The 576,716-nt window shown below is 42.2% G+C and overlaps 2 protein-coding genes across 6 annotated transcripts; one reads left to right on the forward strand and one right to left on the reverse strand.

The window, feature by feature from the left end:
* Positions 1 to 30,812: 30,812 nt before the first annotated feature.
* Positions 30,813 to 120,252, reverse strand: RPGRIP1L (RPGRIP1 like). Of its 3 annotated transcripts, XR_013992087.1 has the most exons (27): positions 120,192 to 120,252; positions 117,520 to 117,611; positions 115,729 to 115,870; positions 112,316 to 112,614; positions 109,028 to 109,130; positions 107,609 to 107,752; positions 98,944 to 99,049; positions 96,325 to 96,471; positions 94,932 to 95,005; positions 89,037 to 89,176; positions 84,047 to 84,153; positions 83,764 to 83,814; positions 82,903 to 83,082; positions 82,226 to 82,343; positions 78,312 to 78,764; positions 75,337 to 75,488; positions 72,267 to 72,645; positions 68,116 to 68,306; positions 67,904 to 67,987; positions 65,960 to 66,067; positions 65,369 to 65,531; positions 64,304 to 64,377; positions 49,878 to 50,061; positions 43,712 to 43,796; positions 38,228 to 38,361; positions 35,187 to 35,364; positions 30,813 to 30,921 (listed from the first exon to the last, which is right to left on the reverse strand). XR_013992087.1 is itself a non-coding variant. In XM_081030353.1 (26 exons), the coding sequence occupies exons 2-26, from the start codon at positions 117,602 to 117,604 to the stop codon at positions 35,252 to 35,254; spliced, it is 3,816 nt and encodes a 1,271-aa protein (XP_080886479.1). In that variant the 5' UTR covers positions 117,605 to 117,611; positions 120,192 to 120,252; the 3' UTR covers positions 32,378 to 35,251. The 3 variants fall into 3 exon arrangements, 2 of the variants coding, with proteins under 2 accessions (XP_080886479.1, XP_080886480.1); XM_081030353.1 differs by lacking the exon at positions 30,813 to 30,921 and having other exon boundaries at positions 32,378 to 35,364; XM_081030354.1 differs by lacking the exons at positions 30,813 to 30,921; positions 35,187 to 35,364; positions 38,228 to 38,361; positions 43,712 to 43,796 and adding an exon at positions 45,456 to 47,525.
* Positions 120,253 to 120,497: 245 nt separating this feature from the next.
* On the forward strand, positions 120,498 to 461,667 carry FTO (FTO alpha-ketoglutarate dependent dioxygenase). Of its 3 annotated transcripts, XM_081030800.1 has the most exons (11): positions 120,547 to 120,618; positions 131,497 to 131,561; positions 133,564 to 133,653; positions 210,865 to 210,942; positions 224,263 to 224,887; positions 239,960 to 240,103; positions 257,340 to 257,419; positions 264,243 to 264,386; positions 269,688 to 269,807; positions 306,475 to 306,599; positions 459,401 to 461,667. In XM_081030800.1, the coding sequence occupies exons 3-11, from the start codon at positions 133,651 to 133,653 to the stop codon at positions 459,552 to 459,554; spliced, it is 1,473 nt and encodes a 490-aa protein (XP_080886926.1). In that variant the 5' UTR covers positions 120,547 to 120,618; positions 131,497 to 131,561; positions 133,564 to 133,650; the 3' UTR covers positions 459,555 to 461,667. The 3 variants fall into 3 exon arrangements, with proteins under 3 accessions (XP_080886925.1, XP_080886927.1, XP_080886926.1); XM_081030799.1 differs by lacking the exons at positions 131,497 to 131,561; positions 133,564 to 133,653 and having other exon boundaries at positions 120,498 to 120,618; positions 459,401 to 459,528; positions 460,424 to 461,663; XM_081030801.1 differs by lacking the exon at positions 133,564 to 133,653 and having other exon boundaries at positions 120,531 to 120,618.
* Positions 461,668 to 576,716: the final 115,049 nt, after the last annotated feature.

Raw genomic sequence — 576,716 nt, forward strand, 5'->3', positions numbered from 1 at the left:
TGTTTTCCTTTTGGGGCAAGAGAGAAAATTCCCCATCATGATGACGGTGTGTTAAGGTGGAAACCTAGCAACACCCACCCTGAATCCAACAACCGTTGATGGAAAATGTGCAAATGATGGCAGCACAGTGAGTGTGTGAGGTCTCCCGAAAGAGGAAGAGAACAGCCGGTGTTGTCCTCTGGAGGCTCACAGAAAGGGATCCAGGGGAAAGTTGTCCAAAACAGTGAAAAGGTCATTGTCATTATGAGTATTTAGGAAAGACATAGAATGTACTGGACATGTCTCAATAAAACGTTTGAATTTAAACAGGTGACATGCTGTAAGTCACCTGACCCTTGTAATTTATCAGGCCTCATTGCCTTCCCGAAACAGGGAGGCAGGGCAGGTGTAAGCTCCACAGGGGCTGAGGCTCATGGCGCTCAGGCCATTTGCTGGAGGAAAGATAGGGCCGGGTCTCTGATTCCAGGCCCTGTGAAGTTTCCACAAACATTCATGGGCCTTTTGTTGGCCAGATGGTGGGGGAAACATGGGGAAAAGCTATGGGGAGTGTGAGGAGAAGGTTTCCATTTGGGATTGGCCCCCTACTCAATGTGTAACTGACCAGCTGGCTTCTCTCTGGACCTCAGTTTCCTCGTCTGTAAAATGGGGTCAGGAAAGAGGATCTGCAGGACCCCTTTTTGCCCTGGGAACCCAACAGTGATGTGTGAATAGTTTTTCTAATTTTAAAAGCAAGACCAGCCTCTCCTTTCCACCTAAGTATTGGGGAGAATGACGCATTAGTCTCCCAAGCAAAGCAGCACTGTTTCCTTCCAAATCTAACTTTGATTCTGCTCTGAGATCAGCTTCCTACATTTCTTAGGATCTCAAAGTTGTGCGTTTTCTAATTCCAATGTGTTATTCAGTATTCGTGTATTTAAGTGTTAGCGAATTCTATTTATAAGGATCAAAGCATGTTTTTCGCTTTACGCCTAAAAGGTTTGAATATTGGGTGGCGTTTTTTTTTTTTTTTTAAAGAAAGATGACAGATATCAGCCCTTAGACAACTCAGCTCACGTCGAGACCTCCGTGGCATTATCGCCTCCTTTAATATTGCTGATAGTCTCTTGCAAATGTATCACAAGCTGGCATTTATTAGTGCGAGGCACAAGTAAGGGGCATGTTATTTGATTTGAATAACAGCTCGGAGCTACAGTTTGAGTCCAGAAATATATTAGTCAGAAACAATCTCATTTAATAACACAGAAACTAATAAAAGAAAAGGATTCCAACTGATTCAGAATTGAATTTATGAATATTGCTTTAGCAGGATTAATGATCAAAACCCCAACCTGTTTGTCACGTTATAACTGACTTTTCCATTTAAATGCAAAACCAGAAGTCAATGACTCCCAAGGATTGTATATCGCTTTGAAGAAAACCAGTTCATTTTACATGTAAGCTTCCAAATTGGCAATAAACTTTAATTACAGGGTCAGATAATCAAATTATAATCAAATAGCCTCACATAAAAATCTATGTTTGAAATTAATGAGACACAAGCCTGCCACTTGCTATCATCGCACCTCTGTAACTTACTAACAGACGTTTCATTTTCATTTAAAGTCACCGTAAGGACTTTCTCCTCACTTTCCACCGTGTAGCTTAATTTGATTTAGAAAACATTTCATTCTTAGACCGTACAGCCCTTTGGATGTCCATTTCATCTCTACAGTTTCCCTCCCCTTCTCACGCCAGGGAGGTCTGTCTTATCGTTGACCATGGGGTTTCCAAATGGGTGCTGCTGTAAACCTTTCCAACTGTGAGGTGCATACATATCTACCTGTCTGTGTTGGGGAGAACCTTCCACCTGGTGTCAGGTGTCATCTGACAGAGGCAGCAGCCACACGGCGCTGCCGAGTGGTCCAGGAAATTGTGCCCAAGGGAAAAAAATGTGTATGGCTTAGAAATACTTAAATCATTTTGAAATCAACACATCCGTTGGCAAGTGAATGGCATTAAACGCTTAGACCTGCTCCATTGTCTCGTTAGCCAGGAACAAGCAGAATTCTAAGTTGTGCTCCAAAACCTCCGCATTTTATCTTTAAAAGCGGTGTCTTTGTCTTCTTCAGTAACAGTGGCTTTTTTTTGTGTGCGAATGATGAAGAGCCAACTGTTGTGGCTTTCTCTTCGTGGCAAACGGGCAAGCTGGGACGAAGTAAGACTGATGAGCGGAGAGGCTCAGAGAGAGGAATGCAAAACGGACACTCTTCTATCCTTGACATACTTTTTTCCCTAAAATCCGGACTTTCCTTGGGCTTTCCCATGTTATACAATAAATGGGGTGCCTAGCATCTGACAGAGTCGCCAGATACAAATAGATTTTTAGCATAAGTATATCCCAAATATTGCATGGGACATACCTATACTAAAAAAAATAATTCCTTGTTTATCTGAAATTCACATTTAATTGGACATCCTGTATTTTTATTTGCTAATGCTGGTGATCCCTGTCTGCAGTCATAATGATAGTAAATGTTCCTTGGAGTGTTCAGAGCTTGGTGTCTTCTGCAACATGAAAGGATTTCCTGGTGATTACGTCAACATTTCCCAAACTTGCCCAATCACCAAATCACAAGAATCAGCGGGGAGCTTCTTAAGGCTGCAGGCGCCCAGGGCCCTCCTGGCATTGCTGCTGATTCAGCCAGTCCAGAGTTTGGCCTGGGAGCCTGTATTTTGACAAGTTTCCCAGATGATTTCCGGTATTGGACAAGTCTGGAACATGTGGCAAGTGTCTCCTATCACTACGTTCCTGAGAAGCCAGTGGCAATGAAGCACAAGAGGTAAGGCCATGTTAGCTTGCATTTCCAGCCGGAAAAATCATGGCCCAGAAAATGTGGGGAGTTGCTCAGCTGTGTTCAGAACCACGCACCTATTGAAATGTCGGCCTCAAAATATTTTATTTCGTTGTTGCATAAAAAAGTCATTTGGCTTAGAGATGGGCAGGTAGAAGGTATATGACCGGTTAGTCTGTCAGTGTCATGATGATCTCTGCTGTTTTGTCTGGCATGCGCAAGGGTCCTACTGTGCGTGGTCTTGAGGTGTGGGGGGTGGGTCATGTCCGCCTCAAGTTTGTCACCTGGAATAAGGAGACCCCTCCCCTGCCTCAAGCCTTCTCCATGTATTCACCACTGGGGTCCAAAACAGAGCCGAGCTGAAAACCTGTGAGGGAGGGCACCCTGCAGGCGATCAGCTCTGTCTCCCCAGTGCCACTCCAGCTCCCACGGGCCTCCAGGGACGTGTACACGGAGCTGACTGACACTGCCTGGGGGCAGCTAGGGCACTACGTCTGTGTGAACCATACCTGAGCCTACCCCCACTCGCAGCAGGTTACATGTGCTTTCCACGGAACCTGCAAAGATGGCAAAGTGCTGAGAACATTCCATAAAAGTGGAGAGGCCCTTGGGTCACGCCCACACTGCCCGGCTCTGTGCAGTTACCTCCTGGGCTTGAAGTCAGCCACTCCCATCCTGCTTCCAAGAGGTGTTCACCTGCAGACGTGTGAGTCAGACAACAGGAGTGAGGTCTGGCGTCACCATCCACGTGTCATGTCACCCTAGCCAAGCACGCAGGACAAAACAGGGCCAGGAACTGTTTCTTCACGAGAGACTTGGCTTCTAGAAGGAGGCCTAGGCCAGGGTCATCCTTTTGGGTGTCCGCTTGATCCCCAGCTGTGAAAGCAGTCACCTTTTATCTCCACAGTCAAAGCACCGTCTTTTGGTAACCGTGGAATGATGACTGGGCCAGCAGTCAGAAAGGCAGGTCCCCAGCCTGTCTCCCACCGTGCCTGGGACCTTGGGCAGCTCTCGTCTCTGGCTCACCTTCCTCCCAGGTTACGTGAGCTCTAATGTTCTGTGGTTGCCTCTGATGGGGGATAGTCAGTTAGGCACCTGTGAAGATCAAAGAGATGCAATTTAATTATTTCTCCTTTTCACCTAAAGTCCATTATTTCTGTCCCGTCTCATTCTAAAATCAACCCCAAAGTGACTTCTGTGCAATCGTCAAGTAAGGTCTGCTTTTCACTATCCCTTGAGTTGTTTCCACCCTATAAGAAAAGCAACTGAGGAGTAATACAGACAATGTATCAGTTCGAAAGGAAATAATCTGCACATCTTCCCTCAGCCAGTGTACTACCTCCTTTGATCACACCTCACATTCGAGAGGTGCCAGGATGTGTTTCAAAGACCTAATACATGTGGTTGCCTCTTACATTGTTCTGAGGCCTCCAGAGGAGCCCCACTCAACCTTACAAGACATGCCGGACAAAGCATCTGTGAGAACAAAGTGTGGCCACAGTGTAGGAGAGGCAACAGCCAGCCATGGCCACGGGTGGGCCTGGGCGACAGAGGTGAATCCAAGTGTTGTAGCTTCCTCAGTGTACGGAGCCTGTGGTGATGGCCTGCTGACTAAATGTGTACCAGCACCAAAACCTGTCCTGCAGCCTGTTTTCTAGGGGCACCCCCAGTCTGAGTCACCTACGAGGTAAAGAATTTGTCACAACATGTCTGAACTGCTGTTGCTACGGCCCGATGTGCAGCACAGCTCCCCTTCACCCCCGGGAACACCCCTCGCCATCACACCGAGCTCTCTCTGGAATGGCGAACACTTGGGGCTCCGAAAGTTAGATTTGGGTTCACATGTGATGTGAAATTCTAGGAGGGGCTCAGCAGCCTTAGCGGCTCACACCCTCTTTCATCCAGAAGTTCCATGGCTAGGGGTTCATCTTAAGGAATAGCTGAACATAGCTTGTAATTGTGAAAAATTGGGAATCTTGTATGGAGTAAATAAATCTTGGCTCGTTGACATGACAGCTGTTGAAGATCACGGAGAAGAATGTGTAGTAACATGGGAGAAACGTCCGTCTCCTATGGGTTGGTGAAAATACAGAGAAGACCATTTTTATAAGGACAAATCTAGTACAGGGCCACTTTAAATAGTTACCAGTGGTCCTCTCTGGTTGACAGAATTATGAATGCTCCAGATTTCTTAGTCCTTTTTGTCTTGTTTTCCAAGTTTTGTGCACAAAGCAAATAGTTATTTTTTTTGTGTTATTTTTTTAATTAGCAAAAATGTTAACTACACTTCTGAGGAGAAAAAACCATAATAGGACAAAAATCTTACTGACCTTTAGGGAACTGACTTCCAGTTTCCATTTTGTCATGAGACAAATTATTGTATGTTCATGGTGTTTCGAAGTTGTTCTAAGCTCTATAACCACTGGTGACCTTGGTCTTTCTCTTTTCTTCTTTCTTGACCCATGTGGAAACATTCCAGCCGACAGGAGGTAACAGCAAAAGTTCTCTCTGATGTGTCAATTATGGGAAATGTTCAGACCGGACTTACTGTGCTTATCACAGAACTTGAGACATGGAAGGTGCTAATTAAATGTTTGTCGAATGAATAAAAGAAAACTCGATCTTGCTTTTTATTGGTTCTGCTATTAAAAGGGAAAAAAAGTGAAAAGTAGCATTTAACTCAATTGTTAACAAACAATGGTTTAAAATAGAAACCTCAAACCAAATTTGCCTAAAAGGGTTCTGGTATATTCTGAACAGCTGTTGTAGACACACTCTGAAATAACTTCCAGCGAAATTCCAAGTCTGTGTTGAATAAATGGTACGGATAGGAGAAAGGGCTTTATCAGAGGCTGCTATACTCAAAGGCCAGGCTCAGAAACATCTAGCAACGGCGATCCTTCCGTAGGCTGTAGATGGAGCCATAACATTACTGAATGGCACCCCGGCAGGGGAGGTGGGGGTTTTGTGCTGTAAAAGCCAGATGTTTGGAAGTTTTTCGACTTACGTTTCTGAGTGTGAACAACCAGAAAACTCAGACCTTCCTATTTCCTCTGAAGCTGACTAGGCTTGTAGAAGCCAAGATACTGGTTGGGGTGGATGGAGCTTTCATTCTCTCGGCAATTATCACCTCCTCTCACCTCCGTCTCTGACAATTTCTCTGCTTGAGGGCATCCTGGGGCTGTCAGTCCCACCTCGGCTGGTGAAATCGTTTAGAAAATCACACCTTCTTTTTTCACAAGAGCCACTGGCAGTGAGGAGTGTGGGACTCACCTGCTGAAGCTCAAGGCGGTTTCACACCCCCACACGGGGCCCAGTCTGCCCGGCAGCACCTCCTCTCCTTCCCAGGAAAGGCCTCCATACAACTTGACCAACTGCAGGGTCCCTGCAGGCCAGGCTTCGACTTGACTGAGCTCTCATTTTCCTTTCTTCTTTAACTGCTGTCTTCCCTCTCTTCACTCTCCTCTCCCCATCTCTTCTCTCTCCCCCTTTCTTCTCTTTCCTCTGCCTTCCCCCCTTCTCTATCCCTTCTCTCTTTCTCTTTGCACACACAGGTCCTTGAAGCTAGAGTCTTGAGACAAAGCCCATCTCACATTCACCTTCCACATCTTATCATCTTACTTCTTTCCTCTCCCATACGCCATGGCTCCCTCCCTGCTGTCATTCTGGGAAGTCCCACCTTAGCCTGGCATCCCAGGGGTATGGGTCTCCCTCCTCCTTCTCCCTACCTAGTTCCCTAAGTGCAGGCCAGGGGAGGTGAGGCATATCCGGGTGACCCTGAAGCTCTGTGCCTCCATTCATGCCCTCCCTCCACTGGCTGAGATTTCACTCATCCCTCAGGCCCAGGTCACACGCCCCACCTCCTTCATGCAGCCCTCCTCGCTTTCCTCCAGTGGGAACCCCCTCCCCCCTCTCTTTCGCTCTCTCTCTCTCTCAGGACTTCGCGATGGCACACACTGGATTCGCCTTAGACACAGGCTACTTGGGTGCATGTCTGTACAACCACAGTCATTGGAAGGCTATCCCTGTATTTCCTTTCCCACTCACTCTGTGCACTCTTCCAGGCCCGCTGGTGCAAGAGAAGGGAGAGATACATGCCAGGGACAGTGAGCTGCCAGAGTGGCTTCCTCTGCCCTGTGAGGGATGGGGAAGTCTCTGGCAAACACGGTAGCTTCAGGTCACCAAGTACTGGCGAAAGGATGTGTTCACATCACAGGTCCGCAGACCAAGGAGAGCTGAAGATGGGAGCATAGATGTTGGGGGGTCTTGAGAAGGGGCAGCGGGTTGGAAAACTGCTAACCCTAAGATAGCTTTGTGGGGTCTTAGAACAGAGGGCCCCCGAGCCTCCATTTCTGGGGGTGGAGCAATGGGGTTGGAGAGGTGACCAGAGTCTACTGACAACTCAGATACAGGAAGGGTCTGGGCAGAAAAGGCCTTACTGCCCTGCAGAGTTTCCTGTCTCCAGGAGCGGCACAGGGGGATTTGGGGATAGGATAATGACCTCCCATGTATCCATCACTCAGCACCAGCAATAATCACCTCATAGCCAGTCTTGTTTCTTCTGTAGCCCCACCTACTCCCCCACTTTCTGCATTATTTTAAAGCAAGTCTAAGACATTGCATTATGTCATTCAGTCAAGCATTTCACTTGTGTAATTAGAAATAAAAAGAATTACCTGACACATTCTGAAACTAATCGCCTATACTCTGCTGTAGAAACTGGGGGGAGAGGGTGGAAACAAAATGTAACTGTTACTGTCTAGGGGATTTAGAAGAAATGCTTTCTCTACCCATGATTGTTGGCTCCAAAGGACGGAATCTCTAACAGTGGGGTTTCATTTATCTGTGGGAGGGGCTGTATTTGGGGGCAGAGACTCGGGGAATGTGTTCAGCTACTCCATGGTGTAGTGCTGGTCCTGGTAGGGAAATTGCTGTCCGTTATCTTCTCTAAGCTTTCTCACACCTTCTGTGCCAGATCCCTCAGTAAGCACTCAGAAAATTATTTTAAATGATCTCTCAGGGGTTCACCAGCCTCTCTCCCCTCGTCAAACAAAGGAAAGTTTTGGAATTCCTGTGGCGGTAGCCTGCCATCGCCCCCTCACATTGTGTTTGTTAAATGTCCACTTGGACTCCCAGCCCACCTGACACACCCGCTGGGATCTCCCCCTGACTTCATTTCGGGGTGAGTTGTTGTCCTGCTTTGTTCATTTGGATTAGGAACTCCATGACATTCCACCTGGCTTACAATTTTCTTTTTCTCTTTCAAAACAATAAAAATGTTTTGGAGGGATTCTGGACGACATTAGGTGATCATTTTCAATTTCCATGCGAGACATGTGGAAAGACTCACCTCCACTTACAGCTTATTTCCTGAGATGGCCTGACCCACAAAATGGAAAAGACCTTCCTGGCAGTCAGCTTCAGCATGTTTCCCGCTCTGTCCTACACGCGGCTCAAGTCAAAACTCACAGGAACACAGGACTCTTGACAATCTGATCCCAGCCGAGGAAACTCAGTCCTGGGGTGTCTCCCTTCTCCCTGAGGCCAGGGCTCCCAAACCTCTGCAAAGCCAGACTGGGCCTGAGTTTGAGGGAGGAGGTGGGTGACATAGGGCTTTCTCTGTTTTCTCTGGGAGCGGGAGAAAAAGCCCAGGGGGGGTTGTTTTATTTGCAAGGCTGCTTCCTCTCTGCCTAGTTGATTTGATGGAGAAAAGTCATCAAAGACTGGCTACGTTGTGTTTTCCTTGCAAATACAAATGTGAATTGCTCCAGTGCAGGGAGTTTGTTAATAGCTGAGTAAATGTTTGACCTTCCGTGGACTGCAGAATTGAGGTGTTTTGGTCTTTTTGCGTCATTGGAACATACAGGCTTGCGTATGACAAGTTAAGAGGAGAGAGAAATAAAGAGACAATATCCTTCACAGAAGATGGCAGCCACCGGGCAGGGAGCTGGAAAATTCTCATGTGCCTTTTGAGGTGGGGGTTAGCTGCAGAAGAAGGCTGCAGTAGGGAGATTTGAAAAGAAAGGTTCTTTGGATGGAAGGAAAGACTGGGTCTGCAGAAGCAGACCCTGCTCTCTGGCAAGGTAGGGTGAGGGGTTCTGAGGGTGTAGAGAGAGGAGAAAGAAGAGACCTTAGGCTGTTTGGTGTGTGGGTCTGGGGGACAGAGAGATGGAGGAACGACTTTAGAGAAATGGCTGTGGATGGGCCTGGAATCTCTTTGGACGTTTCCCCAGAGACCCAATGAGGATTTAACTTTCTTCTCAGTTGTTCTCGGTTGTTGCAAGTGGCACAGACCAGCTGGTCCAGATATGTTTGGGTTAGGCGTTTGGGATGGTGCACCCCTCAGGGACTACAGAACACAGTTTGTACCGAGCAATGACCTGTGCCCTTTGGTTAGACGACTAGAACCCTCTTTCCTTTCTGACAAGGAGAGGGTCACGGATGGCTGGCTTTTGCCCATCGCTAGCAGTTGGGTCTGGGCCCAGCAGCGTGTGGACAATGGGCCCTGTGGGAACCCGCCAGTCTGGGAGCAGGTTTCCCATCCTCTCCTTAAGAGCTGCATGGACGCAGCCTGCTCTGCTGAGATGGGGTACACTGTGCAGGCGGGGGGCGGGAAGTGAAACGAGGAAGGAGAAAGGCACATGTCAGCAAGTTCTCCATCCCTCAGTCCTGGGGACCTGGCGGGCCCCCCAGACTTTCCTGGCATTGGGTTCTCAAGTAGGTAAGCCCAGCTGGCTCTGGAGAGTTTTGTCAAGCTTATGTCAGCCTGCGTCTTGGGGTCTTCTTTGCTGCCTGGGAGGTGACGGTGCTGGCTGGCTGAGTCCCAGCTGTTCCTTTGGGGGCCCATGTGGGGGCTCTGGCCTCTGATAGGATCTTTCAAGCCAGTGAAGGATGGGGGACAGGAAGGTAGGGCTGGGGTGGAACAAGGGGTGGGTCTTACAGCCAGAGCTGGTCTCCAGGGCAAGCCATCAGGCCTTGAAGGAAAGAATTCGAGTTCACCTGGAGGATAGCAGGGAGAGTTCCAAAGTTCTTTCCCTCCTACTGTGAAGTATTTTGCAGAACCCAGCCCTCCCTGGGGGACGCTCTTCCATCTGGGATGTGAGGCCTGGTTTGAAAAGGCATTCTTGACCCAGTATACCCACAGGGGCTTCTTCTTCTCTGGATGCAAACAAATGCTCTAAAGCTCAAGTTTTATGCAAACACTCAGGAAGGCAGTCTTTCTGCCTCTTTGCATTACCTTCACTCCACATACTCCATCCCAGGCCCAGCCCGGGGGAGGGAGTGTGGGGTTTGCCTCTGAAGCCAGGGATCCTTTGCAAGTGATGTGTGTGCACATTTGACTCCCACAGCTCTGGCCTCAAAGGTCATTTCCATGGGAAAAGCTCAAGTTTCTCCTTCTTTGGAGCTAAAGGATCTTTTCCTAGGGGCCTCCCTTTCCAACCTTTCTAGTGCGGCCAGGAGCCAATCCTGGGCACCCCCATCCAGTGTCTTGGGCACGCTCAGATGACCAGCTCCCAGTCCGCTTTCTCAGTCCTGAAAAAATAATTTCCCTGCAGGCTGGGGGCTAATGAGAGCTGATGCCTACTGAGTGTGCCAGGCCCTCTTCTAGTGTGTTTCCCTGAGAATAAGACCTAGACGGACAATCAGCTCTAACGCATCTTTTGGAGCAAAAATTAATATAAGACCCGGTTTTATTTTACTATAATATAATACCCAGTCTTATATAATATAATATAATACCGGGTTTCATATTAATTTTTGCTCCAAAAGATGGATTAGAGCTGATTGTCTGGCTAGGTCTTGTTTTCAGGGAAACAGGGTAAGTGCTGAGTGTGGAAGAGGTCAGGGAACCCCCATAGTAGTAACTACTGAGGTGCTGCTCCTTACGAGCCGCACTCTGCAGAGGAGGAAACTGAGGTCTGAAGAGACAATGGAACATGCACAAGGTTGCCCAGCCGGGAGCAGGGGGAACTGGGATTCAAACCCAGACTCTTCTTGTCCCCCTGCTCCCTTTCCCCGCCAACCTGCGCAAACTCAGGGGCTTTGGTTTTGTGTGGTGGGACTGAAAGCTTAGCATCTTCTGGGAGGCAGCTTGGTGTGGGGGGAGGGGGTTGGGACACAAGCGATACTCGGGGAGGGGAGAGTGGAAGGAGATTCTTCCTGGAAGCCCCATGGGGCTCTGGAACCAGAGAGCTCTTAGATGGGCAGCATCACAGCTGTGTGCTTGTCCATAATTTCCCACTCCATTAGCATTCCCTGGGCCCCCCACTGTCCCACCCCAGCAATGATGGATACGGCAGCTTGAGCATCTGCACCCAGCGTGTGTGCCACGCCAGGTCCAGCTCTCGGAGCTGAAGATAGAGTGAAAAGACAGAGCTCCTTCTGCGGGTGATGCTAAAACGGTGACTGCATCCGACCCAGAGTGTGTGTGTGTTGGGGGGACGGTTGGCTAACACTTGCTGTGGTTGCAGTCACTTGGCCTCTGGGCAGAATTCCACAGAGGGAAAACCTTCTTGTATCTGCAGAGACCTCTCTAATGGGCCTGCTTGACTGAAAAACAGCGTATGCCCCATGGACATGACCTAGATGGAGAGGTTTAGACAAAGAAGAGTTCGACTGTGCACCACGGCAAAGAGGACGTTTGGCATTATCTGCTGAAACCTTGAGATGGAGTTTGGGGTCCTGGAAAAAGAGATGGGAGTGAAGGGCCCCCCAGATTGTCTTTTATGGCTAGGACCTGTGGAGGGCTGAGGCAGGTGATGTCTGATGAGATCTGGGAAGAATGAGGATCTGTTTAAAGTTGTGTTCTGCCAGCCTGGTAGCTATGGACTGTAATTGCCTACTGATTCCCTGACCCTCTGTCCCCAGGCCCTTCAGTAAAAGTCGGTCACATACAATAGTGTGCGTGGGAAGCGATGGTACAGTGGAGAGGGCTAAGGCTAGCTGGACAGGAATTAGAAGGTGAACGGCAATAGAGGGACAGGCCGCAGTACCCACTGACCAAGGAGCAGATGCCTAAGAAGCCCTGTTTTCCTCCGCCGCCCCGGAGAGTGTGGGAGGGAGGCTGGGTGGCCCGGTCCTGTCACTGCTGTCGTAGGCTCAGGGCTGGGACAGGGCGGGGCAGTGAGGCGGGTCAGCCACCTGCCTCCAGCACAATTCAAAGTAGGGCCCAAAGCTCAGTCATCAAGATAAATCATTTTTTTTTTTTTAAGATTTTATTGGGGAAGGGGAAGAGGACTTTATTGGGGAACAGTGTGTACTTCCAGGACTTTTTTCCAAAGTCAAGTTGTTGTCCTTTCAGTCTTAGTTGTGGAGGGCGCAGCTCAGCTCCAGGTCCAGTTGCCAGTTGCTAGTTGCAGGGGGCGCAGCCCACCATCCCTTGCGGGACTCGAGGAATCGAACTGGCAACCTTGTGGTTGAGAGCCCACTGGCCCATGTGGGAATCGAACCGGCGGCCTTCAGAGTTAGGAGCACGGAGCTCTAACCGCCTGAGCCACCGGGCCGGCCCGTGTTCTTTTTCTTTTAAATAGTTCCCTGTAAAATCAGATGTTAACTCTCTCTGAATAAACCTAAGTGGAAAGGCTTCTTTTTTCTTTCTTTTCTTTAATGCATAATACCAGTGACAATCGGAATAGGTGGAAAGAATGTGTGTCCCCTCACCAACAGAGCACAGTGGTTTAGCAGGAAAACACTAAGTTGTTACATATGTAACGGACAATTCTTATTTATTGATGGTGAGACAAATGAACAACAAAGCTTCCAGGGAAAGTACGGCAGGAAATATATTAGCAGGAGGAATGATTTATGTCTTTGAATGGGGCCTATTTCTTTTATAAATGGGTTTGGTTTTACATCTTGGTCAACAGCAGCTTTGCCCACTTTTTAATTATTAAAACTTGTGTTGGCCCCATCATTTATTGCAGCTTTTTGAAACCTCTCCTTAGCTAGCAAACCACAAAACAGACAGTACTTCCAGGATTTGCCACTCTGGGGATGTGTGTGTCCTCCTTGGAATCCTGAAATTGTACAATGCTGGAGCCAGATGGGATCTTGGAGGTTGATGAGTCCAGCCTTCCAATCCCCGCCCTCTCAGGATCACGAGTTAGTTAGCTGGTGGTGGAAATGGGTCATTTGTAAAGAGATGCTTTGTAGGGAGGATGGAGACCTAGAAATCTACACTTGGTTTCTTTCTTTTAATTTCCCCCCAAAATGTTTCGTAAAAGAGTTTCATTCATTGATGTTGCGTATAGTATAGGTGGCTTTGACAAAAACACCTAAAATATCCAGAAGCACTGAAATCTTTGCTTCCATCAAAAGATTGCCTCTCTCGGGTTAGTGTTGCATCGTATTTTCAAACACTTGAAATTCACACAGAGGGCGAGAAGAACCCTTAGGAAGAACCCGAAGTTTTGTTAATGGTGATCAAGTTGGGTTTAAAATGCTGCACGGTGCAGAGGGAGAGGCAAGTTCCCTTAGGAAGATCTGCCCACCCATCTGTAGACCTGGGCTCCACATAAACCTTTGTCTTGTACATGGTCAGATCTTGAAAATTTCATGCTCCATAACGGCTTCTTGTCGTAATTACACAAACTATTCTCTCGGTTAAAAAAAGACCAGACGAGGAAACATCCCTACCTGCATATTTACAGAATTTTCTGAGGGGTGGGCTTTGGGGCCACCAGGTCACTCAGCATAGCACTGGCCTTGTGCCGTTTTCCTAAATTTCGTTCATTTGATTCCTGATTTTCCAGACTTGTTGTTCCCTTCCAACTTTTCTTTTTGTAATTGTTACATTTGTTTGTTTACTTATTTTATTTTTAAGGCTTTATGGCACAAATACTATGCATTCATTTTAGAAGAATGAGAAAAGTACAGATAAAAGCTTTAAAAGACAGAGATCACCCATAATCCTAGAGTTAGCCAACCGTTGCCATTTTGGAATATGTATTTCTAGACTTTTTGTATAAAGATGTATGCATTCAAGTATATCTTCTTAACAAAAATGGGATCATACTGCATATACTGTTGCATTGCCTCTTCCTTTCACACAATGTGTTGTGGTTTTAGAACCTGATGACCCTGGCAATGACTCTTCTCTCTGGGCTAGGCTCTTATTCTAATTTTTTTCAATGCAGAGAGAAAGAAGTTTCAATATAACAAAGGGGGCACCCACCAGGCGGATTTTCTTGTGCCCTTCATTCTCTGTGCATGACAGTTCTAAGTGTTGCTTTCAGCCTTTTCTTGGAAGTGGGATTATTTCCAATTTGTAAGCACCTATAGCTGTTCCCATGGTCCTGGACCTGCCACTGGCCTCTCCAATCCGTTGGTGACCCGCCACCCACGGCCATACTCCATGCACATGGCTGGGTAAATGACCAGGGGACAATCTCTTCCAGTACTGACATCCACACCAGAGGGTTACATTGTTACAACCGAACCTACAGTGACACGTGGCTGTCACGCACAGTCCACAGTCTGCATTAAGGCTCTCTCTCGGTGGTGTACGTTCTGTGGGTTTGGACAAATGGACAGCAATACGTATCCACCATTACCTCATCATATAGGGTAGTTTCACTGCCATCAAAATCCCCTGCTCCACCTCTTCAGCCCTCCCTGCCCCCTCCCCCCGGCGGCCACTGATCTTTTTAATGTCATCAGAGTTTTGCCTTTTATAGAATGTCACGTCGTTGGAATCATGCAGCCTGCGTGGCCTTTTCAGATTGGGTTCTATCCCTTAGTCATGTGCATTTGTTTTCTTTGTGTCTTTTTATGGCTTTCCTGGCTCATTTCTTTTCTGTGCTGAGTATTAATCCATTGTCTGGATACACCACGGTTTATTTATCGATCACCTACTGAAAGGCGTCTTGTTTGTTCCAAGTTTTGGCAACTGTGAATAAAGCCTGGTGTCCACATCTGTATGCAGGCTTTGTGGAGACAGGTTTTCAACTTCATTTGGGTAAATACCAAGGAGCTTGATTGCTGGATCGTACCTATGGTGAGAGTGTGTTTGGCTTTGTAAGAAACCGCCAAACTGTCTTCCGAAGTGGCTGTGCCATTTGCACTCCCACCAGTGATGCCTGAGATTCCCGTTGCTCCATGTCCTCACCAGCATGTGGAGTGGTCAGCGGTCTGGATTTGGGCCGTCTGGATAGGTGCGTAGTGGTATCTCGTTGTTTTGATTTGCAATTCCCTAATGACATATGATGTTAATCATCTTTTCGTAGGCTTATTTGCCATCTGTATATCTTCTTTGGTGAGATCTGTGTAGGTCTTTTGCCTATTTTTAAATTGAGGTGTTCATTTTCTTGTAGTTGAGTTTTAAGACTTCTTTGTGTATTTTGGATAACAGTCGTTTATCAGATATCTCTTTTGCAAGTATTTTCTCCCCGCCTGTAGTTTATCTTCTCATTCTCTTCACAGTGTCTTTTGCAGAGCAGTAGTTTTAAATTTTAATGAAGTCCAGCTTATCAATTATTTCTTTCATGGATCATGCCTTTGATGTTGTGTCATTTGTTTTAATAACAAAAAACAATGACAATAACAAGACTAAGCCAAAGTGCAATGTTAATTGCTGCAAAAGCCAACCATTTGGTATCAACTAGAGCTCAGTGGTGATGTTTTATTTGGCATTTAAGGCTCCTTCCATGCAAGTCACATGTAATGTGAAAACATAAATATTTACAATCACTTTGTCACTGTAACTATTTCAAGTGAAATGTCTGCAGGAGAAATAGACCGGGCTGCATATGTCACTCCTGAGTGGGATTAGCAGGCAGCAATCACTCCCCAAGCTGCTGCTCCTGACATCTTGCTTGAACTCAGAAGTCAGGTATTATCCACAGAGGTGTTTTTGCACTCCCTGCACAGCGAGTGATGGTGTTCCATTGAAGAATGCCTTCCTTCCCCGTTCCCAGTGGCACGGACCATGGCTGCTAATGACTGGACCCTGCAGACATATTAAGCGTCAGCATTTGCTGTAGGAGTTGCTGTGCCGTGGCAAGAAATGACAGTGATGCTAACAAGGCAGTCCCATTCCTAGGAGCTGGACGCCAAGGAAATATATGTCAGGCGGACTTTTGGGAAAAGTGCTCGGCAGTCCTGGTCTAAGGACCGTAGCCTGTGTTTATCAGCCAGTGAGCTCAGAGGGATTGATCAGTGGAGAGGAAATCAAAGGAAAGGGGGGACTTCTGAACGGCGAGATCAGGAGCTCACCCAGCATCCCCCCCATCCCCATGCTCCAAGCCGGCATGGTCGCAGCCCAGATTCAAGGGGGAGGAAAAACACTCCCCACCTCTGGATGGGACTCACAAATGCCATTCATCCTCCACCTACACTGTTTTTTCTCTGCTAGCAGTTCATTGGCACGAGGAGCCCAAAGTGTGACAGTGTTCTGATTGTGGCTTCCGTGGAACCCTGTGTTCTCTCAGGTGCAAGTGTTCCCCTCTTGGGAAGCAGGACCTCACAGAACCTGAAACTGGGAGGCTGGGAAGCACATTACCGACAGTGGTGGGGAAGGGAGCACTCCTACTTCCACGTTTCGGTTTCTGGACCCACGTATTTTAGCTCTTGGGCACACGGTGCCATTCCAGGTAGAGATTCAGTACCTAAGTTGCTTCCTGGGGGACAGCACCTCAGCTTTCTTAGTTGCCTCTGAGCAGGCATTTCAGCTGAGTCTGTACTAGGCCGTTCCATCCTTCTGTGAGCTTGGCCACTTCCGGGCTCTGCTACAGGTGATGGAAGCTGTCACATCTCCTCTTCCTTCAAAGGGGTCCCTCGATCTGAGACAATGTGATGCGGGAGCTCATTTGGCGAATCAGACATTGTCATCCCTCCAGCGGGGGTACTGGTGGAAGCACCGTGGTCAGGGAAGACAAACACATATCGAGAGGAGGTTCAGTTCCCGCAAGAACACACTGCTGCCTCCTGCAGCGTGGAAGGGGTCCAATGTAATCCACTCGCTACCAATGGCTGGCCGGTCCCCTTGAGAGGTGGCGCTGTACTGAGGGCTCAGTGGTTGTCAGTGCTGTGGGCAGGCTGAGCGTTCGGGAGAGCAGTAGCCAGGACCAGCCTTGGTGAGAGAGAGTCCACCGCTGTTGGGCCCACGCACGCCATCCTTAAGTGAGCGTGGCAGCCATCCGTTTTCAGCTCCCACCAATGCATGGGGCCTTCTGAGCCACAAACCAAGCGTGAGATTTGTTTCTTCTTCTGTTCTCTAGTAGTTGCGCAGGTCCTTCCTGTCCCATGGGACCAGAGGTGTGAGCTGAGGAAGAGGCAGTGGCATAACCAGCCAGGTGGCACGGGAGTTCGGGCCGTCTGTTTGTGGGTCTTACCTGTGTTCCCCGATTCCTCCCGGCCTAGGGCTCTTGGGACTGATCCCAGATGTTCCCTTTCTGTCCGTAGATTTTGCAGCGTGTGGACAGGCTAAGTGAAGTACTGGTACGCACAGTTTCAGAGACATCCCAGAGCAGGAAGGCCACAGCATGCACCTGGCAAAATGCTGTGAGAGTGAAGTGAGTTGAAGCCATCAGAGAACTGGCCACCAAACCACAGCTGGAATCGGGGATGTGACAGAGGAAACATGAGGAGGCCCAGAGGCATCCAGTATGCACCCCATCTGCTTCGGCTGTATTATCCCAAATTGATTTGCATTCTCTGGCCCTGACTCTGTCCATGTTTGGAGAAAACAATGGTCAGACTGGGAAAGCAAAGCAAGGGACCTTGGAGACCTCTAGCCATTGAGAAACTGCGTGACACCATTAGACATTTACTCCGTGAAAGCACTTCAGGTTTCACTTCGTTGTTCGTGGCTCCCTACTCAGGCTTTTCTTTATATATAAGCCCCAGTTTATCTCCTTCTGTGTTTCTGTAAGATGATTTCAGAGCATCCAAGTGTACACTTCGCAGTTCCTGCTGAGTTTTTTTTTTCTTTCTTAATTGAGCAATCTGTTCTATTTCCCGTAGTACATTATACTTCTCAATATAAACCCAAGGACATCAATCTCCAAGTCTCTAATTTCTCATTCTTAAGAAATTGATAATAACTCTAGACCAGTGCTGCTAAGAAGAGACAAGTTACTCGTCCTCCCTTCGTGCCTCTCTTGTTGGCCTATCCAATGTACGCTAGGATGTGTCCTGGCTTCTGGGCTGAGTTTCTGAGTTCTTAGTTTTCGTTTTAATTACTATGTCATTGGTTTACTCCCCCCCCACCCCCACTGTTGTCTTCCCCCTCCAAATCATTGCCAGCTCACTGATGGGCTAACATCCATACAAAAAATTGTGCACAAATGTTCATCGCAGCATTGTTCATAATTACCCCAAAAGGAACACACGTGTCTTTCATCTGATGAATGCATAAATAAAACGTGGTGTATTTGTACAATGGAATATTATTCAGCCACAAGAAAGAATGAAATACTGTTGTATGCTCCAGCGTGGATGAACCTTGAAAACATGATGCTGAGGGAAAGAAGCCAGTCACAAAAACCACATATTGTATGATTCCATTTGTGTGAAATGTGCAGAATAGGCAAACCCAGAGAGACAGAAAGTGGATTAGTGGTTACCTGGGGCTGGGGGCAGGGAGGCTACAAATGAAGAATGATTGCTGATGTGTATGTACGTGGTCTATTTTTGGAGTGCTGAAAAGGTTCTAAAATTGTATTTTAGTAATGGCTGCAGAATTCTCTTTTTGTTTTGAACAAATATTTTTATTAAAAAATATAGCTAACGTACAATTATTATTTCTGTTTCAGGTGTACACCATAGTTATTCAGCATTTATATACCTGAAGAAGTGATCATCTCATGTCCAGCAACCTCTGACACCATACCACGCTATCACAATATTACTGATTATATTCCCCATGCTGCACATTACATCCCCAAGACGTGTTTGTTTTATACCTGGAGATTTGAACCTCTTATTTCCCTTCACCATTTCCACCTTTTTAAAATGTATCAATTACAGTTGACATTCGATATTATTTTGTATTAATTTCAGATGTACAACATAGTGGTTATACATTTGTATAATTTAAGAAATGATTGCCCTGACTAGTTTAGTACCCACCTGGCACTGTACACAGTTATATTGTAATATTATTGACCATATTCCCTATGCTGTACTTTACATCCCCATGACTATTTTGTAACTACCAATTTGTTATTTCTTAGTCCTTTCACCTTTTTCACCCTGTTTCCCCAACCCCCCTCCCATCTATCACCCCAATAAATCTAGTACCTATCTGACACCATAGTGATTACAATATTATTATTTTCCTTCTGCTATACCCACGACTGCTTTGTAACAGCCAATTTGTACTTCTTAATCCGTTTCCATTTTTCTCCCACCCTCTCAGTCTCCCTTCCATCTGGCAACCATCAAAATGTTCTTTGTATCTATGAGTGTGTTTCTGGTTTGTTTGTTTGTTTGTTTGTTTTGTTCTTTAGATTCCACATATAAGTGAAATCACATTGCATCTGTCTTTCTCTGTCTGACACTCCACTCAGCACAGTACACGCCAGGTCCATCCATGCTGCCACAGAAGGGAGAACCGATTCCCTTCCCTGGCCGAGCAATATCCCATTGTACATATGCACCACCTCTTTATTCATTCTTCTATCGATGGACACCCAGGCTGCCTCCACATCGTGGCCAGTGTAAACAATGAGGCAATGAACATATGGATGTATGTTCCCTTGACATAGCATTTTGGGTTTCTTCAGATAAATACCTAGAAGTGGGATTACTGGGCCCATCTTTGTCTCTTGTTGTAGCCTTTGCTTTAAAGTCTATTTTGTCTGGTATAAGTGTTGCTACCCAGCGTTTTTGTTTTTTCCATTTTCATTTTCATGAAATATGTTTTTCCATCCCTTTGCTTTCAGTATGTGTGTGTTTTTCAATCTGAAGTGAGTCTCTTGTAGGCAGCATATGTAAGGGTCTTGTTTTCTTATCCATTCAGCCACCCAATGTTTTTGATCAAAGCAGTTAATCCATTTACATTGAAAGTAATTGTTGACAGATATGTAACTATTGCCATTTTATTATTCATATTTTTTTTACTTTTTTTTCCATCTAAGGAAGTCCCTCTAATATTCCTTGTAATACTAGTTTGGTGGTGATGAACTCCTTTAGCTCTTTCTTGTCTGGGAAGCTCTTTATCTGTCATTTGATTTTAAATGATAGCCTTGCTGGGTAGAGTACCTTTGGTTGCATGTCCCTGCTTTTCATCACATGGAATATTTTGTGCCAATCCCGTCTGGCATGCAGTTTCTGTTGAGAAATCAGCTGACAGTCTTATTGGAGCTCACTTGTAAGTTACTAGTTGCCTTTTTCTTGCTGCTTCTGTCTGTCTTTAACCTTTGCCATTCAAATTATAATGTGTCTTGGTGAGGGCCTGTGTGGGTTCATCTTGTTTGGGACTCTCTGCACTTCCTTGGCTTGTATGTCTATTTCCTTTGCCAGGTTAGGAAAGTTTTCAGTCATTATTTCTTCAAATACGTTTTCGATCCCTTGCTTTCTCTCCTCTCTTTCTGGTACCCCTATGATGTGAATGTTGTTACGCCTAATGCTGTCCCAGAGGTCTTTTGAACTATCCTCATTTTTTTTTTAAAGATTTTTTTATTGGGGAAGGAGAACAGGACTTTATTGGGGAACAGTGTGTACTTCCAGGACTTTTTTCCAGTAAAGTTGTTGTCCTTTCAGTCTTAGTTGTGGAGGGCGCAGCTCAGCTCCAGGTCCAGTTGCCATTGCTAGTTGCAGGGGGCGCAGCCCACATTCCCTTGCAGGAGTCGAACCGGCAACCTTGTGGTTGAGAGCCCACTGGCCCATGTGGGAATCAGACCGGCAGCCTTGGGAGTTAGGAGCATGGAGCTCCAAGCACCTGAGCCACCGGGCCGGCCCTATCCTCATTTTTTAAAATTCTTTTTTTCTTTTGCTGTTCCAGTTGGGTGTTTTATGCTACCTTGTCTTCCAAATCATTGATTTGATACTCTGCTTCATCTAGTCTGTTTGTGATTCCTTCTAGTGCATTCTTTTAGCTATAGTATTTTTTACTTCTGACTGGTTCTTTTTTATGGTTTCTATGCCTTTTTACTATGCTTGCTCTTTGTTAAAGTTCTCACTACGTTCCTTGAGCATCCTTACAAACGGTGTTTTGAACTCTATCTCTGGTAAGTTGCTTGCCTCCATTTTATTTAGTTCATTTTCAGGAGTTTTCTCCTGTTGTTTCATTTGGGACGCATATCTTTGTTTCTTCATTTTGGCTGCCTCTCTGTTTGTTTCTATGTGTTAGGTAGCTTTGCTATGTCTCTTGCCGGGTGGCCTTATGTAGTAGGTGCCCTGTGGGGTCCTGGCTCAGTCTCCCTGGTCAACTGAGCCAGGTGCACAGGAGTGTCCCTTGTGTGGGTTGTGAGTGCTCTCCTGTTATAGTTGAGCCTTGATTGCTATTGATATGTCAGTGGGTGAGACTGACCCTCAGGCTGACTGGCTATGGGGTTTGACCACCTCCACAGCTTATGGGCTGCTGTGCGGGAGGCTTACCCCATTGAGTGAGATTCACCCCAGTGGGCTCTGGTTCCTTTGTGTGCCACTTGTGGGGCTAATTGGGCAGTGCTCTGCTGTGGTCTGAAGCCAATCTCTAAGTATGTTGATTCTTGGGCCTCTTGGGAGGGGCTCCGGTGCAGGCCCAGGTTGGTTCCTGCCTGGGACCAGTCAGGGGCTACCTGGTAGGAGCTACAAAGCCACAGTGGGTCGCTGCCTGTGCTGGACCTGCAGGTGTGTAGGACAGGCCACTCTGTGAACTGAGGATGGCGGCCACCAGTACCGGGTCTGGGATAGCTCTGCAAAAAGCCGGGACACACTGAGGCCTGCTGCCGCTGACTGCCAGTTGCCAGCTTTGGTAAGATTCAGCTGCAGATAAAGCCTCCTGCCCTGCAGAGTTGGGTCTGACAGGGTCTCAGTGAGTCAGCAGGGAGGAGCAACTGAGCTCACCAGGCCAATCAGATTCAGGTTTTGCCGTCAACGTAGGGGGCGGGATCAACACAGGAAAGATGGCGCCTGCCTGCCGGCTGTACGGGAGGGGAAGCCAAACAGGGAAATTGCCAACTGTTCTCCAGGCCACCTCCCCGAGGCCAGAAGCCTCAGTCTGCCTCCCGTGTGTCTCTGACACTCCTTGAGTCACTGTCTCTTTGCTGGAGTCCAAGGTGAGTGCCTGCGAGTGAGTCTGTGCACGGGCCATTTAAGAGGACGTCTGGGTTTCGTGCAGCCTTGCGTCCCACCCTAGTGGTCGGAGTCCCCCATTTTTCACAGCCAGATGTGGGGGCTCTTCTTCCCGACACCAGTAATCCAGGCTGGGGAGGCCGGTGTGGGGCTGGGATCTGTCGCTCCTCTGGGAGGAATCCCCTCCGCTGAGATACCCCTCCAGGTTCTCAACCACCACACGCAGGTGTGGGGCCCATTCCATGTCTCCACCCCTTCAACCAGTCTCGCTGTGGCTTCTTCTTTATATCCTTAGTTATAAAACTTCTGTTCAGCTGGACTTCAGCTGGTTCTCCAGGTTGACTGTTCTATAATTTAGTTGTAATTTTGATGTGTTTATGGGATGAGCAAGCACTGTGTGTATCTACCCCATCATCTTGGATTGTTCCTTTCTAGAATTCTGTGAATATATTAAAAATTACTGAACTGTACACTTTAAAGGAAGGAATTTTATGGTATGTGACACATATCTCAATGCAGCTGTAAAACATACATAAATGGAAACATAGTGAAAAAAAAAATGTCAGTTTTACTTCTACCTCTTCCCCTAGCTACCCAATTTCCTTTCCTTGAATCTACTGCTTACCAGCTTCTGGGGTTTACTTCCAAAAATATTTTAGTTATCTTCAAGCACACACACATATGTCTTTTTACATAATTTGTTGCATACACCACACACTATTCTGTACCTTACTTTTTCACTGAAAAATGTGTCTTGGAGAAACAGACATAGAGAGGAGACTGCTCTGTGAAGATGCAGGCAGCTGGCAGTGGTGGGTCTAGAAGCCAAGGAATGCCAAGGACTTACCCGCAAGCATGAAGCCAGTAGACACACAGGGAACAGATCCTTCCTGAGAGTCTTCAAAGGGGCTATGGCCCTGCCAACACCTCAGTTTCAGACTTCTAGCATCCAGAACTCTGAGAATAAATTTCTGTTGTTTTTAAGCCAAAAAAAAAAAAAAAAAAGACAAAACTATATCTTGGATATTAATCCATATAAGCACATCTACGTTTCAACTTTTAACTAGTGGCATAGTTTTCAATCTCATGACTGGAACATAATTTATTTGATGAACTCCCTATTGGATATTTAGGATGTTTCTAATTCTTTGCCTTTTAAAACAATGATGAAATAAAGAACCTTGTCCGTACATTATTTCTTATAATTGCAAGTACATCTTTGGAGTAAATTCTTAGAAGTAGAATTGTTGGATTAAAAGATACGTATACTTTTTATTTTGATAGAATTGCTAAATTGATCTCCACAGCATTTGTGGGTAAATTATCTTCCCACTAGCAATGTGTGCATGCATGTTTCCCTCAGCCATGTTAGCACGTTATAGAACTTTTGATCTTGTCAGTCTGTGAGTTGAAAAATTTTATCTCACTGTGATTTTAATTGCATTTTTGTTATTATGAGCATGTTAAGTATCTTTTCCACACTTATTATCAATATCATCACATTACATAAGATTTATGTTATATTCACTTCGTTCAGTCATCGGAATTTTCTGTCAATTGTTTGTTCGTATACTTTACTCATTTTTCTCCGGATTGTTGTTCTTTTTCTTATTGTTGTTTTCTTTAGTAGCTCTTTGTTTATTAAGGAAGTTAGCCATTTGTCCCATTTTTAGCAAACATTTTTCCATGTTTTTCATCTGTCTTTTGATTTGATTTTATTTTTTTGCCATGAAGAAACTCTTATTTTTGTGTAGTCAAATTTATTACTATTTTCTTTTATGGCTTCTGGAGTTTGTGTCATACTTATAGAGGCTATACTTCTCACTTGAGATTGTAAAAATAATTATTTGTTTACTTCTAGTGCATTTATCATTTCATTTTTTACATGTAAATATTTATGGAATTTATTTTAAGGTATGAGTAGGAATCCAATTAATGCTTTTCTAGATGCCTTTTTAATGGTTCCAACATCATTACCAAGTACTCTACTTCTCTCCACTTATTTGATAAGCCACCTTTGCGGTGCTAACTTCTTGTATGTATTTGGGTGTTTTCAGACATTCTGAGCCCCACTGTGCGCTGGAATGAACAAACAGCTCTTGATCATGGTGTATTGTATTTTTATGTGGTGTTCATTTATATTTGCTAATGTTTTACTTAGAATTTTTTCTTCAGTGTTCTTAAGTGAGATTAGTCTATAGTTTTCTTTTGTGTTTGTGTGTGCAGTATTTATCAGGTTTGCAAATCAATAACATATTCACTTATTTAAAGGATTATGGAAAATTTTCCTTCTTTTTATCTCTCTGGGATAATTTGAATAGCACTGAAATTATCTAGTCTTTGAAGGCTTATGAGAATTCCCCTGAGGCTTTAATGGGGGATTAGCTCTTTAATAACTGTATTTCTTCTATGGAAAATTGATCTTTTAAACTTTCTCTCTCTACTAGGGTAAGTTCTGGTAAAGTCTTTTCTAGGAAATTATCCATTTAATCTAGACTTTCAAATGTATTTGCACAAAATTGTACAACTTAGATTCATGATATTTTAGAATAGCCTCTGATTCAATAGTTAATCTCCAATTGTCATGTTTTAATTTGTACTTGTGCTTTCTCTTTTATAATGATTAAATCTATTCTGTTGATTTTTTTCAAAGGAGTATCTTTTTATTTATTAGTTCTACTATTTGGTTTTTAACTCAATCATTTCTGCTTTATCTTAAATATTATTTACTTCTCTCTACTTTCACTAGATTTACTTTTTGCTCCTTTTCTAACTTTTGAGATGGATGTTTAATTTATTGTTACTTTCATTTTCATTCCTATAAATATTTAGTCTATGCATTTTTTAACCTTTGCTTTAACTGTATCTCAAACCTTCTGATATATAGTTTTCATAATCATTGTTTTTAAAAGAAATTGTTCAATTTCAATTTATAGTTCCCCTTTGACTAAGGAATTGATAGTTGTTAAATTTCCAGATGGAAAAGACTTCGTGCCTTTTGATTACATTTATTTTTCAGTCTTGTTGCATTGTAATAAGACAACGTTGTTGGTTTGCATTCTTTTTACTTAAAAGAACTTATTGCAATGTTTTCTTGGTGACCTCACATACAGTCAGTTTTCATGAATGTTCCATGTGTATTTGAAAAGAAGAAATATTCTCTTCAATAAGGGTGAAGAGTTCATTATGTTTTCATAAGACCTACCTTGGGATTATGTTACATATTATATATAATATATATATATGTGTGTGTGTGTGTTGGAGATATATATATATATATATATATATATATATATACATACATACATATATATATATATATATATATATATATATATATATACACACACACATAAAACACACACAAAAATTGGATATCAAGTTCACAATCCCTGCTTTCTTTAGGTGAGTTCACCTGGCATGATTCTGCCTACCCTTTTAATTTTATTGTACTTTGTTTTAGGAGTATCTCTTACAATAGAGTTGAATTTTGCCTCGTAAGACAATCTGAAAATATCTTTTTCAAAATTAGTAAGACCATTTACATTTATTGTTACACCTTAAATACTTGGCCTTAGCTCTGTCCTATTATTTTATGTTATATTTACTGTGCATATTTACCATGTGTTGTTCATTCCTTGGCCTGTTTTCTTTGCTTTTTAGTTTAAAAAAATGTTGGTGATTACAATGATTTGTGTTTTTCTTTTAGTAATTATCTTCCCATTGTCTTTATATAATGTCTGCTTTCTTTATTTAGGATTCTAGTGTCTGGTTTGTCTGCTTTAAGTGATATTATTGACTCTCACACATGATGTATGTGAAACCCCTGAATTTATTTTATTTTATTTTTTTCCCTTTTCCTCATAAAAAAAATTGTGTTATATATACTTTGTCAGCACATCCATCTACATACTATTCTTCCACCTTATCCCTACCTTTGGTTTGTCTAAGATATGTAGTTAAATATGGCTGTCAGTCCTTCTAACAGTTTCTTCATTCATCTCTTAGTTGGATGAAGGTGGTCTTCTAGTAGATTCCTCAGGAAGGACTCATTAGTACAATATTCTCTGAATTCTTGCATGTATAAAATTTTTTCTATAAACAATCTCATGGAAAGACGCTCAACATTGTTAGTCATTAGAGAAATACAAATCTAAATCATAACAGGGTACCACTTCACTCTCAAGAATGGAAATTAAAAGTTAAAAAAGAAAAATAAGTGTTGCAAGTATGTGGAGAAATTAGAACCCTTGTACATTGCTAGTAGGACTGTAAAATGGTTCAGTTGTTGTGGAAAACAGTTTGGCGATTCCTCAAAAAGTTAAACATAGCTTGTCACATGACCCAGCAATTCCACTTCTAGATATATACCCCAAAGAATTGAAAACTACTACTCAAATAAACCTTGTACCAACATCTTCATAGAAGCACTATTCACAATAGTCAAAAGGTAGAAACAACCCAATGCCTATCAACAGATGAACTGAATGGATGAACAAATTTATACAATGAAATATTATTTACCCATAAAAAGGAATGAAACACTGACATATGCTACAACATGGATGAACCTCAAAAACACTATAAGTGAAAGAAATCAGACACAAAAGTCACATATTGTATGATTCCATTTATATAAAATATTCAGGATAGGTAAATCCATAGAAACAAAAAGCAGATTGGTTGTTGTCAAGGGCAGAAGAGGGGGCAATGGGGTATAAATACTTCATGTATACAGGGTTACATTTTGGAGTGATGAAAGTGTTTTGGAACTAGATAGAGGTGGGGGTTGTATAACATTGTGAATGTATTAAGGCCAATGAACTGTTCACTTTACAGTAGTTAATTTTATGTGAATTTCATTATAATTTTTTTTCTATAGCCTTGATATTGAAGGATAGCTGAGTTGGATTAAAAAACCTGTTCATAGTTTTTTATTTTTATTTTTATAAAATATTTCACTATTGTCTTGCTTTGTAAGTTGCTCTTTAGAAATCTAATGCCAATCAGATTTTATTTTCTTTATAAATGACTTGTTCTTTTTGCCTGGAGGATCAGAGGATTATTTTCTTAACTTTAAAGTCTAGTTGTTTTATGAGAATATGTTTCAGAGTTGACCGTTTTGAAGAAATTTTCCTACAGAGTGGGCCCTTTCAGTATGTAGATTCAGGTCTTTTATGAAGCTTTTTTTTTCAGAAAAGCTTTCTTGAATTATAATTTGGTATGTTAATTCTATTTCATTGTTTTGTTTTCCTCTTCAGCATCTCTAACTATACTTGTATTTGACTATTATAGCTATCATTTTCTCTCTGATTCTACCTCTTTCTTTAATTTTATTTTCTTGGCTCCTTTCATTTCTACCATGTTCGTTAACCTACTTTCAGTCATATTTATTTTCTCTTAAGTGCTTATAATTTAGTCATTTCAAGACTAAGATTTTTCTTTTTCATCAATTTCTTTCCTAACATCACTTCCCATTTTAAAAGTTCCAGTATGTCAATTTCTTTTTTGAGTTTTAAATATCTGATCTGCTTTTTTTCCCTCCTATCTACAATTCACTATTTAATTCATGTTGAAATATTGTATCACCTTTTCTTTTTCATCAAGGCCAGGTTGATTTCTTCTGGAGTTTCTCATCTACTGAAAAGTTTTTCTTACATTTGTATACAAATTAAGTATAACATAAATTCAGAAAATAACCGATAACCCAATGCTTCACTTTCCCCACCATCTTAAAACACCATCAATAAGACTCAGACATCAGTTATCTCAGTCCACCATCATTAGGAATCTGTCACAACACCACTTATCATAAGTGCCATCCTTTTTGCCATCTGCTTAGTGAGTGACCCAGTGTCAGAGTCCCAACCTGATGCTCTGCTTTCTAGATCCATTCCTGGTATCTCATCTGAGCGTGGGTTCCCCAGGGCTAAGCTAGGCCTGAAACACAGGCATGCAGGTAGATGCTTTCTTTGGGAAATGATCCTAGAGAAAGGAGGGTAGGGCTGGGAAGAGGAAAAGCCAATGCAAAGTTGTGTTATCAAATTGATCACCTCTATGAGTGATGGGGCTTGATTCTGCTGGAGCCCTACAGAACGTACCTCAAGACTGTCCATCAGAGGGATGGAAAAGGGGGAGTCTTTACCCATTGGCTCCTGGCTCCCACTGCTCAAGAGTTCCCCTGGGGTGTTAACTTTCATGTTTGTGAATAAAAGAGGGCGGATGTGAGGTAGGGTCCAAGAAGTGTTTCATACTATTTTGTAATGGCTTCCACTGTTTCAGTCAGCTTTTCGTGTTGTCTTTTGTTTCTGACTGCTTTTAAGATTGTTTCTATCATTGGTTTTCAGCAGTTTTTCTATGATGTGCCTTAAGTGATTTTGTGTTTATCCAGCTTGGACATAAAGGACTAAGTCATTATCATATCTAGGTCTTCTGTGGATTCTGGAAAATTCTTAGCCATTAGCTCTTGGAATATTGATTCTAATTCTTTTCCCTCTTCTGGGACTTCAACTATGTCTATAACTCACACAATCCCATGTTTTTTAATTCTCCCCACCCTGCATTTTTAATATTTTTCATTTTCTTTCAATGCATCAGTATGGATGTGTTCTTGATTTTTTTTTAACAGTTCACTGAGTCACTATTCAACTATGTCTGATTTACTGCTACATGCACCTAGTGAATTCTTAATTCCAGTTATTTAATTTTCATTTATAAAATTTCATTTATAAATTTATTTATAAAATTCCCCCTGGTTCTTTTTAAAAATGTCCACTTCTGTCAAATTTCTCAAAATTGCCTTTTAACACTATGAACACATTAAAAATAGTTTTTTTGAAGTTCATGGATAATGAATCCATTATCTGAATTAGTTATGGGCTTATCACTTGTCTTTTGTCTTAGTCTTCAGTCACGCGGTCTTGTCTCCTTATGTGCCTAGTTAATTTTGTGTGTACCACTCTACACAAAAATTGTAGAAGTAATTTGAGGGAGGATTAATTTGAGCCTGGAGGATTCACGGGGGCCCCTTGTCTTTGGTGGACCCTAAATTACAATTTTTGTTCTTCAAAGCCCTGTGAGTCCATTGAAAGCTCTGTTCAGCTTCTGAGCCTTTTCCCCATGCTTTCAGATTGGCAGATGCCTCTAGGAGAAAAGCAGCCTTCATGCCTGGTGCACCCTCTGGGTTTCCCAGATCTTGTTCTATAATCTTACAGGCTAGGTAACTGGTGGCACTTTGATGTTTTCAAATACTGTGTGTGTGTGTGTGTGTGTGTGTGTGTGTGTGTGTGTGTGTGTGTGTGTAGTATGTATAAAATTAGCTTTTCTAGTTGTTCTTAACAGAAAGGGTGGTCCAAACAATCAAATTCACCATTACTGGGGTAAAACTCCATCCTGCTGAGATGTTTTGATTCTCATTTTAATTTTTTTTTTTTTTGAATATGGATCCAAGATTCTTTTTTTAATTAAAACCTGTTTTGAATTTTCCTGGACCAGCCATGGAAGAAAATCACATGGGTTGAGGAAGGGTTTGGGTGGTTTACAAGGTTTCTTAGCTCAAGAACGTCCTCTTCTGTTGCTACAGAGAAGTGCATTTCTTTAACAAATATCCCCTTTTTATTGATATTGATATAATGTAACGAATCCATCCTATTTCTCTGGGGGTCATAGTTTCAGTTGGTTCCTTCTTTCATTTCACTACTGGCTCCAAGGGATACCGCTCCCTTCCAAAAGGCCCCCTTCTCTTCCAGAAGAGGTGTATTTCCAAATCTGCTACCTTTGGTCTGATATACTTTCCAGGAGCCACTACTCTGATCCGCCAGCCTTCAAACCTGTTTGTAGTGTTTCCCCACTCAGGGTGAGCCTTCTTCTTCTGGGGGAACCGTAGTTGGAATGATGTGTTCCACCACCACCTGACTCTTGTCTGTCACACACTCCTCTCTTATGCTCAACCGTTGCCTTGCTCCCCTCTAGTGTGGGCTTCTGAATTGATGTTTCCTTCTCCCTCTTAAACATAAAGTGCAGTTCGTAGAATGTCTCCCAGTTAGAATGTCTCTCAGTTGTAGGAGTGGGTTTTCTTGTCCTCTTAGAAACCCAGAACAACAACACATATTTTTAACTTTTACTTAGGATTATTTTTTTAGCTATCCTTTTACTATTGATTTTGAATTTCACCGAATTTTGCTTAGAGACACAAAATGCAGTTAGTCTATACAGTTTTGATTTTTTTTGGAAATTAAGACGTCCTTTGTGGCTGAGTACATAGCTGAGTTTTCTTTGAAAGTTCCATGTGCATTCTATATTCGTTTGGGCTTAGTAATCATAGTAAGCCAACATAGACTTATTTGACCTGTCCCTCTTTGAGAGTTAAAATTTGAAATAGATATAGCCGCAATATTTTTGTCCATAGTTCTGTTAGTTCTTGCTTCATGTATCTTGAGACTATGCTGTCAGGTAAACATGTTCAAGTTCATCGTATCTTTGACCTGTTGTTCCCTTTATCAGTATAAAATGTCCTTCTTTGTTCCTTGTTTTCCACTTTGGATTTTATTTCATCTGATATTAAAATTGTTACCCTGCCTTAATGTTTACATATTCAATACATCTCTATCTTGTTTTATAACTTGTTCTTCCTCTTGTTTAGAACAGTCTCCCAACCTCTATGTTCTATGTAGTCTCTTAAGTGTTATTCTAAAATTTCTCTTATTTTCCCTGTTGTCAAAGACATGTGTGACTATATGACAAAAACATTTATACCAAATAAAGCTCGATTTTAATGACATATTTCCTTAAAATTAAAAAAAAAATTCATTATGCTTCAGCTCCTCACCAGTGATTCCTGAGAATTTTCTGAGTTACAGCCTCTGTTACTTCACTGTAAAAAAGTACAAGAAGCATAGAGTTAAAAATTAGCTTGTATTAGGTTGGTTTAAAAGTAATTGCGGTTTTTGCAAATTTTTTTTTAAACCTTTTCAACTGCAATTACTTTTGCACCAACCTCATAGTTTTCTTCAGTTTCATAATGGCTGAGTCCCCCTGCCATGTTAAACTAAGAAAAGTCTTACACAAAGGAGCATTTTGGGAAGGCCATTGGAGCTGTCACAGATGCTGGCATCTAAAGAAGTAGCTGTCCCAGCAAGAAAAGGGGTGGGGGGGGGAGTGATTTCACTAAAAATAAATTTAGGTAGAGAGATAGATAGGTGGGAGGAGGTGTTCAGTTGAATAGAGGTGTGAACAGAATAGATGACAGAAGTATACAGATCAAGATGGCAAATTTGATTCCAGAAGAAAACTAATGACTTTCAGTGAGAGAGGTGGTGCTGTTACGGAGATGATAAAAGTGAATCTCAATAGAGTGAAAAGGGACAAAAAGCAGAAGAAAAGCCTGAAGGCATCTACTGCAGAAAAGTGGACATGTTCTGAGAACCAGGTTTTCCTTCAAACAACTGAAGGAAAAACATTGTTTAGCATGTTGGTCAATGTTGTATGGAAAATGAAAGGGCAGGAACAAAAGGTGTAACAATACTGGGAACGTGGGCATAGTTTTCCAGGAGATCGCACTGTAAGCCACAGTCCATTGGTGGCACTTCGAAATGGAAGTGAAAATTCTATCTAGCAAGATAAAAGAGGTTAGGATGAGGAGATGTTTTCTAATTCTCTATTTTCAGTTTTTGAAACACTTGTTCCTATAGCTTTGATAGTTTTTGGGTTCTGGTTGACCGGGAGGTTGGTTTTGCTCTGAACAAAGGGTGTATAAAGCTGTGTTTGCTCCCACTCATGGATCTAATTAGGCATGTTGCCCAATATATAATAAATCATGGGTTTAGCTTTTCTTTGTTAAGGTAGTCAGAGGCCTTCAGGCATGAGTGACTTATTAAAATGTACTCTCGGAGTTGGGGATGAATTATCCTGATATCATCAATCACTCAATAATTTTATATCCCCAAAAACTCTCCCTTGGTTGTTTTATACGACACAAAGATGACATTTTATTGTCAAATTTGTTCACAGACATGAGTCCATTTTGCTATCTAATGCGTAAAGAAATCATTCTAAATTCAGCAAGAGTGCCAGATTGACTAAGAAAAGTTATTTTCCATATCCACAAAAATGTGAATCAGATTCTTGTTAGAACATGTGTAAGAAGTGGTTTTCATTGTCACAGCTCTTGATGTCAGATTGCTAAAATAATTGATGTTTTATTGTGGGAACACGGTTGCACACAGACCCTCCCAAATCACATGACCACTTCCCAGCCCGTACTTCTTCATAACACACAGGAATTATTTGTGTTTTGTGGTAACGAATGAATGGCAGGAACAGCAGAATTTCAGTGTGGCTGTTCTTTATTTGGTTAAATATATTCTCTATTTATTCTTTAAAAAAACTAATTTAAGTTAAACGGCAATAAACCATGATAATTTAGAAAACATGTTGAAACTGAGAGTGAAGAGAAATGTTCTCTATGTAAACCGCATTGTAAACCATAAAACTTATTTTTGTCAACTGCTTCTCATGACAGTGGCTAGGAATTTGACATTTCTACTTACAGTAGGCAAAAATACATGTAAAATACACTCTCCCACACACCACATCACATCTCTATTTATATTTCCAAACTAATAGCATTACAGCCCAGAAAAGTGCTGAGTGTACTGTGGACGCTTCCACCGAGAGCTGCAAGTTCACACAGCGCTACCCTGACCTGGTGTATCTGTGCAGCACGGCCGCTGTGGGTACCTTCCTGCCCCCGAGCCATACTCAGTGACAGGTGTGGCCCACCAAAAGGACACCACTGCTCTGTAACCCAAAAGGTGGTGAACCTTTCCAAGAAGTCGGATCAGCACAAGACAAAGCAAAAAAACCGTTCTTGGAAAGAGGATGAAACCCGACCAAAGCATCCATGTGATAGGATTCGGCACCACTCATCCACCTCAAATGTGTCAGCACCTACTCAGTTACTTAGGAAGATGGGTTTTGTGAACACTTACATAGTTTGAAGGTATTTTAAAGCTAGAAAAGGAATATTTAATAATCCATTAAGGTAAACACGAATGTGACAGAAACACGGCTAATTCTCTAATCTTATCTGGGGTACACATTCCACACCGTTGACTAAATCTCAGTTTTCTCATAAAAAAGTCCTCTCTCCACTTAAGAGATTAAAAGTCGGTGCTACCCGGTCCTTCTCTCTGCAGAAGAGTATTTCGCTGGGGATGTAATGTTTTAAAACAATAACACAAACCTCCTGGGAGAATACCACAATAAATGTCTCAAAAACCACTCAGTTAATCCCAGGGTATAATCCGGCTGTTTTAAATTACTGCAGGGAATATCATGGGCCTTAATGACACTGTAACTGCAGAAAGCCAAAGAAAGCTAGCAAGAGAAGCCAAAAGGATGAGCTCAGAGCCAGCTGAAGTGACAACAAACATGTGGCTGTTTACTAGGATTGGAGCGGTTTAGTCTGCAGATGTTTGTGGTCTCTAGAAGGTTCCAGAGGAATGAGTTATTATGAAGATTTGCAGAGTTTGATGAGAGCAAGATTCTTCTTGGAGATGGCAGGCCCCAAACAGGGAGGCCCAATGGTAGAAACAGAATTTATAGATTTCTGTGGTCAGATCATACTCTACTGGTCCCACAATGTACATCAACAAATTAATATTGTACGGATGTCATTTCAAAGCCTCCTAAAGACGAGAGTCATTATTGAAGCCATTAGAGCACAGATGGTTCAAACTATATGCAGATATTCATACTTGCATTTTTGCATTATAGCTGCTTTTTTTTTTTCTCTGTTGAACTGTAATGAATTGTCTCATAATCTATTCCATCTTCTTGCCATTAGCGGGCTTTGAATGTTCACAAATAGGAGCAAAGAACTCATTTTCCAGAGCTTTAATCACACAAAGAGGGAATGCCTAATTCTCTAAATGAAATGGTCTGTGATCACTGAAGCAGAGATTTAATATATCACGGCAAATTAGGTAGATTTTAATAAATTACTTATCTCCCTGAATACTTTACATATGCTTAAGAAGGAACATAGCCTGTTTGCAAACAGTGAAAACCCGCAGCCTATAAAAATCCTTTGAAGAAAATGACAAATAAAAAAGTAAATTAAAAAATGAAATGCGTTATATCCTAGACCTCTAGAGACAATTCCTTTGCAGCATTGATTCACAGCTCCATTAAAAATATCAATTAAATCCTTCAGTGAGATTGGGTAAAAGCTAGAAAATTAACTTTCTAAGCTGCTTTGTGAGGGTCTGGTTATCCAGATACACCCCAGCGTTGTACAAGCTTGATGTAAATTTTGAAAATGATAAAAAGATACTCCTTTCAGGTCTAACTAAGCATGCCATACTTTAAATAATTCCATGTCATAAGCTAAGTTTTCAAAGTGTAAGTTTCCTATATCTACCTGTATCTATCTTCTCTTTATGTACACACATCCCTGCCTGGATCCCTTTATCCATATCACCATTACAAATCCATGAAAATAATACAAATAGGAAGAATTACAATTTTTAAGGAGAAAACCCCCCAAAACAAAAAAACTTGCAGTAATTTAATAAGTTGGTGCCAAGTCTCATTCTTTATATTTAATTGATAGAAACTGCATGCATCAAAGAAAATGCACACTGAGCTTTAATGTGCATAAAATGGATATTAGCATTTTAAAGAGGAAGATTAACACATTAATCCAAGTAATTTTCATATATTGCTTCTAATAAAATCTTCACAGTAGAAAACTCTTAATGAGGCTAATCATAGGCATTCCACTTAGTGGGACGATTAGGGATAACATAAAAGTATTTCTTTTTCGTAGGTTTTCTAAGATTTATGCTTTTCACTTATTAAAAATAAAAATGGAAACTGCCTTTCAGTTCTTCGTCAGAAAATGTTGCAAATGCAAATAGACTTTCTCAGCTATCATGTAGGTATAAATTATGGAGAAGATGTTGCCCACCGTGGAGACATGAAATCCTGAGGGGTGGCAGGCATGGGAAGGAGGGAATAGAAAAATAAACAAACGAAAGAGTATACAAAACTCGAACACTTCAAACCCAGGCCCCCCATCCCCCGCCCAGCTTCCCATGAATTATAGATTATATACACCAGAGTAATTACGAAAACCTCAACTACGAGCTTTCCTGTGGGCCTCGACTCGGGAGTAGGAGACGCCTCCGGAGCAGCTCCTTTCAAGCCCCCAGGTCCTGTCTGTACTGCTCGTGGACGGACCGCAGGGCCTGCACTGCTTCGACTGTTACTTTGAGCTGGCCGATACCTCCACCATCTGCTCGTGCGTCCAGCACTAGGGAGGAAACAGCACAAAAAGGTTAACGTCATTCAACAGATTTTTCTTCGGCTAGTGTAGCTGAAACAGTAGTTGAAACGATGAAAATACCTCTATGAAAGTCCGTTCACTGGCAGCTTATAAATCTCGAAATGAAAGCTGGCACTGCCATGTGTGCAGGAAGAGACACGTTTTAGCTGCGTTGCATGTCCGTGTCCATGTTGTTTGTGGAGTTTAAACTAATGACCTGTCATGAAGTGTATCTAGTGGAAAGGCTACCGGATAACGATTGCAACACGGAATCGGAATTTCTAAGCTAATAAGAAATAAGTCAAAAAGGGGTCAAGATACAACAAAGAAGAGTTTGTTCTAACATACAATGAGTGTTAATAAGAAATTTCAAAATGCTGAACCACTGTAAAGTTACATGATCATCATTCGGATGGGCTATTCATCTTTCTAAGGAGAACACTGCATTTAAAATAGATTTAATGTGAAATCAGAAAACGCTAACATGGCAGACTCAGGAATATTAAGGTCCATGGATTGGCTGCAAGGGCCCGTGACCTGCTGACGCAGGCAAACAGATGTAAAATTTCCAGTGGACGTGGGCTTTTCTGGGGAGAGTGTGTACGGAAGGTAGCCGACGGGAGCCTGGGGCCTCTGTGAGCTCGGCGGTGGGGCCAGAGGGAGGCTGATTCAGAGCCTGGGGCCCCATCCGTCTGTGCACGCTGGTGCTTGCGTGTGACTCAGGGCCTGAATCCTGCACTTCGGAAGTTTGAGAGCACTTAGGAGTCTATGTAGTTTCCTTTTGATATTCCTTGCGGTTTTCCTCGAACTGTATGTGAGACGAGTGTGTGTGTGTGTGTGTGTGTGTGTGTGTGTTTGTGTGTGTGTGTTTAATTCCAAGAAAGACTGTAAGAAAACCTTCAAACAAAACTCAGAAGTAGACCAAGACTTGGGTGGAGGTGAACAGGCCGGAGTCTGCAGAGGCACAGGTAGCCGCGCTCACTGCCCAAATACTCCCTCTTCTGTGCGGCTTCTTCCTTCTGTGTCTGCCACAGCACAAAACACTGAAACCCTAAACTGACCTGTGCTTCACCTTTGGCTCTTTCCCCAAATATGGCCACAACAGCTGTCTGTGTCAGACCAGTGGGGCCATACGTGGTCCTGCAAAATGAGAGCATGGGTTGCTAAACAGAACTGACTTGAAAAAAGATTAAGAATATAAAGCATAGATAATTTTGGTCCTTTCATCAGGCTCTCTTGCTCCTGGGTGTCTTATTTTTTATTTTTTAAACAGTAAGGAGGTCTTTTATTTTTTTCACACTTATCACGCCATGAATTCATAGGGGATGAGTTCCAGGAGCTCAGGCTCCTTCTGTTGGTTCTCACACAGTGTCCTTCTCTGGGTGGGGCAGGCTGGTACTATTCCCTGGGGCTTCCTTCTTTTTTGGATCATTATCCTTCACACGTTTCGGGAAGCTGTCTCAGCCCTTAAGAGTGCTTATTAATATGCTCAATACACACATTAATACTCTTGGCAAGAATCTTGCCCTTATTTGTTTACAACATGCCAGCCTTATGCTGGGTAACACTGTAAACCCTTTTAGCTTTGCCCTGGTGACATTGGAGGGGCATTGCTTTTGAATAGTCCCCATTCGCTTGATGTCTACTGTCACATTTCTGGTAGATTCGCATGCATGCTGCCACAGGAACAATTCCACGTTTTCTGAAAGGCCTGGAGGACATACAGCGGGGCCTCTCCCGTTTCCCTTTGTGTTGGTCATTTTGGTGAATTACTGGAAGATGGCGGTTCCGGCCGCAAAGGCCCTGGGTGTCTTTAACAGGGAGGTTAAGGCTAATATTTCAGTTCTCTCATCTTTTTCTTCTGTTGCCTGTTCAAGTGGTGACCAACTGTCACAGAGTTAGGATATGTAGAGTTTATACAAATTTCTCAGAATGGGTTTTTTGTTCTAATTTGGTTAATTATTTGGCCTGATCCTGACTTTTGAGCACTTGACACATCTCCAGGACAAGCAGTTTGACACATAAACCCATTTGGTCTGTGGTGTGAGCGACGTGCCTGGAACTGAGATGCCTAATTAAGCGTTCACTTAATACATGAATAAATGAGTAAATAAGCCCTGGACGTTTTCCCAGAGATGGCTTTGCTGACTTGACAAACGAGACCAGGCCGCGGCCTCCTTTCTCCATATGCTGTATACAGCCCCGGCCATTCCTGATTATTATTTTAAGAAGTCTGATTCATAGAGTATAATTCCTATACTATGTAAGAACAGAGGGCAGAATTAAGCACTGTTGGGATTCACACCTGGTGGGTGAAGTAATTCTCCATACCCAGCAGAGCACATTTTGTCAGGATTCCCGTACCCTGCTCTGCTTCCTGGTGGGAAACAAGTGACCGAAAGTACCCGGAGTTCTTTTCAGTGACTGTGTCACTGGATGGTAACACTGAATTGAAGACAAGCCTTCAAAAGACACTAGAATGGTCACTCAGAATAACATGCCTTAGCTGAAATAAGGCTTGACAGCATGAGGCTTCTATAAACATGGAAAAAATCCAATGGCCAAACTTTCGTCACACCCCCCCCCCCCGATATTAACAAAATGCATAATTCCTTGTGAACCACAGAAAATTATTTTTACATTTCTCTTGATTCAAAGGAAGGCAGAGCGGGAGGGCAGGGGAAGGGTGTAGGGAGGGGCTTCCAGCTTCAACAAAAAACCAGCTTGAGTTGCAAAGGATTCAACTAATGTGTGACTTGCTGTCCTTGTAGCCAGCAAAAAAGAAGGTTTTAATAAAGCGCTTGGATCTCAGCAACTGTTGGTTGTACAAATGCGACACTTCCCCCCATACCATCGATATTTTGCGCGATGATGTCTGCCCCTTCCTGGAACACGGCGGCGAGGTCGACGTTGGCAACGCCGATGTCCTCACACTCCAGGTCCTGCTCCTCCTCCGGGGGGTCACTGACCACCGTGAAGCGAATACTGAGAAGGGAAAGAACAGAGAGATCCACCACAGAGGGAGGAAGTCACCACCGGGAAACAAAATTCCCGGGCAGGTTTTAATCACTAAGGGAGTCATCTGGACATTTCCACTTATTCCAATGAAAAGAAAATTACCTTAGGCTGGGTAAGTTATCATATGAACTATCAGAATGATGATAGCACACCCAGCCTTCGAGTGAACAATCATCCACTTTTCGAAGCCCTGACCAACACTTAGCCCTAGACTCTCAGGAAAATTACCAGGCGGAGAAGCACTGGACGTGCATTCTGTTACACGCTGCCCAATCGTACTCGATCCATCTACGGCAGGGCTGACAGGATCAAGAGCAAAAAGACCGTGGAGGTTAGGGCAGCGTTTCCAATGGAAATGCAACATTTTCCATAGAAGTGTACCACTCTGGAGTTGCCACTAAGCAATTTGACCAACTGTATGTGCTCTATAAAATGCAGACCTGTGTTGGATAAATGTTGTAGCTTTGCCCAAGGGCGATATGAGATGTTCGCATTACTTCAGCAATCTCTTAACTTACAGTCATAGCGTCCAAGTTCTAGCTTACTTTTAGACACATAATTGTAGGGCTCTCATGGAACTGATTTGAATTAGCGGCTTGCGTTAAGGCCAAACACGCTTGGACTGACCGAATGACAGGAATTTACAGTTAAGTTCTCTTTTGATATGTCTTGGCAGCATAGCTTAAACCACGGATGCTTGTAAACTACCATTTTAACCATTTTCAAAAACATCTCCATCCCAAATCAGAAACAAAACGAGAAACTTGTTTCTTAGATAACGTTCTGAGATAAAAATCTAAGTCTCTGAGAAATCGTGCCTTGAAAAACATGCATATATAAAATCCTTTCCAAATGCTTATAGGTAAACATGAGAATATTTTAAACCAGTTTGTTGAAAATAAGTATTCAACGTTTCATTCCTTTACTAAGTCCGTGTTTTGCTGGCAATAATTATGATTAGAAAACAGAAATCAAAGATAATACCTATTTACACAATAACTGTGAAGAGAGCAGATCCTGGTCTGCAAGTGGAGAAGAGGAATAGTCTGTACAATGCATAAAATAGATGGATTAAGATGGACTGGTTAAGGGCTTCCATTCTGGGTTCAAATTTCTGCTTACCAGCTGTGTGACCTCAGACAAATTCTTAACCTCTCTGATCTCAGTTTCCTAATCTGTGGAATGGGGATAATTATACCTATCTCCTGGGGCTCTTGTGAGGATCCAATGAGATATACATGCAAACAGAGCCTGGAGCACTGTAAGCACTGAGTAAACTCTTGCTCTTTTCTTACCACTATTTTTGAATTTAGGTAGATCTGTGTAAGCTTCTGTATGCCTGAGGAGAGAGGTAAAGAAGGCATGAAAAAGGCTTGTTTCAATTGAAAACTAAGATTCCCAAATTATACAGTGACCATGTAGTTCAGTTTAAAGAAGAAGAATGATGATGAAAGAGATTGTCCTAAAATGAACAGGCTTGGAAGAGGAGAAGTTAAAAGTACTATCTGATGTGCACGTGTATCCACAAGATTTACAGGAGAGAGGGAGGCCACAGAGGTCGTTATAATAATGTTAAGTGTTATCTTTATATAGTACCTCATATCTAAACATGATATCTGTGTCATCTTTACAAGTGCAGACTATTACTGCCACTGAATATATAAGAATTCTGAGACAAAAAAGAAAAAAACAACAACTTCTAAACGCCGGGAAAGGGCTAGAAACCAAAAAACGCAGTATTTCTGGCTTTCAATTCTAGAGAGAGCAAAATGAGACGTCAAATACCAAATTAATAAACTATAAGATTAAGCTAAAAAGGGAGGCAGGTACACTAAAATAATGTCAAAACGACAGTGTGGCTTAGGCCACACTGATACATCTGATGTCTTGCCTTTATCCCGCCAAGACAAAGAGGGGAAACCTTGTTTCATCTCCTCAAGGGGCTTCCGGTCTGGTCTGAGGGTTTAGACACACACATTTGGGTTCCGTGCCACGTACCCGGGAAGGTACCAATTGGATGTGCCAGGAGCTGCGCCTCTCCCCGCTCTCCTTCCTGTGGCTTCTCTACTTCTCAGTGACCCTGACCTTGCTCCCCTCCCCTGCCAGGTCCCAGAAACACACCTCCACCCGCTCCAGGCCTGCAGTTCCCTCTGCTGGACTGAGCGGGTCGTGAATGGGGCCTGTTGTCCTTCACTAGCAGTGGAAGTGTCACCTCCTAGGTCTGCCTTCACTGTTCTTTCTATTCTATTTTAGCACCTCCTGTAATATATAAAAGGTGCTGTTTGCTTGAGGTCTGTCCTCTTCAGTGGCATGTGAACTCCACGAGTGCAGAGGCTTCACTCTGCTCACCATTTCAGCGCCTGGCACTTCCGTAGGGGATCCTGACTGCTTGTCGAATTACGACGTGAGCTGTAAAATGGACCAAAAGCTGGCTCATCTGGGAAGGTTTCCTGGAGAAGACGGGCCTTGGGCTGGGCCTCAAGAGGCAGACCTGAAACGTCACTGCTGTTATTTAGGAAATCAAAAGGCACTAAAATGACTCTTTACGTCATTTAACAATTTTTGCCCTTTCCTCATTCTGAAATAATTCGTTTTCATGTGAAACAGGGCAGAAGAGCCTATGAGTTTTACATATCACTGAGTGTTACACGTTGGATGCTGATGGTTACGTAGGATGTGCTCGTTAGAACACTGCTGAAAAGAAAGGAAACCAAAAAGGAACCTTAAGTCAGTGTCAAAACTACGACTTCAAATAAATAATTGTAAAGCCCCATTTCAATATGTTGCCTCCCTTTTAAAGTGACATTTGTCTATCTGCAAATATTGCAAGAGGTAGGCTGCCGAGGCACTATATAAAATTCCTTTTACAATGTATAGAATTGTCCACATGTCAGGGAAGATGGGCCCAACGTCTCTAGCTGTGGCTTCGTAAGGTACCACCAGTATTCAAGAGGGTTGCTGTCTCAGAAACTAAATTCTTACAAACTACGAGGTACTTCAAGTAATGTGACCTCTGAGCATTTCCCAAAGGTGAGAAGGTCCACTGGAATAACAACTGTCTCTTGGCTGTGGGAAAATGTAAAAGTACCCTCCCTTTTTCTCCTTAGAACATGACACTGTCAGGGGAGGAGGGGAGACAGGGCTGTTCCCTCCCACGATCGCCCCACTTCCTCTCTGGTGGTCGGAAGCGGGAGCCAGCAGTCACGGAGCTGTCACCAGCCCGAGTCAGTTGCTTCGCACCTGCAATCCCTCTCTCAGCATTTCTCAGGAACGACATGAACATTTGCGTCTCTGTGGGGCATTTAGAGATTTTTTTTTTTTCAGAGAAACTGATGACAGAGTGGGAGGCATTACAGTTACCGTGGACTTTTTCATTTTTAAAACTATTTTGGTACAAATAAGCAGGTCTTCTGAGGAAAGGCAGGTCTAACATTAAAGCAGAAGCTGCCTTTTTAATTTTTTTATTTTTCATTATTTGTTTGTTTTTTTAAGGAGGGCGCAGCTCGCAGTGGCCCATGCGGGGATCGAACCGGCAACCTTGGTGTTATTAGCATCATGCTCTAACCAACTGAGCTAATCAGTCACTCCCAGTATCTGCCTTTTTAAAAAGAAACACTTGCGAGGAACAAAATTGTTCCCCGCCAACAAGGAGTGCTACTTATGATATGTTCCAACGTTCTAGAAACAAAGTGAACACAGAGGGAGACGATAGGACTGAATGGGTTGGTATAACCCCCAGGGATGTTTACGGGGACAGAACTCAGTCCGGACGGTGGTGACACAGCTGGCTGACTGCAGAGAGGCAGGCGACATGTCCGGTGCTGTTTACTCCCTGGAGAACGTGGGGGGCTGGCGGTATTGGGGGGACTTGGAAGAAGCTGCTGTAAATCAATAAAACTTGAGTGATTATTTCTGGGGAAAAACAGAGCCTCGGGCTAACAGGATTTTACCACCCCTTCTTCAGAACTGGCATCCAAAGAAATGATATACCGACTTGAAGGGGTTAATGAAAAGCCACAGTCAGATCCTAAGAGCTAAGAATTTCAGTCTCTTCTTGAAACAGAAGATACAGTGTTAGTTTGGAAGCTCTTCTGTGAAGTGTGTCTTTAATATTCACTTCATGACATCTAGGAAAGGAAAGAACTCGCGTCGCTCTCTAAGGTGGCAGGGGTTAGCACCAATTCTGAGGCAGGGCGAGGCTGTGTCACCTTTGGGCCATAAAGTGCAGGAGAAGAGGACTCCAAGAGAGCAAGGATACGCCCAGGCCGGGCCGGGGAGCCAGCTCAGAGGCCGACGGGCCGTCAGAGGCTCAAACTGCATTGGACGGGAGCTCAGGCCAAAGTACAAACTTACTAAGATCAGCTCCTTTTCCTCCTCCAAAGGGTGTAATTTCTTTACTTGAACCAGAATTGCAAAGTGTCCTGTTCAAATTTGCCCCCAAAAATACATTTAAAAATATGAAATGATGAATTATTAAATGGTTGATAGTAAGATAAGAAATAGTCTGAAAGGCTGATGAGCTATTTAAATAACATTAGTAATACTGAAATTAGCACCTATTGTGCTCTTAAGTACCGTGTTTCCTCGAAAATAAGAGCTAGCTGGGCAACCAGCTCTAATGTGTCTTTTGAAGCAAAAATTAAGGTAAGACCCAGTCTTATTTTACTATAATATAAAACCAGGTCTATAATATAATAATATAATATAATATAATATAATACAATACAATACAATATAATATATATAATATAGTATAATGTAATATAATATAAAAGACCGGGTCGTATATTAATTTTTGCTCCAAAAGTTGCATTAGAGCTAATTGTCCAGCTAGGTCTTATTTTCGGGGAAACATGGCATGTGTCAGGTGCTGACCTATCCACCTTACATGTATTATCTCATTTAATCTCTACAACAATCCTATGTGGAATTATTATTTCCATTTTACAGATGAAGAGAATGAGGCACAGGGTGGTTAGGTAACTGGTCCGAGGTCAGACAGCCAGTAAGTGATGAAACAGGAATTTATGCTCAAGCCATTTGACTGCAGAGCACACCGTCCTCGGGACCGCTGCTAGGCTCTTTACAGTTGCACTCATGGGACACTTTATATGTGCGGTGCAGTGTTTTGGTTTTCACAGCCCCATGGGCTCCATGCAGTTCCTCTGTCTGGTCGGAAGGGCTACTGTTTCTAAGAGGAAAGAGACCCACTGGGGTCATGGTGTGTGATGCCTCATCCTGTGCTTTATTCGCCATGCCCCGCTACAGAGATCTACCTTACATAACCCATCAGATGATTTAGAAGGCTTAAATGTACCTTCTGTTAGGCATCTCTTGTTTTTGTAGTATAGCTTTTAAGATGTCTCTCTTTGCTTGGTTCTTTTCTTCATCCACGTAGATCACTATACCAAAAAAAAGAAAAAACAAAGCCACAGAAGGAAGTCACTCAGGAATATGCTATATTAGTACCATTCTGTATTTGTGTAAATTCCTGTTTTTAGAGACGCAAATCATGCCACCTCCCTTGTACGCCTGGGAAAAGAAAGCAGCTCTGGAAGCTAGAAGCAAATCTGAATGGTCATGTGATCTAATGTCATGTCGCTGGCAGGTCTCTGTGCACACTGTCAGAAAAGACACGAGCCACATCTAAGGTGCCACGTCACTGTCACCGCCTGTTACCGGCACTGGCAGTCATGACAGTAAAAGACAGCGGTCTTTATTGTTTTGTATTTGAGGGATTTACTGCATTTTCTTTCACCCGAGAAGAGAGTGATAATGATAATGCATGGCAGAGAGCTTGTCCTTCCTGACAGCGACGGTAATTTAATCCTTCTCTCCTGCCACAACACGCAATAAAAGAGGCATCTAGTGTGCTGCCTGGAGGAAATCCACAGGCTGACGTGGGCCGGGGTGGGGGGTGAGGGACAGAGAGGCTTTCTAGGGTGTGAAGTTTGTCTTTGGTTTTTAAAGGTCCATGTAGGCATGCAGGAATGTGGCCAGACTTTACTTAGCTGAAATAGGAGATCAGATAACTGATCTCAAGTCCCACCAGGAAGAAGCCGGTGAACACTTGAAACTGTAAATAAGCGTCGGCACTTGGGGAAATTGGTATCTCAGGGTGAGAACATTCCAATTTTCATCCTGATTATTTTTTTCTCAGCATGGAGGCCTCTCAGCCATGCCTTAGCTTCTGAAGACATTTCTTTTTTTTCAGATGCCATTTTGGAGGTAAAAGGCTCCCCTGTGACCAGATCTCAACTTTGAGATTAACCCCGATCAAAAGTACACAAAGAGTGAAAGATACCATGACAATTCTAAAGCCAGGCTCCACGGGGAACAAACTTATTTCACACTGAGAATGTTTCCCTGGACAATTTCAGTTCGATCTCAAATTATGATGCTATCAACTGATTTAATCGTTTGGCTCAGTTGAGCAAACATTAAAGCCGTGCCAACACCGAGTCAGGCACACAGGTGTCTGGAGGGGTGGGTTAGTGATCTGAGAACAGTAAGAACCAAGGTTAAACAGTGACCTTAGCTTACTGCTCTTTGCAGTCCATATTGGTAAATGGGACTAATGATATAGGTCACTGAAGATTTACAGGAATCGAAAAAGACAAAGGGTTCAGAGTATTTTGTAAATATAGTGTTTTCTTATCGATTCAAAAAAGTCATGCTAATGGATGAGTTCCACTAATGCTGGGGAGATGTACTTCATTTTGACCACCAGTTCACTGAGCTAAATGGAAACCTTTTTTTTCAAATGGGAATTTTTTGTTTTTGTGGTTCATCTCCAATACAAGGTGTGGTTAAGACCATGTCCTTTTTGACTTCAGAGTTCTAAAGCTTTTAAAAGCCATAATGGTCTACATTGTTTTTCTTGTGATAATTTTTTGGATAATTTTGTCTCAGTTTTATTGAGATATAATTGACACATAACATTGTATTAGTTTTAGATTTATGACATAATGATTTGATTGTCTATATTGTGACATGATCACAATTAAGTTTAGATAACATCCATCACGTCATATAGTTACAAATTTTTTTTTCTTGTGATGAGAACTTTTAAGATTTACTCTCTTATCAACTTTCAAATATACAATACAGTATCATTAACTATCATGATATATACATTGTTTGAAGACAAGGGTAATATCAGTGATTAAAAAAAAAAACCTCAAAGTTTTTTGGAATTCAAAGTCCAGCATTCAAATTAGGAGTCAATTAAACTAGACCAGTTCTGGTGAATCTCCATAGCTTGGAAAACAATTTTTTTTACTGTGGTAAAATATACATAACAAAATGTACCATCTTAACCAGTTTAAGCATACAGTTCAGTGGCCTTAAGTGCATTCACACTGTCATGCAACCATCACCATCACCCATCTTCAGAACTTTGTCATTATCCCAAACTGAAACTCTGTGCCCATTAACTTCCTGCTCCCTCCTCCATGCAGCCCCTGGTAACCACCATTCTATTTTGTCTCGATAACTTTGACTATCCTAGGTACCTCATATTAGTGGAAACATACAATATGTGACCTTTTGTGTCTGGCTTATTTCACTTAGCATAATGTTTTCAAGGTTCATCTATGGCATGTGTCAGAATTTCGTTCCTTTTTAAGACTAAATGATATCCCATTGTGTCTGTATGTGTGTGTGTGAGTGAGATCGCCACCATTTATTGAGTGATGTTTACATACAACTTACTTACTGTAATCCCACGTGTTAAGAACCATGCTGATTTACAGATGATTAAACAGACACAGAGAAGGCAGGTAACTGGCCCGGGGCTACCTCATTAGAAAGCAGCAGAGCCAGAATTTGACTCCAGCAATGTCTGACTCCGGAGCCTGCCTTCTTAATCTCCATGGTATAACTTCTCCTCCTTCCATATGAAGCCAAAACTTTTCCTGCTGTTGTTTCAGCCGCAACCGTGTGGGTAGCACAGGTTGGAGTGTGAGAGAGCGTTCCAGAACTGTACGTGGGAGACATCTTATTCTCCTTTCATCTTTCATGAAGAGATATTGCTTAAAAACACCTGGTCTTGGTGTCTTAAATAACTCTCTCGGCTGAACACTTTTTACAATTCCTTTCTGATGAAACTCAAGCTACTTAACAATAAGCTTAATTCTCCAAAGATGCACCACATTAAAACTGCTGGTACAAACGTGGCCTAGACTGGGTGTGTGAATCTAGCCTAATGATTCTTAGTCCTTCATGCGCATCAGAATTCTGTGGAAGGCTTGCTAACATGCAGATACCGAGCTCACACCATGCTCTGTTGCAGTGTGTCTGGCCAGGGCCTAAGAACCTGCATTTCTAACACCTTCCCAGATGCTGCTGCTGGTCAGGACGTCACACACTGAGAGCCTCTGTGGAGTCTGACATCCCTTTGCCCAATTCTTGAATGGGATCAGGACCTAGTGAACACTTTTGTGTTGAACATGTGGGAAGTAGGGACACATGACCACCTCTAATTAGGTCATGGTACCAAGGACATCCATTTTGTGTTCTGAAACTAGATGGATCTTGAGATTATCATGCTAAGTGAAATAGTCACACAGGAAAAATTGAGAATCATGATTTCACTCATACGTGGCATATAAAACTGAAAGCAACAAACGAATAAGACAAACAAAAACTCATGGACACAAAGGGTAAGGTAGAAGGGAGGTGGGAGAAGAAGGTAAAGGGGGTCAAATATATGGTGATGGAAGGAGAACTGACTCTGGGAAGTGAACACACAATGTGAAATACAGATGATGTATTATAGAAATTACTTGAAACCTGTATAATTTTACTAAGTATAATGTCACCCCAATACATTTAATAAGCAAGGTCTATAATTTCAAAAATTCAAATACATCCTTTAAAAAGCAATTCTGGTAATTATGACCAGTATCAGAACTCTCCAAAAGTTAAGCTACTTACCTTTCATTCTCATCAGAAATCACATTTGTTTAGGACTTGCTAGATTTGGACATAAACTTACTGAAAGCATATGTCTCAAAAAGATACAAACCAGTAGTCCAAATACTTGAGCTGATTTTGAACTGTCTTACCATTAAAAACATATCCCTCACTCCTGCAGTTGGATATATCCTTATATTCTCTATCAATGTCATCTGGCAGAAGTAAGAAACGCAGATGGTTTAATTATAAAGGGTTGATGACCTTGAATCTCAAATATCGTTTTTACCAAAGCGTTCTCATCCCCTGAATCCTTATCTTTGCCAAGTTTCTCCTCCTATTAGCAACAAAATCGGAAGTCCTGCATCTCTTTCATATTCTGAATTAAACTTTAATTGTTCCAGAAGATAGATGTTCAATGCTCAAAGACTAAGAGCCCAGATCTGCATAAGTCTCATAAAAACTTTGGACAATTTCGTTAATCTTTTTTCTTCTCACTGTCAATTCCCTCCAAGGCTTTATTCAGCCCAGACAACATTCTTCAGATCTACCATTAATCTTATCTTTTTCCAAACTATTCTCTTGCTTTCTCAGCATTCTCTCAGCAAAATTTTCAAGCCTAATAAAATACAATTGTTTTGTTCTTGCTATCACTATTTAGCAAGTGAATTCAACTTTGGGCTTTTTTTTTTTTTTTTTCCAGTGTTAGTAGCCCACAAAAAGATATCTTTTTTGTGCAGGTGAAACTGGTATTAGCATCTCATCACAAAGAGTGAATTAGGTTATGAGTCCTGGGGGTCACTAGTTCCAACCTCCCATTTTATATGCCTATTTTAGGCCTCGGCATACAAGCCCCTTTAGAACAGATTCAAGTCCTAATGCAGGGTGAAATCATTGTGAGGTTCAGTTAACTTCTCAACAGGTATGGCGTTCAAACAGGAGATGGCATGTACTTAATGATTCTCTAAATTTTCCATATGAGTTAAAAAGTCACTTCAGAAATACAATTACTTTCATTAATATTTTATAAAATTTGAAGGCATAAGATTACATTATGTTGACCTTTTACATCAAGTAACAAGTGAATGGTAAAATCATTAGAATAATTAGATGAGACAGTTACTTGTTTACCAAAGATTCAAGGAGATTCCCCTGCAATGAAGGATATGCAAATATAATAATTTGCGTAAAATGCAAATATAATAATTTTATTTTTCTGGTACTTTGTGGTGAAAAGATCTATACGAAGCTTGAGAAAATAGTTTTTGGAAATGTTTCTGTTATATCAAGTCAGGGAAAGGAAGGGGGGATTGGATTCTTGTCCTGACCGCACAACTTACTTCTCATGTGATTCCTCAATCCACCTGTTATTACAGAATTACGGAATTTGGGCTGGAAGGGATTTTAGCACCTTATTCCATAGATAAGAAAACAGGGAATCATGACATTGAAACATCTTGCCCATGTTCACATAACTGGTAAGAATTATGGGTATGGGGAAGATGAGACCAGATCTCTGGATCCTCGTGATTACTGTCATCACTTTTTCAGGCAATGAACGCATTTTTAAAAGTGCCAGCGTAAAAAAAAGTAATCACAAAAACTTGTAATACTGCTGTTGGTACAACAGCATGATAATACATATTCGTTAAATGCAATTTATAAAACTGGTGAGAAAAATCATTTATGTTCAACTAGCATGGGATGGCCTGTTTTGCTAAAGATAATGCAATACTTATTTTTTTTTCTTTGATGAGTTACACATTTATTTATTTAGTTTTTATTTTTTCAAATGGTTTGTTTTAACATAGGCTTTAGAAGAACTTAATAAGCAGTTTAAACTGAGAGTCATGGCAACTTAACGTGACTTTTTACACCTCTCTAATTATACACTGGCACATACTATTTTAAAAACATCAAAGTTGGTTACTGTAAGAATCTACAGGTTGTCTATTGGGTCTGTACTGGTCCAGTAGACTTACATGTCAACTAGCTGACACATAAAGCTCTAAATTAAGAGAAAACCTGCCTGCTGTGAGAAATGGATGTGTGGGGTAAATGATGAAAAGACACTGTAAGGACTTTACGACATTCTATTAAAATCCTGAACATCTAGACACTGGAGAGCTATCTACATGTATTGTGAAAACATCTGTGGGGATCACATTGATCAGAAAGGCTGAAAAAATTAGGCCACTGAATCACTGAAATCATATGATGAAAAAAACTACATTTCCTCCTCTTGGAATATCATATTTTTTTATTAAATTTAGTTGTAGACCTAGGTGGCATTTTAAAAATGATACCATGACATAGCAGGAACATCTAGAAACATTATTTTCCCACTGTTTTTGTTTTCTCTAACTTCAGTATTACTTCAGAATTTTCTTCAATTCTACTTCAATTTTTTAATCCTTATACTATGGGTTTGACTTTTATTAATCTATCCTGACAGGACTTCTGTGATATTGTATGAAGAGTAGAGAACTATATTTTCTCCTTGTTCCTTCAGCTCTCTTCACAGCTAAGACAAAAAGAACCATCTATATTATAAATGAACCACATACCATTGCTATAGTTGTAGTAGACCCACTGCCCACTCTTGGGTTTGGGGAGTGACACAGGTGTCTCCTCGGCAGGTAGACTGTAGAATCGATATTCCACGAAGAGCCTTTGGATAGTGTCATCCGTGGTGACTCGGGAATCATTAAGTCTTAGAGCTATGATTTCAATTCGAATTTCGTCTGACGTCTGTTTAAAGAACAAAACAACAAGGAAACAAAACAAACGAACAAAAAATCCTTTACTCTTTTTCACTATCAGTTTTAAATAAAACATGAAGGCCCATGGGTTTCTTTTTTTGGAACGCATGGTACACTACTATTTAGTCACACATGATAGATTATTCACGACAGACAGACAGAGAGAGATAGAGAGAGAGAGAGAGAGAGAGAGAGAGCGCGCGAGAGCGAGCGAGAGAGAATGAGATTCCAATGCCCCAGGGTTTGAAGTTAACAGTGTCAGGGCAATAGTCTCCTGATTTACATTCGAGGTTATAAATACCCACTAGCAGTCTATCAGGAGTAAAGATTATGAGATCTTCATCTCCGATTGCTTTCAGAATGACAAGTATCAGTGGGCCTCGTATCAAACTGTAATGAAGTACATGCTTATCACTGCTTTTATTTAATCTACAGTACCTGAGAAAGTTTCAGTTATTCAGACATCAAAGCCTGTAGAGTACTTTATAGCAGTTATGCTAATATACGTAGCTATGCGAATCCATATTAACTAGAGTAGAAACTACCAGTTGTTCTCTTATATATTCTGCCATAACATACTTCATTCAATAAGTAATGTTTTCAAACAAAAGAAAATAAAATTTTAATTTAATACATCTTCTAGCCATTTATTTTAATATAATTTTTACAGAATTAACTAAAATATGTGTTTGATCGTGTAATTTTCACTTCAGTTATTATTTAATATATTTTGGTGTCACAGATATTATTATGGGAGTCACAAATATTTATGTTTCCTGGAGTAATGATTTAAAACAAATAATAGACTATGACTTAAAAATTACATCACACCAAGATAACTCAGTTAAATGTTTGGTTTTACAATATTAAATTTGTTCTATATTCCCCTTTACTTCCCCTCGCTTATTGTACTAAATTCAAAGGCATGGTACTGTAAATTACATAACTTCAAATAACAATTAGAAAATCCTGAAAATAAGACCTGTTTATATGGCCAACTTTTAGAAATTCATTGTTAAATATAGATCAGTGTGTAATTTTACCACAGTGATTACTTAGATATTTCAAAGTATACAATAGAATTAATCAAATTGAAAAGCGTAAGTATCCTGTTGTAAAAATATCCCCATAAAGAACAATTTCCATCGCTGTCAAACCCCCTCAATATTTGATGAAGTAATTTTACCCCCTTCTTTCAAAAGACATTTTCTTTTATTATGTATTCTGAGACACTTTAACTAAAAACCCAAATCTGAATATTTCAATAAGGTTATTTTATTATTCAGTAGATTCATGGAAATTTTACTAGGATGACAGAGAAAATTCCACACCATTCTGTCTCCACTAATACAGGTACAAGGCTGCAGCTGGCAATATTACTAGGATTAGCATAGTATGATGAAATATTTAAAGGAAAATTTTTTCTAAAACCTAATAAATCAAATGACTGCCAAATGTCATTAAAGTGATGGTCTTTGACTTGAATATGCTTTTCATATTCAAATTTGAAAAGAAAGAGATGAAAGCCTGGAAAGGTTACTCGGTTTCCACTAATAACCTCAAGCCCTCTCCGTTCACGTGCATAAAAAATGAAGTTGGCTGTATTGTCTAATCTCACTTCAGAAAAGACCTTCTCTGCTTGCTGAAGACTAACATGGTCAAGAAAATATTTTAAATCATATTATTTTTTTCCCCTTAAAATGTATTGTGGTTGTCAAAATACTGCATACACATCCATTGTCTCATTCTGGTTCAAATGCAAAACTGCATAGTTGACTCATTTACGTAAGTGGTAAACTTGGAATTATTGTTAACAATACATCTTATAATAACTTCCTGCTTCTGCACAAAAGAAATAAAAAAGAAACACAGCTATAAAAAAGAAAAAGAGGTATACATGGTTATTTTTACATTGTGAAGATAAGAATTTAAAATTGTTTATCACAGAACCCAACGAAGAGACAAATGAACTTTTAAATAGCAGAGGACTCAAATTTATTTAAGTGGTTATTTTATTAATAATATATTAACTGTAGAATCCCTACATGAAAACTTGCATTATCAGAATGGATTTAGGCTGTCAAATAAGACGATACACAAAAATCTAATTCCAAGTGAAAGTGGATACTTGGATCACTGCCAAACCAACCAACCCACCCACCCACCCACCAAAACCAAAACCAAGAAAACCCATCGTATTATCCAAAGAGATAAAAGAGCTTTAAAACTCTTTTTATGATGACTATCTTCTTTCTGGTCCTGTTTTATTTTTTTAAAAATTCCCTCCGCCCCCGCCCCAGCCTCATAGCCTCATTACCTCTATCATGTGTCCTTTTTAATTCTCTGAGTGGTATTATTGACAGAGCTTATTAGTTACCATTTCTGGATTCCTTTGATGCTACATGAATCAACTTAAAGTAAATCCAAAAGGGGTACGCTCCAAATAGTATGTATCTAGGGAAGCGTGCTCTGAATAAAGAATTTTCTAAACATAAATTGTAGCCAACGGGGCTGGCCAACTTATTTTTCAACATTGGAATGATTCTGGTTGTATTTATGCCCCTGAATCAAAAGTTCAACTAGATTATATGTGAAAATTTTGAAGATTAAGAAGCACATCAGCTGCATAACGGGCAACTCCAACTTAGTGAAGACACGAACTCCCTGGCTCTCCTGCCACCTCCCCTCCGCCCCCGTCTTCATTCATCCTCTGACATCTCCCATCTCAGGTGGTAAGATCACCGTCTACCTGGCCACCTATAACCACAAGACCCTGGAGTCACTCTTGCCACTTCCATTTCTCACATCCACCATATCCGATAGCTCACCCATTCCTGTTGATTTTACTACCTAAATATCTCCGTGATTCATTGAATTATTGAAAACTTAGGATATGTAAACATTGTGTCAGCTATTGGGGCTATAAAGACAAAACAAGATGTGGTTTCTTTTGTTTTATCTCTAGAGAAACTTCTTTTGGTTCTCATCTGATCTGAGGGAGGAACTAATATAGCAGCTTCCTAATATTAGGAAGCTGAAGTTTGATAGAATGAGGAGGGAGAAAAAAAGGAGGCACCATAAAAGATCAGTGGTTGGTAAAACTGTAAGCAGACAGACAGTACAAGACTACCAGCTGAGTGACACGGGGACAATTATCTCGCTTATTGTATCGTGGCTGTGGTATGCAGTAGACACTCAAAAAAAGTGGATCTACTCTGATGGCAGGACCAGAGGGGAGGCACTCCTGCCCCTAATCCCTTGCCTGCAGCCTCAACTACTCTTGTGGAAGAATTCTCTCCCTGTGTAAACAAACCGGGCATCACCTGCTTGAAAACCTTTCTATTATCCTACACTCTCACACTTTCCCCAGACCTGTGGTGTGCTGTTTATATTGCCCAGCTTTTGCGTCAGAAATCTTCTTCTCCATCAGACAAAATTCCATTTATCTGAGGCTCTCCTTTACGAGAGCATTATTGTTCTCCAAGGGGGAGGTGGTTTCTCCTCTGGGCCCTCGTGCACTTTTTGGTCACAAATGTGGATGTGTTTCCATATCTGCCTCTCTCTGTAGACTGAGCTCTTGGAGGCTATCTTGTTCTTCCTTTTCAGGATCTGGCACATAGTAGGCTCTCAATAAATACTTAATCATATGGAGTCAGTGGCGGCTGAATGTCTCCTACATACTCAGAATATCTTTTATCTATTGCCAGACACATGTGAAGCTGCAGTTATTAGTGTTTTCTCCTTTAATATTTATCCTGCCTATTATGTTTTGCAAACTTGGTGACTGTTAACTGTTGAAAAATACACAGAAATCTTGCTGTTCTGGATTATAATTGAATAGGACTATCTCAGAGATAGGTCAATATTGTAGAATCTAGGGGATAGGGTACCACTATTTCAACTTCTCTGTATGTTTGAAATTTTTCATAATGAAAAATGAAAAACAACGTTCAATTAGGAGAACTGGAAGGGGAAACAATACACCATTCACATGACAGTGAACGAAGCAGAGCCGTGTCAGACAGTTGCATACTGTCTGTTCAGAATCACTACGGCAGCATGGCAGGCCGTGACTACGGGGCACGCTTCCTTCCGATACGGGGAGCTGCCCGGACAGTACCGGCTTTAGGCTTTCCCGGTGGTTTCTTTTCTCTGTGTGTGAACCTTTGTGATTAGGGATGGTGCTGCTTCTCAGTAGCTTTTTGTGTGTGTGTGTCTTGTTCACCAATTGCGCTGTTAGCTTCCTTAGTTAGCAAGATGTCAACATCAGCATATAGAGCAGCATTTTAAAATTCTCACTGTGACGAACATAATAGAAGTCACTCAAATAAGAACTGTGTGCAACTTATCTTTAGTTGTCGGTGTAGATGGAACTGTACATTATGGGACTGAATGATCTCGACATGTGATGACAGCTTGTATTGCTCTCAGAGAAACAAGTTATAGTTCCCATGGTTTTGGCTCAGGTCCACTATTGCTTCCTAACCGATGCTAATGCACATCGCAGGCCATATTTTTCTATAGTGTTTACTTGGGCTCTGACTGGCATGCTTAGGTTTTTTACGTTTTACTTCAGAGGATCATGCGGAATTCTTCCTCTGGTTTCAACCATCATAGCGGCCACACTGGAGTTGGATTGTTAGGCTTCTAAAACCTAATTCGACTTGACAGCCCTTAAACACAGTGCTGCTTAACTGAGAACGGCCTATGATAAAGGTTTCGCAACTTGTTTCAGTCAGTTAGATTCAAATCTAGCTGTGGTGAGATTACATGTGAGTTTTATTTCATTTTAAACTTCTACAATGAATAAACGTTTAACTTTTTAAATTATGAAGTATAGAGAATAATTTGGCAGAGTCAAGTACTCAACATCTTAAACAGATGCGACCATTTTGCTCTATCTGATTAAAACCGTTTTTATTATTATTGTTGAAGAACTAAAATATTTCAGATGTAAAGTCCTCACCTCCCAGTTCCTTTCCCCTCCTTCCTTACTTCCCCCGAGGTAACCACTATCCTGAAGTGGCTGTGTTTTCATTCCCAAACAGACTTTTGTATTTTCCACTTCATATGTATTTACCCACAAACAGCACTGTATTGTTTTCCATTTTGAGATTTTATAGGAGAGCTATCATCCTCTACTGATCAGTCTGCAATTTTTGTTTTTTCACTCAATACTATGTTTTGAGATTTATTCATGTTTATAATTAAGATATAATTCATTCATATTAACTGTTATATAGGTTTATATTACATATATAATCGACAGTCCATTTATTTCTCTACTGATGAACAATTTTGCTGTTGCAAACAATGTTGCTTTGAATATCTTTTTATGTTTTCTTGTGTACGTGAGTGATTCTCTCAGGAGAAGAATTGCTGGGTCTTAAGATTCAACTTCACAGGATTATCAAATTACTCCCCAGATGGTTATATGAATTTACACGAGCATTATTTTTATCACCATAGAAATGATTTATGTGTGTGTGTGTGTGTGTGTGTAAATACAAGTAAAGTCTGCCTGTAGGAGCCTCAGTATATAGAACTTAGGTACTTTATGACAACACAATAGAGACAAAATGGAAATAGAAGGTGATGGTCTATGTCTGGGCCTCCTAAGAGCTAAATTTTAATTGGGGTGAGTTCTAAGACAAGTTCAAAATTGTTGGTTCCAAAAAAATCAAACTTGCCATTGGTACTGACAGCAAAATGTGAGTATGGTAGGAACTCATACTGATTAGTGGCAATTCTCACAACTTCCCTTCTTCATTTCAGGCGCGGGGGGGGGGGGGGGGGGGGCAGTCATCTCACAGACTCGGAACAAGTCCCCTCCACCTCACATGAGGCCCCAAAGCTTCCTCTTGTGAGGAATCATCTCTATTCTTCATACAAGTTTTGATGGAAAAGTCTTTGTTTTTTTTAAAAAAATAATACTAGGTGGGTGCAAAAGTAATTGCGGTTTTTGCAATTATTAACCTTTTAAACCGCAATTGCTTTTGCACCAACCTAACAGCTCTTTGGGAGAAGAGTAAATAGAAACTCACACTGTCACAGGAATAATGTTTTTACAAACAAAACACAACAAACCCAACCCCTCAGGGGCAGGAACCTACCATTTCTCATGTTTCTTCGTTACAAGGTCCTACCTATATGGAGCAGACGACACAAATCCTGACAGCTTCCGGGATGGAGACCAACGTGGTGCTGGGCAGGGGGCGCTTATTTTGAGAACAGTGTCACTGTCTCCCCACAGACCCTGCAAACCTCACCCATAATGGTCAGCAAATGACAGGAGCTTGTTACCACATGTTGTAAAGCAGTGGCTGGAATATGTTTTCCTGTTTGAACACACCTGAGGGATACGACACATTTCCATCATTAACGATGGCTTACTGTGGCAGTATAATGTGAAGGAAGGAGAGAATTTTTAAAATTACCCTCAATTTCAGGTGATTTTGCCAGGCTATTCCACTTTCACCATCATTGAGAACAGATGTCATAGCGTCACGGTTCTCAATTTTGGCTGCATATTCGTATTGCTGGGGGAACTTTAAACAAAATTCTGGTTTAACTGATTCGGGTGGAGTCTGGGCCTTGGCATTTCAAAATGCTCTTGTGGTGATTCTAATGTGCAGCCATGGTGAGAAGCTCTGCTTTTCCCTGAGCTTGTCATCCTCAAACTTTACTGTACCCCAGAAGGACCTGAAGGGCCTGCAGCACACGGGCTGCTGGGCCCCAGTCTCAGAGTTTCTGGTTCGTTGGGTCTGGGGTGGGGCCCACGCTTCCAGAACCACTGTCCTCAACCAAAAAAGATTTAAGCTACATTTGTTGACCCTTTTTAAGATATTTATAGAAAAGCTTCTACTATATGCATATTCAACTGTTCTTTAGTTATTTAACATTTTAATACAGAATAGACTAACACATTATTTCCGTTTTAGGAACGATCTACACTCATCATTAAAAAGAACCTAACAATATCAATCCTAAAAAAGAAAGTATAAAAGTTGCTTGTTTCCTCCCATCCCTTAACTGAGGGGTTGGCAAATTTTTTTCTGTAAAGAGGCAGATCGCTAGTATTTTTCGCATTGCAGGCCACATGGTCTCTGTTGCAAGTACTTAGCTCTGCTCTTGTAGAGTAACAGCAGCTACAGCACTACGTGTAAATGATGAGTGTGGCCATGTCCCAATAAAACTTTACTTACAAAAATAGGCAGAGAGCTGGATTAGGTACATGGGTCATAGTTTGGGGACCTCGACCCATGTCCCAGGCATACTCACTGCTCACAGCGTCTGGATTGTGTACCTCCAGACATTTTCTTTGCTTACATAAACCTAAATGTTATGTCTGTATGCGCATATAAAAATAGATGTGTATGTATATGAATATACCTTTTTGTTTGCTTCTTTTTAAGTGGAATCATCAGGCAGATATAATTTCTTATCCATCAGTCAGACAAAGAGTGATGTGAGCAAATAGGCATTTCCATATATTGTTATGTATAAAAATGTTACGTTGAATAAGCAACATTTTAACTAGAAATATTTGTAGTCTCAAAAACTGATAGAAACCTAAGGGTCCATCGAAGGGAGATTATTTAAATAAATAGGGTAAGCTATACAATAGACTACTAAGCATATGTTAAAAGAAACAGTATACTGCTATGGAAAGAAGTCCATGGTAAATTAGTAAAAGATAACAAAATCGCAATACATAAAAAACAGTTTTAAAAGCAATTATTATCAGGAGAGTAATTCAACATTTACTTAAAATATAGTTTGAAACCTACTCTTCTATCTAGGTTAAGATACCTAAAACATGGGGAGGGGCTTATTTTACTCACTGATAGGATATCCCTTTTGATTCTCAAGTGATTTAATAATTTTTAAATGAACTCTCAAAGTAGTGTGTTGCTTTATGCACTTGGCCTTTCAAAGCTTTCCAGAATGTTTTGCTGAACACTGCGGTTGCGGTCACCTGGAAATGTCAGTCTAGAGTTTGTGAGAACCTGGTTTCCAGGTGGAATTGCAATTTAGTCCAACTGGATATGGCAGTTTTTACAAAACTGCTCTTAGTAGGAACGGACAAAGAGAAAGATGTAAATATGCATCGCACAAAAGAGTCCATTGCTCTTCCAGCCTGTGATTTCCCATTCTCACCTGTGGGCACACTAAGAAATCTGTGAGTCATGGCAAGTTGTGAAAATTGAAAGCCGTGTTGCTTAAATGATAAAATTAGAAATAATGTGAAAGAAGGATTAATTTTTTTAAAATGCCGTGACAAATGCAAATTTTCAGTTTTGATGTCTATTTTGAGGACCTAAAACAAGGCTTTTAATCAATGTATTATACATCACATTGATACTGTTAACTTCTGATTATTCAAATGAATAAAATATTCATGGAGAAATGTCCAAAGTTTTACATTTCTCAGACCCTCCCCCCTCTTAATTATCATGCCTAGGAGCCTTTTAGTAAACGTAGCAGTCATCAGGCTGACGGAATCTGACAGGCCAGCAAAGCCCAATTACACTGGTACTCTGTGGCACTTTGATGTCCTGGAAACGAAGAGAGATAGGGGCAAATTGGGTAGCACATTATGTTAATGACTTGATTTAATCCAGCCACTAAACTTTATGTAGCCCGTTAAAAAAGATGCTAACACCAATTATGCCACTTTGGAAAGGAAAGGAGGGGACAAGCATTTCATTCTGACAAAGTGAAGCTCATAAATGTTGTAAATGAAATGAAACAAAATGAAGTAATCTATGATTAATTATACATCACAGACATGAAGAAAAGAGGAAGAACCAAGTATTATGTCTAAGTCCTGGGAAATCTGTTAGATTCCTTTACGGATCTACATTTCTAAGAAATAACTATGAGCTGTCAGATTCAGTAACATGGGGAAAAAGCTGAATGATCTTAAATTGTTTACATAGTGTAGTAGATAATTCAAATTCATAATTTAATTGGCATAAATGATATTTATCCAGGACACTACTTCTAAGTCTCAATTTTGTGACAGTATGGTAGAAGCAATTAAAAAAAAATCCATAAAGTCGGATAACTACAGAGTAGGGTTATCTACTTTTCAACTAGACTCTGTGCCTCTAATCGATTCTTTACATTACTGATGGTATGATATTTTAAAATGTGATTCAAGAGTGTAAACTCCTTAAGAGCAAAAGACTTATTTCTCTTTATTCACTGCTATACTCCCAGTCTCTAAAATCAGGCAGGGTAAACAATAAATGCCCATGAAATATCTGTTCAATGAATAAGTGATTTTCTTCCCCATTCCTTGAAAATCCTCATTGGCTCCTTACAGAATCTCAGGATAGACTTCAGCCTCCTCAATGCAGAGGCCTCAATGCTCTGGACATGGCCAGCTTTCCAGAATATTTTTCTGGGGTTCCCCATGTGGGCCGTAGGCTTAAGCCCAGCCATGTTCCACATTCTCTCGAATTCTCATGCTTTTCTTCCTTTGGCCTCAAACGATCCCTCTTCGGCTTTCACTAACTGCTAATCATCTCCAGCACTAGGTTCCAGCTTCAGGGACTCTAGGAAGTCATCCCTGAGGAGCGTCCCTCCTGCTGAGTCAGGCACCCCTACCCCCCAATGCTCCCACAGCACCCTATACTTTCCACTCTCTGTTGATGACCATGCGTCGTCATTGTTTCCCCTACAGACTGTAAATTCTTTCAGGCCAGGGAGTGCTTCTTTTACAACACACAGTAGAGGCTAATGAATGAAGAACTGCTGTGAGAATTAAAGGAGAAATTACATAAGATGTGCTTAGCACATAGCAGCCATTCAAAAATACCTTCCTTCTGGTGAAAGCTGTGTATCACTGTCCTGAGATTTCTACCTGAAGCAGTGCTTAAGGAGGAGACAAAAGAAGAAATTACTGAGCCACCAATACTTTTAAGCTTATGAAAAGTTTATGCCTCAACCAAGTGCCTCAACCAAAGTTGACATCGTCAACAATGGAGCCCATCGACACCCGTGCCTCCTGGCCCGACGCAGTGGGAAGGGCACAGCATGGCTTCTGCACAGCTCCTGCCAGCCTGACAGTGACCTGAGTCTAATATGTGGACACATGACACCCCCCCAAATCCAAGGATCTTCTACAATAGACGTGATCTGTAGCTTTACTACATGTCCATGTTATGAAAGACCAACACAGAGGAAGGCTGACAAACCAGTGTGGATTAAGAGACGTGAAAACTAAATCCCAAGTGTGATCTGGACTGGAGCCTGGACCAGATCAAGAAAATGCTGTAAAGGACACCACGGGGACCAGTGAAAAACTAACGAGAACTGTAGGTTAGATACTAGTGTTACATTATTATTCTGAAGTATTTAGGGGTAAAAGGGCATGATTCACGCAACTCTCGAATGATTCATTACAACTAGGTGAGAGTGTGTGTATATAAATACATACATATGTGCGCATATACACATCTATGGGAGAGAGAATAGAAATGATAACAAAAAAGTGTAGCAAAATGTTAACAACTGGTGATCCTGGCTGAAGCGTATGCAGTTCTTTGTCCCACTTTCGCAATCTTAAGGAAAAAGTTCCAGGAGTCATTAAATGATTTGCTACAGCAGCACACAGAAACAGTTACAATCACTAGAAAATGCTGTATTTCATATTTCACCATGACGATGATCTCTTGAGTTCTGTTCCTATGTTTGCTGATATTATTTTACTATATTTGGTATATAACTTAACAAAATGAATTTCACCTATTAACATAAGATACTGGGCAGTACCTTCTATTAAAAGAAGAATTTTTAAAAGCACCTGGGAGCTGGTTAGTGGCGACTGAGGCTTCAGGTATTGCTTAGAGCGGTTGCTTGCTTTAAATGACGTTCACACATTTGAGATGTCGTCTAAAACCATTATATGAAATCACATTTTGGAATGGGAGCAAAGGCTATATTAAGCCTTAGCAAAGTAACACAAATGACTGTCCCAGAAGTAATAAGAAAAAAAACCTAGTTTATGCTAAAGGAAAAAAGTATGTGTACATTGGAATTAGTTGACTATTTTAGAGGAACAGTTCTTTCTCTCACTGGAGTTCTTTGTTAAACCGAAGTTCTTTATCGTACCTTCGCCACGGGCAACACACCATCCCCTGGAGACACAGTTGCTGGCACTCACCCCTTCTTGCTGCAGGTGTCACGTGGGCTTCCCGACCTCAGCACACTGGTGTTTGGGGCCAGAGAGCTCTTGGCTGTGGGCTCTGTGCCTTGTAGCATGTTTAGCAGTAACCCTATGATGCCAGTAGCAGTCCCTCCCAGGATGACAACCAAAGATGTCTCCAGACGTTGCCAAATGTCCCTTGGGGGACAAAATCGCCTCTAGTTGAGAAGCATCGTCTAAGGTGGTATAATTAGATAACATTTTCCCGTACTTTGCAAGTTACTTTTAGATGGTGAACACACTGTTTACAAAGTTAAATGCACTATTGCGTTCTCTCTCCAGTATCCACGGGATAAAAATCCGAAACTTTTAGCCCTTTGCACTGCATCCCTCTACACAGAAAGGCTGCTCTACTTAGTGTATTCTTGACTTTTGAAACACGAAACGTACATCCCTGCCTAGAAGTGCCCACAACTGTCTCTCTGCTGCCATATATCCCCATCTTTGAGATGTCACAGTTAGAGCAGGACACTCCTTTTTACTGTGTGACTGGCCACACTGAATGAATCAAGGGTGCACAACTGATAAAAATGGACGCAATCTGAGGCTAGACATGGCTAAACAGATCTCTCTCCTTGGGACTGGGAATTTCTGTGTGGCTACCTTTGGGCAACAAGCAAGTGAAACAGAGAGTCAGCTTAAACTGAGAGAAAGCAGAGATGCAGCGCCCAAGAAAGGGAAGGGGGGCAGGCGGGCCCGCTCATGGGCAAATCCTCTGCAAAGTCTACTGAAAAATCACTCCAAATTCCTCCCTCCTCTGAACTTCCTTAATTAGCGGCATGATTGTGAGCAAGTCACTTCATTTCTCAAGATCTCAGTTTGCTTCTTTGGAAAATGAGGAAGGGCTAGAAAACAGCTAATTCTTCTTCAGCTCCAATATCTGAGTCCGATATTACTATTGGTAGTGTGTCCCAACAACTGTTTTATGCTGTGATTTAACTACTGAATTCCTATTGAACGTCTGACGACCATGCCTTCCCAGGTACTGGGGGTGCTCCCTGAGGGCAGAGCAGGGCCAGAGCACTGCACGGATCTTCTCAGGGAGGAGGGATCACCAACTGCAGATGGGGAGTCGCTGGGAAGCACTGTTTTACGACAGGAGGAAGGAGTACTGTTTGGAGACTGAGTGAATGAGTACATCCCTTTGTACCCGGATGGATTCAACATCTCATTCTCATGTTTTCGTGTTCAAAAGGTTAAACCACACAAGCATACAAAAATCCCGAGATGAGACAGGCCAAGTGCTGCAGAAAACTCCTTACTGAAACATGAGAAATGTATGAAGCAAACATGCCGTCTTACTGTTCTGGATGTAATGAAGGGCGGGTTCTTAATAAAGTGATGTGTGCACTTGACTGGGCCACAAGACGCCCTGACAGTTGGTCACATATTATTCTGGGGGTGACTGGGAGCATGTGTCTGGATGAGATGAACATCTGATTCAGCAGGCTGAGTAAAGCAGACTGCCCTCCCCAATGCGGGTGGCCATCTAATCAATGGAAAGCCTGAGCAGAACAACGGCTGGGTAAGAGGAAACTCCTCCTGACTGACTGCCTTCAGCTGGCACTACGGTCTTTTCCTGCCTTTGGACTTGAACTGAAACGCTGACTCTTCTTAAGTCTCTAGCCTGCCTGCTTTCGGAACGGAACCACACCACTGACTCTCCTGGGTCTCCAGTTGGCCAACTGCAGATGTTGGGACCTCTCAGTCTCCATAATCACGTGAGTCAATCCCTTCTAATACATCTCTTTCTATATACATCCTATGCTTTGTTTTTTCTGGAAATCCCTGATTAATACAAATGACTATAAAGCTAAATCCCACACAAGGAGCCCATTTTCCAATTGATTCCCATTATCAAAATTTTCTAATAGAAGGTAGAGAATTTCTATTCATTGGTTTGATAAATAATTGAACAATTTCAGACTTGATAAAGCAAAATAAAATGAAATTGAACTAAATGCTATAATTAAAAGTCTTCAGGGGACCATATACAAAATTCTTTCCCTTTCCCTGATGTATCAATTTTGAACAATAAAGATTCCATATATCAGGATGTTAAAGGTTAAATGATGTTATTATAATTAATAATTACGTAGTAATAAAACTATAACTTTAGACAGATGAACTGTTCTGTCTGCATTTATCAATCATTTGTATTTATCAGTCACAGAAATAAAGACTTTCTCTATGGAGACATCTGTGATAACTGAAATATTCTGTTCTATGCATTTGATCTGCACAGATTATGCTAAAAGTTTTAAGAGTTAAAAGAAGTATTGCAATTCTTACCAATACAGTAGAGATTCTAAAAACAGGAGTACAATGAATCATTTTAGGAAAATTAACTTAGATGAATAGAAAAGGTAGAACTTTTTACTTTACTTTATAAAACCTTTTTTATACCTGCTCTAGTAAGTGGTAAACTTCCCATATAAATTAAAGTATAATTTTCTTTTCAAAGTTTCAATTGATATACTACTTCTCAGCAATGTGCTACAAAACAAGCAAAATATACTTACGTGTGATTAATTAATGTCTAAGAAGGTTTAATTTTTTTTAGCAGAAATGAAGTAACTTTTGCAGTTTATTGGCAGACATATTTAGATATGAAGGGTCTATTAATTCACATTTGCACATTATTATAATTTTAAATGTCATCTGACATTTTGAATTCTTTCAAGTTCAGATTAGATTTAACATATCCTTGTACAATGGTTCTGAAAAGAAGTCAGGGAAGTCAACTGGTTTAAGCAAGTACCTATTGAAGCTACTGAATGTTAGGTACTATTAACACGCAAGCAAAACTAATGTTTACATATTATAGCCCATTATATAATGAAACTGTAAATAAAAGTTTCTGATTCTAGATAATTACTTGAATAAGATTATGATAAAATATTAATTCTTTTCCGGAAATATTTTTGCCTTAAGATATTCATATATGAAACTGATATACTATGAATGAAAAGCAACTTTATCTCAGAACATTTCTAATTGGTGCCAAGTTACTGACCTGCTTGATATTCTTGGAGGTAGGGCCTGGGATAATACACTCATCACTGTCAGAAGCTGATCTGTCTTCTTCATCTGTCAAAACACCAAAATTTTAGTGGTTTAAATCTGTTAAACTGATTATATTTGTAGCTTGTGACGTGGAGAGAAATAAGCTTACATTATAAGGACAACCTCAAAAGAACAATATGATAATCAAGTCTCAATCTTTTTTAGCAGCAAAGATATTTACATTTACATCACATTTTAGAAAGGAGAAAAAAATGACAGAAAATTCCAAGTTTAGTTTTAGTAGAAACAAAGGAAATAAAAATACAGCTTGTTTTAGTATGAACTTAAAAAAATAATTTTAAAAGACAGGGTAATAGATACTTTCTTAAAGCTTAACCAGTAATATTGTGTAAGAGTCAAGGTATTATTTTAAAACATTTTAAAAAGTTTTACAGCTTTATTGTGTTAAAATGGACATACAATAAACTGCACACATTTAAAATTTGATAATTTGACATGTACGTGACACATACATGGAATCATCACACAATGAAGACTGTGAACATAGCCAGCAGCCCCAAAAGTTTCCTTAGGTCCTTTTGTAATCTCTTCACTTCTTCATCTCTCTTCCCATTTGTCCTTCCCAGGCAACAACTTAAATGCTGGCTGTCACTACAGATTAGTTTGCCTTCTCTAGATATTTGTATAAATTAAATAATGTCATAAGTTGTCTTTTTTGTCTGAATTCTTCGTTTTACTTTTTAAAAAGTCCTCTAGAATACTCCAGATGATAGTACAGAACCAAAGAGAGTATAAAGCCATTTAAAATATAATGTGGGGATACGGTCAGCAAAGCCACTGGCATTCTATTGTGGCTCCAAGTGGAAATAAGCAGATTTGCCACAATTCCATCTGATCACAGCTGACGGGACTGAACCACGTCCATCATTTCTGTCGAGAAATAGGTATCATGAAGTAGATCCACTTAAATGAACATGATCCAAAGGGCATACCCTAACAGATTAACCAAAGCTAAGAGTTAAATACATAATGTCAATTTAAAAAAGAAAGTCACCTTCTGGCTCCAAGTCCTCAGTTATTTCTGTTTCATCTTCAGAAGAACTCAAACTTTGTTCTGCAAGCTGACCCATGGATAGTAAAGACACATCATCTTCTTTTCCTTGTTGCATTTTCTCAGTATCGTCTTTTACCTTATCTATACAGCTTTCTTGAGAATCCTGAAGAAACAAAAGCACACTGATATATTTATCGCCAATTAGATCACATTTACAGCATTTTTGCTGAAGCGTGTAAGCCTGAGACTTAAATATACAGATATGCAATATATATGATTCATTAGAAAATAATCACTTCAATTGTACAAATGAAAATATGCAGCTAAATGAAAATTAATTATAAATTAAAAAGGAATAATATATTAATCTCAAAATAAATTTTACATTAATTCACATATCTATTTGATATTATGCTAATACCAGCATAATTGTACCTGTTACACTTGCCATATTTTTGACCTTTCTATTCCAAGGAAGTCACATACAAAAATAAGATCAATGCTATGATTTCCTGATCCATGTCAATACAAAGACAAAGTCTTTAAGAACCAAATTAAACTTTTCAAAATAATTTTGATATAAATACATACCTCAGGAATATGTGAAACACTTGGCACATTAATATCTATTTCTGGTGTATGTTCCACTTCTGGTGTAATTTCCTTTCTACTTTCAGGAGGAGCAGAAGTCTCCTTATACTAATGTAAAAACATGTATGTAGGTTATTTTGTATTATTACTAAATCCCAAATCATATCATTCTGACATACACCCACACATACACATACACACTAATATAAATTAGGAGCAAATATATTAGCTACCCACATGACAATGAAATTGCATTCCGTAAAATTATTGATATTATTCAAGGCATATATATATATATATATATATATATATATATATATATATATATACACACACACACACACACACACACACATAACATTGTAACAAAATTTTCTGATATGAAACTTTGGGTAAATATCATTTTTAATGACAATATAAAATATTACATTGAGAGGATATATCATGATTTAATGAACCACTTTACTAGTGTTGGACATTTAACTGGTTCATGATTTTTTGCTACTGTGGTTAATGTTGTAACAAACATTTCCATGGATGTCTTTTTTATATTCATGATCATTTTACTTAGGAATCGGGCTACCTGTGGTCAAATCCCAGATCTAATACTTTGATCCTGAGCAAGTTATTTAACCTGTGTAGACATTACTTTCCTGATCTTTAAATGGGAATAATTCTAGTATAAACAACATTAGAGTTGCTGTAAGGATTAACTGAGGTCAATGGATATGAAGCATTTAGTTCAGTGCCTGACACATAATGAGCGCTTGATAATGCTAGCTGTAAAACATTGCCTGAATATCAATTGTTGAATTCATTTATTTAGAACATATATATTAAATGCTCTGTATATATCAGGTATTATTTTAAGCCCTGGGGAGAAAGAATATTTTGATCTGGGTGGTGGTTACAAGGGCCTGTAAATATGTAAAATTTCTTTGAGCTGTTGTGTCTTTAAGACTTGTACCCTTTACTACAGAGAACTTTTTTTTACAAAGAAAGATGTTTTTTAAAAAAATCGATGAGTGGATGGTGACTTGAGTGGTACAGTGGATACAGGATATATTTTGAAAGTACAGCTCACAGGTTTTGTGGACAAACCGGACGTGAGAAAAGAAGGCATCAAAGGGATGCTTCCAAAATTTCATGACTACGCAACTAGGTGAACGAGTGAGAATGGGGCAAAAATGAAAGAGAAAAATTTTGAAAGAGGCTTGGTGAAATCAGGTTTGGTTTTTGACATGTTAACTTTAGATTCCTATCCAGTATATATGAAATAAGCAGTAAGAAGATAAATATGGAATTTGGCAGTGAGATCAAGACTGACAATTTTAAATATGGGAGTATCACCATGTAGATGCTTTTTAAAACTAGGGACTGGATAAGATCTCTTAACGTAGATGTAGATTGAGAAGAGATGTCTCAATCTGAAGTTTCACTGTTGAGGCACTTCAACATTTAGAGATATGGTCCAGGAGAGTGAGTAACTGGTGAAGTTGGAGACAAACCAAGAAGGCATGGAATCCCAGAGGCCAAGAGAAGGGGGAGCAAGTATTCCCCTATGTTCAGTGTTACTGGGGGATTAAGATGGGCACTGAGGTTTGACTACTGGATATGGCGAAGACAAAATCTGACCAGAGTGAGTTTCAAGAAACACTATGAGGAAATGGAGACAAAATTAAAACCATTTTTGAATGGTTTTTGTTTGTTTGGGTTTTGTTTGATGTGGGTTTTGTTTGTTTGTTTGTTTGTTTTCTTTGGTAAATGGGGAGCAGAAGATTGGGGCAATAACTGGAGAGAAATATGGGGCCAAAGGAAGGTTTAGATTAAAGAGTAAGGACAACTAATACTGACACACAATGTCAAATTACTACACCTGTATCATTTATTTACAATATTTGTTATGGGAAAAAACAGTCAGTATTTTGAGTGCTTACTACTTACAGAACTCTGATGCGGTGCGATATCCACAAAAGACACCTTCTTATCTACAGGTGTTAGACGTTGCCTTGGTTTAGGTGTTGGTGCCTAAGATAAACCAATATGTCAAACTGAGTATTATGAACATAGATTTTAGATAAAGCTTCAGCTATTTATTTTTCTTTTTGTGGCTATTTCCTAGGTTTTACAGGAAATTCAAAGTCACTGTTACTCACAACAACTAATGTGCTAACAGAGGATGCTGGAGGTTCTCTTTGCACAACTTCTGACTCTTCTTTGTGCAGGAAATTTCCTAAGTCTTCAGTTGTTATGGATCCACTTGGCGGAAGGTAAGCAAATTTCCACTTCAGTATAACATGAATGGTTCCCGCAGGATGCTTTTTATGGTTTGTTAACTCAAATATTCCTGTCAAATCACAAAAATGACTTTAATTAATGCTAGCGTGAAGTTTTATTACTATAATAATTAAAGAAGAACAAAGAGAACTACCAACAACTTAAAAAGTAATTTTGGCTTTTACCTACAACCTAAATGACTTAAGAGAATAAAATAAAGACAAAAGGGTCTGTGATAGGTTCATCTCTAAAGCAGACTGCTTTCAGAAGTTAAGGCCTCAAAGATAATACTGATTCAAAGATGAGAAAATTAACTTATAAATATTTTAATTCACTGAAATTAAATTCTGAGATTATTCAAAATTCTTAGCCATCCTCTAAGATATCATCTGGGTTATAGCTCAAATATCAACTTTCATTTTGATTTGAGTATTCTTGCAAGACTTGTCTTTATAGAAAAATATATTAAAATTTAAAGTTTCAAATAATTTCTATATCTAAAGGAGTCTTTGTATTACTATATAATTCTATTATAATTTTAAATATTTTATAGAGATTTGTTAAATTACTCCAAATTAATAGTAGCATAGCAAAAAATGTCCGTAAGATAAACTATCCCAACATATAGCAGTAACAAAAAGTACCATCTACCTATAGCTGTAATATTGAGTCACAAATTTTAATTATTGTACTGAATTTTTCAGTATGAAAAATCCCTGACTTGAAAAAAGAAATCTATATTTCAAGGATAATTTTGTTTAGAGGTATCCTTTACTCGGTCCTCAAGTGTATATGACACGTCTTTTAGTGGCTGGCTGGGAAAGAAAAACACAAAACAACTCTAAAACAAAAGGGTACAGGTGGAATATAGGTAGGTGATAAATTCTTATAGGCACAGGCGAGCATTCCAGAATGGCTGAGTGAAGGGCTCAGTAAATCCTTTCCATAAGGAGCAATGATAAAACTAGACCGAAATGATCAGAAACAATACCCTAGTGAGTTACTTGTCCCTGGCTGAATGTGAGACTCATAGACTGCCTGAACTTTGAAGGCATTACCCAAACCATTCACTGAGCCCCAGGCAAAGGGCAGAAGTCTGCCAGCCCAAGGTGTTTAAGCACAACCTCTGACCAATCATTGGCTGACCCAGGCTTAAAATTAAAGCAAGAATAAAACAAGCAGAAACTTAGCAGAGACATCACTGGCTATAGTGAAGGAAAAAGACTGTAGAATTAGTCTAGGCAAGCTGCAAAACAAAAACAGCAACAATAATCACCCCATAGATTGGGGAAGTTGGAATCAGAGTTGCTAAAATATAGTATCCTAAATGTCCAATTTTAAGAGGAGAGGGAGAGAGAGAGAGAGAGAGAGAGAGAGAGAGAGAGAGAGAGAGAGAGAGAGAGAGAGAGAAACAGAGAGGAAGAAACAGGAGAGTGTGATGTATACACAGGAAAAAAGCCATCAAAATACATTTTCTGACGGTGTCCAGATGTTAGACTTAGCAGACAAAGACCTCAGATCAGCTATTATATGTTCAAAGAACTAAAAGAAACCATATTTAAAGAATTAAAGGAAAGTGTGATGACAATGACTTCTAAAACAGAGAATAATAAACAGAAATTACAAAAAGAGAACTCAATAGAAATTCTAGAGTTGAAAAAGTGTAATTACTGAAATGAAAAAAATCAATAGAAGGGCTCAATAGGAGATTTGAATTGGCAGAAGGAAGAATCAATGAATTTCAAGATTGATTGGGCCTGCCCGGTGGCTCAGGTGGTTGGAGCGCAGTGCTCCTAACACCGAGGTCGCAGGTTTGATTCCCACATGGGACAGTGAGCTGCGCCCTCTACAGCTAAGATTGTGAACAACAGCTCTCCCTGGAGCTGGGCTGCTGTGAACTGCTGAAGGGGAGGTCGGTGTGTGCTGCATGGGCTACTGTGTGCTGCCAGGAGCGGCCGGTGGCCAGCGTGAGTGGCCGGCAGCTGGTGCAAGCTGCTGTGAGCTGCTGCAGGCTGCGTGAGAGGTTGGTAGCCAGCGTGAGTGGCCGGCAGCTGGTGCGAGCTGCTGTGAGCGGCTGACCAGTGACTGGCTACTGACTGCCTCAGCTGGGAGGGGCGGGATGCAAGGCTGATAACACCAGCAGGGGCCAGGGAGCCGTGTCCTACACATCTAGACTGGGAAACGATGGCCTGAACAGGAGTTGGGGGACCGGTGAGGCTGAAGAAGGGAAAAAAAGTAAAATAAAGGAAATTATTAAAAAAAAAAAAAAAAGAAGATTGATCAGTTGAGATTTTCCAATTGGAAAAGGAAAAATGAAGAGAAATGAACAGAGCCACAGAGACCTGTGGGACACCATTAGACCTACAAACATATGTGTAATGAGTCCAAGAAGAAGAAAAAAATGGCAGAAAATAATTCCAGAAATAATGGCAAATAAACTTCCCAAATTTGGTTCATAATAGCATCCTACATATAAAGAAGCTCAACAAATTCCAAGGAGGGTAGCACAAAGGGAACCATACCTAGACACATCAGAGTTGACTTGTCAAAAGCTGGGGGAAAAAAAAGAAGCTAAAAATAGAAAAGAAAATCTTGATAACACTATCAAGTATGAAGGAGCCATAATAAGATTAACAGCTGATTTCTCATCAAAAATAATGGATGCCAGAAGTTAGTTGTCTGATGTACTCAAACTGCTTGAAGGAAAAAATAACTGATGACCAAAAATATTGTTATCTAACAAGACTGTCCTTCAAAAAATTAAAAGCAAAATAAAGACATTCCCACAATAATATGGTAATAACTATGTGTAGTCCCAGTGGGTTCTAAACTAGTCATTTAGACTAGTTTATTTAGACTAGTTTAGGGGATCACTTCTTAAATATATAAATAACTACTATGCTGTACACCTGAAATTAATATGACATAATACCGAATTTCAACTGTAATTGAAAAATTAAAAAAGGGGGAAAAGGTGAAGGGGAATAAGAGATCCATTTTTAGGTATAAAACAAGTAAGTCATGGGGATGTAATACACAGCATAGGGAATACAGTCAATAATATTGTGAGAGCATAGAATGGTGTCAGATGATTGCTGGGCTTATGGTGACACTTCTTTAGGTATATAAATGTTGAATAATTACTGTGTACCCCTGGAACTAATATACTATTGTATGTTAGCTGTATCTTTAATAAAAAATCTTTAAAAAAAGACATTCCCAGATAACAATGATAAAGAGAATTCATTTCCAGCAGACCTGACTTATAAGACTTATTAAAGGAATTTCTTGAAGCTGAAAAGAAGTGACATCAGACAGTAACTCAAATCAACACAAAGGACTAGAGACCAATAAAGGTAATTACATAGTAATTATAACAGATAGCATAAATATATTTTTCCCAATTTCTTCTCTTAACTGATTTAAAAGACAATTGCATAAAACAGTAAATGCAAAATTACAGTGTTGGACTTATACAAAGACAAAAAATATATGACAGTAGCAGCACAAAGGAATGGGAGGAAATGAAGCTATATTGGAGCAAGGAAATGACACCAGGCAGTAGAAGATAAAGAACATCAGAAATGGTAAATACATAAGTAAATACAAAAGTCTGTAATTATGTATGTTCTCCCTTCTCTTAATTTCTTTAGAGGACATAAAGTTACATAAATCAATAATTATAACATTATATTGTCAGGTTCATAACAGATACTATATACATAGGTATGACAACAAGCACAAAGGAAGAGGGGAGGCAATGAAATTATACCAGAGCAGATCTTCTGTATTTTAACAGTTATTAGTATTAATTTTAAGTATATTATGATAAATTAAGATATGCATATGTAGTTGCATATGTAATTCTTGCAACAACCACTAAAAAAATAACTCAAAAAATATAACATGGCCCAAAGTTTAAGATTATCTGAGATGGTTAGGAAGAGTAGTTATAAACAGAACATGTCCGTAGCACTAAGGTTAATTTAGGTTTGTTTTGACAATTTCATAGAGTAAGAAATAGGCTTACCTGAGATACACCTGTCATGTGCCAATGAGATCAGAGGCACATTGGCTTTTCCTATGTAAATATTCTCTTGGGTATCACTATCATCAAACACATAAAAACTCAGAGACTCTGACTTAAGGTATCGATCCAAGTCCGTAGTCATTGGCACTGGGAAACACATGTGATCATCAAACTGTGGGTCATTGCTGCTGGGGATGATGGCTGTGTCATGGTCTGCAAAATCAAAAAACTGGTACACGACATATGGGTGTGGCTGCAGGTTGCTCGCTCGGGACGGCAGGTGGTTGCAACATCTCACTGTAATATGAAGTTCGTTTAAGTTGCCATCGGCGCAGTCAGTAGAACTAAGGTGAGCAGTTTTGGGTGCTTGCTGACTTAACTGGAAAAACATACATATTTATATTATAGTAATAATACAATGAAAATATAAACATCAGTTGATAACCCCCAAACAAAATAATTTTGTAAATGGACAAAAACCTGCATATTTTCATTTCATAGTGAATTTCTCAGTAAAAGCCTCTTGATTCTTATTCAACACCAATATTCACTGGAACATGTGTGAACAAATGATCCTATGCTATTAGCAATAAACATAGAAGACTGAACATACGTTTAGAGATTGCTGTTAAAACCAAATAAAACCAAGGAAAAGGGAATCTGATGCTCTTTAATTCTATTTAATAACTAACAAGTAAAGTTAGCAGATGGGTCCAAAAATGAATGTTCTCTAGTTCACAATTTTATTAAGAGCTAATCCTTCGATCATTCCAGCTATGTGATCATAGCCCATTCTTTGGTGAGAATCCAATAAATTTGATGGCCCCTCCTCCCTCCCTGAGACAGAATCTGTTTATATTTGGGTTGGCCCTCATCCTGAACCAAGCAGATACCTGAGGCCAAGATTAGCCATTATTTCAAAGGCCAACTGTTATAAGAACAAGAGAACAGAATCAGAGATAAACTTGGAGGGGATAAAAAGCTAGGACTGGGAGGACATTTCAGAAGAGAGATGAGCATAAGGACGTTATTAGGCAGGGCTGGAAACTGCCCTATGGCCCCTCTGCTCAGGTAGCCAGTGCACAGGTATTTTAGCAAACAACTGCACTGACTGTCAACCCTACCATAGCTGATGTGATCTGGGATAAAGAAATGTTAGTGTTTCAGTGCTTTGTTTATTTAGTATTGGAGAATTCTCTACCTTCCACAAAGGGACCCCTCTTTCGCTGCATTTCTGAATCTGAATTGTGCATCTGGGACCTCTGACTCTAGAGAAGTTTACTGGAGAAGAAACAATAGAACCTGTCTTAATCTCCTTAGTGGAGACATCTGGTGATGTGGAGGCAGGAAATCTAGAAAGGGACTCACAATACTGCTTTCCCAGAGCTAGTGTGCATTTCAGCTATAGAAGGTTGTTGAGTGGAATAATTTACAAAGTACCCCCTCCACTTCTTCCATGAAGTCTACCCACAAAAGCAGAAATTCTAACAGTAAAAGATCATTCAAGCCACAAGTCAAGAGTCTAAAAACCTTTAAATACAAAACTAAATAAATAATCTGGTATTTCTATTTCTAATGCCCCTTTCTATGACAGCGATTCCCAAAGTGTGTTCTGCAGAATTGTAGTCCAGAAAGATGGTCTCTGAGAAAGAGGTGCCATTCTTACTTAAGTTTGGGAATCAATGTTATATTAGTCATGATTCTTTAATTGCAAGTTATAGAAACTAATTACATCTAGCAAATATAATAGAAAGGGTCTTTAACATAAGGCTATAGGGCTATTTCATGAAATTGTTATAGCAGAAAATGTGGTTGGGCCTTAGGAAGTAGTAGGACTGGAAAACCACCAGAATTCACTCTTCACTCAGTTTCCATTTTCTCTGAATGTGTGCCCATTATTCTCTCTCCAGACCCATTTTCTTTCCTTTGCTGGTTAACATGGTACAAAATGGCTGCTCCATAGCTCCTAATTTTACATGTTCCAGGAATGGAGAGTCTTGCCTTCTCTTTATCTTGGGCAGCAGAATCTGATTGGCTCCACTGGCTTCAGGTGGATATTCCTAATCATTAGTTACAGTTGGGTGGAGACTGGGTGAGGACAGGGTCATCAGACAGAAGCTTGCAGCAGCGGGCCCAGCCCCTTAGATTAGCCGTGAGGGCAGTTCCAAATGAAAAAGAGATATTTATGACTCGAGGAGACACATTCCAAAACGTTTCTACTATATTCTGTCCCGTTCTTACTCAGCAGAACCACATACTTTACGCTTCCTCTTGAGATTCGTATTACACACGAGAATTCCTAAAATCAGGGGCCCTGTTGAATTTTGCTCAATTCAGTGCTTTCTGCATTCATTGGATCATGGAATTCTTTTGGAAATACGGCCATTAAGACTCCACAAAACGTACTTTGGACAATGCTACCTTGAGTAATTGCAGTGAAATGTCCAGCTCTCAGTAAGAGAATATTTGTTTTGTATTCTTGGCATTTCAGAAAAGTAACAGGGGGAAACACTTTGAAAGAAGAATAACAGACAGTCCAATAAAAGCTACTTATTTCCTTAACAGTAGAAAGTATAACGAAAGTCAGTTGACGTGTGATAATTATATTCCAATTCTATTTTTCAAAAGCATCCTGGGTAGTAGCACAAGGATGTCCCTTTGTAGTGATGAAACAATTCTGTATCTTGACTGTGGTGGTAGTTACATGAATACATAGACATGATAAAACTGCACAGAACTCTTCCTTCTTCTCCTCCTTACCCACACATGTAAAACCTGATAAAATCTGAATCAGGTCTGGGGCTTAGTCAATAGCATTGTACCAATGTCCATTTCCTGGTTTCGACGTTGTACTGCAGTTATGTAAGATCTTACAACTAGGAGAAGCTGGATGAAGGACCTCTCTACTATTTTTGTTACTTCCTGCAAGTCTATGAGTTTCAAATAAAAAAGTTAGAAAAAGCCACTTGATGGTTGTGAAAGAAAATAATTCCAGTTTAAAGCATGACATATAAAGAAATATTATAACATTTCTATGTCATAAAAAGGTCTTAAAAGCAAGCAAGCTTACCCATTGTGTTTGCTCTGGCCCCTTAAAATTTGATGTTATATATCCCAAAGCCTTTGCCCGTTCTCGATAAAGTCGAATTGCTTGGTCCATGGGAACTCTTAATTGGAACCAGTATTCTACTGTGCCAAAATTTGGGATGGCTCCTTTAGTTCCTACAAATCAACACATAATTTGCTGTTAAAACAGTCTCATAAATCAAACTATATACCAGTAAAAAAAAATACATCACTGGTATTACATTAAAACTATAAATTTTATGCTGAGTAAAATAATATATGACTTGCACAAATGATGTGTGATTGGCAAATTACGGAGATGAAGAAAATAAAGTTACTTCTGCAAGTATGAGTTTCACTCCATGTTAAATGGTATTAAAGAGCTATGTCAAACTATGTTTGAGATATACCAATTTATACTAGTTCAATCATTCTGAAATATAAAAAAAATCAAATATTTCATAGATTCTATTAAATGCTGCAGTACATTTTTTAAACAAGTTGCACTCAATGTAGTCTGACAGATACAATATGAAACCTCAAAATTACAAATATGACATTCCACATTGTAATTCAACTTTCAAGAAATCTGTCACCTTTCCACTCTATTGTGTCACAGGTACAGGGAACAATGCCATAGCTAGGCCACATATAGATTGTATGTAGCATACCCATGTATGACTTGGCCCTACCCCCCCTCAGGACTCCTTTCAACTCAGACATCTCTTCATCTCTCTTCTTCTATAAAGATTTCCTCTATGGCTCCTGGGAGACTTAAAAGCTCTCTGATTCCTTCACAGAAAGGAAGTATACATCCTCATTAGGGCAACTGACTGCTTTGATACAACCGTTTACCAGTCTATTTCTCCACCACACTTTAAGTTTCTGGAGGGCAAGGGCCATGATTTCCACTGATATATTCCTACCAGAGGGACTAGTACATAATGGATATATAGTAGTATAATTAGTACTTAAACAAAATTAGTGATTCAAAGTTATTGTTGATAGATAATATTCTATACATAAGCTTTCCCAAACATGTTATAAAAAATATTACCCCATTCTCTCCTTCTTCATCACTTTCTTCCTCGCGAATGGATCACCTTCATCAACATGTAAACATGATTCAAATCCACCATTATTTGAAAACATTGTCCTAAAAGACGACTATTGACACATACACATATTGGCTTCTATATGTATAACATTTTGGGAAAAGAATTTGACACATCCACATATTGGCTTCTATATGTATAACATTTTGGGGAAAGAATTTGTAGCTTTTGGGGCGGGAACCCAGGGTCGCTGGGGGACAGGGGTGGAAGGTAGACATTTTAGAGTCTAAATGTTTGTGCCTTTTTGACTTTTGAATCATTAATATAGTGCCTATGCAGTAAATCACTCAATTGATCAAACAAAACTCCCTCCCCAGAACTGAAGTCGCCCGCCTTCCTCCTTGAAATGGTCTCTTTACTCAGCCTCTAGGATAGTGGATACTCTGGGTTTGCCTCCTACCTCAGTGGCCATTCCTTAGTTTCCTTTGCTCGCTCTTCCTCTTCTTACTGAACCCTAAATTTTGGAGTTTCCCAAGGCTTAGTCCTTTGCCATCTTCTCTTTTTTATGCACATTCACTCTCTATGTGACTATCTAGGCACAAGGCTTAACGTATATTCTATATGCTAGTGACTGCCACTTTTATCTCTATGCATGACCTTCAGCCTAGTGTGTCCAACTGCTGATGGGACATCTCCACTTTGCAGGTCAACCTTAACTTGTTCAAACGCAATTCTTGATTTTCTTCTTCAGACTTTTTCCTTTCCCAGGCCTATCTCAATAAGTGGCCTCCCTGTTCTGCTAGTTGCTCATGCCAGAAATTCTTGCCTCCTCTATTTCCCTCATTATTCTACATTCAATTGATTATCTAGTCTTGAAGAAAGAGTTAATCAGACATACACTTATAACCATTTCTTATCATCACTTTCATTACCATCTTAATCCAAGCCACCATCATATTTTCACAGATTAATGCAATAGCCTGAAAACGGTCCTATTTTCCCTCTTGGTCCATACAGACGATTCTTCCTACAGCACTCAGGGTGATTTTTCTAAAACTGTGTGTGATCAAGTCACTTCCCTCCTCAGAATCCTTCACTGACTTTGAACACTCAGAGGGGAAAACAGTCAAATCTGAACTCACCATGACTGACAATGGCTCTACGGTGCCATGTAGGATGGTGTGGTCTTTGCCTTTGTTCAAATCTCATCTGTGCTCCAGGACCGGCCTTACTGTTCTTCCCTTAGGCCTTCATACTTGCTGTTTCCTCTCCTGAAACATTCTTCCCCTGGATCCTGGAGTGAATCTTTATCCAGGTCTTTACCAACATCACCCCTCGGGAAGGCCCTTATCTGAATTAGCAACCTTCCATCTCTGTCTATAGCCTTTGGCCCTGATTGTTTTTCTTCACATCTCATGATATATACACCGGGGGTGCCAAAAAAATGTATACAAGTGGACACTTTGATCAATGTTGCTCAAGCAGTAGTTCGCCATAATCGGAAGTGTCTGGATGCTGATGGGAACCACTTTGAGCACCTCTCGTAATTGCAGAAGTCAAACGTGACTTGTATTCATCTTTTGTGATTGGGATATATTGAGTATTACAATTTGAATCCAGTTTTTTCCTTTCTTAAAATGTGTGTCCAGTTTTTGGCACCCTCTGTATGTGTGTTATGGCCGGTCTTGTCCTCTAGAAGGTAAGCTATATGAAGGCTGGGGCTCTGCCTTATTTACCACTGACCACTGTATTCCCAGTGGCTCGTAACGGCGATAACAAGATAAGCTCTTAAAAAAATTAGGTCCTGTCCTTGCCCTAAAGGTTACCTAGAACCTGTAAGAGAAGATACTAATGTGGAACACCACGTTAGAATATGAGCCAAATTAGTGATCCAAGCATCAAAAGTTTATAAAATCGCACTTACCAACCAAACTTGCTGTGCAAAAGATTCGACCACTTTTTTCGAGAATTTCATGGAATCTCAACTGACATGCTGCAATTGTTTCATAATCTGTGCTGTACGCTTGGTGGACCTCAAGAGTGACCGTATTCTTCTGAATATATTGTAAAAATAAGTCATTCACATGAACAAGATACTGAGAAGTAAAGTTATATTCTGGGTGAAGACCTCGCACTAGGGGAGTTGTCTGTAGTTCAAAGTCATAGAAAGCATAGGTACAGAAAGTGACAGGCTCCTTATCTCCAGATGCCTGTAAAACTTCAGAAGAAAAGGTTACTTTGCTGATACTGATTTCAAATAGGTTTTCGCCCCGTTCTAAGCGAATGGTTTCATCAAATTCATCAACAGAGTCGTCTGGCATGATTTCTGGTTTAAATTTGTACTGTTTGGTGCCATAGGCAATATCCTTTAATTGAGCTGCAAGAGAAGACACACAGTTGAGAGATTTAAAAATACTGACATATGAAGATACAAACTGGCTTCTGAAGTGGTAGGAAGTTTGAGTACTTTTGGTGAATAGTCTCCATCTTAAATTCTATGAGTATACTGTTTTTCTGTAAAAAATACTGTATTACCCAGAAATTCATCATCTGTTTTGTTATCACTTATTATACAACAAAATTACAACTTACATTGTAATGCAGGCTATATCAGGGAAGAGGGGAAAGACAAACCAGGCCTCTGAATAAGCAGCTGTGCATTCCACCTATTCCTCTATTATATTCCTTCGTCGATTTCTCTTTCCTCTGGCTCCTTCCCTTTAGCTTCCTAACATATATACTTTTCTATTTTGGGGGGTGATGGATATGTTTATTATCTTTATTATGGTGATGGTTTCGCTGGTGTGTCCATAGGCCAAAACTCACCAAATTGTATACTTTAAAGTGTGTTCATTATATGTCTATAAAGCTGCTTTAAAAAAAGATAGAGCTTTCTAGATACACATTTCCATCATGTAATATCCAAATTTCTAGAAAGAGTAATGTGTACCTATGTCTCCAAATCATCTAACAGACACTCTTCAACATCCCACGAGCAGAGTCTACCTCACTTTTCCCGTGAAACTACCCTAGAAAAGGTCACCAATAACCAAGGAATTGCCAGATCGAATGCATTTCGGTCCTTGTGAGACTTGACTTGTCGGCTTCATGGGCACTGATGACCGTGTTCTCTCCTCTGAACTTCTGTTCTGCTTTGGCTTCCATGTCAGCATCTGCCCGGCAGCCTCTTCTCCTGCCTCTCTTCTCAGTCTTTAATGGTTTCTTTATCTGCTACTTTGCAGTTCTGTTTTTATCCTCTTCTTAGTCTATGTATTCTCATGGGTAGTCTCATCCCCTTTTGTGATTTCTGCTACTATCAATATGCTTACATTTCTGTTTTTAATTCAGATTTCTTTTCTGAATTCCAGACCCACCTATAGAATGGCTTGCTGAGCCTTCTATCTAGATATCCCCGGGGCATATCAAACTCAATATATCCAAACCAGAATGTATCATTTTCTTTTCTAGTAATTTCTGTGCTTTGCATCTCAAGTGATGGTGTTAGCATTCACCCAGTTGCCTAAGTTGGGTACCAGAGTCATTCTAGTTTCCTCTTTTTCATTTCCTCTCCCCACATCTGTAGGGTCACAGCCAACTCTATTTCCTAAGGCTAGCAGATCTGTCCCTGTTATCTTTGTCTCCACTGACACGACCTTACTCACACATTCAGTGCTTATTACCTAGATGAACCCAAACTGCTTCCTTCCTTCTTATCTCACTCATTCTTCCCAAGACCTAAAGCATTAACTTCTAAAATGCAGTTCTGGGTGTATTACTCCCTGCTTTAAAAAATCCCTTAGTGGTTCTGTAGGTTAGTAAGGATCAGACTCTTGAGGGTGGCAAACAGGGCCACCATGATTTGGTTCTTCCTGGCCTGATCGCCAGGCTCTACGCCCTTTATTCAGCCCGAGTTCCCAGGAGATGGATCCACACGCAACTGCACACATGAATACGGCTGCTTCACACGTGGGTCCTCTTTACCTCTTTTTCATTTCCTCTCCCCACAATGCCTTTTACTGCTTCCTTCTGCTTCATGGGAATTCTGCCATCTTTAAGGACTCCAAACCTACTGTGTGCAGTCTTCCCTGAATCTTCAGGAGTAAACAGGCATTCCTTCCTCAGTGTTTCCTCAGTACCTTTTGTATTTCCCTAGCTCTACAGTTTTCATGGAAAACTCTATTTACTTGTTCACATCTTATGAGTTTCTGGAGGGTGGTGCTTTCCCCTTATTTGTATTCTCACCAATGAACACTTTGCTTAGGATGTTTACGGACTGAGTCACTGAGTCACTGGATTTAAGGAACAGATAAAATATATTGGTAAAGACTTAGTAAAACTTGAAAGGAATGAAAATCCCAAACTCTGTGACCTCTGTGTTATTCAGGAAAATTCCATCAAGCAAATTTTTATTGAGTACTACTTGAAATACAAGGTACACACTGCTCTGTGACTTCTGGAAAACCCTGTTCAGTCAAGCAGTGGTTCTCAAAGTGTGGTCTGAGAACCTCTGAGGGTTCCCTAAAATCGTTCTGGAGGTTTGTGAGATTAGAACTATTTAAAAAATAATACTAAGATGTTATTGCCTTTTTCATTGTTATTCTCTCACAAGTGTATGATGGAGTTTTCCAGAACCTACATGACATATGATATCATAACGGATTGAATGCAGAAGCAGATATAAAACTCAGCTGTTTTCTATTAAGCCAGACACTAAAAAGATTTGCAAAAATGTTACACAATTTAAAAAATTTAAAAAGATTTAAAACAATGTCACTCTTCTCACTTTTTTCCCCAGTGTAGAAAATATAGCTTTTAAAAAATAAATACCGTAATTTATGTTACCATGTAACGGGTTTATTATTATTTTTTTAACATGACAAAATAAATATTTAAAAAATTTCTCACTTCGAATTTCTAAATATCATAAATATAACCCACATAAACAAAAGGTCTTTGGAATTCTCAGTAATTTTTAAGAGTATAAAATTACTGCTGACAGAGGTCACTGAATTAAGCATTGTATGGCAAGGGACATGAAAGAGAGATAAAGTACTTATCGTTGTAGAAGTAATACTATAGTTACAGAGAATATGCGAAACTCCAACAGTGAAGAACATGTACATAATATAATCCCCAAACATGTTCTCAGCACATGAGATAAATCGGTAAGTGCTCAGATAATGTTTTTCAAAACATAGTCTTTCACCCCCATCTGAATTGCTTGGAGTTATTTCTCAAGATACAGAATCATGGCTCCCAGGTCTAGGGCCAGGGCCCAGGAAGCGGCAACTGAAATGAGTTCCCCACGTGGTTTTCCTATTTGCTCAAGTCTAAAAACCACTGCAAGGGCATTTCAAGTAGAGGACTAGCTGTGCGTACTGGGAGCCTGCTCCCTGGCGCAGGTGTGCACTGAGTTAGACTCCGAAGCAGGGGAGGGTGTATTGGGGAAGCAGGGGAGACAGGGGCTTCATGTGGGGCAGACAGAGGCACAAGGAGGGGACTGACAAAGAGCCCGCAGACTTGCTAAGACACATGGTTTCCTTAGGAGAGAAGTTAGAAATGAGGTGGTACATTTAGTCTGAGATATTTTAGGAAGGACTTTCGAAATCTTGCCTGCAAGCAACACTGAATTCAAAAAGCAGTAGGGAGTGACTACAATTCAGGAGTAGAAAAGAGTCAGATAAAAAAACCACTTTTCTGGTAAATTCTTCTTAGAGTTATAAATTAGAAAATAAATAGAGCAAAAAGAAATTGTGAGTGCAGATTTGGATGACATTTTCAACTGTTAGAAAATCCATTCACCTAGTTTGTACGGACAAAGAATTGTGTGCAGTGTACCTTCCAGCTTCTGGATACGTGCAGCCCTGAGATCAAGAAGATGAACATATTGTTCCACTTTGAGTTCATAATCTTGCTGCAAATTTTCCATCTTCTGGGTCACTGCCTCAACTTCCATCTAAAAAATAAGAGATAACAAACTTCAATACTTACGATTAGTTCCATTTTCATTTTTTACAGCAAGCCTGATTCGAGCATTTTCTAGATCCTGGGGATGTCAGGAGCTGTAACCATAGTTTCTCGACCTCAAATAGCTTACAGTTTGGAAAATTATGTTTGGCAATGCTCATAAATCAGAAGTAAAATCAACAAGACTCCGGATTCCTTTTTGTGGAGGTGATTTCCCCGTTTGTTAAAGGCTGTCGTTGTGGTTGTGTATAACAGGATTGTGGCAGGGCTTCAGGATAACGATAGCCATTTGCTTAATGTGCTAACACTTAGTAAGGGGGAGTTCATTGCCACTGTTTGTTCTCTAAAATCAGGGACTTAAAAAATGTATTTGCTTTTAAACTATTTATTTCAAGGATGTGGTTATAAGGCACAATTCCAGGCATGTGATAACACACATGATAATAGATTAGACTCGTACATGGTAATACATAATACTGCTTAGAAAAGTAAATCGCCAGTAGAATATTAGAGGAAACTTATTCTCCCAATTTAGCGTATTACATTACCTGATAATCTTTATTAATTTTATGTTGCATAATTAGCATGTTTCTTGTCTTTTCAAGTTCTTGCACTGTTTCTGCATGAGTTGCTTGCAGCTCTCTCATGGAACGTTCTAGATCTTTACTGATTTTATTGTCTACTTTCTCTAAAAAGGAAAGGTCTCCATTTTTTTGTGATTTTTGAGCCTAAGACAAAAACATGTTTTATTACTGAAACAAGAGTTTCTAAAATGTAATCACGTGACATGGATATAGCAAGGAAAAATCATTAATTGAAAACAGATATATTTCCATTTTCCATCAGGAATAAAGTAGTCTTAGTATAGAAAATATATTTGGATAGACATTTGGAACAATTATAGAGAAATCAAAAAACAGTTTATTACTTCATGACATAAAAAAAGAAATCATGTACATTTATTTCTATTTCTTCATTTGATTAAAATCTACACTGTGATGATCTAAAAGGAAAGAAATGCATTTCTCATATCTTCTTGTAAATAACAGAATATCCTAGAACTGGAAAATATCTTCTGGTAACACATATAATTCAATATTTTACTTAAAATAATAGCGTGTACCAAGGTTTCTTAGAACAGAAAATAGATTAGTTTTATAATAAGTAAGGCATGTAAAAGTAAAATGTTTGTTACCGTTGGAGAAAGTGCTTCAAACAAGAGTTTTTAAGGTCTATTTTAATGTAATTTTGATATCATCATGAAATATGTATATGCTGTAACTAAATGTCACCTGACCACTTTCCTGAATAATTTATTCTCCAGGGATAAGGGTTACAGATAAGGGTCTTCATTATGCTGAAACAGTTATATGTAGACATGAAATTCATGGTGAAGTTCAGAAAGTTACCTTTATAAGCAGGAGAGCTTCACTCAGTTCATCAGCATTAATATCACTCTCCTGCAAAAGTCAGAGTTAGGTAAAAGCTTATAATGAGATATTAATGGAAAGTACAAGAGACATTCCAAGTATGCAGCTTATCCTCATGGAACATAAGCTGTCTGACAACCTGAATTAATAAACTAAGTAATATATTTGTATTCTTTTGCTTGACCATATAGTGTTTTCTCTATGCATAAAATATGTAGATAAAAAATTTGGAGCTTACTTCCTAAATAAGAAAAGAGTTCACCTGGTTGTAAAACTTCATGCGGTTTTTAAGTTCATCAAGTTGCTGCTTTTGTTCCAGACACTGTAACTGTTGTTCTCTATTTTCTTGCATCAGTTTCTCATTTTGGTCTTAAAAATAAAGTCACCACAATTAGAACGGTAAGAGAATGAGGTATAAGAACACATTTTAAGTGACTGTAATTCCTGCTACACACCAAGCTCGATCAAGTTACTGTTCTGGTCTGAGAGGAAGCTGAGCTAGCACCCAGACACGGGCAGCAGGGGAACGAGGAACAAATGAACACTCTCATGTGTCTGCCATATGACTCACTTGCTTATCAAAAACTGAAGACTTAAGTTCATAGTATTAATGTAAGGAAATTGTGGCCTCTGGGACTTCAAAGGCACATTCTATCTAAAATACCTAAGAAAATATGTTTCTAAATCTATGATTTTTACCTTACTTATTAAGGGTCCTGAAATGAAAGGCATGCAAAATTTTTTTTTTTTGGTCTTTCAGTTTTTTTGAGTTCCTTAAATTTTCTTTCCCAAACAAGATACTTTCTCTGGTAATAAATCCTCAATTTTAATCATTTACACTTTCAACAAATCTGTTAAGATAGGAGAAATGGATTCTCAACCAGTGCGTGGCGGTATCAATAATAATTCATACGTGTTCTTTATGAGCTCATGACATTAGTAGGACATGAATTCGGAGCTATCATTAGGGAATGAAGGTAGGTCACGTTTCCCGAGGTACTCGTTTGCCGTGACTCACAAACAGGGGTATATGACAGAGCCACAGAAGACAGTAACTCCATAAAGAGATTCATTTTTCACTTCCTGCACGAAGCATGCTTTAAACTAAAAAAACAAACAAAACCAAAAGCATAGTAGCTAACAAATGTATTCTTTAGTCTCATGTTCTTAAGTGTTCTCTTCAATGGAGGTCACTGTCCTGGTCAAGCCTCCTCCTTTTTGGCTCCCTGGGGATTACCTAAACCATGTCATCCAAAGCGTCGCCATTAATTTCATCCTGCTCTCAAAGATTTATGTTTATCCTAAGCCCTCAGTTCAAGTTGTACATTTTTGTTTTCCTTTTCTTAAAAAAAAAGTAAATCAACATATTTGCCAAGAATTCTTTACATGAATACATTTGTACACTGACTTCATTTTATACAGAAATATGTTTCTGACTTTCCTAATGCTTTGTGTTCTGAAGCTAGAAATAGTACATTTAAGTAAAAAGTTTAAATACACAGTTAAGAAGCAATGGAATACATGTGGATATAAATTTCAATGTCACATATTTTCTGGCAAACTAAAAAGTAAACAACAAACAAACAAACAAAAAAACAGTGACTCTAGAGTATGCAGAGATATTATAATATCAAATATATAAACATCTTTATCTTACTGATGAAAGGTTAAAGGTTATCCTAGACTAAATTGCTATTATTTCGTGAATAAAAAATATTCGTAATATTTCGTAAATGAAAAAATTTTCAAATGTGGACAATCCTTGGAAATTTTGAAGGCAAAAATCAAATACTTGTCATTAAACTAAAAATTAGGATTAATAATGAATGTGAATTCTTATGAGATAACCTTGCTGTTTGTTTAGAGAGTAGAATAAGAACGTAAAATGCTTTATTTTATGTTGATCAGGTGAAAACAACATCTAGATGGAGTAATTAGGTAACAAAAAGAAGGTAAATATAGTCAGAAGGATGGAAAACCAAAGGTCCTGAGGATACTATATCTTCCAAAACTTGTAGGGATTCTGAGGGTGAACCAAAATGTAAAGGACATGACTGCTCTATCTTCACCCAGACACAGTGTAATTTGATTATTATTTTTATGCTAGTTTTTCTATTGTTGCAGTTTTTCAGAGCAGGGTCCTAAGAATGATATGCTAGTATGTATAAATAAACTTATTCCAATGTTTCTTCCTTTACTGATGTTTGTTTCAACCACTATGTCCACAGATGTTGACTGACATTTTTAAAACTATGGCATTACTAATAAGAAAATAACTTAGTAGGAGAAGACATTATTGAATACCAGTAACTTTCTATCACATTTTATGTAGGATTAAACACTATATTTTTCCTTCCTTAACCTATTTATTGGGGATATAACTCCTAGGTCTTTAAAAAGTATGGAGATGGTATAGTTCAAAGAGGAAATAGACTTGCTGAATTATCATACGAAAAATCAAAGCACCCTGTACAAGATGAAAAACAACCTCCTTACCTTATGATTTGACAAAAAGCAGGTTAAACTAAACAGCATTTTATTCAAATGAGATAACATTTCACTCTTTTAAAATTATGTTCTTCAAGCACACCATTAATAAGCAGAGTACAGAGAACAATTCAACTAAACAATTTTCAGAACTCCTTTGTGCTAATATCTTCAGCTGTGATCAATATAACCATATGCATTATGCTGAATTATGCATTTCAGCTAAAGATAGAAAGGAACTTTCAAAGGCAGGCCCTTAAACACATGCAGTTAATTTAAGCATTAACCAAATGCAAACTGCATTTACATATCCTTCCCCACATATTCACACAATCTGAAACTAATTTGTACCTTGAATAAAGAGGTGAGTATTCTATAAAAATAATTTGCCAGTTAGATGAATGACTACAAGAAGCCAGGGAAACATCTTCTGGCAAAGAACACTCGATACATGAAAAGGCAAATGTGTAAAGAGACTTCAAAGTAAAATTAAACAATTTCAAAATTTGTAAGACAAAAAGGAACTTTCTCAATATTAAAAAGTGTCCTTAAACAGACAATTTCAATTTTTTTGCTTAGTGTTTCCCTGGAAAAAAAGGGTTAAAGGCGGTAATATTTTTCTTATAATCTATTGTAACATTGTCACAAAAAAAAAAAACACCCCAAAACTTAAATCATTTGGCCTGTAAATTTTAGGTATTCATGACAAAATACCTTAAAATAACAGTTGCATTAAAAATAAAGATATAGATCTAGCAATTTTTCTTAAGAAAATAAATGAATAAATGTACAATAATTTGTTTAGAAATATTTATGATACTGAAAAAACTAAAGCTATTTAAAAATTCATCAATAGAAGATTGTTAAACAATCTATGATACAACCTCACACTGGAAAACTATGACAGCCATTATAAACGATGCTGATGTGAACTTATATTAATACTCAAGGAATGATTTCACAATATAGTCAATAAAAAAGCATGTTATAAAACTGTATATACACAGAAAACTCTGGAAGGGCATATATAAAAATATTAATAGTGATTATCTTGAAAGTTGTGAAATTGAGTGATATTTAGAATTTGTTTACTGGACTTTCTAAAAACAGTGTACATGAGTTATTTTTATTATTCAGAAAATCCAAGAGACATAAGAACCAGTAAAAAAGACGATAAATGAAATGAACTAGTTGAAATAAAACAACTTAGCAATTGTAGCTTTAATAATTTATAAGAACACTCAGAATTCAACAACAATAAAGAGGTTTAAAAAAAAATCAAGATTCTATCCCTTTAAGAAGAGTTTTATAGAGATCAATTCAGATGTCTACAGGTAAGAATTTTGGAATTCTTGATATGTAGGGCCATACAGAAAGCATGGAAATCAGAAAAATGTATTTCATTTCTCTTTCCTTTAAGAATGAGAAATTTATGTTTTTTGGAAAAGAGAGAGAGAATATAGAGCACTTCCACTTCCTTCAGTGAACAAGAATTTATTGAGCAACTACTAAACAAAGCACTGTTAGGCAGTCAGTGTTGCATATTAAAATCAGAAACTATGTATCGACATAAAAACTTTTAAGTATCCACCCGGTCAGAAATCATGTCACCATTTTGCTCACAGTCTTCTAGAGAAAGATTCACATGTAATCTTTCATTAAATGTGATCACTCGGTGAGTAAATATTACATGTGTGTTTCATTGAAATTAAGACTACCTTATAAGATGTGTTGTTTCAGACGCCTCAAAAGGTTAAAAAAAAAGCATAACTTTTAACCATTGCCATTTATAAGATGGATTGTAATTTCAGAAATGTTAAAATGGGAAAAAAATCTTATAATGATATATGACATTGTGATTTAAATCAATATACAGAGCACTGACTAGATAAGTAATTTTTTTTTTTCACTGCGGGCATTAAACTTTTAAAAGTTCTCATGCAACAAAATTGCAAATGTTCCAAAGAAGCAACCTTATTATCACATTACTTGGTTTATCTAGTGGATGAGCAAACAGATACTGCAAGCAAGTAATTCAGTTCCCGTGTTGTGCATTTATGTGTAATGTATGTGTGTATAACACGGTAAATCAAACATCTACTTTAAGTATAATTTGACTTCTATGAGACAAGAAGGGTGACATCTGTGACTCGTATCGTATGATTATTATTTAATAGGGACATCTGGACAAGGCTTCCTGGTATTTAAGTTCACTGTCACAGAGAAGAATTAGACATCTCTTTATCAGAGAGATCTTCCCTGTCGGACCTACTTTCGCCGCTGTAGTCTTACTGCTTTGTTTTTATTCCCAGTGCACTTGCCACCACCTGACACAGTCCGTATTTATTTAATTCTTGTCAGTTTCTCCCTATTGAATTTATGCTGCATGAGGGCAAGGCCTTTGTTTCTCTCATTGCTGTATCCCCAGAACTTAGAACATACTGGTGCTCAATAAACACATGCTGACTGTTGAAGAAGGGCTCAAAATTTAGGAAAATATTAAACAAATGAAAGACAACCTGAATAAGAATAACTCTGAGAAAAAAAATAGTTCCTTTGGCGTACATGCTAGGATGGGTCAAGGAAAATTCTGAGCAACCAACCCACACGTGCAACTGCATAGCTGTGTGATACAGGCTGTGCCCCGGACAGCAGGGTGCCTGGCCAAACAGTAGGCGCCACAGTGAGGACCCACTGAGTCAGTGGGTAACAATGAATAAAACAGAAGTCTGAAACCAAGAAGCCAGTCGTCATTTCAGATGTACCTCTTTCAGTTTTTAATCTGTCAAGGATTTCGGTTTTGTCTGTTAAGTCAGATTTTAAGGCAGTCTCGAGCTGAGCAATCTGAACTTTCAGCTGCTGTTCCTTTAACTTCCATTGCTCTTCATGGGTCGCGCTGAAGGCACTGCAAAACACACGTGACATGCAAGGAAAGCTCGGAAATCGGCTTCAACCGAAAATAATAAAGAGAAAAGCTTTTAGTGGCACAGAGACCACTGTCATCATGTCTTAGGAATTAAGTAAACATATGCTGGTCTGCTGCTGTTGAAACCAAGGCGCCTTTCTCAGGCTGCGGTTAGGGAACATGAAAGAGTTTGTGGGATGAGCAAAGGAACTGGCCTTAATTTAGAGCTCTACAGTCAGGAAAGTTGGCAGTGTGCGGCTTTTGTGGGACTAGTGAAGGAATTCAGATACTGTACATACTCCAGAGGGATCCACAATTCCAAACCTCAGCCATCGACATCGGACAAAACCATTTTCTCCCACAGGAGGGTCTCCCACATATAGACCCTCTTCCTACAGAGAAAAGGGACTCTCCACCTGATCTTTAATTCTAGAATCTGAAACTGTCAGAGTCTGTGTTATTAACATTCACAAAATACTGGCCTCAAAGTGATAGCATACGGAACTACAAGAAGGCAATTCTGATATTAAGGAGTAGTGATAATGCAGTTTTTGTCCTAAAAAAACACCAGGCCATCGGCCTGAGAACAGTTTTACTTGTAACCTGATTAGGATGAAAACACAGTAAGAATATCTTGATAAGAATGACAAAGATAGAAATATTATTCCTCAATAAAAGAGTGACAGTTTAAACTATGGTTAAGATGTACCAGTGAGCAATACCCAGTGTGTCAGAAGAACTACACCATTGAAAAATAACAAATGGGACACAGAAGGTATGCAGTAAACTTTCGTTCAGGCCAGTGGTTTCCAAATGCTGGCCTCACCTAAACACTGGTGCTAGACCAGCTAAACTAAGACCACTTAGGGAGATTTGCAAATGAAGATCACGGGGCCCAGGAATTCCTACTTTTCTAAAGCTCTCCAGGTGACAGCCAGGTTTTGGAAAAACTGATCTTGATGTGTATTTCAGCAGAAAACTATTATCTGTGAAGCTTGATATGACTGAATAATTATCAGCAGCTTTGACCTTTCTACTTATTTTAAACCCAGTAAATGAAACAGAATTTTCTAAAATCTGGTTTCATACTGATGATGAAGTAAATGGAAAAAAACTTGTTATTGAAAACTGCCCTTAAACGTTGCTCCCAGCTAGTCTTGAGGTTTTATCCCAAAAGAGATACTTTTCTGGGAGGCATAGCTTTCAAAAGAACAAAACAAACATTGCACTAAAAAAATAACATAACCTTAAAAATAAATGGAATTCTAGAAGTTACCCTAAATATGACATCTGTTTCCTCTATCAGTGTTCTCGTTTCACATATGGAACCTTAAAAAAATGCATGGATCTGATATACCAGTATTTTAAATTACCTTTAAAAAAGGTACAATTACCGAGATTTAAATGAAATCCAAATACAATATGTACTTTAAATACTAAAGTTAAGAATATTCCTTTGCATTTTAATTTCTATATAAAGAACAAATACATTTTCTGTGTCTGGCCAAACTATATATAACAAACACTAACATATATATGCATGTAGGTGTGTGTGTGTGTGTGTGTGTGTGTGTGTGTGTGTGTGTGTGATATTATTAAAAACATGTACTACCCGGAAAAAAAATTAGCATGATGAAATAGGCACAACTATACATTATATCAGACGCCAAAAATGAGAAACAGTAGTGTTCCAATAGTATTAGTACCAGCAAAAAGATCACCAACAGTTAATCTGGCAGAAACATCAGAAGCTGTATGTGTTTAAATTAAGAACAATTTAGCAGCCTGGTTTTTCCAAACCCACAAAATACTAGTGTAAATCAGCGTAAGTCAATCTGAATTTAGTCCACTGCTATCTTCCCTCTAAATTTAGGATTACATTCCACTGGAGTTTCATGAGGAATTCCTTTTGAATTTACTGTATTCCTCTGTGCTCGGAGCCATCTGTGTAACTATAAATGGTGACCCACATCTGGCTCTGTTTTCTTTGTGAGGGCTGTGTACATGATTAAATCTGCATATGAGAACAGTCTTTGAGAACTTTTTACTCATGGAAACGTTTTTGTACAGCACCTTCAGTGACAATGGAGGGGGCATCGTAGCTGGTCTTTGTGCACATTTCGTTGTTACATTATGTTGCAGGAGTGATAAAATGTCAGTCTGCAGTGGGATGCCCACTGGGGCCTGTGGTCACTGGCATGAACACTGGCAGTGATGGGTCAGCATACTGTAGACACACACCCTTGATCAACGACATGGGAAGATCAAAATAAGAGCTGAAGAAGTCATCTCTACCCTAGGGTCTTTTTTCTTACAGGAGAAATTCCATCTATTCCAATGTTCAAGGAAGGACATCCTAATATGAGAGACAGGGAAGTGTAAACTCTAAATCATCCAGGAGGAAATCCATAGGTACTTTAGTTAGGGCCTAATGGAAATTAAACACATATTTACATCAAGGTATCTCACTGAAGAAAAAATGATGGCCCAAATGTCCTCAGTCTGACTTCTGGGAAGCACAAAGTGCTCAAAGAGCTTTTGTGATTCCTGGAAAATTGTCGGGGGCAGGTGTTCACTTTACAGAAATGCAGCACAGAGTCTCTGTGTGGTCGGCACTGCTCGCTTACATTTTGGATATTAGACGACTAACGCATTGTAAAAACTTGATTCACCCAGTTCTTTTAAAATGATTAATATCATCCTCAAAAACTAGACCAACTCTTTCTTTTTAATAGGCATTAGATTAGTACCTCTCAGGGAGTTAATATCTTAAAGTCACCTTTAACCGATTCTCTGGATCCAACCTCAACCTGACGAAATCTGAATTGGATGGTGGTGGAGATTGTGGGAGGGCAGGTGGGGACATTGCAAAGGGGTGGTGAAACCTACGTTTTCTGTTTTCTAGGTTATTCACATACATGACAGTTGAGAGGCCATTGCATTCATCAATTACATGACCCTAAAACCATACTAACTTCAAAAACAGGATGCAGCTTTACTATATGATAGTATAGAGTTCCTCTCTAACCAAATAGAAAGATTTAATTGCAAAAAATTTAATCTGTATTTTTAAATTGACATTCTGAAAGTTGTACTTATTTCTTGGCATTGCATCAAAAATGTTTGAGCATATTAAAAAAGCCTCATACCAAATACTAACACGAGGGCTTTTTTCTTACCAGATGATTCTCTAATATGTCATATGTCAAGTAATAAACACATTCAGAATTTCATTGGAAAGAGGAAGATGAGAATGCAATCTGCAAATCACATTTTTCTCCTGAAAACGAGCCAATTTTGGGATAACAAACAAATGCTCTCCTTTTAAATACATGCTCTCACTCTGACTAACCAAACAGGGAGGGCGTGTAGTTTGCGATGAGTGTTAGTTGTTGGCCACGATGAATAACAGTGTCTTAAAGCACAGAACGAGAAAGAATCTTAGGAACGATGCTGAGTTTTGCAGAGTTTGTTGCGTTTGTCTTGAGTTTTGTTGTTTCTACACTTCTGGACAACGTATATTAAAAATTGTATTAGAGGATTTTATTCTATTGACTATAGTGCGCTTGCTGGGTTTTGTGCTTAAGTGACGTGAATTTCTTTTTTGACACAAAATGTTTTGACATTCATTACACACATTTATTTCCACACAACTCACACAAAATTCAAGTGCAAGCAGTGTAATGAAGTCTGTTTTTAACGTGACAGGAAAAAAATGCAGCCCAAGCATAAAACATAAAACAAAACATTCAAAGCCAGATTGATACTCTTAGATCATCTTCTAATATGAAAAGATAAAGTTTCATGGTGATAAAGTAAATATGAGAAAAACATGTCTTTCTCAAAATTCCATTTATGCATTATTCCCAGATAAGTTTTTTATTCCTAGAAAGTATGTTCAGTAAATCCTCTAATTGGGCAGTAGTAGAAAATATGTAAGTAGTGGCCAATGGCACTTATTTTCTTGTATTAAGACCATGTTAAATTATATAAAATGATAAGATGTTGAAGATAAAAATTTCTCAATGTATGTTAGTTCTGTCATTCCACGAATGTTTCCCTTTTGAATATATTAGGTTGGTGTAAAAGTAATTGCAGTTTAAAATAAAGACAAAAACTGCAGTTACTTTTGCACCAACCTAATACAATTTTCTAATGCAATTAAAATCAGACAGATAGTGAGGCGCTGGGGGAAAAATTCAAGTTTTAGAGTCAAAAGAATTGGATTTTAGTCCTATACTGGAGTGTCAGCAATGCCACGCGACTCTGTACAAGTCTCACTTTTTCTTGAGTCTCAATTCCCTCATTTATAAAGCATGAGGATAACCCTTTCTCCACCATATAATATGATGGCTGTGTGACCTGTATACTGGAATTTGAATTTTTCATACACATCACTATGCTTAGATACATATCAATATAAACCTAGGTATGGTTCTGTGGAGATGGAAGTATAAAACAGGAGGTATAATAAATGCTTTGGGGAAAATTAATCCGGGCTGATGAGAGGAACCAGAGCAAAGCACTAGGGCCAAATGCTCCGGAAGAGGGTTGAAGGTACATCCTACACAAGGACTTTTAGGCAGCCTCGCCTTGTTGGAGAGCCCCAGATATCCTTTTAACTGATGTTTCAACCTGCTGCTGATAACCCTTAATACAACGAGCCACTGTGCAAAGATAATCAATACTAGTAGGCAAACAAAAATGACACATAGCCCTGGAATGATGCCTAACATGAATTTAGGTGTCTTTTCTAGGTAAAAAATAAAACGTATCTCTATACTCTTTAGGTGTGATTTGTTTAGTTTACAAAATGTAAATTTAGTTTACTAAACATAAAGTAGTTAAAAAGTTAAAGATATACTTATAGATGGCTTTTTTGGATGTGTCAGAATGTGATCAGTAGAAGCAAGCAACTGCTGACTATCAGCTCTAACATATGTATTTCAATATATATAAAAACGTGTATTTATCATTTACCAGTATCACATACAAAAAAGACTTTAAAACACACACATACAGATACCTGTATCACTTTCAACTTAGCTGGGGAGGAGAATTCTGTTTCTCACATTACCTGAAGAGATTAATTTTTAAAATACCCTCATTATGAAGCAGATTAAAAAACAAAACTGAAACAGCTCTTCAAAATTCGTCTTGAGATAAAGATGCTTATGTTACTCTTTATAAGGAATAGAGACAATGGTAAGCGAATACCTTTGCTTCCACCAAAAGAATCTCTTAGCTAAAGGCGGGGTAGTCCAATGGAAGGAACGAGGGCTTGGAGAGACAGAAAGAGGTTCATATACAAGCTTGATGACTTCATAGCTTTAAGAACATAGGCAACTTACTTAATTCTGTTGTAGTTTCATTGCCTGCAAAATGGGAATGTACCATATGCACAACTCCAGGTTGTTGTGAGGTATTTACAATAACGTATACAGGGCATTGAGCACAGCCCATGCTGGTTTACAGTGTGTGTTCAATAAATGGTAGCAGTTGTTACTGGTAACAAAGCGATACGGTTTTCTTAGTAAATAGACTACCACTCCGATTAAAGAACTCATTATCAATGCCTCAAAAAGCTTATTTTTCTTTTATAACACACACACACACACACACACACACACACACACACATATTCCTTGCAATCTTCTGTCGCTAACTCTTTAATAAACATCAGATTCTGACATCCACTGCTTTGATATAAGATTTCAAACACAGAAATGACAGAACACATGGAATCATGATTTACCTGTTATAAAGTTTATCATAGTTTTCTTTTAGGAGTTCCCTTTCCTTTTCTAAATCATTAATTCTATCTTGCAGCTAAAATGAAAAGGAAATTACACATTAGGTGATTATCATATGAAACAACATGGGGTAAAAAAAAAACAACACGAAAGGAGGTTAATATGTTTCAGTCGATTTCTAAATTGCAGCTGCTAACTAGTCTACTTAGATTGTCTGTATTTAATTTAGCACTGATTTTTTTCCAAGTTGTTAAGTAAACATGAAATTAATATTTCTGCTTTAATTTAGTAGAAACGTATGCACTGCTTTACAGCAACCTTTGCCAAAACTCAATAAAGAATGTGTTAAAAGCTTGCTGTGAAGTTTGGGGAAACATAATGTTTTTTACTTTCCTCCCTGATGAAGTCCATCATATTCATTTTGTATTAATTTCCAATTGGCTCATAAAAAAATAAAGGATTAATTTTTCTTTTGGTTCACAGTTGAAACAAAATGTCAATCACTATTTACTCTGAAGACACAATTTCTCATGTTACCTGGAATTTACAAAGAGCCAGTAGCACATCTTTTAAATAAATGAATGGAAAAAATAAAATTGTATACCTTGCTTTACCCGCATGAACTTTTTGAGAAATTAACTTGGAGTAATGATTATATCTTTCTGACTAAAATTCAGCTTTCTGTATTTGTTTCTAGTATTTATGTTTAAGTTTTATTCAGCAGTATATTTCATAGTTACAACATTTTCCCATGGATCATAGTATTCTAAAAATTCATTTTCACCCGCAGAATTCTCTTTTTACTGAGTCACAGTAAAAGATTCTCCCAAGATTGGAACAGAATATAGGCATCTTATTTCATTTCCATTTTCTTCAACAAGTTTAACAGGTTACAGAAAAAGGCTGTGCGAGCTGGGAGACACGGGCAGCAACAATAATAGGAAGATGAGTTTTCAAACAACTTCTCAGAAAAAAAATAATTTCACCAAATTGCTGGTGGTGCAAAATAGAACATCCTTCTCTTCAGAAACAGGTATATTCCTATAGCTTTGTTCTGGTGTTGCAGATGAGTACTAAGCTGTTAAATGGAGAAAGTTAAGTTCCACAGGTAATCTGGCATCAATTTCCAAACACCATGTTTTCTTTTTCCTTACAGCCCCTTAATAACATGTTAGGTAAACAGTGGATCTCGGCACATTTGCGAGCACTTTTCAGCACTGGTTTGCCATGCCCATAATACGTTCACTGCAGTTTGCTGAGCTCAAAGCACCATGTATGTAGCTTAGGATTTTTTAACAAATAGTAACATTTGAAATGTCTCTGTTCTATTTTTTCAAAACTGTCAGTGACGGAGAAGTTTTAGTGCAACCAATGCTCAACACTTTGGAGGCTTACCTCTTCGAGTCTCCTTTCAGAAAACGTCATGGAGTGTAACTGTTTCTCAAGACCGCAGCATTTTAAACGCTGCTCCTTAAGTTGCTTACTTAGCTCCTCTCCATTTGCCACCAAGGCATCATGGCTGATCCTCAGAGTTCTCTGCTTCTAAAAACCAAGAGGGAAATCTTTTCAGAATTAGCTTGAGATTTGGATTTGAATGAATGAGTATGATTCTATAAATGAATTTACTCCTGAAGTTCATGTGGTACAATTTATTCTTCAACTCACACAGTGTTTTTGTGCTGCTTGGCCACAAGAGACACTCTCAACCCAAGTGTATCGTGAGAAAGAAAATACCGGGTTAACTTAGCAGTCACATCATGCAGACTGTTTTTGTCCTTTCTTAAATGTCTGCCTCGTTTTGGACTTGTTGGTAGTGACTAGTGAGTAAACTCGTTTTAGCAAGTCATTTTTTTTCTTTCTGCTGGGACTACAGTGGTTGGAACTGCTATCTAAAAATACTGCTACATGGGTCAAAAATCAATGCTGACCCCAGATATTCAAACTGAAAGAATCTGTCACCATAACATACTAACAGCCTGGGAAAGTTAGCTTCTAATTTTAATATAATTAAGATAAAATTTTCAATTCAGTAAAATAGTTACTGAAGTCTTCTTAATTTTAAAATAGTCTGTTTATGAACATGCTTTAAATTCAATTTTATATACTTCAATGCCACATACTTCTTTCATAAATAAACAAAGGTGATTACACTAAAGGCTTTTCACAGATACCCTAAGACCGTAACACACGCACTTCATGTTCTAATATCACTTAACGTCCTACTGAAGTTCCCCTTCAATCATTTAAGAGAAACATGGCGACCGAGCTGCCCGAGTCCAGTCTCTGTCAACCTTGGCCTTACTACCGAGTACTGTTACCAGCTTTTTCTGCGCTTCCGGCTTCTGCATAGACCGGCTGTTGGTCTGTACCTCTCAAATCTCTACCCAATGTCAAGCCCCTAGACCTGTGCTCTTGCAGACACTTGCTGGTGTTGGCATTTAAACAAATACCTGGCATCACTGTTAAATGGAAATCGAAATGGTCAGTGATAAAAGAAGAAATCACTTCTAAATTCCTTTCTTAATTTTTCATTTTAGAAATGGTTCTCTACTACATGGATTTTGGAATCTCCCTCTTCTATGTGCAGATAGCGCTATCTATCATTCCTACCCTCTAATTAGCCTCCTCTCTTTTATAAATTCTCTTATAAAAGGTAGTTATTACTTGACATTTAAGGAGGTTCCTGCAGGATGAAAAATACTACCCAGAAAATGGTTTAACAATGTTTATCTAATTCAGTAGTGAATTTAGGATTCAGATGACCCCATGCTTTGCACCGATTTACTGCTTCCCTGGTCTGAGTACTTCAAAGAAAGCACAGTAGCCCCCCCTTATCCATGGGGGATATGTCCCAAGACCTCCGGTGGAGGCCTGAAATCAGACAGTACTGAACCCTAGACATACAATGCTTTTTTCCTATACTAGACCTATAATAAAGTTTAATTTATAAGTTAGGCACAGTAAACCATTAACACTAACTAATAATAAAACTGAACAATTATAACAACATACTGTAACAAAAGTAACGTGAAAATGGTCTCTCTCTCTCTGATAACCAAGATGGGTCCTGCGTGACTAACAGGAGGGTGGGACCTACAGTGTGGATCCACTGGACAAAGGGATGATTTGTGTCCCAGGCAGGATGGTCCAAGATCGTAGCACACTACTCAGATCGGTGTGCAATTTAAATCTTAGGAATTGTTTATTTCTGGAATTTTCCATTTAATATTTTCAGACTGAGGTTCACCGTAGATAACTGAAACCACAGAAAGTGAAACTGCAGAAGGGGGAGGCAGAGGGCTACTGTACTGCTTAATATAAATTCTGCTCATCTGGAATGTTTGGAGTTAATGCATTTCAGAACCTATGTTATTATAATAATTATGCAGCACCAATAAAACAGGAGACCTCTGATGGCACATTCCCGTGGGGCCACCGTCCTTGTTAAAACAATCATGGGGATGAAGAGTCCCAAGTATTCTCAACCTCAATGGTTAAGATTTAAATGCACTGAGAGTTGACATGATGGGTACTCAGCTATTTTCTGATAATGGCAGTGACAAAACAAAGCAAAATACCACATCAAAGACTTAACAAAAACTGATTATTGGCTCACTCCTAACTTTGGTCTATCTTGGATAGTTCATAAATGCTTAGAACTGAAGATATATATAAATACATCTAAACCTTCAGTGCTATGTGCCCACATAAATTCAGATAAAAGGAGTTAAAACTGAATTATCTTGGCATGAGATGATTTACAATAAATGCGCTTATTATTTTAAGATGACACAGGTATTTATAAAAAGTCCAAGCAGTTAGTTATTTCTTTAGTTATTAAGTTATAAAAACAATATTTGAAGTTAAATTACACACACTTGGAAATAAAGAGAGTAATCTTTAAAAATTACTTTTTAGTGTTATGACCATTCTACTTAAAAAAATACAATTTGAACATTATTTTTGAACCATTGTTTCTATGTATCACCATAATAAAATAAATAACTACAGTACCTCTTGAAGCTGAATAAATTTTCCTTCCATTACTGAAAGAGCATTGCTTTTCTCCACTAGTTGCTTATGAAGCTTAATCATTTCTACATTGTCCCGAATGTTTGACCTTCAATGATGTATTTAAGAAAAAGAGAGAGACAGAGTAAAAAATGCAAGGCAAAAGGAAAAAAATAATCTGTGACGGAATCACACATTTTCATTGAATGTTACCTAGAAATAATTTACACACTTGCAGATCAGTCATCAAGGTATGCAGTTTATTGTACACTTAGGATAGATTTATTATTAAAATCAACCAACAATCACTCTTGAACTTCCACAAACACATAGACTCTGGGAATTTGAAGGAAGCCCCAAGTTTGATGACTTGGGCCACCTCTACAACGACGTCTGGATTTTAAGTCATTTTACAGTATCCTTAAAGATGGTGCAAAAGGACATCAGTCTTTAGCACAGAAATCGTTTCACCACCAAACTTCAGACTTATTTTAAGGGGGACGATCAGACGACTTTTCCTTAAATGAAAAATATGCCACACAGCCAGCCACTCATCTTCCCACCACTCCCTTGAAACAAATGGTATCATAAGATTACCATTTATTGGAGTTTCCTCCTGGAGTTTGAACTTTTCAAAATATTTGCAAAAAAAGTGACTTAGCGTTTTATACTAATAATGCCCAAAGCTGGCATTTAAATATGTTGCAGATGTGTCTTTGGCTGTAAGAGATCATTTAACGTCCACAGAAACTCTATATGCTGCAATACTAGTTTGTATTTTTTCTACCGAGATTAAAGCAAATGCAGAATTTAACAGGAAGATCTTATTAAAGGTTAATCATAGATCTAAATGAATACCTGTTTTCAAAAGGCATGTATTTTCCTGACAGAGAAAGGTTCCTTAATTTAATACATTCAAAAGTATCTTAAGAATTGTGAAGCTCGGTTTTAGACTTCATTTTTAAGAAAAATAAACATGAAAATTTTAAATTCAGAAAATTATTTCAGTATTTAAAGTAATTTTGCTTCCAAAACTTATCGAGTGTACACATATTGGAAAAATTGTCACGATGCCCTACTGGAGCCAGAAAATGGACTACAAAGCTCACACATCTGTAAACCAGCTGAGGACTTGAAATACTTAATTTTCCTCTTTGATATTTGAAAGTTCATTGTATTTTGGCATTGGACAGTTAGTTGTCCTCACACTGAAGATAAACAAGTCCAAGAACCTGGATCTTGCCCAGGGTACAGTCTTAACACAATGTTAAAATAATTATGTGTCTAAAACATGTTATCTAGTAGTTCTGAGCACACATTCACCAGTACACTTACTATTATTGCCCTTAGTATTCCTTTTACTCACTAAAAAGAAAAAAAAACCTATACCATGAAAAAAATATTTTAAATAGGTCTAAAGAAAAGATTCTTTTAAAAAAATATATTTAGAAGTCAAAATATAATTTATGAGTTTTTTCCAAAATTACTTGGTTTGACCTCTCAACAGGGAGTGACATTTATTGATATGGAAGGACAGAATACTATTCAAATAATTTCAAATATTTTCTTATATTTTCAGTTGTCCCTGACATTTTATTTTTCTTATTCTTAAGTATGTTAATATTTTTAAGAAGATATACATGCCCGATATATTTAAATAATAACTATTACTTAATGATATTAACAAAGAATTAAGTCCCAAGAACCCATGCAGCCACACAGGGTCACGGAAAGAACAGGTTTTAATTTTGAATTTTCTTTTGTATGGCAAAAGCCAGTGAGTATCTAAGTATCTTTCAAAAACGTTCAGTGGTTTAATTGGTGGATATTTTCTTAAATTCCTTGGAGTTTAGACTTTTCACAATATTGCCAGGAAAAGTAATGACAGTGTTTTATACTCATAATCCCAACAAGTGGGCACAAACATAAGTAATATTTAGAAATCAGCAATACTAATGTGGTTCTTTAAATAAAATGTTAGTTACTAGAGAGGACACCTGTTCTGAGACAGTATGCCACCCCTCCAAGTCTTTAGTCATTACTTTTAAGTGTCATGTTTGGGGGCTTTCTACCTCATACTCATTATTATGATTGGACATTTTTGAGGGGTGACGATGAGAGGATGACTTGCTGCCGAGCTGAAAGTGCTGAGTCTATGATATAAAAGTACCTAAATGTTAAAATCGACAATGTGATGAATGTGGTCTGGACTTCAGAAAGGTGTACAGTTAGGTATCATCTCAAACCTGATAATCAACTCAGCATTTTTCCACAGATGAAACATGGTAAAATGATAAGGGCGGGAGAGAGAAAGAAAAGACGGAAGACCGTGTCACAAAAAGCAGGTAAGAAATGTGGACAGGACGTAGGAGGATAAGGAGCGGGAGTCATTGGTCAGCGGCCTGACCTGGCCCGCTCTGCTGGGGAAAGAAGGCCTCAGGCTGGTTTCCTGTGAAGAAGGGAGACAGGGCTAATTTCACAAGCCATAGTTTAAGCGACCTCCACATTATGTTTTCCTGCCCTGTTCCGTGCCCTAGGACGGGAATATCACATCTTCAGGATGATGACATTCTAACAGAAAGAACAATGCATAGTAAAAACATTCAGATGAACTCTGACAGTCATGTACCAATTCATACATGCTGCATTACACATGATGAAATGATTTGCAAACAGATATCAAGCATATCAATTAAATGCTTCGTAAAAATAAATTTCTCAAGATTTTCAGCAAGGATTTTGAACAAACTATGAACCATTAAGTTGAAAAATACAGTTTCTTTTCTTTAAATAGATATATTACTTAGAATTATGCTAAAATCTTCTAAAACTATGAAAAGAGTTGTTGGCCCATTGGTAGATTAAAAACAAACTGAAATAAATTAGATTTTGTGTTGAAAAAAGTAATGCAGCTCAACAACCTACGTGCCAAGTTTCTCTCATAATTTGAAACAGTCAAGCAATAAACTCTGAAAAAGGAATTTCTAATGGAAGCCTTGAAAACACTTGACTCCAGCTCTGCTACTGGGTGCCATAATAAATCCAGAAACTTAAAACCTCAGACACACTGGAGAAGGAAAAACTTTCAGTGGAGCTATGTAATGTATAGTCTAATATGAAAACTTAAGAAGCGAAGATCTTTGCTCCAGTGAGTTTCTTATACTTCATTTCCCAGGCACAATACTCCCTCCCCCCCACCTAACCCCCACTGACATTTCATTCTTTGCTGCAGTAAGGATTATGAATGCCCTCCCACCTCCCAAAAAAAGCCTCTTGATTTTTTTGAGGCAAAAAATGTTATAATATAGTACTCAACACCATTCAGAAGAGAAGACATTAGGGTACAGAAGCTAGACTGAGATTCTGGAAAGCAATTAGGTCAAATATTTATGAAATAGAATAGAGAGGCTCTTTTTGAGTAACAGTTTTAGGCTGTCTAAATTTGGGGGATAAAGTTGAAAAACACCATACAAAAAACAAAAAACTAAAGTTTTGTTTTTTTTTAAACAGTGGCAAACATTCTGTAAGTGTATCATTGAAAGAAATGTTGGTCATTCATAGCCATTAGGGATACACAAGAAACAATCTCCAGCAAGGTACCCCTTCTGAAGAGGGTTACAGAAGGTTGATAGAAAATGAAATGGAGCATGCTTCACTAAAATGGCTGAGGGAAGTCTATCTGAAAGGGAATAGTTGTGCTCAAAACTGCTACTTGAGTTGGCAGGTAAAAATAATGATCCCTGATTGAAGACTGCATAGAGGAAATATTTTGTGAGTGTTTGCCTCTGGATCATAGTTTTCTTGTGGCGCTGGATTAAAGTATAAATTAGAACTTGGTATTTTTGTACTCTCAACATCCGCAAGGAATGGAGGGGGACAGTTCTGTCACATTCTCTACATGCAAACGATTGATCTCTTCTGAAAATGGAGGGAACACTCCCAAGGACTGGGTGGAGACAGGAAGAGTACAAATCCTGACTCATCTTCTCAAGAGGACCATTTTGAGGATCAAGTTTCATGGATTCCAACTAGTAGCGGGAATCTGAGAATTATATTCAACGTATCAAAAACCCAATAGGAAATCTAAGATGTATTGGCGATTCAGCTGCAAAAGTGAACTAAAGGTCTTGTATTGTTTTTAACCTTTTGATACTTATACCAAGTCAATAGTAGCACAGGTTATTTCACAATTACCAGAAGCAATGACTGGTATGATACAGTCTTCGATGAATAAAATAATCGATTAAATTAATAAATAGCATTCAGTAGACAGAATCTTTCAGAAACACAGGTCCCTAGGGATAAAAGTGGCTGTTGTTTAAAAGGCAGGTAACCATTTACCTGTTTGTATCTCTATTTCATAGTTGAGGTAGCTGAGTCTAACACAAGGAGAGAACGTGGCCAGCGTCCTTACCCGTGAGGGAGCCAGCACTCAAACCCAGTTTTAAGAGAGAAATTCTTCCTACTCTTCTAAGTTGCTGAGTCCACTGAGATGTTCCTAAATTTTGGCTTTCCTTCCATTCTCATGTACATACGCACTAAGACTTTTTTTACTATTAATTGTGACGATTTCGATTTCTGTGGTTTGTATAAAGTGCTGAGAAAATACGTCAAGTTGCTATCACAGAAAAATCTTAAAATAATATTAACAGAAAAAAGGACAGGGGTACAAAAATGGAATTTGAGTGCTATTGGGCAAATTCTAAGGCATTCAAAACACCAGTAAGAGCTTGGTGAATATATTTTTAAGAAAGGACAGGTCACCTCCCTGTGTACTAATAAAGTTTGCATGCTTATCTCTAGCCCCAGTTACCCTTCCATCCGAGAACCAGATGTGCCCTCTAAATCAGACAAATGCACACTGAAGGACATTCTGTAAACAGCTCTCAATGGGCTGGAAAAGACTGGGAACCATGTTAGAATAAACGAGAACAGCTATTTAAATAAAATAGCCATAAAGGCCATTATTGGGAAGACTGGGAAATTTGAATGTGGACTGTATTACACAATGCTACTGTGTCATTCACTGTTAAGTGTCCTGAATGTGACAGTTACACTGTGGTTATGTAGGAGGATGTCTTTGTCCCTAGGAGATACTTAGAAGTGTACAGAGGGGGAAGTGATATATGCACTTAACTCTAAGATATAAGAAGGGGATGGGGAGAGAAGGAGGAAGGGAGGGAGCGGGGTTCAAGCATCACCGGGCAGAATGCAGAATAGGCTTGTGCCATCCACAGAGAGGCAAAGGGGTGAAAGGTATGTGAGTGTTCACACTGCTATTCTTATAGCTTTTCTGGAGGCTTGCAATTTTTCAAAATGAATAGTTGGGAAGAACTTAAGAGTGCCAGGAAGTAATCCTGTGTTGGCACTCAGACAGGAGAGACGGAGCCCCCAAAACCAAGCTGTTTCTTATGCTGCAGAAGGCGGGTTAGGGTTTGGCAGTCCTCTGTCAACCAAAGGGAAGACGGCAAGTCAGAATGTCTGAAACATTTATGGGTTAAATTTCCTCCACTGGGATATTATGGCACTTACATGATTTTTAATGAAGAAGGTAAACACGCTGACATGTACTTAAAAAAAACCACATAGTACAAACTACTTACACATTTGGTAAGAGTATAAATATTTTTGGAGTTGAAAAAGTCAATAAAAGGTAAAATCATTCTGATTTTAATGTTCATGTACATGTGCTCACTGGTTACTGCTTTGCATTTAATTTAAGACGGCCTTTTTAATAAGCAGAAAATGTGCATTTTTATATTGCTTAAATTTTAATATGGATTTTTGTTCAAAACAACACAGACATTCAGGCTACTTGTAAATGATACAAGATTTTTTGCTAATGAGGCATTATGTAGAACATATGCAAAAATCACAACTCAGTCTTCCAAAATAGACCACAATAACAGGAAAAAACATGATTTTAATAAAAAAGAGCAGCACTGGCTTTTTACTTCAAAGCAATTAAGGGCTTTGGATAACCAAAAGTTTATGTCAAGCTGATGCCAAACCAAACTGGTCTATTAAACACATACTATGAAGAGTTTCTATAAGATTCTATGAAAAGGCTCTTTGCCATAAATATCAAGCACCACACTCTGAAGATTACAACTCTGTTTGGTTCATGTTTGAGAACAAGGAGTCCAACATCCAGATCAGACTTCTAGAATTTCAGATCTGAAATAATGTATCCGTGAAAGACAAGTTTAAATATGTTTTCCATTTTTGTGATTTTTCTCTACAGTAAATTATACCAAGTTTTATATTCCCCCCAACATTTTTTTCAACAGTTTTCCATTAGTCTCAAAAAAAAAAAAATTTGCTGTTACACATAAAACTTTGAACTATGTGTAAACATATAAGAAAAAAAAGACTTGAAGCCTCTTACTTGAAGTCATTTTTTCAGTTTTCAACAACTGTATTTCAGGAAACAATATGCCATTCAGAACAGGTACCCCTTCTACCAAGCAAATAACATGTAGTCTTCAATTTTATAAAATCAATGAGGTAGGGTACAAACTAGTTTATTTCTTTGGCTTCTACCACAAATGCGCCTTCACGTATAATTCTTATTTTGTCTCTACCTCTAATTTTTCATATGACAAAAAATAGGCTGTACAGAGTTAATAATCTAGTCCCCTGAAGAGGGCAGTAGTTTAGTTTTTGAGGTAAACTCTTCTACGTGTATATGTTGGTGTCTCTTGCTGAAAATATTTTCAGTAGAAAATATGTGTTCCCGTCTATGACTCTGTTTCTTCTACTCTTCTAGTCCTAGGACTGAAGGACGTCTGGATCTCCCTTTCAATCAACATCAAACATGCGAGTTCCTAGATGATCATATCCCTTTGGAAGAGGGAACAGCAAACAGGGTCCATGCTACTCTTTGGGAACTTACGAAATATAACAGAGAAAGCGAAGCTGATAGGGCTGGGCTCCAAGGTTGGGCAAAGGCCTAAGTGCAGACTTTCTATATTCAGATAATATCGTAAATGTGGCCGTGGGCAACTTATGAAGATAACCATACTCAGGGTTGGGGTCTGGTCCTTCAGCACGCTTCCTCACGAGGAACCATTTCTTGGTTTTCCAAGAAGGTTAAGTCTAAGTCAGTCCTTCTTCCTAGGGGAGCGTGAATAACTCCTAGGTATTCAAGCTGGTTCAAAGCCAGGGTTCAAATTACATCCCCTAATATAATTCTCAAAAATATTCCTGTTTCTTTTGCCCTGCACTTAGAAGCATATATAAACATCACTAACTATGCAGAATTTCATTATACAATTTAATTTTACACATAACTTTTTAGGAACAGAAATTATTAGAGCTAACGCTAACCTTTTACATCTCTGATAGTTTTTCATGTATTTTTAGCCCACTTTATTTTTTAAAACAAGTCTCACATGATGCATCATTTCTTAGCTTTTTCAATTACCATGTAAGGTTAGTTTGTTAAAGGAGAATTAAACTCTGAGCCTGACATGAAAAACTAGAAAATCATACTTGGTGTTTCTAAATAAGAACTTCGCCATATAAGCATGATACGACATAAATGGGAAAGGGGAAAAACAAAGACAGGATTGAGGTCTGGTTTAGGAACACATGAAGAGAGAAACAAAAGAGATATAACAATCGAAATGCAATGTGAAGACCTCATTCAGATTTCAATTCAAACCAACAGCAGAAAGACATCTTCAGGGAGTGTGAGTAGATAATATTACGAGATAATGTCAAGGGATTGCTAGTAATTTTGGTAGGTGTCCTAATGGCATGTGGTTAAGTTAAAAAGACAATTCCTTATCAGACAGGGGTACACACTGAAATATTTACAGGCGAGATGACATGCTATCTGGCTGGGGCTCAATAATTGAAGACAGTAAAGGTGATGCGATGGATGAAACAGACCTGGTACCACGCTGTCAACTGTTAAAGCTGAGTGACGCATACACGGGAGTTCAGTATACTGCTCTCTCTACTTCAGGGTATGCTGGGTCCAAAAAAACAAACAGAGAGAGACAAGCAAAGAAATAAAAAGAGAAAAGCCATAAAGGGAAGAAAATAATTCAAGAAAGAATACAGTAAAAACGTAAAGTTTTGTTGGAAGCACAAGGTGAAAGCACAAAACAAAAGGTATTAGAAACCAGAAAATAACAAAGGAGGATGGAAAAGAAAACACCGCACATGTCAAAAGGCAGCGAGGAGACCACGGAAGAGCCCCTCTGTCATCCATAACACGCAACAGATTTTGACGCAAACTGAATATTAAGAGAGGGAACAACTTTTGGGGATAGAAAAACTGGTACCATGTTATGGAATGTACTCCCTTTTAAAGTTGAAAAAACTTAAGGCCGGACTTATTCACAAGGTACGCCAACAGGTGAGTCCTCGTCACACATTTCTCTCGGTGGATCTAATCAAACGGTGTCAGAATCTTCTACAGTCTTGGGAAACGGGGCAGATGAGTGGAGGCCACCAGATGAGGCAGAGTAGCTTAGGGAAAACTGCCCTTCGACTAGAGTTGTTGATAGCAATTAGTAGGTCTAGGGCAGGCTTATATGAAGAGTGTTACGTCAAAATGTGACTTTTACAGAGACTAGGCTTATCCTTCTATGGCACGTGATAAAGTATTTTAAACTAATTTTGACCTGATCACAGTGACATTTCTGTTTTAACATACCTTTGATCTGTGGCCTGCTGTTCTCGAAGCTGAAGAAGAGATAACTCAATCTCATTTTCTTTCCTTCGCAACTGAGTTTTCAGGATCTCAGCCAAGTGCTCTAACTCTTCTATCTGGCCTCTCTGTGACTGAATAACATTTTCTCTGAAATAAAGACCCTTTACATGAATTTGCAGTTTGAAGAAATATCCGCAGTATTTAAGCTTTCAGTACAAAGAAAGCTCTTGATAATACAGAGCAAGCAAATGTTAAAAGTTTTAGCTTCAGTGCCTCTATGCGTAGGAAAATAGCAGATTAAATGTGATCTGCAGGTCCATATAAAAAAAAAAAAATCGAAGCCATCCTTTTTATAAGATAATGTCATGGGCAATGGATTAAACTTCAGTTCAATCTGTCAGTATTTATTGGTCACCTACTGTGTACTCCCCGATCTGGTCATCTTCAGATTATTTATGTGCCTTTGTTCCTTGCTATGCAGATCTCTCTATGCCACCCAAATTAACACTTCAGAGCGAGATGGCAAAAAATTTGCAAATCATTATACGGTGGTCTCCAACATATATATATATTGACCTCCATCAGGCCCGGCAGCATCCCAGGGAGACGAGCCTCAGGAAACTGGTATGGAGCTGGCTTTTCAGCTGACTAACAGGTCAGTTTTATTCTCTCACTGTATAACCATTCCTGTAACTGGTATTTGAAATATTCAAAGGGAAACATTTTAACCCCTATTGGTCTTAAGCCACTATCTAAAGTATGATACTCTGCCTCGTGTCTTCTTTCCTCATTCAGAATTGTTATTTTTTGATGATCCAGGTGAAGGCGGGTGGATAACGTGGAACCTTTCTTCATTTGTGTGACTCACAGACACTGAAACCATGAGGCTTTGATTAACTGGAAAAGTAAGCTAAACGTGGCAGAAGTAACTTTTCTGAAACCATAGTATGATGAAGAATGCAGTACCGTAGAATCACAGTGAAACAAAATCTGAAATCCATATGTCTTTGATAACTCCAAACTTTTAAGCCACTCCCTCCAATTTTTTTTTAACCACAAAAAGGCTAATTAGTTCAGGATTTTAAAAAGATTACCTGTAATTTTTCTGAAAATGAAAATGTTGCCTCTAAAGCTTCGACTCCTTTAAATGAATAGACTTCATGCTATTCCTTTGGGGGTGAAATTGTAAGAAAGAGGACTATTCTATGAACTCTTCCATTGATGCAGTTGGTTAAGCTGCTCATTTTCCTGATTTTAATGGAAACGTGTTTACTAATATGTTCTTACTCCACAGACTTAGCTGAATTTTAGTGAATTATTTGTACATCAGCCAATTTTGTTTAGAATAAAAGAAAGAGAGGAATCATAAACAAACATGATCAATCAACAAAGTTCTAAAATGACCACAAAAAGAATACATACAAATTTCTTATTTCTCCTCTGGCTTCTTCAAGTAAACTGTTGCCATGTTTTGTAAGCGTGGGTTGTAGAGTTTCTGCTACATCAGCATCTTGGAATCTAATACCTAAGAATAAATTAATAAGATTATAGAAGTTAGAAAACAGGACACTTGATGTGCTATCAGAAGGAAATCTGTAGTTTAATAAAATTTCCTAAGTATTGAGAGATGTGTGCTCTATAGTACAGAGAATTAGAAATACATTGCCAAAGGGACTATGAGATCTCAGCCACCAGTTGGCATTAAATAAAACACAGCAGTAAGTATAGTCTATTGAACACATTCTACTATAGAAACCAAATTACCTAGAAATAATTTGATTCAACTTAGATTTAAAACCCCAGAAGTAATTTCTGTGGTTTAAAAACCAAAGTCTTCAATTTAGGTTTTTACAATACAAACTGAAGTATGAAGGAAAAGGTTTCAAAACTTTACTTTAAAAAAAAATTATTTTTGATAAAGGTTTTTTGATTTTTAAATTAGTTATTCACATTCTTTGACCTTACATTTTGTACCTTATCTTCATAGATACTAGGAGTGTAAGTCAAAATGTTTCCTGTACTTTGGTCTATTCCACACCTCGATACGAAAACCCATATTTAAACAAAGGTAATTCGAGCAGGGATCATCAACAGGATTCCTGTATATAAAATATTTTGCTGCTGTACTTAAAATATAATTTTTCTTATAAAACTAGTTATATGCAATTTTATAAGCTTAGTCCCATTGTTAAAAAATGAGACATACTTTTAATTATATGAGTTACTCTAGACTTATAAATTATTAGAGTTCAAGGTGGATAAAATATGATATAGCATAAATTATTAGAATTTAAGGTAGATAAATTATGATGAATAATTTAGTTTTTAATAGAGCATAGTCTCAGATGTCTCCTCTTCAGAAAAGTTTACTTTTTAAAAATGAGAATTTTAATTAGAATGATGGAACTATTATTTGCAGTTTCCAAAATTTTCATCATCTATTGCTGTAATGCAGACTAAAGAACAGAAAACATTCTACCTAAAACATTAAAATAGTTTACTGTGTTTAAATTTGCCAGTTATATTTATTTTGGCAGTAATGCTAATTCTTAAGCATTTTGTATATAAATCATGGGAAAATTAAACATCACTAGTGGAATTTTAAAAACCTATTTATATTCAAAATATATCTTACAACTTGCCAATGGTTATATTTTGAAACATACACACTTCATAAAAATCTTTGCTCTTCACAACAAGAATTGTTTCTACATTACACTGATCACACCTTAAGCTGGTACTTTCATCCCTTATCCTGACAAGGCATAAATAGACAATGGTAATATTTGTACAGCAGCTTGGGTGTAGGCTGCTTGTGGCCAGAGAGGGTCTGGGGTTCTCACCTAGCCACCGCAGGCCGCGCTATCTCTGACAAGTCTGGACCAAGTCCCAGTCTCAAAGGTGGTCTTGAAGAGTCTGTTAGGGTTACTAAGGTACCAACCTTGATAATGACGCCTCAAGTTTACTCAGAAAGATAGCGGGTATCTATCATTAAATAGGTCAGCACTATTTAATGCTTTGTGCAGCGTCTATGTCTTGGACTCTGTATCAAACAGTGAAAAAGGTCTGAATTACTGAGTGGAAACATAAGGAGAAATCTAAGCTATGTAGTCATATTTAAAAAAGGCTCTGCTGCTCTGTGGCGCTTATTGTTCTACAGGGAGAAACTTCCTCCAGCTCTTCTATTTAAACAGTGATTCACAGCACGAGATTAGCTTGCCATGTTACTCTGAAATTTGGGCATTGTGTTTACTTAGTACGGAAGACCTCGCAGAGTTTATTGAGATCTTGCCCAAGTATAGTCACGGATGAGAAAACTAAGGTTCAGAGAGGCTAAGTGACTTTTTAAAGATGAGAGAGATTCTGTGGCTCTACCACGTCCTGAGCTTTTTTTCTAATCTGGTGTTATCACACCATTTTACAGATGGGGCAAATGAGGCTCTGAGAGGTCAAGTGCTCTCTTCCATGTGAAAAGTTAATTAGTGGCAGAATGCATTTTCTGATTTATCATTCATTCTGATGACTTTGGTTATGTTCGAAGTCTCCTGCCAATCTCACATAGCTAGGAGTGGTCAAGCTCTTTCATCCTGCAGCTGCATGCTGCCTGTGTGGAGGCCTTACTGACTTCAAAGGTGCCATCTAGGGAATAGATAGTGTTAACATTTTGGCTGGGAGAAAAAATAGAACAAATTTTTCTCTCTTTTGTTCATATGGCATTTTTTTTCTTCCTCAATGAATTGAAAGTTTTACATCATTTTTTATGTCCCTAAAAATTATAGGTCTTTATGTGAAGCGTATTCCAAACGAAGATCAGTTAGAGGCAAAATTTTATGGCCTTCCTTGTTGGTGAAAATTTCAAAATGTTACCTAAAATATTTATTGACTAATTGCTTCATTGTCAAGTTTATCTGCGGGTGGAGAGAATTCAGATTTTATTAGAAATATTTAGGTTTTTTTCCTATATTGAGTCTTCTCTATGTAATTGAATTGCTTTGTAACCTGGGTAGGTTTTAGGGGATTCATTTTCCTCAAAATGAGGAAAGTGGCCTATGATCACTTTTAGAGACGGAAGAGTGGAAGAGACCTTTATGGTCCCTTGCTTAAGCACTTTTATTTTATATGTAAAGACAACTCAAGTTCAGAATGATTAGAGACTTATCCAAGGTCACCAAAAACTAATTAGAGGAGCAAGAACCCATCTTTTAAAGCTCCTACTTATGTACATATTCCACTGCTATGTTGTCTTCATACAATGAGAAAGATTTAAACAATTTCGCAGATTTTGTAAAAGATCTTTCTATGAAGAACTTAAGTGTGATCACTCAAAACAAAGTGTGTTCATGTATAAGCAAACTAGCTGGTTTCTCCACTAGGCTGAGTGAATGTGATCTGCTTCTGTAATATAAAAAATCAACTCCAACTAAACGGAACTCGTATTTTACGTAGTTTCATACATGTCTCTTATCAGTAAGAATGGTTATGTTCAATGTTTTTCTAAACAAATTTGATTGTGATCTCGTGATTCTTAAATCAAATGATCTTCATGTTAATATTAATGACTATCAAAAACAACTCAAAAAACTTTTTTTTACTTTTTTCTTTCTAAAAACATAAATACAGAAATAAAATTGTGTGTGTGTGTGTGTGTGTGTGTGTAAAACGACCTATTAAAAGATTTAAGTTTAGGATTTAATGTAAGCTTTATTTTACCTTTCCGAGGGCATTCCTGTAAGCCTGCATTTTCATTCACTTTTCTACGCCCAGTATTCACACGAGATTGCACATGATTGTATGGAGTTTGCCTGTAACCCTGGATTTGAAGTTGCTGTTTGGCTGAAATTAGTCTGTTTTTGAGAACTTCATTTTGTCTTTCAAGCTCATGAACTTTCTCTTGCAGCTGTTCAATCATTTCTTCCATTTCCACATCACGTCCCAGCCGCTTGGGGCCGCCACCAACCCGCTCATATCTTTTCTTGTCATTAACTAGCCGTATTAACTTGGTGGCCATTCTAGGGAAATAATAAAAAGATGAAAAGGAATGTGAGAAGTCAGCATAAAATGCATTCTGTTGAAAGGAACATAATCACTGTGAAGACTTCAGTGCAGAACCTGAATAATAAATTTCAGGTTTTGATGTAACTATTACTGCCTGTGAAGAATCCTTTGATGATAATTGAAACCACTGGGCAACAATCTGCTTTATAGCACTGACAAATAACAGTTTCCTAAGGCTTATCATTTAAGGTTAGTAAAGAGAGGACACATATTTACTCCATATGTTCCTCAAATGCAATTTTTAACGCATGACCTTATGTAGGAATGCTGTATGCACTTAAATGCAGTGGGTTATATCTGCAAGCCACAGTGAGTTAAAACTTTTGGAAAGTGTGTTAAGACGGTGCGGCATTTAGGTGATACATTGTTTTCAGTTTCTCTGGGATTAAGACATACTACAAATATAAAAGTGTTAGAGTGCATAGATACACACATATAAAAAGCCCAATGAAAAATTCAAAAGAACCCAAAATGCACCATTAAGTGTTGCTTAGGGCTCAAGAAACATGCATGTTTAATGGTAGAAAATAATGAGATGAGAAAAGTACTATTTTAATGTTACCTTTAAGGTTAGACATAAATTGTGCTTTTGACATCTCAGGAGTTTATACCTTTGATTTTTTTAAGTTTTGATAAAAACTGGTTAGACAGAACAAAAGACAGAAAGGGCACATGGGGGTGATGTAATATACACGTACGGAAAACATGCCTGACAGTGAATGGAAAAATCTTGGCAGGACAAGAAAGAAAAGGTGGCTTTGATGAGAGACACAAGTTCAAGACTTTACAAAATTGGTCGCACATCTTCAATAGCTGATTCTAGTTTATAGTGAATCTATTTTTATAAAGACCCAGACAGGAGATTGAAAATAAAAACTCACTTCATTTTTCTTTAAACGGCGTTTGCTTTATTTTAGCATGGTTATGGACAGAAGCTTTTACTTAAGAGAACAAAAGTGAAATAAAAAAATCCTTAATAGCTTTGGGATGTCATAGAACAACCTTTTTTTGCCCTAAGCAGAGTCCTCTGTAAAAGCGGTAGTAATACATGTCTATCTACACTCTGGCTTCTCGGCCTACAGCATGTGGCATCAGGGAGAGCTATGCATAACATAATCAGTTAAGATTGTTTTCTCTTTCCCTTGAGGCACATCCATTAAACATGCTTTATAAGGGATACAGGATAATAAAAACCAAGATCCAAGAGTACCACAAACACCCTAGTAAAATAATCAATGGATTAGTTCCTTTTCCACCTAATCCACAGAATGATGTATCATTGGGAAATTCGGGCAGGTATCAGAGACCGAGAGTCACACTCTTCCTAGCCCTTTAATGAGTTTAGGATCCTGAGCCCCTCCCAATGTTTTATCCACAGAAATATGGTAGCCATCTAAGTGAGATGTCAACCTGAATATCTGAATCTCCTGTAACAGAGTGACTTTGACAGAGATACAGATTACAATCAAAAGAAAGACACAGATTTAATATGAAAAAGCAGTCAACATCTAGAGAAAAATCAATTTCCCCAATTTTTAAGGCAAGAAAAGCACATCAATAGAGTGGCTTTAAATTCCTTCAAAGAATTTCAAGTAAACTTTGTCAAGAAACATAGATTGCATCTCTTGTTCCAGTAATAGTAATAATTTTTGTTTGTTTGATTTCATTATTTTATGTTAAAAATTCATTTGAGTACTTACTTAAAAATGTGGTTTACCAAAGCTACATCTATAATGAAGTAAGTGATGCTAATTACATCTTAAGGAGAAATTTAAAGGCAGTTCTATGCAGGTATTTGGGTAGTGTCAATGGTGTGAAATCGAGAAGGAATCTAGAACTTGGGTTACAGTGGTCATTAGATCACTACTCTGAGGTCTGAGGAAAGCCAAATCCCAGGAGGTTCAATGGCGTGAACACATCATAGGCTGGTGGCAGACAGGTAACAGAACACATGCACACAACTTGACTGCTAGCCCAGTCCTTTTCCCAGTAAACCGCACGGCTCATTATGAAGTTGTTCTGTATTTTCTGGCCAGGACAAATTACTAACGAGCCCAAAGTGGTGAATTCAGTTTTTTTACTGACCAATTAGGCTAACAAAGAGAAAAAATTGTTTAGTGGTCATAGACCACATTTCTCATTGTGAGAGGCTGGTCAGAAAAGGAATCAGCAAGTGAGTCACATGCCTTGAAAAAAAGGACTTCACCGTCACTCAAAAGCCAACTCAAAGTAAAAGCCCCATGCACAGCATGCCAGTAGGTCATTAATACAAGGTCCACAGAGTAGAAACTGAACTAGAATCACCCCTTCAGGGTAAATTCTAAGCAGGAAAAAAACGCTATCTTCTGTCTTGGCTGTCTCACCTTTTCACTGAATTTAAACAGGAATATGAATATACAGACCTGTTCATGCTTCTAGAGGTGAACGCACTTTTTTGGTTTTAATGCGACCCCTCAGAAGACAGTATAGTGTTTCTGAACAAGAAAGAATGTCTACTCTTAAGAAATAATCTCTGCAGAAATTTTTGCATGCAAGTCAAAAGTGACAATGTTTCTTCAGAAACAGTTGAGACTCTTTAAAATATAGATTCTAGACTAACCTAAGCAAAATTAAGTATGTTCCAGATATTGAAATAATGTTTTCATTAGTAAACCCTAAATGTTAAGGAAACATGCATTCTGACAAGTTAAAATAGCTAATTACTTTCTTAAACTTTCATTTTAAAATCAAGACATTTAAAAACAGATGCTTTGGCCATTTGCTTGTTAAACTATAAATATTAAACCAAAAGTTATTTATAGATATGATATACTCATGGCACTCTTAGCTATTAGCTCTTTCTTTCAAATAGCAACTTCAGACATATAACAATCATTTTGGTTTATTATTCTAGTTTGTAAGAGTTTCCATCTTTAAAAATTGTATTTATTTACAACCTGCCTTGTTCCCAAAAAGAAAAAAAAAAAAAAAAAGGATTCAAGGTGGGGTTTTCAATTAAGTTTATAAAAAAGCATATCCTCCAAACTTTACAGAGCCAGGAAATAAAGCTAAAAGCTTTTTATCATAACCTTTTAATTTTATCCTCTTGCTTGCGGGCATGCTGTTTAAGTAAAATGTTCTCATCATGCAAACGCAAAAATCTGTCTTCCAGTTCCTCCCGGCTGACACGAGACACCGCCTGGCGAGATTTCATTGTCCTTGTTGAAGTTTCTGCAAAAATGCCAAGGTAATTAATAGTGGGATGACTGAAAATAGAAACATTTATTTATCAATGGTAAAAATGATAACTGTTGATATTAATATAAAATCTGACGCGCTCATCTCAGATTTTTTCTTTGAGACCTACAATTAAGATTGTTTTAGAAAATACTAGAGCATTGTTCACATTACTGATTGGAGGTGAGAATAAAAACCTTTGCTGTTAATACTTTATATGTAATATGAAGAATCTGAACAGTAATAGTATTCACTCAAAAATATATTCAAATATCCATTCTTTAAGAATGTAAGCTGGAACTTTGATTCAATATACTTTTCAATTTATATGCTGAATGTTGAAAAAACTAAATTAAAAGTCTGAGTATCTGAAAGTATTTTTTATTTTTTACAAAGGTAAGAGTTACAAAAATAATTTGGTGAAACAATATGATTAAGATATTTTTGTGATCTATGGGTATTGGATTATAGAAAAGAAACTGTAAAATTTGTAAGACCAAACCAAAAAAAAAAAAAAAACCACCTTCACAAATTATTCATAAGCTATGTTAAATATTTTTAAAGAACTTTTATACCTTTTAGCATGTGTATATTTTTTTTTTGCATAAGTTTAAATTTGGTATTTTCCATATCATTGTGAAGTCGGTTGATTTTCAAAAATCCTCCGAAAGAAACAAAGAACAAATGGACAAAGATTAAAGCCCTGTGGTGGGTTACTGAGGGCAAGAATTGAACTTTGGGTATCAAATCCCAATAAATAGTTTTGCACACTTAAAATTTATTTGTATTTGAATTCCTGATACTCTGCCAAAAATCTAAAGCAAAGCTTATACATACATTCTACTTTGAACAATAAAAGCTGCATAGTCAAATTAATCTTTTTCAGTCAACAATAATACACTGACCACCTTTCTATGGTAGTTCAAGGAGGCCGCTTGCACTCACTATTCTGATTAACAGGTGTCTGAAGATGCCTTAGTGGAATGCATTTTACATCACAGCCCTCTCAATGACAAATGCAGTGGCATGACGGCCTAGCTGACATACTGCACAGGCGAACAAAAACATAGCTCTCCACTCTAAATTGTTCCTTAAATAAGGCAGTGCTTTCCTTTCTCATTTTGAAAGTAACTCTATAGTAACTACTAAGAAATAAAAGAGAAAGAAAAGCTTTAATGTATGTTAATTTGATAAAACAAACTCAGTATCACTTGGATAAACAAACCATTTGGAGATACTCTACTTGAAAGACAAAAAATTTTAAATATGGTATTTCCTCCCATATAAAATTTAAACATAGGGAAACATTTTAATGGGAAATGTGATTTAAGCCAGGCAATTTGGTTTGGAGGCTTGATACCCTCTGTAGTTTCTACTGATATGTGGAATTTTAAAAAGATGATTTATAACAATTCTTTATCAGAATAGAGAGGGTTTTACATTTTCTATGAGCTGTTGATAATTGACGCATGCAGTAAAATACCACATGTTGTTCTAAACACTCCATCCTTGTTTAGTCCAATCAAAAGCTATATAGTTACTTAAATGGCTTCGTTTGTATGAATATCAAAAATACTTTAAATTAAAAGTAGAGAAGTTACTGATCAAAGTTCATAACTGTAATAAATAACAGCTGGCCATACCTTGTAACCCTCCCATTCCAAAGAGGTTTAGACCTGTGTCTTTCACAGGCAGGTCTCCTGCAGTCTCATCAGTTGGACCAGACATGGCCTATCTGTGGAGAAAAGAAAATTCAAATAAAATCTTTCCAAGTTATAACATTAACTATGCAATGGAATGAACCAAATAAAATGAATAAGGCACTAGAACTTTAATGGACATCTTATTGCCCACATGTGTAGCCTGAAGAAGATGAAAGCTTCTATTTTAAAAGTAATACTACATTCAATCATGGAGACAGTGTTCCTTTCAACAGTATATTTCCTATAGTTTGCTTAGGAAATGAGGTAAGATTATCATTCTTCCTCTCTCTTCTTCTCGTTCCTCTATGTGAAACAAAAATAAACTCCCTCAAATTTAAGAAATACCTCCTCTCCATTCCCCATCCCTTTCTCTGCCCCCCAAAGAAAGCAGATATCTTGGAAAAAACTCAAGTGAGGAACTTGATTCCAATGGTTGTTCCGTTACTTACTAGCTGGTCAAGTCATCTAATCTTAGGGAGTTTCAGTTCCTTAATTTAAAAATGGAAACAATACCAACAATACCTATTTCACAGTTATTCTAAAGGTAAGTGAGATGGTAAATGAAAAGTGTTTAGTACATTTGCCTGGGATGTCAATATTACTTGAATATTAATTTTCAGCTTGATGCACAAATGAGTAAGTAGTTCCAAGTTTTGCAAAAGAGGTTTCATAAATTCACCAACGGGTTTTTTTTTGTAGTTGAGATCTGTCTTTGTTGCCAAGGGGCCTACGTCCCAGGGCTTACTGCTTCAACATACAGGCTGCCCAGCTAATTCTGGCATTTTTAGAGTTTCTATTCTTTAGAGATACATGACAGTAGCTTAGCTTTGTATGTGGATATGAGTGGTCTTTGCAATGTCTACTATGCCAAAATAAAAAAAGATTTTATATTTTCATTGCAATCTATCCAGAAAACCAAATGCAAACTGCCAATGAAGATGCCCTAAGGCAGAGGTTTGCAATCTCTAGAACCGGGTCCTAGAATGTCAAGTCCAAGAGAAGAGCAAGCTTATTTGTTTTATTCTCCTCTCAGAGGCTGACACGGAGCTGGGCACATAGCAGGCATTCACTAAACAGTTTCTGAATGAATGAAAGGAGTCCATGGGGCTTCAGGGTCTGTGGACCCAGAGATCAGAGATGGTTTATACAAAATCTTGTATGCTTATGTGCATATGCAGTACCTTTTAGAGAGAGGGTTCACAACTTTTATGATAATCATCAGAGGTTGAGAACCACTGCATTTTGCGGTGACATACATAGCTAACAGACAGATACCTGGGTGTGCGTTCATCTACTTCTTTTGGAGACAATGCTATAAAAAAGGTCAATGTTAGGAGCCAAATTATCGAGTTTAAAGACAGGACACGTGTGAAAAAGAGCGAGCTTTTCATGACAAAGTTATAGTAGCGTTTATAATAACAAAGATGACGACCGTATTAACATTTATTGAATGCGTACTATAACGTGCCAGGCGCTCTTCTGAGTGCACTGCTTATATGAATTAATCAAATATCTCACAACATCCTTGTGCTATTGAGTCCTACTATGCAAATGAAGAAACTGAGCCAGCACAGGTAACTTGCCCAAGGTCACACATCTCAGAAGTGGCTGTCTAGTCTTATTTTTGTCCCTCTTAGAAAGGCGGGTTGTTCTGGCATCTAGAGGTAAGCGCTGCTGCTAAACATCCTCAGTGCCCAGGATGGTCTGACCCAGAATGTTAATGAGCTTGAGAAACACGGTGCCTGCTGCAGTAGCTTTCCAACGCCCTCTCACACCAGCCCGGCCTGCTCACTGCCCTCCACTCACACTGCTGTCCTTTAGGTACCCTTGCTGGCTCCTCATTTTCTGGAGCTCCGCTCCAATGTCACCTCCTCAGAGAGGCCTTCCCTGATCATCCTCTGTGAAAGTACTCATCCTCCTGATTTCACCGCTGTTCATTTCTGTTACAGCAATCATCTCTATCTGAAATTTTAAAAAATGTTTACTAGTTCGTGACTCGTTTGCCTTCACTAATAAAGTACAAACGAGCATCTTCAGGCCAACAAGCATCTTGGGACGGGTTTGTGTGCCCTTTACAGCTGGTTGGGAACAGTGCCTGGCACGGGTGGGCACCCACCTTCCTATTTATTGAATGGATAAATGACTATCTGGCACTGAGACGAACATGGTAAACAAAGTCCCTGCCTTTATGTGCTTATGAGGCTACGAGGTAATAAGATGATAAACAGACAAATATAAATAAGCACACAGTAGGCCACTCAGGAGGCCTGTAAGGGTGTACCAACCAATTCCTAACCCAGATACAACAAGCGCACAGTGTTTATGTCACCTTCTGCTTCAAGAAGGACTTGAACAGGCACTGCAATTAGCATCAACTCTCACCAGCTAGCGTTTAGATCTGGGACATAAATTTTCAAAACGGTGCTGGGCGTGGGGGTAATGGGCGCGCTGCGATTCAGGCCTGACGGTGTGGAGGTGTCTCGTGCTGGGCTGCTTTCCACGCGAGCAGAACTCTAGGGCCTTCTCCAGGCCGTCGAGCAGACCCCAGGATCCCGGCCTGGTAGGGGATCGGCCACCTCCAAGCCCCCCGCCTACTCCCCGAGAGTACTCACCGCCACTCTCTCCCCGCGGGTAGCTAACCGTTGCTATAGCGCCGACGGCGTGTCGGGCGAGTGGCCGAGAGAAGCACGGGAAAAACATGGCAGGCCCTGTTGCCTCCTGGGAAATGTAGTTTTCCTCGGGCCCTGGCCCGCCCGCTCGCAGAGCAGCGGACTACGCTCGCCCAGCTGTCGGAGCTGGGAAAGTCTAGTGCTCCAGACACCGAGGCACAATCGGGCGTCGCCGCGGTGCATCCTGGGAGTGGTAGTTCTCGATGCGCTTGTGGAGAATGGCGCCGGACGGAAGCCGGATGCCGAGAGAACTACACGCAGGAGGCGGGGTCCAAGGCGAGGGATCTACAAGACTCGCAGTGGCGAAGGAGGCAGGAGCGGCAGCATGAAGCGGACCCAGACCGCCGAGGAACGAGAACGGGAAGCTAAGGTATGTGGGGCTCTCCAGAGTCTGGGACCTGTCGTGCGCTTGCAGTTAGGGGCAGGGAACCGGAAGGGTTCGGCTGGATGACGAGTGGACGCACAGGCTGAAGCCAAGGCGTGAAAGGGCCTTGCCAGCAAGGGAGCCAGAGATGGGGTTATACATTCGTGCTGCTCGGGACGCAGGCCTAGTCCTGTTGGGTCACCTCACAGACGAGAAGGCACCCATTTACTTGCTCTGCTTCTGCACTTGATTCCGTGAGTAAATTTATGGCTACTCCGGTGCCTCAGTTTACCGGACTGTCAGCTGACTGAGCGTACCAGCTGCGCGTCCTCTTTAGCGATGATTTCTGAGGACTGAGATCAGTGTAGATGAGGTGTCTGTGCGCTCAGGTGTGTTTATTTGGGACAGTTCTCTCGGGGGCCAGCTGGTAGGTTCCGTCTCTTCAGCACAGTGGGTAGGAAAACTTAACTACCGTCCTCTTACGTACTGTTGGGGGTTAGCCTCTCGTAGTTGCCATTCCATCGGATGAAAATAATAACAGCAACACCAACTTTTAAAATAGTATTCATTACACGTCAGGCTCTGCGCTGAGTTCATAATATTTCTATTTCATGTTCTGACCACAGCAGATTGCACGGTAGATATGATACAGATGGAGTTCTCAACAGTCCTGTTTTACAGATGAAGACTTGAGGCTCAGAGGAATTAAGTGTTTTCCTTTCATTCCCCAGATTAAGTCCTATTTGTCTAAATACATCGGTAATGTATCCATTTATTTCCCTCTCCACCACTTTGGACCAAGCTACCGTCCATCATCTCTGTAATGGATGGTTACAGCAGTCTCCCTGTTGGTTTACATTCACTCTACACCCTCACACGCCTTTGTCCTCGTCTTCTCGTCCTCCCACATAATCAGTCTTTACTCCATAGTGTGGAGTGTGATCTTTTCAAAATACAGATCTAATCATGTCAATTTCCTTCCTTCCTCCTCTTCCAACCCCCTGTTTAAAATATTCTATGACTTTTATTGCTGTTAGGATAAAGACAAAACTTCACATGGCCTACAATGTCCATGCACGATCTGGACTCTACTTGCTTCCTCAGCCTCGTTGGACATGACACCCTGCTCTCTGCCCATCAGCCACTTTGGCCTTCTTAAAAGTCCCGCTTTCTGTTACCAAACTCAAGGGGTTCCGTGCTTGGGTGGTTCTATTCAAGAACGAGATATGGTCATCGTTTGGTAGTTTTATTTCCTTGCCGCAAGTAAAGGAGAGGGGATTCACATCCAAAGCTGTCTCCCTGAAGGGACGCTTAGCCATTGCTTATATACACTATTTGGTCAATTACATATTGATTTCCTCTTTGCAGTTGTCTTTACTTACCCAGATTTGGTTAATTACATGTTGATTTCTTAGCGTCAGGTTGGGTTCTTGATCCAGCTCATGGGATTACAGCTGCATCTGTAAAATACTGTGCTACCTTTTAACATCTAGTAAGAATAGCATTTAGTAACTCCCCCCCTCCCCCATCTTAAGACTTTTGCCTTATCTAACAATGCCTCCCTTTTTCATTCCTCATTCTTGAGGGAATGGAGACGAAGGTCATACTTCTGTAACGGCCTCCTGCTGAACATGGACAGACTGTGTCTTTGAGTTCGAGGAGTGAAATTCTCTGGCTGCCTGACATAAAAATCTTGGGGTCCTCTAGGTTCAGGGTTCCTGAGAACAGGAGTGCATGAAGAGACAAAATATAGAAAAAACCGTTAGGAGTAAGAGCAGACGTATTGGACATCACTTGTAGCAGCTTGAGGATCTGGTTCCTTGTTCTCACTGGGTGGTATAGCTAGCTTCACCAGAGAGAAAAGTTCTCCAGGAAGCTGTATCTTGTAGTTTGAGAAGACTGAGTTGTTAATAACAACAAATAACGACCTATGTTGGGTTCAGTGGATCTTGTAGGGATCATGATTTTTAGGTGTTTAAATATAACCCAGCTCCCTACATTATATGGGTGTAGTTTAGTATCTGCTGATGTGAGTAAAATCAGATTAGCATACTTATTTAAGTTTTCAGTTACCTTTCCTAATTGGATACCCAAAATTAGAAGACTTTTGCTGCCAGGGGTCCCAGGAATGGGAGAAACCAAGTTATGTTGGGGAGGGCCGATGTTACTGAGTTCCTCCTGCCAACCCCTAAATCGTCCCCATGAGTGAAACCACTCCAGCAATCACTAAGTCCTATCTATTCCTCTTTTTAACATGACGTGTAAGGTGGATCCTCTGGTATGGGAGCTCCAGCTCTACTTTAAAGTGTCTTCATTTGTATGATTGTTTATATTTTCCCTCTTTTGATCCATATCTTTCCTTGAAAGCATTCCTGATCAATGATCAGAAACCAGCACTGACGAGTTATTAAAAGTATCATTGGTGGCTCATTTTGAGTATGTCATGCCATTCTTGGTCCCTCATCGCCAGGAAGGCTCATTTGCTGTATATATGTCATGTCCCACTTAGAAGGGAAAGTCGTTTCTTCTGTCCTGGAGGCTTTGGCCACATTCGAGCAACGAGAGCACCAGGACACACGAAGGCTTTCTTGTCATGTTTCTTTAAGGGCAGGGCCTGGATTATATTTAGTTCTAACTTTATTGTATCAGAGGTGTTTTATCCAAGTACAGCAACAGTTATTAACAACAGAGCAAACCTCACCTTGCTTAGCTAGAATGTTTAAGACAAATTCTATTGTCTAGTAATGCTTTGGTGGTCACTGTAACAACTGTCCAAGGAAAACTGTTCTTAAACATCTGTCATTTCTTGAGGTTTCTTCTGTGAAAAACAGACCCGAGTGATCATTTCAAAACACTGAGCAGCCATCATCAGTGGTGGCTTTAGGCAAAGCAAAGATGTATAACAGCAAAAATTCTTATAGTAACAAACAAAATTGTCAAGTTCAATTTGAAGACTAGATCTGAACCAACAGTCAACAACTATAGGCAGTTAGCCAAAGATATTAAATAACCATGAGGTGTTAGTGCGTATTGTGTTTAATCATTTGGCTTGTGCTAAATCTGGTTCTTTTATTGGGGCTGACATCACCAGGTGTTACACATCCAAGACTTAATACCTTTCAATTTAGTCACACATGGATTAGTTAAGAGTACCTGAAGTTTTGTATTTTAGTGTGTCAGAATCTTTTCTGTGAATCTCTTTGAAGATGAAAGGTTTCTGTAAAAACATTTTTCTAAGAGCATCAGAGTAAAACAATAATTGTCTAAGTGACGAAAGACTTAAAAATGGCCGTGATTAGAGTTCATATACATACGTCTTAAGGTCCTTTCTCTGTGATCCTTCTGCAGTGTACACACACCTTTTGCCCTTATGTACAGGTGTTCTGTAAGCTACATATGTATCTTTCCGTTTTTGTCCTATTTTTCCTCTCCTTATTTTGAAACCATCGTTTTATTCTAGAACAGAATTATTTTCCTTGTTCTTTCTTTACCAATAAAACCCATGTCCTTTATATCCTTCTTTATCTAAAAACACTTTTGATTCTTTTTTCTGTCAGTGAATGTGTATCTCTATTTTCCAAACCTTCTACCAAACACATAAGCTTTTCTAAATACAATCAAAGGTTTATTATCATCATTTATTTGACAATGTTTCCCTTGTTATTTAACATACCAAATTGGCCTCCTTTCATAGTTAGTTTAATTTCCTCCTTTCCTAAAGTAAGAAAACAAGTCTTTGAGGCGTTTCAGGGATCCTTCTGAAAAACACCAAAGTTCTGAAAAATCTCAAAGATTAAAAAAAAAAAACCCTTAAATTTTGAATCTTGGGATGTTTGTCAAACATATCCAAAGTTTTAAAACATTTGTCCAAATAAAATCATAGGTAACAATACTTAAAAGTTATTCGTTTAAACAAAGTGACAATCAAAGATTTTGGAGGCAAACACAGGAAGTTGCTAAAACAAAATTGCACCTTTTCCAAAATTAGGTAGATTTGGTGTACTAACATAAGTAAAGACCTGATGGTAAAGAATATACCTTTACTTTCTCTGTATAATCTCTTTGTCATGCGTGATCTCCTGTGGGGTCTCAACTACCGCTCCCCACACAAGAATGCAGGACATGGTGACACCAAAAAGGAACACCCACGGAGCCGTAAGTAGGGGAGTCACACCACTATAATCTCACTGGAGGCAGGAGCCACACTGTCTGCAACCCTCACTGCTCCGCTTGCAGGCTCAGCCACCACCTTCTTGCTAGCCCCCATTTTCTGCTAACGTAGCCACGGCAGTTATATTAGTGGCCAATGGCTCACTGGTTACAGCTGACAGCCAACTAGCCACAGCTGATGGCCATCCACTCACAGTTGATGGCCATTTACTACCTGAGCCAGCACCTTTTTATGTGAGGCCGAACCTGGAAACTGCTTTCTGGGGCTCTGTCGCCACACTGTTATTAAAAGCTACCATAATACAGGAGACATAGCATTGAGTTTTGGCTTTACATAAGTACACCATTGATATTACAGCTTAATTTCTTTAAAAAAAAAGCTCTTATAATGACTTAATTTCAGCCAGCTTAATACACAAGAGGGAAAATTCTCTTTTTTCTATTTTTTAATTTAAAATTTTTAATCCTAGAAACCTTAATTTTAGTGACAACCAAAAGTCAAATTTGTGAGTCATTTTATAACCTCTACAAATATAGGCTCTTTGGCAAGTATATTTTATAATTTTTAGAAACATGTATTTCCTGAATATAGTATAAGACATTTTTAACAGATCTAAGCATCTTTAGATTCTCTATTAAAAAGCCAGAAGTTGGTAGCATAACTTACTTTTATACACCCAGATAAAATCCAAAAAACTTAGATCAGTCTTTGTATTAAATCATTTCCTAGACCATGTGATCCTGAAAAGCATTTGTTATATTCCTTAACTTGTATAAGTGCTTAATTTCTTTAACTAAATAGAGCTCTTTTTATAAAAACCAAGTTTAAGACTTTCTCAGGAAGGCAGACAAACATGTAAACATAATAGACAAGACCAGAGACCTGAAAGTTTCATTTTAAAATTCCTTTAGCCACTAGACAGGTATGGAAAAAAATCATTAATTTCTATTCATTAATCAAATGTAGTAGCCGGCTTTAAATCAAGGCAAAACAAGCTTCAAGTGTAACTGAAGTTACAAGGGCACCTCTCAAAGCATTTTTCCCTACGACAACCAAAAGGGGAAATCGCCAAGCCAAATGGGCCCAACAGGAACTCAGACAACAGGAAAGTCTCTGGGGTCCTCCCAGTTCTGGAGAATGCACGCCAAGGGGCTGCATTCCGGGATCGAATTTGAGTTTCCCAAAGAGGGCGTATGTATGTATAGGACCAGCAAGGCAAACGCAAATGTGCACACAAGCAAAATCTTACTCTTGCAGGACAGAAACTAAAGGGTGGTGAACTGTGATGCCATAACTTCTAGCGCACTGAAAACGCCATCCGTGACCCTGGGTTACATGACACCCAGACCGGAAATCATCTGCCAAGGATGGCTTAGATTGCCCCACAGGTGTTTCTTAACTCTTGGATTAGACCTAGGTTGGGCCCCGAATCTGGCCTCTGGGAAACAGTTCCTGCCGGATCAACCTAAAACCAAGTGCGCATCAGAAATGAACCTAACCTAACAGCCCTATACCCCAAATGGGAACAGAACACTAAACTGACCACAGGGGCTGACCTACCCACCTACCTTCCTAAGTGCTGAACGAAACAGGTTGCAGTGGCTCCGGCGCTTGGCTGTGGAGGCAGGACAGGCGGTCCCAGCGGTCAGCACCAGACCGGGGTCTGTAGAACAGACCTCGATGCAGTGGAGATGCCGACGAGTAAGCCCAGGACGAGCTGCCCACCGCTTCGCCAAGCGTCTACACCGGCCGAGAAGGGAGTCCTTTTAGGAGAGTCTCACCTGAGTCGCAGGATTTGTTACCGATCTCAAAGGGTTGGCTGCTCGGGGTTTGCTATCCAAGAATGAGCCGCGGTTGTCATGAGGTAGTTTTATTTCCTTGCAGCCAGTAAAGGAGAGCAATTTCACATGCGAAACTCTGTCTCCAGGAAGACACGTTTAGCCATTGCTTATATACACTATTTAGTCAATTACATGTTGATGTCTTCTTTGCAGTTGGGTAAACTTATCCGGATTTGGTTAATTACATGTGGATTTCTTCTTAACATTTAGCACTAATAACATTTAGTAAGAATTGCCCATACCTAGAGACCTTTACCCTAGCTAACATTTCCTGTGCCTTATCTGGTTCCCTGTAGGTGACCTTTACAGACCCTAATTGTTGCCTCTTCTATGTTAGGCGAGTATTGGAAGTGAGGACTGATGGTGAATAAAACAGACACAGTTCTTGCTTTCAGAATTTAGAGTCTTACATGTGAATTTGTCTTAGGACAGTACTTCTGCGGATTTAAAATACGAAATCGGCTTTATAATGACCAGAGTTATAGCACGGTTTCGCCAGGGACCTGAAGTTTCCATGTTTGAATCTGCATGGGATGTGAACAGTATACTAAAGATGGGTTCAAGGTGGGGAAAGCCTTCTGCATGAGTCCACATCAGTGCAAAGAAACAAATGTCACCCAGTGGCATTGTGCATGATGTCTTTCTCACCTTTTGGGTTTACATTTGAAGTTATTCATTCTGTAAAGATTTATTGAGCACCTGTTACTTGCCAGACACTGGGTTTATAATGTTGGCTAAGATGGAATCCCCACACAAAGAAGCTTTTACTCTGTTGAAACCATCACCAGTGCCTGCGAGGCCATATGAACGTCATCCACATTTTATGGATGTGGAAACTTGGCAAAGACAAGACTGGCCCGAGGGCACTTAATTGGTGTGGAACTAGGGCTCAGAACCAGGTCTTTTGACTCCAAAGCTTTTTGTCATTTTCTGCTTGGGAAACATGTTGCCTTTCTAGAGCAGGTTGTTTTCCTGTTTACGTAAAAAAATTTTCTTTGATCTATATTTAAAATTTATTTATGAAACATTGGTTAGACCCAAGTATAGGCAATTAAATTTTAAATCTTCAACAGAAAATGTTCAATTACTCGTGACTTATCTTCTCATTTTCTCCTTAACTTTATTGAAGTATAATTTATGTGCAATAATTTGCCCCTATTTATAGTGTACAATCTGAAGAGTTGTGACAGATGAGAAACCACCGCCACAATTGACACAGAGAACATTTCGATCCCATCCAGCAATTTCCTTGTGCTGATTTGTAGTCAATGTCTTTCCCCCACCTTGGCTCCCAAGTAACATTTTCTGTCACTGTGGATGAGTCTGTATTTCTTAGAATTTCACATAAAGAGAAGCATACTATCTGCTTTCACTCAGCAGAATGATTTTTGAGATTTATTCACGTCATCGCGTGTATCGATAGTTTGTTCTTTTTATGGCTGAGTAATTGTCGACTGTGTGGCTCTACCATTTATTGTTTATTCATCACCTGTTGCTGAACATTTGGATTGTTTCTGGTTTGGGGCTGTTACATTGCGACCATTCACGTAGAAGTCTTTGTTTTCGTTTCTGTTGGAGTCCAAGTGCTGAAAAAGTCGCATGACAGTTCTTTCTTTAGCCTTATAAGAAAGTGCTAAATAATTTTCCAAAGTGATCCTACCATTTGTATCAGTTTCCAGGTAACTCTGTGTCTTAAAACAACTGAAATTTACTCTCCCACAGTTCTGGCGTCTGAAAGCAAGGTGTCGATAGGGCACACGCCCTGGGAAGGCCCTCACTGAGAATGCGTCCTTGCCCCTTCCAGCTTCTGGGATGACTTCTGGCATGGCTCGGCTTGGGCAGCGTAACAGCAGTCTCTGCTTCGGTTTTCCCATGGCCAACTTCTTTGTGTTGTAAATCTCTCACCTTTCTCTTGGAAGAACACGAGTCATTGCATGTAGGGCCTACCCTAAATCCAGGATGATAATCTCAAGATCCGTTATTTAATTATATGTGCAAAGACCCTTTTTCCAAATAAGATCACATTTACAGGTACCAGGGGTTAAGACTTGGACCTTGGACGTATCATTTTGGGCGATGCTATTCAAACTCAGGACGTTTTAACATTTCCATCAGCTGGGTTTGAGAGTTCTAGTTGCTCCGTATCCTCAGCAGGACTTGGTTGTCAGTATTTTAAATTTTAGCTATTGTTGTGTGTGTAGTGGTATCTCATTGTGGTTTTAATTTGCATTTCAGTGATGACTAATGAGGTTGAGTATCTCTTCTTAAAAGCTGTTTTTGTGGTACAATTTTGAGGTATAGTACTATAAAACACACTTGTTTTAAGTGTATAGTTCAATGATTTTTAGTACATTTACAGAGTTGGGCAGTAATCACCAGTTTTATTTTGGAATATTTCTATCATCCCCAAAAGAAATCTTGTGTTCATTTGCAGTTATTCTCCACTCCTACCCTCCCATTCCTAGGCAACCACTAATCTATTCTTTGTTGTCAAGATTTGCCTCCTCTGGAGATTTCATATAAATGGAATCAGACAGTACGTGGTCTTTTGTGCTTGGCTCCTTTCACCCGGCATAATGTTTTTGAAGTTTATCCATGTTGCAGTGTGTATTGATACTTTGTTCCTTTGTAATACTGAATAGTAAAGTATTCTAATGTCTGAATATACCTCATGTTATTTAATCCATTCAACAGCTGATAGATGTTCGGGTTGTTTCCACTTTTTGGCTGTTAAGAAAAATGCTACTGTGAACATTTCATTCTACTTTTTATATGCACATGTTTTCATTTCTTTTGGGTAGCATACCTAGGGTGTAGTTGCTGGGTCATATACCGTGTTTCCCTGAAAGTAAGACCTAGCTGGACAATCAGCTCTAATGTGTCTTTTGGAGCAAAAATTAATATAAGACCTGGTCATATTTTACTATAATATAAGACCGGGTATAATATAATATAATATAATATAATATAATATAATATATATAATATTATATGCTATATATAATATTGTACACTATAATATAGTATAATATAGTATATAGTATAATATATATAGTATAGTATATAGTATAATATAATTCTTGGTATAATATAAGACCGGATCTTATATTAATTTTTGCTCCAAAAGACACATTAGAGCTGACTGTCCAGTTAGGTCTTATTTTTAAGGGAAACACGATAGTAAATCTATGTTTAACATTTTCAGAAACTGCTATACCGTTTGTTATGGTCTGAATGTTTTTGTTCCCCATGCCCCCCAAATTCTTATGTTGGATCCTAACCCCTGTGTGATGGTATTAAGAGATAGGCCCTTTTGGAGGTGATTAGGTGATTAGGAATGGGATTAGTGCTCTCACAAATGAGGCGTGAGAGAGCTGCCTCATCCCTTCTGCCACGTGAGGATGCAGCAGGAAGTCGGGAGTCTGGGACCGGAGGAGGGCCCTTACCAGAACATGACCACAGTGGCACCCAGACCTCGGACATCCAGCCTCCAGAACTGTAAGCAATACATTCCTGCTGTGTATAAGACACCCAATGTGTGGTGTCTTGTTATAGCAGCCTGACTGGGACTAACACATTGTTTTCCCATGTGGACGCACCATTTTACATTCCCACCAGCAATGTTTGAGGGTTCCGGCTTCTTTACTTCCTTGCCATCACTTGTTATTTTCTGACTTTTTGATTAGAGCCATCCTAATGGATGTGAAGTGCTTTCTCATTGTGGTTTTGATCGGCATTTCTCTAATGATTAATGATGCTAAGCTTCTTTTCGTGTTTATTGACCATATATGTATATACATATATATGTGTATATATATATACTTCTTTTCGTGTTTATTGACCATATATGTATATACATATATATGTACGTATATATATATATATATACATATACGTATGTATATATATATATCTATATATATCTCCTCTTTTGTGAAGTTTCTGTTCAAATCTTTTGCCCATTTATTCTGTTGGGTTATTTGTGTTCTTAATATTAAGTGTAAGAGTTCTTTATATTTTCTAGGTTTAAGTTGTTTGTCATCGATGTGTACTGTATACATTGTCTCCCATTCTTTTAGTTTACTTGATGGTCTTTTGAAGAGCAAAAATATTTAATTTGGGTAAGGTTCCTCTTTATAGGTATTTCCTTTTATAATTCCTGCTTTTAATGTCATATCTATGAAATCTTCACATATCCCAAGGTCATAAAGATTTCTTGTTTGCTTTTTAAGTTAAACTTTATCATTTCCATAATGGGCAATTACTTTTGATTTTTTCTTTTCTCTTTGAAATTTACATTATATATTTTTGTGATTCTTAATGCTATAGACTTTTGTACAGTGTCCAAGTCTGGTGGGTGAATAAAAAGGTTGTAGTAAATATTTAGAACAGCATTTCTTTAACTTGTGTTAAGGTGTAAGAGAGCACCAAATGAATTTTTCTTGTAAGGCATATTTTGGAATAGTCCAGATGAGTATTTGATGGGCTGAGTTAGAACCATGGCCTCTAAAATTTCCTTGCTGTTGGGACAGAGGGTTGGTACCTTGTGCCTCAGTTTCTCCAACCAGAAAATGGAGTCAAGCATAGTTGCCTCTGTAGTTTGCTGTGAGGACCCCGTGTGATTTAGTTCTGCCACTGTGCCAGGGACAGAGCAGGGTAGTTTTGACTGAGTATTGTGCCCTGCTGACACAGGGCTGCCCTCATGCTTTTTTTTTTTTCCAGTTGTTATAATTTATTATTTTAAATTGATTTAAAATTTATAGAAGAGCCGCAAGAGTAGAACAGAGCTCTCACAGACCTATCATTCGGATTCACAAGTTAGCGTCTTGACACACTTGCTCTATCTCTATTTCTCTTTCTCTCTTTCTGCAGACCTCATTTTATTATGCTGTGGCTTTGTTGTGCTTCACAGATGTTGTGTTGTTTACAAATCGAAGGTAAGACCCTCCACCAGCAAGAAGATTATGACCCCCTCTTTATTGCGACACTCGCTTTATTGCGGTGTTCTGGAGGCGAACCTGCAGTATTTACCAGGTTCGCATGTACACATGAACTGTTAGTATTTTTATGAACCATTATAGTGTGTGTTGGAGACATCAGTCCTCTTTATCCCTAAATACTTTCACATGTATTTCCTACGAACAAGGACACCGTTAAGTATAGTCAGTTGTCAATTTCAGGAAAAGTTGACATTGACATAGTACTCTTACTTAATCTGACATCTATATTTCAGTTTTGGTAACTGTTCTGATATCTTTTATAGCATTTTTTTCCTGGTCCAGGTTCCAATCCAGGATCACACATCATCTTTAATGGTTATGTCTCTGGTTTCTTTTAATCTCCTTGAATCTGGTCTCCTTTAATTCGGTTCCTCTTCCTTTCTTTTTCTTTCAAGACGTTGACATTTGTGCTTTGTAGAATGTCCCGTATTCTAATTTGTGTACTATTTCCTTATGAGTAGATTTAGCATTTTTGTCATGTATGTTTTTTAGGAAATACAGGGGTCACTAGAGATCACAAATTTACAACTCGTATTTATCCTGCCTGTAGATGTATTTTATTTGGCCCAAACAAACCATTTAAAACTGTCTGAGTTATTTTCTAATATTTAAAAGTTGAGAGATTTCACCTGAAAATCTGGACGTCTGGCTTCCTTCAAAAACTAGAATGCTTGGCAACACTGGGCATGCATTTCTCTAACTAGAGCTGATCAGGGGCTGCCCCTTTAAATGGGAAAAGTACTCTCCATTTTACCACACTCCACTTTTGCCCATCCAAAGGATAGTGCTTTAGGGGCAGACCGCTCACATTGAATCCTGCCCCATCACTTACTTGGTCAAACGACGTAACTTCTCCAAACCTCAGTTTCCTCATCTGTAACACTGAGGTGATATTTATGGTTGTGGTGAGGATTAAGTGAGAGCTGTACTTAAAGCACCTAGCACATTCCTGGCACACAGTAAAAATAAATGTTATCATCATCGTCATCATCATCATCTCCTGATCATCATCACCACCTGTCTGACCCCAGAAGATCTTCAGCCTGCATTCAGATCATTCATCCCATAATCTTACATCGAGTGTCTAGTCGGGCAGGCTTTCTCAGTCGGGATTCCATAAACTTCTCTCCCAGGTGTGCTAAGCCATACTGTATGTACCACCTTTGGGAGATTTGAGAAAATAGTCAAAAGCCATTTTCTGTGTTCAGTGGTCTAGATGAGGAACCTGGTTAAGTGCCAAGTGGTGTGCTCAGTGCTGGGACCCGCGTGTCAACATGGCTGATTTGATCCTATGCAAGTGGCTGCCTTTTTAGGAAAGGCGGATAATCACCCAAGTCAGGAGTAGGGTTCTGAGTTTTATCATGGCAGCAGGACTTGGTAACAGCGAGGATCTAATGGTCTGGAGGTGATGGAATCCCTTCTTAGGAAGATCTGTTTAACCGGAGTAGGGGGTCATGGATTTCCTTCCTGAGATCCGTTTAACGGTGAGTCCTTATGAGAGGCATGGGACTCCTTTAAAGGTTGTTCAAAAATACTACACCTGTTCTTTGGTCCTAGGATGAAAGGTGTGGATGTTGAATTCCAAGCTAGCTTTTCTTACGCTGGCATGGGTAAGATCATCTTTTAAAAAAATATTGAAACCAGACATAGTTGAAATTTATTAAAGATGTGATACACTTAATAGGAACATAATAATTTTAAGTAATGTATATTTTTGTCAGTGGAGGAATACATCCGGAATAAACTTGCTGTTTCAGATAAAAATAAGAAATAAAGTCTTCTGTTTTAGTGACAATTGTCTTAATATCATTTAACAAGATAAACCTTAAGTTAGGTTTAATGGATTATAAAAATAATAATGAAAGGAAGTTGTTATTTATGTATGTACCTACTGGGTATTTCTACCTCAATTCATTTTCTTTTATTTTTTTTTTTTCAGTCTGGCACATTAGTGAGATCCTGAGAAGGTTCCTTTGGTCCCTACCCTTACCCTGGATTGTTCTGGATTCTTTCACCAGTTTATGTGATGGTAATTTAGGAAACTTTTTTTGGTGGTGGACCAGTGACCAGTGTACTTAAAAAAATTAACGCTTTGCCTGACAGATTCTATTCTGTGTTTTTTTCCCCCCCAAAGATTATCTTGATCTTTTGCTTGGTCTGTCTGCCAGTGTCCTTTCATCACCTTCTGTGGATATAAGGGTTAGTTGACTTATTCACAGTTTCCAAACCACTTTAAATACCTTCCTTGACAATGATCTAGGCCAACCAAAGAGTAATAGTTCTTGTTACTTTCTGTTATTCCACGTCTGTTTCTTAACCCACTTAGTCTTGGTTTTAAAAACGAAATTTGCCATTTGAAAAAACGTCTTAGACACTTTTTAAAAACACATTTAACACTTAGACACCTGAAACAACCACTGGCTTCTTTGAAGTCAGCATTGGTGTCCCACTCATCCTTCCATCTCTCCAGTGTGCCTAGCTGAGTGTCTTCTGTAAGAGGCATTTAGAAATAACCTGTTGAAGAAAGATCGACTGGTTGAGAGCCTCCAGCGTCTGATACCTGTTACGTGTGACCCTGAATTATGATCACACTGGCTCCCTGTCTGCTGACTGGATTTACTGTGGCCGAGTTTCCCAGTACAGGTTTGGGCAGACTGTATGTTCCAAGAAAGAAGAGACCATGTCTTTTTAGTTTTCTTATTCACTACTCTATACCTAGCACTTACCATCCTGCCAGGCGCATAGTAAATATTCCATAAATATTTGTTAAATGAATGAATGAATTTCCAAGAGCATCACTCGTTATTTATTGGTTGTTAGGTTTTGTGCCAGCAAGAGATGGAACTGGAACCTGAAAGGAACAACGGAAAATGGCTAAATACTTTATGGATTATAAATTATATAGCATACCATAGAAATAGGTATTATTTTTGAGAAAACAAAGCTCTTCGATTGATGCTGTAGTAACTACCCATCAACACTTGTTTTGTAGCATTCTCTTTGAAATTTAAATTGCCAGTCTACCCTCTAGGTTTGGTGTATTTTATTGTTGGTTTATTATGGTAGATTTCTTGATAAAGTTGTATTTCATGTAAGTGTGGCTTTGGAACTTCTAGAAGAAAAGAACTCTGTAGTTGAGATGGTAACTTTTGGAACCTTGAAAGGCACAGTTTAGAGAAGGTGAATTTAGAGTTCTGCTAACTTCATTCGCTTAAACCTTCTGTTATATAAAATGAGTTTGTATTATTTTACACAATTGTCTCACCAGTTGATTTTCCAGTGTAAACTGGTGGGAATCGTGGGGATTGCTGGGTTGGGTCTGGACGTGCTCAAGAGATTAAGAGTTGCGTTGGCAGGCACTTGCTTCCAAACATTTGTCCTTGGCACGATGCTTCTGTGCGAGGCCAGAGCGTGTTGGAAGCTGAATCTTGCATAGGTGCTGCAGGCTTCCATCTTTGTTTATAAACAAGCATCTGTCCTTGTTGCCATGCTGATCATTTATTTGCTCTGCAGTTTTAGGAATGACCTGCTTGCCAAGAGACCGTGCCTTCCTTTTTGTAAATAAAAGTACTGCCATATGGATAAGTGGCAGTTGAGACCTTTACAGCTGGTAGAAACCAAGTAGAAAACTCAGTCTGAAGGACCAAATTATGTTGCATCTGGTCTGAGGAAGAGATTAGTTGCCAGTGCATGAGTGTTTCCATAACCATGTGTGATCGGAACGGAGCTCTGATTTCTGCATTAGCCCTTTGGCACCTTCACTTTGTGACTGGATCATTCAAGGCTGAGCCTCAAGGGCCAGCATTTCTCCAGTAATAATATGAAATGGGCTGATGTGGCAAGCTTAACTCACTCCGCTGAATTGGGCATGATTAAAGTCTCAAGGTTGTACTAATATGGATTTTTCTCTTTCTATGTACAGCATGCGTTATCTCACTGTTTTCCAGTTTGCCATAGTTTGAAAACAGAGATGGAAAATTTTGCTGATCTTTTTTTTTTTTCTGTCAGCATGAACGTTCTGCACTTTTTTTTTTTTTTGCCTGAGAATAGCACCCGCCAAAGGAATGAATGCAAACATTACAGCTTATGTGGACGCTCGCCTGTTGTCACGTCAATCTTGGTCTTTAGGTAAATAGTGTGCAATTTCTCGCGGAATCAGCAGCCAGTATGCCGCGAGCGATTTTTGTTTTAGTCACGGTATTGGCTGGTCACACTATTAATGAGACAATAATTGGGAAATCATACTCATTGTTCTCATAAAACATGATCCTTGTATTGGAACCAGCCAGGCAGAGGACTTGCATAGACACACGGAGAGGGGAAAGGATGAGTAGCCAGTGTGCCCAGCTTTCAGATTCATCAGACCCCTGCTGCTTAAATTGCCCCAGCTGTTAATGCTGGAACCATTACAGTAATGGACTCGGCAAATGAAGGAGAACGAAGACACGCACACTTTATTACCAGAGGGGCAATTTTCTCTTCATCTGTAATAGCAGCCGTGCCTCATATTGATCAGACCATCAAGATACTAATCCTCTGTAAAATTACTTGTTATAACTGAAAATGTGTTAATCCAAATCAGTCTGGGTCCTGACTGCGTACTTACTATTGAATACAGACTATTAGATGGTTTAGTTTTCGTGATTGAAAGCCTTTGCCCCGAAAACGGGTGGCGTTTCCCTCGCAGCACTGAGTGCTCCATCTTAGCTATCGCCCAGGGTTGTCTTTTTGTTTTAAACAGAACATCACCCACTTAATTAAGGAGTGAGTGTGTCTGTCTTGCTGTCTGAGTTATGCTGGTGTTTTATGTTCCTCTGGATTTATTAAGCATCTTGTTTTACATTCAGTCTGTGGTTTGTGCTGTAAATAAAAATAGGCCCATCTTGCACATATTAGAAATTTGCAGGTAGCAAATGTCAATAAGTACCGGGGATGTAAGGCTCTTTGATTTATATTTCAGGCGCCAGGTTGTGCTTTGTCGATTGAACCCATAGGCAGCACACATCCTGCTGTCTTCTGTGTAGCAGATGGATTTTTGCATCCTTGTCTGAGAAAGTTTATGGTTATTTCTGCATCCTTGGTTCAGTAGATTGCTTTTTAGACAATGAGGCATATCTACTCCGCCTTGTGTTTTGTGAATAATGACTGCAGCTAGCTAATATTATCGGAAGACCTGTTAAAAACTGAGTTCTATCTTCCTTAATATTTAGAAGTTTAGGAATTATCCCTTAGATTTTCCATTTTTCTTCATTATTGTCTCCACATACATTATACACAGACTCAGATGCCCTCTTGACAATGTTTTTATTTAATATATTGCCATTGCTTAAAACATTTGTGTGGCATTCTCCGTCGAGTTCATTCAGAAATAATTAGTTGTCTTTGTGTGCCAGGAGTTGTGGTAGGGGCTGTAGACTCAAGGGTGAATGAGATACAATCTTTGCCATCAAGGACCTTAGCTCAGTAAGAAGATAGGCATGGGAACAAATAATTACAATAATGCAGTATAGTCAATGTTAAAATCGACTTGTGAATGTAGTTCCTGGGCCCAGGTATCAGTTATGGGCACAGTAGTGAAATCAGCATCATCGATTTTTCTTGCCTTGTTACCCAAAGCAAAATTGTGCAGGTTCATCCCACTTTCAGACCTGGGTTTGAATGATTCCTACCTGTTGGAAAGAAATCTCATTTTTGCCTCACAGAAGACTGTATACTGCTCCCTGGAGACAGTCAAAGGAAGGATTTTTTAAAATGTTTTGATCGGTGACTCCTCTTTGGGCATGTATGGAGTTTTCCGTGGAGACTACTTTAAAGGGGGTAGTGCTTATCTGATTGTTTATGTTGTGGCATTTATATTATAAATCAGTCTTGCTGCTTTAGAGTATAGTTTATCAGGAGAGACAATAGCCTGTTGTGGTTAAGAGCATGGGGTTTGGATTCAGACTGCCTTTTTTACCCCTAGCTCCTCTCTACAGATGGTACGATCTCGGGCAAGTCACCTAACCTCCTTGAGCCTCAATCTTCATCTGAAAATGGGCATAAGAGTAGTTGTGAGCATTGTTACCCTAGTACATTTATATATAAAAAAACAGTTGTGAGGATTAAATGATCTAATAAACATAAAGCATTTAGAATAGTGATGTGTGCACGTAAATGCTCTGTAACCGTTAGCTGTTATTACCATGGAGGTGACTGTAGGTAATGAAATTATTTTTCACATGTGGCTTTTGAAAGGCAATTTTGTAAATGTGTGACCACAATATGTATGACATATAAGATGATGAAACGTTTCTTACTTAAATTATTACATTTTCCCTGATTATATAATAATTTGCTATTTTGGAAAAATTTTAAAATACAGAAAAATACCAAGCAGGGGAAAAAAAAGGTCTCTTATAATCCTCCAGAGATAACCCCTGTGTTACTTCATATATATGTTGATGTATTTCTTAGAATACTATTATTATTATGCCTATTATATGTATCATATATCCAGTATGATCCTAGTTTTATCTAAAATATATTTGACACATATTAATCTGATATATTTTAAACAAAAAATGGAATCATAATGTGCATATTTTGTCCTTTGCTCTTTATTGTGAACATTTTTTTCATGTCATTACAATTACATAGTATTTCCTCATATGGATTTCTTTTTCCTGATATTATAAATTATCCTTCAGTGACCATTCTTGCACATAAATCTCTGTGCAAATCTCTGGTATTTTCCATAGGCTAAACTAAAAGAAGGTGAATTGGGTTAACATTTGTAAAGATTTTTGGTTTGCACTGTCAAATACCACAGAGTGGTAATGCTACTTTCCACTCTAACAAGCAGTGCATGAGAATGCATGTTTGGTATACTTCTTCCGCTCTGGGAATTATATTATAAAATAAAAATATTTGCCAATATGAAAGAGACGAAGTAGGCGCTCACTGTAGAATGACTTTGTATTTTCTTACTAAGTATATGGTTGAATTCCCTCCTCCCATGTTTATTGGCCAAATATAGTTCTTTTGTGATTTATTCTTAGAGCCTTTGTTCATTTTGCTCATATATGTTTATCTTTTTTTTATTGACTTTTAAGAACACTTCATAGATTAGGGATATTATTATTGGTTAATCATGTGATGGAAATATTTTTCCTAGGTTGTTTATTTAGTCAGCCTTTTACTTTGTATTTTTGTTATTCAAAAGTTTTCCTTTATGTATGAGGAAACTCTTCCCACCTACATAACAGATTAATGGTCAGACATATATCTTAGTTATTGTATGTTTTCACGTTTTTCCATACAATTCTGGAATTTAGCTGGCATGTGATATGAAGTAGTTTTCTTTTTCCTCCCAAGTGGTTAACCAGTTATCCCCACTGCATTGATTAATTTGAATGCCAGATTACTCAGGTAGGTTTTTTATTCTGCTTCTTTTGTCTGTTATTCTTGATACACCATTTTAGTTATCAGAGTTGTATGATGTCTTTCAGCAGTACAAGGCCCGTGGTTATTCTTTTTTTTCTTTTTCCAGAAGTTCCTTGGTTCTTCTCTTGTACTGAGAAGATGACTTAAATTTTTTTCCAGATAAACTTAAAAGTCACTTGTTTAAGGTCTCCTGTGTATTCCACTAACCCTTTGGTATTTTAATTGTTATTGTACTAAATTTTTAACTTAATTTGGAAAGAACCTAGAGATGTTGTCAAAAGAAAAAATGTAAAATAACTGTGAACACTAAACATGTTATATAGATGTAAACATATTGTAGCATAGAAGGCTTTTAGTGTTCTCTTAATTACCACTCCACCAGCCTCAGTCCCCAGAAAGTAATTTTTCTCATTCAACAGTGTTATCTTCACATTTATTTAAGCTTTCTTTTATGACCCTCAGAAAGTTTTATAATTTTATTCAGTTGCATACTATTTATTACCTTTTACTTTTATTCCTGGATATTTTACATATTTGATTCCTATTTTTGGTTACTGTTGCAAGTGGGATATTTTTAGATTATATTTTTAAAGTGAAACATGGGAAAGCTTTCTGTGTGATCAGCAGACTAAGGCTAGTAACCACCTGTCACCTTGCAAAGTGGTCACAGTGTTACTGACAGGATCCCTTTTCCCCTTTTCACCCATCCCTCCATCCGGCTCCCATCTGGCAACCATCAGTTTATTCTTTGTTTGTATGAGTCTGTTTTGTTTGTTTGTTTCTACTGGCTCTTCACTAGAGCTAGTCGCCGCTGTAGTGGAACAAGCACTTCGCTGCCAGTTAGGAGGCTGAACTTGTAGTATTATTATCTGTCACTTTAATCTGTCACTTACGAGGCTTTACCTGGTATGAGTCCCCTGACCTGTCTTGTTTCCTCTTGTGTAAAATGAGGACAGTCATCTGAGATGTTGTCCTCATCTTCCTTTCTTCATCTGAGATGTTGTCAAAAGATAATGAACGTAAAATAACTGAACACTAAACATGTTACATAGATACAAATATGATATAACATAGAAGGGTTTTAGTATTCTCTTAACTACCACTCTAGCAGCTCCATTCCCCGGTATACAAATGATCAAGTTCTATGGAGCAGAAACTATTTAAAAACGTCTTATATACATATATCGTCTGTACTCTGAAATATCTAGCAAAGAACTTTGTTGACAGATATACATATTTGTTCATTGAGTGTTTTCTGAGACTCGCTTTTCGAACGCTCATTACCACGTGATCCTTAACTATATTAATACCTCGGAGCCCTGCATCCAGCCATGGAATTTCTTGTTTACTATTAAAAAGAAAGCTTCTAGTTTACTTGGGGTGACCTACACAGCTGCATTAACACCCAGTTGGTGAAATGGACGAGCACTGCTTGAAGGCCGTAAGGTAAACCTGTTGTTCAATCCCGTTTCCTCTGCAGAAGAAAGCTGGACACGTACTCCTCTCTTCCCAAGATGCAGACTGAAAAGTTAGTATAATTTATATAAATTGATAAATTATAAAATTGATAAAAATTCTTTTCCATTTTCATAAAGTCTCAGGGCAGATTTTTTTTTTTAAAATTCTTACTTGGGGGAAAAATAAATAATAGGATTGTTTCTCCCCTGTCAGTTCACATTTATTGCCATTTCATTGTTTCCTTTGCACTGAGATTTATTTTTATTTTTAACTTCTTTTGTTTATTGCCAAGGAGGGGTGGTGATACGGTATCACTGTCTCTTTTACTCAAGATTTCCCATGTTCTTTGGGGAAATGCCTGCCATCTGATAAGTCAGCCGTAGATTAACAGGCTGTTTTTAAATTGCTAAATGCCATCCAAAGGCAGAGTGATAGTATTTTTCTATGTAGTTATGAAATATTCTCTTTTAGAATAGTGTTCACTGAAGGACTTCCCATAACCACTTGACATTTCAGTGTCGTGGCTTCTAGTAGGGAGGTGAGTGTGCAGTACCCCTCCCGGGAGACCCTCCTCCCCACCCCTCTTTTCCACAATTTATTGCAGCTGAAAAAAGGAGGCATAACTTTTTGAAAACAAAGATACCCTTTAGGCTACTTTTAAAGATTCCGATGAGATTTTATACCTCAGATAATTGATGGTAAATTCTGTTTGGTTGTTTTTAAGCTCATACTATTGCGATTTACCAAAGAAGTTTCATCTCAGAAATAAAAACTAATTTGATGATGTCATGTTAGGTTCACCGATCCCTGAGGGATTGTCTCAAGTTCCCCCTCGATCCCTGAGGGATTGTCTCAAGTTCCCCCTCTTTCATGCAGCTTGTGAGGATTTTCCCTTTCATCTCTTTCCTTACTGACCTCACTTCTTACATCAAAATGTATGGTAACAACAGTAAGTATGCATATATGCACTTGCTGGTGTACGGTACTGCACATCTTGACATTTGCTTTCTTAAACTTGGCATTGTATTATTGCTTATACCTATTTTATATAATTCTGTTTTCCTAGGGAGAGTATACGCTGCTCTTGGCTAAGAATCACGTTATACATTTCTTTTATATATCTGACAGGTGCTAAAGATACGGTTGGCTCTTAACATTTCTTGTCAGCTGGAAGCATGTATAGACTGAAACTTGAGGTTCTTTTCTTTGACACTTCACAGAACGTTTATTTATCTTCAACTCTCCACTTGTTCTCCATCGACAATAGGAAATATTTTGTTTAGCAATATTGTGTGTAAAACCATGTGATAGACTAGACCTCAGGAAACGATCTGTGGACCCTAGGAAAATCGTAGATTTTGGTGGCCCTTTACCTTTCATTGTGTTTTAAAAGAGTTGTGGCTGAACCAGCTACGTGTCCCGATTCCTTTTGCCGTTTCATCTACTGCTCTTCATCCTGTTTTTAGTTAAGACTATAAAGTTACTTTAGTGTAACTGCTGCAGTCACCTTTGCCCTTAGCTAATCAAATAGTTTACCTTGAGGGGAGCATTTATCTCCCACTTTCATTATTATTATTTTTGTAGCTGTAAAGATATATATTTTATGTCTGCAGAAGGCTGTAACAGTGAAACGAGGTATTGATCTGCTGTATTTAGCAATTTCTTTCCACCTTACCATCAATAGCATGTCAGCATCTGTCTGTACCGTGGTTGACCTCACAAATAGCTCTTTATGCTCCCATTGGATTCAAATGATATAGTATGCTGAAAACTAAATCAATGAATGATTATAAAGTTTTCAGTATTATTTCATGACCCGGAGGCAACTGGCACGCCTGGCACCGAAGAGTTCAGTATGCAATAAGTATGGTAACATGAGTGCGCCTGGCTTTTGTCTGTCTGAAAGGAGCACAGCAGGGCACCTGCTTGCCTTAGCTCCCACTTCCAGACCGTGATCTCAAAGCACTTAGGCACTTCCAGCAGCATCAATCCGAGAAGAGCAGCCCCTCCATTTAGCTATATTCCCAGCCCCCACCACCATGAGCATGTAGCAATGTTTCTAAAATTATTTGAGCTATAAGCATGCAGGCTTTTGCTTTCATTTCCAAAAGAAAGATAAACAAAATTAGACGCTGTGTGATTATACCCCTGGGGACCTCACAAGAAAACACCTTGTCAGAGGACAGAGAGCCACCTGGCTCAAGTCCAGTGGGACTCTTGCCTGCTCTCAGCGCCTGGAACAAATACCAGGGTACAGTTGTCAAGGCCACGTCCTACAGCCCTCCTCCTACGTGTGGGGGTTCTGCTCACCTCTGCTGATCTGTGCAACCCTGAACTAGCAGGAGTCACTAATTTGACTGCTCGTGAATGTTGCTGAACCCAGCAACACACTTTATAATCTTGCTGAATCTTTCAACCTGTATCTACATAGGAAAGAACCTTTTAGATACTGAAATTTGGGATATGTGCCAAGGTGGGAGGGGGTGCTAGTGGGTGAATGGGGAAAGTAGAGCACAGCAGTTGTCATCCTGATCTTTTGAGGGTATGAATCAAATGTATTTCTAAGAAAATGCCATTTTGGTGTATTCCTTTGTCCATCAATCCAGTTGAGAATTTGGCAAGGAGCACTGAGAAATTCACGTATTGATGCATTCCTTAGACATTTATTGACAGTCTACCGTGTCCTGAGTTCGAGAGAGAGGATGTGAGGACGAGTCCTTCCTCTTGAGTGTTCATGGGAAAACTTTATCAAACTTGAAATGTGTCTGTCTGCCTTATTCCTGCCAACTACCATACCCCTCCATCCCACATTAAGATATTCGAAGAGGGGAAATAAAAGATGGGTTTTATGACCACAGGTTGCCGTCCAGCTAACTTCTCCTGTATGTCATCTGCATGAAAGGAGGAAGTGGGGACCCTTCACCCAGAGTCACAGAGCAGGAAGACCTGAGGAGGGAATTCAGCTTGGATCTCTTAATCTGGGGTTGACAACAACAGATTCAGGCACCACACCCTCTTTTTCCTAAAGTGTAAACCTTGCTGATAAAATTTTCATAATTTGAGCATTGGACTTACCTGTGTAAGTTGGTCTTGGGATCTGCTTCTCCTAAATTCTCGGCTTGCTTGTATGAATCTGTAACTGATTAAAGAACTGATGTGTTTTTGAAGCCATTTAAATTTTTGTTCTGTATTCTCCCTTAACAGGATGAGTGCCTTTAGTTGAGTTCTTTCGTGGTATCTAAAGGACTACTTTAGACTTTGAGGTTCGCAACTGAGGTCTAAAATAAAAGGATTTAGGGAAGAAGTTCCTTGCTTTGAATTCAGTCTTTGTGATGTTGTGTCCCATATATGCCTGAATATGAAGTAAGGAGTTTTCCCCCTCAAATTATTCCCAGGAAAGAGAAATCATTTCATATTTAAATTCTTATCAAGTCTCTTGTATCCCAGAAGGCTCACTTAGTTACTTAAATTTGAACAATCAATATTGTGTGAATAGATACTTGTGACTTAGATATTTTTCTTCATCAGAACTACCTATACTCGTCTGGGTTTATGGTTAACACCATCGTTACTGCTTTTGCCCGATAGTGGAAGTTTGATCCATGCTCATACATTCCTTAAAATAACTTGTGTTTGGTTGTCTGCAGCTCTATATTAGAAATTGACTGTGTTCTTGTTGTAAGAGCACAGGGCAATTAGTTGACCTGTGTCTGTAGCAGCTTTAATAATGGGGTGTCTTAGCTTTGTTCCTGATACTTGATAGGTTATCTCCTGTCCCCAGGCTTACTTAAGGAAGGGTGGGTGATAGGGATCAGGGCTTAAAGAGTGACGTTAGTGATATAGTTGATGGAGACCAACACCTTTGTATAGGGTTCATGGTCAAGCTTGAACCACTAACGACTGTCTCTGATGAGGGCCACTTAACGGCTTTATTTGTGGCGAGAAAGCCTATTGTTGGTGGAAAGGGTGTAAGAAGATCTGTCCAACTTAATTCTTGATTTCAGCCTGTTCCTTTTAGTGACAATCCTATCGCGTCTAAATAAGAGGAGCCATTTCTTTTTACTCCACCAAGATAAAGAAGAAATCTCTGTGTTAATATATGTTAATACACACATCTGAGTGGGATCCTGTAGTTCCACTACATAAAAAGAGAACAAGATCTCAACCTTAGAATTGTGTTTGTGTCCTATGCTGAACGCTGAACCTTTTCTCAACTGTATTTTTGTAACAGACCAAAAAATATATAAACTGTATTGATAAGTTACTGTGTACTTAAAATTATACTGCTTTTATTAAATAAAATTCTGTATATAAGTACACAGTTATATTCTTTTGCTGTCATAGTAATATGATAACATTAAGATGAAATGATTCCTTTTTAAGATTACTTTCTATGGTAGACACTTACGAACTTTTCTAGAAAACTGACAGCTGGGTTCTTCTGTGCCACTTTTAACCGTATACTTGATTAGGAACTCCCTAAAGAAGAATACATTTATTTTGCGTTTTCTTTCTTTTCTTTAGGATCTGAGAATGTGTGTATGTGTGTCTGAGGCGACATATCTGTCTGAAGGCAAAGCATGCTTAAAACCATGGCTGAAGAGTCATGCTTAACTATACTTTGCATGCATTTGTGATTTGAAATAAGAAAAAAAGTCAAATCGGAGACAGCTTGAATGGCATGCTGTCAGTTTGGAGCTTCATGAATTGGCAATGGTCTCATTTAGGACCTTCAGCCGTGTCCGTGCCTGGACGGGATGAGTACGTTTTGCATGTTGTGGAGGAGACAGCCACTCCTCGCTGCTGCACGGGAGGCAGTGGTGCATGACAGCTGCCCTTCATTGTTGGCTTCGTGGAGCTTAACCTCTGACCCTCGGCTTAGTCGCCGCTCAGCAGTCGGAGCTGGTTGGAGATGTTGGTGAATGACGGGCATTGGCCTGCAACGTGCTTGTCATTATTTGACTGTCAAAAGGAGCCTGCCATTGGTTTCGATCAAGGTTTGAAACCTCTGTGCAGCAGTCCATATTACTTAACTTCCAAGGCTGTCAACAGCATGATCAAGTGTGCATAAAAAATGAAGAATACTGAATATCTCTTCAATCAGAAGAGAGAACGTTTTTCTCCTCTTTTCGTTCTCTCTCTGTCTCCCTTTTTTCACTTTTCTCCAGGTTAAATATATTCAGATGACTTTCACAGGGCCAAGAGGTTGAATGTGTTGCCACGGTGAGAAACGTGAACTGTTGTCTCCTGTGGTCTGAGTTTCAAATAGCGCAGAGTAGATTCGAGCGGCGCTGCCAGCTCAGCTCTCGACTTGTCTTGCATATTCTTTCAGCTTTCGGCCATTGGTTTAAGGGACTGGAGGCTAGCCCAGTGGTACCCAGGGTTAGCTGACAGGATGAAACATGTACTTTGGTCTTTATGTAATGTTGCAGACGGATGGAGAAGTCAGTGGATGTGATTTGTGAAACAGGAATTAAAATGTAAAATAAAGAACAAAGTGGGGACATATTGGTGGTGTATGGTTATCTCATTCAAGGCTTCTTCACCACCCCCCCCCCCCATAGTAAAGAAACGTAAACACAGGAAGTTTAATTGGTTGTGATCAAGCCTTAGAAACTCCAGGGGTCAGTCTTAGTCAATACTTTTTTTAGATAGAGAAAATCATGGCCGTGAACGCCACCTTTTCTTATAAATTCAAAACTCTGCATGAAAAAGCATCCTGAAGTGGAGAAGGATGAAGGAAAGACTAACAATATTCTTAAAGTATTTGACAGGTTCTGGTAACTGAAGTTGGTTTGCTCCTAGCATTGTGGAGTGGGTGGGGTGGGAATTTGGAGACCTGAATTTTAGTTTTCCTTCTGTTGTCACCTTGGATAACTAAGTTAACCCCTCGGTTGGGCTGAGTTTCTTCCTACGCAGAAACGGGTGCTAGGTTTGTGGTGAGGATGAAAGGAGATCCTTTTTGTCAAGTTCTTGCCTTGGTCGGTACTCCACCCCCCCCGCCACCCCCCCCCCCCCCCCCCCCCGTCCCCGTGGCCTCTTTCTGGTCTCCTGTCCTTTTAGCAGAAAAGATGGATGAAATAGTCACAAGGCAATGCATGGACAAGTAAAATACGCTGGAACTCAAAACAGTCTTTGTGTTTCAACTGTTTCCCCTCCCCTCGCCCCCCCCCCCATTACTGATTTTATTTAATAGTATCACATTTTAGTCAAGCATGCAAACCACAAATCTGAGTGGCCTATGTGGGGGAGGAACAAATTTTCCTCTACCCTCAAGGTTCTTCTGGCTGAGCTAATATCAAATAGACATGAGACAGATGGCAAGAGAAAATAACCAAATGTAACATATACATATGTCTGGGAACCCCTTACCCGAGAATCAGAGATCCTACAAGCAGGAGAGGTTCAGAGATAGGAAGGGAACCGGGGCACTTAAGACGTCCTGAGCTGCATGAGTTAAGTACCTTGGGGGCTTCAAAGGCTCATTGCAGGATGATTAGAAGAGCAGATGTTTAGTAAACAGTAGTTGGCTTACCTGACCTATAGCTAGGTCAGAAGAAATAGTCTCCCATAATCTGTTATGATGGGCAAGGCCCCTAATGCAAGCTCTTCTAGGTAATTAAGGAAAGGGCAGGAGTTTCTCTTGAGGCTGACCACCCCCTCCCCCCAAGCCCATCTTAATTAAGGTGACTTGTTTGGAACTCCCATACCTGCAGGCCTTCTCCCTTTTTCCCTCCCTCCTATTCATTCATTTCTTCTCTCACTCAGCAAGTCTTTTTTGAGCTTTTACTAGGTGCCGGCCCTGTTCTGAGTTCTGGAATACAGCCATGAGCAGGCAGCACCCGCCTTCGTGGAGCTCACATTCTCCAGGGAGAGACAGAAAATAAACAAATAGCTGTCTCTTGGTAGTTCTGGAAGCTATGAAGAAAAATAAGGCAGGGTAAGAGGATGAGGAGTTATTTGGGTTGTCAGGTAAGAGCTCCCAGTGGAGGATTCTTTCTAGCAGAGAACTGACCGAGGGCGGGAGAGAATCCTGGAAAGAGGGGGGATGGGGCTTCCTGCTGAAAGGGACAGCACCCCTCTGTCCTGCTCCCCATCCATTGGCCACCAAGTCCTGACCTCTGTCCTAATGTTTTTCCGTTTCTCATCTCTTCATCTTCATGCCAGGCGTGTGTTCAGGCTCTTTGTATTTCCTCCAACTCTCAGCCTGCAGCTTCGTTTCCATCAAGTTTTTTGCCATCTTTAAAAACGCAAAGTGGTCATGTCACGCCACTGTTGAAAATTTCTCAGAGGTTTGCCACTGGCTCCAGGTTAAAATTCATATGCTCGGGCTTGCCGTCTGAGGTCCTGTTGTTTCAGTCTTGTTTATGATCTGTGGTGGACCCTCTGTCCCCCGCCCCATCCCCACAACTTCACACCTGGTGCTCCTGCTGTAAGCAAGTGGGGCCCCTGTGCTTTCACACATGACTTACTCTCCCAGCCTGTTCTCTTCCCATCTCACTGGCACCGAGAAAATGAGAAAATGACATGTCTTTTAACAGTCTCCTCACATGCCCCCTCTTTGGAAACTTCTTGGATTCTGCCATCCTTGGTGTTTTACACACTTCCTTAGCTTTTACCTCACTGCCCCTTTCCATCCATTTGTTTGGCTAGTCTGTGAGCTCCTTGAAGACAAAGAATGTGTTTTTGTTCGTCTCCTCTATTTTCAGTATCTGACATAGTTTCTGGAACAAAACAGACAATAAACTGTCACCTGTTGTGGCATCATCTACAGGAATATTTAGGGACAGATTATCATGGAGTTTAAATGTAATCAGTGTGGATATATGCTTTTTGAAAAGCCCTTCAGTCACAATACTCCATTCTTTTTGGTGGGACTTCTTCCCTTAGGCCTACATCAGATCCAAAGGAAAGGGGAGTGGAACAGGAACACACGAGAAAATAGGAATATTCCATCAACTCTCCAATAATGACAGTAAAACCAGAGTAGAATGTCAGGGAGCAAGTTAGCCCCAGGTAAACGTGCACGTTGCCTTTTTGTAATCCAACACGTGACGTGTCTTTTGCCAAGGAAGATTGTACTAAATTGAAGTATTCCAATTCAGTTAGTAAGTACATTTTGTAATTTATCTGTCCACCCATTTATCTTTACATTTTCCAGATGATACTGTATGGAGTCATGATTCTTTGCATTTTTTTGTTGGAAGACATTATTTTGTTTTAGTGCCAAAGCACAGTAGGCCCATCCTGTGGATAGAGTGGTTTATTTAAAAGTTCCCTATTGTTGACCATTTAGCTTATTTCACTTTTATTAGCTTAAATAATGCTGCATTGAACCAGTTTGTTCAGACATCTTTATGTGCATTATTGATTTCTTTATGACTAAATCCCCAGAAATAGAATAATTAGGTCAAAATAGAAGACTATTTTTAAAGGCCCTTTGATGCATGTTGCCAGATTACCTCCTGAAAAAGGTGTATAAATCTTTCTCAAGGTAGGCTGTAAAAAGTACCCTGTTTTATAGTGTATTTCTTGGGTTACTTGTGAGCCATGGGGATTTTAAATGTAAGAGGTGATCTATCTACAGGAGAGTTCAGTAATGGCTATTAGGAGAAGAAGAAAGAAGATCGGATGAAAGAAAGGACAGCAAAATCTCAAGGTTTGCTCTTCTTAATAGGGGGGTAGGCCCCGGGAATGGATTTACCGACTGTCCCGGCATCGCTGGGACTCTGCAGCACAGGTGGGGGGCCTGAGAATAGCTTGGCTTCTTTTTACTGTGTATTTACAATAGTTTTCTTTTGGGTAAGATTTCTTCCCAATGAATGGTTTCCAACGTGAGAAGTTTGAAAGCTGCTGATTAGATTGCTTAAGTTTTCTAGTAGTGTTTCCAGACATGCGATTCCCAAGGGATCCTGCTCGTGCTCTGCTGTTTATTGGAGGTCAGTGTCCTCATTCAGTGTTTTCCTCAAGGCACCACCTGGCTGGCCCAAATGAGAGAGGAGTAACCTCCTGAGTTAGGTAGGCATTCCTCCTGGGTTTTACAATGTCCTACTAGCTGGCTGGGGCAATGTGGTGTCAGATCACCATCCAGGGCCAGGCTCAGTGTAGGAACTCTGAAGGACCTGTTTTAGGCCAGGTACAGGTTAAGGCACCTTGAGGGCAGAGACTTCTTATCTTCTTTTATTAGCAGCGGTGGCAACATGCACTAAAAAATGATGACCTGCTCTTCTTTCTGATAAAAGGAAAATGACCCGCCTGGTGTGGATGGAGAGAGAGGTGCCTGAGGCAGGTTACATTGTCACCTATCATAATAACAGCACATATTAAAAAAACAACCCCCCACCCCCCCAGAAGGCTAGCAAGTTTCTGTTTACCCGAGGAAAGGCTTGACATTTTTGCCTCCTGTTGAAATGTGCTGGGTTGAAGGGAAGAAGGAGCGTTGTAACTGTGGAAGAAGGAATGGATGAGTAAAGAAAAATAGGAGTCTGGCTTCATAAGAGAGATTTGAGGACAGAAAGGGACTTAAATCACAACCCCGTCTAACAGTCTGTCGGCAGGGTACTAAGACTTCAAATCCTAGAGCGAGCTCCTCTTTCAGTCTGTTTTTTATTTAACCTACATTCATTTAGAGCCGAGATCTCTAACATGGCTTGGCTGACTTCTCTCTAAAGGTGAACTAAATACAGGGCTACCTGTAGAGTTCATAGTCTCTGAGGAGATGCCAGCGTGGAAAATTAGAGAATTACCCACTCCTCAACACAGGGAGATTTTTTTCCCTTCAGTTAAATGTATTTACGTATGTGGGTTTGAGGACAGAGTCTGAGAACTCTTGGAAAAAAGTTGTTATTTTGAGATGTTTGGTGTAATTTAAGTCTTTTTTTTTTTTTAAGACAGTAATTGTTTGGCTTAACCAGTCATCTTGAAATATGAATCATGCGGAGGTAACATTAAAAAAAGTTATAGGTGACCCTTCTAGGGGTTTTAGGAAAAGTTTTGAGTTTGTCTACTGTCTACCATGGCCATACTCTTGAGTTGTGAAGAATATTAGATAAGGCTTTGCTCTAGGATTTTAACTCTTAAAAGGTAACTATTAAGAATTAGTAGTTTAGCCAGAACTAAAGAGTTATATGTTAATAGAAACTGACTGGAAAGAAGGAAGAAAAAAAACCACAGCAATACTAATCACAACAACAAAACAAAAATAGTACTTATACCACATTATAGAAGCACACAGATTTGACAAATTGAAGGTATTATTGGAAATTTGTTTAACTTCTTCATCTGAATCAACTCATGACAAACCATTTTTTTGAAAAAGGATACAGTATACCTGAAACTAATATAATATTGTATATCAACTGTAATCAAAAAATAAAACATTAAAATAAAAAAGCGTACAGAATGGAAAAAATACTGAAAAAGCATTTCATGGTTTAGTGGTATTACCAGGTCAAGTCCAACGATGCAGTTCCCTGCCAGACCTTTTCTTTCTCCTTAAGACATGACGTTTGCACTTGTTAGCATAATATACAAGTGGTAAAAATGCTGGATAGTACCACAACTTCAGATTCTGGGTTTCTGGTCTACTTAGGTTCCCTCCGAATGAGAGATTTAGTTTCTTATTTTTTAAAAGAAGTAATTTGTATTCCTATTACTGTCTATTCTATTCTGCATGTTATGAACCCTCCGTACAAAATTTGAGAGGAATAGATATGCTGTGATGATGAAGGGACTCTAATGTTTCCAAAAATGACAGTTTTCTTCCCCTAGAATAGAATAGCGTTCATCTGATTGCAAATCCTAAATGTCTGTGTTACTGAACCTAAGTGGGTGTACCTAATGCTTCAAAAGGCCGAAACTCAAAATGTCAGAATTTGGAGTAAGGAAAAGTTTATTTAAGGTGCCAACTGAAAAGATGGGAGACCTAATAGTGCCTCCAATCCATCTTGCTTGCTGGCCTAAGTTAATTAAGGGTTTTTAAGCGCTTAGGGGGTACAGATATGCAGAAGCGCTGGTGAGCAGGTTTTTTTTTTTTTAATTTCCAATTTTTTTTCTTTTTAAAAATTTATTGGGGTGACAATTGTTAGTAAAATTACATAGATTTCAGGTGTACTATTCTGTATTACATCATCTATAAATCGCATTGCGTGTTTACCACCCAGAGTCAGTTCTCCTTCCATCACCATATATTTGATCCCCCTTACCCTCATATCCCACTCCCCCATCCCCCTTACTCTCTGGTAACCACTAAGCTATTGTCTGTGTCTATGAGTTCTTGTTTCTCATTTGTTTGTCTTGTTCTTTTGTTGTTTTTGGTTTATATACCACATATCAGTGAAATCATATGGTTCTCCGCTTTTTCTGTCTGACTTACTTCGCTTAGCATTATACTCTCAAGATCCATCCATGTTGTCACAAATGTTCCTATATCATCTTTTCTTACCGCCGAATAGTATTCCATTGTGTATATATACCACAACTTCTTTATCCATTCATCTATCGAAGGACATTTTGGTTGTTTCCATGTCTTGGCCACCGTAAACAAAGCTGCAATGAATATTGGAGCACACGTGTCTTTATGTATAAATGTTTTCAGATTTTTTGGTAGATACCCAGGAGAGGGATTGCTGGGTCATATGGTAATTCTATTCGTAATTTTTTGAGGAACGTCCACACTGCCTTCCATAACGGCTGTACCAGTGAGCAGGTTTTAATTGGAGGACCTTGGGGCTTGGCCATTTATGGAAAGGGACGGCAGCACCGGGTCTTGCTGGACAGTGGACACTGGACCCTTTGCTTCTGTGTTCAAGTTCCGGTTATGTCCCGGTCACTTGGTTTCATGCGTGTGTGTGTGTGTGTGTGTGTGTGTGTGTGTAGATTTTGGTTCTGATGAAGCAGGAAGTCAAAATTCTCTCATCTGTACAGGCTTTGGCTGTGTGACATGCAGTTTTAGTCTGTTGTCTCTGAAAAGCAACTCAGTGTCCTGTTAAATGGGATAGGACCATTCTGAGCTGGTTCTGTGGTTACATCTGCAGCTCAGCTTGGATGGCCGATCACATGAGAGTAGATATGCATTATTAAAGTGTTTTGTGTATTTGCTCAATATGAATTTCAAAAACATTAGGAGCCATGCAGATAAAAGTTTCTGCTTTTCACTAGCTGTGTAAGAAATGGTTTCCATGAGCCTCAGTTTCTTATCCTAGAAACTGGACATAACGTATAATATCACTGTGAAGATGCCATAGTAGAAACAGCAAGCACTCGTGTGGTACTTCATATATGCAGAGCACTTTTCTAAGAACTTACTCTCATTTAATATACACGTTATGCCTACAAAATTGGTCTTATTATTATCTCCATTTTACAGATGGAGAAACTGGGACTGCAGAATTTAAATAATGTACTCAGAGCTGGGTTTGAACATAGGCTCTCTGGTTCCTGAATCTGTGGTCTATGTTGTTGTTGTTTTTTAAATATTCTTTTTTTTTAACTTTTATTTATTATTTAAGTGTGCTTTTCCAGGACTCATCAGCTCCAAGTCACCTAGTTGTGTCAATCTAGTTGTGGAGGGCACAGCTCACAGTGGCCCATGTGGAGATCGAACCCGCAACCTTGTTGTTAAAGAGCACCGCGCTTTAACCATCTGGGCTAACTGGCCGCCCTGTGGTCTGTGTTATACTGAGAAAAGTCCATTGTACTGTTCTATGCTCTCCTGTCCTGGGACAAACCAAGTCCAATTCCCAGCTTAGTGCCTTTGAAATCCACCATCAGTTCATAATTTCTACCCTTATCAAGTCAATATTGATTCCTTTCTGCAAATCTTGGAGTCACTCTTCCTTTCTCTCGCCATCTACCTTTCAGTCTGTCAGCAGCTCTAAAATCTGACTCTCCTTCTTCCTACTGCCTCTGCTTTAGTTTAGATGACCTCAAAATACCTCCTTTTAGCAAAATTGGAATAGCCTCCTCACTGGTTTTCTTGCCGCTATTCTTCCCTTCTCCTCAGCATTCTCCCCACACCCCCCTTTTTGCCAATCCATCTTTTACTTAGCTAATAAAATGGTTTCTTATATTTGACTTTGGTCTTAATTCATTGTAGGTCTCAGTTAATCGTATTCCTGTTGCCTGTAGGATAAAATCCAAGTGCCACACATGCATATGTGTGCTTTTATTTCCAAGTGACTATCTAACTTAACCTTCTCTTCCCAAATCTGTCCCTTCCCTCTTCCTGCTTCCCTACTTTTTTCTGTTAGTATGACTGTATTTCTTTTGCCTTGATTAAAAAAATAAAATTGAAGTATAGTTCACATAACACAAAATTAACCGTTTTAAAGTGTGTGAGATGACAGCACTTGTCCATGTGTATTTCTTAATGCTTCTTAACAGGTATATTGTCTTTAAAAATATTTATGCATGGTTAAAATACCTTTTTTTTGTTTTAAAAAAAGAGGGACAAATACAAAGTTTGATTTTCAGGGAGCCATCATAGGTGTACACAGGGATAAGAATATAAGGACCAGAAAAGGCAAATCAGAAGTCACTTGTTTTGAAGTAATGAAGGTAATTATGTCGACTTTCTTCCATTCTTCAGATGTCTCCTTTTCACAATTAGAAAGATGTGCCTGCCTTGTGTTCTGACATGAATATTTAGCAGTGTCCTCTGTAACCCTAGGATCCACGGTAAATGTTAACAAGAAGCACCAGAACTTGTATTTTCCCATCTTACTGTTTTTCTACAGGAATGGTGACAGCTGGAATGGCTTTATGACACTGTGCTTACAAAGCCGAATATTACATGTGTAGTTACTTACCTGGGTAGATGTAGAGGATATATCTTTTTTAAGAGCTGGATGTAGTGACTGGATGTCATCAGTTACATCTGTTTTAGAATCCTGTAGAATTTTGCATATATTTTGAAAAAAATTGCAAATCATTTTATAATACACTATATTTCCATGTTATGTGTCTACTGAGTGAATAGAATACTTTCTGAGGATATGAAACTTCTAATGTACATGTGGAATTGAAGTGCTCTTTGTACTATTTTCAGGTTTTTCTTGTGTTTCTACTCAGCGTGCCATCGTTTCATTTTTGTGTGAGAAAACATGCACATTTCACAGCAGATTCTCCCAGTCTGTTTCAGTTCTCCATCTCCTATTGCTTGTTGTCAATTATATACATGGTCTCTGTCCACTTTGGAGAATTGGTTTAGGGCCACTGAGAACGTTCTCTCTGGCTTAGCTGACGGTTCTCATTGTCGATCTGGTGGGGACCAGGTCTGTTACTTTTTCAGTGCTTTTCGAAGTCCCACTGTCTCTCAAGAAACTTTTCCCTTCTTCCCCTGCCCAGCTCCAATCAACAGAGTTTCACTGTGTATTCTAATTATAAAATACATGATCATATATTCAGACAGTGCTGAAAGGTCTAAAGAAGAAAGAAAAGGTCATCCTTAATGTTACCTCCCAGACAAACAAAATCACTGACTATTTTGGCCTATAACGGGTTAGTCAGTTACAGCATGTAGACCAAATCTGGCCTGCCACCTGTTTCTGTATGGCCCTTGAGCTAAGAATGCTATTTATACTTTAAAATGGTAGGAAAAAAAATCCAAAGGAGCATAAAAAAATCCTGAGATACGAAAATAATATAAAATTTAAAATTTAGTTTCCGTAAATGAAATCTTACTGGAACGCAACCATGGTCACTCATTTACGTCCTGTATATGCCTGCTTTCATGATAAAATGGCAGAGTTGAGTAGTTGTGACAAAGTGATGGCTTCCAAAGCCTGAAGTACTTACTGTCTGGCTGTTTACAGAAAAAATCTTGCTGACCCTTCATGTGTTAAAATTGAAGACTTTTCCCCTTTGTATAAGTAGATGTGTGTGTGTATTTTTTAAACAATCGGGTAATTCTGTGTGCTTTTGTAGTCTATCTTTGTTATTGAATGTTGTGTTTACCAGTAACTTCTGTTGAATTCTTTTTCTGTTTTTTTTTATTCCATTGAAGTGAAACCCGAGGACCATCCTTTTATTTTTATGTTTGTATTACATAAATCCATCAGATGTCACCTGGGAATAATAATAATAATATAATAATAATAGTATTTACTGTATCACTTAGAATTGATTTTAATTGTTGATTGACATGAAAGTTTATTTTTCTCACCCAAATCACGAGCTAGGTAGTGGTAAAGCGGTCCAACAGGGTCACAGGGAGCCCAGATCTTTTCAGCATCCTGTTCTGCTATTCTCAGCGTACAGTGTCATTGAAAGATGGCTAATGGACTGTCATTGCTGTGTGACAAATTAACACAAAACTTAACAACCTGCAACGACAAATATTTATTCTCTTACAGTCTCTGTGGGTCAGAAATCCGGATACAGCTTAGCGGGGTACCTGTGGCTCAGGCTCTCTCATAAGGATGCACTCACGATGTTGGCTGAGGCCACAGTTTTAGATTTGACTTTGGGTGGAGGGATCTTTCTCACGCTCACACTTGTGGCTGCAGATGCTCTCTGGCTGCTGGCTGCTGGCCGGAGGAGACATCCCTGCCTTGCCACGTGAGTTTCTCCATATAGGGCAGTTAACTTCCCCAAGTATGTGTGTGTGTGTGTGTGTGTGTGTGTGTGTGTGAGAGAGAGAGAGAGAGAGAGAGAGAGAGAGAGAGAGAGAGAGAAGAAGTTACAGTCTTTTTGTCACCTAATCTTGGAAGTAATATCCCATGACTTCTGTAGTACTCTATTCGTTAGAAGAGTAAATAGGCCCAGCCTGCACTCAAGAGGAAGAATTACACGAGGGTGTGAATACCATGAAGCAGAGCCTGCTTCCATCATTCAGTGTGAGGTGTCATTTAAAGGTGCTGGATAGACCCTCAGGCACTGGTTGGAGGTCCAGGCAGGAAGTGGAGCTTGTTTTTTATTAGGAAAACAATAGTAGACTTGCATATCTGTTGTATCACCTAGAACTGTCACATGGCCATCCCAGCTGCAAGGAAGTCTGGGAAAGCAAGCTTTTTGGGTGGGTACATTGTTGCCCATGTCAAAATCAAGATTTTGATGACAAGAAAAATTGTTAGAATAGACACTGACAATAGTGGGAAACAGGTGGTCTCACTGTACCTGTCTTCTAAGGTGGTTGTAAGGGTTCAGTAAGGTAACAACCTAGCACTGGTTTATAATATGTACTCACTTAAACACTAGCTATGACCATGTTTCCCCGAAAATAAGACCTAGCTGGACAATCAGCTCTAATGCGTCTTTTGGAACAAAAATTAATATAAGACTCGGTATTATATTATATTATATTATATTATATTATATTATATTCGGTCTTTTAGTAAAATAAGACCGGGTCTTATATTAATTTTTCTTCCAAAAGACGCATTAACGCTGATTGTCCGGCTCGGTCTTATTTTTGGGGAAACATGGGATTATTGCAATTACTTATAAATTACGTGCCTTTGGAGGTTAGCTTGTTGATATAACAGGATCCCTGTACATTGGTACTAAAGGAAGTAGCAAAGAAAAAAAACATACATTTATTGAATACCTAATGTATGCCAGACTTTTTATTAATACAAGTTACCTGATTTAATCCTTATAACAAACTGTGAAGTAGGTATTGCCCCATTTTACAAACTGAAGCCCAGTAATATGAAGTAGATGGTTGAAGGAGCACAAGCCACTGGTGTTTCTTGAATGGGTTATATAGATTGTGGAGACACCTGTCCCCTTGGCTCTTGGAGCCAGCAGGTGGGGACGGGGGCAGCTCGGGGCCCTTCCGTCCCAGCTCCAGCAGCCTCTTCTGCTTATTCCAATGTGCCGCGCAGATTTCCTTCTTTTCTCCGTGCTGAACCCAGGTGTGTGTAAGTCCAGAAGCCTCTCTTCTTCCCAGGACTGGGCTCTTTACAGTTTATAGAAGTGGTGACTTTTAGTCTGAAATAGGGGTTAAAAAGCAGCTTTGTTTAATACGGAAAGTACTATATTTCTTTTATATTTATGTTTCTCTCTTTCTTGCTTTTAATGTCCAGTCACATCCTAAAAAAGGTGTTCTTGGATTAAAAAGTTACTAAAGTTAACATTATTTGCTGTTTAACTGTAGTTCGAATGGAAACTTACTTGACCGCTCTGTGTCTTCTTTTGGTTCTGTCCTTTCTCCTCTGCCATACTCTTAGAAGGAACCCAAGATGGATATAAGGAAGCGTAGATAACAAGGAGATTAAAAAATAAATGGGACTTGCACTTTGACGATTCCAGTTGCCTTTTTTGTCTTGTACTCTCTACTTCTGTTCCTCCTTGCTCCCAGGCTGATAGTTAAGTAATAGATCAATTCTTTGGAACCTTACATAAGTGTTTGAGGCCTCTTTCTCATTAATAAAAGTAGTAAAGTGGGGGGAAAGAACTGGCTCATCTACATAGGTTAGGTAATAAAATAATTGTAACATGTTTGTGGGGAATTTTAGGGACAATGTTAATATAATTTATAATTGTGGGAATACTTGTGTTATTAGGGAAATAATGATTGTGTTATTAATATTAATTTCCCTGTTCTTTAATATAATAATCCTGGCTGTAACTAACATGTATTCTCTTCTGTAAACTTAACAGGAACCCTACATGGTTGCCATTTTTCTCCTGATTTTAGAGATGAGGAAATGGAAGCTTAGAGAGATTGATTAATTTGCTCCAAGTTTAATAGAGCTTGGTTGCTTTCTGATTCTACCCCCCTCCATTCGGCAGTTGTTGTATCATTATAGTGGTGGGGAGAGTTTGACTTCAGTCAATAGAATTTAAAATTCCCAAAAAATAACTCAGCAGAGAGCGCTTCTGGAGGTATGGTTTGGCTGTGAGTACAAAAATCCATTTTCTGCAGTTGTCTTGAAGTGATCCGTGTGCTCTGGATGTGGGCCCCTTCAGGAAGACTACAGGCTCTTTGCAGAATTACAAATTGTGTACACTCAGGGATCACTTCTTTGCAGTTGCTTACAAATGCAGCGCCCATTATCATAGAAACAGCGGGACACTTGACAGCTTCGGTTCAGACCTGGAGGTCATGGAATGGAACATTCTTCTTATTCACTGAGGGGCACACTAAAAAGACAGGAGTGCAGTGAGGCCGAGGGTTTTCTTTGAGAGTGCTGGCTGATACGTTCTCTTTCACCTAATTTAGATTCTGCATTAATTTCCAGATTTCTCCAAATTGTCTTAAAAAAAAATCAGCTCATGCTAGGTTTGCTTTAGTCTCGAATAATTTAACGGTGCTTAGTATCTCTCCAGTTGACTCCCCAGTTGTGGTGGTGATTTTTCCATAGACCACAGGAAAATGTATAACAAATGTGAGATGAGAGAGCTTTGTCAGGTTGGGAGCACTTTCTCTGGGAAGTTGGAGCTGGGGCCCAGTCCCCAGCGCTAACAGGCACACCCCAAGATCTGCCTCCAACATTGTCACTTCTCTCTCTTTGTTCCCCTTCCCAACTCACTTCCTGCCAGGGATTTGTGACATATTTCCTCGCAGATCAAATGAGCCCCTGACACCTGATTGCTGAGTGCTGCTTGTTTACAGTTGCTTTCCAAGGACACCTAGACAAGATGGAAAGCTTAACGTGCAGTAATTAAATTTGCATCTGCTCTGTGACAGGACTCAAAGGAGTTTTCTTCCACTCCACATACGAATCTCATTGTAGAGCTCCTTCTCTCTTTGACCAAACAACATCTAACAAGGCAAGACGTGGACAGGTAAACAAACATTAGTTCAGTCTACTGCCTTTCATTATCATGATGAATATTAAATAAGGTCCCTGATAGCCTTTTCTTACTTGGCTTTCTACTCTTCACCTACTTGTTTAGCCAGATTTATAATCGGGCTTAATATAAGAACTGTAGCTTGGAGGTAGTTTGTTTTTTTTTGAAAAATCTTTTTAAAGCAAAACAAGCATTGCTGAACAATGTGGATTGGTTTAACACCCTTTGGATTGTACATTTCTCACAAATGCTACTGAATAATTCAGCAAAGCCAAACACAATCTGCTGGTGGTATCTAGTGTTATTCACACTCGCTGATGAATAATTCCCTTTGGCTTTTGTAGAGCAGCCCTAAGGAGTGACTTCTGAGACTCAGATGGGTTATTATTGGGCTATTTGTCAGTGTCCTTGGGGCATTGTGAGCCAAAGTCCAACTGGGCTCCTCACTCCACATACATTCTGTGATTCTTCTGGGGAATGTGCAGCTCTTTCTGTCCAAGCATTTTAGCCCTCGAATGTTGCTATGAAAGGGGCAATGCGACAAGAGGATTCAGCTCCACTCTAATTTTATTGAGTCCCTTCCTTCATTGTATTATTCCAATAAAGAAGTATTTGTTGAGCACCTTACTTGGTATAAAGTCCTGAGCACGGCATTGTGGGTATACAGAGGTAAGGTAGATTTTCTGTGGTAGGTCCTCAAAGGGAGTAACAGTATGTGGGAGAGGCACGGGGTCCTGGAGGAAGGTGCTCAGGGTCTTTTTGTCAGAATGATCTGGTTTGTCATCATGATCTCAGGTACGTGTTTCAGTGCATATTTGCTGTTGATGAAGCTGTGTGATACTGCTTTCGATAAACCTGAACTTTGACTACTCTTGGAACTGCTTATGGGGCAAGCCTGATCACACAGTCCCAGAGATGACAGGCAAGTGGTCCACATTCATTTCTGCGGCACTGAAGTTCGGAATGTGGTGTGATGACCTGGCTTTACTGGCCTGGAAAGTCTGAGGATGGTGTGTGTGAATTTGTTTATGCCTGAGGGGTCTATATACCAGACCTTAGCATTCAGGCCTAAAGTACAACTGTGAGATTGGTGAGGCACACCCTGCCTGCGTGAGGTGTTTCTGGCATCTGGTGTCTACTTCAGCGTTTTCTGTTCAACTCTTAGTGTTTGCTCTTCTTTCTGAGCACACTAGGAAGATTACAATTCGCAGCTTCCTTGCAGATAGGTGGGATCATGTGATCAGTTCTGACCAATCCAATGGAAGTGGAAGTGCTGGTTATCATTTCCCGGTCAAGACATGTAAGCGCTCATGTACCATGTGCATGCTTTCCCAATCCCTGACACAGTGAACTTGGGGGCTCTGTGCTCCAGATATTGGGTCTCCATTAGGCTTGGTCCATGAATGTCTTTGTGGAGTACAGCCCACTCCCTCCCCCCATTCGCCCACATTGGACAGGGAACTTGAGCAAGAAAGACCTTCGTTGTATTAAGCCCCTGAGATTTGGGAGTTTATTCACACTGTAGCCGAGACCATTCTCACTAATACAGAGGGATTAGTACAGGAAAAGATTGTGTGCATGTGCACGTGTGTGTGTGTGTGTGTGTGTGTGTGTGTTATCTAGGGTTTGGTATTCAACAAGATTTCAGCTAGCTTTGCAGAATGCAAATCAACTGGGAATTGAAGGGTAGACCTAATTTAGAACAGAACAAGAGTTTGTTTAATCAATTACCAAGGCAAATGTGAGAGAAATAGCATTGGTATAAACAGTCATGGAAATAAGTGAAAACTTGGTAAGAAGAGCCAGAATTGAGTTGAGGCTACTGTAACTCATATTAAGGAATTTTAGATTGTATCCAGCATGTTAATTGTTAAGATTGAACGTGTAATTTTTCTCTTGGTGTATTGTTTATACCAGGGGTTGGTCCTTGAGCTAAGAATGGATTTTAAATTTCTAAAAGATTGTAAAAACAAACAGAAAAAGGAGAATATTATTTAGTAGGGGCCATAGGTGGCACACAAAGCCTAAGATATTTACTATCCTGCCCTTTATAGAATAAAAAGTTTGCGGTTCCTTCTTTTGTATCCTTAAAATCTCCATAGGCTATTATCAGAAAGTATCACACTCGCTAAAATGTGAGTTCCTTGAGAACCCGAACTTAAGGGTTTTATTAATTACTGTCTCTTTCCACCTAGTGTGGTACATGCAATGTAGTACAAGTTCAGAGCAAGTTTACTTTATTGAACTGCATACAGACTTGGGAGGAGATAAGACATTTCAGAGGAAGAGAACTGAGAAGAAATCATGTCAGGCAGGTCAGAATGAATAGAAAGTTTCCTACTCTGTTCACTTGGCTGGTGACTATTCTGGATTTGTTTAAACCTACTATGTATGGAGATTTATTTAATTTTCATATTCATTTTTATTATCAAATAAATGTCATATTTTGGAAGGCTTCAAAGATATTAACTTGTACTCTGGCATCAAAATATTGTTAAGAGTCTTCTTGTAATATTTGATGTTGATGTTTTGTTTCCCCCTTTTCCCCAGGTGACACTCACATTATTATTTTTTTAATTCTTGTGCAGGTTTCTGTCGGTTCACTCGTTCATTCACTTATTTTGTCACTCATAGATACATAGCCACAAGAAAATGAAAACATTTCCACATAAAACCTTGTAAACAAATGCTCATAATAGCATTATTCGTAGTAGCCAAAAAATAGAAACAACCCAAAATGGCCGTCAACTGATGAATGGATAAACAAAATGTCATGTAGTCATATGCTGGAATAATATATTGCAGTAAAAAGCAATGAAGTACTGATACATGCTACAGCATCGATGAACCTTGACAGCGTTGTGCTAAGTGAACGCCAAATGCAAAAGACTACATATTGTATGAATCGACTTGTATAAAATGTTTAGAATAGGCAAATCTATAGAGACAGAAAGTTGATTAGTGGTTGCCTACAGCTGGGAATGGGGTGAGGTGGAGATTGAGAGTGACTGCTAATGCATACGGAGATTTCTTTTGTTGTGATGACAGAGTTTTAAACTTAGATTGTGGTGATTGTTGCAAAACTCGCTGAGTATATTGAAAACCACTGAATTGTGTATTCTAAATGGGTGAATTTTATGTTATGTGAATTATGTCACAATAAAGACATTATATGCAGTGGACTGTTTGTTTTCTAGTGATGTTGCTGATTATAAATCTCATTCAAGCAACGCTCAGGTTTTAGTCTCTGATACTTTACCTTCTTGAATTAAAATTTCCTGGAAACAAGATTTGATTTATATTCCAGTTCTCTTTGACTTAGCTATTCTACTTACATGAATTTATTCTACTTTATATACCAGCACATGTGTACAAAGACATATACTAGAATTTCATTGTGGCATTATTTGTGGGGGCAACACATAAGAAACAACCTAAATGTCCATCAGTAGGGACACATTAAAAAAATAAAGGAAGATGTAGTCAGTGATCTCTTCTAGTGCTATTAAGAAGAGAATTGGTTCTCTGTGTACCAATATGGAACAATGTTCAAGATACTTAAAAAAGGAATGTGCAGAATACTAGTGTTATTACTATATGCAGAAAATGCGTAAAGATGGAATATCTCTGGAAAGATTCAGTCGTATTTAACTGTTTAGGAGGGAAAGTTTATGTGGGTCAAGGAATGGGAGAGAGATAGCCTTTGGCAGAGTTAAAGACTTTTTTTTTAAATACCCTTTTTATTTCATAGCAGCATTATTCATAATAGCTTGGAAGTGGGAACAGCACCAGCATTCACCAGCTGATGAACAAAATGTGGTATATCCATATCTTCATGTTAAGTAAAATAGCTGATTCAAAGGGGATTGAATATAAATCAATTTTGTCAGGAATTTTAACTCAGGAGGGTCGTTTGTGTTCAAATATTATCACAACAAATTTTCTTGCGTCTGTTTGTGCATACCCCTTTTCAATCTGTGTAGAATAATTTGTTTTAAGACTGTTCCCCCAGCCCCATTAATGATGGAGCAAATACGTGTTTCCACAGTGCTTTTCACACTGCCCTCTAACCCAGCTGTGTGGCAGCGGTGTATTTGCAGGACAGGAATGAGGCTCGCAAGGGACAATATCAAGGGACAATATCAGATTGCCTTCCATTATTTTAATGTCTCCTGTGATATGATAAATGAGGTTTATAGTTACAACAAAAGTAAACCCATTTCCCCCAAGGTATAAAGAGTTTGCAAATAAAATTCACATAATCAGATGTTACTTTTTTTTTTCCCCCTGAAAGGATCCTTCATTGAGGACTTTAAAAATCATCCAGGGTTAAGTTTTCACTGTGGGCATTTATTTCATCATGCCCGATAAGGATGAATCAAGTATGAAAATGTTACAAGATTTTTAGCTGCACCCCCAGGAAGTTACAATTTTTGTTGTTGATGTCACTGAAAATTTTCTTCCAAGCTTTGCCTGTGTGTGCATGCTTTGTAACACTGACTTCCTGTAACTTACAAAATATTTGCTGGGATTTTTCCTGGTCTTAGGAGGTTCTGCAGTTTGGCTGTGATTCTGCTTTTTATCATTTGGTAACACTTGGATTTGTGTCTTTCCTAATTATTGTAAATCCTCCAGCGTGGCCCCATTTCCTTGGTAAGACTGCCACCTTGAGAGGTGAGCAGTTTCTGCTCGCAGCATTCAACACAGTGCCTACTGCCATAATCTAGATGTCTGTTTGAAATTGGGCTACCTCTCACCATTTGCACAGCTGGGAAATGCGGGACAAGCAACTCCCCTTCTCCCTATATCTGACACTTTCTGCTGTCACATGACGCTAGGATTTCCGTGTTGTCTTTCCAAGTGCAGGAGGTCTGGCGGCTATGTTTTCATTTCAAAGATATTCCACTTTCTTCACGTTCCTGCTGCTGCTACCTACGGACCCCCAGCCAGAGGCTGCTCCTGTTGTCGTTTATTCATTTGCGTGGCACGGCACCTTGCTTTGTGCAATTGATGTCTTCATTTAATTTTTATATCTTATGTGTATTGTTAGTGAACTGGGTGTGGAAGTGTCCATGCCTTAAACCCTGCCGTGAATCCTCTTAGAATCCCTCTTTCAGGTAGGTTCTTTTTACAAGTTAGGTAGATGATTTTTATTACTATTATTAAGTGGTACCACTTGCACTGTTAAATCGGTGACTAACCATATGGCTTCTTTGAGCCAGACGTTCCCGTAGTACAGCTGGGGCCCGGTGAAGCCTAGAGAGCTTGTTGGTTTCTTCAGGATGACACAGCTGCTTAATGACAGAACTGGATCTGGAATTTAGAATTCTAGGTCCAGAGCTTTTTCCATACACTAAACTGACGTACAGATTCAGAGGTACCTTGAATTGAAGGGCGAGTCTAGAAATTAATGATGAATTAAGACTAATCGCACTCCGTTAAAATACCTCGACAGCAAAATACTTCGGGGGGAAAAATAATGCTTAAGTATTTAAAAATGTCATTTACCCTCATTATCAACAAAAGGAAGTAACACATTTTGTAAAATACTGCTAATGGCTTTACATGTTCTTCCAGGAACTTCCACAACTTACCCATGGTATGACAGTCTTGCAGACTGTGATTCTTCTTTTCGCTATCAGTGTTAGCTAAGACCGAAGAGGAGCGTGTACTAGGGCAACTGTACAAGCAGCATTCCAGCTGGCGGTAGGCACGCCGGAAGCTCCGTCTTTCCCAGGTAAAAGGGCTGACCTGTTACAATTGCTAGCTGGTGTGTACAACATGTGTTAGGAGAAGTAATTATTTTTAGCCGACTGACTATGACCAAGATGAATAGCTCTTGAAAGGGCAATAATGAAAGGCTGCCCCAACTGGCTTCCACATTATTCTTTATTTATCCTGCTCTCATCCTTGTCACCTTTGGGCATCAGCCAAATGTCCTGTACGTGAGGTTTGCCCCTCGGATGTGAAAGGCCTCTCTTTCTTAATGATTGGAGGTGATTGGGCTGCGGGGCTAGGAACGCGACAGTTGACCTGACCCGAGGGAGTCCCTCCAGGTCTGTGGGAGTCACACAAACAGGACACTCACTCCCCAGGGGGAGAGACCATGAAAATATTCGGCTGACACTGGCTCTTCTGTTTGAGGCATGTGCAAGTTTCTTATTTTGAAGACGATTTTTTTTTGGACGGAAACCATCAACTATTTCTACTTTTCTAAAACTCAGCCATCTCCTTGTGGTAGAGACTGCACGTTAATTCCCCAACCCCTTCTCGCCTCCCTCTTTCCTGGAGTTTTCCGGGCAGTCGCTACCCAGAATACAGATTTCCCAGCCTCCCCCGCAGCCAGCTGCGGCATGTGACTCAGGAAGAGAATGTTGCCCTCAGACAAAGCTGGTGTGCCTCCTTTGCCCTTTTCTTCTTAGGCCCTTCCTTTTATCCTGCTGCCTGGGATGTAAACGCTGCGTTTGGGTCCCCAGGGCGAGGGCCAGTCCCTGGGGGTAGCAGAGTGGTGAGCTGGAAGGAGCTTGAGTCTGCGGACAACGTGGTTAAGCCACTGTCATTCTGGATTTTCTGTCACTTGCAGCCTAACCTAATCCTGGATAATACATGGGTTCTACACACTGCAGAAGAGGAAGATAAATCCCAAGCCCTTAGATTTCCTTCTCTCATCCTAAATATTCATGTCAAAATTTAAACAGATTTGTCATTCTTTCTTCTTTCAACTGCTACAAATTAAAACAAGCTACCAAAAAGATAATGCATTAATTTATTTAAGAACTAAAGGCATGAGAGACGTATTAGTAGAACTATACCTAAGAGCTAGATGAGCAAAAAGGCTGGAGCAGAAAATCACTCATTTAAGAAAACGATGGGCAGGCGTAATCTCAACGGTCGTCTGTGAGAGTTGGGTCAGGACGCCCTCGTCACCTTCCAGTGGCAGCAAACAGCTTCTTAGATTATTAGAGGGCCTTAGAGATTCAACTTCACCTGCTTTCGTAAGGAGTTGGGGCGCTTTTTCAAGTTTCAGGTTTCCAATGTCAAATGGAGTCAGACCTTTCGGTTCCCTTGCGTGATACTGCTGTTTATATTTTGCCTGACTCCTTGGTTCTCGGCCATCGTGTTTGCCTGTGACCTCCTTGCCTCTACTATATCTACACTAGATAACATGTACGATATTCGCTACAGTGGGTTGCAAATTATTATTATGAACACAAGCCTTTTAAAAGAAAGACTTATTCGTCACGATTTTTGAAACTTTGAAAGAGAGGAGCAGTTATTTGGTTCACTTGTTCTCATTAGCATTTGTAAAGTGAACCCAGAGAGGTTTTCTGTGCAATGTTTTTCCTTGCTGTTTCTTGCCTTTTCATTTGAAGAATGGCGGGATCTTGTCTTTTGTTCACACAAGTGAAAGTCCATTCGGCCGGAAACCTGAACACTATGCCCTTTGTGGACTCAGAGCATTTGGTTTGGTCACACACTAGTTGCTGTTTAACTACAATAAAATTGTGACCAAAGGAGACAAACATTTAAAGGATAAATGACAGGGCTGTTAATCCAAAAGCAGGTTTTGTAGCATTGTTGTTTTTAGCTAATAGGTATATAGCCGGGAGTCATGGGGAGGACTTTTAACTCTGAGTAAAATCTCTGTTTCCGACCAGTAAAAAAAAACACAAACCTGATGTCACAGGATATTTTTAATGGTTGATCGTTTTGTGTTTTAAAAAGTCACTTGAACACATTTATTAGAAATTGTCTTTGGAAACTTCTAGGAGTTTACCTGATGTGTTTGCTTGTCTTGGCCATGTCATTCATATATATAGATAGAGATATATTGATAGATATCAATAGATGTCACTCTCTGTCTGTCTGTCTATTTCTGTATTTTATGCACACACACACACACACACACACACACACACACACACACACGGTGCCAAAAACTGTATACACATTTTAAGAAAGGAAAACTGTATTAAAATTGTAATAATATATACCGATAACAAAAGATGAATACAAGTCACATTTGACGTCTGCGATGACAAGAGGGGCTCAGAGTGGTTCCCATCAGCGTCCAGACACTTCTGATGACGGCGAACTACTGCTTGAGCAACATTAACCAGTGTCCACTTGTATACATTTTTTTGGCACCCCCGGTATATACGTATATGTGTAAGTACATATATACGTATACATGTAGATACCAAGTATATTATCTAATAAAAGAGTCTTTAGGGCTTTTATAAGTCTGTGAATTCAGAACTTGATCCATCTTTACCCCTATAAAGTGTTATGATTTGCCTGCCCTTTGGTGTTGGTGGAGGAAAAGCATTTTTGAGAATTTCCTTTCTCTATAGGGGTGCAAAGGGCACATCTTTGTTTTTTTCCTCTCCTTTCTCTGTTCCTTTCTCTCTTCTCCCCCACCTCCCACTCTCTTATGCAGCTGAAATCTGGGTCTTTGGCGTATGACCCTTGAGAAGAGCTCTTGCTGACTGTGCTGAGGATACTGAGATTTTGGAGTGCTGTTTGCGTTCTGAGATATGAACTACACAGGGTTCCGCTTGTCTGTTGTTGTTCGGGGCTCGGTTGTATTTTGCCTTATCTTACTGCTTCATTGGATTAGTCAGCCTTTTTCCCAAATAAATCAAAGTATATTTTGCAGATGTCTTTTCCTTTTATTCAGTCACATCTTGTTATAACAGGAATCTTAAACTTTGCCTACCTGCAGGGGCCAAATAAGGGTAAGCTGATTAATGAACGCTGTGACTCTGTCTCAGTTTAGCGACAGCAGAATTTGGAGGTGCCAGTGGTGAAACAAGACGTACACACACTGCCTCCAGGGGCCAGCTGTAACTTAGCTTCATTGTGTGAATGTGTTTGCAGATACGTGGGTTTTTCGGAAGAAGCTGAAAATGTGGATTTTTACTTGAAAATTCTTCATTAAAAAAACTGTCTACTAATTGAAATTTAAAACCCGTATGGTCCAAAAATACCATATTTACTTCCTCAGGCTGGAAGCAACTGAGGGCCGACCCTTTGTGATCTCTGTTGTTCAAGAGGTTTTGTTGCTAATGTAACCAGAGAAGGAGGTGTGACCAAGCCAAAGAAAAATATATAGGTCGACGTTTGGGGATATCTAAAGGAAAGGCCAGGTGGCCATCATATCACCATACAACGAGGCCCACCAATTGACAAACTCCGTTTCTGCACATATAGCTTCCAATTCCTTTAGAAATTTGAATCCTCACTTGAAATTGTGAACCGATAGGCAAGGATCATCCAACACGAGGAATGCCTCCAACAAGAATGGCAGAATACAAAATAATAAACAGAAGGAAAGGAACCCAGAGAAATAGGGCAATGTGGAAAACAGAAGAAACAACTTCAAAACAAACCAAGTATCATTAATATTCTTAGAGTGATGAGGGAAGATTATGAACGTGAAACAGGAACAAGATGTTAATAAAAGGGAACATTCATATTGTTACTCTTGTTATTTGTGATAATATATTGTGATTATATTTTTTATAAAATGTCCTTATATGTGAGAGATACATACCAAAGCATTTCAAGGAAAATATTATGATGTCTGAAGTTTACTTTGCAATAATGCAGAAAAAAAGGTAGGATGGGGGATAGATGAGTTAAGATTAGCAAAAAGATGAAAGGGATTAAGAAGTACAAATTGCCAGTTATCAAAATAGTCACAGGGATGAACAGTACAACATAAGGAATATAGTCAATAATATTGTGATAACTAGATATGGTGTCAGATAGTTACCAGACTTATTGGGGTGATCATTTCATAAATTTTATAATTGTCTGATCACTATGTTGTACACTTGAAACTAATATTATATGTCAACTGTAACTAAAAAAAAGATTAGCAAAATGTTGATAATTATTGAAGCTGTGTAATGAGTACATGAAGGCTTATTGTACACATCTTTCTACTTTTGTAAAGTGAAATTTTCTATTGTACAATGCTTTTTAGAAAGGGAACATTTAGAGAACAAGAACAGTTCTTGGAAATTAAAAATATGATAGCAAAAATAAACATTTCAACAGGATTAGAAAATAAAGTAGAACTGAGAAGCTAGGACAAAAAGACAAAGCAATGGAAAATAAGAGAGGAAAGATTCAAAATTAGAGGACAAGTCCAAGTTGTCCAGTATCTAACTCGAGGATTTGTAGAATGTGAACCAAAGTTATCAGAAGAGAAAGAAATTATCAAAGAAGTAATAAGAGGTAATTTCCTTGATCCAGAAGACACAAGTTTGTTTGTTTTTTTTTGTTTTTTTTTTGAGCCCACTGGCCCATGTGGGAATCGAACCGGCAGCCTTCGGAGTTAAGAGCACAAAGCTCTAACCGCCTGCGCCACAGGGCCGGCCCCAGAAGATACAAGTTTGAAATCTAAAGGGACCACTGAATGCCCAGCATAAGGGATGAAAACCGACCCCCCCTGAGGCACTTCATCATGAAATTATAGAACCCTAGAGAAAGAGAGGGTCCTAATAGCTGGCGTGCACCTCTCCTCTCCTCCCTCAGCTGGGCTGGCTACTCGAGGGTCCAGACCTCCCTGAGCCAAGTGCTTTGCAGACAGTTAACCATTTTTTGCTTGGTCAGGGCTGTACTGGTTGCCTCCTTACTGGGACTGAGAGAAAGAATGGGGTTTTTAAGCTCTGTTTATAGTCTTCTAACCAGGCTCCCAGTTTTTAGCTCCACTTCGGAAATACACCTGCCTTCAGAGGTACCTGATTCCTGTAACTCCTGAACCTTTCTGTAGAGGGTGGTGTGAATCAGCTCACTGCTTATTGGTCTTCCCCCTTTCTCCCTGCACCCCTACCCTGCCAGGAGGCTTCAACTTTTCCTGTTCTCTGACATTACTTAACACTCCCTTTTCATCTTCCAAAATGTGGGGCTGACAGCGTTCATCTGCTGTGATACTCTCTCCTCTTTGTCCTTGAAGATGGGTGGGTTTTTTTGTTTGTTTGGGTTTTTGCTTGTTTTGTTTTAATTTCTTTAGAGGCATTTCATTTAGGTTTTGGGAGAGAGCTAAGTGCTTGTTTTGTATCCACCATGTTTAACTGGAGGTTAATTTGTTGTGTTAATCATTAATTTGGGTATCTTTTCCTGAAGGTTTATTTGGAAATCAAATGAAGACAACAAAATTTAATATGCAGAAAACAGTTTGTTCCTTAATATCTTCCTTGACCACTGTCACTCAGATTGGCTTGTTTGTACCTTCTCTGAACTATTGAGGCCCTTGAAGACTCCTGCTCAATTTAGCAGTGAATTCTGTGCTGTTTTGGGTCTTACTCTAAGCACCTAGCCAGATTCTGTAGCCTGTGAACGTCAGATGATGTCTTAGTCTGCTTATGTATCTCCTGTGGGTCCTGATGGATCTGAGTTCAACAGATACTTGCTGGTCAAAGTGTACTACTCCAATTTTTATTGCTTTGCTTTCATATGTGGTATAATTTGATTCGTTTCTAATGTCCTCTCAGCCTATTGCTCGGAGATCAGTAGGAAGGAATAAGTATAATATAGCCATTGGGAGGAATATCATTCAGTTAAAAATGTCATTGGTGGGCCGGCCTGGTGGCTCAGGCGGTTAGAGCTCCATGCTCCTAACTCCGAAGGCCGCCGGTTCGATTCCCACATGGGTCAGTGGGCTCTCAACCACAAGGCTGCCAGTTCAATTCCTCGAGTACTGCAAGGGATGGTGGGCTCCGCCCCCTGCAACTATAGATTGAACAGGCACCTTGAGCTGAGTTGCTGTTAAGCTCCTGGATGGCTCAGTTGGTTGGAGCGCAGGCTCTCAACCACAAGGTTGCCAGTTCGATTCCTCGAGTCCCCCAAGGGATGCTGGGCTGTGTCCCCTGCAACTGGCAACGGCAACTGGACCTGGAGCTGAGTTGCGCCCTCCACAACTAAGACTGAAAAGGACAACAACTTGACTTGGGGGAAAAACACAAAAAGCAAAACGATAAAGACTAAATTACCAACATTTTGAATGAAGACAGGACCCATAACAATGCATTGCTCAGCCATAGAGGAGCCTGAGGCCAAAGGAAAGATCAGTAATACCCTATCTTTATTTAAAATTTTGATATTTTATTCACCACAGATTTTTGTATTAATTGTTTTTGAAATGTCGCATTAAAAATGATTTATCTTAGCTCCGGCGGTTAGAACTCCATGCTCCTAACTCCGAAGGCTGCGGGCTCGATTCCCACATGGGCCAGTGGGCTCTCAACCACAAGGTTGCTGGTTCAACTCCTCGAGTCCCGCAAGGGATGGTGGGCTCTGCCCCCTGCAACTAAGATTGAACACGGCACCTTGAGCTGAGCTGCCGCTGAGCTCCCAGATGGCTCAGTTGGTTGGAGCACGGGCTCTCAACCACAAGGTTGCCGGTTCAATTCCTTGAGTCCCACAAGGGATGATGTGCAGCGCCCCCTGTAGCAGCGGCAACTGGACCTGGAGCTGAGCTGCGTCCTCCACAACTAAGACTGAAAGGATAACAACTTGAAGCTGAATGGCACCCTCCATGGCTGGGATTGAAGGGACAGCAACATTAACTTGGAAGAGAGGCCTGGAAGTACACACTGTTCCCCAATGAAGTCCTGTTCCCCTTCCCCAATAAAAATCTTTTTTGAAAAAAAATGTCATTGGTCTCCAGCTTCGAAAGGATTGAACTGAAATGGTGAAATTTTCAAGTGTATTTAGAGAGTGGAGCAATGGAGACCTGCCTAGCCATCTAGCCATCATATCAGGGAAGGGACTTGAGTTCTGATTTTAGACTTCTGTGCATAGCCTGCTACCTGTCACCAGGTACTTCTGTTTAAGTTCCTGCCTTTTAGCATAGGATAGCTTCATTGTTCTGAGTCTGCCTCTCGTATCAGTAACTGCTGTCATTTTATCTGAAGTCACCTTTTTTTATTAAAGGAACTTTTTAATAGTGCCACATATTCTTTGGTTATGCATTTCTGTGAGTGCGTACTGACCTCAGCTCAGTGTTTAATAAATTATTGAACTACAGAGACCCTTTGAGAAGCAAGGGCTTTATGTGATGGAGCAGCAGACATGAAAAAACGCTGTCCTCCAGAGTATGTAATAGACAGAAATAGAGGCTTGATCAGTACTGAGTGAATGATGGTAATACCATGAAATATTTATGCCCAGAGAGCGTGCTGGGGTGGGAGGAGGGTGGGCTTTTGTCACTTTGGGGTGAACCTTATGCCATACAACTCACCACTCGATGATCTGAAAGGCAAAACAGAAAATAAGAAAGAGAGAGGGGGAAAGAAAGGAAGGGAGGGAAAGAAGAGTATTGATTTGGTGATATTTTGTTGTTTGCAGTAGCTTTTCACAAAAGCAAGACTCCTTTTGTGGACTGTGACCTTACGAAGAGCCAAGTCCTTGAAAGAGACTAAAAAGGCATGGTTTCTGGCACTATAGGTTTTAAGTTTTCATTTAACCAAACCTCACGATGTAACATGCCTTGAAAGCCGTCATTTTATTATCCAGAAAAATAGAGACTTGAATAGCAAAAAACCAAAAAGCCTGATGTGTTCTTACTTTTAAACAAAATTTGCAATTTATTTACTTTTTCATACAATGCTATTTTAAATTGACTTGGGAATTTATTTAATAGTGATCTACAGAGAAAATTAATATAAGGAAGAGGTGTCTGGATTACGTAGGAAAGGCTTGGAAGAAGATATTTATCTGAGCTGACATATTTAGAGAATTTCTAGTATCTTCCAGTAGAGAAAAGGGCTAACATGAACGTGCCAGACCAATTTGTTTTGCCCCTCTACCCTGTATTTTGTATGTAATTTTTTCTTACAGTGATAAACCTTTATAGATGTCATATTATGTAGTGTCATTGAAAATATTGTTGATGATGAATAAAGGTTGACAAGAAATAATTAGATATTTTAAATTTAGTTTTACTCATGATTTATGTAAAAAAAAAAAAGCACCCCACAGATTGTGTTTGTTTGGGTGGTGTTTTCATGTAATGTTTTTCATTTTGCTATTTAGTGGTAGTAGAAAGAATAGAATTATATATTAATAAGGGGGCTGGCTGGATGGCTCAGTTGGTTAGAGCGAGCTCTGAACGACAGGGTTGCTAGTTCAATTCCCACATGGGCCAGTGAGCTGCTCCCTCTACAACTAGATTGAAGACAATGAGCTGCCGCTGAGCTTCTGGAGAGGTGACTGGATGGCTCAGTTGGTTAAAGCACGGACTCTCAACAAGGTTGCCGGTTCAATTCCCACATGGGATGGTGGGCTGTGCCCCCGCAACTAAAGATTGAAAATGGTCACTGGACTTGGAGCTGAACTGCGCCCTCCACACCTAGATCGACTTGGAGCTGATGGGCCCTGGAGAAACACACTGTCCCCCAATTAAAAAAAAATAGAAAAAATATATATATACTCACACATTTGTGTGTGTGTATATGTGTGTGTATATATATATATATATATACGCACACACATGTATGTATGTAAGTGTATATATGTACGTATACACACACGTAGATACGGAAGCACAGACTGACCAGAGACATTGGCCTGTCAGGGGGACCATCTGGCTTTGAGGACTCTGGGATCTGTCATGCGCTTTCTGGATGTTTGATTAGGTGTTATGCTAAACTACATTATTTGTCCCCATGATCACACTGACCTAAACTGACAAGTTTTTGTCACTTGTAAAATTAAGGTAATGTTGAAAGGGAAACTTTGGTGAGACGCTCCTTGGCAACTGTAATATTTTGCCTGTAGAATACAAATCAGGGAACTTGGAAGATTACTGTGTGTAACACAGGAAAACACTGCCTATAAAGAAGTTCATAGGCTCAGGACCCAGTATCAGTGACATGTGATACAGATTGATTTGTGACAATATGCATTAGTCCCCAAATTGAAACAGTCGAAGTAAGATAATATTGGTTTGTCTATTATTTTTTGTTGCTAAAATAATGACTTGGAAAGAATTGGGATTTTAGAGTTTGCATGATGTGGATTTCAATCCTGCCTCTGCCACTTTCCTGTTTGACTTCTGGCAAGTTCACGGGCCCTGACTCAGTTTTCTCATTTCTAAAAATGGGGCTAAAGATACTTTACTTTTTAGTACAAAAGCTTCTAAGCAGTTTGCATAGTCTGCAATGTGTGATACTCGATAAATATTAACTGTTTTCTCCTTCCTCTTCAGTAAGACCAAAAAGGTTTTATCTAGAAGGGAGATTTTCAGAAGCTCTTGACTGATGGAGGGGAGGAGGCACTGAACCAGAAGAGCAGGCTGCCTGTGGCCATCTGTGTGAGATTGCTGAGCACGTGCATGTGTGCGCATGTGTGTACACGTGTGTGTGTATGTGTGCATGTGTGTGTGTGTGTGTGCGCGCGTGCTACCTGAACTTCCACCGCCATTATTGGCTGCTCAGAATTGGAGTACAGAGCACATGCAAAGTTGAGAATGAATTCACTTTTTCCTGTTGTCTTTTTGAACACGTCACTGTTTTCAAATGCAAAATGTTAGACGTGTTTGATCCCATCTAGGGCACTTCAGAGATTTATCTGTTCTTAAATTCTGTCTCTGAACGTTAATACTTTGAGATAAAATACACTGCTGATACTTTTAGCATGATAGGTATCAATAACAAATTTCTAAGTGCTCCCATGTGTTCATTCAGCAGATAGTAACTGAGGCTGCTTCGATGCTCAGAGCTGTACCCTGGGGATTCAGTGGTGACTGACAGACCGAAGACCCTCCTCGCATGGAGGTTAACGTTTTGTAAACAACGAAAAAAACATTTCATTAGAGGAAGAAAGGCAGTAAACAAGTAACCAGTATTTAAGATGATGAATAAATAAGACCATGTTAATAGTAATAAACAAACAGTATGATATGAAAATGACTGGGGGGGCCCATTGTAGATAGAGCTGTCTGAGGTGGGTTTTGATGTGAAATCCGACTTGAGGTGCTGATAAGCTTTGCATGCAGGAGGGCAGTGGCCATAACTTAAGGAAAAAGAGACAAAAGGCAGGACCGAAGCCAGGATCACATTAGGGCCCTTAGGCTGTGGGAGAGGTTTAGGTTTTATTCTAAGCTTGATGGGAACCCATTGGAGGGTTTTAAGATGGAGAGGGTTTTAAGAGGATGGGGTGACCGCATCTGATTTGCCACGTACAGAGATTAATCTGGCTGCCGTGTGGGGAATATTGTTGGGCCAGAATAGAATGAGGGAGAAACATCAGGAGAGCGATGTTGATGGCTTGGCCCAGGTAGGGAAGGATTTGGGATCCATTTTAGAGGCAAAGCTCACAGGGTTTGAAGGAGTTTCGAAGAAAAGAGGAATCAAGGATAACTTCCACATTTTTAGCTTGATTGACCGACCGGGTTGTGACAGTTCACTGAGACCAGAAGACCGAGGAAGGAGGCGATTGTGGGTGTGACATCAGGTGTTTTCCGCTGGACGTTCTTACATCTGGTGCCAGTTTGGCAGCCAGGGGGCTGTCAGTTAGGCTGTTGGGAAGGGAGAGTCTGGAGGTCAGGCTGGAAATACCAATTTTGAGAGCATAGAGCAAATGGGTTTACGCCTTGGAACGCCTCTCTTCATGAATTGTAGGTAATGAACTTTTAGGCCCCAGCTTTCCTGAGCGAAAGTGTTACTTCTTTAGCTTTCCTCCCTCTGGGTTGCACTGCCAGATTGTCTCCAAGCCCCACACGTGTTTCTTCCAGGCAAAAAAGAGAAGATGACACACAGCATGTCCCAGACTTTCCATGACAGACTTGTAAGGGACAAGATAATCTCATTGTTCCTCCTGCTACTTAAAATAAAAGTAATATTGATTTTATAGTGGCAGTTCGGCTCCTAAGGCGTGCTATTGATTAAGCGTCTGATGAGAATTTGCAGGGTAGCCTGTCAGACCTGTAGCTACAGGGCACGTCCCTGCTGGGTCGGGCCTCGTGCTGACCTCCCTGCTCTAAGTGCTGTTTTTCTTAGGAATTCTTGGCCCTGTTTAGTCTAGGCACTGTCCCGAAGCATTTATTTTACCTGATGGATGGCTCAATCCAGCCTGTTACCTTAATCTGACCTTAAAGATAGGAACTCTTTTGTACTTGGTCAATATGAAGACTAATTTTGACACTGTTTAGAATTATTTTCTTAATCATTACAATGGGTTTGATGTTGAATCTTGAAACGTCCTATGAAAATGCTATAATTTGACGTGCCTTTTTTTTTTCCCCCCAATGCTACTTTGGAGCAAGTCTCACTTCGTGGATTTTTTTTTTTTTTTAACAGGAAAGGTACCTCTTTCAAAGGTGCCATTATTAAGCCTATGGGACTCCTCAATTTTAATGTCGCACCAAGGACAGCAATTTCCTTGTGGTTATTGTGAGGTGATGCATTCAACATATTCCATTTACGGGTTAGGTTTCATAGCACTTACAAGTCAGGTTCTCAGGCTGTTTTGAACAATGTAATAACAATCAAGGGATAAATTGTTTCCTGGCCTAAAGTCTATGAAGAATCCCCAGAAATCATTCAACAAAGAACAGTTTCATATAAAAGTTTTGACTTTCTGCTGTAATAAGACCTATATTTTCCCCGTGTCTGGAAATTCCGTCTGGATTATTCATGGGGTGGTTTTAAGGCTTGTATGAGTTAGAACAGGCTGAAGCACTTAGTATGGTGACCAATGCATCGCATTTGCTTGACCGGTGTTAGCTGCTGGTACCGTGTTGCCCCCAAAATAAGACCAGGTCTTATATTAATTTTTGCTCCAAAAGACGCATCAGGGAATGTCATCCTGAAAAATCATGCTAAGGCTTATTTTCCGGTTAGGTCTTATTTTCGGGGAAACACAGTAGCCGCTCTGACATTAGCCACAAGCTCTGTTTCTGTCAGCCAACATACCCAGCGCAGGCCTGGGCACACAGCATCATGTGTAGGTAGGTGATCCGCGACTGATGCATGTCTCCAGCGTTTAGGACTCCCTCCCACACTGGCAACATCATAGCCAATTTCACGTCTTATCTGCATTAAGTACCTGACCTCCTGTGGTCCTCTGTCCTTCCCATGGTGACGCTCCTAAGGGGCTAGATGAATTTTGACCATTTCCATAGCTGTCGACTGTGTTAGTTGCCAGATAGGGCTCAGGTTTTAAATTCTTTGCAGTTAGAATTGATGATCAATGTTAACATTCCTAGTACAGTACCGGGCCCAGAATAGAACAGGTAAATGCCTTTTGACTCAGCATTGTGGCTGCTGGTCAGTTCCACCTTCAGGGGTAATGCTGGGAAGCAAGGTTGTGGTTTCTTTTCAGGTCGAAGGTGAAATAGTTCTTTCTTATCCTAGCAGATGGTACCAAGGGGATCTTACGCTCCTTGTAATTTCTCTGGTCGTTGCACAAAGGGGCAGCTCTGTGTGGCAGGACCTTGGTGGCATGGATAGGCAGCTTCATAAGTAGAGAAGTGGCCTCTGTTTGGCTCATGAGCACAAAGCCATTTTGGGGGTTGTTTTATGAGTCTTCTGAAATATGCATTTAATCTAGACTTGTGGCCTGCTGGTGAGGCTGCTGCTTTTTTTGTATGATTTCACATGTCTTGTCCATGTCAAAACTTGCCTTGTTTCTTTGTTGACTTTGAATCAGGAAAACATTCACGACCGCATTTGGAATTCTTCCCCCAGTGTGCCTTCGGTCACATCACCCCTGGCTACGACCAGTACGTGACTGTTTATTTTGGATATCCTCTTCTGATGTTCAGCTCATTTCACCCACAATGCAGTTAATCCGGGCTCCTCTGGAAAAGTACAGATTTACTCATTAGCTGCTTTCTGAGACATTTGCATTTTCATGAAAGTGAGGCCGCAGTTCCATTGACTTTTGGACCCGTCCACCCACGCGTGCAGTGGGTGCCTTTGTAAAGGCGGGATTTAGCTGGAACAGACCGTAACTGTCCTGAGTTAGCGGGCGCTCTCTTTAAGGTCCATAATGAACATGTGTGTGACAGACGTGCCGAAGTAGTGTTGACTATTCTGATAGGTCCATTTATCTGGCCTTCTTATGGACGAGAAAGAAGGAAATCACGCTACTCCAGAATACAAATGTTTACCTCTTTTTCCCCCATTTATAGCACCCTGGCTAAGGCATGGCTGCCACATCCATACAGCTTGGGTTTGTGTCCCGGCTCTGCCACTTATGAGTTGTGTGACTTTGGGCAGGTTAATTTCTCTGTACCTCAGTTTCATTATCTGTCAAGTGAGGATAATTATAGTAACTCTACCACCAAGGAGTATCATGTGGATCAAATGAGCTAATTTGTGTCAAGCCATTAAAACCGAATCTAGTACATAGTTACTGCTATGCAGATCCAGCTATTATTTGTATTAGGAATTAGTAACTGCGCAAGTAAAAAAAAAAAAAAAGAGGTGTAAATCATTAATCAGGGCCCTTTATCTATAAGAGGAGACACTATAGGCATTGTGGGTTTATGTTAGGGTAGGTTACCACTGTAACCAAAACCTATCAAAATGTTGCATAATGTCTTAAAAATAATAAAAATGTATGTCTTATGTAACAGTCATAAGTAGGTACATAGGTTGGTGAGTTGGCTTTTTCCATGCCTTCATTTAGGGTTGCAGTCCGAAGGAGGCCCTGCCGCTTCAATAGTCTAAGGTCACTGTAGGTTATCTTCATTCCAGCCAGTTAGAAGGGGAAGAGTGGAGGCAGAAATGTGTTTGTATGGGCCAGACCTGGAAGTGGCCCTCATCACTTCTGTTCACATTGCACTGGCCTGAACTCAGCAGCTACCAGCCGGAGCCATAGAGTTTCTTAGGGGTCTGTAAAAATGAACAAGGCCTGAAAAAAATGTGTTGACTCCAAGTTTCAAACATAAACATGAATCAATGTTTAAATGTTTATCACCTGTAGCCTTGTATCAGCTTTGTAAGTTGTTACAGTTAGTATTCATAAAATGTTATTAGATTTGAAATTCATTTGTAAGTTGGATTTCCTGACTTCTCAAGATTTCCCACATACAACCAGTGATGGCTGACAAATTATAGTCAATCAACAATGAGTTTCTCAAAGCCAAATAAATTCAAATGCAAAATTATAAAAATCCACTCAATTTTTTTCTAGTGCAAAGAGACTTTATAATGTGAAATGTGGGTACAATGTAATATGTTTATTCTGATGTCGAGTGGAGCCTTCAAAAGTAGAAGTAGTCCTGAAACAGTCCTGTTGTTGGCTCTTAGTGTATGCAGCCACATTTTGGTTGCTTTGAAAAGGTGTGTGATGGAGGCGACTAAACACATTTTGCATTTTAAGCCCAGATGTTTCCTTCCTTAGGTTCCTTTTTTTCCCCTTCCCCCTTCTTAGTTTCTAATAAAGTATTTGCTGCTGTGATAACCAGGGTCATAAATTGCACTGCATATAGTAACCTGGGTTCTTGGTCTTGCAGATGCGGTTGAGGAAAAGTGCCCTCTCTTTCCACCTGTCATGCTTGAAGGGTAGGGTTTGGTGGGCCTTCGTTTTGAGTCATTCCGGCCTCTTGTGCCGTGGTTTCCCCCTTTTGAATTCTCCTGTTCTCTTAAAGCAAGGCACTTCTGAATGGGCACTTGGCAGAGGTAGGTTTAAAAACCACTTCTGTGATGGATCTTGTTGGGTGATTTAATTGCCGTAGCTTTTGGTTCTTGTGTTTTTCACTCAGTCTTGCCAGTTGGAATTTGATTGTTGATTACAAAAGCAAAATGCCCAGAATAGCTCTGTGGGGTGATGGCACAGACTTTTTTGAAAGGGGTAGGCAAAGTAAGAAACATGGCAGTTGCTTCAGAGCAGGCAGTGCCGGGATCCCCGAAAGTGGAGTGTGGGGAACCTTCCAGAGCCGGAAGGGAGTGGAGAGGGAGCTAATATTTATTGTTCCTTCTACGGTCACCTGCATGTCGGTGATGTCATCCTTCCAGTTGCTCAGGTCAAGGCTCTTAGAGACATCCCTAACTCTTCTTTCATAGCCCATGTCTCATCTATTAGCAAATTCTGTTGCCACTGTCTTCAAAACACATTTAGAATCCAACCGTTTTTCACCACCCTTACTTCTGCCACTCTTCTCCAAGCTACCAGCGTCTTTCTTCTGGATGATTGCGATTCCTTCCTAACTCGTCTTCCTGCTTCTTCCCTAGCCTCTCGTCATGTGCAAGCAACCAGAGGGAGTCTTTCAAAAGGAAATTCAGATCATGTCACTCTTCTGCTCAAACCTTATGGTTCCTCAAAAATGTTAAGCATAGAGTTACTACATAACAGAGAGATTTTTACTTCTATTACTAGTTACCCAAAAGATATGCCCTCACAAAAATGTCCATGAATGTTTATAGCGGCATTATTCAGAATAGTCCCAAAGGGGAAACAACCCAAATGTCCGTCAGATGCTGCGTGGATAATCAAAATGTGGCCTCGCCTTGCAATGGAATATTATTTAGCAATCAAAAGGGTGAAGTAGAGATATATTCCACAACACGAAAGACGTTTGAAAACAGTATGCTAAATGAGAGAAGCCAGTGACAAAAGGCCACGTATGATATCATTCCGTATCCAGAAGAAGCAAATCCACAGAGACAGACAGCAGATGAGTGGTTGCTAGAAGCGAGGAATGAGGTGTGACTACTCATGGGTACAGTTTCTTTTTGGAGTAGCGAAAATGTTCTGGAATTAAGTTGTTATGATTGCATCTCTCTGAACATACCCTCGAATTATGTATCTTTAAAAGGGCAAATTGTGTGGCATATGAATTATATCTCAAAGCTTCTATAAAAAAAACCAAACCAAACCAAACCCCCTCTTCTGTCTCTCTATTCACCTACCCCCCAGCACGTCTCTGAATTCTTTCCTGCTCTGCTCCTTCTCCTTTCTGTCCCACCCTTACCTCTCCCTTCAAGACCAAGTGCTTCTGCCTGGGGCTTGTGCCATCGGCTTCTCTCTTAGAACTTTCTCCCTCACATATTTGCATGGCTGCTTTCCTCACTTCTCTTAGGTCTCTGTTTAAACAGGACATTCTCAAGAGGCTTTCTCTGACTACCCTAAAATAACACTCTCCATACGTTGCCTACTAGTGATCTCTGTTCCCTTTGCCCTATTTATTTTTCTCCATGTCACTTACCATCATCTGATATACTATATATTTTTGGTCTGCCTTCCTCCCTTAGAATGTAAACTCCGTGGGGCGATGACCATGTCTGCGGTGGGATAGGCCAGAGCTCTTTTCACCAGACCATTAGCATGAGAAAGACGTGGATTTCCGTGGCACTGGTGCTGTTTTGGGAATACACTGTATTTGTGTGGAATGTTCAGTGTACTTATCTGATGCAATGTTAGAAATCAGCAGCCTGGAAATAGCCTCTTTGGGAAAAGTAATTTTGGTTTAAAGGGTGGAATGGAACTCCTCAAAGTTACTGTCAGAAAGCTCTTGCTGTAGATTGGTAAGTTTTCCACTATTTTTTTAACCATTTGCATTATGCTAATATGTTATGGACTCTTTGCCAGTTTTCAGTATATGCTTCTGGATTCAAAGCCTTTACTTCTGCTTAGTCGTAATTTACCACCCTTCTGCTTGCTATCTTTTGCTACCTGGGATGTTCTTGAGGTTTAGTTTTGAAGACGTTTTCTGCCAGAAGATGATTGGCAAAATAAATTATATTTCTGGAAAACAACTGATTAGTCCGAGCCTCTGATTTTATTTTAATGGAGTTTATGTTGAGATATTCCTATGTTGTGGCTGTTTAGGAATACAGAGGTGGAGAAAACAGAAAATGTATGTATGCTTTCAAAAGCAAGTACTGAGTTTGAGGAGCCCTCCAAACTCCCTTTCTTCTACTTCTGTTTCCTTTTCCGACTTCCCAGCTTAGGTGGAAGGATGGGCAGTTCCACTAACTCTGTAAGTTACAAGGTGCATGTCGCTAGGTGGCACTGAAGAATCATTTTCCACACACAGGAGCCATAGACCACTTCTGTTATCTTGCTCCAGCTGACTGGATTTCTAGGTGTCAGAGAAATTGTTTTATTGGTAGAGGGCATAGTGTAATATATTCATCTCCACCCTAGGCAGCCATTGAACGCCCTGAGACATGCCCCTCTTGTGGCCATGGCCTGTTAACTGTGCTTATTTGGTGTAATAATTAGCAGAATTTCTCACTAACAGGGGTACTTACCAACACCTCACATCTTCACTGCGCTTTTGTACGTGATGGATTGTACATTCTGGAGGAAAAGTTGGGAAGGTCAAAGCTTAACCTCTCACAGGGCTACTTGCTGCACTTTTGCTCAGAATGGGTTTATATTAACTAGCTCGTGAGCTTCTTCAAACCGGAGTTGCATGTAATATAAACATATTTGAGCTTTTATGTAATGGCCTGGTGAAGGTTGGTAAACACAACACTGTTAATTTTCCAACTCTTAGAATGATAGAAAAGTAAATGAATAGCTGCCTAAATAATTGGATGACACTTGCTGCTTGGCCTGTGGGTGTTGGAAGCGTGTCACAGGAACAGGAGGCCTGCCACGGGCACCACATTTTAGGTTAAAATTGGAGAAGAAAACTGCACATAGAATTTTTATTTTTTCCGTGGTTGTCAGTTAGGCCCCATTTAATTCCTTTATGCTTTACAAGCCCTCTCAGGCTCCTAATATTTCTACAACACCAATTTTAACATCTGCTTTAGAACATGGTTGGAGGTAACTGACAGAAGACCAAACGGGGAAAATAGGTTTAAAGTAGGAAATACTTGAGTTGGACCACTAACTTACCCTCTATGACCTTAGGCAAATTGTTTACCTTCTCTGTGCTTTCATTCTCTCATTTCTTAAAACTGAGATTATGACACACCACCCTTTTGGTTTCCCATGCCAGGTCAGATGAAATGAAAACTCTTCAAAATGCCTTTGCTCCTATTCAAACCTCCAGATGACTGTAAGATGGTAAAATTACTTAAGAAAAGGAAGAGGATTTTTCCTTGTTGATTCAAGATGAGTTGTGGAAATTTTGTTTCCAAGTTTTACTATTCTTGAAACTATGTATCAAGTATTTTCACTGGGTTTTTCTGCCTTTGTTTAAACCCACATGTGTTTCCCCCGGTTTCGTTGCAGAAAACAGAAACTGGACATGTAAGACAGGGAAATAGATTCTCACCAAGTCACTGAGAGGTCCCGAGAAGTGGGCTCAAGGCGGAACTTCTTGGAGGTGGGCTTGTGACACAGTACCACAGACTGGCTTGCCAGGCGGGCTGCTCACCTAGGGCAGGCAAGAAGATCTGGAATCAGGAGGCCGTTAGGAGACTGTTGATTTTTAAGAAAGTATCACTGTAGCTGGAATGGAAAGCCACCACCATTATAACTGGCATTTGATAACCTCAAAGCTAATAATGGCCAGATCCTGGAATGTTGTTGCGTCAATCTCCAGTGTTTCCATGACTACGTTGCCTACAGAAAAGGTCGAAACAGCAAGAAGATGGCCTCCATTTTATTTTTGCCTTCCACATCTCACATATGGCCATTTAACTGGTAGAGCCTAATTCTCGTCCAGAACCCTAGCTACAGAGGGGTGTGGGAAATGTAGTTTTCAGCGTTCCATCCTTTGGAGCATAGGAAGGCACAGTAATCAATTAGAAGGATGCCGAGTGCCAGTTCATTCCAGTTCATTATATCCGCCCCTCTCTCTCAGGATGTTTAAAATCGAATATCATAACCTGCAGATCACTCTTTCATTTACTGCCTAGCGCAGCCAAAGCTTAGCAGACACTCAGTAGGACGTGTTGATAATGACCTTGATTGCTTTATTTCTGTGTATGGTCCTACCCTTTTTTTTTTTTTTTTTTGTGGTCTTCGCCCCATATTAGATGCCAGATTGGTCTTCTCCATTGCAGTTCTTGATTCTTTCCCATTTGCACTGCCATCTCCCTGTTCTGGCCCAGCTAATGTCTGCTTGGGCTCTTCAGTGGTCTCCTTATCTGGTCCCCTGGCCTCTAGTCTTGGTTTCTTTGAACTCAGCCGTATTATTAATAGATGAATGTTTAGAGAACAAAACAGCAAATCAAACAGCATACTTCCATTGTGTTCCTGCTGTTCTCAGAAGGCTTTGGTGGCTCCTCCTTACATTCAGGATAGAATCTACACTACTTAGCTTGACTCTTAAGACCTCTGTAATCCGCGTACAGGTAGTCATTCTAGCGTTTTCTTCCACTTGTCCCTGGTAGAAACTGAATTTTATTAGGTTGATGCCAAAGTAATTGCGGTTTTTGCAATTTTTTTTTAACCTTTTAAACCGCGGTCACTTTTGCACCAACCTAATAGCCGAAAGGTCTAATCTCTGATGCCTGAGAATATCTTGTTCTTTACTAATTTTTGAGCTTTGTTACCCCTTCCTACCTGTTTGATTTTCTGCTTTCTTCTTCCCATTTATTCACGCCGTTGGTCACGCTGGTGCATAGTTTTTTTTCCTCCTTTCTTCACAATTCTATAGCACTGTTTACTCGAGCATTTTTTTTATTACCTGTATTGTTAGTTTTCTTTTCATGACTGCATACCCTCTTTTTTCATGTAGACAGTATAAATATTTGTTATGGATTTGATTGACTTGTTGATTCTTCATGGTTCAGACATTTACTTGCTTGGGAGAAAGGGGATGGTGGGGGGCCAGTCTGGGGGCCGAAGCAATACTCTAGCTGTGTGATTTTGTCCTTTTGATTTCTGGTGAAAGGACAAATTAACTATTTGCTTTGAGCAAGCTAATGCTGTGTTTTGTGGATTTAGTGTTTGAAAAGGGCCCTTGGCTGGAAAACGGTGGAGTTGAGCTCCTTATCCCTATTTGCCAGCCTGGATGAGCACCACGTCTATACCAGGGCAGCGCAGTTTGCCTACTAGTGGGTTGTGAAATAGCAATGGAATTTGTCTGTGGTTTCTTGCCAGAGAGGAGGAGGAAGAAAGGATTCTGATTAAATCAGACATGCAAATTAGCCAGGCCCATGGGCCTTAAGTAAATTACACAATAGAGTCCAAAGAAATTCAGTTTGTCTTTCTGCTTTCCGTTTGTGCAGGGTGTGTGTGTGAAAAATGCAGCTATTATGTATTTGCTTTTGGCCGAAATTCTCAACCCATTGGCTTCAGGATCCTTTTACACTTGTGCTGCTAAAAATTATGGAGGACCCCAAAAAGCTTTTGTTTATATCAGCTATATCTATTTTGATATTATATGGGCTCTGTCTAAATTGATATTCACCCTGTTAGGGACTAAACTTGAGGAATTTAAAAATATTCACTGAGCCATTTAAAAATACCCAAACAATCCACCACTTGTCAACATAAGTAATATTTTTATGAAAGTAACTATTTCCAATACAAAAAGCTTATCAAGAGTGGCGTTGTTTTACGTTTCTGCAGATCTCTCTAAAGTCTAGCTTAATAGATTCTGATACCTACTGTGGCATTCAGTTGTTGCAGTGTTGCTTTTTGTCTGAACAAAATCCAGCCTTACATAGACACTAATGAAAAGGCAGAGTATTTTAATTGATTCTTCAACTATTAAATGTGGGTCTCCTTTGATATCACACCACAATTCGACAAAGCAGAGTTTCTTAAAGGTTCAGTTGTGTTGTAACGTCTGGAACCACGTCAGTGATCTTGTCCTACTCTGTCATATTATCGTCTGTTGGTCTTTTTGCACTTTGAGTGGATCTTTTGCTCACGCATGGTTTTGTAACATCATGCTTTTAGTCATTTAGAAAAATATTAGTTCACTGAGTCAGGCAGATCTTCCAAATGTTGACACATTTCATTGTACAGTGTCAGAAATCAAACTCATTAACATCACGACTGAGCTTCTCAAAAAAGAGTCTTGAACTATTAGGAAGCTGTCCAGTGCAAGGTGGCAGATAGAAATCTTCCGAATTTCTAAATCTTTGCTTGCAAGCTCAAGTTTTATCACTGGCAGCAAATATGGTCAGTTGAAGTGACGACAGGCTCACTTCATTAATTTCTGAGAACGTGCCTGCCAGATACCACAGCACGATTTACCATATTTGCCTGTCAGTCATTACAAATGGTGTTCCCTGAAAAAAGTGGGTCCACAACTCACATCACCCGAGCGCTCGTCTTCAAGACAACCATTTTGCGGTGATTTTTATCAGAAGTACTTTATGTGTACTTCCCATTTTGTCACACAGAATAATGAAAAGACAGCTACTTAACAGTCAAGATGTAATAAAATTAATAATTTTTACGGCTTCATCAAGGACACTTTTTTTCTTTTTGCTGGAATGCAGGGTGTGAAGAATACAGTGACTCTTAGTGCAGAGTGGTGGCAAGGCACCTGCGCTTTTACCCACCATTCTTTTCAACCGTCAGTCCAAATGTCAAACAAAGCAAGTAATTATTATCAGCGTGAAAGTAGCCTAGATCTAGTGGAGTCTTTGCGGAGCCACTGCGCTAGAGCAATTAGGGAGATTTGACTAGTTAAAAATGAAAAGAATGGAGTAAGAGTTTTATTGGTTATGTCTTCAAGGCTGATTTCCTCTTCACTTTGGAGCTGAGTGAGGCCGTCCAGAAGAGAATTTCTCTCCTGTTCTGGACTTGCTCTCAGCCGAGGGTCTAATTCCTGGGACTTGATATAATATTTTTTGCTTTTGGTGATTATTAATGTTTAAATTGTATCAATTGATTGTGCTGTCGTTTTTTTTTTGTTGTTGTTTGTTTGTTTTTTGTTAGAAAACATGAATGATGAGTGCTATATGTGAGATGCTTGAAATCACCACGGGGCCGCCTGTTTGGGACATTTGTGAGGAAAGTCTAATCACAAAAGAACCTGTTTCGGGCAACATGTGAAAACTCTTTCAGTCAGTTGGCCTCCTTTACAAGCTTTTGATTGTTTTACTAGTTAGTGTGCTTATGTATTTACTGTTTCTGTATTTGAAAGGTGATCTTTCTGTTTCTTGGAATCCCTGTCTGATCTCCCCAATAGCATTACCCTGCTCTGGTGTGAATATAGCCTGGACTCACGGCAGCAATTAACTGATCGTGTAATAAAAGAATCCCAATTTTCCAGTTTCTTTTTTTTTTCTTCTTCTTCTTTCTTTTTTTTTTTTTTTAACTTCTTGGGTGGTTGGGGCACATTATTGAAACAATTATTACATTTACTCAAGAGTTTGTCTTTTCTATTAAAAAAAAATTCCATCCAAGTGCCTCGCGGTGAAGAGGAGGAGATTCTGTAACCCGAGTCTCCTCTGAACTGGTCTTGATTGTTGAAGAAGACTGATCCCTTTGTGTTTCAGCTTGGCACACAGAACCGGTTTTAATTTAACAGTCCAGCTCCTTTAACAGAGCAATTCTCTATTGTGTTCTGAATTTGGTGCATTCCCAGTTTACTCTCTAAGCCCAGTTTAGTCTCTGGGCTCCTTTGGAGAAATTGGGGTGGGAGTGTCAGAGAGGCTTCGTCGTTTTGGGGATGAGTTATAGTTTTATCCCAAACTTTGTATTAATTAATTTTAGCCGGGGGTGGGGGGAGGAGTCATTAGCATTTGTAAGTGCCTGTTCTGTGTCATATGCTCCGCTTGGTGTTTTGTCCATCCTTATCTAATCCTCATGGTGACGCTGATACATCCCTCCATGGGGACATTGTGCCACCTCTGTGCCACGACTGCACAGGCCAAGTCACCATTATCTCTTGGGGGAATCTCTGCACCCCCAAATTCGTCTCCCTGCTTCAAATTTTCACAAACCCTTTCCCCTCATAATTCATTCTCCACACATCAGGTAGAATCATATTTTAAAAACGTTAGTCGACAGATTTTTTGTGTTACCTCCCTACCTAAGGCCCTTCCATGCGTGTGTCGCACACAGAATGCAATCCCCGTGCTCTGGCCATCCAGGCCCGCACTACCTGGCTTCTGCTCCATCTGAGAACACATCTGCCCCCTTCCCCAGCTCGTCCATGGTGCTCCAGACCTGCTGGCCTCCTTTCTGTCCCTGAAAGCCACCAGGCTGGTTCTTCCGAAGGGCCTTTGTACCAGCTGTTCTTCCTGCTTGGAACTGTCCCTAGATCTTGACTCCAGGCCCAGTTTCTCCTTGTGGTTTGTGTCTTTCTTCCTTGGTGCAGCCTCCCCGACCAGCCAGGTTGTAGCGACCTCCCTCGATTGTATCAGAACTTACATTTTCATTAAGTCACTCAGGGGCGTGGGGACTGAGGTTCCGTTGTCGTGTTGTCTGCATTTCGATCTTGGTCTTATGGCTTATTGGCTGTGTGACTCTGGCCAAGTTACTTACCCTCTTCGGGCTTTAGTTTTCTACTCCATAAAATGGATATAATAGTATTATATTCCTCCGTTGTGAAAATTAAATAAGTTACTACTTACCTCTTACAGCACTTTCTGAGACATTATATGTGCTCAAGAACTGTTAGCCATTATATTTTAAGGTGCTTAGTATTTTAAAAATTATTTTATTTTTTCTTATTTATATGGTTCCTTGTCTCTTCCACCTAGAATATAATAAGCTTTATGAAGGAAGGAACCTTATCTGTCACATTCACAAATGTACCCCTACAGCCTAGGGAGGCACTTGCTAAAAAATTGCTGATTATTAAAATAGGAACTATCGGTATCCCTACTGTAGAAATTGTGTAATCAGGGTTCAGAGAGGTAAAGACACTTACCAAAGGTTACACAGCTACCAAACCGTAGTCCTGGGATTTGGATTGAATCCCAATTCCAAAGACCCGTGTTCTTCCCATTACACCACAATACGCAAGTCATGTTTCTTTACTTCAGAGTCTGCCATGATTGACCCATGATTTTCAGGTTGCCTTTTTATATAAATCCTGATATGACACATGAAATAGAAACAGCCATGTGTGTGAGTATAAGGGGTCAAGGCCAAGAGTTAGACCCAGAGGAAAGTACAGAAATTGAGATGTACACAAACCCACCAAATTCGAGGCGTGACATATGCGTTACTCTGACTTCTGCCTTGGGGTCGGGCTGCCTGAATCAGGAGAGTCATGTGGTTGGACTTCTGAATGGAAAGGATCCCGGAAGCCATGAACCCCTAGATTGGGCCCGTGTACTTCTTCCATCATCTCATTCTCGTGGGGTGAAGGCGAAAGTTGAGAAATCGGAATCTTGGCTCTTGCAGCTTCTAGGAAATAGGAGGCTTGAATCTGCCTTTGACAACACGGACCGTGGTCCTTGCCCGGCGGGGGCCTCACTGACTCACTCTGTTATTTAAACAGCTTGTCCCTTTTTCTTGGTAAGTTCTGAAAGCAGGGTGAGAGTACATGACACAGAGGACAAAATATAAACTTTGGAGGTTGGCAGATCAGGGTTCAGATTCTGCTGTACCCCTTCCTTGCTGCGTCTTAGCACTTAGCTTCTTTAAACCTGTTTTCTCATTTATATGCTGGGGATTTGTATAAAAAGTAGAAGAGAGACCTTTCTTAAAGTGTCTTGTGGAGTATCTCCAGTTTGGACCATTGACCCTTCTGAGAATTGAATAAAAGCTGTAGACCCTCTCCCCCAGAAACATGCCCATACACTCAAATCTGCTGTTTAATTTTGTGGGATTCACGGAGCCCCTGAAATCCGGGTTAAGAATCTCTGCATTGAACCAGGATCCTTATGGGAAGAGCCTGTGTTTTTTTGTTTTTGTTTTTTTTTTTCCTTAGGAAGTAGGCTAGTGCTTGGCTTCCTGCAGTCCCTTATTAATGTTTGTTGAATGAGGGAATTTAACTAATTTCTGCATTCCTTAATCACCTTGAACTTGATATTTGGTTTCCTTTGCCCCAGGGCCTGTGTGACAGTGCCAGCTTCATTACTTAGTCTGGGCATGCAGTAACCACCGCACCGTGGCAATAAATAGCTGAGCCTGTGATTTTGTCATAGGTAAACTGTAGAGGTGGACTCATGCAATGCTCGGAAAATATTTTCAGTTTATAATAATGTGTAAATGTCAAGAGCCAGCCATTGAGAGGTGGTAGCTTGAGTATATGACACCAGATCGGGCATAGCCCCCACGGTGTACGGAAGTTTGCCAGTGCGTCTTTACTAAGAGAATATAAAAATCTTAGGGCTAGAAAGTCTTAGAGAGCATTTAGTCTAATTCCTCCAGATCGGTTGATTTGTTCAAGGCCACTCAGCCGGTCCGGTGGCAGAGCTCGGGGCGTGTAACCCCACCTAGACCCCCAGCCCCGTCACGTGGCTGTGCTTTAGCTCCTCACGAAGCAGTGACTTCCACTGACTTCTGGGTGGTTTAACAACCTCGGAGACTAAATGCAGCCATTTTAATGCTGAATACCGTCAGTGTCTGACGTTGGCTTATTTCTTTCTGAATGTTTATTCCCCGTCTCTTCCTCCGTTCTCCCCACATGTGAACCCCACAGGACAGGAGTCTTGCCTGTCTTCTTGAAGTCAGTCTCCTCAGAGCCTTCCACATACTAGGTGTTTAATAAGTTTTGGCTGAAGGAATGACCGAGGAGGAGTTTACCCAGCAATTCTCTTAAAAGTGTCGGAAGAGTTGGGATTTCACCTCATTTTTATCACTAATTTAGCAAACGTTCGTTGATTGGACCTGCTGTACATCAGACTCTGTACCAAGGACCAGACAGGAATGTGACAGGTGCCTTGCTTTAAGAAGTCTCAGTACGAAAACAGCAAGGTCAAGATCTGCAGACTGAATTTGGCCTGCAGTATTTTCTTCTTTAATTTGCATGCACGCTGAATTACTTCATCTGTCTTTGCCTCACCTGCTTTGCCCCTGTAACTGCCTGACTTCCGATGGTATTGGAGTTCAGGTTCTAAGTATCCGTGGTTTCTAAATATGGTTGTTATCACATCCCCCCAGGGGCTTTAGAAATGCCGTGCACACCGTCGTCCAGACCCCACTCCTAGAGATTCTGAATCAGGAGGGCTGGGGTGGGCCACTGGGGGCTGTACTGAGAAACAGTAAGTCCATAAACTCCACAGGCAGGGGTCAGGGACAGCGGGATCCCATTGGATCGCCCTGCTTTCTAGGTGGTACTGAGCAGGAGGACTTCTTAGGTGAGTACTTGGCCTTAGAACCTGGGTCTGATCGTCTACATTCATAGCATCTTCCTCTTCCTCAAAGATGTTTACGTTCTCCTCAATCCAGTTTTCTGTTCCCGGGAGCTCTGCAAATTCACATCGTGGGTTTGCTGTCTGTATACTCACACTCTGAAACGCCTTGAAATCACGTAGATCCATGAACGTGACACATCAAATAAATAACCCCTGTGCTGGTAAGAGCCCTTTTTGGCTCTTCTTGTATCCTTTCCTGCATGAGGGGGAGCTCTTTGATTAGATTCAGCATGTAAACTGAGTATGGGGTGCTTACGTGGTGTCTCGTAAGAGTGAGTGATTTTTTGTGGAACAATGGATACAGATCTGTGGTTTCCCAGGATTCCTCTTCCTTGACTTGGCAGACAGATAGGCATATCTCAGCAGACCTGAAAATAGGTGAGCTGTCAAGGTGTTGGCAGTGATGGGCTCCTCGGGGTGGGACTCAGGGCGCCCTACCAGCAAAAAGGAGAGGAGGCTGAAATGATTTCACATTTGGGCTTTGCTTATTATAATTGTTTGAAGTGCTCCACTGGGTGTGACAAATCTCACAGGTAATTGCCAAGTAGGTTTCATTACCAGCCGTTGACTAGAGAAATGATGTTCCTTATGTTAAAAACAAAACCAAACAAAAGAAAAAAAAGACTGTGCTGGGCGTTAGAATTCAGATGTCGCAGATAGGTTCACATATTCAAACTTTCAAAACTGTAACAGTTAGTTCAGGTACCTCTGCCAAGGTCGGGGGTGCAGAGCAAGGAGAAGAGGGGAGGTGATTTGATTTATGAGAAACTATAAAAGAGGTAGGGTTGGTAAGCCAAGCTTTTTCTGACAGGAGTGGTACTTCCTAGTAAGTAGCCTCCAGATAACACTTGGCTCTAAATAGCTGTGTTAGAACTATGATTTTTGGTATTATCATAAACTATTTATTACTTCTCTGTGAGTGACCGGTCTCAATAGATTTCAGTCATTAGTAACTTGTTTGGTTTGATGAAAATGTTTTTAAAAGGCATGCTGGTGCACAACAGTAAAGCTTGTGAATCACATCCTTGCACTATTTCATTCACTCCGTAAGTGTTTGTTGAGGCCTAGTGGGTACTGGGGATTCAGTGCAAACAGCGCAGGACGGCAAAACCCGAGGAAAGAAATTTCACCTCGTTGGTGTAATACTTCATCCTAGACACTAGAGCAATGCCTTGCACAAAATAGACACAAAATAATTACCAAATGCAAGAAGAAAGGAAGATATACTTGATCTCTGCTTCCATGGAGCTTACAGTCTAGTGGGAAAGACAGGTAAAAAATAAATATAAATAAATAAACAGTGTCTGGAGAGGGGATCCTGTTTTTGATAGGATGGCCAGAGTCCGGCTGGTTTGGCAATGGATTGATGAGAAAGAGATAGAGTCTCGCAAAGCTGGAGGGGCAAACAGTATTTCAGGAACAGAAAGAACGTGACTGTGAATGGTGAATCATGGGGAGACTCAGAAAGGTAGGCAGGGGCTGGGTCAGGATAAGGAGTTTGGATTTTCTTCTGTGTGCAGTGGGAGCCCATGAAGAAGGTAGGAGGTTTTAAGCAAGGGAATGACACAGTGTGATCTACCTTTGACAAAGAGGTTGCTCTGAGCTCATACGGAGACTAGGTCATAGGAGGGGATGAGAGGGAAGCCAGGAGTGTCGCAGGTGAGAGATGATGGTGGCTTGCCCCAAGCAGGTAGCAGTGGGGATGGAGAGAAGCAGATAGATTTGGAACATATTTTGGAATAGATAGAATTGTTCAGAGGTCTCAAAGAATTGCATGAGAAGGTACACACACACACACACACACACACACACACACACACACAGCCTTTCCATCCTTTTCATGATGAACCTTCTTTAAAAAGTGTTTGTTGGATTATGAGATTATTTTCTCACAAATGAGAAAACGACTGTTTTTGAAGTACAGAGAGGACTAGGAGAGGAGAAAGCGAGCTGTGTGCTGCTCAGGGTGGCACCCTGCTATGGTTCTGTGGTTCCAGGCAGTTCTGACAGTGTGTATTTAAGGCAGAATGGCAACACACACTGTATCTTTTGGCAGATCAGAGCATAATGAAAATAAAGTCAGAAACTTCAACTCTGACTCTTGAATGGAATAGGATTCAGAAGAGATTATCTCGAATCTAGTTTATAAGATAATGTGCTTTCTTATAAACACACACACACACACACACACACACACACATCAGTTATGCATTTCGAATGTCTGCTTTATTATTCTGGATTCTTTCTGGCTGCTGTGAACTCAGTGATCCACTTCGATAGTCTCTGTTACTGTGAAGTTTTAATAGGTAACCATCAGAGGTGGAGTGGGAGAACATAAAAAATAAAAGCAAATTGAAATGCTCATAGCTGGTCCTCTGAAACCCTTAACTTGAAGCCAGCCATCGCCGACCTAATGTAGGAACAAGATGGCAGAGATGCCACGTGGGACTTGGGCACCGGTTCTTTAGAAACATCTTTTTCCTAAAAAGCCTGCACCTTCCATTTCCAGAGCGGCGGCATCTCCTTTCAAGCTGCGTGTCTTTGTGGAGGCGCTTGCTATCTGTACCATCACCCTTATGGATGAAAGGGCAAAGGCAGGTGAAAACAGCTCTAGTGTTGTTACAGCTCTAGTTCGACTTGATTTCGCTAGTCACACTCCTTGGAAGCAACCGTAGATAGAGTCCTACAGCTACTGCACATTTTATATATAAGGAAACTGAGGGTTGGCCTGACATTAAACATTGAGTATAGATGTGCCTGTTGGCCCAAGGAAAATGGAGCAACTCTAATTTAAAAAAGAAAAAAGAAAAAAGAACTTTCCTTTGTGTTAGGTTTCAGAGGAATTGTCAGTAGGAGATACCTGATCGTTCCTTTCAGTGTGACTCATACAGTTTCAGCAGATTGTATGTGAGACCTGATGTTGACCAGAAAGGGGAATGATGTCGGTAAGAGTGGATGAGATGCACGCTATGTTGGCAGGTGAAATTTCTTTTTGTAAAGCTTTTGAGCCCCCCAACCCCTATTTTTATCTCATCTGCACGTCTGGTATATTTATCTAATCATATAAACATCTTTCATCTCAGACTGTGTAGTATGTCCCTAGCAGACTAGGTGAGTCAAGTGAAATTATAGTTAAGTCAGGCCAAAAAATATAATATCAGAGAGAAGGCAAATGAGTCGAGACTCCCTAGTGAGGGGTGGGGTTCAACCCAGCCAAGGACACTGACAGAGCCAATGCAGGGACGTGTTACTCTGATTCCATGGTATCCGGTAATTCTAGGGCTGGCCCCTTTGCTTCCCGGGCCACACAGGTCTCCCTCCTTCACCTAACCATGCTTTGCGGGTGTTCAGAAATGCCATGCTTCTGTTGAGCAGGATTGGCATGAAGGTCAACAAGAAGCAAGTTGGGCCACATTTTTTTCCCATCAAGCGATGTTCTGTCAGCACTGATAAAATAGATGCACTGAATTAGGAACGAACCATACAGGTTCCTGAGTGTCAGAAATTATAATCTGAGGGCTCCTCTTCAGGTTTAAGCCTTCACTAAAGTTCGTAAATTCTTCCTCTTTCATCTTTACTCTTGCTTGATCTCTTCCTCTTTTCACTTCTTTGTCGCCGTGTTGTTCTGCTTTTGATACAAAATTGACCTTATTCATGGTCCCCTTCTATCTCTATTGTCCTATCTTCCTGGAAAGTACTTGGTGCTGGATGCCTGTTTAGTCCCCTGGGTGCAGTTACCTCCTGGGGAGGACGGAGACCTCGGGTATGTGTCTTGCTTGGACGTACACCGGGCTCTGCCCTTGAGTGTGCAAACGCACTGTATTTTCCCATTCAAGCATAGTGTGTAAGTAATAAGTACCAGGTGTTCAACTACATTAATCACATGCCAAATTTCATTTTGGAAATGAACTATTTTAGTCTAAGACTGTAGTCCATTTGTAAAGCTGTAATATATTGTAGTGATGAAAGCTTGATGAAACTTGTGATAGCTGTGCGCCTTAAGATTATTCCTTATGACCTGTGTTCTGTGCGTGAGTTTGTATATGTCATTTAGGTACATACAAATATATGAATTTAGATATATGCTCATTTACATGCAGACAGATATACAGGTATTTTCTGGGCAAGAACTTGGTATGCCAGATCGTAGCCTGAATTGAATATTAGGGATGAGACAGATACCTGGAAGTGGCACCATTGGCAGCACCATGTGTGAACTAACCAACAGACAGAGCGTAGGGACCTGCAACATGAGCTCAGGAGCTAAAATACTCAGAGGACACAGGCAAAAGCATATTTTTTCCCCAGTGAACTGGGTGGTTCTCCAAAAGCAACACATCCTACTTGTCTTTTCAGAGAGCTGTCATGGGGCCCTAACACTGTGGTTTAAACTTAATGGGGGGTAAGACTCCTCCGCCCCCTCAGCCTAGAAAAACTCTACGGTGCTCTTGGAATGTGACGGAAGTTTCCTAACTGTGAAGCTAGAGAAGACTCTCCTTTCTAATTAGGCAGTTGTTAACATTTTTTTTTTTCTGGTTTAATTCCATGATGCCAAGAAGTCCTACGTGGTCACTCTTATTTGGAGAACAGTATGTGGCCTCAGACACTTGAGGTCTTATCCAGTTTGGAACTCACGCCAACTGCGTATGTGTGTTTTTAGTCCTTTCTCCGCAGATTTCCTGAACTTTTTGATTCCTTCAGATTCTTCATCTTTTTCTTGCATTCTGGCCTTCACATATAATGTTTACAGTGTATGGAATGCTTTTTTTTCAATTGTGGTAAAATACACGTAACATAAAATGTACCATCTTAACAATTAGTAAGTGTACTTTTCAGTGGCATTAAGTAAATCCACCTTGTTGTTCAACCATCACCACCATCCATCTCCAGAGCTTTCTTATCATCCTATACAGAAACTCTGTCCCCATTAAGCACCAACTTTCCATCCCCCCCCCTCCCCCAGTCCCTGGCCACCACCATTCTACTTTGTCTCTGAATTGGACTATTCTTGGTCCCTCATGTAAGTGGAATCAGATAGTATTCGTCCTTTTGTGACTGACTTCTGTCACTTAGAATAGTGTTCTTCAGGGTTCATTCATATTATAGTATGTGTCAGAATTTCTTTTTTAAGGATGACTAATATTCTATTGTATGAATATACCACATTTTGCTTATCCATTCATCGGTTGATGGGTCCTAGGGTGACTTCCACCTTTTGGCTGTTATGAATAAGCTACTAAGAGCATGAGTGTACAGAGGTATCTCTTTGAGACACAGTTTTGAATTCCTTTGGGTGTATGGAATTGCTGGGTAATACAGTTATTTAATTTTTTTGTTTCTAAATAAAAATATAGCCATTTTGAGGAATGGCTATACTGTTTTCCATAGTGACTGCACCATTTTACTTTCCCATCAGCAGTGTACAGGGTTACACTTTCTCCACATCCATGCCAACACTGTTATTTTCTGTCTGTTTTCTTTTAGTTTTTAATAATAGCCCTCCTAATGGTTGTGAGATAATATCATTGGAACACTTTGACCACCTTTTCCTCTGCTTGGTTAACACTTACCTACTGATGTTTTAGTTCTCAGCTCAGATATCACTTCTTCTGAAAATCCTTCCCCAAGAGTTCCCTATCCTATCTTTTAAGTTAAGTGCTGCACTTCCACTCTTTGCTTCCTATAGCAGAGGACTTCCCACATTTGATTACAGTTGGCTTGTTTAATTTGCCTGACACTTCTACGATGTGTTGAGTTCCATGAGTGCAGGAGTATTGGTCTTGGTATTTCTGTCATGGCCACTCTTGTCTGCTGGGGCCCCGGCTCAGCAGAGGCCGTGGCTGGCTGGTGTGCCTTTAGGTTGACACCGTCAGTGCTTATGTGCTGTAATGTGCAACCTGGGCTTTGTAGGTAAACCGTGTGAATTCAAACCCCAGCTCTGACATTCACTAGCTCCGTGATCTTGAACCGGGTATTTTGTCCGTCTAAGTCTTGGTTTTCACTTCATTACGATGGGGGTAATGATATCTGCTGGCGGAGACTTTCGTGTTGTAATTTCCTGGAGACAGTTTTAAACGTAGGTTGGGGCTGGAGATGAGGGTTTGGGTGTTATCTGTAAGGAACTCATTTTAAGAAGATGAGATTGTCTAAAGGAAGAATGTTTTGTGGAGCCAGAAGCAGAAGAAGGGTGGGGAATGTCTACTGGTGAGGGCAGAGGAAGAAAGACCTGAAACAGACAGAGGAGGAGGGCGCACAGGCTCAAGGCACAGAGCGTGTTACAGAAACCCAGGAGAAGGGGAGTCTGACAACTGCCCAGGGATTCCCAAATGACCAGGGGTATGATCCTTACTTTAGCGAGACTGACTTTGGGAAGAATTGTTTCCGCAGGATGGTAGTGGTGGAAGCCAGATCATAGTAGGGGCAGGCTAAAAAGGAGAAATACCCAGAATTTATCTTAAATTGTTCTTCGGTAAGTTTGGTGGGGAAAGAAAGGATGCCGTGGAATGGTACTAGCTAGAGAGGGAAGAAGAAAAATCCAAGGAAGGGTTTAATTCATGAATTAATTGCTTAATTAATAATTAATTTTAGTGGGGCAGGATTATTTTTAAAGTCTGAGGTAACGGAAACCTAAAGGATGAAGAGCACAGACCTTTGCAGAGGAAGGGGCTTGCTTGATGGTAGAAAATAGAACTGTAATGACTGGTACAGGATCCCAGGGAAGGCAGGAAGGAGTGGGGACCACTAGGACAGACAAAATTGTTAGTCTTTTTAAAACTTTTATTAACACGTATACTGAAATAAAGTGTTTTGAGCTCTTCTATAGTGTTTGTTTTGTAGCAGAAATTGCATATACGTTTGTCTCATTTCTCATTTAATTTAATCTTCATAACAACCCTGGGAGGTGCGTGTGATTACTGTGTCTATTTTACAGACCAGAAGACCAAGGCATAGGGAGATGAAGAGACTTACTCAGGGTTACACAGCTAGTAATTAGCAGAGGCAGGATTTGAACCTGTAAGATCTGATTTTGGAGGCTCTGCTCTTAACCATTATTTTAGGCTATGCTGTCCTGCCTTTGTTTCCTTGTGGTTGGAGGCCACTTACAAACGTATCTGTACATCTGCAGTTAAAATCTGAATAGCTAAGTGGTTAGTCTGTGCTCTGGTTATTACATCTCAGATTGGAGTGTTGTATTTTCCAGCACGTTGAAATTATACATGTGCTAGTTAGGTTAGGTTGCAAGCCTTGGCATATTTGAAGAAGAATAACTTTTATTAGAATTATTACTCACTTTTTATCAGACAGGCCAGCAGTGGTAATTTTTCCTTAATGATATAATTAGAAGAGGAAACTTAACACAAAATGCACATTTTGAAATAAGATTAAATCCATGCTGATGAAGTTAACAGAGTTTTTTATGCAATGCCTCAACCAAGAAATTGTGATATCAGTAATAAAGAGCGTGTATTGACTTTCCGGAAGCCTGGAAATGGATAAATAGAAAGAAATATCTCCTTTGTATTATACACCTCCAAAATAGTTACTAAATGACTTGTTCTTCTCAGTATTTTCCTTTAACTTTCACCATAGCTGAGCCACGCTAGTAGTTGATAGGCTGTGTCAGCAGCACAGGGATTTTTGTTGTTTTTCAAGTAACATATCCTACCTCGTACAATTCAGTTGCAGCTACACGAGGGGGAGTGTTTAATGTCTGATTTTGCAGCACTTGCTATGGAAGCAGCAGAGAGCCAGAGAGGAACAGGGGAGAGCTGAGGCTTATTAAATGGACAGCCACGGAGGTCATTTAACTGATGTCTTTACTGCCACCTCATGTCCATCTGCGTTCCCATAGCAGCTTGTTTGATTATGGTTTAATGGTTAAAGCTTTGTAAAATTACAAAGAAGTCAAATACTACTGGTCTCGAGTGTTGTTTACAATTGGCCTGCTAGCGGGAAAGTCCTTGGTTTCACCACACTACTAATGCTAAGCTGGCCAAGACACGTGGTGCCATCTCCCGGAGCTCTGTCCTCTGACCTGCGATAGACTGCTAAGGTATAAAATTTCAAGGTGGAAAGTTCCCTGAAGATTGAAGTATGACTGAGAGGATTTGACTTTTTCATCTACACAGGTGTGGCCGAGAGGAGAATTTTTCTCCTCCTGGGAATGTGAGGGGTGCATTATTAGGTCCTTGGAGCTAGAATGCAGGTATAATAGAATGTAGGCAATGAAGGAGTTTTAATTAATCTGTTATCTCTCTTTTATGGTTTGCCCTTGCTCTTGTATTCACTTACAAAATTATGGGCAGTGTTTTGATTGTGAAGGAGAATGTTGGGTGATTATCTCGGTTTTCATTCGAATAGTTGGAGGTGACTCAAGGAAATTCTAGTTTACAAGGCAGTTACTCCAAATGAAGTCAAAAGAAGTTAGAATTGTTCTAAGTCATTATACCTTGAGTAAAGAATCCAACACTTACTTTTGTTAAAGGTGTTTAATTGCTCTGGTACTAATATTCTTCAGATATGGAAACTACCCTTCCCCCAAAGTATCAGTCCTTTCCACAATCAATCCCCAACTTTTACTTCTTTTTAGATTCTGTTTAGCTGTTTTTCATAATAGAAAATTTTCTTTTTAGGAAGCTTTCTTTTCCATTTGAAATGTGGACTACATTTGTAAATTTGACGATTGTTGGTGGGAACTGAAGATGAAATTGGCGAGACAAATAGGTTTTGATATTCACATTATTATCTGAAGAGCTAAAAGACATATTTTATACCTGTGGTTTTATTTATTTACAAAAATTTCCCTTGAAAGAGTAAGTTACGAGATCATGGAATGCTATGGCTAACTTAGTAGAATACTTGGGAAAGGATGAATTATAGTGAAAGGTGATGTCTGAGGGAGAGCATTTTATAAGTGCTGGAAAATGTAGTGTTACAACTTGATGTGAGAGAGGCGAAATCCATTAGGAACTAATTAATTTGTTAGAAATTTGCTCATAATAAAAGAATGAAGGAGTAATACAGAGAATTCTAACTAATCAACTTGCATAAAACCCAGATTCATTGTCTTTACATGGACACAACGTACAGATTCTTAGATTTAAAAACAGGGAGAGATAAATACGCCAGCAAAAACTGGACAAAAGACATGAACAGGGATTTCACAGAAGAGCTCCTGCAAATGGCAGTTAATGTATAAAAAGTTACTCAACATGATTGCTAATCAAAGAAGTGTAGATTAGAGTGAGCTTGTTTTTTTTTTCATTTATCGACTTGCCAAAGATTTAAAACTTTGATAAGAACTGATGTGGTGTGTGAGTATATGAAGAAATGGGTATTGTCTATTGATGGGCATGAAGTGGATACCGTTTTCCCCGAGGGCAGTTTCTCAATCTGAATCCAGAGTCTTAATAGAGCATACCTTTTGACCCAGTGAAACTCCTGCTAAGAATTTTTATCACAAAGAAATCATCTGTGCCTGCTTGTCAGATGGTGCAGGAAGCTCACAGTTTGTGTGTGCCTTTTGGTCCAAACACATATCACTGACAGATAACACATTAAAAGAATAAAAGATAAGAAAAGGCTCACAGCTGGACTTACAGACAAGATATTGTAGTGGACCAAAGAGAACTAAATGTGAAGGGATAAACCAGATTGAAACCATGGCCCTGCAAGGGCTTCAAATGTGGAAACAAAAACCCGCAACTGTGACTTTAGGTTCTGTGGGATAATAGAGACCAACAGTTTACCAGAAGTAAGCTTACTGTGTGAAGCCAGGGGTTGAGGTGAAGTTGTACTTCTCATAAAAGGAGACTAAATAAAGATCACGATGTCAGGGGAATAGCTTATATGGAGACACAGGTCTTGGGGGACAGGGTAAGATAGATAAACCTTCAAGAATAGAAACTGAATCAGTCTGATTGATTATGTAGTAATGAGGGAGAGATTGTGATGCTTTGAATCACCATTGTATGAGGGTTGGTCCTGGACTGGCCGTACACGGATCCTGGTGGAGGCAATTGCAAACCAACTATGGAAGAAAACTTGAGCATAGATGGAGAGAAGGGCGGGGTGGGGGGGTGGGGGGAGCAAAGACAAAAACATCATCCACTCAAAATGAGCCTTCAATACAAAATACCAAAATAGTTGAAGAAAATATCTGCTGAGAGCTAACAGAATCAACCATGAGAACAAAAATTAATTCCAGATGAGATTAATTTTATAGGGAAGTCAGTCAAAGACTAAAATAAGCATGTTCACAGGGTAGGTAAAGGCATCACAGCGGTAAAAATGAAATTTAAGAATGCCCCAAAATATGCACAGATGGAACAGGAACAGCTACCAATACATGAGAAAAAAAGCCATTTACAAATTTTGGAAATAAAAAGTATAATCATAGAAATAATAAACTCAATGTCTAGGATGAATTTTAGACCTGACACAATTAAAAAGAGAGTTGGTGAATTGGAAGAGAGTACTGAAGAATTCACCCAGAATGTAGCAAAAGGAGACAGAAGATTAAAAAAAGAAGAGAATATTTAAGTGACTCGGAGGATCGATTGAGAGATTCCAATATATGTCCAATAGGAGGTCCAGCAAAAGAGAATGAAGATCACTGTGGAGAAGCAAAATTTGAAGAGCTAAAAGTTGAGAATTTTCCTTGCTTAAAGAAAGACATGAGTCCTCAGATACTTTTAAGAGTACTATCATGTTGAAACTGTAGAATGTAAGGGATACAAAGGGAAAAAAATCCTTAAGAGGTCCAAGGCATAAAAATGCATATTATCAACAAAAGAAAGATTCTTATTAGTAAGAACAGATGCTAGAAGATGGGAATACGAGTAAAATCTTCAAAGTGCTAAGGGAAGATTACCGTTCATTTTAGTTTTTAAAACCCAAGTAATTTTTGATTCAGGAGTGAGGAAAAAAATGTAAATATTTTTAGTGATAATAAAGACTGGTTGAGTTACCACCCATAGACTCTCATTAGGAAAACTGTTAAAATGTTGTAATTTAGCAAGAAACAAGGGTGAGCATAGAGATTGAAAAAATGTATTGGAAAATTCACTTAATTATTGGTTTAAAATACCACCTTTCTGTTTTAAAATGAATACAAAACTAAAACTGTAGACAACAGTAATTAATGGGACTGTGAGAAAGGAGGTAAGTCATGTGATCCAATATTAGGGACTCAACAGAGGACACACTATTGGTATTATTGATTTCTAAGAATAATAAGGAAACATGATACGTTTGAGAACTAAGATGAAATGGATACATATCTAAAAAATACGCATTACTTAAATTGCCTTAAGAAGTAGTAAAAAGTCTGACTACAGCAATGAAAGAAAATCACGTTGATCCCTTAAATGACAACCTTGTCTAGTTTTGCAGGGAAGATATACCATGTTTAGGTAATCCTCACTTTCTCTACTCCCTGCTTTTAAAACAGTTTTATTGAGGTATAATTGACATAGCATAAACTGCACGTATTTAAATTGTACAACTTGGTAAGTTTTGACACGTGTATATACTTGTTAAAGCAGCACCAAAATCAAGGTACTGCACATGTTCATTACACCAGGTAGTTTCCTTATGCCTCTGAATAATCCTTCCTCCCCTCTTCCTCAAACCCTGGCCTCAGGCAGCCACTAATTGCTATTTGTCACTATTGACTAATTTGCATTGTCTAGAATTTTGCATAAATGGAATCATACGGTATGTACTCTTTGTTTTGATCTGGCTTCATTTAGTTAGCATAGTGATTTTGAGATTCATCCATGTTTCTGTGTGTCAATAATTCATTCCTTTTTGTTGCTCAGTAGTGAATTTTTGTATTGCTCGACCACAATTTCTTTTTTTTCAATATACTACAATTTCTTTTCTATTTACTTGTTGAGGGACATTTGGGTTAATTCCCGTTGTTGGCAATTACAAATAAAGCTGCTATGAGCATTTATGGACACGTTTTTGTATGGACATGTGCTGTCATGTTATACGTCTGTGTCTTGTTAAGAAATTGGCAGATTTTCTTCCAAAGTGGTTGGTCCATTTTGTTTTCTTGAGTGCAGTGCATTAGAGTTCTATAATAGCTCTGAGAGTTATGAGAATAGAAGTTCTTGAATTTGATAGTTTAATTTATCACTTTTTTTTCTTTCATGTATTGTGCTTTGGTTTCATATCTAAGAAAATTTTTCCTTGCCTAACCTAAAGACTCAAAGAATTTCTTGTTTTCTTCTACTAATATTGTAATTTAGGTTTTATATTTATTTTTAGGTTTATATTGATATATTTACTCATTTAGAGTTTATTTTTATATATGGTACAAGATGTGGCTTAAATTTTTTTTGTAAGTATGGATATCTAATTCTTCAAGTAGTGTTTGTTGAAAAGAATTGCTTTCTCCATTGAATTAATTTTGAATCTTTTTCAAAAATCAGTTGACCACAATTGATTTAGGTGGGTTAGTACCACACTGTCTTCATTCCTGTAGTTTTATAGCAAGTCTTGACATTAGTGAAATCCTTCAAGTTTATTCTTCTTTTGCAGTTTTTTGGACACGTTAGGTCTTATTATTAATATTATATATATTAAAAAAAGAACCTGCAGGGATCTTGGATTGGGACTGTATCAATTTGGGGACAATTTGACATTGAGTCTTCTGACCCATGAACAGTATATCTCTCCATTTATTTAGAACTTCTTTAATTTCTCTCAGCAGTGTTTCATTTTTTTTTATAAGTCTGGAAAATCTTTTGTTTTATCCCAAAGTACTTTATGTAATTTTTGATGTTACTGTTTGTGGTATTCTTAAAATTTTTAATTTCAGATAGTCAGTTGCTAGTATATAGAAATACACTGATTTTTGTGTACTGATCTTGCAAACTTGTCCTGCCGATTATATCCTGCAACTTTCTGAATTTACTAGTTCTAATAGCTTTCTTTTGTAGATACTGTAGGATTTTCTATACAGGTGCTTATATCACATGCAAATAAAGACAGTTTATCTATTCTGTATTTTTTTCCTGGAGTGCATGCCTTTCATTTCTTTTTTTTTTTTTTTGGCCGTATTGCACTGCCTAGAACGTTCCGTGCGGTCTTGAATAGAGGGGTGATAACAGACATCGTTGCCTTGCCTTTTTCCTGATCATACTCGTATAATGAAATCATTCAGTCTTTCATCACTAGGTATGATGTCACCTGTTGATTTCTAGATCAGGTTGGGGAAGTCCTCTAGTTTGCTCAGTGTCTTTAACAGGACGGATCATGGGTATAGCTGATGTTCTTACTGCATCAATTCAATGACCACATGATTTTTCTCTCATTGCCTGATAATATGATAAATTATGTCAATTTTCAAATGTTAAACCACCCTAACATTTCTGGGATAATACTTACTCATGATGTATTACCCTTTATATGTGTTGTTGGATTCAGTTTGCTAAAATTTTGTTAATAATTTGTGTATTTACATTCCTGAGAGGATATTGGTCTGTAATTTTATTGTAATAATTCTGCTTGGTTTTGGGATTTAATTTCATTAATTTTCTGGATGACTTTGGGTAGAATTGATATTATTTCTTAAGTGTTTAGTAGAATTCAACATTGAACGTTCTGTGCTTGGAGTTTCCTTTGTGGGAAGTTTTTAAAATACAAATTCAATTTCATTATTAGATATAGGACTACTCAGGTTATCTTCTTGAGTGAACCTTGGTAACTTGTGCCTTTCAAAGAATTTTCCTATTTTGTCCACGTTCTAAAATTATTGACATAAAGTTCATAATACCCCCTTATTATCCTTTTAGTTGGTATGTTGAAACTTAAGAGTTTTTTTTCCTTATAAGTCTAGCTAGTGATTTTAATATTCTCAAATAACTAGCTTCTGGCTTCATGGGTTTTTTTTTTTTTTACGTTTTAACATGAAATTTTATTTATTTATTTATTTATTATTATTATTATTATTTTTTTAATCAATTACTTTATTTTTTTTAATTATTCTTTTTTTTTAGTTTTATTTTATTTTATTTTATTTTTACATCCCTCACACCGTGAACCCCCCTCCCCCCATCCACCACCACCCCGACCTCAAACCGAGCCATCACATTATACACATAAAATTATAGTTGGCATTCATTAATGTCCAGCCTCTGGTGTACAATGCCATGATTCATGGGTTTTCTTTACTTTTCTGTTTTCTATTTTATTGATTCCTACTCAGATCTTTCATAATTTTCTTTCATCTGTTTACTTTGGGTTTCATTTGCTCCTCTTTTTCCATTTTCTTCAGGTGGAAGCTGAGGTCATTGGTTTGAAGTCATTTTTCTTTTTTAATATAGGCAGTTAGTGTTATATATTTCCCTGTAAATATTGCTGTAGCTGCAATGTAGAAAGTTTTAAAAGTTTTGTTTTGATTTTTATTCAATTTAAAATACTTTCTGATTGCTTGTTTGGTTTCTTCTTTTACCCATGGATTATTTTGAAGTGGGTCATGTAGTTTCCAAATATTTGGGAAGTTTTGAGATATATTTCTGTTATTGACATGTAATTTAGTTCCATTTTGTCAGAGAACACTCCCCTGCTCCCCCCCAGCTTTATTGAGATATAATTGATGTATAACAACATATAAGTTTAAGGTGTAAAGCATGATGATTTGATATACATTTATATTGCAAAATGATTACCACATAGGGTTAGTTAATACCTCCATCGCTGCACATAATTCGATAGGTTTTCCTTGCTGTCTTGTGTCTGTGTCCCGTTTACTTACTGGCGCTATGGAAATGGGGATAGTCCTCATGGAAGGCTCTTCCTATGTTCCTCCTGCCAGGTGGGAGAGCTGCGACTCTGCGTTCTCTCTGGCTTTCTGGGTGGCATTTGTGAGCAGCCTGATTCATTTGACAGGAGTGTGACAGCAGAGCAGTGTGCTGGAGGGCCCAGCGGTGGGGATTTATCTGGACACCAGGCTGGGGAGCAGCAGTTAGCCAGATCTGACAATCAAACACGAGCGCCTTCCACCTCCATTCCAGAGTGCATTTGAATGTTGTGTGTGTTTACCAACTGGGTGGCATTTCACGAAAAGAAATTGTCAGAGCTGGGTTTTTTTGTTTGTTTGTTTTCCCTCTGCACTTCTGCGTATACTGCGAGTCTGCGATAGTTTCCCCCTCAAATACTTCAGTGTCCATCACACAAGTACGCCTTTCTTAAAGCTAAAAATCACGTGGACTTCATCTTTATTCTGAATTCAGTGTTAAGAATTGATGGGTAATGCGTTTCAGTTGATAATAGGTAATGCGTTTATGTAGTTCAAAATCAAAACAGTATAAAAAGGAGGATTGGGAATAGTCTTTTCCCACCTGTGTCCCCTTCTACATAGGTATTTCCCACCTCTATCATTGACAGATAACCACTTTAACTGTTTGTCACATATCCTTTCTGTTTCTGTATGCAAATACAAGCAGATGTTTTGTCTCTTGCCTTTTACTTCCTGATAAATCCTGGAGAGCTTTTTGGTTTCACTAACAGGGCGCTCCCTTGTTCTTGTTTACTGGTGCTTTGTGTTTGTTTCATTGTGTGGCTGTCCCATGGTGTATTTAACCATCCTCTGTGGATGGATACTTGAATTGTTTCTCATCTTTTTGTTTAGTTGACATACAATTTCACATACCACAAAATTCACCCCTTTAAAGTGTACCATTGAGTGGTTTTAATTATGTTTCCAAGCTTTTGTTGTACAGACAGTGATCTAGCGAATAAACTTGTTTATACATTCTTCTGAACATAGCACATCTGTAGAAAAAAAAATCCTTGGAAAGTAGGAATTCTGGGTCAAAGGGGAAATGCATTTGAATGTTGATAGGAATTGCCCGTTGCCCTCCATCGATACTGTGCTAGTTTGGACACCTGGATGAGAGAGGGCTCGTTTCTCCATAGCTGTGCCCAGAGTGCCTTTGCCTTTTTAAAAACAACACAATCTTTTTTCTTTTTTTTTAATTTATTGGGGTGACAATTATTAGTAAAATTACATAGATTTCAGGTGTACAATTCTGTATTACATCATCTATAAATCCCATTGTGTGTTCACCACCCAGAGTCAGTTCTCCTTCCATCACCATATATTTGATCCCCTTACCCTCATCTCCCACCCCCCATCCCCCTTACCCTCTGGTAAAAAACAACGCAATCTTAATATTTAAGAAACTTGTGATATTCATGAACTACCAATTTAATCTAATATTGATTCCGGATTGATTTCACCAAAGTAAATATGGCCGACAGTTCTGTTTAAATTGATAAATGTTGTTCCTTACAGTTGCTCTTATTAGTTAATTGGTAAAATCGAGGCTGTGAAGGTTGATGCACGGAGCAGATTTCACCTGCGTGGTCTGAAGTTGAGTGATTTCCTGTCGCCTGTTCTCGTGTGTCAGATAGGTACCGTGATTACAGGATTAAAATTAACATTCCCAGTTGAGGAAGACCATTTAAATTCTGCTAGCTCTATGGTAGGGATGCTCTCAGAGCATTTTACCCTTTCGGTACAGTCTTCCAAGTTCTAATGCTTTATACAAACTGATATGCTGGACCTCATCTGGGTCGAGAAGTGGTTGTTTTTATAATACTTTAGCTGAAGTATTAATTATGAACAGAATTTCAGCCTCCTCTGGTGCTTGTTGACCTATAGGACGGGTCTGTTGCTGTTTAATCTGATTAAAGTGGAGTATGAACTTCCTTCTAGGAAGGAATGCCTTCTGAGAATCTCCTTGTGCCCCTACACACAGGTTAGCTTTATAGACTCTCCTGAAGAGATCTTAAGGTGGTATATTTGTAACGGGGAGGCATTTCAAAGTGGGAGGTATCATGTGCATTTGAATTATTCAAGGCTTTTATTAACAATGGGATTTAAATATTATATCTATAAAAAGGATTGGTAAAGAGTCACAGGAAAGTGAAGGCTTTCCTGAGCCTGAAGTGAAAATTAAGGTATGGATTTTGATTAAATTCATGATGGAGCGCTTAATGTGGAAGTATATGCATGGAAATAGCATCGGTTCTTTCTGTGTCCCAAATAATGGCGCATGTTGAAAACAGATAAACCACTTAACCAATGATTTGTCTAAATTTATGGTCTGTGTTAGTATTACAGGTCTTTCATAAAGGAAAACTTCTTAGTTTAACTGGTAAGCTGGTCTTACTATACCATAGATGAGAAAATACCTATAGTCAAAGCAGAAAGGTTTCGTTCAATAAACAGACTAGAATATTGTATACGAGTAAAATTTACAGTTTTGTCTTTCTTAGGTCAACTGGTTGCTATATTTCTGTTCTCTTTTTTTCTTTATTCACTGTGGATAATTATACAGAAGATCCAGAAAGAATTTGAGTCTTCCCAAAGGTTGCTCTGGGCTACTCTGTGATGGTTTTGTGAGAGAAGTCTGCTTTCCTGGGGTGGGGCGGATGTCAGGGTGACCACGTCTGCCTGAGCAGGTTGTTTGCTTCATATGACAGTGCTCGTCCGAGCAGGTGGGGCTAAAATCCAGTTTGTATTCACCAAGCCAGGCCTTATGGAGCCTGACTGCATCGACCCAGGCCAAGACACACCGTAGTTTTAATTCTCATAAACATGCCTTATTGGCTGACAGCAGCCTCAGTACACATTTTACTACCGTTTATTTGAAACGTAGGTGTTTCTGCCCTTTTTGTTTTTCTTTCAGAAAATTTCTGTAGTGTGTCGATAATTTCTATGTGTATGTGTGTCTGTGTATACACATATATGCCATTTATATACCATGTGTGTACCCACACACACACCATATATGTTTGAATATAAGGTCAGATACTCTTTGAAAAATAATCCTTTGGAAGGAGGGTGTCATCTTGATTTCTTAGAAAATACTTTATAATATGGGAACCTCTCTTAACTTAGTTTGAACAGCATGGTACTCAGGTTTGCCCCGCTATCTGAAAGGAGAGTGTTGCCATGAAACCTTTCGTAAGCTGAAATAGCATAAGGGGAAGAAGCAATTACCATGAATATTTATGGAAAAATTTTCGAGCATTCCTGGACCAAAAAATAACTTACCAAATCATATCAAATAACAAATAAAACCTAAAATAACACTAACATATAGTAAAAGCAGGAAGAATAGAGTGAATACACAGCCTATATAAAGTAGGGATAATGTAAGGACAGTGTAGTTTCACTTCTTAAAAAGACTGATTTTCCCTTAAATATAAGATAATGGAACAGCACACTTGGTGCACCCATCAGTCCCCTCACGCAACAGACTTTGCATTTTATCCATTACTGGATAGTGACTGAAAGAGACCACTTTGCTACTAACAGAACCAATAGTATTAGAACTTTGGCAGCTCTCAGGATTCTTTCTCTCTCTGTGTAAATAGTACAAATGGTGGATGCAGGCAAGTTCACTGCACACACTGTGTCACTATTTCCTTCACCATGATCAAAACGGTAACTACGTCCAATTCGACGCTTGAGCTCGCTTAGGCTTTTCTGATACCTTAGGCACATCTTGCTAACGGATACACAAAGTAAAGTGAGATAAAGCCCAAGGGCTCACAGACAAGTTCAAAGCTCTGGGGCTTGATGCTGAAATGCTGAGTGTGGTTCCCAGGGAAGGAGCTCAGCAGGCAACTCTCTCACTGCTTGGGGTGCCGCTGACTCCATAACGGCTCACTGCAAAACAAACTCTGAAAAAGTGTCGCTTTTGCCTTTTTTTGTAATAGCGAAAATCCCTTTCTGATTTCTTTCGGTTAGCGAAAACAGGTAGTACTAGAGGTCTTTGTGGAAGCAAAGTGACGGAATGCGAATTTTTGGAAAGTGGGGGATACCCGTATTTGGGAAGACCTAGTATCCTGAAATGGCATCAGACACGGCTAGCTTAAAAAGATTTCTTTGTACAATTGGAAAAGCAAAGTTGCTTTAATATAGATATGATAATTGCTCTAGCTTTAAAAAAAGTAATAATGTAAGTGATTATGGTCTCACATAAAAGTATACAGGATGAATAAATATTGTGAATATCCTGACGTTATGCACATGGATACTTGTAACTTGGTTTGGTATTTCCGGTGATAGCATCACGGAAGGATTCAAAAACTGCTGTGTCTCCAGCAGATTACACAGACAGGAAGACTTGTTCTGGAAACCGTATTCGATGATTCAAACGGTGATTCTAGCGATAAAAAGACCCTGATGTTAAAGCTACATTTCAGGAGTGAATCAAATGGTTTCATGAAATGTGACAGTGAATAAAACCATCATTTCTACAATGTGTCACTTAAATGTGTGTAATTAAATTATTACATTTCGTAACTGACGTTTGACTAATTTCTGTCTCTAAAAGTTTATACCTTCAAGTGGGCTATTTTTTGTGTGTGTTCTCTTATTGTTAAAATAAGGGATTGTCTTATATTTTGAGTCACTCTATAGTCAGTCACCTATAATTATTATTTTAAAACAGAAACTGAGGCTTCTTGAAGAGCTTGAAGACACTTGGCTTCCTTATCTGACCCCCAAAGATGATGAATTCTATCAGCAGGTAAGGTCTCTTACTATTTTGATCAATTTGTGGTGATTGTTTGGATCTCCCTGAGTTTTCCTGTGGAACAGCTGTGGTGCAGAGAGGTTCAGCGAGGCGTGGCATGGTCTGGTTTGCTCATCCAGGGACTGGCTGCTCATCACCCACAGAGCCTATCAGTTCCTTCATAGTCTGCTTTCTGCTCACCTGTCAGATGCTTTACCGTAGTGCACTGTTTTCTCCCCCAGCATCCCATGCTCTTTCCCACTTCTTGCCTCTGCTTGTTCTGTTTCTTCTGCTTAGAAGATCCTGTTGCCCGGCGGCTGATTCTCAAGGCCTCCCTTAGACATCATGCCCTTTGTGAAAGTAGCCTCGACTGACTTTGCCTGCAAGTAGAGTTGACCTTGGCCTTGCCCCTGTGCTGCTTGTCCCTTACACGTGCCTCTGTTGTGCCTTTCGCGTGTTTATCGCAGTTGTGGGATTGTGCACATCTCGCCCTGAAACAGTCACCGCTCTTTCTTTCAACTGCAAGTGACAGAAATGCGAAGAAACTCATTGTGGAAAAAAGGGAATTGGTTGACTTACCTTAGATGTGTAGAACTACATGGCTAAATCCAGCTTCTCAAAATATGTCATCTGATCACTGTTTTTTTCTACTTCTGGGCTTTCCTCTGTGTGACTTCATGCTGGATAGGCTCTCATCTGATCAGCTAGGAGGGCTCTGATGCCCAAGGGGTGTGTGGCCTTAAGTCATGAGATGTTAGAAGTAGGCAGTTGTGTCTTCTTTCTGGTTCTTTCAGATTCCCCTGGAGCCCTCTCGTTGGCCTGGTGAGAGTCATGTGCCATCTCTGAACCAGTCGTGTACCGCGGAGGGACGTGCTCCCCCGTGTGCCTGGCCTGGTTCGTGCACCCACTCTTGGAGTAGGGTTGGAATGTGACTGTTCCCACTCAGACTGCATGGACCGTGAGTCAGAGATGGATGGTTTTCCCAAAGGAAAATTGGGGTCCTGTTCCCAGAGAAGGAGGGCAGCGCATGCCGGGCAAGCAAAACTAGTACATTTCCACCCATTTTTCCCTACTAGAATGGCAGCTCTTGGGGTCTCAGAGTTGGGCCACATTCTCTTGGTTTCTCCAGCACCTACCATGCGCTTGCATGGAGCTGACTCTCAGTAACTGTGGAGGGAAGACAGGAAAGAAGGAGTTGCCCTATCCAGAACCCAGGTCTTTTGACTTCCAGGACATTGTCTTCTCATCGCCATTCTCCTTAGACCTTCACTGTCTTTCACCTGGTCCGTCCTTTTATGAATTGCTCTAGCTTTCCTCTTTGTCCCTCTTTCGTAGTCCTTAAAGCTTCAGTACATTTTCTAACCAAGATATAAATCAGAGCACATCAGCCCCCTGCTTCAGACCCTGCAGTGGCTGTTCGTTACCTGGTTCCTGCACTTCCAGCCCCATGTCCCCTGCTCATTCACCTTTCTCCACACTGGATTTTTACAGTAGCTCAGAGTAGCCATGCAGTTTCATATTTTGGGCCTTCCTGCTACATCCTCTGCTGATGTGCCTTCTTTCCTTGGTGAATTTCTGAGTTTCCTGTTGGTAACAGCTCACGTATCATCTCCTGTGAGACACTTCCCCGACACCTCTGCAGCCCAGGGAGTTGTCGTCTGCCCCCTGTCATGTGCACCTGTAGTACTTACTCTCTGTGTTCTTTCATTAGCTCTTCCCTCCTTTCTTGTAATTTTTTTTTATATGTATATGCTTGTCTCCCTCATCTGTACTTTGTACAGTACCTCGTCTATACGAGTAGGTGCTTAATTAGTTTGCTTGAATGAATGAATGCATGCATGCATTCATGCATTAGTTAATTTGAAAAGGAAGTGAAGGCATAACATTTAGTAGGATTTGAATTCTGTTTTCATACACACACACTCCTGTCCAGGGAGGTGGCGTCTGGAAAGATTTGCAGGATTTACACAGAAATGTTATATCCTAGAGTGGGTTTTCTCCTTTGAGCTTTTCTAGTTTTCCAAATTATCTTAAATGTGCATATGTTCTTTTATAATCAGGAAAACACATAATTTTAAGGAGTACCCTTAAAACAGGTAAACCCACAAAATGCAATCAGTTCTTAAATCCTTCCTAATATTTTTATAGATATACTAGGCATTCTGGTACATGATTACCCACTGTTCTAAAGCAACCACGGCACCATTTCAGCTTTTGTTTTGGGAAAGTAGTACATGGAGAATGAAACACGAAAGGTTATCAGCCCACTGTGCCCCGAACCAGCCATACACTGGGGGATAAAAAGAAACTCAAATGCAAACAGCACACTGTCAAGGCTTCTCTTTTATCTTTCCAAGACCCACAACAAACCTGATACCAATATCTAATCACTTTAAGTGCACCTTCTAAGAAGGTTTAGTGCTTCAACAAAACCTTAGGAGAGTAAATCTGTTCTCTTAAAAGATGAAGTGAAAATACTTTTTTTAATGACATGGATACATAGAAAGTTCCGACCCGACGCGGGATCCCTTAAACAGGCCCTTGCCGCAGGAATGCGAGCCATCGAAACAAGACTTGCTACAGCTCCCATCCTGGGTCTCGCCCGGTGCCATGGCCGGGCCCAGTGTTTTACGGATCTGTCCCACCAGATCCTCACAAGGGCATCATTCATTGAGCTGCGACGCCTCTTCAGGCTCGAGGTGCTCGAGCTGTAGATATTATCACTGCTGTTTTAGAAATCGGGAGAGACCAAGTTACTTATCTGAGTGGCAGAGCTGGAATAAAAGCCCGTATTTATCTGATCCTAAGGCCTGTGCTCTTGCTGCCATACTGTACGCCTGCCATGTACCTTGCTTGAATTCAAAACACCTTCGGAGATGTTTTTGGATGTCTCTCCATAAGACCATAGAGAAAACAAATAAACGAAAACAGCAACAAACTCAAAGCAGAGAGAACCGCTGTTGACTCACCACAGAGCACGAGAAAATGAGGAACCAAGGAGTCAGAAAAACGGGCTCTGGCCTCCAGATGTACTCGTATGAACCCTGCCCCTCTTACCCAGAGAAGATGCCAGCCTCCTCAGTGTGCCCTTTTGCTCTCAGTTATTGGGTACTTCCCATGAGTCAACTTGTTCTGGCACTGTTCTCAGTGCTTTACATGTATTTGTTCATTTAAACCGTATCACAACCGTCTGAAGCAGATGTTACGAAAACCCCATTTTAGAGATGAGGACACTGAGGCACAGAGAGGGTTACATGCAGGAAGTGTCAGGCCCCGACTTGTGCCCAGCCATTCTGTCCCCAGGGTCTGAACTCTGAACTACCGCACCGCTTCCCTCTTCCCCGTATCTCTCAGTTCTTCTGCGATTTCTGTGCTGCTGTCCCCGTGACCCCAAACCTCTGTCCCCATCCCTGCTCTCCCTGGTGTCCCCCAGTGCTCCAAGTCCAGCTGCCTACTGGGCGGCTCCACCTAAAAGTCTTGCAGGTACTTCTAATGCAATATGAATTCATTAATTACTTCATTAAACAAATGTATTTAGCTCCCCCACTCTGTGCCAGATAATGTTTTCGGTACCAAACATGAAGTTGTGAAAAACAAAAAGATTTCTGCCTTCTTTGAGTTTATTTCTTGTGGGGCAGAGACAGGGAAGGGAGTAGAAATTAGAGAGAGAGAGGTATTAAAAAAACCCCACAAGAGGGAAAACTGGTATGGGGATACCTAAGCCCGTCAGGGGTCCCAGGAATGCCATTGTGGGTGGAGGATTGCGAATAGGGTGGTTCCAGAAGGCCTTGTAGTGACATGTGAACAAAGACCTCACGATGTGCAGAGGCAGGCCGCGTAGGTAGAAACTTGTGGGAAGATTGTTCTGGGCGTAGGGAACAGCAAAGCCTCTAAGATACGCGGGAGGAAAGCACCAAGGCTGACAGGTCTGCAGCGAAGTAAGAGTTTTGAGGGGAACAGAAGAAGATGAGATCAGACAGCAGCACCCTCATTATTTGGGAATTTGCCACCTAGGATGAGACTGTTGGCTGTGAGTCTGAGACGTGAGAAGACATGAGGGGGTTTGGAGCACACGTGTGACAGGACATGACTTATATTTTAGTGAGGATCCATTTTACAGGAATCCTGCTGGTTTACTCTCTTCTCTAGTGGCGTGTCCCTTGTCTTAGCCTTCACGTTAGAAACCTTACTCTCCTCGGCTGCTTCCCCTTGGCTTCCTTCCCTCCTTCAGTCCCTGGAGCCTGGCCATGCCACCTCTTCAGAGTCTCCCACATTGTTTCTTTTTGCCCAGTTGCACCGACACTGTCTCAGGCTGGCCCCCCATTTATCATCTCCCATCGACACAGTTTTAACATTTTCTCAGTAGGTCTTCTTGGGGCTCTGCCCAGTGCCATGCGAAGTGTGTTTCTATAAATATGTCCGACTTGTCCCTCCTGCTTTACACATTTTGCTGGGTCTCTGTTGCCCCTGAGATAAAGCTGAGCATGCATGGCCTGGGAGACTCTGATCCCAGATCATCTCCATCTAATCTCTACCCACTGCCTAACACGATGCCCAACCGTAAACTCCTGTCATACAGTTTCTCACTACATCGGAGTCTGCCGGGCTCTTCCATCCTTCATATTATTCCTATTTCCTCATTCCCTTTTCTATCTGTTGAACATCTATTCACCCTTAAAGACCTTGCTTAAATTCTTCCTCTCCTGTGAAGATAACCAGGAAATCCCCCTTGTTTTACTGTCAGAAATACTAAAACTCTGACTACCTCTCACTAGCTCTGCCACTTACATGTAGGCAAGGCTGCCATCCTCTCTTTCTTCAACGGTTGCAGAAGCCTCTTAATTTCTCTTACTCCCAAGTCCGGTCTGTTTTAACACAGCACCTGTAGTGCTCGTTTTAAAACATAAATCAGCTCGTTACACTCTCTTGTTGGCCCTTAGGTAGCGTCCCATCCTGTTCATAGTGAGACCCTAAGACCTTCCTTGCATTTACCTACAAGGCACAGCGAGGTCTGGCCCTGGACTGCTGCTGTTACCTCGTGTCCTGCTTCTCTCGGCCCCCTCCCCTTCCCACTTGGGCATTCTCGCTCTTCCTAGAATAAACCAAGTACACTCCTGCCCCAAGGTCTTTGCAGCCTGAAACTCTCTTTCCCCTCAGGTATCTGCAGGGCTTGCTTCCTCATTTCTGGCATTCCTCTGCTTAGATGCCATCTGGTCAGAGAGGCCTTTTCTGACCATCCTGTGGAAAGTCGTGCCATTCACACCTAGGACACCTATCCAGCTTACTTCGCTTTCTTTTTCTCTGTAGCACCATCACAATCTAAAATACTATATATTTTACTAAATAAATAAGTAAATACTAAGTAAATAGGTAAAACACTATGTATGTTATGAGCTGTCTGTTTATAGTCTGTATATATAAACACGAGCTCCTGGAGAGCATATAGAAGTTTCCCCTTCTGCCTTCCCAGCACCTCATGCTTTGCAAATAGTACGTACCCTATAAATCCGTTTTCAATAAATGAGGGCTTTGCAGACACCTTTCCTAATTATGTATTCCCTGGTGCCATAGCAGTGTATTCAGACTTCTGTTGTGTTAAGTCTTTCTCTAACTATTGGTTTATGTTAGATTGGTGCAAAAGTAATTGCAGTTTAAAAGGTTAAAAATACAAAATTGCAAAAACCGCAATTACTTTTGCACCCACCTAATATTTCTGTTAAACTATGAAATGCTATGAAACAGAACCTCACTTGTTTTTATCACTGTATTTATGACACTTTACACACGTTTTGCACACATAGTGGTATTCCATAAGTTTTAAATCAACAACAGAAAACAACTATCGAATGGCTGAACGAAGATCTTTGTGTCACTTTGTAGCAAACCACATATTATCTATCATAAGACTCTAGGGCCAAATAAGTACCGTGTTTCCCCCAAAATAAGACCTAGCCGGACCATCAGCTCTAATGTGTCTTTTGGGGCAAAAATTAAGATAAGACCCCGTCTTGTTTTAATATAAGACCGGGTCGTATATAATATAATGTAGTATAAGACCGGGTCTTATCTTAATTTTCAACCTGTTTTAAAACCATTAGAGGGTTGCATTAAAGGATGCATTAGAGCTGATGATCTGGCTAGGCCTTATTTTCGCGGAAACAAGGTATATAGCCCATCTGTCAGGGGATGGCTGCCACGTCATAAGCATTTTACGGTGAAAATTATGTAGAAAATATGACTGATAAATAGCGCAAATTTCTATAGAGTGCAGAATATAAAGTTACCAGCAAAATCCATTAGAAATCTATTAGATATATTCTATTAAATATATTAGATATAGCTATATTAGAAATATAGCCAGATTACAAATATATTCCCAGAGAACAGGAGCATTCCAACACTTAAATGAAGGGCATTTCCCAAGTCACTTGAAGATTTTAAATTTTATTTTACTCTACCCAAGGTCAAGTTCCATTGGGCTTTATTTTGGTGAGTCTCCTGTAAACTGGTATCTTATTCATTTAACACCATGTCTGACTTCTCTGTATGATGAAATTCTTTCAGAAGCATCCCTTGATATAAGAGGAAGAGGTAGGATTTTTCCATAATGGTTTTAAAATAGGTTGAAAATAAAGCCTATGCTCCAGAGAACGTAGCATTCCACATCTTTCAACTACTGGTAAAGGGCTGGCTGGCATGTTGGCAATTTATATCTAAAATACCTTTCCAAATGCTTATTACACTATGTAATTGTCATTTATGTCATAGGATCTTTTGTAGATCTCAAGAAATATATTATGTGACCAGACAACTATTAATATAATTGCATGACAATATACTCCCTGGAAAAACTTTAATGGGATTAAATGAAAATTTTTTTAAACATATTTGGAAATCTGCCAACAGCTGTTCCAAATTATTGTGCGATATCTGATGTTCTACATGTACCTGTCCAAAATGGAAAGTGAACTTATTTGTTTGACAGAATGAATTCATATTAAATTATTTAGTGTGCAGTTCTTTTCCAGAGTTACTGTTCTCTTTAAAGAAAAACTTAACAAACTCTACATGGCACTTTTATGTATCTGGCACTAATCTAATTACTTTATAAATAATAAGAGAGGGCATTTAGGTTTGGGTTTGTTTTTCCTCTTGCATGTTTCTTTCTTTTTTTTTGAGATAGTGACAAAATTAGCTAATTATTGTTATTTGTATTTATGACAGTCAAATCAAAATTTTCTAGAGCATTGAACAACAATCCAAGTCAGATTTCAATAGTATCAGAGCACAAAAATGGGAAATTTTTGAAAAGTTAGGGTCACCAAAAAGAATCTCCTGGTAAACGTAAGAAATGCCATGAAATTAAGAATTTTTGAAAGCAACGTCTTTTTCCTGATTTAAAAAGTATTTCACATTTAGTTTTGAAAACTTGAGAAAATATACAGATATCTAAAGAATGAAATTGAAATTATGCCCAAGTTCACTACCTAGAGATAAGCACTGTAAACTTTTGGCCATGTTTCTTTCCAAATTTTTTTTTTTGTGTGTGTGTGTGTGAATATTTATATACTTACGTTTTTTTCCTTTTTATGGAACTAGGATCCTATTGTCTAAATATCTTATTACTAATTTCTTGTATAATAGTTCTTTTACTTACATTTTTCATAAAACAATATAAAAATCCTTGTAAAGTGTGTTACTAAAGTACTTCATCACATGAATGATGTACCATTTTCTCCTCTAATCTCCTAATGAGCATCTTGTGTTTTTTTAGTTCCTAATTATTATAAGTAACAGTGAATATCCTTATAATCTTGATAAATTTCTCTATTTTCCTGAGATAAATTCTTAGAAGTAGAATAACTAGATGAAAAGATATGAACATATTATGTTTTGATACATTTTTGACCAATTGGCTTTAAGCGGGGTTATAGTATTTGCATTTCTAATTGCAGATTGTCAGAATATTTTATTTTGCACTCACCAACAACAGGTATTACTATAAAATTTTATTTTTTGCTATTTTAATAGGCATAACTAAATTAAATCTGTATTGAAGAGCCTTCTGTATTTCTACTGATATATATGTATAGATTTATATGTGTATATATATATTTAAATTTGGAATGTTTTTTTATTAAGACTGTTAAGCTCATTTCTGCCATATAAATTGCAAATATTTTTTTAGTTAGTATTTGGCTTTTAATTTTATAATTCTTTTTCTGCAAAAGTTTAAAATTTTGTATATTCAAATGTAACAGTTTTCCTTTTAAAACACTTTATTGATACACTGTATGTATGTCCGATTTACACACAAGTTTGTTCACCTTTTAAAATTATACAATTCAGTAAATTTCGGTAAATTTGCCGAGCTGTGTATTCCTCACCACAGTAGTTTTTGAACATTTCCAGAATCCCTAAAGAACCCTCATGCCTCTTTGCATCTCCCACCCCCTGCCCAGGCACTCTTTAATCTGTTTCCTATCAGTATTAAAGCTTTTATTCTTTAATACTTACGAAGAAGTCTTAAGCGCTCATGTTGGAGCCGTATGCTGGGGGCATAACGGAGAATAAAAAAGCTAACATCTCCTCCTTTTAGCACATTGCAGTCTTTAGGAGAGATTATCAAACACGTAGCAGTTCAAATAAATACATAGTTACAGATGGATGAGAGCAATGAAAGATAAGTAAAGTGTGTGATGAGTGGTAACAGGGATACCTGTTTGAGGGTGGAAACTCAGGGAAGGTTTCTTTGAGAAAGTGACACTTCCTTTGAGAAAGTGGCCTGGAGGATGAGAGGGACCTGCCAGGTAGACAGTTGGAGGAAAGAACCTGCCTTGAAGGTGCAGGCCTGAGGCCTGTAGGCAAAGAAGCGGGACACGACGTAGCAGTAGAAAAAAAACTGTTTTGAATACTCTCCCATGTCATTATTATTGTTTTATTTTTAGGACGCTGCTTCTAACGTCAGGGTGTTTCCACGTGATACTCAGGTGGTTAGGTGAATTTCCTGGTTTCTTAGAATTAGAATTGGCCTGTGTTAAATATATTTTCTCCAGCCCCAGTACAACACCAGAACGAGCGGTCTGAGTATGCGTATGTGTGTGTGTATTATTTTCATTCTTCTTCCTCTCTCAGCCCCAGAAGGAGCGTGTTCTAAAATAAAGTTCCTGGGAATTGTCTTACTTTTCCTTAATATTTTACATTAGGACTAATAAAATAACTCTGAAATTGTTAAGAAACTATGGAGAAATTTGCTTCTTAATTATCGCTGCTAGTTAGATGTACTTGAGGTTATACTGAAGTCTTGGGGACTTGCTCAGAGAATACCCAGTTTAGTGATAAAATTAGTTAACTGCTTATGGCTTGAGAATGTTCTGTCTCTTGCTCACTCAATTACACTGCTACCTTCATGAGCTGCGTAAACAGGAAGCGTGATATTTCTGTTTTCACTTCCCATTGGGATAAACGAGATATAGAAACTATAAATTCTGAACAGATCCCTCAGTCTCCACGAGAGTCCATAATGGTGTGCCACACAACTCTGCTCTTTGTCTCTTTAAATTTATGATCATGCACCTCAGAGGGGCCCTGTGAAAAGCAAGACAATCCTACTAAGCTTTCCTAAATTCATTTCCCCCATTCAGACTTGACTTTATTTTTCTTCCGCAGGCTTCCTCAGACTTTCTTCTTGCCTTCTATTTCCTGCATTCTGGATCAGCCAGAATGGTCCAGATGATACTATAGTAACAACCAGATCTCAGTGGCATTTCTTGTGCATTTTACATATCATTTGTGGGTTGGCAGAGAGTCACTACCCATTAAAGTAGCAACTCAGGAATTCAGGCAGTCACCAGCTGGTTACTATGCCAAAGGGAAAGAAAGTTTTCTGGAGGGTCTGGCACTGACAATGAAGTGCTCCAGGCTAGAAGTGACAGCCATCATTTCTCATTGAACAGAAGTAGTCATGTTTCATCCTACAGGAAGGGCCAAGAAGTGTAATTCTACATTGGGCCCCAAAAGCTGGGTGATGGGAGAAGAATCCAGAACTATCTGGCAAACAGCCCTTAATGGACCAGCACATACTCTGAGCTAGTGATTCGTTTTAGGTTTTCACTGAGAAAAATGGAAACGCCCCCTTTCTCTGCCCCCCAAAACCCTGGGACGTAGTCATCTGCCTATTATCAAATTCACTGTCTTATCTGAATTTATGTATTCTTTCTCCTTCCAGCCTATTCCAATACAGGAAGTATATTTTCTCCTTTCCAAATGTTTTTGGTCATATACTCCCATCAGTAACAAAGTTTGAGTATAAACAGTGGTGTCCTACTAAATATTTAACAATTGGTTCCCTGGGGTGGGAGGAGAACAGCCTTGATTTTTAGAGTTTCCTGATTTCTGTGGTGTAAATACTCCACTATGGTCAATTTCAAACTGCCAATGTGGCGTTTTTGAATGTGCAGTTGGGAAGAGATGTATTAGGATAGGCTTTCTCGAGCTGATGCAAAGGGACTCCAGCATACCACTTACATGCTGGAGTGACATATGTATGTACACGTATTTTAGTAAAGCTTGATTTCTTTCTTTTTTGTAGATTAAAAGTGAAACGGTCCTACTAGCCCCGCCTCCTCCAACTCTATTGGATTGCCATACAAATCGCACAGAGGACACGCCTGCCTCGCTTGGGAGACTTTTGCTCCTGGGGCCAATCACCCCTCTTCTGCTGTACCAGCATCTTCCTCTCTATCCTTCCCCCGAGTATAATGACAAACCCTAGTGTCGCTACTGTCATTGTTAAGGGCCGCCCCTTGACCTAGCATTCTTCTTCCTCAATAGCTCCCTTTCCTGCTCCCCAAGCAGACCTTTCTACAGGCCCTCACCTCTTCCTCCTTTCATTCCACCAGCAGCCTACTCTTATCTGACTCTTCCCCATCACTCTTGAGACACTGCTCTTGTCTTTGTTGCCAGTGATTTCCATGCTGCCAAACCCAGTGGCTAATTTCTGTCCTCATCTCCCTTGGCCTCTCAGGGGCAGTTGACATAGTTGAGTATTCATCCTCCTTGAAATGTCCTCTCTTTTGGTTCCTGCGTTAATACACCCTCCTGATTTCCTACCTGATCTCCTTTGCTACACCTTCCTCTGTGACTCAGGAAATGGCTTTGGGCTCTCTTCTGTGTTTGTGCTGTTTCCGAAGGACATCTCAGTAGTTTCCAGGCCTTTGCAAACCACCTGTGAGCTGACAGCTCCCACCTGACTTCCCTCGCTCCACTTTCTCTTCTGAGCTCCACATGTGTGTATCCACTTGCCCCTTTGCTATTTCCACCTGAAGATTTCATAGGTATCGTGATGGCTACAGCTCCAAAATGGAATTCCTCTTTCCGCTCTGTTCTTCTCCCTACCATTTGTTATTTCAAAAAATAGTAAATTGTTTGTTCATTTGTTAAATCCAGAAATTTGGAAGTCACCCATAACTTCTTTCCTCTCTTCATCCCTCACATCTAACCCATGAGCACATCCTTTTACTCTCCCTATTAAATATGTGTTTTATCTGTCCATTCATTCTGTCTCTCATCCAAACCGTCATCACTTTTCTCCTGGATGGTTGTACTAGCACCTACTAATAGGATATTCCATTTTCATATTTGCCTCTTTCTGATCCATGCCCTGTATTTTTCCTAAGAGTGATTTCTATCCATGAAAATCCAATTACTCTCTCCGTGAAGTCCTCCAGGGCACTTACTGTAAAGTCTGGAATCCTGACTGTGTCCTCCCAGGCATCGTGTGGGCCAGCCTCCGCCTCCCCCACATTCACCTCTTGTGTCTCTGACGTTTTGCTCTAGTCAAGTGGCCTTTTTGTCTGTAGAATAGGCTGGTGTCCATCCTCAGCGCCTTTGTAGTTCTTAGTCCCTCTTCCTGGGAAGTTCTTTGCCTGGTTTGTCACATGGCTGCGACTTTCTTTTCTGGAAGATCTCAGCTTAAATGCCAGCTCCTCAGAGAGTCTTTCCTATGCTAATGACACCTCTCCTACTGCTTTGTTTCTGGGCTATTATCTAACAGTGTTTGGGGTTCCTTTTTCTTATTTATTTACCTGATTTGGTAGAAAGCTCAGTGAGGACAGGAACCTAATCCCTGCCTAGTATTTTTTAGGTGCTCTACAGACATATTTTGAATGAAAAGAAAAATGTCTGGGAGACTAAGTGGTCTTGCTCTGTTTATTATATAAACGATCATTATTGAATGAAAACATAGAATGAATGCATGTCAAAATGGTCAGTAACACAATACTAAGAAGCAACCAGTCAGACTAAACTTTATCGGGGTAAATGTAAAATCCTGTGCATTGGTTTAAAAACAGTCAATTTCGTTGTATGGAGTCAGGGAACTCTGGCTCGAAACCAATTCATATGTCAAGTCCTAGGGGCCAGAAGTGGTGGCTAAAAAGGTAATTCAGTCTAAGCAACATCAATAAACCCGCTTATTTCCGTGTTAGAGAGAATTATCTTACAGTACTGTCCTCCAACACCACCAGCCGAAATTATTACCACTTTCTAAATTGCAGTGGAACACCCCACTCATTCATTCATCCATTCATTCACAATTTAGTGAGTATTTTCTAGAGACCAGTATTATCATTGGGAACAAAATTGTCTCTCGTGGTTATGGAACTTAGTTTCTGCCTCCCAGAGACAAGTGATTTCTCTTTCAGTGAATGTGTTGACGGAGAAACGAGTTTGTCGTTTATTGAGAGGCAGTGCGACATGGTGGTTAAGAACCCAGTGGCTTCAAGTTCCAGCTCCAGTACTTAGTGATTTGGGGCGAGTTTTAAAAATGTCTCTCTGCTTTAGTCTTCTCATTTCTATAAACTGGAGGCCAGCATAGTCCTATCATGTAGATTTGTGAGAAGTAAGTGAGTTGATGTGTATAAATCACTTAGAACAGTCCATGGCACATAGTAAGTAAGCACTTACTACATAAGTGATAAGCAGTCAATCAATAAAATTGTGTTTTCTGGAGGCCCAAAGGCTAGAAGACAGATTGAGAGTGGGGAGAAGCGGTCATAGAGGGAGCCTGAGAATTCACAGCCCAAATTATATTATTTTGTTTATATGAACGATTCTTAATTGAATTTGGACTTGAAAATCTTGATTGGAGAGTTGATGACATTTGTTTTATTTAGTCTTCTATTTTAGACTAGAGAGAAACCAATCCTCTTTAGAAATACCACCGGACATTTGTTTTTGTTTTTTCCCCCCTAATCCTTACAAACATACATCCTTTGGAAATAATGAAACGAACACCATCCATAAACACGTACTTTTGCTCTGGTTTTGTTTTAGTGGCAACTGAAATATCCTAAGCTAGTTCTCCGAGAAGCTGGCAGTGTCCCCGAGGGGCTCCATAAGGAGGTGCAAGCAGCCTTTCTCGCCCTGCACAAGCATGGAGTCCTCTTCCGGGACCTGGTGAGGGTCCAAGGCAAAGATGTACTTACTCCGGTCTCTCGCATCCTCATTGGTAACCCAGGCTGCACCTACAAGTACCTGAACACCAGGCTCTTCGCGGTGCCCTGGCCCATGAAGGGCTCTAACACGAGATACAGCGAGGCTGAAATCGCTGCCGCCTGTCAAACCTTCCTCAAGCTCAACGACTACCTGCAGGTCGAGACCATCCAGGCGTGGGAAGAACTCGTCGCCAAAGACAAGGCCAGCATTGATGCCGTGCCGCTGTGCATAGGTCCAGATTTCCCCAGGATTGGCATGGGCTCCTTTGACGGACAGGATGAAGTGGACATTAAGAACAGGTCTGCATACAACGTCACGTTGCTGAATTTCATGGATCCCCAGAAAATGCCATATCTGAAAGAGGAACCTTATTTTGGCATGGGGAAAATGGCCGTGAGCTGGCATCACGACGAAAATCTGGTGGAAAGGTCAGCGGTGGCAGTGTACAGTTACAGCTTCGAAGGTACAGTCTGCCTGGGGGACGAGCAGCCCTGAGTGTCACAGGACCAGAGTGGCGCAGGTTCTGGAGAGCACGCATCCGTGAGCATGTGTGCACGTGTGTGTGTGTGTGTGTGTGTGTGTGTGTGTGTGTGTGTGTACTACACGGGTGCTGTGTGTCCTTGTTAGGTTCACCACAACCACATAGCTGCAGAATATACATTTCTCTTTCTCCTCTAGCTGCTCTGTCTGGCTCATTGTTGGACTGTACGCAGATAGAATATTTTCACGTGTAAGCACTGCTGTCATTTTGTCTTTCCCAGGCCCAGGAGAGCGTCATCTTGGTTTCATGCAGCCAACTGCCTTTCTGTAAAGCTCAGCGTAGATTGTACAGTTGCTATAATTAACTTGCTGATAAAGGGCTGGGAAAACAAAAATCTGTCAAATCTTTCCAGGTTCCCACAGGTGCACATTTCCAGTCTTGCCAAAATATTTTATTATGGTTGACATCACTGTCTTGATGGGAGTGATTTGTGAAATATGGACGTGTTCTTGCCTTTATACAGTTTTGACTACTGTCCTACCTCGCCAGATGCAGTGGAGGTGGGTTTTGTAGGCAGACATTCCTCTCTTCTCAGGAAATTCTCCAGCCCCTGTATCAGCTCAGTGGTTTTTTTTACCTAATAGGGTTGTTGTGGTGAACTGGTCCTTGCCCTTTCTGAAATCTGGTCCCCTTGGAATCTGTTTTATGTCCCACCCAAATTTCCCTCCTTTTGTTGTTCAGTTTCTGGGCATTTGGGGTCTTCATTATTTTTCAGAATGGGGCCATTAAAAGGGTAGTTGACAATATCGAGGACAGCGTGACCCCTGTGGACTTTGTTTTTTGCCTGATCATTTGAAACAGGAATACAAGACACGGGGTTGGCTCTCTTCCACTTGTTTATTGAAAGATGTTTGGAAAATGGGAGTTCTAGATATCTCATCAGGGAACCGAACTGGAACTTTTAAGGGTTATTGTTGTCTGACAACTAATTTTTTAATGGGATTTTGTTATTTGTTTTTCATTTACGGAAACGACTGTTTTGGAAAAGTGATTTAAAGAAATTCTCGTGGTTCTCTTTAAACTTCTTACCATTTCCCAGTCTCAAAAATTTCCTTAGAATAACTAAAATATTTTCTAACTTTACCTTAAGTCTTCCTCCCGAAACAAGGAATGAGTTCAGCGGTTGGAAATTTCACTGCTTTCTCTGGCATCTCAAATAATGATGCTGACCTCAGAAAATTGCTTGGAGGGGATTTGATGCTGTCCTAATGGAAAGAACCCACATCCTCTGATCTTTAATAAGGCTTTGCCAGGGGGTTAAGAACTATCACATCCAAGAACTCTGATGTGAACCAACAATGGCGTTTGTTAGTTTCTTTCCTAAGGAGACAACGCTCTGAAACTGAGGCAGCCGCCTGTGATAGCTCAGCTTGCTACAAAGGTGTCTTTGTGCTCTCAGGTACTCTCAGCCCCAGGTTAATGGTCCTATTGTCCTCCCAGAGTGCGGGTGATCAAGTCGTTTTTGAAATCTAGAATACCTTTCAGAAAGGAATTTACATTTTTAATGAATAGTTTCTGCGGTCAGGAGTAGTGAAGACTGATAAAGTGTACGCATACACATAAATACATCAAGGTTTATCCGTGCAATTATCACAGAGAGGAGGGAACCGCAAAATTCGAATCTGTAAGAGCAGCGTAAGTCCTTTGTTTTCTTAAACACAGAGATTCTCAGAACTCGAATAATAGCAGCAATACTGGGGAGCTCTTCCTTCCTCGAGCACCTACTATGCGCCAGCCACTGGTATAAGTGTATTACCTCATTTCATTTTTACAACAACCCTGTGAACGAAATAACTACTGTTGTCCCCATTTTACAGATGAGGAAACTGACGCACAGAAGGATGGTGAACGTTCCCAGGGTTATACAGCTATTAATTAGTAGAGCTAGCGTGTGACCCAGACATTCTGGCTTCAGAGTCCTAACAGCTGAGGCTGAACTCAGCCTTGTGAGCAGTTAGTTCAGTTAGTTCCTATCTCCACAATATAGCGACCTCTGGGATTTGGGGTTTTAAAATGTCCATCTCTGGATGGGTTCGGCGAGTGTCCTACTTGCTCTTTTTTGCAGATCCTGATACCCTCTGTTCTCCCCGCCCCTTCTCTTCTCCCCACAGCCTCTGCTGTAGCTGCTACACAGGCTCTCAGATGACTGAATGCATTAGCTTATTCCATGAAATGGAACCTTTCTCTAGATTTTTGGCTACGTGTGTGATGTTGGGTCAGAGGGTATACAAAGCATGTCCCTTGAAACTTTTTGGTGGGTGCATTTCTTCCAAGTGCCTTCTTCTAGGTGACAAGTTATATGTCTGTTTCTCTAGTCTCCTTATCCTCCCGCCAGAGCTAAGTTAAGGTGGACTTGAAAAGAGCCATTTGGGATAAAATCATGTTTGGGATTGGGAAGGGCTTACAAGGGAGCAAAGAGAGTGGGCATTTCAGACAACTGGACTGTTCTTTTTCTGCTCTTGAACTTGGTTGTTGAGCATTTGCTAAGGGAAGTTCACCTTAAGAATTGTTCCTACAAAGACAATGTTACAGAAGGCGTTTCCTTCCAAATAAACAGAAATGGTGACCAGTAGTTATTGTTTTAAGTGATGTTTTTGAAGGTGTTCCAGTCTAAGAAGAGGTATACGAGCATATTACACAATGGGTTTTTAATGCCATCTCTGCTAATTTTATATGTATCCAGCAATAACAAGCAATTGCCAGCAAAGCTAGAATAGGAAAATCAAGTACTCTGACATTTACTCATGGTTCCCCAAAGCCGAACAACAGAGTTGTTCTAGATAGGATGGAGACTCCAAAAGTAAATCAAATGCTGTTCTTGCCTGGGGAGGATAGGTGAGATCAGGTGTGTTCTTGTGATTATAATGATGAAATGGTAAAACGTCAGATCTGAAAGGGACTTTTGAAATCACCTAGTTCAAGCTTCTCATTTCACAGATGAAAATATGGAGGTGGGGAGAATGAAAGTGATTTGTCCAAGGTCACATAGTCACTTAGTGACAGGAGAGCGTTCCATGCCACAGGAAAAGCTCATGGTCAATGCATTGGAACTTCAGAAAAGAACTGATTACTTCCTGCTGAAATTAAATTCAGGTAAAGCTTAAGATCTTTCAGGACTTTGCTCTCAATACCATTTCCCAGTGAAACCAAGTAGATTTATGAGTCAATCATCCTTCTTTGGCTTATTTCTGAGTAGAGGTCATTGAGAAGTAATTCGTATAGGATATGTGTAATTATGTACTAAATTCATTGGCTTCACAAGCACTTCTAGTTCATGGGTGTCTCCAGTAGGAAGATTGAAATGGTACAATTTTTAATCAGGAATGGCTTTGGGGAACCATGTGTAAATAGTCAGAGTATTTGATTTTCCTATTCTAGCATTGCTGGCAATTGCTTGTTATTCCCGGATATAAAAAAAGAAAAAAGAAAAACAAGCAAATTTTAGCAGAAACGGCATTATAAACCCATTGTTTAATATGCTCGTACACCTGTTCTTAGACTGGAACACCTTAAAAAACATCACTTAAACAATAACTATTGGTCACCATTTTTGTTTATTTGGAAGGAAGCATTTTCTGTGACATTGTCTGTGTAGGAAAAACAATTCTTAGGATATTTAAATGCCAACATATTGCCAAATATTGCAGATTCTTGATATTATTCTCTTGGTCTCTCATGAAGGGCCAAAGAGGAAAAGGAAGCGAGGCCCATCCATGTCTCCTGTTGTAATGTGAGAGGCTAGAAAGTAGGGACTTTGAAATAATTTCCTTTTAACTCTACAATTTCCATTCATGTCTCTGACTTGGGAAAAGTTGAATCCACTTATGGGTGGACATTTGTTTCCATAATTGTTAAATCTTTATTTTGAACTGAGTAGCTTTGTAATTCTTAGATCATCTTTCAGACCATGAAAAAAGCTACGTTGTGATTGCAGCTTAGAGTTTTGGGACATTCATCTAAAAAATGCTGTGGTATTTAAAGTTTGTCTTAGCCTCCCAGTATTCCTGGCTAAGGTCTCAAAGCTCATGTACCTTGTTTATTTTATTGTATCGTACTGTGTCTTGTCAGTTAGTTTTGAAAGAAGTCACTTACACTGTTCAGTAAAACTTATTTGGTCTTAAAAGTCACACATATATATATTTTTTTACTCCCTTGAAATTATTTATTCAGTTAACAGTAGGCATCTACTTTTTGCCAAGCACTATTCTAGATGCTTAGCACATAACAATGACCAAAAGTTCCTGCCCTCACAGAGCTTATGTTTTAGTAAGGGCAGACAGAAAAAAAACAGCTAAGTAGATTGTATGACCAGGCTGAGACACAGGCTTACAGTTTCAAATAGAAAAGTCCAGTTTCCTTTCGAAGGAAACATTTGAGCAAAGACTAGAAGGAGAGAGAACGGACAGAGAGAGAGAGAGAGAGAGAGAGAGAGAGAGAGAGAGAGAGAGAGCAGCAGGCTACGTAGAGGGAATCTGGAAAGCCCAGAGATGGAAGATGGTGTGGGAATGTTTCAGAAGCAGCAAGTGTGGATGGGATAGAGTGAGAGAAGAGGAAGGAGCAGTAACAGAAGCAAAGACAGGTAGGCAAGGCTAGGGGTGGGGGGTGGGCGGAAGATAGGGCCTGGTAATACTGTGTACCAAGTACTGGACTTGCACTTGGCATTTAGATGGGAGACACTGTAGTTTTGAGTAGAAGGGAGGCAACACTGGAAGCAGGAGGGCTGAAAGAGGTGATTGCAGTAATCCAGACAAGAGATGGTGGGCCAGGTTAGAAGAGGCAGAGGTGATGAGAAATGTGTTTATACACAGCCCCATCTTTGCACCAGAAAAGAGTCGTGGTGTGCCATGGCGGTGAGAAAGGGAGGCCAGCACTGACAGCTCCCATTTGCCAAGAGAAGATGAGGCCAACAGGAATGGCCGAGATATCATTTCCTACAACAAGCTGCACAGATTTAAAGTTTACCATCTTGTGAGTTTTTAACACAACTGTGAAACACCATCACCACAATCAGGTAGTGAATATATATGTATATACATATCCGTTACCCCCAGAAGTTTCCTTGTGCCCCTTGGTAACCTCTCTTTCTGACCCTCCCTTGTTGCCTCCTCCTCCTGCCTCAGCCAACCTCTGATCTGCTTTCTGTCACTATAGATGAGTTTGCATTTTCTAGAATTTATATAAATGGAATTATACAATATGGATGGACTGTGTTTTTTTTTTTTGAGGGGGGTGGTCTGGAGTCTTTCACTTAGCATAATTATCTTCAGGAAATAACCCGAAGAGAGATTGCTCGATCAAATTATAATTATATGTTTTCCTTTTATAGGGGCCACCATACTATTTGCTACAATTGTTCCATTTTACATTCCCACCAACAGTGCAAAAGGGTCCAATTTCTCCACATCAGTGCCTGTGTGTGTGTGTGTGTGTGTGTGTGTGTGTGTGTGTGTTTTAGCAAATGATAGCCATGCTAATGAATATGAAGTCATTTCTCATTGCATTTCCTGAATGAGTAGTGATGTTGAGCATGTGTTCATGTGCACATTGGTCATTTGTGTATCTTCTTTTGAGAAATGTCTGTTCAGGTCCTTTGCCCATTTTCGAATTGGGTTTTTGGTTTTTTTTTTAAGTCATTGAGTTTTAGGAGTTCTTTATATACGATGGATATTAATCTCTTATCAGATATGTGATGTGCAAATATTTTCCTCCAAGAATGGCTGAATTTATAATGATGTATTACTGTGATGAGCAAGAGATAAGAGGACACATTGGAGTGGAGCAAGCTGTATCATCTGTGACATAATTGGGCAGTTTAATCCTGTGCTATTGAATGACATCATTCCTATTGTTATTAATTAGCTGTGGGACCTTAGACAAGTTCAATTTCTTCCTGACTCAGTTTTATCATGTGTAAATAGTGATAAGAACCAAGTGAATCCCACCTCAGGATTATGAGGATTAAATGCTTGTAAAGTGCTAAGAATATAACAAGTGTTTATTTTAGCTCATGGTAAGTATTCAATAAATGTTATTTTTAGTTTTTATTAAAGTTACACATTCATATAATTTTAAAAAGTCAACTATTTCTGTGAGGTTTGTTAAGAAAAAGCATCAGTTATTGATGCCTTTTCTCCCCATTTTCATTTCCACAGAGGAAATCATTTATATTCTTTTTTTTCAGGTAATGATTTTGATAGTTAATAACATACTTGCGTTATTTCGGGCATTATTATTGGCTTCCTGATATGGAAAGTGAGGATTTACTGAGCCCTCTTTTCTCTCTCTGTTGGCCTACACATGCGCACCCTTCAGATTCCGCATAGTGGTAATTTTGGTTATGTCAGCATTCAGCCTTTATAGTTATCATGTCCATGGAAATGCTACTCAGAATCTTGTCATAAACTTTGATTGGCTTTCCTTTTCTTTATGACTTCTTATTTTTTTCCTTTGTTAATAGTGGTCTTGAGTAGTTTTCTATGTAGTTAAATCCTATGCTCTCTACCAATTGTTTAAATCTGTCAAGAGCCTCAGAACCATCAGATATTCTGTCAATTTCATTTTCATGGAGAAATAGCTACCAGAGTTTTCAAATCTGCTCCGGTCTGGATTGGTTACCTTCTATGGCTTTTTTTTTCCCCGTGTGGGATTTGACGTTTGGGGTGGCTCTGCAGAGAAGACGAGCATACATGTCCCATTTTATGATATCCCTTCAATGTAATCCGGTGGATTTCCTTTATCTGCTTTGTTGATGACTCAGATTCCTGCATCCCATGTGTTTCTCTTTCCTAATTTGTTTCTTTATTTTAGGGGAGCATATATATCCTTTAGTTTTTCTTGAGAAAGGATGCTTAAGTGGTTACGTGTTGAGACCGCGAATGCCTTAAATTATCTTTATTCTACCTTGACGTGAATAGATCCTTTCGGTATAGAAATCTTGGTAGGAAATGATTTTTCTTCCAAATTTTCTTTGGAGGGCATTACACCGAAGTCTTTTATCTTCCAGTGTTCGTGTTGAGAGCTCTGATTTTTCTTTATCCTTTATGTGACTATTTTTTGTTGGATTTTTTCCTAATGTTGTGTCATTTCACAGTGATATTTTTTCATCCATTATACTGATATTTGGTAGGTCCTTTTAATCTGGAAACCCATATCTGTTAATGTGGGATATTTTATTTTTTTATTTTTGGGGGGGATGTTTTCTTAAATTACTTTGTCAATTATTTCTTCCTCTCAGATTTTCTCTCTAGAACCTGCTGGACGTTCCCTCTAATTTTCTTATTCTCTTATTTTCAATATTTTTGTATGTTTTAATCTGCTGTCTAATTTCCTTAACATTATCTTCCAACTGGTCTATTGAGGGTTTTTTATTTTTAAGTATTGAAATATAACATAGATCATTAATGAACAGTTTGGTGAGTTGCCACAAAGTGAACATATTTATGGAACTAGCACCCCGATCAATAAATAAAGCATATAAACACCCCAGAAATACTCTCTTCCACAGCAGTAACCACTGTCTTGACTTCTGAGGCCATACATTAGTTTTACACATATTTGAATTAGAATTGTAGCTCTTTGAAGGCATGGTTTGTGTCTTGATCCTTCTTTGATCTTCTTTGTATCTGTATGTAATGGACAATCCGTATTTGTTGCCCCAAATCAGTATGCATTGTTTGTTCTTGAGTAGTATCTGCTGTTCAGCTGCATTGTGATCACTCTCCAGGAACTCTTTGATTTCTGTAACTACAGTATCTGCTTAGAGTGCGGATTCTTTTGATTTCAAGTAGCAAATATCTGCCCTAAATAGGCTTAATTTAAAAGATGAGGAATTATCTCACTTACTACTGAGACCAGAGGTTTCATTGGCTTCAAGTGGACCTTGTTTCAATAGTAGTAGTGTGATCAGTTTCCAATTTCTGGTCCTTCATCTTTTGGCTCTTCTGTCGCTTTCTTCTCATGAGGAAAACCAACTTCTCATGGCCTCCTAATGATTTCCCTCTAGCTTTTTATGGTCACCCTCTTTCTTTTCCATGAGTTTTGGGAAGAGAAATTAAACACATACTTTGAGCCCTGGATAAAGCTTTGCCTGAAGCTAGATGAACAAATAACTAATCCTCTTTTGATTAATCCAGTTTGGTTCTGGTCTTCTTCTATGTTATTTACAACATAAAGGTTTCCTGTAGGTGTCCAGAACTGTCTTTGTACTTTCCTGAGGAACTGCTGTGTCTATTGTTAGAAGCTTTGGTTTGGAGGATGTATTGTTTCAGAAGTATTTCTGTTTCCTTTCCTGATTTCATATTATACTTTAGATAATATAGTGGTTTTGAAGCTTTAGCTAAGAGCAATTTTCCTCTCCTTTTCTCACTTTCACTTTTCTCCACCAAGTCCATGAAATTTGATGTAATGAGATTCTGCTATGTATGTGAATGTTTATGTCTTATTTTTTTTTCAAATGGTTAATCTGAAAGCTGACAGAGCCAGAATGATGTTGAAGGACTTTAGATTTTTCTGGACGTTTTCACCATTTGTCCTGAAATCCCAGAGAACTTATAATTAATTTTACTCTGAAAAGAGAGTTTTTCTCTGAAAAGATATTATGTTTGTCCTGAATTGCTTGTCTTAAGGCTTCTGAGCCCAGCTTGTTGTTACAGATTCCGAGCTGGACTGATGAGCTTGAACTTTTTCCCTTCTAACTTACCTGAATTCTCCATCTTCCCAGGCCACTGAGTCCTCATGGAATCAATGAAGGAGGAGCTCAGTGTCGGCAGCAGGCGTGACAACCAACAGGGAAAGTGTTTGGACCTTGTAGAACTGCCACGGAGGATTTTCCTTGACTGACCTTCCCTAGGGAGAGATGCAGTCCTTCCCGAGTGTTTCCCAAATGTTCTTTAGCTTTCACCATTTGCCATTACTTTGGAAACCTGCCCAGAAAAATGATACAAAGTCTGCACATGGACGCTTCTGCCTTCCAGGGGATCATTCTGAACAACAGGTCTGCCCTGTGAAGAAGTGTTGAGTGTCTGCCATTGTCCTCAGTAAAAGTCTAAGTTCCTTGTTGGTCACAAAGCCTTCCGTGTCCCGGCCTCTGCCCACCTCTCTAGCCTCTTCTCTTGCAAATCCATGTTATTCATGGGACACTTGTTCAACTCAGAATCGTTTATGTTCTTATACACCCACCCGCCATTGCCCTCCTTGAATGCGTCTTTCCAACCTCACACCTTCCCTTTTCACCTTCTCTCTCCCTCCGTCTTTCTTTTTTTTTTCTTCTCCCTCCATCTTTAAAAACAGTTTCCCCGTCCCAGATGCTGGAATGTCATAGATCAGGGCCGGACAGAAAAAACATCGTTAGGCTTCATATACCAGCTGCCCATCTGTAACTTCAGGGTTTTTCCTGCCTCAAGATCTGTGATGTGGATAGGAAGGGACCTGCTATTAATACTTAAGCCTCTCTAGGCGTGGGGTTAAGGGAGCAGAGAAAATATTTTGCAAGGCCAAAGTCTTAGAAATCTTAGCACTCGGCCAAAGAAATAGGGCTATTTTTTAATGTGTGGTGTTGATGAATATATACTTACATATCAGGGACATTACTGACATATGGTATTAATGGTGTATATTATTAAATATTGTACAAAATTTCAAGTGATATATTTTATTTGATTAGAACTCTCTTCCTTCATGCTCAGGCTTGTATCTTTTTTTTCCTATGTAACGGTGGCATATCGCTTTAAAAATGTAAACAAAATATTTGATGGCATGTATCTTTTATTAAATGGAATTAATTTTTTTCTAAAAACTTGAGCATAAAAAATCAAATTGGCTAATTTTGCGGGGATGGGGAGAGTCTTAGACATGTATAACTTACATTTAAACTTTGCATTCTTTTGGATTTTGTCCCATCTTTTCCTTCTTAAACAATGTGGTTAGTGGGAGCTGGGAATGTACCAAACACACTGAGACACTTAAAATCCTTCCAGTGTTACTGAGGCTTAGAGGCAAGTAGGAGCCTACCATCTCTGCTTGTTTCCAAAATAACACGGGGCAAGAGTAATCACTTGCAGTCGCAACAGATAATTACAAGTTGATTTTATTGAGCAAGTGAGCAATACTATACTTATGCAATAAAAAATTTATCCGACCTACAGCTTCCCTCCTCCCTACCCAGCCCAAGGGGGAAACAAACCTTCAGCAAAACATTATTTTAATGAGCTCATTTCAAAGGTGCTGGATTTATGGGACGCATCAGGAAACACTGATTGCAATTACTGTCTCTGTTTGTCGTTCAAGACTTTATTGGTGCCATATTGAGAAAAGTGCTAGGATGAAAGTGAGAGGGGAAAGCATTCGAGCCGCCTGGTAGCCTATAAAGTTTACCACGTATTAGCATAACCATACTCAGTGGTATGAAAACCGTTGTCTCTGTAGCTTAAAATCATTTCTTGTACAATTAAATTGATGTGACCAAAGAGGGAAATAGCAAAAAACTTCTTAAAATATTTCTGTTGTCTTTTTCATGTGCTACTGGCTACATCTGTTGTCATGTGGGTCCCCCTAGAATGAAGGGGGGTATCACAAATAGGAACATATGATTTCTCAGATCAGTATAGTTTTGCTCAGTGGATCTGGACATCAGATAATTTAGCATGAATGATTGTGTTGTATGCTAGTGTTAATCACACTCCATGAGTAGGTGGCTGTCGCATTACATCACCACTATTTTAGCCAGCCTGGGCTTCCTGACTATATGTGCAGTAGAGATCTCTGTCAGATTACGGATATCAGGACTCTAGAGGAGGGCTTGGCAGATGTTTCCTTTAAAGGGACAGATAATAAATATTTCTGGGTTCGTGGGCCTCATTTGTCTGTGTCTTTGCTATTCGATCTTGCTGCTAAGTGTGAACACAGCCATGGACAGTGTGTGAATGAATTGGCGTGAGTGTGTTCCACTTAAACTTTGTAAAAAACCAGATGACAGGCCTGCTCTGACTGTGGACTGGAACAAGGGTCAGAGACTTAAATGCCTGTAGGGACCAGGCAGTTACCGCAGATGAGTGACATGGCTGACAAGGGCGGCCGGTAGCCGAAAACCCATGCTTTGTGTACAAGGGGCAGCTACTTCTTACCTGTCTCCACTTTGTGTATAAGGGGCAGCTACTTCTAACCTGTCTCCACTTGTGACCGGCTCAGTGATAGCCGGCTCAGATACTGTAATTCAAGAATAGCTGGAAATGTATAATTTTATGCAGAGTACATTTATCGGTGGGCAGCTAACTTAGATATGTTAAGGAAATCAAGTACAGATCAAGCTGTATACCTTTGTGAGCTCCTTTCTGCTCCATGGGATCTAGTTTTGCAAATTCTGGTATTCTTAGGTGTAGCTATGTATTATGTATAAATAAGAACTTCCTGGACAATGTCATCAGAATGGAGAGAAAATAATCCAGTTTTGATGGCGCTAACTAACCCTTCTAGTGCCCATGCACACATCAGTAATTGATCATACCATCTTTCCTGCAGTGCTTGGAGACAGTTGCAAAATTCTTCTCCACTAGGGCTCAGAAAAACCACAACCAATGAATTAGTTGGGTCCCTTGATATGTAAGGTATTTGTCGTCCCTGTTTGAGAGGACTCTCCTGCAAGTGTTTTTGGGATTAACCTAGAAAATGGCTTTGGACGTTTCACTGTATGATTTTATTCTAGCTAAAAGCGGCTTAACTAAAGAGTATTTGAGAAAACATCTATCAGAAATAACCACAGATATGAGAAAAGGTGCGATTCTGTTCCTATGGCAGCATCAGATTTTAGATTCACACTTAGGGAATTGAAGACTACCCAAAGTTGGATGTGCCCTTAAAGGTCATTTAGTACCATTCCTTCCTTGAAGAGACCATGAACTTGAATTTCTGGTCTGATTTTTTTCACCATACCTGTGCCAAGTCATGTGAATGAGTAGTTATAAAGGGGAGTTCCTTTTTTCTTTTCTTGTACTGCCTTTGATCCTTGTGCACAGTTACTGTAGAGTAAGGCATTGGGAATTTAGGGGTGCTGTGATGGGGGTGTGCCATCTTCGACGCATGTACTTCTGGATTGTGTACGTGACATGTACGTGATGCAGCCTAAGTAAAACATGCTTTAGTGTTCATTTCGATCACATCAAACTTTGCATCTTGTCTTCCTTCATCACTTCTTACTCCACCTCTGTGAGTATAAACCCTACTTGTCTTTCAAATTTGATCTTCTCTAAGAATTCTGCCCTGATTGTTCAAACCCTCCTTTCTCTACACTGTCTTCTCTACACTTCCTAGTATTGAAAACTGCACTAATTTAGCAGTGTCACTCCTTATTATGTTATTTGATTTAATTTGTGGTGGTGTTTTTATTTCTTCTTCCTGAATTCACATTTTCTTTTCTTGCCATCCAGCACAGCGAGGACTGTGAATGGTGTGAATTGAAAGAACATTTTGTTTTGAAGCGAGCAATTAGTACAAGTGTTCCTTGAATGCTTTTTGTGTGCCAGTGACTAGGGCTGTAAATGGGTGAAACAGAAAAATGAACCCTGCCCTCAAAGATCGGAGTCTTAGTGGATTCAAGTCTAATGGAATTTCAAGTGTTCTCTCACTTGTAATCCTTGATGGACATTTACTGCATGAAAAGCTGCCCTGGGGCATAGCTCGGTTTTATTCACTGATTTACCCCCGTGCCTGCGTCAGTGCCTGGTATATACTAAGTGCTAAATAAATATTCCTGAAATGAGCTTTTACAAGTTTTTATGGAGGGCCGTCTTCCTGCAGGACTGTTAGTGTAGGCAAATTTTTGTGTGTCCTTTCTGCTTCCTTTACATGTCTCTCCCACCCCTGTACCCAGCCACATAGTTCTCCTCTCAGAAAAATCAGTTTAGTGTATCCTTCTTGGACTATAAGTACATATGTACAAACACATGTCTTTGTATTTTTCATACAAATTATAGCCTATTAGTTTCTTTCTCTTAAAAATATATCGGGTAGTTCTCTATTGGTTCATAGTCATGTTACTTTTAGTGCCTATGTAGTATTTTATTGCCTGGACATCTCATAATGTATTTAACGAAAAACTTATTGATGGACTTTTAGGTTATTTATGATCTTTCACTCATGTAAACAGTGCCACAATATACATCCTTGCTCAAAAGTCATTTTGCAACCTCTGCAAGTAGGAATTTTAGTATATATTCATTAAAGTAGAACTGAGGAATGCTTCTAAGTTCCAAGAGTTTGCGCATTACAATTCTGATAGGTATTGCCAAGTTGTCCTCTACAGAGATGGAGTGTGCCATTTTGCTAACACCATATTTTATCAAAGTATTTGATCTTTCCTGATCTGATAGGTGAAAAATATCTATTGTGGCTTTAATTTGAACTTCTCTTAGATGACTAAGTTTGAACATCTTTTTATAGCTTCACAAACGCATTTTATGACCTCTTATGTGTTTTGCCTTCATAACTTTTGCCCATTTTTCTATTTGATTATTGATGTTATCTTATTGATGTGTAAGGAGCTCTTTATATAGTAAAAAAAAAAAATTCCTGGCTATACTTGCTTCTTTATGTTTTCATGTGAATTGGACAATCAGCTTGCTTAGTTACCAACCCCATTCATCTGAAAATCGGTCCTCGTGATACTTTTATTCATGTCAAATTTATAGATGAATTTAGGGAGAAATGACATTTCCGTGATGTTCAGTCTTATTTCCCAAGAACTTAATATGTCATTACATTTGTTTAATGTTCTTTTGTGTTCTTCATTAATATTTGAAAGGTTATCTTCACAGAGAGATTGCACATATCAGAATCTTACTAGATATTTTTATGAGAATTTTCTGAATTTGCCTATTGCTTGAGATTATATTTTCCCTGGGTCACTTTCAGATAAACATCATATTTGCAAAAGAATCTTTTTTCTTATTAAAAAACCTTTTACCTCTTTTTGTGTCTAATTGAGGCTCCTCTGTTACGCCACTCCAAAGGGCACCATTGTGTCGGCTATTCTTCCCAGAATAATGTTTAGTCATTGTGGTGATAAAGGACATTGTTTTCTAATTCTGATGTTTCCCTTTTAAAATATGATGCTGGGGTTGAGATAGATCAGTATTTTGTCATCTTAAGGAACATGATAGCCAGTTATTTCTATCTTACAGAGGTTTTTATCATGAAAAGATGTATTTTATTGAATACTTTTATGTATCTCTGGTGACTCATGATTTTTAAAAATTATGAATATGATTAATGTTAAGTATAAGTTTTTGCATATTGAACTATCCTTGTATTTCTGGAATAACTTCTACTTAGTATTGTGGATGGTTATTCTTTCAATGTCCTGCTGGATTTGGATTCTATTTCCTTATATTTATTTAGGACTTTGAATTGATTTTCAGGTGGGTGACTGCTTGTGCATTTGTGTATTTGCGACTCTGTGTGTGTTTTCTCTTTGGTTTTTGATACATATTATTCTATTTTATTTTCATGAAAAGAATTTGGAAACTTTTGTTTTTATATGGTCTTAAACAATTTAAAGTGTATTGAAAGTACCTGTTCTTTAATTGTTTGGTAGAATTCTCCTTTGAAACTGTAGGCCTGTATTTTCCTGAGCAATTTGACAACTTCCTCTATACCTTTTGTGTCTTGTTTAGCTCTTCTATCTCTTCTGGTGTCGCTTTTGGCAATTAATATATCCCTAAAAACTAACCATTTAATCGAGATTTTCTAATTTATTTGCTTGGAATTGAACAAAATAATCTTATTTTCCTTGGCATCTGTGGTTATTTCCTCACAATTTTAAGATGTTTCAATTAAAAAATAAATGATATGTTTAAAATATTCTAAAGAATATTTTTTTTTATAAATATGATGTAAAGGAGGATATTTTTCTTAAAACTTGAGTTATTCCTAAGATAACTATTGTAAAAGTCAGAACTTGAGATGAAACATTTCCTTTTTGGTCACTCTGTTCTCTTTTAACAGGCCCTGAAGAGGAAAATGAGGAGGACCCTCAACTCGAAGGCAGAGATCCTGATATTTGGCACGTTGGTTTCAAGATCTCGTGGGACATAGAGACCCCTGGTTTGGCAATACCCCTCCACCAAGGAGATTGCTATTTTATGCTTGGTAATTAGCTGGATCAAAACTTTGCTGATGCTTTGTTGTCTAAGGTTTAGATTACTGGGTACATATTTTGAATATAGCTTTTGAAATATGTTTCAACTATTTTACAGTGATAGTGAAACTTTTACATGTAACTATGTAACTAGTTGTGTTTTTTTTTTGAGATAATGCTAATTTTTCAAAGTTGCTTTTCTTTTCATTCTCAGTGTTTACAGGGTTCCCTAAATGTGCTAAACAATTTTCAGGACTCCTCATCAGAGCTACTATGCCATCGAAATCAACTTATCAGTGTGAAGGAGTTTTTTTTGATTTTTTTAAAAAAAATTTTATTGGGGAATATTAGGGAACAGTGTGTTTCTCCAGGGCCCATCAGCTCCAAATCACTGCCCTTCAATCTAGTTAAGGAAGGAGCAGCTCAGCTCCAGGTCCAGTTGCGATTTTCAATCTTTAGTTGCAGGGAGCTCAACCTACCATCCTATGTGCGAATTGAATTGGCAACCTTGTTGTTGAGAGCTCGTGCTCCAACCACTTGAGCCATGTGTGGGGGGGGGGCTCAGTGTGAAGTTTTAAAAATAGTTCCCTGTTGATATACATTCTCACTGAGGAGGTTTTTTTATTTTCTTTTTTTTTTCCTGTCTTTTTTTTTCAGTTTTGAATTTAGTTTCTTTTCAAGAACAGGGGACCTGATAACAGGGCTTTTCTCTGCACTTGTCATTTAGTTCTTTGGGAAGCAGTATTTCAGCTGTGGGTAAGCCAGCTGAAGCTGTGGGGTTTGTGGGGCTTTGTTTTTCCTTATTTGCTCTAAGTTTTTTGTTTTGTTTTCGACTTTCCTACTTCTTTTCTGATGCACAGGGAGTGTACCAACAGCATCTTTTCTTACTCATTAAGCATCTCAGGATTTGCTCTCTCCTTGGCGGTAGCCCCTGGTTATTCAGGGTTTGTTTCACTCTTACATGGGGGATCTACGCACGTGTTGGTTTTAGAGCTGATAAGCACCAAGACTCAAAGCAAGTATTTATTACAAGAATTATTTCCCAATTGAGTATTTGTAGTACATGCTCTGTATGCTGCATAAGGTTCTGGAGGAGACATTGGGAATGGAGAAAACTTCTAGGAATTCACAGTTTGCAAGTTCAACCATTACGTCATTAAGCACTTTCCAAATTTCACTCATTCCCACATCAGCTCCGACGTTCTTGCCATATCCCTGTGCTACCTTACTGTCACTTACATAATATTTCTAAATAAGCTCACCTTTTCCCTTTTACTGGAATGAATTCATTTTAGTAGATTTTATATTACTACGTTAAGTGGAAAACCAGTATCGCTTGGCATAATTAGAAGAGTTTTATAAATAGAGAAAGTAAAACAGTATTAAGTGCCTGCAACCTTTTTTTTTTTTCTTCCTGAAGGTCCTGCTTCTGAGTCCTCTTCTGGTTGTGTTAAAAGGGGAGCTTAGTCACTGTTAGAGAGGTGTCCACTGTATAATGGTACCTCCCTGAGATGTCCTGCTTGTCAGCAGGAAGGTTGGAAGGGCATTTTGTAGGGAATGACTTTCTCACAGTGTGACTCCCTGGTACTTACTATTGTGTCCCTTTGTCGCCTACATTCTTCTCACGGGCTGATTCCTGCCTTTGTTGAACAGGATCGAAGGAAGCCCTAAATCTCAGTGCCTTCCATCTGCACGTGGCCTTACAGTTTACACATCACTTTCCCCTAAGCCAGCTCATCCAGTCTCCAAGCAGCCTTTGAGCCACCGGGCGCATGCAGATTGTTCTTTTCTTAAGTAATTGCCTAAGGTCACTCAGTACGAGGCAGAACAGGGACCAGGGTGGGTTCCAGGGTCTCTATACAGATGGCCCCTGACTTAGGATTACAGTTTTTTGACTTTACGATGGTGCCCATTTCAGTAGAACCCGTACTTGGCGGTGACACTGGCTCCCTGATGCTGCTGGACAGCGGCAGCAAGCCCCGCCCCCCGTCACCCAGGCGACCACAAGGGTAAACAACCAATAGGCGGGCGTGTTCACGGTGTGAGGTGACTGGCTCACGTGAGTGTTCTGAGCACGTTGATGGAGGCTAGGGTTAAGCTGTGAGGTTCCCTAGCGGAGTTTGCTAAACACGTTTTCAACTTCCCATCGGGTTGTTGTGATGTAACCCCGTCGTAAGTCGTGGGCCCTCCGTGAAGCGTTTTTCCTCCCGCTAAGGGATCCCTACACCCTGAAATCTCTGTGTGGGAGTGTTTGCAGGTGAAGTTCCTATCTGCCTCTGCCTCTCCCGGCCTCGGACACCAAGTTTCTATTCTGAATTCTCTGCCCCATTGTTGGGTATGTCTGTAGGTAAAACAGGTACCGTGTTTCCCCGAAAATAAGACCTCGCCGGACAACGCGTCTTTTGGAGCAAAAATTAAGATAAGACCCGGCCTTATTTTACTATAATGTAAGACCGAGTCTCACATAATACAAGACCTGGTCTTATATTAGAGCTGATTGTCCGGCGAGGTCTTATTTTCGAGGAAACGGTATTATTTCATTTTTTAATGTACCACCCAGTTACGGAGATTTACCTTGAGGAGCAATGGGTGTTCATTTCAGCCACTCAGACCACTTTCCTTTAGATACTTTGTTCAGGAGTTTCTATTAACAATTTGAATCTTTAAAAGAAATGAGTCCGCATGGTGCCATCTTTGATAGCTTTGTTAATTTTCTGTATGTAAAAGCAGTAAATGCACACTGTAAAAGTTCAGCTACCTTTCATGTATTTATTAACATCTCGTGTGTTCTTTTCTGATTTGAAAAGTAATGTATTCTCACCGTAGAGAAAAGAAACTGAAAAGTATGAAATGAAAATATAAAAATCCGCTTCATGCCCGTTTTGGTATATTCCTTTTCAGTCTTTTTTCCTACACATATATATGTCTGGAATGATAGTAGTATATGGATAACAGCCACATTTATTGGGGAGTAACAACAAGTCAAGCATTCTTTTAATCTTTTAAATAACCCTAAAAGTAGTATTAGCTATATTGCAAAAGAAAAGATCAAGGTTAGATTGATGTGGTTACTGAGCCATGGTTATACAGCCGATAAGAAGCATGGATTGGAACTTGGCATTTTGTTCCACTGGGGCTCTGCCACCCCACGTGGGGCCGTGCCCCCTCACCCCCCTGGGCGCTGGCCCCTGCTGTGGGCTTCTGCGCGCCCCCTCTCCCTCCCTCAGCATTGATGCTCGACCTCACTTACAGGCTTTAGGACTACGTTGTTCAGGAAGGGAAACAAAGAGGACGACAACAGTCCATTTGTTTATTTTCAATTTCTTTTTAAAGTTAAGTTTTTATTCTTGCCTCTGAAATAGATTAATAATGAAAATGTTAACTAATTACATTGTCCTTTTGGATATTTATATTTTGAATATTTGTATTTTGAATATTTTGTTATAGTGCATATACGTTTTTAAGTATATATTGGGTCCCTTTAGCTATTGAAGGTGATAATACTTCTAAGTGAGTATTACTATTTTATAGGCGCTAATATCCAAGACATACTATCTGTTCCTGATTTCCCAATTCCTGCCTTCAGATATAGGTGAAACAGCTGGTACCCCACTGACGGGCCAAGCACAGCACAATGTACCCACAGTTTGCATTTAGAATATATTTTCTTATTAAGATGTCATATTGGATTTCTAAAATGAATTTTCCTCCGTCTCCTCTTAAACAAAACAAAACAAAAATGAAAGCAACCATAGTCAAATGCTCCCTTTTCTCTTGACTCTGGAAAATCCAAGTCCTCTAAGGAGCTCTGTGGAAGGACCTCGGCCCAGTGCTGATATCTGAAATCTGAACTTCATAGCACTTATGAAAAGGAAACAGTTTAGCTCAATTTATAATAATATATTGGTCTGCAGAGGAAGTGCAGACTGAACCCTGCTGTCTCAAGTAAATACTCCAGGGGTGTCTGATGGGGGACTTGTCGGGTGCCTGTAATAAATCCACCGCCTGTGGGAGTGACTGAAGGCCCTTCTGGCGATGCCTGAGGACACGCTTAACTGGGGTTGTCACGGTTTTACTTTTAAATTGGAATCTTTGCCCTAATCTCAGAGTTAGACATGACCAGATTTGCAAACAGATTTACAATTTTCACTAATTTTCCAACCAGGACTTCAAAACACACTTAGAGGAAAAAAATATACTCTGGTCTTTTTCAGAGTAGGATGATTTACTTTGCCACAGATGTTTTCCATAGACTGAATGTAACCTGGGAGTTAGGGACTTAAAAGTGACTTGGAGACAAACTATGGGTTTTTCTTTTTTTTTTTTTTTTAGTGGAACAGATTATGCACTTCAAGGGACATCAACCAAATTATGTTTCTTAAGCAGGAGCCGGGTGTGGAGGTGGGGTGTTTCAGGACAAAGGTGAATGCTAGGTAAACAATTGGCGCACCCCCTCCCCCCCATCGCTTAATTTATCGTTATTACTTTTTACATGTCACTGTTCATGACTCCGTTCTCTCTGGTGTCTTTACTTTGGTTACCTTAAATCCAACCGAACTCATTTTCAAATATCTGGTGTTACTATAACAATCCGTTATTTCAAAGTTACGGTTGCCCAGTGAAAATTCCACTGCAAAAAAAGAGAAAGCAATGTAAATCTGAATGCGTAATCTTTGTTTGTTTGGGTTTTGCTTTACCTCACCAACAGTTGGGGGTAAAACCCTGAACAGGCCATGGGTTTTCTGTCAGGTGGCCAGGTTCCGGACTCACTGCATTGTTGTTGCCTTTCTAAGCCGCTGCCCCCCTGGCCCACTAGTGGGCATGATACTTGCTTCCCAGGGTCGTTGTGAGGCCTAGTAAGAAAATGGGCGGGAAAGTGGGATGCAAACGGCGATTGAATGTGGGGACGGATGATGAAGACTGGGTCCAGGCCATGGTTATCCGAGAACCAGTGAGGCGAGGAGGTGGCAGAAGAGTGCCGAATGCTGTGTTCTTATCCCGCTTCCTGCTCCGTGTTTTGCCGGCTCTGCACTGAACTATTCCATATATATTTCCGTAGCTCATGAAGGAGCTATGGGAAAGGGAAATCTTACCCATCGATGCTTGAGGCTGCGAAGAGTTCACATGTGGCCATGGTTGAACCAGAGCTCTTGGTAACCACAGTCTTACCCTATTTGAGGCTGAACTGACAGTCTGCCCAGGAGCTTTTTCTAGGTGAGGTTCATGGTATTTGTAATACCTGTGACTCAGAGCAGCAGGACCCGGCGTGCTGGGAACCTTTGCTGTGCTCCAACCAGAACACAGGGCATGCTTCTCTTTGGAGGCAGCAAGAGCCACTCCGGTTGGTCAGTTGCCCTCCGAGCAGGAAGAACAGACGCCTCTAGGAGTTTAAAGTCTCTGAACTGAGGCTCCTCGGGGACTTGACTTTGAGACTGTGGTATCTTAGTAAATCCTCCAGGTGGGCCTCCATTCTGCCCTGTTTTAGACGTTTTATTCAAAGGAAAAGGCTTTTGTTATTTTTTTTCCCTCTGACCCCTCTCCCTCCCTCCCCCAACCTCTGACTGACCAACTGAAGTAAAAAGTACCTGTAATTTATGGCTTAATCATAAATTCTAAATAATTATACTTTATTACCTCTCATGGGTCTTGAAAGGTAGGTGCCATGTTCTGCTTTCTGCCAAGGCCAGGGAATAATAATACAGAAACAGTAATAAATTATAACTTCAGGCTGCAGTCGGTAAGCTTGAGGAATTGCCATTTAAGTGGAAAGAGCTTGAACAGCCAAATGAGCATCTGTCATGTTTATTTTCACTTTGAGAAGTAGAAACATGACAGTCTAGTTTCAACTGCTTGTCCAGTGTGAACTTCTGGCGTTCTCTTACCTTCTCGGCAACTGCACTGTTTGCAGTTCTTCTGCTACTCGCAACTTCTGCTACTCGCTTTCGGCAGGGTGAAGATGCGTCTCTCTTCCTGAGACTTTCTGCCCCCAAATGCTGACATTTTCAAACTTGCAGTTTTGGACCTGATGCCTGGTTTGCTCTTGTTTTGTATTCAGGAGAGGTTGGGAGAGGGCATGGCTTGTGAATATGCTCTTGAGGCTAGGAACCTGAGGGTATTTCTAGGTAGTTGAAAGGATTTGCCCACCTCTTATGCTTTCTCAGCATATTCAGTCTTTTTGCTTAGGTCTGTGTCATTTTGTCTCAAACTTTAATTAAACGCGTGGGATGAGTACCTGCTGAGGGCCAGGCACGTTTCTGGAGACTTTGATATATTTTATGTGTTTCTCAGAACCAGCCTATCAGGTAGTGTGTTTCCCCCAAAATAAGACCTAGCTGGACCATCAACTCTAATGTGTCTTTTGGAGCAAAAATTAATATAAGACCTGGTCTATATAATAATATAATATAATATAATATAATATAATATAATATAATATAATATAATATAATATAATATAAATATAATACAAGACCGGGTCTTATATTAATTTTTGCTCCAAAAGACGCATTAGAGCTGATGATCCGGCTAGGTCTCATTTTCGGGGAAACACGGTAGGTACTCCTCCCCCTCTGATCCCCACTTTTTCCCAGAGAAGAAGATTGATGGGTATGTGGGATTGACTGCTAGTGGACACATGGTTTCTTTTAGGGCTATGGAAATGTGCCTCGAGTAGTTTGTGGTGATGGTGGCACAATCCTGTAAATATACTACGATATAGTGAATTATGTACTTTCAATGAATAAATTGTTTGGTGTGTGAATTCTATCTCAGTAAAGCTCTTTTAAAAAAAGAAATTGATGCTTAGAGAGGTAAAATAACTTGTTCAAAGTGACATACCTAGTGAAACTTGTGTTTGAATCCAGGTTTTTCTGGGACCAAAGCAGTTGTTACTTCCATTGAGCTTATCTCTGCTAATTACAGTCATGGAATCTTTTGTCTTTAAAAATGTGGAGAAAAAAGTAATTGAACCATGAATAGATAAATACACATATATTCTCACCATAAACGATTCAAACAATATGGAAGTACATAGAATACAGTGTAGAAGTATTCTTTTACCTTCCTTTCCTATCTGGTCCATTTGTAAGTATTAACATTAATATAATTATGTTAATTTATGTACATATATGTTGCTGTTGCTTTTAAAAAGGCACGGAAGGGACTTTATTATATATATTACTATCCTCGTAGTATGTCCTGGAGATCTTTTCATGTAAGTATCTTATTCATCTTGTTATTGGTATTACAAAATTAATATATGTACAAGGAAATAAAGATTCACACAGTTGAGGATCTGAAATGGAAAGTGAAAAATGCTTTGCCACTTACCCCAAGTTCCATTTCTTAAAAGTAACTAATTTTCACTGTATTTGCATTATATTCTTTAAAGGGTTACCTCCTCAACTCTTACACATATGCGTAATACTTCTGTTTCTTCATCGAACATCTTTAAGTTCATCAGTTTTACCGTTAAGAAAAAATATGGAATTGGCTGTCTTACAGTGTTTCTCACTCTGGCTAACTTTTGTTAGTTAACATTTAGTTTTGTTTTTCATGAACTTTATAACCAACATATAGATACTCTCTCTTGACGTTCAGCATGTACGATAGGGAATTAAAGTTCTCTTTCAGCCATATCATTACTTTCATATTTTTGAAGTTTATAACGTTTACATACTTATCTGTAATTTTGATAAAGCTACCATGCTTTTGCTGTGCCGTGATCATGAATTTTGAAAGTCAGTACATAACAGTGCGTATGTATGTGTTATTTATTGCAGGACCAAATAGAATGACTGGATAATCCACTGTGATCACTAAACCCATGTCAATGGAAAGGGAAAGCTGTCAGTGTCAGGTCGAGATGAACCTTCATCAAAGGCCCAGAAGCATGCTCCATTTTAGCTTGCTTTGTGTTTGAACCACGACTTTCTTGTGTAGCGCTCCCTCTCCCCCAGGAATTCATGGATGCCTTTCTTTATTCTTATTGATAGAAGAATCAGGCTATAGTGATATCTCTATGTCAGTAGATGTTTTGTCATGCTATCTATGTAATGTTTTGGTAAGTGCTGAGTTCTACAAACTCACCTGGCACAGTTATCATACTGAGATTTCGTCTCATTTCACTCCTCTGCTAATTCCATTTCCTTGGGTCCCATGTCTTCCTCTTTCTTGGAATTTTCTAAAACTGCCTTCTGGCTACAATATTTTACATTCCTAAAAATTGGTAACCTCTCCAGCACCTAACACAATACTTTGAACATGGTAGGTACTTTAATAAATATTTATTGAGTGAATGAGTGAATGAATAAACCAAGGATTGGCTCTTTTTTTACTTCTCATTTCATGGCATTATGTCTTGGCCATATAGCAAAAGGAAATATTTATTCTGTTTTTGAAAGCTCTTGGCTACAAAAGGTTTCGAAATCCCTTCCCCAAACAGATGGCCCATTCATCTAATACTTGGGTCTCTAGAGATACCTTTTAGACTCTTCCGTGGCACTCTGTTCCTTCAGTGACTGTGCTTTGGTTCTCTATTTCTAGTCCAAATACCCATGTGACGTCCCAGAATTTTCCAAATTGACACAGTGCCTGGATCAATCGGTACGTTCTCTTTCAAATCTTTTATAAGAAAGCCACCAAAGGTAACAAAAATGCTGGTTTCTTTTAAGCTGAGGAGGAATGTGCTACTGTGAATCGTGAGACCCTTCTATTCTTCCACGTTTCCTTCAGTCAGAATCCGCTGTATTGGGATAATTCCGCCTCTGGGTTGGGTGAGTGGAGTGTTTTCCCTTTGGCGGACAGTCTTACTATACCGTCTTTGCCTCTCTATCTACACAACATAGCAAAAGCTGTGGAAAAGAATGTTTCAGGCTTTTAATTTGATTGCACATCCTGTGTGTATGCTTTGCCATTTCTGTCACAACAGTGGAAGAAGGACGATGAATGATGCATTTTTTATTTTATTTTTTTAAATTAATCCTTGTTGAAACTTTGAGCCCAGAACTAGACCAGGAGTGTTTGTCTTTCCTGAATCAGTCCCTAAAGCAGATGTCCAGGCCAGGCTGTGCGCCCCATGATGGAAGATTAACCAAGCTCTTCCTGTGGAATAATTCTTCTAGGCTCAGTAAACATTTTAAAATGTTTAAAAACATATAAATTGTAGTCCTCGGTCAATCTATTGTAGTGTCTTTGGCCTAAAATTGGCACAAACCTTTTTCCCTTGTCTTTGTTCACACTGTTCCCTCCCCTGAGTCATGCTTTTCCCTTTATCTAGGTGTATGTATATCTCACCTGTTTAGGGGTGACATTAAAAAAATTTAATTACCCGCAATGCAGGGGCACCAACCAACTAGCGCAGATGCTGTAACTCTCTTCCCCCTTTGCACTACAGTGTTTGATACAGAAGTCTTATCTACTAGAGCCAAGCTTTTAGAGAGCCAGTACTATATTATATATATTCTTCTATAGCACACAGCACTCAGTGCCTTGTACATAAAAGGAATTTACCCCATATTGGTAAAGAACATCCTGTTTTCCTTCTTCGGTATTAGCTAACAACTGTAGCCATCTTCCTCAATTGCCAATGGAAAATGATATGTGAGATCGGGGTGACTAAAGAGGGGAGTCAAAAGTTATATGACGAAGCAGAACGTAGAGTCTTAAGTGGTTGCTTCCGTGTTGTTCATCAACTTTATATGGAAAGTTCTGGTCCCTGCAGTTTGTTGGGGGTAATGGGCAGAAGGAAGTGATGGCTCTGCATAGATGAAGGGGGGACAGAAGGAAACTACTTCATTCAAGTTGTGTGGCAACGTAAGCCTCTGTCCCTTCTCAATGTTTCGTTCCCCCTTTCCCTTTCGCCCTCCTGTCTGTCTCTTGGGGACAGTTGCAGCCTGGAAGAGTAAAGGTAGCCCTTGCCCCGGTGGGGTTAACGTTCTTTCTGAATATTTAGAAAGCAAAAATGAATGATTAACCTCAAGAATCTATTCTCTTCCCAACCCAACGACAGACTAAGCATTCCATACAAGTTAATTTAAACAAAAGAGGGGGGAAGCTGTGTACCCTGAGGTCGTCTTCACCTCGGTACTTGTTTTTATACATGAGTTTTCCCTCCCACGGAAAATCGTATTTGGGGGTAGGTTTACTAACGAAAGCTTCTCCCGTCTTCACTGATGGCTGTAAGCCACCGTCTTTATTTGGGGAGTGAATACCTCTTTTCTGAGGCTCTCCTCAGTGACTGTCTCCCTTTGGATCTTTCAAAAATAGTGATACTTTTTAATAGTGATACACTTTTTAATAGTGATACACTACAATTTAAAAATATTTTTTGCCAGTTTAATGGGTGACCATAACGTGCTGCTCGTGTAAATGGCATTTCTTTACGTATTGATGAGGTGGTGCATTTTCCACGTTTGATGGCCATTTGTATACTTTTTTCTGTTGCTATTCATGGCTGATCATTTTGCCCATTCTTCTGTTGAGTGTTTTTCTTGATATTTACTTTCTTCAACTCTTCTGCTCGCTTCCTAGGTATTTTTTAAATACACCCTTTTGGATTTTTTGACTTAAAATTTTAATATATTATTGTTTTAGGCAAAACATCTTTACTTTCAATATTATTTTCCTATACTTGAATTAACTTAAATAACTGATTTTGAAACTATTTGACTACTTTTATGCTTGCCAGTAGTCTTTTTCTACTGTGGTTGTAATTATTTGGACTGCTCCCCTGGTCAGCTAAAGTGTAGGTTCCAACAATTTTTTCATGAAGTCTTATGGCAGTGTATTCTCTGAGTGGTTTTCTTTACCTTTGCTTATTAGTAGCTCCTTGAATAGCTGTAGGATTCCTGACTAACAAAGTTTCCCTCTTAAAACTCGAGATGTTGTCCATTGACCTCTGATATTTGATATTAGGGAGGTGTCTGAGGCCATCTTCATTTTGATTCTGTTGCAGTAAATTATGCTTTCTCTTTGCACATTCATACTTTATATTTAATATTTGAATAGAATACGTTTATGTACTTGGTGAACCATTTTGTGGTGCAGACACAGGCCTTTACACACCTTTGGAAAATATTCTTGTTTTTTTGATTGTTCTCGTACTTTCTGTTTTCTAAGATGCTTGTTATATATATTTTGGCTTCTAGAATCTGTCTCTCGTGTCTTCTCTTTTCTGTCACTAATTTTCATTTTTCCCTCTGAGTTCTAGGAGAATTTTTTGAGTTCGCCTCACTTCAGTAATTTGATTTTTGTGCAGCAGGCATTTTGTTGTTCACTCCAGCCATCAGCATTTTACATGAAACAATACTATGAAAAAAAAATTACTGCGAGCAATGTTTCCTGATCTCATACTGTCCCGTCTTCATGGCTAATTGCCTCTTTTTCACAGATACCGTGCCTTGTGGAATCAGGTATCTTCTCAAAATATTGAGACTGATAATAAAACATGTTTTCTGTCATTTCAAGTAAAACTTTTTCAGAAGAGACCGTTGTCATCAAAGCGATTTCTTTCTGTGGAACTGCAGTACTTTCGCTTGAGTCTAGCGATTTGTTCTTGTCTATTTCTCCTTGTAGAAAGAGGCCTAGTACTGGCTTTTGGTCAAATAGGTGCCGAGATTGTTTCCATGAAAACTTAGCGGAGATTGCTAGCCAAATCCTTCACTTGAAGGAAGAAGGGAGAAAATGGATCCTCACACGGCGAGAGAAGAGATTCGATAAACTGGAGTGAGTAACTAGCTTTTGTCTTTGTGGGGTGTAGATGACTGCATGCAGTATGAGCAGACCATGGCAGCTTTGGCCCATCCATAGCATACAGCTTGCCCCACTTTCTTACGTCACCAGGGCCTGGTTCTTTTCTCAAAGTGGCACCTTTTGCCAGAACACACCCTGAGGTCTCTGAGTACCACAGGTTATATGTATTTCGTGCTGCCCTGCAGAAGCAAGAGGCCACCTTCTGGGCACCCCATAACCTCTCACCTTCTGCCCTTCACCTTCTGAGTTAGGGGTGAGCTCTACTCTCAGGATCTGCTTGATATATTTCTCAGGATGCACCTCTTCCACAGTAGACGGTTGTGTGTCAACCTTCTTTAACCTCATCCCGTCTTTACTGTGTCCAGCACAACTACTTGCAGTGTCTGGCTTATCGAGCACCTTTCCCAAATACGTCGTGCTGAAAGAAGTTTCAATCCCATTTAATATTTTGTTGATCGTCTCCTTGGGAATCTAGGAATGGGGCAGCTAGAGGCCTGAGTTTATACGGACATCTTGCTGGGAAGTTTCCCTTCCCCCCTTTCACTGGCTGTTGAATTCTGAAAATGATCTCGGTCATGGATGTCTCCACATCTAGGAAAAATAAGGTCATAAATATTAAGATTGAGGGATGAGAATGGACAGGTGAGTAAGAACGCAAAGCTTCAGTGATTGTGTGACACTGGGAAGATTGGATTTCAGTATTGGGCTTATTTAGCTCAGAAAGGCTTACTGAGTCTTTAGCAAAGCTCTTGATTGTTACTTTAAGAAATTTGGGGTGAAATAGCCCTAGCGACACACTGAGCCGCAACACCGGGGAAGTAACGGCAGGATTAAATTTAGAGGGGCCAACTGTTGGGGTTTGTCCGTGGGGAGGTGTCTCAGGATAAGGGACTTCAGTGTTAAAACCAGGAAAGTCCTGGGCATGAATCGGTCACTGTAGCGTAAATGAGGCCTCTGCATCTGTGGTCTTTTATATACAAGATGACATTTCATGCTGCATTGCGTGTCTGGAGCTCTGGGCCCCCGCTGATGGAGCACGCAGCATTGAGCCAGCTCACTGTGAGCCTCTGCTCTTTTTGTTTTTGGTGAATACATTTCATTCTACAAGCTCCGATTCCACATGAATCTAGAGCCAGTCCATTTTTAACTACATTTTGAGATAGTTGTGGCAAATAGCCACTCTTTAATGTTTTCTGTCTAAAAATTTATTCAGAGTCGTCTTTTAAAGCTAGGAATGTCTTTTTAGTACATCCTTTGACAAGGACAATCCATGGAGCTCGAGCCATATTTATAGACTTCGGGTTTTAGATAAATGAGACGCTCTTAAAGGAAAATTACAGGGGTCTTTCTAAGAGTCATAAAGGATTAGAGACAGTTGGGAGCAATTTCAAAAAGAGTTGTTTGATGAGAGAGTTGCCAAGGATTTCCATAAATACGGTACAAGCCAGAGTGTTACCTGAAATGCCGTGTTCTCCACTTGACCTGTGTCAGGTTTATCCGCCCTCCCTCTGTGGAACAAAAGCACTTCACAGATCTGTTCATTAAGATGATTGTTTCTCCTTATGATGTCTCTGGGTCCTATTATTGATGGCATAGGAGCAGTTAGACGTTTATTTGAGTAGGTAAAGATGAGACTGGCATTTATGTCTGTCTTAGAAATTGTTTCAAACCTATATGGGAATCTGGCCTGGAGGAACCTCCTCCAACTTCTGCTTGTTTGTTTGACTCTGAAACCCCCTGTAGGCAAAACTGTCTGGACCAGCTCAGAATTCTGGAATGTCCTGAATGAGCTGGAAAAGAGAGTGGCATCCAGCCTTCCTCAGGCCGTAGCCCCACTTCTGAGAGCCCTGGCCTACAGAAACTGGGTCAGCTTCGCTCCTATCTGTTAGCCTTCCTTGTCGCTTTTGTATTTGCATTTCAAACTCCAGATATATCCCTGATGTCATCATCCCCACCTTTCATTGCATTTAAAAAATAATGTTTATGCAGTCTCCTAATGTTTTGTGACTTACCATCATCAGTTGTTCCTGCGAAAAACCACAAAGTTGCTCTTTGTTTCTCTCTTTCCGTCACTTCACGTATCCAGTCTGTTAGCAGGTCCTATTGTTTTCCTCTAAACTCTGAATCCGGTCACAGCTCACCGTATCCCCTCACCGTGTCACTGTCAACGCCTGTTGCATGGATCCCTGCAACAGCTTCCTGACTGGTCTTCCTGCTTCATATCAGGGTCCCTTTCAGTCCTCTCTGTTTTCTATAAAGCTGCCACAGTGGCCTAGGTTAAACTTAGATCACAGTTTTTCCCTGCTTAAAATTTTCTAAAGGCTTCCCACGTTGTATCTGTAATAAAACCCCCAATTCCCACCACGACCAACAGAAATGTCCCGAATCTGTTCAACTTCCTGTCTGCATCTTGCCCACCAGGCTATGCTCTCGCTGGTCTGCCTTGTTTCTCCAGCACAGCAAGCTCATGCCCACTTCCATGCTTGGCTCTCTCTGTTTCCTCTGCCTAGACGTCTCTCCTCCCAGAATGTGGCATCGCAGGCTTCTCACCATTCAGATCTCCTCTCAGCTTCCCTGTCACCCGTGCAGGTTGTGTATGAAGGAGTACACTATTCCGTTGTGCCCCTGCTGACTCTTAACGCTTGTTAAATTATCCTTTATTTTCTCCATGGCACTTCCCATCTGAATTTCTTGTCTGTATCTTCTCCATTATAATCTCACCGCCAAAAGAGAAGAGATTTTTTTTGTTCACTGTGCCTAGCAGTTGCTTCCCCAAATATTAAATTAAGTAATGCAAATAAGAGTTTTCCTTTGCTGTGAGAACACTCCGGGCGAATAACTTTGTATAGTTATGTAACTGCGTATGAGTATATTACTGGTCTTAAGATGGGGAAGTAGGCAGTCTTAGAGGTGTTTTCCGAAGACTTTTCAGTTGATATTGAAAAAAGAAAAAAAAGATGATTTTTTAGAGCAGTTTTAGATTCACAGCAAAATTGAGCAGAAAGTACAGAGAGTTCCCGTCTACCCCTGACCCCACTATTCTTCCCACTAATAGCAACATCACCACCAGAGTGGGACATTTTTTACACTCAGTGAACCTACATTGACATGTCATTATCACTGAAGTCTATATTTTACATTAGAGTTCACTCTTGGTGTTGTATATTTTATAGATTTTAAAAATGTATTATGACATTTATCTACCATTATTGTACCATACGGAATAGTTCCATTGCCTTAAAAATCCTCTGTAATCCTATTCATCCTCTTCCCTCTACCCGCAACTCCTGGCAACCACTGATCTTTTTACTGTCCCCATAGTTTTATCTTTTCCAGAGTGTTGTATAGTTGGAATCATATAGTATATGTAGCCTTTTCAGATTGTCTTCTTTCACTTCGTGATACACATTTGTTTTCTCATCTCTTTTCATGGCTTGATACCTCATTTCTTTTTAGTGCTGAATAATATTCCATTGTGTGAATGTGCCACAGTTTACATCCAGTTGATGGATGAGCTCTTTGAGTTCTTATGTCCTTATTGATTTTCTGCCTCATGATCTGTCCATTTCTGAAAGGGGATGTTGATGTCTCCAACTACAATAGTGGATTTGTCCATTTCTCCTTGCTGTTCTATTTTTTTTTTTTGCCTCACATATTTTGATGCTTTGTTATAAGGCCCATACACCTTAAAGATTGTTATGTTTTCTGGGAGAATTGACCCCTTTATCATTAGGTAATGCCTTCCTTTATTCCTGATGATTTTCTTTGCTTTGAAGTCTGCTCTAGTTAAAATTCATTTAGGTACTCCAGCTTTGTTTTAATTACTGTTGGTATAGTAAAGCTCTTTCTCCAGCTCTTTAGTTTTAATCTGTATTTGCCTTTATATTTAAAGTGAGTTTTTTGTTGACAAAATATAGTTGGCTCTTGTTTTTTTTTCATCCAGGCTGACAATCTCTGTCTTTTAATTGGTGTATTTAGATCATGGATGTGTTTAAAGGTATTGTTGATGTAGTTGGGTTAATATCTACCTCATTTTTTAATGTTTTTTTATGTGTTGCCCTTGTTCTTTGTTCTTATTTTTCCTCTTTGGCCATCATTTCTTCAAATGTTTTTTTCTGTCATCATCCATCCCCTGAGACTCAAATTACATTTATGTTAAACTGCTTACTATTAGGTCATGAGTCTCATACGTCATGGATGCTCTTTCTTATTTTTTGTTCTCTGTTTTTCCTTCGTATGCTTCATTTTGGGTAGTTCCCATTTCTGCGTATTCCAGTTCACTGATCTTTTCTTCTGCAGTGTCTAAAGTGCTGTTGAATTCATTCAATATGATATTTTCTTTCAGGTACTATGTTTTTCAAAAGTTCATTTTATTTCTTTATATATATGTGAAAGACAGTAAAGATGCATTTATCTTATGTATTATATACAGAGGGTGCCAAAAAATGTATACACATTTTAAGAAAGGAAAAACTGTATTAAAATTGTAATAGTCAATATATACTGATAGGAAAAGGTGAACACAAGTCACATTTGACTTCTGCAATTACAAGAGGGGCTCTTAAGTGGTTACCATCAGTGTAATTTTAATACAGTTTTTTTTTCCATGCTTGAAATGTGTATTCATTTCTTCAGCACCCTCTGTATATTAAGAAGTCACCCTTCTTGGTATCTTGGTAAGACGCTTCTGTTGCCTATGTGGGAACTCTGTTGCTGGGGAACAGTCCTCTTCATTTCTCTTCTTTGTAATACAGGAAGCGATGTCCTAGTGGAGGTGATACAGATTTTGCCTGACATGTGGCATCATTTCTTAGAACACACAACAACTCGGCCATTGGTTTCTCTCCCACTGCATGTGGTTTTAGGCATATTCTTTAGCCGATGAATTCACCACCTACTTCCCTCTTGGGTTGTGAATCCATAAGCTTGAACTCTGTTGGGAGAGCCAGAACTTTGCAACATGCTGAGTTGGTTGGTTTGTTGCCGGGAAAATTGTTAGGGCAAAATTGATAGTTTGATTGGGGAGAGAAAGACAGATTTTCGGATGAAAGATGTTCAACACCAAATAATATGAAAGAATTTTGTCTTATTCTGAAGGCACAGGTAGAAATAGGTATATCAAAAGAAAGGAACAGAAGTTCAACCGATAAATAGTAAACTTTGTGACGAGTGGGTATCATAAGACTGCAAATACGTAAGGTAACCATAGATCTCGTTTGCTAAGTACTGTTTTACACCTGTTGTCCTGGAATAATTATTAGTAAAATCCCCTTTCACTCTTGAAAGTGTCATGGTTTTGATGATCATCTTGTTTATAAAGAATGATTTAAAGAATACAAAGCAATTGTTAATTCCTTGAATTCCTATTGCCGTTCTACTTGAATGATGGATTTACTGTTTATTTTGTATTTTAGTTTAATAGTATATAGTGACTAATAAGTGTTAAGTATGTGTGTGGGTGTTTTTTTATTTTAATTTTTGGTATTTTTCCTGCAGATGATCTCAATGCCACCCACCAACACTGTGTTTTGGCTGGTTTACCACCTCGGTTTAGTTCCACCCACCGAGTAGCAGAGGTAAGTGTAAATAAAAATATGATTCAAACTTAATTGGATGTGGCAGAAGTGGTGGAATAAGCAATTTATCATAGAACTTTGGAAGAGTATTTGATAGGAAAATTGCTTCCATCTAACTTGACTTTAGCCTCTATTTACTTACATTTTTAGCTTTGAGTTGTGTTGGATAGTTTTAAAAAGTGTATTCACAGCGTGGGATAAGTACATTTTGCTTCTTTGGGGTTATGTTTCTTGGAAAAGGTAAATGCCCTTGGCATGTGTTGCTAGTTAGAGATTTTCTAAGGGGTTTGTATCTGTCAAGGTCAAGGGCAGGAGATGGCCAAAAGGAAATGGAACGGATTTGTGTGCTTGTGCATGTGTTAGCTGTGATTGGGCTCAGATGGTCAAGAATTTACGTTTCCCTTAACTTTCGGTCAGGCTTCTGGGCATGTGAATGTAAATTAAGGAGAAAGTTACAGTGCTGCCAAAATCTTCTGAGCTCTCCAGTTGTGTTCATAACCCAGACTTCATTGCTAAATTTTGCCACCAGTTGGAGTGGCCGATGGTCAGCCCATTAGACTAGTTCAGTATGGAAACTCAAGAGATAAAGAAGACTCTTAGTAGTCACCTTGGGTTACTGTGTGCTCAGTTGGGAAGGATTCCAGAGAGCAAGGGAATAATCATGCAAAGGATTACAGGTTTACCTCTTTCCGAGCTTGTTATCTGTGTTTTACTTTATAGTTTGCCTTTTTATCTTATCATAAGGGACCAGTGTGAGAGAGTTGAGCAGAAGGGATACCAGAAAAATGGCAGGGAAGCACAAGCCCGAGACTTTTTCAGTCCTCAGACTGTGTGGGTCTGTAAGGCAATGTCATGTCTTTTGGTCATTAAGTAGCTTTTCTGGTGGACTGGTCATGTTGCCATGTGGCAGAGAGGGCATGTGTGTCTGTTTCAGTCAAGATGCCAGCAAGCCCATCAAGCATTCCTTCCTCCCTTTATCCTTATCGTCCTTTCTTTTCTCTTTCCTTCACTCATTCATCTGAATATTTGAGTGCCTGTTGTGTGTGTGTTCAGCAGACTGCAGCCTTGAGAGACAGAGCCATCAACATGACAATTATGGCCACTACCTTTGTTGAACTTCCATTTTAGTTGGGGAGATAAATATTAAGCAGATAAATAATTATCTTAGAGACTTACATGTATAAGTAAATTCTGTTAGGAAATTGGGAAAGACGGGCGAGAGGGAGGGAAAGAGGGAGGAAGATATAAAGGAAGGCAAGGGAGGGTGAGGGGAATGGAAGGAGGGAGCAGTGAGTAAGCATTTATAGAGCATCTAATATGTGCTTTGCATTGTACAAAAACATACTTCATTTTTATACAATACAGGATGTTACAGGCATCTGCCTTTCTAGCGATAACCCTCCCAAGTGTCCTTTTCTTTTGGATCAGTTGGAGTGTGTGATTACTTGTGTATCCTTGCAGCTTTTAAAATCTAATCTGGAAGAGTAGACAAGCTGGTTAGCGCTGTGTTCAGAGGGCTGTACAAAATGATGCATGCAAAGTTTGGGAAAACATATTCGGTGACAATGACAATCATACCTACTTCACAGGGTTCTTCTGAGGATTAAATGAGTTAATACATGGAATTTCTTTAGAACAGTGCTGGGGTAGAGTATGCATTCAGAGAACATTGGCCACTACTACTATTAAATTACTACTACTACTGCTACTACTAGTAGTGTCTTTTTATTTATCCCAGTGGAAAACTAATAGGAGATGGGAACAACCAGAGCTCTGTATGGAATGCTATTCTGTCTCCGTTTATACATCAGCATATACATAGTAATAAAGCAAGAGACATTAAGTCTTCAGTGAGGCTGGATTGTAAGAGTTGCTGTTGATTGAAAGTACTACGCAGAAGAAGGGAAGTAATTTCAGTTCATCCATCCATTCTGCAAATGTTCATTGTCCAGCTATTCTCTCACGCACTTGTGAACAGGAATGGCCGACACAGTCAGTGTCTTCAAGCTGCTTGCAGTCTAAGAGTAGGCAGAGTGCAGAACAGAGAGAGTAGCAAACAGCATAAGGATTCGTGGGTGAGACGACGTGGAAGGCTTCAGCGTGTAGGAGTTGGGGGATTTTAAGACATTTTAGACAGCTAATGGGGTGAGGACTCGGGTGGGAATCCCGTGATTGGGGTGGCATGGAGATGCACGTGGAATACTGAGTGGCTGTGCTTTAACTGGATACCAGGCTGTCACAGAGGGAGTGTGGGCAGCGAAGGCTGATGCCCGAATGGGGCCAGATTGTGAGAGATCTTGAATGGCAGATTAGGTGTTTGGACTTAAGTTGGTTGGCAGGTGGGATATTGGTTATTATCTTGGTAGTGACATATTGGAAGCATCATCTGGTAGTTTTTTAATTGGTATACTTTCTGGAAAGCTACGTGGGGATATGTGTAAAGCACCATAAAATATTTGTATCTTTGATCTCATAACACTGTTTATGGAATCAAACCTAACAAAAATTTAAAAGAAGTGTAAAGATGTTTATCTAGCTTGATTAATAGTACTGCAAAGTTGGACAGAACCTTACTGCTTTATGTCATGGGACCAGTTAATTAAATGATGGAATATCGCCTCAGTGAGCAACCATTGAAAATGGTAGTTTTGAATATTTATGTACAAACAGTGAACAACAGCATATACATTGAATCATTGCATTAAAATTATTAAAATAGGGCCGGCCCGGTGGCTCAAGTGGTTAGAGCTCCATGCTCCGAACTCCGAAGGCCGCCGGTTCGATTCCCACATGGGCCAGTGGGCTCTCAACCACAAGGTTGCCGGTTCAATCCCTCAAGTCCCGCAAGGGATGGTGGGCTCCGCCCCCTGCAACTAAGATTGAACATGGCACCTTGAGCTGAGCTGCCTCCTGGATGGCTCAGTTGGTTGGAGCGCGGGCTCTCAACCACAAGGTTGCCAGTTCAATTCCTCGAGTCCCACAAGGGATGGTGGGCTCCACCCCCTGCAACTAAGATTGAATATGGCACCTTGAGCTGAGCTGCCGCTGAGCTCCCAGATGGCTCAGTTGGCTGGAGAGGGTCCTCTCAACCAACTACAAGGTTCGACTCCCGCAAGGGATGGTGGGCTGCGCCCCCTGCAACTAGAAACGGCAACTGGACCTGGAGCTGAGCTGCGCCTTCCACAAATAACACTGAAAGGACAACAACTTGAAGCTGAATGGCACCCTCCACAACTAAGATTGAAAGGACAACAACTTGACTTGGAAAAAAAAGTCCTGGAAGTACACACTGTTCCCCAATAAAGTCCTGTTCCCCTTCCCCAATAAAATCTTTTGATAAATAAATAAATAAATAAATAAATAAATAAATAAATAAATAAACCACTGTCAAAAAAATAATTAAAATAGGGTAAGGTGGTGGGATTATGTTTTCATCTTATTTAAAAACTTTTATTTCACCTTATATTATTGCTTTCAATAACAGAAGAGGGAAAAGACTTTTCTTCCCAACAAAAGTTACATTATTGTTTCCTTCAATAGAGAGGGAAAAAAATTCACACAATTTTATAGCCCGCACTTATTCGACAAATGTCCTCTCCCTACATACTAACATCACATGTCTTATCTGTGCCAAACAAAATGATGTGTGATTTGCTGCCTATTCATAATAGGGAGGAAACAGATTGTCTTAAGGAAATGATGTTCTGAAATTTATTTCAGTTAATCAGAGAAGAAGACTTTTCAGTTCTTCAGTTGTGTATGACTAGAGTATGTCTAATGGCTCTCACCCTTTATTTCATTTTAGTTTTTTTCTCGTTGTTACAGAATGTTCCTGGGACTCAACACAGAATATCTATTTTTTAAATTTACATTTTATGTATAATTATATTTTGAATAAGCAGTTACTCAAATGGTTCAAAACTGAAAAAGTACCTAAGAGTATACAGTTAAAGTCTCTTTCTCCCCAAGCCAACCATTTCCTTCTTCCCAGAGGCAACCAGTGTTATCAGATTCTTGTTGTCCTTTCAGTGATATTTAATACATATGTAAGCAAATACATATGTAAGTTAAAAATTTTTTTATACAAAGAAGAGCCTACGCTACACAGAATTGTGTACTATTTGTTTTGTTTTATTTTAGTAGATCTTGGTGAGAATTACTTATCAATATGTAATTCTTATCTAAGAGGAGGCGGTGGTTGGGTTTTTTTCGTTTTGTTTTGTGTGTGTTTTTTTTTTTTTTTTAGCTATGATACCAAAAGCACAAGCAACCAAAGAAAAAAATAGATAAATTGGACTTCGTCAAAGTTGAAAACTTTTATGCTTCAAAGAATACCATCAAGAAAGTGAAAAGACAACTCACAGAATGGGAGAAAATATTTGCAAATCCTGTATGTCACAAAGTGCTCGTATCTGGACTATATAAAGAATTCTTATAATGTAAAAATTAAAAAGATAATCCAAGTTTTTAAAATGGCAAAGGATCTTTTCCAAGGACAGTTCTCCAGAGAAGATATAATGGCCAATAAACACATGCCTATGCTCAACATCAGTAGTCATCAGGGAAATGCAAAGCAGAACCCCAGCACCTCATAGCCACCCCAGCAGCTCTGATGATATTAGAATCATAATCACAGTAACAGGTGTTAGCGAGGATGTGGAGAAATGCGAACCCTCACATGTTGCTGGAGGGAACGTAAAATGGTGCAGCCACTTTGCAGAAGAGTCCGGCACTCCCTCAGGAGGTTAAATACAGAATGAGCCTCTGACCCAGCAATTTTACTCCTAGACACACACCCCAGAGAAATGAAAACTTGTCCATGATTGTTCGTGGTAGCTTGATTCCTAATAGCCAAAAAGTACAAAGAACTCACAGGATCGTCACCTCCTTACTTGAATGGATAAACAAAATGCAGCATACGTATGCAGTTGCGTGCTATTTGACAATAAAGGCAAATGGAGTGCTGCTGACACAGGCGAAGACTTGGGTGGACCTTGAAAACCTTATGCTACGTGAAAGGAGCCAGTCACATATTGTATGATTTAATTTAGATGAAATATGCAGAACTGTCAAATCTGTAGACACAGAAGGCAATCAGTGTGCCCAGGCCTGGGAAGGTTAGTAGAAATGGGAGGGTGTGACTGCTTATGGATACAGGGTTTCTTTTTGGGGTGATAAAAATGTTTTAAAATTAATTGTCATGATGGTTGCACAACTCTGTGAATATACTGCAAAACATTGACTTGTATGCTATAATGGGTGAATTTTATGACGTGATTTATAACTCAATAAAGCTGTTATTAAAAACAAAAACAACAACAAACAACCCCCAGTCCTGGTCATAGGTTCTTTACATTAGGTAAAACTCTCCTCACCCAGAAAAAAAAAAAAGTATGTCTCCCTTCTTTTTTTTTTTGACTGCAAGTATGGCTCCACATATTTTATTTAACTGGTCCCCTATTGATGGGAAATTTAGATTGTTTCCAGTCTTTTGTTACACTAAATGGCAGAGCAGTCAATAAGCTCTTAGGTAGGCTACTTCATACTTTGGAAAGTAACGGTGCAAGTAGAATATGTTTATAGACAGAATGTCATTTTTTAGAAATGTCGTAGGGGTGTCTGTGGGACAGAAGTGAGTGGTAATTCGACTCTAGGTTTTGTTTTCTCTTGGTAGCAATTTGAAGCTGCCCGCCCTTGTGTTCCTAGCACACTGGGGCCTTCATACTAAAATCTGTCTTAGTCAAGCTTCTGTTTTTGGCACAGACTCTTTGTTTTTTTTTTTCCCCGGCTTGTCCATCGTAGTAAAATGGTGGTAACTGTGCATAGAAGTTTTGTACCAGGAAGTTAGCCTTCGACGTTATTTCTAAGGGATCAGTCTAAGGGACAAATATTAAAATAAAAATACTTTAGGAATACATTTCCGACGCTGGGTCTAAAGGATATTTATAGCTTGCTTGTTATCGTTCTAGGAAATCATGTCATTATCAAAACAAACAGATGCGTACTCCACCTGCGTCCTTTTCTTTTCTGACATAAGATCCTTCAAAGCAGGGGCTTTGTTCATTTGGCCCATTTTGCTCCCCCAGACCGAGAGGGTTGAACGAGTTATCTGTGCCCTTGCTGATACCTGCGTTCTAAGTCATGCTTTTGAACGTGCCTCGAGGGCATGAGCCACACCGTCTCCATTATTTGAAGAGTCTATCCCACCAAGGACTGCAATTGCCTAGTGCGTGCTTTTTGCAGAAAAGGAAAATGAGTTCTTTGCCCTGCATTTATAACTTCACTTTTTTTCTCCTCCTGCCATTACTGTTGTCTGTTGTGTACTTTTGAACCAGGTCTACACTCAGGTTGCCTTTCTTTCCCATTGTTAGGTTCAGGGCACTTGAGATAAAAATCAGTGTCCTTGACTTCTTGGTTAATTAGTTATTCACTCAATAACTACTTATTAAGTTTTTGTTACATGTAGGACTCTTGGGGCCTTAGCCTGAGGGAGCATGCTGTTTCGTGGAGATACGAGGCCTACATCATATCATTAGAGATATGAGGCCTACGTCATATCATTAGATATGAGGCCTACGTCATATCATTAGAGATCTGAGCCAACATCATAAAGGAAAACCAGCAGGATGAGTGGTCCAGGCGAGGCCATGCTGCCAGCACAGAGCCCAGTGAGCCACCACAGTCATTCTTAAGGAGTATAGGCTGAGCTGGAAGGGTGACAGGTGAATGCACAGAAAGGGGACAGATGTGTACAACCCCAGGAAGGGAGGCGTGGTGAACTTGGAGCTTACTTATAATCTTGACTGCTGGTCTGTCTCTGCAGTGCTCGACGGGAACCTTGGATTATATCTTACAGCGCTGCCAGGTGGCTCTGCAGAATGTCCGTGAGGAAGTGGACAGCAGTGATGTCTCTTTGAAATCCTTGGAGCCTGCAGTTTTGAAACAAGGAGAAGAAATCCACAATGAGGTAAGGATTATGAACAGTGAAGCCTCTGAGATCCTATTCTACTTACAAGCTTACCAGTTATTCTGCCTTGTTTCATGTGGATGTAAGACATGAGACTCCTAGGTCAGAGACAAAGGACGGTTTGTTACTTACAGCAGTAGCTAGAGTATCAGCATTTTTGTGCCAGTTCTCCAAGCCTCTGTTTCCACAGGGCAGTGCAAAGTGGGCCAGATAAGACCACATGGGCGCATAGAGGGGTTGCCTTATAGGAGAGGAACCTGAACTAAGTGAACCCAAATGTTTTATGATAGGTCGTAAGCATGCCTGTCCTTTGCTCCAAATCAAGACACTGTCTTTATCCTCTCAGTCTGTTAGCAAACCTGCCCTTCTTTCTGGCAGGAGACACTGTGTCTTCCAGGGCTTTTCACTATGCAAACATCCACGCAATGAGAGTCTGAAACAAAGGACAGTCAGTGCCTTGCTTACAAGCCATGCAGAAATACAAGAGACCCAAGAAGAATAGTCTCCAGCACATCTAAGGGGAATTGAGGGTGGATCCTAGGAGCAAGTGTCAGCGCTTTGCCTTTTATTTAGTAGTTAGAATTCTGCAGTCTGTGAGACCAGCAGGTACGGATCCCGGGAGTGAGTTTCACAAACTTTGCTGTTCTCTTGAATACCTTTTTGGCTACATCTTTGGACCACATATATTTTTGTCTATTTAATACATTTTAAAATCAACTCATTTTTTACTAAATACAATTCTCTAAAAAGGAAGCTTTATATTGCCACTTTAAGTGGAAAGCCAGCATCAGTAGCCAAAAGAAGAAGTAACCAGAAAAACCAGAGGCAGTGAAAACGGAGCAGTGTTATTAAATTCCAGCAGATGTGTTGCTGGGAGAAGGCTCTGAGCCTAAAGTCTTCATTCTTCCCATTAAGATGGGAGATAGTGTATTACTTCATGTATATTCTAAAAGTCACTGAATTCTATGTATGAAGAGGGTGAATTTTATGGTGGGTAAATTACACCTCAAAAAAAAAGCCCTATTAAAAGGAGAAAAGAGTTTGCAAAGTGGTAGAGAATTGCTGAAGATTATCACCAATGTGAGAGTTTCTCTTTGGTATAATTAGAAGGATTGATGGAGAATTTGGAATGCAAAATACTCTCATTCGCTTCAATAAATAATTACTGACCATGTGCCAGGCATTCTTCTGGGTGTTTCAGGATATACTGGTAAAGAAAATAGACATTCTTGTTTAGGGAGGTGACAATAAATAATAAACATAACACATGAGTTAATTATATAGCATGTTAGATGTTATAAGTGCTACACAAAAACCAAACAGAGCAAGGCAATGGAGATGGAGAAAACTAGAGTACATCCCCACTGATAAGATGTCCTTTGAGCAGAGGCATGAAGGAGGTGAGGAATGAACCATGTGGATATCAGAGAACATGAGGAACAGTGTTTTGAGTAGAGGGAACAGCCACTGCAAAGAGAGACTGCCTGGTGTTCACGGACTAGTTAAGGGGCAGTCTGATTCGAGGGGTGGGAGTGAGGCTGTGAGTGAGAGGAGACGAGGTACCTTGAAGGTTTGAGGGCCCTGTGAAGGACAAGGACTTTCCATTTTACTCTGTAGGGAATGGGGTGTCATGAAGGGATTTTGAGCAGAAGTAAACCTTCTGCTTCCACAATGCCATCTCATCCCTTTAAAGAGATATTTAATGTCTTAGCAGCTGCTCCACAGTTTGTGAAACGTTGCCATAACCTCCAGACCCAAAGACAGAGAAATTCTGCCTTTCAGGGGAATTACAACCACTTCCAGTGCTAAGTTGGATCCAGGATTGGTGTTCTTTCCTTCATTGTGCCCCATCCGTGTCCCCCTTCTCTCCCATCAGCCTTTGCTAGAGACATTGCCGGTAGCTAGAACTTCAGGGAAGATAAGCATTATGGGCCTGGTGACCTCCCTGAATTAGACGTGGGAGCCATTACGTCTTTCTCCATATTTGTAGTGAAACAATTCTGATCTGGAAATGTAGGTATGTCCTTTTCTAAAAACCTTGCCTTTGGAGAGTCAGGCTGGCAGAATGGGTGCTCCCTTTAACATCACACAGGAGCTATTTTTTTCTCCCCTGTCCTTTCTGGTCTTAATCTGCGACTGCATCACCATGGAGGGGTCTTGGGCCACAGTCAAGCCGCTGCCCTGCTGATGGTTCGTCCCTTCCTTTTGCCCCCATGGCTGTGAGCCCCCCGGAGGGACTGCACTCTGGAGAAGGAATGAAGACCCTACTCCGGTCACAGCGGGAACTTGATCAGTCCGTCAGTGTGATTCGGCTGTTTTCATTCAGCCGTGAAGTAATAGGGCTTCTGCTCTGAGCCCTTCACCTTTGGGTTTTGTGCAGTGTCTACCCTGCAGCTTCCCTTTGGGGAGAAAAAACAACCTGCTTTTTCTTTTCTCTGTTCTTTTCTTTTTTCTTTCCTCTTTTTTTTTTTTTTCTGTAACTCAAACTCTGAATCAAGAAGCTGGAAAAATTTTTTTTGGCTTCATTAATTAATTTTAACTAAGGAGCCAACTACTTCTCTTGGCATTCGGGAAGCTAGTGAGGGTGGCATTTGATTACAATCCTGTAATATTTTTGCCCGCAACATTAAAATGAAAAAGTCAGGTTCTGGAGTTGAGTAAAATGCATGCCAGTGGGTTTGATGCCCACAAAGATTGTATCTCATGGGCAATACTTTCACTCAAGAATACAACTCTGTTGGGAGTAAGTCAGTCCTCTCAGTTTTGAATGTTTCTGACTGGCTTCAAGGAGCGAGGGGTGGGCATGAGAAGTTAGAACTTGTCACTGCTCAGAAAATGTCCTAAGATTGTGACATCCTTGAAGACAAGAAGTCCTAGGCCTTGTGGCCTCGTTCAGTTTGTATTCGTAGCATCTGGCAACCACATGGCACATAGTGGGCCGTTCATTATTAACCCACTTAATCCTCACCACAAACCTATGTGGTTATTATATAATTATCTTTATTTTACAGAAGGTATGGCTGTTTGGTAGTGGAGCCCAGTTTTGAACTGGCTCCAGAGCCATCTTTTTTAACTATGACATTGTCTGCCTTAAAAGAGAGTTGGGCATCTGCGGAAAAAGATGAAGTCATGATTTCCTGAACAGCGCAGGGTCTTTCTTTGCCCTCTCGTCTGTAGCTGAGTCTCCAGGTCTGCCCCTCTCCTTATTTCTGAGTTTGAATTTACAGAAATCCAGACTCTAGTGTGCGCTGAGAGGTTGACTGAGCTAATTCCCTCTGATCATCTGTTTTATTTCCTGGGACACCATGGTTGCCAAGGCTGATACGTTTCGTCCTCAGATAGTCCAAAGATAGGAAAACTTTCAGAAATGGTTTCCATTCTCCCGAACATAGGGCGTGATGCTTTGCTGATAGGTTGTTCCTGTAGTGGGAACCAATTTCACGTGAAATCTATTTTAAAAAAGAGCTCTTTTTGTTGTTGTTGTAATACGTAATGTTGTTAAACCTGTGTCTTCCGAGAAGCTGAACTACACACACTTGTATTTATTCTGCTTTCAAAGCCGTCAAGCTTACTTCTGTTAACCACTGTCTTTTAATACCACCGATAAGGTTTAGCAGGTATGGTCGTAATATTGTCTACATTCCTTTTTTTTGTTTAAACAGCTTTAGCTGAAATCAGTTCTACATATCAAACAAACGTTTAGTTAATGTAAACTAAAGCCCTTTCATATGACTTGGTGTTCTCAGGTTAGTTGTTTGAGCCATTTTCACCATCGTTAAATGTTTACAAGTTGCTTTTGTGTGCCTCATGCAAGTTCAATATGGATAAACAAAACAATTCTTTGTGGTAACAGGTAAAGATTATAATACCTCTGTGTCTGTATGTGGAACATGATTACCTTAGCCAAACCCGGTGACCTGACACTAAGCTGTGAAAGCGCTCCATTTCTTTAGAGGGCAGAGGTAGAAAGAGTTTTGGGGATGAATGGAGCTGTACGTACTTTGATGGTCAAATTTAAATTTCAAGTTGAAGATGAGTGCTAGAAGATTTGGAAAATAGACTGGAACCAATTTCTTACCCTTTCAAAGCTTTACTCAGCCTGTCATCTACATATGTGAGGATTATTTTAATTGCAGCAGGCAGAAAATGCAACCTGAACTGGTTTAAGCAAAGAGGACTTCAGGAATCGCGCGATCGAGAGTCAGATGATGTCACCAGGACCTGGGTTTTGTATATTCATCTTGCAGTTGCTTCTTGCTCTGTTGCCACCATGCTTCCCATCCTGCAAAATGGTGGCAGAATCTTCTTCCTGTATCTTCTGACCGTCTATAGTCTCAAAATTTACTCTGATGGAACATACGCCTGTAACCCCCAAACCCAATTCTGGGACTAGAGAAATGTGGTGGCCTGATGGGCTCAGACTCAGGTCGCACTTTGCACCCCTGGTAGTAGAGCTGGAGCCCCACCCAGACCACATGGACTGAGACTGGGGGAGGGGAGCGGTTATCAGGTGGGTAGGGGGGTTTGGCTACCATAGAAGGAGGAAAGCTAAGGAGACCAATAGTAGAAGTTTACCATAGTAGGTTCATAGGAAGGAAAGAAAGTTATCAGTGTCTTTCCTGTGTTTTGTACCTATTGTCATTTGCCCTAAGTTGAAACGTGACCATTTGAATGGCTCTGTAGGTTTAATGTATGTGTGCCTCCATAATTCACTTCACATCGTTTCATTATATGGGTAGACGTTATCCCCTGCGCTCCCTGGCTCCTGCGTCAGTTCTTTTTTTGGCTGTACGATATTATTTATTGTATTTTTTAAAGTTAAAGTATAGTTGGGTATGGTCTTCATTTATTTTAAGTCTAAGAAACTTAAAATTGGTATCTCATGTGTCTCCTTACTCTTAATGCTAGTCTTTAATAAAGGTGTCTCATAAAAAACACAGTTTGCTTGATTTTATCTTTCCCCTCATGCATAGTACGGGCTGCTGTACCCTTTAGGATCTGAGCATTTGTTGTCAATTGGTTTGTAATTCCCTCACGTCGGACTGATAAGTGTGACTGACCATCCCTGCCCAGCCTGACCTGGGCCGTCTTACTAAGATGTAAGACTCCTTATTCCTTGACTTCGCAGAAATGCTCTAGAGACCAGAAGTTATATCGGGAACTGGTTCGGCTGAGCTTTTCTCACCTTTTCTCATCCTGTGGCTCTTCAGTTACTGGAGGAGAATTGAGTGACGAAGTTATTGTCCTTGATCGTCCATCACAAGGGCATTATAACCAGTGCCTTGTCTTCATGGTCCACAGGTCGAGTTTGAGTGGCTGAGACAGTTTTGGTTTCAGGGCAGCCGATACAGAAAATGCACCGATTGGTGGTGTCAGCCCATGACTCAGCTGGAAGAACTGTGGAAGAAGATGGAATCTGCGGTGAGTACTGGAGGTCTGCAACCGTCTTCTCGGGGATATTGTGCTGTATAACTCCTCTGCTGCCTAATTTGCTTAGGTAAATGCATATTTAATTATTCTAAATGACTGAGTTAGGTTACCTTTGGTAAGGTAACGGAACAGGCAGGATTTTGTCAGTACAGCCTCCGTTCAGTTCATGCACATCTTTTGAGCATTTCCTACATGTAAGGTGCCATATTAGACACGTGCTGTCAAGTGACGATGAGGGGAGCGCTGTCCAACAAGAATATCTAAAATTCGATGGCATTCTTTTATGCGCACCAGGCACTATTCTAAAGGTTTTCCCTCTACTAAGTTTTAAAATGTTTGCAACGGTCCTACGAGCTGCGGAAACTGTTGTGAGCCTTACTTTACAGATGTGAAAACCGAGGCTTTAGAGAAATTAGTGCCTTGTCAAGGTCACTGAGTAAGTGGCAACGCCAGATGAAAACACAGGCTGTCTGGCTCTAGAGCTCGTGCTCTTAACCACTACATCCAGTTTAACAAGGAGAGAGACTCGAATATAGCCAGGTGTTACATTAGCTAAAATGAAATCCTGTAATAGAGACTTTTTAAAAAATCACAGTCCAGAGGAGGGAGTATTAAATTCAGACTACTGGAACGGGAACTGTTGTGAAACAGCAGATGTGGCTTTCGGGGACCTTGGATGGGGAGGAGTAGGGTCGGATAGGGCATTTGGAAAGGAATTTAGGCTCCAAGAACTGTAAACACGAGATCAGAAGTGGGATTTACAGTGCGACTAGAACAAGGAATATCAGAGGATGGAGCAGGAAGTGTTGCTGGAAGGCAAGTTGAGGCCACATGGAGGTTGATTTAAGCCTTAATTTAACTAAGTAATAATAACAAATACTTACACGATACTTATTAAGTACCAGGGACTATTCTAAATGCTTTACATGTAACTTATTTAACTTTTATGACAACCTCATAAAGTAGGTGTTATTTTCCCCCATTTTACAAATGAGGAGATTGAAACACATGAGGTCTACATCACTTCCCCTAGGTCATCTACTCTAAGTGGGGAGCTGGGATTTGAACTCAGGAAGGTTGGCTATAGGGTCGTGCCCTTCACCACCTCACTGTTCCACCTCCAAATAGTTGAATTTGGAATGTAGTGGAAAAGTGATAAAAGCCTGCTAAACTCTTGAGAGAGTGCCAGTGCACAGTCTTTGAAATGTGCTGGAAACAATGAACTCATCTGCAAAAATGGGTAGCTATTTTTGCTAATCCCTCTTTTATAATAATGAAAATATCAAGTCACAACCCTGGAGGGACCCCAGTTTGAAAGTCTGCATAAGAATCCAGAAGTCTCTGCCTTCCAGACGTCTCCTCAGATCTTTAAACCATGGCTTTTCATTGATACAAGTCTGAGGAAGGAATGTTATAATCCTTCTTTTAGTGCACTGAGAGTATCACAAAAATGGATTTCTCCAAAGAAACGAATCAATGCAAGAGTGAGTGTCGTAAAAATGAGTTGGAGGTAATGAAAAGTTCATGCCTAAATCTCCTTAGTTAGTTCTATTCCTAAAATTAGCCTGGATGGAGTGTGCTCCATTTTTATGGGATAGATATATAAAGGCAGCTTCAGTTTCAGGCAGTTTTTTTTTTGTTGTTTTTCGTTCTGGTTTTGTCCGTTTACATCTGAGTTAGGACTTATTTATTTGCTGAACCTTGACTCGAAGACATGAGCTGGATTTTGGGACTGTAATTTGACAACGCTATGAATTAGAGTTGGCAAACAAATAAGAAAGGAACTCACTGATGATTTTGTTAAAAATGGTTTTCCACTGCTTTTGTTCAAGCCGTTTCTTTTTTTTTTTTTTTTAAGGGAAATCTTTGGTATCGTGAGTTTCTCAGTGATGTTCATGATGAATTCATGTAAAAGATTTAGTTATAATGTTTTTTTTAATTTGGGGGCGATGGCACTTTAGATGGAATGTCTTCTAGTTACTTTATAAACGCTCATGTGAAAAATGCTGAAAAGAAGAGCAATCTTGGGAATTCTGCGGAGTGAGTTTCCTTGCAGCCGGTGTGGCATTACTCAGTGTCCCGAGTGAAATGAATGGCCTCAGTGTCTGTCCCTGAGCCTCAGGATGATCCTTATCAGCAGAGTGGAGGCTTGGGCCAAGATAAAAGGGATGGTACTTCTAAATTAAATCTGAGCATCGCTTCAAGCCTTTTTTAATGACTTTTAACAAATGCATCATAATTTATTTTCACCACTGGAGGAGACAGAGGAGAATAATCACTGGGAATGTCGACGGGTCTGGCTCTGTGCGGTGCCATCTGGTTTTCGTGGACTCAGGGTGGAGCTGGCACTGGCTGCTGCAATTCCGGCTTTGTACCCAAGCCCGCCTCATATTTTTTCAGTCGCGAACAGTAGGGGGCAATGTTGAGCTACCAGTTGGAGGCCCCCAGCCGCTGGCCTTTCAGGAAAATGCATACAAATGTACCATTAACTGTCAAGAATTATCCCCGTTGCTTCAAGTTAGCTGTAATCTCCGAGATTCCATAACACAGGAAATCAGTTGTGGGTTAACAAATTCAACAGCAATTTAACATAAAAAGTGCAGTGTTTGGGGCACATTTGGATCCTATAGAATTAGACTAATCTAAACGGCATTTCTGAATGTACTCACTTTGCTTCCAGGGAATATATTACTCAAAATTATTATCCGTTTAGACAAATGATTCTTCTTTATCTTTATGCTTTTTTTTTTTTTTTTTGAATTGCAAAATCGTGCGTGTTGTGGAAAGACTTCTCTCATTGATGTGTTTTTTTCTGTCCTGTATCATAGCATTGATCTCTTTGGGCGAGGAAATAAAACAGAAAACCTCAGGCAATATGTACATTACTTTTCACCTTTTGCTTATGAGTAAAGCAACCTCTGCCAGCCCTTGTATCAGGGAAGAGACTTGTGTTGTAATTTCTCTCTGTCTTGGTGTTCTTTTTTTCACTCTGTGGTCGGACGGTGTAGTCTCAGGTAGGATATAGAAGAAGAATGGAAAATGAGCTTTGAAATTGCGTTTCTTCCATTAATGGTAATTGCTTCACATGTCATAACCAGTCACATATTTCAAACAGTTGAGTCAGCCGTCTCCCGAGCTCCCCTGTCCTCGACTGCCTACTCCCTGTTCCAGCAAGCACCGTTTTTATCACGCTGTTTATTCTTGCCACTTCTCTCCCTGAGGATAGTTTTACTTGGTGCCTGCTCTTGTGATGTAAATGTTAAACCTTATATTTGAATGACATTCTGATAAAATATCACATTTTTCCCTGAATATTACCTCATGAATTAAACCCAAAGCAACATAACCCTTTCTTATAACCCAGGAATTTAGTCCAACCTTTCCTCTCATTTTGCTCTCTATTCAGGAAGGTATTATAACACTGTAATACTATTCAGATATCTGTATTTTATTTTATTTTTTTAAACCGCCCCCCCACCCCACATCTGAGATTACTGTATTATGAGGAGACACTACAGGATAAGAGAGAGTTACCATTTGAAAGAAACTGTACAAGCTTTGCTTTCTGGGTAAAGAGAAATATGAAAAGCCGAAATCTCCTGTGAGGTGAGGAAGTCTTGCTGTAGCCAGAGATTCAATGGATAGGCCATTTGTCTCTCAGGGTCTGGTATCGCGCTTTGCAAAACTGACATTTATTTTACCTATAAAATGTTTTAACACTGTCAAATTCACAGTGATCCAGAAAAGACTGCTAGGTGTGATGTCCTCTAAATTGATGACATTTACTCATTTCCTTTTGACCTTAAAAAAAAAAAAAAAAAAGGTCAATTTGGTATAATCCATGGAAATATTCTAGAAGTTTCCAGAGTAAACATTTTCAGAAGTACTGATGATTTATACTGGAGAGAAATATCTTCATGCTTTTTTTCATTGCTTTTTCTCTCTTCGAGGAGAAGAGTAGATCCTGATCGCTTTGAATATTTAGAATTGCACTTCCTGTCTTGACAATTCCTGTGCTGGGATCGCAGTGCCTTTATTTATATGGCAGTTGGCCTTCATAAGCTTTATTGACTTCAGTGGGTAGGAGCCAAGGCTGGATTATTTTAATGTATCCGTTTTGAAACAGTGTAAAACACAACATATAATTATGTTAGGTAAGCCATAGGCTACTTTTAATTTTACCCATTTATGTTAAAATTTGGCACAGGAGAACAGCAGAGAGATGTGGAAAATGAGTAGGTGTTTTATTTTAATACTGTTACCTGTCTTTTGTTGTTCAAGTTTTAAAAGAGAATGTGAAGGTTGTCCTTTACAAGTCAGTAGTAATAGTTTAATTTCAAGATGAGTCATGCGTCTCCCCCCTGTCATTCTGGCCTGTGTAAATAATCTCACTGTATAAATCAGCTCATGCCAGGAGTCTGTCCACTGCTGTCTGGGGGAGCCCTTCACAGTATAGGTTACACAGTCGGAGGCTGTGACGGAGCTGAGGAGCACTTTGTTTTTGGAGAGATTAATGAAGCTATCACCGCAGTGCTTTAGATTGAAATCTCTGGAACCGAATAGAGGAACAAGGCTGCTTTGTCACGTGCTGAAATATATGCTGAGTGTACTTACTGGGTTTTGCTATCCTGTTATAGCTTAATTAGCCAAGTTCATTTTAAACGTTCTTCTAGGATTAAAGATTTTGGGGGGTATTAGGGAGAAAGTGATTTAAGTAAATATTGATGGTTTATCCACACTCATGGTGAAGTCACCCACTTCTATGTATCCATATGGATATCTGTATTTATATTTATACATATATATGTATGTAACAAATATATATATATATATACACACATATATATATATATATATATATATATATATATATATATATCCTGTCCTGTTCATGTATATACCAAATTATGTTTCCTAACAGAATCTTGTCTTTTGTTTTCAGAGTTAGCATTTCTGATGCAGGAGCAGGAATATATTCTAGTCATTTAGGATCTGGTGTGAGATGTCCGGTGGTTTTAAATGAAAATAATTCCCTTCTCCCCTTTTCGACTGGTATGGTACAGGATAAGCACAGATCGGAGGCAGGTAAATAGTCACAAGCACCCAGTAATTCAAATTATGTACGTGGTCACTGAGTTTTGGACCTCCATGTTTAACTTTGGAAGTTTGGGGAAAAAAAGAGAAAAAAAAGGTAGTTGCCAGCTACAGTGGCTTGAAATCCTGGGCTCACATTTTTTATTATCTTAAATGTGTTCACCGAAATTTGGTTCTTTCCATTGTCCTCCCTCCCCAGCCACCCACTCCCATTCCCCACAGCTGTATTGTTCTATTAAGAGTAAAATATCTGGGAGGAAATTGTACATGTAATTTAGCAATGAATTTTTAACACGTTTTGATACCTTCTTTGATTGCCTTCTGGATTTCTCTCAGATTTTTCCAATTTTTCCCTTAGTTGCTACAGAGTTAGTAATGATTTAAAAAATAAAATGAAAAAGTGTTGTGTCTCCTGCCTTTTTGGGAAGAAATTTACAATTCCAAGAGAATTCAGGCTTAAGCCTTAGAAACAGAATGTGCATTGAAAGCACAAAGGAGTATGTTTATGATTCTCTTTGAAGTGTTTTTGCAACTGGATAAGGAAAATTTTAGAAATCGTCTGATAGTGTTCAGGGTAAATACTTAAACCCCTTTAGAGAATTTCACACGCAGATACTGTGCAGCAGAAAAAAGGGATACTTATGTTTCTTAAAGCTGCTACAGCCTACAGCTTTGTACTTAAAGACAGAGGTGTTGAATAGAATTCTACTGAGGATACATCTAGTGACAATATCTGCAAGAACATCAGAGCAAACCAGTGGGTAGGACTTTCTGTTTTTAACCCTTCCTTGAGCTGTGTGAGAGCTGGGCTTTACTGGTACCGAGGACTAGAAATGTTAAGAGGATGGTCCAGTCCTCTGCTCTGCACACAATAGGAACAAAGGTTAAAAATGCCAAAGATGCTGAAGCAAAGTGACGGATGGGAGCTAGGAAATACCAAATGAAAGCCTTCCCATCACGCTCGGCTCCTGTTAGTGTATGGAAAGAAACACCGGAGTAAACAGCCACGCTTTCTATGTTAGCCTCAGTTTCGTGGGCTTTAGTTAAATTGTGCTAGCCTTTGTTAAATAGACACACACACATTGCGCACACATTCTAAATATATATATATATATATATATATATATATATATATATATATATATATATATATATATATATTTTTTTTTTTAATGGATGAATTCTGTTGTTTTAAATAATTTTAACTGTGCAGGAATTCAGATTGACGGAAAGGTGTGGAGCTCCTGCTACTTTTCCCTGGGGTGCTATTACAGCCTTGGCTACTGGAATTTTCACTAGTAAACCATCGTAGCATTTCAGATGTTAATTCAGAAATCCTGGTGGCAGATTGGGGTGTCAGGAATTTCCTCTTTCTCCTGGAAAAGATACAGCATAAAACAAACGCATACTTCTTTTCCTCTAGTTTTTTTGGGGCAGCTCCAGTCTGTCATTTATCTTACTCTGAATACCTTTGAGATAGTCGAGAAGAATCTCAGTCTAGAAAAATGAAGTTATGTTTTAAAAAAAAATAATCAGCAGATGTAGTTTTGAATGGGAAGCAAGATTTCCGGAGTATGTGTGCAGTTCTTGGGAATATTTTCAAGATTTTAGGATCTCTTTTTCCCCAAGTTGATTAATTGAATGGTTCCTTAAACTGTTACCTTCTGAAGAAAATTCTTAGGATGATCCAATGAGAAAGCCTGTAAAGTGTACAATACTGTCCATAATCAAGGCACCACCAGGAGAGCGTTTAGAAGGAAGTGTCAACAGTCCTCCTATTAGGGACCCTCACTTAAAGGTCATCTGACCGAGTCTCCCTTCCCCTTTTCTCATTTCCCTTCCTCTGGAACTAGGCTCAGTCCTAGAGCTGAAGTGACTTACAGCACCTTGGAGCCCAGTGCTACTCTGGGAACGTTTCTGCTCCACTGTGGGCTACATACTTGGGAGGCTGGGCTGGGAATCTTTCCATATTTTGCAAACATGTCTTTGGGGAAATGCGTTCCAAGCGCCAAAATCTCACCTCACCAAGCGTGCTGGGAACACGTTAAGGTGGCTCCTCCATGTGTTAAAGGCAACATAACCGTCATCCTGCTTTCCCCTCATTTGACATCTGCAAACGATGACATGTTTTTTCAAACCAAAGGAAGTTGTGATGATGTTGCCTTTTCAGTATCTTTGTTATCATTGGTAGGTGATATTTTTAACACCATCTTTTCCCTCACATATAAATTATGGTTGACTTTTTTTGTGTTTTCTCCCTGTGATCTCAGCACATCTGGAACCACCTGTGACAATCTCATTTGTAAATTTGTCCTGGATGTGTATCAAAATCTCAGGTAATCACCAACTTGGTTTTGATTAATTGACAAAATTAGCTTTCACATAAAAATCTGGAGTATTATGGCAATATTCAAAATGAATTTCCAGTGTTTTAGACATATCTGCTTTGGTTATAAATTATAAAGACTTGGAACAGGTGGTAGCTTGGTAATATATATGCCTCTTACTTAAATATTATTAAATTAAATGAGCAATTATGAAATACCCAGAACTATGCATCAGATCTTTCACAGATGTTGGGGGATTGAGAGGGCTTGTATTTTATTTAATGTCATAAACTTTTCGTGTAGTTAGAGTGATATTTTTTTTAAACAGATGGAAGTGGTGGGATATGCCAATGCCTGTCATAAGTCAATATTTTCTTCGTGGTGGGGTCTCATGTCTTGGGGCATCTGAACATGTAGTTGGGAAAAACTGGCCGTCGTCTGCCGTCTAGTAATAAGAATTTCAAATTTAACATATCCCAAACCAAACTCTTGATTCCCATAACCCCCCCAAGCCTCTCTCTCAGTATCACACAGTTCAGTAATTTGCACCATCCGGTTGCCCAGCCTAAAACCTTGGAGTTGTTTTGATCTATCTCTTGCTTTATCAAGTGAATCTAGTTAGCTCTATTTTCAAAATATATTCATGATCTGACCTCCCGCCCCCTTCCCCGTGACCACCTTAGTAAAAACCGCTATCATTTGCAGAAATAGCCTCCCTGCTTCTACCACCCTACGTCCACCCCTGTCAGAGTGCTTCTTTGAAATATGTCAGGTTATTTCCCTCCCCTGGTCCAAACTTACCGTCACCTTGAGAAATCCAGCCTCCTTGCAAGGGGCCTGGTGCCCTCCCTCTAGGGTGTGCCCTCCTCTCCCAGCTTTCTTAGTGGCTTTAGAACATGCCTGTTTCCTCCTGCCTCAGGGCTGTTGTTTGCCGTTGCCTCTGTCTAGAATTTTCTTCCCTCTGCTATTTGCATGGCTCAGTCCCTCAGGTCCTTGGGGTCTCTCTGCTCCTGTCACTTTTGGGAGATAGTTTCTCTGGCCAAGCTGTCTCTCATTGTAAAGGATGCCTTGCCCTGCTCGCCTTAGCTCCCTAACCTTCTCCACCACCTGCCACTGTACTTTTTGTCTGCCCCTAACCGACAGAATGCTCGCAAGGGCAGGGACTTTGTTTCATTCACTGTTAGTCCTTGACACTTGCTTGTTAAAGACATGAATCGGTTGAGGTCCGTGTTCCAGCCCTGCCATTGCCTCACACCCGTGTTCACCTTTAGTCAATTCTCTTTAACTCGGGACTTTTCCCTAAAATGGTAGGTCCTGCTTAACAGGAATACTTTGGGGTCATTTTTACTTTTAAACAGGCACAGTGCCCCCCAATAATGCACCAAAGCATCTTTAACATTAAAAAAAACAAACATGTCGAGAACGCAGAGGGTGCACGAGACTATCCTGTGTCATGCTTTTGGCAGTGACCCTGAGAAGGTTGAGCAGTCACTGCCAAAAATCTCATGCAAATATGAAAAATCTTTTTTTTTTAAATGAAAAATGTAAGTAGGTTATTAGTTTCCCCGAGTAGCAGTGCCGCTGAAACTTAGAATCATGGTGATTTGTCTCATTTGTTGGCGTCCTTACTATTTTAGATTTTCCTATTCTTGAAAACTTAATAGAGTAAAATTGTCAGAAAACTTAAACGAGTTTTCCAACGAAGCTTGGACTTTTTGTACTAATTTCCAAAGTCCTATAGGGAGTGCGACATATACTGGACAGGTTTTAGTTACAGAACTAAGGAACTCTCTGAGGACTAAACTGACTTCCACTCGACAGGCTGAAAACTGATTAAAATATTTATCATCCTTTGGGTATGCAATAGCTTTTGATGATGGAAGGCCTATTAATATTCATCTTTGCGGCTTGTCTACACTTCAGACAGATCCCAGGAAAGGATGTTGAGATGACCAGTTTTCTTTCCTCACCAGGAGTCCTGGAGACCCAGTACAGCTTGGAACCGGGAAAAGCCTTGTGATGTGACTGAGCTTTTCCTTTGAGAGATGGGGATGGGGGAATACAAACCAGGAGAGGCTTTGGGGACTGAAAAGCTTTAAAGGATTACAGCTTTCTCGGAGGAAGTCTTTTGTTAGAACAAAGGGAAAAGTTGGGGCGTACTTTTATGGCCAGTACAACTGCCTCTGCTACCTGAGTTCCCAAGGCCCAACTTGGTTCCTTGGGTGAATGGGAGAGTTGTAAGCCTAAGAAAGGATTTTGGTGTGAATGCCACTGGAGGCTCAATTTTCTTCTCTCTTTTCCCCTTGTTTCCTGTCTTTGTTAAGGAAGGAGAATAATCAGTTGTGTTTGCTGAAGACTGGTTGTTCTGGGGTGCTCTGTCTCTTGTCTTGAGACAAAGTGAATATATATGGTGTCCACATAGCCTGACATAAGGAACACAAGGTCGCCTGCTGGGTTCTCAGAATCTTTTATTTTTTCTTTTTTTCCTTTTAATGGGAGAGAAAGAATATGGCTTAATTAGTTCAGTTAATTAAGCAGTATTGTTTTCTTTCAAAATCGGAATAGCCTTGATTATATTTTGTGGGCAAGTAAGAGCGTTGAAAGCACCTGACCTTTTTATTGAGTGGCCCAAAAAACCTGGAAATTGAATAGAAGATTCTCATTAAAAGGGCCATATGTTAAGACATTTATTTTCTGTTTCTTAAATCTGACAATTCAAAATCCTCCCCCTTTTGCATTTTAGTTTTTAATTATTCCACGTGGAGGTATTTTTAGGAAAGGTACCCTGAAAGTTGGACAGTAATTATATCTGAAACCTGTTTTAATAGAGCGATAGCAGAAGAGAAATATTCTTTCTTCATCCTTGTCATCTCCTTATTCATCTGCTCTGCTTGGTGCAGGTAAGTGCAACGTTATACAGAAAGCTAGGACTTAACGTCTTCCAGGTTGACAAGGCACAAGGCAGTAAGTAATTCAGAAGAAGGAAAAAAACACACAAAGAAGAAAAGTGGATTCTGACATAGGCCTTTGGGAGTGCGAAGGATTTTGATAGATGGAGGTGGGTGGAGGATATTCAAAGATGGCAGAAGCAGAGACATCTTAGCGGAAAACACCAGATCTGCTTACAAACTTGATTAGACTGGATGGAGTGTGGTTTGTGTGAGTCCAGTGAGAGATAAGATTAGGAAGATTGGCAAGCACCTTCTTTTCTAATGCATTTCTTTGCAAGGTACAGTGCTTCTCCCCCCGCCCCCCCCCCCCCACACACACACCAAGATCTGGCTTTCTGTCAGTCACTGGAACCAACGTAGTAACTAAAAATAAAATGAAAACTTTTATTTTCTTGCATTTGCAAAGGTTTTACTTGTGAAGCAAGTCAAAATTGTATTATTTGTACTAATTTCAAGACCTGTCCGCACCCTGACTACACCAGACCAGCGGCACTGTCCACTTTCACAAGAATTACAAAATGAGTTAGGAATTTTCTTATCAGGCTCTTTTTTTTTTCTCCCTTCTCTCATACATTGAACACCAGCCTAATAATTCTGGAGTTTGGTCAGAGGCAAAGCTCCCCATGTGTGAACCACTTGTGATTCTCTTCCTTGTTTAGAAACCTTTGGTCGATTTCTTTTCTTTTCTTTTCTTTCTTTTCTTTTCTTTTCTTTTCTTTTCTTTTCTTTTCTTTTCTTTTCTTATTTTTTTTCGATATTGAAATTGTGGTTTGGAGGAAATGACATCTCCACTGCCTCTTGTAGAGGGGACAGTTTTGAGGGCTTGAGTGCTTGCATAAAAGTGTTTTGAAATAGAGCCAGAGTGTTATTCATGAGTTATTTGATTTGGTTCAGGATAGCGGGTGTCCTAATCGGTCATTTCCACTGCCTTTTTTAATTAATTAGAGTGCTTTCTTTCTCACACATATCTCCCCGTTCTTTGGCTAACAGCTCCACATCCCTGACTGGATTTGCCGTTGTACTTTCGGGGTGTCAGCCACACCACCTGAAAGGCTGAGTCAATGTTTGGAACGTAAATGGGGGTTCATTCTGGTCTCTCTCCCCCCTTTATATAGATTTCTGCCAGACTCTCACTTTTCCCCTTTGTGATGTTATTATTTTCTAGTGACTGGTTTTTATTACTTGTAAGGCACAAGATGTTAATTCTTGAGTGATTAACAATTCTCTCAGTCTGTGCTTCAGACTTGGGCTTCTGAAAGATTGCCTTTACTTTGATTCTGTTCAGGAACCTAAGGTCTTGAGTTATTGCAGAGGCCACCGCAGATTCTAGTGAGATGGAGAAACAGTATGGTGGGGCTCCTGTTTCATGCTACCAGAGAACCTTATGAGAGAGTCACACCCGTGTGGCGCTTCCCTAGAGAACAGACAGACTTCGGGCCTCCTGGTGTGCCTTCTCTTTTGGTGTCTCTCTATTGCTCACCAAGCAATAAAGAGAAACTGGTAGCAGAGATGTAGTCACGTTGGTCATTGCTTAGTTTCTTTCCAGTCCTGGAACATTTCTCCTGGGTTCTGTACTGACTATAGTGGTGGCCCAGACTGGTAGGCTCTGACAAGCTCAAGTCCTGCTGCCCTGGAATCCTGGAATGTCAGAGTCGGAAGGGACCCAAGAGATGATTATGCCATTCTCTTCGTTTTGGAAAAGGAAGGATTCAGGAGGTACAGAGGCTTGTCTGGGACCTCAGAGCCAGATACCTGGTGTGCATGGAACCCAAACTTCCCAATTCCCAGTTCAGTGTAGTGCACCATTTCCCAGGTCTCCCGGTCACTGTGCTTCCTCTGATGTTTTTATCAACTTTCGGCCAGATGCTAGTAGCAAAATGTGATAAAAATGAATTGTTCTCCGGCGCTTTTCCCTCTGCCTTGTGTTTGGGCCTGGCACGTTCAACGTCAGGCTCTTTGATGTCAAGGTGGACGATGGGTTCTGCTCTTCCAGCATTCAGTCCTCCTTTTCCAACAGCATCTGGATGTTACCGTGTGGACCCACTTCCTTCAGTGGCTGCAGGTAGGGGGGCATTGCCTTAGTCTGGCTGCTCCATGAGCACGTGATCTGAGCTAAGCCTTTCAGATGGGCTCTCCCAGGACTGTTTGCTGACACATGGTGCAAAATTCAAACATGATAAGAGCATTTGCAGTGTAAAGTAAGCCTTTTTCCCCACTCACTTCCCCAGCCACCCGTTTCCCTTTCCCAGAGGCCAGCACTATTCCCAATATTTTCTGTAGCTTTCTGGAGATACTCTATATACTTACAAACATTTATGTGTTGTTTTTTTTCAAATGAATAACAATATCTCTTAGAGATATTTGTGTATTTGTATACTCTTTTAAATGACTACGTAGCTTTTCATTGTGTGGTTTCATAGTTTATTTAACCAGTCTCCTACTGTCTTCAGTTTTTTGCTTTTACAAATAATGTTGTAATGAATATCCTCATGATATCAGTGGTAATACGTAGGAGCAGAAGTGTTGCATCAAAGCATATGTGTATTTTTAATTTGAAGAGACATGGTTAAATTGCCTTCCGTAAGTAGTTTATAGCAGAGTGTCTGTGTGTGTGTATGTACTGTTTATGTGACATAGCGCCTGTCTGTTTCATGTTCTCACCAGGGCAGTATATTAAAAGACTTTTTGACAATGTGATTGGTGAAAAATGGTGCCTTGTAGGTTTCATTTTCCTTTCTCTCCTGTTTTGCAGCTGAAGAAACTGAGGCTCAGAGACTTTAAGTGACTTTGCCTAGGTCACAGAGGTAGTGAGTGACAGCTGTCAGCAGAGGCAGTCTGGCTCCAGAGTCAACTCTTTCAATCACTAGAATAATCTTAGCTGCGAACATCATTTCTGTTACTTGCAACCAAGGAATCCCTACATATAGAGAGTTCCGCTTATCCTTAGCTGTTTTCAAATGCAGATCTAACATGCCCCTCCCTGTATGAACTCATTAATGGGTTCCAGTTGCTCTTAGGATAAAGACTGAAATGTTTGATTCTCACTGTACTTCTCTCCAGCCTCACCTTCCCTCCAACCTTCTTACTCCCTATGTTCCTATTACACTGGCATTTTCTCAGTGATTCCAATGCATTAAGCACCATTCTTCTTCAGGGTCTTTGCACATGTTATTTCCTTTTACTGGACTGTCTTCTCCCACCACAACATATATGTAGGTTATTTCTATTCATTTTTCAGATCTCAGCTCAGTTTGCTACTTCCCCAGGAAAGACTGACTAGGTCAGGTCCCTGTTCCCCTCATGAAAGCCGTTCCCGGGAGCTCAAGCTTTACCCTGGAAGCATTGAGTATTTATGGTATATAGAACTTGAGGAACCTAACTGATCTGTGAAGGTGCCATCCTGTTGGAGACATGAAAATCGCGGAGATGATTTTTGGTAATTTGTGAAATCTCATGAACCACCCCTTGACAAAGAACTGGGAGTTGTTGGTTATATTGTAAAATGGCACGTGACTAGCCATGCAGTTTCTTTGTACAGATTCTTCCAAATTACTGGAAGACAAGCCCATTCCATAGTGTCAGTTAGGGTACTATTATCTGCAAGAAGACAGCCCTTGTCAAATTTTCTTTGTAAACGGCAAGTCCAGAATGTACAACCATTTCACGTAAACCTGTGGTGAAGCCATTGTCCAATTCTTAACCAATTATGAGTAGATTAGTGAATGATGAAGGTAAGTCACCTCAGGTGGAACCTCAGTTGTACTCTCTGTAATGCTCCTTCCCTAACTTCAGTATCTTCCAAACATCATTCACTTTAAGAAGGGCCAGGGTTCCTCGGGGGGAGGGGGGGGTCTTATTTTTCTTTCTCATGACAGATATAAGCAATCCTGGGAATCTTGGCCACCAGCCTTTTCCAGTCAGAAAGGTTAGGAGCCACTGTCTGTGATGCCACCCTAAGCTTGTCTAGGTTTGGTGTCATGTGACAAATCAGGAAATACCACGGGCCCATGCAGAGTCTGGACAGTGGTTTCAGGAGTGTCGTTTAGGTGCCATTCTTTCTTATTCTTCTTGTGTTGATGGCCAGAAACACCATCTAGCTTGAAGGTTCCCTGGCCCAGGGTATCCTTGGCACATGTACAGGAATCCTTATGCTGACTGAGTTGGCATCTCCTGGTGAGAAGTGATTTGTTGCCCTGATTAGAATGTAAACAATTGCTGAAGTTGAGTTTTGTCTCTCATGTGAGTTTTATTACGGCCTTCTGTATTTATAAACATATCTTGAGCACGAGGGAGAAATGTGATAACCTTTGAGCCCCCAAGAGAGTATCCATTTGTTTTCCTGCGGGTTGGAATGAAGATGACTTAGCGTCCTTCTCTGAGACGCCCATAGCCCTCTTGCTTTTACCAGCTGCTCTGGGATCGTGCCCAGATTGCCATTCCCTAATTGTTCGTCCTCTTCTATTAGAGTCCGTAATGTCTCTTGACAAAGTGTGTTTCATATTCAGCTGGCATCTACTAGAGGGACACAAAGTCCAGGTGAGGCTTCGGTTCAGCCCACCAGCCAGTTATTGATTTTCTTTTTTAAAGATTCAATGTGTCAGGCATTAGTGCAAGTGGAGCGTTGCTGCGTGTGTGGAGTTTGCGTGCACGTTAAGGAAATAGACACATAGACGCACACATAAACAAGGCATGATGTAGAATGTCAAATGAGAGGTAGAAATAAAATGTTAGGAGTGTGCCCCAGAGACTGTAAGTCGGGTTGAGAAAACGGGGGACCGTTTCATGGAAGAGGAGGAGCTTTTTAATTGGACCTTGAAAGAGTGGGCTACCTTGGAGTAGGCAGAGTTTTTGCAGGGAAAGAAGAAAGACCGGGCCCATTTTCAGCAGTGCAAACGGTAGGTACCAGGGCTGGGCTCTAGAGAATACGAGGGCATGTTTACAGAAACGACCTTGTGACCTGGGCTTCAGGTACCTCTTTGGGGTGGAACGGCCGAGAAGGGGGGCAGGCACCTAGGAACTAGAGAACAAATGAAAAGAGGAGAATGTGGCCAACTTATAAAAGAGTCTCGAATGGCAGGCTTAGAAATTTGGCCTTTCTTCTGGAAATAATGGTGGGGAGTTGGTTTCAAAGACTTTTTGAATGGAGAGTGGGTGTAGTCAGATCCATTTTTCACAATTGTAACTGGCAGCAGCGTAGTAGCCAGATTGTAGAGAGGAGGGGCTGGGGCACGGAGACCTGTTGCAAATATTCTGGGGAGAAAGAATGAGGTTCTGAACCAGGGCAGTAAATGGAGGGAAGAAAATGGAGGCATGAATTCCAGAGTTGTGTTTTTAAAGAGGTACATAGACCTTCACCGTGACTTTGGATGTTAGGGATGAGAGTTGAGGAAGAATCACAAGCAGTTTTCCAAGATTTCTAGCCTTATCGCTAGATGGATAATGACACCATTTACCAAGCCAAGGAATAGAAGAGGAGGAAGGAAGTGTGGCCGTGGATGGAGTTCTGGGGAGCCAGTAGAGCATCAAAGAAGATCCAGAAATACTGCTCTGGAGCTTCGTGGAGATGTCAGTGCCGAGTGTAGATGTGGGAGTCTCATGTGTCTTCAGTAAGCACTCCTTACGTGCCTGTCACCGGCCAGGCCACGTTCTCCCATGTTTTCATCCACGCTTGAGAGCACCTGACACATGGCGTCACCTACGTAGAGACGATAGCTGAAGTAATTGGATGGAGAGAGAATGTAGATAAAAGAGAAAAGAGCTTCGAAGGGAGAATGTGGGAGTGATTTCGTCTAAAGGACAAGCACGGGAGAGCCAGCAGGACAACTGAGACGACAGTCAGAGAAGTTCGAAGGAAACCACGAGGAGATGGTGGAATAGAGGGAGATGAGTCGTGTCCGACCCTGCGGAGAGGTCAGTAGGGTCAAGAGCAGTTTTGTCTCCTAGCTGTGTCTTTAGGTCAACCTGATTTTCACCAGATGAAGGTGTTGCACTTAGCTTTCGTCCGAGTTCCTCCAGAAATTAGCCTGTAGTAGACATACAGTTGCCCACTATGGTAGCTAACTAAAGAATGACTGACCTAAAGTGGTTAACATTTTAATTTGCAAAAGCACGGTGGTACATCGCCAAATGGGAGGCCATTGAGCCACATATCTTCAAAATTGCACTGGGCGCTGGCTGTGGTTTTGCAATTTGTGTTGAAAACTAAAACTGAACTCTGTGGCTTCAGATTGCTGATTTTGTGATTAATTGGGTCTCTAAGGCCAAGGAAACCCTTAATGCTGTAGATGAGTTATAAAGTTGTGGTAGTATTTGTGGAGCAAGATGAAAAATCAATATCGTAACCACAGGATAACTCTCTTAAAAACCAAGGTGTGTTTTGTTGCAAATTGCATGGAAGAAACTGACCCCCAAAGGGACAAACATACCTTCATTATTGCACAAGTGTGTGCCTGTTATGGAAAAGCCGAGGAAAATGGTTGGGTATTATTAGAGTGTGGCTGGGTGTACAAGGATAAGGATCAAATTGTTGCAATTTCAAGTCAGACCTCACTTACAGTTATGTGTGTCCTAAGGCAACCTCATCCAGCAATCTCTAGAAGGGGTGTGCAGTCAGAGGCCAGGATGCCTGGGTTATACTTTAGCCTCTGCTGATCACATGCTGGTGTTAGGTCTCATTCCCTCCTGCGTGTGTTCTGTGGTTTTATGTGTTAGTACTTCAGAGACGCATTGCCACCTTTGAGTGAGAAAGGAATGTCTTCCAGTAGCATCACTGGAAATAAGACACACAGGAATCATTGACGTTTTCCACTCCTAGAAGTGAAACTATACTTCTTTTCTAAGAAGTCTGTGCATTTAGAGGAGCATGCGAGGAATTCTGGCTTTGTTTTGGTAAAAGTGAATGATCTCTGCTTGCCATGGCAGAAGATTCATCATAACAGACTGCTTTAGACACATAGCATGTCGAGGGTAGAACCTTTTATAGATAGGAGTGTTGAGGACCGTGAAATGACTTGCCCACAGGTCTGTTGTAGTTGGCCACAGTGCCAGGTGAGAAGTAGGTATCTCAACATCCAGGCAGAGATTCATTCTCTGAGCCTGCCGCCATTTTCCCAAGCCGAGCTGGAATTAATTACGATCCACGATCTTGTTGAAACTTACTACCAGCTTCTTAGCCTAGTACATTATAAAGTTCTCTCCTTACAGGCCAAGTCTCACTCTGAGGTCAGAAGAATAAGATCAGGCTTGAAGAAGGGAGTGTTAGTGGAAAAGCTAAGAGCTCTTTCCAGTGAACTGTACTTCAAGTGGCCCTTTTAAACCGCTTCTGTTCTATGTGACTTATAATTATTTGAGTGCTCAGCTTGGCGGTGGGTTGTCCTTGATGGATGGGGAGAGGTGGTGATTTGTTTCTCTCCTTCCCCATCTATTTTGCTTCTCCTCATTTCAGCTTAAGAAATGAATTGTTTGGTCTTTTATAATGTAGAGATTAGTGCAGCCATTTTTAAGTCACTTCTTGTGATCTCTCATAAGAGCTGACTCTTTGCAAAAGAAACACTTCTGTCTTGTCAGAATGACAGTGATTACCACACAGTTTGGATCATCTCCAGCAGCTTTGTTCCCTGAAAAATGAACTTGATTTGATGAATAAAAGTTTGGTGTATTTGATGAGTCAGAGGGCAGGAAAATGTCCTTGTCTCTGATGGGGCTCTTATAGTCAAGACACATTGAACATCAGGGGTAAAATAAACCTTAATCTCCAAAGGAAAAACCCTGGAGCATGAAACTGTTCCCACTAGAAACGCCGTAAATCTTGCAAACCATGTAGGTTTTTCTGTTTGGGGCAACATCAAAGCCCAGTGACTTTGGAGATTAAAGTGTGTTTGACAAGGAAAACTTTCCCTGTGCCCCACTCTTTACGAGATTTGGCCTGTCTTTTGCCTTTGTTTCACCTCAGTATGACTTCCTTTCTTCCCAAGAAGTGGGAAGTCTCACCTCCGCAAATCTGCAGCAGGCTGCAATGGTTTCTTCTTCTAAAGCCGGTTGCAGGCCAGGTGGTGGCGGTCCTTCATCCTTCCAGCATTGTCCTGCCCCCGCGGAGGACAACACCTTCTCACGGGCCTTCCCAGGGACCCTCTTATTTGTGGCACAGTTTCAGAGCCTTTTGCTGACTGAAAGAAGATCAAACAACAGGAAGACAGTGGTTTCCCTCAGCTTGGACAAAGGAGTTAGTCTTTTGCCTTAGAATTTCTGTTTCTTTTAAAACCATCTTCTCTGCTGTCCCAGAAGAAATGCTTGGTTCTTTTTGTTTGTGTGTGTGTTTGTTGGTTTTACCTGTTTCTAACTGTGTTTTAGGGGTGCCTAAGTGCTTTCTCTACAGATTGGAAATAAGCGACTGCAATTCTGTTCCAATAGGGAAGAATGCTTTTCAGATAAATTATTGTTCAACAGAGTACAAACTTTTTCTTCAGTGACATCTTTTTTTGGAAAGGGAGGTGCGATAAGATTTTGCTTTCAAGTGAAACCCAGCTATTCTAAAGGAATTGTGTTCTCTACAGGCGAACATTCCTGGCTACTGCCAAATCCCGCTAAGATCTGGCTGCTTCTCAGGGTGGTCAGATAGCAAGGGGAGGACAGACCGGGGAGGCCAACGGCTTGAAGGGTAAACCCCATCGCCGAAAATCTCATTACTGGAAAAGCTCTCTGCATCCAAGGACAGGTATTCCCAAGTGGCAGGCTGGCGATAGCGAACTGTTAAGGGACTCAACGGAAATATCTTAAATGGTCTGCGTTAAACATGCAGCATCCTCAGAGGTCAGACAGACCTGAAACTTGAACAGCTGTACAACAAGCATCTGAGATTGTTTTTAATTGTGTCCCCTTTCTCTAACAGCAGTAATTCTTGTTTATATTGTCAAGAACCTTTCCACCCAGCACAAGCACACCATACTCGAAGGTCAAATGCTTAACCCTTCTGCATGGTTACAATGAAAATGGACCCTTTTGTTTTCATTAATGTATACCCCCGCCGCCTATACTGGGAGAATGGGGGCCTCAAGCGTTCACCAGGCTGAAGTAACTTATTGTCAGAGTGTCACAAAGAGAGCATATTTTTGTTTCCATACAACAGTTGCCGAGCCTTCGTCTGTGCACCCAACCACAAGACAGTATGCCCATTTATCAACGGGCAGAAGTTTGGGGTACCATTTTGTTCCTTTGACCTGTGTTACTTTTTACTGACCCGACCAAATTGCTTAAAAATTTTCCCTTTCTGCTGTCACTGCTTAAAGCTGCTTAATGTCTCCGAAGGGATTCCACCGCCCTCTTCTTTTTAACACTTTACATTCCTGTTTATCACAGCACCTGTTACTGTAGTGAACCATGAAATCACAAATGTTATGCGGCTCTTAGTGAGCGATGAGACTTTATTAAATATAAACAGAGCATCTCCTGACTCTGGGATGGCGTGTAAAGGTAAGCAGGCAGAGCCCATGTGTTCACAGATCCACACGCGTTTTTTTGTGTGCAGGCCAATCAGGAAAGTACGTTGGTGTATTATTTGTTTGTGTGTCAGGAAAGAAGTATTTCTTATTCTGTTCCTTAAGAGTTAACCAAAACTAAAGGGGCCAGTTCAGCAAACATTAAATATGAGGCTCAAACATGAAGGCTTCTTTGTTACTGAAACAAAAATGCCACAGCAGGTGGTAGACTTGAACACAGGAGGAAGGAGGAGGTTCAGTTGTTGCCCATTTTTCTAATCCTTTCAAAATACCCATTGTCTAAACCCCGAAGTGAAAGTGTCCCTGGCCAGTCTCATGGAGACCGTTTGGGCATGAAAGGACTCTGCCCATCACTGGTTTCCTCCAACGGTCCCGTCTTTGGGTGTGGAATGTATAGCCACTAAACAAGGCAAGACAGGCATTTATCTGTATCAGACGAGCCACCGATATCTGCTTATCAAAGCATAAAAGTGTTCCGAATGTGGCAAGTTAGAGTTAAGTAGGAATTCATGCCAATAGCAGTCGTATTTTGCAGGGTTTCGATTCTGTGACGACAGAAATGGGGTTTTTGTTGTCTGGGGGACTCTCAGAGCAACGTTGTAGTGACCACATTACCTTTTCAAAGCTAAGCTTCAATTCCACAGTGTGTACCTGTTTGTATCAAGGTGTTTCATTGGGGGGTATAGCTTTGGAAAGGGATTCAGGCTTGAAGTTGCGCTCTTTCCCTAAAGATGGAGGAAATGTAGTTTATTACTCGAGCACTCAGACACCCTAATGGGAGGTGTTAAAGGATACGTGGAAGGACAGGCGGATCCTACCTTCTGATGAAGGTACCAAATAGCCCTTGCCTGCCAGGTCCCTCTGTGTACTTGTTGAGCTGTCCTAATTGTGTCTTTTATTTTAAATCACAGTTGGAATGATTTATGAAAATGAGCGCAGTAGTAATAGTTTTCTTTTATAAATTCATGAGAAGGCTGGAGTTAAAAATCTTGTTTCCACAAACTTAGACACTGCTCATAACTTCAGACGGTGCTACTGCTGGTACATACATACATGTTCCTTCAGTTGTGTCCGTACACGAATTGCTCACGTGATCACCGGACATACTGCTAACCTTTTGGAAACACACTACATGGCTGCTGCTAAAGCCACACTTTAGGTCTAATGACAACTGCATTCAGTGGCACTAAACACATGTATAAAGAGAACCTTGTCTGCCAAACCCGTGGACTTGTATAACCTTCGGATAACACTAGCATTCAGAAGTTAGTGTTTCCAGCTGACATTTAGGTTCCTTTCCTATGTGATACTCCTACATGTCTGAAACGGTGAAAAAAATCCTAGGTGATAATATCTTTTTCAACCTTGATTTGGGACCTTATAGCTGGGAAGGAGCTGAGATGCCTGGAGCCGATGTCGATGGAAAGATAGTTTGGTAGACAAAAGGATCAGCGACCATCTGGTGGTTGTCTTGTGTATTCAAAAAGTGATGCCGTCCCTGTGACCTCCAGTCTTGTGTCCTTGTGTCCAGTGGGTCTCGAGACTCCCAGGGAATGAGCCACTGTTACAAGTAGAGACTAGCTCAGACCCTTGTCTGTTACTGAAATCATTGTCAGGAATTTAGTGGCATTTATTCCAGTTCTGCTAACCGCCCTTCCTCTGTCACCCATGGGCATGGAGATCCTGGGCCAGTTATTAAACATTTGTAAAATGAGTTCGTGGGTGAGGGTGGTTGGAAGGCTGAAATGAGATGCTATGTCCGGTCCGTGTCTCAAAGAAAGTGCTCCATGTGTTACCAGTCATACATCATTAAGTGGGCAAGGAAGTGAACTGCGACCAGACTGCCCAGCTTTGAATCCTGGCCCTACCACTTACCAGTTTGTGTGATCTGAGTTGTTACTTATCAATAAATTGTAAATAGTAATACAATAGTAAAACCGATTAAATAGTAAAACCGATTTCATTGAATTGTTATGAAGAGTTAATGAGGAATACACGAAACGTGATTAGGACTGGGCTTGGTGTAGGATACATATTCAGTAAGTGGTAGGTTTTGTTATTTTTTGTTATTGTTAATACCTTTCTAATTTTATAGCCACAGTAAAGAGTTTTTTTTCCCACAGTTACTGTTAACGCACTAGTAATATGTACTGACATTGCACATTGAATAGTCACTTAACTAGGTCCTGAATTCCTGTTTGGGAACTATATCCCAAATGAGGCGTGTGTGTGTGTGTGTGTGTGTCCGTCCGTCTCTGAGGAGATATGTGCCAGTAACGACTATGCTGACATTGAAGGCTCGACAGCAGTGTTCATGGAGAGGGGCCTGGCAGGGACTGCGTCGGTCCCAGGTAGATGTTACCTGAGGACAAGGGCAGCTACTCTGCCCATGCGACCTCCCCTGAATTATCTATTCCTACCAGATTGTGCCTTCATTTAGACTTTCAATAGTCTCGTTGCTTTAAAGAGTGAGCAGATGTACATGGTGAAATGTATCAGTTATGTCTTTGTTCTTCCGGGTCGACATTTTAGTTTTCATTGTCTCAAAATGAAAAGGATCAGTGTACTCAATAGATCAGTGTTAAATGATTACATTAAGGTTGTATAAGCAATGAACAGGACCTTCTAGTAGAGTATCTTTTTTATGAATGATTTTTGTAAACCAAAATCAATTCGACGAGCTTTGTTGAATTCAGCAGTCATTCGACACAGCCCCCTGGGTCACCCTTCACCCTGTGCATATATTTTATTTTCCTGCCTAGATCATAACCTCCCCGTGGCCAGGCACTGTCACCTTATGCACGTCTCCCACACAGCAGAGACTCAGACCCATTGGTTTATTACATGAGACTTTGCCTCTAGCCCAGGCTGTTCCGAGTGTTCAGTTCGAACATGCTGGGCTGGACTCCTGTGCTACTTTCGCTGCTGAATGGACTTCAGCGGAGCCTTGGATTCCTTCTCTGTTATGATGTGGTCAGTAAGCCCTGCTTTCCCTAACTCACATAGTTTGTATGAGATTAAATAAGACATTGTTCCTGAAAGCACTTTGTAAAGTGTACATCAGGTTACACATATGGCCGCTTTGGTCACTGGCGTCTGATGCCTCGGTTAGGTTTGGCCCTGCTCATTCACAGAGTAAATTTGGCAAAATCTCTTTTAAGCTTTCTACATCTCCAGTTTTTCATCTGCAAAATGAAGATGGTAATTCCCTTGTCCTGGAGAAATATTTTTAGGAGTCAGGGATACAGTGCATGTGAGTAGACGTGGCATGTAGGAAGTGCTCAGTAATGTTAGCTGCTATATCGTCATCACCACTGTCACCGTCATCCACCATCACCCACCATCACCGTCACCATCCGGAAAGCATCCAGCTTAGAGGTATTGGCTTATCTGGTATAGATGCTGAGCGCTGAACAGGGGCTTAGGTGGTATGAAAACCATCAATTTTGGTAGCTTTACTGTGGCTCTAAGTGACTAGTATTGTAACGTGGCTCACGCTGATTGGCTGCTTCTCCTGTGCCAGGTGTCACTCCATTCTAAGGCCCCTGTGTGCAAAAAATTGAGTCCTGTCCACCCTCTGCAGTAGGTGGCGCAAATATCATCGCTTGACAGGTGAGGAAACTGTGGTACCGAGAGGGGAAGTAACTTGACTGGCTGACTCAGCACGAAGGTGGTCAGATTCCAGAGCCCGTGTGCTCTGGATTCCAGGGGGATTCCAGGAATCGCCCTGCCAAACCCCACACGGACAAGAGCGACCTCCTGACTCACCATCCATCCTCTTCTCTTCACAGCAGCCATGACTTGAGAATCGTCCCGCATCAACTTTGCTTACATTTGAGTTCTGTGCAGTCTAGTCCCCTGTCAGACACAGTGACGTTTAAAGTGCAGAATGGTGTGTTGGTCTATATATAACTTTCCCGAATCTTCCAGTCCTACATAGACGCTTCTCTCATACTCTGTACCCAAGTCTGCTGAGTGTCCCCCAAGCATTCCCAGCTCCTCATGTCTAAGACTGAACTCTTCCCTTGTGGCTTTGGGGAGTTACTCACTCTCTCTGTGCCTCAGTTTCCTCATCTTTACAACAGAGGTGCCTCATATACGGTTATTGCTGGGTTCAGTGAGATAAGGTTGGTGAAATGCTTCTTGCAATACCTGGCACATAGTAGGCATTAACCAAACGTCCCTGTTGCTGTTACTGCCTCCTGGGGGAGCAATTCTCTGGGCATGGCAGCACTAGAAGGGTCTTGGCAGGCATTCTGGCGTCACCCTCCCAAGCAGTTAAAATGTCCACTAGGCCTGTGGTTTGGATGTTACTGAAAGAGGGGCTGGGCAGGAGGGGGGGTGGGGAGCAGATACAAAGGAGAGAAGTACAACAAAGAGCCTTTTCTGCTTCAGTTGTCATGTAGAAAACATATGTTCAGCGATGCAGGCAGCAGTTGGGTTAAAGACACACTGTAGGGCTGCAGACAAAAGGCCTGTACTCTTCCTGCATTCACAGCGTTTCCAAACATATTCACTTGTCTCACTTGTTAGGGACTGAGCTGTCATCTGGATCCTCTTGCAAGTGTGATTTCTTTTTCCCCGTTCCCTTTCAAAGGCCTCCCCGCCTTCCCTTCTCCCCCAATGTCTTACACTTCATATAATCCTGTGTGCATGACAGGCCACTTCAACCTTTGTGTTCCTGATGTGGGGGGGGGGGGAGGAGAGAGCTGAGCTGATGACGCTCCTGGGTCACTTTTCACTTGCCCAGGGATCAGAAGGTGCTAAGCCACTTTTTAGGCCAAACAGCATCAGTGGCTTAGGTAGTCAGTGCTTCGTGGAGCTAGCCATTCTTCCCCTTCAATTAACAGGCCAACAAACACACCAGTGCAGGGAGCGCCTTAGGGGCAGCGGCTGGGACCTGAGGGCCTGTGCACATTGTGGGGTTGGGACAGTGCTTGCTTTTATTTGTGGGGTGAATCGTTTTTGATGAAAAGACAGAGATAAGGCCAGATCCTGCTGAAGTCATTGGAGAGAAGTTGGCCGACATTCTAGTATTCACTCTGTGAAATGGGCACCTATGTCCACACTCAGTTCTAAGTCCAGCTAGTACTGGTCTGTACCATGTGTGTACTTTCAACCTTTTTTTTTTTCTTTATTGAAGGTTTTGCAGCCATGGTAGGTTTCTTTCCATGGACGAGACTTTAGAAAGATACTTTCATGTGTATCACTTTTTAGTTATGTATATGTACATGATATAAAAGTATATGTATATTACTTTTATGTCTAATCTCTTAGAGCTTCCATTGTGGTGAACAGTCAGCTAGAGATGTGAACAATTCTCATGGCAGTGTTTCTGTCACGATGTGTATTATTCATGGGCCTTTCACCTTCCCACTCTCCGTTTTCCCATGTACAAAATGGGAATTCCATCAGAGTCACCCCTATGATAGCGCAGACTGTAATAGAACAAAATGTGTATCTATACGATAACGGTCGGTGAAAACGCTCCCTCGTCTTTGTAGAAATCTTGTGTTGTGTCTTCATTATTGAGTCAGTTTCAAAGCTTTTGTTTCTTTTTTCTTCTAAAACTCTTGCTCATGCTCTCTGTTTCATGATATAGTTCATTAGGTGAGTTGCTCATCCTGAAAAGCACCAGCATATTCCGAGGAAGGAGTGGGAGCAGGGAGGCAGGGGCTCTCCCATTGGCTGAGAGCTCTAAATGGGCTGTTAGCTCATTTCAGCAGCAGAGGCAATTACCATCCTGCTAATGAATAGGCAGTGAAGTGGAATTTCCCATATACAGTGTCTTCTGGTGTGAGGATAATTTCAACACCTGAAAATCCTCAGACAGAAAAACATTGTGTAAATATTTTCTAGTGGAAAGTGCCAGCAAAGTCATCCCACCAACATGTCAGACCTGACAAGGGAAACTACTGATGGTATTACAATTTTTAGTGCTGTCATTTGAAAATCCTTGAAAGGAAAACATTGTGGAAATGTGTATATATTCCCCTCAGACTGAAAATAAGTCTGCAAAGATTTTCGTAATGGATAAAGCGAATAGACTGCAAGTTGGGATAGAGTTGCCCCTGAGGTGGCACCTTCCTCTTTTGCCCGGAGTGGAGTGTCACCCAGAGCCAACAGTAGAACCACTGGAAAATAAATCGATGTTGTTTCCCACGTCGAATGGATGCATTTCACAGAGTGAAGGGAAAGGGAACTGAGGGTCATAAGAGTGTGTTTGCGAGGCTTTCCCCCCTAGTGTATAGATTTTGTTTATTTCTTGTTTTTAAAGAAACCTGATGCTTCAGGAGTTAGAATGATTCCTGGACTTTCTTGGTAAGAATAATTATGCTGTTTCTTTCACCTCTCTGTGAATCAGCTTTATTATATGGACTGCGTGTAATAGTGACCAAGAGACTCCTCCAAAACAAATAAATCTATTAGGCTACTTGGAAAACAGAAGGGAAAAAAGAACAATGATTTTGTAAACTCCATAAAGGTCAAAAAAAGGCTTTCAGTAAGTATGCAGAGACTAGAAATCAAATCCCATTTCCTATCATAAGAAGCCCGTTGTTTTAGCCTCGGTAGTTAATGTACTGTATGTGAAAGATTTAAGACTAGTTGGAAAGCTTTGCTTCTGTTTTATTAGGCTGCTATTGAAAAGCCAGCAGCATAACTTCGACTAGGTGCTTTGAGATTTCTTAATGGGCTGTCAGGGGCAAGACACCAGGGCTGTGCTATACTGGCTCTTTCCTGTACATTAAAACAACAGGGGCCAAGCGATCGCGCACAGAAGTATGAATTACTTGATGCTTTCTCTGTTCCATATGGCCAGCCATGTCTTTGGCAATTAATCATGTACAAAATCAGTCGAGTGCTTTCTGAAGCATTGAAGTCAACATTTAGTTGTACCTGTGCCAGTGGGGGCAGGGGGGGCAGGGGGGTTGCAAGCGGGAAATAGCTGGATGAGGGGTTGCTGGCGCCAAGGCCCAAGCAGCTGGCTTCTATAAACACCCCTCTTTCCCTCTTCACCTTTTTTTCTCTCTCTTTCCTTCTCTCTCTCTCTCTCTCTCTCTCTCTCTCTCTCTCTCTCTCCTCTCTCTCTCTTCTTTCTTTCTTTCATTTTTCTTTCTCTATTTTTTCCTTTCCTTCCTTCCTTCTTTCCTTCCTTCCTTCCTTCCTTCCTTCCTTCCTTCCTTCCTTCCTTCCTTCCTTCCTTCCTTCCCTTTCTCCCTTCTTCCTTTCCTTTCCTTTCCTTCCCTTTTTCCTTTGCTTCCTCCTTCCCTGTCCCTCCTTTTCTTCCTCCTTTCCTCCATCTATTTCCTGCCTGGTACCCCAGGTTAGGCACCCCAGATTAAGCATAGGGGGCAGGCCATCTCTGCCTCCCCAACCTGGTCGTTCCAGCAGTCACCCAGGGGGCTGTGCTGGGAGTTCACACAATGCCAGGCAGGTTGCTTTGGCTCCGTAGCTTTTAGTGAAACATGAGGAATGGTGATTTCTGTACTAGTAGAAGGTACTGTGCAAGTGCTTTGGGAAAAAAAATTATTCAAATTCATGGCTGTGGTATTTTAGGATAAAAAAATCAGTGTCCACACCTTCTGTGACATTTCCCCTCCCCCCGGTTTTTTACCCCTAATACTGCTGATAATAATTATAATAACAATTTGTAACATTTAGTGAGCATATTGTATGTGCCAAGCATCATGCAAAGCGCTTTACGTGGATTAGCTCATGTAACCGTCATACGGGCTGTAGATTATGGCACCTCTACCCCTTTACAGATGGGGAAACTGATCAAAGAAACATTTTCCCTGAATTCTTCCTCCACAGACATTCTCGATTATTCTCAGCTCCCATAGCTCAATAGTACCCGATGGAAAAATGCTGAGATATGTCATTTGGTAAATGTTGCTGAGATGTTCATTTAAATAAAATGGGTCTTTAGGTCACAATAAAAGGCTGCTTGGTTGGCAGCCTCTTGGAGACTACTGCCTTCCTTTCATGACAGTCTAGCTTATCTCTCGCTTTCCTGGGTAAGGAGACTGGGGAGGGCGGGGGAGGGGAGGGAAAGGATGAATACAGCAGCCTTAGTGGTCCAGTAGACGTGGCACCCAGTGGTGACTTGGTGTTATCTCTTAGCCGAGGTCATCCAGGATGTGTCTTCTCAAATTCAGGAAACAGGGGAAAGAAAGTTTTAACATTGTGTAAACATTAGCACCCCCAAAACCTCCTGCTCCCGGAGAGGGAGATAAAGTAGGCAAAAAGGCTGAGAGGAATGTTTATTTGTTCTCCTGGGCTGTGGATCCAAGCATGCTGGAAATCTTTGCTGCTGCCCAGTCCCGCTCAGAAACTGTGAAGGCATCACTCAGCATTGAGCTCCAGAGGCCTCACAAAAGAGCCATCTTAAACGGACGATCAGTAAATGAAGGGAGACCTGAGATCGACCTTTCTTTGATGGGACTAAGGCTATCTCAGTGGGTTCTGTGCCTTTCTTCTTCTTCTTTTTCTTCTTCTTCTTCTTCTTTTTTTTTTTTAAAAAAAAGGAAAGAAAGAAAGGGGGGAAAAGTGCTTCTGGACTTTTGAAGAGGGGAGCCCTGGTTGGGTTTGTGACAGCCCGTGGCAATGTTGCTTTGAGGAAATAGCTTTCCCAGCTGATAACATCTTAAACCAAGTTTCTTCACAAGTTGAACCTTTAGCCCTCATTATCAGTCCTCGCATATCTCTGTAATTTGTGTGCGCTTGGGGGAAATGTAACACCGTCATGAGGCAGATGCGTATATAAAATGAGTTCGGGTGGGCATTTCTCCCATAATGACAGCAGTCGTTTTTTTTGGTGGTGGTGGTGAGGGTGTAGAGGTGGGAAGGAGGGGAAGCTATGAAATGCTGGCGTCCTGGGATTATGTGCCTTTTGAAATTGGACAACCAGCAGCAGATTATTATTATTTTTTTAGAAAAGTGAACTAAGCAGAGGGATTGCCAGCCATATTTGTGGAATGCCTCCTGTTTTCATCTATTTTCTTAGAGTTCACTGATTTGTAAAAAGGAGGGCTTAAATCTGAGTTTGTAGTTAAAGGCCTATCAGAAGCTGTTACCCCATATCAGAAAGGAAACAAAAGAATTAAAGATGGACATAGAATTTATTAATAAGGAATAAATGCTATAGTTCTTTTAAAACCTGAGTGTCTCAAAACCTTACGTGGTACAAATTCTGCATATTATCATGTGTGTCCTTACGTGCTTTCATAGGATACCTTCCGGTAAGACATACTGAAAGTTACTGAGTGTAAAAATATATACAATAAGAATTAGATGAATTGCTCAGCTTTAAGTGAATAAATTCAGAATTTTCCAAGAAAGATGTGAAAATTAAACTTAAAAATCCAAGGCTTCCTAGAGCCTTAGAGTTTGGATTTTTCTTTTCTCATTCTCAATTTGTGGTCACTCCCCCACACACCCTTCTGGTTGTGATTATTTTACTTTGGTTTTAGATGTAAAGTTTTGAGCCAGGAGAAACTTAAAAACAATAGAACAACAGGGAATTCTTGGAGGTCCTTAGAAGGCTGTGGGTTGCCATCGTCCATCCGGTGCAGTGTTCTCTCCTGAAATGGAGAGAGAGAGAGAGAGAGAGAGAGAGAGAGAGAGAGGGACTTCTTTCTTTGGCTTAGTAGGAGGGTCTGCATTAAGTGTGCATTAAGATTAAGTGTGATCCTACTGTAGTAAAAACCACATATTTTTAGACATCCATCCAAATGAGTATTGCTCCTCTAAGTAGTCATCGAGGGGATTGCATATATTTTCCTTGATGCTATTGCTTAAAAATAGTTTTTACAACTTTTTTCTTAGAATCACCTTTAGGAATCGTTGACTCAAAACCAACACTTGTTTCACATACTCTTGGTGATCTTGACTAGTACCCTCTGGCTTGATTGCTCATCATACTCCCCAGCCATGCTCTGGCATGTCACTTGGCTTCATTTATTCAACAAGCATCTATCAGGATCTACTTTGGTGACGTGGTGCCATATGAGGCATCTTGGGGGATAGTAAGAAGAAATGTGTACGGGCCCTATCTGTTCTAATAGACCTCACAGTCTGGAGGAGGAAACACCTAAGGAATAAATTAGTGCAGTGGAACATGACATGGTTTGTGAGATGCTCAGAGCTGCCACATAAGAAGGGATAGTCAGTTCTACTTAATTTGGTGGAAGGATGTGCTCCGTGGAAGACTCCACAGAGGAGGTGTTACCTGAGATGTTTCTTGAAGAATTAGTAGTTACTGGTAAGTTACACAGCTAGGTACAAATACATGCATAATATAGAACAGCCATGTATTTTCAGGAACCTGCAGTTAGTTTTATATGGAACAGAAGATGACAGGAGATAACATTTGAGAAGTAAGCAGGATCTATATTAAGAAGGATGTTTTTCTTTTTTGGCCAGGTTAAGGAATTTGGGCTTTAAACAAAATGACTGTATTTTTTTGGATCCTTCCAAAGCCAGTAACTGAAGCGTATGTGAGCAAAGATGCCCTGGTTTAGGTCGAGTTTTGGAGGCTGCAGCTCCTTGTCTCTTTTGACCCTGAGGTACTTCCTGGAAACACAGGTCTTCATGAAAACAGTTTAAAACCCCTGCTGAAGCTAATGCTACATTTGAATTTGAATGGAATTGACATGTCCAGACTTGCGCTTTTAAAAGATTATTCACGTAAAGGATGAGAAAAAATCACGTCAAGGATGAGATTGCCCTAGAGAGACTAGTTTGGATGACATTCCATAGTGCAGATGATAGATGGGCCTGAGTGAAAACCTATGGCAGTGAAGGAGAGATAAGTTTGCATCCTGCTGCCCAGAGACGAATGACAGGATTTAATGTTTAGGTATCGAGAATGCCAGAAGGGGAAGGGAGGAGAGAAGGATGAGCCTAGGTGTCCAGTCCAGGTTGGATGATTGCATTGATAGTAATATCATTGGCCACTCTGGGGAAATACGGGAGATGGAGCGGGTTGACGAAAGGAAAGAGATTGGAGAGCAAAAGTTGTCAGTTCAAATGTGGGCAAGTTGAGGTCTAGACACCATGTTTGAGGTGTGTGTCCAAGGAGAGATAGCCAGTCGTTGGCTCTGGTGGGGCTACTGCTCAGTGGAGAGTTCTCTTTGAAGGTAGACATGTAGATGCCATTAGTCTACAGCAGACCCTGAAAGCCACTGGAGGAGGAAATCACGCACAGAGAGAGAGCAAGAAAGAGGGATGAGGAGAGAGAACCAAGGGAATAGCTCTGGGCTAACAGCAGGTGAGGGTCCTAGAATGAGGAGCCCTCAAAGGAGTCTAAGGACAGGACAGGTGTGGGGAGGTGGCCTGAGAGAGATGTCTACTCACAGAGAAACATCAAGTAAAACCAGGACTGACTCTAAAAAGAAAACCCACTCTCAAAGAATACAGATGACCCACTCACTACCTGGCATATGCCTCTGGCTCTTGGTAGGGGCTCTTTCTGGTTGGTCAGTGGTTGGTCAGTGATTGCCTGATTTCCTTTTGAAGTTTTTCATTTAAAGTAATAGACAATTTCAGGAATCCTTTTGTTAAAATATCACAACCTAGCCCAAGGGCGATTAGTAAGTTTAAGATGAAACTAAACAATAATCACATAGGGGTGCATGTATTGGGTAAATATCCCACAGGAACTCCTGGGAGGGTCTGTTGTCCTCTCCATGTTGCAGTTGTAGAAAAGGTTCACACCTAGGAGGTGACAGCTGGGATTCGAACAGCTAGCACTCCTTAGGATATTCTTGGTCTTTGCCTGACTGGCCAGCAGTTGCATAGATTTCTGTGGAAAAAGAATTACTAACGAGATGAAATTCAGCCTCCAGTGCGTGATTCCTAAACCTATGGCATACTTTTCGTATAATTTGAGGGGGCAGAGGGAGAATGTGTTCCTGGTAATAGGAGACTGTTTGTTTAAAAATTGGTACTTCTTTGAAGACAGTTCTGCCTTACCACTGATGGGAAAATGGGCTGTTAACATTTCCTTTGTAAAGCCAACCTTTGAGGAACCAACACTATTATAAGGAGAGAAATTTCACCTTAATGCTTGTAAAAAGGATACTCTTTGACACTGAAATTTCCTTTTGTGCAATGACTTCTTTTCACTCTAAATTTGATGAAATATTATGTTTCAAGGTTTGAATGCTCAATCTAAGTTCGCCCATTTTTTTCCCAATACCTTAAAAAAATTTCTTTTTGTAACAGGATTTCTTTTTGTCATCCAGATATAGTTCTGTGTATTTTTACTAACTACTTATTCATTAGATGTATTTATATGTAAACATGTTCTCTACATTCTTTCATGCCTTAAACATGTAATGAAAATGAATTTTAAAAATTAAATTTATAAAATTTTTGTGCGATCAAGTAGACTTTTTTTGGATATACAGTTCGATGACTTTTAACGTATCTCTTTGTAACTTATGTAACCACCATCATAATCAGGAAATGGAATAGTTCTGTCATTCCAGAAGTTCCCTCGTGCTGCCCCTTGGTGATAAATGCTCTTCCTGCCTCATCTCTGGCAACCGCTGGTTTGTTCTCCGTCCCTATAATTTGCCTTTCCCAGAATGGCACATAAATGGGATCATTCAGTGTTTAATCTTTTGAGACTAGCCCCTTTCACTCAGCGTAACGTGTTTGAGATCCTTCCACGTCGTTGGATTTTCCCACTCATCCCTTTTTATTGCCAAGCACTATTCCATCGTACGTTTGTAGCAGCGTGTTTCTTCATTTACCCTTTGAAGGGCGTTTCGGTTGTTTCCAGTTGGGGCAATTATGAGTGAAGCTGTTATAAACCTTTGCGTACATGTTTTTGTGTGAACCTAAGTTTTTATTTCTTTAGATAAATTCCTAGATGTGGGATTTCTGGGTCAGGTCACATGTTAAGTGTGTGTGTGTGTGTGTGTGTGTATGTGATTTTATAAGAAACTGCTAAACTATTTACCAGAATGGCAATATTTTGCATTGCCACCAAGAATGCATAAACTTTCAAAAACACTTGAATGCCATTTTAAATGCTCTTGGGTTGAGGTTGGCAGTTCCTTGGAGTTTTGAAGAGTTGCCTCCTGACAAAGAGTGTCTCCAGGTCCCCCATATCAGCTTCAAAGAGAACTGCTCCAGTGTTATTGCTATGTTGAGTTCTGTGTAAAAATACATTTGGGGAGAAAAGAGGTTTATCTGGGAAGTGTTTGGACACCACTGCAGTAGGGCAGTGCATGCCGAGTGGGGATGTGGACCACGGGTGCTCCCCAGAGAGATACTGGGTGGTACTCGGGGAACCCTGCACATGGTGAGTACCACGCTGAGAGAGGGGTTCTCTCTTCAGCCCCTTTTCAGTCCCTGAGATTACGTCAAGGAGGTCTTCCTTTAGGCCGACATGTCTATAACGTTTTCAAACATACCTTAATGCCCTCTTTTACAAGGAGGAGCGGGCTTCAGTCTCAGAGCCTTCAGCAAGCAACAAAACCCACCCAGACTGCCAAATAACCTATAGCTTTGTGTTTCATGTATTGTTTTTATGGTTATTTTCTCATTTAGAACAAGTACCACTGGTGTTCCTTTTTTTCTTTTGAAATACATTTACTTTATATTTTTTATAATGGGTCAATTTATGGAAAAATGTTAAATATTATATATCTTATACACGAATATGGCAAGGATTATAAGAATGTGCTACAATGACTGAAGTTTGGGAAGCTCTAAACTACGGGACTTGGTTATTTTAAATTGACCTCCAGGCGAATCCTTTTGTGAATTGAAGGGAGCTCAGTATATAAATAGTACGTTCTTAAAAGGAGACTGTCTTCCATTGCTCTTTGTTTTTGCAGTACTTGTTTTTCAGGTTCCTTCTTTATTTAGTGATTTCACAAATGTTTATTAAAAGTCATTAGGCCAGTGAGAATAAAGTAGTGAACTAAACAGACCAGGTCTTCTGCTCTCAAGAAATTCCCTTTCTTACATACTTCCTCCTTCCCCTGCATTCAGGATCCTTGGAGAATAAGGGCCTCTGGATAAAATTTAAATGATGTGAAAGGCAAAGAAGAAATAATTGACTTTTTAAAAAAGCTATTTATAAATACAGTCAAATTGAGAAATCATTTTATTTTCATCCTGTCTTTGGAGCCGTCTAGATGTATACTCTGCCTTCCATTGGAAGCATTTTTGCATCTGGGGAAAGGAATACACAGCTGCACACATAGTGATAAGCTACATGACTTTCCGAAGCCCCTTCCAACTTCTAGTACATGAGAAAGGGTATCACAGACAAGGAACAATACAATAAGCACCGTTTGTGAGGATACCCTTTAGTGCCAGCACCTCCCTGCCGTTAGACATCGTTAACACTTAGACGTGACAGATTGGCAGCTGGTGAGTTCCGTTCAGCCATGGGTGTTTCTTGTTGGGCCCACAGGATATTTAAAAAATTTTTTGGAAAAAATTAGTTTCCACCATTTAAAAATCAGGAATTTTCACATTTTTCCCCCCATTTTTTTTTTTTTTAAAAAAGTAGATTTCATGTTTATTTTGAAAATTCATGAATCCAGCACCACGGAGCCAGTTTATCTGAATGGTGGAGCTGGCTGTTGTCGAATAATGGCTGCCCTTTTAGGCAGAGCATGTGCTCTCTTCAGATAACCTCTGCTTACCCCAGTCAGGGTACCTTCCTGGCCCCATGGGTATTTGAATTTGCTTCCCTCCCTCCCTCCCACCCCACCACCATGTTAGCCATTTAGAGCCTGGGCTTCATATAGTAGAATTGCCTAGAAAACCTGAGCATCTCTCCCTGTGCTGGAGGGCTGAAATGTTGTTGCCCTGAAGCTCGCTGAGGGTCCGCCTGGGTCTATCGCTTGGTATAGTAGATGTAATTCTGGACCTTGGAGGCAAAGGTCAGGGTTCTTTTCCTGGTTAGTGCTGTTCGGGTTGTCTTGGATCCTTCAAAATGGAGATACTGTTTCCTGTCTTAATCTCTTTGTCTTAATTTCTTTCTATCCTCTCTTAATCTCTTTGTAGGGTTTTTTTATTTGTAAGCAACAGAAACAGATTCTGGTGAAGTTGAACAAAGTGGGCCTTTATTGAAAGGATATTGGATCAGTCAAGGTATCAAAAGAAAAGGAAATGATCTGGACTCAGAAAGTTCAGGAAAGCAGGAATACTTGGAGGCCCGTGGGTGGTAGGAACTAAGGAAATTGATCAATTGCCTCCAGATATTTTCCCATTCTTTGTCATCCTTCTGTGTCTGAAGTCCTGGAAAAGAGAATTAGGTTGGCCTGGCCCACATCCTTGATGGGGGAGAGTGGGACACTTTGGTTGACAGTCCCTCTAAGGCTACATACAATAAAAGACTTCCTCCCTGAGAGGAGATCTGGGAGCTGTTACAGGAAAGGGGGACTGGGTATGGATGGAAGGCAACCAAACAACAAATGGTCACCACACCCCTTCTCAAGGTTGTCATGATGATATTAAATGTACACTGTAAAATGCCATAGCAAGGAAGTAGTTATTTCAGATTACATCCAAACCAAATTATGAGCGTGCTCTTAAAGGTAGATAATAAGGAAGAATGTTAAGTGACTAGAACAGAGAAAGTCACAATTTCATTCCTTTTAGCTATTGCTTTCGTTATAACATCTCCAAAAAAGCCACACTAATTTCAAATGAAAACCAACATTTATAAATTCTAAAGGTTTCTACGCCAGTCATGTGAAAATAAATACATGTGATGAAAAGTTCTGTGATTAAAACTTGAGCGGCATCTGCTCCCTCAAATTTCAAGTACCAATACAATACTTTTTCATTGTTTTCTGACTTGTTTTTATCGTGTTCCATAAATGTGCCTGTTTAAAATACATGCATATAGAAAGAGCATACAGAGGTGAAAAATTGAAAGGACAGTTTCAAATTTGAGTTTTAATGTACTTGTTGGAGTGAGCAGGGCGTGATGTGCTTGGGCTTCGGCTGCTTCTGAAAGCATCTGACGTTTCCCAGTGCTAAGTAGATGCTTTAGTGTTTTTACACTCAGTCACCTGTGAGCCTATAAAATAAGGACCTATCAAATATGATCATGACTATTCATGACCATAAAGTAAGCAATTCTTCCCTGTCTCTGTGCAGAAGAATCACTGTACATATTCTTTGAAATATGTAGTGGATTTTCAAAGCTGGAAAGATATTCACTGAGCTATAATGCGTTATGATTTTTGTGCTCTTATTCTTTCTTTCTTTGCAAGATTTTGATTGACAACAAGCAATGGAAATAAGTGAACCAAAAAAAAAAAAAAGTGCATGGCTGGAAATAGAAATTAATGATTCAAATAAGAAGGACAGTATGGAAAAACCTCAGCTGGGCAGCAGGAAACGGAGAAAGTGAAAGTCAGGGACTGCTCTTTTTTAAAAGGCACAACAAACAACTCCCAGGGACGTGGACGTGAAAATCATTTCTAATAATAGCTCACGATAGGCAATTCCCAGGAAAAAAATCATTGGTGCACTGAGAAAATTAGAGTGAGAACGCACAGGGTCTTGATGTGTTTCTTAAGGCGATGGGGCTTTAGAGTTTACCTTTGTGCCATGTACATTGATTAAAGACAAAATATATGCCGGCCATTTTTGACCATCATTTACTGTATTGATTTGTTAGCAGGGGAACTGTAATAAAAAAGCCATTGATTTACTGTCCTTATTTGCTTATGGGCTTTTTTTTAGTATTAATTTTTCACTTTCTCTCTCTCTCTCTCTCTCTCTCTCTCTCTCTCATCATTTCTTCCAGACAAATGCTGTGCTTCATGAAGTTCGAAGAGAGGGGTTCCCTGTGGAACAAAGGAATGAAACCTTGACTGCCATCCTTGCCTCTCTCACCACACGCCAGAACCTGAGGAGGGAATGGCATGCCAGGTTAGTTTTGTTAGGAAATGGGATTTGTTGTCCCTGAAAAGCAAGAGCAGTGTCCGGCCGGCTGGTCTCACCCTTCTTGTTTGAGGGACCGTGAAAAATAACCAAGTTGCAGATGCTTTCAGCCAAAGTTAGCTCCTGCACGTGGTACCTTCATTCATTGCAGTGTCATCTGTATGTGTATACGCGCTATCCCCAAGTATAACATTTAGCATGAATGCTTACATCTTGAGCATAATGGTTATAAGTACCTGGTGCTGAAGAACCCTTTTAATCAACAGTCTGAAAGACTGTCATTGCGATTCACTGAGGGCAGACGTCTGGGAAACAAACCCTCGTAGTGCTTTTATGTCACTTGATGAGAGGCTCATGGCTTGAAAGTAGTCTACTTATCAACCCCGTTTTCAGAATCGACCAAGTAGGAATCCCTTTGGCTTCAACATGATTTCTTTGCACGTGGATTTACCTGTGGTTTTGGAAAGCTATGACTGGTAGAAAGTTTGTACAAATCATGTTTTTTTCTTTTTTTTTTTTTTTTTTTTACGGAATTGAAGCCTGAATACTAAATATCATGTTGTTCTGCTCTTAGCTGAAAAATGATCGATGGATAGAAGGCTGGAACTAGTTGGCCCACCTGTTAGGGTTATCCTTTAGATGTGTAGTTTGTAAAAATTGATGAATTATCGTCTCTCTCTAAGCAAGAGGGCGAGGAATCAGGACAGACCAGGCTGTGTTTGGTCTCAGAGTCTTCTTTGATGCATAAAAATTCTGTGTGCCTTGGAGTCCAGAACATTTATTGACAGCCATAATATTCTCCAAATGAGATCTTACAACAGAATGTACAATAATTGATAGCTTTACTAGTAACAGTGATCATAAAAATAGATTTGTCAGAAGAAGGCTGAAGATGAGCATTTTCCAAGAAAGGAGACACTAAAGAGTATATGAACTGTCTGTTCTGATTGGGTATCGGAAAGCTCCTCTTTCAAATATGTGTATTCTCTCTAAATTCCAACTTGCATTGAAACAATAATTTTAAAATTCCCAGTGGTATTCTCCCTTTCTGTCCTTCTTTGTAGTGTGGCCAGAGTAAGTGACAGTTTTAACTATAGTAATTAGATTATTTCCAATTTAAGTTCCAATAATTAATTTTTGAATTTTCTTTGTGTTACAGTTTACGTATATATTTCAGTAAAGTGTGCATATTTTATTAAATAATGGAATATCAGTGTGGGACATCTAAGAGGTTTTTCTCTCTCCGTGTTCATATCTTTTCCCCCTGTTGATGCTTATTAAATAGGAAAGGGAGAATGAAAGAAAGAATTCCCCTGTAATCTTTCTCCCACCAGCCTCATCCCTCCAAAGACAGCACCACTCAGAGACCAAATGTGGAGAATGGATGTCTTCTGTTGAGTGCATTTGGTTTGTTAACAATAATTTCCTAATACACCAAATCATCAGACAACATGGCCGAAATGGCCTGTTGGAAAGGAGTCTGGTTTCAGCGTTTCTGGCCCGTCCTGCTAACAATTTAATCAGGAGCTGGAGCCAGTGTTGAAGTTGATGTAGTCTAGCATCTGAAACAAAAATTCTCAAGTCCTTTGTGGTAGGGGAGGAGAAAAGAAAGAGCTTAGCAGCTGACACTGTGCAGGCCTCCTTAAAACTAAACACCTGAAAGAAAATTTCAAGAGGGTGGTGTCTTGAGAGCTCAGAAGGAAAAGTGTCCTCAGAGTATTAAATAACCATAATCCTTCCCCCTCCCAGCCCTTCTTCACCCCCATTTGATGTTTCCCATCCTGGTGACCTGTCTAAAAGACTCATCCATATGATCCGTATAAACAGACTGTTACCATACACCTTCCTTTTCCTCATCAAAGCTTCCTCTGGCCGTCTGGTCTCGGGGCATTGCCTCCTGTAGCCATCAGGCATGTGGTGGTGAAAGTTATAAAACATCCACTGCGTTGCTGACTGAGCTGCTTGTGTTCTAGGGATTGGCCTATTGTGTACATCGGGATTGCACGAGGAAAAATGTGCTTTGACAGAACATAATTAGTGCTCGCCGAAGGCCAAGCGATGGGTTACAGTATTTTACTTTCTTCAAAGCTATCAGGGGATCAGTTAGATTAGATAATAGGAATTTTTTTTCCTCTGAAAGTTAAATACAGATGACTGTAATTACGTTATATTGCCAGTTCGAGGATGCGTTATGAATAGTACAACTTCAAGAAATGTAGGTCAGTGGAGACTCCACAGCTGGCAGTGACTTCAGTTTAAGTCCACTGCAATGAAGGTCCCCATCGCCCCCTCTTCAGCAGGTTCGTTTGTGATAATGACATCGGGGAGAATTTTCAGCGAAACTTGTAACTCGGTTGTGAAATATTTGTATCCCTCAGGCCCCGGAGCCCTGCCATTGTGTGGGACTCACTACACTCTCTTAAACCGAAAGCACATGTTCCCTGTAATTTAGCTTTTGGAGGCAAGTGTCAATCCTGCGTGACTTGGGGTAACCGAGTTTGTCACAGCGTCACACAGCCCTGCGATTCCAGAGGCACATCTGAGTGCGACGGGTTTCCTTCCCCAAGCTCAGTAATCCCATAAACAACCCTTTCCAAATAGGCTTATTAGGGCTGTCTGTTCACTTCCCCGGAGTTGAATGATCCAAAAGACGTCAGGAGAAGCTGTGTGAATGCAGGGTAAGTGTTAACAGAAGCGATACAGAATTTCTGAAGATTTGGCTTTGTTTATACAGTCCACTCTGCCTGATGGACAGCTTGTTATAGCTTTTAAAGAACTGGCCAAGCCCTCTGATCTGACCCCTTCTTGACCTCTGCAGCCCAAAGGTCAGTCTGCAGCTAATAAACTCCGAGCTTCTTAGGGTCTACTGTAGGAAAAGGCAGAAAAAGAGCAGCTGCAAGGACTGGGGATCTCAGGATAGGCTGTTTTAAGGTCACTCTCTGATAATGAAAATGATTACCAAATTATATGGAAGTTTAACCGCAATAGTGAGTGAGAGGAGGGTGGAGCCCAGCGTATTAGGTTTGATAAATGAACTGTGAAGAGGCCCATCTGGCTCTCAACATCTTTTCTCCCCCTCTCTCCCTACCAAGGGGAAACATTTTAAAATAACAGCAGTACATATAGACTCAATGACCCATGCAAGGAGCTGGAATGGATTAAGATTTAATGGTGACAGTAGAAGAAATTATCATTTGAAAAGTGCACTAAAGGAGAGGTACAGTTCAGTGTCCGTGCCCGAGTTGTTTGTCTCAATATAGGAAAAATCCGTGCCTTTGTTTATCTTACACAAATCCCTAGCGTCTTTCCTAGATTGCTGACAAGTTTGAGGGCGTGTTTATTGTGGAATAATTATTTGTAGTCAGCTTAAGGAAAGGAATGGTCTTCCTTCGCCACAGACACGTCAGAATGAGAGTCAGATATGTTATTTCTGCCTGCTTGCTCCATTTAGCGAATGTAGGTCAATCAAGTGTTAGAGAAAATGCTTTACAAAAAAAACTGTGATCTATTTCAACATCTAGTCACTGAACATTGTGTGTTTTTTTGATACTGAATATATGTGTGACTCTTGTACACTTTAAATTCTTACAACTTGGCGGTTTTTCTGTAAAAATAGGAAGAAAGCACATAATAGTAATTGAGGAGAAATGTTTGGTCCTTTCTTCATTCCTTTTTCAAAGAACCCTCATAGTGATGCTGACCAGTGCCAGCAAAAGGTGGGTCACAAGCTTTATGTTCATTTATTGCTAATTGATCAGAGTAATCTAGTTAAAGCTCTCTCGTGCCTCCTGTGAACATAGAGGGTCTTGGTGTGTTGACCAGTGATATTCACAAAGCTCAGTCCTGTTCTTCAGAGACAGTTGGCCCATCCCATGATTCTGCTTTCTGAAGCCAGAATGATTTAATTTCATAAGCATTTCGTACACTTTTGTATATACCACCATACACAGAAGGCTGCATGAGAGACGGTGCATGAGTGGATGTGCCCAGCAGCCTGTTTAAGAATGTGTCTGGGGACGAGAATTTCGCAAGTTCCTTAGAAAGAGGCTGTGGAAGGCAGTGAGAAGGAAAGTGGGGGCACCATCGTCACCCCAGTGGAGTGGCATGTTGCTCTGACCCACTCAGGAAAGTGTTTAATTGTAGATTTCTTTGCAAGCTAGAATTGCTGAACACTTTTTGAAAACCTTTTATCGTGAACTATAATTGCCTACGTAATAAATACAAGCCTCACCCAGACAATGATTATATTTAAAATAGATATAAATATGATCCAGAGTTAGCATATTTTCCATCTTCGGTTTTGACCTGACCATGTATGTCCTGGGGGATTTACCAGTGAGCAGAAAGTTAGGTGGTAGTCAATGCAGGGAGACGAGGAACTCTTCGAATTAACTGTGCTTTTTAACTTTAAAACAATGCCTTTAACGTTAAGCCAAGTAAGGTAAGAATACCAAAAATAAGACAAGACCAGGCCACCGGGGTTTTTTAAAAAGTGAGATATAGTTCACATAATATAAAATTTCACATAACATAAACTTTCATCTACTTTCTGGCGCTATAGATTTGCCCATTCTGCACATTTCATATACATGGAATCATATAACGTGTGGCCTTTTTACACCTGGTGTCTGTCATTGAGTGCAGTGTTTTCCAAGTTCATCTGTGTTGTAGCTTGTAAGTACTTCATTCCTTTTTATTTGCCAAGTAGTATTCCATTGCATGGCTAGACCACATTTTGTTTCTTCATTCATCAGTTGATGGACATTTGAGTTGTTTGCACTTTGGGAAGGTGATGAATAACACTGCTGTGAATATTCATGGACAGGGTTTTGGGTTTACAGTTCCTTCCAGTGTATACTGAGGGAAGGAGTTGCTGAGTCATATGATAACTGTATCTTCAACTTTTGAGGAGCTGCCATGCCGTTTTCCACATCTGCCGCACCTTTTTTCATTCCTACTAGTAGTACTCAAAGGTTCCAATTTCCCCGCAACCTCACCAACACTTCTTTTTTATGATTATTAGAGACATGCTAGTGGCATCATTGTGGTTTTGATTTGCATTTCTCTGATGACTAATGATCTTTTCATGTGCTTATTTAAGACCGGTAGTTTTTTTCTTAGGAGGTTCTCTAACATGGCAGACTTGTGTTGGGCTTGTGGAATAGATGGCGTTCCAAACGGAGCTGTCCTAAGAATGCAGCTGCACCCATCTCCCCATGACCTTGCGGAGGCCTGGCCCTTTATTTGTTTGCATGTGGCGCAGCTGATTTGTTTCTGGAGAGCCCCTGCTTATATCTTCCAGCGTTCTCTTACGTTTCTTCCATTGCAGCATTGCACACTGGGTAGGAATGTAGCCTGATTAAACGGAAACTCTGTCTACTCATCACTCCTCAACATCCAGCCTCAAACAGGACTTACTGTAGTTCCCACAGCAGACAACTTCAGTTGGGTCCAACGAGCCTTAAAATGGTGCTGAGAACAGTTTTAAGAAATGTTTATGGCAGCTTCTTAGAAAAGCTTTGAGAACTACTTATTTCTAGTTAAAAGTAACCCACTAAACCTAGATGGCTTTATATGCATGTCTTCCCCATACTGGGCTTTGGTGGCTCAAAAAACTGCCAAGTTAGCACTTTTTCTGGACAAGTGAAACACCCATCTTATTATTGACCACTCATCCCTTCATGCTCCCCAACCCCAAGCATCACCAGTTACCACCAGGATGGATCCACTTTGGGGGTCTTTGTTAGAGCCCCCAAATCTAGTTATAACCATGCTCTTGTAATAAGTAGGATTTACTTTTCTCAGTGAATCAACTTCAGAACTCTGCTCTGGGTACAACAGGTGAAACAGTTTTTTGTGTGGCAGGTTTTCACACAAAACCTTTTTTGTGTAAATCACTTGTGCAGATCGACTCTGGATCCCAGACTGGCATGGTAAGGTTTTCTCCGTGGAGATCTGGTTTCTCCCTTTGCTTCCTGGCAGGCCTGACTTATACTCAAAACTGACAAGTTGGCTCAGAAGAGTTTAGCAATGAACTTTTTTTTTTCTTTTTGCGTGCTTATTACGTACAAGTAACTGTGCTGAATGTTGTGGGGAATATCCAGAAGAGGATGGAGAAGGTTAATGACACAATGGCTAGCAGCATGTAACTTTTCATTCTGTTTTGTGTGAGGCCCTGCAGGAAATCGAACGATGACTTAGCCATGGAATCTTCTTCAAGGGAATTTCAAGTTTGGTAGACGCTTACGAGAAAGAGTAACCGGACGTGTATTATGTATGTACTTGATTCTGTGTTCACATGGTATCATCCCCGAGCCAGCCATTCCTGATCCCCTCCCTTCCTGGAAGTGAACTAGAACTAGAAGAGGAAAGGAAGAACAGGGGAGAGAGGAAAAGACCTCCCTCGGGTCCTTCCGCTGAATAAGGGGATGGGTTTCAGGCCAGGAAGGGCAAGGCTGAGGCTAAACATGGTGCCATATTTCACTTGCTCCAGGTACCCGCTCTTTCTTTGCTGGTGACCTGTGATGTGGCTTTATTGGTACGAGTGCTGTGAGGAGCAGCAGTCGTGGTGACTTGGTGATTTCCATTCTAGGGAACTGTGACCACAAAAAGTGGAATCACTGGCCTTGAGAATGGGCTGTGGGATGATGAGGCTGAGACAATATACGATGATGTCTGCTGCTGTCGCTCATGCTAGAGAGAGAGGGTGCTGCTTCTGGTAGGTGCAGTTGGGAACCAGAAGCTGTGGCTTGCACACTTCAGTCTCTGAGCATTGCTGCTGGCTGGATTCATTTGCAGTATTGAGGTGAGAATGAGGAGTCAATAGGTGAAGGCAATGCCAGGGAGAACGTGTGGGGGACACTGGCTTGCTAGTTGCCATCAGGGTCTTTCTTCTTTAATCCATCTGTCCCATCTCCTTTAATAATTGTAGCCTCTGCTTTCTGCTGCTCTTCGCAGAAGACTGTCCTTTGTGTCTCTGAACCAGATGACTCCATAAAACCTGATAACTCCATAAAACCTCCTCATAAATATGTAGGAATTGAAACATTGTATAAATTTAGAGCAAGGATTAAATGAGTGTAAAGATAGTGTTGCCAAGATATAGCAACTTATCTTAAGGAGTCAGTGTTGTTAGTGTTATTACAATAACATTGTTGCTGTCATTATTGTAACAGTTTTATGGGGGACACAAGCCAATTGACATCTGTGCATCTTATTTATGAAATCACGCAGGCCTCAGTGTGAGGTCGGCTCCTGGCAGGTTTCTGACTGTGATTGGTCGCTGGCTGTTTCTCACGTGCAGTGCTTCTTAAACTTGTTGAGAAAACATTGATTCATTCATTTATTTATTCAACAAATACTTATTAAGTGCCTGCTATTAGCCAAGCACTGTTCCAGGCACTGGAAATACAGCAGTGAAGAAAAGTGGTGAAAGTTCTTTTCATGGAGCTTACATTCTAGTGGAATGACAGACAAGAAGTGTTTTCCTAAGTGGAACTCTGAAAATTTCTTCTAAAAACAAACAAACAAAACTGTATGTAGTTGCCATGTCCTGCATTTCTGTAGTCCTCAGAACCAAAATAGAGTCATGAGATAAAGACAGAACTTTTTCCTTTCTGATTTTCATCACAAAGGGATTGAACACTTGTAATAAAACTTGCACTTCTGGTTGCTCATGTTTACGAGGTATTCATGGAATACCCACATTCTGAGGAACACCATCCTGGGGTTTCTTACGTCAATTTCTCCTTAGATAGCCTGCACACTGGTTCCCAGTGACTTTAAAAAAAACACACACAAAAAAACAAGGTGTCACCTTAATGGTCTTTACTGTAAGGAGGTCTTAAATTCAGGCCATGTTATCTCTCTTACGAGAGAACTGGAGGAGCTATACCTATTTCCTAGGCGCTGTGATATTATCGTGTGTATTACATGTGACAATGCACTCTGGCACTTCCTAAATGGTGGGTATGGTTACTGTGAGTGAGCTGTCAGCCATGCATTGATTCAGCCAATATATATTGAGGGTCTCCCTGAACCAGGCACTACTGTAGGCCATGAGGCAAAGGAGGTAAGTAACACTTGACTGGGGGAAATGTATTATACAACGTAGTATAAGAAATGCCGTGAATGAGGATAAGTCAGGATTCTGTAGAAACCCTTGTTCCAGGGAAGAAAGCGGTGGGTTCCCTTGAAGTATTTTCTTATGGGAATCTCATCATATGCCCAGTCATCTCATGGGGAATACTGCCCCATTGTGCAATTGAGTTGGCTCCAAGTGGGTAGGTAGCTGTTTGTCTGTATGAGTGAGAAATAGGGAGAAATCTATATGTGATTATGGGCTATAGGATAAAATCTAGGCTCCCCTCTCTCCAGGGACCTAGCTCTCCATGTGAAATGGCTGGAAATTTATTTCTTTCAGATTTTCTTCAGAGTAAATTCCAGTAATATGGCGTAGAATTTGGGAGCATGAGTCAGATGGTGTAGGTTTGAGTCTTGGATCCACTTCTCTAACTTCAGGCAAATTACAATTATACATTGTAACTAGACAAGTTAGTAACCCCTCTGAACCTCAGTTTTCTCCTTTGTAACTTGCCTAGGGATAATAATAATAGAACCTACCTCCTAGGGCTGATGAAGGGATTGCCTGTAAAACCCCTGAAGCAATGCCTATAACACAGTAGGTGTTCAGTAAAAATGATTCATCATCTTCTGATCAGAACAAAAACGGCAGGAACAAACCCAGCCACACTCATCCCAATGAAGTCTCTTTGGAGAGGGTGCCGCCATGTCCAGTCCCAGCCTCCTGGTGGGGGCCGATGTTACTCATTTGGTATAGAGAGGAGCACGAGCCCTCAGGGCTGGAGCTCACGTGTGCCAGGCTCCGCATGAGGCACCGCCACATAGATCGACAGGCAGAGACCAGAAGTCCAGGTCGAATCCTACCTCCAGGTGGCTGTGGGCCCTGAGCATGCCACAGACACTCTGGTCTCAGCAACTTCATCCGAAAAAGAAGGGGCTCGATCCAGGTGACTCGAAGGTGTCTATCAGCTCTGGCAAGATACAGCTGTGTAAGTTAGAGCCCAGGGAGCAGCTGAAGGTAGAGTAGGTGTTACCCCCAGCTTCTACCTCCACTCTCCTTGCACTAATTTTAGTGATCACAGCTGCTGACGTTGATTGAGAACTCACTAAGTGCCAGACAGTCTTAAATCCTTCAGGAGATTAAAAAAAAACAACGGAGGCCTAAAGATGCAGAGTAACTTGCCCAAGGCAACACAGCTAATAAGTAGTGGCGATGGAATTGAAGCCAAGACAGTTCAGGTCAGACCTTCGCTGCATGGCCTCTGCCACAGCCCAACAGGCTTTAATCTTGTAAACACGTACGTTCACTGCGTACTTTGACTGGGTCTCACAATCGAGGGCTTAGCGACCTTCCAGGATCCTTCCCAGTGTGGAGATAGGCAGGTGTGCATCTGTAAAGATTTATTTCCTCTGGCACCGAAACATGTTTCACCGTGTTTAGCTGTGGGGGCATCTCTGTCTTATAAGGAAGTAATTTCCAGCTCATGCTTTGTACATTTTTCGTACCATAAATCTCTTAAAGTTACTACCTTCATAACTAGGCCATGCCTTTTATATTGGTTACAATCTTTTAGAAGGTGGGAGAGGAGGGGTGCAGATGAGAACATCAAAGTTTAGCCTCCAAGAATCTGTAAATCCTCCAAGTGGAGTAATTGGGGGGCTGGGTTGGTCAAGGCTGATTTGAGTAGGTTCCCTTAAGTAGAACGGGTAGCGTTTATCTCCTCTATGATGGATTAATCACCAGCTGTACAGCATGTTTATATATCTAGGAAACAATTGACCGCACAGGAAGAGGCGTAATTTTATTCTATCTCGGGGTGTCCCCGGTGTATTTTACAAATTTACTCTGTAATGTATAGTCCAGGTTATAGATAAAAGTTTAACTTTGGCTTTCAGTTGAGGAAGTAGCGGTGGGGGGAGGGGGTAAGGCACAGCTCTGTTGGCCTGTAGGGGACACTGTTGCCTCATTTATCAGAATGCTCTTCAGTGTCTTGTCCCAGGACAACAAAACAAAACAAATCAAAAAACCCAAAATGAGTCAATCACCTAAACTTTGCTTATTGAAATTATTTGAGCGATTCTGGTGTGTTTCGACTCTGCAGTATTTTGGGGGTCCAGATCAGTTCTCTCTCCACGCTCTCCTCTGAAAGGGGGCTCAGGTGCATACTTCTTAGTTCAATAAAGCTTTAGGTGTAGTGGACCATCTTAATTTTTTAGTGAAAATGCTTCCATTTTACTGTCCTCTAAATAAGTATCACAAGCCTTCACAGGACAGTTTGGAAGGGCTCCTTGTCTTCCTTTCACCCATATCTTTTTCTTCACTGCAAAAGATGCTGTTTTCCGAGAAAATGAAGTCATGTCTATGAGGCAGGCTTATGTGGGGCTCGGTGTGAGCTCCAGGAAGCACAATGCCAGCTGCTCAGCACGGCTCTTGATTCCATGCCTCTCTTTCCAGACTGTCGACAGCCTCTGTATGTCCGTCCAGGTGCCCCATGGCTTTGCCAGCAAACCCTCCACCTCCACCCCCACCCCCAACTCTGGCCTGTTCCCTACCAGAATATGGGCTCTGGAAGGTGATGGTAATTAACCCTCGGAAAGCATAGGTTTTGCTAAGGCAGTGTGCACAGTAATGATATTGTTAGCTTGCTTCATTTCCAGTTTCACCATCAATTATACCATGTGTTTCATCCAGTTGGTGCTACCCTCCCAGTGTTAATTATAACCTACAAGACTGTTACAGTTAATTTTATGGCAAGCATATTGTCTCTTCAAGGCTCCGGAGCAGCTCATAAATTATCTTGAAGGTAAAATGTAACTTGGGGAACCAGTTATGAAAATTCCATCCATCTCGCTTAGGAGCTGCAGCTGCTACTGTCAGCTGCCTCGCTGCTGCATTGTGAAGGAATTATGGTGGGTCAAGTTTAAGAGGGTAGGCCCAGGCTGTCACCAAGGAGAAAGGCTGTCCTGGCCCTGTCAGGCAAGTACCTTCTGCCAATCCCCGGTGGTTTCACTTTGCAGGCAGGAAGAGCCAGGCATTGCAGGTGGATGGTCCCCAAGCTGTCTGTATTCATTACTTTACAGAAACTTGTTGTAGAGTAGGCAGGTCCGGAGACCTACCCTTTTCTCTGTTGTCATGATGTTAGACATCATGTGCAAAGTGTGTGAGAGATAACTCTATAACTAACCCTGGCCATGGTTTGGGAGGCGACGGGAACAGAAGGGCCAGACTTGTTAGCGGCAGTAGCCCACCCCCCGGCCCCCATCCTCTCCCCCAGCCCCACGCCGGCCTTTCACCCGTTGATTTCTGTCTTCCTTGAGCCCTGGCTTGAAGGAGCATTTTATTTGTGGTTGTGACTTTTCATATAATCTGATAAAGTGAGATTGCGCCGTGAACAAATGTACTCTAAAATTGCCTGCTAAATAAATGAGCAGGTTATCTTATTGGGATAATAAACACACTCCTTCTCTGTTTCCTCACACGAAGTCGAAGCTTTACATTGCAGCCCTTGGGGCTTGAGCATTATTATTTTTAATGACTGAACACAAGTCTTTCATTTAGCTTGTTTGTATAGTTACTGTAAATGATCTTTCTGCTGTTGGTTCTTCATTTGAAATTCTGCATGTTGTGCTCGCTTTAAAAGCTTTGAGGGGGCCTCTGAGGATTGGGAGCTATGCTAAGCACAGCATCTTCCAGAAGCATTGGAAACAGGCTGTGGCAGGAAAGGGAGAGAGGGCGGTGTAGGGAGAGTCGGCCTGCGTGTGTGAATCCAAGTGCAAGTTTGAGTGTCGCGTACACCAACAGTGCCGGCTGGAGCAGCGGCTTGTAAAGAAGGGAGCCATCGCCGCTGTCCAAGCTGATACTTTCTCCCTGTGCCTCCGGAGCATTTGTGTGTGTGTCCCCCATGTACTAGCCTCTGTACCACGGGCACCCAAGACCGTTACACCTGGGCTGTGTAACTAAGAGAATGAGACCTGGTTTTGAGCCTAAGGAGGTCCCACGGAGTGGGGATCTCTTGCCCAAAGTGACCGGGCTTTCTCAATGAAGTATCCTTCTGAGCTTCGGATGATAGCAGCATGACACTTGGATATTTGTGAGTTTTCTAGTGAACTCAGACAAGAGGTTGCAAAGGCCTGGCCTATAACCCAGGCAGATGAAACTAATAGAGTTGGGATGGAGGAGAACGGAGTTCACATGTTGTCTGAGATGGGTAGCAGCCTGCAGCCCTCTCCATGTTCAAGGAAGTGAAAAGTTCAGATTGTGTGTATGCTTACGAAGTCTCCTAACTATGTAAATGTTAGCAAAAATCCAAGTATTTGTACCGGTTGTCTAGGCCAAGCAATACATGTCTGGAGACTGGGTGGTGTGGATAGGATTCTCACACAGGGTGGAGGTCTTGTCTGTTTTTTTTTGTTGTTTTTTTTTGTAATGTGGTGACATTTGTTAGTAAAATTACATCGATTTCAGGTGAACAATTCTGTATTACATCATCTATAAATCCCATTGTGTGTTCACCACCCAGAGTCAGTTCTTCTTCCATCACCATATATTTGATCCCCCTTACCCTTATCTCCCACCCCCCACCCCTCGGTCTTGTCTGTTTTGAATGAAAAAGCCTCTCAACCTTTTCACACTTCTGCAGAATAGAGGCAATGATCTTGGGCAAGAGACCAGAATGCAACCTGGGTACTGCCTTCTCTGACCTTGTAACACTGTTGTCTACTCTATATAGGTTCTTGCATGGAGGAAATGTGTGTGTGTGTGTGTGTGTGTTTTACTTTAACTTGGCAGTCTTTCTTTTTTCCTTTTACAGGGAAAGCATATGAGGGTTTTTAAAAGTGAATGAGGTGTATATGGTACTCACTGTCACCATAAAAACAGTGTCTGCAAAAATGTTGGAAATTTTGAATCCAATGAAGGGTTTGACTCTCAGGAGAGAGGGCAGGGGCGTCATTGATCGTGATTGCCATTACTTCTCTCAACACACTTGAGTTTGTGACTCAGTCCCAGCTCCTCTGTGAGGGAACCCAGCTGTTCTTCCATGACACAAAGATGTCATATGGTCAGGATAATCTTTTAGTCTCAGTGCTCCAGACTGATGGCCACAGGGAGGTGTGGTCGGGGAAGTTGTTAAACGCATGTGGGTTTGATCTTCTGGAGAAGAGGAAAATGTAAAAACTATTTCTTTCCTTTAATAAAAAGAAAAAGGTAAGCCTAAACCTTGGCTGTCGCTAAAGTCAGCTGTTACGCATGCGTGGTTAAATTTCATTGTAAATATTTCATAAGGGTTATTAGAGTGGAGCCAGGTTGACTTCACAGCCCCAACTAGACCCAAGGAACCATTTCACTAAAATAAGCCAACATTTCTAAAGAAACATGAATTTGTAATGTGAAGTTAACATCAGGTCAGAAAACCCTCTGGAAGAAACGTCTGTATCAATGTTCATAATCTCTGCATTTGTGGATTTGCCGTTTGTGCAAAAAAAAACAAACCCTAAGAGACTTTATTTTGGTTAAATAAGACTAGCTTGTGAAATAGTCTGTACAGCCAAATCCATCCTAACCCAACATGTTGGCAGCCTTTTTTATAAATAATGTCTTTTCCAAAATGTGTGTATTTGAAAAAGGAAGAGGAAAATTAAGTGGCAAACTGTGTCTCTGGGTTGCCATAAACTGACAGAATCCCAGAAACAGAAAGCAAAGACTGACAGTTCATTCATTCTTTGAGCAAATTTCAGAGCTGTACATTAATTTGTTGATTTTATTGATGTGTGGAAGGTTGCCGTGAAGAGCAAAATGTTTGCCTTCACTACTTTCATTTTCTTTCCTTTTTTTTTTTGGTGGGGGTAGTAAAAGTTTATTTAAGTAGGCGTTTTTTTGGTGTGTCACACAAAATATGTATGAGGTTTACCGCGGCATTTGGCAGAAAAAATGAAAGGATAGTCACATTTTGTACAAACTTAATCTACGCTCACAGATGGTCCTGTTCAGGTGTTATTTTAATTATGAGGTAAAGAGCAGCCCCACACAGTAGGAAGTCGTCTTAATAAATGGAGAGGGGCTTTTGTCTTCAAGCCTCCAAAAGCCTTGTTACTGAGAAATGTAAGTACTTTGTGTTACAAGGGAGAGTCTCCAAAAGATACTTGGAGAAAGGAACATGATGGACTTCTCTAAAGATCCAATGTTTTACAAGTGTGTAGCTTTGAGCTTCCTTACTACTGGTCATTGTAGCAATGGCTTTTCCAGTAATAAATTGTCACCATAGATATATCCATGTGATCAGGAGGAAAATAAACAGAACAAATTGCAAATACATTTTAAAAATTTTAATCCCAAATGGAAGTGTTTCTTTATGGTTCTTAACCTCACAGGACTGCTTTGCCTTGTCGAGTGCTGGCAAAGAAAAAAGGTAATAATAATTCAAAAGCTGCTATAACTTACAGCTTGCATTAATAACACACAAATAGAACAGTCCTTTTATTAAATATTAGTAATATATTACAGTAATGTTTTCCTGTCTTTCCCTTCGTGGGGAATTAGGAGGACCTCGTGTTAAGACCTCAGTGTCCTGACACAGTTAATTATCCATGGATAATGGTTTCCGCCATCGCTGTTCTCAGCGATGCACCTTTGTTGAGGGTTTATTAAGTGTTGCAGACTCAGGTGCAATGCACCTATGCACTTTCCTACAGAAGCAAGCAGCTGTGCTTTCTTTACCATATTATACATCACATAGAGTGTCTCATTTGTTATACCTGGGCTAATGATGCAAGTACCAACCTTTCTGTCCTGTTCTATACAGCGATCATATATTTGCTGTAGAGATGTTAGCTTGTTTTTCATAAGTAATTAATCTTTTCTTGTACCAAATGTATCACATGAAAATGGGTTAGCACAGGGGTCAAAATTCATTCAGTCCAGTCTGCAGAGATTGGATGAGACCTCTGGATATGGTGTCTTTCTTTCTTTCTTTCACCGTGGCCTCACCCTGTCTGCAATCGACCCACCAACACGATGCTCACATTACGGGGAACTTAGGCTCATGAAAGGGAATTATTTTCAGTCTGTTAGCACGGAGACAGGCTTCAGGCCTGAATATGTGCTAAGTGAAGTCAGCTTCGTACCGTCACCCATGTTTAGTCCCTTGACAAGGCTATGTATTGTCCACGTGGATATTTGTGGCGGTAGATTTTTGTCCAATCTAAAATGCCTGCCCGGCCAAGCCAAAGCCCAGCTCAGAGGCTACTGAAGTCTTATAAAGACAGCTCTGGTGGTACACAAGGTGATTTTGTAATGCACTGATAAATATTTTTTCTTGTAAGGCTTACGTATTTTGCTTTAGGTTAGAAATGCATCATTCGCATTTGGATCCATGGCTCTCAAATAACATTATGGAGAACAAGGGACTAAAGTCAGCCTTTAAGATTTTTTTTTTTAAATAAAGTTTTAAGTTGATTCAAAGAAAAATGCTAGAAGTATAATAATGTACGTGGTTCATGGACAGGAAACTACATATGAAAATCATGATGGCCGATCACGTCATCAGAGGTTAGGAAACACGGGCCTTACAAACCAAGGGGTCAGGAAATGTGTGTCGCAGTCATAATTACTCCATCGATTATGAAGATGAGTGTTGTCATAATTAACGGTAGCAGCTTACTTCTAATGAGTCCTTGTGATGTGCCTAGGACTCTTCTAAGAGTTTTACTCACATTGCCTTATTTACTCTTCCTGCCAACCCAGTCAAGGAAGTACTGCTTTTATCTGCATTTTACAGTTGTGATAACTAAGGCCCAGAAAGGGATACAACCAAAGAATTGATCCAAGATAACCTGTGACACAGGTTGTTAGTGGCCAGACCAGGACTTGAGTCCAGGCAGTGAGGTTCTGGTGCCTTCTTTTTACATCATGATGGATTCAGAAACGTTACCCTGTGTCTCTTCTCTAAAGAAGGAAGGAAGAGAAACATGAAGACATGCAACACTGCATATAATAACATATTTCTAAATAACATATACTTTGTAAATAATATGTAATTTGTATATAGTATTTACATACATATCATTATATAGAATATAATAATGCAGTAACTGTACGCTTTGTGAGGGCGCTAACCTACGCTGCTGATTGGGCCTTGCTATGACTGTATCCTGAGCCCTTGGTTTGCTTAGATACCATCCTGAATGTATACTAGAACAGATATGCCTTAGAACTTGAAATTCTTTATTTGGATAAGTGGGAAAAAAAAGGGGGGTGGGCAGGACTAATTTTTCAGGTACTGCCATAGAGCCCTCCAAACATGCACCCTTAGGGGATAAGTAACACTTACTTCTTTCTATACAAGGAAGGGCCTATAGAGCGAAACGTCTTTGGCAACTTCTCATATTTTTGTACTTAGAAAAGCATCATAATTCTTTTCCCCATTCGCTTCAAATATATATAAACAGTGACTAATCTTGCCTGAAACTTGAAGTGAAACTCTTCAGCAAATAGCATGGTTATAATCCCAGAAAGAAAAGACAGCGTTCACCTATGAAATTAATCTCAACTCTTAACAAACGCCCCGAAATGAATAGAACAACACAGCCCACGGGACCCAGATACAGGTGGGAGTTAGGTGTCCCCGACCCCAGACCGAGACCAAAAGCTCACAGTTCTTCCGTGACTCTTGGCGTATCTTGATTTAAAGCCCCAGAAAACTGCTCAAACCTGCAAGAATTCTCATCTGTCTTCCTCATCTGATATTTTTCTGAGCCAAAGTGCTTAGTTTTCTTCAGTGGTATTTATGACTAGTTTCACTGCACAAGGAAACTTCACTTGGGTGAGGTGTTAAGGTAACGGAGAAATGGGTAATTGGGCCACTTAGAAAGCCTGTCCAGTGAATGTTTCCAAGCCAACCTCCACGTGGGCCAAGAGCCATCATGAACAATTACTTGAGAACTGTGAGGTGCTCACAGAGGAAAATGGGAGAACAAAATGGGTTGAAAGAATTTCTACTTTTGTCATTTCAAGTTGAAGCCAGGGGCTAAGACTTATGTCTCACACCATTGTAATCTACAACCATTTAATTTGCTAACAAGACTTAACTGATCGGGACCTCTGCAGGTTCTCCTCCAGTATAATCAAAACAAGAAGCTTCTGGCTCTGGAAAGTAAATGTCGTAGATCTTTTATTGTCCAGTCTCTCCCCCCTCGCTGCCCCTCCCCCTTTTTCTTTCTGGCCGTTTGAGATGAAACAGAAAGCTGATATTTGGAGCCACTGGAATTGCAGGCCTTGTAATTTAGAAATATCCATTTTATCCCATGTAATTTCTTCCCTAAGATTCCTCAGTCTAAATCTGATACAGGTAGGAGCCAAGACAAACAGTAACCATTTATAGTCACCCAGACCAGTTTGAATTTCACTCTAATGTAAAGCAAAGAGAGTTTTTGGCTTCATTTCAGGTGTGTAACAAGGGTAGAAAATGCATTTAAAATTTAGCAGCAAATGTTACCATATGTTTCCATAACAACTGCAAACTTTTTATGTTAGAAAAGCAATAATATAAACACATGAGAATCTTGGAACAGTAAACTATTAATTTACCAAATATAAAAATCCAGCATGAAGGGGCTTTTATAACCACAGAAGCCGTGAGGGGGCCCAGCCTCCTGTGAATTTCTCCATCATGTGGCAGAAAATGCTGCCAGTTGGTTTAAATGAGCAAATCTTTTAAAATTATAGGTACAGTGTCAGTTCTCCACAGTGCATTTTTCCGAAACAATGTGTGGTGGTGCCAGCTATGGCTGATTTCTTTTACCATCTTGAACTAGTAAAATACACTTTAGTAGCTGTCCTCAATGCACATCTGTAATATAATTGCTTTTTCCTTTCATCCGTAGCTTCCAACTTAATAATGAAGGCTGGGGTCTTACAGAAAAGTGAAGTGTCTAGGAGCTGGCTTGAATGCTTGTCATGGAAGAGGGGTGTTCACAGATGGTTGATATATATGAAGAAGGTTCAGTTCTCTCTCCTACCCATTTTGAAACATAACAGAGACAGGGGAAAAAGGAGAAAAATGGATCTACCTGACCATATCTTAAGAATGAGGAGTTAGTAACTAGAGTTGTTGAAATCACCACCAAGGGAAATTCAGTGTTCTCTGATTTCTCTGTGGGGCAAAGAAATAATCTTTTAAGGGATGTATTAGAAACATGACAACCTGTGGATGGGTCTTTCATTCGAAAAGAAGTATGACTTTGATTCCTAAACCTGCCTCAGAGTGTGGATAGGGTTTGGAATCTTTTCCTAGAACAAAACAACATTACCATGTCATTTAAGGTAAGATGATGCACTTTGAGATAACTAGCATTGAACATACTGATCAAATAGAAAAGGAGGTCAGAGAGGGATATGCTGCCCTAAAAATTATGTGCCGAACTACAGAGAGGGCATGCACTCACGAAGGGCCCTGGGGTGGTTACAGAGTAGAGAAAGGGCTGGCGTTCTCAGGATTTCAGAAGGTGGAGGAAAGAGCCTTCCGTTGGCGTCTACAGGCTGAAGAGATACAGCCAGGGGCACTGGTTAAAGCAGGCCCTGTAGTGTTAGTGGGCCAAGGAGAAGATAGAGGCTAAAGTTTAAGGAGCTGAGAAAACCTGGCCAAGCAGGAGTGAGTATGAGAGGCTTGACTGAGGGTGGAAGACATGTTTTGTGAAGACCTGATGCGTCCCTGGGTCCTTCGATGGGGAGTGGGGGGGGAAGGGCTCTTTTAGGCCAGAAACCTAATTTCTCCAGACTGTTGCCTTCTTTGATAGGGTTAGTAAGAAAGGTTCTCGTGTTTTTCTGCGTGCTGGGCCAGTTCTAGGATTTTTTTTTTTTTTTTTTTTGCCATAAAGCATCTCTAAGCATTAGTGAGATCGGAGTCTGGCATCAGTCTTATGGGGTCCTTAATTTGTGTCTGACTCTTCAGTAGCATGAAGATGGATAGATGGTAAAGAAGCAAGCAAAGTGCCATTCATTTATTCAACAGATATTTAGTGAACACTTACTATGTGCCTGGCTCTGGGGATACCACGATGAACCAAAAACGGTCTATTTCTCATGCTGATGGAGTTTATAGTCTAGTGGCAGGAGAGAGTCTAAAAACAAACAAATAAATAAGAGAATGCTAGAAAGAAGTACTGTGGAGAAGAGGGAAAGGCGAGTTTAGCTGAGGAGGAGGAGAAGGAATCAGTGTGACTAGAACACAGTAACGGAAGGGAGAAGTGAGATGGGGTTGGAGAGGTGGGAGGGGAAAGGTTTCATTCCATCGTGATGTTTGTTGACTCTGATTAAAAATGAATCCAAATTCCATTTACAGAGTATTTTAAAAGTTTCCGCTGTGTGTCCAGTACTTCTAATCAGCGTTTTAGTGTAGTTGTCAGAAAACAGACACAATTGATTGTGAGAGATGCCAAATTAAATGGCATTAACCATCAGTAAATTATGAGATTTTTGAAATAAGTAGTCATTATAAGTTGGGGAAGTTTTTCTGGAGAGAAAAAGGGAATCCAAAGGAAGCTCAACAGGTACTGAGCACCTACTGTGTGTTAATGCTTTGTATTTTCATGTTTGTTCCTCACCAAAATACATGCAGTTGGGTACCATTATCTCCATTTGACAGATGATGCAATGGAATTCAGAGAAAATTAAAGTCATTGACAAAACTAAACTCAAACCAATATAACATGTTAGAAGAGAACCAAAACTTAAAAATCAGGCACCACTAACTAAAACTACTGAAGACTTTTGAATAGCCCTGTGATATCTCTCCCCACCCCCTACCCCATTCATGTGCTGACATGTCAACACAAAAGGATCTGTGTGTGTGTGTGTGTGTTTTTAAGGGATGTGGGGAAGACAGAGGACTTTAGGGAGATTGTGGCCTATTATGAAGCCAGTCTTTGGGAGAAAATCCTCTCAAATAGAGTAGCAGTGGCAGCTACTAAGGAAAGGAGAATTACTGGCAGAAGGAGGTGCCAGGTGTGACCTTGTAGGGTTGAGGGAGGCACCCGGGTGAAAAGATCCTGAAGCCACTGGAGTGTCAAACAGATCATCACTAGTATTAGTTCCTGGAGCCAAGCAGAAATGCCATAAAAGGAGGCATAACACAGCCATGAAACACGAACATTTTCCTCTTTGGTCTTAGAATCTCTAAACAACCCTATTTAAAATCTGTCCCTATACTATTTAGATGTTTGCTTCAGGGGTCCTTTCCTTAGGTGATCTTTTGAGGGATGGCCCTGGCAGCAGGTAGGTCACCTTTAAGATGATCTTTTTCAAACCAAGGCCATATCCCAATAAAAGTTTTCTTCGCCCCTGGCTTCAGTTGGGCTGGTATTTCTGACAGACGCGTAAACAGATGCATGCATTGTTGCTAATGACAGGTGATTATAAGAGGCGTGGGTGGGGGCCAAGGTAATTAAACCACGATTTGACAGGAACATTTGGCAATGTAATATTTCAGCATTAGAAATATCTTTACAACGCGCTTTCCCCACTTGGTTTGGTGAATATAATTCATTTTTGTTCTTCAGAGTGCAGTGCTTTGAGATTGGAAACTGACATGTCTGAATTCGTCATGGTTCATTGTAGGGCTTCAGAAAATGGTTACAATTGGACTGCGTGGGCATCTCATCCATGTCTCAGACTCTAGAGTGGTAGTGGGAACACGGTCTGTGACCCTATTCCTGGGATCGCAATTGACATGTCATTATGTCCAATTTGATAGTGATAATGCCTTTGGAGAGAAACATGAATTATTTTCATACCGCTATAATTTCAGCTTCTCTCCCTATTACCTTGGAGTTGCTCCCATGGAGCAAAAGATAGCATATTCAATTCTCTTGTCCCCTAAGTGCCCATTACTAGAAGTAGGGGGGAAAAATCTCAAATCACCAGTAACTTTTTGTTACAAGAAACAGTAGTAGAAACTGTCATCAAGACATGGAATTTGTTCATTTATTCATTAGATTTAAATGCGATTTAAAAAAAAAGCTCTGCATTTCTTTTTGCTGTTGGGATGATGGCAGTGCCAGTTCAGACACTCCGCTGTTGATGGTGGCTAGTTTCTGCTTATAGGTTTGGGGGAACCCTATCTGCTGTCGGGCAAACTGTAAACTTTCATAGACTTAATATTTATAGTTTTGACTATTGGACTGGCTCTGTGAATCTTATTTATAGCAAAAGTGGTAGCATGGGTGTTCTAATAAAGTGACCGCTAACGTTTACTATTTTTAGGGTCCTGGCACTTGTCTAAAACGGGAGCTTTTCCCAAGCAGGTTAGTTCATTGCTTTGCTGCAAACCCAGCTTTTTAATCCTTTTGGTGTCATGTATCTTGGCTCTAAGAGATCAGTGAAGCAGACCATTCAGAGAAGGCCAGTTACTGGCCGGGTAGCCGCTTCTTTTCCTCCGCCGATTCCGAGTTTCTCCGGGGAGGGAGGGGGACGGGAGAAAATGAACTTGCAGATCCAGTCTGGTTTATTCCAGAAGAATGCTGAGTGGTTGTGACTTTCTGTGGGGTGACCCCCTCCAGCGTGGAAAGCTCAGGGCCAGCCATTGCATTCTACTTCAGGCTGAGTCAGTTTCTAAGCAGAGGCTTTTTTAAAGCTTTGTCAGATAGGTTAAAAGGTGTCCCACCCCGGGTGTATTAAAAGAGCAAGAGAGATTAAACTCACTAAGCCTGCCATGTTCCCCGTAAAATATCAAGTCAAAATGATTTTTAAATCCAAAGTTACTAGGCTTAGGGGGTGTGACCTGTAGTGAAAGCAGCCTCGGACTGGGGGAGGAGAGACCTGTACAAAAGACAGTTGGTCCACAGGCTGATGGCCTTGGGAAAGCTGCTGAAGCCAAAGTGAATTGTCTTGTTTCTCTGCCTTCCTTCGGGCCAACAGAGCTCTCACCCCAAATAAACACCCAGCCTGACTCCTAGGTCCCCGGTTCACTGCAGGGTTCCAAGCAGCAAATCTTTTTCAAAGTGCCGGCTTCATGCCACCCCCGGCTGAGCTTCAGGGGGTCTCAGACGCCAGTAAGGCAGGGACACTGCCCTCAGGAGGCCTAAAATCGGGTAACCACTACGGCTAATAATAACTCTCACTACACTCCTCCTAACTCAGCCAGTGAGTGCTTTCCGTGTCTTGTGAACTCATCTAATCCTGAAAATGATGCCGAGTCCTTACTGCCCGCCTCTCTGTGCCAGGCAGGTTGTAAGTGCTTTATGGAATTAACGATCACAACGGTAAGGTGGGTTTTTGTTGTTGTTGTCGTCATTATCCCTAATTTTAATGGGAAAACAAGGGCGAAGAGAGGTTAAGTAACTTTGCCAGGGACGTGGGGCTGGCAGCTGAGGAGTTGGGATTCCAAAGCAGGCATTCCCCTGTCAGGAAACTCCGGTCCTAAGCCAGTGTCCTCAGAATCCCGCCTTGTGAGACAGACACGGCAGCCCCTCCCCGGGTGGGGCTGGAGAGTTTGCATTTCTAACCAATTCTTGGGCTGGCTGATGCCCACGGCTCTACGCCAAGTGGAAGCCAGTCGCTATAAAGCAGAACAAAATGGGACTCTGAGTTTTTCGTATTAGTAATATGAACACCCTGCTTTGAGAATACCAGTAGCAGTGATGTTATTAGGTAACGGTGTTGTCACTACAGCTGCATTTGTTGAGTGTTGGCCCTGTCCTGGACCCTGTTTTGTAACCACGTAATCTTTGTGACTGTTACTATGGGCTGTCTCATGTAATCCTCACAACGACCCTATGAGGTGGACCCTCCTGTCCATACCATTTTACAGCTGAGGAAACTGAGGCACAGTATGCCAGATGAGGATTCACACGACCCCAGTGGAAGGCCAGGGCCCAAGCTCTTAGCCACAGAGAGAGTGATGGCTCTGAGGGGATGCAGAGCCCCATCCACGGAGAAGGTAGTGGGAGAGGAAGAAAGGCTTCCCAAATGGGATGGACAGGTGAACGTGCACGGTGGCATAGGGAATGGAAAGGAGGCTGGAGGCCTGGTGCTCAGAGTGGGCTCGGAGCGTTTGAGCACCCTTTGGGGACGCCCCCTTCCTCAGAACTCATCTTGAGACTTCCATCCAGGATGATGGAGTCACTCTTTGTCAAAGACGCTGCCAGGCCACCTCTCGTCTACCTTTCCTAGTCTTAGAGGGTCAGACTGTGTTCCTAGGTAGCAGCCCTGTGACAGTGACTCATACCCCACCAAGAGAAAAGGGAGCTTTGTACACAGGCCACATCAAAGACACATGGGACCTTGTGTCCACATCCGTGAGTGTGTCCTTGTGGAAATCCACGCACCACACTTAGAAATGCCAGCTGTGGTCCTGGTGCAAGGGTGTCGTCCAAGCTGCCAACTTGCTTTAGTTCTCATATTGCCTGGCAGCCCCCGAAGGACGGAAAGGATGAATTTTTATCTCCCATTTACCAGACTTTCCTTATGTGGTGCTTACAGACACACTGTCAGCACATAAAATGTTAAACGTCACTGGTCTGCGAGAGGCTCCCATCGTCTTACCTCTGGTGCTGGGGGAATCTTGCTAGCCTTGCTGGAGTGGTTCTGTCAGTGTAATATGACATGAAGCATTTCTCAGTAATGACAGACATTGAATATGAGTGACAGGAACCCTGACCGCGAGGAATGGGTTCAATTACCACAGACAGGGGGGTTACCTGCGATAAAACCAAAGGGCCCCGCTGTGCGTGGTTTCCACCCCCTGACTTCCAGACCTAGAACAGCAAAGACAAATGGCTGATTAACCAGCCCCTAACCTCTTTTTCAGTGACCGACTTGTTTGGATCTCCCTGTCTGAACAAAATCTAGTGGTGGCGTGTTTCTAGAGGAAACAGGATCAGAAAGCAGTAAGGCGGGTGCCAGCCATTTTCGTCTCTCGCAATCGGTCATTCGATCTTGGAATGGACCTAGGACACGGTGCCCAGAAATCAATACAGGATCAATGATTGCCCTCTTCACCCCACCTTTCTTCTGCTGCAGCGGCTACACCACTCCGCTTCACCTGTAGCCAGCCTGATGCCCTTGTGAGGGACCATCAGGGCCATCAGGAGCGCTCCTTTTGTCTTTCGCCCCGCTCTACTCACCATCAGGTGCTGCCTGGTGCATGTTTGGGGTCCTGCTCAGAGCCCCCAGATAGAGTTCTAGCTGGCAGCCCCATTAAACTGTCCCAGGCTGCCTTCCCTGCCCAGCTCTGCAGTCATTTAGCCAACAGACATTCCTGACTATTAAAGTTAGTAGCAGCATGTCTCCGGAGCTGCAGATAAAATGAATGAAATTTGTTATTCTGGGCTGATACTTGATCCCAGCTGTTGAACTAATACTGTTGCACCTGAAGTTTTTCTTTATGGTAATTGCTGTCTGTGTTGTTATTTCATATACTAAATTGGAGAAAATTGCAACAGGTATTAAATTCTTTGAGCCAATTCATGGGAATTGTATTGTGCATTCTTTGAAGGTAGATGCCAACTTCTGTTCAAGGCTGGGAAGACAGATTTCGCTCGCCAGTCGCACTGGCTTGTGTTTCATGATTATCAGAGACATTCCAATCTTAGGTCTGGTCGGGCATTTATCAGCTTTACCTGAAATCTGTTTCAAAATCTGCGTTTCTTGCTAATTCAGTCAGCATATGTTGGGCCTGGCCCGGTGGGGGTGGGGGGGGTGGGAGGAGAGAGAAGGGATTTCGTTATGATGACCACCGTTGCGAGTGATTTGTTCCAGCCTGCTTGATCAATGACACAACCTTGGTGGCATCAGTAAGTCTCTTGCATTGTGTGTGCTTAGGGAAAGGGGCAGTGTGAATAAAAACTTCCCACAGGGTACTGTGGGAATTCACTGCCCTCAGTGGCAGTTCTTCTACACCTCAGGTAGTACCGTTTCCTTGAGAACTCATTGGAACAAGGACTCCGAAGGTCGAGCGCCTCTCGGCCTCCCAAGGCATGTGAATCATCGGTCCTCACTGCCTGCTCACGTTCGCTGTCTCCTGATTTCTGTGACCCTCTCACCAGGTCTCCCTCCAGAATGAGGGGAGATCATTTGTAGACTTCCCATACCAGCATAGGACCCAGATTCCGTGTTTAGTGTGCTCCCCACGGTTTAGATAGCACAGGAGACCGTTTCTTTTACAGCGTTCACTGGTTTACTTGGTGTGTTCAGAGCTGATGGTAAAGGTTCCAGACAGGACCCACAATGCGAAGTCAGGCCTGGCTCATGGTGGGAGTACTGTGCTTGCCTTCAAGTTCATGCTTTGGGGGGACGGGGGGACACGGACCCCCACGATGTTGTCATTTTAATTGCTACCGGAAGACCATGCCTGGTGTAGACATAGCAGAGCTCTGTCAAGTTCAGGGATCTACTTACATCTTTAGAATCCCAGAGCTTTGTCACTGTCCCCACTGGGAAACAGCAGACGGGCTCTACTCCATGTTTTGATTAGAGGCGAATGTGAGAAGTTCGAACCTCAAAGTAACTGAAGATGGATATAGGTCTGTGTGATTATGTTTGCTTCGTCTTTCTATCCCCATATGTAGGGATAGCCTGAAGGCTCCAGTGCAGGGATACCTGGGAAGCCGTAAGGAGTCATCTGAAAGTCCTACTCAGATGCTTTCCTTCCCGAAATAGACACCTGTACTTTGAATGCTGATGGCTCGTCTCAGGCTGTCGATGGTAGATGGGTTTTTATTGCCAGTTGAAGTCCGTATAATCTGTGGGGTCTCAAACATACTGAATGCATGGGGTTTGCCTTTTCTCAGATATTCATAAGCTTTGTTTAAATAAGCTGTTTTGAAAACTCAAGTCTGCCGAAATGGAATTGCTGTAATTTACAGCAAAGTTCAACATGAGAAATGTGTATTTTCTTTCCCGACTGAGAAAATGAAAGAAGTATTAGTCTTTATATATGAAATGTATAGAATTGTGTAGAGTATCAAGTATAGAATATGTTTTAAAATCCTGGGAGATTTATTTTCTCGCCCTCAAACCCAGTCAGAAAAACTGGCATATCCATCCAAACTAAACTAAGACTAATCATTGTTTTATTTTTTTTAAATTACCAAATGTACAACAGTTTTAGGTATTTTTAAACAGTATATTCACAGGCAAACATTGACTTGCTCCCAGAGGCCCTTCAAATGCACATTCATTTTTGTACTTGAGGATCCTAATGGTACCATCAGAACACCAGTAAAAGTTGTTATATAATAACTTCACGTGTGCATTTCAGATCCAGAACTAATTCTTCATATTTCTGTCTCCGTATCTCTCTAGCATAAACGGCAAGCTCTTCTCTCCAGATCTCACCGGGATTTCTTGTTCCTGTGGGGCCTAGATTGTTTGACCTGTGAGGTGCGGGTGGCACGGAGAATGTGGCAGACACCTCTCAGCCAGTGAACCTATAGGAGAGCTGGTTTGGCAGCTGGCTGTTCCAACACTTTATATAAAATAGGAGTCAGAATTTGGAGGATTCCTGAGATGGGCAGAGCAGAGAGGATCACTGAGATTCGGACTCTCCAAAGGCAAAATTAAAGGAAAACAAAGACCCTTCTCTGTGGTACTAGGAATTCAGACCCTATGGACAAGCTACTAGAGAAAAAAGATTCGTAAGATGCCAGATATTTGGGTGAGGTAAGAGTTGTGCACTCAAAGGAAGGGCTCTTGAAAGTTTATCCTGCAAATCCTGAAATAATTCCTTTCTTCTTCTCTCACCTGCTCCCAGTTAGAGTCAGACCTTGCATCAGGGGCCTCACGTCCATTACTAACATCTCCTCTCCTTCACCTTAGTTCACTGAGGTAGATTATGTCCTCACTTTACCAATGAAGAAACAGGCCTCCAAAAGTTACCGTACTGATTCCCACTGAACGTTTTTAAGTTAATTTTAGAAGGTGGGACTCGAACCTGGGTCTGTTGCTCCTAAAGCATATCACCCACTTTGGGTTTGTATCTCTGTGACATGAGGTGCCTTCATCTTGGAAAGCAGAACGTGTAGCACGTTCAAGTAGATTGCTAGAGTTCCTCAGAGTTGTTCCTGATAAAAACCCTGACCCAGTGCTAGGCTTTTAGTTATTGCTGTAAAACTGAAACCCTGCCAGGATGTAAAGCAATGCATAGTTCTTAGAATGGAAACCTTACACCAGTTTCCATGAGGGTGAATTGTTTCGAATTGGTTAAGCTCCCTGCCACATGGATCACAGTAGGTCTTTATCAAGACCAGGGGTTGGCAAACTTTTTCTGTGAAAGGCCAGATAGTCAATATTTTAGGCTTGGTGGGCCACGCAGCCTCTGTCACAACTGCTCTATTTTGCTGTTGTAGCATGAAAACGGCCACAGACGATATGACTAAGTGTGGCGGTGTTCTAATAAAACTTAATTTACTGAAACAGGTGGCAGGATTTGGGGTCCACGGTCCACAGTTTTCCAACCCCTGGCCTGGACCTTGACAAAGAGTTTTATTTAAGGGAACCAGCACACAGCAAATGTTTTATTCTCTTTTCATTTATAGTCGTTTGTGTAGATTGCTGGTGAGAGAGATGTTCTCAGCATAATGTGAAACCCTTTTCACTGGCTTGGATTTTAGAGTTGGGCTTTTTTTATTGTTTGTTTGTTTGTTTGTTTGTTTAAATCTCTTGTTCAAGCACATGTTAAGTGGGTCCATGTTCTTTCCATTAAATATCTTGGTTGCCTTCCCAGACTTCAAATTGCAGTGAATTTATCCCCAAAGAATGTTTGGTATCAATTCTCAAGATGCCGTTTGAATGTAGTCTGTTTCTATAATGGAAACAGGATTCCGAATCTTCATTATTGAAGTTCCATACGCAATAATGGATCATTGAAATGGCTGGTACTCAGCGCTGCGAAGGTATACCGACTCCTTTGTTTTCTTGTCTTATAGCTTTACATCAGCTCACGGCATAGAATAGTATGGAGATTTCATTTTAGGGTTGCCTACGAGGCATTAGATTACGATTTCTAGCTACGCCGTGCTGAACTCAGATCATATTATAATGAAACTTGTTTTTTCACTAAGTGTTTTCTAACAGATAAAACTGAAAAAAGCAGCAATAACAACAACAAAACCAGCAAACAGTTTATGAGTCCTAGAATCATTTACCCTAAGTGGAATAGTTCCCTTGTTGTTACTCCCTTCCTGTAGTGATGACCCCCCTTTTATAAAATATCCCATGGTGTTGTCCCTATTTACTAGGAATTAAGGGCATCACTTCTTTTACAAAGAGGAATTAGTAGTAGAACTAGACAGCAGTACTAGTAGTATTTAACTGCTGGCACACTTGGGTAGTTAGCTTTTCTCGGGGTACCCTTTATTCAATGCAATGGGAACAGTGCCCCCTGGCATTCTGTCACAGGTTCGAGTCCCACCTTCTAAAATTAACTTAAAAACGTTCAGTGGGAATCAGTACGGTAACTTTTGGAGGCCTCTTTCTTCATTGGTAAAGTGAGGACATAATCTACCTCAGTGAATTAAGGTGGAGAGGAGATGTTAGTAATGGACGTGAGGCCCCGATGCAAGGTCTGACTCTAATTGTGAGCAGGTGAGAGAAGAAGAAAGGAATTATTTCAGGATTTGCAGGATAAACTTTCCGGAGTCCTTCCTTTTTCATACTCGACTCTCACCTGATTCTGTCATATGGAAATGACAGCAGAGATGGTCTCCAAAGTCAGAGGCTGAGGCATGTCCACAATTCACTTCAGGGAGCTTTGGAAGGCAGCCGTTCTCCAGAGCAGCAGAAACCAAGATCAGTAAGAGATCCTGAAAGATTGTTCACAGGAAAAGAGCTGCTCTATGTACTAAAATGTTGTCCACCGAGAAAACAAATGGCGGTTTTACGTAGGAGCCCCAAGCCAGAACTGACAAAGGCAGGCGCCTGGAATTTTACTCCTTCCGCACCCAAGGGCAGCTGTGGTGGGGAGGAGGGGAGACGGCAGCAGGCACTGCGTTCTCAGCCCCCGTGTCGCTTCTCCGCCACGCGACTGAAGCGCATGCCCACTGACCCCAGCCTTGCTGTAAGTGAGGTGCTTGTGTTCTCCTGATGTATCCAACACCGCACACGTGGAATAGTTACCCTCGTCCTGTCTTTCCTCTGTTTTCTAGAGCCACGACGTAAGGCAGTGCAAAACGTATGAGTTTTATAGTCAGAAACTCTATTATCTTGGATGAGCCATCTCACTTCTCTGACCTTCAGTTTCCTCTTGTGTAAAATCAGAATAGTACCGACCTTATATGACGTTACAGAGTAACTCTGAAAAACTTCAGTGAAAATGTGTCAGTGCTGTGTCAGTTGGACTTATCGTGTTGGGAGTTATTTCTTACTGTTGAACTAGTTCTCTGGCCGTGCCTTGTTCACGAGGCTCCTCTACCATCATTGAAAGAACTAAATCCATAGCGCTTTCATCTTGGAGTGTCCTACAGGGAGTTGCCCATGCAAGCAGTGGTATGTATAACTGCCAATCAATCCAGGTCGCCATGTGACAGAATGCCAGGGCGCACTGTTCCCATTGTGTTGAATAAATGGTACCCCCAGAAACACAATTTCAGTACTAAAACCAATGAGTAAAGTTCCAAACGCCTGCCTTTGTCAGTTCTGACTTAGGGCTCCTCTGTGAAACCGCGGTTTGTTTTCTCAGGGGACAACATTTTAGTACATAGGGCAGGTCTTTCTCTGTGAACAGTCTTTCAGGAACTTTTGTTGATCTTGGTTTCTGTTGCTCTGACGAGCAGCTGCCTTCCAAAGCTCCCTAGAGTACTTGTAAATTTGGGATATGCCTGAGCCTCTGAGTTTAGAGACCATCTCTGGGGTCATTTCCATGTGATAGAATCACAAGTGGAGAGAAACATAATTGTTGAGGGGCAGGTGGATATGAACGTAAGGAAGGTCCTAATACCTTCTGCCCATGTCAAATGAGCTAAATAAACCCTTCCCAAAGAGCCAGCCAGGAAAGCGTATGACACCATTTGCAATGGTGTACTGTTGCATGGCTGTTCTTCTGTAATTACAATGGCCTGATTGGTGTGGGGTGGGTCAGTCTTGCTTAACAATCATTAATCTACTGAGTCTTACTTTCAGCAGCCCACCTAGAGGACCAGCAGTACTTGGCGGGGTGAGTAGGGCTTTGATTTCATTGTAATAAGGATAGCTTTGTTAAAATTCTGCTGTGCGGTGGTGCCTAAGGATTCTGGGAAGAGAAGGTTTTTCTCTCCCCCACCCCACCCGCCTTTTTTTTTTTTTTCCTTTTTTGCATGGTGGGGATGAATTGTGTCTCTCTCTCCCATCCCCTACGTTATTATTTATGCTCTCCCTTGATCTCCTGCTTGTCCCTTTATTTCTCCACGTTGTGAAAGTTTCTTTCTGTGTGACCAGGAGTCTTTTTAGCAGACCATATTGTGAGTGAAGGGCCAGCGTTTGTTGCCTGATTTTGGCAATGCTGGGCAGTCAGCTGGGATATAATTAAGACTCTGAGAACAGGCTGTCTTCTCCACGGGAAGGGCATGTTAGATGGTGCTGGGATTTGGGGCTGTCAGTTTGGCCAAGGCTGGAGACAGAAAGCTAGGGACAGAGATATTTCCTTTCATTTATAATCCCTTTATGTACAGTGTATTGCACTTGGCCAAGTTTACATATAACCTGGTGGCTAGAGCTTACGAGCCAACGCAGTGAAATTAGCATATGTTACATGTATATTTTAGTAATATTTTAAAGCAAGTGCATATTTCCAAAGTGAATTATGCATGGATGACAGCATTAGGGGTGTGTTGCGCCGGGTGTCAAATCCCACAACTTTTTGTCGAGACCGTGGATTTTACACTAAAAAGGCAGAAGGACTAAACGAAGTAAAACAGTTTTAATTTTTAACAGTTTGGTTCGGCCCAAGGAGCCAGGCTGTGACAGATATAACTGACATTTGAATAATTGGATTAATTTAGAGAAGGGCAAATCTGGTTTTGACGGTTGTGCTTGTGTGTATGCCTTTTTTTTTTTTCCAGGCATGGAGTTGTATGGCTCAGATATGCACTTTATGTGTTGCCAAGCAGACCTTGAGGAAACTCCGTGAGATTATAAAATGGTCATTTAATTAGTTTCTTTTGAGATATATGTGTCTATGTGCCTGTGTGTTCCCATAGTGTTAGGCATTCTTCATAGGTCGTACAAAAGAAATCCACAATATGTATTTATTCAGCTCTATCAGTGATATGCATATGTACTGTGTTTCCCGAAAATAAGACCTAGCCGGACCATCAGCTCTAATGCGTCTTTTGGAGCAAAAATTTATATAAGACCGGTTTTACAGTAAAATAAGCCCGGGTCTTACATAATACAAGACCAGGTATAATATAATATAACATTATAATATAATATAATATAATATAATATAATATAATATAATATAATATAATATAATATAATATAATATAAATTATATAATATAATACCAGGTCTCACACTAATTTTGCTCCAAAGGACACATTAGAGCTGATGGTCTGGCTAGGTCTCATTTTTCAGAAACATGGTACATGTTGCATACACAGCACATTTTAAGTGTTCTTGGGAACTTAGTAAGCACGGCCTCAGGAAAATGCACACCACTTGAGAGGCTGTGTAGAAAATGTACTGACCAGGACATCCATCATGATGTTGGCAAGACAGTTTTGTCCCTATATCACTGTGTTATAACCACAGTGCAGCAGACAAAAAAGCCTAATTTGGTGTGAGGGGTCCATCAGAAGCCGAATTCCACCTGGTTAAGTCCTCAACCCTACATTCCTTGAGATTACTGTGGCTTTTAAAGCATCTTGTATGAAGATAATCTTAGCAACTTAAGACCAAATACAGCCTCATGATACCCCCCTCCTCCAGAAATTCTGTTTGTGAAATACACCATCGCCAATCAGCACGCCAAGACCAGAATTGGTGGCAGGCAGTCTTGAACTGCGGCTCTGGGCTGGCTCTGGGAGCCGTTTCCCCAGCTGGACATTAATAGACATTAACACTCCAGCAAGAAGTGTTGATGTGTGGTTTATAACGTTAGCACCCAGTTAGGCAGGTATAACACATGCTGTAGGAATCTTGTACCAACACGTGTGTGTTGAGTCAGATTAATGAGAACCATAAAAGGAGAGACATTTCCACTTGAGCTGGGGACTTCATCCTCTCCTGCTTTTACCAGGCAGTCCTGGTGCTCTGCTTGGTCGTTTTTGGTGTCAGCACAGAGAGGAGGTTGGGAAATTTGTTTTGCTCTGTTGCTGTGTCATAGTGGAGCCCAGTGTCTTAGTCGTTCTTCACTTGAAATCTCCTTTCCATCCAGTGCCATTCAGACAGAAGGAAACGTCCACGGCACTCACAGCTCGACTCTCAGGCAAACACTGCCCTTCTCCTCTCTCGACTTTACTCGGCTCTTCTTCAAGTGTTTCTGACTGGTTCTGAGACACGTTCTGGTTTACTTTGTAAATGGGGCAGTGAAGCGTTCTCATCCGCGGCCTGGCTCTCCTTAGAGGATTTGCAAAGCCTTTTAAAATTGTGTGTTTTTTTCTGGGGCAGCCTTGAATGTCCCAGGAGTGAGGTTGCCATCTGTCCTTTATATTAAAAGAATCTTCTGTATTGTATACCTGATGTGCTTGTCCCAGAGATAGATGTTGTTAATTAAAGGACAGCATTTGTCCTTTATCTGAAATAAATCTTCTCTTGTGCCTGAAGAACAGTTTTCCGAGCTTTAGGAAACAGTTAAGGACATTCTGCCTGGAGTCCTGGTGTTTGCTAAAAGGTCCTTGGTCCAGAATCAGTCCCTCAGCTTTCCTTTAATCAGACGTGGAGAACAGTAAAGTACTTTTTTTTTTTTTTTGCTTGTTTTCTAGTTAATTTATCTGCCAAGATTACAGCTTTTGTAGAGGCTTGTGTAAATGAGTATAACATATTGTTAGTGGTAACTTGTGACATTTTTTTGAGGAGATTTACAAAATAGCAAGCTCCCAGACGTCCTCATCACGTGGTATCTTCATGCGGTAGATATGGTGGCAGCTCTGTCCTCTAGTGCCACCTCTGCCCTTTGCTGCACAGTCTGTTTCTGTACCTTCTGCCCCTGGGAACAGAAAGATACAAACATCTGCCCGCAACAAACAGAGCCAGAGTCTGTCAGATCATGGCTGGAATATGTACAAGGAGAAAGAAAGCATCTTCCTTCGCCTGCTGGATCCGTGTCTCGAGAAGCTCAGAAAATAATCTGGATTTGTACGTTGGAGAGACAGCGAGAGTCACGTGGCTATGAACTACAGTCTAAGAGTGTGAGCTCTGGAGTTCTGTTACCTCTGGAGGAGGAGGGTGGCCAGGGCCTTGCCAGGGACAAGATTTGAGGAAAGAATGAGATGACTGCACCAACAGAGACCACTGACTGAGGTGCATGCCTGGGTAGAGTCTAGATGGGTCCAACTGTCCTCTCTTTGGTAGGAATCACCTGTGCCATGGGGGGGGGGGAGAGTAGTGGATTGCATTGAGATATTCTGAAGACTTAACAGTCGTAACTAAAGGTCAAGCTTAATATGCAATGAGTCACCCTTCAAAGGGGACTCAAATGAGGTATAATTCGCCCCCCTTTTTTTTTTCTTTCTTGTATTATGCTGACTAGGAATAGGGCAGGTGATGTGAAGGGGTGAAACAGGCTTGGCAGCCCTGACAGATCGGCCAGCACTTACCCCGTCTGCAAGGGGCAGTTGCTTCTGCACTCTGACCAGTTGTCACCTTGTGGGGAATGTGGTAAATTCTCAGATTTTTCCGTGGAAGCTGTGGATGTGAACCTTTCTGAGTTTTCCCTATTGGCAGGTAGCTCACTGTTTTAAAACAGTACAGGCCAGAATAACCTCATCTATAGTAAGATGTGCTTTATGGGCTGCAATGGGCTGGTATTCATAATACAGTACCGTTGTCAAAGTGGGGATATTTGAAGTGAAAACCTGACAATGTTTTCACTTCATTTTTTTTCAATGTTTTCAAAATATATTTTTTTAAAAAAATAGAAGGAAACTAAGCCTCCAACAGCGATTAATATTTTGGGGTAGTTCCCTTTGAGCCTTTGTCTACTTCATATGCATTTTATATGCACGTCTTAAAATCTTTGTATGCATAGGAGCCTGTGTTTTTCACTTAAACCATTAGAGGCTGTTTCCTTTTGTAATGTATATTGGCTATATGATATTCCATCAAGGAAATGTGTCACAGTATGCAAAAATCATTCCCTTGTTGTTGGACATTTAGGTTGCTTTTGGCTTGACATCATTATAAGTAATGCTGCAATTACAAATATACTCACACTGCTTTTTCCTTATTTTGGATTATTTCTTTAGCATCTGAAAGGAGGATTGCTTAATCAAAAGATATTTGTGACTTTCGCTGCATATTACCAAATTGCTTTCCAAAAGTCTTGTACCAGTTTATACTGCAATCAGCAAAATATGAATATACGAGTTTTCAGTATATCCTCGTCAGCATTATTATATTTTAGTGACCTTCCTCCCCAGATTAGTAGAGGAAAATTGGACTTCCTTGATGTTTGAATTTTGTATTCGTTTGAGATTTTCCCCATAAATCTATTGACTACATTTGTTTCAATAACATCTGTATCTTTGGAGGCTAAATTTCGTGGAGGGTTTGTTTGCTTTTGTGTGTGTGTGTGTATGTGTGTGTGTTTTCAAGTTCTCTCTGTTAACAATTGATCAGTAATTTGGGAAGAGCCTTCTTGGCAAAGCCCTTCTCCAGGGGACCCCCTATCTCAGCATTGCTGCAGCTGCTACGTTTGCTGTGCATTAACTTGGAGCTGGTCCAGGGCCTAAGCAGGATGCCCTTCCTGCAGAGGGGCTCTTGTGTGTCTGGTGAACCACAAGCTCTGGGCTGTATCTGCCAATATGTTTTTGGCAGAGCCATCTAATGAAATCCCATCCTCACTGTTCTATGAAGTGCAGTCACCAACTTGGATGATGACTACCCGATGCCTTTTTTTGGTAACAGTTAATCCCCATGTCTTAGATGGTTTTTGTCCATCGCCTCCCCCCTTCCCTCCTGCAGCATGCCTCTTGGTGCACTTTCCAACTACAAAATAGATGAGATAGAATCTGAGTTCTTGCAGCCTGGTCTCGTGGACAGGGCACTGAGCCAGTAATATGGAGACGGGGGTTCTTGGCTCTGCCCTTTGTTGAATAATAGCTTCACAGTGCCAACAGCACCATTCCCCATATTATTGAATCTTCATAACAATCCAATCAGGTAAGAAAGATTATTATCCCCACACAGGTGAGGAAACCAAAGGTCAGAGAGATGAAGTCTTTGCCCAGGATCGTACTTCATTTTTCGGAACTAAAGTGAGTCTTTCATTTCTCAAGGTCTCATTCTCCTCATCTGCAAAGTGGAGCCGCTCCTCTTTACCTCACAGCAGTGGCACGGGACTAAAACGACGTCTCACGTGTTGTGTTGAGTTTTGAGATCCAGGACGTGTAATAAATTGTAGTTATTGCCTTATCTACCTCTCTGGCTCTCTGCTTCTTCATTCATAAACTGGAGGTGCTGAACCAGATTATGTTCATTGGTTGCTTTCCTCTGTCCCATTTCCTCATTGGCTACAGGGTCAACTCTTGTTGAGAAAAGTCTGTTTGGTTCCTGGGGCCATGCATACCGCCTGCAACCTCAGCTCCGCAGGCCAGGTACATCCATCTCTCTGAGCTGTTTGCGGGGGAAGGAAATACAGATTCTCAGAAAGGAGGGATTTCACTCTTTGGTGCGTACAGAGAGTATAGGGAAATTTCCGTAATGGGGTAGTTGAGGTACCAGTGTCCACGGGCTACTTTAAAGCCATATGAAACTGCCTACTTTGACTCTGTGGATACTGTGACCTCTTAAAATGAAAGTGGGATATACCTTATTTCTGTTTTGCCTCCCATCTTACCCATGGGTGGGAACTTAATTAACCAAGGCGGTTAATGGAGAAAGGAAGGCGCTGAGTCAGCTCCACACAGAAATGTGTTCAGATGTGATTTCATGCATACCGTTTTTTAAAAATAGGGGTTCAGGATCCCATATGGCACTTAGTCTCCTAAACAGAGATCGTCAGCCCTAGACGCGAAGCAGGTGGCCTGGTGGAGAGCAGAGGTTATTTTTGCTGCTGGGCTCCTGCCATCTAAGAGCTTAACCGTGGCAAGGCTGCCATGTGGGAGGCTGACCCCAGACGCTCTCCCTTTGGCGTGGATAGAACAGCCCACCTCCCTGCGGGGAGTCAACTTGATCAAATCTAGGTCACTCTGTCCACACACATTCCCGTTTTCTCCTTAATTGCTACTTCCAATTCTGATTCATTTGGACTGAAGTAATAGCCATAACTGTACACCTCCCCCATCCACCCGGTGTCTCTTTAAAGCCTGTGGTGATGATGATAACATGGCATTTTCTTTTAGGTCAATCCTTGGGCAACAGGTCAAAAGGCTTAGTTTTGAGGATGGTGTTACAGACCAGAAGTTTGGAAACTTCGATTCTACTTCTGGCTCAGCTTTGCCCTAGGGTTCAGTTTCCCTGTTTGTAATTGGAAGAGACTGGGACTAGGTCAGGAATTTCAAATTCAACTGCTAATGGGCAGGTAACAAAAATGAGTGAGAGGAAAAGAGAAAGGATGCAGGGTGGTAATGGGAAAGGAGCATGAGGGAACTTTGGGGTGGAAATGTACATCTTGATTAGGTGATGGTTACGTGGCAATTACATTTTTCAAAGCTCATTGCGCCGATGTTTAAGGTTGCATGTTTCACTGTGTGTACAATAAGTGTGAGTGAGAGATGGACTGGACAGTGAATTGAGGAGCATGTCCTTTATTTAAAGGGGCACAGTGGTGAGCTCTACCTAGTTGCTTCTCTGCAGAACATGGGCCCAGTGTTGCTGTATTTTCAAGAAATCCAGAAATTCAGTTTTTTGGTGTTTGTTTTTCCATAAAATCTCAGGATGTGTAGATTTGTAGGCCCTATTTGGTCAAACAGAACACCAGTTTGTGATCTTTGAACTGGGGGATTCTTAATTTTATCCTAAGGATCATCGCAGCCCCAACCTTGAATGATCTGGCTTCCTATGAGACCTTGAACTGGGGTGTGTGGCGGGGGGAAGCTGGCCTGTGTCTCAGTTTTCCTCACCTATAAAATGCTGATAATTCATGACTAATCTTATGGGGATCTGGTGAAGAGGACATGAGGTGCTTTGTACAGAACCACTTTGAAACACAAATAAGTAGCGCATAAATCCAAGTCACTGTTACCTTTATTGTTGCTATATAAAAAATTATTTAAATTGTTAGACTTAGAATTGTTCAGAATTGAAGCACTGAGCTTTTTAAAGATGGCTAATAAAAACATCAGGAATTCACCGAGACTCAATTGCTTGCCTGCAAATGAACATGCAGACTTTTCATTATCCTTGGAGGGGACAGTTTCTGTGGTGTGTGACAAAAAGGGAAGGCGTTTCATTGGTGCGGCTGCTCATATAAATTGCCAAAGCTCAGGGAGCTGAAGTCCAAGGTGCAGCAACAGCATGTAAGGAAATGAAGTTGATGCTTCTTTAAGGTTCCTTGTCACATGCACTCCCTGCCCAGGAGTCAGGACACTCCAGCCTTGTCACTGACATTTTGTGACGTTTTGTATTGGATGGTGATAAATGGATTATCTTAAATGTCATCCTGCACTGTTTTACAGCTGCAAGCAGAGTTTTGATATTGTGTGGTTGGTTAGTATATGCTATACCAATCCTTTATGATGAAATAATCTGCTCAAGTTACACCCAGAAATGTCAAAGTTGCTTATTTCTTCAATCACCCGTAGCAACATTTCTAATACAAGATCCGCAGAGAGGATTGTGTAATGATGTCAAACTATTTATAGAAACGTTTCCTAGGAATCTCTGCTCTCCTTGAGTTGTTTGTGTGTTTAATACTAGCGATTTCTTTTTATATTTATGTATTTTTTTCTATTTCTAAATTGACTTCAGCTGTGGACATTGCACTAGGTTTTAGATAGAGTGCATTTACATGTTGATATTAGAATTAAAAAACTAAAACTAGGCCAGTCTAACCTTTTTAAATATAAAGCTTCACTTAATTGGGTTTAAAATATTGTAATATTCGTGTGTGTGTGTGTGTGTGTGTGTGTGTGTTACAGTGATGTCCTAAACATTATGTGGGTGTTAGAATCATAACAAATTTAAAACATGGTGTTTATTTAGGATGAAGTAATTGTAATACTTCGGCAAAAGAAGTTTTACTATGTGTTGCTAATTTATACTTATTTTTCGTAGTTCTTTGAAGTTCCAGGTTTAATAAAATTCTTACTATTACACAGAATATAGTCATTTGTATAAAGATTTGGTCCGGTGGATTTATATGGAAATATTCACATAGTAGATTTTGAAAGTATGTCTCAAGTTTTACTTGGCAGAGTTATTCTAAATATTGGCTTTCTTCCCTAAGGAGGTAAGATCTTTCTAGACACAGATATGGAAATTATTTAATATTTCTGTACATAGTAACTCCCTCCAGCCCTTCTGTGCTGTACTAGTCTTACCCCATCCTTCTTACTCTTCAGTCCTTAAAAAAGCATGTAATGAGTTTTGAAAACTCAAAACAATACAAATAATAACATTAAGTTGAACCATGTAAAATTAATATTTTTGTAGATCAAAACAGTCACATATCAGCAATTTTATACTGCTCACCCTAACAGTTTACTATATGCCAGGCATGTGCTCAATGTATATTAATTCATTTATCGATTATCGTCATCCTGTGAGTAGGAACTGTTATTACCCCAGTTTACAGATGAAAATGCTGAGGCACAGATGAATTTAAGTAACTGTCAGAACTAGGCAGCCTGCCGCCAGCGTCTATGCATAATCATTTCTCCAAGAGAATGCCTCCCCAGAAAAACAAACTTCCTTTGGCCTCTCCCATCAAATGTATTGCTTTCCCCTGTAAGCAGCTTCCTGTGGAACCTTTCATCTGCCTCTTAGGTGCTTGCTCACATTTATATATTACCAATAGAACATATGTGGTATTGTTTTATTCTTTTCATTCATTCTTTTGCTTTCCTGTTCAACATCTTCATTTCTCCCTTTCCTCATTCATTCCTTCTTTCCCTCTTTCTCTTTTTGTTTTTTACATAATGGTGTATTTCATATAGTTCTACAAGTTGTGTTTGTTCACCATAAACTGATTTAGAAAACTATTCATGTTAGTACATAGAAATCTAATTAATTCCTTCTGACTGCTGCATGATATTCCATAACACAGGTGGGTCTGTCCTACACTAACTGCCTTGCTATTGATGATATGTGAATTCGTTTTCCTTTTTTCTTTTTTTGCTATCACAAACCATATTATAATGAATGCCTTTTTAAATGCCTCTTGGTGCACATATGGACTATTTCTGTAGCATAGATCCTAAGAAATGGTATTAATAGGTTAAAGTGTGTGCATATTTAAAAAATTACTAACTGTTAAATATATTGATCTCTAAAAGAGCCGTTCCAATTTATATTCCCATAAACTGTGTATACAAAGAATTCATGTCACTTTATCAAGCTTGTTTATTTTATTTTTGCCACTTTGACAAGTGAAAAATTCTACCTTGTGATTTTAATTTGCATTTTCCTGATTACCAGTCAGCTTTCCACATTTTTATTGGACATTTTGATTTTTTGTTTCATATTGCCTTTTCATATCCTTTATGCATTTGTTTATTAAGTTGTTTATCTTTCTCCTGTTGATTTGCGGTTCTTTGTATGTTCTGGATATTCATTCTCTTCTATTTTATATGTTACAAATACACTTGACCCTTGAGCAGCAGGTTTGAACTGTGCAGGTCCACTTACACAGGGATGGTTTTCAATAAATACTGTAAATGTAGTTTTTCTTTCTTATGATTTTCTTAATAACATTGTCTTTTCTCTAGCTTGCTTGATTGTAAGAATACAGTATATAATGCATACAACATACAAAAATTTGTATTCATTGACTGTTTATGTTATCAGTAAAGCTTGCAGGCAACAGTAGGCTATCAGTAGTGAAGTTTTGGGGGAGTCAAAAATTATGTGTGGGGGGATCAGCACCCCTAACTCTCATGTTTTTCAAGGCCTGACTGTGTGTTCTCTCTGTCATTTGTTATTTAACTTTTGAAAATTTAAATATGATAGTTTTTCCTTGATGCGTTTTAATTTCTTACCCTTTTCAGATATTCTTGTCAAATATATCATTCTTTTTCTTTATAGTTTGTGCATATTATACCTTTTTTAAGGCCACCTTTCTTACTCTATGATTTTAAATAAATTCACTTTTATTGTAGTCTGGGGCTTTTCATAGTTTTGGTTTGAATGTTTACTTCTTTAATCCTTTGTTACGGGCTTCTACTTAGGGCTTAATTGTACTTTATTGTTTTTTTCAAACGGATAGCCAATTGGCATAACACCATTTATGGAGTACACCATTCTTGTCGGAATTAATTTAAAAAGACGCTGTTATCATATTCTAAACTCCCATAAATGTACTGTTGGTTTCTGTATTACCAGTGCTGTTTGATTTATAATTTTTGCCTAATTACCAAAATTACATGTTTTGATGTAGGACCTGCTTCCCTCCATTTTATTTTTTAAAATACTTCTGTTACTGTTCTCATGCCTTTCTCTTCCAGATGAATTTTAGAATCAGATAGTGAAATTCCATTAAAAAAAACTCCTGTTGGCATTTTTATTATAGATATATTTAATTTATAGGTAAAAATTAAGTTTTTCATCCATTAAAATGAGTGATCTGTTCATTTATTTATGTCATCTTTTCTGTCCTTAGGTATGTGAGTTTTAAATTTTTTCTTCACGTCTTCCTAAGTTTATTTCTACATATTTCATAGTGTTCCTATGGTAATAGAATTACAAGTATGTAGGATAGCTGTTGATTTTTTACATTTATTTAGTACCATACCAAACTCTTTTATTAGTTCTAGTAGCTTTTCAGTTGATGCCCTTGGAATTTCTAGATAAGGAATTATATAATCTAAAATAACAATGCTGTTACCTTTTCTTTCCAACATAGCTTTTTAAATTTCTCTTTCTTACTATCTTAGCTGAGATTTCCAGAATAATGTTGAATAATAGTAAGGATAATAGGCATCTTTATATTTTTCCTATTGTTAATTAGAACAGTTTGCATGCTTTACAAGTAAGTTCCAGATTTGCTGAGATTTCTGGTAAATATCCTTTATCAAATAAAGGAATTTTTCTTCTCTTTAATAGTTATTGCATTTAATTGGTTCCTATTTTTTTAGAGGGATGTTGTCTACCGAGATGATCATATGTTTTTTCCTTTAATTTGTAAATGTTGTATATTACGTTATTAGAGTTTATGCTGTCAAACCATCCTTGCACTCCTGGTCTAGACCTTACTTGATCCTGATGGAATATATGGATGGAGTTGATTTGCTGATATTTTATGTGCTATTTTCATAGGTAAGATTTTTCTGTGGAGGTCTGTTCTTGATAGAGACCCTAGTTAACAGGTCTTAGTAGAACTCATTCAATTCCTAACTTTTCTGTGAAGTTGACTCTTTTGAAGTCTGTCCAAGGCTTGATTGGCTTTTGGCTGTTTTAGTATCAAGGCGGTTGCGTGCAGCTTTCCTCACATCTTTAAACTTTATTTCTATTTATACTGTATCTTGCCGTGTGTAATGTGCACTTTTTTGCCCAAATATGTGAGGGAAAAATAAGGATGTGTATTATACATGGATAATACTAATTCCATATCTATATAAATGTTCTTAATTCTTTTATTTATGCTTATGAGTTAAAAGTGTAACTTTAGGAATCAATAATGATATCCATATGCAAAATAACACCCTGGAATACGACCATAGGTTTTGCTGAACTTATGATGAATTTGCAAGATGAAGACTTCTTGGCCTTCTATGATGCGTAAATATCATAAATTTGTTACTGATACATAAAGTTTCTTGTATCTTGTATCTGTTCTTGTGTTTTGTAATTATTTGTTACATAAAATTTCTTGTACCATAATATGTTAAAAAAAGAAATGCTAAAATTCCTTTATAATATTAAAAACAGGTGTCTAAATATAAACAAATACAATATAAACAAATACAAATTTGAATTAAAAAATTAAAATGAAAGACATTTTCCCCCGAAAGTTTGGGCCAAAAACATGGGTGCACGTTATATACGGGAGCACATTATACATGGCAAAATACAGTAGCTTTCCTGAGGAGAGGCATGAGTTTGCTCTTTCAACTTTTGTTCTTGCTTTTCAGCTTCTTTATGAGGAGAGAATATAAATATTTCACTGAAGTATGATGCTATACCTTTATGAGACCTGTAATTGCCTCTTTTCAATTAGAAAGTGTCAAGTTTTCTTTGTCTTTATTCTTTGCCCATTGAAGCTATAGTTTTATTTAGTCCTAATTTATATTAAATGTAGCAATAGACATTTACTATTTCATAGTGACAGACACCTGGTTTGGAGAAGACAACCTTCTTTATTTTTTGCAGGAATGTCAAATACGAGGCATCCGTAGCCCCACTCCCCTTCTCCTGCCCATGGCAGGTACCACTCTTCTAGGTGCCTCTTTTCCTCCTGAGCTCCTATATAGCCTTCTCGACACAGCAGATTACACAGCTACTACCAATTGATTGGCACTTGTAACTTAGACCGAACCTATTGGCAGTCCTACTATCGTGGAAACAGCATAGTAGGAAACCAGGAGTCCTAAGCTTTCCGTCTCTGCCTTGCAGTGCGAGATTAAGCCATTTCAGTACTCACCCTTAGTTCCCACAGCTATACGATGAAGAGATTAAACTGAGTGATCACTAATGGACCTTCTGTTTCGAACATTTTCTGATTCTGTTTACATATGCTCCTTCAACATTGTTTCAAGGCCTAAAATGTATGTATTTTCAGGATTTGTAAATCTCTACTAAGTTATACATTTGTAGTTTTGATATTACCATTGTGCTGCTTTCTTGTTCAGTTGTATGGGTTTCAGAGTCTAAATACATCTGCGCTTTAGCTAATTCCTCTTTTGTTGTTCAGTACATCCTCCTACCTGTAAAGTTAATAAATGCTCATTGTAGAAAATTGGAAAACTATAGAAAAGCACAAGAAGAAAATAAAAAATCACCCATACACCTACTATCCAAAACCCATTAACATTTGGTGTATGATTAGAATATTTTCTTTTCTTTTTAGTTTTTGTACCCTTTTGCACAGAACATCATTGGATCATTTTTCTCATCATTATACTTTCAAGAATAATTTTTCTTAAAATATACAATAATTTATTTAAGCATATGTCATTTGTTTTTCACTTTTTAACATTATGATAGGCATCCGTTTGTAAGACTCTTTGACCCTTTATTGAACAGAGTCCTAGACATGGTATTACGAGGTGGTAGGGAGTGTACATTTCAAGTCCGTAACAAATCACTTGCTAACTATGCGTGTAACGCGTCTTTGAATAAAACATTACCAAATTTGATTTCTAAAAGGATGTACCAATTTATATTCTTATCAACCATTTCTGAGAACGCCTCTCCGTTCTCCTGTTTGGTAGCCAGGAATATTACCAGTAAAAAAAAAAAAATCCTTGCCAATTTTATGGGCAAAAAGTAACATCTCATTTCTTTGTCACTGTTGTGGCTGACCATTTTTCATGTTTATTGGCTGTGTGTGTGTGTGTGAATTTCTTGTATCTTCTGCACATCTTCCCCTTCCTTTTGAGGCATACATGCTAATTCTTAATAGCTACGATGGTTATGAACTCATTATCAGGGAGCTGCTAGACAACCCTCTTTCCCTGAAAATAAGACCTAACCAGACAATCAGCTTTAATACGTCTTTTGTAGCAAAAATTAATATATTCTATAAGACCCTGTATTATATTATATTATATTATATTATATTATATTATATTATATTATATTATATTATAAATTTTGTATTATATAGACCTAGTCTTATTGTAAAATAAGACCAGGTCTTATATTAATTTTTGCTCCAAAAGACATATTAGAGCTGATTGTCCAGCTAGGTCTTATTTTCGGGGAAACACAGAATTTACAGTTGCAGCTAACCTTTGGGGGCAAACCCCAATATGGAGGTGAATAAATGACCTGAGATGTCTCAGTACCTCAGGCAGGATTTTCCTGGCTCTCAGTCTGCTCTCCTAATTGCATTCTATGATAAGGAAGTGCTAGTCTCCTGGCCAACTCTCTGGGTAATTTCTGAAGCTGCTTTGATGCTCTAAGCCAGGGGTGTCCAAACTGCGGCCCGCGGGCCAACTGCAGCCCGTGATCCATTTTTAATTGGCCTGCAGCAAATTCCAAAAATATATTTAGTCTACTTAAATAAACCAGGTGAGGCAATACGTACTTCACCTCAAGTGAGGGGCCCGGCTGTTTGTGTATTTTATCACATATGGCCCTTGGTGAAAAACGTTGAAAAAAGTTTGGACACCCCTGCTCTAAGCCTTCCAGGAGGCCTTCAGCTTGCTCTGTCCTTGTCCACAGGAAGCCTTCAGCCAGCACGTTGGCTCGTTAAGTCTGATACCTGGACCTTAAGTCCTGGCTTCCAAATTTATGATGCTACCAACAGAACTCCATTCACAGCTCTTCGTGCCACCAAACCTGCTGATCTCAGCTCTGTGTGAGCTTCATGAGTCAAAAGATGAAGAAGATAGAACCCGTCTCACCCTTAAGTCAAGAAGAGCTGGTTAGTCATGAAGTGCAACCACATGACTGTGCTCGTTGCTGTTACGTCTCCTCATTACTTCCGACTAAAATTCCTTGATTTAGTCCCCATTCTTTGAATTTGAGGCTATTGGGTCATTTTATCCAATACTTGTGAAATGGGTCATTGACCTCTGCTTTCTGTTGAGATGGTTTGACAAGACTTTTGCTACCTGGAAACACGAGTTGGAAAGAGACCTGTTTATGCAATTTTTTCAGGCTCAATACTAGACAAACAGGTTATACTCTGCCTATGGGCTCCTAGCGAAGGGGGCTCACCTGAGGGAAGAGGGGCTGAAATCTGACACAGTCCCCTCTCCAGTCTACGCTGCTGGGCCTCTTCATTTGCCCAAAGGGGCACCTCTTTCTGATGTCCCCAAAGGTGCTGAAAAGGCTTGCGGAAGCCCTTTGCAATTTATAGACATACTGTCCTTCCAGACAGGTTAGGATCCAGAAAGCTGCCTGTAAAAACTTTTATTTGTAAACCCAGAGTGGTATACAGTCTGTTAGGGACATACTTTCACTCTAGTATTTAGGCTTGTTCTCATCGATAAATTTAAATTAAAAGTTGTCAAGTAGGGAAACTTCTGTATTTAAACAGTTCCATGTAAAGCCAGTTTATTTTTTTATTGCAATGTTTTTGTTTTTTTCCCCCCTGAAGTAACCATGACTGATACAGGATGAGATACAAAAAACAAAACAGAAACAAACAAAAAAACGAAAACCCACTTTCTGAAAGAGCATGGAATCACAAAATTTCAAATTCCCACCAATTCGTGTTGTGCGCCAATCTACACGGAGTGTCGCCGGTTTTCCTCCCAGAGAGCGTGGGTTTGCCACAGTATTCTAGGTGTAGCGAGCTGTTATTATATTTGCAAGTAAAGTTGTAACAGCATCTAAAGGCCATATTCCTTTGTGTTCTCCAGATCGTTGCCCCCAAGAAGCAAAGCCGTTTCCCCTCTACTGTCGGGAGATACGAAGGAAAACCTGAAGACTGTATGCTTTTTAGAACCATTCTGAACTTAATTTCATATCTCAATCCTGGGCCTCAGAAAAATTACGCAAAGTCTCACCCACCACGCTCTGTTATTAGAAAGCATTATGGAGGAAGTGTTGGGGTTCATCTCAGCCTTACTGTTGATGAAGGTTGAGGGTCAAGCGAGCTCTTATGAAACAGCATGGCCCACCTCAGGTGCTCTTTGTTTCCTTTGCCCAAATCTGTGACCGTGACACATTAGGCCGCCCTATGTGAGACTTGGATTTCCCTTTTTCGTTGTGGAAATTAGATTTTAAGCAATTTTCATTAGACCTTTTGTTCAAATACCATGGTCAACGAATAGCTGAAGAAAAACTTACCTTGATATTCACGTGCTCTGATGTTACAATCAGAGGTATTTGAGTGAAAAAGCTTGCCTTTCGGGTTCAAAGAGCCTTGCTTCTCTCCCACACCACATCCAGAAGTCTCCGTTATAATACCTGCTTCTGAGAACTTGTGCATCTTCACTGGGACAAATGCACGTCTTCAAGTGACAGAATGCTCAAAAATATGGCTCTTTTGGAAGCTATGCCCGAGAAACATAGTTTTCTAACTGGGCTTTGCAGCTGTTGAAACTTCATCACCTTTCACCTGAATCTCTCCCAGCTGTTGCAAATGAGGAGCTGGTGAGAAAAACATGCCACTGGAAGCTGGCAAAGTTTTAAGTGGGTAAAGCTTGTAGCTTTTAGGTCATAGCCCCAAATTACTTAAGGGCTTCTTCTAACATGGAAATCAGATCCTTTACTGCTGAGAGAATGGATATTCAGGTAGATTTTTTTGTGAAGGAATAAATATTTCAACATGCAAACACTACCCAAGTGGGTAGTGATGCTTCGAAACGAGGTCAGAGGTCAGGGTTTTTTCCTGTGTGTGTTTTTGGGATGGCTCCAAGTTTAAAGGTACATTGCACATGAGTACCTACACTGAGCCTCACGTGGTAACAATGGCAGCTAGCTAGTGCAAAATCTGTACACTCGTTTATTTTCGAAGAGCCTGAGATTTCTCTCTGTGGTTTGTGTGTGTGTGTGTGTGTGTGTGTGTGCTCCTCATTATAAAAAATACATCATGAGAAATGATGGTTTTCTTCCATCATAACTGTGAAAGACTCAAGCTGAAAATTCTTGTCCGCCAGTTTAACTCGTATAAACTTAATTTGGGAGAAATTAATAAGAATGGAATGTATTTTTCTTTAGAGAATGCTCTGGGTATTTGCATAGTTTGCCTTCCACATATGCGCCAGACCCCTGGGGTATTGGATACTTTCTAGAAGACACGCTGACAGGGTGGTCAGCCATTCTGAGTGGACTGGGACCCAGGGTGTGTTCAGGTAAGCAAAAGATATGTGGCATTCTTCGTTCTGAAACTCAAACACTGACTTGCTCCCTGGAGGGGAGTTTTGGTCACAGCTGAAATTGCTAGACAGGACTGAGAGCCTCTGAAATCCTTTTCTCTCTATCTACCTTCAAGAAGGGAAAAGAATGATTTTGCTGGGCAGTTCGTTAGTCGTCACACATAGCAGCAGAAATGGTAAGCTCAAATTCATACATTAGCCGCAGGTAATGCCAGCGAGAGAAGCCAGCTAGGCCATACCCTGTGGGGACAGGGCAGAGCCACCAAGAGCACGGCCAGTACTTTGCTCCAGCCAGCGGTGGCCCCGAGGGAAGGGGGCGGGGGGCACTCGTCAGATGCCGTTGTTTCCAAAAGAAGCCAGAAATACAGATTTCTATATGAAACGTACTTGTATAAAAATGTTGGCAACTAATTTTTCCAGACATTTGAAAACATACTGAGACTTGATCTGCAGGCCCTGTGTGTTGACTTCTGCTTTCAGAAACTGCGAAAGGCGGAGTTAGTACTGAAGGCAGTGCTTTCTCCTTCTCCAAGGGAGGTGGTGAGAGCCTCCTATATTCTGAACAATTGCTGTTCTGTGGCTTCAAACCCTATTGTGAACAACACAGAGTGACTCTCTGAAATTGAGGGCAGCTTGTCACATTGATATCATTTCTTCTTAGTAACACAGATCCTTTGTCAAGGCGACTTAAGGGAGTATAGTCCCAGAAAAGTTTATAGGGCAGAGTTACCCTCAGCTTTTTTTTTTTCCTCAGTGACTTTTAACCCATCTCAAAGTAATTGCTTTCTCCCCGAGCCCTCCCCCCACCCCCCATCCACCTTTGGAATGTGGTTGTTCTTTAAAGTTCCTTCTGAGGCATTAGTCACTTTCCTTCCCCAGAGCTGTAAAGCATCAGCAGAAGGTAGTGTTCTTACCGCAGCCTGATAAATCATCACTTTGTGTGTGCTTTTGAGTAATGACTGGTTTAGTGATGATCAGATAGACAAGAAAAGGTCCCAACTAACTCCGTGATACTGCGATCTGATTGATTTCGTATTGTTTCTTTTCTGTTGTCTAGCTGTTGCCTTTTCTCCTGGCATCTTGAGTGTCTTGGGCAGAGAGTGCAAGGAAGGGAATGTGTTTGTTTTTCAGGGTGGAGAGGAGTGGTGGTGAGTAGAGAAATTACAGTGTGTCCTCAGCTGCCACTGATGTCCTCCAAATAGGTGAAGTTTAGTGTAAAACCTGCCATTAATTCTCGGCCTCTGGCAAGAGTGGTACAAGGTGGCCTGTTTGTTCCAGTGGATGTATGGGGGTTGGGGAGTGGGGATGGGCAGTAATTAGTCAATGACATTTATGACTGATTTATAAAATACAAATGAAATAATTGGTTACAAAATCATGACAAGCCTCCACTTGTCTTTCGCAAACTTGTTCTCAAGACTTTGTGAAACCTGATGAACACGCTTTCCAGAAAGCAAACACCAGCCAGTTGGAAAAGATCAAGCCAGAGCACTCGACTTTGGGAATAGCTATGGGACGAGAAGATTCTCGAAGTATGTTTTCCTGTTCTCTTCACAAATAAACCTCGTTGTTATTTTAGATCCAGAGCCAATCTCAGACAGGGAATCCCCGCAGTTTGGGTGTAGGAAAAGAAAAGTCTTTCCCACCAAACTGGAAATGCATGGGAGCCTTTTCAGGCCTGTGCTAAGATTGAAGCAAAGAGTGTTTGTAGACTAGTGAGAGGCAGTGTGCACGTCGGCAGCCCTTTCCTCGCCCATTAAGATACTCTGCGATGTGGCATGGAGAAAATAAATTCCAAGGTTGACACCAAATGATAGCCCTAGGTGATTTTTCTGTTTTTCAAATCTCCTTTCAGTTCCCCACCTCTAACCTTTAGCCTTTTCATCCCGTCCCACCTCTAGAGACCATGGCTGAATAAAATGGAACGGCAACAAGAAGCTAATGAAATGTTTTAAGTCGGGTATATTGGGGTATAATTTGAAGCTAATTTTTAAAAGAATTTGTCCATATCTTTGATAACAAAGTTCTCAGCCTGAAGAGTGTAACTGTCAGTTGTAGCAGAGATGTTCCATTTAGTTTTTCAAAAAATTCTTCTGAAACATTTCAGACCCATGATCAAAAGGGTTGGCTGCATCTAAGGCTTTCATTTTCTGTATTCCTGAGCAAAATTCAGAAAAACTGGCTAGTTTAGTTTAGAGAAGTAAGCCAATGTGGGAGTATTTTCATCATGCATTCCTACTGTAAATCCTTTGCTTTTAGTGATAATTCTAATTTTAAAATAATTTTATACTGCTCTAACACTCTAAAAGTCCAGTTTTCTTCTTCGACTGTTTAAAATAACTGCTTATCACCAAACGCCTAAAGGTCACTTCAGTCAAAACGATGTGATTGAAATAGGAAAGGAAAAGCAACCAATGGACATTACCCAGTAAATCTAGGTTAAACCGGTTTGAGTTTTCCCAGAATGCACTGTTTAGGATCTCGGCCATCTCAGGCCGGCAACATGGTGTTTCCCTGCTCTTTTGTGAAGACTAACCATGTGTTCCCTTCACTGTGCTCCAAAGCTGAATAGCAACCCAAATGCTCTGGATCCTTCTGAGAGCCTTTGTGTGGCAGACAGGAAGGGATGGGTCATGAATATGCAATGACTGACATGTAATGTTGTCTTCTGCTAAAAATACAAAAAGGGTGCTCTGATCTCAGAGTTAGGAGCTGATTTCTGATTTCAGCCTAGACAGATCTGCCTAAAACTATAATCAAGCTGATTGTATTGCCCTAGAATTCTAATTTCCAATTTAGGGTTTTGCTATATAATCTCTGGGAGAGTGCGTCTAATTTTCATGAACCCCAGATTCTGTGTATAAACTCCATGGACTTTCTTCCATGTGTCTAGGCCGAGCTGAGCTGTGCCTTTAGGCTGAGCTGGAGAGACATTAAATTACTGAGTAGATGGAGGCAGCGTTGCTATGTCACTCTGTCTCCTTGAAAGACCAACTCAAATTCTATACACTGCGGCTTTGATCCTTTTCATTTAATTCTAAGTACACTTGTTATTATAGTAACTGTTGTTTGTATGTTATTTTAGCTTTTTACTTAAGTAGCTATTTAGCAATTTAAATGAAAATGTAATTAGGTTACATCTGTTTTACATGCATGTAATACCACGCAGATGTAAACTTCTATTAAAGCCATATTTTCTTTTTGGCAAGAAAAGGCAAAACAAAATTGCACCAATCACTGGAGTACGTCTTGCTCTTAAAAAAAAAAAAAAAAAGTGAATACAAAGCACTCTGCCAATATTTATGTGGTGGTGAGAGTCCATCACTTCTATTTTTTTGAAAAAAGTAAGAGAACAAACAAGTGCCGTTTCATTTATCCAGATACAGAGTTTAAAATGACAGTATAACCTTCCTCCTTTTGTGGGTTTGTGTAGACCGGGATGCAGTCATCTCCACATCACTCCCCAAGTGCGGGGCTCTTATACTCCCCGTACTGTGGAAAGAGTCCCAGAGCCGCCAGAATCTAAGCCAGCTCTGCTTTACACTCATGTCAGTGAAGCCGCTTAACCCTTCTCTATTATTAAAAAAAAACAACAACCCAGGAATAGCAATACTTACCTAACCTGCCTCCTGGGCTCATTGTGAGCGTCATGGGAGATAAAGTGTGTACAGGTATTTTGCAAAGTATAAAACATGTTTGTCAAAGTATAAAATGTATTTGTTAGAGTATTATTGGTATATGAGTCTGAAAACAGCAGGAACTGTAAGCCCTCCTGTTTCCGCCACATTTTTGTGTGTACAATGGGGCTTGAACTCAGAAATTAATTCTCCCGTTTTGAGAACCATTGCCTCCCTTATAGCCTGTTAATAGGATTTATAAAACATCATTTCAGACAAAGTCATTTATCTTACTTGCTCACAAGACACAAAATTTGGACTGTCTGGAACCAGGTAGTATTTTAAGAGTTGCCCATTTGTTCCATACATGTTCAGCTTTGCAATGCGGTCATTTTTTAATGGTGGTTTTTATAGCATCAATAAAAATATTTTCATATAATTCTTCCTTGTAAATATGGTTAACTTTCAGCTTTCTGCTACTTGGTGACCTGTTAAATAGCTTAATGTACTTTCAAATTGATTGTTCAGTGCCAAAACAATAAGAAGCCAGGAGGAGCCAGCTTTATAGCCTCGTTCTTTTAGGTTGGGGCCTTAAGCTGAGCTGTGAAGAAAACAATTCTAGCAGAGTCTGTAGTATCCAACTTTTTCGAGTTTTTTTCATCCCTGATTCTGAAAGAGGGAGCATGGACTGGAATTCCAACTTCTCTTTTATGCTTCTTTTCAGGAGTTAGTATTTTAGATGACAAGGAAAAGGCACCTTCTATCCATGTAATGCTATAGCTCCCACTAACTGAGTACCTACTATGTGCCAGTGCTCTTCTAGATACTTCGTATATGATTTAGTCCTTTAGAGCAAATCCATGGGGGTTGTTACTATTATCCCTCATTTCTGAGATGAGGAAATTGGAGCCTAGAGAAGTTTAGAATCTTTCCCAAGGTTAAGCAGCTAGGAAGTGAAAGTGTGAGGGTTTTACCCTTGGTAGTCTGGTACCAAGGCCTAGATTTTTTTTGCCCGCTGTGCTTCTCCATACCTCATGTAATACTAGGATTTTGGTTGTTATTTCTTTGCTTTTATTCGTTGTATCATCTAAATCACGCATCTGTGACCTGCAAAGAATCTTAAGATATTTTTCCTCCCGACACCCTCTTTCTCCAGTTCAGAAAAGCATATTCGGAAGACTTGGGTGCCACTGAAAAAAACAATAAATAAGACATGCGCTCCCAGTACTTACAGTTTAGTTCATGAGGGGTCTGGGTAAGGGATCTCGATGAACAGAATGCTAAGGAGGATGAAATACAGACTCAGTCAAGATTTAGCTGCTGTGCTCTGCAAGTACAGAGGAGAGAGTGATCAAGAGCAGGGGAAGCCTCATTTGACCTGGGCGTGAAAGAATGTACAGGATCGTGCTAAGCAAAAGAGGCAGGCGGTATTTCAAGCTTTAGGAATAGTATGAGCAAAGACTTGGAGAAAAGCAAAGGTAAGCTGACTTACCTTGGTTCCCCGAAAATAAGACCTAGCTGGACAGTCCGCTCTAATGCGTCTTTTGGAGCAAAAATTAATATAAGACCTGGTATGATATGATATGATATATTATACCTGGTCTTATAGTAAAATAAAACCAGATTTTATATTAATTTTTGCTCCAAAGATGCATTAGAGCTGATTGTCCGGCTAGGTCTTATTTTCGGGGAAACACGGTATTGCAATAGTTTAAGGAAGAGATGGTGAACCTCAACTTGGGCACTGGCAGAAAGAACACAAAGCAGAATGACATTGCAAAACTAGGGTGATGAGATTTGGCAATTGATTAACGGGCAATATGGAGGGAGAGGGAGAATGTGAGGAGGGTATTGGGGTCTCGCACCCAGGAGGCTAGTAGCTACGTTAATTATAAAATGCAACTCAAATTGAAGAAACTCAGTCATTCGGGCACAATGAGTTGTCATACAAGAACATGGACCCTGTATTTGGATTCCTATGTCTGAATCTGTGCTCTACCACTTCTTACTACAGTGACTTTGAGGAAGTGACTCGTTTACTTCCCAGTTCCCTCATCTCTCAGATGGAGATAATTTTAATACTTATCTGTAATGTCAGAGAGAAGTTCATATTTGTAGAATGCTCAGCCCTGGGACTCACAGCATACATTAAATAAATACCATTTAGTAACTTCTTACTTTGGGGTCAGTAGGCTTTTACCCCCACTTTATAGATGAGGCTACTAAAGTTTAGGTAGGCAGCGTAACTTTCCAAAGTCCTACAGCTGGTAAAGGCTTACTTACAGGGATGAATAGAGACCAATTCTCTTGCCTCTTGGTACAGTGCTCTGTCCTGCTAAATTTTAGGCACCTCACTGCCTGCCCATGAGTCAGTGTCAGGCTGAGTCTTGTAGTGGTGATACTTTGACCTTCTTTCCATGAAAGGTGGACCTGGCAGAGAAGCAGGCATTATCTCTTCTCTTACCTTTGTGGCCATTTACTGAGCATGTATTTGATTAGGACTTGTTTGGCATACATTTCTAACGACTGAATGTAGGTTTTCCCTCCTTTCTCTCTTGACTTTCTTTCTGTAAATTAGACAGTTGGGTGCACCAACGGGAGTTGCAGCCTGTGTGTTCCTTGTGGGATTTTCATGGCAATATAAATTGTATTTCTTGATGACTCGCAGGGACAGGAAGGCCACCCAAAACATACTGTCTTCTGTAACCTAAATCTCAGTGCGTATCCTCTTTGTCGCCTTGTCAATGTGCCCAAGTGAGACCATTAAGTAGGTAATACACCGTTAAACCCAGATCCCGGTGCTTGGGTAAACAACACCCACGGCTCGTGAATAGTGCGCACTGTTAATTGTCAAGCTGCCTGCCGATGGTGGGTGGCTGACCTCACAGTACCTGCCTGTGTTGTGACAGCTCTGTCGCATTGAGGCCGTACATGAGGATCTGCCTCCATGGCGGGAGTCGGGGATGAGTCTGGGAAACCTGGACCCGGCATCAGATCACGTTTCACCAAGAGAACAAGATGGATCTCTTGTGTTACGTGAGGGTGAGGTGGACCCGGCTCCACTGTACCACATGCTTTTTTATTCCCTTGTCTGCTAAGTATGCAAGTACAAACAACTTTAACACAATTTTTTTTTACCTAGAAAGGAGCCTGGGGCTGCATCCAAGTACATTTAACATATGAAAATTGAGCTGCTTTGAACTTGTATGTTTTTGATAACTGCTTGGTATGCTTCCTGGAGGGTCACCTGTAGGCTTTTCTTTCCAAATCCTAATCCCTTTGATTGAGTGCCAGGACAGATAGCTCTCATTGAATAACTCCAGTCTCATAATTCTTCCTTCATTCAGAGTTGAAAGGGAACAGCTCCAGATTCAATAGGCAAATCCTCAGATTTAGCTAAAGTAATTCAAACACTTTAAAACTGAAATTGTTTTGTTCTAAAATTGGGTTCAGATGGGCTACTGAATGTTTACACAAGCCAGTTGCTGCCATGAACACAGGATGGGGAAGAAAACCACACTTGTCTCCAGCTCCACCCTCAGCCCCCACCTTGCTTCTCTCCTTGCCATCTCTGTGACCAAGGATTAAAAGGCCAACATGGAGAGGTAGCAGTTTCAAAGCAGCCAGGCACTACTGCATTTCAGCGTGGGCATGAGAACATGTCGGACTCTTCTTGTTTTCTCTCTGCCATGAGACCATGCCGAACGTTTCTGTTCTCTCCTCCCATCCCCCTTTCAGAGGAAGGAAAACCAACATGTTCTTTTTATCTTTACAAATGTGCCTGGTGGGGACTAATCTAAACCAGTTCAGATGCTTTTATTTAAAACTGTTTAGAGGAACGGAAGGTGCTGCAGAATTAGAAAGAAAGTGGCATCTGGGCCTCTCCCCTTCTGCTCCTGAGCTTGCGCCTCTTTCTTTTCTTTCTTTCTCTCTCTCTTTTTTTTTTTTTTTTGGCACCAACCTGGATTTCTGCTGAGATCTCTGTTTCGAGTCTTTTCAGAGATCATGTTTACTGAAAGACGGTTCCTTTCTGTTGAACATCCTGTGTCTGTCCTATTTGGCCAGAGTGTACTTCTGTTAGGAAAGGCCGTCCTCTCTGTGCCCAGTGCCCTAATTCAAAAGGAAGTCTGAAAAGTCAGTTCCATGTTCTATTGGCGACTGGGCCCTGCACAGCTTATCCGAGTGGATGTTTCCTCCTGGGCAAGCAGTCCTTACCCTCCCTTTGGCCACCGGATGAAGAGGAGCAAGCGATTATCTGAGAGTGTTTGGGGACCTAAGGGCCCCACTCAGGTTGAACTTGTCGCAAGGCTAGGAGATTTATTCGCCCCTGGCTAGTTTCTCATTGATAAAATGGGGCTACTTCACTAAACATTGATATCAAATCTTTGCAAATAAACATTGTGTAATGGCGAAGTGAAAGGTGTTATATAGTGATGAAAAAGGTTCAAGGCTGGAATCTACCTCATTAGGGAGGACACAAAACGAGTCCACAGTGACCATCTGAATCTCATCTGAACACATTTGACAGCCTCCTGTTGGGCTGAGAGCTCCATCCATATCCGTCCGAGGACCTAACCCTGTGTAGCTTGTGACTTTCGACCCATCGATGGTTTCGCTTTGTGAACAGCCTTGTTCATTAAGGTCCTTCCCGTTTCTCCTTTTCTCTTTCTCTCCCTGAAAGGTTTTTATGGCCTTGGAGTCATTTATAATTTTAAAATGCCCGTAATAATGCTTAAAAACAGCACTTGATTTTAAAGAGTGCTGCTTCACCATAGAAGGATTATATCTGTGTTACTGTCGATTCTTACAACAATACTTTGGCATGAAAGGAGAAAGTTTATGACACATTTTATTATAGCCCTCCATGTGGAAGAGGATTCTAATTTAAAAATAAGTGGCTCTACTTTTTAATTCTTATTTAGCCTCTGTAGCTGTTTTAATATCCCTTTTATGGTTGGCTGGTCGATGTTTTCAAACAAGTTCTTCAGGGACTCCATGCCCATTAGTCTCTGGCAATAAAATCTGAACTTTACTAAAATAAAACATGATGCCATGGAGCAATTAAGAGGAGAACTTTCAGAGATGACTGTGAATATGAAATACAGTAATTTATTTTATTAATGGATTTGGGGAAAACCAGCCCACCTCTTTTAAGCTCAACTATGTATATTTGGGGGGTTTTATATTTTTAATTTATTTCTTTGTTTCTCTCAAGGCAGTGGGGGATTCCATGGCGGGCTCTTAAGGTACGCCAATCCTCCTTTTGTAGCCTGCTACTTCTGAATATGAGCCTTTATTTTTTTCATTTTATATGGAAAATGGGGTGATGTCACTTAGGAAAGCATTTTTTCCCCCAAAGTGGTTTTGGGAACCAGAGTCTGGTGATGTGTTATTTAAAAGCGATAATGTAGTAAAGTTATGCTCTTTGCTTTAAATAATTGTAGGATTTATGGGATATATCCCTAACTGTTCGGTTTTATGGAAGGACAAAATACAGGTATTCATTTCATCATAGTTTCTTAAAAACTTAGAAACACAGTCGACAGTCATTGCTCTAACATTATAGTAACTTCTTTGTTTATTAAACTACTACATAGTCTGTAGTAATTTAGGAGGGCTGCAATTTAGTAGTTATTTAATTTGCAAATGAGATTGGCCTCTCTAACCTTTGAAGGAAAGAGTTACTTTTAATGCTTTAAAACTTTCATTGACTCTCAATTGCCAACTAAAGGATAAAGTTCAGATTTAAAAAAGCCTTAATGTCTTTCACCTTTTTCTCTGTTTCCTCTACCCCTCCCTCACCTTCCCCCCACACACACACACACTCCACTTTCCTCTCAATGGTAGGTCTTCTCCAGACCATTACTGTTTCCCACATTGTCCATCTTCTGTACTTTTAGGTCCCCATGACTCTGCTCATGTTTTCTTCTCTCTGTGGATTCTTCTTTACCTTGTTCTTCCCCCTCCTCTCCCCGCATTTGCACTCTTCCTTTGCCTCCAATGCAAATTGCCTCCTTTAAGAGGCTTTTTTTGACTCAGTATCCAGGGCTTCCTCTTACCTATGCAGTATGTGTGTGGCAGCCTGGTGAGCCGGATGCAGGGGTCCTGTTGCCCTCCTTCCCTGCCCAGTGAATCGACCTCCTCTCTCGTCCATGGCCCTTTATACAGATCTTAATTATGGTACTTGTCATGTTAAGCTTAGTTATGTGTCTAAATGTTTGTCTTGTTCACCAGACAGCGAGCCTCTTGGGGGCAGAGGTTGTCTTAACGATCTTTGTGACCAAACTGCCACAAGGGAGACGCACAACAACTATCAAATGAATGTGTGAACCAATGTTTTCTTGCCTTAAGAAATGTCAAGAGACATTTCTTAACATAAGAACTTGGGTGAATAGAAGCTCCCCCTTCTAGCCCCCGCCTTTTAAAAGTCATTACACAGCTCGCACGATACTGCTGAGGAAACCTCATGAACAGAGCTAATGAACATTAAACTCGGAGATCACCAGGAGCTGGCCAAGAACCCATGTTTGACTAGTGAGAAACCTCGGCCTAGAAACCTGAATCTTTTGGTTTCACAGCCAGATACCCTGGCAACCACACAAATGGTATTCTGGCAGGCACACTTTGTGGCCTCTCCAATAGCCAATCCCCTGTCCCTCCCCTGCCCTCTTCACCCCTGCTGTCAGAGAACCTGAATTTTGTTTAGCCAGTGGATAGAGGCCTCTTGATTTCAGGGATGGTCGGCCCCTGTGCCAGCCCCAGGCGGTACATCACGGTGGGTTAGGTTATTCATGGCATTCCTAGTTCTGTTTGCTAGATGCTTACTTTCCCAGCCTCCTTAGCAAGTAGGGGGCCCAACGGTCAAGTTCTGACCTGTGAGATATAAGGCAAAGTTTGCCAGGGGGCTTCCAGGAAGGATTTTCTTCCTGGTTTAAAAGAGAGAGAGAGAGTTTTATCCTTTGCTCTTTCAGAGGCTTCCTTGACACATAGTGAGCCAGCTTTCAACCATGAGGTGACAAGTATGAGGACAAAAAGTTATTACATTAATGTTGGATGGATGGGCAGAGCCAGGATCCATGATGACCAACCTTAGAACTTTCCACCTCCACACTTCTTCTTAAGTAAAGAAGTGTTCTAATGGTTTAAGCGTTTGAGAGTTAGTTTTCTGCTACTTGAGGCAGAGCACATCCTGGCTCATTCAGTTACTTTTACTGGGAAAATAAAAATGGAAGAGGTATCCTGAGAGGATCAGTAGTGACTGGCTGAAATGTCTAGAAATCATGACAACGTGGCAGTCAAGAAGTTTGGTGGCTGGTTTGTACACGTTTAAGTTCAGGGAAGACCCACCGAGAAGCCCTAGAACATTCATCATTCAAGAAACATTAAATTATTATATCAGGTAGTCCTGGTACTGTGCGGAGTGTTGAAGGCACAAGAATGAAAGACAGTTTCTAGCCTTAACGAACTTTTAGTCTATAACGGAGACTGGTGAGAAAGCAGACATTTCACTAAGAACATAATAATTGCTATCTTTTGATAGGGGTACATTCAAGGAATTCTGGGAATTCAGAGGACCATGAAACCCTGAGAGGCTGGGGAATAAGGGGGATCAGGAAAGGTTTCCCGGAGGAAGTAAGACCTGAGCTGAGTCTTGAAGAAGGAATAGGATTTCACTAGGCCAAGAATGATGCGGAAAGGGGAGAAAGCATATTCAAAGCAAAGGGAACATGTGCTGAGGTAGAGAGGTGTGAGAAAAACGCAACATTTGGAAGCTGTACGTCTTTTGCTATATTTGATTTAGATCTTTTTGTTAAGATTTGGCAATGCTGGTGATAGATAGCCATAAGCATGTTTGACTCTTCTGTCTACTTTGGAAGTTTAAGAATATTTTACAATAATTTTTCAGAGAATAAAGGGAGGTAAGAGATAAAGACAAAGAGTATAAACCATCATTTCCTAGTGTGTGGTCTTCAGAATTCCAGATTTTGGGGATGGTAAATGATTTTAAGCAGAATAACAGGGTGGAGTGTGGTGGTTTCCCTGGTCAAATAAGTTTGGGAAATGTTGGGCTAAATAAAGTTGAATAGTCTTCATTCCTGTAAGAATTCCCAGAGCGCATAATACTCTCGTGTTAATTGTTACTGTCCAAAAGGAGGCTACCGTCCAGAGCATTTTCTGAAATGTATTGACCATACTCTCTTACCGTGTATGTCACCTCAGTTCTGTAGAACTGAGGCTTTGGGGAGGGTCGGTGTAGACTTCTCCTTCAGAAAGCTTGACTGAGAAAGTATAGTTATAGGGTGGCAACCAGAATGGGACATGAGTAAAAGGAGACATTTTATAAGATCAGAGAGTCAAGAGCATGTGTACATGCCAAGGACAAAAAGCACTGTGGAGGGCAGGGGTCAAAGACACAGGGGCAGGGGTGCAGGATGGGCAGGACAGGCAAGGTGCTTGAGGTTTCAAGTGGGATGGAATATGAAAGGCCTTCTCCCAACCTCTCTGTTCAGGATGTCAAGATTATTATAATACCATGTTTCCATGTTCCTGGAGAAGATGGGACTCGATCTTAATATACAACCATAGTCTACTCACTCAATTTAGGTATCAGTCAGTATTCTTCCAGTTGTAAGAGATAGAAAACCCAACTCAAATAAAACGAGTAGAAACTCTCTTTACTTTATTGATTCATGTAATTGAAAAGTAATGGCAACTGGCTTCAGGCATAGCTTAACCCAGGGACTAAGCGTGTCACCAGAACCCATCGTCTGCTCTTGGAGTCTGCTTAGTTGGTTCCGTTCTAGGTTCCTCATGGCTCCTGGCAGCATAACCTCTTCTGCTTGTGAGATGGGTGCAGCTCCAGACTTCACATTTGTCATCACGCCGCTAGACCTATCGAAGAAAAACTTCTCTTTCTCAGAAGCCCCAGCTTCTTACCATGGCTCCTTATTCTGAATGAATTTTGCATACATCCCTGATCAGTGTCAATAACCAGGAGATACTGATTGGCTTAAATCAGCCACGCCCCCTCCTCCCTTGAGTGGCAGAAATTCCCAAACGTTAACCAAGAGGTCTGTATCTCAAGAATAGGATATGTTAAGAAGGTGGCTCCCTCCCATCTCCACAAAAGGAAAGTCCCAAAACAGCCCTTAGATTGTCCCCAAGATGATTTTCGATTCCACATGTTGGGATGTTTAGGGTCCCAGATCTGATAGCAGCAATTAGATCCCTGCATTTGGAGCACCCAAGTAAATGAAGGGTGTTGACAGCCATCACGGGAAATGCCGATGCTCACGGAAGAGGCCCTGCAGTAACTCCTCTTTGGAAATAAACAAAAAGCAGTTTTTGAGAACCCAGCTTTCACCAAAGACCAGAACCTGTCAGCCGCAGGCTGAGGTCGTTAGCAGGATTTATACGTGCCCGCGTCCAGCACTGAGTCGAAGGGAGCTACGCAGAGGGGTTTCTCTCTTCCGGAAACCCAACAGAGGAATGACGAAGACTTTCTGGCTAAAGTTTCAGAGAACCTAATGCATAAATCCCCTTAACAAACACTGGGATTTGGGTTTGTAACTCATCCTTCTCAGCGTAGGTCCTATGGAGACAAGCAGCCATAGGACCAACGCAATGAAACCCAGGACAAAAGGGGTAGAATTTATGGTGAAAATATGAAAACTGCCTAAAATGGTGACTTTTTCATAAGGTGACACTGCACATTTTTGCTTTCTTGGTCGTCCCTTGAGCAGTTGGTAAAGACCCCAAGAAAGCAGCCGGTTGCTGGCTGCCAGGTGTTGTCCCCTCTCTGTGATTTACATCTTCACTGCCCTTCATTTCTCCTGTAATTAGACTGGATTCTCCCAAACTCTGTGGCCAGTTAGAATGGGAAAGTCTGGATTCTCTCCATGTCTGCATCACAGAGGATATCATTAATTTGCTAAGTTTCTGCCTCACGGGGAAATGTAAAAAACCAATACATTTCTTTTGCCCTGTGGATGGACAGACATTCTTCATGTAGGTACCTTCAGCTTTGAGAAACGTAGCCAGAGTCTATATCCAGATAGCACGTCATGATTTCTCTTTACCTCTTAGTGTAGTAGATATAAAGTCAGAGCAAATGGTGAGTTCCAGAGGAAAGATCCGGAATGCAGCCTGCTGAAGAGAACAGGAATGATCTCGTAGGGTGATAAATGCTCTGTTAGTTCCTTGGCTGTGGACTTGGCTGCCATTCAACAGCTTCCACGGCTGGCTTTCTGCATGCTTTTTCTTTTCCTCCTCCTGTTTGGTTGCAAACTTATTTTGACTGAGGATTTACTTGTCACCTCATGTTGACATTTCAAGTTATTGCATTTAAGAAAAACACAGGAGAAAGCAAACAAGCAAGTATACTCCAACAGGTCTTGAGGCGTAGAAGTTATGCTCAAATTTCAAAGAAGGGGGGTGGGTGGGTGGCGTGGGGAGTGGAGAACAGATACATTTATAAGGGAAAAACCCTCCTGACTTTTTGGGCCCACGTCTGATCCTGTGGATTTTTATCTCAGCTGCTGGTGATTCCTGGGACTGCTAAGGGGTTGAGATTCTGGTCCAACTAGAGTTGCCATGGAATGCTGTAGAATCCAGGAACGTTCTGATTTCTGTGATTATAAGTGAGTGGGACAACAAAGAGGCCCTGCTTTCAGAACTGTTTCCGCAGTGTCTCCAGGGGACAGGCCTGCTTTGGTCTGTAAATTCCCCAAAGGCAAGCTGAGACTATGTAAATGAAAGAAATAGAGCCAGTGACACACCAACTCTGGGCTTTTATTTGATTTTCCAAAACACATGTCCATCAGCATGTTGTGGACAACACAATATGATCAAAGCAGGGCGACAATCACCCCTCTATTGCATTTTAATTGGTGTGATGTGTGATGAATAGGAAAGTTGGAACCAGGAGGCATACTTTTACCTTTGGGCTATTTCTTGGATTCATCAGCATTTATAACAACATAAAATAGGAGTCAACAAGTCTGCGCTCTTAGCTGGGGCTCTGCCCCTCCTCAGCCTTGTGACCTTGGGTAAGTCACTAAATATCTTTGGCCTCCCAGTTTCCTCAGCTACAAAATGAGGGCTTTAAACCAGAGAAGATCTGTTAGTCTTCCACTCTGAGTTTGACTATTCCAAAGCCTTTTCTGGCCTCTGGAATTTTATTGCGGAATTCTGAGACCTTACGTCTTTCTAGCAATTGAGTCCATTCCTTTATCATCTATGACAAAGATGATTTTTGTCCAAACTTTGGATTTCAGCAAATTGAATCATACACATTTTTAACTAGCTTATACTAAATGGGGGATGGGGAGGTTGGGAGAGAAATAGCAGTAGCCATTTAAATCGTTCTTTTCCTGCCATTCCATTTTATGAGCATTTGCCCTGGAGTGAATGTGGGATGGAAGTCAGGAATCAGTGCCTGCCTCTCCGAGGGGGAGTGTCTTCCTGAGTGTGATTCTACACCTTAAAGATATGTATCGTTTTTGCATAATACGGCCCCTAAACATGAGGTAACTATTTGGTGCTTAACTGAAGAAACACATCTATTCCAGCAAAGGAGGAAAACCTTTAGCTGTATTGGACTTCCTACCAGGGACAGGTAAACATTTGTGTTCCACTTACAGGATATTTGAGTGTAATTTTGACTCTTCAGAGTTTTTGCTTTCTCTGAGGACTTTAGGTCTGACACCCCCGCCCTTTTTGCTGCTCCTCAAGCGTCCGATAGGACCTGTCTACAAAGTCCGTTAGATTTCATGCTTTTTCTGTGCTTCCGTCCGGCATGTGAAATGATGAGGGTGGCATCGGGAATGGCAAAGCACATTCATCTAACCCACAGTGCTTTACGGCTCCTACGGCTGCTGCACTAGCCTCCCAGGACTCATTCCTTCCCAGCGGCTCTTGGGAACTGGCCTTTCAGCACATGAGCACAGGCCACCTGCACGTCACTAGCGTCATCCTCAGCCTTCAAACCCTAGGAGGCTCTGGTCTCACAAAGGGCTTCCGGTGGTGGGCCACGTAAACGGAACAGGGTATTGCAAACTCTTGAGGAAAAAGACAACAAATATCTACTTGAATGCACACTTTTACCACCTAGAAGCAAACCAGTGGAAGACTAGAAGATACTGACAGACGCACTATATATAGACTCTTTAGCTGGTCATGAAGCTAAGTGCCTTTTTATCAAATTCTAAGCAAAGACATATACGCTTATTCCACTTCAGCCTCTTTGTCCTTATTTTCTACTTGCTGGCAGTTTCATGGACAGCGAGCTCTCTTCTCTTCTTACCCTTTAGAATTCCAGAATTACTTCAGATCCTCAAAGATCCTAATAAACTGTGACTTTTATAATTTTTAAAAGCAGTGATACTTTAAAAAAAACCACTGTGTGATCTTTTAAAAACGTATATCATCATAATAACAAATGTTGATGAAGATAGGGGAAAATTAGAGGCCTCATACATTGCTGATATAAAATGGTATAGCCACTTTGGGAAACAGTTTAGAAATTCTTTAAAAAGTTAAACATAGAATTACCATATGACCCAGCAATTCTACTCCTGGTTACCCTAGAGAAATAAAAACGTGTGTATACAAAACTTTTACATAAATGTTCACGTTATTCATAAAAGCCAAAAATGGAAATGACCCAAATGTCCATCAAATGATGAATGGATAAAATAACGTGATCTAGCCATACAATGGAATATTATTCAGCAATTAATAAAATGAAGTTTTGATACATGCTACAACATGGATGAATTTTGAAAACATGCTCAGTGAAAGAAGCGAGGCACAAAATACCACATATTCTGATTTTATTTGTGTGAAATGCCCAGAATAGACAAACCTATAGAGACAGAAAGTAAATTAGTGGTTGTTTTGGTTGGAATAGGCAGAAAGGAATACACTGAAAGTCAATGAAGTATACTCTTTAAATGGGTAAATCATATGGAATGTGAATTACATTTCAATAAAGCTGTTACCAAAAAAATAAATAAAATAATTTTAAAAAACCCTTGTGTCGGACCATGCCATTTCCCTGTTTCTCTATCACACCTAGAACAAAACCAGTCTCCTGCCTGCCGCTCTGTCACTCACTCGTCATTCATCTGGCCACACTAGCTTTTCTGTTCCTCCAGCACATAAGCATGTTCTTGTCAACAAGCCTTCGCCCTTGTTTTCCTGTGGCCTGATGTGCGACGCCTCTTTGACCTTTGATTTTTTTTTTGTCATTCACGTGTCACCTTAGAGAGGTCTTTCTGGATTCCCCTCAGCCACGTTACCGTTCGATGTCCTGCCGAGTCTGGCAGGTAGATCATCCTGTCCGTTTTCTTCAGAGTGCCCAAGTCTATCTGAAGTCCTTATTTGTTCGTCTGTTGACTTATCCTCCATCTCCCACACTAAAGGAAAGCTGCTCTCAGGGCAGCAGGAACTTTGTCCTGTCGACGTTTATATCTCCAGCGCCTAGCTCAGCGCCTGACACGTGCACCCAAGACATATGTGTTCGATGCATGAATGAGCATTCTAGCATGCTCTGCTTGTCCCCTGAGAGTGGCTGTCCCCGTTTTGTCACGGTGATTCCCTGCAATGTGAATTGCTCAAAGCCTTTTTACCTCGGCGCCTTTATTTCCTTTCCCGGATGTATCCTGAGATATAAGGAAGGCTGAGAAGTAGCATCCTTCAGTGCCTGAGGGGACCCAGAGGTGTGTAGAAAAAGACTAATGGACCTAGAAATTGTGATCCAATTGAGAGTTTGCAAAAAAAATATTGTTCATAATTCAATGTATTCACTTCTACCCATTCAGTCTCTGAAATACTCTTTCTCTTACAACTTTTGTAATTATACATTATATTTCTGTTGACTTACTTGTTTGGTTTTTTTATCTGTAACATCATATTGGAAACTCCTGGAAGGTAGGAAATGTGATTATTCCTTACTCAGTGTTCTTAACATATGTGCAATGTCTTGTGTCTCATTGGTATACAATATACCTGTCGTTTGTAAACTCAAATGACTTAGAAATCAAGATGTTGAATTCGATTTTAGAGAGCCTCTCTCTGGGAACCCGACTCTTTTTTCCGTGTTTGTTGTACTTTACAGAGTAATTCCACTTTCCGTTGATCTCAGAGGTGCTGTGGAGTGTCTGGAGGTTACCTCTGCAGAGTCTGGCCTGCTAGTGACGGGGAGAAACCTGTGAGGACAGCAGCATAGGCTTGAGTTGACTTTGCACAGGAAGCCGGGGTCCACTTTGGTGCGCCCTCCCTTGGTGGCTCTGACGTGGGAACCAGCTGCCCTGCCATTGTACACTCAGCCTTGTGCCAGGTCCTGGGGGAAAGAATAGATGCTAGGAAATATATGGGTCCAAGCTTGCCAGTGGGGACCGCTTATGGAATGATAGGGAGAAGTAAGGAGGTGTCGGTACCTTTTCCTGCCTTTTACCAAAGAACGACAAATAATAACTAGTGTCGATGAGGCTCCGGGGCTTGGGGATGGGCCCCCTGAGAAGCTGCACCAGCTACTGGTGACAGAGGGCACACGTTCGTGAAAGAGAAGGCCCCCCAGAATTGTTGGTTGTGAGCCCCAAATGGGATCATGAGGTCCTAGATATGGATTTATGGGCACAGAGGATCTAGCCAACATCTGTCACTGTTTAAACAAAAATAAGTTAATTTACTGACATTATTTGTCACTCCTTGTCACCTACTTACTTTCTGTTAACCCGTGCTTAAGCTTACAGTAGAGAAATGAGGTTTATGTTTATTTCCCTGGGGTTAACATTTCTCTGGTCTACATCTCCATGTAGAATTTTCTATAGAGATGTTGTCCTAGGAAATATGATAGAAGTATTTCACGTTTTAAAAAAGGATTCTGTCTCTTCTCCACATGTATGTAACCTATGGCTAACAGCTTTGCTATAAAAAAAGAATTATCTTAAGTCATTTTACATTTTCTGTTCTGACGTGTCTTTAGTGGATGCCATACTTAATTAGTTATTTCTTCTGAAGAACTAATAGGATTTCTGTGAGAACATTAAGCGATGTTACTGTGAAACAGAGAACAATAGCCTCTGTACCTCAATTCTTGATAGGCCGTGTAGCCCAATGACATGGAAATTCAATGGACTGTCTTGACATTGTGGGGTATCCCCGGGTAGTACCAGATTTCTTGTCTTCACGTCAAGGTAGAGTAAAAGGGAGGAGAACCTTCTCCCTTCTCCCATTCCATTTTTCTATGGCCTTCATGGGATTTGGCTTTATATATATTTTTTTTATTAAAATATATTTATTTATTTATTTGTTTATTTATTTATTTATATGTGTACATATATAATTTATATATGTAAAACAAATTGTTATATTATTAGTTGTAGTAATGGCTGTATGACATAGCTGTGTGTATAATTGTTATATGAATTATATAGCGTTAGTTATATTAATAGCTATACAATGTAGCTGTGCCCCAAGTACTGTGGTAAGGTACATAGTACATCTTAATTGTATTATCTCATTTAATCCTCATGGGAGTTCCTTAAGGAGGATTTTATTACCATTTTACAGATGAGAAAACCTGAAGAGAATAGCAGTTAAGTAACATGCCATGCTTACCCACCTAGTTCTCATTCCCTCATTCATGATTTGTGAAGCATTCATCAGGGGCAACTGCTATATTCTGGCGTTAGAGATAGAAAGAAGGTTCAAACATGATCCCCGCCCTCAGAGAACTCAGTGGACTGGGCTGGGGCAGAATCTTGTTATGTCATTTCAGCGATAAAGGAACTCAGCTTGGGGGTTTTCCGGCATCTGCCTTAGGACCGTATGGCCAAGAAATATGTAGTGTACATCAGTGTACTACTCATGGGAGGAGGGGTCCTGAAAAACAGTTTTTTTCAACGTGTCTAGATTTCTTGCGAAATTACTCGTTCATTGTTAAGTTCTTTGATGATACAGACCATTGCTCAGGAAGCTCTTCCCAGAGCAATTTATAAATATGAAGTGATTTTTATGATGGATGGGTAGGTCCAGAAGGGGTTAAAGTTAGCCTTTCTGGGACACGTAATGGGAAAGTAGCTGAACTTGATTTCAGAGGGATTTTTTAGGAGAGAATTCCAATTACAGAGAAGTAATTTCCCTTTCTAGCTTACTAAGCTCTATTTCAGACTAATGCAGTTTCAACATCTATATCCCTTCTTCCCTTATTTCAACAGATATTTTGAATATGAAAATCTTATGTCAAAACTTAGCTGAAGCCTTCATCAGGCTTTTGAAAGGCTAAGTAAGAATTCTGTTTCTAGGAATAAAAAGATTGGGATCAGAAAGATTCTTTGCCAGCTAGAGTTCCTTTTTGGATAGTAGTTGAAGCAGTCTTTAATCATATTTTTGTTGATTATTTATTAGTTTCCCTGGGAAATCAAAGACTCAGTAACGTAAAATGTATTTTTTAAAAGATATTATATGAATCAGAACTCAGCGTAGAGAAATAATGGAAAGTACATTTCCTTTGCTGATATGGACTAATTGCGAATGAAAATATCTTTCTTTAGTCAGTGCCCACATGGAAATGCTAAGTGACCCAACTGGCCTGATTGTACCCACCACAGTTTCTGCCCTAATAAAAACCCTTGTGCGACTAGTAGATAAAGAGAATGCTTTGTCAGTAAATCAAAACTGTAGAGAACTAGAACTAAATTAAGTGAAAGGATAAGCTCCAACCAAGCAAGCTGTTTGGGTAAACCCACCCTGGCCCGTCGGGAGACTGATGAAACTTAATACACGTGTATCCCGTCGTCATCCTCGAGTGTGTGTACGTACCGCAGGCTTGTAGTGTGTGTGTCACCGTGACACGTGTGAGGCAGACTCCCACGGCCCACCGTGCGGGGCCGCCAGCCTGTGGCGGCCTTGGTCAACACCGGGCTGGTTCTTGGGGAGCCAGACTTAGGCTTATTTCCTGCCCGAGGGTTAGGAAATTGTGCCGTGTGTTCACATGTGTAGATCTTCCTGACCAAGTGAAATCAACAGGCATTTTGGGGGAAAAAGTTTGGCTAAAGTAGAACACAAGGGAAGTAAGATGTATTCTGTGCCGTTGAGTCCAATATAGGACGGGGGATGTGAGAAGGGCACATATGAAAAACTACAAAACAGTGCAGGGTGGCAAAGGATGTCTGTAACCGCAGCGGGCTGTGATGGTGAAGGGCCTGACCCTGGAGCCAGGTGGTCTGAGTTCAAAACCTACTCTACCACGTACTAGATAGGAGACCTGCAGCCAAGTGATTAACCCCTCCCTGCATGGGTCCTCATCCGTGAAACGGACATGGTCAGAGTCCCCACCTCACAGGGTTGCTGTGAAATCACAGATGTGAAGGTGTTTCGAATGGTACTCGGCCCACCGGAAGTGAGCACTGTCTACGCTGGTCATTGTTACTATAAATCGGAAGTCACGAGCTCGTCCTGCAATGCCGAGGACGCCAGCACAGTGATCCAGTGACAGACACCCGGCCTCGTGTGTGGAGGTGACAGGGGGGTAGAGACAGTGACAAACTGCTCTTTAACTGCAGCCACCACTCTGCTCTGCACTGGGTGTGGCCTGACGGGAATATTGGTCTGTGTTGCCATAGCTTCTGATATTTCAGAAGAAGGTGGAAATCTGGATTTGATTGAAAATCCCCAGCTCTGAAATGTTGCTGATGTATTTTAAAATCTTCTACAGGCCGGATAAAACACTGTGCACATTGTACAGGCTCTGGGTCACCAGCGAATGATCGCTTTGGTCTCATACTGACACATTTAGATGTAGCTTCTGGAAATCCATCCGATGGATTATTGTCCCTCCTGTGAAACAGACATTCATTTTGATTCCAGAACTATCCATTGAGTTCCTACTGTGTGTCGGACTCTGTGCTGCTATGGAGGGTGAGGAAGAAATTGGAAGAAACTATGGTTCCTAGCAGGAACTATAATTTCACAATCCAGCATTTCCCCAAATGGGTCAAATATTCATACTATCATCAGTAGCCCAGCATATTAAGATGCATTAAGGGTGGGGAAGGGTGTTGGGAGAGGATATTCCTTGGTCAAATACATTTGGAAAGCATTTATTTAGACAATGTTTACCAAGTAGTTTTCTAAATTGCAGTTTAGATGGACAGTCTGAGGAACCCACACACTTTACAAGCTTTTTGAAGAGAAAGCAGCATCTGACACTGAACAGGTTCTCCATATATATGGATTCCCGGATCCTCCCATTACTTCGGATAAGTCTACCAGATCCAGTGAGCACTTGTGAGCTAATCTAGGTTTCTGAGTAGTAATGGGGAGATGCCGTTACAAGCAAACGAGCCTACCATCGGTATTTCAGACGTGCCCTGCTAAAGCTCCATTCATCCGAAGTTTCCTGCCTTTCGTGGGTGGATCATCTCCTTTTACTTGACGTTACTTCAGTGCTTACGGACTTCGGCTGTGGTGTTTTGCTGTTGTTTGCGTGCTGCTACACACATTTTTCTCGTTTTTCCCTTCAGAGTATGAACTTCCTTCACACTTCTAAGGGTTCCATGGGACACTAATCCTGTGAGCTAATTCAGTGTCATTTGGGAAACAGGGAATATTATATATCCCCTTCCTTTCTTGGAGAGTCACAAAGCCCATTAGCAGAGCCCAATTAAAGGCTCTGAGGAAAAACTGCAATTTAGAAAACTACTTGGTAAACATTGTCTAAATAAATGCTTTCCAAATGTATTTGACCAAGGAATACCCTCCCTCTATCTCCGCTTCCCCCCACTTAATTTATCTTAATATGCTGGGCAACTGATGGTATTTGACCCATTTGGGGAAATGCTGGATTGTAAAATTAGAGTTCCTGCTAGGAACCATAGTTTTTATTATAGCTCCTGCTCGGAACTATGTAGTTTTTTTTCAGTTTCTTCCCCACTCCAGCGTTCATAGATAGAGATAGCCCCAAAAGCTCAGACTTGATTTTCAAGGCATCCAGCAATTTGAGTGTGACAGTGGCCATTCTTGTTCGTACCTAACAATTGAACTATAAATTCCTTGAGGAAAGACACTGTCATTCGTTGTAGTCTCCATACCAAGCTCAGGGTCGTTCTATTGTGAGTGTGTATTAAATGCACTTCGAATGCTCTAAGATCCCTTTGTCACTGCGGTGGTTTGACTGACCAGCGAATGGCCCCAGCAAAAAAAAAGTATTGCAAGAGATGGTCAAAACAAAACAAAACAAAACAACCCATATTGCAAGGCTTGGCAAGCTTGAGAGATAGGAACAAGAAAGAAATGGAGGGTGCCATACACAGGTCAAGAACAGGGAATGAGATTTACTGGGAAGAAGAGCAAGTGAACACCAAAATCAGCAGGTTGGGGTTTTCCCAAAGACCAGTGCCTGATGTGGGTCCTGAGATGGTACCTCCCAAGGGCCCAGTCCTCAGGCTGCATTCCAGACTGGACTGTGCAGGCCCCCACCAGGTCGTGGGCCAGTGGTAATTGCCAGTACATTCTGCCTTCACAAGGTGCCAACTCCTCCACTGCCGGCCTCGCCATCCGTGCCCCCACGTCCACATCTGGCCTTTGTGCTTCGAATCCAGCCCAGTAACCTCCTTTCCTATCGGACAGCTTCCTCCACGACTCGCCCCGCCCCGCCGCACTGCTCAGTGTTTCTTGGCCAGACTCCGCCTAACCCTTCTGTGGAGAAAGGAATTGATGTCAAAATGGAGGGTTCAGTTGCAAAATGACGTTTCCCACTGTTGAACAGGTTCAACATGCTGCATGCCAGCGAGGAACTTGAGTTTAGTTTTTGACTGTTGCGTGGGGTTTTCTGCAGACCCCAAAAGACAGACGAACACTGAGCTAACGGAACCACCCTTCTGGTCCTCTAGCTCTCAAATGTCTTTTTCGGTTGTGGGCAAATTCTTTGGCTTTAATCCAACCCCTGCCCTCCTACCTCTTCGCATTTGTAAATCTTCAGTAAAATGTATGTGACACGTGCCAGCCCAGTTACAACAGAGGAAGACCGTCTCGCCCTTTAAAATCCTTCCTGTGGACACTAATATTTTTACAACCCTTCCCCGCGTCCCCCACCCCCATCTCCTGATTTTCACGAACACGAGCCATGTAGGACAGTCAGAGGCACAGGATTTTTAAAGACTTAATTCCTAGGTGTGTTCAGAATGGAAACAAAGATAACCCCTGTTCAGCAGTGAATTTGTGCCCCTGGGTGAATGGCCAGGTGTTCTTTCAAGTGGACTGTGAGACTAATTTCTTCCTGGCCTCTGGAAACCAGCTGAAGCAGTGGGCCAGCTGGTATATCTTCAATCTTGCATACCAACATCTTTCTCTGATTCACAGATTTCCTTGATCCCCAGCACTTCCTCTGGTATGTGCGTCCCCAATAGTAAGTGATATCTTTTATTGGATCTGGGCATTTTTAAATTGTGAGTCTCTGGGAGGAAAGGGGAGAGGAAGGAGGCTGGCTGGTCACGTTAGAATATTTCCAGGGGGAACCTCCCTGTAACGTCACCCACCTCTTGACTCTGGTGCCCCAGACGATCTCCACATTCATAAGGAAATTACACTGACGTCATGGAGCACGACCTTATTATGAACATAACTCTTTTTAATATTTCGTGATCTCAGAGGAAACAAAGTGAATTGACATCCAGTGATAGTAATATCCAGGATTAGGAGTTTAACACAGCAAGAAGTTATGGAGATTCTTATCCAGATGAGACATTTCTTTTGGAAATTTTCTAATGACTTTCATTTGCAGAGCACAGGGGTTTTTTTCCCGTTCCTAATGGACTCACGTTCAATGGTCTGAGATTTGGAGAGGCGCAGCGATGTACCTGGGTGAGTCACAGAGGAAAATTCACACCAGGAATCACGTGCCTACACCTGACAGTCCGGTGGTTCTCAAAATACCAGATCACAGCCGCAATTTATTTTCCCAAATAGCCGTGACATCTAAAGTTCTCCCTGCATTAAAAAGGGTGTTTGAAAGTCGCAAGTGATAGAAGCCCACTGTCAGCAGTGTGCGCCTGTTGACACTTCTAGTAGAATCTGTATCCAGTCTTATGCACAAGTATCTGAAAAGAAATGCATTTTTCTTTGCTAGTGACACATGCACTTGGGTCTTCCAGAGCCTTCAGTGCTTTGGTTGACACTCTGTTTTAGAGAAGGGACACCGCTCCCTAAATTACAGGTCCACCCTGACTCCCCAGTGTGAGCTGCCCCATCAGGCAAACTGGGGGACCTCCTGTAGTCTGGCGTCGTGAACATTTTGGTTGGCTACACCGAGTACTCACTATCATGGCTCAGCTGGAAAATGCCACACTCGTGTCATTTGCACAAACTTCACTTGCCTGAAGTGTGCGCTATAAAATGTACGTGGATTTTGGGGCGTTTTTAAGTGGGGAGAGATGTGTTGCACATTGCAACAGCAGGTTCCTTTGAACTGGATGTCCTCAGATGTTTACCTGTTACACAAACACTTATGTTTCGTGTAAAGTATGGTAGCACCTTTCACTCCTAAGGGAACACCCCCTACACTGTTTCCACAGAGTCGTTTATTGTAGTAGTCCTTGGCACGTGGAAACAGTTGTAAACAGTTAAAGTATTAATAGCACCTTAAGAAGCAACGTAGATTAATTTTGAAAAATGCATTTCCCATGGTTAATAACTAATAATAAAATGAGAAAGCTTTGCCCAGGGCAGAAACAACAGTCCTAACCTAAGCAACTGGGACAAGAGCAGAAAATTTGGACTAGCTTTTTAAAAAAGATTTAAAATTCTAAGACTTTGGGAAAATTCACCTTAAAAAAAAATAACTTGAATAATGAGTATAAATATTTATTGAGTGTGTACCATATGTCAAACACTGCAATACCTGCTTCCTATAGATTTTTCACATTCATCCTCACAACAGTCTATGAAGCAGGTGCCGTGTTTCCCCGAAAATAAGACCTAGCCAGACAATCAGCTTTAATGTGTCTTGTGGAGCAAAAATTAATATATTTTACTATAATATAAAACTGGGTCTTATACAATACAATACAATGCGATACAATATAATAATATTGGCTATAATATAACATAATATAATATGATACCGGGTATAATATACTACCGGGTCTTATATTAATTTTTGTTTCAAAAGACACATTAGGGCTGATTGTCCAGCTAGGTCTTATTTTCCGGGAAACATGGTATCTATTGTCCCTATTTGCCAGATGAGAAAGCTGAGGTTTCAGAAGGTGACTTACAAGGTCAGATAGCCTCCAGCAAGTAGGGGGAAGAGAATTCCAACTCAAACGCTTGGCCTTGGAGGGGTTGCTCTTGGCCATTTTTCTGTCTTGCCTCATATATCATTTTTTTCCTACAGGAGGGGTCATGCACTAGGAGCCAGCAGGCCAAACCTAGCCTTAGGAAACATTTGTAGCTATTGAGCAATTACTGTGTCAGGATTATTGTATGCACATTCATCTCTTCCTTCATTTCATCTCAGAACAACCCCTCAAAGTAGGCGGTAGTTATTCCCATTGTGTACATGAGGAAGACTGACATTCACATTAAATAATGTGTCCCAAATGTTAAGACAGCCCGCACCCAACTTTAGGCAGTCTGGTCCCAGCATCCACGCTCTTAACCATCCTGCTGAAAAATGTACCTGTTTGCCAGCGTTTTGCAACCTGGATATTTTACAGTTCAAATGAAGACCCTTGACTTCTCTTGGGAAAAAGAAAAAAAAAGAAAAAACAGGAGATCAGACCACACTGGTCTCCTTCCGCCTGGCAGCAATCACTTGGACCCTGTGGGCAGTGGCCTATTTTAGAGGGTGCACCTCTGGCCTTGTTGCCACCTGCCCTCACTTGCTGCTTTACTAGGTCTGGCCACCTAGACTTGGGAGCATTTTATTTTGCAATCCCAGCCTAGCATCTCCCTGGAACTGGAGCTATCTGCAGCAGCCTAAATGTGTGTCTTACCTGTTGTATTGTAGCACAAGTTGTTTGGGGCTCCTGGAAAGCATTCCTCCAAAACAACTGACTCCCCCTCCTTATTTTCCTCCCTGTGCTTTTCCCCCAGAGGAGGGCAAGTCCGCAGGTCTAGTGTTTGTGCCTGACCAGCTGGGGGCATGTGCGGTGGATAACCTTTCCTTCCTCTGCCTTTTTTTATGGCACTCGGTGGTGCTTGGTTGGCAATGAGCAAGCTGGGAACAGCAACTCCAGCCTTTGGCATCCAGCTTGATGGGTGTGACATAGAGACAGCCAGCCTCTGTGCGTGTCAGAGCAAAATACAATTGTAACATCCAGAAATGAAGAGAAAGATTTTGGCAGGTACGCAGCTCCTTCTTAAACTAGGCATTTACGTATTTAAAAGGCGGCTTTTCTAAGATTATTTGTCCCACGTTGGGCCACACCAATGCGTTATTGGTAAGATAATGAGTGGCGTTCACCCAAGGGGAATCCTTTCAGGGTTTTTGATGATGCGGTAAATCACGCATGTAAAGCCTGAGTGGTTTGTGCCATTAAAACCTCAAGACAGAATTAGACTTGTAATCACCACTTGCCCGTGTTTTGTCATTTATGATAATTACAGTAGTAATAATCCGTGTATTGTTGAGAAGTAGCAGTCAGAAGCATCCATCAATTTTTTATCGACACCAAATCAAGTTGATGCTTCATCTTTGCTGCAAAAATGTAGATTGCACCAATTAGTCTAAAGAAATTGGGTAGTCATTAGCAGTGAGGTAAGCAGTTAATCTGCAGAACATTTCTGGTCCCTCTGATGCCAACAATCTCTCTTAATTACGTGGAATATTGTGAGCTTCTTTGGGACCTCTGTCACTAGTGCCATCGTTGGCTAAGATTAGAAGAAGCATGTATGGCCCTGCTTTTTTTTTTTTTTTTTTTAAAGCAATGCTCTAATACCTCCCAGCCCCCACTTTGTACCCTTCTGCGTTTCCAGGCAGATTTATTCTTGAAGCACAACACTTGGATCAAAGCAGTTGGCATTTTCTTTTTCTTATTTAGAAATAGGAATTTTCCCCAATGGGCTCCTTTCAGTAATGATGAGTTAGCTCGCCATCCATACTTGTTCACTATTCTTATTCACCTTACCTATATCATGGGATAATCGTCTCCTTTAAAAAAGAAAGAAAGAAAGAAGGAAGGAAGGAAGGAAGGAAGGAAGGAAGGAAGGAAGGAAGGAAGGAAGGAAGGAAGGAAGGAAGGAAGGAAGGAAGGAAGGAAGGAAGGAAGGAAGGAAGGAAGGAAGGAAGGAAGGAAGGAAGGAAGGAAGGAAGGAAGGAAGGAAGGAAGGAAGGAAGGAAAAGGAAAGAAAAGAAAAGTCAAAGTTTAAGAGAAAAATCAACTAGTTGTGAAGAAGTCCTTTTGCTAATGAGCTTTCTGCATCTGCCCCAAGTCTTTTCCCCAGGCTAGCCCAATGTCCCTCTCTAGACATTTTCAATCTGCATTACTCACAAATTTTACTAAGCAGCTGAATAATGCAGGGTGGACATTTTAAACATAATATATTTTTATGTTTACCACTGTAATTTACTACTGGATTATTACTACTGTAATTATCAAATAGATACAGCTATAGATACAGACGATATAGATACAGTAGATATAGATACAGATTTCTTCTATTTAGAAAATTTAGAAAGGAAAGAACAGGAAAAATAACTCACCCCTAATCTCTCACTGTGACACCAACTCTGTAACCATTTTTTGGTAGATTTTATTCGAAGCTCTTACACATACACACATACCAAGTTTTGCTGTTTTTGTTGTTTTAGTGTTATTATGGTATTCTCTTTTTCACTTGTTATAATTGTGTTTTTTGTTTTTTTTTTACTTAACCAGCAGTTTGTAATCATCATTTTTAATGGATGTGTAATACTCTTGTCAAATATAGAGTATATGTTTATGTCTGGGGTTGTTTCCCTGAGGTAAATTGCCCAATGTGAAATACTAGATCAAAATTTATAAACTTCTTTGTAACTCTTGATACATATTGACACACTGCTCTCCAAAAGGATTGTACCAATTTAAAAACCCCACCAGTAACATATGCAGATACCAGTTTAATACGTATTAGTGAATGAGATTTAAATTCGGGTGTGTTGGCAGGCTTGTAGCTAAACTAAAAATATAAGTGCTACCCCTCCATCACAGACAAATGGGTACAGTATCAAATTGTGCTCTGACTCATATTGGCTTAAACAAGGGCAATTATTATCTCACATTACGGGAAGTTTAGAAGTAGGACAGCTGTAGGTGTGATACGATCATAGGCCCAATGAAGTCATTGAAGACCTGGATTCTTCTCTTGTGAGCTCTGCCGTTGTGACCTTTACCCTTATGCTAGCTTCCTTCACGTTTCAAATGGCTGCAGCTGCTCCAGGCATCACATCCAGATGTAGAAACAACAGAGATGGGAAGACATCCACTCTTCTGGTGTCTTCTCCAGAGTGAGGAAATCCTTCCCAGAAACTCCCCACTGACCTCCCCTCAGGTCTCCTTTCCCGGCTCTGAGTCAGACGTCCACTCTTAAACCCAAGACACGGCAAGGGAATGGAAACACCCTTACTGGCTTATTAACCAAGATTTACTTCTGAGCGGGCAGTGGAGTTGGTTTTCTCTGAGTGCTGACTACCTGAATAAAATAGGGGTTCTGTGAGCAAGGAGGAAGGAGGGAGTGGCTGTCAGGGAGGTACCCCTCCGTGCTGCCCACAGACACCAGACTTGTCTTTCTTCTGTCTCTGGCACAACTCTTCGGACCATTTAAAATCCTTTAGTAACAGTCGGTGCATTTAATGGATGCATGCAAAGTGTATGCAACTACGCAGCCCGTGTGAACAACCTCTCCTCCTGTGTACAGTGTCGGTGCGCCACATTTCCTTTACGCTTTCCAAAACCCCTACCGCAGTGCTGGGCCCCTAAGATAGAAACCAGGAACTCCTCCGTTTCTATATGCCTTTGGTGTCTAAATCTCCTGTGAGAAAGTGCTGGAAATGGCTTTCCTCTTGGAGAATCCCTGCTTGGGAGAGACCGGACATGAAGTAGTGCCCTTGTCAGGGCTTCTGCTGAGTGAGACAGGGTTTCCAGCTTCATGACACGTGTCTCGTTTTCCAGTCTGAATAATTCACTGCTCATGAGTATCAGCTGGGGAAGACCAGGAAAGAAGGGAGGAATTCGGATCAGTCAACTACTTCTGTTTTTAGTCGGAGAAGTGGCTGAAATTCCTGCCTTCAAGAGTATTTTGGAAATAACCTAAGTTGATTTCCACACTTACTTTCCCTCTAATTATGCAAATGGATGGCAAGATTGCATCTTAGTGTAAAATAAATAAGAAAAAATTTTCAAAAGCAACGACTGAAGAAAACATGGCCCTGGGTTGAAGAAACCAGCCTAGATATATGTGCCTCAGAGATGCAATACTGTTTTGCATTTCCTGTGCACAGCCGTATCAGAGGCTATAGATGTTGTTTCTTTATGAACTAAGTGCCTGTGTTGGAAATATTACTTGGCACCGGGGGCACCAAGGCGACCTGGCATCAAAACTGCCTATTCCTTCACCCAGGTAGGTGAGAGCCAAGATAGACCCGTATCTTACCCCACCAGGATGTAGTCATTACAGCAGTTGTTTTTCTGGGTGGAAACAAAAGAAAAAAGGAAAACACCAACGTGCATACTTCTTGTTTTATAATTTTATAAGTATTTTTACAACCTAAGCATATGTTCTAATTATGAGATTACGTGCATTTCCACCATTTATATAATCAAATATAATTATATCGACTACTTGAACAGACAATGATAAAAATTACTTGAAGCAAAAATTACACAACAAAATGCTATTTCAGAAAGGCTTTTGGAGCACATGTTGCACAGACTCCCGGAAGAGCTTGATGAAGATGAATACAATAGCGTTTTCATAGGGTATGGCACTAAAATGGCTATGTCATTCTGGAAGATTGGTCTTTTTAAAACTGTTCTCCAAACATCACCCCTCGATGTTTGGAAGCTGGTTGAGTTCCGGTATTGTCTCCTTCCTCCCCGTCTCTCTGTACTTCTTCCCCTTTTCATCTTTCTTTCCTCCTCCCTACTTCTTCCTTTCCTTGAGAGGCCAGGAGGAGGGTTTGAAACAGTAGGCTAATGGGGACAAATGGCTAGATTCCTGGAACGTTATTTCCAACTAAAGTAATCCTTGGATCAAAATGTTTGACGGCAGCTGGCTTTGAGGAGTTTATGTGGTCTTGAAGAATTTCTGACTTATTCCTCAGAGGGTAGCCTGGATGTCAAGTCAAGGTCCATTGGGTTTCATGGCCTTTCGGAGTATTTTGAGCACGATGTTATTATTATATGGGAGAAAAGGTAGAGAGAGGAAAGTAAACACAGACTACAATGTATGCAAAACTAGGAGCTTTTAAAATGAAGTATGCTATTTATGAAAAGGTCCTTAAAAACAGCATGCTAGTTTATCATAACTGCTTCTTCCATCGCTGAAAACAAAGTGTTTTGAAAGGATAATTTCTCTCCAAGTCAACTGTTTTCTCTCCAGTGTTTCTTCAAGAGAGAAAATTAAGCAAAATGTTTTTTAAGTAGATTTTTAAGGTTGTTTATTTGTGGGCTGTTGTTATAGTACTAGGGTTCCTCCAGACCCTTTTCCTTACTTCACCTATTGAGTTTTCTATGTTTTAAAAAATAAGATTCCTAATCACTTGTCCTTAGTTTACAGTTCGGGGCAGGGTTTTTTTGGACTGGTTAGTCATGTTCTCTTAAGGACAGTATCTCTTAGGTGTGTCCATATGGAGCAAATTAGAGAGTGAGAATGGAGCTGCCCCTGTTTCTGATCAGTTACGGTAGTATTAAAAAAAAAAAAAATGGACTTGCCCCGCTCTGGAGAAGAAAGATGGATAAAATGCTCTTTGAACACACTAGTCTTTTTTTTTTTTTTTAATGTCACTACAGAAGGGTTGCATTTATATTTGGCTTTCCAGACCTGTCTCTTGACCTTCTAATTACTTTATTTGAAACAGCACTGAGGGTATAATAAACCTGGACGTTGCCTCTCCTTTGCTTTATCATAAATTAAAGCTGCTGGTTTGTTGAGGTGAAAGTGGAGGCAGAATGTTCATTACTGCTCAAGTGACGGCTTGTCAATAGCAGTGCTTTTTAGTTTGTTCTAGTCAGCACTTGCTGTGCGTTTTGTTGGACCACTGGGAAATAAATACAACAAGATTATACATTTGGAATACCACAAGAGTTCACACACAAAAAAAAACGTGAATGATAAATTATACACTTGGTAGAAAGTGACACGCTATCTTGTGGTATTAACAACCAAAGATAATTGCAAAGAATTGTAATTGCAGCTTGCAACTTACAGTACAGTGTGTCCGACATCAATCTTAATAGTGAACAAAGCAATTTATATTAAAACTTAATTCACTTGGTAACTTTCTGCTGTATACACGGGAGCTAACAGATGTAGCTTTTCACAAAGTTCAAAGGCATTTGAAACGTGGCAAGAAATGCTAATGCAGCGAGCCTCAGAGAAATATTGCATTACTACTTGTAATGAAAACAAATGTATGTCATTATCTCCTAGTTTGTGTTTATTTAATAAAATATGCAGTTTGCACTTTGGTGAATTCAGTGTTTCTGAATGGATAGAGAATGATGTTCTACTTGGAATCAGAGGCCAGACAGGGCTAGCAATTATGCATCTAGTATAAATAGATGTGCTTTACTATTTTAGTAGCATGCACCTTAATGCTTCAGTGGATTTTGGATGAGGTGTAACAGCAAACTGGGGTAACTTTATTCATGACTTTCCTTAGATTGGATGTCTTTGAAGCAAGAAAAGGAGATCTCCCGGAATTACTTAAGAGAACAAGCATATTTGTTTTGTGAGCTTGACTGATGGCCAATAGAGCAGTTGAGTGAAATCTCTAAACTGATTAGGGCTTTAGTTCAAATAATCTTCTACCTTTTTCATTAATTTATTCCTTAATGCTATTTTGCTGCTCTTCTACCAAGGATAATAATCTCACACTCACTGACCTCTATGAGTGGATGACCTGGAGCCCATAACTAATCTTATTTACCCTCCTGACCAGCCGAGCTTCATTTACCTTGAATGGATAAAGAGCCTTGGCGTTACTAAGCTTCCCCTCTTTCCTAGCCTTCTGGTTAATCTACAGTGAAGGGGGATGATAGGCTTTCCCAGTCAAGATCCAGAAGCATTCTGGGGCAGCGCAGACTTGGTGCCATTTCTCTTCCTTTCTTGAAAGCATTTATCCCCTTTTTGAAATTTTGAAAATGATAGAGAAAAAGTGGGGGCTGACATGTATCCACAGTCCCACTCTCCTAACCCAATTATTTTAATTTTGAAAGTCACTTTCCAGCCATGAGACACGTGAATGCATGGTTTAGGTATAATTGTTGAGTACATGTAATTTGGTGTTTTGCTTTTTTATTACCAAAGTGTTTCCCATGTTGCTTCATAATTTTTTACTTATGCATTTTAATGACAATAATAATCCATTAAGTTTGTATATTCTTTTTTCCTAATCATCATTTCCCATTGTTGAAAAGTTGGGTTACTTCCACTTAGCTTCACTATTTCGAATAATGCTGCAATAAAACCGTCTTTAGGTGTTTTCTTCATTTAGATTGTTTCTCTGGAATATACTATTAGAAGTGTATTCTTAGGTAAAAGGTGTAAATATCTGCATGGCTTTTTGCCTAACATTACCAAAATAGGTCCCTGGACTAGTTAATAGTAGTTTACATTGCCACCAGCAAGGTGGGAGGATATGCAATTTTATCACAGTAGCTTTGAGATTTGTCCCTGTTCTTCCGTTTACAAACTAAATGACATTGGGCAAGGTAACCTGCCTGCCTCATCTGAACCTCATTATTCCCTATCTGAATAAAGGGGATAATTGTGATTACCTCGTAGATTATTATTGTATATCACTTACATATGTAAAGTCTGCCACATAGGAAGCACTCTATAAAGGTTAGCTGTTATTATTCCTAAAGTTTAGTTTTTCTCCTCCTTTAATATCACCTCCTATATAAGCTGCCATTTTTCAAGGAAATGGAGTAGTTCACTGAAGCTAAATAGTCAACAGACTCCATCATCAGCAACTTCTGTCTGTATAAGTGACAATTTTAAATTGCTTAGGGGATGAGCCGTCACGTAGAACTTTGTGGTAATGAGCATCCTGTCTGTAAAGCACAGGCTTGGGGAGCATGTTCTCTACATTTGTAATAATAAAATAGCTCTTATTCCAGAACTCTCTAAATGGGCCTTGCAGCCTTAGGGCTACGCTGTGCTGATTCTGTGATTCTCACATCCAGTGAGAACGCCACTTCCCTCCTTTCAGATATCGGACTCTGCGTGAAATAATGTCAGGTGTTTGTTGGTTTTCAAGTAAAACAAAGAATGGGTTTCCTGGGTCCCTTCATTTTGAAAAATTGATTTCCAATGTATTATTTTTCAAAGAAAGACTAGAACGAAGTTTATTATCTCGTGGAATGATTTCGATGAGATGCATGTACTCCATCTTCTTGAGAACCCCACCTTCCAAAGCGGGAAGTCAGAGCCATTTGCCCTATCTGACCCCAGAGCCGCTGGTCGGACTCTGCCCAGGGCTGGGCATGTCCTACCGAAAACAGAGGCTGGAGATTACTTTTAAACAAAAGGAATGTGGATGCCCTGCGAATGATGATTTCTGAGTTAGAATTCTTTGGTTGTAAGCAACAGAAACAAATGCTGACTAAGCAACAACAAAAAAGGCAAGAGAAAGAGAGTTTCTTTTTTTTTTTCCTTTTTTGGGGGAGGGACATGGGATGGTTTACAGTACCCATGAAAAATCACTCAGGAGAGGGAGCAGCCCACGTCCAAGAATCCAGCCTGCAGGAAAGCGAGTGCGCTCGTCAGGGTGCAGCTGTTGGAAGGAGTAAGCTGTGCTCGACAGTCAAAGTCCATTGGGGCCCAGCCCATGTCAGCTAGAGGAGGTCAGAGCACCTTAATTATGGCCCACTAAGACTGCATACTACTGGGGTAAGTAATTTCCCCAAAGAAAATTGGAGCCCTATGAGGAGGAGAAGGGAAAAACGTAGGCTGGACAGCTAAAAAACAACAAGGGTGCGCTGAACTTTTTAAAGACTGTGTTACTATAGCATCTCGGCACTAGTGATTGGGAAAACCAACTAAATGGGTACAGACACCATGAAATACTTGGATCGCCCGAATCCTAGAAGTCACTCTCGTTTTTATTAGTCAATATGACATTAAGGACTTGCACAATCAAACCTTTATTTTGTAGGAGAAATATCTCGTGTTTGGCTGCAAATATCACAGACCTGAAAGACAGCGGCTTAAACCATATAAGGATTTATATTTCCTTCATGTGAAAGAAATCTGTAAAGAATAGGGCTATTCGGGTGTCTCCACCATATCACCATTTTTCAGGACTCCTTCGGTCTTTCCACTCTGCCATACTTTTGACACGGCGTCTATTTTTAGGTTTCCTTTATGGTTGCAAGAGACCACTGCAGCTCCTAATATCTCATCGATGAGTAAGAAGAAGCAAGAAAGCGGGGGAAGGCAAATGTGCCTAGCAGTTGAGTCATCTCCTACCTCCCTTTAAGAGAGTTCCCCAGAAGCCCTACCCAACAATCTCCACCTTGATTCCATTAGCCAAAACTTAGTCACTTAGGCACACCCATCAATGATGGCAATAGTTTTCAGCAGCTCCCAACAAAATCAGGATACTGTAAGGGAGGGAGAAGAGGAGAATGGATATTAGGAAAGCGACCCACGGTTTCTGGCATAGCCCCCATGCCTGGAGTAGGCCATCTTCAGCTCTGTGAACTCTCCCGCCAGTCCCTGATGTCAGCCAGTATTACAGACGAGAAGCCAGGAGAGCGATAATGAAGCGTCTTCTAAGGTAGAGAGAGAAGTAAGTGGATTGAATGATGAAAACTTTAGGTCATTAAATAAAGTTCCAACATTTTCTTCTTGCCCACAACATTCACAACAAACTCTGTGGAGTAGGAATTGAAGGAAAATGTACCATGCCATTTTTCTTTCGCCTTTTTGCAATGCAACAGAACAATCAATAGAAATCTTTGCAGTAATCATATATTGATTTTCCTAGAATATAACTCCATTTAAAGCACTTTTATCCCCAAGAGTAGAAACATTGGAGGCTATCAAAGGAGGAAGTAGGTCTCCCTGACCCCATCTGCAGTGCACAATTGATTAACAGAGGATAGTTATGAGAGAGATAGAGAGAGGAGAGAGAGAGAGAGAAGAGAGAAGTCACCGAAAGGTTAATACTAGCTAAAGAGAAACATGATTATAGGACATTAGGCTTTTGGTAAAATCATAAGGTCGGGATAAGATAATGATACTGTCTAAAATTACATGAGATTTGGGGTACGTAGTGTCCTCTTACTATGTACCCACCCTCCCCCCCCCCCCATAAAACAACCACAGCTGAATTTTGGGGATTGGCAAAGCTGTGAATGGACATAGACGGGTTGATATGTTTAGGTTGGGGCTGATGAGCTGAGCTGGCTTGATCAGGGAATGAGTGATACCATTTTAGTTTTTCTGAGACATTTAGTCACTAAGTACGAAACTAAAACTTGAACGGTTATCCCACGGAATGCCTCTTTGCTTCAGATGAAGCTGAAAGAAAAAGAAAGGCAAAATAGTTTTTTAAACTCTCATTTTTGTGCCTTTTCTTAAGAAAACAAAACACAAGCCTACTAACTCCCTTCCCTCCCCCTCATCACTTCAATCCCTAACAAAAACAACAGCAAAAAAATCTACCTTCTGAAAATCCCAGAGGGCTTCCTTAGGCCTGCTGAGTATTTCTCTGTGCAGATGTCTTCATCCCCGAGACGAGGAGGATAATTGGATGGTAACATTGGGGAAGGCGTGTTAGTTCTGCTCTGCCTCCGGCCTGAGTGACTGAGATGTCGCCAAAACGGAGGGTGGCGCCTGCTAGAGCAGTCCCGAGCTAGCTTCTCGTGCACAGTCCTTTCTGAAAGGCAGGTGGGTACCCTGGTGTTCTCTGGTTTGCAGTATCTTGTACTCAGCACTTTTCTCTCCCTAAATCCCACTTGGTTTTTGTATCAAGGCTGGGTTTTCACCAATAAGTTCTTCATTAAATTAAAAGGTGCATGTAGCCTCTTTCCCCTCCTGGATGTTCTATCCTGGGTACTGTTTATGTTACTAGCAACTTCGGGACTTCCTGTTTTGTTGTATATTGGGGGGTGGGGGGGGGCTTTTTTTGGCTTCAGGCAAAGCAACTAGTAGACATTGTCAGATAAAGTATCTTATCTGTCAGCAACACCCTTGTGAATTAATCATAATTCAATAGGCTTACTAATCAAGGTTTGAGATGAATGTTTTGATAGAGCAATCAGATTTGTCTAATCTATCATTAGTTGACAGTGGCTGCGGGCAGAGTGCGAACTTGGCAACAGTAGACCTGTTTCTGATCCCTTTGGCCTGGCCCACCATTTGGGCAGCATTGCGGCTTGTTGCCTTGGACCCAGGCATTGCTCTTAATTACCTTCTGTTTCTCTCTCCCCCCAGTTCTCCCTCCCCTCCGACCTATTTTCAGAATATGTTGGGTGGAGTTCCGCTCTCGTGAACTCCCTCCTGTGATCAGCAGATTTGGGGATGTGGTATTCCCTTTGCCATTGTCACCTGATAACAGAGGTGTGCCAAGCCAAGTGACACATCTCAAGAGTGATTATGGTGCCACTTGTAAATGGTGGTCAGAGAAAATAAAATAAATATAATCTGTTTTTCAATGATACTGATTACAACTCTTGTCATGTCACATGTCACTACAATCTGTATACCCCATTTGACTGAGTTGTGGATTCTGGGAAATATTTTACAGCATAGCTTGTACATTGGTTCAATTTGATCATGTAAATGAAAGCTTTTGTTATAGGTTAATGTTTTATTGTACACAGTATTTCAAGTTCTGGGATAAAATCCTGAAATAATAACTCACACTGTGTATTTTATGTGGTGGTAGCCATTAATACATCATTACTGTGGAAATGTTACGGGGAAGATCATTTTATGGAGGAGTCATATCCATTTTTCTTTTCCTGCCTACATTTTTATTAGTCTAAAGATAATATTTCCTCATTACAGAAAGCTTGGAAAATTCCAGAAAAAATCTAATAATTTTGAATTTCCCATAATTCCATCAACCCAGGGTTAATCAATATTAACAGTATGTCATCCTATTAAAATGAAAAAAGTAGCAGCACACAAAGCTCCATAACTGATGGCCTGGCCCCGGCATCAGTACAGTGCTGTTCTGCCTGCCATACCGTTCTGGAATCCGGAGAACACCAGAAGAAAAGCCGCAGAGATCCAGGAACATCCCGCTTTCTCTCAAGGTTTCAGTTTCTGCATGAAAAGCACATGGGAAAACTCATTTAGGCTGTTAGTGTATCTAACATGTTGGAAGTGACAACTTTTCCATTTCACAGGCATGTCCCAAGCCTCACTAAGCGAATGCTGGCCTCACTTTGAGAGATTTGTAGCTTGGGTGATTTAGACAGGGGATAGTGGAGAGTTACCTAATTAGACTCCAGGTGTAATTATGTACAGCGTTCCCAGCAGCAGTGTGCTGTGTGTTAATTAACTTTCATGCTGAACACACAGGAACCCCTGAACAAAGAATGGCTCCTGGAGGAGACGCTTCCTCCCTCTGCCTTGGCTTTAGTTACTCTGTCACTAACGCTACTCCCAGTCCCCCTTTGTGGTTGAGGCATGAGGACCAAGGGCAAACTGCTTCGCAAGAAGGTCATCACATGTCCCTGGAACTCCCTTCCTACTTTCTCCTGTAATCCTAGTACGTGCTTTAGAATGATCTTTTACAAAATAAAATGAGGTCTGGATATTTATTCACAGATTTATCTGTTACTGGTTTGTCAAATCCAAGTGATTTCCAGCCTTGGTGTGTTGCTCTCCGTGAAACTCCGCAGGTCTCCTCCCGTGGTGCAGAGTGACCTGCACTGACCCACAGCATTAGCTCACATCCCAGGCCGTCTCGTGCTCTCGTCTTCCGTTGGTCCCATTCCTGTCTCTCCATAAAAGCAGTGGGAAAGGCTCTGGTTATGGAGTAAATTCGTCCAGGGCTTACTTTGTGTTGCCTCTGCTGGTGATTGTTCTTAACTAAGGCACTGAAGTTTGTAAATCCATATGAATCAACTCTACATACTTGCGTGAGAAGCAATGTCAGGTGATCAGTGAAGCAGTGTGGATAGGGGCCAGTTACTTTTCCGGTCTGCTTACAGATCTCAAGTGGGAAAACTCCATATTGTAGTTCTCTGCTCCTTCTAACTCATCTCTCTGACATCTCCTTCTTGCTGTATTTTGCTACTGTTGAAGCCTAGGATGACACACAGGACTGCCCTGTTCATATGGAAGAGAAACGGCACTTCTAGAATTCTCTCTAGATAGCAGGACATTAATATAAATTAAGGATTACCAGAAATGTTAAACATATGTTGGATTCAGCACCTTTTTAAAATTTTAGTACCGTCTACCGATTATGAGAAAGACATGCTTCAATTTTATTGCTTGGTACTAATAAACAGTCTTGATTTTTATTGTTTTATTGTAAGAAAGGAATAATAAAGACCGTTGTGACTGTACAGGCAACGCTTCTGAGTGATGTAACCCTAGAGTGGATGGGGACATTTGGACAATTTGAGTGATCCCTGATGAAACTCTGTCTTCATTGCTTTCTTTCCTCCCCTGGCATCCAGTGTGGACCAGATCAGGCCTTCGTAGTCAAAACCAAAGCAACCAATTTGGACCAAGCACTTGCTCTTCGCAAGATTGTGTTTGGTGCTTCAGGAATCCAGAGAATTCTAAGACACAATCCCTGATCCTGGAGAGTTTGCCCTCTGTTTGGGAAGATAAGACATAAAAACATGGAAAGTACAACTCTAATAAAGGATTTAAATAACAGTTCAAGGCGATGCTAGGGAAGATATGTCACATGACAACACATGACTGTCAGATACATTTACAGATTTCTATTAGAAAGAAAATATTCTTACACCCTTCCTGTAGTAGAGGCTCATAGATACCAGTTGTAAATCCTTATAATATTAAGAAAATGAAGTATTATTTTATATAAAATTTATAAAAATTTATAAAAAATGCTTCTCAGTTTTGATATCTCAGTGCAAAAGAGAAATTTGGTCTGTATGACCGGTAGAATTATCATTTTCGAATATCATTGTATTGAAGGCATAGAATTTTTAAATTCACATAAAACTCATGGACCTCTGAGAAAATGCTAGTGGACCTCACAGACCCAGGACGGGTAGTCATTTTGTGAGCGAGTTCCAAGTTCAGATGGTGGATTCATTTCAAGCTGCATAGGTAAGATTTTAGGGAAAAGATGAATTTTGAGTTGGGTAAGGTGTAGACGGACGGGAAGAGGTAGTTTCAGTTAGGTAGAATTCATTATGAGGGTGGGACTAAGATAGCATAAACCAGGTTCAGTGTGTTAGGCTGCCTGGCTGAAACAGAAAGTTCAAGAAACGTAGACGAAATATATGTGAGGTATTCAAAGAGGGTTGAGTTCTGGGCAGCCTTCAAAGGTTTCCAAGGCCGAGGGTGACAGGATGCTGTGATGTTGGGGGAAGATCAGTTTGGTGGAAGGGTGTACAGTAGATGTATGCTGTTCTGATGTAAAGGGGTGTATTTGGGGAAAAGCAGTGTTCACTTCTGGACAGAGTCGATGTGGGCATGCGCCAGGTAGAGCAGCGATGACGGAAGAGAAGAGTGAATATCAAAGGATTTCTCATGGGAGAGAACTTCACAACCAATTGGCTGTAGGGGTGAAGAAGAGGACAGAGTCAAGCAAGGGTGGTTCTCTGATTTCAGACCTGGAAGTGAACGGACATTTGAAGGAGGGGGTTGTGTGCTCCAACACTAACTTCAGTCCAGGGAGAAGGTTTAAGGATACATCCGGGGATATAGCTACTGGTAAGACCTAAAATGCAAGGAAGGAAGCGTGGCCCCGACTGTTTGTGCAAATCATGAAATTATTCTATGAAAGAAGACTTCAATCTTTGTGTCCACTCAGCGACCATAGATGTATTAATACCGAAAGCACCAAGCCAGTAATGGAAAGAAAAAGATGTCCAGTTGTTTTAGTGATTTCATATTTTATGGTGGGTTGGTAATCGTCTTGACTGTCTTCTCGTAGGGCTAGCAGGTAAGGGCTTGCTTATACCCTCACTCACGCGTGACCAGATTCCCTCTTCATCCCTCTTTAGCTTTAAATGTTTTCACATCGCCTTGAGTTTCAGAAACTTGTCGAATTGCCAAAGGCCTGTCAATTCCAGATGGACTTTTTTCACCTCCTTGAAGAGATAGGGTTGTCTTTAAAGAACCAGTGTTTTCCTTCAGTGATGTGACTGAACCTGTGTCATCTTTGAAGAATGGGCCACTTTGTGTCCAACAGAGAGGTGAAGTTCAGACAGTGAAGCTGGCTCAAGTATGAAGAGTGAGGAGAAATGGAGCAGAAAAACCCAGGACCTTTTGGCCAGCCCATTTTCTAGATCTAGGAATCTAGATCTGGGCAAAATGTAGAGTTGACTGCACAGTTATCTAGTATGAAACCATCTTTATAAAACTGACAGTCACCCCATTGCAGGAAACAGGGTAAGTTTCACGTTGGTCAGAACCGACTGAGTTCTGCGAGCCCCAAATCATGGGACCTTTTCATGGATGAATCACCTTTAAAGTCCTGACAACTGTCCAGGTGTCTCACGTAAGATGTGTTCAATATTGCATCGCTGTGTCCTCCTTTCAGCTGCCTCAGCGTCACTGCTGAGTGGCGAAGGTTAGAGGTGTGCTGCAGGGGCCAGCTGCCACTTCATGAGGGCACAGCAGTGCTTGCCACATCTTAAACTCATTAAAAAAAAAATCTGAAAGTAAAGAATTAAAGGTGGTTATTTCCCCTGTTACTGAATGGGATATGTGAAACCTTGCATTCACCTTTTTTTTTAAAAAAAGATTTTATTGGGGAAGGAAAACAGGACTTTATGGGGAACAGTGTGTACTTCCAGGCCTTTTCTTCCAAGTCGAGTTGTTGTCCTTTCAGTCTTAGTTGTGGAGGGCGCAGCTCAGCTCCAGGTCCAGTTGCCATTTTCTAGTCGCAGGGGGCACAGCCCACCATCCCTTGTGGGAGTCCAACCGGCAACCTTGTGATTGAGAGCCCACGCTCCAACCAACTGAGCCATCCAGGAGCTCAGCGGCAGCTCAGCTCAAGGTGCCGTGTTCAATCTTAGTTGCAGGGGGTGGAGCCCACCATTCCTTGTGGGACTCGAGGAGTTGAACCGGCAACCTTGTGGTTGAGAGCCCACTGGCCCATGTGGGAATCGAACCAGCAGCCTTCGGAGTTAGGAGCATGGAGCTCTAACCACCTGGGCCACCGGGCAGGTCCACATTCACCTTTTTAAATAGACTTTAGAATGAACACTGACTTTCCTCTATCTGGGAAGGCAGGTGTTTGTGTAACGAGGAAATGAAGCCGCTTTCAGCAGCATTTGTCTAATAAAAGATCTAGTTGCTTTTCCATCTCGCAGTGCTTTATGATTGTGAAAGGAAAAGAATCCCCTTGCCATACAAGGAAAAAAACGATGGAAAATGTTTGCCAAAGAAAAGTACCTTACTTTGCCATCTCACTGGAGCCTGTTGGCATGAGTACATTGGAAGCAGGAAGCTTTTATTAGGAAATAATTGTTTCCAGTTCTGTTACAGGCATTATCCCAAAAGTGTGCCAAATGCTGTGTATGATACTGTCCCTGGGACCTGGTCAGCCAGAGGTGGGGGATGGACCAGTAAGGGTGTGAACATCAGAGCAGGTAACAGAGCTCTTTTACGTGGTAGTTTCAGGGTATTGAAAAGGATCACGAGTGCTTTCAAGCCACTAAAAATCTCTTTAATTCTTCTGGAGCTAGAGCTTCTGACATTCCTGTTTCACGGTGGCACATAAATTAGCTTGAATGAGTTTTTAATAATACACTGGTGTCTAGAGCTATGTCTCTCTCACTATCAGCCCCTGTTGGCAGTGTGGGCTTAGAGAGAATGGAGCACGTTGAGTCACCAGCAAAACATAGTTGAGAGCGTAAATTCCTTCCAAAATAACAGACTACAGTCACCACGCTGAATGTGAAGATTTCGGAATCCTCCATTTTGATTTCATTTGGGGGGCAGGGGGATTACTGTAACCATTCAGGTCAGGAAATGCAGAGCTGATTCCCAGTTCTTCCTTGTGGTTTGAAAGAATTCATGACTCCAAGTGCCTCATGCTCAGCAGGAAGTGCCTTACTGATTGAACAGGATCTGCTTTGTCAATTTTATTTTCGCTGTAAAACAGATACTCCCTTTGTCAAACCCTCTACTTTGATTCCAATGCATTCCTTAACACGAACTTGCAAGAAGAGGAGCCACACTGGTACTTTCTAGGTATAAAAATCACGGCTTGATGAAAACCCGTGACGTTTCCAGGACCCCGTAGCTGTCTGCATCCAGAAATGAAACGAGACCCCTAAAAGGCCTCTTCTTCATTTTGGTGAGGTCATTGTGTTTCTGGCCCCTGAATCTGGCTTATGGCAACATGGGGGGGGGGGTGTCTCAGATGGCTGCAGGGTCTTCATTAGATGTCCTGTAACTATGTCTAAACGTGACTTTACAAAGATCTCTTAGCCAGATACTGTCTGGAACAACTCCTCCCCTGGGAGAAAAGGGTCTTTAAGGTATTTTGAGGGGAGGACAGGGGTTAAGAGGTCTAATCCATAACTCTAAATCCCCATGCTTGGGGGAGCTCATTGACATGGTCGGTTTTAAGGGCTCCCTTGGAGCCATTATGGTTTGTCATGCTGAGGCCCACCAGAGAACACTTAATTGTAGATCATGTCCTAGTGTGTTACAAGGCCTTTTCAGGGTCTTTGACAAAGCAGCTTCCTGCCACTTATGGGAAACCTTGGGAATTTTTTGTTTTGTTTTTTAAGGTTTGTGCTTTTAAATTAAAGAACTGGAATTGTCAGAGGTTTTTGTATCTTCCCCTCACTTCTTTCTTCCTTAAATCAAACCTCAATTGTACATAGATCCTTGGGTGCTGGATATATGTTGAATTCATTTCTTTCCCTCTCTAATTTCTTTGTTTTTGAGGTTGGGATTGTTTTTTTTTCTTTGGTGGTAGTGGTGGTGGTAGAGATGGTGTAATGAACAACAATCATATCCAGGACTGCAAAGCTTTAACTTAGAAATGTAATAGAGATCACATCGTCTCATATAGAACCAGTTCCTCCTCGCCTTCTTCCCCCAAGGAGTGAAGGAAATATCTCTGGTATATGGTTAAATACCTGATAAATCTGATAAATGAGACCTTCGGATAGGCGGGTAGGTTAAGGCAACAGGCACACACACAGAGCTCGTGTTTTCAGCTTGCCTGTCCTATTTTAAGGTTCTTATTGCCCCTTAGTATTCTGAATTTTCCAGATTAGTCCTAATCTAATATTTGGCTTTTTAATGTTCTAAACAGTTTGGCTGGACTGAGTTCCCAGCTTCCATGTTGTCTATCTCTGTCAACATCTCTGCATGCATAAGAGAGTATTCATTAGGGCAGGACTGAGGGAAAGTCACCAAAGACCAGACTCTGTGTCTTGGGGCTAGGAACACAAGGCCCTCACATTAAGAGCAGAATGAATGGAGAGGACGGCCTGGGTCGTAAAGACACATCCGAGGAACAGAACTAACAACCTAGAACCTCTTTTTGCTCATAAGTCCCAGTTCATTCAGAAATGAGTTTGTTTCCGAAAACACTGGAGGTTTGCAAGCTCTAGCTCCTTCTCATGGTTTCCCACACTGTGAAACAGAAGTTAAGCTATAGGGTCAGAAATAATTAACAAATAGAGTCTTTGTGCCAAGCAAGAGTCCGTGGATGGAGTTCTAGCTCAGCCAGTACATTTCTGTGTTTATTTGGGTTTTTACAAGCTCATTGCCTCAGTTCCTCTTCTATAGATGGAGCTACTAATCCTGCTTTGTTTCTGTCTTATAAAATTAGCAAGAGGTATAGTCATACAGTAATAGAGAGGACATTTAAGGAAGGCTGTTACCTCTGAGTCCCTTTGCTATGTGAGATGTACCAGTGAAATGCGGGACATGACTGGGAAGAACTCTGCACGTATACAGCATATCATCAAACCTGATCTCAGGCATAGATCGGGAGGTCTGCCATCTTTGATTTCCACATTTCCCTGCATATCTGCCTACTCCCCAACTTCTGCTGTCTCTCTGGTCCACGCAGCTGAAAGGCGGCAACCACTTCTGGAACATTCAACTCTGGCTAGGGGGTGAGGCCACACAGAACAAACATGGCTGCCTTTACTGAAATCGTGCGCACGTGTGAGAGGTCCATTCCCAAAAAGGGGGAACGAGGGACACAGCCCACTGTATTTCTACTGTACCGCTCTTTTAAGGAGTGAGCTAACGCACCCATGGTTCTTTGTATTCCTCAGAGTAAAGTTGCTTTAAGGAATACCCATAAAATTAATTTAGAGCAGGAAAGGATTTTAAAGTTCCCCCAAGCCTACCCTCTACGTCACATGGTGGAAACTAAGGCAAAGGGAAAGGAATTAATTTTCCAGAGGTCCTAAAGCGAGATCATAGTGTCCAGCACTCATGCTTCCAAGTAAAAGCCTATCCTTTATTTAATTTTCTTCTGCCATATCACAGCTGTACATATTTCAGATGTTATTTTTTTCCTATTGCCTAGAAGCTTTTGAATTATAAAGGATTTGTATTTATAGTCCCTCATTCAATAGATGATTTATTTTGAGTTTTTATAGACTCTTCTAGATAGACAGGCAATGTCTATGAAGACAACATACAAACATGGGAAAATGCTTATGATTACCATGAAGCGAAAACAGCAAATTAATGATTATGTAGCCTTTATGTTAAAAAAAAAAAGGTAAAAATTCGATATGCATGTGGTTGTCACCTAGGTTCATTAGAATGGTGGTGTTAAGTAGAACTAAATTTTCCCTAATACTGTCATTATTTTTACAATTTTAGGAGGCATATTTATTATTAAGACCACACCCTACTCTACTCTTTATCTTAGAGCTCCCTGAACCTGTGTCCTGGTTGTTCTTGCCCACGGAAGTGAACTTTCCTCAGGGAAAGGCAGACTTTTCCTCCAGTAGTGAACACAATGAAAATGAAATCTTCGTAGCTATGGCTACCGCTGCATTACATTTGGGTCTAAATAGACTTGGCCCCAAAAAGATGACCCACCAGAGACAGTCAGAGGATGAGATGTTTTCAAGCATTGCATGGAGTCAGAATCTAGGAGCTGGGAAGAACCTTGCATCGTGTAACTTGACCCTGTGGTCCTCGGAACTCATGATGGAGACCTGGAACATTTCCGGTCTCGAGAGGCACACCTGGTTCCAATCCAGGCTGAGGATCTCAGCGAGGTTCTTTCTGCAGCCATACCACATGCACCATGATTGTGCTCAACCTGAAAAGTGTCTTCCCACTCACTCGGTTGCCCCCCTTCCAAGCCTCACTGTCTACTTCTGGCTGCAAAACTGGGGGAGCAAATCCAGTCTCTTAGACACCATCTGATTTTTTATCTGCCCTCGTAACAGTCCATATGTAAAGCACAACAGTCCATTTGTAAACCACAAGGACAACGAGAGCAGCCATCGGGGCTTCTGAGGGCAGGAGGACTCACCTTCGAAAGGGAGGCCTCCTGGTTGCATTTCCCCCTTCTCCTTGAAAGGGCAAACTGGCTTTGTAAGCAGGAGGCACGTTGGAGGGAGGGATCAGAGCCCAGATGTCACTACATGTGCCACACCTGCCAGGTGCCTTTAACCCATTAGCTCCCGGCCCCTAGGAACCTGCTTTTCCTTGCTTTTTGCACACAGAGCAGAGCACGGTGTGGTTGTGGCTTCCTGAAGGTGATGTCTGATGAGTTTGATGAGGGCGACAGGTTGTCAGCAGTAACCTGAGAGGCGCATCTGCTTCTCCAAAAGTAGGAGTCTTTGTTTCCGTGTCAATGCAGAGGGGTTGGAGAGAGGGGAAGAGACTTCGCTTTCTGGAAAGAAACTGTAGAGCTAGATGGAGAAACGTGGGGTGGAGGTAGGATTTCCATCCCTGTGGGATCACCAAGCGTTTTAGCCCTACAGGGATGCTGTGGCCCATTCCATCACTGACAGATTTATTTATCCACTTATACTTTTCATTCAGCCAACTTTTCCTGAGCACCTCCCACTGTACTGAATCCTGAACATCAGTGGAGAACTAGAGAGACGTGGCCCTGCCCTCAGGGAGCTTATAAGGCAGGCCTGTCGCCAGACTCACTCCACTACACACATCTTGAGTGCTTTCTTTATCTATAAGAAGCTACTAAGATGAGCCGCTCATAGTCCTCAAGAAGTATCAGGGAGGGTGTCAGTGAGGGTTTATCCTAACCGTAGCCTTTTCAGAGATTCCTGTCATTTCTCTGATCACTCATCAGGCCTCTGACTTGAGTTGGAATTTGTTTTCTACATTAGGTTCAAAGCTGCCTGTTCTAATTTCAGCTTCCTGTCTTCTGGCCCTGGCCAGTCCTCAGAGGTCAGGGTTGCCCTTGGTACCTGCTGGTCGAGGCAGGAGTGGCGCTGAACCAACCACTCTTGGCTTGGTCATGGTTTCACTTGGCTCCTCCTCTCTCAAGCTGGATTTGGCAGAGGTTTGTTTGAACCTCTGCAAACTTCAATTCAAATCAGAGCTCAAACCTAGTGAGTGATTGAGTGGGCTGCTTTAATACTGACAGTGACAGAATTGACTTTAAAATAATCCTTTTAGGGACACAAGATGAGTGGTTTGACCTTTTATTAATCTCCTTTTTTTTCTATCTAACAATAATGGTTTTAAGTCAACATTGCTTTAAATTTGGTTCATTCCATTAGGATCAGTCCAAACAAGAGTTTCCATCAGCGACTCTGAAATCCAACTGGGATGAAGAAAAATCACTGACATAGTAAAAATCCCAGTTATGCTGACCAGATTAAAGATTTCCTACTGAATTAAAGAGACATTTGACGCGCTGATTTTTTGGGTTTTTTTTGAAACTCATTGTAGATATTCGTATGTTTAAGCAGAGAGAGAAATCTACCCTGAAGTTTTAGTATTTCCAAGTTCTCTGGGAGCTTAAATTCTAATGGGAGAGACCCATGTTAAGTAAATACATAAAATAATTTCCGATAGTGAACTCGGAAATGGGGGTGGACAGGTAATATTAGACAGAGAGGTCAGGGAAAGCTTCTCTGAACTGTGACGTTGAAGCTGAGATCTGAAAGGCAAGGAGGACACAGCCACACGAAGACATGGAGCTAGTGTTCCAGACCCAGGGGACAGGAAGTGCAAAGCCCCAGAGGTGGGGGCGGGCTTGAGGGACAAGGAAGTGTGTGGCGCAGTGCTCACGGGGGAGCCATAGGACATGGGAGTAGAAAGGAAGCCAGGGACTTAGGAAGAAATGTAGATTTCATTTGAAGTACAGGGGGTACTTTAGCGAAAGCTAAACACTGACTTTTCTAAGCCATCAGCACAGGAAAAATGGGCCTGACGGGTGTGTTTTATTTAGGACTGAAGAGGACATTGCCGAGGTTCCTCTTTTTTTCATACTTCTGCATTGAGTTATACAAGTTTAGTAAAATGAAATAATACGTACAGAAGTGCTGAACGTGATTGATGGTGTTATGACTTGTTGGTAGAAAAAACTTGAAGCCTAACCTTGAAGCCAGTTCTTCCTCTTAAACCCACCTGGCAATTCTGTGAGACCTACATTGCTATGAAAGTGCATTACCATTTTTCCATGTCTCACGAAGGCTTAAGGGAGGATGATTCCCACCATTTAGATCCACAGACCCTGAGCAGATAAGCCCCATTTGGCATCCATTCTCATCGGAGGCCGTAGGGGGCAAAGGTGGGGCTTTCCCGAGGTTGTGGTTCCCAGGATGTGTCCACTTCTGGGGCCACACTGGCTACATGGAAGTTATGAAAATATCCAGGGCAGGCGGCTAATAAATAAGAAGTGACAGGCATCACATATGAGGGGATTACTGCACGTACTGACTCTCCTGCAAGACACACGATGGAGGTTGAGGGCACCTAATAATCCCCTGATATGTGCTGCCTGATGTACGACTGGTACAAAAGGAAATCTGCTCTATGGGAACAGGAGACCAGCAGGTTCACGTCCTACGGATGACTGTTCCCTTTGGCGCGGATCTGGGGGATGTTTCTGAGAGCTTTTTTGTGACCTTTGGTTTCTAAATGTAGTCCTGGGCCCTCACCTCTAAAAGAGATAAAGTCTTGTGTTCTAGGTTTGTTCACTGGTACCAGGAGTAATTACCAGGAGTTATAATAGGAAGCTGAGATTTTGAGAGTTTGTCAGCTCGTATGGGCCCAGTGTGGCAATTGCCATTCAGGCTGACTGTGTTGGCCGTGGCCCCCGCTGTGGAAGCCCCTGGCACGGCTGCTGTAATCGTGTGCTCAGTGAAGGCAGAAGTCACTTTGGTATCTTTTTGCTAAAGGATTCCAGCAACGCTACCCAAGCCATGCGTGGCACAAATTAATTGAGCAAGAAAAGTTACTTGCATATAGTTGGCAATTCTGTTCTTGTTAGGATCAGAAAGAGCAATTGGATGAAGACCACTTCAGGAGAAAGAAAAAAGCATATGTTACTTATTGTTTGGGGTGAATGTTTTTATGAGAAAACGGGATGCCGCGTCGTTAACAACGCTGGCAAGCCGTCCCAAGTCTGGTCGGCCTGATAGATTAAACATGAACCCTCTCATTATTCCAGCAGCATTGGCTTTCCCTCCAGCCTGATATGTATTCCATGCACAGTCAAGCCTCTGAGTTGACATCTTCTTCTAAAATTGTTTGGCTGTAATAAATATAAAACTTTCAGCACTGATGTAAAGCATTGCTGGTTGGCATCATTTTCTACCCCCTTTTAATTATTCCTGACACTGTGGAGAAACATCTAATATAAATCTGTAATGTGCACTGATGACAAACTACACGGTTGAAGGACCATGTAATTTCTCCACAATTAATTAAAGCGCATGGAGATTTTTTTTCTCTGTCTCTTTCTTTCTTTCTTTTTTTTTTTCTCTCCCCCAGCAGCCAGCTGCCACTGACTGGCTCAAATAACACTGCTGTCAACTGTAAAAAATTAAGATCCAAACCGTAAGAAAGGTACTTAGATAAAGAAACCAGATGCTGGGTTATTTGTGATACCCGCATACATCTTGATGTATGCCACCATTGTTCAACATCTGTACTTCACAGCCTTCATTACGCACTTAACTCAGCAAGTCTGTCAGCAGTTTATTTCCACAAGTATCGTCACTTTTGTAAGTCTTTTATTAAAAAATTGAATGGTGCCAATCAGCGGGGGGGTGGGCAAGAGAGACACCCGAGGACGTGGACAAGGGGGAGGCCGCTGCCTGTTTACGCCAGGAAGACGCTCTGGTGTTTATGGACGCATGCGTGTGGTCACCGAGGAAAGTGTACACTGCTACCAGTTCAGGCGAACCTACCACCTGGAATTGATCAAAAGCAAATTAATTTTCATTTTCAATTAAGAATACAATTAAATCCAACGTGGTGAGGGGGGGGGAAATTGTAATGTTTACATCTAGCTCCTGCAGTGGGAGAGCTTGGGGGAATACCGGACGAAATGAAATATATGTCTTTGTATCTTTGCATTTAATTCATCCAAGTGTTAAGGTGGTAGGTTGGGCGACAGCTGCTGCTGCTACTGCATTTTACCTCCCAGAAGCTGCCTCTTCCCGCCCCCCTCCCCCCAGTCAGGCAGAATTCTAGGAACAGGGAAGAAGGAGGGCAGATGGGGTAGAAACTGCAAGATGTCCATTGGCAGGGCCCTGCCCCATCACTCTGCCAGCTCTTTTCCCAGGATTCTGCCGTGTGTCAGGGATGTGGGTGATTTCGTGAAGACCCTGCATTAGGAAACAGGAATTTGGCTTTGCATCCCGCCTCCAGCTTGCTGGCGCTCAGTGTCAAAGCAGTACCTGGCAAATGGATCCCCCTTCCAAGTCCGGCCATCATCAGAGATATTGAATGATTGTGTGAAAACAATCTGGCTGGTGAATGCCTCGTGTCACAGGATCCCAGCTCTCTTCACTTGACTATTCTCTACATTCAACTGCTGCCTTTTGTTGAAGTAACTGAGTGGGGGGGTCTGTGGGGCAGGCAGGATTCCTCCTCGCTGCCTGGGGAACAGTCGGCCCAGTGTGCTCATCACCAAGGGTGGTCATGTGGCCAGCTTTGACCCCGATTTTAAAGAAAGTCAATTATTTGTCAATTATGAGACCTAGAGATCCAGATTGGAGACTCGGATACTAAATGCCCTGCTCCCTGTTTGGGGGATGGATGACAGTGTATTGGTGAGTATGAAGCAGGTGTCTCCTGGCCATCTCTACCTGTCCATGCTCCCAGAGCAGCTGCACCTGGCTCGCTCTAAGCAGGCTGCTGTGCTGGTGGAAAGCTTCTCACTATCCATCTGAGAGAGCAGCCTCTTTGAAAAAGCAGCGTGGGTGATAAATATTTTGTCATATGAATAACAATGAAGATAGCTTCAGATAATAGCTTACATCTTTCTAAAATCCTCTGGGTGATGGATTAAGAGGAAGAGAAGGTTCTGGGTCATGGAAACAGCTGCTTTGGGTGAAAGATTATTCAAAGTAGTGTGGTGACCACGAATCCCCAGGATTCCAGTCCATATTTTACTTCATGCCACCCCCACCTTCCTTGTCCCCACGCAAGGGTTTACGTTTCCTCCCTGCATGGTATTTGTGCTTTAAAAGAAGATTTTATTACTTCTGCTACAGTGGAATTTCTCTTTTTACTAGACAGTTGGCATGACCGCAGCCTGAAACCACGATGGGATGGAGTTGTTAACACGCTGGGATCAGTTTTTCCCCCCTTTAAAGCTCTTTTCTTTTCTTTATTTTTTAAAAAAGAAAAAAAAAAAGCTCCAACAAATCAACAGAACTATTAACTTTCTGATTTATTTGCTACAGAGAGCAAAAGAAGTCAATGTGAAGTGACAGAAACACCAGAACAGACAGTAGGAAAACACTCTACGGGAAAGTTTTCAGCTAAAACCGCACCACAAGCAGTGGGTTAGAGGAGATAGACATCTTCAATTTCCTGATTGCATAATGGAAATGGGATTTCTTTTTCCTGTTTTAAAAAAAAAAAATGCATATGCGTTATCCATAACACTGACATGAAGTTTTCTGTGCTTTGGGTTCCAAAAAAAAGAAAAATCTTCTCTCAAGAGCAGGCTTCTATCGTCTCAGTTGCAAACAGTTCCCACAATTGCTTCTGTTGGAGGGAAAAGGTAAATGTTGCCAATATGATGAAGGCCGGAAGTCATCTTCAGGGGCCTGGGAGATTAACTGCCCTCTTGGCAGATGGCATGGCGTTTAGTAAATAGATCCCCCCCCCCCAGCATAAAGACAAATAGCCTTGAGAAAAATTAATCTGCTGTGGATTGGCATCCTGATAGCTGCATTGCCAGCATGCGTTATCGCTTTGCAAGTATTTTGGGGTTAGAAGTTTCTAAGGATGTGAGACTGTGGCTTGCGGCAGTTCAGGACAGTTTGGGCATTTGTCCTGGCTGGGCTTGGGCCAGGCTTCTCAGCTGACCCTCCCTCCCCACCGGCGGACACAGGGGATATGTGGTCTTTAAATGTATGCATCTCCCCAAAGTACTTGGTGACCAGGCTCTACCATGTTTCCCCCAAAATAATACTGGGTCTTATACCGTGTTTCCCCGAAAATAAGACTGGGTCTTATACTAATTCTTCTCAAAAAGACACATTAGGGTGTATTTTCAGAGTATGTCTTATTTTTTCATGTACAACAATCTACATTTATTCAAATCCAGTCATGTCATCTTCTTCTGGAACATCGTCATAACGTACTAAATGCGTCTGTCTGGCTGACGATCTTAACTGGGGCTTATTTTCTGGGTAGGTCTTATTTTCCGGGGAACGTGGCATATTATCCTCACCCTTGGTTTCTGATGACGCGTTTCTGACACTGAAAATTCTTGGCTTTGGCCGATAGCTTACATCACTTTTGCACTTAAAAATGCCCCTGATCTCAAAAGCAGTCCTGATTTTTAAGTCACTCTGTGTATCAATACTTCACTTTATGTAATACAGTGTTTTAAAATTATATTTAAAAGGCAGCCTTTTGTCTCGTGTGCTCTTGGCTGGAAAATAAAGGAAGTCTCTTTTAAGAGGTGTTTTACATTTTATGGCTACTGAGAGAGAACATAGTTCTTTAATAGGTATATGTGTAAAAGAGTTCCACATTCTACGTCTTCAGAGATTAGTTCTGGAGTAAGGTTGTTTGATAGAAACCTCAGAGGTTTGGATACAAAGCAGAACGCTCCCTAAACTTGTGGGCAACGGGAGCTTCTCAGAGCTCCTACTCTCACCAAACAGAGCATTCTGCCTTGACTGCTGCTGAGGGCTGTGTAAGGCGGATCATTCTTGTCTTCTACTTCATGGTTATGGGCATGTAATATGTTCCTCATTGAGCCGGGCGATTGACGGAGACGCCAGTGCATTTAAGACTTGAGTCTACTGGAAATGAGACTTGCGTTCTTGCCAGAAATGGATGCTATTCTGTGTCCACCACTATCACACATCTCAATTTTTCTCTTAATCCTGACTCTTAAAACAATAATATCAAACAACTCCAGGGGAAAAAAGTTAAATATTTCCATATGAAGAGCTGATTAAATTTGGATGGTTTTCTTTTCAGTAAGAATTGATATGTGATTAAACACAGTGCGGCTGGATCACTGATCTCGGCTGATAGTCCCAGATCCTCTGATCTCACTACCCAGCTCTAAGAAGCAGTGCCCAGTGACCCGCCATGCTGTGGCCCAGGTTCTGAAACGCCCATTCCCAGGGCCTCTGAGCTGCAGCATGCAGGCGCTAAACACAAAGTCGGCGGTCACCTGGCTCAGGTCTTTTCTTTTAAATCACACGGTTCTCCCCTGTCCATTCCTCTCAAAGGCAGACTGAGTCCACGTGAGGCATTATGGTTGCTAGTGGGCATGCTCCATCAGTTAGGATTCTTTTAGTTTAAAATGGAGTATAGAGCTCGGCTGGGGTGTGGGAGGAGATAGTGGGGAAGATGACTGATTGGCTCATGTGTCTGAAAAGTTCTAGTGTCTGGCTTTAGTACACTATGATCTTGGGTTCAGGTGAGGTGGCCGTGACCTGTGTTCCCTTGGCCCATACGCTGCCCCTATTTCTTCAGTGTTTGTCCCACTTGTGGTCAGACCCTGTTCTTTGGGTCACAGATGTCTGCCACCAGCTCTCGGTGGGTCTCTGTCCTTCTGTGTTCACATCCCATTGTGCTGTTGCTTCCAGCTCAGGCGCGCATTCCCCTTGACTGCAGCCAGGGGAGTGGGAAGATAGCAGGGCACTGCTCCCTGCACTGGAAACCCTGGGGATAAGAGCCTGAGAAGAAGAAGTAGCTTGAGAAGTAGACCTCTTTGATCAGGAAGTAAGTGTTTTCGTGAAACCGCATTCATCGCTTCCGTTTTCATTTTCTTTAAAATGTGAATAATATGAGGAAAGGGCTTTTGATTATTCCCGTGGATGTACAGGCTTGACTTTTGATTTTCCCACTGTTCAGAGCCAATGGATCTCTTCTGCTGTTGCCATCGGTGACCACAGGTAAAAGCAGTTATTGTTCAGCAAACTTGAGGGAGAGGAATCCATCCTGCTGCTTCCATGCTACAAACCATTTCCATCTTTCTTCTCTGTAGACTGGAATTTGCCAAAGAGTCAAGGATGCCCCCAGGCTTCAGCCATCTTTGTCCCTTGCTGGTCACACATTCATGGGGTTCTCCTTAACTCTGAGATGGGATAGCACTGGATTTTAGCCTTTTATTCCGATGCTTCTTATCTCAATCCACCCTCCATTTCTCGCTCCTAGAAGTCCCAGATCTCTGTCTTAGTTACCGTGATGTCTTCCCCTTCTCTTCCAGTTTTTGCCAAGACCATGTCCTTCCCAGTCTCAGCTCAAAGTTAACTGGGTTCAGTGGCCTGGCTTCCAGAAGCCGAACTGCCCTGAACCACCTCTGGGAGGAGTGACTCCTCCCGAATGAGGTCAGGCACTCAAAAAATTGATAGGTGACATGCACTCTGGGCTCCTCTTGTACATTCTTCTGACGGTAAAGGTCCCCCCAACTTGGGGACTCCAATTTTGTGGTAGAGAAACAAGACAAATTTGACTCTGAACGTTTGTTAGCCTCCAGGGAAGTATGTGTGTGACTGACCCATTCCACATGTCTTTTTGTCACACGGAGTGTGCACTGGGCTCCTTTACAGCCCTCCTGCCCCACCAAGAACCAGACTACAAACAAAGCATTTACCCACTGAGGATTTCTTTCTAATTAAAATTTTACATATACCGAATAAACAAGGGCGCTTTTGAAATGTAAATTTGTCATTTTCATAGGCAACTTAAGTCAGCTCCTCCTACCTGGAGACTGGTTTCTCCTTCAGCACAAAGCCCTGTGTGTCTTGTAGTTTCTCTTTAGTCTTGTGCAGCTCCAGTTCCCTCTTCACTTAGATCGTGGTGGTGGTTGTTGTGTTGTTGTTGTTGTTGTTTTCCTTGAACACTTTCTGCAGTTTAGTTATTTGTTGTAATTATCAAGTTCATTTTTCTCTAATAGACGTAATTAAGTATATTTAGCACTGTGTAATGAGTTTTCTGCCTGGTTGCATCTTAGCTAATAAGGAATTCCTTAGTGGCATCTCTGCCAGCTGCTGGGAATCCCAGGTCTACGTTGCCACAGGAGACCCCTTCCATGAACTGCTAACATTAGAGAAATTAACTCCATTACACTCACCATAAAATTGAGGCTGAAATTTGATTACTAACAGATCCTTAATTCAACTAGAAACTGTAGAAACGGGGTGGTGCCAAGTGGAGAGGAAGGTGAATGTGTGTGAAATGCCCGTAGCCTCACTCTCATCGGTGCATGTGTTCCGATATCTCCAACCATGCCGCCAACTTATCTCGTGAGCAGGAGCAGAGGACAGTGCCAAGCTGTGGGTTTCTACGTGTGAGATTCAGTGGGGATGCGACTGGAGGAAGTCTCTGTTACTGCCACGATGGTCGTTAGAACCTTGTTACTTATTATCAGTGCTTCTGTCTTCACTGAGCTAAGAACCCTCTGGGTGTGTGTGGCTTTTTTTTTTTTTTTCTTGCCATCAAAACTACTTGCCGTTGTCACAGGCAGTCCAAATTTGTAAGGCTAAAGTGCTAAGGACAATTAGTAATTGGTGACTGGCTGCTATGATGTATAGTTGCTTAGCAACCGTTTTTGAATTAAGTCTCTGGAAGGGGCATACAGGAAAAGACAAGACAAGAAGATGAAATAGGTACCATTTCAATGTGTAGGTGAGTCGGTAATGAAAAAAGATATTTGTAATCATAGAAACAGCTGAGTGGAAGATTGGGGCTAAAGGAAAGAAAAGACAGAACGTAGTTCCTCTCTTGCTAAATAAAATAAGAGTAAGTGGCTGTTGAACCAACCCCACTGATCTAAGAGCTCTTTCTCTTTCTTTGACACTTTCCTGTGATTCCAGTGCAAGCAGAACTCAGGGAGTGTTATTTACCCAGAATGCAGCACGAACATTCCTGGAAGGAAGAGATGGAGCAGCGAGTGGTGCTTGATTCTGGAAATCTTTAGAATGAGCTATATTTAGCTTTAGTCAGTGCATATGAGTGAAGTAGGATAAATGGGGGACAGGGCTCAGTTTTATCCAGCCCTGCTTTGGGGTACCAGGTGGAATTGGTGCTCTCGTCAGCTGACACTCAGTCTTGCTCCATTTGCAGTAAGGAGGCAGGCATCCTGAAGAAGCGGAGAACAGCAGCATGTCCATTTCATTAGACTCGGCTGAGTTTAGAGACTCTCAGCAGACTAAGATATCACCCTGAACTCCATGATTCAGTGAGCTGGTTTAGCCTCTGGAAGGCCAGATGAGCAAAAGAACGTGGAAACGCAGTAAAAGACCTTGATCCAGATGCGGAGTCTTGTTAAGAGGCTGCCTTATCTCTGCATCGAGCTCTGTGTAGAGGTCTGCAAAGGTCCAGGGACTCGTTACTGTTAGTGGGGGCTGTTTTGCAATTAGTGTTGAAACACTGAGATAAAGAAAGGATATATAGGAATTAAAAACAGATAACGTAAACACTAACAAACAGCCTTAATCCCCTTGGCTGAGTGTTTTTGCATGTTTACCTCTGATCAGAATTCTTAATAATATCGAGTGTGTTGCAATTCAATAAAGATTCCCTAGGAAGAAAGAAATCGATTCTTGGATTACAAAACACAACAAGAAAAACAGAAACAGAAAAGCTTATACTTGTGACTTTCTATTACTTTAAAAATAAAATAATTCAGAAAACAATGGCAAATAAGTTACATGACACAGGAAGGTTTGTTTTGCTTGAGTTTGGTTGAGATCACTTATGGGCACAACTTGATCCCCCGTGATCTCGTGATTAGAAGGGTATCTTGAGGGCTCAGAAAGCAGATTTTTTTATCTCCTCCTATGACTTGTTTTCTCTCTGAAGAATAAAGGTGGCAATCAAGAAAGTCTTTGCCCTCCTGGCCTGAAGTTCCTCACTGGAGACGGGAAGCAGATAACCATCTCTGCTTCTTGCCTAGTACCTGTAAAGGGCTCGTCCTCACAATAGAGCACTGCGTTTTCAGAACAGTATAATTACGTGGGAAAATGCCACAAACGATGGCTGGTACAGAGTAACGGCATGTATAATAACACAATCTGTCTGATGGCCCGTGGTTCCAGTTTAAAGGTGTTAAGCTAAGGGTGCTGTGTGCTGCTACATTCCCACCCTTACCCCCACCACTTCCCTGAGGTAACACTCAGACTCTAGTTGTTTAGCACCCAGCTTCCCCTACGATTATAAGTTCTGCGAGGTCATGTGCAGTATCCCTTGCTTTCCCCCGGGCCGTTGTATCTCTAGCACCCATACAGGGTCTGTTACGTAGGAGGAACCCGGTTGGTTGGATTTATGGTTACTTTCAAATCGAACAGGGGTAGCCAGCCTCCAAGATGGTCCCCAGCGATTCCCCTCCTCCTGGCATTCCCAGCCTTATGGAATCCCCTCACTTGGAATGTGGACTAGAGTTGGTGACTTGCTTCTGACAAATGGAATAAGAGGGGAAACTGAGTCATAAAAGGCACTGTGGCCACTGCAGTCTCTTTCTCTCTGGACCACTTGCTCTGGGGGAAGCCAGCTGCCATGCTGGAAAGTCGTCCTGTGCGGAAGCCCTCATGCTGTGGAATTGAGGCCTTCAGCCCACAACTGTGTCAGTGAATTTAGAAGTGGATCTTCCAGTCCAAGCCAAGCCTCAGATGACGGCCACACAAGCTTGTACACAGATGACATGCTTGTGAGAGACCCTGAACCAGAGCCACCCAACTCCCCAATTCCTGACCCCCAGAAACTCTGGAAATAATAATGCTTGTTTTAAGCCCCCAATCCGGGGGGTAATTTGGTACATGTTGTAGATAACGAATGCCCTGGTTGCTTACCACTGGTGTCACATTGTTCACTTACCATTCAGTAATTATTGGCTGAATGCCCACTCTGCCAGAGACTGTCCTAGGTGCTGGGAACACCAGATAAATAAGGCAAGGTCCCTGCCTTCGAGGAACTTCCGGTCTGGGACAGGGAGATGGATATGTAGAGAGAAGGGAGCTGGAATGCGGGGGAGCCATGAAACCGACAGAGCGGACTCTTCTGTAGCCTTCTCTCACCCCGAAGCACATACACAAATACATGGCAGGAAATACAGGAAATACTGACTGTACCTTAGCTTAGCTGTAGATAGTTCCAGCAAACTATCCAACGCTGCCCTTTATAGCATTGCTTCATTCATTATGGAGCTGGGCGGTCCCTACAGAAGAGAGTAGATTCTGAAAGTTCCTGGCCGTGGCGTGTGCTGCCCCACCCCCGCCATGCTGAATTTGACTGAATCTGAATGGCTGTCCCCAGCCTGTCAGTTTTCTTTATCCCACCCCAGTCTCTCCATCATTCACACCCCATTATCCAGGGGTATTTTGATTAGAAGCACATAGTTTGATTATTTAGAAAAAACCCACGAGATTATTGTAATGCTTTGAATATTTGCCAGACTTATGAAGGCAAGTTTCACCAAAGCTGGAGGCTGCACAGGGCAGGAGGTGAGTCGTGCCTTGGGCGTACTAATAGAACTCTTGTAGGGCCTGCCGAGAAGATATACTGATATACTGATGGTCAGTAATAAATCACATCTCCAGAGGGTCCCTGCCGTAATGGCCATTAGAATGGCTGATTCATTAGTAGACCCATTTCCAGGACCTCACCCTCTGGGCTAAACAGAGCTTGCCCTATACATGGATGGCGTGGGGCAGCTGACCTAGGGCCTGAGGACGCGTGCCAGAAGTTGGCGAGGGGAAATCCACTTTGCGGTCAAGAAGCAGCCCTGCTGGACCGTGGTCCTCCACCCCCTAGCAGGTGGCCCCCCGGGAACAAGAAGGAACAGGACCAGGCACCAAAGAACCCCAGTAAGGCTTTCTAGATGCTCCCAGATTTAGAAGCAATCCCAAGGAGAAAGAAAGCCGACACGCTGTTTTTTCCGTGTGCCACAGGAAAGCAGTAAAATGTTGATACCATCCTTTTCCACAGGAAAGCAGTAAAATGTTGCCCACCTGACTCCGTGGGCAAAACGAGACCGTGTGGGAGAAACACCAAAGATTATTTGGCTTTTCCCCACCTGTGCACGAACAGGAGAATGATGGCACGAGCTGATTGTGTTTAGGGCCTTTAGTTGCTTTTTTCCTCCCCTTTAAAAACACTCTTCTTTTGTATGCTGCCGTTGTGTCTCCTTTTGTTGTGGCGGTTGTTGTTTTAAATAGGAGAACTTGTGAAATGAGACTGCATAAGAGATGGACTTGTTTTATATACGGGATATTGCCTGTCCTTCAGATCTATGTGTTTCGCTTATGGAATGAAGCAAAGGAGGAGAGATAAACTAATATTTTGTATAAGCTCAGCCAGACAATACAGATGATAAAGATGTTTCATCTTCTTATGCATGCAGAAAATATGAAAAATCGTACTTTACACATATTTGCTCAATTCAAGTGTAAAATTGGGCCCCTCGATTGCCCTGGGCCACAGTGGCTGTGGTAAGGGAGCTCGATTTACCTTGCAGCCGAGTGAAAAATGATCAGAATATTAGACTCATCTAGCCCACATTAAGGAACCATTGCATTTCCCGACAATTTTATGCTATCTCAATATGAAAACAGAGCAATTTCAACTCATATCAGGTTATGATCGCCAATTACAGTTGCATAATTCACCCAGTCGTCTCTTTGCAGGGCCTTTATTTTCCCTCTTGGTGACATTCCTGAGAAAGTGCCTGATAAAAATGTCATATATCATCCCAGCTTTAGGACTCGTAAGGGGGTAATCTGCTCTGCCTTGCCGAGCCCACAGATTCATCACGGGGCTTTTGACTTGGAGGGGTCACGGCACTCATAATTTCCTGTTTGATATTGTCCTCAGCGCGCTGACAAGGGCCGTAAAAGCGTGGTTGTAGGCAGTGGTTAAGCGCCGTTCCAGTGGGGCTCATCACGAGCTGTAACAGGGCCTTGCTGTAGTTGGCCGTTTCCGAGATAATTAGGTTTGATGTCAACATTTCTTTATCACCTGCATCGTTTTGTGCATCTGTGTGTCAAGTTGTTATTTCCGGATTTATTAGCACCCTCAGAGCTACTCTCTATCTGTCAGCCTGTGTGCTGTTTGTGTTGACAGTTGTAAAGTTAATTACTCGTACTAATGAGCGTCGGGCTTTTGGTGGACATGGCGTTTTGGACATTTAAAACTATAATTAGTTTTTTTTTTTTCCTTGTGTAGTGCTTCAGGACAGAAAACAGTGTTTAAAAACAAAAAATCTTTCTTGCATCCCATTTTGACATTCTGTGTGCAGTCAACTTATCTTTTATTCAAAGGCCCCCAAAATTCACTCCTGTTTATTTTTCAAAATAGACTCTTTTCATTGTAACGCCCGGAATCATTTCCTTTGTTCCTTCCTTCTCTTCCAGCTTGATAATGTGGTCACTTCATAGGCCTTGAGAATTCAGGATAGTGATGGTGGAAGGATCAAAAAACGTGCTGGGTAAATGTTGACCTGCACCCAATCAGTAGGCTGCCACTTTCCCACTTATAACCGTCCTCTTTTCGCATCTTAACTCCGGGTTCAGCTGAAAGAATCAGTGAGTGAAGACAACTGGATACAATTTAAAGCATTCGAAACAGTCCCGCGGGTAGCTGGTCTCTAACTAATGGTAAGTTTATGTAGTGTTAATTCTCTGCCAAGAGTCACGGGTAGCTCTGTCTCTAGAGTCTGTCCTTGAATCCTTCCAACAAACCTGAGAGGTTGGCACTTATTATCGTCCCCTCTTTACAGGAGGGGAACCTCAGGGGCAGGAAGGTTAAGGAACTTCAGTCTAACAACTGTGAAGCCGTGCTGGGATTTGAACACTTGTCAGTGCCGGGGCTTGTAACTACTACTCTACAGGCAAAAAGTGTGCTTTCAAGAAAAATTAGCAGACTCCCGGGGCATGGATTCTAGAACAACAAAAAGCAATCACTTACGAAATCAGAGGGGCTCATTTGTATTTCACTCCCCGTCATACAGGAACGCTGGTTTCAGTGTAATGGCAATTATCTGTGGCATGTACTTTATGGAGGTATTTTGTTTGCTCTGTTGGGGCAGCCGAGCCCCACTCCCTTGCTGCTATTCATATTTACTTTCTATTCATCATTATCTGCCATTTTGCTAAATAACTATCCTTCCCGGACATAAATCATCTATAAAAATACTCTGGCTCAGAGAAAATTTCGCCCTGGCACTGCAATGATGAGATAACCATTTTCATCTCTTGTTGAAGCATTGAGATTTATTGGCTTTCGATGGGCAACAGACCAAGCATCACTCTCTGTGCTAAACAGACTCCCACTTGCATTTATTCTTATTGCATTTAGCGATTCGCAGTAGAGCTCTCAGAATCCCTTGAGGGTCCATTCCCAGCCTGGGTGGGGTATGATTACTTTATATTAGATAAGGGAAGGACACACAAAGAAACATGTGGTGATTCGGGTGATTTTTTATTTCCGTTTAGCAGTGATGACAGAATGTCATAGTGAAATGACTTCAAAAGTCATTTTTCCCCACTGCCCTGGTTCTGCAGCCTGGTCTCTTGAGGGCTCTTCCATTGTACAGTGTTATTAATTCTGCTAACTTTCAGACTTCATTGCTGACAACAGGCCTCTTGGCTTTCGCAGCCTATTACATTAAATTTCCCATCAAACCATGTCAGCCTCTGAGGTCACAGATTTCGAGAGAAGCTTTCGATATTTTGCCATCTGACTTCACGGGCAGGTGTTTTCTAAATTGCTTTTAGGTTTGTTTTTCCAGTGTCAGAAATCAGATTGAACCTATTTAAAAAAAAACAACCTCAAGATAGTGAGCTCTCATCAGGGTAAGAACAAAGCAACGTTGGAGGCACGCCTGGATGGGTATGTGCGTGTGTGTGCGTGCGTGTGTGTCTGCACGCGCATGCACGTGTGTTTCAGTTAACCTTTCAAAGGGAAAGCAAAGCCTTCCAACTAGACTTCATCCCTGACCCCACCTGGTGAGTGGAGTGTCTTGTCGACAATTTTTCTGACACTTATTGAAGCCCCAAACTATGGTGTGGCTGCCCCGGTGAGCAGAGCTGTGCCCCACTGACCTTGGTTTTGGAGGGATCTGGGGAACTGTTGCGTGGCATCAGCCGGCCACCGTGAGCAGGCCGGTGACAGGATTGTAGGTTAAGCGTGGCTTAATGTGGGATCCCCGAGCAAGTTCCTGGTGGCAATAAAAATTCAGTGTCTCCCTGGATGCGCTGATTTTGGCACGTTATTGTGGGATTAAAATAAAGGAAAAGCAGAAACCTTCCTTCCACGGAACATGGCCACAGGCACCACGTTACTGTCAAAATTACATTTTGAAGGAAGCCTGTGGAGGGAAATGGAACTGTGGCTCCACTTAAAAACAGGAAAGAAATGAGATGTTATTTCTGAAGCAGTCAACTCACGAAAATGATTACAAATCATTTGGCAAACCCAAGGTACCCTGGAAATTTTTTTCATTATTAGTTCCCGTTAATATTCCTGCTCTAGAAATGACAACATTCAAATCTCGACTTGCCCTGGTCAGAAAACAGCCTTTGGTCCCTTCACCAGGTATATGTGTGTGCTCAGGAGGGTGGGGAAGTGACCGGCCCTGGGAGTTGAAGGGAAGGGGAGTCACTCTCTGGCTTTGGTGATAGGTGTTAAACGCTTGGGTGCCTCACCTATAAGCAGGTGACAAGAGCTGGGGTGCATTGCAGGAAGCACTGCGTGAATGCTAGCCCTGCACCCTTTCTTCTTTGTAATTTTGAGAGACTATACAAGCCCACTCTGCCCCGAACCCATCATTACCTAGCTCTCCCCACAGGAGGAGGTGCCGACGCAGGCGAGGGCCAGAGAAGGATGAGTGAGGCAAGGTAGTGTCACTGTGTTTCCCTGCTAGCAGCCATAAGGAGAGAGAATCATTTGTGGCACTCTGGGGACAGTTTTGTCACCCTGACAGTAATGCTGTTATGCGCTGGCTTGACACACAGGATGAATCCATAAAGACAGATAAGTAACTGTGAAAGTGGCTGGGGATCAGGCTGAGTGCCACCACTCACCTGCAGTGACAAATAGATAGTCATGAAGGATTGGAAATCCTGCCCAACACGGAGATCTGTCAGCGGAGAGATGGGCTGCAACCCCGGGTGACACAGGCAGCTGGAGGAAGGCGTGCGAGGCCGACTTCAGAGCCCTGTTTGGGAGGGTTAGGCTTTTTTGAGAGGATGAGGGTGTCCGTGCAGGTGGGAGGAAAGGATTTCAACACTGTGTTTTACTCTTTGTGACCTGCAACGGTGCGTGTTGTGTCTTTTTATTAGGAAGTTCAGGCATATTTGGTTAAGAAGGCCGCGTTTCGTTTCCACTTTCCCTGGTTGTTTTTTTTTTTTTTCATACCAATAGGGGTCCCCATCTGCAAATCAAATGACTCCAAGTTTTGATAGTTAGCAAAACATTACTGCAAAGCGGCTGCTGTCAGCCACACCAGGCAAAGGGCGGGCGGAAGCAGGGGCCTCGTATTTATCTTCTGTGCTGGAAAGGTTTGTTATTTCTGGTTGGGAATCTGCTTCTCTTCAATGGAAGAAATTCCGAGGGAATCTTTTGAGGAAACAGGCTCTGGGCTGGAGCTGCTGGTTTCCACTTGGATTGAGACCCCAGCAGCGCTGTGTTCTGCAGCTTGGAAATCCATTGTCTTTACCATGCCGACTATGGCATCTTTGTTTTAATTATTCTTGAGGTCGCGGCTGCCTGGCTGCATCCTGTAATCTTCGTGGGAAGTCATGAAATAGGTTTGAGGTGAAAAATCAGCATAAATAATAAGAGTGAAACCTCCTTAGGTCACTGTCAAGGATTGAGACAGAAGCCTAGAGCTTTTGTACAGCCATTCAGAGCTCTTTTTCTTTCCTGTAGAAGGAATATTTTGACCCCAGGGGTGAGCGTAAGTGTGCTGAGCCTCTGAAGGTTTCAGACTGGGTGGGTCCCATGCCTGAGGCGCTGGGTAGCAGGAGGTGGCGGAGGAAGGGAACGATGTCCAAGCACCTGTTTGCTGTAACAGTGATCACGACGGTTAGTGAGAGTTAACAAGATGGCTGCATGCGGGCTACAGACACACGTCTATAAAGTCGTTGTTCTGACTGTAATGAAATAATTCTGTTTTAATCCAAGGAGTTACAGTAATAAACTCTCTTTTCCCCCAGATGAGTCCTCTTCTTGCCCTATTCCTTTGCTTTCGTTTTTGCTGCCTGCCTTTACCATAAGTGGAAGTGTTCTTGATCCAACTCAACTACTGAGTCAGCTAAGCTGCTTGTATTTCTGGAACTCTGTTTCCTCCAAAACGGTTACATGCATCGGAAACTACTACTACTAGTGCCACTGCTGCTCTTGCTACTGTTATGACTACTTGTGTCTGAGTGCTCTGTATTTAAACATTTAGTCTCCTGTCGAGGCGAGTCCTGGCAGCCAGAGATTTCTCGAGGAAACCCTGGGGCCTGTCTGTTGGTTTTGAGATTTCTTTATTTCAGTTTATCATTTTTGGAGGCGAAGGATGTTTGAAAGCAATTGAGCTATCATGAAAACATTTTTTGTGTGTGTGACCCTAGGTTCTCAATGGGACATGTTTTGACCCTATCGCTCTAACCATGATTTAAATTCTGAATTTTCAGAAGCCTTATTAAAGATGTCAATTTGTGCACCAGCATGGCAAATGTTCCTGTGAACTTTGACTCCTCGAGGAAACTCTATTTTAAGAGAATAAAAGATTTCCCTGATAAATATGTCCCTCATTTGGGGCTAATACTTTCAGCCTGAATGCCAGAGTGGGAAAGGGCCGGCCGGTTGCCTGACCCCACTTGCTCCCTCATTCTGTGACCCAGCGTTCTTTTACAACCCACCGCATTAGATTTTTATTTTGCCAAGATCACTTTAGTAATGGGATATAAATCTCCCAGTGCACACCTGATTAAATCAGCTTGCGCTTGAATAGAAAGGAGGGTGAGCCACCTGCCATCAGGGGCTACAGGTAAGCCTGTCAGCGAACCGCAGCTCAGTAAGCAGAGGGAGCTCTGTGGCTCTTTTTATTGACGTGGGAGCCCAGGTCATACTGCTTCTCAGGGCCTTTCCCTGACTGCAGATCTCCTCATGGTGGTTCACACAGATTCTCCTGGAGGCTAACCAGCTCCTACCTACCTGTTCTCACTCGACGGCCGTGATGCCCACAGCCAGTGGAGCACTATGGGCAGGCGGCCCTGAAGCCAGCGGTAGCTGATTTGTGCTTACACTTGTCACAGTTGCTTTTTCTGTTGTCCCTGGCTGCTTATGTGCTGCTTTTCTGTGTGTACGCCAGCTTTGTGGCCAGGACAGCGAATACCAGATTTTGTCAATAAAAAAGTGTCATATGATGCTCGTGTTCTCAGTTTTAACTCCCAACCCGTCTTCTCAATGAGAGTAATTCGGGAGAGAAATTTCTTCTGGAGAGTCTAACTACCTTGTCACTGGTTCTCCCCGTGTTTACCCGGTCGAACTATTCACAGAGAAAACGGGGGTGCCTTATTACTTTCCTAAACATGGAAGCGTTATTTTGGTAATAAGATACAATTCTTAAGAATCAATGTGTTCAGCCCCTTTTGCCTCGCACCTGTCAATTCGCATTACCTCGCCTTTTTGAAGTCCTTTTCACCATCCATCCCCCTCTGGTCTGAGTGACTACTGGGGACAAGATCTGGTTCGATAACTTGCACAGGGGTGCTCCTCAGAGGTGACTGACCATTTGGCACATTCTTTCTCTTGATCCTCTTAACAGGAGGTGACTGAGGCCGCTGTCGTTGTCCCTGCTTTACAGTGGGGGAAACTCGGAACTGGGGAGGTCCCACTGCTAAGCGGCTGGGCTGGAACTCACCGTAGCATTTTTGCTGTCCCAGGGGACTTTTGTGGCCCTTGTCTCCCTGAGTCCTTACAGTAGCCCAGGCAGTTGGCGGGACTGGTAATGGTATCCGACTTTGCACATGGGGAGGCTGACTGGATCTTTTGGGGACACGGCAGATGACAAGTGACACTGCTGGGAAACGTATCCCAGACCTTCTGACTCTTAGACCAACACCCATCCATCACCCCAGGATTAACTCCACAATCAAGAAAATCTCAAGAACAAAGCTCCTCTGAAGTCTCTCTATAGCTTCACCCTTAATATGATTCTGGGTTCCCATGTCAGTCAAGCTGCAGTTCCCTGGGGAGATCTCATGAAGGGAAGACCTCTGTTCCGACCAGGCCAGGGAGGGCTCAGCACAGTGCCCCACACATAGACCACGTACACCAACCAGTGGGCATCCGCGATGCTGACAGCTGGACCCACGTTCTGGCACTGCTTGCCTGTTGCTGACTCATGCCCTGAGTATTTGCAAAGTGCATGGGCTCTAACGCAAAGATGGGGGATGGGTGTATGGAAGGGGGGAGTGTCAGTGTTGCTCGGGCCAGCAGGCAAGGTGTCCTGGTCAGTGGGGACAGAGAGCAAATGCAGCCATCCCTCAGAGCAGACACTGGTGGCAGGAGACTGCACAGAGAAACCTTCCATCCCCGAAGCTCGTGCCTGGATCACAGGGAAGGCTGCTGCAAGCCAGAGCATGCTGCGTTTGCAAAGGTCAGGCTTTAATTACATGCACAGTTAAATGGAAATACTGTAGAGAGGTCACGCTCATATTTCTCTGGCCTTCATTACTGTTATTGCTCTGTCACTTTCTCTCTCCTTGGGTTTGTAAATGAAAGTTCCTTTAGTACATTTAAAAGGATTATTTATTTTTAATCGTTTTACCTCTGGAGGGAGAGGTTACTCTTTTTCTTTTTTTTTTTGAGTAGTTAAAAAAAACACTTTGCCTATGCATTTCTTGCTAATTTATTTCAAACCTCGTGCTTTTTATAGTCTTATCTACTAATGCTTTTGATTAAAACACAAGCAAAAACCAGCCATCACGAACAGGTTGAATGCCACATCTGTGCAGAAGATAGCAGCTCACTTATTTATGTCTCAAAGAAATGGAGCCTAAATTAAGCTAGCTATGGCTGGAGAGTGGGTAAGCGGCCATTATGAATTATCCTTAATTATAGCGATTTCCTAAACTAATAAACCTGCTAAATCTTTATTGCAAAGGTTAGTTGACGCAGTGCATAAAATCGCATGTGCTCTGCAGCAGCCACCAGCTGTCTGACAGTGTGTTGCTATTTCAGTGTGTGCTCACATAAATTTTATGTTGGTTATATTAACAGTCAGTCCATATCACTACCCACAGATGCCAGTAGACATAAAAATTGCTCTCCAGTGAGCCTAAATATCCCTAGAAGCTAGTTGTGTCTAATGTTCCATGTAGTATTTGTACGCGAAAGCACCAGATTGGAGGGTTATTTACAGATGAATATTTCAATCCAGTTAGTTCATATAGGCCTACTTAGCCTTCTTTGCTGGTTTATTTGTATGCTAAATAATTCACCAAAGGTTCTTGTTTACTTTCTATAGTAGTTTCTGTGAAATGCAAACAAGGGAGCCAACTTTAGGCATCCCGTAGGCCAAGCAGCTCTGTGTTTAAATGCAGGTCAGAGCCTCACAGCCTTGCCGACGGGCTGTCACTCAGTTTTATGCATTCTTCTTTTTTTTATTTTTTTCTTTTCTTCTCCCTTCTCCAGATATAACGGGAGCTTGCTGCTTTCATAGGAATTTTTTGGCTGGACTATCTTTATTCTAAATTTATCTTTTCCGATTCCTGCTGTGTGCCACCTCACGCTTGCACGATTAGCCACCCTGTTCCAGCAGCCAGAGTAACGTGTCCTGGCCTCTCCGAAGGTTCCCTGCAGTCCCCTGGGCTGACTACAATGGGGCAGTCCTCTGCTGTTGAAATGCCCTTGTTGTCTTCCTTTTTCTTTGTCTTTTCTTTTCTCTTCCCTCCCAGCCCCCAGTATTTTTTTCTGGTGCTTTTTCAAATCTCACGATTTGAAAGGACAGCAAATAGGACCTTTCTCTTTTTCCTGGAAAGCCCTGAGGCATCCTGACCTCTGTCACCCTGGGGGACAGAGTCCCGAAGTCCAGCTCTACAGCATGGAGCCTTTAGCAACCCTCAGCATATATGCTCACCTTGGTGGGAAGGATAGTCTTTTCTAGCAAGGTGACAGTTACCTGGACCTATTGTTACGATATTCCCATGGTTCCGTTTCCCTGTGAAAAACACCTGTCAGCCCCCCACAGTTTGCAAATGTTTATGATCCTAAACATTTGCCCCTAAAGAGATTGGAAAATAGCCTCCTTCGTTTTCAGCCAGGTGCTGCCAAGATCGTGAGAGAGTCCAAGAGCAGTGCTAACTTTTTATTTAACAATATTGATTTTATCATTTTTACTACTTACAATGGGGATTGGTCAGCCGAGAGTTATTTGACCTCCCTTTGTGCATGGCTGTGGAGTGCTTCGTTAAAGCTATTGACATAGATCTCTCTTCCCTCACTCCTCTTCCAGCAGCCCATCTCGGCAAATACTATTGAGATGCAGTAACCGTTCCCTGATATTGATTTCAAATTGTGCTCATCACACCCTTCCCGGGGCCAGGCAAAGAGCAGCAGGCCCAGTTCTGTAAACCCTTGACTGCTGCAGGCCAAAGTATAGTTTCCATCCTCCAAGCAAGAATATCAACCATATATGTTTCAAAGAAAAAAAAATTACCCAGGAAAATGAAAGCGTTTTTTGATCTTGATTATTTTTTATGCATACATAATTAAACAGATTCCTTCAGTTTTATGTTGGGCTTATTCTGTAATTTTATTTTTTCTTTTTAAGGAATAGTAGAAGAAGCGTGGGTCCCTGAGCTGGTAGGAGGAACTCTGATTACATTTTAAACTTCTAGGATTCAGGGTTTGGCACACTCAGCCATCGCTCAGGCCTCTCTGACCTTCGGTTCTCAGCCATCTGGGGCTCTTCTCACCACCTGGGCCTTAAAAAAAGTTCCATGTTTGGCTCTGTAGAGTCAATTGAGATGGCAGCATGTTTAAAAGAACCAGGAGTTTAACGTTCAGGGAACAGCCAGCCTAATGCAGTGATTATAATCACATCCATCCATAGAAAGGGCACGACATGTAGTCTGGGTGGGTTTGCATATTCATTGAGAAAAACACCAAACACTGGGCAAATAGTACTGGAAATCCTAAGTTTTATAGTCAAAAAACAGGCAATAGTGCGCCAAAAGTGATTATATCTGGGTGGTGGAATTACAGGTTATTTATATTTTCTTCTTTGGGCATTTCTATATTTCCTAAATATTTTTCTTGTAATTAGAAAAAAAAATTCCTACTCATAAGTGTCATTTGTAAAAATAGAAAGGTTGGTAGGAGGATTGGAACTCCAGAAGATTCCTGTCCACCAAAGTGAATGCATTAGCCAGGGTTGAAATTGACTCGCCGACCATGCTAATCTCTGCTCCAAGGGAAGCAGGACACGCGTCACTCCTGTCACCATGCACCTGCCAGCTTTTATTTTGTGAATCCAGTGGGGATTGCACTCGCCTGTGCCACTGAACCAGAAACACAGAATGGTTAGGAAGAAGGGCTTTTAAATCAGGCAGGCCCGGGTTTGGTTCTTGGTCCCTTCTCTTTACCAGCTCTGATTTTGAGCAAGTTGCTTAACTTTCTCTGCAGAGAAATAACCTCCTCTGGAGAATGGGTTATTGAGAGGATTAAATGAGATAGTGTGTGTAAGCTCATAACATAATGCCTGGCTTCTAGTAAGCAATCGATAAATGGTAATATGGTTGCTGGCGTCCAAGTAGCAATGTCCTCATCAGACCAGAGCCATAACGGGAGTGAGTATGTTCATAGCCCACAGAGCGATGATTCTTTTTCCTTAAGCCCAACCGGGACTCAGTCGAGATCTATCCACTGTCTAATACGTATCAGATCTCCAGGACAAACCTGATTTCATACAGCACTCCTTGATTAAAGGCAGTTCATTTTGAAATGTATACATCTAAATGTAATTCTGTTTTTATATTGTTGTGAGGAGTTTTGCATAAATAAATGTTTGTATCCGGAAGGAAAGTTACAGGTCTTTATTTATGGTTCTGACAATATAATCAGCATACTGGTAGTTCTTGAGCATAGAATACACACCCCCCGCAAACACACGCACGCACGCGCACACACCCCTCCTCTTTAAAGCAAAAATTCCTCCAAAGAAACACTAGAAAACGTAACAGGAACCCTGAGACTGTCATCTCATTTTTGTCACAGCGTCAGTTTTGCTGTTCCAGAGCGTCTTCCACTTGTATGCTCAGAAACCCTTTCTAATACCTCGGACGGCATAGGCTGTTCCCTGCAGGCAGCCATCTTCAGGGCTGAAAGCAGAGTATAAAAAGGAGCTAAATTAGAGACTTTCCACAGTTGCTGGAACTGGCTTAATGAGAGGCAGCGAACATTTTGCAGGCTGCTGAACTTCTGAAATGTGACAATCCAAGCAAATGAAATCATGGTACCTTTCATTGTAATTTAATTGGTTTCAAACTTGGCACGAGGGGCTGCTGAAAGCTGTATTCAAGGAGATAGACAGGAACAGTACAACAACTAATTCAGTCCACACAACACATCGTACCACTGCCCGAGCGAGCTCCACAGCGCTCTCAGGACTGACTCTTTCGTACAAGAGAGATAGCACTGCAGTGAATAAAAGCCAAGGTAATAAGGCCGGCCAAGTACTGGCATAGGGAATGGTATACCTGTCACCCCCAGTTATGCATTTGACACAGCTCAGCTTCATGGCAGCCAATACAGGCCAATTTATTTTAAAGAGGCAAAAAGAAGTGAAACAAACTTCGGCCAGCTCTTCTGCCTGTTCGGGTGTCAAGATATCCGTGTCAAGGAATCCTCTGAACAGAAGGGTGAGGATGAGTTGAGCATAAACACTAACAAGAGAAGAACTAAACACAGGCCTCCCGTTGAGTGCCGCTTAAATGGGAATCCCAGTTGAGTAACCCAAAAAGCAGAAAATTACCAGAGCTGTCAGCAATGGGACCAAAACCCTGTCAGGCAACAGCAAAGGGCACGGAAGCTGCAGAGGGAAAGGTAAATTTCGAGTGGGAATGATGTTAAGAAGCAGGTCGTTTTAGGATATGCATTCTGGAGCTAGGAAGCCCTTGGAAAGTTCAGAAGGGTATCTTGGTTTCCGTGTTTTATTCCCATATCACTTGGGTTCTCTGGCGTGAAACTGATTATGTGATCTCAGGCTCTTCTGCTCTACCCATCCCGCCTGACCACTTGGGTCCACGTTTATTACTGTAATTATGGCTTTAAGGTTTAGCAAGGAAGGCTAGGAGAGTGGACAAATTGGGTGCCTGCGTGGAACAGGCCATCCTGGACATTGATTTTTGAAGGTTCATTAGATAAATGCTGACATCACAGATTGATGTCTCTTTAAACCAGTACCTAGTGCAGGGCCGTCTTGGGAATCAAAAATATTGATGTAACATGTTTGAGCAGAAGGCCCACTGGAGAATTCCCTTGCCTAAATGGGATCCATCAATTTAGGCTTTCCTTAATTATTCTAATTCTGTGCATCACATGGCCGGGGGTGGGAGGGGAGCGTTGGGGGGAGGAGTTTGTCTGCAGAACTGGTTTTTATGGGGAATGCTGTCCATACTTGAGGGCCAAGGGAAGGCCAGACGGGGTGTACGCATCTATTTTTCATTGTTATTTTGAGCCACTGTTTAGTAATTAAAATTTTTGATCATAGCCTAATTTTCCCATACAGTGTGGCCGTGGAATTGACAAGGGACTGATTAATGGGCCGACCCCAGGGCCAGGAGACTGCTGGGTTGTTCTCTTGTGGAAGGCATGCCAGCAAAATAAAGTTGATGGTTTTGTTTGTGTTTAACCCTTCACCTTGGCACTATCAATAGATTGAAGACATCATTTGTATCTGCAAGTGTTTCTTTAATTAAGACCTTCTAAAAATCTTTCCTATTGATTCATTCCATTATCCTATTGATTAACTGCAGTGGATCATGTACTTGGTCTTCAGTGGAAGGCAACAGTCTCGGCCGTCTGTCATGACTACAGACGCAGACCACAGGCAGCTCGCATCCAGCGCCCAGGGCTGGCAGGAATGTCGTGCTTTCTAATGAGCCATCGACGGTGGCTCAGTGGGGCTCGCTGAACACCACTGAGAAAGCCGGTTGTCTCCTGCTGGAGGGGTGGCCAAGCATAAAGCATGCCTTCCAGTTATTTATACTGTAGCCACTTAGTGAGCAGCACGGGAGTACTGGCAGGCAGGGGTGGGGGGAGGAGAAGAAGGATTCTGCTCTGCATCTGAAATTGGAAATTTTGAGCTTTGAAGCAAAAACAAACTCAGAAATCTAGGTGCGAGACATGGTTCAGAGACTGGCTGTTCGTTTTCTTTGCCCAGGCTGTCGCTTTATGCCCGCCCCAAGTGTTAATCAGCCCCCGAAGGGCTGGCTTCCTGTTTTAGAGGGGCTCCCCATCTACCTAGTTCGGAAAGAAGAGTTGACTGCTTTTCTACCTTCTGCCACTGGACATGGGTCGAAGTCATCCCCTAGTATTAAAAATGAAGAAACCTACGGCTAACCTAGTTCTTCAACATTATGTTTTGAAGTATTCCTTAATATCAATAGTCACAGAGAATGGCTCTGGCTGGATGTTGAGAAGAAAAGGATTTTATAAGTCTGGAGTTTGGTATTCTAGAGGGGTATGCAGAATCAAATGAGATACAGCGCTCAACACATAGTAGGTGCTCAATTAATAAACCAATCATTATTGACCTGCCAAAAATTCATTTTTCTTCCTCTCATACATGTCCTTTTGTCTCCCCGCCATGAGTTGTCCACCTCCCCATCCTTCAAATAGACCTGAGCAGATGGCCTTCTCATCCTGGTCAGGATGCTATTTTTCCCCAAATAGAATGCAGAAGCAGGGATGCTGGACTGGAAGCAGATTAAATTAGAGAATGTGATATCTTTCTGCTCAGACTCTTTAGTAAGCAAATTAATTGATTTTCATTCTCAGGTGAAAAATCCTGGGACTTTGTAACATCTCATTTAGGCAAGGTCATAAATGGTCTTCATCTTCAAGGTTAAGCTTGACCTGGGTTTTCAATAATGGGCATGGTCCCCAAGTTTATGCCAGAGGCTTCTTTGTAGTCTCTGAGAACGGAAGTCAGAAGGTCCCGCCCTGTGTTTTTGGGTTGGAAAGGTGGCAGTGGGAAAGCTGGTGGTAGCCGGGAGGAACTCTCCTTTTGAATATGTAAAATAAGAAGGTCCCCATTTATAGAATTTTTAAAATCAAAATTGAGTGCAAATTAAGGACTGTTCTGTGTTTCTCCTGCTGACTGTTATGAATAGCCAACGAATCTTTTGTGCCAAGTCAAATGCTTAGTGTCGATGGCACCAGATGTCGTCTTTTGGGTGTCCTCCATTCTGTCCAGCGGATCAGCACTGTATAATGAAAAAACGGTTTCTCAGGCCTAGGGCCTGACCATCGCAACTGCCAGTTCCACCCTTGTAAACTTTTTTAAATGCCTTATTTCTACATTTCTGTAAAAATTTGTCATTGTATACATACCCCAGACTCTTCTCCCCCCCAAAAAAAAGAAGAGAAAGAAGAAACTTATTTAGATCTAAGTATACTTTTCATAAGGTAAATCATTTAGAAAATATGATAGGAAACATTTGTAAGGCTCATTATTTCTGTGTTTACTTTCTCGTGGGCATGTTTTAAATTAGCATGTAATCTGTGCTAATACAAATCATTTTTTGAAAACTCACAGAAGTATGAAACAGAAAAGTCTTCTATAATTCCACCACCTTGAGATAATCACTACGAATATTTTACTGTATTGTCTTCTTATCTTTTTTCAATGCACACGTACGTGTATACATACTTTTTCAAGCAAAATTAGGACCATAACATTTACAACTTGCCTCTTTTCACTTACTATGTCACAAGCAATTTTTCATCTTTAAATATTCCTTGGGAAGATGGTTGTTAATAGAAACTAGGATCCCCTTTGATTGATATGTTGTGTTTATTTTTCTCCTATTGTATATTTAGGTTGTTTCCTATTTTTCCCTTACACCGAGTGCTGCAGTGACTATCCTTGTCTGGAAATGCTGTGTGAATCTTTATCACCTTAGGATAGATTCCTAGAAATTGAATTACTGGGTCAAAGGGTATGCACATGTTTAAGGACATGTATTGCCAAAATGTTCTTCCGAAAGGTTGAACCAATTGTTTAGACTCCTCCTGCAGTGTATCAGCATGCTTGTTGTCTTGTGCTTTATTCACACTGGAAGGAGTGTGTGTGTGTGTGTGTACATAAGAAAACAATATCTCCCGGATTTCAGTTTCTTCTGATTACTAATGAGGTAGAAGTATTTTCTTATATTTAAATATTTAAATGGCTATTTATATTTCTTCTTTTGGGAAATATTTGTTTATATCTTTTGCCCATTTTTATTGGAATGTTTGACTTTTTCTAATTGATGTGAATAATTTTTTTTAAATTAAGAATTGTGGCTCCTTTTCGTAGATAAGGTCAGATTAGATTGCTGTAGGTAACCAGATTAGATTTTTCATGTAGACATTGAGTTAGATTTGAAATATCCGTTTATAATGGCAATGTTATTAATGCACTTGTTTTTTTCTTTTTAATTGGGGATGGAGAACAGTGTGCTTTTCCAGGATGTCAAGTCATTTTTCAACCTAGTTGTGGGCAGTGCAGCTCAGCTCCAAATCAGATCGTTGTTTTCAATGTACTTGTGGAGGGCACAGCTCACTGGCCCGTATGGGACTCGAACTGGCGACCCTGGTGTTATGGACACCTGCGCTCTAATCACTTAGCCAACCGATTGCCCATAAGCTCAAGCTCTTGTTTTCATCCTAGTTGTGGAGGGTGCAGTTCACTGGCCCATGTGGGAATCGAACCGGCAACCTTGTTGTTAAGAGTTCATACTCTAACCGACTGAGCCATCCGGCTGCCCCTTAATGTACTTTTTACTTTTTAAAAAATGGCTAGTTTGTCTCTGATAAAAAAAGACACATGAAAAAGAATCTTGACAATGTCAGTCTAGCTCGAGTTAACTATCCCAGGACACCACAAGCATTTTATTACAGTTGTCAAAAAACAAAAACAAAAAAAAAAGCCCAATCATTCTATTGTTTTGATTATTGAGATCCAGCCACAGATCAACTGAGCAATTAAAACCTCTAAATAACATTCTTTGAATTGTCAAACAAAGGATTAGTTCCCAGTGGAAAGGACTTTTTTTAAAGAAGATAGTTTTTCTCTGTAATGTCTGTGCCAGTAAATGGTTGCACTAATTGGAATATACAGAAATATTTTACCAGTTTAACAATGCATGACATCCTAATAAGATTGTGATGACAAGCTTTTCTTTTTATGAAAGGTGATGTTACTGCATGCTTCTAATATATATGGGCTCATGTGTCTTTTTATGACATGTTATAAATGAAAGTTTTAGAAGAAATTAATCTGCTTTACTAAATCTTTCTTGTATATGAAATTATTTCTTAATAGCGGGACAGCAGAATCTTGATGTCTGTTGTTTTAAGTACTTGCCATAATATATTTTAAGAAATCTTGGGGTTAAATAGAAAAGGATCACAATTAAATGGGTATTGAACTGCTCGTCCCAAATCCCACTAATCTGCCACTAGAATGTGTGAAGCCAGATTCCCCGCCTTTCCCTAGCTCAGGTGGCTGGCTGAGTGCAGGCCTGGGACAGTTAATGACAATCTTCCAAGACCAGCAGGACTTAACATCAATATCCCTCTCCCTGATAATCTATATACTCTGGAGGTGGTGAGCTCTGGCAGGGTTTTGATGATTTTATGATGGCTTGTGTATATTTACAGTGTGTTTAAAATACTCTTTTTAATTATCATTTGAGAGACAAAGCTTAATCTTTCGATCTTTATCTGCACCGCCTGCTGATGTGTTTGTTAGGTAACTAAAAAGCAGAAATTTAGCAAAGCCAGAGCTTTCGGCGAGTAATAAGACTGAGGAGTCCATAGGTGATTAACCTCCTTTCTCCTCTTCATGAGAATAAAGGAGTCACTTTATAAAATCTTTGAAGATGGCCCACATATTTTAAAGCGGTGTCTAGATCCATAGAACAGCTGTATGGAAACAGGCACACAGGTATGGAATTTCACAAAGCACACAGGTATGGAAAAGAATATCAGAAAATCATTTAAATACTGTTCTTCAAACACAAAGATATGAACCCCCATTGAAACTGTCTATGTCCTGTGTATTTCATGTATGCATGTATTTTGTGTGCTTATGTATATATACACAAATGTACACATACACATATATATGCAATGTATATATTACATACATATAAATTACCATGGAAATATGCAGCATGTGTGATTGGGTACTGATTTTTTTGTTAGACTTTTTTAAGGGCTAACTAAATAGGATACAATCATTATTTAGCCTGTCATAGCCACACCTTACAGTGCTTCTTTAGTATTATTTCATTGGAAACAGGATGAAAGGCTGGGGTTATTAGTCCTTGCTGCAGATGAGTGAAGGCACCGTGTTAATAATGGCTGCTTGGGATTTAGAATTAAATATTGAACCTCTGTCTTGATTTTCCAGAGTGATGAGGCACAACCACTACCCTTTTTGAAAGCTCTTGTTTCTTATAATAATAGGTCAAATCTTTAAGCAAAAGCAGAGGAAAACAGTTTCAGTTAACTGGCCTATGTGGTTATTGACATATGTGATTAACTGATAAAAATAATGAGGGTGATCATCATTATATATAAAGGCACTCCAGGCTTCCTAAGACTCTTCTTGAAGAAACCTTACAAGTCATGGATTGATTTGCAGATTTAGTGGGATATTAAAGGAAAGGTGGTGCCTGAATAAGATAAGCATTCTATATTAGACTGTACTGGAGAAAGCCCTCCCCGGGCCAGGTGATTTTATTGACATCTCAGAACTAAAAACCATAAATTCCACTATCGAGCAGAATATTGTCCTAAGAAATGGGTGTTCTAAATGCTGACATGCCTTTGGGAGCCCAGGAGACAGCCATGGAGTCAAAGCAACACACCCAGACCAAGCCCCGCATCTGCAGAGTTGTCACCTGTTTTCGCCTGGATACTGGCCAGCGTGGCTGCCATTTGTAACTCATTCATTTCCCTTGAGCAGTGTTTCTCACGCATCACCAGTGAGTCATGCTCAGGGCCACCGGTGCACCCCCAGGCCTCTCCCCCACCAAGCTGTTCACCTCAAAAGAATGGTTATACGATGTCCACTTGAGGCCTAGGCAGTCATAGGACAATGTGGATGGAGTCTGCGCCTAGGTGGGAGTTCAGCGAGACAGGAGAGCAAGCTCCCTGAGTCCCCTCGGGCAGGCAGGCAAGTGTTCACGTTCAGAGAAGTCCCCCAAGACAAAGGATGGTGAGTTGAGAAAAGCATATAGCAAGGGTGCGGGTGGGTGAGGGGTTTGGTATGGGGAGCTGAGTCAGAGGAGGAAGCAAGCCAGGTCTGGAGGCCGGAATGGCAGGCAGTTGGGTAAAGGGTCCCGATTAATGGATTTGGGAAGAGAAGATCAAAGACTGAGACAAAGTTCTGGGCCAGAAGGGGTCAGGAAACCAGCCCAGAACACCTTGACAACAAAAAGCAGACATGGAGCTCAGAGGGGCAGTGAGGTACCCAAGCAGGGCAGTGGGAGCAGTCCACCCAGCTGTCCCTGTCCTCCCCATCCGCACCAGCATAAGGGGGGGCGTTGTCTGTAGAAGATTTAAAAACAATAATAAAACTGACAAGAGTCAGTCTGCTTTTCATTATCACTATTCCCCATCAATCCCAAACAATGTCAGTGATAGAATACTCCTCTCTAAAAAACAACAACAATAAACAAAACCTTTGTTGGCCTAATTGCTACACAATTTTTGAATTAATTCTGATGTTTACTAATATATACATATATATGTGTGTGTGTGTGTGTGTGTGTGTGTGTATCTATATAATGCTTCAAATGAGCACGTTTTAGTAACATATCTTTTAGTAAACATTGCATTCTACATAGACACGAGTTGAGAGAATTCTCAGTCATACAGCTAGCAACTGACATACATGTACTTGATTACACCCATTCAAGAGTAAGTTTGTTTCCATGTGGCGTGGTTTAAGTTGCTTCAGGTATAGTGTATGTCTCCCGACACGATGGTGCGACATATTTTTGCATCTACACAGCAGATTGGAAATAATCGGTGATAGACACCGATTCTGACAAAGAAACAACCGCTGGGGAACTTCAACTCCTACCATGCCACCACTTGAAGATTTTATTTTCGTTTAAAATTTAAAACAGTGAAACACTCTACGAACCGTGCTGTGTAATATTGTTCGTTAAATTCAAAGTTTAGTTCTCTACATGAAATAGTTGCTTGAATTTAAATAGCATTTTGAAGTTGAAATGTATTATTTAATTGTCGATTATTTTAAACTAAATAATAAATCAAGAAAATTATTGTGACTGATTCTTATATGATTGTTGTTGAGAATAATTTTGTTTTGTAGAGGAGAGGGGTGTAAAAAGTGATCTGCTTCAGCTGTCAGATGTGCTAAGTGTGTCCCCAGAGACGGGTCGTGTATACGAGCGCCTAGTGAAATCAGTACCTGCTGACAACAGTCAATGAGAAGAAGGAAACATGGGCTCAGAATGGCCAAACCAAGATGGAAGCTTGGTTCTGAGCTTTCGGATCTGCTATCCCCCTACAGCCTCAGGGCCTGAACTGGCCTCAAAGTGAAGTCAGGGCTGACACCGTAGAAGGAACTATGTGAGTAAATTTGACTAGAGTTGAAAATGAAAGCAAATGCTATATGTTAATGGTCACCCCATGTAGAAGCCACCCAAGTAACTTCTGCGGAGTGGGGCAACTCATGAGATGGTATTAAAGCACCTCCAAGACCCTTCAGAACTAAAAACTCAGAAAGCAAATGGCCAAATTCTGGAAGAAGCCAAATGGACAAACCAACGGATGGCTAATAGCGGCAGAAGTGGGCTGGTCCTTAGACCTGGCACTAGAGACTAACGAAGCAGGCCAAGCCGGGGGGAGGTGGACTGATTTCAAACTGGAGCATGTGTGTCCTGTCGGAAGGGGGCAGCCACTACTCGGCTCCAGTCAGCTAATATCATCAGGAAATATTGGCCCAGAGAAGCAGATCTTCACATTTTTCAAGCAAAGCCAAAAATTTACAAGAGCCAATACTCTTTGAGCCAAAATAAATTGTGAGCTAGCTAAACGTGGCCCCTCAGCCACCATTTTGTCACGTCGGTGCCAGAGCCTTAAACTGTTTCAGGTGGCTCTGCCACCAACCACAGGATGGTTTTCATGCTTTGCAGTACTAGAAAGGGCTAATAATCATGCTTATAAGAAGAGCGGATGCATTTCTGACTGTCTAAGACAGTGATGGAATGACTGTCACAACAGCACTCACAGCTTGCAGTCACCGACGCCAGGGAAGAGATTACACGAATAACGATAGCCGTCACTGATTGAGCCAGTTGTTGTGTGCCAGGCACTGTGCTCTACGTTTTGCACCCATGATCTCATGGAACCCTCACGGCAGCTCCAGGAAGCAGGGATTTGTATCCCTGTTTAGGGATAAGGAGACTTAGCGAGGTTTTATACATTTCCCAAGTTCAGTTACACTCCAACCCAGCGCTCTCTTGGACTTCAGAGCTCAGCATCTCAGCCACTGAGGCTAAGCTGCCAATAACCAGGCGACTCTGTTAGCTACACAGCGTAGAAGAAGGCAGAGCTGGGTTGCGTCGACTATCAGTCTGAAGGGCCCATCACCCCAGCAGCACAAAGATAACAGACTTGTTCGGTAGGTTTTGTTACCTGGTGGATAATTCTAGTTTGAACGCCAACGTTTGCCATTACCCTTGCCCTGTTATGGAGAATGCGCTTCAACCAAGCCCATGGGAAAAGGGCCCTGGCTGATGTGCAGTTTGGCCCGCAGCGCTTGCGTCAGTGTTCTCCTGGAAGAGGATCCTTTGCCTTCTGCATCACTTGCTTAATAGACCACAAAAGTCAACATCCCTGTGGGAGAACAGCTCGTGCTTGGAGGCGTCACAGCCTCCCGAAGATCCTGTTGAAGCAGGATGTTGTGTGAAACCCATAAGTGGAGCAGTACTCCATGTCTCCTAACGATAACGCTGATATGTAAGGAAGCAGCAGAGACCGCCGCCGTGCTCCCTCTCAAAGAAGGGGCTGTGATTTGTGTTTTCCCTTTTGCTTTTCGGACCTGGAAGCGCATCAACATTTTTTTTTTTTTCAACAAAAGAATGTGTCTCTTGTCCCTGGGTACATGGCAAGGCTACAAAGAAGGTGAAGCCAACTCGTGCGGGGAGGGAGAGGAGGTGACTGACAGAAGTCAATGCCCATTGGAAAGAGATCCAAGAACAGGGCGTGTGGTGCAGTCCCATCCCCCGTCCCAAAGGAGGCAATTGGATATATTTCACATCGTCTTCTCTTGTGTCCTCCTTCCATTTTCCAGGAACCCTGTGGCAGACCCCCAATTTCTTTCGTCCTGCAGCCCAATCTGGGGTTGGCCTTGTGTGAGGGACCCAGCCCACCATGCAGGTCTTGGTGTGGCAGTGTTAGGACACATTCACAAACAGGTGTGTGGCCCCCAGAGGGCCTGATAGGCCCCTGCTGGCTGCCTCGTGTGCACAGTGTGTCTGCATAAGCACTGGCCATGTTCAATCCATGCCGAGCCCTGTATCAGCAGCTAAAGAGGAATCAGACTTGAACCAAAAATAACCAGCATTATACATCATTAAATGCCCCCAAATGCTATGGCATTGTCTGGAGATTATGGGACGCGTAGGCTACGAAGAGGCATCTAATCAGAAACTCAAAATGAGCAGCCTCGCGGAACAGATGGGCACACTCTCTGGACTTCCTTTCCTTCGTGAGAGGAGGGGCCCTTATTTAAATTTATATTCGGTGGATGCCTCCGGAACCGCCTCCTGACGATTAAATCTGGATGACCACAACATCCGGATGCATTAAACAGTGACCTCAAGTCAGGCACGAGCAGAGATGCCAGGGGGCCCCAGCCAAGGACACACAGCTCATTCGATGGGCATTTTAGGTTTGGTACTCGGCAGGTAGAGACACAGCAGCAAGAGACTGATTTTCACCATCATCTGCCTGCCCATGCAGACCGCGGGTTAGCTCTCCTACCTCAGTTCGAGTCCATGCCCCTCTGTTTATCTGAGAAATTATTTCTAGCAGATTCTTCTACCTGTAAATAGTCATGAAGGGGCAGGAGAACTCTGTGGTGTGAGTAAAAGGACATGGCAGAGCGGACATACAGTTTGGACTGTCCAGGCAAGGGTAGTGTCACCCCACCCAGGCTGTTCAGCTCTTTTCAGGAAACCTGAAAAGAAAGCGGACCACCTGCTGTTTCAAACAGTTTGAATCCCAGTTCCACTTCTTGCTCCAGAGGCTGGGGGTTGGGGAGCGACTTCGTGTAGAAACCAGCGTTCCCACCAATACCAAGGTTTTACGTAGGAAACATGACCTCTAAGAATTGCCATACTCAGTAAAACCCAGGGTTTGGGCCATCCAGTCTTAACCAATTCTGCCCTTGGTTAAGGTACTGGAAGACTGGGAGTAGTACATGACTCACAATGACCTTATCATGATCGTCCTGTGTGCTCTGTTAATATATCACACTCTTTTGGGATTTCCCATAGACTTAGGCAGGGCGAACCCTTATCTCCCCCACAGTCTATAATGGTAAAATTCAGCTTAGATTTAACAGATGTAGGGCCCCCTATTGTTTCTCATACCATTTTAGGAATCCTAAAGTGTCCATTTCTCACGATAAGCACATTTTCGTTTAAAAAGTTTATGAGGTGAGATTATTGTTCGTTCCTTCATTCAGGTCCAAGGACCCCTTTTGGTTGCAACTGACAAAAGAAAATCTTTAAAGACAAATTTTATGAGAAGGGAGAAAAGGTCTCAGTTTAGGGGCTTTCTTTATTGGGTTTGCCGCCTTAGCCCTTACCGCGAGTGGAAAACCACACATCACATACATACTTATATATTTTTCTTAATTGTAAAGAATTAGATACTCTAAAATGCATTTTTTTAAAATTGTGATTATGTTACAGTAGTTTCTATGTACCATAGATTAGATTTTTATTAAGGGTTTTATTAAATAACTGGTGTTTCACCAACATCTAATTAAATCTTCTATCTAAATTGAACAGAAAATTATGGGCGAAAAGAAAGCATTTGTAGCAGACTTTATTACAGATAAGACTATTATTTGTTCATCTTAAGAATTTGAGATCAAATTTACAAGCAGCATTCTCATCAAATTTCTTTTCTGGGCTGCTGAGCCCTGGCCTCTTGAAAGCAGCCCATTATATCCCCCCTCCTTTTTATTATAGTGTCCTGGTTGTTGGCAACACGCCCGCTGTTTAAGGTTACTTTCATTAATTAACCGAAAGTTAATTTCTTTGCAAGCAAAATCTCTGATCTCATTATGTTGTCTTTAAAGCTGAAAGCTTCAGGTTTTCTGGCCTCCTTTGATGGCACAATAAAAAGCATGCTCTTTATCTTAAGGGAAACTGTGTCTCCAGGGTTTAATTTAATAGTCCTTGAAATAGTTACAGCACAGCCAGGCGGACTACAATAATATGCCAGTTTTAGAAAACCTTGGCTTTGCCGTAGAGAGCCCAGTGGCTGGTACAGATGTGGACTGACTGCAAGGGACCCACGTCCGAACAAGTTCTACCTTTTACCTCTTGGAGGCCCGTTTTTGCACCCTCATTATATGTCCTATCTGAGAACAGAACAAACACCAGCACCAGTGTCCCTTCCACAGCATGCCACTGCCCAACCATCTTATTCTCGGGGAATCTCAGACGTTTTGGGGGATTGACATTGCATCCATGTGCCCCTCCTGCACTTGGTAAGCTGTCTTTTGCTCCTCTGGGAAATGAGGCAACATGGGCAGAACAAAGACTTTCGGGTAGTGGTTTGGAGCCTGGCAGGCCTCGATTTGAATCCCCTTTCCTTGGCCTGGCTCTGTGTCCTTGGACAAGTTATTGAACCTCTACACCTCAGTTTCCTTGTCAGTAAACTTTCAGTGATTATACAGAGTTAAGAAAATTAAATAAAGTCGCTGGTCCACAGCAGGGACTTAGTCCCCTTCCTTTGACAGTCCTGCTCTAGTCTTTACCGACTGCAAATCTGGTTCTGGATTTGGGGTTCACACTGATATTTGGGGGCTCGCCTCCAGATTGCTACACCAAAAGGAGCAGTTGGGGCAGATGGCCAGGGTCCACTGAGCGCATTTGTGTGGATTCGATGAGTTGGGTTCCACAGTGCCCCAAATGCACTTTTATAGACGTGGGGACGTGAGAAGCGTATTCTCTTTGTCTCTCTGAGTTAGTTTCATCCTCAGTGATGAAATCTGGTTGCTTTCTGGAGCATTAAATTCAGTGGGTTGAGAGCAGCCAAAATGTCTTTTCAGAACCACCAAGGTGCAGGTCACACAGAGGGGACAGAACCCTTCAGGTGGCTCAGGTCTCCGGAGGATCCAGATACATGAAGAAGCCATTTGTATCCCGTTGAGTCTGGCGACACAGCATGCACACACAGCCGAGATTTACCGAGTCTGGGGGGCAGGGCTGCTGAGAGGGGGTAATGGCACGACCGGACATGATGTTTCAGAGGCCTGGGAGACGGGGGCTATGCCTTGTCCATACGTCACCTGTACCAATTCCTAATGAAGGATGCAATTGACTCAACTCAGGCAGGTCAGAGTCACTTAGGCAGAAAATCCCAGGTCTTGGGAAGGAAAGTCATGTGCCTCCGGGGGCCTTGGCAAAGTCGAAGGTCCAAGGTAATGTATTGGCAATAAGATCCTGTCTGCTCTGGTACCTTACTTACTGCTCCCCCACGCTTTTAGGCAGAAGTATTGTCAATGCTATTGATTAGTTGATCTTATAATCCAGCAGGCTTCCTGGTGTGTTAAATTTCCTACTTTTGGATGACTGTACGTGTAGGCCGAGTGTATGCTTCAGCTGGGGGGAACTCTCCGTGGACCTTGCTTAGACACTGCTTCTACTGTGAAATTGCTACAGGCATGACGATTCCAATTACTCTTTTGGCTGTCACATTTAACCCTTCCCAAGACAATTTTCCCCTAGTTATCCATATCTTCTGGCCTTCCTATATATTTGGAAAAACACTTTGTCTTCTGCGTTGCGCCTGTAGGATCTCTTGATTTATTAGCATATATCATATTTATATGTCGAGGTTTTCACTTCTTCAGTTTCATTTTCTGTTGTGAGGATGCTCCATTCTCTGCATCGTCCCTTCCTTCACATGCCCTCCATGGCAGAAATCATGTCTGCCTTTCTCCTTGTCCGGTCCCCATCTGTAAACATTCCGTCAGCCATAGCCCTCATTTGAAAAATCTATAGCAACTTTATGAAAGGTAAATAATTCACGGTGTGTAGGTATCAAAAGAAAGGGCGACCTTCGGCCAGAGCGGTGGAGTTTTCTGTAAGGAGCTCACTGATAATAAATAAGCGAGTACCTCATTGTTGACATTTGTTTGTGAGTTGTTTATTTAGAGCCTGGTCGGGAATAGCTGGAAACTTCAGTCCCCTCTGATTTGTCTTTCTTTAATTGTTGGTTATGCACCCCACCTTCTCTCTGGCCTCAGTCTCCATGCTCTTCCACCTTATTGAAAGGGCCTAAAGGTACCCTTGGAAACCCAGACTACTACTTGGATTAACTATGTCTTCAATTACACTCTCCGTCTGGGTACAAAAAATGGAGGCCGACTCCTTTAATCCCCTTTGCAAAACAACAACAACAACAACAATAAGGCCTCTGAGCAGAGAAAGTTAAGCCTAATTCAGATTTTTTTACACGTGGAAAACAAATCCTAAACACCTGAGGAATGAGGAATGAGGTTCATAATGGAAGCCTCAAGGAGCCCTTTAACCTGGGCAAAATCCTATACCACAATTATATACAGTTTTACACTTGACTGGAACTGTGATTTGAGCAAAACTAACCATTTTTCTGCTTGCACTAAATGACCCCCGAGATCCGTGTATCCAGCTGCAGAAAAATGTAGGCTCCCCGGTTCACTCCGCATATAATCAGCGTACTAGATGGCAAGGGCATTGTAGGATCAAAAGAGTTAATAATTGGATCCTGCCCACAGCAACCACACAATTAAGGGCAAGATTAGCAGAGATGAAAAATCCATTGTGAAAGTGCGACGCTGGTCTGAAAAACAAAATGATTTCACCGAGCAGTTGTCCTATTGCCGTAATCCTAATGATCAACTCTATTTCACTAATAATAGGAGAAAAACTGATTGCGGCGAGGACAGGACAAATCTTTTTTAATCTGCGTTGTCATCCCAACTAAATCCCAACCCATTTGTATTAACCTTTGCTGACAGAGTCACATGATGGACATAATTTCTTATAATTTACCAGCTATGGACCTAACCTTTCTTCATCAAATATTCATAAAGGCAGGATTCTCAATGATTTTCTGTCTCTCCTCATATTTACAGCTTGTTGTCTTCTTCCTTTTTACAGTAATTTGGACACAATTGAAGTCAAATGGAATTAAAGTTAAATGCCGTTAGCCACCAAGGTGCCTAAAGCAAAGGCTTAGGTGAGGGGTCGCAAGCTGAAGGGGGAGAGCTGGGTGTTCCCAAGACCCTTCACATCGCACCATCTCAGTAGACTGCCCTTCCCCCAAAGGGAAAAACAAAGTCAGCCAGCTATGAGACATAGCCCTCTGTTGGCCTGCTAAAATGTAGCTCTCTCAGGCCTGTTGTGTGGGGGGGGTGGGTTGGGTGGGAGCAGGACTCTGAACCTGAGCCGAGCTGAGACTGAGAGCCCCAGGCCGTCCTCTGTCTTCAGGGCTTGCTGGGAAACCAGGCTGCGGTGGCCAGGCCCTGTTTGAGCATGTGTGCCCAGAGGGGCCCGAGAAACATGCCAGGGGCTGTAATGGCTGCCGAGAAGAGTCTCTTGGTACAGTTGCTTAGAAAACAACTGTGAATATCTGAGACCATTCCCAACAGCACTTTTGGTGGAAAAACATCTGTTTCCACTTTGCCTCTTTGTTGCTTTGACAGTTTTCTTAAGAGACACGTAGATGAAAGCAGTTTCATAAAGCTTAGGTGTTTAAAATAAGTATAGTCCCCGGCTTTTATTTTTACCCTTCTTCCCCTCGCAAAGCTTCAGTGTCGGTGGGATGGCCGAAGTTTGGGGAAGTTCAGATGAAACAATGAAAAGGACTCCCTTTTGCTACTCCAACCCTCAGGGCCCTACCTTTACTAAAACAGCTAAGAACGTTGTAGTTGTTAAGTTCGCCCTTAAGATGCCAAGGAATTATTTTACCGAGTTGACTTCAAAGTCCTGTAATAACCAGGGCAACTATTTACTTCTCCCCCAGTTCCCAGAAAAAATATTAGACCTGAAGACAGTTACATTCTTTAAGAGCTGATGCACGTGCCCAGCTGAAGTACACATTAGGTTGGTGAAAAGTAATTGCAGTTTTTGCAATTTTTAACCTTTTAAACCGCAAGGACTTTTGCACCAGCCTAATATTTTGTTTCATTCACTATCAGCATCTTTGTTTTTAATTACACAAGTATTACAAAAATATATTTACTTTATAAAAAAATTAAAACTTTGTAAACTCCTCCTTGACTGCTACCCCCAATCTCAGACCTTCTTGCTCTTCAGAATATTTTTGCGGTGCATTTACAGACATATAGATGTACCCCTAGACAAATAGATGTTTTCTTTGTTCTACATAAATGGTTATTATGCTATACAAATCAGTACCCAACTTGGCTTCTGTGACTCAATAATATATCTAATATTTAGAAATCTTCCTGTTAGACCATATAAATCTGTTAATCGTTGCAGAGAAGTCCATAGTACACATATACTGCAGTTTAGTAGTATTCCCACAATGATGGGCATTTAGGTTGTTTCCAGATTTTCAAATTATAAGCAATTATGCAAAATGTCATTATCTATTTGGAACTGAAATAGTTCCAAGTAATTGTTTTAACAGCATGCTGGCTTTTGCAAATACAGTTTTGAGCAAGTTTACGAGTATACTGACCTGATAGCTCAAAATATTTTTTTAATGTTTTCTACCAAGCCACATTTCCTTTCTGATGGGAAGGACGAAAACAATTATGAGACAGTTGGTATCCTAAGTGCCCCACAAATAAATAGACACTCCAAATGGCAGTGAATTCGATGTTCGCGATAGGGGAAAACGATAATGAGCTGCAGAAATGCCCAGGACAAGCTTGTTATGCAAGGAGCACATTGTGGTGAGCTTCTTGTTACACAGATCCACCTGTACAGAAGGTCAGACGGTGTGTGTCCCTTGCGCTGCAGCTACATATGGGAAAGCCCTGTTCGCATGCCAGCATCCTCCTACATGGTACTGGCTTGTCTAGTTGTCTTCCTTGCTAAGGCTCCTGTTATAGAGAGGTGTCGCAGATTATGTAAAAGATGGTTTTCCAGTTAGGATAGGTAAATGTGCATGGTCTTAATAACTACTTCTTAGTCTCTTACAAATACAGAAGGTGGTAGGAATCTCTTTTAAAGGACCAAAAAATTTTGCCAGAATATTTGAGGGGTAAGTCCCACGAATGGTTTTACTGGGGGTCTCAGGTACTGTCATCCCTCTGGACTGGAATTGGATAGGTGCTGAGATGCTCAGCAGTTCTCTCGCTCCGTTAAGTGGAAGAAGTAAGCATTAATACAGGCAGATCCTGTGCGTTTGCAGAAGTGCAGAGTGGAAATGTGCAACCTGAGTGAGTGTAAATGAAAGATTCTAGAATACTTTTGAAAGTATTTCACATTAATTATGTTAGGTTGAGGGACTAACTCAAAGCTGGGTTAATAGTGTTATCAAATAGAGGTTTTGTTTTGGTGGAAACCAACAACTGACTTGCGAAAGGCTCATATGTGGAAATGATCCTTCCAGAGTACGTGAAGCATTGGGTGTCTCATATTCCTTCAACTCCATTTCATGCTGTTAACTGGCCCAGACTTTCATTCTATTTGGGGCACTCTTATCCTCATCTTTATAAAAGGGTGACTTGAGAAATTCTGCCATGATTTAGTAGAATCTAAGAAAAACTAGATAAATTGGACTTCATCAAAATTAAAAACTTTGTATCAAAGTGTAAAGACAACCTACAGAATAGGAGAAAGTATTGTATCTGATAAAGGTTTAATATCCAGAATATGTAAAGAACTCCTAAAGCTCAACAGCAAAAAGATAAAGAATTTAAAAATGGGCAAAGAACTTGATTAGACATTTCTTGAAAAAAGATACCCAAATGGCAGGTAAGTATATGAAAGATGCTTAACATTATTCGTCATTAGCAAAATGCAACTCAAAACCACAGTGAGAGACTACTTCACACCTGCTAGGATGGCTCTAATTTAAAAAATAAAAATAATTTTACAAAAACAAAACAAAATAACAAGTGTTGGTAAGGATATGGAGAAACTGGAACCCTCTGGCGTTGCTGGTGGGAATGTAAAGTCATGCAGTGCCTTTGGGAAACAATTTGTGAGTTCTTCAAAAGATAAACATAGAATTACCATATGACCCAGCAATTCCACTCGCAGGTGTGTACCCAGAAGAACCTAAAGCAGGAACTTGAACAGATAGTATTTGTACACCCATGTTCATCACAGCATTATTCACAACAGCCAAAAGGTGGAAACAACCCAAGTATCCATTAACCGATGTGTGGATAAACAAAATGCATTATATACATACAATGGAAGATTATTCAGCCATTAAAAGGCATGAAATTCTGACACATGCTACAATCAGGATGAACCTTGAAGACATTATGCATAGTGAAATAAGCCAGACACGAAAAGACAAAATCACATGATTCCACTCACATGAACAATCGAGAGTTGGAAAATTGATGGAGACAGAAAGTAAATTAGAGGTTACTAGGTGCTGGGGGAGGGCAATGGCAGTTATTGCTTAATGGATACAAAGTTTCTGTTTGAGGTGGTGGGAAAGTACTAGAAATAGTGGGGACGGTTCAAAACATTGTGAGTACAATCCACACCACTGAATTGTGTACCTGACAATGTTGAAATGGCAGCACTCATGTTATCTATTTTTTTTTTACCACACTGGAAAAAGTTAATGGAGCCAGATATAGAACTAATGCATAGCATCTAAAGTTACAAGGTATCCAGCTAAGGAACTAAAAATGCGGAAAACACTATTTCAGTTATCCATTGCTACAAAGCAAATCACCTCAAAATTTAGTTCATTAAAACAACCACAGTTATTATTTCTCACATCAGATTCTGGTCTGCTGTGGGTTCACTGGGGCTCAATGGGTTAGGGGGTTCTTCTGCTGGCTTCCCTGGGGGTCTTGCGTCTGACAAGTCAGGTAGCAGCTGGGACTCTGGGACGGCCCAGCCTCTCCCGCTCCAAGTGGCCTTTCCATGTGGTTGCTCCAGCATGGTATCCAAGTTCTCACACTGAGGCTTAAGGCTCCCAAGAGCACAAAAGCGGAAGCTGCCAGGCTTTTTTAAGAAATTCGCGTGTCCCCTCTCCTGCAACCTATTGTTTAAAGCAAGTGACCGGGCGGGCCAGCCAAGACTCAGTGCAGGAGTGAATGCTAGAGATGTGGGGTCCTGTGGGGGCTAGTTACCACAAACACCGTTCCACGTGCACGAAATAAGGGAGAGCCAAATTCTCATGTAACATTGCAGGACGCCAACAGATAATATCAGAAGTTGCTAAATCAAGAAATACCAGTGGGTGTATATTGGTTAGAGATAAAGAAGGGAACCAGCATTAGGAACAAATCCAACGGTGGGATGATCTAAGAATGGGAGACTCTTGCTTTATAAACCCTTCTGTATTATTAGATTTCAGACCTTGACGGCGCATTGTTTCAGTAACACTGTACGGGGGTGGTTTGGGGTACGGCTCTTGGGTCCGACCGCCTGGGTTCACGTCTTGGCCATATCACTCACTATCTCTGTGACCTTGGACAGATTACGTAGCCACTCGGTGCCTCAGTGTTCCCCTGTGGAAGCTGGGGGTAATGATTGTACCAACCTCTTCGAGTTATTAGAATTACATGAGTAAAGCGCTTATTAGCATACCATCTGGCACGAAGTAGATCCTCAAAAAATGTTAGGGATTCACATTGATAACATTAAATAAGAAAAAAATTCAAGCCTGCAGGGAATTAAGGATCCAGAGACTCTGCCATAATGTGTTGAGTAAGTCTGTTAACGTTGCCTTTAAATGGGGAGAGGAGTCGGGGTGGGGGTTAAGGGGGGCGGGTAATGAGATGAGATTAGCTCCTAAGAAGAGAGGTTCTGTCAAATTTCAAGTCCAGAAGAGCTAGCCATGGTTGTCACAAATTACCTTGCTGAAAAATGAGAATTCCCTGCCTTTTAGCACAGAGCCTCAGATTCTTTCCCGTTCAACCTGCTCCTTCATCCTCGTCCGCAACTCACTACAGAGAAATAATTCACAGACTCGCTCGCTGCCTGTCTAAACACCTTTCTCCTGGGAAAGAACTTTATAAATCATTTTAAGTTAGTGGCCATAACTCCCAGGTGCTTACATGAGACCAACTGGAAAAGGACATTAACGTGGAACCAATTAAATTGCTTCTAGTCTGTATTTGCTGGCCTCCTGAACGAATCTCTCCCAGAAGGCTGTTCACGTGCTCAACTCTAGGTGAAACTGCGAAGAAGGTAAAATTGGGCTTTGGAGACCCTACCTTTTCCTCTCACCCAGGGAGGGCAGAGCTCACTCCTTCTCTATCACACCAGGAAGCAGCGTGATGTCTCCAAGAGGTGACTTAGAATATCGTCCTCCTTAGAAGTAGTTGCATTTTAAAATGCCTTTCTTTTCACCATACATTTGAAAAACAAAAATGAATCAATGGTACACTTTCCGGCGTTGGCTGAAAGCCAGAGCAAGCACTGTTTTTGGAGGGAACGCTGTCCTGGGACCTGTCCATTCGGACCACATAGGCAGGCCACTTGTTGATGGCACTTATACAGCTGACCCTGGCCTAGTAACTTACTGGGGGGGGGGGGAGTGCCTTTGGGACCTAGGACATTTTGCAAGTCAATTTCTAGCTAGAAAGAACAATTCAAATTAGGAATGGCAAATTACCCCGGTCTTGCAGTCTCACTGTGCTAAGCTATCAGCTAGGCCTGCAGAGGCAGCATAATGGACCCTCAGTAAGGCATTCTGTGCCAACTCCCAGGTGGTCCTGACTGGAGAGCTGTGCTTCCAAAAAGTGTGCTTTCTAACTTAGCAGTCTGCTTAGAAGCCTGGCTCCCTGGCAGGCTATAGGCAAGGGGGCAGGAGGTTACAGCAGCTAATCAAATCCTTGCTGTGCTGTCCTGCCTCACCACCGAGCCCCGGCCCGTTCCCAGCTGACCCCACTCCTGTAATGCTCAGTGAGGAGCCGAACTTCTCCATTAGTCGGCGTGTTTTCCAGAGCTGGAAAGGTGACTTGTAGCAGGCCTCTTGTTCCCAGATTCTTCTATAATGACATTCTGCACAAGCAGATGTCGTCCTTTGATTCCTTATGACCTTCTGAATTTTGGCAAATGAGAAAGCACCTGGGATCCACAGAGGGCCTAAGGGTGTCTCTCCTGCACAGCGACACTCTCGTCTTCCACCCCCGCCCCCATCTCTAACTGGCATGTGGCAAGGACATGCGTGGCCTCATTCATTTACCCCGTTGGAAAAAGCCTGCTTCCCGGGACTAGGGGCCTTCGACAGGAGGTGGCCAGTACTGGCCCATGCTTGAGTATTTGTAAGTCCGGGGCTCTGTGGCTGTCTCAGCTTGACAGATGAGAAAATGCTGCTTAAGGGCCTTCCCAAGGTCACCCCACAAGCAAACACTGGAGAATGAGATCACCCCAGACAGTGAAGGAACTACCGACCCAAGCTTTCAAAAGCCTGAAGTGTGAGACTTTGCACCAGCCAGCCCGTTGAAGATGAGGGAGTACAGACTGTAAGTAATAAATAGATAATGGCTTGTCTCTCCGTCTGTGTTCTCCTCCGAGATGCCCAGGTGGGGAAGTTAGCCCTGTGATGATTAATGAATAAACCCCCCCAGTTAGCCTGAAATTTGGAGGCCACACTGCAACCCTCAGGCAGTTTCTTTGGCACCTCGTTCTTCCTTCCTGCGGCACCGATGGGCTTTGTCCGCTGGTGGCACCGCTCGCAGCACAGCAAAAACTTCATTTGGAGAGTTTCCGAATTTGGTCTGCTTTCTATTGAAGTGCAATTTTTCAAAACTCCTTTCAAACCAAGTCATTTTAGAAGCAAAACGAGCGCTGACTCAGAGGCCTGTTCAGCCTTTCGTGGCTCTCAGCATATAGGATTACCCTTCCTCCTCCGCCTGAATCCACGGCCCCGAAAAGAAAAAGAACAGCGTAAATTGGATGTGAGTTGAGTTCCGAAGATACACATCAGGTGAACTTAGGAATACGGGTAGGCTTTGGCGTTATTTCTTCTTTTCTATTCCAGCGCAAAAGGGAACAAAGCATCAAAGCAGTCAGGACGATCAGGTTCAGAGCCCGCCCTTCCTCCTGGCTCCGGGTGGGGGAAGGGTCTTAAGGGGGCTATTTTGCTTCATCAGCTGAGCCCTGTGTGTATGTTGAGCATAGACGGTTGCTCTTATCAAATGACCCAGTTCCTAGAGCAGTTGGAAGCTTTTTGCAGAGTACTGGGACACAGATGCTATCACGCTCCTGCCGAAACCCTCCACGACTTTCCCATCTTAGAAGAAAATCAGTCTGTACAGTGACTTCCAAGGCCCTGGCCCTCTCTGACCCCATCTCCTCCCTCCCTTGTCACCGTCCTTCAGCCACAGTGGCCTCCTTGATGTCTCTTGACCAGTAGGTGACTCAGGTGATTCCTTCTCACGTAACACACCTGCCCCCAGGCACATGCCTGAGCCTCATGCCTGCCTCTCCACGCGCTCTCTGCTCTTAGTGGGCTCCCCGTTGACTTGCTCAGAGTATCAGCTCTAGCAGAGATTGAGTATCTACTTGCTTATATGGTGTGGCAGAGAATACTAGTTTCTCATCTTGTCCCCATTCTTTCCTTCTTCCTTAGTGTAGACTCTGAATTTTGATAGAGGAAAGGAGGAAAGAGAGGATAGTGCGTCCAGTTTAAAAGCTCCACCTCCCAGCCTCTCCTGAGCCCAGTGACTGCATTGTCATCGGTGAGACAGAGGTAGAGGTTGGTCAGCTCTCTTCCTTAAAAAGAGGAGGTCGTAGCATATTTTACCCCGTCTCCCCTTTCTTCTGTTCCCTGCCTGGGCCTCTAGATATGGTGGCTGGAGCACCCTGGACCATGAGGTGACCTCAAGGGTGGCAGCCATCTGCTAAAGATGGCAGAGCAAGAAAGTGCATGGAGGAGCCTGCGTCCGGGATGTCTGTGGACTGCTGTCATGTGACCTCCTTCAACTTCTTTAATGGGATAGAAAAATAAACTTCCATCTTTAGCTATGTTACTTCTAGTCCCTCTTGCCAGCAGCTAAATGCAGTTTATAGCTAATACTCGTGTATTATCTGTCCTCCCCACCGGACTGTAACCTCCATGAAACCTGGAACTTTGTCTAATTCACCACGGTACCCCTAGATCTTAGTACCTAGGCAATATTTGTTGAACGAATGAATGGATAGAGGAATGGATAAATGAACACACAGAATACACCCTTCTGCCCAAGTCCTGGTCTTATCAGTAGGCAGCTCTTGGTAAACCACATTGAGTTGTCATCCTTCTTGATCACCGAACCCACTAACCCATATATTTCACATGGGTCAAAACAATTTTGATTTCTAAATGTTAGCTGCAGAAACCGTGTCATGCAGCTCCTGGGGGTATAAAATGCAGATTTGCTGTGGATTTGACCGTAGGGCGTTTCTGACATCGTTGGAGTTCAGGTGGCTTGTTAGCACAGCAGTCTCCATGCTGCCGTAGCTTCGACTTCTGGCCCTTCTGCACAAGAGCTGCACCGAAAAAGAATTACGCATCTATGATAGAACATGCAAACGGAGCAGTTTAGTATCTCAAATCTTGCAATGAAATGGCAGCTTTTCGCAAACCCGTGGATCCTTTGGCCTGGTGGCGTCTGTGAGACGCATGTCTTATCTCTGAGGGGATTGGAACTTGCCTGCAAAAATAGTTTTTGAATCAGAGTAACAGTGACTGGTCGTACTTTCACCTCTACTAACAGAGGATGCACAGTTTGGTAGAAAGATGGCGGATTAGCGAGGGACCCAGGTTCCAGTCCCAGTGAGTGACTTACTGGTCATGTGACCTGGCGCACGGCCTCCACTCCCTCATCTCCCAAAAGGAGATAACACCTCTCCTTCCTACTCTAGTCATGAGGGTCATGTGAGATAAGGTATGTGGAGATAAGCTGTAATATTTATATATCAAACCTCAATTCTTTAGAGACCTGAAGAACCTTAGGGATTGTCTAACTCCACCCTTCATTTTACAGATCTGAGTATCCACGGCCAGAAAGTCAAGGTTTTGCCCAAGGTTACGGGATAAGGTCGTGGCAGGGCTGCGTGTTAAATTTCCAGACCACTGTTCTTCCTACTGTACTCTCCTCCAGGTCAGCGGCTGTTCACAGTATCGTTACTATTCCTACTTCGTGCCTTGTACTTCTACTGTTGTTGTTATACAATTGGTTATGTCACAGGGAAATTACTTCTGTTTTGAGGAGGTACAGTTCAGATGTAAGTTGCTTTCAGTCATTTGTGCATTCTGCTGAACTTATTGTGGCTACAGTGTGCCAGACTCTGCTCTAGGCTCAGAGGACACAGACAGAAATCCTTGCCTTCAGGGAACTTATCTTACACACACACACACACACACACCAAAGGGTGTCAAGTGTTGTGGAGAGAAACAGGGAAAGAAGGTGGGGAGTGCTGGGCTTGGAGAAGGATGGGGGAGCGGAACTGCTGTCTTAAGGAAGCCTTCACGGGTTTGGTTATGTTTAACCAGTGACCTGAAGACACGGGGAGCGAGCCACATGGACATATTAGGGGAAGAGGTTTCAAGGTCAAAGAAACAGCAGATGCCAATACGTGGAGAGCGGGCTTAGCCTGTTCAAAGAAGAGCAGATAAGCCCACACGACTAGAACAAAGTGAACCGTAGGGCAAGTGGAAGGAGAGAAGGTCAGAGAAGCAGAGGTGGGAAAGGGCAGATCACGCAGGGGCTTGTGGGCCATTGTAAGAATTTTGACTTTTACTCAGCAGTTAAATCAGTGCACAGCATAAATTCTTCAGAAGACTGGTATGTTCTGGGTAAACTGGTGTTTTATTTTGGCCCGTCGTTTTCTCTCGAATTCTGAATTTGGACTGCCCCACGCTGTGGGTGTTGGGCTCCACTAAGTTTCCCACCGTAAGTGCTCTTGACTTGTTAGTGAAGGTTCTTAAAGAAGAGAAGAGAAACAGAGGCCCAGCAACCTCATGCTCTGAATAAGGTTAAAATAAACTTGGGAGTTGTTTCTTGGCATCCAAAAACCAATTAAACAGGGTGCCCGGAAGTATTTCTAAAATCAGCAGTACAGGGGAAGTAGACTGACAGGAAAGCAGATGGGGGAACCATCAACTCAAATTTATTTCACAGTTTACAACTCAAATGAGCATTCCGAAGTCAGAACAGCTGGCCTTTTGTTCCGTAAGCCGTTGTCCTTTGCTTTGCTCATCTCTCAGGAGTATGAGTGGATTACACGCCACTGGCCGTCTGTCTGTCAGTCTTTGACTTTGCAGGGAAAATCCTTTGTAGAAAACAGGCTCTTGATGGTAATCAGATTTCTCTGTAATGTCTGCTTCTTCCGTGGGTCATGAAGTCTCTAGATTCTGGAAATCAATGACCTTAGCCTTTTGGCTTTCGTTTTCATAACTGTTCATTACCAATGTGACTGCTATTATCTGTTTGGGAGTAAATGGAATTTAACCAAATAGTCCAAAAGCAAAATTTTCAGGTTTTCCAGAAGAAACTTTTCTTAAAAAATGTTATATAGTGCGTCTGAAAATCACAGCTGCCTTGAATTTCTGATCGTTACTTATTCCGGAATCCTTCTGAAGTTTGAGACTGTCTCATGCAAACTTTACTTAAGTTTCAAGCAACAGGGAAGTCATGAAATTTGGAAAGGGTTATCTTTTGTCAATCATGGTCCTTTGTGGGCGACTGTGCTGACAGAGGACAGGGGACAGACCGTCTTCTGTGGCTGAAAGGAGGGCTCGATATTACCTGGTGGGGATTTTGTTCCAATAATTGCATCAAATTGGACCTTCTGCCGTGTTGCAGGTACAGCATTAATATCACTCATTAAGTCACACGCCCGTATGCCTGCCCTCCCAATGGCAGAGTCACTGGCAGAATATATTTTCTTCCAAAGTGTTTGTTTTCATTGTTGCCCTTTAAAAATAATGAGTTCATTCTATTCCCTTGCAAGGAAAGTTACTCTAGACTGCTTTGAAATTGTAGATCTTTTGTTGCACACATTTCTGCAGTGGTTCCATAGCTTTGTGTGCCGGGGAACCCAACCCGGCCTCTCTTAAAGCTCCTAACCAAGCTGCCTCAGACGTGATACATATAATCGTCCAGCCTATTTGACCTTTATATTGTTACCATTGGCCAGGTAGAAGTCATGCAAGTTTCAGGTGACCCTATCATGTGACCGGAGATCAAAGGTCAGCAGCTCCTAAATGTTCAGCTGTCAAGGTAGCCCATTCATCACTATCATTATGTAACTGACAAGCCGACAAATGAACCTGGGGATAAAATTGTTCTCCACCCTCCACCTCCTGGGTTTACCCAGCGGTGGGCCAAGCAGTCTCACATATTAAGTGGTTCCACGAGCCTGTCGGAGTCCCTGAAGTAGGGAGAAGGATTCCAGAAGCCCCAGTTGCATAAGTTGGGAGGCCGGGAAACCCTCATCAAAGGAAATTTCTTCTTGGAACCCCAAGCTGGAACTCTAAGTGTCCTTTTTCATTAAACAAAATACATCGATAGCCCATGATATTAATGGTTATAGGGCTATGTAACATATTAATGTTATATTTCAGAGAAATTATAGGTTGTATTGGTGTTAAGGGGAAGAACTGGGAACTAGGAAAATGACTGTTGATGTAGAAAATGCCTTTTGAGTTCCAAACAAATGTGGAGAACACAGCCATTTCCAACAGTGGGACTCTGCCTGTGCTCTTCCCGTCTCCTCTCAGTGAGAACAGTACAATCCACAGTGGGTACTCCACAAATATGCTAACGATCAAGTACGAAAAAGCATTTGAGGGATGTTTTGTTTTTACAGCACTAACAAGACTCTCTTAATAGGTTTCTCACTTCTTCCCTGAAGTGTGAGCTCCAAAAGTAGATTCTTCTGTAATTAGAAGTTAGTCAAGCCTTGCTTTTCAAATGGCCATGATGGAAAAATAGTACCTGCTAAAAAGGTATATTGACCCTAGTGGAAAAAAAAAAAGAGAGAGAGAGAGAGAGAGCAGCTGACCCCATGGGCCGAGGTTTGGCTTTTCCTCACTCTGGGTGTTGATGTAGCTGATTTGGAGACATCAGCATGTGATCCAGAGGCAAGAGGTTAAAAGTCTTTCAAAGAGAAACTGAACGTGTCTTTTTGTGGCAACTCATTTAGGAATTGGTTTTGCTTAGTGGTTCTGCAGTGGGTAAACTGAGTTATACAAATTTAACAAGCTGACGTCAGAAAGCCACCTTCGTCAAATTCAAGCCCTGTGACAGATAGGACAGGACACTGTCTATGTGCGAAGTTGTCCACAGCACCCTGATGGCAGTACCCAAAAGTCCAAGAAGACAAATCATAAATCCATTAACTCACTCTTTTCAAAGGGTGTAGAGTATCAAGGGTAAGATTATTATAAACTGGACTGCATACTGTTCTCACCACTGACTAAGACAGATTCTTTGGCGCAAAGCACAGTGAACCTATTAAAAAAAAATAAACTACAATAGGACGGCCTCTTACTCAGGGGTAGATTTCAAATGTGATGGTTAAGGTAGACACCACGGAAAGTCAGATCTGCACCTTAAAATCCCTGACATTGTACATAAAGTATTGCCTGGGACTTAGGTACCATGCTTTGTGAGAAAATACTTATCTTTAAACGTTAGAATCACTGCGTGCCCAGATGCTGTGACTCTACTGGGCCTAGAGACACTGAGGAGAACGGGGGACATTTGGTCCACCCGTGGGGGTGGGCTCGTGCTCCCTCCTGAATAAAGGCCGTCGAGGAGATTGTTACCCCTTTACTTTGTTACTTCCCGCCTTTTCCATTTTGATCCTGGCCGTTGGGTTTTGCAGGTTAAACGTACATTTGATGTGCTGCCATACCAGTGTTTTCTGTGTGAGGGTGTTCTGACTGGCACATTCCCTGACAGACTCCTGTCTAACACGAGACACAATGACTGTTAACTCTTCGTGGTCAATTAAAATTCTAGAGAAAAATCCTGACTTGAAGAAGATTGAGGTTTTTCAGTCATTGGATATTTTCTGATGAAGTTGTTAGTCTAAATCGGTCGAGTCTTTAGATGGGTGACTTTGTTCATTTTTATTTATGAGTATTACAAGCACATCTGGCCAACGTTGTGTGATCAGCTGTTTTAAAAATAAGACCTGGATCACACAGGAAAAGGGATAGTGAGGCATAAATACACATATGTGTGGTACTTTACATGTTTTAAAGGGCTTTTATATACATTATTTGATTTTATCTTCACCTAACCCACAAAGCAGAGAAGCATGTAACAGTTAAGGAAACTAAGCGGTTGAGAGGATTTTCTCAAGGTCACCCCAGAAATATGATTAGTTATAGTTTATGGCCTTAAAAGATGAACATGTATCTTTTATTCCTATAACCTATAGATGCTTATACGATAAGAACCTCAAAACCATTGGAATGAAAAGAAGAAAAAGTTTCATCAGTCATTTGCCATAATAGTCCTTCCAGAAATGTGGAGGAGGGAAATGTTTTCCTCCTTTTTTTTCCTTGAATTGGTTTGGAATCCCCTAAATTGGGCAAGTATCTAAATTGGGCAAGAATAGCTAAGTAGTCGGAGGACAGGGTCCAGTTTAGACCAAATGGAAATCCATGGACTAGATGAAATGTAGTGGAAAGGGCAGCCAGCCAGATGTCCGGGTCTGGCCCGACCCTGACCCTCCACTCACCACTGGAATAACCTTGGGTAAGGAAGGCAGCCCTCCGTCTACATGGGGATCACATAGCCACCCCTGCATCCCTCTCAGGTTATTGTGAAAGTGGAATAAAACAGTGCTGTGTATTAACGTTCTTGGAGGTGTTTAAACAACGTACAAAATGTAATTGGCCTTTTAATCAGGAGTTGCTCTCTTCTTTCCCATGAAAGAATTTTCTTAGGAGTTCATTTTTCTTGTCTCCTCAATGGCCTGTGCTTGGTGATATTTCTCCATCAAGTTCTAGTTTTTTGTACTTCTTTTTAAGCTTGTTTATCCTCGTGAATCTTTTTAACAAGAAGCATTTCTCCTGAACTCTTTCTCTATCATTTCAGCAAGAGTAATGGAAACGTTACCTGTCCTTCTTTATTTGTTACAAAATTTAGGGACAAGGAAGAAGACCGTCTATGTTTTCTTAAAATCAATGGCCAGCACATTACTGTAAAACCTATTGATTAAAAACACAGAGTATAATGTTAGTCATTTAGTCTGTGAAGTGATGCAATAAGTGAAGAAATTTCTCCTTTGACTTTTGCATTAACCTTTTATTGACTGCTTGCATACCCATAATTAACACACACTTTAGCTAAAGTGGTTAATTTTAGCATGGTGACCAGTGTCCGCTAATGTAGCTGCAATCCTGGTCATCCACATGTAAGTGTCGCCCTGGGGGAAATCAGTGGGCAGTGGGCCCCGCATGAGTTACACCTGTGGGGGGAGAAAGGGGGACCTCCCCACAGTCTGCTGACAGGCCAGCCAATATGACACCTTTCAGTTGTTTCCTGTTATGTCGCCAGATTATTCAGGGAGAACCATTTCTAAGTAGCAGGAGTTTGGGGGAGGGTAGGTTATAGAGAGTTCTTCGAATGGAAATAATGTGAATTTGGGAGGGAGAGAGATGAAGTAGATATTATTTTCCTTTGCTCCCTTGCAGTGCTCAATGAAAGGAGCAGGGGTTTCTAAGTAGAGCCAAGTTTATTTGTCAACCCAAAGCATTAAAAATAGGATTTTTCTTTAGGATAGGAGTACAGGGAACAATGTTGAAGAGGGAAACTGTACCTTTCATACTGTTTCGCAGGATTCCAAATCATCAGCTATCCTTGGAAACACAGAGTTTAGGGGGAAATTTTTTTAACTTCCTTTAAAACGATTATCCAGCTCTGGTCATTAAAACTGGCTTATTTTTATGCAGAGGCCGGTGCGGATGACACTAGCCCTCCCTTGTTTCCTGGGTAGAAATTTGTCCCAAATAGGAATATTAATTGAACGAAAAAGCGGGTTCTGTACACACTGCAGAGTGTCAACAGCAGCATGTCGTTTTGGAGAGAGGAGCATCCGTCCCCACGTGGCGGGCAGGGGCCGTGGAGTGAATGTTGTAACAGGAGGGAAGTACTGAGAGGTGAGACCCGTGGCCAGCACATCACCAGACTCCTTGGGGTGCAAGTGACAGAAAGACCTCACTCAGACTCGAAGAGCTCATGGACCTGAAAAGTCTAAGCGTACCTAGCTTCAGGTGAGGCTTGATCCAGCTACTCAAGCAGTATCTCCCAGGACCTCGCCTCTCGTTGCCTGGTAGCAACATGACTATGGCAGTTCCAGATCGCACATCCTAATAGTTCATAGACCAAGACATTAGAAACTCTTTTCCCTTAGCTCCCATACCAGTCCTCTGATTTTTATTCTCTCACTCTTGCCCCAGATTGGGTCATGTGCCTTCCCCTAAACCGCTGCCCGAGGCTGAGGGCGTGGGATGTGCCTATCAGCTGTCCCCTGGCTGTAGAGGTGGGGCCAGTCCCAGCCAGCCACGTGGCTAAGCGTGGGGAAGATGGCTTCCCCAGGAAAATTAGAATCCGTTTTGTAGGAAAGGTGGGAATATACACGAGGCGAATAATGTCCGCCAGTCAATATTCCTAACATTTCGTAAGAGAATGTACTCTCCGACCCCTGTATTTTGCAAGGGACTAATAGAATCAGAAACAATCCAACTTTATTTCCTATAAATGCCCAGTCATTCTGGATTGTTCTGAAACAGCCACCACTTGCAACAGCTCCTTTTATTAACTCGAGGTCTTCAGGAACACCTGCTAAGTCTTTCTGAATCTGAGCACTTTAGCCTGTCAGGGAATGTTGTAGCAGCTTGAATACATAAGCCTGTGTCCTGGAATGTCACACTGTGATAGGATTCAGCCACAGGTTCAATTTGATTCAAGCCAGAAAGAGCGGCTTCTGTATCTACAGCGCTTCCCCAAAAGGTGCCCGCCCAGCAGCCACCCACTCAGTTTGTGTGAAGGGAGGGGATTGCCACAGGGACAGCAGGTGTCCCTCTTTGGTGTCTCTCTTGTCGTTACTGGTACTTGCAGTAGAAGTAACGATAGCAGTAATGGTATTTCATAATTATCGAGTGCTATGTGCCAGGCGGTGCTCTAAGCACTTCGCATGTATTCGTTCATTCAACCTTCACAACACCCCCATTCAGGGACTGTCATCGTCACCATCCCCACTTGACGGACAAGAAGCTGAGGCTCGAGGAGGATGAGAAACCTACCCAAGATGTCGCGCCTCTAGGAAGCAGTGGCTCCAAGTGTGCGGAGAACACAGTCTTAGCCCCCTTAACCACGATGCCTCTGTCTCCTGGCTTCCCCAGCTTAGGAAACTGAGATGGAAGAGAGGCAGAATGAGCGATGGGGCAAGACAGGTGAAAACCCTAAAGGGGCCATGCCTTCAGGTAATTCTCAGTCCTGGCTTTTTCTGGCCTGAAAAAAATCAGGCCTGAAAAATCTGGCCTGAAGTTGAATCAGACAATATCATTTGAGTTGAGGGTGATTGTCTTTTCTCAGAGGTAAATACATCACCTCGAACACGAGCCCTCTGCTGGGCCCAACCACTACCATTTGGAAATGGGCAAGGCACACTGGGCCCTGATGGAAGAGCTTTAAGGTGACCTTGAAAGATCTCAATGAAGGCCCTGACAAAACCCGGTCAGGGTCTACCTCTAGCTCCACGGGGAACAGTGACTACACACAACTCCTAGCCCCTTGGGGCCGGCATGAAAAGGAGAGGGTCTCACACCAACCAGTCCTTTGATGAGAAGAATAATAGCAGAAAAATCATGGAGCATCTTCCCCCCACCCCACCCCCCAAAAAACACTTAGTGGGCTGAGGCAGCTTGTACAACAGGCCTCAGCAAGCCTCTGCAGCAGGTTGTGATGCTTTTAATACTTTCCCGGAATGAGGGGGCAAAACCCACTTGACAGGTGAAAAAGCATCTCTATTGACTTTTGACAAACTCTACAATATTCTGGCTGGATCGACACTTAACACAGCCCTTTAATCTGCCAACCAGGATAATGTGCGCACACGTAATTTCTCCTCTGTGAGATCCAAAGGCTCACTTTGGAGTAACTTTTCCTACCTCGCAACTTGACCATCGCTCTGTGATTCTGAGGCAGAGAAGAAAGCACAGTTTAAAAAGCTTCGCGGAGTTCCTTTGTAATTAGTCGTGACTTCCATTGAATATTAATTTCCCCCAAGACTGTCTCTAGAAGTACAGAGACACACCCTCAGAACCAGGACAGCAAGCAGCAGTCTCAAACACCTATTGTTAAGGAGTCTGCAGAACACCCCCTCTGCTCTTCAGTGGGGCTTATCAGTGCAAACAGTTTAATATTTATGCTAAGAGGATTGTCAAAAGCAGCTTCTGTTGCTTTAATTCTTGTTTTAAATAAATAATGAGAACATTTAAACACATTACTCTTCTTGGGGCCCTGAGGTCAGCTAATCTTATTATTTATGAAGTGATGTGCAGCATAATAGTACTTTAGTGCATGTTAACAGACGCTATTATCAGGGCCTGATGTGGAGAGCTCAAGATCTATTGGAATGTTCTGTGTAATGTGCAACGGATTGAGTGCATAGGATGCCGGTATAGCAATTACCCACAGGAGAAAATAGGTGTTCAGTTGAAGTATGTTTTCCTGGGGGGATCCCCTCTCCATTAATAATTCCCCAGAGAAGATGATGTCTTTGAGTTAGGAACCTTCTCTACCATCAGGCTTGGCCATAGGGCCAGGATATTCCCTTTGTGATCTTTTCGTAGTTAGTACTGCACAGAAGACAAATAGTGGTATGACCACTTCTTAATTGATTTAGAGAACAATGCAGAGAAGGGGGGCAGGTGGGGAACAATGCAGAGAAGGAAGGGTGGTGGGGAAGAACCCATGCAACTCTTGGTAGACGATCCCCAACTTACAATGGTTCTACTTCTGATTTCTAGACTTTCCAATGGTGCAAAAGCGATATGCATTAAAAAAAATCACTACATGAGCTATTCAACACTTTGTTCTAAAATAGGCTTTGTGAGAGATGGTTTTGCCCCCTCTGTAGGCTCATGTAAGTGTTCTGAGCACATTTAGGGTAGGATAGGCTGAGCTATGCTGTTTGATAGGTTAGGTGTATCAAATGCATTTTCTTTTGACTTACGGTATTTTCGGTGTATGACCGGTTTAACAGGATGTAACCCATTGTAAGTTGAGGAGTGTCTGTATTTCTATTTTGTGCACGCACTTTCACCACCATGTGCTCCAAGAGAGTAGAGAAATTGTCCATTCTTTATTGCAATTTGTGTTTCCTTCTCCCTGGTCCCTTCCCCCCCTCCCCCAGATAAATAAAGATAAAGCCACTAATCTTTGCCAGACCAATTTTAAATAAGCTGGTCTCTCTGAGAGGTAGATGCCTGCCAAGGTGTGATGGTATGGTCCCAACTTTGTTCCTACAAGGCTATGATTTAGTTGCATATGATAATTAATTTTCTCTACTATTGATGAATAATCCATTTAATAAAAACCGTGATTTAAGTGTTTTCCTTAGGGAGTAAGTCTTGCTAGCCTCTTAATTTAATTCTGTGGAAGTTTTCCCCACCTATTCATCAGTGGAAATGATTATTAACCTCTATTTGCATATATCCTTATAAATCGGTCTCTCCTTCAGTGCCTTTTTCTGAGCACAGCAAGCTGGGACCCTTGTAAATCTCCAGGATCTCAGGAGTCAATCCTGGTCTGTAATATTGTTTAATCTATTCTTGGACGTTTTAATGCAGTAAATTCAATTTAATCTTTCCCAGTAATCTAGTAATACATTGAAATCCCACAAACATTTAAATCTGATAATGGCTTAATCACACACTTTAAGTAACAGTTGAGATAATGAAAAAATAATTCACCATTTTAAAGGCAGAGTAGCTGAGTTTCCCTGATGATTGGCTTCTACGAAACCACTAGAGAGAATACAAATTTGGGAATTGGAAGGAAAAAAAAAAGTTCCCATATCATAAAGAACAATTCTTCCTTATTACAAACACCTGCTTTCTGGCTTCAAGCTCAGTCTTCCATTTCGTCACCATGCCCACCACCACAAAGGACTATCTTTGGAGCATTTGGCAGTGTCGCTTCAAGTTGCCCTTGAGTTTGGGTCTTCCAGGAATTTCCTCCCATGGATGAATTACCTGTTTTTACTCTTCTAGATGCCAGTCCCGAATTGCCCGAACTTTACCCGCGGATCAGAAGCCAGAGTGTCGGCCATATTGGGAGAAGGATGACCCTTCGATGCCTCTGCCCTTCGACCTCACAGACATCGTTTCAGAACTCAGAGGTCTGCTTCTGGAAGCAAAAGCCTAGAAGGAGCTCACGTCTCAGAAGGAGGAGGAAAAAGGGATTGTTGGCTTCTCTCCTCCATCCTTGCCATGGGGTCTGGCAAGAGCAGTGTGGGTAGACCCTTTTAGATTGTAGGACGTGGGTCCCAGTGAGAAACAGCTAGGGAATGGAACCCATGAATATTAAAATGTTTTAAAATGACATGGTGTTACAATCTGATTTAGTATTAAACAAGATCCTCCCCTCCCCCCAAAAAATTATCCCCCACTTGGATTTTTAATGTGAGCCATTCAGCTCCCAAGGGCCAAGGTAGAGGAGGAGGGGAGCCCAGCCTGTGGCAGAGCCTAAGCTACTTTCCTCCTTCTCGAGCCTTTTCGGAGACTCAAGAGTGGATGACTGACGTCGTCTGGGGGAAGACAGACCCAATTTCTCACCACACCCTTCAGAGGCTGTGCTGTTCATTAGAGTAGCCACTAGCTAGCTACCTGTGGCTTCTTAAATTTAAATTCCACTTGAATCGTAATTAAAAATTTACTCCCTCCATTGCACTGGCCACATTCCAAGTGCCTAATGGCCATTGTGGAAAGTCCTAGCGGACTATACTTCTACACAGAGTTTGAGGGCAGGAGATCCTCTCTTTCACTTCTGTCCCCATAGGCAGGATAAATTAAAAGAGAAACGACTCACTGAAGCCTCTTCCCCTTCTCTGAGAACGACCTAAGTAAAAGCCCGACTTATGAGTCCTGGCCTCTGCACACAGGAATGGAGAAGTGTTGAAAATAAAAACTTAAAGTTGCCCTCCTACCTTCAGGAGGCTTCCCTGATCGAATGGAAGACACAGAGCCCTGTGGACACTGCTTCCTGGATTAAGCCAGCATATGTTTTTTTTCTAGAATTCCCCCATTCGCACGTAAAGACAGGTGAGATTGAGGTTTGAAGAACCCCAGTGCCGCGTCCTGCTGACACTGGAGCGTTGGAGAGACAACGCAGAGCAGAGGTTAAAGCCTGGGCCCTGGCTTTAGAGTACCTGGATCAGAAGTCCCACTAGCTTTGTGACCTTTGGCGTGTCACTGTGCCTGGGTTTCCTCATCTGTGTCATGGGAATACTGAAGGCACCAACCCACAAGGTGAAGATTCACTGAAATTCACGAGCCGCAGACTCGTTAGAACAATGTCTGACGCGTAGTTGAATACCCAATAAATATTAGAATTATTATGTGTCAGTGAGCTGATGTGATGTAGACATTTTTCCCTCCCTTCCTCAATCCTTGTGCCAGTGTTGTGATGCCATGCACACGTCCCTCCCTTTGGGGCCTGGCTCCTGCCCGTCAGTGACTCCGGGAATGGTGAGAATACTTTGCCCCTTCCCCCAGACCTCTGCCTTCTTCCATAATTGCAGTAGTTTGAAGGTGAAGAAGACCTCTGGCCCGTTGAGAGGGGCACCGAAGACCAACCCTCTCCTGCCATGTGAATCTCGCTGGTTCGCGGTGCACGTTCATTCAGAGCAGCCAGGGTCTCATCACGTTGAGTCGTCCTCTGACACCTTGGCTGAATTCCTGATGTCCCTGAGCTTCCATGTCCTCCTCAGTAAAGGAGACGAGGCCAGCCTTGCAGGGCTGTTGTCGCTCAGATGAAATCACCTAGATGAGGCGTACACGGCACAGAGAAGTCACAGACTGGACACCCTCGGGGCCATGTAGCCTAATGTGTGATTTGGTCCCATGATGTTTGTTCTTTGTTATATTTTATTAGGTGCCAATATTTAAAAGTTGGGCGATTTTTTGTAAAAATGTGTGCAGTCACGTAGAATTCAGAACGTCGGGCAGCCCTCGGCCTCCGTCCCAGCAGTGGCGATGAGCTAAGTATCTTCTCGCGCTCAGGCGGGGCGTGAACCGTTCGTGCGTGGCCCCTGTGGCTCCCTCGTGCCATTTATTGTAAACCCAACCTCCTGCACCCCTTCGTGTCAGCACTCCAGACCTGCTTGCTTGGCCCCTTCGGTAGAAATCAACAATAATGTTTAGTGCTTACCCCAATATACGTGTATTACTACCGCGCCGTCTTCAGAGACTGCTTGTGCTAATGTGGCGTGTACATCACAACAGTTCTAAACAATAAAAACATTAGAGGGACGAGATGCGGAACCAAGAGAGGTCCTTGCGCTTTTCTCCTTGCACACCAGGGGGTGGGCCTGCTTCCTTGGCCTGGGTGGGGCCAGGTAGAGCTCAGTTCTCAAAGTCCTCTAGGTGGGGCCAGGCGATGACAGCCAGGGCTGGAGATGCCCCCCTCCACAGTGAATCCGGAAGGGGAGCTCCACGTTTTCTCGGAAGAAATGCTGGCTTTCTGTGTGTTTGAGGATTACATATGCTTCCCCAGGAGATTTCCAGTGCATAGCAGGAGGGGAGGCCAGAGGTGATAAAAAGGGGGGTGCTGGGGACACCGACAACTAACTCATTTCCTGCAGGGCCACAGGCAAGCCTGTTTCTCCCCCGTGAACTAGTGAGGGACTGTCCGGGTGGGGTGGGTGTGTAGCTGAGGAGCAGGAAGCCTTGTCCCCCGACAGACCACCTGAGTCTGTGGTCCCCACCTGCTCCCTGCCAGGCATCCCCGTCTCAGCTGTCTTGAGGAACGTGATCTGAGTGAGCCCTCCATCCCACAGATCTTTGCTGACCATCTCCCACAGCTTAGCAGTGTGGTGAGTGCCGGGCACCCAAGGACAGGTCCCTGCCTTCCAGGAGCTCCTCCGTGCCAGCTCCCATGCCAGGTGCTGGGGCTATGGAACGAAATAGGAGTTTACTCTGTAGTGGGGAGGCAGACAATAGACCAGCAAATGAATAATGTGTTGGTTTCAGATCTTTGTAAGTGCCAGGGAGGGAACCCACTGGGTGAGGTTATGGAGGGTAGCTGGGGGCCGAAGAAGGGTGGCTTAGGCTAGGAGGTCAGGGAAAGGAGGTGAGGGATGGGGGGTTTTCCTGGAAAGCACTGGGGGTGGGGTGCTCAGGGGAGAAGAAGGCCCTGTGGCCAAAGCAGAGAGAGACGTGGCGGGAGGGGGAGATGCAGGTTTAAAAGTGGCTGGACCGGCATTTGGATTTGAAGTCAATATCTGGAGAAACCCGGGTTCTGTGCGGAGAGGGGTGGGGTCTTGACATGGTATGCTCATGCTTCTAGATGCTCGGCTCTGGTCACTGTCTGGACTCCAGAGGGTCTCTGAGAGCAGGCAGGTCAGTCCAAAGGCACAGCTTTCTCACTGGGAATTTCCCTTATTCCGGGGTGAGATCTTGAGATGGGGATGTGTCCCTTGAACCCCTGCTAGTGCAAGAGATAGCCCTTCCTTCGCTGTCCGCCACCACTCCTTCCCCTGCAGCCGCCAGCCCAGGGGACTTTGCTGGACGGAAAAAGAGCAAGGTCGTGGCATCACTTGTGACATAATTTTAGTAATAAGCTTCTAACTCCATCACTAACTGCATCGAGGGATGCTAGCAATGAGATTCCATGGGCCCTGTTGAACGGATACCCCACATTCAGGAGAAGGTTTTGTGTGGGTTTCGAGAGATGGTATTTTCAAATGCAGTTTTCTTTTTTTTCTTTCCTGCTCTAGTTAAGGCTGATTTTTACCAGTGGGCAAATTGCATACATTTGGACCCATGCCACACTAACTACTGTTTATTTTGGAGATCTGTCAGAGGCAAGCACACGGAAGACGGGATTCTTATTTGGAAAAGCATTTCTCCTCCGAACAGATTGAAGAGAGGAGCAGTGTGGATTAAAATGCGCTGAAGTGGTAATGCCGTTTATCCAGTTTGCCTTTGTTACTTGGTGATTAAATGGTGTTTTTAATTACGTTTCATTGGGAGCCATAGGTATCGCGGTGGTGAAATCAATTTGACAACCATAAAGGAGGAGGGGAGGCCCAGGAGTGTTGTAATGATTGTGGCTGTAGGGAAAGGCGGCAGCTTTTAGAGGCTGGGTGGGGAAGGGGGAGGCAGGGGAGCCGGCCAGTAACGACTTTCTGCACGACAGCCAAGCCACCCATGGCTGTTGCAGTGTCTGGGAGGCAGGTGTCAGTGGTTGTCAGGAAAAGGGATACACCTGGCTCTCTAGCTCACCTGAGAGCCTCCCAATAGATTCCCAGGCTGGCTGGGAACTCCAGGAAAGCATCTGAAAGGTCTGTTTCTCGTTTCTCTCATTAACAAGGGAGAAAGTGTGAGTGGCCCCCGGTCCCCTGCTGCAGCCTGGCTCCGAATAGCGCCCCCCCCATCCTTCAGCCCATCAGCCCCCTTCTCACACGACAGTCCCAGTTTCTATTACAGGCAAGGCGTTCTTCCTGGTGTCATGCCCACACTGAAGACTAGTCGCCTCTGTACCCCCTCTCTGTAATTTCTGCTACATTGATCAGGTTTCAGAATCTTCTGATGGCTGGGTGGCATAGAGGCTTCTGGCTGCAGAGCCCCGGTTCTGCCTGTGACCCTAAGGCCACCCACCCTTTCAAACCTCTGTTTTCTTGTCTACAAAATGGGACTACTAGTAATGTATCAAGCACCTCAGGTTGTTGTGAAAACTATGCAGGTGCACGTGCATGGAAGATGCCCCCAGCAGAGCCTGGCACCCACGGGTCTTCAGTCCTGACTAGTGATTATTATCCTAGTTTCCTGTGACAGCAGTTGTAGCTGTGTGACTCGGGCCAATCCCTTGACCTCTCTGTGCTCTGATCTTTGTTTATGCACCAGGGAGGATGCTAACGCCTGGCTCATTGGACTGTTCTGTCCCCGCGATCATGCACGTTAAGGCATGCACGTCATGTCTCGTAGTACGTGCCAGAATAATATGTTCCCTCCCATGTTACCCCATTTGCTCCTTCACCGCGTCCATTTTTTTCTAGGCAGATAGCGTGGACCTTTTTAATAAATGAGATACTATGAAAAATTATTCTTTAGTACTTGCATTACTACAGCGGGATTAGGTCACCCATTGCAATTTTACATTTGCTTAAAAAATTCTCGCCGTCACCTTCTAATGGATGGTCTGTGTACAACAATTGTTTATTGACTGTGAACGTCTAAGTACCAGGGTCAGTCTATTTCCAGGGGAGGGAAGCATTCATTAACTTCCCACGCGAGATTTGATGATTCCTTTGCAGTGGTGCAGTTCATGACTTTGCTTGCATTTACTCTTCATCAGTCCTGCGAGAATCGAGATAAAATAGTTCCAACGCACGTGTGTGTCAAGCTAAATGGATCACAGCAGATACAGACCTGTTTGCCTGTCTGCACTTGCCTTTAGACAAAATTCATCAATTTTACAAAAGCCACTGACTACACATGGCACCAATACAAATGAGAGCTTGGAGCATGCGGGTTTCCCCGTTGTTTTTAATCTGGTAAGTGCAGTAGCTTCCTGCCGAGAGGTGGGACTTGCTGGCTGAGGACAGCACAGTGCCCCACGGATGGAGACAGAAAGGTCAAGGCCGTGCTGCAGGAAGTTTGGGAAAAGCACCGTGGTTCCGGGCTGTGTGTGCTCAGAGCCACTCCGACCTGCTTCGTTCATGACTGTCTGCAGGATGTTCCTCTGCTGTCTCGCTAGGTAATAAAGATGAAATAAAGACCACCTTCGTGGTGCCAGTTTCAAAGGCACCCTGCTTGCCCTACGCAGCTTCCAAGACGAGGAGAGGCTCTGCAAGCTGGAGGAAACTCACAGGAAAACGCCCCCAGCAGAGACCACATGTGGGAAGACTTTGTGAATGCTAAAGCCCTGTGCAGTTCCAAGGAGGAAGAGGGTTTATGTTGTGAGCCAATTTCATTTGGGTGGGTAATAGAAGCGGTGGCGTACATGTTTGTCACTTCTGATCGGGAAAGGCCAGTCTGACACAGGAGTGAGCGGCACCCGGCTCACTTTCGAGGCTACAAGGAACTGCCAGAGGATGGGGGAATGCAGACACCTCTTGCACAAGAATAGTCTCAAAGGATAATATTACCGCCTCTTTTCAAAGCTTTGCAGATGCCATGTACCCAGCGAAATATACCAGACCTGAGTAGAGATACCGTGTTTCCCCCAAAATAAGACCTAGCCTGACCATCAGCTCTAATGCGTCTTTTGGAGCAAAAATTAATACAGGACGCAGTCTTATTTGACTATAAGACCCGGTCTTATATAATACGATACCGGGTCTTATGTTAATTTTTGCTCCGAAAGACATGTTAGAGCTGATGGTCCGGCTAGGTCTTATTTTCGGGGAAACACGGGTATGTCCGGCACTTGGCAAAATATTCTTGGGGCCTCAGAACACGGGGATGGATGGAGTTGTTTCTTTGCAAGACTGCCATCCCCAACTGAAGACCCTTTTTATCCTTTCAAACAGGGAGTTCAGCCTCTCACTCTGGAGCAAGCACAGTTAACCTTTCAACCCCGGAGCTCCGAAAGGGGCTGAGCCAGAGCAGCTAAAGCGTGCATCTCCTCCAACACAGAAAACTGGTCCTCTGGCCACCCTCCTGCCCCCCTGCCTCCCCAACTCTTCAGACAGAGATTTCCAGTTGATTACGCCTTGATTAGAGAGCCGGGAAAGAAGCACGCCAGGTATATAGGATTCCCATTGTGCCCCCTCCACTGCTCCAGACCAGGGTCAGGCTGACAGGGCTCTCAGGGAACGTGGAACAATCAAGCCCTGTTTACCATAGATGCTTAGTTTTCTTTTCTCAAAATCAAAACAGAGTTTAGTAGGCAGCCTATTTCATACATGTCTCTTGATCAATGGAAGGACCTGTCAGAAGCCATTAAAGCCCCCATTAGCTTGAATGCATTCAAAGCTAAACTATTGGATCATTTAAGGGCCGCAGTGATTGTTTTTAATATACTGTACATTGATTTCTCCCTGCGAGCAGCGACATAAGTTTGAAACTAACTGTGTATGACTAAGGCTTCATTTGCTGTCTCCAGTCCTCTGTGAGAAGCATGGTTTCACTTCGACCAGAAATGTCTGTGTATAGTTTTTAAAGAGATGCAGACCCTGGTAGATTTCCCAAGGTTTAGCCTGGATCGCGTTGTTCTTTTTTTCCCCCCGAGCTTCCTCCCATTTCTTCGTGCCCATTAAGTGAGCTGTACGTGCAGAGGCATCCCAGCCAAGGACCCAAGCGAAAGTCGGTGGGGAAATTTTTCTGAAAGCGTGAAGCCCCAACTGAGGCCAAAATGGAAGTGAATTTGACAGCCTTGCTCCAGCAAAACTCTGTGCCCAGCGGAAAGCAACAGCAGTGTGGCTGTGCCAGGCATTCTTGCTGAGTGGAAGGTAGAAGAGCCGGGTGAGGAAGCTAGCCCTAAGCCCGCTGCTGGCTGCCGTATTGCCAACTCTTGGTAGTTTTGACCCTTCTGTGCGTCAGCAAAAATGGTTTTTCTAAGGAATACTCCTTGACTCCTTTCTAAATACCAGACCCTGTCCTCGAAACACAAGGTTCCTGTCCTCAAAGTCCTGGTCTCAGCCCCCTGCTCATTTTAATACAAAGTCTTAGAATAAGAAAGTTTGGCCAAAGAAGTAGTGGTTGCCACATTTGCAAAGGCATGTGTATGAGAGAGGAGCTTTATATGTTGTACCCATTTTACAGATAGGATAGTTCAAGCCCAGATGGCAGAAATGAAGTTATTTAAGGTAAGCTATAGAAATTGGATTTCAAGTTTCTGGTATATATTGAGATTTGGGAAGAATGTGAACATTCTTTAACCCACCTCCGAAGTAAACCTAAAGTATGTTGATGAGGAAGATGTTTCCAGATTGCTTACAAGAATGGCCTACCCATCCCCCCCAATTCCAGCCCATAAAGGAGAAATTTCATTAGTGTAGAAAGCAATTTGCTTGCCATTAATTCTTTTTCCCTTGGGCCACAAAGGTCCACAAAATTGGGGGGATCTTAACTACCCAAGCAAGCTATTGGAATTTATGGTGCAGGACCTTAAAATCGAAATTCATCATCCCAAACACTGGCAGGACAAGCAAAAGTCACAATAGTAAAATCTAGAGCAGGAGTCCGCAAGTTACAGCCCAAGGTCAAATCTGGCCCACGGCTTGTTTTTATAAAATAAAGTTTTATTGGTACACCGCCACACTTGTTCTTTGACATAATATCTGCATATTGACTGCTTTTGCACAGTTGAGTAGCTGTGATGGAGACCATGGGGCTCCCAGAGCCTAAAATATTTCCTACCTGGGTCTTTACAGAAAGGATTTTCTTACCCCTGGCCTAGCTCAGGGGATTGCTGTATCAGCTGTGATCGTGCATGTTAACCGATCGGCATCCTGTCTAGTACTTAGTAATTACTCAACACAGATGAATGGCGATGAGAAATCCTAGGAGGGTATCCCAGTCAAAACCCTCATGCCAAGACCATGCTCTGTAGAGCAACATGGAAAAAAGGGTCATACTATTAAGGAGCTAGACGGGAGCCAGAGTAAAACGAAGGCTCTTCCTGAATTACAGAAGTCCGAGTAATGCAGTGAAGGGACCAGGGGAAGCTACCCAAGAGGGTGGGCAGCCACCCCTGGCTTTCAGGTGCAGAGACCTGTCTCCACAGAGGGCAGGCCTGCAGGGGAGCGAGCCGCAGGTGAGGTGAGGGCTCTCCCGCATGTTTCTTCTCTGCTAGCAGTGCCAAGATTATTCTAATGCCTCATTAAGAGAGGTGGTGATCTGGTCTGTGACTGTTTTGTTTTTTTCTGGAGGGGTCTATGCTTCCTAACTTACAGGGCTGATTAGTGTGTCATAAAACATGGCTGCTGCTCCCGTGGTTGACTCATCACCTCGAAGCCTCTGGCTCTTAGAGTTTCTCTGAAGGAATTGCAAAGTGAGCCCAGTTGTTCATTGATTTCTTCTCCGCCCACGGTGTCCTGTTCAGTTCTTCCCGCCTCCTGGAAGCCTCTGCACGTTGCTCCTGTCTTTCCTGCCACACTGCCTCTCGCCACCTGAATCTTGGAGTCATTTGTGAGCCACTCCGTGTTGATCATTTTCATTTGTTCTGTCACCAGAGTGTTTATGAATCCTATTTTACTTGTCAAATTTGGTTGTCATGTTGGATCATAAAATGCCAGAGGGCAGAGTTCACAGGATCAAACCTTTACTTCATTTTAGTACATTCCTTAATCCTCAGAATAACATTTTGTATCCCCCAAATCGTTTAATATTTATTAGCTATCAATGCGGCTAACTTTGATCTGATACATAATAGGTGCTCAATAAGCATTTCTTGGCTGGCTGTCGGCTAGACTGAAAATCTATCACCTCCATCCCCGGCTTTAAAATCCCCCCGGTTCCCTTTCCCCTAGGATTTTCTAGCCACAGCTTACAAGGCCATTTGAAATTTACCCCCAACATCTCTCTCTAATTTCATCTCCCAAAACTGGCCTCTCACCTTTGTTCCAGCCACACCTGATTTTCACTGTCCTGAATTCTTTAATGGCTCTTGCACCACGTCTTAGGGGAGTTTGCCATGAGCATGGTGGAACTAAGCAGCAGGCAAGAGGATAAAGCCAAGAAGGGTGAGTGTGGGGACAAAGCCCCAAAAAGCAGTTTCCAGGCTCTCGGCCTCACATAGAAAGGTGCTGGCTCGGGTGGTAAATGGCCATCAACTGTAATCAGATGGCCATCAGCTGTGGCTAGTTGGCCGTCAGCTGTAACCAGTGAGCCATTGGCCACTAATATAACTGCTAGGAAAAAGAATGGGGGCTAGCAAGAGCGGATTGCAGAGAGGCGGATGCCCCCAGTGAGAATATAGTGGTATGACTCCCTTACTTATGGCTCCGTGGGTGTTCCTGTTTGGCCTCACCATGTCCTGCGTTCTTGTGTGGGGAGCGGGAGCTGAGACCCCGACGGACGCCCCACATGACAAATGGCGCAGCGAGCAGGGTCCCCTGCGTGACAGTGGGGCTGGAGAGAATTCAGTTAGCAAAGTGAGTGTCCCAAAGGGGTGTGTGATCAAGGAAGTGCTGATCTGCTCGCCACGCGTCTGAGCTGGTTGGTGGAGCATGGCTGCACAGAGGTCTGTCTAGGATTGACGGGGGTAGAGGAAGCGCCCCAAGGAAAGAGCGGGCAAGTCCTCCCTGTGGGATCAGGGCCCAGCCAAGCTCCGTAACATTCAGTACAGGGACCCAGGCCTGGCACCGCTCAAGAGAGCAAAAGACAAACTGCCTCGGCCACTGGAGGTGGAGGGAAGACTGGGAGCTCAGTGGACGTGGACTTGGGCTTGGGTTTGGCCAGACGAATTTTAGAGCCCACTGGCCTGGGGTCACAAGGCTACTAATACAGTGGAAGCATGTCATAAACATTTAACACAGGAATTCAATTATCAGTGTTCAGCAAACACACACACACAGAAGGGCAAAACAGCATCATGATTCCATCCCCAAAGTGCACTCAGTGAGGGTGATGGAGGAGATGGGGGATGAGAATCTCTTTTCTCTCATTTGGGAAGTTACCACACGGCTTCAAACCCCAAGCCAGGTACTTCACCTGGTGCTCTGGAGAAACACCTGTCCAGGCAGTTCTCCAGAGAGGACATACAGGTGACCAATAAGGCCATGAAAAGATGGCCAACACCCTTAACCATTAGGGAAATGCAAATGAAAACCACAGCACGCAGATGCGAATGCCTAGCATTTCATCGGTAGTGACCATACCGCATGCTGAGCAGGATATGCTGAGAAAAGATGGCGCATACACTGCTGGTAGGAACGTGAAATGGTACAGCACTCTGGGAAGCAGTCTGGCAGTTTCTCATAAAACTGAACATGTCATTAACTCATGACCCAGCAACTATGCTCTTGACCATTTGTCCCTGAAAAATGAAACCTATGTCCACACAAAACCTGTCCGTGACAGTTCACAGCAGCTTTATTCTTAGTAGCCCCAAACTGTAAATGGCCTTCAGGGCTTTGAAAGCAGCCCACGCCCTTCGTCACGCCGAGGCCATCTAATGAACACGGCCCCGCTGAACGAACTGGAGTTGGAAACTGCTTCCAGTCTGTGTGTGAAGGGGACAGGTTGGCCAAAGGTGGCAGGGATGTTGAAGGCACACTGATTCCTCAACTGTTCTAGAAGCGATCGAGGTGGGGGTTTGGAGTGAAATTGGTAGATAACACCACCCCAACTTTTTTTAAAAAAGAATATTCTGAGTATTCCTTAATAATCTTTAAAATTTTTTGTTCAACTTCATAGAGAACTGGTGGAAAGCTTTGATTTTGTTTTCCTGGAGAAAACTTGTATTTTTGCTGTGACCTCTCTGCTTTCATCTCCTATGACACTCACGGCCCCCACTCCCACCCCTGCCATCTCTCTCTGCACCATTCACTCTGCCGTCCCTGTACTCACCCACCTCAGGACCTTGGCACTCTCTCTTTGTTCTGCCGGAACGCTCTTCTCCAGATAGCCACGCAGCTCCCTTACATGTCCACTCCTTCACCTTCTTCAGGGCCTTCCTCAACTGTCGTCTTCAAAATCTTCAAAATAAGGCCTTTCTTGACCACCTTGGACACAACTGAGTATTAGGATTTTTAACATTAAGTCCAAAATAACGTTTTTTAAATAATAGCTTTCTTGAGCTACAATGCACCTGCTATGACCAAGGTAACAGTTTGAGTATTCTTAACCTCGTCTAGTTTCAAGGACTGTATTGTGTGGAGTATAAAGTGCCTTTTTCTTTTTCTAGTTTAAATGTCTCTGACATCAGGGTGCATCTTACAGAGACAGCATATCATAATTTAATTGGCAGTGCTTCGTTTGTTTCTTCTTTCTTAGTGATACATAAAATAATGGTGTGGCTTATAATCAAGGGCGTCTTTGAACCGATGAAATATGGGAACTAACGTTTCCATCACCATTTATTCTAAAGAGCTCCAAGTATAGGTTTCAGGATCAAGATGAAAAGTACGTCCTTAAACTGCAATAAGAAGAGATGCCATTTTGGGTTAGAAAACATCAGTGGGGTGGGGACATCAAATCTGCAGGCGCTTCTAAGTTCATCTCTGCCGGAGGGGGCAAAGTGTTTTCATTAATTTATGATTCTTGCTCTTCTGTCTGCAGTCTTTTCCTTGTTTACGCTCCTGTTTCTCTTTCTCGAATGCTTGCTGGGGGATTCATTTTCTTTTGAGCATGTTAAGAACAGTAATATTGAGAAACCTTCACAATAACTCAGTCTTTGAAAACTGACATCAAGGTGAATGTCTAGTGGAAGTTTGGGGCTTGCCAGGCTGCCAGGGGCAGTTTGCATTTAAACAAGTTGTGGCTTTGATTGAAGAATTTGACTGATGGGTAATATATTCCCAAGCAGGAGAGGATGTATATAGTGTTTCCATCAGAAATATCAAGTTCTGTATGTGATGTGTTTATTTCTCTGAGTGGTTATGTACTTAATAAATAATGTGGTTCAGTGGGTATTATTTTCATTTCAGTGTTTAATACCTCTACAATATGTCTCAGATTCAGGGTTGAATGACACCTCATAAATTACGAGCTGTTATTAGCTGCTTTCTCATTGCATCTTAATTATTAGGCTGAAAAGAGAGGGCAGACTTTTATAAGCATTCATATTTTCTGTTTACAAGGCTTTTACTGACGTCTAATAAATTTAATTACCTCTAATAAGAAGAGGAAATGAAGTTCTATTTAGCAAATTCATAGCTTTGAAATGCATGTTGTAGCTTTATGAGCGTGGCAAATTCCAGGAAGGTGAAAGCCGTGTAAGGAGCTGTTGCTGGGTTAAACTAACTGCAAAACTGTTAAATTATTGTTGTTTCCATTTTATTGCTTAACCTCCAGGGGTAAACTTCAGGCTACCTGATAAAACAGCCACTCAGGAACTTTAAACTTTCCATACTTTACCCTCACAAGGCCAAAACAGGCTCCTGTATTAAAGGTACATTTTTCAAACCTAATTTTAAATTTGGAAATTGTGTCTTGACGTACTTATTTCCAAGAGCTGTACATTCCCAACTCCTTTGTGCTGCTCAGATTATAAATCTATTGTTCTTTCTGACGGGATCCCAGCTGCTAAGGGGGTGGCGGGAGGAATGAACGGAGTGAAGATGAGCTCATTCTGCCACCCCTATCTTCACATTTGAATTAGATCCACAGTGAATTGGACTCGGGCTGCAGAAAAGAAACGTGGTGATCTCAGATCAACACTTCCTTCAGCAGGCAAGAGCATCAAGAAGATTGTGTTTGAGGCCAAGGAATCCTATTAAATATTTAAAGACTTATTTTATAGGACATCAGACAGTGAATTTGGCTTTATCTTTATAGTCAGATTATCTTCCCAAATAACACTTTCAGACATCTAGATTTTCATTTATTGTAGTCTATTGGCAGACGGAACCTTGGGAAAACCTTACTGCTTAGTGATCACTCTTGCTTTTCCCCCTAGACCCTGAAAACCACTGTACTACTTTCCGTCTCTATGCATTCAACTATGTTAAGCATATCGTATTGGTGGAATCATATCGTATTTGACTTTTTGTGTCTGGCTTTTTTCACTTAGCATGTCTTCAAGGTCGATTCATGGTGTAGCCTGTGTCTGAATTTTCTTCCTTTTTAAGGCTGACTAATATTCCATTGTACACATATACCACATTTTGTTCATCCATTTACTCATCAATGGACAATTTGAATTGTTTCCACCTTTTGACTAATGTTGAATAATGCTACTATAAACATAGATGTATAAATATCTGTTGAAGTCCCTGCCTTCGGTTCTTTGGAGTATATGCCCATACGTGGAATTGTTGGATCACATGGTAATAGGATTTTTAACTTTTTGTGGAACTGCCATATTGTTTCCCACAGCGGCTGCTCCAGCAATGAACAAGGGTTCCAATTTCTCTACATCCATGCCAACACTTGTTGTTTTCTTTTCTTTCTTTTTATGTAGGCACTAGAAGTGGGTGTGAGTTGGTGTCTCACTGTGGTGCCAGTTTCTTCTTGACCCTTTCTGTGCCAACTAAGAGGGAAGCCAAAATTGTCACTGTCCCTACAAATCAGAGAAGTGCTTTCAGTTTGGGTATAGGTATGAAAGCGCCTTTAGCAAAATGATGACATAGATGAATTCTTTTACACTTGTTCTTCCTGTGTCTTATGCCCCTTTTGCAAATGGCCCTTCTTATAGCCTCTTTTGCCCATGAAAGTGCTTCGTTTATACCAACAACAGAGTGAGACCTCCCAGGAGTATTTGCTGTTTATACATGGGGTAGAGGTTCGCCCAGAGGAATACAGTGTTGATGGCACAAGCTCAAAATTCAGGGAGAATAGGTTTTAGGGTGGGGCACCCCTGAATTGAAATCACACAGATAAGAATGCTTCACGGAAAGGATGCCCCCTTCCCACAAGCGATATCCTGAATCATGGCCGCATTTAGTCATGGGGCTGCTGTTTTATTTGCTGTATTTGGAGTTCAGTTCTCTTGGATGTGCCCTTTCAATGCAGTAGGACCACATCACATTACCCAGAAGATGCCCTGAGACCGCATGAAAGCCCAGCTATAAAACTCAGCATCTTTATTGGAACTAAGTCTTTAACAGGACAGAAATGGAGTCCTAACATTCTGGCATGTTCCTCAGGCTCTGCCAAGCAATGGGACTGTGCAGAACCTTTGAGAACCGATGGGGACATGGCCAGGATGGGGCTCCATGATGGAGAACCAGGCCATGGGCGTCTGGCAGTGTTTCCCAGTGACAACCAGAGTGGCACCGCGGCTCCTTAGCACAGTGCCTCTGGAACTGAACATGGGGGCTACGACTTCCCTCCCCCACTGGGAGGTTTAGGGCATGGAGCTGTAGCTGGTGAAACTGGGGCTGCAGTGGGTTACACACCCCAGCTGCCGTCGTCTACTGATCCTGAGGCGCTCTGAGTGTCATTGCTTTCTGTGTAAAAGCCAGTTACGGGAGGCAGCCCTGCGCTGTGGACCTAAGGCGTTGGGACAGTGTGGGGCTGGCTTCCGTAGCACCACCAGCTGCGTCACCATCAGGACAGCAGCCTCTCGCCTCCCTTTCCCTCCAGAGCATCTTTTGGCAAGAGCCGCTCTAAGTGTGGACGCCTGCATCGCCTGCCCCCAGGCCTCTGCTCCCTCCCAATGCCTCTCGCTTTGCGCCTGGGCACCTTCTGAGGTTCCAGGGCTACGTATTTCCCTGCCACAAGAACAGCCATCATGGAACACACTTTATTTAAGGTCCCTGCCCGAAAAGGAAAACAGAGATCCATCCCATGGTTGTCATAAGAAAGCCTGTACCGCAAAGCAATGATGGACATGAGTGGCGTCGTCAAGATTGCTAATAACTACAGGGACTGACACCAAAAAGGGAAACCTGACACTGAAACGCGGACTCGCTCTGCCCGAAACCATCAGTCCTTCCGCTTCACAAGGGAGACTATACTGCCACCTCTCTCTTTACCTCTGACCTTGCTACCATATTGCAGGAGCTGGATTTTCTCCCCAGGCAAGAAGCTCCTTCCTCATGGTTCTCCCACCTCTAGTCCAAAGGCCTCAGTGCTTATTCCTTGTAAGAAATAGTTGTTGGGTGTTTTTTTTTAATCACTTAATGTAATTTTCTGCAGAGGTAGCCCTGTCCTCTGCAAAGCCAGCATTTGACACAAAGAAGTACATGTCCTCGTGTCGACACAACTGGCCCGGCACAGTGAAAAGGGTCTCACCTAATCTTAGCACGAATGAACTCACCCATCAAGTGTTCCCTCCCCAAGTGGGAGTTACCCCAAGGAACCCTCCCAGCATTCACCCTGGGAACTGCCAAGTGTTCAGCAATATTGGGGCCCAGTCTCAGACCCCCCTGCTAATACTTCCTAGTTTCCAGTCTACAGAGTGACCAGTGTCCTCCACAGCTGCAGGAAGTTGGCAACCAGATCATTAGATTGAATCCCAAAGAACACTTCAGTCCACTGTCCAACAGGCATTCATTGCACCTATCAAGAGCTCACCTCCTGTGAGGTCCAGTCAGGGATTCAGGACTCCGGCCAGGACAAACCTCCAGGCAAGTTTATGTGGGAACAAGGAATACAATGAAAATAATACAATGTGATTCATGATCAAAGACTGATTAAGAAAATGACATTTCAGTAAACAGGAAAAGTGTCACTTGTTCTGGGAAGTTTGTTACGGAATCCTGGAATTCTGGAGCTTGAAGGGTCTGAGAAATCAACTGTTCCAACTTCTTCACTTTCGAGAAGGAGGTTGACATCCAAAACAATTACAATACTTACCCAGGGTCATGCAGCTGGTGGGGTCAAAACTGGGCCTGTTGCCCAGGGCTCTTGACTTCCAGACCTTAGTGTGTGTCATGGACAGAAGTGATGCTCTCAGGGGGTCCCGCTGCCTAAGCCTGTAACAGACACAAATCCCTTCATCTCCCTTGAGCTCACCGGGCCTTCTGTTACCTGGAGGCAGAAGGAGCTTCCTTTGCCTTTGAAGACCCAGGTCTCAGTCAGGACTGGACCACTCGCCCGGGAAGCCAACGCATCCCAGCTGATCTCCCCGCTCCACGTCTTCCCTTCAGTCCGGCAGCAGTCTCCCCCACACCCGGCTCTGGTCAGAGCCACAGCCCCGCTCAGGCTCCTACAACGACTCCTCTTGCTTTCTTGGGATCTGCTAAATTAGTGGACACACCCTTCTCGGGGTAAGCCTTACTTCAACCCTTATAATCACCGCCAAAGAGATTCATTTTTCTTAATTGAGATATAATTCACATGCCAGAACAATTCACCCTTTTCTTTTAATTAAAGTTTATTGGAATGACAATTTGTTAGTAAAGCTACATAGATTTCAGGTGTACAATTCTGTATTACATCTATAAATCCCATCGTGTGTTCACCACCCTTCGGTTAATTCACCCTTTTTAAGTGTACAACTCAGTGATTTTTAGTACATTCTCAAAGTTATGTGTCCACCACCACTATCCACATTTAGAACATTTTCGTCACTCCGAAAAGAAGCCCTATACCCATGAGTGGTCACTCCCACTCTCTCCTCTCCCCAGCCCCTGGAAACCACTAATCTATTTTCTGTCTGTGGATGTGCCTATTCTGCACATTTTATGTAAACGGAATGATACAATATGTGGCCTTTGTGCCTGGCTCCTTTCACTGAGCATAATGTTTTCAAGGGCCATCCATGTTGTAGCTTGTGTCTTGCTTCATTCCCTTTTACGACAGAATAATATTCCATTGTGTGGATAGACCACATTTGTTTGTTTACTTACTCATGAATTCATGACTATTTCGGTGGTTTCCACTGTTTGGCTGTTATGAATGATAATGCTATGAACATTTGTAAAAGTTTAGGTGTGGCTGTGTTCCAAGTTCTCCTGGATGTCTACCTAGGAGTGGAATTGCTATTTCCTGTGGTTACTCTATGTTTAACTTCACGAAGAACTGCCAGACTGTTTTTCAAAGCGCCTGCATGATGTTACATTCCCATCAGAAGTGTAGGAGGGTTCCAATCTCTCCACCTCTTCACCAACACTTTTCGTTGTTTGTCTTTTGGGTGATAGCTGTCCTGCTGGGTGTAAAGTGGTATCGCACTGTGGTTTTGATTTGCTTTTCCCCAATGACTAATGGTGTTGAACACGTTTTCCTGTACTTTATCACCGTTTGTATATTGTCTTCAGAAAAAGGTCTATTCCAATCCTTTGCTCATCCTTTAATTGGGTTATTTCTGTTTTTATTATTGAGGTGTAAGAGTTGTTTATATATTCTGGACACTAGTTCCTTATCAGATATATGACTTGCAAATATTTTCCCATTCTACGGGTTGTCTTTTCACCTTTTCAGTAGTGTCCTTGGAAGCACAAAAGTTTTAATTTTGATGAAGTCCACTTTATCTATTTGTCTTCATTGGTTGCTTGTGCTTTAGGTGACATATCTGTCCAAAGGTTACATGACGACACTGAATGACATGCAAGTGGTACCGCACATCTCTTTTTTAAGGAGGGATCTTTTTCTGTTTGAGCTGCCCAGGACTCCCAAAATGCTCTTGAGGAAAAACATCGAGGGGTGCCCTGTGTACACAGCTGGAAAACTGCTTCGAGGGGGTAGGGTGGGAAGCTGTTCAGGGAATACATTGTGGGCCAGGGTAGTATCCAGTTACAACTCTTTTTGAACTCATTTGAGAGGAACAAGTCGTCCAGATTTGCTTTAACCCTCTTTAAAAGATGGAGACAGATATTGAGCTCTCCTCTGTGGCCTTTTTCCATCTTCTGCAGGCCTCTTGGCTTCTGGTCAAGGTGTGACCAGGTGACCCTTCTCCTCCCTGGAGAGCAGGCTTGGAGTGGCAGAGAGCCCTTCTGATTTGGTCTGGCATCCAGTTCTGAGGTAGACTCTGCTAATCTTGATGGTTCAGGGACGTCCCCTCTGTCCTGCTCTCTGCAGGGCAGATAGTCTGAGCCATAGCAGTTCTTGTCCCTTTGAGTGACCAATTATGGGTTTTACCCTCTAAAAAGCTCGTGATTCTGACCAAGCCTGAGTCTGGGCCCGTGGTGGAATTCACTCCTAGAGCTACTTGGAGTTCTCCCAGGATCCTTTGGAGACTTGTCTTTTCCAGAGCAGAAGGACCCAGCAGAAGCCCTGGGCAGTCGTCACCGGAATTCGGGAGGCGACCGTGGTCTGCTCAGGGAACTCATCTTGCTCTCCTCACCTCATTAAGATCCCTGAGGTCGGATGTGTGGGAGTGAAGTCAGATCGTTGCTTTTCTCCACCTCTGCTTCAGGTTCTTGGTCACCTGGCCCACTTCCCTCGGCCAGCTTCCAACCAGCTACCTGGGCACAGCCAGAGTTCCAGATTTGTAATGGAAATAAGTGAAGTAAACCCTTCAGAGAGGGGCCCCTAGGGTTTTCAAGTGAGGCCTTGGAGTCCACCGCCTTGTGTCTTGACGAGCAGCTGCACCCCCAAGTAGGACGTCGTAAGAGGGAGGTGCGCCGGGCGTTGGCTGAGAAGACACTTAGAGGAGAGACAGGAGAGATGATGAATCTGCCACCTAATGAGATGGATCTGTCACGCTCCCAGCCTCATGGCCACATCCCCAGGATGGATCATGCCATTGATAAGCGGGAGACGAAACACCCTGCCTCCTTCTCATTTATTAGGACTTAGAGAAAATGAATCTGATTTGGAGCTCTCCGGGGTCGGCACTGGGCTCCATTCCTTTTTAGCTGGGAGGTGGAGGGTCTGGGAAGGTTAGCATCTTGTCTCCGCAGCTGTGAGCTCAGAGGCTCGGGAAGGGGGGGCAGCCACCACAACATTAGGGAATGAAGTCTGCCACCTGACCCCACTGGCCATGAAGGTTAAGGAGCTGGTGACAACTGATGATTTCTCAAGGGCGTTTTGTTTGCAGATGGCTTCCTAGTGATTTAGGCAGCTCGTTAGTGGATCGATACTTTTCTTGGGAGTCTCTGAAATCCCTGGCTGCTTGATCGTGGAGCCTTGGAAGTTATTTCTAAGGAGCAGTTATGCCCAATGGTTGGGGAGCTTCCTCGCTGTTTGTAGTTGTCATCTGTTGGCCTACTATGTGCCGCTCAGTGGGCTGGATATTTGGGAGTTCTTTTCATAATATCACAGGAATCTCGAGATGGGAAGGAAGACGTATGGTTGGATTTGGGAAGTGCCTGTATTCTCTTGAAAGATGCATTGACTGATGGTGTGATTTCTGGTTGAGTGTGACTTGTGAGAGTCCCACTGAGCCATTGATCTGTTCAGGATAACACAGTAGTTAAGTGCCCAGGTTCTAGAGTTGGGCTCAAATCCCAGGACCCCCTGGGTGGTCCTTGGGCCACACATAGCTGTGTGACCTTGGGCAAGTTACATAACCATTCTGTGCCTCCACATCTTCATTTATAAAATGAAGATCATAATAGTCCCTACCTCATAGGTTGCTGAGAAAATTAAATGGTGCAATATTTGCAAGTGCTAATAAATGTTAGCTGTTATTTATTCAGCAAATATTCATTAAGCGCCCATGTGCCAGACGTTGGGGACGCATGAGAGAAAAAAGGCACTTGTCCCTTCTCTCATGGGGTTTATATTCTAGTCTGGAGTGTAGGGGGCAGACAGAAAGCAAATAAACCAACAAACAAGGTCATTATAAGTGGTGATAAAAGCCACCCTGGTACTAAAATCGAGTTGGGGGAGGGGGAGTTGATCAGGGAAGGCCTCTCTGAGGAGGTGACGTTTGTACCAATTTCTGGAGAAGTGGCCACGCCTGGAGAAGAATATTCCAGTCAGAGATCTGGGGATGGCAAAAGAACTGGCATGAGTGAGGAAGAGAGAAGAAGCCCAGGTGCAGGTGTGAGTGAATGTGGCCAAGACACGTACGAGCTGCCGCAGGAAGGTGTGAAGGACGCCCACATGTGGGCGGGCCGTGGGTTTGACTTTGCTGGTAAAACCACTGGGAAGTCTTGGCAGGGGTTTGGGCACGAGAGTGGCATCATCTGATTTTCACTGTTTGAAAAACAGGCCAGCTGCTGAATGGAGAAAGGATGGGAGTGCACAACAGTGCACATGGAGCAGAATGCTGGGTGGTCCGGGCGCTGTGGGTGGAGGGAGGGGACAGCAGAGATGGAGACAAGTGGGTGGACTCCAGGCGGAGTTCGATGGGAGACATGGCACCACCTGGTGTCGGTGAATACGGAGGCTGAGGGAAAGAAGGGCATCGAGGACGACCCTTCCCTTTGGCCTGACTTCTGATTTCACTGAATTCTGCTGCGGTAGCAAACAACCCCAGAATCTCAGTCGCTTATACAACAGTTTTGTCACTTAGGTCCTGTGTCCGCTGCTGGTGGCATATGCTCCATGGGTCTATTTCATTGCAGGATCCAGCCTGAAGGAGCAGTTTCTCTTCTAGATAGATTGGAAAAGAGGAGAAGAACTGGCAGAAACACGCTATAGCTCTCAAAGCATATGCCTGCCTTACAGTCCACTGGCTAAAGCACGTCAACTGGCCCAGTTCAATGTCAAGGATGGGGATTTCAGCCTCCTCCCACAGGATACACTGCAAGTCTTAGGCTGTGAGCAGGACTGCAGAATCATCCCTTAGCAAGGGAGTACCTGGGAGCACAACCAAATGTGCCACGGGGCCTAGGCTACCATACCAGCTGGTGCCATTTAGTAGGACCTGGGGGGAGCAAAGGGGTGGGGAGGTAGGGAGCAGCAAGTTTCAGGGGACAACATTGGTAATTGTCCTTCATCTCTTATCATCTGAGTTCCCAGCAGAGGCTTCGATCCAATGTTAATTGAATGAGCGGAATGCAGACCAGCCTGGGCGAGTGGCTCTGAAACAGGGGTGACTCTTTCTAGAGAAGACAGACTGGATATTCTAGAGACCAGAGAGCATGCAAGTTAACTTCCCTCAACCAAAAGGCCGGTCACCCAAACCCTTGTACTTTATTCATCCCCTCATTTCAGTCTGACCACCCAGTTCATGGGGTGAGCCAGGGGCCCCCATCTTTGTTCTCTCTCCTCTACTCCAGGCTCAGGGTCTCCACGGCCTCTGGGGGCGTCAAGCGCTGGTTCCCTGCCCTCCTTTGCAGAGATCAAAAAATGGTTCCCTGGTTGAACAATGGCCCGACCATCTGCGATATGTTAACTGCATAATGGAATGTAACTCGAAGGGCTTTTAAAAACACGAAGAGAGATTTTATTGTAACTAATCGTGATGGATGGTGAGTGTGGTCACACTAGGACCATAAATCTTTGTGCCAAGCCTCGCACTAAAAAGCCAACTAACTCCAGGGTTCAGGGAGCCTTGTCCTCAGCCGTGGGCAAATCCCGCGGGAGAGGTTTTGAGACCTCATCTGCATTAGTAGGGCAGACACCGTCTCCCATGGCCTCTGCCCACCCTGTTCACTGCTCCTCTGCTGTGAAGTCACTCTGGCTGCCTCTGTTTGAGTCATGGGCTGCCCCTCGGCACCCCCTGGGCTCCCATGTGGACCAGGAGCCAGGCTCCCTGCGAAGGGATAGGGCAGGGGCTGTGGGGGCTCCGACCACTCACCCATTTAATTAATGAGAAGAATGAGTCAAAGATCCGGGTGAGAGCTCAACAATCAAGTTCATGTGTAATAGCCGCTCCTGTTTGTTACGTTCACTCTTTTAGAATCATCTCGGATCCCGTGAATGTGGTCAAGGCTCTCCCTTCATAAAGTTTATTTATTAGTCAGGTCAAGGTTTTATGGTCGTTGGTGAAGGAGCGAGAACATCGGACTTAAGGTCAGAAGTTCTGGACTCAGGAGTCAGCTCTGCCGCTGTGTGGCACCAGGCAAGCCACTTCACTGCTCTGGGCCTCATCTGGCTTTCCCATCAGTCATCTGGTAAGTGTCCATAATAATACCCGGGATACCTAATGAAAAGAGTGAGTACGAGGAGCAAATTAAAATAGGTATGTTTCAAAGCAGTTTGCCAAACATTCCGATATATTGTTTTTATTCTATTTGAATTTGGAAAACACCTCAAACAATATTCCTAGATATTTTTTTCCCCTAGAAAAACAAACAAACAAACAAACAGAAACAAAAAGGAAATGAGAAAACTGGTTTGGCCTTACTTTCAAAACAGAGATATGACATGGCTTCCCATCCCCACCCTCGCACCCTGTCTCACCTCCAACTTTCTTTTTTTAATCTTTACACTCACCATTTTGGAATCTGAGACTGAAGATACTGCACTTTTTCGTACAGAGACAGTGACAAATTTGTGCTTTGAAACAATACTCTTCCATGATGGTGGCTTTACTGTGGATCTTTACTACTAAATTCTCGAATTGTCTGCAGGGCAAGAGGCCAGAAGCCAGGGGCCACAGCCCAGGAGTCCCATAGGCCAGTAAAGGCACCCTGGTTTCTCCCAGGTGACTGTCCCCATCGTGGGCGTGACTGGGTTGTCATCAGGAAGTCAAAGACTCGAGTACACTACACTTGAGTACCCTGTTGGCTGTCCCTGGACTGTCCACATCCTGGGACCCACCCTTCTGATATTGGGGGTTCTCCTGGGCTCTGTGGATATCCAGATTCTTCTCAGGATACTTGTTGGACTTTTTGTCACTTGTTGGATTATTTTTCACTTCTATTTCTGCAGCTTCCAGAAACACTTTAAAATTTGGGTCCATTAGTTGCATTCTTCTCAGGTTTCTAGGATAACTACAGACGGTTTCTTACGTTCAGATTTCTTCAAGCCTTTCTGTGGCATTTTGAAAATGAGGGGGAGAGAATTGTTGGGCTCGATTCTGAATCTTAAAACCACCTCTCAGGAGCAGTATAAATCTTTTTGAATTTATTAAGGTCATCCTTGGGAGCTAAGGTAATTCTTATAAGTATTCTATGGAAAGTTTAAAAGAATATTGTCTTCCTTTGTAGGGCATACAATTCGATATGTATATATTAAATTAATCTTATTGTATTATTCAAATATTTATGTTCTTATTTAATACTCTTGAGTCCTTTTGCTTTAGGGTTATCTAACTAAATAGCTTATTTTATTTTATTTTATTTTATTTTGAGGATCTCTGAATTTAACAGAGTTAATTAATTTATCTGTTTTTGCTTTAATAGTTAATCTATATATTATGAGAGTGTTCTATTATTTTGTTTTCTTTTTTCGGCTTATTTGATTTCCTCTCCTTCCTGTTTTTTTTTTTAAACATATAGATTATATTTAATTTCTTCCTTTTATTGAAAAATAATTTAGAAGAAAAGACCCCATTTTTGTTCTGTTAGTGGCAACCTTTACCTTTTTTAAATGCATCTTTCTTTGATCATTTCTCTCTGTCATTATAAATCAGTATCTATCAAACTTTCCCATGTGTATAATGGAAAATGTCTTGAATTTGTCTTTTACCTCATTAAATTGATTTTCTGCAGTATCCAACCTGCTGTTCACATGATGGTTTTTAATTAATCAATTGTGTTTTCTCTCTATTCACTCTTCCCTTATCTCAGATTGTTTCTTTCTCATCCTGCTTCCTCCAGTATCTGGAGTCAATGTCTTCTTGAATATTGCTGAAAAGGCAAATCAGAAATTTCCTAAAGCTGTCCATTTCTTGCAGTAAGCCTATTTGGCAAGACAGGGGTTTCTATTGCCCCTCAGACGGTCTCTTTCTCAGGCCTTGCAAGGGCTCCCCCAGGGTACCAAGTCCTCTCTACCCATTTAACTGGAGATCGCCCTTCCTGCCACCTCCCCTCCAAGTGAACACAGCTGTGTGGACTTCTGTCACGGTTTCCACCACTTCCTCCCTGTGCAGGCTGCTCTGAAAAGGGAAGAGGGATGGAAAACAGGTCTCCTGGGCCTCTTCTCCCATGTTTAGGCGTCATCCTTATGAAGAGCAGTGGTATTTGACTCACGTGCTGACAACAACTAATACTTTATTGGTTCTTCATTGCCTCATGCAAGAAGCAAGACCATTAACATCTCTCAGTCAATGGTGGGCCTGCCCCTAGACCATGGGTATTGTCTGCTCACATACAGAGGTGCAATAAGAACAGGTTTCTTTCAGTGACAGTGTGAGCTGTTTTTAAAAAGACATTAGTAGCTGCATGAACTCCTGTTCTCACAGTTGATTCATCGCCAGTAATTACAACTGCGCACAAAGATTTAGTCCATAATGAATACACAGTTGTCTTATATTAACATACAACTGGAAACAGCCTAGAGGTCCAAAAATACATACTACCTGATTGATGAAAGCTTGGTAATGCAGCCCTTAAAAATAATGTGGGAGAATTTAATACATGGTAATACTTCCATTGTTTAACAAGTAAAAAGACACAAAACCATGTTTAGGCTCATTTTTACAAAAATAGTGTATGTGTGTGTGTATGTGTGTGTAAGAGGGAGAGAGAGGGAGGGGAGCTCTTAACTTAAAAATACATTGATATGTTAATGTCCAGGTGAGGTAATTCTAGAGATTTAAACATTTTTATTCTTTAGGCTTTCCTGAATTTACCTGCATTCTCTTCAATACACATGTAGTACTTTGTATTACGGGGAAAAAAGGTATTTTTAAAAATCAGTTCATTGGAGGAGTTTGGGAACTCTTATGGCTGTTATCTCCGTATTAGACGATTTTGCTATTATCGTGCACTTTTCTCCCAGTAAAAAAGCAGAAAAACTATATATTCTGGACAGACTAGTAATAAGAAATCATATTGATGTTCATCATTATAATCCTGTTATCAGGGAGGTTCTGAAATAACTGCCGAGTTATGCAAAAAAAAAAAAAAGTAGAATTCACTTCCTGTGTATGTGCATTTAAATTTTGTTTGTTAATTTTCTGAAAGCCGGTGAGCCATTTAGCTATGTGACATTCACAGACTTGTGGAATTCCTGAATTACAAGGGCTCTTAGGGGCAGTAGTCAGCTGAGCTGCTTGGAGGTGGTTCAGGGCACCTCTTCCCAACTGTGCATGTGGTCATGTCAGAGTAGTAGCTTGAAATCAGCCCTAGTGGGGTGTTTACACCATGGGAATGGGCAAACCCTAGAAATCAGGCCTTTGTGTCTCCAAGAGCTTGTTGTTTATCAGAACGCGATTCCTTTAGGGATGATCTAATGCATGAAGGACGTGGGGCTGGGAGAAGTACAGCGATCTGGCCGCAGTCACGACACCTTAGGACAGAGATGGCTTGACAGCCCAGCCGGCCTTTGGATTCCCTCCAGGATCTAAGTGTCCGCAGGGGCTCTGCTCAAATCAGCACACCTCGGGTTTGGCCAATGCTGAAGAGAAACGTGTTCATTTCATTTAGGAACAGGGAAAAACCTGGCTTCTAGAGTCTCAAGAAAAATGAACAGGGTACACATAGCCACTACCTCGCATGCTGTGATTCCCAGAGTAACGGAGAGTGATAACTAAAGACAGTCAATCTACATGTGAAACTAAGCATTTATCACATAATTGTAAAAAAAAAAAAGAAAAGAAAAAGAAAAAAAAGAAAGCTTAAATCCCTGTATTAGACAACACAATATTCTTACGATTTGTGCAATGATTTGTTAATTAAATTGCTGCTAAAACAATATTTATTTTTCACCTTAAAATCAGCCAAATATCAGTCTACAATCAATACAGTGTGGCCTGGAGGCTTCTCCTGCTTCAAATTTGCTTCACAAAACTGCTGCAGGTAATTTATACCCAGTCAATAAGACATGTTTCAAAAGCCACTTTTCCCTCCCAACAGGCAACCCTGGTCTAATTTACAATTGGATAAGAGCTGGCAAACTATACACACCTGAGTTAAATGTAATTTGTAATAGGATTTTTTTTTTTAAGCAGTAGTGAAAGATTTGATTTCTTCTGTTCGGTATGCAAGTAATCTTTGGCTATTTCTGAGACAATAACTGGAAAACATAAATTGCTTTTGTTTCCCTTTCAGGCATAATTTTTTGTTGTTCTTATTTGCGTGGGGAGGGGGAACCTTCGGGGACAGTGAACATCATAATGGCCATTTCCAGTACAACGTTTGCAGAATTCATGGGTAATAACTTGAGAGGCATTATTATAGTTTGGATTTTTTTTTTTTTTTTTAAGGAAAGGAATTCTTTATTCCAAGGCAAGTCTTTCCCTGTTGCCTTATCTTTTGGAGGAGGCAAAGGAAAAAGCAAGAGCTGTTAAATTTTGGCTGAACGAAGGACTTATAAATTAATCCCAGGGCTTGAAATCTCAACAAAGGTTGCAATCTGTAATTAGTGTTAGAAACTGCAATTAACATATTAGGAAGCTGGGGTACAGTTGGGGTCCATTTTGTGCCGTGGGCAGAAACCATCATTAGAAACATTCTCTGAGAAGTGGGTCTCTTAGCTCTCACCCCTCCATTTCATTCCGCCAGCTGCCAATTTGATTGGTTAAGTAGTTTAGACTGCACAGTCCTCTCTTTTTCTTTTGGATTGATGTGTTTATTACTTTTTGTGACAGTGGCTCCCAAGGCAGATGTTCAATAAAGAAAAAAAAAAATCTGATACAGACCCAAGTCAAGAGAGAAGTGGTGGAGATTGCAGAAAATTGGGAAAGTTATCATAAGCATAGAGCTGTTATTGGCGATTTGGCTCCCAGCGTTTGTAGCAGTTGTGTTATTTACTCTTCCGCCGACGGAAACCTAGCTGGGAATTATTGAAAGCTGAGTTTCCTGAGTTTTAAATTGCACTCGGTTTGTGTACATCATGCCAGCCACTCATCAAAGGGTGAGCTAAATTGAAGCTCTGAGAAATGGGAACTGTTCTCTGTGTCTCTCTCTTTCTGTGTGTCTCTCTTTCTTTTCCAGAATGAGAAGAATGGACTTAACTTCTTGATAATGAGGTGGTGTTTATTTGGTGGCATCAGGGAGCAGGGTCAGGCTTAGGCATAACTGAAGTAGGTAACACTTGTCTTCATCGTTTTGGGGGGCCCTGACTCCTTACCCCTAACCACCTCTATGGCTCTGTCAGGCCCCAAGGTTCTGGTCTACTGATCTTCTCTTTTCTTATCCTTTTCCACTCCATGCTCATTCCCCAACCCTAGAAAGACTTACCTGCCCTAGACATGTGCCACTCTGCTGGGGACCCAGTGACAAATCCATGCAAACAGACTTGCTCCAAAACATTTCTGTGTGCTCTCCCAGCTCTGATGGAACCAAAACATGTTGAATCAGGTACCCCCTATAGACATACCTTCAAGCGGCAATTCCCTCAAATGGGCTTTGACGACCCCCAATTTCCCAAACCTCCAGGTTTCCTGTTTGGGCAAGTGCCTCTCGTGTCACCCCAAAGGCCATTTTTTATCAGGTTTTTACCCCTTCCCTGCCCAGTTAGTGTCCTTTTCCACAGTGTGTGAAGCTCTTCATCTATAATGCCTCTCCACCATACAGCTAGAATACTGCAGTCTGGGCTCACTGCATTTTGGAATACTCGACCCAAATAAATGTATTTGCAGGGGGCTGCCTCTCTTGGCATTTCCTATGGCTCATCCTCTCACCAAAGCCCTGAGAAGACCCAAAGTAAGAAAACTTGATTCATTTTGGCTTTCCCCAACTCATCGGGCCAGTAAAACAGTCATTCTACAGAGATTTATTGAACGTCCTTCATGGCAGGCCTCATGCTAGGATCTGGGACAGCAAAGGTAGTCTGTCTCCTTTCCCTTCAAGAACTCTTCTTTACCCTCCAACGTACTGATTTATATGAAACCCAGTGTTCCACAGAGCACACTTTGAAAAAAATGTTTCCTTACATCAAGCAAGTGGCTTTAAGGTGGAGTTTTGAGGCACAGTGGGTATTCTGGGGCCAGGGGGGCCCTTACAGTGTGACCTGATAATCACAGCATTCAGAGAACAGCCTACGTGGCTGGAGTAAAGACCTGTTCCCGAGAGCAAACGAAGCTTGCGATGATAAGAATGTAAAGGACTAGTTGATGGATCTGGTAGAGTATCAGAACCACTTTCCTCCAACCCCCCTGGCCCGTCCTAACCAGTGTTCTCCAGCCTCCCCACCGAATCCCTCAGAAGGGTGTGGAGACAAGAGCCAGGGCTGGCAGGCAAGACAGCTGTGTGATGATGTTATTGCTCACATTTTCTCCAGGGGAGCTGAGATGTGTACAGCCCAGCAGGATCCATTGCCTGGCTTGGGGTAGTTATCACAGGCCGGAAAGTGGCTTTGGAAGTTCAGAGCTGAGATGGGTGGCTCTTCTGCTGAGAACACACAAAGATCTGAAATTTCAGCTTCCAGAAAGAAGTTGAAACACAACAAGCCGGGGAGGGGTATCAATGTTCCCACCAAGCATAACGGCCAGGTTAAAACCACAGTGCACCCTGTTGCTTTTCTGTCAAAAGGGGGCTTCGCAAGGTGATCCGGGAGAAGGTAATGTGTGTGGGCATGGGCCCTCAGAGAAAACATGAAATGCGGCTATGAAATAACAAAAACGCTGCTTACTTAGCAATGACGTCCCTTAAAGATAATTCAGGCACCCTTGTCCTCTTATTGTGGGGGTTTGACGCCACCAGTCTTGGTAAAACCCCTTCTGCACGGAGGAGCGTGTGAGTCTAATGCTGTAAGGGGCAAAAGAGCTGAAGACGGACCTTCCCTGTCGGTAGAAAGCTTAGTGTCGAGCTCAAGAGAGTGTTATGGGCTACATACCACTCCCCCAAATCACGTCCTCAGCACCTCAGAATGTGACTGTATTTGGAGGTAGGGTCTTAAGGAGATAAGTAAGTTAAAATGAGGTCTTTAGGATGGGCCCTAATCCAATCTGGCTGGTGACCTTATTAGAGGAAACTGAGATCCCAGATATGTGCACACACAGAGAAAAAGACCACGTGAGGACACAGCAAAACAGCAGAAAGGCAAGCCAAGCAGAGGCCTCAGAAGAAACCAAACCTCCTGACTTCTCGCCTCCAGAATGGGAAGGAAATCATTTTGTATTGTGTAAACCACGGAGTCTGTGGGACTTTATTTTGGCGGCCCTAGCAAACTAATACAGAGGTGAAACTTGATTCAGGAGTAGAAAACAGTTACATTAAAGGTCAGAGTCCTGCTAGAGAAAGTAAACAACATGGACAATGAAGAAAGAGAGAGAAGAAGAGGAGTGGGCGTGAGCAAACATCAGGAGGGGGCATGGACTGTCCCCAGCTGTCCCCACAAACCCTTGCACAACCAAAGACCCCTTATTCTTATTTGAGAAACACTGGCCAGGAACGCACCAGCCTGTGGAACTTGAGAAGTGTGTGCGTAGCAGTTTGTTTCCTGAGTGACGACAATGGGTCCATTTGAACCTTTTTCTTTCTTTTTTTTTTCAGATGGAAAGTGAAATTTTGGTAACACTACCCATCAAATATTTTCGGTGATTTCCAACCTCCATTTTGGCTACTTAAGGCTCAGAAACATTGATGCTGGTTTCTGTAGAGATGAAATGATGGAAGGGAGATGTGAAGACTCCCAGCTCCTCATTTCAAAAGAGATTTAAAAAATCAAGAAACTGCCATACGGTCAGATGAGCAGCAGAGAACCTGGAGATGGAATGGGTTTTCGGTTGAGGCTAGGAAGAAATACTTTAAATAGTGCTGGAAAATGCCAGTTTTTTAAAAACAAACCTCCCCGGATGTCTGCATCATATAAATCTAATAAGACAGAGTGAAAAATATTGGATTTATTTTTACAAGTTAGCTGTGACCTTCTGACCTTCTGAATGGATTCACTTCGCACGGTTCGTCTTAAGGGCCTTAGGGTGATGACTAACTCATAAAAATAAATCCAATATTTTCCCCTTAGCCATGTCATAGCCAATGTAAGAATTCAGATGATGGGGCAAGGGAGGTGGGTTTTCATTTCGTTTGACCTCCCATTATGAGAGGCGCTGAGCCCGCAGACCTGGCGGGGACTCCAGCTTCCAGCCCTCCTGTAACCTGTGTACAAAGGAAGAAAAACAAGGCACCCGTGTTGGGGCCAAGCCCAGGGCAAGGCATTGTGGAGCTGTGGTGGCCAGGCAAGGGGTCCCGGCTCATCTAGAGAGACACCCTCTTCCTGGACTGAGCGAAAGGGCGATACCCTCCCATTGTTTGGGGTGGGCCAGGAAGGCAGATTTGTAAAATGGCCTGCTGTTCTTCAATGAGAAGAAAAATCCCACCTTTGGAGAAGGGTCTTCACAGCGAGAAGGAATCCAGCCTCAGCGGGATAGTCTAGATTGGGCCTTCATTAGGCAGAAATGCCACCTGGATTGTAGCCTCGGCCCTTGTTACCACCAGGGACCCTGTTCATTAAACACATAAGTCCTAATGGCCTGCATATCAGGCACAGGATGGCACTGAGGATTCCAGGTAACAAAACCAGACACTTCCTGTCCCCGTAGGCCTTGTGGGCTAAGAAAAAATTTAGATAACTCACCAAATAAACATTGTAATCCACGTGTAATCACAACCTGGGATAAGTTCCATGGACAGGACATCCGAGTCTATGGAAGCCAATAGTGGCAAGAGCCTGACTGCAGATGGGAAGGAGAGACAGTCCCAGGCTACTTTCCTGAGGAAGTGACGTGGAGCTGAGAGGATGGGGAGCTAACAGGTAGGGGGAGGGGTGAAGGAAGAGGGACCAGCATTCGTGAGACAGGCTGGATTCTCAAAGCAACTCTGAGGCAAGCGTGCACCTGGAGTTACCACCTACAGGAGGGAAGGGGAGGGAAGGGAAGGGAAGAGAAAGGAAGGGAAAGAGAGAGAAAGGGAGAAGAAAGGAGGGGAAAGGTGGGGAGGGGAGGGAGGGAAGGGCAGGGGAGAGGAAAAATGAAAAAGAAGGGAGGGGAGGGGAGGGGTGAGGAGAGGAGAGGAGAGAAATGTCAATTGTACATGCCAAGTAACAGGGCTACTGAGATGGGGCACCTATGAAAGCATTCCTCACACCCCTTTGGGGTCACCTCCAGAGTCTGGGTCCATTCGTCAGCAGAAGTCCCACCTGCCTGCCCAGTAGGGAAGCAAGATGTACCATCTTTTACCTCTCAGGTACTTCTTTGGACTGTTCCTCAAAACCAAGGCTCCATGTACAATCTACCCCTTTTTGGTAGCAGAGACACCTAACAATCTAAGGGGAGGACGTGGCTAAACTCCCATCACTATGTTATGTAGGGAACGCTTGATGCAAGCCTCCGAGGGAACCCCTCGGGTGGTCCTAGCGAGCAGGGTTACTTGGTATTCACCTGGCCACACGTTGTGGATGGTTCATCCTTTGATCCTGTGTGCTCTCAGACGTTCTCTTTCCAGACCGATGATGCTGTCTTTGATGTCTTTCATCCAACAGCAGCCCCATGGCCCCTGGGCCAACCCTGCAGCTTTGCCTGTGTGGCTGCTTATTTTCCCTTTTAAAAAAATGTCTGTCCTTTTTCTAATTATAAAAGTAAAATGCCTTTTGTTGTTGTTTTGGTAGCTGTTTAAGTAATTCAGGAGTATACAAACAATAGAAATGGTAGTCCACGTCTCTCTTGAGATAAGTGGAGGATAAGCATTGCACTGACAGCCATCGGGGTGCAGACAATCAAGGGTTTCCTACGAGGCCGGTTGGCAAGAGAGCAGCATGGCACATGGGCAGTGGCACAGATCTGTGTGTGACAGGAGGCCTGCTCTCAGATCCTGGCCACACCACTTCTCTAGCTGTGTGACCTTGGACAAGTTATGGATCTCCTCTGAGCTCCACTTGGAAGGTTTGGGGAGGGTCAAGTCAAATAGTGGCGGGAAGCCCTGGGAAACAGTACGTAGAAAGCGGGAGCACTCTGAAAATATTCACGTGCCCTCAGCCGAACCCATGACCAACCCACAAACCCAACCCTCTTCAGGACGTCCGCCTCGGTGAAGGGTCCACTGTCCACCTGAAACCCAGGCACCATCCTTCACACCTCTTTGTCCTCCCTTCCCAAAGGCAGTGCAGGAGCAAGTCATACGGACTTCACTTCTGCTCTGTGTATTCTTCACTTGCCCCTTCAGAGCCCTGTCCATCCAGCTCTACCCCACAGGATGGCTGGAGCCCTGGATTGCTGCTGGAACTGTCAAATGGCACAGCCCCTGTGGGCACTGTTGGCATTTCCTCAACACGAACACGCAGTTCCCATAAGACCCCGCGATTCCACGTGTAGGCAGATACTTACAAAAGTCTTCAGAACAGGTGGTCATTCAAAACTTTACACAACTGTTCATAGCAGCTCTATTCACAATAGCCGAAAGGTGGAAACAACTCAGATGTCCATCAGAGGATGAATGGATAAAAACCAAATGTGGTCCATCCATATAATGGAATGTTACTCAGCCATAGCAAGGAATGAAGCACTGATAACGGGCTACAACACGGATGAACCTTGAAAATGTTATGTTATGTAAAAGAAGCCAGACACAACAGGTTACATATTCTAGGATTGCATTTATATGAATGGATAAATCCATGGAGATGGAAAGCAGATTAGTGGTTACCAGGGCTGACGGGGAGGGGGAATGGGGAGTGACTGCCTAATGGGTTACTGTTTGGGGTGCTGAAAAAACTCAAGAACTAGATGGTGGTGATGGTTGACAACAATGTGAATGTACTTAATATCACTGAACCGTACACTTAAAAATGGTTAAGTAAATCTTAGGATATTTGACGACCATAAAAAAAATGGTGTACCCTTTGACCAATACCTTTCCATTTCCCCCTCCGCCACTACCCCTAGTCACCCCCATTCTACTCTCTGCTTCTCTGAGTTGGACTGTTTTAAATTCTATATATAAGTGAGTTCATTCAGTATTGGTCCTTCTGTATGTGGCTTATTTCACTCAGCATAAGGGTCCTCCAGGGTCACCCCAGTTGTTGCAAAGGGCAGGATTCCTTCCTTTTTAAGGCTGAATAATATTCCATTGCATGTATATACCACCTTATTTATTTATTTGTTTGTTTGTTTTTTGGTCAAAGGGTAGAAGTTGCGCTTTTGCAAAACAAATGAGTCCTGGAGATGTAATGTACAGTGTGGCAATGATAGTTCACACTGTCTTGTATACTTGAAATTTGCTAAGAGCCTCGCTCTTCATTTAAATCTTCTCAAGGCACACAAATGGTAACTATGTAGAGGTGATAGATACGGTAGTTATTAGCTTAATGGTGATCTTTTCACAATGTACACATACATCAAGACATCACATTGTGCACCTTAAATATATACAGTTTTTATGCATAAAAGATATATCAATAAAGTCTAAAAGAATGATGTGTTAGTTCTTGAAATTCAAATTTAACCGCGTATCCTGTGTTTTATTGGGCAACCCTGTCCCCAACCCGCCATTGCTCCTGTGGCTCCTTTATCGGGAGCTCTGGTGTCTTCTTCCTGGCGGTCCCCTCCCTGCAGGAAGGCTCTCTCTTCTTTCTGCTCTCCTAGTCACCTCACCTGCAGCCTGCACAGGATGGGCTTTCTGCCTGAGACTCTCTGCCAGCCCTTTCCTTTCTGTCATTGTCTTGGACTAGTTAAGTGGCTTATCTTGATGAGGGGAAGTTGGGGGACATTTTGAACTTCCCGTAAACCACAGGCCTGCATCCCTCCACTCCAGCTGCACTGCTGCAGGTCAGCACTGGTTTGCCCTTCCTCCAGATCTTTAATATCAGCAATATCCTCCCAGCCGGGGCTCCTATGACAGTGTTTGCCTTCAAGAGCACAAATTAAAGTGATGCCACCAAAGGCAGTAATGGTCTTAGCAGAATCAACAGAGAGTATCGGGAATCCCCTGTTTAATATTAAGAGTGACTAAGCAGAGGCACTGCCCTTCCAGCCAGGCCTGTTCTGAATACCAGAGTGACAGCCCTGAGTGGCCTGGGAGACAGGAAGAGGGAGGAGCCCCGAGCTGCCAGTCACCTACTCAGCTCCCATGCCAGCCCTGTGGGGCTACGAGACAGAAGGTAAAGGTCAGGAACTCTCAGCAAATATTTAGAGGGCTATTCCCACGTCCGGTGGGTTTGGACACACAGTAATCCTCTTCTGGAAGGGCCCCAGTAATCCCTGAGCAAATGCCTGGCCTAACCGGTAACTCCATGGCTGAGCCGGCCCATATCCCCTGGGACAGCCAGGGGGGAGAAGGGGCGGCCAGCACCCCAGCTTGAGGCTTGACTAGAGAACACCTACTGGAGAATGCTTTAGTGTGAGACTGATGGGATTGGGGTGTACAATATTTTGTTAGCTATAAAAACATTTACGGAGGGGCGGCCGGTTAGCTCAGTTGGTTAGGGCGCCGTGCTCTTAACAACAAGGTTGCCGGTTCGATTCCCACATGGGCCACTGTGAGCTGCACCCTCCACAATGAGATTGAAAAATTACTTGACTTGGAGCTAATGGGGCCTAGAAAAACACACTTAAAAAAAATTATGGAGCATGTACTAGGTACCAGGCTCTGAGCTATACGGGCTTCAGAGATGAAAGTCGTGGTCTTTCTCAGAACCCAGAGTCTGATGGGCAGCTGGTCTCTCAGCTCTCCGAGGACAGGAGCTTGCTCATGATTGGATCCCTAGCAGCTAACAAGGTGAATGAATGAACAAAAGAATGGATGAATGACTTGTAATGCAATGGGGCCATCACCCCATCTCATGGGACTCAGGGATGGCTTCTTGGGGATGGACTTAGAGCAGAGTCAGAGACAGCCCGGCAGAGAGGTGATGGAAGGTTAGGCCCAGGCAAAAGCAACAGCATGTGCAAAGAGGGACCGTCCCGGGGGCATGAGACTGAAGCTGGAGCCGCCAGCAGGAGCCATGTCTGCAAGGTTCAGTTTTGAATGCGTTGAGTGTGAGGTGCTTGTGAGCTTGGGAGAGAGGTCTGGGCTGGGCAAGCTGCTCTGTGAGATGGTTGGTACCTAAGTATGTGGTCGGTAATTAAATACATGGAAATGAAGAAAATCATCTAGAACAGTGGTTCACAACCAGGGTTGATTTTGACCCTCTGGGAAACATTTGGCAACGTCTGGATACATTCTTGGTTGTCACAATCGGGGTAGGGGGACAGTGCTACTGATCTCTAGTGGTAGAGGCCACAGATGCTGACAAACATCCTGTCATGTACAGGACAGCCCCCCCAACAAAGACTTTTCCAACCCCAAATGTCAGTGGTGCCGAGGTTGAGAAACCCTGGTCTAGAGCACAGAGTAAGAAGAGAGTCTAGGAAGGAACCCTGAAAGCTCTGACATTTAAGGGAGAACAGGTAGATGAGGAAGGAGTGATCAATAGAGAGGGAGGAAGCGAATACAAGAAAGGAGGAGACAGGCAAGCAGGAAACAGCGACTCCAGTCAGGACACAGCAATGGGGAACAACGACATACCTTTTTTAGTTGAGATCTTCTCATTTTCGTTCTTCTGCCCCAAGTGAGACCTATGGGCAGCCCAAATTCCAAGTACCTGGAATACAGAATGACCCTCAAGGTAGGCAGTGTAGCCAAGGGAAAAGGACACAAACCCCAACACTTTTGGACTATGTCGCTTAGGCAAATGGCTCGGGCCTCCTAAGCCTCAGTTTTTTTCATCTGGAAAATGGGTTTGGGATGGTGATCAGGTGAAAAGATAAATTTAACACATAGTAAGTGCTCCGTTTTTCTTCCTTTCATTGATTATCTAGTGGCAGGCTTGCTTATAAGTTATTCTTAGATGTTTATTCAGTCTATTCTCAACTTTGCCAAAATCCTACTGAAAACAGGACTGGTCTTTGGGTGAAGTCTCTGGCTGCTTCCTTACCTTGCAGATAAAGATTGGCTGGTTGTTTTCCAGGCTGTCGATGTGAGCTATTTGTGAAGCATGTTCCCTCTGCCAACCATTTCTTTCCTTCCTGACCACCCCCTGACCCCAGCTTTCTCTTCCCCCTCATTCTTTTGTACTTTGCATTAAGGATGACCCCAATGGTAGGGCCAGGTCCTCTGTGATACAGTTGGGCTCTTTTTTTTTTTTTTTTAATTGTAGGAAGCAGGAAAAAAGTCACCAGATTGGAAACTCTTTGAGGACCAAGGCATACTAGACCTTTTCAAACTTTCTCATTGACATTACTCAGCAAAGAACGATAAACTTGACCCACCCTTCATTCAGCCTCCCAGGCAGGGTTTGGGGTGTAATGGGGGCAAGGGTTAGGCAATATACTCCAGGAAAACGCTTTTTGTCAAGTCCCCTCTTTGATCTCAACATTTTAATAAATTAAAATTCTAGTTGTTAACATATAATCATATGATGTTCATTTCATTTACAAGAATACAATTTTATATTCATTTTCAGCTGAGTTATATGATCTCTCACTGTCCCCTAACCCATTAGTTTTCCCAAGGTACTGAGATACGCCGTCATATAATCTCAGGAGGACCGGAGTATCTCCCCTTGAGGTCAGGTTCAACTTGATCTCTGTAAAGACCCATGTGCTCTCCTTGGGTCCCATATACCTTTTGGACATCGGACAGACTCCTGAGGAAGGGGACGATGAGGAAGGCCAACAGCCATGGAGAGCATTAGTCTGGAAGAAAGAGTTCTCCTGGGCAGATTCCGGAATTCTCCACAGCTCTGAAGAGAATTTGATTTTCTTTTTTCCCAACTAGAGTTTTGGTGGTTAACAGATAATGTCACCCACTTATTTTGGAGTCTTCCTGAGGGCGCTTGATGTCATTTCTGTTTGGTAATGATTTGGCCATCTCAGGTGTTGACGTTGGACGTGTATGTTTGCCTACCGCAAAGCCGTTCATTCCAGACACCCTCTACATTAGCAGCGATGGCCAAGCAAACTGGCTGTCAGGGCCTCCCAAGAATGATGTTGGGGAAACACACTGTCAAAGACAACGGCGTCTTCTTTGTCTCTTGAGAAAGAAGTCATCCCCAGGTTGCGCAGGCCCGGAGGGAGTTGATTCTTTGACACATCACATGCATGGCAGTCAAGTTCGCAGAGATTCCAAACAGCGATTGCAGTTTCCTCCCAGAAAAACAATGTCTGCTTATTTTTTGCTCCTGTGAACAAAATGGCTCAGAATTTACATAATTAAAATTCCGGTGTCTTTCAGATCATAACAATGGGTAATTAACATTGTTACTTGTCAGCTGGGAACTACCTCGGGAGGAGGCTATCAGAGCCCGGCCGTTTTTATTTTGGGCCACATCTCTTGGACAATCGGGGCTAATTGAATCACCCCCATCTCATCGGAAATTAATGGAAGAACATTGCACGTCACTCGCCGGGCTCGCCATCGACTCAGAAAGGCTGCTGCTCAAACAAGCCTGTGCGAGATCAGAACCTCAGCTCTGTGTGGAGGACGGCGGCCTGACAGTCTAATTTAGGAGCGTTGCTTAAAATCTTAATCAGCGCATTGAAATTAACAGAGGCGAGTGGCGACACCATGTTTGTTGTTTATGGTTATCATTTTTAATAAATGTTAAAATGCTTTTACAGGTGTGGGAAAAGGCACATCCGTGGGACACTGCTCTCCTAGGTTTGTACTTTCTATCAAGAAAAAAAAATGTCATCGTCGAGAATGAAGACGTAACATAGTCATCAGAGCTTGCCTTCCTTTTATTTTGTGGTTCCCTGAAAGCTATCTGCAATCTTAAGCCGGGGGTCCATCTTCCCTGTGCAAGCGATATCTTGATTGACACCTCTCCAAATAAGCTTGTGAATAGCTCTCCGTATTAGCCTCAGAATAATTCAGATGTCAAATTACGGCTTGCAGACTCCTTGACTCCTCTCGGGCCCCAGAATGGATTTTTTAAATATTTGGGAGAAAATATTAAATTTTGTTCAGGTTGGGTCAAAGTGCATATCGCTGGGTAATAAAGAATCACAGAGGCTTTTTGAGCAGGGTGGGGCTGCATCAATTTTATTTTGTGCAACAGCTGTAGGTCAGGCTGAGCCCTGGTGAGCAGTGTGGAGTTTGCGAGCCTGTGGCTTTCAGCATCTTGGCAGTTGGCGGTGGGTTCCCTTTGGACAGACAAGGGAACAAGAAAAGAAAGAAGGGAAAAAACGCAAAGCATTTTCTCTCTGTACAGGACTCCTGGCTGATGTCATCTGTAAATACGCAACACAGGTCTAATTGCGCCTCTCTCTAGCAGGGAAGGACGATCAGATCTTAGTTACTTGTTTTCATCACCCTTGAAAGGGCATTTGCCGAATCAGCCCTTATTCCCGTCCTGCAAACCACACAGAAGCATTTCTCACAAGGGACAAAGGCAAAGCAGAGCTAGTGGGCAGATAATGACTACTTTTCATAACATTTGTTGGATGCTCTGGAACGTGTGGCTGAGAAAACTCTTGTTATTACCGGCTGTTTTTGCAGCTGTAAATATTTAACCAAGAATGCTACCTGCTTTGTGGAAAGACTTGCTAATTACCCCTGCTTCTCTATATAATTACATATTGTTATAAAATTCCATAATAATGACACAACTGTGTCTTCTTCATGCAAGGGGTAAATTTATACCAAGTCGGCACCTGAATTTCCATAAGCAATTAGTCGACACATTTACATCCCTGTGTTTTCCTGTGATTTTATTGAAATGAAAGATAATGAATTAAATCCAATTACAGCAAGCAGACAGCTAGCAACTTGATGCTCATTTTGAACCGCAGTTCCACTTCATAAGCAAAGTGAGGAAGAGAACCAAGCTGTCGCTTACTGCAATTGAAGCATCCTGAAAAATTAGAAATGCCTGCCTGAGAGCACCCACTCTGATGAACAGCCCTTATTGGAGTTGGGGGTTCTCTTGACAAAATACTTTTCAAAAAGGTGCACATTCCTAGTCTAATGAATGTAAAGTACCACTCCTGGCGTGTCGCCTGATTTTTGGTGGAACATCTCTATAAAAAATAAGTCTCCCCAGGTGCCATAATAAAACCCGAGACAATAATCCATAGTTTACAGAGTTTGTTGAGGAGAGGGAGTGATAGAGCCCTGGAATTCAGGAAATAAGAGACAAATAATATCCTTATCTTTACTTGAAAACATGGGCATTCCTACTCTTTTGGAAATCTCAGCTCTCCAGGAGATATAAGAGACATAACCCTTCTCTAGGTTACAAAAAAACAAAAAAGGAAAAAAAAAGGAAAAAAAAGGTTTACCTGCTTTAATCAGGACAGCATTCAAAGATACAAAACTACAGTTCCTGAAAAACAAAACAAAGTAAGTGGCGTGGTGATACAGACACTTCCAAAATGAACGTGTCTCAAATGAACGAATATGCAGGTTTTGTTTTCTTTTTCTTTTTGTTCCCTCGCCATCTTTTCTTTCCATCCCTCTTCTCCAGGTGTATAAACGCAGACATCTCAAAATGTCAAAAGCAGAGAAGTGACCCATCCTTTAACAATGCAGGGGCTGATTATGCTCCCATCTCTGCGTCCTTTCAGACGCAAACACAATTCCCAGGTTTACAGGCTCTCCAGAACAGTTTTAAACTTCATGACGAATGTACTTATGTATGTGTAGTGGTCATGACTATTCCTACTAGCACTTTAGTAAGTCTGAGGGTGGTGGCGTAATTATACCAGGCAGGGAGAGGATAATCAGTGACAGCCTTGTCACCAGGCCAGGGACCAGGAGCTGATAGGTTCTGCTGCCCAGCCCAGTCAGGAAACTATTCTCTTCGATTTCCTCTCAGTGGCCTGGCTGGAGTGTGGCTGCCTAATGGTTTGCTGTCGATACAGTAAAAATGCTAACCATCTTTACATCTAATCCATTCTGAGAGGGCTCTTTACATAAATGGCCTATTCTAGTTCTTCATTTTCAGAAAAGCCAATCAAATAAGATTGAACCACACAGGCTTTGGTACAGTGTGTTTTGTTAAGTGTGTGTTTTTTAAAAAGCACGATGATTCATTTTGAGACACGGCATTTTGTGTTAAGTTGTCTTTGACTGTTTTCTTCCTCGTTTTTTTTTTTTTTTTTTTACAGGCTCTGAAAATCAATGCTATGCTTCACTGCCATCTATCTTGATATAGTAATAAATTAAGTGGGAAGTATTGATATTTTTGACGGAGCTTTTAAAATTTACATACTAATGACAATTATACCCTTGTGACTGTTGATTTCCGCCGCTGTTGACTGCTCGTGACTTGGGAAAATGGCATCTGTGTTTTGCCTGTTTGCGCTGATGTTCCTCAGTGACCCAGGCACCTCCATCCACGTCTCAGGTGAGGTCCATGGGAAACACAGTCCCAAGACAGGAAGAGCTCGGAATGCCTTACCCATCTGCTATCTTTCTTGCTCTGCTGAAGAAGCTCCACAAGAACTCCACCATGGACAGGCCGACAGGCCGGATGACCACAAGCTTGGCAGTGAATGTGGTGGCACTGAACTAGGGTGGTATCCAAATATTGAACAATGGTGAGCAATGGGGCGGGATGTCCTGGAGGCCCATCTGCTCTGCCAGATGTTAACCCCATTGGTGCTACATTGGGGGGAGGGAGAAGGTTCTGGGGAAAGGTCAGGGCACTGGGCAGCAGAAGACTTAGGAGAAATGGCTATTGACCAACTGGTACAAAATGTCCCGATATTTAATACTGGTGCAGACTGGGTCAATTTGAGCTCTAAATATGAGCCCTCCCCCAAACTTAGGAATCTTGGGGGGGGGTCACAGAAGTATTATGTGCCCTTCCCATTCCTTCAGAAAAACAAATTCGAATTTCAAAACCTTGACCCTGAGTGTGTTGCTTACGCCATGCTTCCAAACAGTTTCTGACAAACTCTGAGTTTGGGCGGAAATGCAGATGGCCACCACTGGCTCTCCTCTTGCCTTCTCCTTCTCTCAGCATAAGTTAGGGTATCTTCTCAGCACTGGGCAGCGGTGTTGGTTCTGAAGGAGAGACAAAGCCCCGTCAGGGATGTAATTAAAGGGGCAAGGTCAGGGCAGCTATATGATTTTATTTCACGAAACCGAATCCCTCTGGACAATCTGACAGCCCCCACAGAGGGAGAGGACCAGGAAAAATACCAAGAAACTGGCACACAGGCCTCCACTTCATTTGAACAATTATTTGGAGGAACTGGGACAGCCTTGAAGCTAACAACAGTTTATTCACAGAGATTAATTTGTCAGTAATATTGATTGTTGCAGGGCTGATTCATTCTAAGATTCCACAAGGCCCAGACAGCAGCTACTCATGCGTGATTTCTCCCTGTAGAATTTCCAGATTGTTTGAGGAGGCAAGTCCAGGAGACACCCCACAGCCCGTCCTGCCTGAGGAGATAGACACTGCTGGGCCCATCCCCAGGGCAAGGGGGTGGTGGATTTTGTTTACATGTCTCCAAGGCAACTGTAAATTGTTTGTTTACCTACGGGGTCTTTTCCCCCCCTCTAAAGCGGGTCACCCAGTCACCCAGTGGTCCAGGCGCCTCGCGTGTAGAGGAGCCAGTGGAGCTTTCCAGACTCAACCTGAAGTCATTATGCAGGATTATCCAAATATTAAGGCTGCTGAAAGTTGGGCTTCTCGGGTTTCCTGCTGCTCAGAGATTGCTCGGTTACATCCATCCGTCCAGGAAGTGCCTTTGCAAGAGTGTCTGTAAAGAAAGGAGCGAACATATGAGAGGTGTGGAGGAGCACTCACTTTCATCAGAGGATCGGCTTTCAGGATGATTTGGGAGCCCAGAGCGTCATTGTGTTACACTCCGCACTGAAATGCGCCTTGTTCCGCTCTTTGCTCTTTGTCTCCCCCCTCCCCCGTCTTTTCTTTGAGTGTTTTCGAAAGAAAAAGAGTTTGTTTTTTTTTTTCGTCTTCTTCCAAATTGCGCTGGGAGGCAAATTCTTGAACGGTGTAATAGAAAATGTTAGACAATATTCCTTACCGGAGCTATTGACATTTTGGATAGTTGTGACACTTTGATTTTTCTCAAAACATATGGATCAAGCCTGGCTGCATTATTGGACAGGAAGTCCTGATGAAAGACCTTCCTTTATCTTTCTTTGTATTGCCCCCCCTCTGTTTGTTCGTGGCTTTCTCTCTGAATATAACCGTGGTTTTCTTAAGCTGTCCGGGGAGTCGTTATTGCCTTACTAAATATTTCATGGTGCACAGCACACCATACCTGCCAACTGTCTCTTATTTGTTGTCAGAAATAAAGGGTTCATTCTTCGGAGAGGGAAGAAAAAGATCGCAGGTTTTATTCTATTGTTTTTATTTTAAAGTGGCTCCGATGCACCAAAAAAAAAAAAAAAAGGCTGCATGGCAACACAGCAAATCTAGGAGTTGTGCTCTTTTATGTGCCGAGGACGCGGCTGGCCATTTATTTATTTATTTATTTGCAGCTTATTTATTTGCTGCGCACTCTTTTCTCTGATTTCCAGCACTTGTTTCCTTGCAGTTTCCCTTCCTATTTGTTCAAAAGGGAAAAGTTCAAAGCAGCTCTGTCAGCTGAGGGAGAAGCCTGCTGAATACTAACCCTCCAGCGCCCGCCTGGGCTGACCTTGAGAGGGGAGCTGTAAACGGTTCCATTGCAAACCCGCATGTGTGTTTTGTTAGACCAGGTCGGGAGGGGTCAGGGCTCACCTGAGGCCAGCAGAGCCCGGCCGACCTGCAGGAGCAGCGGGGTAATGCATTTTTAAAAGGGACATTCTCGCCTCTGAATGGGCCTAATATGGTCTCTGTTTAAAAAGCTGTCAGAATCCCAAGCACACACTCCATAAAATATAAATAAGTACTTACTGTTTGCAGATGTTGCTTGTTTTTCATAATGTTTGTATTTGAAGTCTCGAATCCTCACTTCCTGTCAGGCTCCCTCATGCCTCTCTCCTCCAGTTTCCCAAGGAACAAGGGGGAACTTCAGATCGCAATTTCTCAATGAAGACGCGTTCTGTCAAATCTGTCAGCGTGCCTGGCACAATTAGCATTCTCTTTCTCTTTCTTTTCTCTCTCTCTCTCTCTCTCTCTCTCTCTCTCTCTCTCTCTCTCTCTCTCTCTCTCTCTCTCCCCACTGAGGTTTATTTCTCCCCACAGCTTTACCTGGACCTGGAGAGCCACCTCTTTTGTTAGCAGCATTTGAAAGGCGCTTAAGTCTCAGGAAAGTGTGATTTTTGAGGCCCTGAAAAGCGATGCTGTAACTCAATAGGACTGTAATCTGCATACTTAGATTAATTGGAAAGAATTAGGAAAGGGACTACGGGGAGCCTCCATCATCGGTCCTGGGGAAATTTGTAGATGGGCCCTCATACGTCTTTGCCATATCCATCCCAGGAGTCCCGTTGATAAATTCATGTGCAGGTGTCTGATTAATTTATACGTGTGTTTGGCTGTATCCGGATGGTTTGTCCCCTGAATCTGGCCCCACGATTCCTACAGTGGTCTTTTTCATGCCTCCACCGCACAGTTGGAGCTCACCCCCAGCTCCAAAGATTCTGGGTGAGGACCTGGAGGGGTAGGGTGGCACAGGCTCCTTCTCTGTGTCAGGTGGAAGCTCTTCTCCTGCGTCCTGTCTCCCTTCTTAGCTTCTGCTCTGGGGGGGGGGGTGATGGGTGACAGGTGGGACCTCGCAAATCTTTTTACATGACAAAGCCAGTAGGTCATTTATTCCAGAGTTCCCCATGGACCATGAGTGAAGAAGACTGCTATTTGTTCTGCAGCCCTCCTACAATTCACCCGGACATTCTAATAACCCACTCTCTGGGGCCCCACCACGCAGACTTAGAGAGCAACGCGTGAGCTCTTCCTGCAAAGCCTGTGGACTGGTTGAAACCGGTGGTTTAGGCTTGTATGTTTTTACCTACTCATTTTTTTTTACTGTTTATGTAGTCCTCTGGTTACAAAGGCCAGCACAGTCCCCATTTCTCAGCCCCATTCCTGTCTTTACTTAGAAAGTGGTGGCTTGGGAGGGCCCCACTGCGCGGTTCCAGCTCTACCTACACAACCCTCGCTCCTTAGTCCCTCAGCCTGAAGCTGGCCGTCATCAATATCCTCAAGAAGTGATAGCCGACTGCCCCAATCCCAAGTGACTGCTGACAATCAAGGAACCCATTCACCCACTTTAGCCAGAAATGCGTGACAATGCCATTCACTTGCAAGTTGCTTTAATATCTTTTTTTTTTTTTAAAAAAAGAAAGATAAAGAAAAGGAAAAGAGAAAGAAAAAAAAAAGGAGAGACACGCCACGCCTTCCCTGGTTTCTCCTCAGTTTCAGGAGGATGTGATTACGAACCCACGCCCAGGCCCGTGTGCCTCCATACTGGAATCAGGTCAGTGGGGCTTGCTTCACCTTTAAAGCACAGCGACCATAAATCAAGATGAAAATCCTTCAGTCCCAAAGCCTTACCAATTGATACAATTTGAAAATGGGCAGCCGGAGAGGCTGGGGAGAAAGCTGACATGATGACTTTTATAATAGCAGAACGTTTAAGGTTATAGAAATAAAAGGAAGAGGAGGAAATCAGGCGCGTTGATCTCTGCCTGCAGGCTCTCTCAGCTTACTGGAAGCGCCAGCAATTATTTCTGCTCTGGCTTTCCCCTCCTTTTTTTCCAGCAGTCTGTTTGAAATGAAGCAGAACCGGGCATGGCAGGCTTATCAGTGTCGTTAGCTGACAGCGGCGCTCGGCACACCTGCTTTTACTTGCTGCCATTTCAGGCACTAATGCCACAGAGAATGTTGCTTGGGTCCTTATAATGTGTAAAGATTCATTTATTTCACCTTTTGAACCTGCCTGACCCCCTGGGCTTGTGTTGGGGAGGGGGTGGAGGGCTGGAGAGGGTTTTTTCCCTGGCACTTAGAAGTAGCTGGCAATTAGGGTTCTGGCCCTGGGGCTGTTGCTATGATAGAAGCTTAAAAGGGAGGTGGGGGCTCAGCCAGGGAGGCGCTGGGAGCCAGGCAGGGCTTGGACCACCCGAAGGGGACTGGGGGATGGTGCCGAACAGAATTCCCCAGGCTACTGCCTCCCTGGCTCCACGGTGTCCCACGTTTTGTCACTTAGGCACCCTGACCTTTGAAGACCCGCCCCACACCACACAGGTATTAAAATGCGTCCACCTCTCACTTTCACTATGATTGTTGAAAAGATTTTAAAAATCATCTTGCCTTTGAAATCATGTGCTCTGAGTACCTCATTTCATTTACGATGGCCGATGTTTCTTGGCACTCATTGTGTGCACCTAGGAATTCCTGCAAAGGGAGAAACAGCTACCCTTCAGACTGTTTTCCAATGTAATGAAACTTTTGTGAATACTAAATTTAGCCATTAATGAAGTTGATATAATATGAAGTCTTGCAGACATTTTAATTAAACACCCATTCATTTCAATTTTATGGTTTTCTTTTCATATTTGGAATATATATATTTAGAGCTCAAACATTCTACTAGCACCTGAAAAGGAAAGGCTGATAGCCCCAAACCTGATGACCCAAGTACATAATGATACCCCCTTTTCCTTTTTTCTTCTTTTGTTCTTGCTTTCCTTTGGTGCGTGTGTGACTTATACATTTTCCGTTCTGGAAGTCTTAGATTAAGGTCTTCGTTTCCTTGAAATAAAAAAGTAGTTCTTGTTGGTGGACATGACTCTCTTTCAGGACTTTGATTCTGGTTCCTTCTGTTTTGTGTCTCATGGCTGGTGCTAGCGAGAGTGGGGTATATTCTTCAACCTCTCCCTGGAAATCTGGGGCTTCTTTCATTTCTTGTCGAGAGAAACAATGCGTCTCTGTTGTTTATACCTCATCAGAATAGGATGAGCTCTTTCCCAGGAAGTCCTAGCACCCAATGAAGATCACCCTTCCTGCTCTGCAGAACCCAGGTTGAGTTTTCTAACCAAAGGCATCACTGTTCTTGGGGTTGGGGCTCTCTTGAAAGCTCAAAAGTGTCTACCAGAAAAGCACCTGTCCCACAAATGTAAAATGGACTCTTTTGCTATCCCCCAATTTCATGATTTCAGGGATTTCGCATCTTTTATGAGTGCGTGACTTTCCAATGGTTCTGTTTTCTACTCTTGGTGGCCAAGTATTCCTAGATTTACAATAAGATTTGTTTTATTTTTAAAAGCTGCAAATTCCAAGTGGAACCATCATCAGTTGACTTCTGTCTGAAACCCTTTCCTGGTGGAATTTTATTCTTGCAGACACTGCACAGTTCAAAGTTCATAGACTTGAAATCTGAAGATTTCTTTGGGATGAAAACATCTGAGTCTGCAGTACTGGAAAGTGAATATAGCATCGTATAGTCTGGGCGTGTATATGGCTGCATGGTGAATTAATACTTGTCAGACCTTGTTATTGTGAAATAGCTGTGGCAAGGTAATGACCATCATTCGTTTTATTTTATTACTTTTTCATTTGATTTCATTTAGGCTTTGGCAAAGGTGAAGGGACTAACTCGTATTTCCTGTTTATGTTTGATATCCAAAAGCCTCTTGGGGGAAAGTGATACTGGCTGAAATTATATAAATTAAACAGGAAATTTGCTAAGATACCTTGAGAAACTCGGAAATGAGAATATCTAGCTTTAACTATTTGGCCACCCCAATTCTTGGCTCTCGCACTCAAGATTGGTGAAGGAGGTTCAGAGAGGGCCTGAAGCAGGTGTGGTGCTCATCGTGAATGGCTTTCTTATTTGCAAATGAAATGGTGGTTAAGTTTTAGGTCCATAAGTGCAAACGCTAAGGCTGGCTTAGCAGCTAATTTAGAATAGGAAGCCAACTGAATGATGAAACTTCAGGTTTTCTCAGCGTAAGAATCATCCCTAGACCTCTTAAAGTTCTTGAATTTATGAGCTGGTTCATCCATGAGGCACTGTGGTGGGGGCATCCTTTGGGAAAGAGACCATTCTAAGAGGAGATGCAAGACATTTGGTTCTGGGACAGAGGCAGCATGGTGTACTGGAAAAGCAGTAGAAGCTCAAATCCCACTTTGACACTTACCAAGTAGGTGACTAACATTCAAATAGACTGTTCTAGCTCTAATTACAAAGGCAATAGTTGTTTTACAGAAGCAAAAAGAAGAACACAAAAAACACCCTCAATCTCACGCAGTCAGAAAACAGTCTACTCTTAATTTTGTATGGCTATCTTTCCAAATCCTCTTTCATGTACAGGCATACCTTGGAAATACTACAGGTTGGATCCCAGACCACTGCAATAAAGCAAGTATCGCAATAAAGCAATTCGTAATCTTTTTGCTGGTGGAGGGACCACAAATTTATTGCCTTCAATTTGTAAAAAAGCGCACCATCTGTGAAGCTCAATAAAGTGAAGGGCAATAAAATGACGTATGCCTGCATAGACCTATGTGGTCTACCTAAGTTATGAAAATAAGGTTGCACATGGCATTTTGTAAACCTCTCTTTTCTCCTATTGTTCAATCCTGAACATTGTTCACATCATTTTTAGTGGCTGTACAATGTCCCAGCTTATGGATATATTTTAATTTATTTACCCAATTCCCTATTGTTGAACATACAGGTTGCCCCAACTGTTTATAATTACAAAATGGCTGCAATAAATACTTGTAGCTAACTGTTCACCCAAGTTCAAAATTATAATATTTCTTTAAGGAAACATTCCTCAGAAGTCATATTTTCGGATGAATGGGCATGTACAATTTTTCTTAGAGTTTATTGAGATTCTTGGATATGTAGATCCATGTATTTCTCAACACGTGGAACTTTTTGGCGACTATTTCTTCAAATCATCATTCAGTTCCTGTCTCATGCTGTTCTCCTTCTGGAACAGTTATGATGCACACATGAATCTGTTAATGGTATCCCATAAGTTCCCTTGACTCTTTTTACTTTTATTCTTTTTACTCTTTAGACTTAATAATTTCAAATGACCTCTCTTCACGTTTGCTGATTCTTTCTCCTGCCTGTTCAAATCTGATCTTGAACACCTCTAGTAAAACTTTCAATTCAGCTATTGTAGTTTTCAGCTCCAGAACTTCCTTTTGGTTCTTTTAAAAAATAATTTCTATCTCTTTTTTAATATGCTAATTTTGTTCATATATTGTTTTCCTGATTTCCTTTAGTTCTTTCTCCATATTTTCTTTCATCCCTTTAAACATATTAAAGACACATATTTTAAAGTCTTTGCCTAGTAAGTCTGATGCCTATGTTTCTTCAGGGACAGCATCTGGAGATTTATTTTGTTCCTTTGCATGAGCCATGTTTTCCTGTTTCTTTGTATGCATTGTGATCTTTTGTTTAAAATAGTGTGTTTAAAAAATCAACTACCTCTCCCAGTCTTAGCAGACAGGTGGGTAATACCTTCACCAATTGGCAGAGTAGGTTCTGAGTCTTGGGATCATCCTTGCATGAAGGCTTAAGGTCTTCTCAGACTTCTGGACATATATCTTCCTGGGACCTGTATATGTAATTTTGTCCAATTCCTCCCTATATATGGCTTCTTTTAAGTGTCTTCATTTTCCTCGGAGTCTCACCCCTGTTTATTGTTGGGCCTTAGCTATTTTATTCTATTCCCTAATTGCTAATCTCTTGCCTCAGGAGTCTTCAGGTCTATAGTAGTCCTCTTGCAATTTTCATGAGCCATGCCTGCTGCTTCCTGCAGCTTCCTCTAGCCTGAGGTCCAAGTTATGGTATGTTTGGCTGTCTGAGCTCCAAGTCAGGTGACACAGAGACCAATTCCTCATGCAGCCCCCAGACAGGTTAGCACATTGCAAATTAGGTCCACTCTGTTCTCTCTGATTCGAGGAAGGGATCTGGGGACTAGGTTGTGCAGTTCCTTCAAACTACACCATCCCATGCCAGGGAGGGAGCAAGGAAAGGATGAATAAAAAGACCACAGAATTTCCTACCTTTGAAATGTGGCTTTTTCTTGATTGGGCATTTACTTAGGTGCTGTGGATATTTGATTTCCAGAGCTCCTATAAAGTTCTTTCAACCAGTCTCTAGTTATTTATTTAATGTTTCCATGGGGAACATGTGCCTAGAGCTTCCTACTCTACCATCTTCCTAATGCCACTCCTGGGCATGTGTATTTTTAAGGTTCTAGACAAAATAATATGCTTTGAAGACTGTGAGAATCCTGCATCCTATGAGCCAGCACTTACCAAAGTTTGGGACATTTAATTTCTCAAGATGCTCTGGTAAAAAAAGAGGGGTGGGAGAGGGTATCTTGGTCAAACAGGTTTTGGATACACAGCAGGCTATTACCTTCCATGATATTGCCTATGGACAGACACATATTAAAAGCTCTGGGAAGTCCCTCAATAAAGAAACCCATTCAATTCTACTAAAGCCAGCATTTCTCAGGCTTAATTGACAATAAATACTTTTTTTTTCTCTGAAGGATCAATATCCTTGAGAACTCATATTCCTTAACAAAGTATGGAAAATGCTGCTCTGAGGGCTTGCTCAGGCTCCTTGTTGACAGGTAGCCAAACTGAAACCAAATGTCTTGTGATATATTCTCAAACAGCTATGGTATCACAGCAAAGCTACAATGGAACCCAGGCCTAACATCCTCTGAATGCCTGTGTCAGTCCTGTCTCATTCATTTCACCTGCTTCTAGAAGCTCCAATGCCCCAGTCTTCAGACAGGAGGAAGTTTTAGGCCAGGGAGGGTAAGACAACAGCACCTTTATCCATCAGCCTCTTCTGGAACATTGAAAGAGATTGTCTCAAAGATGGTATCTGTGTTTTTGGCCTTCTTGGAAAACATTGCACTATTTTTTCATTGACTTTTGTGTTTTGATACCAAAAGAAGGATTCTCAGGTAAGCTTGTTTATTTGTTTGTTTGTTTGTTTTAACATTGGATGGCTTCACAGTCTGACAGAATCAGATTGCATGGTTCAGTTTAAGTCCCCTGCAAAACTCACCATCTGCTACCAAGTCTGTTGGTCTTTTCTATTATGGATTGTCATAGGATTGGCCTACTGTATGAACCTCACTTCCCTGAACTTTTATGAGAGCCAGTGGTATTTTTCTCTAGTTGTTTAATGTATCTGTGTCTTGTCTCCTCAGCTAAGGGAATAGACTTCTCAAAGATGGATGACATAGTCAGGAAAACAGAAGCCACTCTATGTAGTGGAGGTGGGAAGGGGGTAACATTGTGGTTAGAGGCTTCCACAACCATTAGAAAATCTGGAGATTGCAGGTGAGGGAAGCTTACTGAAGTCCTCAGTCTGAAGCACTTGAGTGATTATTCAAGAGCTTGCTGGGAAGGCCCTGAAATTCTCAAGAAAATCTGGGAAGCTCCTCCCAACTCCGTCAGTCAGCACCAATGTAAGTCATTCCTGAAGTTCTCTGGAAATCTCACATCTATAAGCCTCACATCATCTTATGCACTTGGCTGCAATTGCCTCCAGAGAAAAATGACGTCTTCTCTTCTACTTTCCATATCTCACATCTGTGCCTCTCCTAGATTCTAACCCTAACTTAGAAGGACATGGGGAAGGAGGTTCTGGGAAATGTAGTTCCTACCTTTGTGCTGCAGAGGAATCCTTGGAAGGAGATTGTGGCCATGCTGAGTTGACCACAGATAACAACAGCACAGCTGGAAACCGCTCTTTGCACAGTAATTGTCACTAACTAATTCACTGATGGAAATGCGCGTGCAGACGTAAAGGCACCGTCTGTAAGTGTAGTTGGCTGGCTAGCTCACTCTCTCCAAACGTCACTGTCTTGACTGCCATCCCGACGTATGCCATATTTGAATACTATATTATCATTTACTTAATTCTTTTCATCTAAGTGCTTACTCTTTCATTTAAACAAAATTACTTCAGAGGAAACTCTATATGAATTCCACAAATTATTTGCAGTACATAAAAGATATCTATTTAAAAAGTGAAAGCAAAACCATGCTGCAATTTCTAGCTACGTATTTTTGCTCTATCCTCCCTCTTCCACTACAACACCCCCAATTCCCCTTTCAACTGGAGCAGGTCAGCTTTTGCCTGAGTTACACCCTGGGGGTTCCTCCTCAGCTAAAAATATTGATCCCACTGTTGCTCAATACCTGGAAAGATCTGAGTGCCAGTTGATACATTTGGAGGTGCTTCAGTGAGATGACAGCAGGGAAGGTAACTCCTAGCTTAGTGTGACTAAAAGGCAAAGATTTCAGGTGAGCCAAATGAATGAAGTGTCTCCATGCTGTCCTCAAAAAGGAGGACTCTGCCTTGTGTGACATCTTCTGTAAATAGGTCTTAGAATCTTTGCGGGGAGAGATTTTGTGAAGAAAATCCCAAACCGTCCATGGGGATTTCCCTTCCAAATGAAGCCATAGCTGTTACAGCCTTTCTGAGTGGTAGATGTGGCCAGACCTTTACCTTCTTCCTGGTTGAATTTGGGGAATACCCTTACATCAAGAGACCTGGGAGTTATAAAGTGAGGGCAAGCGGGCAGACAGCTTAGGGGAGAAAACCATGCCCACGGGCCGGGGAATGAAGAAGAAGCTTTCTGGGGTCCCTTTCCTATCACGAGACCCCAAATTTGGGTTACATTTTAAGTAAACAAAGGCTGTTGGAAGGGGTGTGTGGCAAGACGGAGGGGCCGTGCTACTTGGGCAAGCTCAGCCACACACCATTGCTCCTGGGTGTGCATGTGTGTGTGCCTGTTTGGAGCCTTCCTCCTAGCCCACTTCTGGCCTTTCCCTCTGCAGTACCTGTGCATTGCCTTTATGATGTCACCAGAACACACCTCATCCTGAAGGGAAGAGGCCAGACAGTGAGGAAGGCTTGAAGGCAAGCCAGATGGTCTGCTAAGGGACCAGAGCTGGACACCTGAAGGGAGCCTTGAGTCTTTCTAGAGAGCAGCTATTTATGGAAGGCCTGGGTGGGCCTGGCTTTCCTATCATCTGGAGAGGAATGGCAGGGGCAGATATGGGATGGGCATCCTGAACCCCATGCTGCTGGGGTCTCAGAGGGCACAGGAAGAAATTCTGGCTCCAGGTTCTCTGTTGAGTGGAGCTTTGAGAATTCATTTGTTGTCACAAGTGAATAATGCGAGCCAACTTGGGCAGCAGCTTGCAACATTTCAGGCTCTGACGTCAAATTGTCTAACAATTTGGGGGTGTTGAGTTTTCTCTCTCCCCTTCTCCTTCCCCCATCCATCTTCTTCACCCCCCTTTCTGAGTGTGCCTTTCACCCCAGCAGTCTAGCTTCCCCCTCTTATTCTGGATGCTGGGGGGCAGGTTGCTCTAGGAATGGGGGCCAGACTTGGGCAACCACATGCCCAATGCTGCTTGCACAACCGTGTATCATGCTATAAGCCACTAATACACACAGCATGTCTCCCACATGCGCCCACACGGGTGTGGTTAGCCCAGCCAGCCACAGAGGCACGTTGGGGAAGTGCCACCCCTCCCTAGGCAGCTATTAAGCCGAGTGTGACAGCGGTGTGCCTCAGGTGGGTCAGGTGGTGTTTGGAGGGTTTCTTCCTGGATGGACAGTTTGTGGGCCTGGGGTGTGAGGGAAACTGGGATGAGGTTTTGGGGATGCAGCCGTGGAAAAGGGCTGGGCACACAGACTGGCCATTTCCCTGAGGCCACCTACTTAAAGCCGGTTTCCATCCTAGGCAGCTGGCCCTGCCCCTCACCCAGCTCTGTCTCTGCTCCCTGCAGGACCTACTGCTCCGACAGACCTGCAGGTGGGCCCAGCCCCTGACCACAGACCGGGAGAGCGAGGCCTCTGGGGGCTCAGGAGGAGCTACAGACCAGGCAGGGCCTGTGACATGCCTCTGCACAGCCACTGACAGCCTTCGGAGGCCTTTTGTTCGGCTCGCTCATGTGGGAATGGTGTCCTGGGGGAGCTGTGAGTGGGGGTTTTCAGAACTGAGTGACAAGGAGGGGGAGGAAGAAGATGGGGAGAGAGAGGAGGAGGAGGGATGGAAAACAAAAGGTAGGAAAGGTAGGGTGGGGGCCGTGGGCCTAGTCAGAGAGAGTGCAGCTCCCTATGAGACAACTTTCTGGAAAAGAAATACTGCGCATGTGAACTCTTCTTTTTGCAAGGTGCCAGTATTTAGGCTGAGAAGCTGCTCCTCCCATGGGCTGAGAGCTGCCTGTGGCTGAAAGTGACTCCTGAGCCCAGGGGACAGGGGAGGAAAGAACCCCTGGGACAGGCCAACCGGAGGGCTGGAGCTGGGCAGGGAGGGGCTCTGAATGAGACGCCTGGCCTGTGTCTGGCATGGCCCTAAAAGGGAAGAAAGAAAAGAAAGAAGCGGAGGGCACCCACGTTTTTTCTGCCTCCACGATTGTGGGAGGGGGGCTAGGAATTTGCAGCACGGCGCAGTTCAATTGCAAAATGACTTCTGAGGGGCTTCCAACCACATTTGTTTCTGTTTGTCTGCCCTGCTGGCCTTCCCACCCACCCACGCAGCCTGGGGAGATGGGAGATAGAGGAGCTAGCAGCCAGTGTGAAAAGCCCTTTTGTGCTCTGCGGCTGGAAAGGTCTCTCGTGCTACTCCGAGCACACTCGGAGATGGGGATTTGTTCCTTTAATTGATAATGAGTATCAGAAAGGTCATATTTACATTATGAGCTGGGTGGGAATTGTGTGTGTGCCAACCACGGGGAAAGAACTCACAAAAATAAATGACATCCAGCTCTGTGTGTTTCTGGCTGTGGGAGGTGCAGAGAGGGTGCAGAATCCAGGGATGCTGAGAAATGAGAAGTGGCAGAAATGAAGAGGGGACAGAGTGTAGAAGGACGGCAAGGGGAGAAAATGAGAATGGAGGGAGGGAAGAAAGGGGGTCCCGAGAGTGACAAGGTTGGAGGCCATAGGTCTGGGCTGCAGAGAGACGGGGGAGAAGGAAAGCAGCAAGTGGTCCAGTGAAAGCACCCACAGAACTGTCAGATTAGATTGCTTTAAGTGTCCGTCATGAGCAGGGAGGGGAGCCGCGCCCATCATCCTCCTGGAGGTCGTTCTCAAATACCCACACTGTGGCCAAAGAGAAGTACAAAGAGGGTCACATCACCATCGTGGTCAGAGCTGTTCAGTGGCTCCCCACTGACCTCCTCAACACAGCTCCCCAGGCCCTGGGGGATCTGGGCCTGCCTACGCTCCACCCTCACATGCCATGAGTTTCCCTGGCCAAGTGCCACCTCCTCCCCAAAGCCTGACCTCATTCCTGAAAACTCCACTATGTCCTGACATCCCTGGCCTTCCCCCATCCCAGAGTTGTAACTCATGCTGTGTTGTAACTGCCTGTTGAGTTGTCTGTTCCCCCAGGGGACTCCAAGCTCCCTGGCTTAGTGACCATTGCATGTATGAGCACAGTCATGTTTGTATGTACAAATGGCACTCGGTGCACATTTGTTGAATTGTGTGGCACCATTTTAATCTCTTCTAGCAGAGTTCCCAGAAGAGTCTTGTCCCTTATTCTTACAAGTGGGGGCTTTGTGATCTCTGGGGGCAAAGGCTTTACAGAACAGTGGATCTAGTTTCTGTTGGAGGCTCCATGAGGCGAGGGGATAAGCCAAGTGAGCAACAGTTTCCCTCTGGTTACATTTGGTTGGAAGCATATCCATCAGAGGGGTGTCCCGTTCCTCAGGTGCTGGCAGCGAGTACTCAGGAAAAGATGGGAGACCAGCAGAGCCTTCCTCTTTTCTCCTGCAGACATCACTCATGACTCTGCGCAGGATGGAAGGACAGGAAGCTGCCACAGGAATGAGCCTATCGGTGGGACCATCACAGAAAGGCCCCCGTTACCAAGATTGAACCAGGGTCCCCTCCTGGGCTTGGAGTGTTTAACTTTCAAACAATGTGATGCTTCCAAATGTCACTGACAAGTAAAGGTGAGAGTCAGCAATTTGGGGACATGGCTTCCAGCTGGTCCCCTGACTGGGGAGCCCAGCATGGTATCAGTGAGTGGGTGATGAATAGCAGGGGAAACCCAGTTTCCATCCACATGGATGGGAAGGTGGGAGGTTATTGATGCAGGAAGAGAAGTGTGTGTGTGTGTGTGTGTGTGTGAGAGAGAGAGAGAGAGAGAGAGAGAGAGAGAGAGAGAGAGAGAGAGAGAGGTAAACCTGAGGGTGGTGGGGAACCAATATGGGGACCCTGGACAGAAGAGAATTCTGTTTGTTTATTTTTATAAATAATGTCAATAGTGTTTCTTTGAAAACATAAAACCTAAAAGTTATTTTTGTGTGTTCTTTTCCATAAATGGTATCATACAATAGTCATTTGTTTCATTTGGCAGTGGGAGAGGGAGGAAACCGCCACCACTCTGGTCGTATCTGTTAAGTGGGCCACGGGTGGCATGGAGGGCAGCCTGGGCGTCACAGGCCTGGAAAGGGACATCAAGGTGGGAGAGAGAGGGCGGGGGGAGAGTCGAGCATCTGTGTAAGTGCCCATGTTATTTCATCCTTTCGTCAAAGAGTCAGGCATGGAAGGGACAGCTTAATGCATGTTACCACGTGCCATCCCCTGCACCTGTAGTAATAATTCATTTTCCATATTGGTGGAGAACCGCCTATGGGCAGCCTAGTTCTAGGCACCTGGCATACAAGGATGTGTAAAGGAGACAGTCTCCTCATTGTCTTTTGTAATAACATTCTAAAATTGTAGAAATGTCTGTCTCATATGAAATATTACAAAATCTATTATAAACCCCTGCTTGTTTTTGTGTTTAATGATAATAATAGCAATAGCTCTCATTAATTGACCACCCACATGAGCAACCCTTTGCCTGCTTCATTTGATTTAATCTTCATCATGTGGATATCTAATATTCCCACTCTACATGCAGGAAAACTGAGGCTCACGACTGGAGTGCAAGACCAGCCTTTAACTCCTTAGCCCACGGTCTAACCACTGCGTTTACTATGCATCAAAAGGACTCATAAATAGTGGGCCCCCCTCAGGCTGTGTGGAATTCCTGGGGTTGGATGCTAGAGAATGCGTGGGACCCGGGAAGGGATGGAGTATACCACAGGGAACCCGTTCCATGTGAGACACCCTGCAATTAGTCAGTTCCTGCTTTTTGATTCATCTTCCCCTAATGTGTGTTCATCATGTAACGCAGGAAAGATTGCTATTCAGGGAGGGAGGTAATTAAACTGTCTCAACTGACACGCTCAGTCTGAGAACAGACCTGTTTGATTCTGCAAAGGAAATCATTGGTATTTTAACAGGAGGCAGGAAACTTTTGATTAGCAAGTGATAGATAAACAGATCGATGCCTTTTCTGGCGACATTTTCAGCTTCATTATTGTCACTGGAAAAGAGAGGGGGCAGACGTGGAGGAAGAGGAGAGGAGGTGGTGGTGAGTCCTTTGGGGCTTGAATCAGTGAGGTGCTGGGGAAGGGGCAGAGCTGGGGTCCTAGGAAGGCGAGGCTGGACCTTGGTCCCTGAGTGCCCGACCCTGCCTGGGGTGGTGGGAGAGGAAACTAAAGCCCCCTATCTGACGGAGTTCAGCAGCTGGCCCTGCAGGGACATCGCTGCCCCAGCCGCGCCTGATGACATTCTCCTGGCAGCCAGGCTTCTTCCTGATTGTCTAAATCTCTGTTCCCACCCGCTGCAGCCCCTCCGCTTTATTGCCACTCTCTCAAGGTCAGGGGGAGTTAAGACCTGAGATTATACTGTGTCAGTTGTGCCTTTTTGAAATATGACTCAGTGTAATCTCTTTCCACACCGGAGGAGAGATGCCAAAATCGCACTTCAATCTCAAGCTCGCAACGGGTTTATTGGGATTTTAGCAGGGCTCTGGTGAGATAAGGCCGTTTCTTCTCTCAGGGTGCCCTTTTACAAACTTTGGTTAAGTGAAGCCGTAGCTTAGCGGGGGCAGGTTTCCAGATGTCACAGACCCTGTGCCCAGCAGACAAAGCAGAGGCAGGGCCACCCTGTGCCACTGGTCCTGTGCCAGAGCAGGAGGGAAAGGCGGGCTCCCTGGCAGCTGTGCCGGCTCCACACTCACACGCCTTCCGATTGGGTGTTTGGTATTAGCCACACGTGGGTTCAAATCCCTGCTCATCTTTCTGAGCCTCAGTGTCTCCATCTGTAAAATGGAGATAACATACCCACCTCTCATGTTTATCCTGAGGCTTTAAGACAATGTAGGAAAAGCATGTGGCCCTTAGTTGGTGCTCACTAAATGGGAAATTAAGTCGGCCTTCCCTGATTTTGGCCCTTGTGTATTAAGATAACTGGTGAAGGGTGGGGGAAGAGTAAAAGGTAGCCAGAAAATTCCATGGCGCTATCTGGGACATATATAGCTGGGGATTTGCCAACCCCTTCCTTGCCCAAGCATGTTAGGGACATCCACCGGTGATGTGACGGCCCCGAGGACATTGGGTCCCGGTGGCTCAGTCAGTAAATGTGCATGTGCCTGGTACTGGGTGGTGAGAGGAGATGGGGTCTGGAGGGAGCCCAGCAGGAAGGGGAGGTAGGTGCTGGCCGTGAGAAGGACAAGCCCTGTTTGGGTGCCAAGCTCCCCAACCCCTCGTTTCCTGCTTCACCATATTGGTCCCTTGAGTTTATCCCACACCCTCTCGTTCTTTCGCCTTTCTTCCTCCTCCTGTCCTCCCTCTTCCTCCGCATCTTTACCGAATTTCCCCCCACCTGGGCTCCCATGCTGCCGCTAAGAATCCCTGGGGTATTGGCTGCCGACCGCTCTCCATCAAATCCCATCCTGGGAGCCGTGTGAGGGGACGCCCCTTAGCTGAGCCCCGGTCTCCTCTCTGCAGAGCCCATCACCCCCCGGGGCGGTGACGAGAGGAGAGGAGACCACAGGTAGCCCCAGCAGCGCTCTTCTCCTGACCTCCTTGGTCAAGCCGGGGTCGGACGCTTTCTCATCACCCGATGACACACAGGTAGAGACAGAGGCAACTGGGATTCCCAGGGAAAGAGCCTTTCCTAAGCCGGTGCGCTGCTGACCTTTACAGTAGCCATTTGCTGTGTTGCTTGTTGCCTACACTCATTCCTCCTGCCTCCCAGCCCCCACTCTATTTCCGGGAAGACCACTGGTTTCACTTCCCGTAGATGATCCCTCTTCCCTCATTGGGGGCACCCTGGATAGGACCGTCAATGAAGGTGCTCGGCCAATGGGTGGGGCAGTGACTCAAGTTCAGCCAATGAGACTCTCCTATTGTTTGCCCCGCCCCCTTCCTGGCCAATGGGTGGACACGTGATCCGAGCTCAGTATTTAAGAACCGCTCGTCCAGCTGGAGCTCGGCTGGAGCTCGGGTCCCCTCTGAGGAGGGCTTAGGCGGGCCTCGCTCCCCAAGGTACCTCTCTGCCCTAATACTTCGCCTTTTCCTTTGAATCAGAGCTACCCGATGCCTTTCCAGACACTTCCCCTTGTGCTTCTGCCAGCCAGGGGTGGTTTCTGCTGCTTTTGCCACCAAAGAACGCTGACAAATCCCACCTGTGTCCCGCAGGTGTTGAACATGTCTCCGTTATTTATGATGAAGGCAGGGCGGACAGCCCCTCTGCCCTCATCTCTTCCCCCACAAGCCCTGCCTCCCTCTTCCCACGGAGCAGGACTGATCCTCAGGAAGGCAGCGTGAGAAGGGGGTCAGGAAACACTGTGAGCAACGTCAGCCTGCCTTCCCTGACCCCGGGATGCGCCTCTAAGAGGGGTCTTTGGTTTTGCCCTCTTAATGAATCCCCTCCTTCTCTGAGGCCCAATCCATTACTCAAACTCTGGTGCTCAAATCCACCTCAGCTCTCTTCTTGACTTGGCTTGCACCCCCCACCCCCCTTTCTCTTCCAGTAGCTATTTCTCCAGACTCATTGAATTGAGCCATTGGGCACTCCCTGCAGGGCTACCCCTGATGTGCGGTAGGGGGAGGGAGCTGCCATGGCTAAGGGGACTCACTGTGGCTCTCTTCCCCAGACCCCAGGGGCAAGTGAAGCTCCTGCGCGTGTGTGTGTTTGGTGGGGCAGCCCCTCCCAGCCTCCATAGGGGACCCTCTTGGCCTCAAACTCTTCTTGCCTTCAGTCTGGGAAGATTCCAAATCCTCATGGTTCCCCGGCTTACCCTGGGGCAACTGCTGTAGTCCCGACTCCGGCCCAGAGCGAGGCTTGGGGGAGAAAGGGGGCTATTTCTATTCTGACTGCCTGTTGACTTCTGATTCATTAGCTGCTTGAAATCAAATGTTCCTGACTGGCCTGCTCCGGTGGGCTCACAGCCATGAGATCAGTCAGGCCTGCCTGATGTATCTGTGGTTCGGCTCATCCCAAATCAATGCCGTGTTCCTCTCAAATGGAGGCTCCTGGTGAGAGGGCATTGATTTTGGGCCTCCAAACTGCAATGCTGAAATTCCGTTGTCTTTTCTGTCCCAGGCTAGCCAGTAATATTTCTCCCCTTTTCTTTGGGGAGCACTCTACCATTTCTAGAATACAGCTCTGGCAAATGCTAGGCCTCCCCATGAGGCAGAAGGAGAAGACCATGACTCTCATCTCCAGCCTGTGGGTCAAGCTGGCTGCTGAACCCCTCTACCGTATTCAGAATTTCTAATTCCCTTCTCCATCCCTCTGTTTCTAAGGCCTTTTTAGCAAGTCATCAAACCCAAGTCAAACTAGCAAGAAAGGAACTATTTGGGCTTAGGTAACTAGAACATCTTAGAATTCTGGGCTTCAGGCACAACTGTGATTAGGAGCTAAGACAATGTCACTGGGACTCCGTCTCTAGCTCAGCCTTGCTCTGCTCCACTCTCTTTTCTTTGGCTCCATTTTCATGGTAGCAGGATGGCGGCAGTTGCTCCAGGCTGACCTGTGCCCTAAAGTGTACGTTCAGTGAAGAGAAAGTCTCTTCCCTGATCACGCTAAGGATGGTCCTGGAATTGACTCTTTTTAACTCTGGTTTGCCTAGTTTTGGACACGTGCCCATGCCTGAATCAACTACAGTGTCTAGAAAGATGTCACGCTCGGGTAGGTCCGACCAAGATCACATGACCGCTTAGAGTTAGCCCCACTCAAGCTGCATAGACAGAATGTGTGATGGATGGTTCCAGATGTTGTTTCCAGAAGAAAGGGATGGGTGCTGGGCAGGCAGGCACCTGCTATATGCCTGACCACCTAGCTGTGGGGCAGAGAAGGCTCCCAGCTCTTTCTCATACAATTAGGGCAAGAAAAATCTCATTCAGGTCAACCTCCCTCAGTTCTTGAGGGATAGGTGGAGCCCCGCTCCTGGGGAGCAGCTGTATCTGTATTCTTTCTCTTTTCCCACCTGACCAAGTCCTGGCCTTGCCTTGCAAGCTGCTAATCCAGGTCCTAGAAAGGAACCAAGATGTAGAGACAGGATTTTGGGATATTGATAAAGGTCAGAGGAGGGGGAGACCTTCTCCAGCTCCTGAGCAAGGGCTCCCCTGGGCTTGGTACCCAGCCTTTGCCTACAACCTGACAATCTTGACTCCCTGGCCAAGAGGTGTGGTAGTTTCTCTAGGGCACGTGAGAGTGGCCATCGGTCACAGAGCACCCAGGCAGGGGTACTTGGAAGGGGGTTGAGAACCCCTGAGATCTTGTGGGAAGAGCCAAGCATTTAGCATCTGGTTACAGTCAAGGGTTCTGAAGTCAGACCTGTCCTGGGTTCAGATCCTGTCTGCCACATCCATGGGCAAGTGTTGTAGCTTATCTGGGCCTCAGTATTCTCATGTGAAATGGGGTAATGGTGGTAACAATAATGACGGGTAATACTCAATGAACATGTTATGTGCCTGGTGCTATGGACTGAATTTGTGCCCCACCCTGCCCCATTTATATGTTGAAACCCTAACCCCCAATGTGACTGTATTTGGAGACAGGGCCTGTGAGGCGGTGATTAAGGTTAAATGAGGTCATTGGGATGGGGCCCTAATCCAACAGGGCTGGTGCCTTATAAGAAAAGGAAGAGACTAGAGCTCTCTCCTGGCGAGCACAGAGGAAAGGACATATGAGAACCACCGAGAAGGTGCTTGTCTGGAAGCCAGATAGAAAGGTGTCACCAGGAACCAAACTGGCTGGCACCTTGATCTTGGGCTTTACAGCCTGCAGGGCTGTAAGTTTTTGTTGTTTAAGCCACCTGGTGACATCTATGTACTTTGGTATGGCAGCCTGAGCAGACTAATATACTTGGCTCTGTTTTAAATACCCTTTCTCTCCATTACCTTGGAAACTATCACATGATGTGAGGTGCTATCATTTGCATTTTACAGATCAGTTCCCGGTATTTGAGGTCCAGAGAGATTAAGCCACTTGCCCACAGTCACACAGCAAGTAAGTGGCAGAGCTGGAACTTGAATTGGCTGGAACTTGAATCAGCCTGGCTCCAGAATCAACGCTTTAACCACTAAGCTACACCTACTCGACTAGCTTGGTGTGCAAAATAGATGAGATACTTTGTGTAAATGGTTTATCATGGTGCCTGGCAGATGGGAAGTGCTCAGGAAATGACTGAAAGCCCTCCTTCTCCCTGCTGACCTGTGACCTAACAGAGGGCTGGCTGTCATGCCCCCTGCCCCCCGCCTGAGCTGGAGAAGCTGCATTGCAGGGTTTCCATGGTAGGCTGGGCCAAGCGGGCAGCATGTTGCCCTGCGGCTGCTCCTAGCTCCCAACAGCACACGTCAAAAACCCACCATCAGACACTCCTGTTTGCCCGTCTCACTCATCTCCAAGCAACACAGTGCTGTGGGAGGCTGAGTAAGCAAATGGGAAATGAAATGGCTTTGGAAACAAAAAGCCACCTTGGGCGAGGTGTTTGTCTATAGGGCCTTGTGACTTTTAGGTACCAGGCAGGGCAAGGATCGTTGGCAGTGGGACATTGTCATCAGGCTGGATATGGAGGTGTTGGGACGTATTTTCAGGGGTCAGAGGCTGATGACTATCTCACTTGCTTGCAGCAGCTTCAACCCCAAAGCGTCTCCGTTTTTATGGTGACTGTGGGTGGTGATGAGGCAGCAGGGGTAGAGTGGTAAGGTGAATGACATGAGAGCTGAAGCATGCTGGGAACAGTGGCAGAGTGGTGGTGGGCAGGGTTGACCACTCGCTGTAAGGGGGCTGGGAGGCACGCTGCAGGGGGTCCCGATGGACAATTCTAGTTCAGTCCACGGAGCCAATCTTTAAGCACTCGGGTCACAAAAGCTCGAAAGGGACAGCCCATTTCAGAGACCATCTTCCATAAGCTGGAGAGGCCTCAGACTGGAAAGAGACCCTTCAGAGCCTCCTGCCCCCGTGTTTCAAGGTGACCCTGGCCTTGAATGGACACTCTGTCTCATTCTACCCATGATGGAGGGTGGTTATTAACAAAAGTGGGACTCACTGCTGATTACCTTCCCCACCCCATTAATTTTCATTTTCCCTGAATCCTTCGAGGCAGGCTGTGGGCTGCAGCAGTGAGGTGTGCATGTTACACTGAAAGTTCCACGGTGACTTGCTCCTGATTTCTGAGTTAGAACATCTTGCCCCTCTGCCAGGGGCAAGTTTTTCTGCTCCATGTTCTGCTTATACACCCACTCTCACTTATCATCAGCTACTTCTCTATTCCGCCATATAACCCAGAGTCCTTTGCTTCAGCTACTATGCTGGGAGCATTGAGAAACCACAGGTAGGCTAGGGGATCCATCTCACACCTGGCCAAAGGACCCTGCCAACAGAGAGAGCTGAGCCTGGGGAGAAACCAGTGTAGCCCCCAGCCTGAACAGTAGCTGGCTTCTCCTTTGGGCAACCTGCTACGTATAAGTGATCAACAGGGGGTCTTCTGGTACAATAATATTTCAGAGGGTAAAGGTTTGCCTATGGAAGTGCTAGTTCTCGGAACTCACAATGCATCAGAACCACCTGGTGAGTTTTACTAACTAATCGGTGGCTGGTGGGTAAGGTACCTGGACCTGTCTTCAGAGATTTAGTTTCAATGATTTTGGAGTGTAGCCCAGGTGATTCTAATATACAGCCAGGGTTCGGAACTACTGCTACCATATATGACCTCCTCCCCTTCATGCAGGTGAACGCGTGACTTATGGACCACCTCCCCGTAATCAGTATTTTAATACTGCATCTAGTCAACACAAAGAAATGAATCTCTAATGGAGAAATATAGGGAAAAGGGAAGTGGTATTTGGGGCAGGGTGGTAATGGTGTACCTCTTTCTGGAGAAGTATAAGTTCCTGTGTAACTCACAAGGCAAGCCCTTATTGCCATAATTAGTACTGTTCCCTGTTTTTGGAGGGGGTGCCTTGCTAGGGATGAAGCCTGTGTTTTTTCCTTTTCTTCATTAGGAGGAGTTCCCAGCTACAGGGACGGACAGTGCCTTCGGATTCAGTAAGCGTGGCCTCCTGGAAAAGGTAGGAGAAGGGTAACACAGTTGCCCTGAGACCAGAAGCAACCCAGCCGGAGTTGGCTGTTCGCTGTGGGGACAGGGGGTGGTGGTGCTGAATCGGTGCCTGGTGGGTAAGGGAACTGGCCCGGCCTGAGCTCATGGGGAGACCGTCCAGGTGTGGAAAAGCCAGGTACTCAGTGGGCTCGTTCGAGGTTGTGTGGACCCATGGGAGCTCGAGTGTTCCACAGCGGGCCTCAGCTGGGGTGTGTTTCCTGCTTTGCTTGCTTCTGAGGAGAGGTTTCAGAAAGGCCTCTGGTCCCCTTTGGAGCCCCTCATCTTGGAGACCTCATCCTCAGTGCGTGGTGGCCGTTGGCTTTGCTCCTTTGTCCTGTGCTCCCTGCGGCTACTTGCTCTCTCTCTGGGACTGGTGACCAGGACCACAAAGAGCAGTCCCGGCGAAGGTCACCGCCTTGGCAAAGGCCCGGAAGTAGGAATAGACTTGGTGTGTTCCAGGTACAGAGGGGAGACCATCGTCTCCAGAGCACAGATGATTGAGTGGGAGAGTAGTGGGTAGGGAGTTGGCAAGGTGAGCACTTCCTGCTCATCCCAGGTGTGACGGGGCAACACGTGTAGGTTTTAAACACAGATGTGTCAAGACCGGCTGTATAATTTCTTAAAGATCACTTTGGTTGTCCTGTGGGGACTGGATTGGAGTGGGCAAGAGTGGAAGCAGAGCTGGATTGGGTCCACGCTTGGTGCTCCAGGCTTGGTGGCAGCAGTGAACATAGAGAGAAGTGGGAAATGCAGCATACATGTTCACAGTCGAGCGGCGAGAGTCCCAGGACCTTCCCCAGAAGGAAGGCTGTCTCAGTAGCACTATTTGGGGGGGGGGTCCCCAAGGGTAACTGCCTCCCTTGTGTGCCCGCAGGCCCAGCAGCTCTGGGAGTGTCTTTGTTTTCAGTCTGCTCTGCTGTTTGTGATTAAATTGATCTGCATGTAATTGATGCTGCTTCTCGCCAACCTGCAGACTGGACCCGTATCAATGGGGCCGCATTGTTTTCCACAGCACGACTGCTCCACAAAATCCTCCTCTCTTCCAGAGGAAGGGAGGGGGTCAACCAAGAGTGACAACAAAAATCTTGGCCCTTATAATTTTAATGATTCCTAAAGAGGGTCAGCCAGGTTTTCAAGACAACATGTGTTCCTAGAAAACGGCCCGAGCTTGGAGACATACAGGCATTATCCTATTCAAATCACAAACAGAAATCTTCGCTGTCCGCCATCTCCAGTTAGACGCATCGGAAATTAGAAGAGCTTGCATATTCACTGTAGTCGGGTTCTGTCAATTGGAAATGCTCATGATAATCGGGATGTGGCATTAAATGCAAAGTTGTGGAGTGTGTAAATAACCAATTCTGAGGTTTTTAAAGGAGAAGCTTGTTTGGCTCTGAGAAGCAGATTCTCCCCAGTGGAACTCGCTTTTGCCCTTGCGTGATACGGATGTAATTCGAAGTATCCCTGAGTGTTCTCCTCGCACTGTTTATTTAAGGTATTTATACAAGAATAGACTATCGAGATGAAGCTGCGTGGATTGAGAGGGGCTCACTGAAGCCAGAGTGATATTGACTCCAGTCACAGAAGACTGTGGTGTCAGGTCACCTTCCCACCATTGATTGTTGACGGCTCTCTAACGTCCCCTTCTCCAGCCCTCCCGCCCCTCCCGTCGGCCCATCACAGACACATTAATTGTGGGGACAAATTTAATCATTGCTCCCTTGCAGTACTGTTGCGATTCCCAGTCATTTTTCACACAGTAAAATTGCGGTTAGGCTGTGGAAGGGGAATTGTGAGGAAAGCAGGCTACTGCGGAAAGATACAACGTATTTCCATCGTTTAATGAGTGGAGCTGGAAGCGTCCTTAATTCTGTCTGATGAAGCTACCGCTCTGTCGGGGTGTTGGGCTGGGCAGAAGAATGCAGGATTGACTCTTTCAACTGCTGGGAAAATTATCCTGTCTTTGTCCATGACGGGCAGCCCTCTGCCCTCTGGGGGTGTGATGGCAGAAAATGAAACAGCCTTGCAGATTAGCTACTGGCCTGCTTACCCAGGACTGATAACAGCAGGGGCCAGGCCAGCAATTACCTCTGCGGTGGGTGTTAATTTCATTGTCTCTGTTGCCTGTTTGGAAAAAAAAAACAAACTAAACACTTCTGGAGTGAAAAGATTTTAATCTTGCCAATGTAGATAGCAAAGTGAATCCTTAACGAACTTTGCAAAGTAAGATCTAAATCCTTCCCAGTTGCAGTTTTCTTAATGTAATGGCAATGTCACCAACATCGTGTTACACGTAGTCCTTCATTCATTTTGTAAGTATTTTGGGGCGAGGTGCTGAAAATACACAGAGGAACAAAACGTACAAGGTCCCTGCTTTGATGCAGTTGCTATTCTAGAAAAGGCAATGCTTTTTTAAAAAAACCTTTGTGGTAATAGGAACACAACATGAGATCTCTCCTCAACAAATTTTACTGTTATTGTTAATTATAGGTACAATGTTGTAAGCAGATCCCTAGAGCTTATTCATTTTACTTACCCAAACCTTTATGCCTGTCGATTAATAACTTCCCATTTCTCCTTCTCCACCCAGGCCCTGGCAACCACCATTCTAGTCTTTGATTTTATGAACGTGACGATTTTAGATGCCTTACATAAGTGGAATCATGTCTTCGTGTATCTGGTTTATTTCACTTAGCGTAATGTCCTTCATATCCACCCTTGTTGTTGTTGCAAACGGCAGGCTTTCCTTTTTGAAGGCTGCACAGTGTTCCATGGTGTGGCTAGACCACATTTTCTTTCTCCATTCATCCACCAATGGACGTTTCGGTTGTTTCTGCATCTTAGCCATTGTGAACAATGCTGCAGTGACTATAGGGGTATACAAATGGCCAACAGGCATATGGAAAAAAAAATGCTCTTTGTCACGAATCGTCAGGGAGATGCAACCAAAAGTGAAAGATCACCTCGCACACGTCAGGTTGGCTTTTATATAAAAACAAAACAAAACACAGCAAGTGCTGGTGAGGATGTGGAGAAACTGGGAGGAATGCTAAATGGCGCAGCTGCCGTGGAAGATAACATGGATATTCTTCATACAATTAAAAATAAAACTACTATATGTGTATGATACAGCAGTCCCATTTTTGGAAATATATCCAAAAGAATTGAAATCAGGATCTGGAAGACATATTAGCATGTCCATGTCCAGAGCAGTGATTTTTAAGTGTTAGTATGTTTCAGAATTCCCCAGAAGGGTTGCTAAAATATCAGTTGCTGGGCTCCATTCCCACCCCACAGTTTCTGATCCGACAGGTCAACGGTAGGGCTCTAAAGTTTGCATTTCTCACAAGTCCCCCGGTGCTATTGCTGCTGGTCCAGGGAACCCCACTTTGAGCACCATTGCACTAGTTTAGAGCAATGGACGTCCAGTCCGGTTGCACATTAAAATCGCCTGTTCAAAAAATACCAGTGCCTGGGGGCCCACTGCCATGCCAGGGCCTCTGACTGAATTGGTCTGAGCTGGGCAGTCTGGGCAGGGGTGGTTTTGTCTTGTTTTTAAAAGAGCATCCCAGATGATTCTGTGCATTTGGGTTCCAAACCCCTTTTCTTAACCTAAATGTGAAGAGTAGAGGATGGAAGCGGTGAGCATCACAGCTAAGAGTCTGACAGATGTCGTTTGGCACTGGGGTTCCATTCCTTGCCCTGGCGAGTTACTTAATCTTCCGGTGCCTCTTGGTCCTCACGTGTAACAATGAGCACATCTGACTCTGTAGAGCTATGCGAGGATGGAAGGAAGGAATATAGAGGCTTGGCGTATACCAAGCCCTTGATGCATTCTAGCTTTTAGTATTGTTTTTAGAGTGGTACACACAGAGGAGCTCTGCCAGTTTTAATTTAATTACCTGGTATATTTCCAGTAAAATGCCTTGCCTGTTCAGATACCGGTGGAAGCTTAGTCTATTTGTCTTTCTTAGACTTGCCATTGGCCCTGATGCTGCCTAGAAGCGTCTCGGCCCCCTTCCTTCTCTTTCTTCATTCAACCACCAATAATAAGGTCCTCATGCTTCTCCAACAGCCCCCACTTCCTAGCAAAAGTGTCTTGTTTGCAGCTGTGGAAACATTCGTCATCCAGTGTAACTAAGCAAACCGCCCCGCCCCAGGACGTGTCTGATATGCATGCTGGAGATGTGGTGCCAGGAGTGCAAATGGTACCCGAGTATAATTCCTCAAAGGAGCCACAGGCACGTAGCGAAAGCTGTCGGAAGCCAGAGGACCCATTTTTAGAAAGTTGATTGGCAGTCAAGTTGGCTGCTCTTTCCATCTCTTTCTCATGGCCTGTTGTGGTTTGTACTGTGCAAAAAAAGAAAAAAAAATCATCACTTTAGGGTGTGGGGTGGGGAGAGGATGATGGGAACAGTGAAAAGTCGGGGCAGGACAGTGTGTGTGTACATGAGAGCCTTGTGAAAGGTGTGGTGAGGGCAGCCTGGGCTGGTCTAGGAGGGTGATTTGGAGTGGGGTTGGAGTTCACAGAGGGAAGGCCAGGGAGGAGAACGTGTGCTCTTGCATGAGCCGTGTGGGACCTCACATAAGCTAAATTTATACATGGCGCCCGCTGAGCCCAGGAATGTAGACTAGCTTCAGGGTGGGGAAAGCCAGGGAGTGGGTCCAGGACCAGTTGCCCAGAAGCTCTTCTAAAACCGCCTGAACTGCCTTTTACTCCAGTTATCCAGGGCTCACGGTATCCTCCTGTGGGTCACCCCCAAATTTAGGCTGCGTGGCCTACTGGTGAAGAATGCCAACTCCGGGCTCAGAAACAACCTTAGCTGGCGTCCTCACGGCTTCCTCTTGCTTGATGTGTGACCGGAGGCAAAGTCCTTCATGTAACTGCGTTTGTTCCTGGTCTGTAGAATGGGTATAGTAATAGTTCGGTAGCCAGAGTACAGGATTGTCACAAAGATTGAATGAGATCATGTTTGTGAAGAACTTACACCCCCTGGTACATGGTGACTGCTGCCCTTCATCCATCCAGGAATTACCTATTCAGACCTACTTTGTGCTGGCCTGGCTCGAGTTGCTGGCGTACAGGGGTGAAGAGGGCAGGCGAGGCCCTTGCCCTCAAAAAATGTGTATCCTAGTGCAGAGAGGCTGAATCAACAACTAAATAACAGTAAACAAAGAAGGGGAGAGGGAGTAACACTAAGTGCTTCCCTGATAATTAAAATAGGGTGCTGTGAAAGAGTGAAGGGGGCCCACTTTCTATTGGGGGGCAACATGAGGTCTCTACGAGGAGGGGGTATTTAAGTTAAGATACTTATTATGAGGAGGTCGCTATGCAGACATCTGTGGCAACAGAATTCTGGGCAGGGGACCCGCCTGTGCAAAGACCCTGAGTCTGCAGTGCAGAGGACGGATGGGAAGGAGGCGGGGGGGCTGCCACAACGTGAACCAGGGGGAGAGGAAAAGGAGATGAACTGGTGGGAAGAGGCAGGAACTAGATTACATAGGACCTCGTGCGCTCTGGGAAGGACTTTGGATGTTCCTTGAATGCAGTGGGAAACCCCGGGAGGGTTTGAATAGCGAGAGATGACGTGGTTTGGCTTCTATATAAAGCTGACCCCTGGGGCCACTGTGGGACAATGCATTGAAGGAGTGAGAGCAATTGCAGGGAGACCAGTGAGAGGGCTCCTGCCATCTTGCAGAGGGAGATGCTAGCATCTCAGCTGCTGCTGTCCACTTAGTTTCAGCCCGCCTGCCCATGCCTGGGGAGGGAGGGAGCCCAGAGCCTCCAGTGCAGCCTCCCCGTCACCATCAATCACCCAGTGGCAGTGGGGGGAGAATGGGTTTGATCCTCCTCACTGCACACCCACTGCCTCAGTGAAGTGAGCTGAGGTACAGCTGGAGAAGAGAACCCCCAGTTCACAGGTCCCCCGAATGCCCCCCTTTCCCACCGGGCAGCAGGACCCTGGCCTGCCTCTGCCCTGGCTAGGAAGCAGCTCCCTGAACAGGCAGTTTTTCTAACCAGGGATGGCGCTGGGTGGTTTCCAGGGGTTTTCTGGATCACTTCCGCTCTTGGATACAAGCACATCACTAACATGTGTAGGAAACATGCGTGCTCTGCCTGCTGCCCAGATGCCCGGCCAACCCTTAGGAAGGTGTTTGGAATTTTTATCCCCGTCTTGCTGGGTCCATCTGGTTTGGATACCAGAGGGGCCTGAGCCTGGATGTCTGACTGGCTCTGCCCCCAGCCCTCTGGCTCTCTCACAGGCTTGTCTCTATGTGAAGGCTACAGGCCTTTGGGGTAGAAAGGAACTAGGGAGGCGCGAGGATAAAGCGTGGTCACACGGAAAGCATCGCTTGTCCATGCGGTTGGCGCAAGTGTCCCTGGGCACGTTGGCAGCCTTGGGTCTGTCAAACCAGGTTTCTGGGAGCTCCCACTCCCCAGCCTGTCTCATGCACCCAGAGAATTAGATTTCCCATTAAAATAAATTTCTCCTTCTCTCCTGGTGTGCTATCTAAGCCCTCAACTTGAAGAAATCACTCCCCATTCTGTGCTTTTTTAGCCAATCTTTGTATCTCTCTTCGATTTTTATAGCCAACCATTTTATACGTGAACTAAGTACTAAACAAGCATTATTACCGCTTTGCGCATGGAGCACCACAGAGGCATAAATCCCACATTAACCTCATCCTAAAGAGCTGCTGACTGCATTTTAATAAATGTCCCCAATGGTTTCAGTGTCTAGTAGCCAAACAGAATAAAAAATGCACACACATTACAGGACGTTATGAACCTTTCTATCAAAAGTAATAATAAACAGACTGCTTGTTGGGCTCGGTGATTGGGTTACATTTTTAAACAGTATATTGAAAGACAAATCAAGGTAGAGTTGAGATGATTATGTGATACGATCCAGTGGGGCCCAGCAATTTTCAGGGGTTTGCTCTGAGTAGGTAGGCACCTCTCTTGCCTCGCGATACGTTTGCATTCTAAGCTCTCATTCTAAACGGTACCCAGAGAAATGAGCAAATTAAGAACTCTTTGTTGTACTCAGATATTTAATATAAGCAGCCAGATAAAGGCAGGAATGCACATCATTTGTCAGCTGAATAAAAATTCAGATGAGGTATTTTCCTGACGCTGTGCCAGGAACCATTAGGAAAGCATTTTATTTTCACGTGTCGGTGACGGCATGCTGTTGGAGCCCAACTTCCTCAGCCTACAAGGTGGTACTTGAAGTCAGGCCCAGCACAGCTTTCTATCTCGGCCATCGCATCCAGAGGTGGTGACTCTGAGACTGTCACCAGCGTGCCTGCTCATTCCCACTGTGAGATTTCCACTCGGAAAGTTTCAGAAGTTAATTAGCCATTTCGATCATCAACCTAGACGTGGATAAAATATCACGCCGGTGGCCATTTTGGATGTACAGATGTTTTGGTTTGGGCACATCTGTAGGCAATCACTCTGCTTTCTGGGCAGGAATGGTGTTTTATTATGGGATTATATGTGTAATCTTGGATAAATAGTAGAAATTGGAGTACTCCAGTTGGAAGACTTGTTTTCTCTCCCAGAGAGCAGTGTAAATAGCAAACCCAGAAACCGTTCGCTTATTATTGAAGCAATAATCGAACTTGCCAGTCTTCTCCCTTCTGGCTGGACCTCAGAGGTCAGTGTGAAAATCTTGGCGAGCAAGTTGCAGTGGGGTGTCAGGCCGGGCATGGGCTTGGGGGCGAGGGGTGGGGGTGGACATGGCCAGGCTTTTGCTACCTGGCCACCAGGGGATCTGGGCTGTGAATCCGTGCCTCCTGGCATTTTTGGAGGGTAGTTCTTCCCCACCCCAGCCAAATGCCTTCCCCACCAAGTGTGAGGAATGTGCAACGTGGAGGTAATGTTCAGGCAATCCAGGCCGTTACCGACTAATTTCTCCAATTCTGGTAATAGATATAATGATGTTACTCCATTTTGTTTTACATTTCCAAAACAGATGTACCCAATCCCTGTAAACTGAGCTATGGTAATGCACGTAATTTTAATCTTCAATGTTCAAAGTAAAAGCGGATCACTTAAAGCAGAAACATGTGTCACTTCGCCATATGTTGGCACAGGACCCAGCCTCCCCCTTGCCACATACCTGTCTTGTCTTGTCACTGCTGTTGGCCTTCTGACTTTGCCCTTGTTGCTTCTCCTCCTTTCTCACCATAACGTGTTTCTCCAGAGGCCTCCCCACCACTTAGTGTCGTCTGTAGCTTGTGGGCACTCCTCGCTGTGGGTGGTTCTCAGTATGGCAGAGCTCGTTATTTGGGCTATAGTGAGTGGACTGCAGAGCACAAGTGATTTGGGAAGTTGGAAAAAGACATCTCAATGTTGTGTTTGATTGTGGAGAACCATCATAATGAATGGTCAACGAAAAATGAGTGCTCCTTGACTTAGATGCTGGCTAAATATTAAAGCAGATTGGGTGATAGTTACTAAACATCTTTATCCATGAGTAAGGGCTGAAGTAAAAGCCCTGAACTTTTCTTCTCAGAAATGGAGGTGTAGCCTCTTAACTCAAAGGCTCGACACAGGCAGCAATTAGGAAAATCCACCTGGAAATAAGGACTAGGGTTGTCAAAACGGAGGCACACCCTAGTGATGGGTCAGAGGGGCTTGGAATGGTGGGATACAGGGTGATAACTTTTCTCCCAGTACGAGACTCCAGATCCCCACATTTATCTCATTACCCGCTGGGCATACCACACGGTGCCACCTTTCTTCTGAATAGTTCCTGGTGGCCACCCAAATGGCACGGCATTGCTGAAATGTCTGTTCTTTGACCTTAAAGTTAAGAAGAATTGAAGGCAGATGGACATCTTTTGTACCTGAATTGGGTGGGGGTCAGGGGATGCAGACTGCCATTGACTTCTGGGGTTGACTTCTTCGGAGCAGGTACCTATGAGACGCACCTGTAGATGAGTAAGCCCAGGGAGAGGGAAAGGCATTTGGAGTCTGGAGACCGAGAGACCAGTCAGAGCGTGGGAACTGCAAGTGGTGGGTACAATGGGGGTGCTCAGTACCAGGTCCGGGCCGGGGATATAGCAGGGCCAGGTTACAGAGGGCTGTGTTGGGGAGTTGCAGACCTCAGCCTGAAGTCAATGGGGAGCCTCAGAACAGAGTGACATAATTGATTTGTGACTTAGAAAGACCAGTTTGACAGCTCTGTGGGCGAGACTGAAGGCACAGAGACCCAAGAAGAGATATTGGCCCCTTTCGTTTCTGATATCTGTCCTTTGCTCACCTGCGAGTACCAATGGCACTACTGGGTCATCGTGTCCTTACCCCCCTCCTTTGGCTCCATGTTCTTCCCATTTCATCCCTTCCTTTCTAAATGCTTTGGCATCCAAGATTTGGATAACTCCTTTCTCCTTCTTGGATCCCAAATTCTTCATTTTGGCCAAAATTGGAGAGAACTCTATCCTTCCAGTGAGCCCCATCCAAGGAAAGTACTGAAGACCAGTGTGGGACAAGACCAGTGGCGTCAGAATCTCCTGGAGGACTCGTGCACACAGGCCACTGGGCCACTTCCCCACCCTTTGTAATTTCGTAGGTCTGACTATCTGCATTTCTAAAAGCTCTCAGGTGGCAATGTGGCCGCTGGTCCAGGGCCACTCTGAGGAGCAGTGACAGGACCTTGGCGGGCGGGTTCCAGAGCCTGCAAGGGTGTGGCCTGGGTGGCATAAGAGGAGATACTTTCCCAAGGGAGCTTCAGAGGTTCAATGCAGAGGAGGGTCCTGGGGTCCCACACAGCCTGCATGCGGTCTTGGGGGCCAGAATCATCTTGGCTCTAACCATATATGGAGGGTCCTTTTCTTCATCCAAAAACAACACGGCGGGCAAACAAGAATTCAATTTGGCAGGGGCACTTTCTGTTTAAGCATACTTTCCCTTAATTGAATCACCCATGCAAGAGCCTTCCAGACGTTTGGACGTAAGCGTTTGGAAATTCAGCCGATTTTCTCAGATATTTTCATTCTTGAACATTGGTTGGGGGAGGAGGGCTGCGAGGTGGGGAGCAATGCAGGCACACGGACAGCATGCTGCTAGCGACGGGAATGGAGATGGAGGGTTGTGAAAGACACAAGAATGGACTTGTGGGAAAGATGCGTGTTCTGGAGCCAGACCCACCTGGTTGGAATTCCAGGCCTGCTACTCACTGGGGTGTGGCCCTGGGCAAGTTATCAGATCCCTCTGAACCTCAGTTTCCTCCTCTGGAAAATGGAATGATACAGCTCTCCTCAGAGGTGATGTACGACACAGCCCAGTCAGTACTCAGTTAATACCATCTATTATCATAACACTGCTGTTATTTTTCTTATTGTAATCGTTGTCCACCCAACCTGAATCCATTTATGTCGTAGAGTACTGAGAAAATAAGAACATCATCTGAGTCATCCCTTTTTTTCTTAAAAAAAAAAAAAAAATCTGGGTCAAAGGCTACATTGGTGTTCTCAACCAGGGGGCAGTTTTGCCCCCCAGGGGGCATTGGGGTATGCCTGGAGACTTTCTTTTTTTTTGATTGTCACACTGGAGGGTGCTACTGGCAAATGGTGGGTAGAGGCCAGCGATGCTGCTAAACATCCTACAATGCATAGGACAGTCCCCATGATAAAGGATTATCTGGTCCCAAATGTCAATTGTGCTGACATGGAGAAGCCCTGGGCTACTTCTTTGGGATTCTAGGATTTGAAAGAAAAAAAAAAAATACAAGTTACTATTTACTGAGCACTTTCTATGTGACAGACATCAGGTTTGGCATTTCATTCATTGAAGCCTGCAACAACCGTGGTATAAGAAGTCCGACTAAGCCATTTGCAGAGAAGACACCTGCCAATCAGAACATGAAGCTGGATTTGAACGCAGGCCTTCGGTTATGTCAGTTCTCTGTTCCTGCACTCGTGTGTTCTTTCATTCCATCAACGCTCTTGGAGTATCTGTTCTGTGCCAGGCTCTGCTCTGGGCCACGGGGACAGAGTGTGAGCGAGCTGGGTGGAGTCCCTTTCTGGGGCTGGTGGAGGAGATGGAGCTTCATAAAAGGAACAGCTGCCATGATCAGATCCTGGCCCCATGGGAGGGAACCAGGTGCTACTGACCTGAGTTTGGGGGGGGCATAGGGAAGGACACCCCAGTTTATCAAAATTTTAAATGAGACAGCATCCTACCCTGCATTTGCATGACTCAGCCTCACTCACTTCACCCTAATCCTGGCTCTGCATCACCCCATTATGCAGATGAAGAAACTGAGGCTCGGGGAGGCTATCTCTCCTCCTGCCTTGTCATTCAGGGCCTTCGAATTGAGGTGTAGTGACAAGGCAGGCGGCCTTCATTCGGGTCTGAATGGTGCTCTGTGGGTCTGTGTTCATTCACCCCTCACAGGGGACAGGAAAATAGAGAGTAAATAGCAAGGAGGCAGGGGCAGCTGGTTTCTGTTGTGGTCTTCCTTACTGTTTAACATGCGTCCAGGACCCGCAGTGCACTTTGAAATCGAAATGTACCAGGAAGCATCCTGGTAAACTTAGCTCTTCGGTCTTTGGGGGCACCTGGCTGTACTTCAGAGAGAAATCATATAAAGCAAAGACAAGGCCATTGTCAGTGACCCCAGATGGGAAGGCAAGGGAGACTTGGACACCAGAAAGGAGTGTGTGGAGCCTTGAAAGAGAGCACCCGGGGAAGGAGGATGGAGCAATGCATAATCATGTATAATAATGTTTTTTCTTATTTTTTTAATGACTTTCACAAACACTAGTTCATCGTCTATTCATGACAAGATAGATGCCACATTTTCCATTTTCCTGTTGAGACCACTTAAGCATGGAGAAGGTGCGGCATTAACTTAGAGTTGGGTAGCACAGCTAGTTTTTCTTTAGGTGTTGGGAGACCCCGACTCAGGTCCGCTGCTCCATTTCAACTCCTTTTTCTAATTCCATTTCATCTGCTGCACAGACCGTTGCACTCATTACACAGGGTTTGTTTCTATTCAACTCATAAACACAGTGCTAAACTCATTACGTCTTTGATTTGGAAGGAAGCAAGTTCGCTCACCCCAAATCTGTGTGCCACAAACACGCCCACTTCCCCTTCCTGTGCATGTGCAAGTAATTCCTGGACCATATTCTGGACTTTGCACTCATCACCTGTTAAAGTCACTGTGTTTCTGTCCAGGTCTTTCTGGATGTCAGTGCTCTCGTTTGCTTCCATAATAGATGGTATATTATAAAATGGCCCGGATGAATGGCCCCTGCCTCTGTGGCCTCACAGTGCGATGTTTCTGCCCTGCGACTGCACAGTGAGGTCCCTTTGTCCACTCTCTCAAGTCTGAGCTGGCTTTGACTTTCGGAATGTGGCAGAAGTGAGGCTGCGTTGTTCACAATAGCCAAAAGGGGGAACCAACGCAAGTGTCCCTATTGCCCCAGAAGGAGGCCAAATGCTCACAAAATCCATTGTCTACATTTCTCCAGGCAGAGCAAAAACTTATCAAAGCCTGTCTGAACCAATTAAGTTAAGAGTTTAGGTCAGTAAAACATGGAATCTCACACACTGCTGATGGAGAAAGTAAGTGGTACTACCTTTCTGGAGACAATGTGTCAATCTTGACCAAAAGAATTAAAAATATACATATCCCATGACCCCCACATTTCACTTTTAGGGATTTGTCCTAAGTAAGTAATTGTGGATTGGAGCAAAGATTTAGCTGCATGGATGTACATTGTGGTATCATTATATTTGTGAAAAATTGGGACTAACCTAAATGTCCAATAAGAGGGGATTGGTTAAATCCTTTAAGGTACAGCCATAGAGGGGAATGCTACATAGCTGTTAAAATTATGTTGTAGAAAGCTATTCAATGATATAAAAAGATGCTCATAATCTGTTGGGAACCAATATGTCATTAAAACAATGTTATTTCACTTTTATGAAAAGTATATTGATATAAAATACATTGTAAATATGATGTAAGTATATACGATGTATACATATATAGATACATAGAAAGATATATACTGAAATGTTAAGAATAGTTGCCTTTAGGAGATAGAATTAAGGATTTTAATTGTTTTCAGCTTGCCCATATGTTCCGCTTTGTTCCCAAATGTTCTATACTCAATAGTTATTACTTTTATATTATGGGGAAACACAGTGAAAGAGATGGTGACATCCCGTCAAAAATACACATCAAACAAGATATATATTTTTTAATGATGGGAGAGAAGTTGGGAAAAAGTTGTCCTTCCCTCACCCAATCTTTTAAATGCGTCATTTAAAAGCAATGAGGCTGGGTGTCCGAGTCTCTACCGTGGAGCAGAAGAGTGAGACGCTGAGGTCCTGGTCAGTATCGCTGAGGACCATGTGTCCACTGAGCTTCCCACAGATCCTCAGTTGGGGAGCATGGCTCAAGAATTCTAAATGTGGTCGCCATCTGGATGGCCCAAGGCAACTGGATTAACACCAGGGCCCGTGGAATCACGCCTTCTGGATTGGAATCCTGGTTTTGCCTGTTACTGGTTTTGGATCTTAGATGAGAAACAAAGTCCAGCCTTTTGTTTACATGAAGCAGGATCAGCTGCCATCTTGCTTGAACTGGTCCATCAGTTGTTGAAAGAGTTGAAGTCAGAAGCTTCCAGGGCATGCATGATCGATATATTTCCCCCCAGAGAAAGCTCTGGAAGTTGTTTAAAAATATTCAGGACCAAGGATTCTTCCTGGGTGAGTTACTGGTTTACCCCTTCTTGTTTTCACGGGGTCTTGAGTTGGCTGTTGGGCATTCCATGGGGGAGGAAGGGCAGTGCCCTTGGAACATACCCACGTAGTCTGGACTCTGTTTCTGACTCTGTGTCAGGTGCTGAAACCCCAAATGCTTCCTGAGAAGTCGAGGTGTAGAGAAATAGCCTATCTGTGCCCCACATGGAGAGGCCAGAAGGAAAGACAAATGTTTTAAACTCAGCCACCCAGCCTCCTGTTCTTGATATTTCCCTAACATATGCTAACATATGCTTTCCTCAAGAACTTCAAAAACCTGCTTTTAGCAGCAATGAAAATAGGACCATGCGTCCAATTCAACTCTAAGCTTCATCGTTTCCCTCTAATACCATTACCTCATGTACAGAAGAAAATGTAAATCTAAAATATGCTGGTGATTATAACCTTTCTTCCTGACAGACATTGTAATATAAATGCACATAAATTGAATTTCTTCTTTAAAGAAATTTGAATACCTTTGGAGCATTTTAGCAAATCACGTGCAGCCCTCATGGCACCACATCAATGATCTGTGGAAAAGTGATCTGTCTGTAGCATGACTTCTGAAATAGAAGGATGGAGCGGGGCCGGGACATGCCAAGAAAAATAGGACGTACTTTATTGATATTCAAAATTTATTTTATTAAACTTGCACAAAAGACAGAGACGTGGGGAGCTGGGGCGACCAGGGGAGGAGCTTGAGAGATTAACTCCCTAAGTCCTGCTTATGTCATCTGCCTGCCAAAATGGGGGAGACAATGAAGGAAGGGTAATTGCAGATTTGCAGTTTTGCTTTATTTTGACCCTGCTCACTGGGGCCCCCTGCAGAGGCCTTGTGTTAACTATTAAATCCGAAATGGTAATGGTGGGGGGTGGGAGGCTGCGATGCATCAGAGAAGAGTCCCTGGGCCCAGATGTCCCTTGGGGTCTAGGACGGGTCGTCTCAACAATCTTGGGCTCACCAGCTGTGCCAGATGAGGACATGGCAGCTCAGATCTCCCGTATGTCTCGGGGGCTGAGTCCAGGGCCGCTTGGGGACTGATTGCTGATTGTCACTGCTAAGCTGGTAGAGTCGAAATAATAATAAATTTTTATTATTGTTATTACTATTAATAATAATAACACCCTCATTCTACCCTCTGCACCCCTGGCTTGAACCCTGTTCCTGAGCCTGGGTTCATTGTTCAGCTGTGGTGCGGCATCTTTGAAAGTGACCAGTGTACTGGTCCCAATGCCTCCTTGGTTTTCTGCCCAGTGGGGACCCAAGGACCCTGAGGCTGTGGTTCTGAGGCTTGGCCATGGCTCCATCTGGCGTTAGCCACCGTCTAGAAACTTCTCAGATGTTAGGAAAGGAACTGGTGGATTTCGGCCCAGTGGAAGTTTCTAGTTAGCAGCGTTGTTTTGGTGTCCCGCACCTGTAAATAGTGGCCTTATGTCTACAGAGGACCCCTGTCCTCCAAAAGCAAACGTGGTCTATGTTCCCTGTGAGTGAGCCACCACGAATAGTGAATCTAGTTGTGTCCCCTTCTACCATCATCTCCCAGCTCCAGGGGCCTGAAAGTCCACTATACACATCTCTTGAGTGAGAAGCCAGAGACCCCAAATCTCTCAGGAAGAGTCATCAGGGAGCCCTTTTCTTGGGCATCCGGCCCTAAGTTGGGTCAAGCTTCTTGGCAGCTCTTTTTTGATCCATCAAGACCATGCATCCCCCTTACAAAATAAAGCCCACCAGCACCTGATCAGGGACAGGACTACTGTGACAACGAGGGGGTCTGTAGGGGAAACAGGAGAGGGGAGTGATTCAGAGCACGGTCTCCTACCACAAACTGCCCAGGTTGGAATCCTGGCTCCATCACTTTGGGACTTTGGGCAAGTGACTTTCCCTGTCTGTGCCTCAGTTTGTTCATCAGTAAAGTGGAAATAATGTTATGAGACCAAACCATACGAAATTGCCATCAGTGTAGGTCAGAAACTGTCAATGGCAATTTCACATGGTTGCTCCTAGTAGTACGTACTCATGGAGCCATCGTGAGGTTAATGAACAGAATCATGTACACACTTAGAATAGTGTAGAGTGTGTGGTGAGAGCTCAGTGAGTGTTAGTCCTGGGGTTTATTCTTACTGTCACTCTCTTGCCCAAGGCAGAATGAGGGTCTCTTTTTCCCCGGGGGTTTCTGGACTCATGGTGTACAGGGAGGACAGAGGAAACAGCTGACCCAGATTCCCTCACCCCTTCCACTCACCTGCACGTACCACAACAGCCCTTTGTACTAGTCATCTTGTGACAAATGCATTCATTCAGCCAGAGCCGAGGCTAAGGTAAGGCACATGAGGCAAGATGTAAGTGGGCTCCAGGAAACTCGAATCAAGATAAAAAATATTTTAATGCAATATTTTTAAACATCAGAATTAATGCATAAAATTCATGATGAATAACATATCAACATTTTAGAAAAGACAGCACCTGACAGAGCAGAGTTTGGCGATGGAGGCGAGTTCGCCAAGTGCAGGGTGGGGAAGCTGCCAGCAGCCTATAAGGGGCACGGGAGAGGCTCAGGAGAGGCTGGGGCTGGGGTAAGAAGAGCAGTTGCCCCTCATTTCCTCTGTTCCTTCTTTACCATCCGTTATTTCCAATTGGGGCTTTATATTCTTTTTCATGAATTTGGATAATTTATTTGTGTTTGAAAAAAACCTAACAACAGCAACTACAAATCATGTGATGTTGCGTCTGGGTGTTGGGCAAATGGAGCAACTGGCAGGCGCCGTCTGCCCCCTCTGACAGCGCTTGTTGCAATCACATAATTACTTGTTAGACTGAACTGTACTGATTTATGGGGGATCAATCTTTCTGCTAGTCTCCGTTCCACGGGGTTCCGTGCCAGGAAGTTGTCAGAGGAACTCATTTCACGACAAGAGAGAAAACAAACAGGGAGAGTGCAGTTGCAGACGTGGAAGGCCAGGACCAGTGTCCTTTCCCTCACCTCCTATACCTGGGAAATCTTTGGACCCCTCAGCTCAAAGTCTGCATGCAGGAGGCTGTATTCAGGATAGCACTAGTGACGTTGAGTGCCCAGGAGGTTATGCCAAAGAATGTGAATGTGTTGGGCCCATCAGAATGGCAACGCTGCCCCTAGCTCCATGGAACCCTCTCTGGGCGGATGATTTCCCCGAGACTTCGTAGAGATGGTGTGGCTGGAGAGGTCCACTCGGCATTGTCGGGGCTGGCCAACCAGGGAGGGAGAGAGGTGGAAAAAAGTGTTTGTTTTCTTAATATGATGAGGCTGTTTACTGAGGGTATTGCTTCTACTGTCTTAATCGATGGTTCATCCATTTATTCAACACATTTATATTGACTACTCATTATGGACCACTGTTCCAGGTACTGGGGATCCCGCAGTGAACAAATACAAAGTCCCTTCTCTCATGGAGTTGACATTGCTATGTGGGGAGAGAGTAAGCAAAGACGTAAAAGGTCAAGAGGAGGTGATACGTGCGAAGGAGAAAAAAGAAGCAGGTTAAAGGGACAGAGTATTAGGAGGGCTTCTCTAAATGGGGGATCAGAAGTGGCCCCTCTGATTTGGGGAAACGTGAGCAGAGATCTGGATAAAGTGAGGAAGCCATGTGGCTATCCGAGGGAATGGAATTCCAGGGACAAGGAACAGTAAGTGCAAAGGCCCTGGGGCATGAGTGTATTGGATGTGTTCAGGGAATAGGGGAGAGGCCCCTGTGACTTGAATGGAGTGAGAAAAGGGGAGAGAAGTAGGGGAAAGCAATCGTAGAAGCCTCAGCAGGGCCTTGTAGGCTGTGTGAGAACTTGGGTTGTATTTTTAAAAAATAACTTTATTGAGGTATGTTTTGCATGTCATATAATGCACCCTTTTCAAGTGTATGACTCAATGCTTTTTAAAGTAAATGTACCGCGTTGTGCAACCATGGCTCTAAATCTGTTTTAGGGTATTTTCATCACCCACCATGATCCCGTATGCACATTTACCCTAATCCCCGTTTCCCTCCACCCATGCAGACAGCCACTGTCTACGTTCTGCTGTCTTTACAGCTTTGCCTTTTCTGGATATTCCATCTAAGTAGACTCATACAATATGTGGTCTTGTCTGCTGGCTTCGTTCACTGAGCACGATGTTATTGAGATTTGGCCATGTCGCAGCTCTGATCCGTAGCTCATTCCTTTTTATTGCTAAATGGTATTCCGACTTGGATTGTGTTTCACGCAGTGGCAGGACTCCATTGGAGGGTCTAGAGCCGAGGAGAGGCTTATCAGGAGAGGCTCACATTTATTTCAGTGTTAATATTAGTGTTTTGGGTCCATATTTAGAAGTTTGTTGATGATTTTGTGATCAGAAATATGCCATAGGAACTTAACTCTTGGTTCTATCCATCAGCCTACGGTAAAACTCATTTTGTTATATGTCGTTTCATTTAAAGTCACAGTTTCTAAGAACCTATGGACTATGTTAAGCGAGGACTTTACTGTACTACTTTTTTTTTTAACCCGTCAATGGATTCATCTGTCGGTGGACATTTGGGTTGTTCCCACCTTTTGGCTATTATGCATAATGCTGCTGTGGATGTGGTGTACACATTGTTTTTAGAATAGGGACTCACCTGACACAATTGTCATGAGGATTAAATGAAACGATTCACATAAAGTGCTTAGCACAGGGCCTGGCACATGGAAAGTGCCAAGTGAACACCATTCAATAAACATTCAATAATACTAGAGCTGTTATTATTGAAGCATTTGATAGGGAACGGTCACAGGACTGCGGACGCAAAGGGAGGGCAAAGGGAGTTTTCTTTCTTTTTTTTAAATATAAATACAGTTGCTATGGTAAAAGTAACGTGACCCTACTTTTTAAAATTTAGAAAATTGAGAAGAAAAAACTCCACCCATAATCCCACCTCTTTAACTGAATTTTGTTGTCCTACTTCAGGGGGATTAAACAGACTGCATTACAGTAGAACAGAGGGAAACTGGAAGGGCCTGAGTGGGGATGGGGTGGCCTGGGGGTGGGAAAGGAACCCCACGGAAGACTCTTCTTCCAGAAGAATTATGTTGGTGTTTTGCTTTCAAACACCCAGGGCCCAGCTGGTTCAGCCAAGCTGGGATGCATTTTTTGGCTTCAGCACTGAAAGAGAGAGGAATCAAAAAAAGGAAATATCTTTTCCTTAACTACTAGGTATTAATATCCTGTTTAATTTAATTTCGGCTTTCTGCGCCGGTGAGCTCTCTTCCCTCTAACACACAGTGTCAGCCTGGCAGGGAGTTTCTGACAGTATCAGAAGAGGATTTAGCTCTGAACCCTTGCCATGAAAGCATCTCTATCTGCGCCCGGTGCAGGCTTTCAGAAGAGAGCATTGTGTCCTGTGAAGACGGTAATTGAGTGAATGAGGCCTGGCACCTGGGCCTGCATGGAGCACTGATAAGGACATAAAGACAGGCTTAAAGGGCTTGTTTGCCAGAGGCAGAGAGGAGGGAAGCCCAGCCATCCCCTCGCGGAGCTCAGCTCTCAGCCCCTGCAGCCCCGCAGAGAGGGGCCTGGGCAGAGCGCAGCCTGCAATGTTCCTCACAGTGCACTGACAACCTGGGGGAGGGGGGCACATAAGCAGGGGTGAGTGGGGTGGGGCTGGCCCAGCTGGCTGATACACCCTCTATTTCTTGAGAAACACGGTGGTAGGTGGTATTCTTATTTGGCTGACCCCCATCTAGCAAGCTGCGTGGGGACCAAGATCCAGGCTCAGTTGTCTGGACTTGTGTACGTTTAGTCTCGTCTTGAAGGGCTGCATGGGCACAGAAAGACGGAATCACGACCCTTGTGAGTCTACATGGTTAATTTCCCTAGGGATTCCAACTGGCTCCACTCGTTCTTGGTCAGGCCTCACCGCCCTGAATAGGATTGCCCATCTCTCTGAGGGCTCTCGGCTCTTCCCACTTTCAATAGAAACAAACCCTTTCTGGTCCTCCCTCTGTGACCTGAGATAATTGAACAGATAAATGACCACAGGATTATTGCCTCCTCACCCATCTATCCACACATCCATCCATCCATACGTCCATCTGACTTTGGAAAAACTGTTATGCTTTAAGCACTGGTGGGTGGCATCTTTTAATGGTGAGAGCTTCGGACAAGACGTTGAAGCTTGAATCCCTAACTAGCTCTGTGACCTTGGCTGACTCACGCTTTAGAGTTTGCCACAACTGGGACCTACACAAGTTAGGGGCAGGCTAACTTTTTAAACCATTGTTCCAAAATGTCAGTGGCTTAACTTCATCTAAGTTTATTTCTTATTCATGATCCAAAATAGATATTCTTGGTTGATGGACAGCTTTCATCCATGTAGTGACTCAGGGACCCAGGTCCCGTCTGTATTGAAACTCAGCCTTCCTCTAACCCATGGAGCCCTTTCCATGCCGCTGGTACCTGAGGAAAGAGAGAAATGAAGATGAGCTGTGGGAGGCCTGGAAGTGGCACACATCACTTCTGCTCACATTCCATCAGCCAGAACCCCTATGGCCACAGCTAACAGCAAGGGTGGCTGTGTGCCCAGAAAGACAAAGAAAACGTGGACACTGGGAGAGCCAGCAGTCTCTGCCACTGGGCCTCCAGATGGTTTTTAATCACAAAGAAACAGTAAAATGTTTGATACCAAGAGGAAGAGCTGGGTCAAAGGCTTCCAGATGTCCTTTATTACCTCAGCAGAAAGTTAGGTGTTATCTGCTTTACCCCTGCTGACAAAGGGGGAGATTCTTCAACTGTCCAAACAGCCTGGGATGTCAGGCTTGTGTACTCAGGAGTGGCTAGTAGAGGAGTTTTATTGACATCTGAACCCGGAACCTTTCAGATATGACCAGGACCCTGTTCCAAAGTGGAGACAAGAAGACCATGCTGTGACCTCTTTAAATATTTGACACTGGGAAGAAATTGAAGGTCCATAGTATCATCTGATCATACTCTTCTTTTGTCTGGAATTCTGTTGGACATGATCATACCTGTCTTTTCTAGAAACATATATAAGTATGTATTTCAAAATCATCATTATCATCACTGTCAACATTTACTGATTCCTCACTCTGTGACAGGCACTGTTCTAAGGGTTTTATATAATTATATAATTTACTTACAATAACCTTATGATTATTATCCCCATATTACGGAAATCTGTGACAGGAAGACATTTACCTAAGATCACGCAGCTACTAAGTGATAGAACAAGCAAGAATGATTTTGGTGACTTTGATTGAGCCTAATAGCATCAAAGTGTCATGGGGGCCTCAGGCCCAGCACAAAATATTTTCCTGACGGTCTTTCTTATGGCCATTTAAACTCTGTGTCTCAGTTTTCTCATCCATAAAATGGGGATGCCTGTCACTGTCCTGCCTCTTGGGGCAGCTTTATTGAAAGGACCATAGAGGAGAATGGGTTCAGAAGCACTTGTCCCAGTATTCGATGACACAGGTGAACAGAATCGTTTCTTTGGGTGTGATCTTACCTGTTTACAGGACTTTTTCTGCCTTTGGCCTCAACATTGCTAAAAAGCATGAAGTGAGTTATTCAGCAAAGTGAGGGCTTAGGACAGAACATGGTGTCCAGATGAAGTCCCTGCCTTTGAATATTAACTCCGGGAGGCTGGGGAGAATTGGGAAGTCCAGAGCCTTCCCCTCGGTCCCTGGCAGCCTGCTCAGCTGTGTGTATTTTTCCAACGTGAGGAGAGATTGTCCTCATCTCCACACTCCAGATGTTCCCAGCTCTGCAGAGCCGTCATCGTCTAAAGTGAGCTGTCGGGTACCAACTCTTCGGGTTACATTCTCCCGTGGGTTCTCTTCGACTGGCTGCGTTCCACGGCAGGGAATGCTGAAGAGACGCAAGTGGTTTTGTTTTCTCTCCTTAAAAATACAGAAACTGTAATCTGTTTTACATCTGCGTCTGGCTGCAGTCAAGCGAGTGAGCGGAATGGGCGGTGAGCAAGTCAGCCTCAGGAAGAGGCACATACCCCTTGGCCGACAGCACACCTGTGCAGGTGTGACAGACAGCTCACTGTGCAGTCTCCAGAAGGTGCAAAGCCCCTCTAGTTGGGGTTGGGGGAGGAGGGACGTTTTTGTTTTTCAGTGATGCCGGACCTTTCCTCTTAGAGCATTTCTGGTTCTGTCCGGTTCTCTGGAAGCAGTTAGAAGAAATAGCTGGATGTTTGAGGGAAAATGTCTAATGTGCTTAATATCTTTATAAAGCCGATTCACATTTAGAGAAAGGGCTGATCGGAACTGTTTCTCCCCAAAGCGGCTCTGTTCTCCCTATGCAAAGAGCTTTCCTGAAACGTCCAAATGTTTATGGGGTGGATTAAACAAGCCAGAGGTCATAAAGTGCAGCTGCTATTTAAATATAAGCGTCTAGGGCCCAGGCAGCTGATTATTGATAGGTGTTGAGTGCCACTTGCGAAGTCCGCAGCCGCCTGCCTTAAATAACTCTAAATAGTCCCAAAGAATCCTGCAGAGTTTTCTAGGATTAGATCACAGCCTGGCAAAAGCTGAGAAAGTCTGGAAAAGTCCTAGGAGAATTTAAATTTTTCCCCCCTTTTGTTTCAATCTATCAGATCAAGCAGCTGATGCAAACTTTTGGATCAAATTAAACCTTTCAATAACTCATTTTTTAATTGCAATCAGCTGGAGGAATTCTGACTTGCAACATTCTTGAGGATGTTTTGAAAGTCTCACCAGGAGCAAGGCTGGTGAAGCAAATTATTGCCATTTTCCTTAGGCAAAATAGGATTTGTTTTATTCCCACCTGCAGGGGGCTCAGTGGGGTAATTGGCAGACAGAAAAGGGCCTAAATTAATGTCTTAGCTTGGGCTGCTCTAACAGAGTACCATACACTGGGTGGCTTAAACAACACACATTTATTGCTCACAGTTCTGAAAGCTGACAAGTTCAAGTTCAAGGTGCCAGCCGATATTTGGTTCCTGGGGAGAGGTCTCTTTCTGGGTGGCACAGCAAAGACAGCTTTTTTCTCGTGTGTGTCTTCATATAAGGGCACTAATCCCATCAAGAGGATTCCACCTGTATGACCTCCAGAAGGCCCCATCTCCAAATACTATCACATTGGGGGTCAGGGCTTCAACATATAAATTCTGGGGACACAACTTATTCCATAGCACCTCTTGGGACCATCAACACATTTAGCAAACCAAGACACAAATGCCTCCCCCAATTTATGTCTGCTAGAAATGATTCTGCATTAAGAAGCACAAAGGAGATACATGTCCTAATCACGGATGCAGGTAACACTGTCACTCAGGAACTGTCACCCAGGAAGTCTTGCTGCACACCTGGCCCCTCATACTGTGAGCCAGATGATGTTGGCACAGGCGGGTCTGGAACAAAGTAAAATTCCGAAGGACCAGCAGCATCCGTGGGGTTCTCTCTCAACGTTTATTCCATGAATGATGGGTTTCGTCCTTTGGAGCTCAGTGTGGGAAATAAGCTTGGCTGCACAGGTAAACTCTTTAAGAGGACTGCTAAGCCAGGTGATTCTCTCGGCTTCTGAAATCTCAACCTTTTACTTGGCCATATTTTCAGAAGAGAAGACAGCTAATGGGAGGAAGTTCCTTACATTAAAAATATACTTACAGTTAACAGCACCAAACCACTTAAGTTGGCAGGAGACCAATTATTAATTAGATGAATGGCCTTTTATAAATCCCTCTGCAGCCTCTGGACAACTGATGGGTTTATGGTCCATGCATTAGAGGGCATGTGTGGTTCCTCTGTGGTTATAATTATCCACAGTTGCTGGCAGTTTGAGGGTCACTGCACCAAAAACAGCTGCCCTACGGACATGCTACCATAGGAGTGATGGGAGAAAGCTGAAATAGGCGAGGATGGTGTGTTCTAGTGCCCTTCTTAGCTGTGTGATCTTGGCAAAGTCCCTAGAATTTTTTTTTTTTTTTTTTTTAGTTCCCTCATCTGAATGTGTGTTTCATTGATACTTCTGGGTTTTACCTGCCGAGACTCCATTTTCCCTCTCTTTTGATAACAGCGTCTTTGTTTCCCTTGAGAAACCATCTCTTCCCTATGCTCAGCCCATTTGGTTTTGGGAAACTGGCTCTGCTGTTGGCTAGGGGTGGTCATGTGACCCAGGCTTGCCCAATCAGAACAGTGCATCCTTCTAGTTCAGTGATTGGTTCCCATCTAGTCAGCAAAGCAACTCAATGTGCTGGCACCATATACACAACCATTATGTCAGATTCGACATGCTTTACTCTGGTACTCAGCTTTGCTCGTGTCTGTGAATATTTATAAGTTGAAAGTTCTGAAGGTTGGTAAGTTTCTGCAATTCTTTACAAGATACTCAGAAGACAGGAAAAGAAACCCATTGCTTTTATAACACCAACTACAGAAAACAGAACTGCTCCAGATCGTGGCTGGTGGGGCTGAGAAAGTCCTTGTTTAATAGGGAAGCCCATCGGCCCGTGTTAGTCCAGGGTCTAATTACTGCTGTAACATACAGTGCACCAGGCTTACTGGCTTAAAACACGCAGTTTAGTTTTCATCTATGTCCTGTCCCAGTGACAGTGGGTAGGAGAGGACTCTCTCCCCAAAGTTGTACAGAGTCCAGGTTCTTTCCAGCTGGTAGCTCTACCATTGCTGGCACCTGCCAAGTCCCCCTGGGTCTTTGCTTTCTGACAGCAAGCAAGGCAAGAGAAAATGTGGAGTGCAGTGCTAAGGTTTGATGCGTCAGTCGTGGCAGTGATGCCCATCAGCTCTGTCCACATCCCTTTGGCCATGCTAACTGCAAAGGAGCCTGGGGAATATAGTCTAGCTGAGTACCCAGGTGTAAAAGAAAAAAGTGTAGGTAGACAGCAGCCAGCTAGCCTCTGCCATGCCCCAGTATCACAATTACACGTTGGTTCAGCTGACAGCATGTTTTATTTTTGTGAATATGGATATCACAGATGTGCTTTCTTTTGGGTACTTAGCGTAAGAAAGAAAGAAAGAAAGAGAGAGAGAGAGAGGAGAGAGAGAGAGAGAGAGAGAGAGAGAGAGAGAGAGAGAGAGAGAGAAAGAAAGAAAGAAAGAAAGAAAGAAAGACAGAAAGAAAGAAAGAAACTATAAAAAGAAAGAAACCCTTAAAGCCAGCCATTTCTCAGACTTTCTGGCTCCATGAGTTCTAAAATATTTAGACATTGCAGGCTTCTTGGTTCTCATTGAATGTCACATTTGTCCTAAGTGATTTATTTGACATTGGTTAACAGAATTGAGGGGTCCAGGGTTGCTCTAGTCAAAACTGGGTTTTACTTTAACTATCTGTTCTCTTGTTTATTACTGTCTTGAAATGTAGTTCCCAAGAAAGCTGGAGTTTCATATATGTCCAGTTATCTTAAGGCTCCATTCTAGTTCGATGGGTGACATTATGTGTGTTCATGAGAAAATCATTTCAAGGGCTACAAATGAGTCCTTTAGTAATACCCAGGAGTCATAATGTCTGTGACATAATGAACCTTCCTAAATTACAACCTACACTAATTAGATCACTTATTGCTACATTCCAGGCCCTGAAACAATTTGCTTAAAGTGATAGTTACCTCTAATGAAAAGAAACATAACGGAAAATGTCAGCAACCTTTTAAATCCTCCACCACTTATCAGGAGGACTGTCTAGTGCAAAGTGCTCACAGTGGAACAGCATCTTTTGTCACCACTTCCTCCTAAATTAGGCAACATTTTATGATCCCGTGGAAAAAAAGAGAATTTGCAGGGGTAGTAAGAAGATTGGGTAAGGGCTAGCTGCCTCTTCCAGCCCTTATTCTACCTTCCCTACCCCTGTACTCATTGTGGCTGAAACACTCCCAGAATCTTACCTAGAAAGATCTGTGGTTATCAGCTGCTTATAGACTGGGCTTTTCTTGAAAGCCTGGGGTCCCTGACCACCTGATGTGGTGAAGTTCCTTGTCTCTCCCCAAACCCTTCCCGAATGGGGTGTATTTCGTGGCCACCTCCCTGATAAGTTTGGAAGGGGTGCTCTAATAGTGAGGGCTGATGGAAAACTAGTTTGGACGGGGCTTGTGTGGATACAAGGTTAACAATCAGCCCTCAGCAGGAAATAAGGTTATTGGAGGAGACCTTCAACAGGCAGTATTTGCAAAGATGTGGGCAGGATATCCAACGGATGACCGTGGAGCTGTTGCCACCTCTCGGGCCAAAGCAACAAGGGGAAAAAGCAGTTATCGGACTCCAGAAGAGAGAATTGTATAGAAAGGACCTTCTGAGCCACCTGCGAAGGCCTGCAGCCTGTCCCAGGTGCCCCACAGGGAGGGAGCTAGAGAATAAATGCCCCAGCTTACTCTCATTTTTCCCTCTCCGCCTCCCTTCCTCTGTTCCATTGTAGGGAGCCTGTTGGCCCAAGTCTCCTAGAAGCTGGGGAGAACAGGGAGGATGTGGGAACTCTTTGTCCTGACAGTTTGAATCAGCCTACTGGGCCACAGAGCACGGAGAGGAGAGAAACGCAGCCTTACAAGATGGGACATACAGATGTCCAGCACAGTCAGGCTCTCCCTAGAGTCCCTTGGTTGGGAAGCCAGCTTCCCTGCCTGCCACGGCTCCACTTCCTTTGTCCCCTGGGGCCCTGAGCTGCCATTCTCCTCTGGGTGGACAAGGATCAGCGCTTTGGCCATCCTGGGGTCTCACCACTGGTTTGGCTCCTCTTGGGGAGCAATGGCTGCTTGTCAGGGGCACCTAATGACACTGTATTGCTACTCCCCTGCCCAGATCACAGCAGGACTATGAGCTACGTTGAGTTTAAGGGCCCACCCTAATGGCCTGAGGGTATGTCCTGGTGAGAATGGACATGTCCCTTCAGAAAAATAGGTGAAAAACCACACCCATTCAGAAAATGGGATGTTTGTGCCACACTCTTCACTCTTGAAAAAAAATCTGTAACTGAAAGGACTTCTTTTGTTGCCTGGACCTTCTGAATTCCAGAAAGCCTTTTTGGAGGCCCAGAGGGCTGCCTGGCGCATAGTAGGTGCTAAGTTGTCAGGGAAATCTGAACATCAGGGCCAAAAGATAGTTCTCTGAGTTTGGGGTTCTTATTAAAACCTTCCTTGATATCATCTCTTGGAAAAGAATAGACTCCATTTTGTAACTAAAAACCATTTATTTGCCTTCAGGCCGGAGGGTCAATAATAATGTGGTAATAGCAATAGCCGCTTTTAATGCATTAGGTCATTTATTTGTTTACCCATTGGGTCCTCAGAACAGCTCCATGAAGTAATGACAGATGAGGAAACAAACCCTGAGGGCTTATGGAACCTGCCCAAGGCAACACAGTTTGGTGCTACTGGATCTAGTGGTGCAAACCAGCTCTCTTTGAAACTGAAGCTGGTCTGGCTGGGGGAAAGAAAAATCCCAAACAATTATAATATACTATCCTGCTCTCAAGGAGCTAAAGGTCCAGTTGAGGAGATAAGGCAAACCCTCAGGGAGGAGTTGTGGGTGCTGTAGGATTCAGATGGCAGTGTGCATGTATGTGTGGGTGGGGTGCAGCCTGCCCCCACTGCTCCAGCTGTTCTTTTTTTCCCCTCCCATCTTCTGTGATGCCACTCAAGAGTCAAAGTCTCAGGGAAGAGTCTGATTGGTTGATCTGGGGCCATGTACACACCCACTGGGCATGGGAAGGTGGGGTATCTTGATTGACAGTCTCACCAAGACTATGCACAGTAAGGGAGAGGGAATTTGCCCAAAGGAAATCAAGTTGCTGTTATTAAAAGTAGATGGAATTTATGAATGGAGGTTGAAAATATCAACAAATGTCCACTATGCAAAAGACACTCACATTTCTAGATTTCACCCTCTCTCTCTATCCCTACAAGGTGGGTAGAACAGGTGGCATTGTGTTCATGGCAGAGGAGTGAAAATGAAGCCTAGAGAGAGAAGTGACCTGCCCAGGAAACACAGAGCATCCAACTCACTCTTGTGCCATCACTTGCCGCACCCTTGCCACCCTTCAGGCCACACAGCCTGTGCGTGCTTGCTCAGGCCACCCAAGGCCTGCCTGGCAAGGGAGGGGCTGGGGTGAGCCAGGAACATGCTCCAGCTGCCTCAGGCTGGAGGTAGATTGGGCCACGGGTCAGGGCAGGGAGAGGTGCCTTTTTCTGATAGTTTCTCACCAGGGATGGCAGGTACCAATGCCCACACTACCTCCCTGGAGAATATAGGCCTCGGCCCAGCCAGGATACCTGCTATGATTCTTGCTGGAGGAAGTATCTGGAGCATGTGGGTAGGGGTATTAGTGGCTAGGGACTCTGGAAAAGTGGTGCAGGTAGGGAAGGTTCGAGAAACCAGGAAAAAAGCAAAGCTGACCTTTCTCCATCTTGAAAAATTGTCAGAGGCCCTGAAATGTTGGCTTCCTAAAACCTGTGGATTGAACCTTCCAAAGTCCCTACCCATGTTAAGCAAACAGCCTGGAGTGGGAACTTCTTATTCTTTCTCCTAGCTCCCACGGTAGTCAGAGGCCATGAGAGTTCTGTTCCAACCCTGGTTCTGCCACTTGTTAGCTGTAACCTTGCGTAAGTGACAGATCTCCCTGGATCTCATTTGTGCAACTGCAAGATTGCATTAGATAACACTAATAGTTAAAATAATACTCATGAATAACAGTATGCTAAGTGCTTGTGGCAGGTGACAGCTACCTGTCTACCAAAAATTTGAACCCCTCCTGACAAAGTGGGGAGCTGCCCCTAAGAAGGAGTAACTCAGCCAGGGACTACATTTCCCAGCCCTGCCTTGTGTACATGGGGGTCTGTGTTCCAATAAAACTTTATTTGCAAAAACAGCTGCTGGGCTGAATTTGGCTCATGGGCTGCAATTAGCCCCCGTCCAGGGAGTGCCCGTATATACCCTTTTTCTAGATTTGCCAGCTAGTAACATTTGCTAATCACCAGTTTAGTAACACTCACTAATCCCTGTCTACCGTGTGCAGGCATGTGGCACGGTTCTGGATTTTACAGTTAAATTCTTCCAGCCAGTATTTATTGAACCCTTCTTGTATGCCAGGTGCAAAGTTCTTCTGGAATTTGCGAACAGCAGAGGCCGTCGCTCTGCCCACAAAAATACATCCCAGTGGGTGTGACTGTACAGATAAGCACAGCGCTAGTGGAGCACGTAGCGAGGGCCTCTAATTCAGACTAGGGGGGAAAGGAGGGCTTCTCAGGGCAGGTGACACACACACAGGGCAAGGGTGACTGCTGCCTTCCCTAATATTTCACGATATGCACTCAGGACCTGGCACACTGCCTCTTCTTCCCGAGGCTAGAAGCAGAGGAGTCCAAAACCCTAGGAGATGGCATCGGGACAGGGCAGTGGGATCCTGTGTCCCCAGGTCATCACAAGAACAAAAGCTGCCTGAAGACTAGAAACACCTGCCTTGAATTGTTATGTGAGCAAGAAATAAAGTCCTAATCATGTTTAAGCTACCGGCATTGTACGTCATCTAGCATAATCGTAACTAGTGTGAAAGTGCTTTATGCACACCCTCTCATTTGAGCCTCTCCACAATCCTGTGACATGGAGACTTGAATCACCCCGATTTTACAGAGGAGGAAGCTGAGTCTCCGGGAGGTTAAGTGACTTGTCCAGGGTCCACAGCTAGGAAATTAAATCGTCTGAACTCTAACCCAGAGACGTCTGTCTCCAGGGTCCATGCTTTGGACTCCAGCCTGTGACTCTGATTCTGATCAATACAAAACCCAGCCTCCTAGCCAGCCCGTGCAGTTGAGCCCAGAAGAAGCAGGAGAGAGTCCTGTCCTGGGACTTGTATTAATGGGATGAGACAGCATTTCCCCAGGGCAAGGATCTGAAGGCCAGAGGCCAGACAGAAAGGGCAGTCCTCCTGCCTTGGGGAGAGCCAGGTTTTCTAAGGGTTTAGAGACTGCTGCCTGCAGATCTGGGCAGAGCTGCACACCCCAGACCCCAAATCCCTCCTTGATCGTGGGAGAGAGATGGGAGGCAAGCTCCAAGTGGGAGGACCCCCAAGATCCCTTCTCATTCCTGCTCTCTTGAAAATGTTTTTCTTCGCAGGCCAGTGAGGTACCTCTCTCTTTGTAGCCAAGATGTCCAAGGCTGACAGGCTAAAACTGCCTGCTTGCTTTTAAGTGTCAGGAGATGTAAATAGTTTTAGTCTTCAGTGGTTTCTGATTGAATATCCTTTTGAAGTAATGATAGCTATAATTTAAAGCAACAGTTACCATATTTTCCTTGCTGGCTGGCCTTCTTTGAAGCACTAAGTATAAATCTGCTTAAAATCTTAAAATAGCTGTAGCTCTGTGTCAGTGTTCTACCAGGAGCCAGGGAGATTCGGCCTCTAATTGCCATCATCTGTAACCAATATCAGCAGCACAGTGGGCTCGTGACAAGGTGGCTGGGAGAATTGCTCTGACATGGACAGGAAGGTGGAAGCAGAGACATGGTCCCCCTTGGGGACCCTTGGCTTTGGTAGGAGTTCGGAAGAAACCTGTCCTGAAATTAGGACCAAATGGGCTCTGGGCTGTTAGGAGATTTTCAGGACTATCTTTTCCAGGCCCTTCCAGGAGCATGGGTAGAAATGAAAGGGACTCCTTGCAAAATAGAACTCAGAAAGTCCAAGGGGAGACAAGAAATCCGTTCTACCCGATAGAATTCCCAGGGCTACCTCCATGCCTGGGGTAACGTCTGATGCACTTACTCTTCCTAAGAAGAAGGAGGGCTTTGAAGATAGTGTGGTTGGTCACTGGCGTGGAATAATGCACAACCATTTCTGTGGCACTTGGCAGACACATTTAAACTGGCTGCTGCGTTCTCATTCATTCGCAAATATTCATTCAACAAGTACTTATTACATCCCTACTGTGTGCAGGTCAGGAAACAAAACAGTCAGCCCTCTCTGCATTCACAGGGTTTGCACTGAGCACAGTAGGGAGAAGGTGGACGATGATAAGTGCTAGGGAGAAAAATAAAGGTGAGGAAAAGGGAATGCCAGGGTTGCAATTTTAAATAGGCTTGCCCCCGAGAAGCTGGCATTGAATGGCACTTCCATTTCTGTAAAAACTTTTCAATGGAAAGTGTACTAATGTGTATCTATTTAGGCTTTCTCAAAAGCCCTGTTGGGAAATCTACAGAGAAGCTGATAATCTTATCTTTGAGTGCCTAGACTATGGGTGATTTTTTTTCTTTTCTGTGCATGCATTTTCTAAATGTCTTATGATAAAGATGCATGCATTTTGGAGAAAGTGGTAATTAGATTTGGCAGTTCCTCAATAACTTAAACACAGAATTACAATATGATCCAGCAACTCCACTCCTAGGTATAATATACCCCAAAGAATTGAAAATAGGTGTTCAGACTTGCACGTGAATGTTTATAGTGGGCCAAAAAGTACAAAATAGCCCAACTGTCTGTCACTCAACAGTGAATGGATAAACAACATGTAGTCTATACATACAATGGAATATTATTTGGCTGTGAAAAGGAAGGAGGTGCTAATACCTGCCACAGCTTAGTGAAGCTCGAAAACACTATGCCAGGTGAAAGAAGAGAGACGCAAAAGGTCACATAGTGTGTGATTCCATTTACACGGAGTGTCCAGAATAGGCAAATCCGTAGAAACAGAAAGCAGGTTAGTGGTTGCCCAGGGTTGGGTGGGACAGGGCTTAACGGCTCTAAGGTGTCCTTTGAGGGGGATGGAACCACTAGAACCCAGGCAGTGATGATGGCTGCGTAACACTGAACACACTAGATGTCACTGAATGTGCACTTTAAAATGGGTACAATGGTAAATATTATGTTATCTGTGTTCTCCTACAATAAAGAAGACATGGTAACTGGGTGGGGGGGGAGGGTTACTGGAAAAACTTCGTAGCTGTTTGTACCCATGAGAGTTCCCTGAAGGGTCTTTGTCAGGTGACCAAGGGGTCAGGTGCCAGGAGAATTGGCAGAGGCCCCATTAGAAAGACTCCTTCCTTGCAGCAATTGAGCACCTTCTAGATGGCAGGCGGTGAGGCCACAATAGTGTACAATGACAGGCCCTCTGTGGTAGAGCCCTGCCAGGAGCTGGCCTGGGAAGGGTGATGAGTGGGCACAGGTGAGGCGTGGGTGCGAGGCTGCTCCGTGGGGCTGAGCTGTGGGTCCAGCTGCGACTGCCCTGGCCCCGCCATGCTTCTCTGGGCTGAGGACACAGACATCAAAGAGAGGCCAGACAGACACTCTGGGAGATCATGCCAAGTGCACGATGGGAGTTAGCTGGGAAACAAGCTGGGTGGCTCTGGAGCCCATTAAGGGATTAGCGGTTTTCCACCGATGATCCGCAGAGAGGGCAATCTGGACACTAATAATTGGGGAAGAACCTGTTTTCCTACGACCTGGGCATTCCAGACTCCCTTAGGAGAAGTTCCTATACTTTTTAGGATGGTGGAAATCAAGATATTTTAACATGGAGAGGGCAGGGAGATAGAGGGTCCCTCTTCCTTCACTGGTGCAGGGGGCAAGCCCTCTTGTCACACCTGACACCTTCCTCTCACCTCCCCGAGAGCCCAGAAACTAGCCCCTGCAGTACCACCTCCCATGTGCACATGGGACTCTGTCCATGCCCCGTGGCCCACTGTGACTTTCTGAGTCATGCTTTAGAGCTGAATGTTCTCATTCCAAAATACAACAGAGGAAAATCCAAGCAGCCTGAGGGTCCTTGCCTGCTTCTCCCATGAGGAAGGGCCAAGGCCTGCTCCAGTCCAAGGCCCAAGCACAGCAGGGCTTGGTACCCACTCCAGCCTCAAGAGAAGTCGCCCTGACCTCTCTCACCCACCCGGGGGGATCCCTGTGTTGGCATGCCCTGCAGCTGGTGCCTCTCCCCATTCCCTCCCATGTACATGACGATGCTCTAGCCAAACCTGACCACATTGTCCTGGAACAGCCCCTGCCCTCCCACCTCCAGGCCTTCGCACTTCCTGTTTCCTCCCAAAGCGCCACCTGTTGAAGTCTTAGCCGTCCTTCACTCTCATTTCAAATGCCACCTCCTCCATGCACTCTTCCTCCCTCCAAGTGTCTTCTTGCCCCGTGGGCATGGTTGGTCCAGCACTCCTCTATGGGCAGCTGACACTCAGCCAAGGACAGACTTCATTTGTATTATCCTCTGAGCTTAAATGAACTCCACTGAGCCCGTGGTTTAGAGCACGGCCTGGCAGTTGGGCAGCCTGGGGTTCAGACTCGACATGGACAGATCGCCTTACCTCTCTCCACCTTGGTTCTCTCACCTGTGACGTGGAGATTAGAATAATGATAGCCAATACCTACCCCCCCCCCCGGCTTCTGTGGAGGATTACGTAAGAAGATGTATAGCAAAGCAGGGTGGAGACGGGGGTGACAAATGCAGTGCCTGAGTGCCAAGTGTAAGGAGGCGCTCGTGGGTCCTGAGGTGCAGCCTTCTCCCTCACCTCACCCTGGGCCTGACCTTGACCCTGACCTTGGTGCACAGCATGCTGGGCAGCCTAGAGGAGTGCCTGTGACAGACTGGCGAATGCACAGACATCCAGACGCACACACACACACTCCTGTACGTGAACAGCTCCACCCGTGTGTAGTGTGGCTGGGGTTGTGTGTGTGTGTAGTGTATGTCCACAAACACATGCTTCTCTATGTACATTTATAGGTGCATGAGAAGTGCCTGCAAATATATACTGTTTTCCGTGACTTCAGAATTGGAACGAAGGCATTGCACCATTACGGCCTTTAATTTTGTTTGAGTTTTGTGCGCATTTATATTACTTTTGTAACACAAAATAAAACATTTGTAACAATGCAGTGAAGCAATTGGCCCGGGATGGACTCTTTGCTTTGTCATTTACTGGCTGTGTGATCTTGGCACAGTGTCTCTATTGCATTGAGTCTCGGTTTCCTCACTGTGAAAAATAGATGGTGATAGTTACCTCATAGGATATTACGAGGATTAAACAAGATAACACCCTGTCTTTCTAGTCTGTAAGTTTTCTCCTCGGGGTCCGGAACCTCACTGGTGTTCAGTAAATACTCGCTGAGTTGAAATGTCATGTCACAAGCTTAATGGGTGACCACTGATGGCTTCCTGGTACCCTTGCCAGGATGTAGTGACCATGTGGCCTTAGTGCGCTGAGCATGTGAACAGCAGCTTGTGTGAGGCTCTTGGATCAGCTTCTGAGAGAGACCTACTCAGTCATCTTTGCAGGAGAAGTAAACCAGCGCTCCCCAATTAGACTGGAAGAGTGTCGGGACCACACCATGGGCTCACAATGCCTGGGAGACCAAACCAACCAGAATTCTCGAGGTTGGTAAACTGGAATAGGTGTCTCCAGTAACCTTGGCCTGGAGGTTGGCAGCTTGGTTTGGGGGAAGAGTGAAGAATAGGGGTTGGGTGGACATATTTCTTCACTTCTCTGAGCCTCAATGTAAAATGGGGGCAATTTCTGTCTTGCATGGTTGTGGTGAATATTAAATGCAATACCAACTGTAAAGTGCCTGGCACATAGTAGGTCCCTCAGAATCTTTGTCTCCTCACTTCTCTGCTTGATGGAGAAGATGGGAAAAATTGTCTTGGCATGCTCAAGTATTCTGCCTCCTTACACTGGGACATTTCATTTCAACACATATAAACTAATTGATTCATCCATTTGCCAAATATTTACTGAGCTCGTACTGTGTGTTGGGCACCATGCTAGGTGCCAGGGATTCAGGGACGAGACAGAAGACACGGGCTACCCTCTCAGACTGAGCATCTAGAGGGGAGGCACCCAGTGGTCAGACAACCAACAATGAATCAAATGGTTACAGCTGCGCTATTGCTCCAAAGGGAAAGAATGAGGCAGCGTGAGAACCACCACCACTGGGGGCTCAGAGAGGACCCCTTGGAAGAGGTGTGTTTGAGCTAAGAACTGAGGGAGGAGTTGGCATTAACCCAGCAAAGATGGCGGTTGGGGAGTGAGGGATTAACTGCGGGCCGAGGGAACAGCTTGTACAAAGGCCCTGAGGAAGTGACAGAGAACTGACAGATAACAAGCTGGAACAGAGAGAGCCTGGGATAGAAGGACAAGTAACATCAGGCTGGGGCACAGGACAGTAAGGTCCTGGAAAGCTTCACTAGGTGTTGGATCTTCTACCCCCACAGGCAAAAAGAGGCCAGTGAAAACTGAGGTGAGAAACATGATCAGATCTGTGGTTTGAAAAGATCTCTCCTCAATCCAGGAAATTTCAAAGTGGACCAGATATGTGTCAGTGGTCAGCAAACTTTCTGTAAGGGCAAGAGAGTAAATGTTTTAGGTTTTGTGGACTATATTCTCTGTCACAATTGCTCAACTCTGCCCTTAAAGCAACTTAAAGCAGCCATAGGCAATAAGTCAGCCAGTAAATGGGACTGTGTTCCAATAAAACTTTATTTACAAAACCAGACAGAGGGTATGGCCTGTGAGCCACAGTTTGCCACCATCTTGTACATGATAATGTTAATTTTGTCAGTGATAATGACATCGAAGTTATGTGGTTTTTTTTAAGTGCTGGTCTGTTAGAGATGTGTACTGTAGAAATCGTGGACATGAAGTTTGAGATTTTTTTCCCCCTAATTTCCAGAAAAACCATGGAGATAGTCAGATGAAACAAGATAGACAAATGTTGATAATTGTTGAAGATGGGTGGTGGACAAGAGAGGTTCATCAAACCATTCCCTCTGCTTTTGTTTATTGAAAATGTTTCTGGTGCATGTGAGAACATTTCCATAATAAAAAAAATGTAAAGCCCTCTCCAGATCTTTTAAAGCAAAATGGAGACTGGACTCTGGGAGACAAAGGGCTATGTACCCTGTGCGCGAGGCCCAGTGAAGGCAGGCAGATAGGCAAGGCCTGGCCCTCAGCCTCCAAAAGTTGACCATCTCATAGGGGTGAGAAAGGACTCCACTGATAAGAGCAGCTGGGGGGTGTGGTTGGTGGTGGAGGAAATGTGTTTGAGCTAAGATTTCCTGATGGTATTGGTAGGTAGAGATGCGTGGTGGGGCCATACCCCATCACAGTGGTGGGCCTGGCGTGGCCGAGACAGAAGGTGTAAGCAGGGCTGCTGGAAGGCCAAGATAGCTCTCATGGCAGCGTCTGTGAAGGGCGGCAGCACCCTGCAGGGGTGGAGCACTCAGCTCCTGGCACCATGTTGCCCAACCTCAAAGCCTCTTGCCACTGTTTACTAAATGTAAGGCCTTGGGCAAGTCACTTATCCTCTCTGTGCTTCCCTGTCTCTGTCTTCACAATGGGAAGAAGGATATTAGAACAAAGAAAACGCGTAATAAATGGCACCCATAGCAACGATGCTGCCCCTTGCACAGGAGAATGACAGAAGCACATCTGTGCACTGAAAAATCTCCTGTAGTTGCAGGGAGAGGATGCATTATGGAGAAATCAAGGCAGGGAGGTGCTGCAGGGGCAAGAAGCCAGGTTAATCATAGTGGAAAGGAGCAGGGTGTGAAGAGTTGGAAGACATAACAGATAAAAATGTAGTGAACTTGGCAATTGAGTAGATGGAGGGGCCTCGGTGGTGGGGGTGGGGAGGAGTGAGAGGTACAAGGATGGGGGGCGGGACAGGGCAGAGGGAAGACTGTCCTGGAGCCTGGGAGAAGAGGGAAATGTTCCGGGAGAGCGTTGTTCTGCAGTGAAATTGGGTTGGGCATGTTGAGTTTGAGATTACCGTGGGAATCAGATTGAAATCCTAAAGAGATGAGGGTGTGGCCCTAGTTCAAGGTAATTGATGTAAGCTTTCCTGTCACCTTCAAAATAGGCTCCTGTTTTGTACATCCTGAGCTCTTGGAACTGGTTATTTAGACAGACTGTTATGCAGACACCTCAGTGGCCTCCTCCTAAAGCTAATGTAAGGGATTATACCGTAGTTCACTCTCTTACTAGTGCGGATGTTGTTTCCCAAAATATATTCCCCCATTGGGTGTTCTAGGAAAATAATATTTTGGGGTCAAGTAAGTTTGGGAGGCATTCAGCTAAACAAAAAAAGCAAACACGTTCCTGTAATGCAGGATTTATCAGGGCCTCGAATGTGCCCCTGCGTTTTGTGCCCTCTGGAGAGGAACATGGCATGTAATATTTATCAAACTTATCTTCCTGCAGAACTACTTATTTATGTGGCCAGGTACGCAGCACTGAAAGTTAAGCATCTGGACCTGGCGGTTTCAGAAACCTCCAGGTTTGCACCGTATTGGAGCAGAGCTTCACGCACTTCATACTGTGCATGCCTTTCTGTGGAGCCCACATTTCAAACACTGACCCGGGAGATGCCAGCCCGCCATGCTGGCCCGCAGACCAGACTTTGAGGAAGGCCTTAGAAGACCACCTTCTTCAACTGGCCAGCCCCCGAGGGGGATGCCATGAGGCTTTAGGCCAGAACCAGGCAGCTAGAACTTGATCAGCGCTGTTATTAGGGGTTCCCCTCCCCTTATTTCGTCCCTAGAGCCAGAAGCGTAGTTGCTCACTGGGTACATTTACTTTCCCGTCTGGAGCATGGAAGGAGCCAGGGAGCAGTGGAAATCCACACAGTCTGTCAGCAGGAAGGAGATGGAGAGGGGTCTGGGCGACTCCCTGACCATCTGAACGAACCGCTCCTGAAATGACACGTTGACTGGCCACAGACCCTGCCGTGGAGCCGGCGGGTGGGCACATGCTGCCGCGGCATCCAGTTGGCACCAGAGCTCATGGCTGGGGACAATCCGACAGGTCCGCCGTGTGTGTGTGTGTGTGTGTGTGTGTGTGTGTGTAACACTTCTTTCCAAACTGCCAAATCATCTTAATTAGATTGAACAGTCCTCCAGTCCCTTATTTAGAATGGAATGTGGGGCCCAAGCTCTGCTTTCCTTTAACATGGGGACGGGGGGAATGAAAATAAACTTTGGTTTTACTGTGGCCGAGAGGCAAAGGGTGTGTGTGTGTGTGTGTGTGTGTGTGTGTGTGTGCGTGCTTGCATGTGTGCACACACATGCGTGCCTTGATTTCAACCAGTGGATGCTCTGTGCCCGCAGCTGTCATTGGACTTGGGCATGTCTTCCATAGGATGAAGGCTCCTGGGATCCTGTGGGAGACGCATACCAGAGGGTGCCTGCCCCAGGCCCTTGTATCCAAGCCCCACTTTGGAGCCTTTGAAAGGCCTTCTGCCAAAGAGCCTGAAGTTTTGAGACCCTGCGTTCGGGTTATGTACCACTAGGTTTGGATTCCTGCTCTGCTGTTTACTTGACAAGCCTCTTAACGTCTCCTTGGACAAGCCTCTTAACCTTGGACAAGCCTCGTAACCTCTCCGAATCTCAGTTTAGTCTTCAGGAAAATGGGGATAGCAGTTGCTTCCCATGCCCGTGGGGTGATTGGAAGGATGAGATGAGATAATGCCTGTAAAGTGTAGGAACACAGTAGGTGCTCAATAAATGGTGGCGCTTTTTTTTTTGCCTATCCAAGAATTTAATGAGTAAGAGCTAATGAGCTTCTCACACGATTGTTTCATTGGCGTGAGCACTTTCTGATACTTTAAGCATTTAGAACAGAGCTTTTATTGGCTTCTCAAAACACCCTGGGGGGGTAAGGGAGGGACGTTTCCAGAGGTTGAGACATGTCCAGGCTGAATGTCCAGTGGTCACTGGGACGATACTAAATTATAGGTTGACATCCCTGGAGTCCTGAGTATAAGGAAAGTGACTCCTTAATGAGTGACGCCTTGGGGACCAAACTCCTTAAGACCCAGCATGTTGAAACATGAGAAAGGAAACCTAACATGTCCTCCAACATTTTGATGTGAAGTGGCCTCTTTTAGCCCCTGAGGCCATCTTGTTCCTACCTTACGTGGTAAGGAGTGACAGGCTCAACTGTAAGGCGAGTGGAGTCCCTTCATTGTGGATTTCTACCCCGGTCTCCCTGGGGACTCCCACTCGGCCTCCCCGGGGACAGTGCTTGCTCTCTGCCTTCTCTAATCCTCTATCCAAGCAGAGGAAGATCTGAATTAGACACTGACACCTGGGGGAGGACCGACTGAGAGCCTTCATACTAAATGAGGTGATAGTAACACTTAGTAATAATGACCACTCTGCTGGAGCTTTAATCCATCATTTCATTTCCCCCCACACGGTCCGAGAGAGAGAGCAGTTTGTGGATGAGAAAACAGGACCCGGACAGGGGAAATGACTTTATGGTGGTCCCACACGAAGCTAGGATGTTAACCCAGCTGCATCGGGCTCCAGAACCTCAGTACTTTTCACCGTGCCACCCAGGGTGTCCCTTTTGCCTTGTCCCCATGCACCATGCACAAGTCCAAGGGCTCAGTCTTAACTCCTCCCATCTGCACCTCAGCCCTCCCCAGTTTCTGCTCCCAAACTCACCCGTAAACACCGCCTCTCCTGGTGCGTCTGACATTATTCAGTTTGCACTTAATGCTGCTTCGTAGGACAGTCCCCAGCCCCCTGGGATAAACTGGAGCACTTTCTAATGTCTCTTAATACATTTGCTTCTCTGGGTGACATTGAATACATTGTACTTTCACCTTATGTGAAAGGCAGAGAGTGGCATTTGGCTTCTGGGCTTATCTCCGGTGCTTGTTGAATGATCACTGTATTTCCTCTTCTCGTGAAAACACCTAAGCCTCCCAGTGCTCAGATGACGGGGTGGTCCCCAGTGGCTGCTCTCTCCAGGGCACTCCTGGACCCCAAGAGGGGAGGGCCCTGTGCTGGCTCAGTGCTATGAGAATGCTGCTCACATGGCGTCAAACTATTCTAGGGAGATGTGACTTTTTTTGTTCACTCTTGTAAGTGAAAGATTTGCTGGTTGTGTAGTATTAATAGAAGGAAAGGCTGAACATGTCATTGTAGTAACATGTAGAGGTGGTTAGGTTGTCAGTTGCTTGGCCAACACCTATTCTCCCCTTATTTCTCCTCAAAAGAACCCTAATCCCTGAGGATAGTAGTGTGGCCAGCTATAGGACGATTTTCCCCAACCTCCCTTGTAGCTAGCTGTGTGTCTTACTTCTGGCCAACAAGATACAAGGAGTTGTTGGGAGAGATTTCCAGGATGTCTCCATAAAAGAATGACCAAGGAGGAAAGGTTTTTTTGCCGTCACTTCTTTCTCCTTCCTGGGGCGTAAATGTGATGGTGGGAACATCAGCAGCCGTTTTAGGTCATGAGGTAACTGTGAGGAGGGAAACAACGTACTAAGAATGGAAGAATAGAGTGACAGAAGGAGCTTGGGTTCCTCATGACCATGGAGCCCCCGTGCCAGTCCTGGAATGCTTACCTCTGGGCTTCTTTCATGTATACAGCAACAACCCATTATATGTCTCTGTTATTTGGGGGTTTCTATTGCATGTAGTCAGATCTAATCCTTATTGGTACATAACACTTAAAAGTGGATGGCATTCCAATAATGGAAAAATATGTATGCACAAAGTTCTTCATTGCTGCAATGTTTGTAATTGCACATTTTGGAAACAATCTGAAGACCCACACGCATGAGACTGGCTGAATAATGGTGATGCATTCATGCAGTGCAGTTCTGGACAGCTGTGAAAATGAATGTGGATGGCACCTTTGGACTTACGTGGGGGCGCTTTCCATAACATATTGTTAGAGTAGGATGCTACTTTGTGTGTAGAAAAGGGGGGGGGGAAGACATATACAAAGATTTGCTCGTCTGTGCAAAACAAAAAAAAATAGCTAGAAGGACAAAACAAACGAATACGTCTGGTTAGTTACAGGAAGTGGGTGAGAATGGATTGAAAGAAGAGAAAGAATGGGAGGGAGTGACACTTCTCTAACATACTTTCTTATACAGTTCTGACTTTGGAAACCATGTTAATATTTCATGTATTCAAAAAAAGAAAAAAGGAATAAAATCAACAAGGTTGGGGGGAAATCTTCAAATGAAATACAAGGAAAAACAAATGAACCGAACTGTATTTCAAATGAAACACACAACCACTGAGAGGAAAGGTTGGGGAGAGCTGACCCCAGTGATTTTACAACGCGATGTTTGGATGAAAGACGAAGGAACCCTCTGTGAGTCTTACACTCTAGATAGTTGGGTTTTTGGGTTTTTCTTTGCAGATGTGTAGCTTAGCAATTCTGAAAATACTTTATTTTGGGATTGAGCAAATAAATATATTGTGCATAATGGGAGCCAGGTTTTTTGCTGACAGAGAAGGGAGTTACATATATGGAAGTAGAAGGATCTAATGAATTCTGCAGTGTTGGATTAGAATTGGCAGTATCAATGGGTTTTAGTGTGTGTGTGTGTGTGTACATAGTGTGTGTATATATATAGTGTGTATATAATATACATACGTATTTATATCTACATGCATACACATGTATATGTGGTTTATATATGCTTATGTATATGTACTAGTATAAATATATATAGATATTTACATAGCTATTACTTGCATAAATATATATCTACATGTTTATGAAATTATATATAGATATATCTATATATTTATACAAGTATTATATATGTTTTATATATATATATATTTTTTTTTTTTTCTTTTTTTTCTGTTAAGAGAGAAAGAAATCTAGAAAAATGTTTACATTTGGGGCCTCTGGGTGAAGGGTTTATGGGAATCCTTGGTACAGGCCTTGCAATTTTTCTGTCAACTTGAAGGTATGTCAAAATAAAATAGAATTAAAAGAAAGAAACCAAAGTGGGCAGCTCATTAGACTCAATGCTGAGGCGTGAACCCAGTCCTCTGGCCCCAGTTGGTGTTTCCTCTTGTGCCCAACCACTTCTTCCTCCTTAGCGTGTCTACGGAGGAATCTCAGGTGAAGGTGAAGTGAAGGTCAGGTGAAGATGGGTTCCCGACACCTCTCCTCATTCATCTATAGGAAGGATCACTGACATGGACACTGGGAGAAGGAAAACAGGAGGAGAGGGTGCTCTCCATGGCGCTGCGACCGTATCTCTAGGAGCTTTGGTTGCTGCTGGCACACTAGGCGATGAGGAGTCTGTCTGGTCGTGGTGTGGGCCTGGGAAAGGGGGCCTGGCACAGCCTTTGAGGGTCTTCTCTGCACTCTCATCTTCCCCTCCTCCCCATTGCTCCACCTGTCTTCCTTAAACACATGCAGGAAGTCTTTTTTCACTGCCATATACCCCCCCACCCCCCCTACCCCGGGTTATTTTCTCTTCTGTATCACAGATGGGGCTGTTTCTTTCCTAGGCATCTTGTACTTCCAGTTGTTGCTTTTCAAGAGTTGCAATGGTAATTCAATACAATGGCCAAAAAAGGGAAGGAATGAGTCGCGCCCCCTCCTTGGGCCTCCCCTATTAGATTGTGAAGGTTCTGCTTTTGAAGCCTAAGTGATTCAGGTTCAAACTGATTGCCAGGTGGGACTCGGTTAAAAACTTTGCCCCTGGACCTCAGTTCCCCACCTGCAACGTGGGCCCCGTGATGGCATTGACCTCCCTGAGTGGTTTTGAGGATTAAATGAGATAAGCATGTATGTACGTATTCTAGTGCTCAGCACACGTTAGTGAGTCGCGGTAGTTGATGGTCGCAGATTTGTGCAGCAGTGTAAGAGATGAGTCGTTCAGAGGCCACGAGTCTTTCCTGAACCCAAACTCATTTTCCCTGGAATTGCATTGAACCGGTGAGTGCATTTGATAGGTTCGATGGCCCTCCAGAAAAAGACATGGGTTTAAGCTGCCTGGACAATAACCTTCCCTGAGTCTGTCCCAGACAGTGGAGAACTCAGGGCACCCTGCCCAGGACTGGGTGTGTGTTGCTGAAGCTTCCGTCTTCCCTGCACACAGAACTGCATCCCTGTGCTTTCATTTTCCAGACGCATCTTCTCCCCCTCCTTGGCCTTGGTTAGTTTCAGGAGGCAGCACTGTGGAGGGAAATATTCCACGTTTTCTTCATCCATTCGTTAGCTGGTGAACATTTGGGTTGTTTCCCCTGTTTGACTATTGTGAATAATTCTGCAAGGAACATTCGAGTACAAGTTTTTGTGTGGAGGTCTGTTATCTCTCTAGGCATGGAATTGCTGGGTCCTACAGAAACTCGATTAAGCCTTGTGAACAACTCAAACTGTTTTTCGAAGGAATCATACTGTTTTACATTCCCACCAACAGGGTGTTAAGCTTACAATTTCTCCACCACTTGCTTTTGTCCATCTTTTTTGTTTTAGCCGTCCGAATGGACGTGAAGTGATGTGTCCTTGTGGTTATGACTTGCATTTCTCTCATGTCTAATCATATTGAGCACTGTTTAATGTGCTTATGGGTCATTTGTATGTCATTTTTGGAGAAATGTCTATTCAGACCCTTGGCCCATTTTCAAATTGGGTTGTCTTTTATTATTGATTTGAAATATTTTTTATGTACTCTAGATATAATTCTCTTATTAAATAGGTAATTTGCAAATAGTTCCCTCCAATCTGTTGGCTATGTTTTCACCTTCTTGGTGGTGGTGTCCTTTGTAACACACAGTTTTATATTGTGATGAAGTTTAATATATCTATTTTATTCTGTTGTTACGTGTGTTTTGGTATCACACCTAAGAAAGCTTTAACTTACCCAAGGTCACAAAAATTTATGCTTGTATTTTCGTCTAAGACTTTTATAGTTTTAGTTCCTACAGTTAAATCTATCATACATTTTGAGTTAATTCTTGTGTATGGAATGAGGAAGGGATCCAACTTCATTCCTTTGTGTTGGATATCCAGCTGTCTCCATTTTTAAAGCACAGATGCAGTTTCGTTTACTAGTTGGTAAATAGTGTCCCCTCTTTTGCTCTGACCCTTCATTGAGGCCTCTTGGACATGCCCATGACTCACAAACTGACCTGTCCCTATCCGGCACAGCAGGAGGCCTCAGGACCCCCCTCGTTACGATGCCAGTGAGGTCCCAGTTGTTAAATATTTTGAATGTCACACCTCTGTGTTGGTGTGTGTCATGACGCATTCTCAGGGTTGGAGATACTGATATCAAGTCAGAGATGTTTCCTAACTTGCCGTTAATAATCACATATTGTGTCTTGAGGGGGTGTTGCTGGAGCAAAGAGACGTGCCAGCTTTTCTGTAATTATCACACCAGTGAGGACTAGAGTGAGAGTGGGCCCTGACACAAAATGAGCTTAGCTGTTGCGTGAAAGCCTGTGAACCAAAGACCTCAGAGGTGGCAAGAAGAGAAAGTTCCGCTGTGTTTTCTCCACAGGCAAACTTGTAGCCCCCATCACGACACTGTGGTCCCATCACGAGGTCCCATCTGAGGACAAGGAAGAATACTTGAGTGGGTTCCTCCTGGGCCTCCCTCGAGGGGCGACCGCCTGATTCTCCCTTTGCAGAACGAGCCTGACTGTCGGCCATTTTGCTGGATGGAAGGGTCGGTCTCTTTGCTGAAAAGGTTGAATAGCCAAAACAACTTCCTTGAAAGTCTGCAGTTTTCAGACCATTCTACCTTGGTGCCTGGTGCCTCCTAACGTCCCGGTGACTGTAGAGCTCACCGGGCCATGGGGAGGGACTCTGCCCATCCATCGGAAGGGCCCTGCCTCTGCCAGCCCTTCCGTCCCCTCCCTTGCCCATCCTTTCTGTTCAGCCCCTTTCTACTGCAGTATCTTCATTCCACATTTCTGGATAATTGTGTTTTTGGCAATGGCCCTTCTGTGTGCTATGGAGCAAGCGGTCGAGTCTATGACCTTTTCCCAAGTACTATTTCCAGCTGGGCCATGCCATCCTGTTCTGCTGTATTCCAAGACGCAAAAGGTCAGGGGCCTTGCCAGGAGGACAGACCCTGGTGTGGAAACCTCCTGGCCTGACTGTTAGGTGGGCAATAAAGGAGTGTCTTAGGAGAATCAGTGCGAGCATATGACGGCACCCAGCCCCAACCTCACTGACTGACCTTATAAATGGTCCGAACTGCACCTTCATATTTAGGTGACCAAGAGGAACTTGGTGTATATTTAGCACACTTGGGTATGGCTGGGAAAAGACACAGGACAACTGAAAATGGCGGCTGCCTTCCAACTACACTCTGGCGCTGCCTTCGTATAGGAAAACATGATGACAAGGCCCTGTCACATAGCAAACCCCAACAAAGGGTAACTTACTCTCTTTATAATGACTATACTTTTGAATTGTACATAAAGTTATTATATTTGCTAATTATTAAAATATCTTTACAAAGTGTTAATATTTAAGACTTTTTATTTTATAGAATATTTGCAAGTCATTTCCCCGACAATCAAAAAGACATTTTTAGGAAAAGCCTGATGTCATTGCTGGATTCCAAAGCAGCAGTGCGTTCAGTGACTATGTACTGAGTGCTCACCAATACCAGGCCCTGGCATGCACCCAGCTCCATGATAAGCCCCAGCCCAAAGACACAAACCCCACCTTCCCCCACCAGCTCAGGTTCAAGTATAAAAGGGGAGGAGCGATAGAGGGACAATGAAGGAAAGGGGAAGTGTCAACCTCTAAAATTCTACTGACTTTAAGAAAACTGTGGGTCTCCAAGAGTCTCCCAGTCCAGCCCCATCCTTCTGCCCTTTGTCACATTCCCATACCACTGGGGTCTAGCTCTTGTCAACCCCATGTGCCGAAGCTTCTTGAATCAAGGCACCAGACCACCACAGCACCCAGCAGTGTTCCAGAAGGTATTAAGGGCACAGGATAAATAGGGGCCCTGAATTATCCATTTTATCTGAAGATCTTTACGGGAAAGACTACCTTTATAACAAGATAAACAGGGGCATATCATGGAGTACGATGCAAATTCTAAGATAACAAGTGAGGCATCAAAGAACTTGCCCTCTTGTGGAAGGTCACTTTGCATCTAACCTCAGATTCTTCACACTGTACGTTCACTCACCCCTTTTCTAAGGACCTTCGGGTGGGGAAGCTTGAGAAATGGCATGACCCATGCCCATGGCAGTGTGTGATCAAATGGAGACTGCTGGGCCTGGAAAGGCTGAGAGGTTGTCTGCCTGTGATTTTGGCCTTCACTTAGTTTCCAACCCTGCGAGACTGGTCTTTGGTGAAATGACTGATTATTCTCCCTTCTCACCTGCCTCCCAAACCTCTTCACAGGTCTTTCTTCCCTTGTCCTTCCTGTACCTTTCCTCTACCACCCCAATGTAGTAGACACGGATTGACTGTGTCTGCCCGGTACACTTTCCCCTCTTTCCATGAGAGTAGCACCCTCACTTTCTTCAAGGAATTTCCTTTTCTTGCCACACCCCTGGCCATTGTGATTGGTCCAGCAATGAACACATGACCCAAGCTAAGCCGATGAGAATTCTTCCTGGGGATTTTACAGTGAAACTAGCAAGAGGAAACCATTTCTTTCCCTTTGGATCATCAGCTCTGAGGCCACAGAGTTAATGATGACTGTGTACCTGCCACCAGAAAAGAATGTTAATCCTGAAGCAAAAGCTGAAATGAAAAAAGAAAGTACTGATGCTTTCAGATGCCTAATCTACGTCATAGAGTCTTTGTGAGGATTAAATGAGTTAATAGGGACATGTGCTTAGCACATAGTCTGTGCTCAGTAAATACTAGATGTTAATATTTATTCTACCCTTGTCTTCCCCAGTTACATGAACCAATAGACCCTCTTTTTGGAAAAGACTGTTTGAACTGGGCTTCTGTCTCTTGCACCCAGGCTCTCAGGATCCCAGGAACATCTTTCCTTAGGAAGAAAAGCAGGTGCTATATTACATCACACAAATGTGTCAGTGACTGTAGTAGCTGGCCTCCAAGATGGCCCCAATGATCCTTGCCTCTTGGTATTCATGACATTGTATGGTCCCCTCCCATGTTGGATAGGGCTGACTTGTGTCACTACAATAGGATATTGCTGAAATGATGGAGTGTGGCTTCTGAAGCTGGCTCCAAAAGACATTGAGTGTTCTGTCCTGTTCCCCCTAGGGTCACTTGCCCTGGGGACAGAGCTGCCATGTTGTGAGAACACTCAAGCAGCCCTGTGGAGAGATTCTTGTGGTAAGCAACAGACCTCCTGGCCACAGCTGTGTGAGTAAGCGATTTTGTAAGTGGGTGCTCCAGTCCCAGCTAAGCCTCCAGGTGACTCTCGCCCTGTCTGACATCTTGACTGCAATGTCGTAAGCCACCCCAAGCCAGAACCACCCAGCTAAGCTGCAATTAAAATTCTGATACTCAGAAAGTGTGAGATAATAACAGTTTGTTGTTTTATATGACTGCATTTTGGGGTAATTTGTTATGTAGCAATAGATAATTAATACAATGTCTTCATGCTGACTCCTGCCAAAGCAGGGCATTGCTTTGCATGGCATGATCTGATTTGTTTTGTTTGTTTGTTTGGCAGACAACTTGGTCGAATGATAACTGTCACTTATTGGACTCTTACATGGTATCAGGTGCTGTACGAAAGGCTTCCCGTATGTCATTGTCTCAGTGAAAAGTTTCCAGAGTGACCCTGTGGTGTGGTTACCGTGGTTACATTCGTGACAGGGGAGTGATTTTGAGCACAGTCTCTGGAGCTAGACTGCCTGTCCCCACTGCTCCCTGGAGATACGGCCTTCGCTGAGTTACAGCTCTCAAAGCCTCAGTTTCCTCAGCTGTAATATGGAGAGAATAATAGTATCTACCTCACAGGACCTTGTGAAGATTGGATGAGTTAGTTCACGTGCTTTGCACATCCTATCTGCTCAATAAATGCTAGAAATCATAATTTACAGAGGAAGGCATGAGGCTCAGAACTGCTACGCTAACTTACTCAAGGTGCCTTAGGAAGCAGTGGTTATGAAATATGGACCCCTGGCAGCTCGGTCTCCTGGAAGCGGCGCCGTCTGTTAGAATGACAACACGAGCCCTATTGGTGTTGTTGAAACATTTCTAGTAACGGCGTTAAAAAAAGAAGTATACAAGTACAGGTGAAATTAATTTGAATAATATTTTTTCTTTAACCCAATAGACCCAAAATATGATCATTTCAACATGTAACAAACATGAAATTATTGCAATACTTTACATTCTTTTTCCTTTTAATGTATTGAATCTTTGAATTCCAGTTTTTTGTGCTTACGGCATCTCTTAATTAGGACCAGCCACATTTCAAGTGCTCAACAGATCTAGAGCTTCTGATTTCCCTCCATGCTACAGGCCTCCTTTGTGTCCCCAGACACACGAATGCATGTGTGTATCTGTACCCCCCTCCTCCACCCATCCCACCCCAAACTAAGTCAGGTCCCTCTTCCTAATACATGTGGATAGCATCTTGTTCTTATTCCTCATAGTCCAGCATTATTATTGTTGTTGTTAAATTATGTGTTTCCAGAAGACAGAAAGATCAAGGAGGGCAGGGACTTTGTTCACGTGTGTCTCCTTGAGTGATACTGTTGAATGAGTGAATGAATGAATGAATGAATAAAAGTAAGTGAACGAGGCACTCCCTGCCCTGTCCTACTTCTAGATCTCTGTTACCTATTTTGTGTCCATTCAGAATGGCTCTCCTCCCTCCCTCCTTTCTTCCCTTTTCCTTTTCTTCCTCTTTTCTCTCTTTTCCTCACCCCCCCTTCTCCCCTTTCTTCATGCGATGTACGTGAGTTCAGTGGGGATCAGCCGTGAGGTATCTTGTAAGAAATCAGTTATTATTCACAAAGTCCAATGTTTTCTGATATATCCCGATGCTGTGAAATGTCTAGAAGGGCATGAAGGCAGACATTGTGGCCATGAGAACCCAGGGTTACTCACAGCTGACCTTGAACATGCTTAAAGGTGGAGGAAGGGGCAAAATGTGTCTTCAGCCCTGGCACTGAAGGAAAGAATGAATGGGATCAATCTAAGATCCAGAGAAGTTTCCCTCTCTCTCGCATTTCAGTTATTTAAAAGCAAGTTATTTAGCCTCAGGTTAGTGGTTGGCCCTTCCCCCCGGACCTCTCTCATTTCTTCCTTTCTGACCCCTTGACCCTCCCTCTAGTATCCTCCATCCTGCGTATCCCATGGAGGTCCAAGTCTCAAAGGCTGTCCCTGTCTCCATTCTGGAAGGGCCACCTGTTTCACGGAGGAGCAGCTAGACCAGTGCTTCTCACACTTTAACATGCATACATCCCGCCCAGAGAATCGGGAACATGCTGTTTCTGACCCGGTGGATCTGGGAGGGACCTAAGAGTCTGTGTTTCTGACAAGCTCCCAGGTGGATGCTGGACCAGGGGCCACACGCTGAGTAGCAGACATCTAGAAGTAGAACAAGCCTTTCTTCTGCTAATATGGATGGCCTCTTACAGCAAAATGTTGGTGTGGAGTTATACCCTTTCCACCAGGACTGAAGATGAGAATGAAGTAAAGGAATGGACAGAGATCTCATTCTGTCCTGTCCTTACTTTGAAAACCAAACTCGAACGCAATAGATTTAAGGTTGTCCCTCTGAGAGAGCCATTCACATGCCCTGACATCCCACTGTTTTTCGCAGTGGAAAAGGGTGGGCGGCAGTGACAGCTGGTGTGCTGGGGCCACGAGTGGTCTTGGCCCACCCATGATAGGGTCGGGCCCAAGGTAGTTGGGTGGGGTGGGAACACAGAGGACTCCCAGTGGCAGAGCCTCCCCCCAAATCCCAATACACCGATGAGTGGCAGACTCTAGTGTGCGTGAACACTGCTGGAATGTTCTGGAGTCCAGAAGGCCTGGGTCACAATGCTGGCTCTACCCTTTATCGGCCACGTTGAGCGAGTGGCTGAGCTTGGGTTTACCTGTCTGTAAAGTGGGGACAATAATGCCAGTGGGGGGTGTTGTAATGCATAAAAATAATATTTATAACTTAGTAGGTAATTAATTACGCCTGAGGCAAATTGTTACGCATGACATATTGTTCTAAGCACAAATTAACTCATTTAATTCTCTCAACAGTCTAAAGAGGAGGCAAAATGAGAATTATTCTTTCTGTTTCATGAGGGAGCAAAGCTCAGAGCGGTGCAGTCAGTAGCTGAAGTTTGCACAACTAGAGAGCAGTAGAGCTGGAATTTGAACCAAGGCAGTCTGATTGCAGAGCCTGACCTATGGATCACCACACCTGAGGTCTATGGTGTAGCATGTGTGGGTGCTTCAGGCATACCTGAGGGTGTCCGATAACTGACAATGAATGAATGAATGAATGAATGGGATCATTCTCAACTCCAGTGTGAGAGCCAAAGAAGTTTTGCGCTCTCTCTCTCTCTCTCTCTCTCTCTCTCTCTCTCTCTCTCTCTCGCTCTCTCTCTCTTTTTCTCTTGCATTTTAGTTATTTAAAAACAAAAGAGCTTTTGGAGGAGCTAATACATTCACATGGTTCAAAAGGAGCAAAGGGGTAGCGATGGAAAAAGCTTCTATACAAACAAACGTATATTGCCCTCTTAGTTCCGATGGTAGCGTACCACATGGAGTGCTCTGTCTGGGTTTGTTTTGCTCCATGCAGGTGGTTCCATGTTACCAGAAGCATTTCTTAACACCCCTTCACATAGCCCTGTAAGCCTTAATTTCTCCATCTGTGCTTTTCGCGAGTGGCGCTGTGAACATTATATAAACGGCGTGGAAAGGACTTAGCATGGGGCCTATCCAATAAGCACTTACTTAACATTATTATATTTTATGTATTATTTCATTTCATTTTATCATTTTATTTCTAGTATAAAGGAAGTGAGAGCTGAAATGGCCTCCACTCTGGACAGGCCACAGAGGCCCACACCCTTCTCCTGAAGGTGACGAGACTTCCTGTTGGTGTTTGTGCACAGATAATGAGCCAGTCTCCCCAAAGACAGGAAGGGAAGAAGTTAGGGGCAAACAAAAATATGGACAAAGGAAACTTCAAAGCCGTTAGAAAAAAATAGAAAGTGAGGCCCCCCACACACTAAACAGGCCACCTCTCCCCTCGCAGGCTTCACCCGCACTGAGGTGGACACCATCTGGCTTCAGACACTTTTCCTCAACACCCCAGCGTCAAGTCAAGCAAAGCAGGGTGGGAGGAGAGAAATAAGTGGGGCTGCTTCACAAGAAGCCTCCAGATTCCATGCCACAGTGAGGAATAATGTACAAAGCCCAGAAAACACAGCTCTCTTGGGTCTGGGCCTCTTGTTCCCCGGGTGTGAGACCAGCGGAGCAGAGGACCTGCTAAATTTGGGGGGTGACAGTTTCCCAGCGTACAGCGGGAGCCCCAGGCAGCAGGGCCAGTCTGGGAGCCACCCAGTTGGCCTGCCAGGCTGCCCCAGGCCTCCTTGACTCTGGGCCTCAGGCTGCAGGCTGACAAGGACATCATGGGCCCACAATCTGGGCATGAGGTGTTTGTCTCTAGCTATCATTCATCCATTTCTCCTATCCTGGCCATCAAAATTCTATAAAACATATATGTATGTGTGTGTGTGTATATATATATATATATATATATATATATATATAAAACATTAAAATAATAGTAACACACATTTTTATCACCATTTAAAAGATTTTAAAAAATTACCCCTGGAAACTCCCGCTATTTAATAATTATCAGAAAAAAAAAGAGAGAGGAAAGGGAAAGGGAGAGACAGAGGGAGACAAAAAAAAAGAAAGAAAGAAAAAAAAAGCAGCTCACAAGAGGCTGGGAAGCTCTGCTTTGTCAGGGAGAAGAAAATAAAGAGAAATCAGCCCAGCTTCAAAGGGCGCATTTCCATAATTGCCCTGTAACTTTGGCAAAATAAATCTGAGCGGCTGAGAAAGGCACAATCTCTCAGATGAGTGCACTCCAAAGACCCTGGAGGCCTGTGGCCCACTTGTTAGCAGCCTAGTGCAGTGAGAGAAAGAGCCATGAAATCACAGCCTTCCCGTCCGAGAGGGCCGGCCCAGAGCAAGATCTTCCCATGCTTTTGTCTCCCTCCTGCTCCCTGACACCACACACACTCTCATCCCTTTTCTCCCCCCCCCCCCCCCCGCCTTACCAACATGAGCAAATAAATAGACACCTTTACGTGCACAGAAGGGCTGGCAGCAGTTAAGAGGTGGCAATAATATGAGGGAAAACCACACGAGTTAAGCTTTTATCTGTGAGAACCTTACCATAACCTGCTTCTAATCTAAATATCCAGAGAGAATGGTCTTCACTTTCCAGACACACATCCTCTTTGGGGTTGGCTCTGCCCCTGTCGCCCAAGACGGTCCCACCTCCAACAGGTCCCACCTCTGGTGCACAATCATGGGCACCGGACTGAGTTGAAATCCACTTTTTGTTTTTCCCCAGGCTGCCATAGTTTCCTGTTTGTGCTCCCTCACCCCTACTTCCCACTTCCAGAGCCAAACGTTTATAAAGAAACAAAAAACAAAAACCCACCACGCTTAGCACCCTGCCCTAATATTTCTCTCCACAAAGCTGTGGTTTCTGGGAGAAAATGTCTGGTGATTGCCCTAGGTGCCTCTCTCCTCCCTCAACTCCGCTTTTTCTCAGCCGGTGCACTGCTGACATTTTGGACTGGATAAGTCTCTGTTGCAGAGACCTGGCCTTGTAGGACCTGCAGCAGCATTCCTGGTCGCTCGCTCCCCATTTCATGCTGGTAGCACTCTTACCCAATCGTGACAATAGAAACTGTCCCCCGATACTGCCGTATGTCCTGTGAGTGGGGACGTCGCCTGGTTGAGACCCACCCTTAGGGTCTCTTCCAGGTCTGTCACGCTGAGTCCTCACTCCTTCCAACCCGAGGAAGAGTCTCCCTGTGGGGCTTCCTATCTAGACAGTTAGGATGGCCTTTCACGGGCTGGAGTCTCTGCTCAGAGGAGAGCAGCCACTGCATCAAAACTAGGTTGGTCACACAGTCGGTGGACATTTATACCGTGGTCAAGTTGGCTGGCTGGATCCGGTGACAGTGATCAGTAAGGATCAGGCGACCGTATCTGGAGAGGTTTGGGGTCCCTTTACCCCCATAATTATTTTTGGACCCACACTTTTCCCTTTATGCCTAATCCTAGACAACGTTGGATTTGTAAGGAAATTCAGGTAAATTCATCGAATCCGCTCCCCGCCATGTGGCAGATGGTGAAAGTGGGCCTGGAGAGAGGACAAGACTTGGCCCTTCTCAAGTTGGAGGTGGCAGTAACCCCAGACGCAATTTTACCCATCTGCAGTTGCCCGTTTTCATTTGATGGAGGTAGAGGATACATGCAACCAGGAATTGCAGGGCGCAACAGACATTTCTAGAAGGATACCACTAATTAGGCCCAAAGCGAGTTCCTGACAGAAACTCCAAACAAACCAGTGAAGATGTCTGATATCCAATTCCTATCCAAGCATCCAAGCCCTCTCTCTAACCTTACAGAGCTCAGGCCTAAGACAGCAGTCTCTTTGGCCCAGGCCTCACCCCTCACCTGGGGCAGGTGAATGGCTGGAGCAACCCCTCCTCTCCTGCAGTCTCTGTTACACTAGCCCTTGCATGTTGCCTTCTGACTGGACCCCGCTTCCTCCTGCCTGTATTCCATTGACAATAAATCCAATTGGAAACCGTGAATGTGCCAGTCCCAGAGGTGGGCCATCACTTAGGGAGATAATTTTATTCCCTGGCCTGGCAGTGTACCCCCACCTCCAGCTCCATGCGGATAATGAGGGAAGCAGTGACATACACTCTTTCCTCTGACCTAATTGATTATCCCCACACACCTTGGAGTGCTTTGCATAACCAGCCCCGACAGCGGGAACTCCTTCCAGGCAGAGTGATTGACACATTTTATTTCTAATTGAAGCTTAATCAGGACCAAGATGAGATTCCCATATTCTCTCTCTCTCTCTCTCTCTCTCAATCTCTCTCTCTCTCTCTCTCTCTCTCTCCCTTTTTT

The sequence above is a fragment of the Rhinolophus hipposideros genome (assembly GCF_964194185.1).
Source record: "Rhinolophus hipposideros genome assembly, chromosome: 21".
NCBI classification, from domain to species: domain Eukaryota; kingdom Metazoa; phylum Chordata; class Mammalia; order Chiroptera; family Rhinolophidae; genus Rhinolophus; species Rhinolophus hipposideros.

Excerpts from the sequence above, each read along its gene's own strand:
- RPGRIP1L (XM_081030353.1), bottom strand. The coding sequence starts at position 117,604 with ATGTCTGGTCCAACTGATGAGACTGCAGGAGACCTGCCTGTGAAAGAC. Across the intron at positions 107,753-109,027 it reads AGAGGAGAAATAAGAAATTT|AGAAAATGTTATTCAGTCAC; the intron begins GTATGTATTCTT and ends TCTTTATTTCAG. Across the intron at positions 84,154-89,036 it reads CAGATTAAAAACTGAAAGAG|ACCAAAATGAGAAACTGATG; the intron begins GTACATCTGAAA and ends TTTATTTTTAAG.
- FTO (XM_081030799.1), top strand. The coding sequence starts at position 120,574 with ATGAAGCGGACCCAGACCGCCGAGGAACGAGAACGGGAAGCTAAG. Across the intron at positions 269,808-306,474 it reads GGAAGAAGATGGAATCTGCG|ACAAATGCTGTGCTTCATGA; the intron begins GTGAGTACTGGA and ends CATTTCTTCCAG. Across the intron at positions 306,600-459,400 it reads AGGAGGGAATGGCATGCCAG|ATGCCAGTCCCGAATTGCCC; the intron begins GTTAGTTTTGTT and ends TTACTCTTCTAG.